This window comes from Hemicordylus capensis, chromosome 15 (assembly GCF_027244095.1).
Source record: "Hemicordylus capensis ecotype Gifberg chromosome 15, rHemCap1.1.pri, whole genome shotgun sequence".
Classification (NCBI taxonomy): Eukaryota; Metazoa; Chordata; class Lepidosauria; order Squamata; family Cordylidae; genus Hemicordylus; species Hemicordylus capensis.
This window is the reverse complement of record NC_069671.1, coordinates 19,413,371-19,866,904: the sequence shown is the minus strand read 5'-3', so window position 1 is coordinate 19,866,904 and position 453,534 is coordinate 19,413,371. Positions and strand designations below refer to the sequence as shown.

Sequence of the window (453,534 nt, the reverse complement as noted above, 5' to 3'; positions counted from 1 at the left end):
TTGTGGTGGTCAGGGAGGAGAGCTGGTCTGGTGGCAACAAGCTTGAATTGCCCCCTTTGCGAAGCAGGGCCTGCCTTGGTTTGCATTTGGATGGGTGACTACCTGTGAGCACTGCAAGATATTCCGCTGAGGGGAGGGGGCCGTTGCTCAGTGTTAGCGCATCGGCTTGGCATGCAGAAAGTCCAAAGTTCACTCCCTGGCAGCGTCTCTAGTTAGGGTTGAGGAAATTCCTGCCTGAAACCTTGGAGAGTTGGGTCTGACGTGGTATAAGGCCACTTTCTATGTTGTTATGAGAAGTTACATTATTTTACTGTTGTCGGAACTGTGCCTGGTTTGCTTCAGTAGTGGCTAATAATGGAAACTACCATTCCCATGATGTTCTACTCCGTGATAACCAAATTACCACAAAGCACAAGGATTTCTCACCTTGTGGTGTCGTTTTCCTAGTTGAAAATGAGCCATTAAACTCCTCCCTCAAGAGGCTCTTTTAAAAGGAGTTGAGCTCCTTGCCGAATGGCACTAGCCGCCATGAGTGGCTTTTGCTGAGGACAGGGTCTACTCGTGAGTTTGCCACTTTTGATTTATTCCCCAAACCTTGAGAAGCGCTTGTCCCTCCTCTCCTCAAGCCACGGCTGCCAGCCAGCCAGCCCCCGCCCCCCCCCAACCCGGATGCATTTTCTTTCCAAGGTGAATTTATCTCCCGGGGTTTTCCTTTCTCCTGGCTGGCCCAGCGGGGCTGTGCTCCCTTCCGCTTGGCTGGCCCGGCTCGCCCTGAAGTTCCCAGGCAACTGAACCAGAGTGTGTGCCTTCTCCCCACGGTGACCCCATCAACTGTGGCCCGAGACGGCAGATTCCTGCCCTGAACAATGAGCCCTTGGCATTCGGAGAATAGTATTGCATTCCAAATAGATTTCAACGCGGAGCTGCTATCATTCACGCCCTTGTCTCCCTCCGCTGCTGAGAGACCGCGACATATGGCGCGCCATTATCCGGGCCTCCGGCGACCAGAACAGGCTGTCTAGTCCTTAAACAGCCAGGCACCCCCAGAGGCTTGGGGCGTGTGTGTGTGTGTGTTCGTTCTGAGGGTGCCATTCACCCCCCCACCCCACCCCTCTCCGAAATATATCAAATGCAGGCGCGCCATTGCCTCTCAAAACCGCCGAGTAAGCCGCCTGTCAGGCAGAACTGCAAAGCTGAAGCGGTGATGCCCAGGCGCTGAGTGAATTCTGTCAGCACAGGGCTTTGTGCCTCCCTTGCCGGTGCGCTCTGTCTGTGAGGCGTCTGGCGCACCTTTTCCTGCCGAACGCGTTTCGTTTATTTGCTCCGTTCTCTTTTTTCTCTATCCTGGCCTGAAGGGCAGGCCTAGCGTGGATAAAAATGCGTGCTGTCATCGAAGGCGACACTCAGAGGCGTCTCTCTGTGCCTTGGCGTTGTGGAGCGCGCCCCTTGCGGAGAAGGGCTGGTGTCAGTCTGGCTGCTCACACGGGGCCTCACACATCCTAGATCGGGGCCACGGCTGCACCTGCAGGACGCTCTGGCGAAATTGCCTCCATTTGTCTTTCCTTGCACACATAGCAACCTGTCTTCGGATTTCACGCTCATCGGGGAGAGAGAGAGGAGGCGGCGGAAGGCAGAACTCCTGTCTGAAGAGTCCCTCTGCTGGCAGGAAGCAACGTGGATCTGAAAAAGCCACCACTGGCTGCTCAGAGAGTCTTGGAAGGGGATGAGGAGGAGGGGGGGCATGGGTGGGAAGGGTGGCTGGCAGGGACCCTTCTGGTTCCAGGAAAAGCAAGCCGTGGGGCTGGTGCTCATGTCTACACAGAGCGGCTGAGCGGACTTAACTGCCTTAAGCGGAGCAGTGGGGTTTGGGTGGGTGCAAAGGCGGCTCCCGTTGGGTGCCGATGCCCTCTTGCCAAGTGGCCTCCTGGCATGGCCCTCCGGGGGCTGTTCTTTCGCTGAGGCTCGGCTCGGATGTACCCAGTTGCTGGGTTCCCATGGCAAACGCATAAGAACAGCCCTGCTGCTGGATCAGGCCCAAGGCGGCCCATCTCGTCCAGCATCCTGTTTCACACAGTGGCCCACCAGATGCCTCTGGGGAGCCCACAGGCAAGAGGTGTGTGCATGCCCTCTCTCTTGCTGTTGTTGCTCCCCTGCAACTGGGATTGAGAGGCATCTTGCCTCTGAGGCTGGAGGTGGCCTATAGCCATCAAATCTAGTAGCCATTGATAGACCTCTATGAATTTGTCTAAGCCCCTTTTAAAGCCATCCAAGCTGGTGGCCATCACCACATCCCATGGCAAGGAATTCCATATAAGCTTCTTGGGAGGGAGGGCATGAATAAAACGTGATTAAATTCAAAATGAAAGAGCATGTGCTTGGAAACAAAAACCCAGATTTCTGCACCAAGAAAAACTGAATTATTTCACCTGCAAACATTATTCACATGAGGTCACTTTTATTATTTTATTATTATTTTATTTAATTATTCAGTACAATCGTATACCGCCCTATACAAAAGGGCGGTTCCCAATATAAAAAACATTAACATGATTAAAACCATTTAAAATACAATAAAAACTCTGAAAACTGAAGCTTTAAAGCTATAAACTAAGAGCCCGATTCAACAGACGTGTTTTAGGTCCTTCTTGAAAACATTCAGAGAAGGGGAAACTAATTTCATTAGGAAACACATTCCAGAGTTTTGCTTGTGTCTCCTTCATTTGCGCATCCTGCTAGTCGGGGGGCGGGGGGAGCTCGCCCTGCAGTGCATTGACACACACACACACCCCGAATTTAAAAAATACATCACTGGAAATATTATTTGGTCCCATCTCTGACTTCTGAGATTTCAGCAAGTCCTGCAAATTGCCTTCGACGTGATTTTTGGAAGCTAATATTCCCAGAACTGGTTGTGCTCTGCAACTGGTGTGCGATTTCTGTGGCTGGTGTGCATGTGCAGGGTCTTGAAGAGTGCCCCCTTGCCACAGGCACTGGTGACGCCCAGCACCACCCCTCCTGCACACACAGCTGGTTTGCAGCTCCGACTTCCCCGGGCCTGTGCTCTGCTCCTTCCCTCAACGTGCGCTGTGCTGAGCCTGCCGGAGAAGGACTGGAAGAACCCCAACGTGGTGCTTTGTTGGCAAGAAGGGTGCGCGGAATCGCCAGGCCACTCTCCATCCAGCAGGGACGCGAGAGGCTCCTGTCCCGACACGAAGGTAAGGCAGGTGGCGGGTCTCTCTTGCTCCTGTAACTCCCCTCTCCGTGCTGGATATTTAGGGCCTACGACGATACGATGGGCGTGTTCTTTGCTCGCAGGCGCTGTAACCACCATGACAGGCCGTCAAGGGGGGAAAGAGGCATGGGCAGAAAAGGAGGATTTCTTAGAGGTTAATGCTACTTTGGGGGAGGAGGGGGTGGGGAATCCGGAGCAGTGCAAGAGACCCGCCTGCATCCTGCCGTGCCCAAATTACTTTGTCTGGGGGGGAAATATTGGCTTAGATCCTTGTTAATCAAAGGTACGCCATCAAAAACGAAAGGTGAAGGTGCCACATTTTTGCAGAGGAAGTATGTGGAAATGGCAGCAGATCCAGTGTGAAGACCCCTCTCTATTATGTCGGACTTCCTGCCCCAAGAAACCAGGAGAGCTGGTCTTGTGGGAGCGAGCTGAGCAAACATCTCCTTCTTAAGCACATTATGCTGCAAATCCCATTAGGGAAGTAGAGCTAGTTCAGGCGGCCGAGGCTGGCATGGGACACTTCCTTCCCGGGGGTGTGGGGGGGTGCGCACGCACGCGCGCACTCACACGAGCTCTGCCTTTCTGCTTCACCGGCCCCAAATCCCAAGACAAAACTGGAGCTGTTTGCTGAGGTGTGGGGTGTGTCCTCTGGGCCTGCCTGCCCTTCAAGGGAAAGGTGGACTCCCTTCCATGCCGCTCTGCTGTGCTCCTTGGCACGAGGCCCCCACCCGCCTGTGCCCTTGGCTTAGCTCTGCACTTGCCGCGGCTTCTCTGCCACACTCGGGCCCTTCGTGTGCCCAGAAATCTCATTACCTGCATTAGGAGGTTTACTGGCTGGAGAGCTGTCAAGCCAGGCACTTTGCTGACACCAGGCCACTTTGAAACGCCACTGCCCTCATTTCCTGGAGCTGCTGGGCGGGGGGGGGGGGGCTGGTCCTGCTAGGGGGCCCCAAGAGCTGCCTTTGCATCCCGGATCTCCTTGTTCCAGAGGCAGCCAAGCAAAGCGAGTGGGGCTCTAGCGTCCCGGGTTCACTCCCAGGTGGCATCTCCAGGTGGGGCTTGGGGGACACCTGCCTGCAGCCTTGGAGCTGTGCCTTAGAAGATGTGCCGCAGGCAGAAGCCCAACAGGAGAACTGCCAGCAATAGAAGCCACAATGGTGTGGCGGGGACAGCATGAGCTCAGGGAACAGCTGGTTGGTACTTAGGGATAGGGGAGTGCCGAAAAGGGGGTCTGCCAGTGTGCTTGAAATCACACAGGTAGACCAAAGTTTTCCTGGTCAGTTGACAATCCATGCTTTTGCTCTCTCCCTTTAATTTCTTATTTTGCTCTGTGTTTCTAAGCCATTCACACGTTACATTCAACACTCGTCAGACAAGTGTGCAGTGGCTGTACACAGGTACAGTCGTTCATGTAATGCTGAATGCAGGTACAGAAGTACACTTCCTGTCTGTGCCATGCATTTGAAGCGCCTGTATCCGGGTTCACTTTTAAAATGAACACAGGTACAGTCATTCACACAAACATGTGTACAGACATCTGAACACTCATACAGCATAATGTCTAATTGGGCTCCTGTGTCTTTTGTGTCCACACACTTGCACACCTTGTTTCCAGCATCCTGTCCATCCCAGGTGGCCATTTTGCTTAGGAGGTGTGCACATTCTGTCACTTGGTGTCGCTCTTCCCAGTTTCTGCAGATATGGATGTTTTGTCATTCTCGGTTCTGTCACTGGATGTCGCAGTTTGCCATCTCTGCAGCAATTTAGGTGTATATTGTCATTCTCTGTTCTGGTACTAGGTGTCGCTGTTTGTAGGTTCAGTCTCAGAAAAGCTAATATTTGTGTGTTTTGTAACACCATGTTCTGCCAATAGCGGCTGCTGATGGCATCTCCTGCTGATATGGATGAAGTATTAAGGGATTAGACTGCAAGGAGCACCTTAGGAGAGACCATCAGCCTATTGCTGTCCAGAGAGGAATCTTGTTTAAGAACAGAATTTGCATGCATCTGATTCCAGAACCAGGTAACGATCCACAGTAGTCTATCCAGACATGCTGATTGTGTAAAGGCACCTAAAGCAGCACCAGTGGTCTCCTCTGAAGCCGCATTGTTCACAACACGGGGCTAGAGAATGAGTGTGTCTGGGGCGCCTTCTCGTTCCTTTCCCAGCTTTCCTTGCCAGGAGGAGTACAGCTTAATCACATGTCAAGAGGCTGGAGAATGATAGCATTTTTGCCCTGCTGGACCGGCCTGATTAAAACTCAGTAATAATACAAATAATTTTGAGGGGAAGAGCACCTGATGAGGATATTAAATACCGATGAGCGAAGAGGCAGCAACTGTAAAACTGCATGGCTCAGATGAGAAATTTTTTTAAAAAACAAAACCCCGCTCATCTCTCACTTTGATTGAATGTTCGCTTCCAAAATTAACCTTCAAATTTATCTAAAAATAAATTCGTAGCTATGCTTGGTATTCACGGAGCCTGTAACACTGCCTTACTCACTCCCTCCTGGTTCAGAGGCAGGCAGGTCTGCTGGTGCTACGTGTACTTTGAGAGTGTCTCAGAGAAAAGATGGGTTTGGGGTGGGGGCGGGTTGAAACAGGGATGGCCAACCTGAGGTTCTTCAGCTGTTACATTCTACAGAGACAAAAGTATTGGGCAGTATAGAAATATGTTAAACAAAATAAATGAATGAACTCCCATCACCCCCTGCTGCAATGTTGAGGCAGTGGGTGATGGGCATTGTAGTGCAATTACAGCTGGGACACCTTAAGAGTAGCCACCCCTGACCTAAGGCAATCAACTACCCCAAGGTTTCTCGCGATGTCTGTGACAAGGCAGAGATTTGTTGCTTCCAAGCGCTACGTTGGGGTGCAAAAGGGTTCAGAAAGGACATCAGAGCCCTGTTGCTTCTTAAAGGTGAATACATTTATTACAGAACTGCATGTTTTTGCGCTGCAGCTTGCAAAATAAGATGCTTGCAAATTGGACTTTAATTTATTTTATTTGGTTTTAGTCTTGTAAATGTGTGTTTATTGTTCAGGAGCTGTTTTGTTTGGTCATTGACCATAACTAAACTAAACTAAACCTTTATTTGGGCGCTAAACAGTCTGAAATTCAGAGGCCCAATTCAGTTGGGGTCAAGGTGCTGTGCGGAGGGGAATTAACTCTCTCCAGCCCGGTTCTGGCCAGGATCCAGATTGCCCTCTGCCATTAGTCAATAAAAGTGTACTTCTTTTTCTTCCAACAGCATCTCCTCCTTCAATCAGTTGTTTCTTTGCTTTGTTACTCCAGGGAGGGGGAAGAGGGGGGTTTTCTGATGATAATTTTAAGAAATTGTGTTTGAGCATTTATAAGAGGGGCTTCTCAAATCCCTTCCTGACTTCTTCTCTTAATTGCGAGAGGAGAATAAAGGGCTTGGGGGGTGGGAGAAGGAATCAGGGAGCGGCTCTGGGTAATGTGTTAATTTTAATTGAACAATTACCTCTTCTCCTGAAGAGTTCATTACTGAGACGCTCGTTGTCAGCTGTTGTTATTGTTTTAAGATGAATGCTAGAGAATCAATTTATAAATTTTTTTAAAGCAGTTGCAAACCTGATTCTCGCACTTGCCTGTTAGGTGCTGGTGTGCGAAATAACTCCAAGAAAAATCTTGCTAGTCTTATCCCTTCTGTTTTTAAGGCACTGTTTTCTACGCCGGATTCCGGAACTTTCAAAAATGCCCTGACTTTGGGCACCACGACCAGCATGTAGCAAGGGTGTCCTCTTGATGGAATTGCATCGTAGGGGAGGGTTTGCTTACCGCCACCAAGAACAATCTCCTAGCTGTGACAGTTCCCTCTTTTTTAAAAGATGTGGTTTTGTCTTCTAGAATTCTGGAAATTGCAGATACCCCAATTAGGTGCACCAAAATTGGCAGAAAAATCGAAGAAAAGTCTCTGTCCTCCTTTTTAAAGTCATTATTTTGTCTGCCATTTTCCTGAAACTGGCCAAAAAATACCTCAACTTGTGCCCCCAAATCATCAGCTTGTGTGGCCACCTCCAGCCTCAGAGGAAAGATGCTGCTAAATACCAGTTGCAGGGGGGCAATGACAGAAGAGGGGGCAAGCCCTCACCCCGCTGCCTGTGGTCATCCCAGAGGCATCTGGTGGGCCACTGGGTGAAACAGGATGCTGGACTAGATGGGCCTTGAGCTTGATCAAGCAGGGCTGTTCTCATCCCCTCTTGTTTAAACTGCACTTATTAGCTTCTATATATTTAATTCTCTAAGACGTACCTGTGGCTAATCCCATGTGTGGCAGCTCTCACGAGAGTTCAGAGAGCTGTGGGATAGCCACGGGTGGGAGGGAAGAAAATGGTGGCACTAGCTGGGGGTGGAAACAGTGGCAAACCGTGGTGGAGACCGGTTGATAGGGAACAGCAGTGGAGACCAGTTGACCAGTCAGCAGGGAACGGGGTGGAGACCAGTCAGCAGGTGACAGGGGTGGAGACCAGTTGACCGGTCAACAGGGAACAAGGTGGAGACCAGTCGGCAAGAAGCAGGGCTGCAGACCAGTTGACCGGTCAACCAGTCGGCAGGGAACCGCGGTCGAGACCAGTTGACCGGTCAACAGGGAACAGGGGTGGAGACTGGTTGAAAGATATCCCAAATGTGGGCATCAAAATCTGTTATTTTTTCCTTCTTGTTTTAGAAACTTTTAATTTCCCAGGAAAGAATATCAGGCTGTGGCGCCCCAGTTCTAAAGCTGCCCATTTCACTTGTCCCTTAAAACTGCTTTGTGTTAAATAAATTTCAAGATCCTAAGTGATGTAAGGAGAGAGTTGATCAAGCCACCCACTGCAGCGTTGCTTCCAGAGGGGCGGGAGGTACCGAAGCAGGTATGTGGCACTTAATTGCAGTCGCTTGGTTTATCACAGAATGTGCCAGTTTCCGAGTGTCACAGAAGTCTTCAGGTGGCAGCAGGACTCTGCCATGGCTTAACAACTTGTGTCAGTGTCACCATTCAGCAAGCACTGATGAGTGACTGGTCTGCGTGAGTGTGTGTGTGTTTGCGACTCACCGTCTCGTAGCTTTTTTATGGCTGACTTCTTCCGAGGTCTCTATAAGAGAGCCGCGGAGGAAAGCCTCATCAGTGTCAAAAATGAGATTAACACTGGAGTTGCAAAGCTGCAATTTGGGTGTCTCCCTCCCGTCTGCTGTCTTGTGGGTGACTTACATGCCCAAAGCAGAGAGAACGAAAGAGCCTCCCTTGGAATATTTACTCTGCGATCTTCAGATCACTTGCTTCGCTCATTACCGGCAGACTCCTCTGACGCGTGCAATTTATGCCGCGCTCCATCATTGCCTGGGCGCCTGTCTTGCTCCAGCGTGACAAAGCGCAGGAATGACCCCGGCTGTAATTGACTTTCCCTGCTAAGGGCAGCAGCAGCCAGCTGGAGGCAGCTCCGTCTTCCCACCCCTCCAGGCACTGGGGATACCCAGCAGGGAAAACCCTGGACCCAGGGGAGCTGGGAGGGGCTTTGCCGCAGCCCGGCTGCAGCTCAGTGGAAGAGCTCCTGCTTTGTTTTGCTGCACAGGCGGTCCCTGGCTCGATCCCTGGCAGCATCTCCAGGCAAGGCTGAGAAAGACCCTGCTCTGACTGGCAGCCGCTGTCCAAGAGTTTAGTCGGCACTGGCTAGATGGACCAAGGGCCTGCAGACGGCAGCTTCCTCGTTCGTCTGTGAGGAAAAGCTGTAGCTCAGTGACAGAGAATCTGCTTAGCGTGCCCAAGGTCCCAGGTTCAATCCTTCACATCTCCAGGGAGAGCTAGAAAATATCCCTCTGGGATCCTGGACGGCTGCTGCCGGTCAGTGTTGACAATAGCTGGATGGCCCTTCATGCAACAGCAGGCTACAAGACGGGAAGTTTGCATATTCAACATGCTGTCTTGCATTCTACAAGCTGCCTTTTTAAACCAGAAAAGATGGTCTTTGTTGTTAGAAATAAATGACACACGTGCCGAGGGGTTCTCTTTCTTGCCTACCTCTGCCTAATTGCTGATGTAAAAATAAATGAAATGGGGAAAAACTGCACCTTAAGAGTGCTCTGCTGCTAAGCAGCTGCATCCTTGCATGGCCCCCTGCACCTAATGGTGTTAGCCATCACCCCCGAGGCTAGTAGATGACTTCTTCTGCTTTATTCCCCTGGCAGGGCTTCTGGCTCTTCAACAGAGACCTGGGGACGCAGCAAAGGGGAACGCTTCATCTGTTGGACATCTACCCATCAGCCCTGAGCAAAGCACAGAAGCTAAGCCAGAAATCCTTCTGGGGGAATTCCTGCCACGTTATCGGTCAGTCTGTGCTGCCCTCTGGTGCACCAGCTTCACACTGCAAGACATTCTCTGGTTTTGCTTTTGTGTGCGAGAGAGAAAGAAACCAAAAAAGACAAGCCCTTTGGCCAGGAGCAGTCTAGCCACCTTGCTTTAAGAAAGCCTCTCTTTCTCCGCAGCAACTCTGAAACCATCAACTAAATGCCACACTGTTGGCGGCACCACATGTGCTTGGATTAGCTCCAGGGGCCGGACCTTGGGGCAAAAGAGACACCCACCCACCCCACTGCACAGGGTGTGTGTGTGTGCTGAGCCCTCCATTTCAGCTTCTCCTCGGATGTCCCCAACTTGGACGCACACCGGAGTTGGAAACAAAAGGAGGGCAACAGAGGTGCGTTGGCTTTTATTCCTAAATAAATAAAATCGGAGAACACTTTGTGCAAAATAAAACTCTGTCTAGGAAGAGGCCGCAGCCCCTGGCGGAAGGAACAGCGGATGCCCCGGTGGGCCTGGCTGGCTCCCTCGGCAACTGCGGCATGTTGAACTCCTGGGGGCAAGGCTGGGGGGCAGGTCTCCGCTGGGGAGGAGCCGTCCTGCTCTCGGCGCTCCAGCCCGTCTGACGAGGTTCCTGGCTTCCCCGGCATCTGGTGGAATCTGGCAACAGTCGGAGACGTTTGGCTGGCTTTGTTTTTGAAAAGCCGGCTTCTGGTCCTCGCGGCTGTGCAGAGCAGCTCAGGAAGAAGGCGGCAGGTGCGACATCCTGGCCCAGGCTTCAGGCTGCACTCCGTGGCCCCGTAACCCAGGGGATGGGGCGGAGCAGGAGCGTCCCGAGAGGGAGCAGCCGGGAGCCAGAGGGGCTGGGCCGGTGCTTGTGCAGAGGCTGCCCCCACCCTCCGGCCCAGGTTAGACATGGGAACCTTCCTTGCTCCAGTTCTGCGGGCAGCTGGCCCCAGAAGAGCCCAAGCTGTCCAGCGGGACCACCACCACCTCGTCCGGGTGAGAATTCTTGTTCAGCTCCACCACCCGGGGTACCACCGTTGACCAGCGATCTGCAGAGAGAGAAAAAGGCCGTGGGGCACAGAGGCCATGGAAGGGATGCCCCCTCCCATACTGGCCAGGAGAGAGGCCCCCCCGCCCAGGAACTCCTGGACCGGGCCGCCCTCCAGGTGGCTTAGGGCAGCTTCTCCTGGACCCAGAGCGCCCGCCTCCATACTCCTCGTCCCTGCTGAACCACACCTCCCATCAGCCGAGCTGGAGGGGGCCATCTTTGCCCAGCCCTGGCCAGAAGGCACCTTCTCAAGGGGGGAGGGGGGCTCTCTTCCCTTTAGCGGAGGGAGAGCAGCTGTCCCTCTTCAGCCCAGCAGACCATCCCTGGGGTCTAGTTGGAGCCCTTTCCTTGCTGGCTTCCTTCTCACCCAGAGGCATCTCCCTGAGAGCAGCCGAACTGCAGCCTGCAGAAGCAACCCTCTGGGCCCGCCAGACGGCCGAGTGCCTCCGCTAGCTGGGAAAGGCGGGCCTGCTTGGCCCCTGAGCGTAGCTGCCAGAAGTGCCCTTCAGCTAGCTCCCACCCCACCCCGGCTTACTCGGAGCCTGGACCCCTGACCCTGCCAGGCCACTCACCTCTCCGCAGCCGGCTCACCGTCTGGGAGAAGCCGTAATACTGATAGGTCTCGTTCTTGCCGGGGTCTTCATTGATGATGCCCAAGTTCTGGTTCCAGTGAGACCAGTTGACCTCGTCCACCCTGGCGGGGGGAGAAGCAGAGTGTGGTAAGCAGGGGAAAGAAGCCCAACTGTGGCTCCTGTCCAGGAGAGAAGCGATTCCTTGGGGCCAGACTGCTCACCAAGATGGGGTCATGGACAGCTCAGATAGAATGCTACACCCCAGGGGTTCTCAACCTTGGGTCGCCAGTAGCTGCCGGACTCTGGCCTACACAATAGCCTAATAGGAAGGCTCTAGTGGCTGAGGATGCTGGGCGTTGTAGTCCCATCAAAAGGTAGGGAAGCCCTGTGCTAAGCCATGACCCACAGCAAGCCTCAGGTTCACACCCTTCTTCTCCACCCCTGAGAGGAAGAGATTTGAAGCGTCCGCCCCGTTTCCCCTTTTGTCCCAATACAGGAAGACAGTTTGTTCAAACCACACGTTTTGTTAACAAACCAGGGTTTCAAGCCATGGCTGAATCCCAGCTACAGTCCCTACAAACCTTGGCTTCCCCCTAGTGGATGAATCGGGATGCTTTACACTTCTTATGAAAGGGACCAAGCTGTAGCACCATGTGTGAATTCTGCCAGACAGAATCTGGGTTCAGTGTTGGGGTCAATCTGGGTTCAGTGTTGGGGTCACAGGTTATTTAGAACTCAAAAGTTACTCCAACTTCCAATGGAGCAAAACCATGCAGAATAAAGACTCCTGCTAACTTGCCTCTGGGTTGCAGAAGCCCTTTCTCTGGGGTGCAACGTTTGGATGGGAGCAGAGTTCCATAAAAACAGGTATGCACCCTCTCGGCCAGGGTTCCCTGGAACAAGGGCTCCTAGATGATGTGGACTACAACTCCCATCATCTCCAGGTGCAATGGCCTTTGGCTGGGGATGATGGGAGTTGAGTTGTAGTCAACAACAGCTGGGGCTCATGGGAACCTAGGAAGCTGCCATATACTGAGTCAGACCCTTGGTCGGTCTAGCTCAGTATTGTCTGCACAGACTGGCAGCAGCTTCTCCAAGCTTGCAGGCAAGAATCTCTCTCAGCCCTCTCTTGGAGATGCTGCCAGGGAGGGAACCTGGAACCTTCTGCTTTCCCCAGAGTGGCTCCATCCCCTCCTGAGGGGAATATCTTACAGTGCTCACACATGTCATCTCCCATTCAAATGCACACTAGGGCAGACCCTGCTTAGCTAAGAGGACAAGTCATGTTTGCTGCCACCAGACCAGCTCTACCCTCCCGTTGAAGGGAACCCTGCTCCAGACCCCAGGCCTCGCCTCGAAGGGGAGGGCCTTGGCTGTGCCCACACCGTCACCATCCACGCTCACCTGAAGCACCAGCGGCGGTCAGGCGTCCCATCCAGGGCCTTCCCAACGGTGACCATTTCTCCCGAGCGAAAGGCTTTCCGGACGAACACAGGGAAGGACCTCTCAATGTCCAGGATGGTGGTGGCCCACTGGAGGCAGCAGAGGAGGGGGAAACGTTACCGCCAAGACCCAGCCCTGGCAGCAGCCCAGCAATAAGCCGTGACAAGCATGCCTGACACATGTCAGCATTGAGGAGGTCTCTGGGTTAAGCAGATCTGCAGGGGGAATTCAGGCCACCGGCTAGCAGCAAAAGAGTTGGGCAGGGGGCATTTGACTGTCACCCAGCGCACTGGACTGGGCACCCTCTGGACACCGGAGGGCTCGGCCCCCAGCCCTCCCTGGCGGTCCCTACCTGCAGCTTCCAGATCTGCTTGCTCTCCTTGGAGACCTGGCCCACCGTCTCCCCCATGAGGGCGATCAGCATGTTGAGCAGGAGGACGAAGGTGAGGATGATGTAGGTGACCAGGAGGATGACGAAGACCCCGGGGTATTTGGCGTTCTCGATCATCTCCAGGTCCCCCATGCCGATGGTCAGCTTGAAGAGGTCCAGGAGGAAGGTGCTGAAGGTGGTGCTGTCCCGGCAGGAGGGGTAGGCGGGGGCCGTGCAGTTGCCCTGCTCCTCGGTGCAGGCCTCCATGCTGGGGCAGGGGTTCAGCAGGGAGACCAAGGCTGGAGAGGGAGCGGGAGGGGTCTTGGGTCCAGGCCAAGGCAGCCAGGGACCACAAACAGGAATCGGGGCGGGTGGGTGGGGGCACTTCTCAAGGCGAAAGGCTCCCCGACTCAAATGTGCTTGCAAATCCCACATGCAGGCAATTCCTCTAAACTTCCTTGGGGAGGAGAGCTGTCCTCTCTGCTAAGCAAGATCCACCTTGGTTTGCATTTGGATGGGTGGCCACATGAGAGTTGGAACTTCCACTCAGGGGAAGAGCATCTGCTTTTGTGCAGAAGGTCCCAGGTTCCGTCCCTGGCAGCACAGAGACATAGAACGTAGGAAGCTGCCCTGTGCTGAGTCAGACCCTCGGTCCACCTAGCTCAGTATTGTCTTCACAGACTGGCAGCCACTTCTCCAAGGTTGCATGCAGGAGGCTATCTCTCAGCCCTATCTCGTTGGAGATGCTGCCAGTTGGGGCTGGGAAAGACTCTTGCCTGAAGCCTGCCAGGGAAGCTGCTGCCAGTCAGTGTAGACAATACTGAGCTAGTTGGACTAAGGGCCTGACTCAGTATTCCCAATGCCTCAGATTGGAGATTCTACACCCTGGTGGTGTTTTCTTTTGTTAAAACTCTCTTAAACTAAACATTTATATCTGGAAACAAAAACAAACCCACCACACTCCTATCTGGAAACAGAAATAGAACGCAGCCTGTTGCAACGAATGTGCAAATCTTGGTCAGCCAACTGGCTTGGTTTTGGTTTTCAGTCCTCCTGCTGAACAAACCAGCTGGCCAGGCCCTACCTGTGGACGGGTGCCCCCTCACCTGACGCGTAGCCAATCATGAACAGCACGTAGACCAGAAGGAACCGGAAGAGATCTTTGAAGAGGATCTGCAGTTGGAGAGGGGAGAGCACAAAGGTCAGCAGCACACAGAAGAGCATGTGCAGAGTGCTTTATTTTTAGCTGCTGCTGAGTAACTGCTTCTGAGAAAAACAAGCCGGTCGAACAGCGTGCCTTTGAGAGGGGGATGCGGCACCTATAAGACTAGGGATTTAGTGCTGCTCAGACCAAGATTGCTCTAGAACAATAGCAGCCAACAAGCCGGGGGGCACCAGAAGAAATGCAGCTGGCTCCGGTTCCCAGCAGCCCCCTCCCATCCAGCCTCTCCCCACAGTCAACGAGAGCTGTGCTGCCTGCAGGCTGGCCATCCTCAGGTAGAGCTGGGTCACTGCAGGCAGCATGGCTCCCGTGAATGGCGGGGAGGGGCAGGACGGAAGAGAGAGGCTGCCGGTAACCAGAGGCATTGGCAACCCTCGCTAGCTGGGCAAAGAGGTGGTGATTCTCTTCACTGAGCAGGGGGAGAGCAACTGGCCCTCTCCACCCCCAGCACAGCATCCCTCCAGTGACTGTTGCTGGGGTCTATCTTGAGTTTATTTTTGGATCGTGAACCCTTCGGGGACAGGGAGCCATCTTATTCATTTATTCATTCATTCATTCATTTATTTCTCTGCGTGAACCGCTTTGGAAACTTTTGTTCCAAAGCGGTCTATAAATCTGTATTTGCCCTCCCTTCCCCCGGAGCACCTTCTGGATCATGATGCTGTAAGTCCCGGTCAGCTTGAGGCCTCGGGTGAAGTACAGAGCATTCATCCAGCCCAAAACCAGGGCAAAGACCATGACGGCCAGATAGGCCTCGATCCCCGTCAGGTACAGCGCTGCCGCCACTAGCACCAAGACCGAGTAGATGAAGCTAGAGAGGGCCGGCCAAGAAAGCAAGACACAGTCAGAGGGAGACGGAGAGAGAGGGACTCCTGACATCTCTGGGTGGGTCTGTCTGCAGTCAGGAAGCCCCCTCGTGCACGCCCCAGGACACGTGGGAGAGGCTCCCAATTCCGCAAGGTCTCCAGGGTTGCTGGTGGGCAAAGAAGTCCCCAACGTGTGTGTCCCCCCCAATCTATCTCAGGGGTTCCCAACCTGGGTTCCCCAGATGCAGAGGGACTACAGCTCCCATCACCCCCTGCCTCAAGGGTCTGAGTGGCCAGGAAGTTCCACAGCTCGAGCTAAGAGGCCTGTCCGCATCGCAACCATTCCGTGCCTTCAGTGCCTGTCTGTCTCTGCCAGGAAGCATTTGTACTCACTAGAGTAGTTGGAAGGAGCCATCGATGAAGAAAGAATTCACCCCAGGGCACTTCTTCATGAACAGGTCTTTGATCTGGGGAGAGAAGAGGAGATGGAAGGGGGGACCTGAGGAGGGCACAGAGGGGGAGCAGCTGCCAGGATAGGAAACAGGCAGGGAGAGAACAGGAAGAGAGGTGAAGGGAAGAGGGGGTTTGCAGGCCATACAAAAGGATGTGCCAGCAGGGGTGCTTTTTAGAAGTATTCCTGTCATCTACGGAGTAATTTTTACCTGTAACTGAAAGCTGAGAAAGCCTGAGACAGAAGCAGTCTGTCGTATTTTGAATAAAGCTTTTTCCCTCTTTTTGTTTTTGCATGTTAGCTGCCTTTGAGTGCATTTTTAACTTGGGAAAGGGGATTTTACTCTGGTGTAACACATGTCTCAATTTGATCGCTCATCAGCTACCAAGTTTTTCTCATCACGTGTAAGCTGCACGTGGGAGGTTTTTATACTTTGCCAATAGGAAGAGAAGGCGAGTCTCCTGGGACCCGGGTCCGGGGTGGGTGCGGGGGACTCTGTTGATATGGGGGTGGGGGGTGGCAGCAATTAAGCTACTGAAGAAACAGGAAAGCTTTAAGTTAAAGGAACAGCCTTTGTTGGGAAAGCATGGAGGAAATGATTCAGCATTTTTGTTCCTCCCCTAGTCGGCTTGCTCTAAGACAAAGGCTGAGTTAAATCTGCTATATGAGCAGAGAGGAGAGCTGGTCTGGTGGTAGCCAGCATGACTTGTCCCCTTAGCTAAGCAGGGCCTGCCCTGGTTTGCAATTCAATGGGAGACTAGAAGTGCGAGCACTGCAAGATAATTCCCTCGGGATGGAGCCGCTCTGGGAAGAGCAGAAGGTTCAAATTTCCCTCCCTGGCAGCATCTCCAAGATAGGGCTGAGAGAGGTTCCTGCCGGCAACCTTGGAGAAGCTGCTGCCAGTCTGTGAAGATAATACTGAGCAAGATAGACCAAAGATCTGACTCAGTATATGGCAGCTCCCTATGTTCTGTTGCAGACAGAGCCCGCAACGGAGGTTTAAGCTGCAGGGACGTGGTTGGACCATACATTAAATGCAGAGTTTCGGGGGAGGAAGTGGAAGAGGCCAAGGAGACCCCACTGAAGGGAAAAGGTGCCTGGCTCAGACTTACATTGGTGAAGAAGAAGAGGACCCCCGTGAAGAGGGTGATAATCTCCCCAGCTAGGCGCAGGTAGTCGGTCGTGGTGGTGTATGGGTAGGGGGGCTGGAGTGGGAAGAGAGAGACAGAGTGCTAAGAGGCCACTGCATGGAGGACCCCCCACGGCCCAGTTGGTGCTCCCCCAAAACCAAGCATGCAAGGGACAAACCCCGAGTAAGAGGGCCAGAACGCCCACACTCATCAACCCAAAATCTGCCATCTTCTTGTAACCAGAGATGTGTCACAACCAAGTACTGGTTGAAATAGCCGCCCCTGTTTGTCCCAATCACCTGGTAGCTTGAGATAGACTGCCCTGGAAAATGGAGGTTCCAATATTACCCTTTATTTATTTTCTCCTCCCCCCCCAAAAAAAAAATCTCCATCATCAAAATGTTGCTCAGGGCAACTTAAAGAAAAGGGAGACATGCAAAATAAAATAAAATTCAGCCAGCAATTAAAACCACGTAAAGGTCAATTCAGACACAAGACAGCCATCACAACAGTTAAAGGCCTGCTGGAATAGGAGCAAGGGGTCCGGGGAGATGGGGGTCTTCTCTAGGGAGGGAGTGCCAGCGCTTCATCGCCAGGGCTGCTTCGCTTTCCTACACATCTATCAGCTCCTTAATCAATCGCATGTTGAACCCTGGCCTTCCTTCAACCAGCTCAGGGTGATGTACACACACATTTTACCCTCAACAAGCACCATGCAAGGAAGGCTGAGAGTTTAGGAGAGTTCACAGTCATCCAGGGGGCATCATGAATTTGAATCCAAGTCTCCCCCTGGTGACAGTAAAACACTAGGGACTGCATCTTGTGTCAGGGAGTTCTGCAGGCTAACCAGGATTTGCATGAAGCTGCCTTTCCTTCTGCCTGCCTTAAAGCCTCATCTTCGACAGACCACACCCAAGAACTTGTATTTGGAGAAACAGAAAGTCCCCCCCCCCTTACTTTCCTCCCGATGGCTCCACCAGACTTGAGAGGCAGACTATAAACGAAACAAGAGATCAGGCCAGAGGCAGGACTCACAATGCCCTGCAGGGGGCGGTAGTAGGCCACCAGGGTGAAGATGACCATGGCACAGAGGTAGGAGACCACGCTGATGTAGAAGGAGACCGCGCCGAATTTCCGCCACTTGTCCCGCAGCAGCTCGTTAATGGGCTCCACGGCCAGCATCTCGTGGCGGTTCTGGGAGGAGCGGGAGGGAGCGCCATGAACGGAACGAGCGAGGCCTCCCACCCCACCCCACCGCGGCCAAAGGCCCCCACGGTCCGCGGCCACCAGGCACCCGCCGCCACGTCCTTGAAGCGCCCACCTCGATTTTGCTGTTGTACACCAGGATCTCCAGGACGGAGACCTCTTCGCCACAAGTGTCCAGGGAGGAAAGGTCGTAGAGGGAGGAGTAGACGGGGCCATAGGCCCAGTCCTTGAACTTGCGGGAGAGGTGCCGGGCGTCCTCGTCCTTGATCTCCCGGCGGATGATGTGCTGGAAGATCTGCAGGGGCGGAAGGTGGGAAGCTGCCGTATCCGGAGTCAGGCGCTGGGTGCCTCTGGCTCAGGACTGTCTGCCCTGGCCGGCAGCCGCTCTGGGTTCCGGGCTCGGGGGTCTTGCCCGGCTCTCCCTGGAGGACCGGTCTGCATGCAAGCCGCTGAGCTGGGGTGGGGCGTAGGGGTCTTTTTGAGGGGGCCCCTGCCTCTCTTCCCTTCGTTCAAGCTCTGACTGAATATCCCTGGAGTCCACAGAAAGACGAGCAATCCGTTTTCGCCATGGGGGGGCGGGGCAGAAGACAGGTGAGGTGGGCCGGAACAGGACAGACACAGCTGCGGGTTAAAGGGTCTTAGGAAAGGACCCCCTCCCCTCCTCCCTGTGACTCTGGGGGAGCGCCTGCCCGTCAGAGCAGACCATACGGAGCCAACTCCATCCACGGGAGAGAGCGAGTGGGATCCCACCAGGTGCCACCAGGTGGAGCCCTTTTCTACATCGAAAGCCCACATGGATGATCTCCTCCCCCCAATCTTCTCCCCAGGAGATGGCTCCCTCACCCTGCCATTTTACCATCACAACAACCCAGCGAGGTAGGTTAGGCTGAGAGAGTGCTGGGCCCAAGGCTATGCAGTCAGCTTTATGACGAAGGGGGGATTTGAACACAGCTCCTAGTGGCTCTAGGCCAAGGTTTTATCCAAGGAATGATACTGGTCCGCGTGTCCGCAATGCCCTTCCTTCTCCAAAACTTCCCAAGCAAGCATTTCTGAGGGCAGACGCTTAGGCGGCAAAGACTTGTCATAGAACTAGCAGCTAAGATTTCCCGAGCAATCCCATTAGATGCCATGGGGAACCTTTGCATTTTCTTCTTCTTCAAAGACCCTTAAGACTCACCTGTTTTCTCAGGCTTTTAGTTAATTCAAGTACTTGTCTTAAATGATAAAACTGTTTTGATCGTTTTATTCTGCTTTACATTTGCTGTATTTTAGATTATGTACACCGCCCAGGGATACACTTCAGGCGGTATACAAACAGGATCAAACAAACAAACAAACATGCCTCCTGGCAAGCTTTCCTTTCCTTTGTCTCCCATGTGTTGACTTGAGATTGCAAGCTCCTCAGGGCAAAGATCTATCTCCTCATTCTTTATAAAGTATCCCTCTCTTTTATATGAACAAATCCAGCACAATGGGGGTACTCCCCACCCAAAGGGAGGGGCTCATCCTGGCCTGCAGTTCCGTTTCCTTCCTCCTCCATCAACCTTGTGTTTGATTTCAGACTGCAAGCTCCTCGGGGCAGAGACCTACCTCCTTTACACAGGGTCACTATATTGTAAGAACAATGCGGACACAATGGGGCACTCCCCAGCGCAAAGGACTCAGCTGTGGGTCCTCGGGGCCACGGGACGGGCTGGGTCACCCAGCACTGCCCCCCCGACTCACCCCAATCTTGCCCGTCTTGGCAGCCATCATCAGCGGCGAGAGGCCGTCGTTGTTGAGCAGGGCCTCCAGGCTGGTGTCGGGGAAGAGCTTGGCGCTCTTGATGAGGAGGAGGTCGTACATCTTGGTGACGAACTTGGTGTTCTCGCGGGTGTTGTCGGCGATGGCCACCAGCGCGTGGAGCACCGTGTTGCCGCGGGAGTCCTGCCGCCGGAGGTCAGCCTGCTTGTGGGCGTTCTCCGTCAGGTAGTGCACGATGTGGGGCTGGTTGGTGCAGGCCGCCAGGGACAGGGGCAGCTCACCTGGGCAGGGAGGGGGCCAGAAAGCGGGCACGCCGGTCACTGGCAGGCTGCGTGGCAAGGCGTGGCGTGCCCGGCCAGACCCCCACCCTCTCCTGCACGGGGGGGGCCCACTGGAGCATCCCCCCACCCCCGAATTTGGTCCGATCTAGCACATGCCTCCAGTGCCTGCTCACGGGGGGGGGGCAATAGGAAGAAGATCAGCAGGAGGGGATTGCCCAGGGCAGCAGCCTCCTTGCCACAGGCGCTCCGCTCCGCCTCACCGAAGTAGAAGTAGCCGCCCTCATCTTTGGGCTGGAAGAAGCGGCCCCGAGCCTGCGCGTGGACGTCGGCCCCCTTCTCCACCAGCAGCTCCACGTAGTGCTTGCACCGCCGCTCAATGGCGATATGCAGCGCGGTCTGTCCTGCACGGGCACAAACCCGCGCCGCCGGTGAGGCCTCCGCCCGCCTGCCACCCTTCCCCTCCTGTCTCCGCCACACACAGCGGCCGCGAGGAAACCGGGGCCCACCACGCAGCTGGAACCTTGGGCGGCGCATTCAGCCCAGTGGACATCACTCCGTTAAACAGAAGCTCAAGGTTCTAGACCACAAGGCCAGGAAGTTGGAGAGGGGGCCCATCTCAGGGGCTGCGGCCTCCCTGCCTCGCTTAGCTGCGCACCTGGCCAGCAGAAGCCAAACCGAGGGACAGAAGGGAAGCGCAAACACAGCCGCCGCCGCCCCCTCCCCGGGTGGGGACTCTGGCAGCCAGGACCCCCCAAGTCGTCTCAATGCCGACACCCCCGGAGCGAGCCCAGAGGCCTCCCCGTCGCCAGTACCTCGGTAGTAGACGTCCCGGAAGGGCGAGTTGATGAATTCCCGCATGTTGCCCGTCTTCTCGGCGATGTCCAGCAGGAGCGGGATGGTGTCGTTCCGGCCACTGCTGAGGTTCAGCAGAGCCTTGGGGAGGCAGGTCTTGCCGGTGGAGGGCTCTGGGCGGGGGGGGAGGAGAGGGAGGGGCAGAGTGGCGGAGCTTCTGCTTGGCAGGCAGCAGGAGGTTCCATCGTCCCCTCCCTGGCCGCAGCATCCCCAAGAGGGGGCTGAGAGGGAGACTCCTGCCTGCCGCCTGGGAGAAGCCGCCGCTGCCAGTCTGTGCAGACGATACTGAGCTGGAGGGACCCAGGCTCCGGCTTGGGACAAGGCAGCGCCCCGCACTCCAGCTGCAACCCTCCCAGTCAGTTCCTGCCCACTCCCCCATGCCCCACACGCACCCCCCCCCCAGAGTAGCCCAGCACCCACCTCGAAACTCTTCGTCTGTCAGGCGCTTCTTGTGGGTCAGCAGGAAAGGGAGGAGTCCGTCCAGGTCAGCCGTGGAGCCCCGGGAGACGACGTCAAAGAGGATGGGCCGGTTGAACACCTTGAGGATGGGGGGCGGGCTGGGGGCGGGACCCTTGGTGCTGGGCCGCTTCTTACTGGGGGGGGGAGGAGAAGGCGGCTAAGAAGACCTCCGAGGACTCAGAGAGGCAACAGCCCCAGAGGAGACCATGGAACATGGGAAGCTGCCATCTACGGAGTCAGACCCTTGACCCATCTAGCTCAGGATTGTCTACCCAGACTGGCAGCGGCTTCTCCAAGGTTGCAGGCAGGCAGGAGTCTTCATCAGCCCTGTCTTGGGGATGCTGCCAGGGATCGAACCTGGGACCACTTCTGCATGCCAAGCAGAGACTCTGCCCCATGCTACGGCTGCATCCCCTCGGGGGAAGATCTTCCTGCCATCAGTGCTCACATGTAGTCACCTCCCAGATCTTCCCCTTAAGGGATGGGGCTGTAGCTCAGTCAAAGAGCACCCGCCAGTGTGCATGTGCATACAGAAGGTTCCCTCCCTGGCAGCATCTCCAGATAGGGCTGGGAGAGACGCCTGCCTGCAACCTGGGAGAAGCCGCTGCCAATCTGGGTAGACAATCCTGAGCTGCATGGACCGAGGGTCTGACTCGGCATGAAGCAGCAGCTTCCTGTGTTCCACCCAGAGAACCTGGATCAATTCAGTGAGGGGGGCCCCCCTCCGAGCCCAAGGAGGGTCGCTGGCAAGTGTCCCCCCCCCAACTCACTCCAAGACCTTCTTGCGCCTCCGTTTGTTGTCCGTCGGGTGATGGCGGTACGTGCCGTAGTCAAAGAGCGAGTCCATGGGGGCCTTCTTGGGAGCGGGCACCACCGACGACTCGTAGATGGTGGATTCCAGCAGGTCCATGGGGTTCGGGACGCCCTTCCGGAAGGCCCCGTGGAACTTCATCCGCAGGTTCTGCTTGCCGTCCCCGGACCCTGGTGGGCTCCGCACGGCCTCGGCCGGCGGGGAGCCCTCCTCGTTCTCAAACAGGTTGGCCAGGGAGGAGAGAGGGAAGGCGTCGTTCTGCGGCGAAGCGTCATCGCCCGGGATCTCGCCGGCCTGCGGCGTCTCCTCGGCGTCTGCCATGGCGCTCGGGGCGAGGGGTCGCGGCTAGTCTGGTGGAGAGAAAGGGGACCGGGCATGAGATCAGTGGGGGGGGGTCTTACTCATAAGGAGACCGGCAGGGGCTGGAGACACACCAGCCTGGGCCTAAGAGTGCTTCAGACACTTCAGGACTAGCGGCTGCTCTTGGCTGGCTAGGGAGAATCCCTCTGCACGTTCTCAGACGCCCCCTTTCATGCCGGGTCTTTCCATTCCATTTTCATGTCACGCCTCCAAGGGCTGCTACAGATCTGCACCAGAGAGGCCCGTCGCGTGGTGGTGAAGGGGGATCATCGGGGCATGCCTAGGTCAAGGGCGACCCAGCCTTGCTCGTTCTACTCCTGACGTGGCTTTCACCACCAGCCGAGGGGAGACGTGTCGAGGTAGGTTTCCTTGGGATGTTTCACCGCAGCCACCAAGACGCTTTGTCCACCTCCCCCGCCCCCCCCCGCCCCACGTCAAAGGGGCAGGAAAGGGCTGAGACGTGAAACCGAACAGCAACAGCCCCACCGAAGCCCTTGCTCTGGTTAGGAGGATTCAGCCCGTCGTCGCAACGTGTATCTGAGCAAACCTCTCCAGCAGCCCCGAGAGCAACCACTCCGCAGAGGGGTCCCCCGCCCCCCCCCGTGCCTTCAACGCGGGGGAGACGGAGAGGGCTGAGCTGCTGCTGCTGCCGCCTCAAGGAGCCTGCCAGGAGGTCTGTCCCTTCTCTCTCCCCAGCCAGAAGGACTAGAGCCTTGCCATCAAAACGGGAGGGAGGAGACGGGAGGGAAACGCAGCGAAATGTGCCTCCGGCGGCCCTCCCAGGACTGCAGACCCACGACGCAGATTCAGGACTCAAACACCACCCACCTCTGCTGGACGGGGGGGGGGGGGGCGCCTGCCTCCTCCTCCCCGGCTGATGTGCCCAGGTCTCCTCAGAGGCAGGAGATGATCCGCTGGTCTCCTTGGGGAGAGGGTCGAGGGGACGAGTGCGGGGGGGGGGGGGGCTCCTGGCCACACCGGCTGGCTTGAGGGGCTTCCCGACTGCCCGCCCGGGAGCCGCCTCCACCCTGCAGCGGCACAGAGCGCCTTTGAGAGGCCGGTGCGCCTGGCCCCCAGCCCACCCCACGCCCAGATGTGGTGACTTCAGGCCCAGACGCCGCCAGCCAGCCAGCGGGGCCAGGAACAAGCCCGGCTTTCATGCCTCCGAGGAGCACCAGGTGGGCCCCACCCAAAGGCTGGCCCTCCCAGGGCAGACCGGGCCAGAGGAGGAACAGCCTGAGCCGTGGGCCCAAACACTGCAGCCCCACAGTTTGGGGGCAAGGGACGTGGCTCTCTTGCAAGGCAGTCGGTTTAACCAGTTCCCTGCTCTGCAGGCAACAGCAAAGCCCTTGAGCCATTTCAGATTTGCTGGAAGTGGAAGGAGGGACATTATCGAAAGTTCATCGGCCTTCTTTGGTGCCGCTTTCATGTCCTTTTTGAACAAAGGCTCCGATAATGAAATAAAGAGAGACCAATCATTGCCCTGCCTTCCAGGGTCCTTGCAAGGGCTACTGAGATCATAATGGGAGCGGCTTTCAAGTGCTGGGCATCACTATGGTGAATCCAATCCCTTCTTCGAAAGAGAGGGCTGGCTGTGGTTACTTAGTGGCAGAGGGATAGCACTTTGCATATGCTTAAAAGACATGCTTTGTTTTAATTACAGAAAACAAGCGGCACCAGACGCTACAAGCCAATAAACCAGCAAAAGCACGTTTAACAGACATATTGTTTGTGCTTATTGTGTATCTGGTGTGATGTCAGCTAGTGAATTTTTACCATTGCTTACTTTCATATAATATATCACATGTATTACCGTATTCCTCTGAATAGAAGATGACTCTGAATTTACCCTTAAAAAATTAAAGGTTATACCTATATCTATACCCAAAGAAGAGGACCCCGAATATAAGACAGCGTCGCAATTTCTAACATCAAAGAACATGCAAAACAACTTGATCCTGGACTCAGATAAACAAGGTCCTGACACTGTTCTGGGGCGGATCTTTTTTGCTTTTGCTAGTTTATTGGTTTTTTTATGACTGCATTGCATGTTCTGGTCTGAGCCTTTGGTATTACAAGCAGGTCTGGGACCCTCTCTGGAGTTCTTCTCAACACAAAAAGCACAATTGTGCCCTTCTAGGACACAATTCCAGCAATTCAGGTCTCAGCTGAGCAGCAAAAAGGGTTAAAAAATAGAGAGAGAGATAATTTGCAGCAGAACTCGGCTGAAGAATCTAGGCAGCAGCTGGATGCAAATGATTGCAAGCCATCCCCGCCAGGACAGAAACCGGGCCATTGCAGACCCACAAGCTACTAACTCCAGGAAACCCTGTCATTTTGTACCTGGCAACAGCCTTGTTGGACAAGCGGCTGTGTGGGCCCGGACAGTGTGTTGGCTCTGGAGCCTCTAATCAGAGAGGAGGGCAGGACCAGAGCCTGCTGGCTTCCTCGGAAGGAGCTCAGCACTCCCCGGCTCCCAGGAACAGAGGACGGTGACTTATACGGAGTCAGGCCCTTGGTCTATCTAGCTCAGTATTGCCAGCACAGACTGGCAGCGGCTTCTCCAAGGTTGCAGGCAGGAGTCTCTCTCAGCCCCGTCTGGAGATGCTGCCAGGGAGGGAATCTGCTGCTCTTTCTTCCCAGAGCGGCCCCATCCCCTAAAGGGAATACCTTGCAAAGCTCACACGTGTGGTCTCCCATTCAAATGCAAGCCAGGGCAGGCCCTGCTTAGTAAAGGGGGCTAATTCATGCTTGCTGCCACAAGACCAGCTGCCTCTCCTGGGCTGTTGGACAGCTGCAGAGAAGGGGAGAATTTTGGAAGTTGCCCCTTTTCCTCCCAGAACACTGCAGCTGTGGGGGAAACTCGTGAGGCTCGGCCTCGGCCGGCTGCATTTCGGCACAGGGTTGTACAAAAGCTGTCCAGTTTTTCCGTTTAAAGCATGAGGTTTCTAAACCTCGTTTTGCAAACATTCCCGTGGCTGAGTGCAGACCCCGCTTAATCACCCCGTGAAAACTTGGATCTACCTCACAGGGTTGTTGGGCTAAAACGCCGCCCTGCCCTCCTAGACAAAGACCACTCTTAACGATTCCAGAACGGTGCTTCCGTGCATTGGCCACTAGATGCCCTTTTGGTGCTCACAAGCCAGGCGTGAAGGAAACGGCCACCCTAGCACTGACCCCCAGCTTCTGGAACTCATGGATAGACTGCCTCTGCGCATGGATGCTCTATTACGCTAACCTGATTCACAGTTGCTGATAGCTGGACTTAAAAGAGAATTCGTTTATCCACAGCTAAGCATGCCTATAGGCAGCTCTTGAACATGACAGCAATTATGGACCCATGAGGCCCAGAGACAGATGCTGCTGCCTCTTACTGAGTCAAACCCTTGCTCCATCTAGTTCAGGACTGCCTGCACTGACCAGCAGCAGCTCCCCAGGATTCTAAATGGGTCTTTCCCAGCCCGACCCAAAGATGCTGCCAGCAAGGGAAGGTGGCCACCTTCATTCTCTGATCATGGGCTTCCCAGACACATCTAGCTAGCCCCCTGTCAGATGATAAGAGAGGTCTATTTAAGGGAGAGCAGGGCTGTCTGTCTCCTGATTGTAGTCAGCTAAGATGCCTCTGTGGATGCTCACAAGTAGGAAGGCGACAAACCTGCCCATCACCTGATACGCGGAGGTAGACTGCCTCTGAACACAGAGGCTCCATTTATCCAGAATGATTGCTGGCTGGAAAAGCAGGATACAAAATGCAACCAGCAACAGCCCAAAGGTGTCACGGAGACGCCCAGCAGTGAGCTCAGCCTGGACAGAGACAGAGGCCAGCTTGTTCCCTGGTCCCTTTGCCCGTTGGCCGGCTGGCAAGAGCCACAGGGAGGATGCCAGGGCCGTGCGCCACCCACTGGCCACACTCCCATCTGCCGTTCCGACACACCTGAAATGACGAGTCGCTTCCCTTCCCCGCAGCGTTTGGCCAGGCTTGACTGGAAGGGGCAGGGACAAAGTTGCTCTGGACACGGCCGCTGGCCAATACCTCCTGAGTAGCAACCAGAGACCAACTCTCTCTCTCTCTCTCCCTGCATTAATAAGAATAATATTTGCTACTTGCCGAAAGCCTAAGAACATTAGGTGCTCTCCCACCCAAGCCAGAGGACAGGCCCTCCTCAAGGAGTTTCAACACCGCTTCACTGATACGTACAGTCAGACGAGTAAATCAGGAACATAGGAACACAGGAAGCTGCCATATACTGAGTCAGACCATTGGTCTATCAAGCTCAGCATTGTCTTCACAGACTGGTAGCGGCTTCTCTGAGGTTGCAGGCAGGAATCTCTTTCAGCTTTATCTTGGAGATGCTGCCAGGGAGGGAACTGGGAACCTTCTGCTCTTCCCAGAGTGGCGGCTCCATCCCCGGAGGGGAATCTCTTCCAGTGCTCACACTTCGAGTCTCCCATTTGTATGCAACCAGGGCAGACCCTGCTCAGCTAAGGGGACAAGGCATGCTGGCTCCCACCACACCAGCTGTCCTCAAATCTAGAGGAAACAAAAAACGAGTTTGCAGAACCATCTCCGGAAGCCAACATGCCTTCCATCTATGTCTTGGCCACCATCGCTAAACTAACTCGGATTAGTGTAGCTTCCAAACTGGCAAGTCCAAGCAGAGCTTACACCCCCCAATTAGCAGAAGCCCAATCCACCAGGAACTTCTCCTGCACTAAACAGGAGCCATCCGAGAACAGCACCCTAAGGAATCCTGTTCTGCACTACCTGTCCAAAAATGGCACAGGCATGTGCACACAAGGGGAGGTCTCTGATCTTGCAGTAGCCAGCATGAATGGTCCCCGTGGCAAGGCAAGGTTTGGTTGCCAACCGGTGGTCCTCCAGAGGTTGCGGAGTACAACCCCAGCCCCAGTAAACTGAAGCTGGGGAGGATGGGAGTTGTAGTGCAGCCACACCTGCAGTGCCACAGGTTGGGGCCAGAGTCCCCTCTAAGGCATGCACGCGCGCAGAAAACATCTTGATGTCTGCTCAGTTCACGTCAGATCCTGCTCAGGTTGGATCAGGAAGGCCCCGCTCCGAGAGAGCCGCTGCCAGTCAGTGCAGACGGTCCTGAGCCCGATGGGCCAAGGGTCTGACTCAGGAGAAGGCGGCTTCGTGTGTCCCTGCGGCGAGATCCTGGCAAGCAGCCACTTCTCGGCCTCCGTGCAGGGATGTACAATGCCCGGGACGGCCCTTCCTTCTGCCTCACAAAGGCAGGAGGGTGGGCCACAGACACCGCCGCCCGCTTGCCCGAGTCACGCCCCCCCACCCCGTCCCTAAGGGGAGCAGCGCTTTGTGCCTTCACCCAGGGGACGGGGCCCCCACCCAGCAGCCCCCGCACGGTGTCTCCCGGGCTGTCCTGCCAGCGGCACTTCCCAGAACTCCAAGCGGGCATCATGGAAGGCTTTGCACAGCGGCCCATTGGGGGGCCAGGAGGGTGGCCTTCTTGCCTGCCCCCGAAGTTTCCTTATCGGGGCTTTGGCTTCCCCAGACTCTCCCTGCAGAGGCCAGGCGGCCCCCCAGCCCACCATTCCTGGAGCCCGGCCAGGCTGGAAATAGACAGAGGCCGCCTCTCTGCGGAGGCTGGAGACTGGGTCCCAGCCCAGGGCTCCCTCTGCCTGCCTCTGATGTGGTCCCCTGCGGCTTTCCCTGGCCGGGGCCTCCGCCCAGCCGGGCAGACCAGACGGAGGGAGTCGCCTCCACTCGGGCCATTCTCTCGGCAGCGGCGGCTTCCGACAGGCACACGGGGCGGAGGCAGCTCCGCTGCAAATAGCAGAGCACCCTGCGGTCTCCCCACACAAGCGCCTCTCCACCCCACACGCTCTCCCCACCAAGGGGCTGGCAGGCCGCTGGGCAGGCAGAACGTGCTGAAGGTCTGGATGCTTTCAGTCCCGGCTGCACAATCTCAGTGACTCTCCAGCGGTTACTGGACTACAACTCCCGTCATCCTGGACAACTGGCCACTGGGGATGATGGGAGTTGTAGTCCAACAGCCCCTGGAGGGCCGGAGTTGCGCAACCCGAAGATCAAAGTTTTGATGTTTTAGAACTTTGGCCACGAAGGAAACCAGAAGCAACGATGGGACGAGGGCCAAGTCTCAGGTACTTTTCTTTAGCCCAGCCCAAGACTTTTAGGCAGTCAGCATTTGAAACATCCCAAATCCTTCCTGCTATACAACATGGGCCCCGAACCACTGGGAAATTTTCCCTAGTGAATAGTGCCCCAGATCTGCCTGCCGTTGGAAAGGCTCCCAAAACTTTCCGTTGCTGGCATTCCAGAGAGAGAGAGAGAGAAATAACATATCATTAAAGAATTAAAGGCCAGCATCTTTTCATGCTGCTTCATACCAAAAGCTTGAATGCCGCTCATTTCAAAGCTGACTGGTCTCTAATTAATGTAAAAAAATACTTTGCACTGACATCGTTACAAGAATACATTATATATATGCATCCGATACGGTGTAAAGAACTCTATCGATGCACAACATTCCTGTTTTTCAAGACTAGCCAGAGATGCTCTTTGGCCATACGTGATCTTCATAATTGTCACAACAGCAAAGGAGGCTGGCCTCATCACCTCCAAATCGCAGCCGGGCAGCCAAGAGAAGAGCGGTCTCTCGAAGGCCACCTCTGCGTCCGCGGGCAAGACAGGCTCCCCGGCCCAGGCACTCCCCCGTGGCCATTCCGAGGTGATGCCGCCGCCGTTTAGAGGGGACGCCTATCCAAACAGGGTCTGGGGTTTCGCACCCGCACCCTTGCCAAACAGGCAGGGGCGAGCGAGGAGGAGTTGGAGCAGCAGCAGCAGCAGTGGGGTGACCCAAGGCCCACGGCACCAGCCCGCTCCGGAGGGGCCAGGCGATTGGTGCTTTGCCCCGGCTGGGCGAGGTGACGTGGGAGAGGCCAAGCCAGGCTGGCTCTTGTTTCCGGCCTCTCCCCCACCGGGCTGCTGCCGCCCGCCCTGCCCAGCCTGTTTTCTTAAGCAGTTTGTAGAATTTCACAGCTCGCGGGGGGGGGGGTGAGAGCGAGCCAAGAGCCCACACAGAGGTGCGCTCTGTTCCCCCGACCCTGGACAGCAGCGGGGAGAGCCAGGCACACACACGCGGGATGCTGGCCAGACCGCTGCAGGCCGCGACTCCAACGGGGCGAAAAGGGTCGCCGGGCTGGCTCAGGACTCCGAGGGGGGAAGCGGCTGCGAGAAAGGCCCGGCTTCTGCCCTCCCCTCTGCAATGGGGCATCCGGTCACTCCCGACGCAGAGCAGGAGGGGGTCCCGGCCCCACCTCCTCTCTGCAAGAGTCTCTGGCCTGGCCTGGCCTCCAGTCGGCTTCTCGTGGGACGGCTCGTTCCCCGGGCCAAGGGGTGCAGCCAGCTCCTTCCGTGGCACCTCCCCCCCCGAGGCAGAGATGGAGCAGAATCTGCTGCTCTCCAAGCGGGTGCCCAGCAGGGAGCTGAATGAGTCCCGGTTCTGCAGAACGGCAGAAAAAACGCCAGCCCAGAATGGCGATGGAGGGGGAGCAGGAGCACCACTCTTCTAAGTTATAACAGGGGTTCCCAGAGGTGGTTGACTACAAGTCCCATCAACCCCCCGCCAAAGCCCACTGCAGCGGGGGATGTTGGGCGTTGTAGCCAGCAACCTCTGGGAATCCTTGCTGCAGGGCAAACAAAAGAAAGGCATGCCTCCAGCCCTGAACTAGCCAGGGGCCCATTTCTTCTCAAGTCAGGAGGCCAGCCAGAGCCCAAGACATTAAGTGGCCCCATCCCTTGAGCAGGGTTCGCACCTGTCACTTTTTTCTAATGCTCAAAGGACTTCATACACATCATCTCAGAAATGCTTACAACAGCCTTGTAAAGTAGGCCAGTGTTACCTTCATACTGGTGGCTGTGCTGAGATCTGCAGTAAGGAGGTCCTGCAAACAGCTGGCACTCTTAACCACAGAGCCACAATCAAGGGGCAAGGAGTTACACAGATCTGGATGCTTCGAATTTTCCAACTCGGGGCTGGAAAAGTATTTCAAATGACCTAAGAACCAGAATTAATCCTCTGGACGATGGTAGTCCTGCCTCTTTTTCATGCAGAAGCCACTTGGGTGTCAGACAATTCATCCACCCTGCTCTGTGCCACCAACACTGACTGTCAGCAGCTTCGAGACCTCAAGCAGAGAAGGGCCTTCCCCGGACCTGCAGCCCCAAATCCTTCCACTGGAGACGCCAGAGTTTGGACCCAAGACCCTCTGTGTGCAAAGCAGTTTCTTTACCACCGTTGTGTGTTTCCAGAGATTATTTCCAGAGGGGAAGAAGTACCATGTGCAACAGCCCTTGCTGGATTATCAATCAATCAATCAATCAGTTTAGCCATAGCCATAACAAAAACAATTGATTCGCCAGATTATTGTGGCAGGGGACTTCATAGGCAGCTGTCTGCATCACGCAGGGAAAAGAGACTCAGCCACACTGGAGAAGAGGGCAATTTAGAAGATAAGAGGGAGACAGAACTGCCCACCCCAGTCAAATGAGAGAGTGGACTAATCACAGTGCCTTAAGCCTTACTCGAACCCTGAGGGGTGCAATAAAATGGGTGAGCAAACCCAAGTCGCCGCATCCCTTCTCAAAATTCCCCTTGAAGCCGAGAGCAGAGAATCAGCACGGCCTCATGGACATTGCTGCAGAGCCGGGTTCAAGTCCGGAAGGCCCTTCTGGATGCTCGAGGCAAAGCTGCCGGAGTCTGGGGCTTCCTCTCTCCTGGCCTCAGTCGCGCCTCTATCTGTACAATGGGCACCCCTGTGCCCTGCCTCCCAGGGCTGTTGTGAAGGGTAATCGCTTAAATCTAGTTTTCAGCACAGGATTCCAGAGAGAGGGAGTGCCAAGGAAAACGGGACTGTCCCCCCGGGACCCGGATATTTGGTTTTTTTGAACATCCAGCTTGTTATCCCTGAAGGACACATTCATTCCCAGAAGCCGTTAATAGGTGACACTTTCGGGAACTTCTCCAACTTGGAGAAAAACGACAGCATGCTACACTCTGGGCCCCTTTCTAGCAAGCTCAAACGCGCCAGCCTGTCTGAAAATACTGCAAAAACGCACCAGGATGGAGGCTCTCCGTGTTACGCAAGTGTTGCTTTGGACGCTCAAACCAGAAAGGGAGCTGCAGATGGGCGACATGCTCCGAATTCCCCGAGTGGCCGCTACGAATGAGCAGCAATCACAGAACACAAGGCTGTCCACAGGGCCCAGGCCTGCTCCTGGCTTCTGAGCACGATGTCCCAGCAAAAACCGAGCTGGGAAGAGGCGGGGAGTGAGGGTCTGCGCGGGAGGAGCTGGGGAGGGTGGCTTTTCTTCCTGCCTTGCTTAGGCTCAGTGGAAGGTCCCAGGTTCAACCCCCGGCAGCATCTCCCGGCAGGGCAAGGAATGATCCCTGCAATAGCTGCTGCCAGTACTGAGATCATCAACCCCGCCCCCCCCCGACACACACACCTGTAGTTTGCTCACACACACATTTGAAAGCCAGGAGTGCACACAACTCCCAAAGTGGGGTAGGGACATCCCCAGTTTTTGGCCGTGTGAGCAGCCTATTATTAGCTGTAGCTTTCAAAAGTGTGGCAAACGCTTCACGAGGGCATGATTTGAGCAATCTGCCCAAGAACCTTGCAAGGTGGGCCAGAATGATCGACTGCCGAAGGGGAGGCAGAAAAAGCATCGCCCCTGAGTGAGTTTACCACAGAGGCGGGATTCAAACGCGGGACTCCCCAATTCCTTGATTGCCGTCTTCGCTGTGGTGCCGCCCGTGGGAAGCACCATCAAAACAAGAGCCAGAAAGAAGACTGGAACTCGGCTCCCCCAAGAGCAACTGAGCGGCCTCCTTCTCCGCTTCTTGAGAGTCGTTCAGCAGGAGTGCTGGATCGCACCCGAGGCGCAGAGCATGCCAAATGCGTGGAGCAATTCTGCAGGCACAAGAGCCACCGTACCTGACCAGGCACACCCAGCCACTAACACCCCCCACCCCAAGCAGCCCCCTGTCCTTCCCAAAGGGGCCCCAGAAAGGCCTGGGGTGCTTACCTGAAGGGCAGGCGTCCGACCCCATCCACGGCGCTGGTGGAGACTTCACAGGGAGCGGCGGGGAAGTGCTTTGTGGGCTCTCACCGGCTCTGCCTCAGTTTCCGCAGGTCCAGAGGCCCATCCCGGAGGGCCTCCCTCGTGGGGGAAGCCAAACCCTGGCCCCCCTCAGCCAGACTTCTCCTGCCACTGCTGCTGGATTAAGGAGACTCCAGACCCGCTTCCCAGGACGGCATCGGCATCGGAGGCAGGAAGCGGAGGGGAGCCGAGAGCAATCTGGCTGGCAGGCACGGCTGGGTCCTCACCAACCGCACACCACGTCAACTGCTCCGCCTGCAGACAGGAGAACCATTTGCAACGCTGGAAACTCCCGAGCGCTCAGCACCACTTCTGCCTCTGCAGAGGAGACGTTCCGGGACGCCTCTCCGGCCTCCACCCACACCTGGTATGTCCTGGAGGATCAGATCCGTTTCGGGGGGTGGGGGTGGGGCAGCTCGGGGGACTCTATGAAGTGGGACCCTCCCTCCCTCCCAAGCTCCACACCTTGATTTGATCCCTGCCAGCTCCCCTACGATCCTCCCTCGCTGGCAAATATTAAGCCAAGTTGCCTCACGGCAAAAAGCATATTCTGGAACCTGTGTGCAACTCAGCCCTCATGAGGAACAGAGACACCCAAATGTCCCAAATGGCAAAAAGCTCGGATCTGTGCTTTTACAAAGGGGTGTAGGCAGCTGCCTTCTACTGAGTCAGACCCCTGGTCCATCGCGCTCAGTATCGCCTACTCTGACTGGCAGCATCTCTCCAGGGTTACAGGCTATTGCTCTCTCCCAGCCCTACCCGGAGATGCTGCCAAGGAATGAACCTGGGACCTTCCGCAAGCAAAGCCGAGGATCTGCCACACCGAGCAATGGCCCATCTCCATGCTTTTGAATTAAAAGCACGCAGGAACTTTTTGTCAAAAATTGCAACACCAGAGACTGAACTTTTGAGGGACATTTTTAAAAAGATCTTGTGCACACTTCCTCAAAAGCAAATCCTGACTGGGTTCAGTGGGTTACACTCCCAAGTAAAAACACCTTTCCTGTTGTTTTTTAAACACATGCAAGAGTCACGGTTTTTTAAAACCAATCAAGTATTTGAGGTCCCAAGATTCTGGAGGGGCAAACTGGCCTCAAAAATGCTTTGACATACACACACACATCGGGGTCTCAGCTCTTTGCGGCCAGAAAAAAGTTTTTTAGCACTTCAAAAGGGGAGAGGCACCCGGACAGGCACCCTTTGAGGATGCTGGAGATGGCAGGTGAGATGCAGCACAATCTTTCATGCGGCTCTATGAGCTCTGCTGGATCCAAGCAAAGTGGGCCCCTCTTTTATTCAGGGGTAGGCTGCTGCTGAACATGGGTGGTCCATCCTTAGCTGCCCCAAGAAGGGCTCTGCTGCTGCATCAAGCCAAAGCGGGTCTTGCCAGTCCAGCTCTCTCCCCAGGGCCTGGTGGTATTCCCACCCAGGTACACTGCCTCTAACCATGGAGGCTTCCTCCTCCGGCTCTCATGCCCGGGAGCTGGTAACAAGCCTCCCCGCCGGTGCCTCACGCCCTCTCTCCAAGCCGCCCAAGCTGGCGGTGGTGGCCCTGGCCCTGTCTTGTGGCCGCGAGCTCCCCAGGCGAATGCCTCGCCTGCTGGGAAGCGGCTTCCTCGGCAGGGAGCCGCCGCCCGAGGCCTCCCTCCCGCCGCCACGTGCAGAGACCCCCTCCCGGGGCGGGGGCTGCCGGGCGGATTGGGACCCCTCCCCGCTCAAGCGGACATTTGTTTGGCCGCCGCCCGCCCGAGGAGAGGCAGCCCGGGCCGGCAGCACTCCCGAGCCAAGCTTACCTGGAGAGCCGCCTCCCTCCTCCGCGCTCGGCGGCTGACCTTCCGCCCGCGACAGCCGGCGCCGCCCCCGGCCCGACCCCCTGGCCAGAGGCGCCTGCTGCTCCTGCCCTCCCACGTGAGCGGCGGGGGGGGGGGGGCGCCGGACGCCTGGGTCCCCCCCAGGGCGCAGCCTCCTCCGCCCGTCGAGGGAGCCCTGCCCCCTCCGGGGTGGGCGCCCCCCCTCCGCCGCGGGGCTGGGAGGCCAGGAGGACCCCGCGGCGGCTCGGCTGCCTCCTCCGCCGCAGCCCAGGACTCTCCCGCTCGCCGTATGTTTCGGGGGCGGGGGGGGGGCAGTGTGGCTTGAGGGCGAGAATCTGCAAGCAGGGGAGCTTACACAGGACTCCTCAGCAGGAGCAGGTCCTCCTTGCCCTTTTAGACAAAAACTCCCCGGTTGCGAAAGGCGCGACGACCCTCTTCTTCGGCCTGCTGCCCGGCTTTGTTCCTGGAGGAGGTTTCCAGCGGGATGCGGGATGATGCAAAGGGCGTCCTCCTGCTGGAGGGAGCCGCTGCAGAGAAGGCCCTGCTAGCCTGCTGCCCCTCGAAGCCGCCGATGGCGCCCGGAGGCAGCGCGGGGCCTCTCCAGCTGACCCGCCCAAGCGGGCAGACTCGCAGGCTAGCAGGCAGGCCTCTCACTAGCCCGGGGCAGACTGGGAACATGGAAGGCGATCACTGCTGGCCCCTCGGCCTGGGAGAGCCCCCCCCCAGGAGTCGGGCTGTGGACTCCACCAGCCTCCCGCTCCCAGCCCAGCCGCTTTCCGAGAGCAAAAGGCAGGGAGTTAATCCCCCTGGAATGCCGCTCTGGACAGTCCGGCCCCAGCCAGCGCTGGGCAGGATTAGGGCAGGGGGAGGTGTCTGGGGCCAGCCCTGCTTCTGGCAGGCCTTGGGTTTCCAGCGCGGGGCTTCCTCCTCCCCTCCCCTCTCCCCAGCACCCTCCTAAGCAGGGCCCACCCTGGTTTGCATTCGAATGGGAGACTACATGTGAGCACTGCAAGGTACCCCCCTGAGGGGATGATGGGGCCACTCTGGGAAGAGCACCAGCCTGCTTCCATGGAGAAGGTTCCAAGTTCCCTCCCTGGCAGCAAGAGAAACACCCTTGGAGAAGCCACTGCCAGTCTGTGTAGACAATATGGACCAAGGGTCTGACTCCGTATATGGCAGCTTCCTATGTCCCCAGAGCTGGTCGTTAGACAACCATTGACGGCATGCTGGCATCTAGGGCTGGGCTTGGAGCTCTCACGCATGGTCCTCTGGCTGTTTGGTTTTATTTCAGACCTCTGCTGCTCATTGGCCCCTTCAGCTGGGAGAAGCTAAAGCCAGATCAGCATCCGCCGAAAGAGAAGACGCTCCATTCCGGTTCCGTGGCCGATGCAGCTCAACATTGATCCTGCTGCCTTGTTTACGAGGAAATAAGGCACAACCAGAGCTTCCCTCCTATTTCGTTTCAGGAACGGGCTTCAGGATGAGAGCAGCTCAGAGTCCGTGTGCTAGAAATCGCCTGTGGCTGCCCCCCCTAAGTGTGTTCAAACCCGCCTCTCATGCATGGAGCTGGTGCTTCTGAACGCGTGGCGGGCCAGCCAGCACGGAGCAGGAGCCTGGTGGGAGCTGGATGCACAGGAAAAGCCCGGTGGAAAGCAGCAGGGCTGATGCATCCCTTAAAGGCCAAGTGTGCCATCGAGTCAATGTCAACTCCTGGCGCCCACAGACTAGCCCTGCGGTTGTCTTGGGTAGAATCCAGGAGGGGTTGACCATGGCCTCCTCCCGCCGCGCAGTGCGAGACGAGGCCACCTTTCAGCATCTTCCTAGATCGCTGCTGCCCGATAGAGGCGTGTCCCATAGTCTGTGTTTATAAGTATATAAGTGTATATAATATAAGATATAAGTGTTTCCCATAGTCTGGGCAACATACCAGCGGGGATTCGAACCCGCAACCTCCGGCTTGCTCGTCAAGTCATTTCCCTGCTGCGCCACTTAAGGTGGCTGATGCATACATACCTTAGGGGCCCTGAAAGCTGAGTCGGACCATTGGTCCAATGGGTTCAGGTATGGCAGCAGCCCTCCGAGGAGGTTTCAGGCAGGAGTCTGTCCCAATGTGGAGATGGAATAGACCGGGGGCTTTCTGCATGCAAAGCAGATAATCTACCCTTGAGCTCAAATCCCCTACAGTTTGTGTTTCCAGCCACACCCCAGAACTCAAGCAGGAAGCCAGCCATGACAACTGTCTGAAAACCATACACACCCCTCCCCTGATCCTGGATGTGTGTGGTGGGGGTAGCTGAACTCTTGATACACACAGCTCAGACACGCTCCTTGCAGGAGTGAACCCCAGTATCCAACAGGTAGAGCTGCTGAGCCTTGCTACTGAGCACACACCCACACCACTCGCTCGAGTGAAACGTCTCTGAATGCCCCAGAACTTTTCACCCGGCACAAGTCGGTCTTTGCCATGGCCATCAGCAGAAATACGGCACAACTGCATAGATGAGGGGATTATGCTGGCTCCCTGCCCGGGTGGCCCTCCAAGAAAGCACAGGGCAGGAATTCAACCCACAGATCAGAAAAAGAGGGGGGAAACATTGGGGGGGGGGGGAGAGGCCTCGCCAAGAGGTGGCAAAGAGCTCCACCTGCTGGTGGTACTCTGGAAATTCAGGCTCTGGAGAAGGAGTGGTCCATTTTTGCCAATCCAAGCCAGTTCTGGGACATTCCAGGGCTCTGGGCAGCAACTCGATTTGCCAGAGGGCCTTTTGGACAAGGGGTTGGGGGACGGCAGCCCAGGGCCCTGTGTCCACCCCCAGAAATGGCCTGCTCTCCTAAAAATGGAATGGTGAAGCGGGGAAAGAGCATAAGCAACACTTTGCTGGATTAGACCAATTTCTGGGAAGCCCACGAGCAGGTAGGGCTGGGAGATACTCTTGCCTGAAACCTTGGAGAGCTGCTGCCAGTCGGTGTGGACGATACTGAGCGAGATGGATCAATAGTCTGACTCCGCAGAAGGCAGCTTCCTGTGTTCTTGGTGGTGGGGGGAAGAGGCCAGGCTCCTGCTATATAGCCCAGGAGATCGCCTGCCCCCTTGCTCCATTTCTGCAAGATAAGCACCAACTCTGAAATATACCAGTCAATACCACGGCACAGGCACACATCTCTCCTAATCAGTCTTTATTTTGGTTTGTGGTCTTCCTGTTGCTCATCGAAAATAATAAGGCTTGGATGTGCAGTGACCTACTTAAGGCCTAAAACGGTTCTTGTGCTCCAGGAACCAACATCTCTTTAACAACAGCAAGAGGTCAGCAGTACAGGTAGTTCGAAGCCAGAGTCAGTTATCCCTGAAGAAAACACTTTGCAGGAAAGAGAATAATATATTGACTCCCAGGAGGGTTAAAAACATCACTCAGGAAAAGTCACTGAAGGCCTTTTTTTGTCTTTTTGTGCAAAATATACACACACACACACACACTCACACTCACTCTGCTGGTGTTAATCCCAGAGAAATATCAGCTCCCACACACCCACCAGCATCAGCACACAAAGACTGCACCCACATACCGAGCGAATGCACCAATTGCTCATTGGGGCCTGAACAGACGGCCCCAAATACACATACGTTAGAGGGAGATACATTCTTACAAGAATATATATCTATCTCGCAGAGTATCAGTTAGCTAAGCATTGCTGCCAGACGCCCCTCGTTTCCTGAGACCAGTTTTAAATAAATCCAGTGAGGAAAGTTTTAAGAGTTTCTAAAACACCGGCTCTTGAAAGGGCAGGGCAAGGTTTCGGGAAGATCCGAGAGACCAATGTATTGCTGAAGGTTTGGTAGGAAAACATTCCTCAGTCCTGGCCGCCCCTGGAGGTCCAGGCACGGCCGTGGGGCTCGCAGCCCTCTCTGGTTGGCCACAGGAGCGGGGAGGAGGGCGAGGGGCCGGATCAGGCCTTGTAGTTCAGTTCGGCATTCATTTTTGTGTACATTTCATAGATTGCGTCCAGGATCGGCGTGGCTTTCGAGAGGAACTGGTGGATCTTCTCCAGGGTCTCCTCCTCCTTCACCTCCTTGCCCTTTTCGAGGGCTTTCAGCAGGTCTGACTTGTAGGGGAGAGCGTACACGGAGCCCTGGGGGGAGAGGAAAGCCAGCGAGAAGTCCAAGCCGGTTCAAGTGCTTTGTAAGGAAGGTGCTCTTGAGAAAACCTAGCAGTCATGGGATAAGGGGACAAGTACATGTGTGGATTGCTAACTGGCTGAAGGACAGGAAACCCAGGGTAGGAATAAATGGAGAGTTTTTCCAATGGAGGGAAGTAAGAAGTGTGGTCCCCCAGGGATCTGTCCTGGGACCGGTGCTTTTTAATTTATTCATAAATTATCTAGAAGCAGGGGTAAGCAGCAAGGTGGCCAAATTTGCAGATGATACCAAACTCTTTCAGGTAGTGAAATCCATAATGGATTGTGAGGAGCTCCAAAAGGATCTCTCCAAACTGGGGGAGTGGGCGACAAAATGGCAAATGTGGTTCAAGGATGACAGGTGTAAAGTGATGCACATTGAGACAAAAAACTCCAACTTCAAGTATACGCTGATGGGATCTGAGCTGTCGGTGACTGACCAGGAGAGGGATCTAGGGGTGTGGGTGGACAGCTCATTGAAAGTGTCGACTCAGTGTGCGGCAGCTGTGAAAAAGGCCAATTGCATGCTAGGGATCATTAGGAAGGGGACTGAAAATAAAATGGCTAATATTGTAATGCCCTTATACCAAACTATGGTGTGACCATACTCGGGAGTACTGCGTACAATTCTGGTCACCACATCTAAAAATGGACATTGTCGAACTGGAGAAGGTGCAGAAAAGAGCAACCAAGATGATCAGGGGCCTTCCTTATGAGGCCTTCCTTATGAGGCAAGGCTACAACACCTGGGGATATTTAGTTTAGAAAAAAGACAGCTGCAGGGAAACATGATAGAGGTCTATAAAATCATGCATGGTGTGGAGAAAGTGGATAGAGAGAAATTCTTCTCCCTCTCACGTAACACATGAACCAGGGGTCACCCCATGAAATTGATTGCCAGGAAATTTAGGACCAACAAACGGAAGTCCTTTTTCACACAACACACAATCCACTTGTGGAATTCTCTGCCACAAGACGTGGTGACAGCCAACAACCTGGATGGCTTGAAGAGGGGTTTGGATCACTTCATGGAGGAGAAGTCTATCAACGGCTACTAGTCGGAGGGCTATAGGCCACCTCCAGCCTCAGAGGCAGGGTGGCTCTCAATTCCAGTTGCAGGGGAGTAACAGCAAGAGAGGGCAAGCCCTCAACTCCTGCCTGTAAGCTTCCAGCAGCATCTGGTGGGCCACTGTGTGAAACAGGATGCTGGACTAGATAGGCCTCCTTGGGCCTGATCCACCAGAGCTGTTCTTATGCTCCAGCCTCCTGGCCGCTCTGTCTGCCCTTTCCCAGGTCTGTAGAGACCAAGGCTGGTCAGCCAAGGGAGGGGCACCCCCATCCCACCCTGCTCCAGAAGCATCCGGCCAGCCCCTGCAGAGATACCGGATGCTGGACCGCTTGGGCCTGCTTCAGCACAGCAGGTGTTTCCACTCACCAAGAACAGTTTCTGCAGCACCCAGCCGTGGTACTTCCTCAGGGCCAGCTCGTAGGCTTTCGTGGCGTTGACCCGGATGAGGTTGGGGTTCTCCTCATCCCTCTCTCCCTCGCAAAGGCTTTGCAGCAGGACCTGGATGAACTTCAGGCCCCTGCAGAGAAAGAGGGCGGGGTTGGGGGGGGGAGCAGAAGCACACCTGCTGTTTGAACTGGCGATTGCAGCGCAAGGCCCTGTGCCCTGAGCAGAAGGGCGCCAAGCGGCTGGCATGCAGTTCAGCCTCTCCAGAGCCTCCTGGTTCGTTCCTTAGAAAACCGAGACGCAGAAGATGAGGAAGGGTGGCAGGGCGGCCTCTTCTCCTTGGAGAAAATGGAGGAAGCCCCTCCCAAGGCGTCCAGCAAGACTCGGACATCCCTCCCTGCGCCCTGCCCTGCCCTCACCTTTTCAGCCACATGAGTGCCAACGTTGCCCCGACTTTTGGCCAAGCTGATCCGTGCATCTCTTTCTCCACTTCCAAGATGTTCTGCAGCGTTTTGAACTTGGTTGGGTTCGATTCGTAAACGGCTCGTATTTTCTGAAACGGGGACACCACAGAACAATTCGGGGAGCTGTGTCTCGAGCAGAGGTTCTCAGCTTTGGGAGGAGGAGAGCTGGCCTTGGGGTAGAGACATGAATCACCCCCTTTGCTAAGCAGGGCCCACCTTGGTTTGCATCGGGATGGGCGATGACCTGTGTGAACGCTGTGAGATATTCTCCTTAGCAGGGGTCAAGAAATGTTGGCTCCGTTCACCAGCCAGACAAACTCTTCACTTGAGCTATGTTGGGACATTACTTGTCAGGATCCCCACCCCATCCGTCACAGACAAGCAGACTAGTGGGTTTCCTGAGCCCTGCCCCATAGGGGATGGGACCATAGCTTGATGGTAGGGCATGTTTGCATGCAAGGGGGTCCCAGGTTCCCTCCCTGGCAGCATCTCCAGGTGGGGCTGGGAGAGATTCCTGCCTGAAACCTAGGAGAAGCCGCTGCCAGTCTGTGCAGACAATACTGAACAAGAGGGACCAACAGTCTGACTCAGCGCAAGGCCCCTCCCTAGATTCCGGTGACTGCAGCTTCTTAAACCACAGTTTCCCATGATGTCCAGACCAGCTGGGGAAGCCATGCCTGCAAGCTTAGCTCCAGCGCATCTGCCACCGGTTGCCTCTCAAGAGACAGGGCATAGGAAGCAGCCGTCTACTGAGTCCAACCCGTGGTCCAACCAGCTCCCTCTTATCTACTCTGACTGGCAGCAGCAGGGACGACTGGGACAGAGCCGCTTTCCCCCCGGAGAGATCACGGACCGGACCTGGGACCTTCTGCCTGCAGAGCGGTTGCCGGTTCAACATCTCACCTACCTTGATGTTCCCAGTAAGGTCGGCTTTGACCGGAGCATATACGATGGGTGTCCCCAGGCAATCTAGGAGAGAAAGGACCAGTTAGTCCAGGCCAGAGATTGGTCTCCCTGCTGAAAGCCAGCAAGGAGGGACCGAACTGCCTCTCTGGCTTTGATCTGACCCAGTGAACCACCGTTCAGATCCTGGCCCACTGTATCCTGGGGATCCAGGCCTGGGTTCAGGTTCCCTCCACAGCCTTGAAGCCTCCCCCTCTTGGGGCCACGAGCCAGGCCTACACGTTTTGGCCATCTCATTTGGCCACACAGGGGCCCAAAGCTCACAGTGACGTTTGGCAAACACTGGCTCACCTAGAGAGGGAACATAACTGAGAGCAGCACTGTGGCACTTGCCTCTTTCTCTGGTGCTATCCCTGCTTCTTTATCCCGGCCCCAAATGATTAGAGACCAGCGGCAGTCCTTGTGCGCAGAAGAAAGGGCAGGGGTCACAGGGGGGGGGTAACCATGAACAAAACTGCTGCATTCTCTCCATGGAGTAATCCTCGGAGAACATTCCATTACTCTGACAACACCGATCAAACTTTTTACAGTCGTTTTTGTGTTTTTCAAGAACTCTTTTAAAACATTTGGCCACAGCAATCAAAACATGAGAACACACTGAAAAGCCCTGCAATGCGGTCACGTCTTTCCCACCTCTAGGGGAATCAAGGGAAAGGGTGCTGTCGAGTTGGTGTCGAGTCCTGGCGCCCAGAGAGCCCTGGGGTTGTCTTGGGTAGAATACAGGAGGGGTTGACCATGGCCTCCTCCCATGCAGTATGAGATGAGGCCTTCAGCACCTTCCTATGTTGTTGCTGCCCAATAGAGGTGTTTCCCGTAGTCTGGGGAACATACCAGCGGGGATTCGAACCGGCAACCTTCTGCTTGTTAGTCAAGCATTTCCTCGCTGAGCCATTAGGTGGCTGTTCTAGGGGAATAGACCTTGTCAAATATCACAATGAGCATATGCCCCACCAGCTAGCTTATGGGCTAGCTGGGCCCATCACATCAGCTTCTCAGCCTGACACAGCAGGGGTGTTGTAGAAGGAGTAATAAGACAGAAAAATGGCACATGTGCCAAGCTAAACTCTAGACAAAAGGACAAGATGAAAGGATAGGCAGGAGATTTAGGGGGTGTGTGTGTGTGTGTGTGTGTGTGTGTGTGTACGTACACACACGTACACACATACAATTTCACATGTGTGTCTAGTTGCAAGCAGTCCCACAGTCCCGCAAGCCTGCAACTCTTGTACAGCTCTGCAGCAGTTCATGAAGCTATCGGGTACTTGTTGATTTTTGTTTGTTTGCCGATGGAGACACATGTTGCTAAATGCCAAGTGACCCAAGATACTATCAGGTACTTGCCATTTTTTTTGTTTGAAGAACACGCATTCTGCTAAATGCCAAGCGATACCCACCAGAAACAGCTCTCCTCTGGGCTCTCAAAGCGTCCTTTGTACCACTGACTGGACTGTGGTTCGGGGCAGCGGGTGGAAAGAGAGCCTCTCTCCTGCTTTTCTGAACATAATAGCAGATATTGTGAATGCTGGAACAGAACAGGCCTGGCGATTGTCAGCCGAGAGCATTCACGGGTGTGACGGAACTGGCTGGAGAGGGACGTCTCTCGATGCACAGATGGAGAACCCGAGTGGGATCAGCATTGGAGGTACCACAGGCATTATTCAGTGGAAACACCGGGAGATATCCAGCCAGGCCCAAACACTTCCCCACTTATCATCCACTCTTCCATAGAGTTCTGACTGCAGTGTTGCATTGACCAGGTCATTTGTAAGTTTGGGTTGGAAATACTTAAAACTACATGGCAGAGCACGTCACCTCCAGGGTTCCCTGTAACAGAGATTCCCAGATGTTGCTGACTACAACTCCCATGGCCTTTGGCCACTGCAGCTGGGGATGATGGGAGTTGTAGTCAGCAACATCCAGGAATCCCTGTTACAGGGAACCCTGATCATGACTTAACCTCCGTATTTTATTTTTAAAAAGGTTTCTTGTTTACTATAAGAGAAGACATGGATGAGATTGATTAAGCTCTTGGGTCAAATCTTTATATCAGCACCTAAGATGTGTTCTGTTTGTGGCTTCGACACACTGGGGGGAAAACGTGTTACGAGGCCAATGATGGTTTGGTTCCCTGAATATATGTTGAGATATTATTTCAGGAAGCAAACAGACCAATTTATTGGTGGGGGGGGAGGTTTTTGTTCTGTACTAGAGTAGCCATTGGCAAGATTTCAACAGTCTGCTTATTGCTCAGTGTTATGACTCAGGTCTCTCTCTCTCTCTCTCTTTTTTTGCTGCAATGTGTGTTTCAGTTCTAAAAACTAGCTCCAGTCAGGCGGGGGGCAGGCAGGCTCTTCCAGCGTGTGGTTCATGGGAATCGGCAGGTAAGTGCCCCAAGGCAACCTTTTGCGTCTGGCCCCGTCGCCGCCCAGTTTGAAGCCGAGTCTGGCTGGTGGCCCTTCCGGGCACTCCGACGAGAAACAACAGAAATCCTGCTTTCAGTTTCAGTTCCTGCATCCACAAAACGAGGACTGTGGGCTGTGAACTGCCAGCTTCAGAAGCCTGTCTCAAGAGTCCTGCAGTGGCCCAGGGAAGCCGGCATCTACAAGCCCACGGGCCAGTGGTGAGAGCCCTCTGGCGGGCAGGACACCAGCAGCACCCCCCAGACCGAGGTCTCCTTTCCACTGCCACTTTCGAGGAGGGAAGAAAAAGCAGGCGCCCCTTTCTGAGCAACAGGAGAGGCTCCCCCCACCTCCACCCCGATTCCGACACCTCCCAGGGAAGTGACAGAAGGCTGCTTCTCTCCTCTGCCTGCATGCCAGACCAGATCTTCTCCGGAGGCCCCCCTCCGGGTGCCCCTGCCAAGCGAGGTGAGGCGAGTGGCCACCAGGGCCTTTTGGGTGGCTGCACCCCATTTACGGAATAGCCTCTCCAGTGAGGTTCACCTGGCTTCATCACTTAGTTCTTTAAGACGCCAGGCTTTGTTCACCCCGGACTGTTAAATTCGGTTTTTCAGTTCTGATCTGATTTTTAACTAATTTTAAAAGGAGTTCTAAAGCTAATTTGTATTGTGTTTTGTGTTTTGTGTTTTCTGTTATGATTTAATGCGTTATGTGTTTTTATTGTAGGTTTCCGTCTTCTGTTGTGAGCCGCCCAGAGAGCAATTTGTTATGGGTCAGCTAACAAACAAAGTTGATGATGATGATGATTTATTTATTATCCGAGGGAAGAGAAGGGATTGGTGGTGACCGCAAATAACGGCTGGCTAGTGAGCTGAGCCTAGAGCTGGGGCTCCCTGTCTGGGGAAAGGCCTCTGCTGGCGTTCTCGTTCCCACGGCTGACTGAAGACGCAGCCGGCCACTTTCGGAGAGACGGCTGGCAGGCCACTTTCTCCGTGCACTCTTCCTGCCAGCTGTGACTCAGAGGAGGCCGCCAGAGAGCACACCCTCCGGTTTTTCCAGCTCAGGCCGGATGAGAGCAACTCCCGGCCCCCTCATCCACCCTGCCAGGCCTGCCCAGGCCCGTGCTTCTGGGTCTAACAGCCAGGAAGCACAGAACTCCTGAGCTCAGGGGGAGCGAGAAGGTGCTGAGTCGTCGGGGCTTCAGCTGCAGCAGGATGGAGCTGCCGGGCCAAGGCAAACCCCTTCCACTTTCCAAGAGTGATGCAGCACTTCACTTGCGGGGCGGCGGGGGGAGAGCACCTTCCCTACGGAGAAAAAGACCACCACATCTGGGGGCTCTTCAGTTTGGCGGTGGGGGGGAGAAAACGAAGGGAATGAAAGAGGCCTCCGGAGAGGGGAGTCTCTCTCCCTCTCGCTCAATCCCAGAACTCAGCATCACCCAAAGAAAATGACTAGTTGTCAGTTCAGCACAAACCGGAGGAGGTCCTGCTGCACGCAGTAAAGAATGAACTTGCGGAATTCCCCGACACAAGATGTGGGGGCAGCCACAGACTGAGATGGCTTTAAAAGAGGAGGTGGCAAGTTCGAAGAGGGCACCAGTGGCAACAAGTCAGCATGGCTAATGGAGCCTCCACCTTCAGAGACAGTCTCATCTCATGGCATCGCAGGTCCTGCGGAGGAGAGGGACATGGGTTTCTCTGGATGGCCATGCTGGGACAAAGGATGCTGAACCAAATGGGCCTCTGGTTGGATCCAGAAAGGGCTCTTTACTCAGGAGAGGCGCTGAGAGCTAACAAGTGAGAATTTTGCTGAGCAGGGTCTGCCCTAGCTTGCATTTAGATGGGTGACGACACACAAGGGCTGTGAGATATTCCCCCTTAGGGGTTGGGGGGAAGGGCATCTGCAGGCTTGCACAGAGTAGGTCTCAGGCTCCCTCCCTGGTGGCAGCATCTCCAGGTAGGGCTGGGAGAGGCCCTTGCCCGAAACCTCGGAGAAGCCGCTGCCAGTCAGCGTAGACAATAATAAGCTAGACGGACCCACAGCTTGACTTGGTACCAGGCAGCTCCCTATGTCCGGAAATGCAAAAGAGCCAGCCCAGCTTTCTAGGCCCAGGCGAAGGGATCTGGGTGAGACTCCCCCACGGCGCAGCAAGTGGGGCATCCTACGGAGGAGAGAGAAAAGGCAGCCGTGCCTGGAGGGGGAGGCCTCAGCAGGCCAGCCGCACCCCAGCGCTTGACGGATGCCGCCCCCGCCTAGAGGAGGCCCTGGCAGAGCTCCCAGCAGCTCTGAGCACCTTGTTGACTCGGAAGCAGATCCTCGGGCTGGGTCTGGCAGCCTTCCTTGTCTCCAGGCAGCCAAGCCACGGGCAGGCCTCAGTCACCGGCCCAGCTGGCCCGACCTCACACACGGCCAGCCAAGTCAGTCCCCCGCACGGGGCCCAACGGGTCCACCAGCAGACCAGAACTGGAACGGCAGGCTGATCCCACTCAGCTGCCAAACCGGTTGGACGGCATCCCGGGGGGATTTCACCTTCCGCTGATTCGATCGCCGGAGTGAGGCAACCCAGGCTGTGAGAGGAGTCGCTGCCGCGGGGAAGAGGGTGGAGGAGAGACGAAAAACCCAACAGCAGACCCTGGCACACACACACACACACACACACACACACACACACACCATTCAACTCTCCTCATCCTCCAGAGAGAGATGGGGTGCCAGATTCTGGCTTCCCAAATCCAGGTGCCTACTTTGCATATTATGTCAACAGGCTGGGAAATAATTTCTGAGCAGAAGAGTGACTGCACGTTTGGCTCCGTAACTCCGCTTCTGCAAGGGCTGGAGCTTAGCTTTAAAAAAAAAAAGAAAAAAAAAGAAAGCTGAAATCTGGGAGAATCTGGGTGGGTGAAGCAAGCTGGGTGAGATGCTTAAAATCCAGGTGAAACGTGAAATTCCAGGGGGCATGGCAACTGCGCGGTTCAGCACAGGAGCATAACCTGCTAGGACTGGCTGTACGTGTGTCTGAAATCACAGCTAGATGCCAAGCAAGGGAGGGGCGTTCAAGGGTCGCCTTTTCCCCGGGGCTCTTTATCTGCCCCTCAAAACAAGCTACGCACGTGCTCTGTTTGCTGGAACCTTCCATTTTAAACTTTATATGATATATTATAATTAAATATATAATTTATACATGATGTTTACATTTTATTTATTTAGCATTCCTATCCCACTGTTCCTTCAAGGAGCCCAGAGTACATGGTGATGTTTTATCCTCACAACAACCCTGTAAGTAGGTTAGATGGAGAGAGAGAAGTGACTACAGCTGCTCAGAGACACAGTTTAGAACTCTTAAAAGCAATATACAACTTTCTAAAATATATTTTAAAGAACCAGACTCCAAGTTAGACCTAGAGCAAAGGAATTATGAGATAGCTTTGCGTTATATCCATTAGTATCATTCTCTTGACAGCCGGCGGGGTGGGCAGGGGGAGAAGTGGCAGATGTGATGGGTGAAGGTTTGGGAAGTCTCCACACTAAGCTGACCTCCTTTTCATAAGAATGTGGTCTAAAAGCATTGGGACAGTTTGCCAATTGCGGGCCACATTCAGAGGGCTGACTCCAGTTGTTTGACTTTCCGGTCTGTGAAATGAGAGTGCCCTACCTTGCAGGGCTGTTGTGAGGACCACAATCAGGTTCATAGGAGTGGGGCACGTTGTTTAAAAGTACCTCGTTACAACATGAAAGGAGATCAACCCAAATGGAAAGATTTCCGCCCCGCCTTGGAATGTGGTTCAGGTTTTGACAGGACACAGAGGGAAGAAAACATCCAATGTTGGGCACATGAAACCCAAAAGGAGAAGTCTCCCGTTTGCCAGGGTGGGTCACTCTCTCAAGGGTGCAGCCTGTCTCCGGGCACTCTTGCCCAAGAGTTCTGAGCCACGGAGAAAGGAGAGTCCTGTTCCACTCCTAGGTCTGGGCGGGGCGGGGCAGGGCAGGGCAGGGCATGCATCTGCTGTGCTTGCATTAGGCCCCAGGCTCACTCCCTGGCAGCAGCTCCAGGTAGGGCTGGGAGAGACCCTTGAATCTTTAAAAGAGTTGCTGCCAGTCAGTGCAGGCAGTACAGAGATAGACAGAGCAAAAGCCAGACTCAGATGGTAGCATCATGCATTTTAGAATGGTCCCGGTCTGTCTCCATCGGTTTCCTGCTACCATCCAGATCAGACAGGCATTAAAGACAAGTTCACACAATGAACACACACACACACACACACGCTCTTTCTCTCACTCTCTGGAGGAAAGTACAGAAAGACAGCCCAGCCAGCGTGGTGTAGTGGTTAGAGTGCTGGACTAGGAGCAAGGGGACCTGAGTTTAGATCCTCATTCAGCCACAAAACCCACTGAGTGACTCTGGGCCAGTCACTTTTCTCTCAGCCTAACCTCACATGTGTTGTAGTTAGATAAGCATAACCATGTACATAAGATAAGCATAACCATGTACATCACCCTGGAGGAAGAGCAAGATATAAATGCAAACAACAACAACAACAAAAAGAAAAAAGGGCCCTCGGTCCCTGAAGTTAATGTACGCATCACCTTGTTAGATCTCATCAAAAGACCCACCTGCTCTCTGTACATGCTTAGATGCCCTCTTCACTGTTATCACATTCTGAACAGGTTCAAAGACGGATGTTCATTCAAACGAAGTCCGAGCAGAGTTTTTCGGCTTTGCCTCTTTGGATCCTACAGCTTCCCCCCCCCCCATTTTTTTTTTTTTTACTAAAGGCCTGATGGACAGCCCTGCTTCTCAGGTGTCCCCAAGGTTGGCACCGCAAGCCATAAACGTAACCAGCCCGAGGTGCCGGGCAGAGGAAGGCGGCTCAGTTACATCCATTATGAAAAGTGGGCTCCTTACTTGACAGGCCAGCGATGTCGTATTTCAGTCAGCAAGACACAAAGCAGACGCCCCCTCTGCTGGCAAACATTTGCTGAAGGTCTCCGCTTACGCCTGGGCTTGGCCCAGAATTTTGCCTAAGACAAACACCCATCAAAGCGGCCACGGCATCTCCTGAAGGCCGAGATCATGGGGCGGGGGGGACCACGAGAAATCAAGGGGCAGGGCTTGGCCAGTCTGTGCGTGGAAGCCCAGGGAGGGGAGGATTCAAGTCTGGAGATTAGAGCCTCCAGGTGATGCAGAAGGGGAAGGACACTCCGAACAGCCTGAGCTTCTTTGCAAATTATGTCCTGTTGCAGGAACGACTCTCCCCCCCCCAACACACACACACATGCTCAGAGGGCCTTTTGCTCAACGTGGGCCAGGATCCAGCCGACTCTGGAACACCCTCCAAGCCTTAGAACACAGCATCCTATCCATGTTGTTCTCATCAGTTTTTAAAACACTGTTTCAGAGAAGAGTCTGCAAGTGGCAGCGAACAGAGCGCCAAAGTGATCAAAGTACAAGGCCTTGGGAGGAAAGCAGCACCCTCGCAGCGGAGAGAGGGCACCTGCCCTACACGCCACACCTGCAGGCCAGGGCTAGGCTGGCGGTTCGGGGAGCTTCTCCCTCCCACCACCTCCTTCCCATGACGAAGCCGGGACGCCAAGAAACCCAGCAGAGAAGTCTCTGGGAGAAGTTGAGCAAGAGCAGAAAGTGAGGAGATCTCACGTGACCCTTGCAAGGTCTGCTTGTCTTCTTTGCTTGGGAACATAGGAAGCTGCCTTCTACTGAGTCAGACCACTGGTCCATCTAGCTCAGGATTCTCTACCCAGCATCTTCTCCAAGGTGGCAGGCAGGAGCCTCTCTCTGCCCTCTCTTGGAGATGCTGCCCAGGGGGGGAACTTGGAACTTTCTGCCTGCAAGCAGGCAGGTGCTTTTCCCAGAGCGGCCCCATCCTCCACGGGGATATGGGGAATATCTTCCAGTGTTCACACATGTCGTCTCCCATTCAAATGCAGGGCAGGGTGGATCCTGCTTAGCAACGTGGACACCTCATGCTTGCTACCACAAGACCAGCTCTCTTCCTCATGCCGTATGAAGCAGCATCAAGACCGTTTCATACCCAGAAGGCATATGTCCTCGCAAGGCAGTTGTTATGTCTTTTTTACAGAAAGGAAGCCAAGGCAGGGAGGGAGAGACAGGAACACACCCGCCGCCCATAGCCACCCAGTCCCTCTGTGTCCAAGGCCCCAAGGAGGCAAAAGGACACAGTTTGCCCTTTTGGATCCCCCTTTGGAAACCTTGCTTGCTCTCCGGACCTGACCAGCTGGGCGGGGGGGGGGGCCTGAGGTTGAAGCCACAAACACAACATCCCTGCTGGAAGCCCCCTGACTCATTAACCCGGCAGAACGGGCAGCCCGTTCCCACCTGACCGCTAACTGGAAAGAAAGAGGCCGGGAGGAGGGCCCTGCTGGACCAGCCCGAGACTGGGTCCTGCTTCCAAGAGGGGTCAGGCAGAGATGGTGCCGGGAGGCAAACAGAGAGGCCAGAGCAGAACCTGGCAGAGGTAGACTGCCTGGGGACATGGAGGCTCCATTCGTCGTCCTCGAGTCCCCATCCATCCCTCCATCCCTCCATCCCGAAGCGCGGCTACAGAGCGGAGGACAGGGCCCCCGCCCCCGCCCCCCGCGCGCCCCTCTTCCTCTGGACCGGCTGCAGGACAGGCAGGCTGGCCGCGGGAGCTCACCGGGCGCGGCGCAGTGCAGGCAGGCTCTCGGGGCTGACCGGAGCCGGTCGCCCCCGCGCCGAATCCGAATTCAGCCGGGGGAGTGGCGGCAGCGGGCTTACCGAAGAAGGGCGGCAGGTGCGCCACCGCCTCCAGGAAGGGCTCGGTGTCGATCTGCTTGTCGGCCGGCAGCACCTTGAACTCGTACTCCAGAAGCAGCGCCATGGCGGGCGGGCAGAGCACGGGAGAGGCGGCGGAGCGCACAGCCCGGCAGGAGGAGGAGCAGGAGCAGGAGCGCCCGAGCGAGCCAGCCAGCCAGCCGGGCAGCAGAGGCGCTTCCCGGGGCGGGCCCCATCAGCGCCGCCCCCCGCAGGAAGGCGGAGCTGGCCCGCCCCAGACCCTCCCTGCCCAGGCTGGCCTGGCAGCCGGCGGCGGCAGCAAGCGAGAGCATGTGCAGAGCGCGGCTCTCCGGGCTCACGCGCGCGGGCTGCAGGCAGAGGCGAGCTCCGGCGGCTCCTCCTCCTCCGAAGGAGCCTAGGAAGCTGCCTGATACGGCGAGTCAGACCCTTCTAGGGCCATCTGGCTCAGCCTTGTCTGCACTGACTGGCAGCGGCTCAGCTCTCCAAGGCTGCAGGCAGGAGGCGCTCCCAGCCCCGCCCAGAGATGCTGCCAGGGACTGAACCGGGGACCTTCTGCATGTACCCAGCAGAGGCTCTGCCCCTGAACGAGGGCCCCATCCCCTAAGGGAGACGATCTTACAGAGCTCACAGGTAGCCCCCCACCCAAATGCAAACTAGGGCAGACCCTGCTTAGCAAAGGAGACAATTCACACTCTCTTCTCCTGTCAAAAACTCCCCGCCCCCTTCCCTGCCAAAGCCACCCACCAAACAAGTGTGCATTGAATTGGGCCACCGCCTGACTGGCTGCGCGGCTTTCTCTGAACAGGAGCACCGCTCCTTACTCCAGAGTAAGCATGGCTGCTCCCTGGGTTATCTGGGCTGCTACCCAGAGCTTTGCTTTCTTTCCAAGCCAGCAGGGCACAAGCACCAGTGCAAATGGGGTGTGGGGTGTGTGGGAGCCAAAGCATGGCTAGGAGCCACAGTGGGTGCAGTAGAGCCTTCATGTTAGGTGCAGTCTACCTTTTAGCCATACCTGTTGGGGGACAGGTGGACAAAGGTGGTTGCTAGCTGTGCCCTGCTTGTGGCCTCCCCAGAGGCCTCTGCCCGGCTGCCTGATCAGACCAAGAAGAGCCCATCGACAGTGTAGCCTTTGCTCTACTCTCATGGGTCTGCTCTAACAGCAAGGAGGAGGCAGGTGCACAGAAAGAATAAAGTGCCATGGCGCATGGGCAGAGTGCATTTCCCCTACCACGCAGTGACGCAGTTTTAGGGTGTGGGGACTTAGAGAATGTCTCAATTTCCCGTCCTGTTCTTTCCCCTCTGCTTTGGCAAGAGCAAAGGACCACCCCGGCTTTCTTATCAAGCCCCAAAGGATCGCAGCCTCCCCCAGAGGCCCTGAAGGAGGACCTGCTCTTGTGTAACTCAGGGCAGGATGAGGGCAAGAGGCTTGCTTTAAATCTCCCCCGCCAGGGAAGCAAAGACGTGCGTGTACGTGTTTCTGGCTGAGTTTTATCGGCCCAATCTAACAGGCTGGGGCGACTTATGTGCTAATTAAGATGCCTGATCTGCATAAAAAATTTAGCAACGTTAAATAATGCATGCCAACTGGATTACAATACCGTTGTGAAGGCCTGGGAAGAGATTATCTGTTCCAAGTTTAAGTGAGGGTTGAATGGGCATTTGACATTGGAAAGGGAAGATTCCTCAAGGGAACCAGATTTGTCGCCTTGAGTCCATAGGCAGGGGCTGAGCCACGGTTGCCAGAATGCCGAGCCGGAGTCTGGGAACTCACGCGGAGCCGTAGCGCAGACGGTGCCAGGTTCAAATGGCATTTTAAAAAGCGGTTGGGATAGCTGGCTGATAAAACCCTGACCCGAGACCCTGAAACGTTCTTACCAGCCGGGGCCCAAGGCTTGATTGATCGATCGATCAAGTGCCATCAAGTCAGTGTTGACTCTTAGCCAAAGGCTTAGCAGGGACCAAGGATAAGGCAGCTCCATTTATTCATGTGTGTGACAGAATAATAACATGCCTCTGAGTGCATGCAGAGTGCAACTGCCTCATGAATGGAAGTCCCTCCCCACCACCTTTGAAAATGAGAGACAGGCTGTCCTCGGGCTGGCCAGAACAGCAGCTGAAGTTTACACATGGGCCTTGGATGAAGATTCCATTGCAAACCTCTGGTTGAGTTCTGGCCTGCCGGGAAAGGAAAATAAAGTGCTCCTCCTGAGCACATGCAGAATGCCTTCTTGGCACCACCACAACCACCAGTCCCTGCACTCCAGGGCAGAGGGCGGGTCAGCCCAGCAGGTCTGAGCCCTCATACTCATTCTAGAGAAACTGGGCACTGCTCAGAATACATGGCTCGGTGGTCTCAGGTTCAGTCCCTGGCAGCATCTCTAGGTAGGGCTGGGAGAGAATCCTGCCTGAAACTTTGGAGAGCCGCTGCCAGTCAGTGTAGATAAGACTGTGCTAGATGGACCATTGGTCTGACTCAGGAGACAGCAGTTTCCACATGGATGGGGCCTTAACTGAGCGGAAGAGCATCTGCTTTGTATGCAGAAGGTCCCAGATTCAATCCCAGGCAGCATTTCTAGGTAGGGCTGGGAACTGGGAAAGAGTCCTGCCTGCAACCTTGGAGAAGCCGCTGCCAGTCAGTGTAGACAATACTGAGCTAGATGGACCAAGTATCTGACTCAGTATGAGTCAGTTTCCTATGTTCCTGTTGGTTCCTCCTCCTCCTTAGAATGCCAAATCAGACAGCTCAAACACATCTCCCATTTTTTGTTCACATCTCTGCCTTGCCAGTGCCAATTATGCACACAGACACAGCCCATACAAAATATTTTTCTTGGGCATCCCTAGAGCAGGACTGACTGGTCAGGATAAAACCCTCGGCTCAGAAGTCCTCCTGTAGGGATGCACAAGAAAGATGTGCATGCGGAATAATTATCCGGGTCTCTTAATTTAGGGCAGGCGCTCTGTCTTTGCTTGCAGGGCAACAGGCCGGCCTTAATAATTCATGCCGAGAGGTTGACTTACAGGGCAGGCGTCATGCTGCCAGTTATGAGAATACCAACTTTTAAAAATGCATCCGGTTTGCAACTCTATCCCCCCCATTAGGCTTATAGCTTGTAGTAGCCCAGCAGCAGGAAACACTGTAAAGACGAGTAGACTGGTGATGACAAAAGCTTGCATGGCCTGCTTTGTCAGAAGCACCGGACAGAGGGGTGGGAAGTTTGCGACTGGATGGTACAGCTGGGAGCCTTGGGTGGGTAGGGTCCTGACTGCCCATGGACCCCCCAGAGGCCTGCTCCTGCTGCCCTCTCTTGCTCCTTGGGTGGAGAGGAGCTGCTGTGACTCACAGCTGGATTTGGCCCCGGTCGGAGCTTCATGTCCAAGGCCAGGGACAGTTAGAGGCTACTTGTCCTTAGCATGTTGAACCAGAACAGGCTTCAGGACTTGTTCCCAAGCAGACTGCAGCCTTCCATGCTTCCCAAAAGAAGCCAGGTGGAGCAAATGAGGCGGCAGGGCAGGTGTGCAATTAGCAAGCTTGGGCCTGGCCTCGAGGCCTGGGGGGTGGGGGGCTGCTAAGGGTCAGGCTTGAGGTTGCCAGCCCTCTGCCCTCCCGGGCGTGCTTCTTCCACGCACTGGGCTGGAAGGAGGGCTGGCTGCCTCCCACCCACCGAGGTACGTTAACCCCCCCGGAGGGCAAAACAAAAATAAGCCCCGTGCCTTCCGTGGGGGGAGGCAGGGCGAACCTGCAACCCCGCGCACGCGCAGAGACGGCCGCCCCGGCTACGGCGCCCGCTCTCCGAGACCGGAGCAGGCTTGGCGCCGCCCCTTCGCGCCTCCCGAGGCCTGCTGGCCCTCGGCGGCCCCCGTAGCCCAACCCGGAAGTGTCGCCATGGAGCCGCCCGGCGGGCCCGGAAGCAGCCGTTAGCGCCCAGCACAAGCGCACCGCCAGGCACCCGGTAGGCGGCCGGTTTGCATGAGGCATGCAAGATCTACTGGAAGCCCGGGCGGAATATGGAATTTGAGGGCCATGACGTCACGGCGCGGGGCTTGGCGGTGACGTCATGCAGTGACGTAACACACGCGCGCACCCGGCCGCTGGCGGGCAGGGGTCGTTCGGGGAGCGGCGGAGGGGGGACCTAGACCCCCCCCCAGGGGGCAGCGGGAGGCCTCTGCGCCCGGGCAGCCTTGCCTGGGAGCAAGATCTGTGGAACTCAGTGGGACTTGCTCCCAAGGAGGAGACATGTGCAGGGAGGCAGAGAAGCCCTCTGGGGAAAGTGGCCATTTCTTACCCTGGAATTCCCGTGCAAGTTGCACTGGGCAGGGGGTGGGGTGGGTGTTGCTTGGGACTGGAGCCTTTGCCCTGCAGGGCTGCATTGCTCAGCTGTCTTTGCCGGCACGCCAGAGCCAGAACTCTGAAGGAAGCCGCTGCCTTCCTTGGCTTTGAGGGGATGCAGCACCAGCCAGGCAGAGGCATTCCCTGCCCACCCTAAACGGCCGCTCCTCCTCCTCCTCCCACCTGCAGGAACACGGCTTCCCCGCCGCGATGGCGCTGCCCACCATCCCTTCCTTCTGGAGCAGCCGCTGCAGGACGGTGGAGCAGCAGATTGCCCGGCACCGGGAGCAAGAGGCCCGCTTCCGGCAGAAGTGGGAGCTGAACAGCCGCTACTTCCAGCAGTCGGGCGTCTACAGCTCGAAGCAGGCCCAGTGGAACTCCCGCCAGTCCTACCAGCAAAGGTGAGGCGAGAGCGAGGAGGGCGGCGCAGCACCCCACAGGCATGCCCTGGCCCTGGGGGTGCGGCTTGGCTGCCGCTTCTCCCCACGCCAGGTGAGGTGGAGCGGCGGTTGGGGCCGAGCTCCTCCAGGGCTGCTGAAAGCAGGCTTGGGTTTCGCTCGGGGCGGCTCAGCTTCGGCCCTCCTGCAGAGGTGGGCCTACAACTCCCATCACCCCTGACTACTGGCCGCTGGGGGTGATGGGAGTTGTAGTCCAAAAGCCGCTGGAGAGCTGGAGTTCTGCAGCCCCGATCTCCGTAGACCAATCTCCAGGGAAGGGAGTGACTCGGAGCGCCAGCGGCCATGCTGGGAGCGCAGGATGGGCCTGGCCTTGGCGCTGCCCTCAGCTGCGTCCTTGCCTCTCGCCCCCTGGGCAGCATGGAGGCCTATCGCCGCGAGAAGCAGAAGGAAGAGAAGCAGAGCAGCCTGGAGCAGAGGCGCCGGCGGCTGCAGAAGCTGCTGCTGGAGGAGCGCGAGATGCTGGCGGAGGAGCTGCGGGAGCTGCGGCTGAGCAAGGAGGCGGGCCTGAGCCCGATGAGGGAGAAGAGCGAAGCCCTGAAGTCCGCCAGGGAGGAGCGCAGGAAGCAGGTCCTTCCCGGGGGGGGGGGGGTCCTTGGTCTCATGCCCAGCGGGAAGGGGCTTGTCCTTCAGTCCGACTCGCTGCCTCTTCCTTGGGGAGCCAAACCGCAGGGGCAGCCGCTCAGCGTTGGAGATGGGATTGAGCAGATGATATTTCCTGCTGCTGCCAACCGCCCCCCCGCCCCCCAATAATCTCCATGCTGGCATCGGTCCCTTCCAGAAGTGGCAAGGCACATCTGTGCCTCCCACAAGGGTCTTGTGTGCACGGTTTCCCCGTGGCCCATCAGCGTGGCTATGCCGCACGGCCCCAGCGGAGTGAAACTTGCCTCTTTCTGCTTTGCAAACAGGTTGCTGAGGAGCTTCTGCACGAGTGCTGGAAAAACAACAGCGCCAAGCTCCGCCAGGTGAGCAAGGGGCCTCTGCTGCTGGGCTGGCCGGCCTGGGCACGATTCAGAGCACTCTTGCCCCAAGGACAGGGGCCCGTGCCCTGGCGAGGGTGCTTGCAACATGCAAGCACAGAGCACAGCGCTGGTTTCTGTGCAGATTCTATCATTCCTAGCAGGTGGGTCTCCTCCTCCCTCTTCCCGAAGTAGGTTCGCTAGAACCAAGCGGCCAGCCTGCCCCAGGAAACGGACTTGTCTTTGCCACTCCTTTCTCCAGGTTGGCTCTGACCTGCACAAGCAGCACGTGGTGGAGGCCTGGGGGGACCAGCTGGTGCAGAAGAAACAGGTGAGCAGGAGCCTGGCCGGGGGCAGCAGCGGAGACGGGACACGTGCCTCTCCTTGGAGTTGCCCTGGGCGGGTGCCCCTTGGCCACCTAACCCTGCCTGAGCTGAGCCCAGCGTTTCTCTTGGGTCCCCATGAAGCAAGAAGCCGCGGAACGGGAGGAGAAGATCCGTGTGGAAAACCAATACGAGGCCGCCCGGAGGGAAGCCCTGGAGAGGATGGAGGTGGCGGCGGAAAAGCGGAAGCAGGAGGAGAAGCAGCAGGCCGACTTCCTGTGGCAGCAGATGGAGGAGCTCAAGTTGCGGGAGGTGGAGGTGGGCCCCCTCCTCCTCCTCCTCTCTGCAGCAGGGAGTTGAACGGGAAGGGTCGCGATGAGGCGGCTGGTCCAGGCTGGAGTGCAGCCTCCGCTCCATCCTCTGCCGTGTTTCTGGCCCTGGTGGTTCCTGATCTCCCAGCGAGTATGCTGGAGCCGGGAGGGTGCGTGGGGAGCTGGGCCCTGGACTTCCCCCAGCCCCCATCGAGCAAGGAGGCCTGCTGCCACAGCTGCTTTGGTGCAGAGCAGGAGGGCCCGGCTGTGCCTGAGGGCTGCCGGTCGTGGTGGGGCTGCTCCTCCCAGCCGCGGAGGGCAGCGCCTCCCTTGCAGCAGGGGCGGCTGTGGTGATGGGTTTGGGGCCCCTCTCCCCATCAGGCCACAAAGCTGAAGGAAGAAGAAGCGAAGTTGCGGAAGCAGCACTGGGAGCTGGAAGCGCTGGAGGCGGAGAGGAAGCAGCAGGAGCAGGCGCGGAAGAAGAGGGAACTGGGGTAGGAGGAGGAAGGGGTTGGCAGGGAGGGCCCCTTGCTGGCCTGGCAGCCACCCGGCAGAGCCTTCTCTCCTTGGAGACTGGCCTTGGGGGGCAGCCTTCCCGCTTCTGTCAGTGGCGGGCCCACAGAGCCGGGCTCGCCTCTGAAGACCCAGGAAGCTGCCTTGGCTGGTCTCCTTCTGCCACGGAACCCCACCGGCCAGTCCCTCTGCTGCAGGCCTCACTCTGCACGGAGGGGCTCTTTCCTCTGTCCCAGGGCTGAGCTCTGCTGTTGCTGCCCGGGGGCTGAGAGAGAGCCTTGGCTCAGCACCGGAGCGCTGAGCCTGCCCTTGGGCCGCCGCCCAGCCCCGTCATGGTCCCAGGCCCTCACTTTGGGGCTCCTTTGCACCTCCTTTCCCCCCCAGACGCTTCCTGAAACACCAGTATCACGGCCAGTTGAGGAGACGGGCTCAGCAGGTCCAGGAAGAGCTGGTAAGCTGGTCCCACTTCCCATATCAAGAGAGCGAGTGGCCGGGGGCCCCTTAAGGTGGCTTGTGGTCCAGGCCTTGGGGGGCGGGGGTTGCCGCCCCAAGGCTCAAGTGCTGGGCTCCGGGGGTGGTGGTGGTGGTGGTGGAGGGGCTTTGGGGGAAAGCGGCCTGGCCACTCCCTTGCCTCCCCTCCAGGAGCAGGACAGGCAAATCCTCCTGGCCCTATCGGAGGAGGCGGAAGCGGAGGACCAGCGCCTCCACACTCTCCGGCGGGAGCAAGCTGTGGCTGCCGTGGCCTGGATGAAGGAGGTCCTTGAGAAGCAGCTGCAGCTGGAAAGAGAGAGGGAGGCCGAGCTGGAGACCGTCTTCAGGTGAGAGGTGGCGAGGCGGAGGGAGCCAGGCGGGAGCTGCACTGTCCGCTTCTCACCTCCGAAGAGGGAGGTCGGACCACCCTTTCGGAAAGCGACACACAGAGGCAGCTCTCCTTCCCTCTTTGGGGCGGAGGTCCCACAGCTCCCGGACAGCCGACAGGGAGTTGGCTCCTGGCTGTTGCTCTCCGAGGCTGCCACAAAGCTGCCGACTCCACCTCAGCTGGGGCGCGGACTTCTGTGGGGAAAGAGCATGAGCGGCGGCTGTGCTCCGGCGGCTGAATGTCCACCAACTCCTGCTCTGGTCCCCCCCCCTCCACTCTCCAGGGAAGAAGCCAAACAGGTGTGGGCCAAGCGAGAAGAGGAGTGGGCGAGAGAGCGGAAAGCGCGAGACCGGCTCATGGCAGAGGTGAGGTCTCCTCCCGGCAGAGCGGCGGCTTGTGCCACCGGCCAGAGCCTCAGCCTGTCTCTCTGGGCTTCATCTCTCGGCATCTTCCTGCTCCAAACAGGTCCTGGCAGAGCGGGCGGGCCAGATCCAGGAGAAGATGGAGCGGAACAGGCAGGCCCAGGAGGAATCGGTCCAGTGCCGGGAGCAGCTGATTCAGGAGCTGGAAGAGGCGAAGCAGCTGACCCAGCGGGAGACGGAGGAGCAGGCCGTGCTGAAGACTGCCCGCAAGGCGGAGCTGGAGGCCCAGGTGGGGCTTCCCAGGCCAGAGGGAGAGGGACACCCACCCACCCACCCAGCAGCAGCTGCTGGTTTCCAGTGTGGCACAATTTGCCAAGGGCACAGCGGGCTGTCCTGGGCTGAATGCTGGAGGCAACGGCCAAGAGAGAGATGTTCTCCACTGGCTCCCAGAACTAGGGCCAGGCCGCTTCCTTGTAACAGCAGGACGGTCTTGCCCTGTGCTCAGCTGGGGCTTAGGAGCAGGGCCATGCAGGGGAGGCAGAGGGGAGGCGTTCAAGGCCCATCCAGAGCTGTGGGGACAGCATCAAAGGTGGGGTTGAGAGGTCAGGACCAGGAAGAGCAGAAGCAGGAGGAGGCAGGGGGGCAAAGCCAGGGAGGGGCCATGGGGGGGGTGCTCCATGGGAAGTGCACCGTGTGGGGTGGGGCTCCCTCCTCCCCTCCCTGACCATCTCCTCCACGCACCCCCCCCCATTCAGCTCACAGAGTGGCAGCGGCAGCAGCAGCAGGAGAGGGAGCAGCTGCAGGAGGAGGAGGCGGCTGCCAGGTGGGCAGAGCAGCACCACGAGGAGCAGGAGCAGCTGGAGGCCAGGCGGATGGCGGAGCGGGGCTATCGCCACCAGGTGAGGGGGGGGAGATCTACCACCCTCAGGGCCTCCTGGAAGGACAGTCAGCCACTTGTGGGCAGGGGGTGGGGGGGCCTTCTGAGCTTGCTGGGCTGGCCATGCCGGGGTCACCCAAATGGCTGCGCCCGAGCCTTTGGGTGGCCACAGAGCTGGGGACGAGGGCCAGCCCATTGGGGGTGGTAGCTGGGCAGCCGCTGGAGGGCCCAGTTTGCCTGGAGCCCCCCCTGGCCGCGAGGGCTCTTTCCCCAGGGCAAGGGCCGTGCGGGAGTCTTGTTGGCCTGGGCCTGCCCGGAGAGCACTTCTTCCCTCTTCTCTCCTTTCTAGAACTACAGTTATCCCAGGACAGCTTGGACCTAAAGGGCAGCAGGGGCACTGCCTTCCTGTCCAGAGGGATTGGCGTCTAGTGGGTGCATCCGGCTGGGGTTGCCCTGAAAACCAAGAATCCAGCTTTGTGCTGAGGTCCCTGGAAGACTGCGTCTCCCCCGAGTTACAGGCCGGCGGTCTGGCCATCAGCCTCTTCCCAACAAGCCAGGCTGGCTCGACCCTTTGCCCCCAGCAGCAGGCACAGAAATGGCACGCAGGAGCTCCGAGAGGGACAAATCCACCCCACCACGTCCCTCCGGGAGAGCAGGCAGGGCAGCGAGAGCATCTTGCGGGGGGGGGGTGGGGGGTGGGGTTGGGCATTTGCTGTCCAGTTAAAAAGCTCAATAAAGTTGTGTTCTCTCTTTTAAAAAAAGAAAAATAAGTTATCTGCTAGCTGGTGTTACTAGAAGCTGGTGCTTCCCCCCCCCCCCATGAAGATGCAAAAAATCCTGCCCCTGAGCGGCAGAAGGGTGTAGACAACCGATGGTGCTGTGAGCGGCCACTGCCCACCGTGGGACTCTGGCTCTTCTGGGACTCCCCTCAGCCAGGCATTGGCAGGAGGGCTGAAGCTGGACACCTCTGCTGCCGAAGAACTGCCCTCGGGGAGCAGTGGGTTTGCCCATGCAGGCCCTGCCGGCCACCACCTTCCGCCTGCAGGAGACACAACACAGGCAAGACGCCCCTGCAGACGGAACCAAGAGGCACCTTCCAAAAGTGGCGATTCTCTTATAGTTACCAAGGGAGAGCAACTGCTACTACGACAAATAGTTCTATAGACCGCTCTTCAAACAAAGTTCTCACAGCAGTTTACAGAGAAAAATAGACAATGAGTAAGATGGCCCTCGGTCCCCAAAGGACTCACGATCTAAAGAGGAAACATAAGCGAGACACCAGCCACAGCCCCTGGAGGGGTGCTGTGCTGGGGTTGGATAGGGCCCGTTGCGCTCCCCCTGCTCAATAGAAGATCACCACTTTTAAAAGGTGTCTCTCTGCTCAGTCAGCAGGGGTGAGCATCCCGCCCTCTCCAACCCCAGCACAGCATCCCTTCAGTGGCTGTTGTTGGTGTTTACCTGACATTTATTTTTTAGACTGTGAGCCCTTTGGGGACAGGGAGCCATGTTATTTCTTTCTTTCTTTCTATGTAAACCTCTTGGGAAACTTTGTTGAAAAGCGGTATAGAAGCAGCAGCAGTCGGCTGTTGCTCAGTGGAATGACAGAGGCACCGTCTGGGGAGCCTGAGTATGGTCTCCTGGGCCAAGAAGGGCTCAGCACCCTCGACTCTGGGCAGCCCCCCTCCGTTTGCAGGGGACTTCCGAAAGGAGGCGAGAGACAGACAGAGGCAGGGGAGAGGATTGTTCGAGCTGGTTTTTTGTTGTTTCCTTTTAACCCAAAAATACTACAATGCTTTTTAAAAAGATAGTTAATTACAAGGTAATTTCAGCATCCAACAATATTATGGCACTTTTTAAAATATATATAAATACCAACAGGTTAAAAACACACACACACACACACACACACCCCTCCTGGGCTTGGGCTGCTGATATTCCCCCTCCACACAGCCGCCCCCCCCGCCCAGAGGAGCCCGTTTCCCGGGGGGGGGGGCTGGGCAGATGAGTCTGACCGGCCTCCAGCACGGGAGCACCCCCACCCCCACCCGCTGGCCCTGGGCTGTGGGACTCCTGGCTCTGCAGCCAGCCCAGCCCCCAGGCGGCCCTGCAGACTCCCACCCCGAGGCCTGAAGGGGCCTGACCGGAACTGGGCCCCCGGGAGGGGGAGGGAGCCCCGCTCGGCCACACGGCTCCCCCTGGAGATCCCCGAGAGGCGCTTGGCCACACCTGCCTTGTGCTGCGGATTGCCCCCCCCCCCCCGAGTGGCCCACTTGCTCTGGAGCAGCAGGAGGAGACCTTGGAGCTGGTGTGCAACTACAACTCCCATCATCCACAAATGGTGGCAGGGGTGATGGGAGTTGTAGTTGAGCAAAAGCAGCTGGAGGGCCAAGCTTGCCTGCCCCTGCTCCAGAGCCTGGTGGTCTTCCGCACACCTGCTTCCCTCCCTACCGCCTCCTCGCCAACCAAGAGGCCCAGCCGTGGTTTCCTGGCAACAGCCTCTCACATGGAAATGGGGCGCGCCAGTGGCCCACCCCACCCAAGGGAAGCCTGCCCCACGGCTTCTACAAATGGGGGGCAGCGGCAGCAGCAGCGAAGAACCGAGACAGAGTTGGCCCCAGATCATTCACCGGCTGCGCTCTTGGGCCAAACGGAGCAAAAGAGGAAGTTCATGGGCAAGAGCCCCGTAGCAGAAGCCGGCTGACCTGCTGCTCCAAACTCACGCTGCACTTGGACATGGGGACAGACACCAGAGAGCCAGGTGACTTCACACAACTACTGACTGAGGCGAGGGAAGGAGAGTTCTTTCATGGGCTCTTGGTTGTGCTGGAGCCTCCATGGTCAAGGGCAGTATATCCCTGAAATATTAGTGGGTCAACTGGGGAGGAGAGAGAGAGAGTCAAGCCTTATTCAAACAGGACTTTGATTGTGTCGATCCTCTTGTCAGTGTACTTGTGGACAGTTGTGGATGCACTCGTTTTAAAAGCTGGACTTGGGGACAGGCTGCTGCCCAAGTGTACAGACACTGAACATAAGAGGGGAGTGGCCACAGATGCATTCAGATCCGTCTGCACACCCACCGTACACCGATTATACATGCGTTGAACACGGGGGGTGGCGCTGGCTCGTGGGCAATTGGACAGTCCAGAAACCTGATGGCTTCTGGCCAGAGTGAAGGCGACCTCCTTCTGACTCAAGCGCCACAAAGCCAGGACACTGGAACCCAAGGCCACTGCCTCCGCAGAAAGGCCACACTGTTGTTGTGCCAACAAGTCAGCCGTGGTGCTTGCTTCCTTCCAACTGGCCCTCCATGCACCCCCACTTCTCCTGGGCCTTCTGAGGCCCAAACCAAGGTGGGGAGGACGGGCTGCCTGCAGGCGTGTGGCTAGAGGGGCCCGGCCGGGGGGGGGGGGGGAGAGCTGTCCTCAGGCTGCTGCCTTCTTGAGCACTCCTGTCTGGGGGCCTGCAAGAGGCTTGCCCCCCAACCCTGACTCTCGGGGGCTCAGATGCCCACTCCCCCCGCACCCCCTCTTTCCCGCTGGCTCTCCCACAGCTGGCTCCCCACAGGGGCTGCTAGGAGCTTGTCCGCCCCCCCCCCCAGATCCCCGTTCTGGAGGAGGGGCCTGGTGGCCACTCTGCTGCTAGCCGCCAATGCCTCGTTCCAGGGCGGGCTGGCGGCTGCTGCTGTCGCTGCCTTGGTCAGTGCAAAGTGGGGGAAAGCAGCCAGCCCGGGCTTGAAGGGCGTGCCAACTGGGAACAGCAGCACGGCCCACCTTGCAGGGAGTGGCCATGCCCCCCCCCCGATGGCAGGGGTGCAAGACAGAAGTGGGGAGGGGCTGCCGGCAGGAGCTTGTCCTGCGGCCAGGGGATGACCCCCTCCGCCCCCGAGGGCTTGGCCCCAGCAGCGATGCCCTGCGGTGTCCCTGGGCACCTGGTCCAAGGCAAGTTGCAAACAAGCTCAACTGGTGGCCCCGGGCAACAGCATTCCTGAGCACAGGGCCGGCCAGTTCAGGCCCCAGATTTCAGCTTCCCGGCTTGGAGAAGGCCACCCGCTCACAGCTGCTTCTTCCCTGGCTGGAAAACAACCCGCAGTGCTCAGGCCACTGAAACACACAGAATGGGGGTCCGTGTGTCGGGCAGAGGGGCCCCTACCGCTCGGAGCCAGCCCAGGAGGTCTGCTCAGGCGAGGAGGGAAGCTTTTCTCAGGATGGCTGGCGGGGGGGTGGGGGTGGGTGGGGGCGGGTTCCCCCTTTCCAGAGTTCACTGTGGGCCCCGGGGCCAGTGGTGTGTGCTCCTTAGTGGTTGAGGCGTCCTGCTGCATCACAGAGTCCAGGGTAGGGGCCCTGGATCCCAAGAGGTGCATTCAGAAGACCGGCAAGAGCTGGTCTTGGGGCTCCAGGCACGTTCCCGAGGCACCCCCCGCCCCCGACACACTGGCAAATACAGGCACAAAATAAGGCAGTGGGTTACGTTAACTGGGGGTGGCTGGGTGGGAGTCTCTTTTTTGAAAAAAAACATGCACGGGGGCGGGGGGGGAACAATAATACTGAGGTTCCTTTTTTAAAAAAACAACCGGTAAACGCACCACCTTAAATATTCCTGCAAGAAGTCGTAGGAAACGTTAAACACGCGTGGGGAAGTGCCCGAGCCGACCTCTGGCCAGACACGGCCGCAGACAGCCTCAGTTGGTGTTCTCTTTGGTTGTGATGGTGACCAGCTGCTTGGCGGCTTTGGCGATGTCGTAGGCGCACTGGATGACCTGCTGGGTGACCAGCTGGATGTCGGCCGTGGGGCAGGGCTCTGGGGGGAGCGCCTTGGTGCACTCGGAATGCAGGCGGTAGGCACTGGAGGTCAGCAGCCGCAGGGAGGTGCGCACCAGCTCCGACTTGGGCTTCTGGCGGGGGGGGGGGGGGAGAGGGAGGGAGCAGACGCTAGCCCAGAAGAACAGGCGCGGGGGCCCAAGCGCTTGTCTGCCCCCACAGACTTTGGTGGGGAGATGCAGAGAAGAAATGCAAATGACCTCCCTAGACGACTAGTGGGGGGGACACAAGAGAGGCTTGCCAAATTAGGCATGGTGTGGAAGACGTGGAGCCACACACACACATTGGCTTTCTCCCCACCAGGATGCCGGGCCACCCAATAAAATTACTGGCCTGCAGATGCCGGGAGAGAGGGCGCTCCTTAGGCACAGAGGAAGCTGCCTTCTGGCCCTTGGCCCATCGCGCTCAGGACTGTCTACACTGACTGGCAGCGGCTCTCCACCGTTTCAGGCTCGGGGGTCTTTCCCAGCCCCGTCTGGAGATGCTGCCAGGACCTTCTGAGCTCTGGCACCATCCCCCAGGACGAAGGTCTGACAGCACTCACCTATCACCTCCCCTCCAAATGCAAACCAGGGCAGGCCTTGCTTAGGAAAGGGGACCACTCATGCTCGCTACCGCAAGACCAGCTCTCCTCCCCCTTCTTCATAGAAGATGTCGGCACAGCTTTAAACAGGGATTAGGCAAATCCATGGAGGAGGAGGAGGAGGAGGAGGAGGAGGAGATCCATCCAGGCAGGAGGGTACAGACCACCCCCCCACAGCGACTGGGCAGGAGGGGCTCTTGCTCATGGGCTCCCCCGGAACAATACCGGACAAGTGGGGCCTTGGGTCTGGCCCAGCAGGGCTCTTCTCCTCTGAAAACACGGAGGGCAAAGCAGGGGGCCCCTTCTCCAGCTATTTCTAGTCACTTCACACCTCCTCACAGAATCGTTTTTGCTAGACCTGCCAGAGTCACCTCTGGACACGGCCAGGGATGTGTCACCGGACACTCCTCGGGGAACCAGGAGTCACTGCAGCGCCCGGCCGGAGTGTACACTGGGGGGGCAAACGGGACACGCCCCGTCCCATCCTGAGCCTGCCCCGCCCCCCCGCCCCCTGATTCCCCAAAACAGCCACTCACTTTGGGGAAGAGGGCAGCCATCTCCGTCACGGCTATGTGGATCCTTTCTGAGCAGGGTATATAGCTGCAAGGAGAGAGACAGACAGACGGACCGTTATTCCACACTGGGGCACATGCGCGGGTGCCCCCTGCCCCACTGCCAAAGGCGGAGTTAGTTGCTCCAGAGGCAAAGCAAGTGAGGAGAGGGGGGCCCACCCAGCCAGGCTCCCTCTTCCCTGAGGCCAGCCACAGAACCCCCAAAGGCCAGACTCCACCGGGAAGTTCTCCAGCGCACGCCCTGTGGACATGGACTGGGACTTGCACAGGGTCCGGTTGGGGAGCTTCAACGGCCTTCTGGACCATGGGACGGGAATTCCCCCAGGGCAAGGCCCAGGGGCACGGCTGCACCCCTCCAGGGCCAATCTTTGGGCAGCAGAAGCCTTCTCCGGGGTTTCCATGCTAGGTGGGGAAGCCGCTTTTGCTGGCGGGGCAGCGGGGAGGAGAAAGAAGAGAAGCGGAAGCTTCAGGAGTCCAGTCAGTGGGGGGATAAATGTCCTTCCAGAGAGTGCCCCCCCCCCCGCAGTGATCCCTTTAAAGGGAAGCGTTTGGATCTTGCCAGCAGGGATGCAATCATGAAGGGCGGGGAAAGCGTCTTCTCTGCAGTTCGTTAACCATCTGAGTTAGTCCACAAGCGGATTTGCCCCCCATCCCCACAAACTTCCAGGCCCCCTCCCAAGCTCAAGCCATAGGCAGGTCAGTTTTCGAGGGGGCAGCCAGGCATCGGAGACAAGGCAGAGCGACAGGGCGACACGGAGGGCAGGAGCGATTATGCAGGAAAGGGGCTCGGGACAGAAGACCCACAGCCTGGGTCCATCTAGCGCAGGACTGTCTACAGCGGGGCTGCTCCACGTCGAGCCGCCTGCAGATGTGAGCCTACAAATCCCACAATCCCCGGCTCTTGCTAGGGATTATGGGAGCTGTAGTCCAAACACAGCTGGGGGGCGGGGCTAAGTTGAGCAGGGCTGGTCCACACTGACTGGAAGCATCTTCTCCCAGGTTGCAGGCAGGAGTCTCTCCCAGCCCTACCTGGAGATGCTGCCGCCAGGGAGGGAAACGGGGACCTTCTGCCTGTAGGTGGGCCGATGCTCTGCCACCGAGTGATGGTCCCAATCCCCTCAGGGGAGTCTCTTTTACAGAGCTCACAGGCAGTGGCCCCAATGCAAATGCAAGCCAGGGCAGACCCCGCTTCACAAAGGGGACCATCCATACTCATGACCACAAGACCAGCACTCCTCCCTCTCTCATTGGGTCAGGCCAAGGCAAGGAGACTCTCCACACAACAGAACTCTAAAGCTGCTGCTGCTGCTACTACTACTACTACTACACCACTTTTGAACACAAGTTGCCAAAGCAGTTTGCCCAGAAAGAGAAACAAGATGGTCCCCCCAAAGGGCTCACAGTCTAACACAAAGCACAGACACCAGCCACAGCCACAGGGGGGATGCTGTGCTGGGGGTCAGAGAGGGCCTGCTGCTCTCCCCCTGCTAAACCGAAGAGAATCGCCACTTTAAAAGGCTCTGTTAGCAGAGAGCGTGTGGCAAGGCATGGGCAGGGCCCCCCTCGAGGTCCCTGCGCCAAGGAGGGCAGCGCAATCCACAGCAGAAACAGTTTTTAAAAAGAAGGAGGGGAAGAAAAAGACACTCCAAGGAAGTGGAGAGCAGAGCAGAGCAGGGCTCCCTGCAACAAGGATTCTCAGGTGTGGTCGGTGACTACAACTCCCAGCATCCCCAACTGCAGTGGCCTTTGGATAAGGATGCTGGGCATTGTCGTCGACAGCATTGGGGAATCCCTGTTGTAGGAAGACTGGAGGAGGAAGTGGAGGGTGGTCCAGACGGCTGTACTCTGGCCAGGCCAAGGGGGGCTGGGGCCCCCTGCACCTTCCTCAATGCCCCACAGGCAAACAGACCCACAGCAGGTCTCTTTGGGTTGGGGCTGCCCATTGAGAGGAGGAAGGTCCCGAACCATCCCCAAGATCAAAACGGCCATGCCTTTAACTCTTGTGCCTCCGCTCTGGCCCAGGGGGCGTCACTGCCTGGATGCAGGGCTTGCCGGCACAGTGGGGCAGAACAAGCCCCCCAAGGAGTCTGGAGTCGTGGCAAGGAGAGGCAGACAGGCAGGCACTACCCGACGTAAAAAGCAAGCAGCCCTCCCCTCCTTGCCCCTGCTCTTCTTGCCCCTCCCTGGTGGCACCCCTGACTGCTGTGAAGTGTTTGGGCAACCAGAGGGAAGACCCCGGTGGACAGAGACCGGCCCCCTCTCCACTGCCCGGGAAACCCGGGCTCCTAGCAAACCCGCCCGCCCACCCTCCAGGCTGATGGGGAGCGGAGGGCCCCGGGCCACCCCACTGCCTTCCTTGCATAAGCGCTGACCACCCAATGCTTGTGGGGAGGGAAGGAGGGAGGAGGAGGAGGAGGGGACACACCCAGGGAGAAAAAGAGGAAAGGGGCACCGTGCCTGGGAGGCAGGGGCAGAGGCCAGAGTACCAGGAGGTGGGGTCGGGCGGCTGGGGGCTCAGAGGCTGCAGGGAGGCTCGCTCCGCCCACGGGACCAGGGGGCGGAGACAGCCCAGGCTACGCCGGACTTTGGGCCCGCTGGCACGCCCTGCCGGCCTGGTTGCCCAGAGGAGAAAGACAGGAAAGAGAGAGAGAGAAAGAGAGAGAGAGAAAAGGGGTGGGTGTTTTGGAATGCAAGGCCCCCAGAGCACGAGGGACAGAGCTGGGCCACTGAGGCAGGGAGCTAAGCCTGGGCCATCCGTGGGCCTGCTCAGACTGCCCTCGGCCCCTGGAAACCCTGGCACCCCCCAAGCTCCCCAGACTGGGTGGAACACAGTCAAAGACGCAGGAGGGGGGTGCCCAGAGAGACATGGGGCGCACCAGGCCCCCCAGCTTTAGAGGCAGCCAGCAGGGTTGGGGGGGGGGATGAAGCTCCAGGCCCCCAGCCTTTGGGGAGCCCCCACAAACGAGCACTTGCGGGCTGCCCGGGACAGCCAAGGGAGCCACACCAGCCATGCCTCACCCAAAGCCGAGCCATGCGGACAAGAGGTGGGCAGACTGATCTGGACACGGCCCGGCTCCAACGACTCCAAGGCTGACGGGGAGGGCCCTTGGGGTCCCGGGAACCCCCCCTGGGGCTGCCAGCCCGGCCCCCACCGCTCACCTGTCGTGCTTGTTCTCCTGAGCCGCCCGAAGGAGCTCCTGGATGTTCTTGGTGATCTGCTCCGTCTTCCGGATGACGTCCTCCGTGCTGGGCAGGCTGCCACTGGGGAGGGCCTCGGGGTCCTTGCCCTCGGGGAGGCTGGGCCTTTCCCCCTGCTGGAAGAGGGCGCTGCGCTGCCTTGCCTTCCTGTGGGGCCTGCCCCCAGAGAGAGCGAGCAGGCTCGTCAGAGGCCTCTGGAGACACACGCAAGTATCCCTACCGCTGGAAATGCTACCTGCCTTTCCATTTGTTGTGTTTAATTTAGGGTTATGATGATGTAGATTATTCCTAGGCCACATTTCAACAGAAAGTCCTCAAAGCGGTTTAGGCAGCAGAAGAGAAGGGGAGAGGGTTCTCTGATCACGGGGTGTGTGTGTGTGGGAATGGTGGCCTCCTGCAGGCAAGCAAGGAGGGGGCTCCTGCAAAGGCCCCCCTTCCAGACGCCTGGCTTTGGGGGATGCTGGCAAGGCCAGGATGCAGAAAGAGATGCCCCTGACCCCCACTCACGGATCCCTTGGGCCTCAGGCCACCCTCACCGCTCCCAGCATCCTCTGGGGGTTCTGCGTGTTGACTAGCCCATACCCACAAGGCCTTCTGCCAGGGGCTCCGACATGCGCCTTCCTCAGGCAACCCCTGTCCGCCCCGATGAATCAGCTGACAGGGGGCAGGGCTCTGGGGCCCAGAGAGGGTCCTGGTACCCCAGAGACCCAAGCCAGCCCCCCGGGTGGCCAACTGGCCCCGCAATGGTACGACTCTGCATCTGGACCCAGCTTTCATTCATTCATTCAATTTCTATCAACGGTAACTCCTCCCCCGACTCTTCAAGGCACGTACCCCGTCTCATCCAGCACCAGCGCGGAGACTGCGTTGTCGTAGTCGCCCTCAGGCATGCTGCTCTGCTTCTCCAGCCTGGATGCCTGGAAGGAAAAGCGAGAGGAAGGAGTGGGAGAGAGAAAGAGAAAGGCAGGCGTAAGTACTGGTCCCTTGCATTCGGTGGAGAGGTCTGCGCCAGGAGACCAGCGGGTCGTCCATCCACTCCGCTGGAGGCCTCTCCTCTGATCACCGCCAGGCTGCCCTAAGGACACATGCTGGACTAGAGGGGCCTCCTTGGGCCTGATCCAGTGGGGCTCTTCTTACGTATTTGGGAGAAGCAGGCGGTTCTGCCAGTTCTCCAGAAATGCCTTTCAATATGTTAGTTTATTGTGTTTAATGTATGGTTATTGTGTAGATTTCTAGGCCACTTTTCAACAGAACATCCTCAAAGCGGTTTAGGCAGCAGAAGAGAAGGGAAGAGGGTTCTCTGCCCCAAAGGTCTTGCGGTCCAAAAACACACCAGCCAAATCCACTGGGAGGGACGCTGTGCTGGAACTGGGACAGTCACATTCATTTATTTTTTATGGCAAACCACTTGGATTACCTCTAAGGAAAGCAAGGGTGACGTTTTAAGGACAAAACCAAGGAACAAACCACGCTGGCACAGCTTCAGTGTATCAAGCTGCTCCCTCGGGAGGTCTCCGGGCACCTTCCTTCCCACACCCTTCATCCCCAAACAAGTACCCCCTACAAAGGTCCCCCAGGTGCGCAGTGACCCCCTTCTCCAGCCCACCCAGTGAAGAACAGTTAGAGCTGCTTCCAGAAGAGATGTTAGTGGCAGAAGGCGGCAGTGGGTGCCTCAGAGCACTTTGCCCATCAAGTGGCGGGAAGAGAGAGAGAGGGAGGGAGGGAGGCAGGCATGCAGACTGTGAAATCAGTGGCATTAGAGGACTCGGGCCCTCTCCGCGGCTGCCCCAAAGCTTTGGAACGCGATCCCCGCCAAAATAAGAGCCTCCCCATCTCCGACAACTATTTCAAAGTCTTTAATGACACATCTATTCACCCAGAAGTTAAATTAAATATTGTTTTAGGAGTGTTAACACAGTTTTAAAATATTGTTGTAAAATGTTAAATGGTTGTAATGCTTTATTTTTTCCCCTGCATTGTTTATTTTGTTTTAACTAATGTTTATAATTCTTCTGTTATTTATTTTAACTAATGTTTTAACTTTTTCTGTTGTTGGCTTTGTTGTAAACTGCCCAGAGACGTAGGTTTGGGGCGGCATAAAAATATGTCAAATAATTAAATAAATTAGTGGCATAGATCAGAAGCGGGCAGACAGCAGGCTTGCAGGACCTGCTTTCCACCAGAGTCCCGAGCTCCTTGCACAGACCTGGCAGGTGCCAAACGGCAGATCAGGGCCCAGAGTCCATTGCCACCAGCACCCTCTGAGCCTCGCATGCTGGGACACCCTGTGTAGACAAGCTCAAATCTGCACCTGAGTTGCTGCAGAAAAGAGACTCCAACAGAAAACTGCAACTGGGCAGCAGCGCTGCAAGGACCCCTGGCCAATGGTGACCAATGCTCCTACAAATATTTAGGCACCACTTTTCAACAAAACCTGCTCAAAGCCCGCGGGGTGGGGGAGAACCATAAATATGGTGGTTCTCTGCTCCACAAAGGCCCGCAATCTACATGAAGATATAAGACTGGCACCAGCCACAGCTACTGAAGAGATCAGGCTCCTATTTTACAGGCGAGGAAAACCGAGGCGGAGAGAGCAGCCATTCGCACAAGGCTAGCCACGGATGGCAGAGAGTTCTGGGCTCCAGTTAGCCACCTGACAGGCTGCTGGGAGTCAGAAGCCCTGGCTGAGCAGCTGCCCGCCACACCCAGGAGATGGCCAGGAGACCTGGACCGGCCTCCCCCGCCTGGCTGAGATGCTGCAGAATTAGAGGCAGAAGAAGGGACGTGCCCTCAGGGGGGAGAGGAGAGGAGAGGAGAGGAGGGCAGAGGCGTGCAGGGAGGCGCAGGGCGTGGGGACAGCTCTGCTAGCAGGAAGAGGAGAGAGGCTCTTCCAGGGAAGGAGTACTTCACCCTTGGCGAGTTTTCATCTCTTGACCAGGAAAGCATGGAAGGGAAGGAGGGCAGGGACGAAGAAGAGGCTGGCACCAAGCCTCTCCCCCCAATCTAGAAACAAGGAAGAGAGAAAGACTCTGGGGCAGGGGGGGAAACACCCCCACCGCCAGCCCCCCGTGCCCAACACAGAAGTGCATTAACACCACTCAACAGTGCCCAAGAGGCCGTGTGCACGGCAGAGGGAGAGCGTGCCGAAGCGGGAGTGTGAATTCCTGGCCGACACCCGCCCACCCCACACCCCGGAGTGAACCTCCCCCTCAGTGACCCCAAAGGCACTCTGTGCTTCAGCGAGGAGGCGATGCAGCGGGAGGCAGCCGTGGCTCTCCTGTGGTTGTGGGACGCCAACTCCCACCCTTCCCGGCCACTGCGGCTGGGGATGATGGGAGCGGCAGTCCCACAACAGCGGGTGAGGTTGCCAAGGCTGCCTGCCACGGCTGGAACGGGAAGTCAGACCTGTCGGGCTTGGTGGCTACCCCAACACGACACCTCTCGGGGGGCGAGTGAGCAGCTGGAGGATCCCCGTGGCGTCAGGAGAACTTGACCAGGGACAAGAGACTAGTCGCAGACATGAAGGCAGGCTGGCTGGCTGGCTCTCGGAGCGGCTTCCTCGGAAGCCTGAGCACTCATGCCAGCGATCTTGCGGGAAACACGCCCCGTGTGTGAACTCACACAGGCCCACACACAAGCACGCCTTTGGGGCTCCACGCAAGGCTTCTGTGCCCTGCAGGAGGGGAGCGTGCAGAAGCCAGGGAGCTCCCGGTCCACATTACACTTCACACGCGTGGCTCTCCCACAACGTTCAGGTTAAAACAAAGCAGCCCAGCAGAGCAACAAGCTCCACAGCCAAGGCTAGCAGGCGGGTCAGTGGATGGTTTGTTCTTTATGCTCTTGCCACAGCCAGGTAGGTATTCTCCTGAAGCCAGGAGGCAGATCATGCTTGCAGAAGGGGCCCCAGGCCTGCCTGGCAGAACGGCCGTGACAAACCGACACCTGGTTTTTTAACCGTTGCTGTCATTTGGGCTTTAGTTTTACAACTCTAAGTTGTAAGGACACAACTCAGCCACCTTTGTATAGCACTGATGTCTTACAGCCAAACGTCTGCTGCTGTGTTACATCTGTGGTTTAGTTTTTAAGTTTTAAACTTTTGAAGGTTTTTAAACTTTTATTGCACATTAAAAAGAGGTCATTGAAAAAGCTTTGCAACAGTAAGTTGACCCTGACGCTTCAGAGTAAGGGAGAAGAGTGCTCTGCGGATCCTTCCGTTTATAGAAACCTTGCCTACTAGAATTCTACAAAAACAAAGTTCAGGCAATTCTTAGAACTGCATCTTTTTGCTGTTACTCGAATAAGGCGAGCGCTTTGACAGCCCTAACCAGCCCTGCTCCCTTTCCAGCCAAATGCCCAGCCACTGCCCTTGGCAAGAATTCCTGCAGGCAGACGGGTTCGGACAGCACAGGGAGACCGCTCTACCAGTGGGACTGCTCTGAGCAGCAGACAGCCATATGCAGGGTTGAAGAGAGGGGAGGCAGGAGCAGCGAGCGAGCGAGCGAGCGAGCGAGCAAGCAAGCAAGCAAGCAAGCAGGCGAGCAGGCGAGCAAGCAGGTGGCCCTTTTACTTACGTAGGGGCTCAAGGGCTGCAGACGTGACGTGATGTTCTCTTCAGGGTAGGGGACCTCGCCCACAGGCAGGTAAGGCTTCTGGGCTGATCCGGTCTCGTACATGGACATGGGCCTGCAGCTCCGGAGGGAAGGACGCCACTTTAAGGAGGAGGGGGAGGAGTGGCTACTCCCATCTGCGTACTCCGAGCCAGCCGGGGCCTGGTCGGCGTTACTGGTGGCCTGCCTGCGGAGCCTGCTGTTCTCGCTCTGCAGCGTCTGAAGCTGGAAGGAAGCATTCAGCAGTGGGGACGTGGATCATGCCCCCACCCCGCGCGTCACAAGCAAGTGCAAGACCTCGGAGGTGTGCCTCTGGGCCGCTTTTTAAAAGGCACCTTCTGGTTGGAGGGCTATGCGCAGGGATTTCAGGAGGGCGGCATCTCCCTTGTAAAGGCCAGCCTGCGGAAACAAAGCCATCCGCCTCTGCAGGCCCGGTGCTTGGAGGCACCCATTGCAAGGGGGCAGGGGCTGAACCAGCTCCCCGAGCAGAGCTGCAAACAGAACCCAGCCAGTTCCAGGCCGGGCAGACTTCCTGCCTAGCACACGGCTGCTTCAGCAACCCTCCTTGAAAGCAGACCGCGGGCGCCAAACCCCAGGAGGGAAATGCGACGAAGCAGGAAGTGGAAGAGGAAGTGAGGCAAGCACCTGCCAAGCAGAGGGGAGCAGAGGGCGGCGGAGAAGGGGAGCAGACAAGAAGCCCATTCCCAACAGATGCCCTGGAACGCCCTCGCGTCAGCAACAGCACCTTGCTGAGGGGGAGGCCTGGGGTTAGGGGCAGCAGGGCAACTTCAGGGCCCTCCAGAGGGACAGGCAAGGGCTCTCCTGCACAAGCTCCGCTGAATTGGGACCGGGGCTTGTGGGAGGGCTTCTGCAGGAGAGCTTCCCTCTGGATCACGCCCCAGGCTCAGTAGTGGGAGGGGTGCTACTACTTGGGGTACGGACGGGGGGGGGAGTGGGGCCTTTTTTCGAAGGCACGCTCAGCTCAGCTCGCTCTCTCCTCCTCCTCCTCTCTTGTGCTACCTTCTTCTGCATGATCCTCAGTTCATCGCCCAAGTTGATGTTCACCTTCATAAGCTGCTGGATTTTCGCCTCGGAAGCCACCAGGGCATTTTTCACCTGGAGGTACTCCTGGGCTGTGATGGGGCCGTCAGACAAGTCGGAGTCCAGGCTCTGCAAGGGGGAAGAGAGGAAACCCCTTTTACAGACACGCACACAAGGGACAGCCACCTTTCCCGGAGCCTAGAAGCAACAGAGGAGGCTTGATTTCTACTTGGTAAACAAACATGGGTGCCTCGCTGGGCAGTGTGCAAGCACCCCAAAGAAAGGTTCTCCCAACTGCTCAAAAATATTCTGAACAGAGAGATTTCCCACCCCACATTGATTTAAAAATTGCATTTCTATCCTGCCTGCCTTCCATCATGGAACTCAAAGCTGTGCATATATATGGGGTGGGTTCTCCGGGGGTCTCCCATCCAGGCACTGGCCTGACTTGGACCTGCTTAGCTTCAGCAAAGTCACATCCTCATCTTCTCAGACCATCTGCCACTTTGCCCCTGGGACGGCAAGATCACATGCTGGACCAATATCCTGGTTTGGAAGCCACAGTGAACCACAGCTCCCAGCTTCAACAACATAATGGAGCATGGGTTCAACCCACGCGGATTCACGTGTCACAGCTTGGAGCCCCAGCGGCAGCATAGGCTGAATGTTCGATGTTAGGCTGGGATTCCTGGTCCATTGGTTCTTGGATGGTCTCTGGTCCAGTTTCAGAGCTAGAAGCCCACAAAAAGGGTAAAAAGAATACCTTGGGCATGGTGTTTATTCCCACCGCTACTGCTTTTATGTACCCACATAGGCCAGCTGGCGTATTTAGTCAATTAATCTGGTTAACCAATGCAAAACATTTTGGTCAAAAGGTTCCCCCGAATAACTGGACCACAGACTTGTTGCTTTTTCAACATTTTAATGCAAGTTGTTAAAAAAACTAGGAACAGCAAGTACCAGTTTAGAAGAGGCATTACTCCTTGTATGAGAGAGATGGGAATGCCTCTCCTAGAAAGATGCCTGATGCAACCAGGAAGAAAGCAAAGAAAGGAAGCCTTTCCCCTCAGAGCAGGGGTCGGCAACCTTTCAGAAGCAGGACACCAAGACTTTGGGGGTGGCTTCAATGGGTGCTGCTCAAAGCAGAACTGGCACCCCGCCTTGCTAACCCCAATCCCCACATCAGCCAGGCCGTGACGTGGCCCCACCCCCGCTGCGCGGCCATGCTCCATCTGCGACTGGGCTGATCTCCCCCTCTTCTCCTCTGCGATGTTCAGTGCTTTTCCGTAGCCAGATTTAGAGAGCACAGGGAGGAGAGCTGGCCTTGTGCTAGCAAGCACGACTTGTCCCCTTTGCTAAGCAGGGTCCACCCTGGTTTGCATTTGGATGGGAGACTACATGTGTGAGCACTGTAAGATATTCCCCTTTAGGGGATGAGACCATAGCTGACTGAAAGAGCACCTGCCTACTTGCATGCATGCAGAAGGTTCCACGTTCCTATTTTCACAAGGAAAGCTGGTTAGCTCACAGATCAGCAAAAAACAAGAGTGAAAGAGGATCAGTGCAAAGCTTGCATGCCCCAGCAAGAGAGCCGTTATGATCAGGCAGGGGCGCCATCTGCCGCTCGCCTGGGGCAAGCAGGAATGGCTTGTTGGTCTTTAGGCAAGCCGCAGTGCCTGTCCTCCTCTCCGCCACCATACTCTTGAGAGGGGCTGGAACGGCACCACCTCTTGGTCTGCCAAAGCCAGGCTCCTTCCGGACTGGGGTCACAAGGGAGCCAAGCTATCCCAACTGCCCTTCCAGGACCGAAAAAGCCTTGCGAGGGAACCAGGCGAGCTCTGCCCATCTTTTTCCAGAGGAGGAGGACAGAGTGCTGGGCTTGCAGGAGACGGTCCTGGGCCCAGGTGTTCAGGCAGCATGCAGTTCGCACAGCCAGCCACCGGGAGTGGCCCCTGAGGGCCCGGAGGCTGGAGCTACCCAGCAAAGCCTCGCCCGGCCTCGCCACTCTCCGGATCTGCACAGGCTACCTTCTGCCGAAGTGCCTTGGCGGAGCCCAATTCCAGATCCACCTCTTCGTCCGAGGCGACGCTGTCGTAGTCAGGCTGGTCGTTCTCCTGACTCTCCGTACTGTGCTGGCTGCCAATCGATTTCAGGATCAGTTCTACGTTTTCTGCAGAAGCAAGCAGAAACCACCACATTGCGGAGATCCGTTCACCACATGTCGTCCCCCCCGCCAGACAGAGGACAAGTTCCCCGAGAAATAAGCACCACCGAGAGGTCGAAGGCAAACTGGAGGTAATGGGCAAATGGGAGTGGGGGGCCGGTTGTTTCCTCTCAGGCTTCCCAGTCCGGGTTGATTAGAAATGGCCAGCATCCAAGACGATGTAACCCCAAACCACCCCGCTCTTCTTTTTAGCTGGCACAGAGCCCTCCTGAGGCAGAAGAACTACCTGGGACTGAGACCCCAGACCGCTGGGGACTGTCAGTCTCAAAGCCAGCACCGTGATGTAAACCCAGAAACAAGAGAGTGAGGCTTGAAAAGGGTTAGGGCCATCCATTCTGATCTCCAGCGGCCAAATGCTGGAACAATTAAAGCTGCCCACAACTCAGAGGGCAGAGATTTTATTTACTGTTAAATTTTTTATATTGCCTTTCATTAAAATAATCTCAAGGCACTTTACAAAACATTTAACACAATATAAAACCATACAAACTGCACAATAGGAATTAAAGTGGAGCAAATATACTGCTTCTCAACAAAAGGTTCCAAAGTGATTTACATAGAGAAACAATAAATAAATAAGATGGATCCCTGTCCCCAAAGGGCTCACAGTCTAAAAAGAAACATAAGATAAACACCTGCAACAGTCACTGGAGGTCCTGTGCTGGGGGTGGAGAGGGCCAGTTACTCTCCCCTTGTTAAAGAGAATCACCATGTTAAAAAGGTGCTTCTTCGCCCAGTTAGCAGGGGTAAAAATACCCCTTATATATTTGTGTATAAAAATACAAATCTAATTTAAAAATTTAAAAACACATATAATATAACCAATAAGATACAAAGCAGCAGCAAACAAAACGCTCATTCAGAAGCCTGGGTAAAAAGCCAAGATTTCATTTGCTTTCTCAAAAATGTAATGGAGATTGGAGGATGGAAGCTCACCGGGAGAGCATTCCAAAGTCTGGGGGCCACGACTGAGAAGGTCCCGTCCCACGTACATGACAGGCGAGCCTCCCTCATTGTCGGCGCACGGAGCCAGCCCCCCACCCCACCCCCCATGACCTCGTGGAGCGGGCCGAAACCTCAGCCAGCAATTCAGAACGAGGCTCACCTTTGGAACTGGAGATGGGATTCCCTTGCTGCCTCCGCTTGGCATCCCCGAGGATGTCTATGACGAGCGTCGCAAACTCGTGGGCGTTAAACCGGGCCAGTTTCTGCCTCCCCTGAAAGAAGCAGAGCAGCAGCACAAACTGGCAGGGAAGCTGGAAGCAGCTGGCAGGGAAAGAAGGTAGACCACAAGGCACCCCCCCCCCACACACACACACAATGCTGGGCTCCCAAGTCAAGGAGTCGCCCATCCAGGGGAAGGCAGATCAGAGCCACCCGACTGCTTTAGCTAGGATGGGGAAACAGGTCTGGCCACCTGGGCATCGGGAAGGCTTATGCCCCCGCAATCCCCAATTAGTAGAGCTGCGGGGGGAGTTCCCAGGGCAACGTACCTGATTCCTTGTCGAGGAGTATTCTGGATTGACGGGGAGGAAGGGGACGACTGTTGTCTCTGTGACCAGGGTGCTGTGATTCTGAGTGGCAAGCCACACTGTTTCAAGGAGACAAAGTCAGGGCTGGTCATGCCGTCATGTTTCTGGAGAAAGATGCCCAGAGCCTCGGAAGTGGCCCACCGGCTGATGCCTTCAGACATATCCCGGGTGCAGGGGAGGTGGCAGGCATGACTTGGCAGTGGAAGGAAAGGCGCTCTGCACATCCTCAGTGGCATCCTCTTGTGCATTAATTCACGTTTGCCAACCAGAGAGCTGCTGGGACTGAGCTCTGCCCCAAATTAAGCCTTGTGCCTCTTTGGCCCCATATTAAGAGCCACCAAATACACAGAGAGGGAGACACTTTCCTTCCTCTCCCATAACACTAAAATTCGGAGTCACGCCTTGAAACTGATGGGCAGGAGATTCAGGATGGCCTTTAAAGGCCACTGTGGCTGGGGGGGATGGAACCTGCAGCCCAACAGAATCTGGTGACCCAAGTGCGAATCTCTACTCTGAAAGGCAGAGAATTCCACAACCTAGGGGCCACCACCGAGAAGGCTGTATATCAAAATTCATGGAGATTCACAGAGGAGGGAAGAAGACCTCTAGATTCCTATGAGCCACAGTAAGTGAATTGAACCTCCGTGTTCAAAGGCAGTTTACTCCAGGACACCAGGCACTGGGGACAAGCTGCAGGGGAGGGCATGTAGGCTCCACGTTCTACTTGTGGGCTTCCCAGAGGTACCTTGCTGGTCACTGTTAGCCACGAGACTAGCAAGTGATTATGGGAGTTGAAGTCCAGAAACCTCTGGGGACCCAAGTCTGAGAAGCCCTCCTTTATGGCGTTGCTCACCATGAGTGGTAAAGTGAGCAACGTTCCCACAGTGTGACGACGTCAGGAGATGGGCTCAGCAGCGTGCGAGGAGGCAGTCTTGACCAGTGTTCCTTCTAACGGGGATTCCCAGATGTTGTTGCCTACAACTCCCAGAATCCTAAACCAAAGGCCATTTCAGCTGGGAATGCTGGGAGTTGTAGTCAACATCATCTGGGAATCCCTGTTACAAGGAACACTGGTCCTGACACAAGGTTGGCCATAAGAGGCCCCAGGTAAGCAAGTACGCCCAGGTCAGTAAGCCCCTGCCTGCCCTTGCAGGGTGTGACTATCGGCGGCCCCCTGAACACACAGCAGCCTCTCTCCTGGGCCTGCTGTGGGCAACAGCCTCATAAGGAGGAGAACACACCTGCGTCCGTCTCCCGCCTGTCCACCTCGTCGTAGACATCCATGGCAAGTTCTTCAAACAAGCGATTGTTCAGCTGAAATGGAGGAAAACACACCTGGCTGAGTTGTCCTGTCTTGCATAGCAGCAGCTCTGCCGGATCAGGCCCAAGCAGCCCAACCCAAGGGGCCTGGGGACTCACTCTTCCTTCTGGCCCCAGGGCCCAATCCAACCTTGCTGCGCCACTGACCTCACTAACTTCAGAACTCTCTGCAACTAGGATATTAAAAATGCTTTCAAAAAGGCCAGAGAAGCCGAGACCGCAACGCTCATGCCTTTATCCCCATTACCTCCCCTCTATACATCCCTCTTGGGCTGAACCTTCTCCCAGAAACGTCTCAGGCGACAGTCAGGACATGCAAGTGGGGAGCAGAGTAACACCACCACCACCACCTCCACTCACCGACTGAAGCTTCTTCTTCGCTGCCTTGGCCAGCTCCGACACATCTAAACTGCTATGAAAACAAAAGGCAGTCATGATATCTACAAGACTGGATTTAAAAAAAAATTTTAAACATCCATCTAGGAAGCAGAGCAACGCAAAGTACGAAGTTAGCACAATGGCAGCATTGGGTTTTCTTTTGTCCCAGAATACACACAGTCACAATTTATCTTGGAGAGAAGAGCTGGTCTTGTGGTCGCCAGCATGACTTGTCCCCTTACCTAAGCAGGGTCTGCCCTGGTTTGCATATGAATGGGAGACTAGAAGTGTGAGCACTGCAAGAGATTCCCCTCAAGGGATGGAGCCGCTCTGGGAAGAGCATCTAGGTCCCAAGTTCCTTCCCTGGCAGCATCTCCAAGAGAGGGCTGAGAGAGATTCCTGCCTGCAACCTTGGAGAAGCCGCTGCCAGTCTGTGAAGACAATCCTGAGCTAGATAGACCAATGGTCTGACTCAACAGATGGCAGCTTCCTATGTTCCTGTCTGTTCGGCTTATCTCCAATTCCTTGACCATCAAGTTCTCGGAACAGCTTACCACATTCCAGCACACTGTTGTAACCCCCCACCGCTTATGCCCCACTTCTTCAGGAACCCCCTGGCCCTTGCAACAGGTGCAGCTTTGCTGCAGTCCACCCCAGCCCTGTATCTTACAACTCTCGTTCCCCACACCATTGTGGAATCCATTCAAGAAAGCCTGCCCCATTACCCTCCCAGTCTCCCAGCGCTATCCCAAGCGTGGCTGCCTTGCCGCCAAAGGATTAGATCTCTTTGGAGCCGCCCTTGGGCCACGGCCTGAAGCCTGCTGTCCCCACACGGGACTGCTTGGCAGAGAGGAGCCCAGCCCATTCTGCTCGAGGCGTCTTCTGAAGCTCCAGAGAAATGTAGACTGTAAGGGCTGGGGTCAGAACAAGGAGGGGACCTTGGGGAGGGACCCATAAGCTGCTCCCACACTAGGTCCGATCAACCAGAACCCACTGCAGCACAAGAACCACCTTGAAGTAGCTTTGGACTGTGTCGAGGCGGGGCGGGGGGGCATTCAATTAGCTGCATCCTTGTTTTACAACTGGCTTTCCGTGGTCATCGCAGGCTGCCACAAAGGCCATTTCTGCTGCAGAGTCAGCACCCAAATAAATCAAGCACGTGTACTTGTCAACACATACACACAGAGAATGCAAAAGGCACAGAAGCATACTTACAGCCGTCTGGATTCCCATGTACAGCAGGAAGGGGGGAAATACATTGCTGGTTATGATCAGTCTGTGCTCTGTACCTAAGCTACTGGCAGATTTTAGATCAGGACTGCATGGTTTCACCCTCCTGCAGAAGTTAAGACTACAGCTCCCATCATCCCAGACTATTGGCCCCCATGGCTGGGGATGATGGGGGCTGTAGTTCTGGCAGGCCAAAGCTGTGTGGCCCTCTTTTGGATCCACCCCATCCAGCGGGAAAGACTAAGTGCCAGTCCAAGCAGTTCACAGAAGACCCCCCGGGAGAGGCTTAAAGGGGGGGGGCAACATCACAGCCCACAGGGGCATCATTTTTCACCATCATTTTTCACCATCAAAGAACAAAACCAAATGCCTTCTTGCTTCAGAAGGCCCCTGATCTGGGAAACGGCATGATCAAAACATTCCCAGGGCTTCCTCAGCCCTCTTACCTGTCTGCCATTTGAGGTATAATGAAATGCTGCCCGGTTTTGTGATCTGAAACGGAAGTTGCAAGAGCGCGTTAGGAGGGCTGCCGAGGCCGAGGCTGCGTCTCAGAAGGCTCCTCCGTTTTTGAAGCAGGGCCACTTTGATTAAAAAAACCCTCCCGTGTGAGAGCCACTCCCCACTGTGCAGACCTCCCCACAGAGCCAGGTTCACCCTCCGTCCAGTCAGGGGCTGTGCCACCTGAGCCCTCCAGCTGCTTTGGGACTACAACTCCCATAATCCCCAGCCACAGTGGCCAAAAGGCAGGGGTGAAGAAATGCTGGCTCAGTTTATCAGCCAGACAAAATAGGTTATTCATCAAGCTAGGTTGTACACTGCTCATCAAGACTTTTCTCACTCGCCAGGTATCATTTTTCCACTCGTCACAGACTAGTAGACTAGTGGATTTCTGCAGCCCTGCCAAAAGGTATGATGGGAGTTGTGGGCCGACATATGCAGGATGGCCAAAGTTGCACAGCCCTGTGTTCAGTCTTCCAAGATGTGGAGACACGGGGCAAGGGGGAGGCAGGGGCTGGTGGCCACTGGGCCCGCTGATGCCCACGCAGCCCATCTCAGGCCACAAGGCAGACAAAAAGTGGCCCTGAGTAGCCTGCTCACAGCTCACCCTCTGAGCCCCAGCTGAGCACTCACCGGGTTTCCTGCCACAAAGGTAGAACGCCAGCCTGTCCGTCAGCTCGTACTGGATTTCCACGAGGCGCTCTGCCAGCTCGTGGTGCCCTCCCTGCCTAGGGGGAGAAAGCAGGGTGAGACTCTGTTCCTATTAAAAGCGTGCACTTGCTGCCTTTCTACAGCTTGGGACGGTGTACGACAAGTGAGCGATAAAGCCAACAAAAAGGCCGAGCGAATGGGGCAACAAAATAATCTCACTAGCCAGCGAGACCCAACACCAAACAGGAGAGGAGCATTTTATCTTTTCCTCTTTTGTTTCCACAGGTCTATCCTGCTCTTCCTCCAAGGAGCCCAGAGTGGTGCACCACAGCAACCCCATGGGGTGGGCCAGGCCGAGAGAGAAGCGACTGGCCCAGAGTCACCCAGTGGGTGTCACGGCTGAAGGGGGATTTGAACTCGGGTCTCCCCGGCCCCAGCCCAACGCTCTGACCTCTATACCGTGCTGGCCCCAACAGGCGGCCGAGAGAGGGGAGGGGAAATGGCAGGCTTCAGTGGAAGAGGCTGCCTGCAGGCTCTTTGGGCCCCTTTGTCTTACAAGGAGCTGGAGCGGGGCTTTAGAAGAGGGGGCACCCTCCGAGGCTTCACAGTACCTGGAGCCACACCCCGAAGCAAACTGGCCACCAATGCAGCTGCGACTGGGTCAGCTGGAAGCAGGCCAGCAGGCACGTCACGTGGCGCCATGCTGCCCTAGCTCAGGGCTGCTCTCAACTTCAGCCCACCGGCAGAGGCTGGCCTACAACTCCCATACTGGCCACTGTGGCTGGGGATCATGGGAGCTGTAGTCCAAAAACAGCTGGTGGGGGCCAAGTTGAGCAGGCCTGCTCTAGCTGAAGCGTCCCGGCTGAAGACAAGGGCAGCCCCATGGAGAGGCTAATGAGGAGAATTCACCCCCATGTGGCACAGCAAGAGCGAGGGCACTGGGGAAGCCTCCTTGGCTGGGAGCCTGCCCCTCGACCTGGCCGTAGGGAGAGGGACATCCGCTGCCAGGCTCTCTGGCCGGGAAGGGCTGGAGGACTGCCAGGGAGCCAGGGAGAGACTCGAGCTGCCCTCCGACCCCCATCTCTGGAGGTCACTGGAGCTCCAGGGGGAGATGGGGAAAGAGAGACGCTGAGAAAGTTGTCCCTGCACCATTCCACAGTGACATTTAAGACTCACAGGAGGAGTCACCCAGCCTAGCCAGCAGACGACCAGAGGCACTCTTACTGTGCACCGTGGGGAGGGTGTGTGTGTGTGTGTGTGTAGATGGGGCGGGGGGGGGACACCCAGAATAAGAGGAGTAGCTCACTTTGCATAGTCGACTGGAGTCTTCCCACTGGAGTCCTGCGTGCCAGGATCAGCCCCGTACACTGCCAGCAATTCCGCTTGTAAAATCTGGCCGGTCTTGGCAGCCACATGAAGCGGGGTGTTCCCTTTCTCCTACAAAGAGGTTTAACATGTGTTGGCTGGGAGAAGGCCCCCACCGACAAGCCCGAAAGGATGACTGCACACTCTAAAAACGGACTCGCGCCCAGCTAGTAAAAGGCGGCGTTCCCTTACGGGGTGGAAGAAGTTGGCCTGAGCGCCGAGGGACAGCAGCCGCAGACAGGTCTCCAGGTTGCCAGTCCTGACGCTGGAATGGAGTTGCTGAAACCAAGCAGAGGAGGCAATTCCAAAACCAAGCCAGCCTGCAAATCCTTGGGCTTCTGCAGAGGAGGCCTCCCTCGCCACAGGTGAGAAACCTCCCTCTGAAGAGCCACCAAGTTCCCAGCACCCATTTCTCTCCCATCTCCAGCCAGGCGTCACTGCATCAGTCCCAGGCGGCTCAACCCCCTCCCTCCTTTTCACAGGGCCCACACTTTGCAAAACACTCGATTCATTTGCACTCTGGCTGCCTGCAAACCCTGCGGAGGTTCTCTCAGGGGTCTCAGGAACAACAGCAGCTTTATAGCTCAGGAAAAGGGGATGACAGAAGGAGGTAGAAGAGGTTCAGAAAACGAAACAGTGCAGAGAAAGAGAAACATTACTCCCTCTCTCCATGACGTCAGCACTCAGGGTCACCTGATAAGTTAGCAGGTTCAGGACAGGCAAGGGAAGGACCTTTGTGCCATTCGTAAATTCATTTATGACATTCACTGGCCACTAGCTAGGTGACTACTAGTTACACACGGCAAGAAATGCTGGGGAAGCACGACAGAGAAGGGTTATCCTTCCTTAGGAAGACATGAAAGAGGTCTATAAAATGATGCATGGTGTGTAGAGAATTATTTCTCTCTCTCTCGCAACACTAGGACCAGGGTTCATCCCATGAAACTGATGGCCAGGACATTTAGGACCAACAAAAGGAAGTATTTTTTCCACACAGAGCATCATTAATCTATGGATTAATGCCACAGGATGTGGTGATGGCCAACAGCTTGGATGGCTTTTAGTTGGGCTCAGACAAATCCATGGCGGACAGGTCTATCCGTGGCTACGAATCTTGAGGGCTATAGGCTACCTTAGCGTTCAGAGGAAGCACGCCTCTGAATCCCAGTTGCAGCAGAGCAGCAGCAGCAGAGAGGGCATGCCCTCCTCTCCTGCTGGTGGGCTTCCCAGAGGCAGTTGGTGGGCCACTGTGGGGAAACAGAGTGCTGGACTAGAGGGACCTCCTTGGGCCTGATCCAGCAGTGCTGTTCTTACCGCTGTTGCCTTCATACGAGCGTTAAGGAGCTGCTTCCTACTGAGTCGAACCCTTGTCCCCTTAGCCCAGAATGGCCCACAGCCACAGGCTCTCCCCTTACCTTACTGAGGTCTTTGGCAGTCACGCTGTCGTCATCCCGACATGGCAAGCGATGAACAAAGGCCAGCATCTGGTATTTTGCTCTGATGAATTCCGCTTTGTTGGGGCTACAAGAAGGAGCAGAAGAGAGGGACTGAGACCAGTGTACTCTGTAGTTTTTTAAAGCTGTGTGCAGAATGAGTTTCGTTCTGGGCAGCAGTATCAAGGCAGTGTGTGTGCACTATGTGCATTCAGAGTAGGGCCTTCCGGATTCAACCTGAGCGGGATCTAAAACTAACTGAGGAGACATAAAAACCTGTGTGAGTGTGCAGACACACACACACCTTAGAGGGAACACTGACTGGGGCACAAGATTTCACTCAAACACACGGAGGCATGTCAGGAGCAAAGTCTGCTAGCCTGGCAACCAGCAGGAGCAAAAACCGAGCCCCTCACGGAATGCCACAGAAAGAGAAGAGCAAGCCCAGAAACAGCAGTTCTCACAAACAGGGTCACTCCCTGCCTTTGTTTCTGGCTCTGCGTAACCCAGCAGCTCTCTCCCTACTCATCCCAGGCAGTCCAGCAGAACACGTTACTGGGCCACCATTTCAGGATATGAGATCTGTGCCATTTTTAGAGGACCCAGCAAGTCACACTCACGCGCGCACAGGCCAACATCTGGCTGCTCCCTGCACGCTCTGACCTACCTGCCAGGGACACCCCGTCACCTCCTGGATCAGGCCTCAAGTCAGCTGGGCCGTTTGACTGGCTGGCACTAGCCTTCCAGCACTTCAGTGGCCTGGCTCTTCCCACCACCCTCTGCGTCCTCTTCCTCCCCGCCAGTTCTCCACCCTTCCTCAAGGACACATAATCTCTGCCTTGGAGAAATGGGGCTGACCGGCCACAGAGGACAGGGAAGTCGTTTGCAGTTGGGAGACTCGGGGTCCTTGCAAGCACCCTCCATATAGGCACCGAGGAGTCGACTGCGTTGGGACCCTGAGGTCCTTCTAATGCAGCACTGTCTACTCGGGCTGGCAGCAGCGATCCAGCATTCCAGGAAGAGAGGGGTCTTTCCTAGCCCTACCTGGAGACACTGCAGAGGACTGAGCCTCGGTCCTTCTGCAGGCAGAGCGGGGGCTCTGATACCACTCAGATACGGCCCCATCCCCAATTCCTAGAACTGCGGGCAGGGTGACCCAGGATATAAGGAAGGTGGCTTGAATGCCGCATGCTGAATTTGAAACAAACAGTCAGACGTCGTTCAGTCCAGAGCCACCCCAAGGGCAAAACTTCATTCTGGAGTCAGACATTGAGTTTCATGCCAGGCAAGTTGATCATGTAAGCCCCTAGTAGCCTGCCCACCCCGCTACCCCACTCCCACTGGCTCCCAGAACAAAGCGTTGTAGTCACATCTGCCAGCAGGACTCTCTGCTGGCTTGCTGAAGCAGGAGGCTGGGTCAGGTTTACCCACATCTGTTGCTGCTTTTGTCACGGCCTGTTCAAGACAGCAGTGCTTCAGCCCCTGGGGCCCCCAGGGAAACAATGTCCCAGTGGTTCCACTTACTGCACTTTGTCCTGGGGGTTTGCTTTGCGTCGCCCACTCATCACCGACGCAGGGTCTAGCAACGAATGTTCCCATATGGAGTTAGCACCGTTATTGTACAACGTCTCCACCATCTGCAGGAAAAAAACAAAAACAAAGCAGAACACACACAAGCGTTGGAGTCTCCGTTTTCTTATTGTCCAAAGCAGATGCACAGCTGGGGTGGGAATCGCCCCATTGCCGGCCCTGAACAGCCTCAGGGTTCTGCAGGCTGGGCACTGTGACTTTGGACAGAAAGCCGGTTTCAAAAACAGCTGAAGCAGATGCTCAACGACAGGAGAATCCATCACATCTAAGTACAAATCTGCGGGAACTGGAGGGTACAAATCTTTGCAGACACATTCCTGAGGTGCCAAACTATTCTTTAAACTCTTCAACACCACAACACAAGTGCAGGCTCTGCATTTTGGGCTCAATGCAGGGAAGTTGTCCACTTCAAAGCATCAACTCCGCCCTGCAAAGGCCACGGACTGATGACCGGAACTTCACTCCAATGCAGCTCATTCGACCCATGTCCAACGCAAACTCTCTGAATGGAGACCACCATGCAGTCTGCTCTGGGGCAGGATATTTTTTTCACTGCAGCAGCAGTTCCAAAACCTAACTGAGGAAGTGTTTGAAGTTTCTGTCCTGCCATGTGAATTCACATGCCGGGGGCGGGGGGTGGGGGGAGATGCACCCAATCCTCAAATCAATTTAAAATACAGTCAACTCAGGAAGTTCCTTAAAAAAAAAAAAATTTTTTTTTTTTACATTTTATATCCCACTCTTCCTCCAAGGAACCCAGAGCGGTGTACTACATACTTAAGTTTCTCCTCACTACAACTGTGTGAAGTAAGTCAGGCTGAGAGAGAAGTGACTGGCCCAGAGTCACCCAGCTAGTCTCCTGGCTGAATGGGGATTTGAACTCGGGTCTCCCCGGTCCTAGTCCAGCACTCTAACCACTACACCATGCTGGCTCTAGCTCAGTGGAAGAGCCTCTGCTTCACTTGCAGAAGGTTCCTCGTTCAACCCCTGGCAGCATCTCCAGGTAGGGCTGGAAAAAGGCCCAGCCGGAAACCTTGGAGAGCTGCTGCCAGTCAGAGTAGACAGCACGGAACTAGACGGACCGAGGGTCTGACTCAGTAGGAGGCAGCATCCTACATTTCTATGGGGGTAGTGGAGGCACACACTACTGTTTGCAAACCCTCCTCCCCGATTCTGCACAGAGGCACCGGGGACATTACAGAACATTCTCAAATACACCAAGTTTTAAGAAAGAAAACATTAACGCACAGCGCCACTATATGAGGAGGCCATTTCCCTTCCCACACTGCCTTCTCTGCTGCAGAACAGGCTGCTGGCAGCCAATCCATTTCCAAGCACAGCTCCCAGCTGCTGGTGCTTCCCCGTAAAGCCCTGTGCAGCTTGGGGCCTGGGTCCAAGGCTGGCCGCCTTCCTCCCTGCCTGTACTCCGGGGGGCTCTTCTGAAACCCTTCTCCAGGTGCCCCTGCCTTGGCAAGCATGGCGGGTGCTGAAGAGAGAAAGGGCCCAAGCTCCGCTCGCCTCCTGCTGCTGCTCCCCGTGTCTTCCCGGCACCTTCTAATTTACTCACACCTTTGGTAATGTTTGCCAGTTCTGTTTTAACGCTGCCGCTCGTTTCACCTTGTATCGCTGCTCTTCACCATTTCCCACAGCTTTCCGTTTCACATCGCACCGAACACACACACACACATATACACGAACATACAGGCCAGAGTCAGGCCATTTGTCGGCCTCCATTCAGAGAGTTCGATCCGGACGCTGCTGGCGTGGACAGCAAGTCTGGAGGCCAACGGCAAGGCGGGACGGAACGGGCAGACCGTACCTGCAGCAGCGTCGGGGGCCACGGGGTGTGCTTCAGGTGCCGGACTTGGGAGATGTGGCGGCCCAGGCTCCGATGGACGCTACAGCACTCATCACAGATCAGGACCCCCCTGTTGATGGACGCCCAGCATGGGTCTGGAAGAGAACACGGGGGGGGGGGCACCTTGAGCAGAGCAGACAGAAGCAGCAAAGAGGCAGGCGCCTAGCGACGGGGTCTGCTAACGAGATGGCCAGACTGCCCTTGGCCGGGCCGGACATGATCGGCCATCTGAGCTCCCGCACACGCAAGCCGCATTCTTTGTTTAGGGCTCATTTCAAAAACCAATGCACACAACATGAAGCAAGGAAGGAACCGGGATTGATACTGACTGCAGAGGAGACACCCAGCGCACACTGCGAAGCGAGCTTTCAGAGCCACGTGAGGGTAACTCAAAACAGGAAGCATGATAAATATCAAGACAAATTTGGCCTTGAATCACAGGCTGTGCTCTTGGGGCAAGCAGAGCAAAATAGGAAGTTCACTCACAGGCAAGCGGCGAGAGGCCTGTAGGTGACGCCGGAAGAAAACAGTCAATTTGCTAATCAAAACTCTAGGTACTTAGAGCAAAAGGGGCACTGCTTGAAAAGTCTAAAGGACAGCAGAGGAAAATGATCAGGCCCCCAGAGGTGGCTGGACCATCATCTCACACACCCTGCCACCTGCCTATTTCCCGTAAAAGGGCCTCCGAACCGGTCCATGCACATCTCTACCACATAAAGTCATCCAAGCTGGTGGCCATCACTGCATCCTGGGGCAGAGAGTTCCACAATGTAATTATGTGTCGTCTGAAAAAGTATTTCCTTTTGTTGGTCCTAAAACGCCTGCTAACTGGGCAAAGAGGCACCTTTTAATGTGGTGATTCTCTTTACTGAGCAGGGGGAGAGTAACTGGCCCTCTCCACCCCCAGCACAGCATCCCTCCAGTGGCTGTTGCTGGGGGTCTATCTTATGCTTCTTTTTAGATCACGAGCCCTTTGGGGACAGGGAGCCATCTTATTTGTTTGTTTATTTGTTTTGTTTATTTGTTTGTTATTTCTTTGTGTAAACCGCCCTGAGCCATTTTTGGAAGGGCAGTATAGAAATCGAATAAATAAATAAACAAATAATTTCCTGGCCACCACTTTCATGGGATGACCCCTGCCTAGTCCTAGTGTTGTGAGAGAGGCAGAAGAATCTCTCTCCACACACCATGCATGATTTTATGGACACTCCTTCCCCTCTATACAAAAACGCCCTAGATTTCTGCAGCACTGCATTTTATCTTGTGATTTTGCTGGTTTCTTATAGTTGTGCACCAGTCAGCTTGAGCTCTCTGACTGGAAATGCAACATAGGCACGCTTGGAAAAGAGACTGAGCCCGAGCTACCGAAGGCTTCCCTTGGAGACCCCAGCCAGCCGCCTGAATGGTACCCAGAAGTCAACAGGGGCAACACGCACCCCACGGCCCACTCCAGCAGGCAGGCAGGCGGTCTCGGACAGCAGGCAAAGGGGAGCTACAGGTAGCCACATGTGGCTTCAAGGCCAGGGGCACAATCGTTGCCAGGCGGGGCCTGGAGAAAAAGAAGGGGGCAAGGAGAATGGAGTGCAGGCAGCCCACAGCTCCTGCCGCCTCTGCATCTTCGGGGAGCCCCAAGGCCAAGCTGGGGGGTTTCCTTGCCCCCCCCCCTCGCCACCTGCGCGATTAGCTCAGCCAGGACGTTCCTTCTGCAACCTGTTTCCTGTTTGGGGCCTGAAGCTGCTGCTTCTCCCTCAGACAGCCAGGAAGACAAGGAACCGGGTTCTGGGAGAGGTTTTGTTTCCAAGGCCCGTTTGTGCAAGAAACCCACCACCAGCAGGGTTCGCATTTCAGTGGGGCGGGGGGAGCTGGAGGAGGCCCCCAAGTTACCCGCTTTAAAACGTGGAGAAGGAAGAGGAAGCAGAAGAGGAAGAAGAAGAAGAAAGGGCTTCCTCCCTCCTCCATCATGCCGAGGAGGAGCCCTGCTTGGGACAGCGGAGGAACAGGAAGGAAGCAGCCCCCACCCGCAGAGCTCTGCCCGCAGGGCAGGCAGGGCCGCCCCCGCCCCCAAGGCCTGCAAGCCCCCCCACCCCATCCTCTTTTCCTGCCTCCACAAGGCGTTAACTCCGCGCCAGCCACAGGCCCCGCTCTCTTCTGTGCGGGGAGCATGCACTCTGCACGCGCTCCGAGGCACCTTTGCCTTCTCAGCAAGCATACTAACCGGGGGGGGGAAGGGGCAGAGGGGCGGGCTCCACTGAGAAAAACTGTTGCGCCCCCCCTCCACCCCGGACGCCTGGGTCCCTCGGACGCCTGGGTCCCCACCCCAAGAAAGATTTCTCTCTACCGCCGCCGTCCAAGACCCCAGGGGTCTTACCCGGAGCGCTGCAGTCGGCGCACACCTCGCTGCTCCGCATCCGCTTGGACATGGCCGAGCCAGGCCGGGCCGGGGGTCGCCACTCGGGCTAACGGGTCCCTCTCGGCGCCACCAGTCACGGAGAAGTAGCACTGCGCATGCGTACGCCAGCGACGCGCCTTTCCTGGCGCAGCGGCGCCATCCTCCAAGGCGCTCCCGCACGCGACGTACGCAGCCGCCGCCGCTGCTGCTCTTCTAGGGGTTGCATACGACGCTGGCGGCCATCGTGGTGCCTGGCAAAACAGGGCGCGGCCATGTTTGTGGAGGGCAAACCTGGTTTCTTCCATCGCTATCGCAAACCTGGCGACTTCTATCGCTATCGTTTTAAAATAAAAACATTTTTATCCCCACAGGCTTAAGTCCAAAAAAACAAAACAAAAACCCCCAACGCATATTTTAGGTCAAGGCAAATAAAATAAAATAAAATAAAATAAACGTAACCTATTTTTTTGGATTTTTTTAAAGACAGGCAAAAATAATGAATGCTGCATTAAAAAAAAATACTTGTTTGAACCAGCCTGGCGTCTGGAGGGTCACCTGTGTGGCGACTTCCCAGTGGGGGAGGAAAAGGGAAAGGCCGCCCTTCTTCAACATGTAGGCGCCTTTTCTCAAAATGGCGGCGCTCGATGGGCGGGGGGAGGAAGAAGAGAGGAGTGGGGGGGGAAACACCCCAGCCTGCCCTTTCCCAAGATGGCCGCCTCCCATCGGCCTGGGACCGCGGTGCCCTCAGCCATCATGGCCGCCATCCGGGAAACGGGAGGAGTGGCTGCCCGGACCCAACATGGCGCCGGAGGCTTCGCGAGAGAACCGCCGAGGGCAGGGTGGTTGTTGCCCGGAGCGGTCGCCACTGTCGCGTCACCGCCGAGTCCTGGGCCAGCCCCAGAGGCCGCCCCGCGGGGCGTGGGGAGGGAGCCGGGCCGCGATTCCCCTCCTGCGCCTCCCCGGGCCCCCTCCCTGGTCTCCAGAGGCCGGTGGTGCTGGGCTCCCTGGCCGGGGTTAAAGTTGAAAGGTGGGGGCAGTCAGGAAAGGGGGGGGCTGGGGGGCAGGCTGGCAGGGGGGGGCAAGAGCTACGAGGGAGGGGCTGACACATTGGGGGAGTCAGGGGCTGCTCACATTGGGGGGGGCAGTTTGGGGTAGGGGGTTGAGAGGTGCCTTAAACCCCCCATATCTGAAGGGGGGCAGCTTGGGTAGGGGGCCTGAGGTGCCTTAACCCACCCCACCCCCCATATCTGAGGGGGGAGGAGGGGGCATGGTTTCTCAGGAGTGGGGGTGGCCTCTATAGGACGCCCCCCTTGCAAAATTCTCCCCCCACCCCACCCACCCCTGCAGGAGGGGAGACCAGGAGGGTGCACAGGATGAGCAGCCTCAGCGACCGGTTCCCTTTGCACGACTTGGTCTGGAAGAACGACTACCGGCAGCTGGAAAAGGCCCTGGAGAACCAGGTAGCCGGGTGTGGGTGTGTGCAGGGTGTGGGTGTGTGGGGGGGGTCCTCTTCTGCGTGGGGTGGGGGGCCTGGAGGGCTCTGTCTCTTCCCATGGCAATGGCTTCCTGCCCTGAAGCTCAGCGCCACATGCATGGCATGGGGCCCGACCCCCTTCTCTCCCCACAACAACCCTGTGAGGTAGGTGAGTGGGGGGAGAGAGAGAGCAGCCCAAGGGCATCCCGGGGGAGTTCCATGACTGGGTGCGGATTTGAACCCCACTGATTCCTGGGCACGCATGCATGTTATCCTTCTCCTTTGCCCCACAGCTGGGGGCTAGATTTAGGTGTCGTCATCCTGTGTTTGTTTTAAAAAGGAGGTTACCTGGAAGAGAGAGATGCGTGTTCTTTCAGACTCATTAGAAGGACTGGTTTACGTCTCCTGAGGCCAATCTGAAATCGGCCCAGAAAACAACGAGAGACGGAGGACGTGTGTGCATGTGTGCGTGTGTGTATATAAAGCAACTGATTCTCCAGCTGTGTCATTAAGAATCTCCTAACCTAAAGCAACTAAAAAAGGAGCTGAGCTTCCCCATGAAATACAAAATAAGGCTGGAGGACTGGGACCTGGGGGTTGGGACCTTTTTCTCAAAGGGTTGCCAACTCTGACCGAAGTGATTCCTGGAGACTCCCACCCCCCCAATATTTTTCATAATACCAAGCCATTAAAATCGGCAGGATTGTATTTCATTCTTTTCTGTGGGGGCTAATTCCCAGAGATTCCAGTCCAGACCGATTCTGGGAGGTCGGCAATCTTGTGTTCTCGTCCCAGCCGTTAGGCAGGAAAGGAAAGACAGGCCAGGTAGTCTTCTTGAAGTGGCGCTTTTGTAAGCAAAAGCAAAGATGAGTAAGGGGTCGTATCCTGGCCTCCAGCACCACTGGGCAACCAGAGGGGAGAAGGTCTGGCAGGGCTTTCAGGCTGCTCAGGGACGAGTGCAGCACAACCTTGCAAGACAGGGAGTGTGAGTTGCCTCCGTTGCTCAGCAGGGTGCACCTTGGTATGCATTTGGTGGGTGTCATGTGAGCATTGCCTGCTGGTAAGAGATTCCCCCTTAGGGGATAGGGCCGAAGCTCGTCTTTGTATGGCGAAGGCCCCCTGTTTAGTCCCTGGCAGAACCTCCAGGTAGGGCTGGGAGATAAACCGGCTGCCTACAACCTTGGAGAGCTGCTGCCAGTCAGTGCAGACAGTCCTGAGCTAGACTGGCCAAGGGTCTGACTCTGTATAAGGTGGTTTCCTAAGTGGTTGGCAAGATGCAGCCAGTCAATGTGGACAATTTGGAGCTAGGCGGACCAAGGGTAAGGCAGCGCCCTGTGCTGTGGATTCCACTAGTAATAATTTCTCGGGCTTCCCCTTCTGCGAGCCGTGAGTCGGGGGGGGTTTCCAGACTCTGCTGCAGGGTTGCCTTGTTCTCCTCTGAGGTTCCTTTCCTCTCTGGAGTGTGGCTTGCTGGCCCCCCTCGTGACCCACTGCTCCCTGCAGACATGCTACGGAGCCATTTCAGGACTCAACAGAGTGGCTCCCTATGAACTGAGCGTAGAGTCCTGCGTGTTTGAAGGAAGGCCAGGAAGCCAGGCAGGTGTGTCAGTGGGCTAGCTTGCCCCCTCCCTCTGAATGCAGCCTGCCAGCCGGCAAGGGAGCAGCAGCACTGCAGGGCCTCCGCCTTTCTCCAGAGCGGAGGAGCTGCCCTGGCTGGCTAGCAAGCCTCTGCCCCACCCCTTCCTCCTGTAGGGAGGGCTCCTCTCTCTCTCTCTCTCTCTCTCTCTCTCTCTCTCTCTCTCTCTCTCTCTCTCTCTCTCTCTCGCCTGCCTCCTCCCCAGCAACAACTGGGACTTTTGAAGCGTGACTTCTGTTTGCAGAAGTTGGCCAAGCTGCGCACTTCCTTCCTCTGAGCAGCCAGAGAGAATGATTTGGGCAGCAGAGTTAGGCAAGTCCTGAAGGACGGGGGAGGCAGGGGGCATAGAGGAGAGCGGCAACTGCAGCCTCTCCCGCCCGGGGACTCTGTGTGCCCATGATGGAAACACTAAGACGGGGTTTGGGGCTTGCCTGCCATCGCTGGACATCTATTCTGCAGTTATGCGTGCCGATATTCTTGCTGTACTTCCTCCAGCGTAAGCAGAACCCACAAGCTCCTGCCCCAAGCAGCTTGCAGACTAAAACTCCACGGGGGTCAGTCAGTCCCCGGACATTTCAAGGCCAGCGTCTCCCCCCCTCCCCTTATGCCGGTGTCCTCTTTGTCTTCTGTTCTTCTTGGGTGTTGGATTGGGACCAAGAGCCCTGAGCAGAGCCGGGCCCAGCCCCTTTTAGCAGCCGCCGTGCAATGGATCGCGCAAGACCTCTCTGGCTGGGCTCTCTGTGGATTCTTGCTCTTCCCCTTCAGTGATAGATGCTCTTCTGTTTCAGATGGCAAAAGCTATTAGTGGCAGACGCCTAGGTAAGGCGGGCGCGCGTTCCCCTCTGCATGCTGGTGGCTCTCCTCCTGCCGTGGCGTGGCCTGCACTTTGTAGTGGTCTGTCCCGAGCGCTCATTGTCCTCTCTGTGTTCCTCTGTGTGTGTGTGTGTGTCACCGAAGCAGGGACGCGTCTCCACTGGCCATCTGTCTCCATAACGTCACCAGACAGTTTACAAAGTTGGCTTTGTAAAGGTCGTCACCCACTGTGCGCATCTCGGGCATCTTGGCATAGCATCCTCTAGTCGCTGCCTAGGGTCGCGGCCATTCCGGGTACAGGAGGACAGAAGCTGGAATGCCAGATAGTTGTTTATTTAATACAGTTCTATACCGCCCAAAACGCAAGTTCTCTGGGCGGTTTACAAAACAATAAAAACAGCCAATAAAAGGTTGAAACCTTTCAGCAATTAAAATTAAAAAGCTAAACCTATTAAAACACAATTAAAACAGTATCTAATTAACCGCCTGGGTGGAACAAATGCATCTTGACTGCCTTTTTAGAAGTTGTAAGAGACGGGGAGGCTCTTATTTCAGCAGGAAGTGGGTTCCAAAGCCTCGGGGCAGCAATAGAGGAGGCCGGTCCCTGAGTAGCCCCAGTGGCAACTGCAGACGGACCCCTCCAGATGATCTCAATGGGCAGTGTGGTTCAAAGCAAAGAAGGCGTCCTCTTCAATACCCAGGGGGCCCCAAGCTGTTTAGGGCTTTATAGGGTATAACCAGCACCTTGTATTTTGCCCGGAAACTTACCGGCAGAGATCTATGATGATGATGATGATGATGTTAGTTCAGTAGCAGAAGCTTCAGTGCTTCCAGATCAAAGGATCTTTGGTCACAGGGCTGGAAAAGACCTCTCTCTGCCCGGCCCTGGATGCTGCCAATCAGAGCAGGCAGTATTGGACTGCTGCTCTGTCTAGCCCAGTATTGTCTACGCCATCTGGAAGCTTCATATGGTCATATCCGAATATGGGAGTGTCGGCCTGTGTTCCGTCTAACAGGGAGTCCCGGATGTTGTTGACTACAACGCCCAGAGCCCTTGCAGCTGGGGATTCTGGGAGTTGTAGTCAACAACATCTGGGAATCCCTGTGAGAGGGAACAGTGGTGCAGGCCTTCCCTTCAGGGTCTCATCCTGCAGCTGCGGGAGGGGAGAGCAACCCACCCTGCCGTGTCCTCGGACGGAGGTTGCAAGAGGGAAGCTTTGCCCAGCTGGGTACCCAGTGGGAGGAGATCTTGCAGGAGCACACGGCACGAGCAGAGGTTAAGCAGGCTGGGGCCAAAGTTTCCCAGCCGGTTTGCTTGGGAGGCCTGTTGGTACATTCCAGCCCCACCCACATGCACACAAGCAGCAAGTGGGAAATTACCCACGGGGGCCATGGGAATGCTTGCTCCCGTGTCCCCGCAGGGCTCCAGACTGGGTCAGGAAGCCACACCAAGAGCAAGGCCACGATTCTCCCTGCACTGCAGACGGGGCAAACCTCCGTGGGGAGCACACGTGCTTTGCGTGGCAAGAGTCCCAGGCAGCGTCTCCGATTAAAAGGGCTCTCAAGTTGCAATGGATGGGAAGAGCCTCTCTCTGCCCGGGAGAGAGGCTGCCAGCCAGAGTGGACAGTCCTGGGCGAGGGAGACCAACGGTCTGAGTCGGCACAAGACATTTTGGCAAAATCCACCCAGTGGCGGTTAACTTTTCATTGCGAAAGCTGGGGTCGAAATGAACCGCCCAGCCGTGAGGGGTCCCAAACAAGCTGTGCTTTGAGAGATGGCCACTTCTTCTGCCCTGCCCTGCCCTTCCGTTGGCGTTGCTGTCGGCTTTGAGCTTGCCTGCCCATGTGGCCCAATAAGCCCCACGCCACCGGCACGGAAGCCAGCAGCGCAGACGCCATGTCCCATGTCGGGCTCCATGAAGCCTCGCGCGTGTCTGTCTTCTCGCCCGTGTGTTGGCACTCGGGCCTCCTGCGAAGAGGCCTGACTGCTGCCTTTTCAGCAGGATGTGGACCAGACGGACCCCCGTGGCCGGACCTCGCTGCACCTGGCCGTGTCGTTGGGGTACATCGAGTCTGCCAGAGTCCTGCTGAGCCACAAGGCAGACGTCACCAAAGAAAACGCGCAGGGGTGGACGGGTAAGGGGCAGGAGCGCAGCCGCGGGGTGGGTGGGGGGAGGGCTGGGGGAACCCCACACACTGGGACCGGAAGCAGCTGTGTGCTTTGGGCAAAGGGGAATGGCATGGCCGAGCTGGCCTTGTGGGAGCAAGCCTGGGAGGTCCCCTTTGCTAAGCAGGGCCTGCTCTGGTTTGCATCTGGATGGGTGAGTACATGTGGACACTGTCTGCTGAAAGGCCGTAGCTCAGTGGACAGAGCCTCTGCTTGGCATGCAGAAGGTTCAATCCCTGGCAACATCTCCAAGAGAGGGCTGGGAGAGACTGCTGCCTGCCACCTGGGTGAAGCCACTGCCAGTCTGTGAAGACAATACTGAGCTAGATGGACCAAGGGTCTGACTCGGGAGAAGGCAGCCTCCTTTGTTGCGGGAAAAGGGGGCTTCCAGGCCACTGAGTGAAGATTGTGCTGGAAGCAAAGGCTTCGCTTCACATGTCTGTGTTGATTCACTGAAAAGCAACAGGCTGTAAGTTCGACCACTCAAAAGGAAACCATGACCGCCTTCTGTTACAGGGATGGGTGGGCAGATGGACAGCAGAGTCTTCTGACCCCTGGAAATGGAGGAGACGGTCCAGAGGCCCGACTCTTCCCTCCAGTGGGACAAAGCAGACTGCAGAACCTGGGTTTGGGGCTGGCTGGGGACCAAAGTGCCACCCAAAGCGGCAGCCCCTCCGTGGACCAGGAAGGGCGAAAGGGGCTGGACTGGGCAAGCAGACGGGGTCAGCTGCAGCAGGTCCCTCCTCCCATCAAGATCTTCCTGCAGCCTCCCCTTTCCTGGCTTCTCTTCCTTCTAGTCCTGCATGAGGCTGTGAGCACCGGAGATCCAGAGATGGTCCACATGATCCTGCAGCACCGGAATTACCAGCAAACGTCTGCCACCCTTGGGGGCGTGCCAGAGTTGCTTCAGAAAATCAAGGAGGTAAACCAGGAGGCCTGAACAAGGTGCCTTGTGAACAGCTGCTTTCAAGCGGCACTGTTCTCAAAAGGCCACCTTTTATACCTTTTGAATGACACATTGGATAATACAATGCATTTGAATAACGCCATAGCACATTTGGGTTGGTTTGTGTGGAATAAAGTCATACTTTGCAATGGCCTGCAGACATCATAGTTTGCATACACAATCCTGCCACTGAAATTACTAGATGTGCTACTGTTTACACCAGAATGTGCTATTTTTTAAAGGAGAAATTCTGAATTTAATCATCATTTCATTTTAACTTTTATTTTTCTCAACAGAGTTTTAACACTCAATAAACAGATTGATAATTCCAAAGTTACATCATGCCTAAGAGAAGCAGAAATTGACTTGATGGCACACTTTACCTTTAAGAGAAGCAGAAGATCTTTTTCAGATTCAAAATACCATACAGTATATGGTAATTGTTCAATATAATGAATAAGGTTTGGAGTGGAAATCCCACACATTTCAACTGGTTCTTCTACTTCTCTTTTGCAAGCGCATTAATTTTTTTTAAAAATCCCTTTACATATATTTGATTTCTTGAACTTTCCTCGAAGTGTAATTACGCAAAATAGCTTTGCCCAGTTGGTGATGGGCCTTGCCTGCCCATTTTGGCATATTTCTGGGTGTCTCCAGCTGAGCCTAATAGGCCCGACTCCATCTGGGGTAGTTTTATGCATTCCTAGAACCTGCATTATGAAATGTAGACTCCATTCAAGTCCCAATACTTCCGCTTGAAAAGGCACTAAACTGAAACGCCCCGGCTTAACTCTGCCCTCCATTTCCAAAACAGCTTCTCTGCTGGCTTCTTTGCCTTTCGGAGGCAAGAAAAGCCTTTTCCAGAGAGATTTCACTTCCTTCCACCTGGCTGCATGTTTGAATCTAGAGACTTTGATCTCTGCCTTGTTTTATTGTGGGTTTGTTTGTTTTTTTTTAAATGGTGGTTTTATTGGCATGTTGTTTATGATTTTATTATTTCTGGGAACTGCTTCAGGCGCTTTGCTGTGGAACTGTAAATAAATCTGAGCAATGAATAAAGCAGACCTTGACCTTCCTTGGTTCTAGGTGCCAGCCCAAATATTTAGGAGCCAGACAATGCACACTTGACAAAATTACCAGACTTAGTGATGGAAATTGTGGAGTAAATAGGATTCTCTTTATCCTCTTTACAAGTGACATAGAACAGAACAGGGCTAGAGGGACAAATAAAGATTGTATTAAATAACTGCCTCTGAATATCCTAGTCTAGGCGCCAAATTAAATTTTTAGGTGCCATGGCTCTCTGGTGCCTGGGATTTGTCAAATCCTGGAATAGAGTCCAGCATACTAGAAATTGTTTGCAGGATCTCTGCATCGGGTACCCCAGAGTCTTCTGCCTCCAAACAAGGAAGCTTTCTGTTGGCTGCTGTGGCTAGTGGCCACTGACTGATCTGTGCATTTGCAAAATCCACTTGTTCTGCAATTTCACCATCCTGCGGTGAAATTGAAATGAAATGAGTTCCACAGACCATGCCCTGCAAATTAGCATATGTGGTTTATAGGATGCATTCGTTTCATTTGACTGTAGTGCCCTACATAGGTCCAGTTCAGACAACCAAATAACCCCTGGCTTGATCCTGGTTTGCTTCAGCTATCCAGATTTAGATTCAACTACAGTTTCCCAGGTCCGCACCTAAAAGGAAATCATGATGGGGAGGAGATGCAGAGCTGATAGAGGAAGCTTTCCATCTCCTCGTTAAGCATCCGAAGGGAGTGTGTGCTTAGCCCGGCCCTTGGGCTCTGTAGGCTGAAAGCAAGGCCTCACGCTCCTCCTGACTTTTGGGGTTCCAAAACAGCACTTACTGTTTGTCAGGATGTCTACCCTCCTTTCCAAGTGTTATGCCCACATAACTAACCTCTTCCCTTGCACCATCCAGTGAAAACCTTTTGCTTTTTTCCACTAGACTCCGGATTTTTACGTGGAAATGAAATGGGAATTCACCACCTGGGGTAAGTCTGAATCCAACTTTCTTCCCTTCCTTTTAAAGCTAGATCTGCCAAGGATGGCAGGGGCAGGGGAAGGTCTCTGGCAACCATTAAAACATTCCAGGAACATCCAATTCCGTCCACATCCTCCCTTGAATTGGAAATTTCCAGAAGGTCTCCTTTGGCAGGGGTTTCAGGGGATGGTGGGAGTTGTTGCCCAACACTGTGGTTTGATGGCTAAGCAGGGATTGCTGGGGTTTGCAGTTGGATGGGTGAGTGCGTGTGAGCACCGCCTGCTCAGTTAGGGCTTCGTGCAGGGCTGCTCCACTTTAGACCTCCTGCAGATACTGACTTACAGCTCCCATCATCCCCGACCATTGGCCTCTGTGGCTGGGGATTCTGGGAGCTGAAGTCCAATAACATCTGGGGACCCAACAGTGAGAATCCCTGGTGTAGACAATGCTGAGTTAGATGGATCAAGGGTCAGACTCCGAAGATGGCAGCTTCCCATGTTCCTAGCATCTGGGAATCCCTGGTGCAACACAGATTTGCAGAATTCCTGCTCTGTGCAGAGTTCAGCTGCGCAGTCGATAATGAGGGTTTCTTTCCCCCGTGCTGGGTATTCGGCCACAATGATTGGCCGGAGCACCTTCCCTGCAAGGAAGGCTGAAGTGTTTGGGGACCGATGGGAGAGGCCAAGTGAGGCGAAGGCAGGAGCGTCTCCGATGCATGTTGCGGAGGGCCTGGGGGCAGACGGAGGTGACCTCCGAGGAAGGTCCTCCTCCACACAGCGCAGCATCAATGTATGGCATTCACCGCTGCGTATTGTGGTGATGGTCACTGACATGCAAAGTTGTCAAAGGGAATTAGACAGAAGCAAAGGGGAGAGGTCCCTAGGCAGCTATTGGCCATGTCAGCTCAAGGGAGCCTCCATGTCCAAAGGCAGTCTACCCCAGAAGAAGCGGTGCTGGGGACAGGCACCCACGGAGGGCTGTTGCCTGCAAGCCCTGCTTGTGGGCTTCCGGTGAGGGCCTTTGCTTGGAAGCCAGAGGCTGGCCAGGTGGAGCCCGCCTGGGCCCGGCCCCTCTTCATGCGCTGGCGTGCCATTTCCCCAAAGCTCTCGCTCTTTCTCCGGCTCCTGACAGTCCCGCTGCTTTCCCGGCTTTGCCCCAGCGACGTCTGCCGCATCTGGAAGAGCGGCACAAAGCTACGAGTGGATATCACGTTGCTGGAATTTAAAAACATGAGCTGGGGACGTGGAAAGCGCAGCTTGATCTTCAGGGGGGAAGGTAGGTGATGGCCAGGCCGTGGACAGGGATGATGGGAGTTGTAGTCCAGCCCCATCTGGGGACCCCGGGTGGGGTGGGGTGGGTGGAGAAGCCCTGGGCTCGTGCCCCTTGGAGTGCGCCCTACCAAAAGGGACCCTCAAAAGTGGTGGGCGACAGACTTGTCTTGTTGCTGCCTAAATCCCAAATCAATCTGCATAATCTAAAGTTAGCAATTAAAACAGCAGCAGCAGCAGCATGCAGTTTGGATCCAGCAGGCCGTTAAAAAACACCCGTACCTGAATGGCCGAATCCCCAGAGCATGTTTTAAAGATTAAAACCCTGTGCTCTGATCTGTGTCAACGATGAGGATGCTCTCATAGGGCTCCTCAAGCTGAAGTCCCCCGATGTGGCTGGGCTGGAACTCCCCGGGCCGCCCCCAGCCTTCTGCTCCCAGAGACCCCCAGTCTGGAGCCCAGCTGAGCCTGGAGAAGCCCCCTCCCTGTTAGCCCCACCGCCAAGAGCCTCCCCTCCTGGCCCTGCAGAAACCGGGCACTGGGCAGAGCTGATCGAAGTGAACCACGACGAGAAGGTGGTGGCCACGGAGCACTTTGAGATCAGCCGGCAGATCAAGTGCCTGACCCTGGACGCCATGAGCCCCGAGAGCAAGGAGGTGGAGAGGCGCCTCACCTCCCCCATCCTCAGCACCTCTTTGGATACGAAGAACATCGCCTTCGAGAGGTCCGGTCAGGGGAGGGGGGCCTCGGGGCGGCGGGAGAGAGGGGCCCCCCCACTCCTGCCCCTGGAGCGCTTGGCTCTGAAAGCCCCCTCCTGGGTGGTGGTTCTCTCTCTCTCTCTCTCACGTTCTGCTCTGGGCGGAGGGTAGATCGGAGACCTTCTTTGTAAACTGGGAGAGAGGGGGGGGGACTGGTTTAGAGGGGGGCATTTTTTGCTGGTTCAAAGGCCTCCTTTCTCCTGCAGAAATATGTCTGGTTTCTTGGTCTGGAGAACGGAGAGGAGCGAAGTGGTGAATGACTACGAAGCAAAGGTGAGGAGCCCGCCGGGCCCTGGTGCCGGAGTCCCTTTCCTTGGCCCCGTTGCAGCCTTGCTGGGCCCCACTCCTGGCCAGAAGGAGAGCGAGGAGACGCCCTTCCCAAGCCCAGGGCTGGGAGCTTGTGCTGGGCTGGAGCCTTTTAGCACAGTCCCAAAGGAGGAGATTTTGGGGCGGCAGGAAAGGGCGAGAGGTGTCCTTTCTCCTCCTCTCCAGAAAGCCAACCCGCCCCCCGCAAACAGCCCCACAAGGCTGCTGTCCGAGGCAGGCTGGAGCCCTGGAGAGAATCCCCCCCGTGAGCGGCTGGGGACGGGCCCCGCTGGTAGAAATCTGCTGCGCTGCTTTGACCTGCCAGCAGATGGCAGGCTGGCATTGGCGGGGGGGGGGGGGGGGCTCCCGTCCACGCCTGCCTGCTGTCCGAAGCTGGGAGTGGAACCGAAGACCGGGCTGGGGGGCTCCTTGCCAGCCTCCCCCGGCAGCGCCACCCTCCAGGGCTGCCCAGGCTGGGTGGCGATGCTGCTGGCTGGTCTCTAATGGCAGCCCTTCCTTCCTTCCTTCCTTCCTTCCTTCCTTCCTTCCTTCCTTCCTTCCCACTGCCATGAAGGTCTACACGGCAAACAACGTGAACATGGTGACCAAGGTCCGAACCGAACACTTGACGGAAGAGGAGAAGAGGAGATACAGAGGTAACTTGGCTGGGCTGGCGGGGAGGCCTTGGGGCTGCAAGCCGGCCCCTTCCAGCAGGGGGTGCCAACAGAAACGCCACTTTCTCTGCCCCCCTCCGCCCCCCCCCCCGCCCTGCCGTGCACCAAGCCCAGCGGGAGGAGAAGTTCTCCCACCCCTGCTGCCCTTGGCCATCTGCTCGGGAGGCAGGCAGAGAGCCAGGGGGCAGCTGGCTCTTTTCGGACACTTGCCGCTGCCCAGGGTCTCACAGAGCCTTGTGGCGGCAGCACGGTCTTGCGGACGGCTCCCCAGGCAACGGAATGGCTAGTCGCCACGTCTGGAAAGAGGCCACTTCCTAGCCTCCAGGACTTCCACATGGTTGGCTTTTTTGCACCACTGGGCATTTTTCAGTTGGTTTTTTTTTTTTTTAAATGCCTCGCCCACCTCTGCAACACAAGGGGTTTACAGGGCAGCCCACGAAGTGATGAAACACAAAACAGTCCCAAAGAAACAAACTTTGGAGGAGAGAGGCAAATGCAGATAAAGCTCATCAGCATCGAGTTAGACGCTGGGAGCCTGAGCAGAGGAAGAGCCCTCTTAGCCCAGGGCCTCCAACCCTTCTGAGCGGGCAGGCTTGGGAAGAGCGTTCCAGCCCTGGGGGGCCACCGCAAGGAAGGTCCTCCTCTCCCCAGTTGTCGCCATCTACCCAGCCTCTTTGGTGGTGGTGGGGGAGGGCACCTGAGCCTGGCCTCCGCTGACTCTTGCTCCTGGGGAAATGGGGTGGGACTCACCCCCTGCGTCCTCCCCGGTCCCGAGATGCAGAGGGGCTTGATTGTCCTCCCAGCTGCCTTGTGCAGAACCCACGGACAAGGCTGGTCTTTGGAGCCTGTTTCGGTCGCGCTGTGGGGCCGGGGCGGGCCATCTGGCTCTGACCCAGGGAACTGGGCTCACTCCGTTTCCCTTGCGCTTCCTCCTCCCCAGAGGACCGGCACCCGCTCGAGTTCTTCCTGGGAACCATACAGCACGAGTACGGAGCCCAGCAGGTGAGTCGCCTCTCTTGGAAAGAGCACACATTTGGACTGACCCCGGCTGGAAGGGAGGTGGAGAGGGGATCTGGGTGGGCGCTGGAGGGGGCAGTCCCGTGGCCCAGGCTGGCGTGCTTGTTGGCTGCGGGAAGAGCTGGGCCAAATGCGGAGGAGTCCAGAGAGCCTCTCCTGGGCCCCGTCTCCCCACCTGCGGTCCCAGCACGCGGCATCGTTGGCTGCCCGGCCCTTTCTCTCCTCTCTCCCACAGGACCTCACGACGGAATATGCCACGGCCAACAACCCCACGGCCATCACTCCGGAGGAATACTTCAACCCCGCGTTTGACCTGAAAGACCGGGACGTGGGGAGGCCCAAAGAAGTGGCCGTCCAGACGCGGAAGTAAAGCCCTTCTCCTTGGGGGCTCCCGGGGCGCTTCTCTGCCCCCCACGCATGCCCCTCTTCCCCTGGAGCCAGTCCTGCTCCCTTGGGAGACACGGCTTAGAGCCTGCTGGCCCTGCTTGAGGCTGCGCAGTCCACCTGCGCTCTGCTGGGAGAGTGTCCCCAGGCCAGGGGACCGACCACAGCCGGTCTCCCAGGGTGTGGCTGGAGTGATGAGGGGGGTTCTTTCGGTGCTGGGGTGCAGCGCAGGAGCCTCTGCCCACTACCCTCTTCCGTGCTCGCCTCTCGCTTCCAGCAAGCCACGGAGCCCTGGCCCCAACTCTGAAACCAGCCTCCTTGCAGGTTTAAAGCAAACTTGTGGATGTCCGAGGAGTTCCCCCTCTCCCTCGTGGAGCAGGTCTCCCCCATCATCGACCTGATGGCCAGGACCAGCGCCCATTTTGCTCGCCTCAAGGACTTCATCACCTTGGACTTCCCACCCGGATTCCCCGTCAAAATCGGTACTGACCCGCTTGTGCTCCGCCGGCTTCCTCTCCCCACACCCTCCCTCTTTGTGATGATGCTTAGCCACTCCTGGATGAAGCGGCGGTGCTGAGGAGGGTCCTCTGGGGCCTTCCCTGTCCCTCTCACCCTGCAGAGATCCCCTTATTCCATATCGTGAACGCTCAGATCACCTTTGGAAACGTGAACGCCTGCAGCACTGCAGAAGAGGCGGCGCCCCAGGCGCTCCGAGGGAGCCAGCAGCGGCAGCCGTCGGGTGAGGATTAGCAGCACCCCTCTCCCGGGGCCGGTTGGTGGAAGCGGCCAGGGGGTTTGCATTTGGTCCTCAGACGGGAGCCCCCCTGGAGACTCTGCCAGTAACGCTGGTGGGGTGGGCCTCCGTGTCCTGGGCCTGCCTCTTCTGCAGGCCCTCCCTGGCACTTATGACCCTGCCAGACTGAGTCGGACCCAGCCGGTGCTTGACCACAGGGCTCAGCCCCCTCTGTAACGAGGCCGGCGGGGTAGCCGGCGGAAGCGGCCTGGCCTTCTCCGGACAGGGGCTCCAGGGCTTCAGGGAGCAGCCTTTTCCAGCCCAGCCCTGGGAGTGAACCTGGGGCCATCGGCATGCCAAGCAGTGTCTCCTGAGCCAGAGCCCCCTCCTAAGTCCGAAGCCCCCCCCCCGTTGGCTGTACACCAGGGGGGGTCTCTGCACGCCTCGGGGCATTAACGCCGGGTTTGTCTTTCTCTCCGATATGCCCCCTTGGCTGCTTCAGCCTCTGCCTTTGTTGTTGACCAGTCCGTCTTTGAGGTCCCCAAATCCTACCACGCTCAAGACGACGGCAGGAACATCCGGGTGCAGGACGAAGACAACGAGATCCTGCAGTTCGCCATCCAGCAGAGCCTGATGGAATCCCGCTGCAGCAGAGTGAGTCCACCCCCCGCCCCCCCCCCATGGCACAGGAATTGGCACTGGCACCGCGCTTCTGGGCCACCACAGACCCCAGTTCTTGTCCAGGTGGATCACCCCCAGTTCAGCCCTTCTCTGCGTACAATGTCAGTAGTAGTGGCACCTCTGAAATTAGAACGTTTGTCCCATCCATCCATCTGTCTATCTATCTATCTACCTACCTTCTACCGAGTCAGACCCTTGGTCCACCTAGCTCAGGACTGTCTACCCAGACTGGCAGCGGCTTCTCCAAGGCTGCAAGCAGGAGTCTCTCCCAGCCCGATCTTGGAGATGCTGCAGCCAGGGAGGGAACCGGGGACCTTCTGCATGCAAAGGAGACGCTCTTCCACTGAGCTGTGGCCGCAGCCCCCAGATTTCATTGGGCTGCCTTACTTGCCCTGAACCTCATGTGCTGCCTTGCTGTCCGTTCCCCCCAGTTGGGAGAGATCCTTCTGGCGCTCTTTGCAGCCCGCTGGGCAAACGCCCGGTGCCAGTTGCGCTGGCCTGTCCGGTGCCAGGTGGTGTCTTTTTAAAACGGAAACGCCTGGCCCCTCGAGCCCTGTGTGTGTGTGTGCTGGATCTGGGCTTCTGTGTCTTTCCTAGGAGGCCTTGGGCACAGATTCCAACGGGGCAGCTTCTTATTCGCAGGACCTCGACCTCCAGTATCAAAGGTAACGTCGTTTCTCGCCAGAACCACGAGCCGCCCGCTGAGCAGGGCCGGGCAGCAAAGGCCTGCCGCGTGGGCCGCTGGGCCTTCTGTCCTTCGGGGCTCGTCTCCTCCCCGTTGACAGCCGTCTCGGCCAGCGGCCATGGGCACGCCTCCTCCATCCGCGAATTCTGCCTCGGGCGAATCTCCTGCCAGCCGTGCCATGGCCTGACCCTGAGTTCTGGGAGTTAGGAGAGGAACGGACCCCTGTCCACTTTTCTCCACCCCAAGCCTAACGCGACAAGCCTCGCCTGGGTCCCCTCCCCACCCGACCCCATTGCTGCTTCTGCCCTCGTGTGAAGCCTGGGAGCCAGTGGTGGCCCCCGCAGCCCCCAGAGCAGCTCCCCCTCATTGCTGTTGGGGGGCTGCATGAAGCTTCAGCCAGCTCTGAATACTCTGCACGGCCCCTTGTGAAGGCGGCCCCCTCTTGCAGGGAACACTGCCCTGGGAACCGGAGGGTGCCTTCCCCCCAAGCCAGGCTGGGGGGTGCCTGGCCGCTGCTGGAAGGTGTTTCTCTCCCTCCCGCCCCAGGGCCTTGCAGGAGAGCTTCCGGGCCAGCTCGAGCCCCGCGGCGGCTCCCCCGAGAGAGAGCGCCAGCCTCGACCGGGACTTGCAGCTGGCCCTGGCGCTCTCCGTCCAGGACCAGAAGGAGCTGGAGCAGCAGCGGCAGGCGGCGGCGGCGGAGGCGGCGGAGCTGGAGGAGGCTCTGCAGCGCTCCCTCCTGGAGAAGTAGAGGGTTGCTGCCGCTGCCGCCGCCGCTGCCATGACACCCCAGCCCAGCCCGTGAAAGGAGGAGGAGAGGGACCTGCTCGCCTGGGCCTGCCTCGCCTCAGCAGCTGCTGCCCGCGGCTTCCATCAGCCCGTGAACGTGGTGCCATCCAGATCTGCCCTCCTCCTCTTGCATGCTGCCACCTCTGGGCTGGAAGGGAAACTTCCTCCGCGAACTGCCTCCACCTGGCCGGCCCAGATGCCTCTCCGAGAGGCCGGCCGGCATCCTTGCCTGCCGCGGGAATTGCAGGGAGGGGAGCCACTCGAGCTGGGCGTGACTTGCCTCGTGGCCTACCCAGGACCCATCTCAGCCAGCAGGCCCTTTTCGAAAAACAAACCAACCCTAACTGTGGAGGGAGAGGGAGAGCCGTCTGCCTAGGACCCCCTTTTCCTTCCACCCCTTAACCCTAATCCCAGTGGTTTGCCTCTCTGTAGCAGTTGCTGGCCAGCCCCTTCTCACACTCCAACAGGGAAAGTCTCTGACCTGAACGGGGTGCTTTGGAAGGTTGCTGCTGCTTTTTTTTTGTTTTTGTTTTGTTTTTGTTTTTTTAAACATTTGTGGGGAACCACTCTGAATGCCCACAGGAAAGGGAACCAAGGGCCTGCTGAAAGTGGGTTTCTGTCAACCAAAAGGGAAATCCATGTTGCCTTCCTAGACTGCAGAGCGTCTCTGTGTCTGTTTTAAGATTTGTACAACTGCCCATGAGGACTAGCATCTTGAGCAATACAGGAATATATATGTTTGTGTGTGTGTAAAAATATAATCTCTTTGTCATCCCTCCTGTGGGCAATGGATTAGAGCAGGAGTGCCAGCACCTCCCCCCAAGACAGTCAGCAAATCTACCCGGTTCTTCCTCCTCCCTTTCCTTCCCCCTCGCCCGTTGTTTCAGGAAACCTGTCCGGCGGGGGTGCGGATGGCCAGGGACACACAGGCAGGGCCTGTGAAGGCAGCAGTGGGCAGGCTTCCAGCCACGGCTGCTGCTTGCCCGTGTCCCTTTTAACTTTCTTTGAGGCACCCTCCGACTGAGGGAGGCCAGCACTTCAGGAGTGGGCGCTCTCAGCTCTCTCAGCAGGAGCAGTTCCTCCTCCTCCGCATCGCTCGTGGCGGGAGCCCTCCCTCTTGCTGCTCGGGCCGGGCACAGGAGCAGCCTCTGCTCACCATCCGTGTGCAAGAGACATGCCAATCACTCAGCAAAGCAGCCTGCCGCTGCCGCCTGGTTCTAACTTTTCCTCCTCTGCCGCCGGCTGCCCAGGGAAGGGCAGGGTCAGGGCTCTGGGCGTTGAGTGGCGCTCTCCAGGCACTTCCGGGGAATGTGTAACTTAAGCTTAGATTTCACTCCGAAATAAAGAGCAATGCTCCTTTTGAAGAGCACTGTCGCTGCTCAGACGGCTTGACTTGTTCCTTGCAGTCGTTCCATTTTCCTTCTGCTTTTCTCGTATCAGCACAGCAAACCTCACTGCTCTCCTCTGTCTCCGATGCCCGAGAAAGACCTCTTCCCTCTCTCTGCGCAAGCTCTCCAGATCCCCGGTCCTGCTCAGCGCATGGGGGTGTGGACCTCTTTCCCCCACTGCTAATTTTGGCAGGGCAGCCAGCGTTTGAGGCAGCCCAGCTCTGCTCCACACTGACTGGCAGCAGCTCTCCCAGGATCCAGGCAGGGATCTTGCCCACCCGTACCTGGAGAGGCTGCCAGGGAGGAGTGAGCCTGGGACCTTCTGTATGCAAAGCAGAGGATCTCCCACTGCGCTGCCGCCACATCATGGAGCAAACAAAAAGGGATTCTGCAGGACAGAGGCTCTTGTGTGCTCCTGATTGCTTATTACCTTATCTTGCTCTCCAGACGACGACTTTTCCCTGCCGGGAAGAAAGCCTATCTTCTGAGCACCATAAGCCGCAGAGCTGCCTTGCTGCTGCCCTCTCTGCCTTGGCTCCTTTTTCCTTGTCTCATGCTGGGCGTTTGATCCTGGCCACTCTGCTCCCACCACAAAAGCGCGAGAGAGGTACCCTCCTCCCTCCACTCGCTGCTTATCACAAATAAAAGTCCACAGCCGTAAGCCCCACGGCTTAAGGCCAGCCACCAACCAAGAGTGTCGGAGAAGGGTCAGAACAGACGCATGCTAATCTGTGCTGACAGTGTGATGCTTCGCAAGGGAGTGGGGTTTCTCTCCTTTGGAAGTGATGAGGGGCTTGTTGGGGTCAAGAGCGCGTTTTCCGAGAAATGAAGCACCTTTTCCTGTCCCTTTTGATCGGGCTGTCTTTTAATTTTTTCTTTTTTAATTGAACATAGCAAACATCCTTTGTGTGTTTTGAGAAAGTGGGGGAATCGGAACTGCAGCGCATTTTAAAGTATCGCTCCCCTGCTCTTAAACACCCGTTTCCATTTGCAATAGGAGTCGGTTCCTAAGCTGGGCCTCCTGCTACATACACAGTGGGAACGCAGAACGGTGGCAGTGCTACAGACGCTCAACTTTGGTATTTTATTTTATCAAGCTTCTAGACCTCATGTCCACAAGCAGAGTGGTATGGTTAGGCATGGGCCTGCAGGGCCCTGTCGAGCCCCTTGGCTAGTTGCAATGAGACAGAATTAGTGCACATCCTGTAGAAATTATGCAGCCGGCACTGCCTGCAGAATTAAATTTTTGAGCAGGGAACACGGACAGCTCTGACCAGAGAAAAGGCTCTGCAGAGAAAGGCGTTTGGCCTGAATCACAGAGTCCAGCTCTTCCTCAGCTTCATGCCTCTCCCTGCTTCAGAATGGGAACTGCAAGGCCCACCATAGAAAGATGAAAGGTTCAGGAGTTATACAATGCAAAGCCCAAATAAGTGAATCAGAACAGCCGCAGATCTACTCCGTGAAGCTCATTTTATTACAGGGCCACATCGCCACCTGCTCCAAGAGAATGCAAACGCCCACAACCGCCACCTCATCCTCGTAGGTTAAGACCTCAGAGAGACTGGAGCGGAATCCTTGCAAAAGTGACATTGGAGTGAAACCAACTAAATAAAAATAAGTTAGCACAGTGACAAAGTTAACCCTTGTTAAATTCCAAAACCTATTAAATGTACACCAGGAAAAGCCGCTTTGAAGAGTGCAAAGCAATGAAAGAACAGGAACAAAACCACAAGTGCCATTTTTCAGTGCCAGTTTACACGTTGCATCGTCCCAGGTACCAACGGTCTCCAGGTTTATACCTGGAATCCTTACAGCAGTTGATCTGTCAAGCAGAAGAGACTCCCACAAGGCGCCCCATCTCTGGCGAAAAGGGACCAGGCAAACTAGCCCTGGGCTCAGTACAGTGCCTATAGCAGAGAACCAGGGTTCCAAGGTTACATTCAGAACAGTACCTTGAATTCGGCACAGAAGCTGCTTAGAGGTTTCTTGCGCCATACCAATCCCATGGTGCAAGGAAAGAAAACAAAGTCCTCTGGCTGTGATGCTACACACCTTTCCTAAAACAAGTGCTGTTACGCTCTGCTGAAGGGAGGGAGGCTGTAGCCAGCCTCCCCTGTCGTAGTCCAGGCTGAATTCAGCTGATCTTGCGAAAACAGCACTGATGTTAAGTGCCGTGCTACAGGAGTGGGTTCAGCTAGTGCAGGGAAACTGACCGATTATACTTAAGTGCATCTGGTGAAGACCCAGCCCTAAAGATCTACTCGAGAGCCGGGGGTCCTGTGCTAGGCTCCCCCAGATGTGGTTGACTACAACTCCCATCATTCCCAGCCGCAGTAACACTGGCTGGCTGGAGAAGATGGGAGTTGGAGTCTGCTGACAAATGAAGGATTTTGCGGGGAAGAAGAGGAAGGAGCGCAGGAGGTTCGGACAGAGAAGCAACCACACCGTGTAAATGCGAGAAACAGGAAGAGGTATTATCCATTCCCCACATGTGAAAGGAGAATTCCGAAGTATCTAATTTCTTACACAAACTATGAGTGTTCCATGTTGTGAGCAGCCTATAGCTGAAGGCAAAATGGAGAGTGAACCCAGTTTCTCAGAATGCACCATTGCTGTGCTTAAGGAACATTTGGGAGGTGCCATTTGTCAAGCCGCCCAAGGAAAATTGGAAAAATCTCCAACACTGGAAAATTCAAACAGTAGTGGAAGGGGAACAGGCTCAATACCACACAGCTATTCTTTTCCTCACTTAGAACATCACAGCCAACAATCCTAAAACAAAATGCCTCTAGTCCAAACACACAAAAAACAGGCAGAAACGTCCATCACAGTTGCTATCAAAGCTTCTCTCTCATTCCGGAGGAACCAAATTCTTAGCATTCTTGGAAGTCTGGCAACCTGGTGGCCGTCTTTAGGTGCTCAATGCTAGAAGTGCTGGTCAGATTTCAGAAGATCATGCCTCTGCCAACACATCCCTGATGCCCGGCAGAGGGGTCAGATCAGGAGAAAGCAACTTTTAACAGTGGAAATGGAAGCAAAGACTACCTCAGTCTTGTGATCAGCTGTGGAAGTTCAGAAGCTTGACCTGCAAGAAAGATGGAGCCTGGGATTGCCAGGACACATGGCAAGGGTTGGTACTGCCACCGGGGAGCTTGGCTCGAGACGTCATGCCAGCCACCGGGCAAGAGCAGAATCCAGCCATCCTGGAAACATGTCTCACGGACTACCGCCGGCGAATGGGCTTGTAGATGCACACCGCCATCAGGACCATGGCGATCAGCAGAATGCTGAAGACGCTCCCCATCAGAACTGCAAAGGAAGGAAGAGCATGAACAGGCGAGGAATGGAGGAGGGCAGCCAGTTGGGAGCTTGCGATCAGGCTGTTCCAGAGCAGCAACATGATACGAAATACCACCTTATCAAGGACAAGCACACAACACAGGTAGCTGGGAGGCCAAGAAACCCTGCGAAACCCTCTGGTTCCTGCAACAATTTGGATGTGTGACACCCACAGTCTGATTTTCGCTAAACTTGAAATAGTCTTGAAATTCTGCAAGTTTCGTATCCAAAGACAAACCTCCCAACACACCTTGTTTTTAGCTTTAGGTGAAATGCAGCAACAATCTACAAATCCTGCTATCAATCAACAATCTACAACCCCTGCTAACTTGGAAAAGAGGCACCTTTTTAACACGGTGATTCTCTTTATTTAGCAGTGGGAGAGTAACTGGCCCTCTCCACCCCCAGCACAGGACCTCCAGTGACTGTTGCTGGTGTCTATTTTATGTTGTGTTTTTTTTAAAAGATTGTGAGCCCTTCAGGGACAGGGATCCATCTTATTTATTTATTATTTCCCTGTGTAAACCACCCTGAGCCATTTTTGGAGGGCAGTATAGAAATCGAATAAATAAATAAATAAAATGTAGAGAATTGCCCCCTGAAAGATCCGGGATATCGACGTCAGTTACCTCCCAAATTGCTCAGTCTTTTGCCTGAGAAAAACCCCTCAGCATTTGCTTCAAATGCTGCTTTAGGTGAAGTGGCCAGTTCCCATAACGGCTGGCCCCTTTATGACTTCCCATGATCCAAAGTAAACTCTTAAGAATACCATCCATGCACCATTCCCCCAACCCCCAAGCTGTTCCATATGCATGGAACTCCCAGGCTCCATCTTCCTTGCAGACCAAGAACATAGTAGTATGCATCCTCCCTTATATGGGAAAGCTGATCACAAGATTTTGTCTCCACCAAAGGAAAAGTGCGCTGTGTGGGTGCTCCTTCCCGTCCATCTCTGTGGCTGGGTCTGCCCACTGATTAAGGCTTTGATCTGAAGACATTTATTGCAGAGCAAGCCTGGTGGAAATCAGCAGGACTTAATTTCCGGGGGAACATCTGGAGGCTTAGGTGGCGAAGGCTGTTCAGTGGATCAATCACCTGCCCTTTAACAGACTGGCTTGAAGTCAGGCGCGTAACAAGGATGGGGCAAGGGGAGACAGTTGTCTGGGGGCCCCACTGCCTGGAGGGGCCCCCCAGAGGCACCTCACATGGCTCCCCATTGCCCCCTGCCCAGCCCCAAGGCCCCTCAGCCACTTGCCCTCTTCGCCCTCCTCACTCCGGCTTGTCCTCCTGGCCCAGCTGCCAAGAGCTGCTTTCCTCCCGCCTCTCAGCTGATTGGCGGGTGGGTGGGCGGGGCTTCCAGGGAGGCCTCCGTCTAGGCCTCTGTGAAGCCTGAACTCGAGTAGGGCCCCAGCCAGCCAGCCAGGAAGGAGGAGGCAGCCAGAGTGGCCACCCCGGTCTCTGCCGCAGAAGGCCCCCTGCTGCCAGGTAGAGTGTGAACTCCTTTTTGTGGTTACCTTTCCCACCCCCCCCCCCGATATATAGGGATCTGCTTGCCATAGGGCTTGGATATGGGGGGGAGGGACTGAGAAGTCTCTGAATATTTATCTTTAAACAGCTTGGAAAATGTGCTGGCTTTAAAAACAAAAACTATCTAAAAAGTCCTATAAGTGGCTTGTTTCATGGCAGAAAATTGCAAAAACTTCTGGAAGAAACAGTATTATATTTATTTTATTCATCCATTCATTCGTTTATAAATGCACTTATGTTCAAGTTGTTTTGCAACCCAGAAGGTCTGAGGGAGAACTGAAGCAGGTGTGGTGCTTTTATTCTATTTTATTTTTCCTGTGTGTGAACTGCTCTCCAATAACTTGCAGGGACTTTAGGGTAAATCTGGCCCACCTGTGAATGCAGCACCTCCATCATTCCAGAGGAGGAGAGGTGTGTTAAAGGGCTTTAAAAGCCTCGTGTGAAAAACCTCCTGGAATCAAACTTGACTGAATTTGTTCAGAATTCTGAGAAAACGAACATAGGCTCACCCTGCATGGCTGAAAGTCTCCTTTGCTAATCTGCAGCGAGGGGCCCATTTTAATCATTCATCTTTCTAGTGTGTTCTAGGCATTAAAAGTAGCACGAATATATAGTACTCAATGTATATCACTATATATTGTGACGTGTGCATGTGTGTATTCAGTGAAACGTATTCCCAGGCAGCAGACTTATTTTGGAATATCAGACTTAAATCCTTGGGGGCCTGGGGGGTGCGGAGGCCCTGGACCTTAAGTGGGGGGGCCCCATTTCAAAACCTCGTCTCTGGGCCCCTCCAACCTTGCTACGCCCCTGCCTGAAGTGAGACATGCAAGGCGTCATCAGAGCCCCGCAAATCCGCCCCTTCCCAGTCCCCGGAGGAGGGGCTCCGTGGGGAGACGGTTTCACAGCAGCAGTGGCCTGGGGTGGCTGGAGAAAGGCCACTCGGAGCCAGGCCGCCCCTGCCCCCTGGGACGGGAGGAGCAGCGAGCGGCCCTCCTGCGCGGGCGGGGGCAGCCAACGCGGGCACCCCCGATTAGGGAGGGACGCCGGACTGGAAGCAGGAGGCCGCCTCGGTGCGGAACGGCCCGCGGCCCCAGAGAGGGGAGCCTCTGCTGCCCCGCGGCCAGCGCCCCTCCTCCCCCCGGCAGCTGCGGGCCCAGTGGCAGCTCCCCCCCCCGGCGCCTCCCGCGCCCGCAGCCTGACGCTCTGGGGACACCCCCCGCCCCCAGCCGGGCGGCCCGGGAGTAAAGGCGCCGCCGCCGCCAAGGGGAGCCACCCGGCGCGCCCCCTCCCCAGCAGGGGAATCCGCATTCCGCAGAGGAAGCAGCCCCCTCCCTCCCTCCCGGACTCTGGGCGGCCCCAAGGGGACCCAGGCGTCCGAGAGGCGGCCTCCCCACACCTTGCAGCAGGAGCCGGCGGGGCGGGGAGCCAGGCGGAGGGGCGCGTTCGCCTTACCCAGGTTCTGGCTCCGGAGGACGGCGTAGGGCCGCGGGGGGCTCGGCGGCGTCCCCTCCTCCTCCTCCTGCCCGGCTCCGGCTCCCGGCAGCAGCAGCAGGAGCATCGCGGCGAGCGGCGGCCGGCAAGCGCCGCGCCGCAGCAGCATCAGGCCGCCTCTGGGGGCGTGCAAGGGGGCGCCGGGGGGATGCGGCCCGCGGCGAGGGAGGGAATGATGCTGCTGGCGGGTGCTGGGGGCTTGGAGCGGCGCTGGTCTCCGGGCAGAGCCGCCTCAGGCCGAGCGGGCAGCGGCCCCTCTCCCGCGGGACAGCTGCAGCCTCCTACCCGCTGGGGCGGGGGAGGGATGCCTTCTGCACATGCTCAGAGGGGAGGAGGGCGTGGCGCGAGCACCGCTTCTTGGGAGCGGGGCGGCCCTCCTCTCCGTGCAGCGGACAAGCCCGGGGAGGGCTGCGGGTGCTCTCCCTTTCTGCACCCCTCCTTTGCGCGCGCCCCCCCCCCCCGCCCCAGTTTCAGGTTGGGACACGCTGGTTTGGAAGTAGAGAAGCGAGCTTGCCCGCTACGCGGAGGGTTTTATGACCCGGGCGGGGGTGTCTTTTCCCAGCCCTGCGTTGTGCCCGGCTGGCATGCCGGGAGAGGTAGTCTCTGTGCAAGGAAAGGAAGGATGCCTTCTGGGCTCGACTCTGGCTCGGTGCCGCCGCCGCCGCCGCCAAGGGCAGCACGAAGAAGACGGTGAAGACCGCGTGCAGATTCTGCGCATCGCTCGACTTTGCTGCTGCTGCCGCTGCCCGTGGTGGTGGTGGTTGCGTGTCGCCGCCCCCCGTTAACCAGGGCTGGCCCTTTGGTGCCCCTCCAGCCGAGAAGCGCGGACTCACTCCTTGGCAGCGAGGTGGGAGGTGGGTCCAGTGGGAGAGAGTTCCCAGGGCAGGAGGAGGCTACCCACTGTGCGAAGAGCACTTCCGAGCTGGAAAGAGGCTGCTGCTCATTTGGAAATCCCGCCTGAGGCGGCCATCCCGACTCTTCCTGGAAAGGGAGGCTAAAGCAGGCAGTTCGTCTTCAGGGAGGGAGCGTTGTGGCTTGCCGGGCGGAGGGTCAAGGAGCCAAGAAGGCGGCTGTCTGTGTCTCTTGGGGTGCAGAGGCGCGGCGGGGGCTGCAGCACTGCGTATTACCTCCTGAGCCCACTGGTTGCACTTCAGGGGTGCAATCCCCACCCCCACCCCATGCAAGGCGGTGACCTGGGCGACCACCTAGATCGGCTGGCTGGCCCTGCTTCTAATGGTCGTTCTGCTTGGAGATTCTTTGTGCTCTTAAAACCCGTGGAGTTTTATTTTTAGTGAACTGTAACTGTCAGAAAGACAACCCAAGTTAGGAACATAGGAAGCTGCCATCTACTGAGTCAGACCCTTGGTCTATCTAGCTCAGGATTGTCTTCACAGACTGGCAGCAGCTTCTCCAAGGTCGCAGGCAGGAGTCTCTCTCTCAGCCTTATCTTGGAGATGCTGCCAGGGAGGGAACCGGGGACCTCAGATGCTCTTTCACTTAGGCCCCATCCCCTAAGGGGACTATCTTGCAATGCTCACACATGTAGTCTCCCATTCTATGCAACCAGGGTGGGCCCTGCTTAGCTAAGGGGACAAGTCACGCTTGCTACCACAAGACCAGCTCTCCTCTCTCTTGGATTCACAATTCAAAGGCAGGGTATACATCTTCTTGAAAACACATTCCAAAGTGCATTACCTATGATGGATGGATGCCCCAAAGGGTCAATGACTACCAAGCTGGAACAGGTTTTGCACTGAAATGCAGGCTTGAATGCCACCCATTTCCTGGTGGTAGTTGCTTTAATTCATTAGAGATACTCACTAAGTCAAGCATACCAACAAACTTTGCAACAACAAGCTCCTGGATTTCCCCAGGACATTTTCTGGAAAGCATTGGCAATGGTGATCAGCGTCTGCTTGAATTGAAACTGTCTTTCAAAAGAGAACTGAGAAGCAACCATAAGAGCAACCCCTTCCTCTCTTGCACCACACCAAAACACGCTAGAGTTCATTACAGACGACAAGAGGTTTGCTCTACAGACACATAAAATGCACAGTGTGTTCAGCTACATATAATAAAATCAGATAGTACAGAGGGAGAAGGGCAGAATCCATATATTTAAAAAGCATTTATCATAGAAGAGGCTTGGGTTGCCAACTGCTCTTCCTGATCCCTGCTCTTGTGCTTATAATGGCAGCTTCCTCTGCCGACACTGACAAGCCACTGATAACACTCCTCTCCTTGCTCTGTAAAGGTCCTCCAGAAGTAATAGCCAGAGCTGTTTCTACATATCAGAGCAAAAGTAGACTAGAGTCACTCTAGACCGAAACTGACAATTCCCAAAACACTGTGATAAACCAAACACACCAAGTGATACCAGATGACTGCCAGAGTTCTCAAACGTGGGTCCCCAAGTGTTGAACTGCAACTCCCATCATGCCTTTGGCCACGGTGGCTGGAAATGATGGGAGCTGCACTCCCACAACATTCCAGGCTCCAGCCTGGAGAACCCCTGGGTTCCAGAGCAGTGATGCCTCCAAAGCAGAAACTCAGGTTTGGGAATGATTTGCTGGCGTGGAAACTGAGTCTCGATGGGGTGGCCAGAGGCAGAAGAAAACAGGTGAAGCTCCTCCTGTGCCTTGTTCGAGGAGGAACTGTAGCCCAGCTTCTCTCACGCCTGCAAGAGAACTAAGCTGTGGGTAGAAGTCGATTCCAGACACAGCAGCATCCGGACCCGAAGGAAAGGAGCAAAGACGCAGCCATGGCGTGGGAGGGGGGCTTCCCTGCTTCCTGCTGCTAGTTCTGGGTTGGTTGTGCTGGCTGGTTTTCCAAAGAGCCGTCTGGATGTTCCTTGGGTGGGGAAGCCAAAGCAGGGAATTAGGGGGCCGCGGAGGGCAGCACGCTGGCGGGACCCTGCTGGTGCTCCCGGATGGTCTTCTCTGGCCGGAGACACACCGCAAGGCGCTGGAGGACCGAGGGGAGAGAGAGAGAGACGGGGGTGAGGAAACAAGCCTGCCCCCCTCCCAAAGACATCTTTAGGTGAATTCCCCTGCTGCATGACCCCCAGTGTGCTTCCTTGGAAGCAAGTCCCATTGAGAAAGCAAACTCTGGATTCAGAACTAGACAGGAAGGGTGGTGGTGGCTGCATTACCTCCCCTTCCCGGCACCCCCCACAAATGCAGAGAACCAAAGAAGAGCCCAGCTGCTGGATCCAGTGGCGTAATAAGCTCTGAAGGGGCCTGAGTGCAAGAACTGAACGTGGGCCCCATTGGGCAGTTTCCCCAATAGGGATCTATGGGAAATTCAAAAGCATGGATATCTCCTGAACGGCTTGGCAGAAAGCTCTGAAATTTCACACGGAGTCTCTACATGTTGATAGCATTCAAGGTCTGGATGTTCAAGGAAACCAGTCCACCTGTTGCTTTTTTATGACATTTTAAAGTTTTTAAAACATGAAAACATTCATGGTTTGTTTGCTTTTTAACCGAACTCCTTTAACATTCACAAGTTTAACGCTATCAACATGTAGGGACTCCATGTGAAATTTCAGGGCTCTCTACCTAGCTATTCAGGAGATATTAATATTTTTGAATTTCCCAATGGGGAAATTATGCTTTAAATTGGAAAGTTGGGCAGCTCCCCCTAGTGGCGGCCCAGATTCATTGCACATGTTTGCTCAATTGATCCTAGGCTGGATCAGACCAAAGAGAGTCCATCAAGCCCCCCACCCTCAAAGAGAGTGGCCACCCAGATGCCTCTAGGAAGGCCACAAGCAGAGCAGGAAGACAAGAGTCCTCCTCACTCCCCAGCAACTGGGATTCAGAGGTAGATTGCTTCTGGACATGGAGGTTCCACATCGCCATCATGACTAGTAGCCCCTGACCTGCTTAAGTGACCCTGGGGTCCAGACCAGCTTGTAGACCATGTACACGGGGATGCAAATGAAGGACGAGGCGCCCACGAGGTACCCGACTGAGATGCTCCAGTCTGGATATTGGTAGTCGAACAGCGCGAGGGGTGGCTGGTCCAGGAGGGAGCTGATGATGATGAACTGGCAAGAAAAGCAGGCAAGCAGAACCAGTCTGCAGAATGTGGGCATGGAGAGGCCAACCCCACCCTCTCCCCACTTCCTACCGTATTTACCCAAATAGAAGGCGGCTCTGGATTTAAGATGACCCTTTTAAAAACAGAGCTTAAAGACAGGTCATAACAACTGTATTTACTCCAAAGGGGCTCTGAATTCAAGATGACCCCCCTTGATTTCGAACATCAAAGAGCTCGGGGGAAACCTAGTCAAGTAAATATGGTACTTTGCCTTCAGACTTGGGTTTCAAGTTCCCCGCGAAAGAGCTTCTAAGGCCTCTACAGCCATTAGCACAGAAGTGGCCAAGCTGAAGCTCTCTTGCTATTGTTGGACTACAACTCCCATCGTCCCCAGCTGCAACTGCTCACATGTTGCCTCTCCTCTCCCTCTGCTTTCTCTATTCCCCCACCCCTTCTGTAAATGTAGAAGATGGTAAGCACCCTGGAGCAGGGAACTGATCCTTCCTTCCTTCCTTGCATTATTGTGCTGTAGGCCATAAGCTCTAGTCTTACTCTTATCCGTCACATGGAACTTCATGTGGACTAGTAACTTGTTTTCCTTCCTTCCTTCCTTCCTTCCTTCCTTCCTTCCTTCCTTCCTTCCTGATCCATCACATGGAACTTCATGTGGACTAGTAACTTGTCTCCCTCCCTCCTTCCCTCTCTATTTCTGTAAAGTTTGGGGTCAATTTATGTCACAACACCAACACAGATCTGGGCACTCACAGCAAGGAAGGCTGGGCTGACAGCCACCCAGCAGACCTGCCAGTAGATTCCCGGAGAGAACCCCAGCATGGCTTTTACGTCGCTGCAGAACTGGTGGATTCCTGGGAAGCGGGAAGAGAAAGGAAACGCGGTCTTGGACGGGGATGACTAGATGGTCACATGAGAACTCCTGGGAAGAAGGCAGACCGCCTGGCTGACTGGGATGGGGCCGTCGCCCAGTCGAAGAGGCCCTGCTGTTTTGGACGCAGAAGGTTCAGAGCATCTCCAGGGAGGACTGAGGAAGACCCTCCTCTGCCCGAAACCACGGAGAGCCCCTGCCAGGCAGTGCAGACAACGTGGAGCTCGATGGACCAGTGGTCTGACTCAGTATAAGGATAAACTTTAATACTAATGATACTAATATTAATTGATAAATATAATAATACACTTATTTGTTCGCAGACCCATAAGTCACAACTCAACTTAAAACATCCCACAAAAGAAACAAAAATCCCATAAAAACACATAAAACAAGACAGATTACAACACAAAATAATACAAAGTACAAGACAAAACATTTAAAGAACTTTATAAAAAAATAAACTTTTGAGTGAAGAGAACGGTCTTTCCCTGGCGTCTAACAGACCAAAGTGACAGCACCAGGTGTGTGGAGTGAATTCCCAGGGGAGGCTCTTCCATTGACGGAATAAGGCAGTGGTTCCTAAGTACCAGATAAAAGGGTTCTTGGGGGTGGCCCCTCCTCTTCCTAGGAAGCCCACTGGTAAGGTTGCCAACGCTCCCGGATGGATTGGGAGTCTCTGGGGATTGGCTTCCACCCCCAGGTGGCTATTGAACCCAATTATGGCAACGGTCATGGCTTGAGGTTGTGAAAAATGTTGGGCAAGAGACCTCCAGGAAGAGCTTCCGTCCAGGAAGAGCAGCCCCCCTCACTGGACACGGCCCCTCCTGCCTTCTAGGAAGCGAGTGGAGGCTGGTTTCAGAGAAGCCGGGCTGAGTCTCTCCAGGGGCCCCGAGCAAGCCCCCTCCCCAGGCGGAGCCGTTCCTTTCCTTCCTTACCGTAAAACCAGGAGACCGCGATGGCTTCCAAGAGGACCACGGCTAAGATGGAGCAGCCGGCACCAAACTCCTCCAGCAGCTTCACGACGTACGACCCGCCCTAGGAGGGCAGAGGGGAAGATTCGTGCTGCGGCAGCTTTCGCGATGGGCAGGGTGAGGCCATTGCATACATATAGGTTATCGTTTTAAAGCTTCGGATCTTATCTGTATTTTTAAACGGCTTTAATCGCGTTCATGTTTCGATGGTTTTTAGACTATGAACCGCCATGGGGACTTTTTTGTATGGGGCTGTATAAACATGTCAGAAATAGAGAAATAAAATAAAGAAATGGTGATGGCGCTGGGGTTTCCAGCCAAGCTATCCCAGCTAAGGGGCAGCTGTTCTTCTGCCAATTAACCAAACCAAGCAGGCTGTCCAAGGTGTGGCAGCCCTTTGGGGCAGGGCTGTCAAAGGAAGCTCCGAAGAATGTGGCCCGCCATGTCCAATCAGTTGAGGAGGGGCTGGAGCTCCGTGGTGAAGCCTCCGCTTTGCACGCAGAAGGTCCCGTCTCTGGCAGCTTCTTCAAGTAGGCCCGGGCAGGCCTTTGGAGGAAACTCAGAGAGCTGCTGCCAGACTGAGTTGACCGTTCTGTCCCAAATGGACCCATCATGGTCCGATCAGAGGTGCACCTTGGTAATTTTGGAGCCTGGACCTAAAGGCCTTTGGAGGCTCCCGAGTGAGCCTCTGCAAATTAAGCACCATCACGCTCCATCTGGCAACCACACCACCAGGGACAGACTAAAGAGGATTTGGGGGGCAGCCCCAGGGCTGTGGAGGCCCTTGACTTCAGCCCCAAAGTCCAGGGGTAAGAGCACCTCTGGGTCTGACACAAGCTAAGGCTGCTCCCCCTATCTTCACAGGACTTTGGCCTGGCCCTGTCTGGAAGACAGAGCTAGCTGGAATGGGAGAAAGAGGGCCATGCAGTGGTTAGGAGCACAGAGACAGCGTACTGGGGTGTGGGGCCCTGCGGAAGAAGCCAGAGATTATCAAACCAGTCCCCCCCACTCTGCCCCCACTTTCTGGTTACTCACGTTGGTCAGTGTGGCCAGGGAGCCGAGGAAGCACACGGTGATCAGCCCCAGGACAAACAGCTCCCGTCGCTTGGCCAGGACTTGGGGGTACTCGTCCATGATGGCCGTGATCACAGCCTCCAGGCCCCCAAACTGCAAACATACCCAGAAGACAGTTATCAGCAGGACCCACTGCCTGGGAGCCAGTGGGGAGAATAGGATCCTAGAGTACGGTCTAAGGGCCCAAGATCCAGCCACTTTGCTGAAGCTAAGCAGGTCTTGGTGTGATCAGTGCCTGGATGGGAGACCCCTGTATGCCACCTTCAGGGATGAGGCCATAGCCCATTGCAAAGCATCTGCTTGGCATGCAGAAGGGTCCAAGTTCCCTGGCAGCATCTCCAAGAGAGGGCTGAGAGAGACTCCTGCCTGCATCCTTGGAGAAGCCGCTGCCCGTCTGTGTATGTAGATAATACTGAGCGAGATGGACCAAGGGTCTGATTCGGCATAAGGCAGCTTCCTATGTTTCTAGGAGGTGCCATGCTTGCTTGGAAACTGGTCTAACTCTGGTTACACTTCACCATGTCTGTAATCAGCTCTGAACAAAAATAAATTGCCGCTTCATCTCCAGAATTACAGATCTCCAAGGCTGAATCGCTGTGTACATTTCCCAGCCATCGGGAACATTTCCATTTCAATAAGGTTTATTTCCCCCCCCTAAACAACACAAATAAACCACTGCATATACTTCTCAGGTTACTGTGAAAATAATCTTTGGTCTTTCCCGTTCTGCATCCCAACAAAAGCTTGGCTTCTCTCTGACTCATTGTGTGTAAAAACAAGCAAATGGGTGTCCCACCGTACTGTCCAGTCCCAGAGTGATCATCATGAGGAAGAAGATGATGGCGAAGAACGTTGACCCAACCATGTTGGCAATGGCTTCAGGGTATGTGATGAAAAGCAGGCTGGGACCTGGGGAGAGATTTCCACAGACCTCACACCACCACCGTCTTTCCCCTTCCCTTTGGCCCAATTGGCTGCCCCTGGGATTCTCCGCTTTGGGTCCCCTGATATATTTGGACCCCAACCCCCCACTGCCAGTCTGTGTCGACAATCCTGAGCTATGTGGACCACTGGTCTGACTCAGTCGGAGGCAGCTTCCTATGTCTCTCTCTGCTCAGTCTCTCTGCATTGTGCAGAACCCCCGACTGACTGCGGGGCCAACTACAGACCTGTGGGGAGCACCAACCTTTGTCTCTGGCCACGTCCTCCACCTCCACGTCCCTCATTTCCGCCATGTAGCCCAGAACGGTGAAAATGACAAACCCAGAGAGGAAGCTGGTGAGGCAGTTGACGACGCTGGTGATGATGGCGTCTCTGGAGGAAGGGTGGGGAAGAAGAAGAGGGTGAGGAAGAAGACAGAAGGAGAAGGAGAAGACAGAAGAAGAAGAAGACAGAAAACAGAAGAAGACAGAAGGAGAAAGAAGACAGAAGACAAAAGAAGACAGAAGAAGAAGAAGAGTGTGGGGAAGAAGACAGTGCCCCGGCAGGCCAGAGGGCTTGTTAATGCCCCATGCCACATACTGACACCCATCAGTGGAATGCAGCCCTCTCCACTTGCACTGCCCGTTCAGCACAGAGGCGGCTTCCATGTGGACCCTGGAATTGTGTCCCTTGGCCATTCATGGAACCCACAAGCCAATAACCCCACAATGTTTAGTCATCTGCAACATCTCAGGGTATGGATGCCCATAGCATTTTTAGCAACCTCTATCCCCCTAGAGATGGAAAACTGCATTGCTGCACTTGCTGCATTCTGCATATTATTGCCCCCTCCTTGATCCTGACCCCCAGTGCTTAGGGTGCATTGCAGCCACTTTTGCACAGAGGTCAGGGTTTGGGTAACCCTGGCTGTACTCTCTCCATGCAGTAACCTCTGGGGGACATTTCTGCCCATTGGCATTTCCATTCCTCTGACAATATCAATACAATTTTATAGTGGGGGAAATGGATACCTGATGTTTATAGTCGTTTTTGTGTGTTTGAAACTTTTTAGAGCTTTTAAAGTACCGCTGCAGATGCGTCCGCTGCAGGCCGGAGGGTCAGGATATCCAAAGCACAACAACAGACTGAAAGCTGAGTGTCTTGCAGTGCTATCATCTCTTGTCCATCTCTCGAGGTGGCACCGACTCCACCAGCTGGCTCATGGGTTGACTTGGTTTCTGACAGCGAATCCAGATGGCATCTGTGGCAGCTTTCTGCATTCCAGTTTTATTTATTCCGTCCTCCCATCCCTGCCCCTGCCAGACCTGATTTGTGGTGGTTTTTTTTTTTTTTTAGGAAAATTGAAGCTGCAATGGCAGGGTTGTCTCGCCAGTATGGACTGCAAGAGGACAACTGAGGTTTTTCAGGGCTTTTAAAATGCTTCTTCCTTGTATGTTCTGACTTGTCTCCTGCTTCCTCTCGAGCATGTGGCTGAAAAGCAGCATCTAAATATCCTTTATTATTGTTGTTGTTGTTGCTCTGCCTAACCTGCCTTCTATCTGCAACAAAGAAGAAAGGGTTTGGGGTCCTCAAAGGAGACTGACTTTGAGGTCCTTACCGGTAACAGTTGTTGTTGAACGGATTGTAACTGGCTAAAGCCAGGAGGACCCCGAATCCTGGCCCCAGGGAGAAGAAGATCTGGGCGGCTGCATCAACCCAAACCTGTACAGATCCAAACAGACATGTGCTAAGTAGGATGCAGCTGGCTGGCATTGTAGACTGGATCCCGGCAGGGGCTTGCTCACGGTGCCCGGCCAAACATCCACAGAGTGCAGTCTGAGAATCGGGCCCCAGCTTCCCTACACCAGTGCAAAGGGGTCCGAGGCTGCACCTCTCTGCTTGCACCTTGCTGTCATGGGAGCCTCCAAGCAAATACTTGTGTTGCTTCGGTGGTCAGCTCGGCCAAGAATTAGACATAGGTAGACTGCTTCTGCACAAGGAGGTTCAGGGCTAAGAGGCCCTTACAGGAGGATAAATTCACCACTAGCTATGAGAGAGAGAGAGAGGATAAAGGTAGCCAAGCACCCCTCCTCCTCCTCCTCTGAAAGGTTTCTCTGCATCCCTTCCCCACCTGATTAGCTTTAATGAAAATTCGTGGGCTGGGCTCAGCAGTAATTACAGACAGGAAGTCCATTGTCAAGCAAAGGGGTGAAAACACTGCAGCTGGAATAAAGGACAGCAAAGGAGATGGGTGATTCAATTAGCCATTTACATTTCCAAGGACTTGAGCCTCTGTTTTCCAGCAGAAGGACCAAGTTCTTACTCTGCCTGCCATCTACCCCTCTCCGCCGCCCCGACCTTCTGTGGCCAGATGGAAGCGACATCTTGTGGGTGCACAAAAATGGGAATGATTGTCGTCATCATCGGGGAAAGAGGGGCTTGTGGATTCAGCAGGCACAATGAATGGTACTGTTGGCTGCACAGCGTTCTGCCCACCTCCCCTCCCCTGACTCTTCCCACCTCAGTCCTCTCCTCCTCATCACCCCATAGGATTTGTCATCCATTTGGAGTGACAGTGGGGCCTGCAAGGACATCTGTGTTGCAAACGAGCATCCTAATCTATTGGCAGTTGCGATTGTCAATAGTAAACAATGTCATGTTTTCAGTATAGGATACTTAACGGGCAGGGCAGGTGACGTACCGGGTTCCAGTTTGCTCAGCGGCTTAGTGAAGGCAGCAGGCCTAGTGGTAGGCCTTTGCAACCCCTAAAGCCACTGCAGGCTGCCCTAAACAACTTGGGACTCCGGTTCTCCAAAAACCCCTTTCTTGAAGCTGCCCGTCTGGTGAGAACATTGTGAGATGGAGACCCCTTTGCACGTGCTTCCTCGCTTGCTGAACTGGGTGGCCATATGAGGCAGGGCCTTCTCGCTGGCTGCCCCTGCCCTATGGAACTCCCTGCTCCAGGACGTCCAACCTCCTCAACTCTCCTCAGTGCCAGCTGTGGGAGGGAGGCAGCCCTCACACAGAACCTGTCCCAAGCACGGAAATAGCAAGCCGTGGCTCAGCACAGGAGAGGCGGCTGCCAGAGAGGCAAGCTCCAGACCTCCGCGCCACTGTGCCATTCTGCCGAGGCCCCTGTGGAATTTCATCCTGGCCAAGGCACACGGGGGCTTGCTGGCAGGGAAAAGAAGCAGCAGCTGGCGGGTCTGGCCATGTGTGAATGGGCAGCCAGGCAGGCGCAAGGCTGGCTTACGGCGGTGCTGGTGAGCTTCTCCCAGTTGGGTCGCAGGTAGAAGACGACCCCTTTCCAGGCTCCAGGCAGAGTAGCACCGCGGACCAGCAGGACCAGCAGGACCACGTAGGGCAGTGTGGCTGTCACCCACACCACCTGCAAGGGAGAAAGGAGCCGTGGAAAGGCCGCTGCTGGGAAGGTGTTGCTTCCTTTATCCCCAAAGGCCAAGTTTGAAAAGCATATTGGGAGAGGCTGGCTACTCCTGGGGAATTTCCCTCCTCAGCCCTTCACAAGGTGACTTGCTGGCAAGGACCCCGGAGCCTGACACCGTGATGAGCCGCTGCCAGTCAGTGTAGACAATACTGAGCTCGACGGACCACGAGCCTGACTCCGTATAAGGCAGCTTTCTATGTTCCCATGTTAAACAGATTCTCCAACACAGAAAATGTTGGTGTGACACTCGCCCTTTGTGGGCAACCTATTAGCTTAAGACAGGTCTGCTGGATCAAGCCAAAGGCCCATCCTGCCCAGGTGCATCTGGGGGAAATAGGAGAACCCCCCCCCCCACACACACACACTGGTGCTGTCTAGCACGTGGTGTTCAGAGTCATACCTGCTCTGATCCCGATGGGAATATATAGCTATCCAGCCCTATTGACATCCCAGTCCTCCATGAATTGGCCTGGTCCCCTTTTAAATGCATCTAGATCGTGATCAGGGGCGGTGGAGCCTAGCGCCCTCTTACCTTCCCAGAGGTCTTGACCCCCTTCCAAAGGCTGAAGTAGACAATGGTGAAGATGAAGAAGAGACAGAGGAGCAGCTGCCAACGGATCCCACCCACGTGGTACAGCCCTTGCGAGTTCTGGAGCTCGAGAACTCTCCTCCTGAAGCCAAGAGACATACGCTCGCATCAGTCACAGATAAAGGCAAGACGTGATCTCAGTGCTTTGCTGGTGGGCCTCTGTCGGAACAGAGGAACAGAGGAAGCTGCCATAGACTGAGTCAGACCCTTGGTCTATCTAGCTCAGTATTGTCTTCACAGACTGGCAGCAACTTCTCCAAGGTTGCAGGCAGGAATCTCTCTCTCTCAGCCCTATCTTGGAGATGCTGCCAGGGAGGGGACTTGGAACCTTCTGCTCTTCGCAGAGTGGCAGCTCCAACACCTGAGGGAAAATTTGCTGGGACTGCAGAAAATTTGTTGGGTCTGCCTCCATCCCCAAAGGACGCCCCCCCCCACCGCTCTCCGCCTTCCTCATACGTACATGTAAAACTCCTCGGCGGGGGATTTGGAGTGATTAGTCCAGGTGACGTTGTGCCTGCCGAAATAGCTGGTGCAGTTGGGCGTGTTCCACGGGTTGTCGCAGTTTGTCCAGGGCAGGGTGTCCGTGAAGGAGGAACAGAAGTAGTAGAGAGCCCAGGCGATGATGGTGTTGTAGTAGAAGGCGACGTAGAGGTTGATGATGCAGATGGCGAAGCCAATGCCTGTGTGGGGAGCAGGAGGGGGCCGTCGCAGCCTGCCGGCCCGTCTAGGACCTAACCCACTCGTGGGGGCTGGCTGGCCTTTCCCTGGAGATCTCCCAGCACTGGGCAGACCCCAGGGCGGGACTGACAGCTTTTGGCACCCTAGGCAAAGTCTAACTGGGGGGCACCACTGCCCCCACCCCCAGCTGAGAAGCCCAGAGGCTCGGCTTTCACTTGATCCCCACAGGCTGCTTGCCAGACTAGCCCGCGCTGGCTTGAAGATCCAGTGGGAGAGAGTTCCCAATGCATGATGAGGGCAAAACTCTCACACTCCAGCTAGAGACCACTTCCTTCTGGAAATGAACGCTGAAGCAGGCAATTCATATTTGGGGCAGGAGGAGGGAGTGCAAGAAAGAGGACTATGTCCTTTGGGGTGCAGAATGGGCAGCCCCTTTGCAAATCAGCGGGCAGGATTGCGTCTTACACTCTTACACCTCTGTGCAGTCCTTCAGGGGTGCAAGACAAGCCGGAGACCAAGAATGACGGGCCGTGCTATATCCTGGCACTGTTTATGCGCCCCATAAGAACTGGTGTCCTAAGCGAGCGCCTAGATCTGCCTAGTCAATGGGCAAGCCCTGGTGGAGCCTTTTTGCGGAAACTACCTTTGATCCACACCGCTGGGGCAACCTGGGCCGATTCTCCTGTGACCCGGGCTGAATCTGAGGAGGAGAGTGGAGGCGCCAGCTTGGATCAGGCCCAAGGGGCCTCCTGTTTCTCCCCACACTGGCCAGCCAGAGGCCTCCAGAAAGCCCCAAGCAGGGCAGGAAGGCAAGCGGGCTGCCCTCAGCAGCTGGCCTGATCAGACCCCTCTCCATGACTTCTTCCTTGGGTGAAACCACCCCCTTGGCTTTTCATTCTGCCTTCGTGCTGGGGGGGGGGTTACCTTTAAAGATGGGGCAGATGTGCTTCCAGATAGGGATGGCGCCCACACGGTGGAATTGCCCGAGGGCCAGCTCCATGTAGAAGAGGGGCACCCCTCCGAAAACCGCCATCAGGGTGTACGGGATGAGGAAAGCACCTGCAGGAAGAGCGTGGGAACATAGGGAGTCAGATCCTGGGTGCCTCTAGCGTAGTATCGTCTACTCTACACGGACTGGCAGCAGCTCTCCAAGGTTTCAGGCCGGCATCTTTCCCAGCCCTACCTGTAGATGCGGCCAGGGATTGAACCTGGGACCTTCTGCGTGCCAAGCAGAGGCCCTTCCATGGAGCGACGGCCTCTTTCCCCACCCGGCTGCCTCAACCTTGTGGGCCTCTTCAAGCCAGAGGAGCAAGTACAGTATCTGGGTCCAGCGGCTCTTCCTTTTGGGCTGTGGGGAGAGTGCCGAATTGAGACATGCAGAGAAAGCCTGCTTGGCTCCAGGGAGAAGAATTCACATCTAAGGAGTGGGTGGAAGGCAGCCGACCCCTTGGGGCTAGGATTCCAGCACCAGAGAGGAGGAAAGGGCCATGAATATGCATTGAACTCCCAACCATGCAAAGAATAATTAAGTGCCTCATTTGCACAATTCACAACTCTTCCTCACTCTTCTGCTGTGGTGGAAGCAGCCCAACCCCAGCTGGTTAACTGGGGCAACCATCCTATGCACCTTTAAGAACAAGGGTCTTGCTGGATCAGAGATGGCCGTCCCTCTTTATTGGTCTCCAGCAGAGGTATACTGCGACTGACCATGGAGGTTCCAGTAGTGGTCACGGCTCATAGTCACTCTTTACCTCTCTGCCCAGGGTATAATGGCACAAGGCACCCCACCCCAAAATGTACCCTCACTTAGGGGAAACAAAGATCAAAAGTCATCTCAAGTGGCACATGGTAAAACAGAGCTCCTGGCAGATTCCTCAGCACCTTTCTGGAGTAGTAACTTGTGTTTGTGAAAAGGAAAACCGGAGCGGAATGTATCAGGATGTGTGGGATCGCACGCTACAAGTTAAATTCCAGCCACTTGTGGTTGCACTTGTGGGACGTACACAGGAATTTAGTATTTCCTGCCCATCATTTCCAGGCACAGGGAATGTGAATGTTTCTCTGCCCCATTTCGGAGGACGTTTGGAGAAATGGAGACTCCCGTCTCCTTTTCACACAGGATGTCTGGAGCAGTTCCCTGCACTTTGACTCGGGCCAGCCTCCCTCCTCCGGCCCTACACGCAAAGGTTGGGGGAATTCTTATTCCAAACAAAGCTCCCAAACCGCAGAAGGCAACCGACGTTTCACCACCACCACCGCCTTCCGCTGCAGCTGAGCACCTGTTCAGCTCAAGGCAAAGCGCTTCGTTTTGACTTCTCCCTCTTTGCAGTGGAGTGTTCTTTCTTTCTTTTTGTTCTTTTGCTTCCTTGTTTCTATATACATAAAGCGGCTCTTGGGCCTCACTGACTGATATGAACTCCCAGACCAAAACACAAATGATAGAAATATGCTGTCTTCACAGGTAGGCTGCAGCCCTGCCCAGACGACCAGAAAAACCAGAAATCCCAGGAAAATATATGACTTTGTTAGGAAATGCAGAAAAATTCTCTCACTGGGAAACAACAGGGAACAAGACCTTTGGACAAGCTTTGGCAGTTTTACTGGGTCCTTTTGGAGACAGAAACTCAGGACTTGCACTGAATTATGAAGCAACAAAGAAGTTCTATTTTCCTATTCACTGCATTTCGGTCTGTTTCAGATTTCCATGAAAATCTATTAAGAACTCAAAAAACATGAAAACACTTAAGTGCTGGAAATATAAATACCTTTTTCTAAACAAGTAACCTCTTCTGGACATCAGCCAGCAATGAGTGGAGGGAGAGAGAGAGAGCATGTTCATTTTGTGGGACAGGAAGAACGCTGGCAAACTGCAAGCCTGGTTTACTAGTATCTAATATGAATGGTTGCTTGCTGGTTGTTTACTAGTATTTACTTAAAATGGTTGCTTGCTGGTTGTAATTATGAATGGTTGCTTGCTGGTTGTTTATTAGCATTTAATAGAAGTGACTTCTTGCCATTTGCTGGACACGGTTCCTAAAATCAGGGTGCCGTCTTGCTAACTTTGAGCAAGCCATAAATAGTTTCTGCCCTGTTGAAGCTCTTTCCCAAGGGAGATTCCTCCAGAGGGCTTTTAGAAAGGGGGTTACAGCAACTTTGCTTTTCTCAGAGTCTTTGGCACCACTGCCGAAGTCATTGCTGAACTGTCTTTTTGCTTAATTCTCTGTTCACCAATTCCTGTGCATCCCCTTTATGATTTTTTTGAACTGCATTTAAAATAGAATTTTGTGATTATTTTAAATAGCTGGAAGCTGCATGAGGAAGCTGGACAACAGAGTATAGATTTAAGAGATAAACAAAGAATAAATGAAATTAAAATTAGGAGAGGGCTGGCCTTTTATTGCAAGTCTAAGGAAAGGGGATACCATGGACAGCTCCCTTGGAAAGCGGACAATTCTTTTTGAGAAGCACTCCAAAATTATAACAATGCTACTCAAAGATTCTTACATCATACTGACCTGCCCAATATCTTAAGAACCAAGGGGAGTTTTGGAGATCTGGAAGAATCCTCTTAAAATGGCAAATTTCCCCAAGTAATTAAGGCAAAGCCAAAAACGTAGCAACTGAGGGGGATTTGGTTGTTTCTGATGTTTGTTTTGTGTCTCATTTGGGGTGATTCCTGTTATTCAGAAATCCAAGCTTCTAATTCAGCCAGCAGTTGCATTGATGGGAGAAGAAACCAAGGGAAGCTAAAGGGAGGGAAACAGAGAGGAAACCAGAAAAGTTTTGCCAAGGATGTGGAGGTGAAATGCCTGGCAAGAGACAGAACAAGCTCTCAATTTGAAGGACTTCTGCCCAAAGAAACTGGCGAGAGTGTTTCAGGTGCCCCCAAACTCTGCTTTGCTGCCACAGAGTCACCCAGCTACCCCTCTCCAGAAGATCCCCATAGTTAGTAGAAACGTTTGGGGTTTCGAGTGTTTCGGGAAGGAGTGGGGGAAAGGGGGGAAGAGGATTTCAGGTCCTTACCGCCTCCGTTCTGGTAGCAGATATAAGGAAACCTCCAGATGTTGCCCAGGTCCACGGCAAAGCCTATCACTGACAAGAGGAAATCCATCTTTTTGCTCCACTTGTCCCTGGAGTCCGTCTGGGGAAGGAGGGGAGGTGGGCTGGGGCTGGCTGGCCCTGCCTGCCTGGGGAGGCCCTCGGCTGGAGCAGACATCCTGCCTCTCTCTCTCTCTCTCTCTGGGAAGCCCCTGCAGGATTCCAGCGGAGGAAGCTGGAGGAGGCGAGGCAGACCCCAGAAGGGGAGGGCCAGCTGGAGCGGGCTCCTCCAGCCCCTCCCCACCGCAGAGCAGATCCACCTGGGATCAAAAGGATGGGGGGGCGGCTAGCAAGGCTGCTGTGACGCCCTCCAAAGAGGGGGGGGGGGCGTTCCCAGCCCCGGGCCTCAGCTGCAAACTCCTTAGGCGGCTTTAGGTGAGCACTTTCTCTCCTCCCCGACTTGCAGCAAGGGGCTCATCATCAGCCTGCCCTGCAGGGATGGTGTGCAGATGCCCCCAATGATGCATGTGCATTGTTTTAAATATCTGAAAGTGATGGGGTTTTAAAGAGCCAGCTTGTGGGGAGGGAAAGAGGGAGACCTCCTTGCTGCCTTCTCTTGAGTCAGGCCAGGGGTCCACCTGGCTCAGCACTGAATACTACAACCACTAGCAGCTCCTGAGGGCTTCAGGCAGGAATTTTTCTCAGCCCCACCAGCTTGGAAGGCTTCAAAAGGGGCTTAGACAGATTCATGGAGGACACAGGTCTATCAATGGCTACGAGTCTGGTGGCCGTGGGCCACCTCCAGCCTCAGAGGCAGGATGCCTCTCAATGCCAGTTGCAGGGGAGCAGGAGCAGCAGGAGAAGAGAGGGCCTGCCCCTTCAGCTCCTGCCTGTGGCTCCCAGCGGCATCTGGTGGGCCACTGTGGGAAACAGGAGGCTGGACTCGATGGGCCTCCTTGGGCCTGATCCTGCAGGGCTGCGCTTATGTTCTTAAATACACATGCACACAGATTGAAAGAAGTGTGCACGACAAGGGCGTCATGAGGGGTTGGCCCATGGGGCGTGGGCCCCCAGTGAATGGCTCAGGGCCCCCGATCTCTCCAGGGGAGAGAGTGAGCCCCTGGCCTCCCCTGGCTCTCTGCTGCTGCTGCTGCTGCTGCTGCATTAGGGACCTTTTTTAAAAATGCAGAATTATTCTTGGGGGTTGGTATGGGTGAGTTTAGTTACCCAAGGGGGGCTGTGGGCCCAGCAATGCCCCGGTGCACTGTGCATGCGCGCCCACACATGTGGCAGGCCAGGTGTGGCTGGGGGGGGGGGCTGTGTGTGTGTGTGCAGCCTGGACTGCTCTCCCGCTCTTGGCAGGCCAGCTGGGTGGCTGGCAGTTCAGCTCCTTCTCCCTCAGCATCCAGACCCCCGTGAGGCAGCAGCAGCCCTCCTCTCCCCTGCCGCCTCCTCCTCCTCCCCCCCTTTGGGGCATCTTGCAGTCTCTCCTTGATCTTTGCCCGTCCAGGTCAGGGATTCCTCAGCCAGCTGCCTTTAGCCCCCCTCCCCGCTGCCCCCCCCCGGACCCCCGGTCCTCTGTCAGTCTGATGTGCAGATTTCCCTTCACCCTCCACGGATTCTGCTCTCCTCTGAGCTGTCAGCCAATGGAGCCATGAAAGCCACAAGTTGACGGTGGAAGTCCCAGGAGGAGAGCCTCGGGGGAGCGCCGGGCGGACCCATCCTCCGTGAGGGTCTGGGCCTCCCGTGGGCTGCTGCGCTCTCCTCCTCCGCTCGGCCTGGCCTGGCCTGCCCAGCCGTGTGCCTTCTGGCCCCTTGGGGGGGGGGCGCCTGTCAGGTCAGTGCAAGGTGGGCCTTGAAGTGTGGCCATCTTGGGCAAGAGCAATGCAGGCTGGAGAAAGAGGCAGGCAAAGGGCAGGACCCGTGCGGTGGGGCGGCAGCTCTCTTCAGAACTCAGGAAGCTGCAGCCTTCTACTGAGTCAGACCCTTGGCCCATCTAGCTCAGGGTTGCCAACCCAGGCTGGCAGCGGCTTCTCCAAGGCTCCGAGCAGTGTGCATGGTGATGTTGATGTAGATCCTCACAACAACCCTGTGAAGCAGGTTAGGCCGAGAAAGAAGTGACTGGCCCGGAGTCACTCAGTGAGTTCCGTGGCCGTCACAAAGACTTGAACTCGGGCCTCTCCGGTCCCGGTCCAACACTCTAACCACAACACCACGCTGGTTCCCATTTGGACGAGGTCCTTCTCACAACAGAAGGACGATCTTGCTGGTTCGAGCCAATGATGCCGTTATTTCAACCTCCTGTTTCCAGCAGCAACAGTCAGATAGCTCTGAAGGAAGCTACCCTTGCTCACCCCGGCACCCTAGACTGAGTGGTAGACTGCCCCTGTGCCTGCAGGTTCTATTTGGCTATCTCCCAGTTTCCAGGAAAGGGCGATGGGGACACCCGGAGAAATGGGATGATGTGGGAGCCCTTTAGTTCCTGGCTGGCCGCCCGGTCAGCCGGCCAAGAAGGGGGTGAAACGCTGCTCCTTCGGGGTCCCTGCCCACATTCCGAAAAGCACCTCTGCAGAGTCAGCCGGGCCTTGGAGAGTGATGGGAGGCCCTGGGCCTTGGCTGATCGGATGTTCATTTGCCTGCGAGGATGCAGGGAGATTGACAGGAGTGGAGATTGCACAAAACCCCCAAGCCTCCCTGGGCAAGGGGAGAGGGGAGGGGAGCCAGGATCTCCTCTCTCACAGCGGAGGAGGCGGCGCTGGCGCTGGCCGGGTGCACAGCTCCCTCTGCTGTGGCTGCCAGGCTCAGCAGACGCATCAGTGAAGCTGTGGACTGAGCGCCGGGAGCGGCAGCACCCTCTTCCCCCTCTCACTTGCTCAGCTTCTACGAAGAAGAGCCCTGCCGGAGGATCAGGCCCAGGAAGGCCTCCTGCTCCCCACAGCGGCCCCTCTGGGAAGCCGGCAGGCAAGGGGTGAGGGCAGGCCCTCTCTCCGGAGGAGGCCCTTGTCCTGCTCTTCGGAGGCACCAACCTGCCTGCTCTGCGCCTGGAGGCAGAGGCGCCCTCAGCCCTGGAACTCGGGGGCCAAAGTCCAGGGCCTCCCCCCCCTCCCGGGACCCCCCCCCAATCCTCTCCAGTCTCTCCTGGGAGGTGCAGTTTGTGCCCTCAAGAATCTACGTGTTCAAAACGATGCTTAACTGGCCGCGGGGTGGGGAGTGGTGGTGGGGTGGCCTCCAGAGGCCAGGCTGCCAAATGACTAGGCGCAGGATGCTCTGTGCTGTGCAAAACAGGACCGCTGGCCTCCTCCTCAAGACATGCGTCAAGCAGACAGGCGGGGGGGGGGGAACTGCCCCAAGCGACTATGTAGGAGCCAACAGGTCTGACCAGCCCAGGGTCTGACCAGGCACACCTGTGGCACAGCTCCCCCTCCGGGTGTGTCTAATGCCAGGTAACCTTCCCCCCCCCCATGCCCCACTTGTGTCTTCAGGGCTGGGGTCCTAACCTTGGCCCCCCAGACATTGCTGGACTACAACCCCCATCATCCCCAGCTTCAACGATGATGGGGGTTGCCGTCTATCTCTAATTTGCGGGCCCACCAAGCCTGTAATAAAGAAATCTGGATTTGGTCTGACTCAGTATATGGCAGCTTCCTACACCTGCAGACGGCACCTTGGCAAGAAGGTGTATTTCAGGCTGTGCCCAGGACTACCAGCCACGGCCTCCCCCGCTCTCCGCCCGATATATATCGATGGCGTCATCATCTCCACCGCAGGCAGGGCTGCGGGGGGGGGCCCCTAATTTTTTGCCCCAAGCGCCGCTGCCAGCCCGTGTCGCCCCCTGACAGCACCGGCTGCGGTTGGTCGGGGAAAGCGCCCTCTGGCGGCCGGCGCGGAGCTCGAAGGGGCGGCGCGTCTGGGCTGGGTCCGTCCTCCCGGCTCCGCGGCTGGGGCTGGCTGCGCTCTCGGCTCGGTGGCGGCGATGGCGACGGCGGCTCCGCGGCGGGGGGCTGCCGGCCTGGGCCGTGGGGCTTCTGGCGCGGCCGCCCTGCGCGCCCTGACGCCCTCCTCGCTGCTGCCGGCCGAAGCGGAGACCCGCCAGCGCCTCCTGCGTACCGCCAAGAAGGAGGTGGGTGCCCGAGGCCGGGCTGGGCGCGCGGGGGGCGGGGGGGCGGCGGCTCTATCCCGGGGGGGCCCAGCTGGATCCCCCGGAGCCAGGGAGGGGCGGGGGGGCAGCACAGCTGGAGGAGGAGCGGGGCCACGGGGGGCTGCAGGGGTGCCGCCCCCCCCGGGTGCAGCGGGGAAGGGGCTTGAAGGGTGCTTGCATCCCCCGCCCCTTCCTTCCTGGCCGTGCCTGGGGCGACCCTCGCCTCCTTCCAGCCTGCCAGGCTCGGGAGAGACGCTTCCCAGGCGGGGGCTCCGCACGGTGGGGGGGGGGCTCCTGCATGCCCCCCAGCCCAGCCTCCCTGGCTTTGGAGCGCAAGCGGAGAGCAGTCGAGGCCTCCCTCCCAAGAGGTGGCTCGTTTCAGCTCTTGGTGCCCCGCTCGTCTCGGAGGGGCTCTGAGCATGTGCAGAGTGGACGTGGCCTCGGGCTTGGCTTCCTTCGGGTTGGCCTCCTGCCTGTGCCTGGCCGGGAGCACTTGGACGGAGGCCGCCCCCAGCCCCTCTGGCCGCTCCGCTCCCCATCCTGCCTCCAGCACGTGGGCCGTGGGAAAAGCCGGCCTGCGCTTGGGCCGCCTTCAGCCCGGGTGCTCAGGCCAAGGGCCCCCCGTGTGTGCGCGCGTGTGTGTGGCCGGCATGCCCCTGCTCCCCTTCCCCACAATTGCGTTTCCGGGGCGGGGGAGATGCTTTGAGAGCGCCGGGCTGAGTTGTCTTCTCGCCGCCCTCTCTGCAGTTTATGTAAGTCAAGCCGGCGCGGTGCTGCAGACCGGGGAGCTCAGCTCTCCCTGGCTCTTTGGGGCGGGGGGGTGTATGCTGGGGTGCAAGGCCAGGCGGTGGGCCGCCCAGGGAAGCCTTGCTCCGCTGCCCCCCCCCCCCGCTCACTGAGTGCTCTTGTGCTCAGGTTGCCTAGTCGAGCATCAACATGTCTCACCGAGGCCCGAAAGGAGAAAGGAGGTTGTTGCATTTGTTCATCAAGGTCTGATGCGCCAATGCTTCAAAGCCTCTCCCCCCCCCCACCGCCCCCAGCTCTCGGGGGCGGATTATACATTTAGTCGACATGACAGAGGCCGAGACAATTATCCACGTGGTGGGGGGTTTTTTCTCCCCCTCTCACGGCACTAGAACCAGGGGTCGTCGACATTGAGGCCCGACAAGAGGAAGGACTTTTTCAGCAATCCATGGGATTCCTTGAGGGCCACCAGCTTGGGCGGCTTTCAAGGGGGCTTGGGCAAATCCATGGAGGGCAGGTCTGGCGATGGCTCCTAGTCGGGTGGCTGTGGGCCACCTCCAGCCGCAGAGCCAGGATGCCTCCCAATCCCCGTGGCAGGGGAGCCACAGCAGCAGGAGAGAGGCCTTGCCCTCAGCTCTGGCCTGTGGGCTTCTCAGAGAGGCACCTGGTGGGCCTGATCCTGACCCTCTGCTGAGACCCTTGTGCTGACTGGGGCGGGGGCAGCCTTGGGTCGAGAGCCAGAAGCTCCTCCTTTCTGGCTGCTGCTGCTGCTCTCCAAATGGCGGCGGGGGGGGGGGGCCCTGCCGTGCTTTTAATTAGCCGTCTATCTGGTGGTGGTGATGTAAATGCCATGAATGGATTCCATGCAGGCTCCCTCTTGGGGACTCCCGCTCAGAAGAGCTCTGCTGCACCTTCCAGGCAAACGGGCTGGCGACAGGATTGGTCCCACTTTGGGGGGGGGCGCCCTGTTAGCACCTGGAAGGCGATGCTCTCAAGGGGTCCAGGGAATGAGAGGCAGAGGGGGGGAGGGAGGGCTGGGGTGTGTGTGTGTGTGTCTCATTTTGCCCATGTGTTGATTGTGAAGGGGGGGCAGACGGCGACTCTGGTGTGCGTTGTTCCAGGTAGAGAAGGCCACACTTCTTGCCACGCGTGCCGTCTGCCACGTCTGAAAGGGGCTTGCTGGCTCGGCCCCCTTCATGGCCTTCTGGGTGGAGGGATGAGGTGAACCTCTTGTTTCCTCGTCTTCGTCACTCCTGCATAAGAACAGCCCGGCTGGATCGGGCCCAAGGAGGCCCATCTAGTCCAGCGTCCTGTTTCACACAGTGGCCCACCAGGGGCTGCTGGGAAGCCTACAGGCAGGAGCTGAAAGGGGCCGGCCCTCTCTCCTGCTGTGGCTGCCCTGCAACTGGTACTTAGAGGCACCCTGCCTTTGAGGCTGGAGGGGGCCTATAGACCTCCAGCTAGTAGCCGTTGATACACCACTCCTCCATCAATTTGTCTAAGCCTCTCTTAAAGCCATCCAGGCAGTTGGCCGCCACCACATCTTGTGGCAGAGAGTTCCACAAGTTAGCTATGCATTGTTTGAAAAATACTGTCAAGGAGCAGGGTGTGGTGAGATCGCTTGCTGGAAACCTAGTTTTGTGGGGCCACGAATCTCAGAATGTTACCGTGGGAAGGGATCTTGGAGAGCTTCCAGTCCACCCCCCTCACTCAGCACTGGGATCTGCTTACCGCATCCCTTAGAGATGGCTGCCCAGTCTCTGTTTGAAGCGCTCCAGGGAAAGAGAGCCCACCGCTGCATGGGGCAGGCTGTTCTGCTGTTGAGCTGCTCTTGCAGCTGGGAAATTCTTCTTCCTGTCGGCAGGAGGCCTGAATCCGCTTCCTTGTAACTTCCATCCGCTGCCCAGGAGCCACAGAGAGCAAACCCTCTTCTCCTCCTCCCAGGTGACAGCCCATCAGATATTTGAAGACGGGTGTAATAGCTCTCCTGGAAGGAGAACTGGTCCTGTGGCAGAAAGCATGGATTCCCCCCCTTTGCTAAGTAGGTTCCACCCTGGTTTGCATTTGGATGGGAGACTACATGTGTCTTATAGGGGCATTGCAAGCGATCCCCCTGAGGGGATGGGGCTGTAGCTCAGTGGAAGAGCATCGGCCTGTGCAGAAGAACCCAGGTTCCCTCCCTGGCAGCTTCTCCAGGTAGGGCTGGGAGAGAGACTCCTGCCTGCAACCTGGGAGAAGCCGCTGCCAGTCTGGGGAGACAATCCTGAGCTAGATGGGCCGAGGGTCTGACTCGGTAGAAAGCGGCTTCCTCTGTTCCTTTGAGTCTTCTCCTCTCCCAGCCTCTTTGGCCGCTCCGCATCGGACTGGCTTCCGTCTCGGTTGCTCTCCTCGGAAGCCCTCCGTCTTTGCCGAACAGGCCTGGCCGGCCAGGGTGGGGCTCAGGGAGGAGGAGAGCGAGGCCAGGCCACTTGGCACGGCTCCAGTCCTGTTCTGGCTGCAGGGCAGGAAGAAGCGCTCCTGGCCGCCTCCTCAGCCACTGACGCCTCGGACTGGCAGCCCAGCGGCCGCCTCGGCTGACCCCGCGGCTGCGAATCCTGGGCCAGGGGAAATGCTGCTCGCGGGGCTCAGTCTGCAGCTTGGCTTCAGCGCGCCTTTTCATGGCTGGCTCTGTCGGTGGGGAGCTTAAAACATTTCTATCCATTAATAATGAACTGGGCTGCATTGTGTGTTCGAAGGTCTATTCTTGGATGGCGCTTTCCCCTCTGGAGGGTTATTGATTGTCTGGCGCGGGCTGCGCTGGGAGGGTCCCTGGCCGCTCTGGCAGCGGGTTGCAGGTCGGCTGGATGCGAGACTCGCATCGGCTGGGAAGGTGGTGGGGTCTGCTTCCCTTCCCTTTGGCCTCTCTGCAGCCTCCCCAGCGCATGGGGTCCAATGCACCCCCGCCTTCGAGAAACCTCTCTGGAGGTGAACCTGGCTGATGTGAGTCTGTATCTGTCCTGGTCAGGAGGGCTTTACCCGGGGAGTCCGCTGGGTTGATTTATTTTCATTGACTAAAAAGGTGCCCACAACCTAGGAAGCTGCCTGCTGCTGAGTCAGACCTTTGGCCCATCGGGCTCAGGACTGTCTACACTGACTGGCAGCGGCTCAGAGATTCAGGCAGGCGTCTCCTTCCCAGCCCTAACTGGAGATGCTGCCAGGGATTGAATCTGGGCCCTTCTGCATGCCCAGGTCCCTCAGGGGATTATCTTACAGTGCTCACATGCAGTCCCCCATCCAAATGCAAACCAGAGCAGGCTCTGCTTAGCAAAGGGGTCAATTCATGCGTGATACTGCAAGACCAGCTCTAGTCTTCTGTCTGGAAGAAATCCGTAATTTGGATTCTTTATTGGCATTTAGGAGGGCCCTAAAGACCCACCTGTTCCGCCTGACCTTCCAGGGTTTTTAGAGGGTTCTTAATGTATCGGGTCTTAGCTGCTTTATTGCATTTTAAAATTCTTGTTTTTGGTCATTGATTGATTTTAAGTGTTTTGTGGTATTTGCGAACTGCCCTGAGCTATTTTGTAAGGGCGGTCTAGAAATCGAACAAACAAACAATGCCCATACTTAGGACTTGCCATCTGCCGCTTTGAGAAGGCGATCTTCTTCTTTTTCTGCCACAAGAGGAAATGGCTCTCCTCAGAGGTGTCTGAAAACAGAGAAGCTTCTCCCTCCAGGAGGATTGCTTTACCCCGACTCCAAAGTGCGCATCGACCACCCTTCTCGCTAGCCATGCAGCCTCATCGCCTCTACCCATGTGCGGGCCGAATTTTAAAGGCGGAAGGGACCTTGGGAGGTCTTCTAGTCCGTCCCCCCCCCCCCCCGGTCGGTCGGTGCTCAGAGCAGGGATGTGCTCCGGCAAGGTCCCCCTTCCCATTGCCTCGGTGGCGCTTGGGCTGCCTTGTCTTCCTCCAAAAGCACCTTCCTGGGAGCGACTTCTCCCAGGCCCTTGTGAGGCTAAGCAGGTCTCCGTCTGTCTGGCGCCTGGATGTGAGGGCCGCCTGGGAACCGCCGCGGTGTCCCCTTGAATTTCATGATGGGCGAAGAGTGGCCAGGAGGATATCAATGAGAGTTGGGGAGGCTGGGAGTCCTGGACTTGAGTTTCCAGAGCTCCCTGGGGAGGCGGAAAGAATCGCAAGCCAGCGCAGCGCCGGGCAGCCCCCAAGAGCTGCCAACCGGCCGCCCCTCGTGGGTGGCGTCGGTGGGTACTTCCATTTGGAAGCTGCTGTGCCCCCCTCCAGCCCGGGACCGGGGGTGCTGCGACTGAACAGAGGTGGGCAAAGGCCCTGGTGCGGATTCTGCCCTCGAGCCTCCGGGCTTTCATGCAGATGTCGGGGTGCCCTGGGTTCGAAACCGCTCCTGGAAGTGTGTGTCGGAACAAGTTGGGGGGCTGGGAACTGGCTGCGTGCTGGGCTCTCTGCGCTGAGCCCGGCTGGGGAAGGGCCGGTTGTCTTTCTCTTTGAAGACGGGGAGGCTGTGCCCTTCTGCTGAGCCCTCGCTGGTGCCTCCAGGACGGCCTTTTGTGCCGCCCAGGCTCGCTCCGTCCGGAAGCCATTCCTCCGCCCCCCCCAGCTCATCTCATCCTCTGGCGTCGGCAGTATCGGCCTGTTTCCATGGAGACGGCGGCCTTCTCTCCAGTCCCTGCCATGAATCTCCACAAGGAGCGTCGGTGGCAGGCGAGGGAGGATGCCCAAGGAGCGCAGGAGTAGTGCGTGTCGGCACTGCGTCATCCTTCGGGGGTGTGTGTGTGTGTGTGTGTGTGAAGGGGGGAGTCATACAGTCTGGAGGGAGCTTTTGGGGGGGGGGTCAGCTGACCACCCGTGGGGGTCCAGCCCCTGCTTCTCTGGCAGTGCAGTTCAGTTTTCCCAGCATGCACAGGCTTGGGTCTCTCCTGCAGGACCTGGGCTCGGGCACTTTGACTTGTTCCATATTTTGAAGTCTGGAAGAGCAAAGACACCCAATTCACAAAGCACAGCATCAAAACCAGCTCTCATGGGTGAGCAGGATTTTGCACTTTCTCCTTCCCATATTGGATGGACAGTCTCTTTCTTCCTTTCCTCCACATATTTCTATACCTCCCAAAACTTGCGTCCCTGGGTGCTTTACAATTAAAATCAATTAAACACTTAAAATCATTAACGTTAAAATCATTCAAAACCCCACATTAAAATATTAAGACTATGAATCTAATTAAAAGCCTGGGTGAATTAGTGTGTCTCCAGTGCAACTTTTTAAACGTTGCCAGAGATGGGGAGGCTCTGATTTCAACAGGGAGCGCATTCCAAAATCCAGGGGATATCCATCCTGATCTAGGTACAAGCCTATCTATTGCGTGCTCATCCGTGGGGTTTTTATCGTTTCCACCTCCAGCCTCTGAGGCAAGATGCCTCTGAGTCCCAGTTGCAGGGGAGTCACAGCAGGAGGGAGGGCAGGCCCCTTTCTGCTCCGGCCTGTGGCTCCCAGCAGTGGCATCTGGTGGGCCACTGTGTGGAACAGGATGCTGGACTAGATGGGCCTCCTTAGTTGGGCCTGATCCAGCAGGGCTCTTTTAATGTCCTTATAATATATAAGTGTTAACAAGAATATCATGTTCCAGATATATTTTAACCAATCTAGTGGTTTTTTTTGGAGGTGTTGCCTTTTCAAATGCTTGGCAATACGGAATCTGGCCACTGTTACTAGACAAGTGATCGTTTCTCCATCTGTTTGCAATGCTTCTTCCCTTGAATAGCCAACATTTACTCATCTCTATTCCATTTTTAACCTGCCTCTACTCTCTGGAGGCCAGAGCTGTGTGCACGTTTTCTCCATCACCCCTTTTAGCTTTACAGCTTCCCTGCGGTGGTTGGGCTGTAAACTTTTAAACAGAAAGCCAAAACAAAACGGCCATATTATTCAGCTCTGCGTTATGGCCAAAGGATCCTTCTCGCTCCCTCTTGTTTTGATCCCGTGTCCCCCCCACCTGGAATGTCATTTGGGATTCTTCCCGTCAGCTGACACAGACATCTGGGACGAGGAGGGGGCACACCCGCCCTTGCCGTGTGTAGCAGCTACGACTAGGCAGGGCTCATGTGGCTCTCTTTTATTTAGTAAGTGGCTCATAAATCATTAAATCACATTTCCAGAATAATAGGGAGGCAGCGGAGTCGGTAGGAAGGGAAACCGCTGCTCTGGGGGAAAGACAAGCTCTAGGTGCGAATGCAGTTCCAAGCCTGGCTGCCAGCGCCTCTTCTCTGTCAAGGAGGAGACAGTGCCCACTTTTTCTGGTTTTGTTTTTTTAGCGAGCCTGTGAATTTAGCAGCTGCATGCCAGGCAGAAATCAGCAGATGGCTTCTCTTCCTGCTGTGCTGGCCATCCAGTAATGAGGTGCCCTTTCCGCCCAGCCGAGAACGGGAATGCTCCCTCACTGGGCACGTGGATAGCCAGGAGGTGCCTGCTTGAGTGAGTGTTGGGGTCCGGTGGCTGCTGGTTGTGGGACCCACACCTGCCCCACTCGTGTCGTGTGGGCAGAGCAGCAGTTTGGCCATGATTAGAATGTGGCCCACAAAGGAGACTCCTAGTCCGCAGACTGTGAAGCCCTCTCTCTGCTGGCACTCCTGGGAAGGACTCCTGCCTGGAGCCTGGGAGAGCTGCTGTCAGTCAGTGTAGTGGCCATCCCTGAGCTGGATGGACTGAGGGGGTCCTGTTCCTCCGCTTGTCTGATATTTCAGAGATGGATGCAGGCCATCCTTTTAGCAGGCTTTTAGCAGCTAATTGGTTTCAGTGGCTGCCTGGTTGTTTTTCTTCTTTGCGGATGGTTTATGTGAGTGGGTGTGTTTTGCGTAGCTTTTAAATGTGGTGCATTTGGGTTTATTTATTTATTTTATATCTCCCAGGCTCTTAGGAGAAAGGGTGGTTTATCAGTATAACGTTATACAAGTCAATAGATAAACAAGTACAGTCGCCAGTGCTTGCTTCTCACAAGAAAATGCTCCTGTGCGAGGATCTGCCTAGGAAGTTTCTCCTGCTGGGCGAAGTGAGGAATGTGAAAGACGGCCATGGAAGGGGTGGGCCAGGGGCGTAGCTAGGGGAGAGGGGGCCCGTCTTCATCCCTCTCTCTGGCGGCCCCCCAGAGGGAGGGAAACAATGAAGAAAATAGGGAGGGGTGGAGCTGGGTGGCCCTCAGGAGCTGGGGGCCCGTGTTCTTTGAACCCCTTCGTTCAGTTATAGCTACACCCCTGTGGTGGGCCCGTAGCTCAGTGGCAGAGCATCTGCTTTGCACGGAGAAGGCCCTAGGTTCAATCCCTGAAGCATCTCCAGGTAGGTCTGGGAAAGACCCCTGCCTGAAACCCTGGGAAGGAGCTGCCCATCAGAGCAGGTCACAGTGAGCTAGATGGACCTAAACTCTGACTCAGTAGAAAGCAGCTGTTAAAGAGGTTGATGCTTCGGAGACAAGCCTGAGTAGTTCCTAGTCGAATTTGGTTCTTGCTTTTAAAGAGGGAAGGCCTGTGCTTGGGAACTGAGAGTGGTCCCCGCTGCCGCCCCTGCCCCGACTCGGTCCATGGTATTAAAACTCCCAGGAAGCTTACTGCGAATTGCAGTCTAGCTGTAGTTAACAGCTCCCTTAAATAAAAAGGGCAAAAACGTGGAGTCCGGCTTGCTCCCCAGTTATCGCCCTCCCAGGTGTGTTATCATCGACATAACCCAGGGCAAACAGTGGCTGAACGCCCAAGAATAATGCCGGCAGTGTGTGTGGTGGTTTCTTTCTCTCTCTCCCCCCCCTTTTATTAATAGAATGCTGCTTGCTCCTTTTATCTGCTGAGCAGGGTATTCAGGATGTTGTCCCTACAGGATATTGGGATGGCAAGCTGCCGACAGCATATGGGCGGATTGTGGGGAGGGAGCAGGCGAGGGAGCGTGTGAGTTAATAAGATGCTAAATCTGCCGGCCCAAAAGCCTGACTCTGCACCTGAAAGAACAGGTTCTGCAGCCTGCCGTGGCCAAGGTCAGGCCGGTCGGCAAGTGGACAGGTGGTGACGCCTCTGAAAAAGTGCTCCCTTGCCATTTCGGGGAGCTCGGAAAGTCAGCGGAGGATGAGCTACAATCAGCGGTCAGCACTGTTTTTCAAGCGGGGGCCACTGTGGCCACACACACACACACACACACAGAGCAACACCCCAGCCACATCTTCCATGCGAGAGCCACCTCCCACTGTGCTGACCTCTGCACACAGTATGGCGCTTTCCTCAGTGCTGGGAGGGCCCTTTACGAGAGGCAGAGCCCTCTCTTTAGAGCCAGATGTAGGAGGAAAGCCCTGGGCAGCACTGCACTTCCCATCACTCAGTGCACGCCTCCCAAGGTGGTGCAGGGACTCGGGAGGGCTCCGTTTCTCTTCAAGGACCCTCCCTTGACGCTGGCCAGCAAGAACGGTCATCTCTGCATGGTGCATCTTCCTCTGTCGCTGCTGACCAGTATAGTACCAGCGGGGATTCGAACTGGCAACCTTCTGCCTGTTAGCCAAGCATTTCCTCACAGGAAAATACACCCACCTTTTGGCGACGCAATTGCAGCGTGATAGTACTAAATCGCAGCAATTAAATCCGAAACAAGGCATCAGAAATATGATCGGCACCCTGCTGTCCGGGTAGGGACTGCGGTGTCATAGCACAAGAAGTGTGGAAGCCCCCTTAGCAGAGACGCCGTGACCCCCTCGCAGGGTCCAGATTAGAAAGCGCCCAGGTAGGGCTGGGAAAGACCCCTGGCTGAGCCTGAAACCTTGGAGAAGCCACTGCCAGTCAGTGTCGACCATCCTGAGCTAGATGGCCTCAGGGCCTGACTCAGGATAAGGCCGCTTGCTCTGTTGCAAGCAGGTTTGGGGGTGAGCTTTAGCTGGGACTCACTTTGGTCTTTTTTGACTGCTGCCGAGATGGGTGTGCCTGAGCCACACAGGGAATCCTGCCCATGAATGCAGTTATTTTGCAATAAAGGGACCTCTTGTGGGGGTGGGGGAGGAGGTGGCAGGTGAGGTTTTGAAGAACATGAGTTATTGCAGCTGGGCTGAGCAGGATGAGTCATCGGCTTCTAGTTGTGGTGCCTCAGCTGTTGACTTAGCAGTCACAACACAGCTGTTTTCCGTGAGGAATGGAGGCAGCAGCGTGCACCGGGAGAGGGAGTGACAGCTGAAGCCGTGCCTGAGAACGCGAGCGCTGGGGCCTGGGAATTGCATGTGCAGAACAGAGCTGCAGCTTCACAATATAAGACCCTAGAGATGCTAGCCTCTCAGTTTTATGGCCCTGCTTTTTAGGAAATCTCAGTTAAAACCTTTGGCCAATAAGAAAGGCAAGATAAGCTTTGCAAGAGTTCAGCTGTTATGTAAGTGCTCCTTGCAAGAGTTCAAGCGTTTTGCAGTTAACTAAGAGCTGGAGATTATTCCTCTTAAAATTATTGTTCCGCTTTTTGCTTTTGCTATAACTCAGTGAAAAATGGAACATGGAAACAAAAATGGAGCAAGAAAGGACCCAAATAAATAAATAAATAAATAAATGTACCCCCTAATCTACTGATCAGTTTCAGCAGGGGAAGAAAAAAGAAAAGTGTTTCTGGTGACTGTAGCAGATTTAGACAAGCCGTTAAATGGGCTGAGTTTGAAAATTCAAACGGGCAAGGTTTTGCTGATGTGATATCTGCCGTGTGTGTGGATCCTTTTCTCTGTGAAAAATTAATATTCGAACATGTTTCAAATCTCTCTGCTTTCGGCCACGTTGCACTTGAGTTCTTAGGCAGCTCATCGTCTGCACAATCCCCACCAGCACCCCAGCTTTCAAGACTCGCATTAATCATCCTTTTAATTTCCTTTTTCTAGTAAGAGGAGGAAGAACATCGTCATTAGGGGCTGTTTTCTCAGAGGGAAGCTGTTCGTCATTATGCCAATAAGAGCACACAGGCAGATCATTAAAAATGTGACTTTGCAGCCCCGGGGAGTTTTGGAGGGGAGTCTCGACAAGCCAAATGGGGTGCTTAACTCTCCTCCATTCTGTCTTCTCCCACAACTTCTCCCTCCTTCCCAGGCTGTGTGTTGACCCCAAACCCCCTTTTTTGGCCCCAGCTGAACTTGGAGAGCGGAAATAAACCTTCATCCTGGGGGGTGAGAGCATCCGTGGCTGGGGGTCGGGTGGGAGGGGCAGTTGCCCCCTGCCAGGTGATGCCCCCTTTATTTGCAGTCACTTCTGCAACGTCTGCAGATTCTCTCAGAGGCACAAAGAGCTTTCAGTTGGGCCTAAAGGTCTGATTGTGCGCAGAAAGCGGCCCTAAGTGGATTGTTGACGCAGGTGCTTCTAATCCCACTTTTGTGGGCTGTGGGCTTCCAACTGGCTTTAATCCTCTGCTCTCAGTCCTACCCCCCATCCCAGTCTGAGGTCTGTTTCTGCACACAATTGACAAAAGGGTTCCTCCTCCTCTCCTGCTTCTGTGCACTTGAGTTTAGGAGGAGTTTCTGAGCTCCTGTCCTTAAAAACTGAGTTCCTCCAGGCTACAAAGGCCAGCATGACTGACTGGCAGCTCCCCATAAACCGCCCAATGGGGCTGGTTGGATGGGGGCAGAGCAGGATCTCAAGAGGCTTCCAGGGCCAAACTTGGGTCACAGGTGAACTCCCCATCTCTGATCCTTGTGGTTCGGGAAACTGGCCACGAGTTCGGGTTCTGGTGCATGGATGAATCCATGCGGTGTCCCCTTCCGGAAGCCACCTGGAAACGGGTCTCCCAGCTGTGATGGCGTTAGCCTTTTGTGTGACTGCAGCCGAAGGCGGAGGGCTGTAGCTCGTGGTCAAGCCCCTGCTTTGCTTCCATCCTCCGCCCAACCCCTGGCAGCATCTTCAGGCAGGGCCAGGGAGAGACCTTTCTCCATCCAAAACCCGATGGACTGCAGTCCTGTGGCTAATTCGGGCTCTCTTGCTTGTTGCGTTTTGCAGGTGAAGCAGATCATGGAGGAAGCCGTCACACGGAAGTTTGTGCACGAAGACAGCAGCCATATCATCTCCTTCTGTGGTGAGTCTGCTCTGAAGGGGCCAAAGTGGGCCCGACATCAGGCCCGGGGGCCGGATCCGGCCCGCGGGGACTTTTCTGCTGGCCCCAGGTGGGAAGATCCTGCAGCAGCAATATCCTTCCAGCAGCAAGATCCTTCCAGCAGTGGGAAGATCCTGTAGCATCCACCCACCCACCCTTCCTTTTTCTGTCCTCCTCATGCCCCTGGTCTCTCTGATGGAGGCTCAGTGCAGTTGGGCTCTTGAGATCAGATGAGGCGGTCTCATCGGATGGGAGGGCAGCTGGTCTTGTGGGAGCAAGCATGAGTTGTCCCCTTTGCTAAGCAGGGCAGACCCTGCCTTGCATTGGGATGGGAGACTCCACGTGTGGGCACTGGAAGAGCTTCCCCTTGGAGGATGGGGCCGCTCTGGGGAGAAGGAGCCCCTGCCTGCTCACATGCACAAGGTTCCCGGTTCCCTCCCTGGCAGCATCTCCCGCTTGGCGTAGGTTTGGGGCTGGCGCACACTCCAGGCACCCCACTGGTTGAGCAGGGACGGCGGGGGCCTATTTTCTGGCTCTAGAAAACCTGGCCCCCTGGTTAAAAACGGTGGGTCTCTTGACGAAGGGGAAAGCAGCGAATCATTGCTCAGAGGAGTGTGGTTAGTTCATTCGAACGTGCTGAGAGGTGGCCTCGGCCCCCGCACGGCACGGCCAGGCACGGCTGGTTCGGGCCCACCAGGGGGGCGTCTGAGCTGGGCACACCCCGATCGAGCGCCTCACCCTGCCTGTGCCACGTTTCTTCGGGCGGCAGAAATGCCAGAAGAGCTGAGCCAGCCGGGGGCCGGTGACTCAGTCTGGGTTGCCCTGCAAGCGGCTTATTTATAGTGCAGTGTGCCCCCCGCCCAGCCCCAAGATGGCTGGACCCCAGGGTGGGGGGCGGGCGTGCTCTTGCCGGTTATTATCTCCGTCCAACGATGCTGCGACATTCCTCCTTGGCCTGAGGGCAGTGAAGGCACACTGTCTGCGGATGATGGGGATTTAATTTGAGGCGCCGTCCTGGCTTCCTTGGCCAAGGGGCAGACTCCTAAATAGCGATGGTTCTCATAATAAGTGTGTGTGTGTGGGGGGGGTGAGCTTTATGCCATTCCCTTAATGGAAGGAGCGGCTGATGACCCCAACTGACTGGCTCTCCCCTTTTGGGTGGCCGGAGCCTCCAGGCACGGAAGCGCGTAGTGACCCCCATCAAAGAGTCCGTGCTTGCTCAGTGCTTGGATGAGGAAGAAGACCCCCCACCCCAGGGGGAGGGGTGTCAGGGTCTCATCCTTAATGGCTCTGGCTTGTCACCTCTTCCAGATGATGGATGGTTCAGCTGCAGAAGCATCCTCTTTGCGTAATAACAAAGCCACAGCATAACAACAAGGCCCTTGGAGCAGCGCTGGTCTTTATTTCTTCCTTTCAAATACCTCTGTCCCGCCCCTCCAGCACACTACTGCTTGGGGCAGCCCACAACATTAATAAAATGGACACAGTGTAGAATAAAAGAGTAGGGTGGGTGTGACACTCGTGAAGCAATTTGCGCCCACGAGCATCCTTGCAGCAGCGTTCTGGACCAGCGGAGGCTTCCGAACTGTCTTCAAGGGCAGCCCCACGTAGAGTGCATTGCAGTAGCCCAACCTGGATGTTACCAAAGCATGAGTGACTGAGGTCAAGTCTGACTTCTCGAAGTCGGAGAAGTCTTGAGGCAGTGAGCATGAATTGCCCCCTTTGCTAAGCAGGATCTGCCTTGATTTGCATTTGGATGGGAGACTACATGTGAGCACTGTAAGATATTCCCTTTACGGGATGGGGCCACAGCTCAGTGGTAGAGCATTTGCTTACATGCAGAAGGCCCCAGGTTCAGTCCTTGGCAGCATCTCCAGATAGGGCTGAGAGAGACAGACCTTGTAGAACTGCTGCCAGTCGGTGTAGACAATCCTGATCTGCTCCATCGGGCCCAGCATTGTCCTGGGATTGAACCTGGGACCTCTTGCATGAGAGGCAAGTTCTCTGCCACTGACCTATGGCCCCTTCCTCAGAACTTAGGTGTAAAGCTGCCTTCTGCGGAGTCAGCCCCTTGCTCCATCTAGCTCAGCGTTGTCTACACTGGCTGGCAGCAGCTCTCCAGCGTTTCTCCCTGGAGATGCCGCACCTGGGAGGGACCTTTGGGCGTGCCGGGCCTGTGCTTGGTCACGGAGCTGCCGCCGCCTGCCCTCCCCACAGCGGTGACACCTGCTGCGAGGTTGCTGGTCGATAAGGGAGTTATCTGGCAGCAGGATGGATGGGAAACCCTGCAGCTTGCCAAAGCTGGAAATAATTCAGACCCAGAGCAACAAATTGACTCTGTCTGGCTTCTCCCATGCTTGGCCGCTGGAGAGACTGAACCACGCAGGCAGCTGGCACGGAGAAGACAAATGGGTCTGGAACAGCGGCAGCGAACGCTAGGCAGGGGTCTGAACAGAGGAGAGCTGGTCTGGTGCTAGCCAGCATGGCTTGTCCCCTTAGCTAAGCAGGGTCCGCCCTGGCTGCATATGAAGGGGAGACTAGAAGTGTGAGCAGCACTGGAAGAGATTCCCCTCAAGGGATGGAGCTGCTGCTCTGGGAAGAGCATCTAGGAGTTTCCAAGTTCCCTCCCTGGCAGCAGCATCTCCAAGATCGGGCTGAGAGAGACTCCTGCCTGCAGCCTTGGAGAAGCCGCTGCCAGTCTGTGATGACAATCCTGAGCTAGATAGACCAAGGGTCTGACTATGGCTGCTTCCTATGTTCCTAACCGCCTCCTGCTGCTACTGGAAGGCAAGGATCCTGGCAAGGAAGGGCGCGCTTCTTCCTGGCGTCCTGGTTCTGGGCACGTCTGCAGGCAAATGAGGCTTCTGATGAAGACTGGAGCTGGGTTGCTTCCTGGTCTCCAGACTCTGAGCCAGTTTCCGCTGGAGGCAGGCTGCAAAAAACTTGGGGGTGGGAGGGGCCGGTTAGGGGTCCCACGGGATGGGGCCATCGCTCAGTGGCGGAGCCTCTGCTTTGCATGAAGAAGGGCCCGGGTTCAACCCCCGACAGTATCTGTCGGTGGGGGGCTGGGAGAGACTCCTGCCCGAAACCTTGGAGAGCTGCTGCCAGTCAGAGGAGACAGTACTCAGAGCCAGATGGACCCAGGGTCTGACTCAGGAGAGGGCCGCTCCCTGCTGTGTCCCTCCGTGGCCCAAAGGCTGTGACCCACCTGGGTGTGAGACACGGATGACCCGGCCTGGCTTGGCTATTCCGGGCCAGACTTGAATGGATCATCAGCAAGGAAAAGGGAAGGGACTCCAGGCCCGTGTCTTGCCGTATCCCGTCCACTCCAGAACTGGGTTCTGTGGCTGCATCCCTGGCAGTTCCTGGTGGTGGGCAGGGGCAGAAACAACCCCGGGTGACACCCTCTTCTCTCTCTGCCCCCCGCCCTGTGCCCCAGCTGCCGTGGAAGCCTGCGTCCTCCACGGCCTCAAGCGACGGGCGGCTGGCTTCCTGCGCAGCAACAAGATCGCGGCTTTATTCATGAAGGTGGGCAAGAGCTTCCCGCCGGCCGAAGTGCTTTCTCGGAAGGTGCAGGATTTGGAGCAGCTCATTGAGAATGCGTGAGTGTGGGGTGGGAGCTGGGAGGAGACACGGACTCCGTCGGCGGGGGGGGGGGGGGCGGCGGTGCCGATTTTCCGCGAAGCAAGCGTGGGAGAGCCATGCCTCCCCTTCACAAGTGGCTCCTCCTCCTCCTCCCTGTGGTCGCTCCCGTGCAATGACGCTGCTTGCCAGCGCTCAGTCAACGTTGGAGCCGTGGAGGGGCGACAAGGAATGTGCTCCATGAAAAAGTCCACGTTCTAGATCGAGGCAGCCCAGAATCCTGCAACCTGGAAAAGCTGTTTTCTGCCCTGTAGGGCTGAAGGAAATGCAGGACGTTCTCGCTGGGACGGCCCGTTGATGGTTTTTAAGTGTCGTGAGATGCTTGTAGAAATAAACACGGAAGTGTTCAGTTAATAACGCCAGAGCCGGAGTGTCTAGGTGGAGAATTCTTCCGGTGGCAAGCCTGCGATGCTGACGAATGTGGCCCTTCTCCCCCTCTCTCTCCTAAGGCGAAATCAGGGCCCAGGTGTCCAGGAGAACGCACGGAAGATCCAGAAGCTCCCCACCCTGTCCCCGCAGGCCATCAAATACCTCTGGATCCGCACGGCACTTTTCGAGAAGGTCTTGGACAAAATCGTTCACCACTTGGTGGAAAACAGCAGGTAAACGCAGCGGCTGCGTGGCCGCGAACCTTTTCTGCCTGCTCATTCACACAACCAAATTGTTGTTGTCCAAATTGTGGTCCGGTGGGTCGTGTCCAGTCAATTGGTTGTAATACAGTACGATGAATATTTATATACTGCTTTTCAACTAAAGTTTCCAAAGTGGTTTACGCAGATATAAATAAATACAATGTCTCCCTGTCCCCAAAGGGCCCACAATCTAAAAAAGAAACATCAGACAGACACCAGCAACAGCCACTGGAGGGATGCTGTGCCGGGGATGGATAGGGCCAGTTGCTCTCCCCCTGCTCAATAAAAAGAACCACCACTTTTAAAAGATGCCTCTTTGTATCTGGTGAAGAAGCAGCCAACGTTCATCTTTGAATGGGGGCTCATTTTCCCTCTGTCACTTCTGTTCCCAGATCTCTGTGCTTCTAACCCTTCTCTGTGTTTCCATCCTCTCTCACAGCAAATACTACGAGAAGGAAGCGCTGCTGATGGATCCTGTCGATGGTCCGATCCTGGCCTCTTTACTAGGTGATGATGGGGGTTCTTCCCGGACAGCCTTCTCAGAGGGATTCCTTGATGCCTCTTTGCCCCAGGCCCAAACTAGATGAGGTGGGGGGAGGGTTCCAAGTTTGGGGTCCCTGCTGTCTTTTTCAAAAAGCAGCCAGGAGAGGGCAGTGCCTCTGGATCAGGGCCACATCTGGCCTGCAATAGGAACGTAAAAGAGTTAAGACTCCCTTTTCCTGAGTTTGGGGAAGACAGCAGGAGTTCCATCCAGCTTTGGATGAGCTCTCCAGGGTTGTGGGCAGGAGTCTCTCCCAGCCCTGTCTGGAGATGTTGCCAGGACCCCATCCCCGAAGGGGAACACCTTACAGCGCTCACATGCAGTCACCCATCCCAATGCAAACCAGGGCAGGCCCTGCTTAACAAAGGGGGCAATTTGTGCTTGCTGCCGCAAGACCGGCTCTCCTCACCCCTCTGGAACTCTCTTCCCCGGGAGCTGCATTGGCTTGCTCCAAAGCAGAGTGGGGTGTGTGTGTGTGCGCCTGGAAAAGAACTGCCAACGGAGGAGAGTGGGGTGTTGACCCTTCTGTGCCTTCTCCTCGTTGCTTCCCTCTCCAGTGGGGCCTTGTGCGCTGGAGTACACCAAGATGAAGACGGCCGACCACTTCTGGACGGACCCCTCGGCCGACGAGCTGGTCCAGCGCCACCGAATCCACAGCTCCCACTGCCGCCAAGACTCGCCCACCAAACGCCCGGCTCTCTGCGTAGGTTTGGGGTTGGAGCTGTGGGAGAGGGGGGAGCCGGGGAAGCAGCGGGGAGGGAGGAGAGAGTGATTTAGCTCTGTGGGGTGGAAGCTCATGGGAAGCTGCCTTCTACTGAGCCTGACCCGAGGTCACTCTAGCTCAGTATTGCCTACACAGACTAGCAGCAGCAGATTCTCCAAGGTTGCAGGCGGGAGTCTCTTGCTTGGAGATGTTGCCAGGGATTGAACCTGGGGAACATCTGCATGCGGGGTGTATGCTCAGCTGCGGCCCCATCTGGCATAGTCCAGAAGTTGGAAAGTGCTGGAGAGAGGTGGTAACAGGCTTCATAAATTTCCAGCCCACCTGACAAGGCTGTTGTGAGGATAAAATGAGATAAATGGACGCAAGTATAGCGAGAGGCCTGCCTGGCAGGGTTTCCAGCTGTGGCTGAAGGGATTCCTGGAGATTCCCAGCCCACAACGTTCCTCGCAGTAGCCGGCTGGCTTTCAAGAATCGCCTGCAGGTTCCTGGAGTGGGGTCCAGGACAATCCTGGGGGTTGGCCCCCAGGCAAAATGCCAGAATATACGTCTGCCTCTCTGGGTTTCGTTTTCCTGCATGCTGCAACTGAAGGCAACAGTATTTACCCCACTCTTTGGGATGTTCATCTTGTTTCCTGTGCATACCTGCCTTGCCTTTTCCTGCACTGAGTTGACATTGAGTGAAATAAAACAAACTCTCTGTGGGTCCCTGTGCCTGGATTGGGAAAGCGGGGAGAGCCTAGGGAACTGCTCTGAGAACTCGCCCCTTATCTATCTATCTATCTAACTAACATGTTTTTATACTGCCCAAAACTCACGCCTCTGGGTGGTTCACAACAGGCAACACGTTGCCAGGATCCCCCAGAGCTGCTTTGCCACTACCAGGATCCTACCAGAGTCCCTTTCTTGAGATGAATGAACTCAGAACGGTGGTACATCTGCTGGTCACCTCCAGACTTGACTGCTGCAATGCGCTCTGTGTGGGGCTGCCCTTGTACGTAGTCCAGAAACTGCAGTTGGTTCAGAATGCGGCAGCCAGGCTGGTCTCTGGGTCATCTCGGAGAGGCCATATTACTCCTGTGTTGAAGGAGCTACACTGGCTGCCGATATGTTTCTGGGCAAAATACAAGGTGCTGGTCATTACCTATAAAGCCCTGAACAGCCTGGGCTCTGGGTATTTCAGAGGACGTCTTCTTCGCCATGAGCCCCACCGCCTGCTGAGATCATCTGGAGAGGCTCATCTGTGGTTGCTGCCAACTCATCTGGCGGCTACTTCGGAACGGGCCTTCTCCATCACTGCCCCTGGACTTTGGAATGGGCTCCCTGTTGAAAGAAGAGCCTCCCCATCTCTGGCAACTTTCAAAAAAGCACTGAAGACACATTTATTCACCCAGGCTTTTCATTAGATTTATGGATTTAATATTTTTAATATTGGGTTTTCAGTGTTTTCAAAGATTTTTAATTCTTAATTGAGTTGATGTTTTCAATGGTTTTAATAGTAAACTGCCCAGAGACGCAAGCTTTGGGCGGTACGGAAATGTTTTAAATGAACGAATGACTAAAATAGGACAGCAGGAGTGACTTGCCCTCCCCTGCCTGCCCTCCCCCCCTTGCTGGGTTCCCCTAGATCCAGAAGAGACACTCCAGTGGCAGCATGGACGACCGGCCGTCGCTCTCCGCCAGGGACTACGTCGAGTCGCTGCACCAGAACTCCCGGGCCACCCTCTTGTACGGCAAGAACAATGTCCTGGTTCAGCCGGTGAGTGGCCGGCAAGCCCATCTCCGCTAGTGACGGGGAGGAGAGGGAAAGGCCGGCTGGTGGGGGAGAAAGAAGAAGAATAAATATTGTGCTTCCCCACGGCCCCGGAAGCCAAACCCAGCTGCAAGTGTGGCTGTTGGGCAGACATTTATTCTTCGGCTCAGTCCTGGGGAGAATTCAGGAAGCTCGCAGAGCTGGGAAAGTTAGGTGCCCCTCCCCACTGCTGGAAGTCTGGCTCAACCACCCTGAGGGATTTCACGGTTTCAGGGTGGTGCCCTTGCCATGAGGGCTAGAAACTTCCCCCGCCCCAGGTGCCGTTTGCAGGGTGCTGCTGAAGGTGGTGTCTGAGCTATCTGGTTCGGCAGAGAGGTGGCGTGGCGTGGCGTGCAGAACTCCGTGAGGCCGTTTCCTTTTCATGGTCTCCTTTCTCCCCACCCCAGCGGGACGATATGGAGGCAATCCCCGGCTATTTGTCTCTTCACCAAACCGCCGATATCATGACGCTGAAGTGGACTCCCAACCAGCTGATGAACGGCTCGGTGGGCGATCTGGACTACGAGAAAAGGTGACCCCCGCATTTCTGCAGCTGGGGAATAAGTGGGAAGTCAACTGCCTTGTGTCACAGCTAAGACAGACTTCAGAGCCTTAGGGGCATAGGAAGCTGCTGTATACTGAGTCAGGCCCTTGGGCCCTCTAGCCCAGAATTGCCTGCACTGACTGGCAGTGGCTCTCCCAGGTTACAGGCAGGCATCTCTCTCAGCCCTCCCTGGAGATGCTGTCAGGGACTGAACCTGGGACCTTCTGCATGCAAAGCAGGTGCTCTTCCCTTGAGTTATGGGTGCTCCTGGTGAGCATATGAAGCTGCCAAACTGAGCCAGACCATTGGTCCGTCTAGCTCAGTACCGTCTACCCCTTCTGGCAGCAGCTCTCCAAGGTTTCAGGCAGGAGTCTGTCTCAGCCCTACCTGGAGTGAACCTGGGACTTTCTGCAGGCAAAGCAGATGTCCTTCCACTGATCTATGGCCTCACCCCCCAAACATAGGAACCTGCCTTATATAAGGAGTCAGAGTCAGATGCTTGGTCCGTCTAGCTCAGTATTGTCTACACTGACTGGCAGCAGCTCTCCAAGAGTTCAGGCAGGAGTCCCTCCCAGCCCTTCCTGGAGATGCTGCCAGGGACTGAACCCGGGACCTTCTGCTCTTCCACTGAGCCGTAGGCCCATTTCTTACAGCGCTCACGTGTAGCCTCCCATCCAAATGCAAACCAAGATGGACCCTGCTTAGCAAAGGGGCCCACTCATGCTCGCTACCGCAAGTCCAGCTCTCCAGCCGTCCTCTCCTAACATTGCTCCCAGCAACGGGTATCCACTGGGATGCCGGACCGGTTCAAATGCCATGCAGAAGCCCGGTTAAGTCTTTCTGCACGTAGACCGAGCCCGGGCGGGCTATCTTGGAGGCCTTCTCTGTGCCGCCACCTCTCCGCTCTCCAGCGCCAGACTCCGCCCTCCTCTTGTGTCTGAACTCCTGGCGAAGGGTGCTTTCTAAGCAGGCGTGGCAGACTCTCCTCCTCCTTGTCTCGCCCGCCGGGGAATGTTGCCTGAACTGGATTCCCCCAAAGGTCACGGCAAAGCCTTGTGCGGCTGTGTTTACATTTGCCCTGGCCTGGGCACTCCGAGTCGGCATTGGCGGCTGTGCCGAGAACAAGGCGGGGGGGGAAGCAAAGGCACCTAAGAACAGGACACGTTTGCTGGCCCGGATCCTGGCGCCACTCACAGGATGAAGGGTGGGGCTGAGAGAGAGAGAGAGCGAGAGCGAGAGCTTTTTATCCAGGCTTTGGGCCAATGAGCTGTCCTTTGCTCTTTTTAAACGTCCAGCTGTGTGTGTGTTGTGTTTAGGTTTTTATTGCATTGTTTTTCTCTTCTTGACCACCCTGGGGTTTCAGGATGGAGGAGGGCGGTAGATCAGTATAATATGAATCTAAATATAAATGAATGGATATCGGCTCAGAGGCATGCTCGCTCTGGATCCCAGTGGCAGGGCAGCCACAGCAGGAGAGAGGGCCTGCCCCTCTCCGCTCCTGCCTGGGGGCTCCCCAGAGGCATCTGGTGGGCCTCTGTGGGAAGCAGGAGGCAGGACTGGATGGGCCTCCTTGGGCGGCCTGATCCTGCAGGGCGGCTCTTATGTCCTAGACAATGGAATAGGGGGAAGTGCCTCCCTTCTGGCCTCAGGACCAACGGGCAGCCCCCAAAACAGTTTGGAGGGTGGGACGTGGGTGAAGGGGCTCCTGTGCAGAACGGAACTGGGAGCGGGGAGTCCTGGCAGCCTGCCTTCAAGGGTGCTCCAGTAATAACGGCATGGTGGGGGGATTTGTTTATGCAGAGAGCTTATAATTTCCTCCCCCCCCCGCCCCACAGTGTTTTGGGGCAGCGTTAGTGTGGCCCCCTCCCTTGGGGATATGGCATTCTGGCCCCTGCCCTGCTGTTCTGTGGCCAGTGTTGGCCTGAGTGACAACTTGGGCACCCCACTATTTACTATGGTGGCGGCTGGGCTGGCTTACCTTTTCTGCACCCGTTGTTTTTTCAAACACAACTCTTTAGTCTTGGAACAACCTTGCTGAGGGTCGCCACAATGATGGCAGCCGTCGTTTGGCGGCCTGACAGCCGCTCTGCAGTGATCACTTGTTCTCTCGCACGAAGCCTCGGTGCCGGCCTGCTGTCATTTCACAAAGGATCCCCTGGCTTTGCTCTCCCCTCTTGCAGCGTCTACTGGGACTACGCCATGACCATCCGCCTGGAGGAGATTGTCTACCTGCACTGCCACCAACAGGGTAAGAGGGCGGCTGCTCTGGGCCTCGGGTCCGCGGCCCGAGCTGCCCCCCAGCTCCTTGGCAAGACAGGCCCCTGTGGCACGTGCCCCCATTCCCTTGGGTGCCGGAACAGAAGAGGGCACTGACAGCACCCACACAGTCCTCCTGAGCCACTCCCTCGGCTCAGTTCTACCGTCGTGCATCGCGCCCCGCTGCAGCCTTGCTAGGGACCCTGCCTGGGGAAGGCCTGGGGCTAAGTTGTGGGCCCACTTTGGGGGTCGCCAAGCACTGCCTGCCACCCCCCCCCCGCCGCCGCCCGGGGCTCTTGTGCTAAGGCGGGGTTGCCTCTGGCAAGACCAGCTCCTCACCTTCCCTGCCCTGGCGTCTCCTCTCTGCTTTCTCTGTTCTCTTGTTGGCAGTAGACAGTGGGGGCACGGTGGTCCTGGTGAGCCAAGACGGCATTCAGCGTCCTCCATTGCGCTTCCCCAAAGGAGGCCACCTCTTGCAGTTCCTCTCCTGCCTCGAAAACGGGCTCCTGCCCCATGGCCAGCTGGACCCGCCTCTCTGGTCACAGAGGGGGAAGGTAAGCATGGCGGGAGTGGGGAAGGGGGCAAGTTGCCCTCCCGGGGGCAAGATCACCCTCGCGGCACAGATCACGGTACAGCGATCGTCCTGAGTGGAAGAACAGCCTCTGCCATCTTCCTTATCCAGGAGGCAGATATGGACCAGGGATTCTCAACGTTGGGTCCCCAGATGTTATCGGACTCCAACTCCCATAATCCCCAGCCCCAGTGGCCTTTGGTTGGGGATTCTGGGAGCTGAAGTCCAATAACGTCTGGGGACCCAACGGTGAGAATCCCTGATATAGACAGTCCTCACTTTCAGAGGAGAGCCTCCAATGGGGTGATCAGCTGGGTGTCGGGGTTATACATGGTCAAAACAAAACCCTGCTCAAAATAAGTCCTCTCAATGAAATGTATACATTTTGCTGAAAGTGTGGATCCTTATAAGCAGCACATCGGTTAGCCTCTGAATGAAGCGAGGAGAACTTTGGTTAGACAAAGTGTTCCATGGCCTTAAAGTGTGCCCTCGTGTCGGTGTCAACTCGTGGTGCCCACAGAGCCCTGTGGTGTCTTTGGTAGAATACAGGAGGGGTTGACCGTTGCCGCCTCCCGCGCAGTCTGAGATGATGATGCCTTTCAGCACCTTCCTATATCGCTGCTGCCTAATATAGGTGTTTCTCATAGTCTGGCAAACACCCCAGCGGGGATTCGAACCGTCAACCTCTGGCTTGCTACTCAAGTCATTTCCCCGCTGCACCATTAGGTGGCCTCCATGGCCTTAACTGACCCTTTCGTCCTTTGACTCTCTGGCTGGAGATCTTCACTTCTCTGTCGGTTTGATTCCCCAAGGGGAAGGTATTTCCGAAGCTGAAGAAACGAAGCCCGCAAGGATCCTCGGAGTCCACGTCCGACAAGGAAGATGACGAGGCCACGGATTATGTTTTCCGGATCCTCTACCCTGGCATGCAGTCGGAGTTCCGTAAGTTCACTTGCTTGGCTGGAACTGGGAGGAACCGATTCCTTTCGGACTTTCCCCCTCCGTGAGCGAATAGTATTTATTTTAACCTTTTGTTCTAGCACTCTCATAACATTAGGGTAACGGTTAAAAAGCACCGGACTGGGCGGGGGTCAGCACAGTGGGAAACGGCTCTCCTGTGGAAGGCTATTTTTTTTTTTGGCCAAAGTGGTCCCCGCTTGAGAAATAGTGAAGATCACCATCTAGATTTTGAGTGCGGAGGGAGGAAAGCCGGAAGCCCAGGCTAAGGCGAACGATTTGTGTGCCTGGATTTTAAAAAGCAAAACATTAAAAATGCTTGGGCCTGTATGTTCACACAGAACCCAGCGACCGACCGACCTATTTTCCCTCGCTCATAACGTTATCAGCCAAGAGGGAATTTTCCCTCCGTCATTCATTCACTTGCAAAACCCTGGCTGTGTTTTCTTTGGCAGGACAGCCCTGAGGCAGTTTGAGGCTGCCTCAGGCATCTGCACGGGCTGTCCTTACGTTTGCCTTTTCTCCTCTTTCCCGCATCTTTAGTTGTTGTCCAGGGCCATTCTTGCCTCCCCCTCACGCCTCCCACCATCGCCAGGACCGGGGAAGAGAAGGCCCAGAGGACTCTGAGAGCCGGCAAAGTGGTGGTGGTGCCCAAACAGTCTCTCGGCCTTCCTGCAACGCCCCCCTCCCCCCTCGCCACACCTGAGTGCAGGCAGTGCCACCGTAATGTTGCCGCTGGAGCATCGGGGGTCTTTTGGGCTTGGCGGCTTCCGTTATGTTGGCATTTGTGGATTCAGCTGGGCAAGGCGCTAGGAATCCCTCCCCCTTCGGTGATTCTCGGGTGAACTCACCTGGGCAGCTCTGAAGGTGCAAAGAACAAAAAACCAAAACGGATAAGGATCGAGAGGAGCAGAGTTAAGGAACCTGTTTCCATTTTTATTGATGGTGCAGGGACCCAGGAGCCACACACAAGGGTTACTGGTGGACTCAGATAAAAAAGGGCCCATCTCCCTTATGCCAGCTGCAGGGGAGCCCGGAGCGAGCTAGGCCACACACTCGCCCAGCGGCCTCAGTCTTCCCCATCTGCCATATGGGAATAATGGCTGAGTTTGCAAGTGTTACTGACCTCATGTATGTGAAGTACTGAAAATGCCGGCTTATTATTAACTTAACAACTCCTGCTCAGTTTTCACGTTCTTTCTCCTGAAGGGAAACGGACGTGGGGAGGAGAGCTGGTCTTGTGGCAGGGAGCATGAATTGTCCCATTTGCTAAGCAGGGTCTGCATTGGGACGGGAGACTACCTATGAGCGCTGCAAGATATTCCCCTTAGGGGATGGGGCCTAAGTGGAAGAGCATCCGAGGTCCCCGGTTCCCTCCCTGGCAGCATCTCCAAGATGGAGCTGAGAGAGACTCCTGCCTGCAGCCCTGGAGAAGCCGCTGCCCGTCTGTGCAGACAGGACTGAGCTAGATGGGCCGAGGGTCTGACGTGGCATATCCTATGGCAGCTTCCTGCAGTCCCCTTGGTGCTTTTGTTGATCATTAATTGGCTAAAAGTCAGACACAGTTGATGCACTTGTTGACAATCTTAACTGGTTGACTGCTGTGAGGTTGAGCAAATGCCATCATATGTGAAGCAGCCTCTTCTGTGCAGTTCCTTCCCTGCTGTGATCCAAATCAAAGTGTCTCTTCCTTTCTCCCGGCATCTTGTTCTGTGAGTCGCATTTGAGCAGGACGTGGGCTCTTCCTTCCTGTCCTCTGATGCTGCTCTGCAGACGTGGTGGGCTCTGTCTCAAAACAACCTTTCCCCTTGGTGCTCCTTCGGTCATTTCAAAGCAGTGGGCCCCACTCTAAGCAGCGTTGATTCCTAGAGCTTGCCAGGTTCTTGGAAGGGATTCATTACACGATTGTTTGAACTGTATGGGTGCGGTGGAGACATTCCAAGTTGACTTTGCCCCGGTCGTGTGATTACCTTGAGTCAGCGATTCCTGAAAGAGGCTGGAAGTCTGGAGACATGTCCGGACAGCTGCCGTGTGACCAAAATCAGCCCAAGTTCTACAACGTCTAAAAGTCATTGAGAGTTAGCATGAGTGTCATCCTTCCCTTAGCAATTCTTGAGTGCTTCGCTGGGAGACCATAAGAGACGGCACACGAGGGACCCTAGTGACATGATCATTTCATCTTGGAGCAGCACATCCTCAAATCAGTTCGGTTTCTGATTTGTTTACCCACTTGGGTGAAATTAGTGGCTGAAATGAAGGTGCAGGCTCTAGCCTCTCTTACAAGTTTATTAGAAGATAGAGACCCAACAATATCCTTGGCGGTTGCCAAATTCTGTTATATTTTGACCAAATTAAGAGAGGCTAGAGCACAGCAATCAGCTACTGCCAAAGGTTCTTGATTTTACGTATGTGATATTTTAGTTTTTGTTTCCGTTTTTTTCTCTTTACTGAGTATATTCTGTTTGTATTGCTGTTTGATCTAAGATCGTAAATAAACAACTAACTAAAGTTAAAACGTTAGTTAAAACAAATGACAACAAAAGCTTAAAACTGTAGTTAAAACAAAATACATGATATAGTAAAAGTTAAAATATTACAACTTCTCAGGTTCCAAAACAACATTTAAAATGATGATTTTAAATGATTTTAAAACTGTCAAAACAATATTTAATTAAAGCCTGGGTGAATAGGTGCATCTTTAAATACTTTTTGAAAGGTCCCACGAGAGTCAGCAAAGAAGAGGGTGGTGGTCCTGCAACTCTAGTAGAATCCCAAGTGAGCCTCGTGGGTTGCTCTCTTTGCAATACCCCCTTGATTGTGTCAGCAAATTCTCAATCCGTGGGTTTCCTCTGGTGGGCCCTCCTTTCCTTTTCTCTTTCCTCCAAGATCTCACCGTGATTGGGGACAATCGTGCAATCGCCTGAAGGCATCCGCCTAAATATCTGATCTCTCTCCAACCAAGTTTTTAATTTGCTTGCTCCTTCACGGGAATACGCGGCTTCTTTCTTGCAGGGCTGATCCCAGCAGTGTGTCCTCTCTGCCTTTTCTAGCTCCCCAGGACCTGATAGACGCCCCGGGCAGCGGGCTACCTCCCATGTGGCAGCCAAGCACCCGCAAGTCCTCCTGCTCTTCCTGCTCCCAGAGTGGCTCCACCGAGAGCGGTCCCTCCAACGGCTGCAACCATGAAAGGTGAAGATGCCCTGGGGGTGAATGTGTGCCTCCTGGGAGAGAGATGGATCACTGGATTACGGCCATTGGCCAGAACCAACCACCAGATAGAGCCATCAATGGCAAAATTAACAGGCTAACAAAATTAAGACTAGATGGAGAGATACCCCGCTCTTCACCTTACCAATCCATATTTCAAGTACTAATCAGGAAAATATCTGAACTAAATTAAAATGCTGTCATCCATAACATTTTCGTTTATGGTTAAGCTCTTGAATCAATTCGTACCTGCCCTTGCAGGAGCTTCGCAGGTGGTGTCAGGCCTCAGCTGGGTTCAGAAACCACCAAGGCAGGCAAGGATATAAGAGGCCAGGGGCAAGGCGGGGCGATCTCTGTGGGTACTCATAGAGACAGACTGAGGGACCAAGCCTCAAACTTCAGTTGTATTGGGCCAGCCAGGCCCCTGGTGGTTCTCGAGACCGCCTGGTTAAGTTGGGTTGCAATACCTTCTCTGGCCATCATCAGGGTGGCGCTGTAGTGCAGCTAAGAGAAGATGGATGGCTCCCTTTGCCTGAGAGTTGCTCTGGTGGTGCAGGGAGTAAAGTCCCAAGATCTGGCTGGCGCCATCACCTGGCCTGAGATACCTACCTCCATGCTTTAGCGGTGGCAATGGTGGGACAAAAGGTATGTATTCCTGTATGGTACAGGAAGCAAAGTTCCTCTCAAGCCGCTTCCAGTTCTCTTAAAAGCAATTGTCAGCTTTTCCAGGACCTCCGCCACATGGGGTGTGAGGATTCTCGGCAGGAGCTTGTGGTCTCTCCTCTCTTTCCCTCTTTTTCTTCACAGAGCTCCCCTGAGATTGCTGTGTGATAACATGAAGTACCAGATCCTCTCCCGAGCGTTTTATGGCTGTGAGTATTGCACGTTCCCATTCGCCAAGGCTAAATACATTGCCTAAGACATGAATGAGGACGGCTGAGAATTGTCTCCCTGCTAAGCAGGGTCCTCCTTGGTTTGCATTTGTATGGGAGACTACATTTGAGCATTGTCTCCTGGTAGATATTCCTCTTAGGGGCTGGGGCCATAACTCATGCTTTGCATGCAGACGGCTGCAGGCTCCCTCCCTGGCATGGCTGGGAAAGACTCCTGCCTGAAATCCTGGAGAGCTGCTGCCAGTCAGTGTAGACAGTACTGAGCTAGATGGCCCAAGGGTCTGACTCAGTATGAGGCAGCTTCCAAGTTCCTATGTAAAACCTGCCTGTCCTCCATTTTTGGTTGCCAACGTACTAGGAATCCCTGGGGGTTACTGAAATCGGTGCCATTCCCCCACCCCTCTCTCCCTGCCTCTTGCTTTCCCGGGCTCAGGGCTTGCTTACTGCCGCCATCTCTCCACGGTGCGCACCCACCTGTCGGCGCTGGTGAACCATGACATCGTGTCTCCTGACATGCCGTGCAATGCCAGTTTGGGACTGACTGTGGAGGTCTGGGAGAAGTTCCTGCAGGACAGCACGGTACGGCCCCCTCTTCTCCCTTGATCTCTTTGCGGAAGGCATCTCCCGTGCCATCTCCCCATTCCTGCTAGTTTGCTGTCAATGGACACCTCCTCCTAGTTGGATGGGGTAAAGCCACCACGAGGTGATCATTGCTGAACTCGCCCCCTTCCGGATGGAGCAGAATACGGGCAGTGTGGAGCTTGGGGAGTGGAATGGTTTGCCTCTGCCCTCACTAAGCTTTCTCCACAGAGCTATGAGGAGAAGGAGCTGCTGAGGCTGGTCTACTTTGGAGGAGTCCAGCCCGAGATCCGGAAAGCTGTCTGGCCTTTCCTCCTGGGGCACTACCGGTTTGGGATGTCAGAAGCCGAGAGGAAGGAGGTGAGCCCCACTGATAACTCTGCAGCTCAGGACAGGAGGAAATGGTGGCTTGTTTCCTCAAGCAGAGGCGGGCGGACTTCAGGCTGGCCCATGTCTTTGTGGAATGGAATGGAAGGAACCCCCTGTGGGCGCAAGAGCTTCCCAGGAGAGCTGGTCTTGTGGCAGCAAGCCTGAATGGCCCCTTTGCTGAGCAGGGTCCACTCTGCTTTGCATTTGAATGAGAGACCGGTGAGCACTGGAAGAGATTCCCCTCAGGAGGGGATGGGGCCCCTCTGGGAAGAGCATCTAGGTTCCCAGTCCCCTCCCTGGCAGCATCTCCAAGAGAGGGCTGAGAGAGACTCCGGCCTGCAACCCTGGAGAAGCCGCTGCCAGTCTGTGAAGACAATACTGAGTTAGATGGACCAAGGGTCTGACTCTGTAGAAAGCAGCTTCCTCTGTTCCTATCTCTGGTAGCTTTTAAAAGAGTTCTCAGAAGTGATGTATTTACACAAGCCTTCGACCAGGTGTAGGTTTGTTTTATTGTAGTTATTGCTGTTTTTAATTTTTTTAATGGTTTTAATGCTAGGTCTTTATTGCTTTGTTTTGGGGGAACCGCCAGGGGACATTTGCATAGTAGGGCAGTATAGAAATGTAATCAGTACGTCATCTGCGTGCCTGTCCATAATGGCTCTGGCTGCATTTTGTGGCACGAATGCCGCTCGTTAGTGGTGAGTCTGCCCAGAAGAGCTTCCTTTTGCCCATCCGGAAAGCACTGCTAGTCGGTTCCATTGGCTGGACCCAGCTTCTGGCATTGTGGGAGCGGCTGTGGAGGCCCCCCTCTCCCTCCATCCTCTCCACACGGCGCCTGCTTTTCTGTTCGGCTTGGGGTGGCCAGGGCACTCCTGCAGCGGTGCCCTCTCCCAGTTCCTGGTTTGCTTGCAGGTGGACAGCCAGACGCGGGCCTGCTACGAGCAGACCATGGCGGAGTGGCTGGGCTGCGAGGCCATCGTGAGGCAGCGGGAGAAGGAGCTGCACGCAGCCGCCCTGGCCAAGTGCTCCCTGGGGGCCAGCCTGGACTCCCACCTGGAGCACATGATGCACCGAGACTCCACCGTCAGCAACGACGTGAGTCTGCCCCCTACCGCGGAGGAGAGCTGGCCGGGGGGGGCAGCAAGCGGGAATGGTCCCCTTGGCCAAGCAGGGTCTGCCCTGGTGTGCATAGGAAGGGGAGACTAGAAGTGTGAGCACCGTCAGATCTTCCCCTCAGTCAGGGGATGGAGCCGCCGCTCTGGGAAGAGCAGCAGAAGGTTCCAAGTTCCCTCCCTGGCAGCATCTCCAAGAGAGGGCTGAGAGGAGAGACTCCTGCCTGCCCCCTTGGAGAAGCCGCTGCCAGTCTGTGTAGACAATACTGAGCTACATGCACCATGGGTCTGACTCGGTAGGAGGCAGCTTCCGATGTCCCTCTGAGCATCTCAGATTTTTCACATCAATAACAGAAGAAAAGCACAGCTGGATCCAACCAAGGCCCAGCATCCTGCTTCCCTCGCTGGCCAGCCACATGCACTTGGGAAACCCATCACAGCCCCTCCCTTGTTGCTCCTTAGCAAGATTGGCTTTGCCAAAACTGGGGAGCCTTCTATGGTGAATCCCCATTTCCAGCCTGGCACGCATCTCTTAACACGAGGGGCCTGTTGCAAGGTTTCAGGGAGACGACACAAGCAACTGGAAATACAGAAGGGGGAGCCCACAAATGGCCTTTTGCCCTGAAGCCATCCGGCATTAGTTGGGTGTCCTCCTCCTCTAGCTTGGCTTCTCTCTGTGGGTTGGCTCCAGCACGCTGACGGGCTTCCTCTTCCTCCTTGCAGTCCTCCCAAAGCGGTAGTTCTGGCCGACAGAACCTGGCCCGGCTTCAGAGTGACTCCAGCGGCAGCACGCAGGTAAGAGGCGAGGTCCTGAGCCCAGCCCCGAGCCCAGCATCTTCCCCTGGGCTGGGGAGAGACGCGCCAAATCCTTCACCACGAGCCCTGGTTCCAGGGGAGCTGCACCTCACCAGCGGAGTACCTGCTTGGCATGCAGAAGGCCCCAGGTTCAAGCTCTGGCATCTCCGGTTAAAACGGGCATCTCCCAAACGGCAGGGCTTTGGAAGCGTTTCTCGCACCAGCCTCAGAGGCAAACAGACGTTTTCCTGCCCTGGGGGGCCCTTCTGTCTTGGGGTGGCAGGCTGAGGGAGCACAGAAGGAGCGTCTTGGTGCCTCCTTAGCCCCATGGATCTTGTGGGGGTCAGGGCTTCTGTATCGGGCGGGGGGACTTTCACCCTCTGTGTGTGTGTGTGTCGCCTTGGCACTGATTGCTCTTGGGTAACTTAGGAGTGCTGAGGATTCCCACTCCGTGTCGGCCCCCTTCTTTATCCAGGTGTTCGAGTCGGTTGAAGAGGTGGAGCAGCCGGAATCGGAGGCCAAGCTGGAAGACAGCAAGCGAGCCAAGCTCTCCAACGGGGCCATCCCTGGCGGGACCGGCTCCCCCGACTCGGGGCACCCTGCTTCCCAGAACCTTTCCGCCACCGCGGCATTCCCGGAGCCCGGCTTCAGCACCGAGGACAGTGCCGCGGAGGCCCTCCCGCTGGCTGCCGTGCCCCAGCCAGCCCCAGCCAGCCCTGATGGGGCCCGGGAACCCCCCGCGACGGACGGTGAGCTGGCAGCAGAAGCCCTTCGGGGTCGCAACGGTCTGGACGGGGACTTCCCTGCCAAGAGGAGCTTCGAGGACCTTCTCCGGAGGGGCCTGGAGCGTCCCGATAAAGAGGGAGCCGCTCTGTCTCTGGCGGACAGCTGGGCCGACCCCAGTGGGGAGCAGCAGCAGAACTCCCTGGGGAGCGAAGACGACCTCTCGGAGGAGCCGGAGATGGAGAGCTTGTATCCGCAGCTGGACTCCCACTCGCTGGCCATCACGGACCTGACCATCAGCGAGGTTTCTCCAGTCTCCTCTTCGGGGGTCACCTATTCTGTGAGTGGGAAAGGATCTTGGGGGAGCCCGGCTGGCCGGCCAGGCCCAAGTGGGTCGGTCCAGGGCAGCATCCTGTGTGTGCGCCCACAGTGGCCAGCGAGGTGCCTCCGGGAAGCTGGCTAGTAAGCCGGGTCACGGAGGGGTGAGAATGGTCCTGGAGAGAGACCCTCGAGGGCGCCCTGCCCTTGGACTACACCTCCCAGGATTCCCTGGGGAAAGGAATGCCCATGGAAGTCTGGAGCACTGCTTGGCGCAGGCATAGGCCGCCCTGCCCCTCCTGCTGTGGCTGGACTACAACGCCCATCACCCCCAGCCACAATGTACCGCAGCCGGGGATGACGGGAGTTGTAGTCCGGCAACCGCGGGAGAGCCAGGGGGGCCTCTACCTGGGCTGGCCTCACAGTCCAGAGTGGCTGTTCGGAGGGGTTCATGGCGGTCTCCCCCTCCCCTGCTTCCGCAGCCAGAGCTGCTGGACTTGTACACCGTCAACCTGCACCGCATCGAGAAGGACGTGCAGAGGTGCGACCGCAACTACTGGTACTTCTCGCCAGCCAACCTGGAGAAGCTGCGTAATATCATGTGCAGGTAGCTGGCCGCCTGGGCTCGGGCCGGGAGCGGGCGGCGGCAGGTCTCCCCAGAGGGCTCCTCTCCGTTGGGTCCTTAAGGTGGGGCACCCAGGACCAGCCCTTCCCACCTTCTACGCCCCTTTCTGATCCAATGTGTGCATCCCTCCCTCCCTCCCACTGCAGCATCCTAGGTTTGGCCCCCTGCAGCTTCCCCACCCCAGGCGCTGTACCCATCCCGACCCACACCTGATTTCTCCCCACAGCTACATCTGGCATCACATCGACATTGGCTACGTGCAGGGCATGTGCGACTTGCTGGCCCCTTTGCTGGTCATCCTGGATGACGGTGAGTGCGTTCGGGTTGTTTAATCAAATCGTATTTTTAGACCGCCTGCTATGTACCTCTCTAGGTGGTGTACAAAATCTAAAACAATCTTTAAAAGTCAACACAGATTAAAATACACGAGACACGAATAAAAACAATAGCATAGAACCGTTATTAAAGCAAATTATTAAAATTAATTCTAATTAAAAGCTGGAGAGAACAGGAGAGTCTTGAGGGTCTTCTTGAAAACAAACCGAGAAGGAGATGCTCTTATTTCAGCAGGGAGCTATTTCCAAAGCCCTGGGGCAGCCACAGAGAAAGCTGAGCTGGTGGCAACCATAATCAGACCTCTCCAGAAAACCATAACAGGCGGCAGGGTTCATGTCAAAGGAGGCACTCTCTTAACTAGCCTGGTCCCAAGCTGTTAAGGGCTTTATAGGTAATAACCAGCACTTTGTATTTCACCCAGAAACATATTGGCAGCCAGTGCAGTTCTTTTAAAAGCGGTGTGATGTGGTTCCATCGTGTTGTCCCAGAGACCAATCTGGCTGCTGCATTCTGTACCAATTGTAGTTTCTGGACTATGTACAAAGGCAGTCCCGCATATAGAGTGCATTACAGTAGTCAAGCCTAGGTTATCAGCATGTATACCACTGTTTTAAGGTCATTTACCTACAGAAATGGACTGAGAAACCAGGGATTGCTTTGGTCCAGGAGCACTCCCAAGCTATGTACCTGATCTTTCAGGGGAAAGTATAACCCCATTCAGAACAGGCAGATCTAAACCATCTCTTGGGTCCTGACCCCCCACAGTCAGTACCTCCATCTTATTTTGATTCAACTTCTGTTTGTTATCCCTCATCCAGCCCATTACCACCTCCAAGCAGGCATTTAGGGAAGATATGCCATTTCTTGATGAGGTCAACCTGGAGAAATAGATCTGGGTGTCATCAGCATATTGATAACAGCAGACCTCGTTTTAGGAAACGGGGCATTCTGCTCAGCTCTCCCAGTCGTGATGGGGAAGCAAGCTGCATCCCCATCACCCCCAGACCACTGTGACTGGGCATGATGGGAGTTGTAGTTCAAAAACAGCTGGAGAGCCAAGCTGTTGCCTGCTCCTGGGGCAGGGGTTTGGGATTCACACTGGTCTCTCCTGACCAGTCCATGTCACTCTCAGGCCAGGTTTGAATGGTCCCCACCCCATGATAAGCACAGGGAGATCAGAGAGAAAAGGGAGGTTTCCCTGGTAGAAGCACCTGAGTGAGGAGTGCGCGATGCTCCACTTGGGACATGTTTTTGGCTGTGGACATGCAGGGGGGCTCCATGCTCTGTGCCAGCGATGGGGAGGCTGCGTATTCCTGCCCCTCCGTCCTGCAAAGCTGTGATGCCTTCTCCATCCCTCCTTCTCTCTCCTCTCTCTGCTCCCTGCCCAGAGGCGCTTGCGTTCAGCTGTTTCACTGAGCTCATGAAGAGGATGAACCAAAACTTCCCGCATGGAGGAGCAATGGACACTCACTTTGCCAACATGAGGTCTCTCATCCAGGTACAGGACGACGCGCCGGGCAGGGGCCCCTTTGAGCTGGTCTGGTGGGAGCAAGCAGGACTTGTCCCCTTAGCTAAGCAGGGTCTGCCTTGGTTGCATTTGAATGGGGGACTAGAAGAGTGAGCACTGTTAAGATATTTCCCTCAGGAGATAATGGAGCCACTCTGGGAAGAGCAGAAGAAGGTTCCAAGTTCCCTCTCCGGCAGCATCTCCAAGAGAGGGCTGAGAGGGATTCCTGCCTGCAACCTTGGAGAAGCCTCTGCCAGTCTGTGTAGACAATCCTGAACTAGATGGGCCAGGAGTCTGACTCAGTATTTGGCAGCTTCCTGTGTTCCTACACAAGGGCTTTAGTGGAAAGGGTATGCATGCCTTTTACAGGCAGAAATTCAGCAGGTGCAGCCCAGAGCCAAGCTGGTGAGGCAAGCTTTGCCTGCTCAATGACTGCCTGTCACGCTGCTCTTCACGGCATAAAAGCCTTGCCAGAATAAAAGGCGGCAACCTGGCTTCGGCCATCATGACAGAGCATCTATTGGTTTGTGACAGCAGATTATAGGGGAACCTCTTTGGAAGTGGTGGGGTGGGGTGGGGGTGGAGGCAGGGCAGAATGGCTGGGCAGGGTGGGCAGGGGCCAGATTGGAAGGAGGACTTCCTAGAAAGAGGGTCCTGAAGACATTTGCTTTTGTGGGGCAGATTTTGGACTCGGAGCTCTTTGAGCTGATGCACCAGAACGGGGACTACACCCATTTCTACTTCTGCTACCGCTGGTTCCTCCTGGACTTTAAGCGAGGTGAGTGCCTATTGCAAGCACATCCTGATGCTGTAGGAGGGTAGAGAGCTGCGGCCAGGCCAGGCCAGGTGGCAACAGCTCGCCAGGGTCTCTTTGCTGTCCCAGACCCTTTTGGGGGAGATGCTGCCAGGGAGTGAACCTCGGAATGAACCCCTTCAAAAACCAGAGGCAAAGCTGGGGCTCTGCTACTGTGCTATGGACCCCTCAGGAAGCAGCCTCTTCCCAGGTTTGGGTTGCTCAGAGTCTGGGGCCCTCGCTCACTGGGAGAGAGCATCCGCTTTGCAGGCGGGAGGTCCCAGGTTCAATCCCTGGCAGCATCTCCAGGGCGCTTTCCAGACTAGCTTCTCAACAGCAGCAAAATCTGCCTGTTCCAACAAGTCGCATTCTAAACGTAAACCGCAGGGGGAACAGTCCCGTGGAAACTAACAACCGGAAAAAAAATAGTCACTTCCTTATGCCGGATAGACGAGGTCCCAGCTCTATATCACAGCAATTACATTCGCGACAAGGCATTGCCAACGTGAATGGCCCCCTGCTGTCTGCGTTGGGACGGCGGTGTCACGACGCAGGAAGTGTGGAAGCACCCTTCCGAGATCCACCGTGACCCCGTTGCAGGGTCTAGTCTGGGAAGCGTCCCGGTAGGCCTGGGAAAGAGAGACTCCTGTCTGAAACTTTGGAGGGCTGCAGCCGGTCAGTGTAGACAGTACTGAGCCAGACAGACCAAAGGCCTGACTCAGTATGAAGCAGCTTCCTCTGTTCCTAGGAGGGTCTGTGTTTCATTTGCCACCAGCCCCAGAAGGCTACAATTAGCCTCTTGCTAGTCCCTGGTGCTTCTGTGGTGGGCAGCTGGATCTGTCTGCTCCCAAGGAACTAGGGACCCAGGTGGGGACAGGGCCATTTTTGCTTCGGTGGTTCTTCATTGGCGCTTGGGTTTTGACAGAACTCGTCTACGAGGATGTTTTCTCCGTCTGGGAGACCATCTGGGCCGCGGCACAGACCTCCTCCTCACACTACGTCCTGTTCATTGCACTCGCCTTGGTGGAAGTTTACCGGGACATCATCCTGGAGAACAACATGGATTTCACGGATATCATCAAGTTCTTCAATGGTATGGTGGAGTGTGGTGGGCTGGGCCAGCCCCACACCCTTGCCCTGCCCCTGTGGTTGCCCCGTTGGGTGGTGCCCTAAGCCCGAGTCTCCCGGAAGTCTTTCACACCTTCATTTTTAGTTTGCATCTCCTCCGAAATGGAGAGGCTGCATTCACATCTCGGCCAAATTTACCCCAAAGTCCCTGCGAGCTCTCGGGGGCACTTCACACACAATTCGCGTTAGAGTGGTAGCCCGATCTATATCCGGGGTAAACCAATCCACTTTTTGCATCGGGTTTTTGGGGGCAACTTCGAACTCGCGGTCAAGCCTCACAGAAAACCCATGGGGAAGCCTGCTCTCTGGGAAAGCTCCAGATGATGCTGGACGACCATGGCCAGCTTCGTCAGCCACAGCGGCGTTGGGGAACCTCAGCCAGGGTTAGGTAACCTTGGCTCTCCAGATGTGGCTGAACTACAACTCCCATCATGATGAACCACTGCTGGTCACCGGGGCGGGGCCACCACTGAGCGAACGGGTTCGAAGAACCTAGGCCACCGCCAATTAGGGGCTGTGCCTGGCACCCCAGCCACACCCCCTGCCTGCGGCGTCAGATGCAGGGGCGGGGCTTAGCGCCTGACATCAGACACGGGGCGGGGGTAGGGGGCCACGGCGGCGGGCTGGACCCAGGCCACCTCTGGCTTCCTTCCGCCCCTGCTGCTCAGTGTAGACAATCCTGAGCTAGATGGACCAAGGGTCTGACTCTGTACTGGGCTGCTTCCTGTGCTCCGGTGATCACACAGGAATATCCACAGGGGTCTCATTGCCAGGCCGTGGGGTGCGGAGAGAAGGCAAGGAGATTGGGTGGTGATTCTTTGGAATCCACACTCATTTCCTCCGTGGGTTTTCCTTGACTCTTCCTCTCCCTTCCGCCTTCCAGAAATGGCTGAGCACCACAACACCAAGCAGATCCTGAAGCTGGCGCGAGACCTTGTGTACAAAGTCCAGACGCTGATTGAGAACAAGTGATCCGGGACAGACCACCCGCCCTCCGAAGAGGAAGAAGCCCACCTTTGTCCCTCTCCTCCTAAGGCTGGAAGTGGCCAGGGCCGTGGATATATGAGAGAGAGAGAGAGAGTCTCTCGAAATGCCCCTGGAGGGTGGTGTCCTGATTCCAGCCATTGCGCTGAACCAGGCGGGACGTTTCCCCACCTGCTGCTCACCAGCTCTGCATCCCTCGTGGTGATTAACCAAAGAACGTGCGCCCTCCGCCCCTTTCTCTTTCGAAGTGGGGTGGAGTCTGATGTGGCACAAATCCTGTTTGGAGGACAGAAAGGGAAGCACCTCGGAAATGAATGTCTGGTTTTATGAACTGCTGCTTCATGTTTGGAGGGGTTTGGGGGTGATGCCGGGGGTGGGTGGGAGAGGGCGGCGGGGTGTGTGTGTCTCTCATCCATTCCCCTTCCTTCCGTTGGACCAGACCACTTTCAGCAGCCAGCCTGTCCTCCCTTGCACAATCTGCGGCACGCCGGCGGAGCCTGCTTTTGCCTCGGCGTCAGCCAGATTTGCTCGGGCTGCAGGATCTTGCTCGCGGACTGTGAGGAAAAGGTGAGACTTTGCCACACACCTTCCTCGCCCTTGCAGTGCCCGGTTCCCTACCATGGGGCTGGCGGGCCAGTAAGCCCTTCTCTCCGCCCGGCCCGTCCACTTTGGTTTGGCTCTGCGTTTTTCCTTCCGTGGCCGGAGTCCCTGCTGCCGTCTGGTCTTGCGCAGCGGCTCCGAGCCAGGCTGGTCTGCCCCTGCTCTCCAGCCTGATCCTCTCTGGAGCCTTTCCCTTCTCTCAGGAGGTTCAGAAGCCAAATGGAGCATCCAGAGCCTTGGCCGGGTCCCCGGGCTTCTCTGGCCTCTCCCATGCCCCTGGCTCAGGCGTTCGCTGTCTTTGAAGCCACATGTGGGCATTCTGTGGCTCTGATCGGGCCAAGCCACCCTCTTTCCTTGAATGCACAGCCCCGTGGCTGCTTCCTTGAGCCTGCGGGGGGGGGGGGGCTGGTTCAGGCACCTTCCAGCCCCCGCCTCCTGCCTTGCCCAAGGGGCTGGCTTCCTAGCACCCCTTCAAGAAGACCCACAAGCTTCAGGACGTGGGGAGGGCCCTGCTGGGCCAGAGCTAGGTGCAGCTTCTTCTTCCACTGATAGATTTTTGTCCAGCACCCTCCCCCCGCCCCCTTTAAAGCCATCTGAGCCACGGGCCAGCCCCACGCTGCAGAGAGCAAAACGGAGTTTTGCTGCCAAATCAAAAGCTGCCCGAGAGGGTGGCTCTCATGGCAAAGCCAGTGCCTATTCTACCCCCACCCCCCCGGCTCCCTTTGCCATCAAATGGCTTCCAGAGAGCCACCCAACGCTTGGCCATAGCTCTGTGGCTCTTCCCTTCCTCAAGAGGACTAGTCGCCTGAGCTGTGCTGCACAGCCTTTGTCTGTGCGTTCCGGCTTCCCACGTCCGCCCCAGATCTTCCTGCTCTCCTTTTGGGGAGGGAGTTCTCAAAGGCTGTCCCTCCCAGGGCAAGCCATCCACCTCCATGCCCTCCCCTTCGCCCTGAGCTTTGTGTGTGGGTGTGCAAGTGTGTCTGCGTGTGTACCTGCTTGTGGGTGTATCGTTGGCATTGCTTATTGCTGCTGAACCCCCTCTTGAGTCTTGTGCTGCGAAGTGCCAAATTCTTGGAGGCGGCCCTTCTGCGGGAGGTGTGTCTGTGTGGTGCCCTCAAACCGGTTGAGCCATTACGGCTTCTTTCCACGGAGCCGGGGAATCTGAGTTGGGGGGCGGGCAGCGGGGTAGATGCAGACCTCTCCTAGACCATCTTTAGCCCTCCTCTGTGGCTTTCTTGGCTCCCGGGGGGCGGGGGGAACCATGATGCCGTAGCGTAGATGCTCCTGAAGACAGGGAAGGAGGCATGGGCAGAGGCACGTCTTCTCAAACGGTTGCCACTTAGAACTGCCACCGTTCTTGTCTGAATGTCTGTGAATCCCCCTCGGTAGAGCTTTCGGAGTGCATCCAGAAATGGGCACCATTTCCAAGGCAGAGATGGGCACAACAAGGGTTCAGACATCTTATGCTGAACGAGTGTACGGATGTCTGTACACTCGTACATGGGTTTGTGTGAATGACTGTACTTGTGTTCATTTTAAAAGTGAACCTGGGTCCTGCAGGTCCTTCAAATGCATGGCACAGAGAGCAAGTGTCCTTCTGTGTACCTGCGTTCAGCATCACATGTGAATGATTGTGCCTGTGTACAGATCTATACCTGTGAACACTGTACACTCGTCATACAAGTGTTGGAGATAGTGTGTGAATGGGCCTAAAAGCACAAGAACATCCCTGTCCCTGGGCGGACCCCCCCCCGGCAGATTTTCCCTCCTTGATTTCCTCACAGAGGGGGACCTTCACAAAGACGTATGCTGGCCGTAGAGCCCGCCTGCCTTGTTCCAGCCCTCCAAGAGATTCTGCAGAACAAAATAATGGACAGTTGGGCCGGTGGGTGGGAGGGCGAGAGAGTTTACGGAGCTGTGCCATGTGTACGCCCACGTGCATTTTGATCGTGCTGCGCTTTCTTAACTTCAGGTGCCAGCCAAGCCTCCCTACTTCCTTAAAAGCACAAACCTTAGCTAGCAAACCTATTTCTGAAATCTAATCCTTGTCGCTTCTGAAACATCCAACAGGGAATGGACCCGCTGGAGTAGCTTTTTTCTGATGGTCCATCCTTAATGGTCGTCATGTAAGCAGCAGCAGCCGCCCCCTGGAACAAACACAGGGAGAGTTCTGGACCTGGTTTGAGTCCCTGCTCAGCCCTGATGCTCTTAAGCCTCACCTTCTGCACAGGGGGTAGGAAATGGGACGGACAGAAGCGCACCCTGCCACCCCCAGATCCCTTTTACCTTTTTAAAATCTTATTTTTTAAGCTAGCTGAGGAATCTTGCCCACTACCTGCTGCCTGTGCTCTTGGAGAGCATATTTTGGCCATTTGATAGCTCTGTATGTGTGTGTGTGTGTGTGTGTGTGTGTGTGGAGGCAGACACTTTAAATGCAAAGACATAGTTGTTTATTTACACGTATTTATGGATTCTCTCTGTGTGTCCTGCATTTTGTGTGTGTAAAGCATTATGCAAAAGGAGGCAGGCCTTTCCCCCAGTGTCGCGAAACCTATCTCGTAAATGTTTACCAGGAAACTGTGTCTGTCTCCGTATTTCTATATATTATATTGAGAAAAATATTATATATACAGTATATTAAAAAATATATATATATATACATGTGAATGAAGCAGGTTGCTAAGAAGCTTTGCTTTTAAGAACAGGCTGCTTGTCCCGAGAGCCCACCACCTCCATCTGCCAACGTGGTCTTTTGGGGATGGGCGGGAAAGGGGAATGAGTCCTTGTTTTTCCCTTACGTGCCGACCGAGAATGGTTTGTAAGAGAGCTGAGAGTGGTTTGAGAGAAGCTTCCCTACTCATCTCTTGGCCCCCTTCCTTTTCCAGACTTATCAGGATCAAATCAGAATCCATCTTTATTACTGTCTTAAGACGTTTTCTTTTGACAAAAGTGGGGCCAGTGTGCCCACACAAGAGCGGATACCGCTTTCATACGGCCCGCGGTGAAAGAAACTGGTGTCTGTTGCCACAGTAAAGGAGAAGAAGCCCACCCAGGCGAAAGGTCTACATAATCCAGCACCCTGCTTCATGCAGGAGCCGACCAGATGTACCTACCTGGGAAGCCCACACAGAGCCTGAAGGCAATAACCCTCTCCCAGGGTTGCTCCCAATGCCAACTGGATGTCAGGCATGCTGCATCTTGTGGCCTAGAGTTCCACACATGAATTGTGCCTTTTGTGAAGAATGGCTTTTGTCCTAAATCGGCGGCTAATCACTTTCACTGGACGTCTCTGAGTTCTATTGGATTTCAGGAGAGAGAGAGAGAAAGACAAATATCTTTCTGCATTCTTCATAAGGAGCAAGTAACTGGCCTAGATAAAATACTGGGTGGGTGGTTGAGCTGGAGAGAGGGGAGGGGTGTGTGTGTGGTGGTGGTGGGGAGAAAGAGCCTGTCAGTTTTCAAATGACTCCAGAGGGTGTCAGAAGAAGACGTTCACAAATCTACCCATGAAGGATAATACAAGAAGCCATGACGATGTAGATTTTCAGACTGAAAATTCAGTCGAGTGTTCTTAAGAAGTGAAAGCCCACTCAGATCATTGCAATGTGGAAAAAATATAAACGCCATGCTGCTCTTTCACTGATAAGCTTATGGAGCTGCTCTTGTGCCATTCAAAAAGATAAAACGAAAGATAAGCACTTGAAGAGACGTTTCAGATCAATTCCCTTCTTCCCCTCTCCTGGTTATGCAGAATATTTTCCATGCGTTATCTGATGACCTGTCCAATTGGGGGGAAAAATACCGATGATAGAAAAGTGTCATTTATTTTGAGTTAAAACTTTGCCTCACTTAAACCATGATCTTTTGAGGAACTAGGGAAGAAAAAGGCCTTGATTGCATGCATATCTCTGCTGCACGGTGTACAACATCACAAGGTGACAGAAACCAGTTCCGTGTGACGAGCGTCAGCCTGGATAAGCTGTCCTGTTTTGCATAATGTGCTTTAAAAATCTTTTCCTGAACAGAAAAGCCACAAGAGAGGGAAAGGGAAATTAAGCAGAAGTGCCACCCAGTGTGTTTAAATGTATTCTTCGGTATTTCACGCAAGGGATTCTACAAAATCCAGGAACATTTCTGCAAAATGCAGAGCCGTATATTAAATTGGCTCGACTGTTGGCACAATCTAGTTGTTACTGCACAGTTCTGCTTGTGTTGTGTCTGAGAAATGACAGGGACGTACAGAGAGTCCTACAGAACCACCTACTGCTGCAGCCAGTTATGCTTTGCATATAATTTCCCGAAGGCTCTAGTGAAACCCTAACCACCCAGTGCTTAAAGGCTGTTCCTACCTGGGTTATGGAGTGTCTGTTTGCTGTTGGCAGGGGTTGCCAGAGATGGAATTACAGCATCATCGACCGCCGGAGTGCTTGGTGGGGGGAATGTGGCATTGGACTTCATACTGAACCAAAACGAATCCTTGGGGACCCAAGTTGTGCTTGGAAAAGGGCAAGATAAGAGCGAGGGGGTGCCCACTCCACTCCCTCCCAAAAAAACATCTAATAGTTGGGTGCCAATGCCCAAGAGAGGCCGTTCCACTCATTTGTTCCCCAGGACCCTTTAACTGAGGAAATGGATGGATCACATTTGGGGCAGAACCCGTCTCCGCCTTGTTCATGCAGTTAGCCAGACTTACATGATCACACAGGCTGTTAATATTGCGGGAGCAATGGAGTTCCCGTGTTTTCTAGCTGTGGTTTCATGTTTGACTTTATGCTTCCTTGGAGTGGTTTGTCTATGAATGGGGGCTGGCACTTATTTTCAGTGTAGCAATATTGGGAGGAGAGCTGTTCTTGTGGTAGCAAGCGTGAATCATTCCCTTTGCTAAGCAGGGTCCACCCTGCTTGCGTTTGAATGGAAGACTACCTGTGTGAGCACTGGAAGAGATTCCCCTCAGGGGATAAAGGGGCCACTGTGCAAAGAGCACCTGCCGGCTTGCATGCAGAAGGTTCCAAGTTCCCTCGCTGGCTGCGTCTCTAAGAGAGGGCTGAGAGAGACCCCTACCTGCAACCTCGGAGAAGCCACTGCTGCCAGTCTGTGAAGACACTACTGAGCTAGATGGAATAAAGGTCTGACTCAGTATAGGGCAGCTGCCTATGTTCCTATGCAAAGCAGGGAATTTCCCACTGAACTACATCTCCAGTGTGGGTGGGGAAAGAAGGGAAGGCTTCTCCTCTCTCTGATTTTTGTACAAAGCAAGGTGCATAAGATACAGAGGTAGCTACAGCAGGTCTTGAGGTGAGTCAGCAAGGGCAATCCCTTCAACACACTGGTAGGCAGCCTCCACCTGTCTCCATGCATTCCTAGGATGATTCATTGTCATCTGAGTGCCTTCTTGCTCCCATGGCTACTTCTCACTTCCTGCTTTGCACACCGTCTCGCAAAACACTGTCTCTGGCAATGCTGCTGCTGTAGGATCTTAAGCAGGTAGGAATGCAGGAACTCCCGGAGTCTTGGGGTTCTTCCTTCCAGAATGATGATGCAAGGACCTTTGCTCTCTGTAGATGAATGCTTCCATGGCGGCCCCATTTATTTCCCCATTGTTTCTTTGATCAAGAGCAATTGTTGCAATCAAGAAAATGTGTTGAAGGGGGAGGCAAGAACCACTATTAATGGTATGTGGATCCCCCCTCCCTTCCCCCCCCCCGGGGAGCTCTGGTTATTACAGCTGCAACCCAACGGTCATGACAGCAATTCCAGTTGATTAAAGGCATGAGTCACTGGAATTCTGGCTCATAAACAATAATAAACATTTATTTGTGGGCCACCTTAATCAAGAACTTCCATGTCCAGAGGCAATAAACTACTACATACCAGGTGCTGGGGAGCAAAAGCCAGAGGCTTTATCACCTTCACGCCTGTCTTGTGGGGTTCCCAGACCATTCTTAGGGTTGTATGGGACTGTAACATGTTCTTGTGCAGCTCCATTAATTCCTGTAGGGCTGGCCGAGGATGAAGTGCCTCTTCCCTCTAGCAAGGGGCCCTTCAGTCTGTGGGGGCTGCCCAGACCCATAGAAACCAGCAGAGGGAGCCGCTTCCAATGCCTCGGTTCTCCTCTTTTCCAGAACGGTCTTCGTTAACCATTATATGACTTCATTACCCATAGCAGCAGTAGGAGGGGAAAGTTGGTGCCAACATCTCCTTCTCTCTCTTTGCCTTCGCCCTGTCTTTTGTTTAATGTCTCTCAGAGGGAGCTATTATTTTGAACTGTACATCACTAGAACATAACGACCCTGCTGGATCGTGCCCAAGCCCTATCAAGTCCAGCATCAGTGACCCACCAGATGCCTCTGGGAAGCCCACAAAGGCATGCTTTCTCTCCTGCTATTGCTCTCCTGCAAATGGGATTCAGCAGCATCTTTGAGCCTGGAGGTGGCCTATAGCCAGCAGGACTAGTAGCCACTGAGGGACCCGTCCTCCATGGACTTATCTAAGCCCCTTTTAAAGTCATCCAAGCTGGTGGCCATCACCACATCTTGTGGCAGAGAATTCCATAGGTTAATTATGCACTGTGTGACAAAGTACTTCCTTTTGTCGGTTATAAATTTCCCAAACTTCAGTCTCATGGGGTGACCCCTGGTTCTAGGGATGTGAGAGAGGATGGGAAAAAAAATTCTTTCTGTCCATACTCTCTACTCCATGCATAATTTTATGCACCTCAATCATGTCTCCCCACAGTGGCTTATTTTCCAAACTAAAGAGCCCCAGATGCTGTAGCCTAGCCTCATAAGGAAGGTGCTCTAGGCCCCTGATCACCTCTCCTGTACCTTTCCCAGTTCTACAATGTCCTTCTTAAGATACCAGAACTGCACTTAACTGCACAGAACTTAAGGTGACCAGAACTTCATGCAGTACTTCAAATGTGGCCGCACCATAGATCTTTTTATGTCCTTGAGCAGAAAGGATTTAAATAAAACATAAATAAATAGACAGATGGTAGAAACAGTGCTATGCTGGAGTAGAATAATGCTAGAACACTAATGAAGATAATAAAATGTCTGCTGGTCAGTTTCACTCCAGGCACCATATCCCCCCCAAACAAGCCTGTCAATTTCAACTGAGTGGGTACATTTCATCCCAAACAAGAGACCAGGATGAAAGTTGATCCACTTGTGGAACTCTCTGCCACAGGATGTGGTGGCAGACAACAGCCTGGATGGCTTTAAAAGGGGGATGACTTCATGGAGGAGAGGTCTATCAATGGCTACCAGTCAGAGGGCTGTGGGCCACCTCCAGCCTCAAAGGCAGGATGCCTCTGAGAACCAGTTGCAGGAGAGTAATGGCAGGAGAGAAGGCACGCCCTCAACTCCTGTCTGTGGCTTCCAGCGGCATCTGGTGGGCCACTGTGCGAAACAGGATTCTGGACTAGATGGGCCTTGGGCCTGATCCAGCAGGGCTGTTCTTATGTTCTTAAAGTTTGCAAAACTGCGGTGCTAGACCAGTATATTGCAAAGATGCTACATTTGAAAAATAGTAAAGGGATGATGAAACTCCAATTAAAGCAACTCAAAATATGATTTGGAGGAGCAGGTATATCCGAGGCAGGAAACTTGCTCTCCTGTAGTAAACCATGTTTTCTTCTTCTTCTTTTTTCTCTGGCAGCACGGTCGTCCTATCATCTCTGAAAGTATTTTCCTGAGTAGTTCTTCTGGCAGCTCCAAACAGGTTGCACACCATACCTTTGCTGTGGCAACCCTGTGATTTTTGATTTTATGGTATGGAGCTGAAAGGGCTTGAGGCTGTTCAAAAGCGAGGTGCAACACCTAGAGATATTTCCCCAGCTTTAAAGAAAGTCTTGAAATGTTTTGCATTTCATTGTCATCCTTTGTTTTGTTTTATCCGACTAAATTGTGAGAACAATTTGCTGTGGCCATCAGAGATTGTTGTTGTTGATGTGTGCATGCTTAAGTCCCGCTCCCCTTCCAAGGTCTCCTCATGCTGTCCTCACAATAACCTCGTGAAGTGGGTCAAGATGGAAGAGAAAATAATGCAATACATTTTGGGACTGAGGAGTCTCGCAAGTCCTAGACTGATGCATGGCGCTAAGGTCCAGCCTCTGGATAGAACTACCTCCCCACCCAACCTCCAAGCCAGCCTCGAACTCGCGACCCACAGAGCCGCTCCCGCCTCTTTATCCCCGCCCGGCGCCCCGCCCCTTTCCTTGCGTCACCGGCAGAGGCCCCGCCCCTCCTCCGTCCAGCTCGCTTTTGCCTCGGCCGCCCTCTCTCGAGGAGTAGCGAGCGACGCGCGGTCGCCGTGGCAACGGAGGCGCTTCCCTTCACCTCCCTCCTTTGGAGCAGCCGACTAGTAGGTTAGGTTGCAAAAGCCCCGCCCTTCCCCGCCTCCTCCTCCTCCTCCCCGCCGCCGAGGCCTAGGCCCCGCCCCCGCCCCGCCCCCTGCCGAGGCAGGCTGGGTTGCGCTGCGGGAGAGGAGCGAGCGCCACAGGCTCCAGGCGCCGGACCCAGGTGAGGACTGCGGAACTTTGCCCTGGCCCCGCCCATCCCTCTCGCCCCCCCCGGACCCAATCGGACCCCCCCCTCGTATTCTCCCCTCCCTCGGTGTTTTCTCAAAGCTATGGGGCTCACAATGGGGCACCCCCCCTTTAAACCCCCCGGCCCCTGAGTTATTGTGAGCCCCCCACTTTATTCTCCCTTCCCTCCGCCTCTATGAATGAGCCCCCCATCTCTTCTTCATCCCCCCCTTACAATGCCCCCCCCGTTCCTTGCACTTGTGGGGCAGACCTTCCCAGCCCCTCCCTCTCCTATAAACTCACTTCCCCGCAATTATGGGGCACCCCCCCAATGTATTCCTGGAGCAGCCCCTCCTTTTATCCCCCCCCCGTTTTTTTTTTAAACGGAGTCTCCTTGCAGCCGTGGGACAGCTCACCTTCAGTGCAATCCAACCCCTGATTTAGTCCCATTTCTCCCCCCTATAAGTTCTTCCTCATTTCCTTACAATTCCCACTCCCCCCCCCAAAAAAACCCCTCTTCCTCGGGTCAGCCTAATTGCCCACCCACTCTGTTCTCCCCCTAGCTGTCTGTTTCCTTGCCCCAGGGGACAGCCCTCCATTGACTCCATTTCCTGAAGCATCCTCCGCCCCCCTCTCCATCAACTTCGTCGCTTTTATTCATATATCTGGGACCCTCCCAAACCCTCTTCCTGGAGGCATCTTCCTCCCCCCCCCCCGATCTTCCGCTTCTGGCACCTGTGATAGACCCCCCTGACCTTTTCCCAGCCCCCCCTTCACCTTTCTCCTTTCCCCCTGGGCAGACCTGTGGAGCTGCCCCCTTTTCCTCCAGGGAGGACCCCCCAAATCCCAGCTTCCTCCTCCTCCTCCTCCTCCTTTCCTGCCTGGCAACAGCCCCCGCCCAGCCGGCATGCCCCCTACCCGGCCTGTGTCTTTTGCGCTGCTTTTGGCTTTGCACTCCCAGCCTTGTCTCTGCAACAGCTTGAGGAGGAGGAGGAGGAGGAGGAGGAGGAGGGCAGGCGGCCGCTGCATGCAGACCCCTTCATCCGTGCAGAGAGGTCGGTGGGTCGGGGCCGCTTGGCCTCTCTTTTTCTCTTGCAGGGATTTGCAAAAGAGCGGTGGGGCGGGGAGGGGAAGCTTTCTCCTGGCGGGCTTGCAAGGAGAAAAGGGCCCCCCTCTGCTCTCCCCGCGTCCTGGAGAGACCTGCCCTCCCTCCTTCTTCCTTCGCAGCCTCCAAGGATCCAGACCCTTTTGATGGGATTAAAGGCCAAAGCTGCAAGGGGGGAGGCAGTAGGTGCTGGAGCCCAGTTGGGGTTCCCTGCTCCCCCCCTTTCCCCATCCCCCCCCCCCGCAACTGTCAACAGGACAAAGGATTGAGCTGGCTGCTCATCACTCCGGCATCTTGGCGTGGATTCTTCCAAATTTGGGTTGCTCTTATAGGGGACCCCAAAACAAAAGGCAGCCTTGATCCTTCCTTCTAAAAATCACATCATGCTATTCCTAGTTCCCTCCCTCTGTGGGTCTACCTATAGTATTTAAGCCTCGTTAAAGCCTCGTGGGATAATTAAGCGATTGTGACATCTGTAATTTGTCTTACTGCCTTTGAGATGATTATGCCTGGTTGGACTATGTTAATGTCATTGTTTATCCTCTCTCTCTCCTTCAGAGACGATTAATCATTTATTTCGTATATACAGTAAATAGGCTCTGAGGGTAATGGTGCGATGGGGAATCCTGTTGTACACTGGCAGGTTGTGAAGGTGGGGTGGGGTGTCTGCCTGGTGGGGGTGACAAGATCCCTTTTTTGGTTGATTCTTCAAAGCTGGTGTTAGTTGGTTTTTAAAGGGCAGAACTGGCATATTCCCGGCAGCTTCCCTGGTCCAGTTTTATGATCCCGATCCGGATTCCAAATGTCTTTAAAGAGATTGCTGATTTGAGGCTGAAATATGACATTAGCTTCTCCTTACTTAAATTGGTTTGGACCTCATAATTTGTTGTACATGTTATAAGGTACAGGAGGGGATTCCAGAGTTTGTGTGAGTCTCCAGGCGGCCAGGGGCTAAAAGCTTTCATGGATCTAATTTCTAAATCACAGATTAGAAACAGATATATTACTGGCATTTTAAAGGGAGTACCCAGCTAACAGCTTTATTGGAAGAAGGAGAGGAGTCTGTTTCTTGATTCAAGCAAAGTATTTCAACTGAGGTGTGTTGTGTGTGGTGTTTTGTTTGTTTTAAAGGGATAATTTTGTGAGTGTGTGAGAGAGAAAGATCTTCAATGTATTTTCTGAGCTGGCAGTCATTTGCATCTTAGTTTGTCAGTCCTACAAAAACAAGATAGTTAGTGGTTTAATGGCATGTTGATTAGTTAATAGCCCTGTAAAATTTTAGACTTGTGATGTGGTACATTATGTATGCCTGTCTGAAGCTGTGATATTGTGGCTACATGAGGCACAGCTGTCATTAGGCTTGAGCATGTGCACATGAGTGTGCACCCTTGTCCTTCCTCTAGAGAAGAGCTGGTCTTGTGGTAGCAAGCATGAATTGTCCCCTTCACCCTGGTTGCATTTGAATGGGAGACTACATGTGAGCAGTATTCCCTCTAACAGGAATTCCCAGATGTTGTTGATTACAATCCCCAGAATCCCCAGCTGCAATGGCTTTTGCTTGGGGATTATGGGAGTTGCAGTCAATAACATCTGGGAATACCTGTGAGAGGGAACACTGCATGTGTGCACTGTAAGAAATTCCCGTTAGGGATGGGGTCGATCTGGGAAATTTCTAGTTCCCTCCCTGGCAGCATCTCCAAGATAGGGCTGAGAGAGAGTCCTGCCTGCAACCTTGGAGAAGCCGCTGCCAGTCTGTGAAGACAGTACTGAGCTAGATAGACCAAGGGTCTGACTCAGTAGATGGCAGCAGCCTGTACCTTCCTTTTCATAGTAGGTTTCACTTATTTCGGTGGCATTTCCTGTCAAAACAGTATCCAAGGCACTGGTCTCCATGGCATTAATCTTTGTACGTCTGATACCTGGTGCATATTAACGTGTTTGTTCAGTCTGACTGTTACCTGGCAGCCTCAAAGTTCGACAGGTATTCCTGGAGCCACTTGGTTGCTGTGGGTGCCCATGTTGGGCTTGGTTCTGAGGCTGAGTTGAACTGCAGCAGAAGCCCCCTGAGGGAGGAGCTCAAAGGCGGCTCTAGTGCAGGGGTTCTCGAACTTGGGTCCTCCTCCCATGGCTGAAGGCCACTGTGGCTGGGGATGTGAGCTGTAGACCAGCAATGTTTGGGGACCCCTGGATTAGCCCAATGACCTGCTTGCCACAGAGGCCCACCAGATGCTTCTGGGCAGCCGTCCTCCATTCTGCCACTTAAGGGAGGTGTTTGTCCAGAAGGCAAAGTGAGGCCAGCACCCCAGTCCTAAACACAATTGCTTGGAAGGAAGGCCCGTGGAACGGATTCTTCTGCTGCTTGAGCTTCTGCTGTGCCCACCTGATGTACTGGGGTAGCAAAGCAACTTCCCTTGCAGAGAACTATTATTCAAACTATCTCAAGCTGTGCAATCCTGTTACTAATTTACTATACATCACACCTGTGCTTCCTTCGGGCCGCTCCATCCCCCTTTCTTAGCAGGTGGGACAGAATCCCCCAGGCCTCTTCTGCTTCCTGTTGAACATTCCCTGCGCCAACAGTGATGGCTTGGAGCTCGGGGCATGGGGCAGCCCAGCTGAATGATGCCCTGTGAGCACCCCCCCACACACACACCCCGCTTTGTGTGGGGATGTGGGAAGCTGGTGGAACCTGTTGGCTCAGAACCATCCAACAATGAATAGTCGATTGGGCCATTTTGGCTGGAGAGCTTCTGGTTGGAGCAAACCTTCCCCAAGCATCTCTCTGATGCCCCAGTCGAATGCCGCCAGCCCATTTGGTGCGGTGGCGGGAGTCTTCTTCTGCAGGTGCCCTCCATTTGCAAAGCAAACTTTCCCCCATGTTGACAGAGCTTGTGTTTTTATGCCCTGATTTGTATGCCGCCAGCCACCTCTGCAGGTCTCGCTGGAGGATGCCCTGCCTATTGTGTGATGAACGGAGCAATTTAATCTTGGAAGGGCAGGTGCGCTCTCGACATCTGGCTTGCGGAAAGTTTTGCATGTTGCAAGTGGGATTAGCAGAAGTCTTTGGCAGGCGCCAGGGTGCGGGCTGAGTGATTGGGCCATGTGGCATCAGGTCATCCTCTCTGGGCTCTGATTCCTCTCCTCTCGGATCGGAAGAACGTAAGGCGGGTGCCTTGGAGCACCTCTCGCTTTGAGGCATTGTGAATGATCCAAATCTGTTCAAGATGATCTGTTGCATGCAGTAATTAAAGCAAGTTGGCACCGCCATCCGGGGACCACAGCATATGGTCATTAATCTCTCATAAACGACTTGTTCTCAGTGGCAGTTATGAGACAATTTCATGGCAAGGAAACAGGAGGCTGATGTTTCCAGGGCAACTATACCGTTCTGTCTGCTGCTTTAGGCATATCTGTTTGTCTTCATGTGTGTACGCACCAGGAGAAAAGAGGGCCAGCCCAGGAAGCGTCTTCTCCTTCAGGGACCCGCACAGTTTGAACCCGGATCCTTTGCAACATGAGATGTGTGTTCTAAGAGGTGTGTCCTAGCATCGTTCTCTCCATCGTGGCTGCTCTAATATGAAATTCTTCTTACTGAATGCCTCCCCCTCCTCCCAAAAAGCCTCCGTACGACAGATGCACTTATTTCACTGGCTAAACCAAACTGGTCCCCAAACAAACTAGTCAGCCTACCTTCCCATCTCAGCTGACCTTTTCCTGCGACTTTGCAGCAGGTATCCTCCATATACAATACCCGGAGAGGGCTGGCTCAGAGTCAGTTTAGTGTGTGAAAACTTGTGATTTGTTGGTTGCACAGGCTGTGTTGGAGGGAGGAGCTGTTGCCCCGTGGTAAACAGGCACTCCTGGGTTCAGGCCTTGCCTTCTTTCGTTAAGGGACCTCCATATGCAAGGTGGGGAAAGGTCCCCCCTCTGGGCCCTGGGCAGATATAAGGCGGCATCGTATCGATCTCATAAAACTAACAGTGATAAAACCCTGCCTGTAGCTTCATCATCTAAACCGTCGAGCACATGAGGGAAAGGAAGGAAGAGGCCGCGAAAGGAATCTCTTGGCAAGTTAGAGAAGGTCTCAGCAAACAGAGAGAAGTTTTCGGGGGTGAGGGTTGTGCCGTCTGGGAGCGCAGCTCTTGGGCCCTGTGGCTTCCTCCTTGGTGCTTCTAGACATGTTGGTGACCCCAGTGCTGGGGTAACGTGTGTGGAGGGGCTATGCCTGCATCCATACAGCCCTCTTTTCGTTCCTGTTCTAGCTTGCCTCCAAAGGCAAGGCTGACCTTTTCAGGGCCGTTTCTTGAGCTTCCTAAGATGTAGGAAGAAACAGTCGACTTGATTAAAAGATAGCAAATCATTTCAAAGAGCATAAAGCATCAGCTGGTTCAGAATGCTGGCTAGGAACTCCTAGAGGGTGAGTATAGGAACGGCGCGGGAGTGAACCTTTCTCCGGCGCGGGAGTGAACCTTTGGCTCGTGAGAATCGTTCTGTTCCTTGGACTGCTGATAGATGTGTCCTGTCGGATTACAGGTGTAGTCGGCGATAAGACTGCAAGCATTTCTTGCTTGTTTTTTTAATGGTTTCTCTTCTACATGTTACTCCGCTGCGTTGTTATGTATGCACATGCGTCTGCACCGCCTCATCTGGTGTTCATCCAAGAGAGAAGCCAAAGAGCGGCCAAAAAGGGCGAGGGCTTTTCCTTGCTGGGTTGGAGCCTCTGCGCTGTCTTGTTGCCAGCTTTTGCTAAGGTTCATTGGTCATGGACGGATGAGTAACGCTTCTTCGATCCAGATATTTCAGTCGCCTCATAACTTTGCTTAGGCTCTGTTGCTAGTGCGTACGGGCTGGCCAAGATATATTGGCTAAAAATGCGGCTTCTACTTCTTATCCGCCTGGGCAGGAGATGGTTTGAACATGTGATGATGGTTGCCCTGGGAAGCATCATCAAGAGAGGGAGGTTTCCCCTGACACAGGGGTTCTGAAACTTGGGTCCCCAGTTGTTGCTGGACTGTGACTTACCACTGTGGCTGGGGATGATGGGAGTTGTAGTCCAGCAACAACTGGGGGCCCAGGTTGGAGAGCCCCTTCCCTGGCCTTTTTAAGCCATCCTGGTGGCTACTGCTCCCCCATGTGGCTCTGGATCTCAGGTGCTTCAAGACAGGTACTTGTCTCCACTATTTACTTGTTTGTTTAGCTTGCTTCTCTCTGCAAAGCACACTGACGGTGCTGAATAAACAACAATTTACTCTCAGGAGCTGGCATTAAATCTCCCATTAACCGGAACAGTACAAGGCCACGGTTAGAAAGGCGGAGGGGGGGATAGACGCACCAGTTCTTCCGGTCTGACCAGTTACGGAATCCGCAGTCACCCAGGTGCTGGTAATTTTAGAAAGTGCCCGGCATCAGACGCCCAGTGGCGTGCCAAGCCAGCCCTGCAGGCCTGGAGGGAGCATCTGTGGCTGCCGCCTGTAACAAGGCGAAGGCCTTGTTGACCTTGGCTGAGGATGCGATACCTTAATGTGCGACTTCTGGGTGAATCCCTGGAAACCTGCAGCCTCTTCGCAGCCGGTGTGTGTGTGTGTGTGTGTGTGTGTGTGTGTGTGTGTGTGTCTGGTGATGACTTGCGCCTGGGTCTTTTAAAAGAGAGGTTCCTAAAGGGTTTGGTTCTGATTGGTGGAGGTTTGATGCCAGCGACAAAGCGAGAGGCACTTTGGGTTTGACCCGGCCAGGGTGGGGACCGGGGCTTCCGTTTTCCTTTGCTCAGTAGGGAGGAGATTACAGTCTGCAGTTGGACAATGGATGTTGTGCACCGGAGGAAACTTAGGGGAACTTAGTCAACTGCCTAAGTCCAGACCGGGAGACACTTAGCCCCCTGGCCCTAAAGGGAGAACGCTGCTGCTGTGCGAGGCAGTGAAGGGATACAGGGACGACAGAGCAGCGTGCATTGTTTTGTGTGGGTGTCGGGGTCCCGCCCGGTCCCTGCTGCCCCTCGGCTGGCTCCCTTGGGTGGGGACGTGTGCTTTTGGCCTGCCGCTTAATGGTGGAATAAAGCAGCTACTGTCAGGAGAACAAAGCCCTGCTTTGCAGCCTGTGAAAGACTTCAGAGGGCTCCGAGGAGGAGGAGGAGAGCACGCTCTGCTCCGCTCCGTAGTATGCTGCGGTTGGGAGCCAGGGCAGCTTGTCTGGGCCTGCAGCTGCGGGACGTTCAGAGAGAGGGTGGGGTGCGCGCTTCAGGTGGCGCCTTGTGTCGGTTGTGAGAGTGGTGTGCACTTGAGCACCCCCCCCCCTTTGTGATGTGCCTTCTCTGTAAAAGCAGTTGAGAGGGATGCCCTGGAACGATCCTGGGGGGATCTCTTGTTTTGCAACGGTGCTCAGGCTTGGGTCCCGAGAGGTAAGAGCTCCTCTGTGCTCATGCTGTGCCTCTTTTGCTGCTCCTCTCCTCTGTTCTCCCACACGGTCAAGATTGAGACTGTAAGCTCTTTAGGGCAGAGACCTGTTTCTGCCAACTTTCATTTACATGGCTCTGTAGAAGCCTGGGTGGCCCCATTGAACTGGTAGTTTGCATTAAAACAAAACTTCTGTCTCTTTATTTATTTATTTATTTATTTATATTTTCTACATTTATATCCTGCTCTTCACTGAGGAGCTCCATGCTACGATGAACATTTATATCCTGCTTTTCAACAGAAGTTTCCAAAGCAGTTTGCACAAAAATAAACAAGAGGCTTCCCTGTCCCCAAAAGGGTTCGCCACCTGAAAAGAAGCATAAGGTAGACACCAGCAAGAGCCAATGAAGGGATGCTGTGCTGGGGCTGGATAGGGCCAATTGCTCTCCCCCTGCTCAATAGGAGCAGAGGATTGCCTCTTCTAAAGAGGGGCCTCTTTGCTCGGTTAGCAAGACTGACTTTCCCCCAGCTAAGATCTTTCCAGTGTTGTCAAGTGGTTGCCATGTCTGAAAGCAAGAAATACTGAACTGCAGAGAAGCCCAAAAGGTGCCCCCAGCCCTGCTGTGCAAGCAACTGGGAATTAGCCGGGAACCCCTGCAGGAGGCAGGGCGCTGGGCGCTGGGCGCTGCTCAAGTCTGTCCAAAAACTGCTCCCAGCCCCTGGGAGGGCGTCTGTGCCTTGCAGCTGCCTCCTCTCTCGCAGGCAGGTCTGGGAAAGCGCCGCCTCACTGAAGGCGCTGGAGCCAGTGGAGTGAGTTCTTCTCCGCGTTTTTGATATGAATAATGCATCGACGGGTTCACTCTGTGGATTCCTGGAGGAGAACGCTGAGAACGCTTCCTCAGCCTGCACGTCTCTCGTCCTGCACCGTTCTAAAGGCTGCAGAGTCGTCCCCCCCCACCTCCGCCCCTTCACTTTTCAATAGGTGTCCTTCTTCCTACAGCCAGTGTGTGCCTTTGGATATGGAGAAGATAAGGAAGCCCTGCTGCGTCTGGCCTTCTCAAATATGGCCGTGGCAAGGAGACCTCTGGGGAGGAGAGCGGGCTGGGGCGTAGGGACCTAGGAAGCTGCCTTATCCAAGTCAGACCCTTGGTCCGTCAGCTCAGCATTGTCTACCCAGACCGGCAGCAGCGGCCTCTCCAAGGCTGCAGGCAGGAGTCTCTCTCTCAGCCCGCTCTTGGAGATGCTGCGGCCAGGGAGTTGGGACTGGGAACCTTCTGCAGGCCGAGCAGGCAGGGGCTCTCCCTGGAGTGACTGTGGCCCCCTCCCCTCAGGGGACTCTCATGCGAGCGACCACAAGACCGGCTCTCCTGTGGGAGGGGTGGCTGCTGTCCCCGGAGGCTGCTTTGGGTCTGGGTGCCCGAGACCCCTTTCCCCTCCAGGCTGAGGCTGCAAGGGGGAGCTGCCGTCTGCCTTGCCTTGGCCTCCTCAGTTCTGCCCGGGAAGGCTTGGGCCGCTTTCTTGCCGTTGGGCGCTTCCCCGTGGCGTCTTCTTGGCTCTCATGGGTGGGTGCTTGTCGCACCCCTGAGGCTCTGGAGCCGAATGGCGCTCCCCGCCTCCGCCCGGCACATGGGAGACGCTGTGCAGAAGCTGTTCAGTCTGACCGCAGAAGCGAGTGAGGTCGGGATCATGGGCCGCCTTGAATGTTAAGTGTTGCTGCTGGCATCGCAAACGAGGCACAGAGGACCTTCCAAGCAGCTCTGTCTCCCGGGAAGCTGGCTCCCATGAAACGGGTAACTCCAGACGCTCGCCACGCAGTCCGGGAAGATGTTGCTGAGATTGCTGCTGATAAAAATCTCTCGAAGTAACGGCGCCCTCACTCACACTGCCTAGTGCCAGTTTTTGTCTCTCAGGGAACATGTTAAAGGGCAGTTGTCACAATGCCACGTCTTTGACGCTATTGGTTTTCAAGCTGTAAAAGGACTAGTACCAATGGTGTACGTGGAAGCATGTATCATAAGCAAAAAGGAGAACAGGTCTCTGCCTCGAGGAGTTCACAGTCTCAGTTTGCTTCTGCTGAACTTGCCAGTCATTGACAAGAAGTTGCAGAGGGGAGAGCTGGTCTTGCGGTAGCCAGCATGACTTGTCCCCTTAGCTAAGCAGGGTCCACCCTGGTTGCATAAGAATGGGAGACTAGAAGTGTGAGCATTGTAAGATATCCCCTTTGGGGATGGAGCTGCCGCTCTGGGAAGAGCAGAAGGTTCCAAGTTCCCTCCCTGGCAGCATCTCCAAGAGAGGGCTGAGAGAGAGACTCCTGCCTGCAGCCTTGGAGAAGCCGCTGCCAGTCTGTGCAGACAGTCCTGAGCAAGGTAGACCAACGGTCTGACTCAGTAGATGGCAGCTTCCTATGTCCCTCTGAGGAGGAGGCTGAAACAGAGATGTGGGTCTGCAGGAAGGAGGTGGCCACTCTGTGGGAAGAAAGGAGTTGGCTTTAGACTTGCTGGCTGGTCTTGTGGTAGCGAGCACGAATTGCCCCCTGTGCTAAGCAAGGTTTGCCTTGGTTTGTGTTTGGATGGGAGACTCCACGTGCGAGCCCTGTAAGATCTTCCCCTCAGGGGATGCACCCCATCTCTTGCTCAGTGCAAGAGCACCTGCCTGCTTGCGTGCAGAAAGTCCTAGGTTCAGCCCCGGCGGCGGCATCTCCAGGGAGGGCTGGGGAAGACGCCTGCCTGAAACCTGGGAGAGCCACTGCCAGTCAGTGCAGACGGTCCTGAGCCAGACGGACCAAGGGCCTGGCTCCCCGGTCGGAGGCAGCTTCCTGTGTTGTGAGTTGGCGGGGCAAAGAAGCTCCCCGGCGGGAAGGCCTCCCAGGGGTGTCCAAAGACTGCCGCTGCCGCGGTGGAGCCAGAAGCCCGGGCGGCCTCCTCTCCCGGAGCGAAGCGTCTCCCTGGCTCTGGCAGCGCTGCCGGCTGGAGCGGCCTCCCGCTCGAGCTCTGTCACGACGATTCCTCCCCACTCCGTCTGGCTCTGCGTGTGTCCACCGCGAGCGTCAGCCCAGCGGCTCCCAAAATGGTTGCCTCCGTCTCAAAATGCGGCGGCGCCGGCTCTTCTCCCCGGGGGAGCCGCTCTCCAGAGTCCCCCCCCCCGCCTCTTTCCCGGGGCTTGTCGTCTCCTCGGGCGGGTGAATGAGCTCGGGCTGGAAGCTGGAGACGGGTCTCTGTGGTGACTTCCTTCCCCACCACCGCTCAGCGCGAAGAGCTTCGACGGGGGAGGAAATGGCCCCAAGGCCCGGCCTCGCTTCCGTGAGTATTCTTCCTCCGGGGAAGCCACCCCGGTGTCAGCGGACGGCGGATCGCCCTGTGGGGAAGGATGCTTCCCAGCCCACTCGGCAGTGCCCGGCTTGGGGAGAACACCCACCTCCCTTCCCCGAGCACGAGCCCTTTCGGCACGGCAGAGCGCCAGCGTGCCCCAGGAGGGCCGGCCTGCCCCTGCTCCGAGGGGTCCTCTGGAGAAGCCCCCAAGGGTGCCACGGCCTGGGACGCTCTGCCCTGGGCCTGGCGCCCTCTCCGAGGAGCTTTCCATGCCCAGGCAGTGCCGGTGGGGCCACAGCCCGGGGTGGAGCCCCTCCTTGGCCTGCCGAAGGTCCCCGGGTCAATCCCTGGCGGCATCTCCAGGGCGGGGACAGGGGACGGGACGACGACTCCTGCCTGGAACCTTGGAGAGCCGCTGCCAGTCAGTACAGACAATGCTGAGCGAAGGGGACCAAGGCTCTGACTCCGGAGGAGGCCCTTGCTTGTGTCTGTGGGCTTCTCCCTCCTGTGATCCTAACCATGGTTAGGAACCTAGGAAGCTGCCATATACTGAGTCAGACCCTGGGTCTAGCTAGCTGTGTTTGGATGGGAGGAGTAATGGCAGGAGAGAGGGCAGGCCCCTTTCAGCTCCTGCCTGTGGCTTCCAGCAGCATCTGGTGGGCCACTGTGAGAAACGGGATGCTGGACTAGATGGGCCTCCTTGGGCCTGATCCAGCAGGGCTGTTCTCATGTTATGTAGCTCAGGATTGTCTTCACAGACTGGCAGCAGCGGCTTCTCCAAGGGTGCAGGCAGGAATCTCTCTCCGCCCTGTCTTGGAGATGCTGCCAGGGAGGGAACTGGGAACCTTCTGCTCCTCCCAGAGCGGCGGCTCCATCCCCTGAGTCTCCCATTCACATGCAACCAGGGTGGGCCCTGCTTAGCTAAGGGGGCAAGTCCTGCTTGCTCCCACCAGACCAGCTCTCCTCTTGGCGGTTCTGGGTGGCTTTTTTCTGCTGCTTTTAGTGGTTGGTGTTCCAGGATTGACCTCCCGCTCTTTTAGTCGTGAGCGTTCTGCTGCTGCTGCTGCTGCTTGTCTGCCCTGTGGCCTCTTTGGCTTGGACAGTGGTTCTTCTTTTGGTTTTGCTGTGTGGTTTGGGCTTCTCCAGCATCCGGAGAGCCAAGGTTGGCTGCCCGTGCCCTGTTGGCTCATGCCCTTCTTGGAAAGCGGCCTCCCTTTCCTGCTCCTCATTTCCTGGCTCTGTGCAGCCTTAAGGGAGCCCTCAGCTTTTGTGATGCTAATCCCTGTTCCTGCCCCTTTCTGGTGGAATGTCCTGAGGCCAGAAGTGTCTTGGGTTTCCCCCCCCTTTGCCTTGCTCAGTAAATAACCTTGGCCTCTCTTTTGCCCTGCCACGTCTTTTCAGAATTCCTGAAGGCTTATTACAGGGTTCAGGCCCAAGGCCAGGAGTCCAGTGAGTGGCTGGTGACAAGGAGAGGCACGCTTGCTCATGGCTGGGGCAGTGCCTTTAATTTTAACGTCCAGGCCACAAACCTCACTGATGATAGGGACTCATCTAATTATAACTGGCTTTTGTAAACCACCAGGATGCTTTTGTTAGGCCTTTACCAAAGGGACTGAGGAACCTAGGAAGCTGCTTTCTGCTGAGACAGACCATCGGTCCATCTCGCTCAAGACTGTCTACACTGACTGGCAGCGGTCCCAGGCAGGGGTCTTTCCCAGCCCCACCTGGAGATGCTGCCAGGGAGGGAACCGGGGACCTTCTGCAGGCCAAGCAGAAGCTCTGCCACTGAGCAACAGTCCCTTCCCCTGAGGGGAAGACCTCACAGCGCTCGCAGGGAGGCACCCGTCCAAATGCAAACCAAACCCTGCTTAGCAAAGGGGACCATTCCTGTTTCCGTGTCTGCCAATGCTGACGTTTTGCAGGTGGCACCACCATTTTTCTTTGCCCGTGGGAACTGGACGGTGGTTCTGAAAGGTTCACTTGGAATCCCTGCATGTCCTGCGGGTTCACACAACCTGCAAGCTCTCTCTCCAGGCAGAGGAAGCCTCTCGGACAGCTGAAATGCCAGCAGCTTGTTGGCAAGGTCTTCAAGGTGGGTGCCAAGGGTAAATTTGCGGCTCTTTAGTTAGGGCTAACTGTGTAGATTTGTGGATGTGTTGTGTGTTGTGGAGGGCCTTTCCTGTTGGTAGTCCCTCCCTTGTAGAATGCCCTGGTGGGGAAATCCACCAGGGGAAATCTGTGGCTTCCCTTGTTTCCCCACACCCCCGATCAGCATGCCTAACCACTGGTACAGGGTTTGTGGGCGATGTGGGTTTTGTGCAGTAAGACAACATTGTGAGTCACTCTCCCACCCAGATGTTGTTGGCTTGTCAGAATCTGGCTTTGCTCAAGCTCCGCTCACGCTGCTGTCCAGTAGCTCTGGAAGTGACCCTGCTAATGTCCACGGCTTTGTCTTCCTCGACGCAGCTTGTATAGGGGACACTGCAAAAGCGAGGCCTGTGCTGGAAGTGTGGGATGGAGAGGTCGGACCTAGCCCAACATCAGAGGAGTTTTGCGGGATCAGAGGCAAGGTCTGCCTTGTCCAGCACCCTGTTTCTTCCCACAGTGGCCCACCAGTTGCCTCTGGGAAGCCCACGAGGAGAAGATCCTCTCCAGCAACTGGGAGATGCTGCCATTGAACCAATAGGTTCCATACAGCCATCATGGCCAACACCCTCGATAGGCCTCTTCTCCCTTGTAAACCTATCTAGTCCACTTCCAAAGCCATCTAGGTGAGTGGCCATTGCCGCATCACGTGGCAGTGAGTTCCATCATTTGATTCTGTGCTGTGCAAAGGAGTCCTTTCTTCTGTCTGTCCTGAAACCGCTTCCCGGTCCATTTCGCGGCGTGACCCTCCGTTTTAGAACGATGAGAGAGGAAGGGGAACTTCTCGTTCCCCGTCTTCCACACCCTGCGTCATTCTGCAGCCTCTGCGTTGCTTCTGAGGCTTCTTTCAATATTAATACACCTGAATTGGGCTGCGCTCGGTGGGTCGCGGTGGTTGTATTGAATGCACCAAGACAGCAAGCTGCAGTCTTGCGTCCTGGCAGCCGGAGGCGTGCGGGGCCCTGCAGGAACATCGACCTCGGGACTGTGGTGGTGGGATGTTCGGGCTCCGCCTTCGCCTGGGAGAAACGGCAGGAGACATTTGTCCTGCCTCTCTCCTGCTGCTCTCCACTGAGGCCAGGTGGTGGGCTTTACGGCGACTCCCCCCCGGGGCTGCCTGCAGATGGCCAGGCATGGACACGGACGCAGGTAGGCGTGATTGGCGTGCTGGAGAGGCCAGTCTTTGGGCAGGCTCACCGAGGAGCGATCGGGCTGGAGCCAGGCTGCTTGGCATCCGGACAGCGAGGACCGAGTGCGGGATGGAGGCGTCCGCCCCCCACCGGCCTCGCTCCGTCTGTCTCGTCTGGCCCCAGGTCGGCTTCCTCCTCTAGAACAGAGCCCTCCTCGCAAGGAGGTAGCCGTTGAGCGGCAAGGTGGGCCCACGAGGGTGGCGTTGCAGCTCCGGCTGAGCTGGGTGCTGGCGCTGTTCTCTGGGTCCTGGTGGGGACAAGGGTCACTCTCCCGGAGAGGGAGGTCCCAAGGCGTGGGTCCCCTGGTGTGTCCCCCCCGTCCCCGGGCAAAGCAGGGAAAGGGGTCTGACTGTGGGGGCTCCACTGATGGGGGTTCAGAAGCAGTGCCCTCTCTGTGGGGTCTCTCTGTCTATCATATTTTTATACTACCTGATACGTATATCTCTAGGCGGTGTACAAAATTTAAAATATTTAAAAGTCACACATTAAAATACGTGGCAATAAAAACAGAATAAAATTACTGAGTGGCTCTTGGTCTTGTATGGCCTGTCAGAAAAATCTCCTTGGCTGCTGCCAGTCTGTGTAGACGATGTGGAACTGGATGGGCCGATGGTCTGACTCAATACAAGGGGGCTTCCCGATGTCCCTGTATTGGGGATGGGGCCGCAGGCCAGTGGTAGAAAGAGCATCGCTTGCTTGGAGGGCTAGGAAAGACTCTGAGCCTGAAACCTGGGAGAAGAGCTGCTGCCAGCCAGAGTAGGCAGTCCTTCTGAGCTCCATGGCCCACGGGCCGGACTCCTCAGCTCCCCAGACACCTGTGTCGACAACCGAACACGGGGCCATCAGCTGCCACCCATAGATTTGCGTGGCGCGAAGCTAAGAGACGGGCAGGGGCATTTCACGGAAGCCGAGGTGCGTGGATCCCGGCGACTCCTGTGGAGGCGTAGTTATTTTCGGCAGCGTGGAGAGGAGTTGCGCGGAGGGCGGGAGCTGCAGGCGCATCGCGGCGGCCTCTTTTAATGGGCAGGGAAAGTGAGGCGAGCCGGGGCGGGAGCGCAAGCCCAGTAATGCGGCAGATGTCGCTCTGAATTCTTTCCGGTGGATCTCCGCGCAGTTCAAGCCTGAGTGCGGATGACTGGGAGGAAGCAGAGGCATCATCGGACCGAGGCCGGGCGCAGAGGAGGAGGAGGAGGACGGCAGATGGAAGGGGGGCAGCTTTTGCAGAAGGGGATGTGTGGGGCCAGGGACCCAGTCGGTAGTGGAGGGGAACTGTCTCCCAGGATGCCGAACTGCCTGCCAGCGGCAAAAGCTCCACAGAGGTGTTCAGGGCGCTTGTGCATGTGTGCTGCTGACCGGTAGAGGAAGCCTGATAACTTGTGGGACCCCCTGATGCTGGGATGCCCGGATGTTGCTGAACGACAACTCCCGTCATCTGTGTGGCTGGGGATGAGAGGAGTGGTGGTTCAGCCTGCACATCTGGAGGGCCACAGGTGGGGCATCCCAGCGTTGGATGGAGCAAGCAGCATCGGGTGGCTTTCTGGCATCCTTAGCAGAGTGGAGTTTACGTCACCCCAGCACAGCATGTGCTCCAGTGCTGGCTGCTGGGGTCCAGCTTGAGTTTCTTCTTCGATTGTGGGCCCTTCTGGGATAGGAAGGGCCCCTTGCTTGCTTGCTTGCTTGCTTCTCTGTGAACTGCTTTGAGAACTTTTGCTGAAAAGCGGTGTATAAATATTTGTAGTGGCATATAAACATGAAGCGGGGTATACATATTTTGTTAAAACAAACAAAACAATGCCTGGTGGTTCCGTTCACGGCGTGTTCTGTCTTGCTGAAGTGGCCCCAAATGTGGGTTGCGTGTGGCAGTTTGGAGCTGGGCGTGAGCCTGTTCATCTGCACGCTGTTAAGTGCCCCAGCTTCTGTTTTTGGATCCTGATGGGGGTTGGTGGGCGTGAAGTAGGTTTGCTTCTCCCGGCGTCTGCAAGCGGTGGGGCCTTGGGCAGCAACCTAGACGCAGATGCCTTGCCCTTGGTAGCAGCAGCAGCAGCATCTTTGCTCTCCTGCAGCCCGTCAAACAGGTATCCGACCTGGGGTGACTTGAGTCAAAGCCCATCGTGCAAACCGGTGGGCTGGTGGAGTGGCTGCTTCTCTCGGAGGCTTCTTGCCAGTGGTCCCAATGGAGCTCCATTAGCGGACAGACTTGCTCTCGCCTGTCAGATCCCAAGACCTTCGGTTTTGCTTTCCAAGAGGGTGTGTGTGTTCCACCTCCATGCCATGCCCCGCAGGCTCTGGCTTGTGTTTGGGCGGCTCTGCTGGACTGTTTTGCCGTCCCTTGTTGCATCCCCCCAGCTCTGGGGATGGCTGGAAGTGAAACCAAGTGGGGGACACCAAAGACTCCCAATTCCGGGAGAGGAGCCGGAGAAAGGAATGTAGTTGCTGTGCGTGGAGCCGACCTTCTCGGGAGTCTGGGGACGCTCTCCCTTTCCGCGTGGGGAGTACCTGAGTTCTCGTCTCTGGACGGCCTTGCAGCAAATCACAGGGATCAGTTTTCCTCCTCTCCGGCCATGGTGGCCGGCCAGGAAGATTCGGCAGCCACCCCGGGGTTGAGGTGGCTGGGACCTTTCTGGGATATTGGCAATCTACTACGCAGACTTGGTATGCGGCTGAAGGCTCTCTTCTCTTGGTCTTCACGGCGCTCTGCCTTTGAATATTCAGGGTTTTCATTTTGCTTTTCCAAGTCCTTTGCGCTTTTGAACTGAACTCAGACCAGCCCCACCCTCGGCGGCCACCTCCTTCCCTTTCCCTACATGACTGGGCTGATTGTTGTGTTTCCCCAGGGTGGAGATTTTGCCATCTTAACTTGGGTACAAGGGACAGTCATGCTCCTTGGGATTCGTTCTCACAGGGTTCCAGTCCTTTGTATCGGAGAGGGGTGTGTGTGTGTGTGTGTGTGTGCGTGTTGTTGGCACAAGTCGCCCCTCCTTGAATTTGCCAAGCAAGCATCGTTAAGGCCCATCTCATGCAGTTCGTCTGTGCATCTGATCAGATCGCTTGAAGGTGGCCTGGCTGAAATTTATGTGTCGGTTGTTTAAAATATTTGCACGCTGCTCTTCTAAAATCCTTTCTGCAAAGCGGTTAACATTCAAATAGAACCTAAAAACAAGAAATACAGTTTTCAGTGAAAAGGAAGCCAAGAAAATAATGAGAAGGGCAAAAGCTGCGGAATAAAAATGTTGGAAGACAGCATAATAAAACTGGCATAAAATGGGAGCGCTTTTCTGCATTTCCCAGGAAATTAAGAACCTTTTCTGGTAATCTTTGCGAGGTAAACCTGCCACGTTTCTGTGGTTTGCGTTTGGGTCTGGGAGTTGCATGTCAGTCAGTGAGGCCCAAGCATCTTCCTGTAGGTATTTTTGAAACCTTAGCTAGGCAGAGAAGGCTCTCTTGTGGGGCACTGTCCTTGCAGCGGGGCAGGGAGCACGGAGCTCCTCATGGAGAGATCCTCTCTGTTGCGCAGAGCAGAGGGTGCACTCCTGGCCTCTTTCTCTTGCCGGGCGTCGGTGCTGCTAGTCCTCCTAAGTGGTTCCCCGTGCTGGGCAAGTGTCCGCAGCCAGGCGTTTGGGCCCCAGGAGGAGCCAGAGCTCTCGAGGGGAGGGGAGAGGAATCTTGGCTCAATGAGCCGCACTCTGGACTGTCACCGCCCCCCTCCCCGCCTCCGCCTTTTTAATAAGCCTCTAAACCTAAAGAGCAGGGTTCTAAGACCAAGGGGCAGAGATAATCAGGGCAGTGAATCAAGAGGCTGCCACGGTTGCCTGGGAACCACTTCTGCCCGGTGAGCCTGGGTGGGGTGTCCTGGGTGGTTTCTTGCCAATCCCCAGGGAGGGCGGCCTGGCTGCTGCGCTGTGAGGACAAAGGGCACCCTTCCCAGGGAGTGCCCGGCCTGCCTTCTGCCAGGGGATGCTCCCGGCGGGATCTGAGTGGCGTGTGCCGTTTCGGGTGGCGGCGGCGTTTCTGGCCCGGCTTGCCGAGGCAGGCGTTGCTTCACCAGTGCCAAAAGAGCGAGAACTGAACTGAACTCAGTTCTGTGAGTGGCAGCTTCGCTCCAACACACTTATTGCTCTTACAGTTGTACTGGCGTTTGTGTTTATTCATGACTGCATGCACCCCAGAGATCTCTTGCACTCGGATCGCTTAGACCTCAGCCGGTGAAGCCTGCAAGTCCAGCTTAGATGTAGCCATCGGCTCAGGAGGGAATCGGAAACCCTCAATCCACACCTCGCCTTGTCTGTTCTGAATCTGAAGAGCCTGCAGTCCCCCCTTAGGGCTGGTTCTCCCTTCTCCAAAAGAACCACTTTGCTGGATCAGACCTAAAGCGCATCTGGTCCAGTTCCCTGTTTCACGTGGTAGCCCTCCAGATGCCTGGGGAAGCCACACAAGCCGGATATAGAGGCAGGCTCTCTATGGCAGCTTCCTGTGAAGCCCAGCTCTTTCCACAGTAATGACCCTGTGGTCATTCAAGTAGTGAATCAGTAGTCAAGTGCTATCCTGAATGCACTCAGAATGAGACCCCCATTTGGACACCTGGTTAAGGCTGCAGGCGTTTTCCCAGCGGAGCTGTCTGTAGCCTTAACCAGGGAACCACCATAGAAAGTTAATTACGGTAATTGGGATTAAGCCCCAGTGCAAAGCCCAGTAACAGAATTGGCAACTGGGAGCATTCAAAGCCACTAGCAGACACTCCAACAGCGTTTTGGAGTTGTCCTGCTAATTCCATCCTAGTCCTGAACAAGCCCAGCAAAGACCCTGTTTTCGAGAAGGGATTTAATTTGCCTGGTGACATCCCTTTGCAGTCACAACCCCTGTTCGGAAAGAACCCGTTCTTCACACTTGAATGAGAGATGCCCATGCAGGCCAGTTTCCTCTTCCATATTAGACCCTCTAGACTACGATGTGTGCACATGCAAGCATTTTTTTTTTGGCCTGGCTGGGATTACCAACAGGGCCTCTGCTGCTTCTCTTTCGCTCACTTCTCCTCTGCTCCGTGCACTTCCTTCCAGTGTGTCCATTCCAACTGCTACCTTCCTGTGTGATATCGTACAAGTAGTATTGTGTGGAGATAGGTTCTGAGCGACGTAGCTCGGGGAGGGGGAGGGGGACTTGCCCCCGCCCATGTGGGTTTGGGTATTGCAAGCCTTTCAAGTGTGTATTTGCACAGACTCACGATTCTCCTGAGCCTCTGGTTTATTCTGTTCACAGGAGCAGCGCTCTGAGGCCTTTTCTTTCTTGAGCCATTCTTCGTGCGGTGTATGGGGGAGATGCCCTTCAGAATGACTCCAGAGTCCGTTGACCTCCTTTTCCATTGGCACCACTATAAAAGGGCCACGGAGACCAAGGTAGGTGGCGTGAGGTGCAAGGGATCTTCTCTGGAGTAACCCTTGTAAGTCCGATGTTACAATTCTGCTCAGTAATCGGCTGCCACACAGGAATCGCTGGAGGAGCATGAATGGACGGAAGAACTCCTTGGCGCATGCACTGCTCTGTCCAGCCAGCCACATTATCATGATGGTGTCATGAAGACTCTTGTAGTCAACTGTGCGCTGGGATTCCAGTGGAAGCAGACTACAAAAACAACCTACTTCCACTTGAAAAATAGTCCGTTATATGCTGGGTTATACCGGGTGGGAATGCGGGATAGCTTTGGGGGACTGCTGAAGTCTTCATGCGAGCAAGAATGTTGGTTGTTCGAATGACTTGAAGAAACCTGTATTTTCCATATAGATATTATCAGGGGGTGAAGGGGCACCCGCAGGAAAATTCCTTGGCAAAGACCATTCCAAGGAAGGAACTCCCACTATCAAACATCTCTTTGTACCCCATGGCTGCCAGACATACTCCGACCTGTCTTGCTCACCTTAATCCCGCCTTCTTCAGTATAAGACCTGGGAACCAGTGGTGCCCCCCCCCCCGCAACCCTACATGCTCTTCCCTGACCAATTGTTTGCTGGGCCTGCGCAAACCTTCGGCCAAAGCCGAATACTCTGTGCAGTTCTCCTGGCACCGTGCGAAGATGACCCTTCCCGCTATGCCGTGCTGCACTTTGCCCAGCACCCTGGGGGGGCTCTCCTAAAGGGAACAGAGCCCCCTTGGACCCCTGCCCCATCTTGGAAGGCATGCACGGAGTGCAGGAGTGTGTCGCCCTTCCCGGCGCTTTCCCCACAGAGCTCTGAAGAGAGGGCTCGGTCTCTCTTCAGGGCCCTCCCCGCACTGGGAAAAGCGCAGAGCTGTGCAGAGGTCAGCACAGTAGGAAGTGACTCTCACATGGAAGGTGTTTTGCCCAAGTGGACCCTGCTTGAAGAATAGTGAAGATCCCCGGCTTCACTGATATGTAGCCTGCCCCGTTTTGAAGGCTGGCCATCATATCTCAGAAGTGCTGCCCACCAGCTAAGGCATGTGGTTGGGCAGAGAGGAGATTACTTCACTCTTCTGTCCAGTGGCTAGCATAGGAATCTTACGGGGATGGTAGCAAGTGAGTCATTGGCCATCAAGCAGCTGTTCCGCTCCAGCATTAACCCTGCGTTTGTTTGTTCTTTGGCTAGCACGCGCTTCCTCTCGGGCTCCTCCGAACTCCGCTGGATGCTTAACGCGAGGGATGGCGACGCAGGTTGAAGTTGGCTCGGCCCTCCCTCCCTTGACCCATCTCAGCGAGCTGACCAGTGAAGCGAAGCTGCAGCAGGCCTTTGCCAGCAGCCAGCCCAGTGAGCTTCCGAGTTCCTTCCTTCTGGAAGAAAGGAGCCCCTTGAGGCCAGCTCCCGTGGCTCCGGCTGCTTCAAGGCCGTGGCTGACTCCCAAGCCCTTCTCCAGGGAGAAGTCTTCAGATACCTTCACGATGGTGAAGCCCCCTGTCTCGGCCCCCAAGCCCTCTGCGTTTGCCAAAACCTTTGAAGAGACGACTGCTGGGAAGGGGTCGACGGGCAACGTCCCACCGCTGGTTGATCAGAAATCCATTGACCACAAAAGCCCCAGTGATGAGCTGGTTGCAAATATGCCCTTCTATTCCCGCCCTCAGGCAAACACAGTCATTCTCTTTGAAACGGGAAGCGCTGAGAAAACCAGGATGACCTTGACTCCAGACAAAAGTGTGGCTGGTTTCTCCCAAACGTTTAGCACTTTACAGCCCCCCAAGGGGCCACTTCCTCTTTCCAAGTCGGAGGTGTCCTACCGAAGACCCAAAGGTGCTGGTATCCATAGGCAGCTGTCTCTTTCCTCCGAATCCCGGCCGGTCTCTTGGAACCCATGCCGACCTCTCGAACAGAAAGACACCTTTGCAGGTGCTGCTGAAGAGAGGGCACTCGATCAGGAGCAGCAGCCGGGCAGCAGCATTGCCCTCGCTAGTGAGATGCCGCCCAGGCCCAAACAGAGACCGGTGTCCGCGCTCTTTCTGGAGTCGTTAAAGGATCCAAAGCCCTGCGGTTCTGACCTCTTGGATGAGAAACCCCTTGAGAAATCATGGGTTAGGAAACCGAGACCGCTGTCCATGGATCTCACGGCAAAGTTCGAAAACAGAGACCTTTCTGTGCAAAGGAAATCTTGTCCCTCTGAAATCAAGGGGCCCAAGAGCGACCCCCTGGGCTTGGGGAGAGCTGATCCTTCAAAACTGACTTTGAAAACCACTTTTCAGACAGACAGCACCCCTGGTGTTAAAAGCCACGCCAGTTCTCAGACCCCGAAGCCCCCTCCGAATGAGGCTGCCTCTTCATGCCGGAACGCTCCAAAAGACTTGGGCCAAGCCTTGGCAAAGGATAGCAAATACCTGTGGGAACAGCGGCTTAAAAATCCAGATGAAGAAAATGAGCCAGGAGCCGAGAATGCAGCCACTTCAGACCACAGCAAGGAGCCACCCAAGAGCAAAGGCTTGTCCGTTAAAGAGATGACAGTATTAAATCAAAAGAGAACACGCGCCGTTAGTGAAACCTCCGCAAATGCAACCGATGCCGAAAACCGGAGCATGAGGGGAGGCAGTGCTAAGAAACCTGTGAATCTGCTGGATGCGTCCGCCAACAGCCCGGCTCCAGTGAATGCGGAGCCTCTGCCTGAAAGCCCCGGAAAAGAAAGCCGAGTTTTGAACATCCAGCAGAGAATCAAAGAACTGACGGCCGAAAATGCCGACGTTAAGCCAGGAAATCTGCGGCGGTCATTCCGGTCACGACCTCTTTCTGCAGACCTGACAAAACTGTAAGTTGGGGAAGAGTTCAGTAGAGTTTGAACTCTGCCGTTTGGGGTTCTCAGCAGCAGCACGGACATCCCGTTCCACAAGTTTGGATGATGGCTTCCCCTTGGAGCGCTTGCATTTCTGAGCACCTTTCTTGATGTATTGGCTCTTTCTGCATTTGCACAAGTTTAGAGGCTGTTTTCACAAGCGCCACTGCATTTTGCACACAGCCGCAGGCTGGAGGAGGTCACCAGTGCTGGTGTTGAGGAGTGTCCGTCTCTCCCCACACCACTTTGCTTCTGTTGAAAATGGTGCATCCTCCTTGTTGGCTGGGTTTCTCTGCAGAGTTCACTACACAGCCTTAAAGGATTTGGGGTGTTTAAACGCATGATTGGTTTTGTAGCATGGAACTCCTAATATTCCACACTATATAACACCGCCTAGAGATGCACATATCAGACGGTATAAAAATACGATAGATAGATAAATGAGGGGACAAAAACCCAGTTAGTTCTTTTGGGTTATATTTCGAAATCGGCAGGGGAACCTGAAATGAGGCCCGCAATGTTGTGGTGTTGTGGGCCATTGTAGGGTGTTTACTGGATCAGAGCTGTGGAAGACGCCTGGGGACTTGAGGACCCTCCTGCCTGCCTGCCTGCCAGGATGTGCTTCTGGATCTCACCCTCTCTTGCCATCGTCCTGGAGTTCATTCCATTTTATCTTTTAACTAGACCCAGTTCCTGTGAAACTGGTAGAAGGCAAAGTGGGTTAAATACAGGGATCTCCAAATCTAGGCTCAGCTCACTAGCCAGCCCTGACTTGTGGCCGCCACCGATCCCTGCTCTTCCCTCGGATCCTTTTCTCCGGCACAGGGCTTAGGAGAGGTCTTCTGTCACTTTTACTGGGAGGTGGAGGTGGTAAGAATCGGGGGGAGCTCCTCTCCTGATGCTTAGAAAGGGATGCCTGCCGTTTCTTACCTTCTCAAAAGTGGCAGGAGAGAAAGGAGGCCTCTGGGGAGGAGATCTGGGTGGTGCTGGGCATCCTGCTTGCCAGAAGGCAGTGCGGGGGGGGGGGCACTTTATTCTATTTACTTATTCAGTTTTGAATTTATTGAATACCTTTATTTATTCATTCAGTCCCCCTGGCAAGTGGATTTGTCGATGCCTGCTTAAATAGCGAGGCAGGGTTCGATCCAGGAGCACATCATGGCAGATGTGCCAATGATGGCGCCAGGTTACTGAGTAGGGGTGCGGTGAAGCCTCAGAGGCATTGCTATTGAAGGTGGACGAACACAGTGACCTTTGTGATATTTCTGTGGGTCTCCAGCATCTCTGGTGAAAAGCATCCTGGTAGCCGAGCTTGGCAAGGTCCCTTTCTGAAATGCTGGATAACTGCTGCCTGCCAGAGTAGATGGTTCTGGGTTAGATGGACAAACGGCCTGACTTGGTCTGCATCAGCCACTCTCCCATTATTCCTTTTTAACGGTGTGGAATCTTTGCAAACAGGTTCTCGAGCCCCGTGACTGGCAGCGAAGCGAAGCCGGAGAGGCAAGCTGAACCGGACAGCAAGTCTGTTAGTGAGATCCCAGAAACCGAAGAGGTGAGAAAAGATGGCCGAGTTTCTGCTTCCAAATGGAATCTTGTTTCAACATGGCCTAGTGCTCTCCTTGCCCATATGGCTGTGCAAGAAACGGACTGTGTGCATTTTAAGAATGGCCTAATCCTAATAAGCTTAGTCTGCTAATCCCTTTGCTGAACTCCGCAGCACAGAGGAATCGGGTATATTTTGGGGTGTATGGTTAATATGTACTGGGAGGTTTTGAACACGAGAGTGTAACATTTTCAGTGAACTCAACAGAATTCTGCAAAATGACCCCACCTCTCTCCTTCATTCAGTGAATTATGTCTTGCTTGTAGTAGTCATTACGACTTGCATTAAGTTCCCAGCCCTTTCTCGGACAGTTTGTTCAATTGCTCATAAAAATGATGCATTGCTGTGTGGACGAGTCGTACTACTTTGGCAAGACACGCTTAAAATTTCTGGGCACACACACCTACCTGACAGTAGACCTCCAAGCATCTCTTCTAGTGGATCAAAATTGTGTGCTGCTTTGGAAACCAACCTTGACTAAAAAGCAGGATATCAATCTAATATTGTAGATTAGAATTACAACTCTGTATTAAATTTAATTGTATTACATTCGTATTATGTTTAAAATTGTATCAAATGTAATTTTACAGTTTACAATAATATATAGGCTCACATTAAGAAGGACACGCATGACCACTGTACTCTTAAAGGTAATGCTTAAATCGCAAGTCAAGTAGCTATAGTAAAAGTGTAGCAGGATTTATGGGCCCATCCAATGCATGTTTGCTTGGAAGTAAATGCCACTGGGGTCAGTGGGGCTTACTTTGGCATAGGATTGCAGCCTTAGGGCCGTTCCTGATGCTGTGCAGCCTTAGGGCCCTCCTGGCCAGCCTTGCTGTGGAGAGAAATAATTTTAATAGAGTTGTGGAACCTTCTCTTAAACAAAACGACAGGCTTGGGATGTCAAGAAAAGTGCTTCTTAAAATTAGTACTTAACCAAGAAGAAAGTGATGGGAGGGTGACATACTGTTTCATTCTTGTAATGCTTGAGAAAAAGTTATGCTCATAAAAATCAAGGGCAAAGACCCAAGAATGGCCTTTATACCCTACCTAGAGGGTGCTCCTTCTTGCAGAGGATTAAAAAACCTAACGGCCGTGTGAATTATTTATTTAGTAGATTTACATCCCACTTTCTCTCCCTGGCTCAGAGTTGCTTACAGAAGTGTTCCCAAATGGGAATATTTCTGACTCTCTCGCTAGAGAAATGACACCTGTGGTATCCAGAGGTGCTACCTTAAAAAGACTTACTTTTAAAAAACAGTTTGTCATTTTTTTGTTCCAGAACGAGGCCAGTCCCTTGGGTGGAATGGGTTCGTGTGTGGTCGGGCCCCCATGGAAGCCACGGCAGCCCCTCAAGATCCCGTGTGCGGATGGGCACCTCGAGAGAGACAGGAGTTTGAAGCAAAATGTGGCCCTGCAGAGTGGAAGTCCCTCTTCAGTCGCCGATCGCAGCCTGCACACACACTCCGCCCCTCCTGCTGAAAAGGCACGTCTTAAAACTGTCCGCGCGACCCTGTTTGAGCACAACGTCCAAAGGCACAATGTTGCTGCGGATCACCACCTTGGGACGGAGCTCGTCGGGGGACAGCTGGACCCCCGGATGGAGAAAGCACTGGACCCGCCGACAAAGAAAACGCCCCCCAAGCAGGCCGATCTGCTGCTGGATGCCAAGAAAGATGGAAATGCAAAGATTCTAAATGAGGGCAGAGTCCTGCCGGCTGCTGCGTGGAAAAGTGAAGCGATCAAAGAGGCCTTTGAGAAACCCACCCCGAAGCACATCGAGGACTCCTTGATGTACCAGAGGATAGAGCCACGGTACGAAATCCTCCAGACGGTTGGCGAAAGGGCGCAAAGCGAGGTGATTGCGACTGTGCCCGAGGAGAAGGCCGTGACGCTCCGAAGCAGAAGATCTTTGAAGGAGAGGAGAAGAACCAGCGGCAGTGTTGGGGATGCTGCGTGGCCAGGTGGCCTTGACATTCAGGGTGGTGGCTGGAAAGAGGAGAGTCGCTTTTCCAGAACGAAGGATGCAGAGGAAGTTGCCAGGCAAGCAGCCTCTGTGCAAGAGCTTCACGTCTCTTGTAGCCAACGTGAGCAAGTAACCGAGTTGGACAGCAGCCAGCCTGGACAGCAGCAAGTCCCGGGGAAAGCATCGCACTTCACAAACAGGAGCGAGGGCTTGGGGTTGGCAGATGCCAAAGGCTCTAACTTGTCTTCAGGTGCAGAAAAAGAAAAAAGCGACACTTGCTTTGCTGGTAGAATGGAGGATTTCAAAATCCCGAAACACGAGAGCTTCAAGGCAGGCTCAGGCGGGATAGATGGCTGTGAAGCTCGATCCAGCGCGAGTCAGAAGACCACTTTGGCCAGTGTTAGCCAGCCTGAGAGCTCACCTTCTCTCGGTGGGACTAGCCAATGGCCGAACCTCGGCAGGAAAGCTTCCCACCCGAGTTCAGACGCGAGAACTCATGAGCAGGAAGAACCCAAAGGTTTTGGCTTAAGGAAACCTTCAACTGCGTATGGTGCACAAGAAGAATTGGACGTTTCCGGCAAAACGGAAGGAGGCAGATTCCAACAACCTGATGTGGAAGAGAGGGCCAGGAGAGGCGGCCTTAGCATTTCTGCCCCAAAAGCTTCCGAAAGATGGCGAAGGAAAACCTTGCCCCATGACACCTCCCAGATTGAAGACATTGGGGCAGGGAACGCAAAAGCACTGAACTACAGGGACCCCCTCCAGCTTTGTGACGGCTCAATTGCAAAAAGAAACAGAAGGTTCAGATATGGATCCGAGCCAAGGGAGGTGAGCTTTGTCTCTCCCAGCAGCCCAGATGACTGTCTCAAGAGTCCGCTCTCTCCTTCGGAGCCAAAGGCAACCTATTTTGCTGTGACTTACCAGATTCCAGATGAAAACGAAAACGTCTCTGGAAAAACTCTGGAACCTCTCAAGAGCAAAGAGTTTTCTTCGCTAGCGAAAAATGCTTTGTTTGCTCCTCACGTTAGTGCTTCCAGAAGATCCCTACCATCACACTGCCAGCACAGTCAAAGATCTCCAGACACTCAAGGCACTCTGGATACGCATCTCAGTAAGAGCTGGGGAGAGGGAGACACCTTGGACCTCTCCAAGAAAGGCACATTGAAATATCCACCAACTGAGCTGAGAGCTGAGAACTGGAGATCTCTCGGGAGACGACAGGAGGATGCTCAAGAGAGAGTGACAGATGTCGATCCTCCTTCCCTTGGCGTGGAGCCAAAGTCCCCTTCCTCCTTTAGACACTGGCACCAGAACCAAGAGCCTTTAGGACCACCGAAGTGCAGCGACCGTGGCCATGGCACAGCCGAAGAGAAGAGCGCTGGTAATTATCGCTCGAAAGTTCTTGACATTGATGCTCTGATGGCAGAATACAAAGAAGATTCCAGGAAGGCCTCTGCGGTTCTGGACAGGAGGGAGGGTGGCCTTCGCGAGGAGAGCAGGTTGTTCCCTTGGGAAAAATTGGCGTCCGCAAGGAATTCTGCAGATAGGACATCCTGCGGTTACAACCGGAGTGACCCCAAAGGCCTAGATCACCCCCCTGCAAGTATTAAGCAGGGTGTCTCCGCGACGGAATCCTGTGGGCCCGAGAACGTGTGTGGAAGTGAGAGACAGAGACTGGAGAGTAGCAGCCCGGAGCGGAGTCCTCTGAAGGCCAGAGATGGGAAGTTTGGCCCCCCTCACTGGGCAAGGCCCCTTGCAGAGAAACCCAAGTATTTGCCGGTAGATCCGGTTGGCACAAGGAAGAAAACGTTCATTCTCGACGAGGAGCAAGGCGAGAGCCTTCTGTGGAGGCACCACGGTGCAAAATATGCCGATCACCCGAACCAGGAGCCCAGCCTTGCTTGTGTGGATGTGGAGCCGGAGACCGGCTTGGTTCCTCGTCCCTCCCAGGTGCTTCCTGACGGAGGAGCCTTAAGGAAGGGGACGGGCCCCCAGCAACAGCAGGCGAGGGCGTCTTCTGAGGCCGGTTGGCACCAGCAGCACGTCTCTGGGCGTGGTCTGAAGAAGCAGAAAGGTGGCACCGATGGGAGCCCTCTTGGGGCTGACTCTCCCGCAGTCAAGAGTGGGGCCGAATGGAACAGTTCCGTGCCCAGTCTGGCCGCTGTCCCCCCACTGGACTTAAAGCGCTCCTACTCCGAAAAGGCTCGCCCGGGCAGAGCAAGAGGCAGCTTGCCATCTGGGCCAGGAGAAAGGGAGAAGCCGGGCCAGCCAAGGGTCCGCCCCAGTTTCCCTCCAGAGAGCGTAGACGGCTGGCTGAATCAGCGGAGCGGGGCTCAACAAGGCTCCTCCTTCCACGAGGAGAAACGGGTACGTCCTCTCAGACTGGATGCAGTTGGCCCAAGACCCATCTTGTCCCACATCCGATTTCCCTCGGGGCCCAGCCGGCTGCTCTTGGGAAGTCCCCAGTTGGGGCTTGAAGGCAGTTTCCTTCCCCGCTTTTGCTCCGCCGAGGGAGAGTCAGGCGGCCTCTGCCTCGTAGCCACTGGTAGACGCGCCTGCCATGAGTCTGTCTACTCCCCTTTCCACGCCCTCTGAGCTGGTGGCCAAGACCCTGCCCTGGTCCATGAATCTCAGACATCGGGGCTTGTCCACCTTGGCTCCCCAGATGGTGTGGGGTGACAGCTCCCCCCCTCCCCGCCCAGCCGTAAGGGTCAAAGTGAGTATCTTGCAGGGAAGGAAACCGCCAGTGGGCAGCTCCAGGCTCCTTTGGGGGGGGGTGGAGGGGGCCCACCGGCAGCCCCAGGCCGGGCTCTGGCCCCCGGCTCCTTCCCTCGGCTCCGCACGCATCTGCCACGCCCCGGACGCCGTTGGGTGCAGCACCTGGGAAGGGGGCCGTGCGGCTCCCGGCTCCTTCCCAGCCGGCGAGTGAGTGGAGGGTCGTCGGCTGGAGGCTTTCTCTCCCTGGCACCCGGCCAGAGCCCTCGGCTGGCCAGCTGGGAAGGAGCGGGCAGGGGGCTCTGCCAGCCTCGAGGCCTTGGTTGGCCCACTGGGTGCAGGAGAGAAGGTGCCAGGGCAGCCCAGGGCACTGTGTGGCCCCTCCTTGCCCGGTGGGGGCCCTGCCCCTTGGGCTGTGCAGCCTTGCCCGCCTCCCCGCAGCCCTTGGCCCAATGCCACCGCAGGGGGGTTGGTGGGCCTTGCCGTGCCGACTCCCAACGCCCCCTCGGGGGTCAGGGCCATGCCACCAAACCGGCTCTCGGATCCTGTCCCTGCCGGCCTCTTGTCTCAAGCGAGCTCTTTCCAGCAGGACCTCGGGAAAGAGCAGACCGGCCAGGACCGCGGCGCTTGGGGAGCGAGGCATCCGGCCGCCCTGTCTGTGCAGCGGAGGAGCCGCAGCTTTTACAAGGAGCGGACGGCCGGTCCCTGGGTGGCGGTAGGCCTTCCTCCTTCCTTCTCGGTCTCTCTGGTCCGTGGGACCCATCGTGTGGAGTTGGGGTGACTAGGAACCTCAGGAGAACTTGGCCGTGGGGAGAAGCCGCCTCCAGCCGCTGTTTAGCTCCAGCTCCATCATCCCCAGCCACAGTAAACTGGCGGGGGGGGGGGGGGTGGTGGGAGTTGGAGTTCCACATCGGCTGGAGAACCAAGGCTGGAGACCCCCTGCTCTAAGGGCAGCCCCACGTAGTCAAACCTGGAGGTTATGAGAGCAGATGGATGGGAGTGGCTGGGTCCAATGTGTCGAGTGGATGGCTGGGCCAAGCCTTGGAAGGTGGTTGCCAGGACGCCTGTGCTCTGTGTCCTGTCACTTTCTCAGTTCACCTGCCCTTTCTGTGGATGCAGGCACCTGGGCTGCCTAGTTCTGCCCACCGATGGGACTTCCCTTCACTCGGAATCCCAGACTTGTGACCACCTGGGTGTTTAACTCCACCGTGTGGCCACCAAAGGGATTGCCATGTTCCCAGGATGGCACGCCGGTTCCAGCAGCTGCTGGCAAGTCAGGATGTTGGATCTCTGCCTCCGGGGGATTCTGTGAGCCCCCTGCATGTTGCAAGTGTTTCTGGGACACTCTTTTAGGGTCCCGTCTGTCTGTGTGGGGCAGCTGGGAGCCCTACTGAACCTCACGGTCACCCGGAGGATGCACACTCGACGGTCCCGTGCAGTTCCACGGTGCAAGTGAAGGCCAGGAATCGCGGTTCTTCTGTGGAACCCCAGTGTTAGGCTGCCTTTGCCCCAAATCGGTGTCCAGCTTTAAGGGCAGCCCCGTGTAGAACACGTTACAGTTGTCAGGTCTGTGAGAGTGGTCCTAATGGGTGGAGTCCTGACAGGTCTGCGTTGTCCTTCCGGAGAGAAGGCTCCGTCTCGCTGGCTGCAGTTTGGGTGTGTCTGGAATGGTGTCCTTGCCTCGGCTCAGTCTGGGTGCTGGACCCATTTCCTTCCAAGCCGCCCCGCTCAGGATTGCATGCGTGTGTTTCTAAAAAAGAGCCCACCCTCCTCACAGTGGCTTGAGCTAAACTTGGAACACACTCTTAAATTACAATGTGGAATCCCATCTCTTGAGGAGGAGGAGGTTGATCACCAAAGGCTTTCCAAAAGAATCATAATAGTGCATTGGATACACGTTGATGATGCTCAAAGGGGGAGTAAGGATCGGATGGTGGTTGCTTTTTAAGCCATTGAAACAGGAGATGATGGGAGTTGTAGTCCAGCATCTGCTGGGTTAACAGATCCTCTGTGCAGGACCTCATGAGCTCTCCTTCCTGTTCCTTCTGCTTCAGTCCTGCCTGTCTCTCCTCTGCTCCAAGTCCTGCTGGTGTGGATGCATGAGAGGCAGGGGGTTGGAGGCTCCTGGGGACTTGGGCCCTGGGTGGGTGGGTGGATGGGTATGCTCCTCCTCCTCCTCCTCCTCCTCCTCCTCCTCCTCAAGGAAGGCCGATGGCAGAGGAGAGGGGAGACCCAGAAGCGCCCCCCCCGCCCGGTTCTTGCTTCTGGACTTCCTGTGCCTGGTTTCATGCTCCTCTCCTTCCACCTTTCGCTGTGCACCCAGCACGATTCACTGGGATTGGGTGGGTGTGGGAGATGAGTTTAATCACAGCAGGGCTTAATCTTTGTGGGAGGCCCGATTTCCTCCTGCTGAGTCGGCACACTAATCCCAGCCCTAGGAAGAGCTAATCTGCATCAGGGAAGGGAACCTGGAGAGCAGGAGAGGCGGCAGGGCTGCCCCCCCCCCCGGCAGCCCGCCCCCAGGCAACCTGTTGGAAGGTCTGATCTGGAACACGTCGTGCTCCCACACAGTCCTGCTGGCCCTGGGAAAGGCGAGGGCCTTGTGAGCAGCCCCTCTGCAGTGGTGCAGAGCAAGCACAGCTCCCTCGGAGGCCTGGCGCTGGGCTGGGGTTGAGTCGGTCTTGTGGTGCTGAGTGTGAAGTGCCCCCTTGATGGAGCAGGGTTCTCCTTGAGGAGAGCTGGTCTGGTGGCAGCAAGCAGGACTTGTCCCCATAGCTAAGCAGGGTCTGCCCTGGTTGCATCTGAATGGGAGACTGGAAGTGTGAGCACTGGAAGAGATTCCCCTCCGGGGATGATGGAGCCGCTCTGGGAAGAGCAGAAGAAGGTTTCAGGTTCCCTCCCTGGCAGCATCTCCAAGAGAGGGCTGGGAGAGACTCCTGCCTGCCACCTTGGAGTCTGTGAAGACAATCCTGATTGAGATGGACCAGGGGTCTGACTCTGTTTCCGATGAAGCCCCCCCTGCCCTCCCCTAGCTAGTTTCGCTCCCTCGTCAAGACGTGGCTTTTGGGGAGGCTGACCGGGCTGCGTTTTTAATGCCTGCCACTTATTGACTTAAACTTTGAATTGTCATTTAAAAGAAGACCGAGATGGATTCTTGAACAATACAAATAATATTTTTTAAAAGTTGGCAAGTGTTTGGGCTCTGGAGAGGAGAGAGGGGCCTGTCTTGCTCCCTCCCTCTCTGCCCCCGCCCTCCTAGGCGCGCCTAGAAGTGAGTCCGTCAAGGATCACAGAAGCTGCTGCTGAATAATTTGTGGGGTGGGGGGGTCACGTTTCTGGCTCTTGGTTTGCAAGTATTGCTGCTCGCGGAGGGCGGAGCGATCCTCTGCTGCGGAGAGAGTCCCTTGATCTCCCCCCCCCCCGCTGACCGCCCGTTTAATTCAGAAAGTGTGTGTTTCCATTTATTACGGAGGCTGTTTCCCCTCCTCCCTGCCTGCAGCGGCAGGGGAAATGAGGTCAGCCAGCCAGCCAGCCGGCCACAAAGCCCGGCCTGCTCCCCTGGCCTTGTTGCAGAGCCCACATCCTCTCCATGGCGTGCTGCTCGGAGCCCTTGGCTTGCAAGCCCCACTGGAAATAGCCCCCGCAGACACGCTTCTGCCTCTGCCGCTTGGTCCCCTTGCCCTTGGCTAGGACGGGCCAGGGCTCGGCTTCCTTGGAGGACTCCTGTGCTCAGCCCCTGCTCCCGTGCGGGCAGCCCCACCTGTTGAAGGGCCAGCCCGCCCCGTGCAGTGCCTCTCCTCCTCCTCGTAGGCGGCCTGCTGAAATATTCATGCGGCCTGGGGTTTGTTCCAGCCTGCTCAGGACCTTCTGCTGAAGACGGAAACGGAGGCGGGGGGTCCTCTCGCTCCCGGCCCCGGGCGGGCTTTTCTGAGCAGGAATGGACTATTATTACTGCCCGAGCTTGCTGAAAGGCCTCCGGTCTCTGTGGGTGAGTAGAACGCGGCTTCTCTCTCTCTCTCTCGTAGCCTGGGCTGGCCCTGACTTTCCTGGGAGTGTGTCTGTCTCACAAGTCTCTTGAGCAAGGGAGGGGTGCGTGTCTCCCTCTGGGTTCTTGGGAGCAGGAGGGGAACGGCCGTCTTTGTTTCTGGAAGATGCACCTGAAGCTAACTTGGCGGTGGTCTGGTAAGAAACGTTGACCCTGTGGATAGAGCGCCCGGTTGTGCACCGTCCTGGGAAGGCTGAAATCTTAGTCGGCGAAGCTTCCTGTAGCACTGCGAGAGAGAGCATGGCTCCTTCTATGCCTAGGGAGGACTGAGAGGGAGGCAGCCATCCCTGGCCCCCCAGCGTCCCCTCCCCCTTTCATCTGGGGCTGCCGGGAACTGGCACAAGCCCACATGCCCCTTGGTGTGGGGCGGGCTGGCCTTCTCACCCAGAACCTTCCTTGGGGTGACTTGGGGGCGGAGCTGGGCTTGGGCACAAGACCTTGCAGAAGGCCAAAAAGGCAACTCCCCCCCCCCCCCGCTCAGCTTTTCTCACCCCCGGGGGGTGCTGGTGGGGGTGGTCTGTGAACTGCCCCCTGACGTGTTCAGCCGCCTCCTGGAGCTTGCTCCTTGAAGGGCTCCCATCAGTGGGCTGAGGAACACAGAGGCCTGAACAGCTCCCCTTAGTCTCATCCGGGCTGGGGGGGGGGAATGGGGTGCATCTAGGAAGGTGGCCTGTGGCCCCTCCGCCACGGCCTGGAGAAGTTCTCTGACCAAGCTGCCATCTACTGAGTCTGACCCTTGGTCCATCTCGCTCAGGACTGTCTATCCAGACTGGCAGCAGCTTCTCCAAGGTTGCCGGTGGGAGTCTCTCTCTCAGCCCTCTCTTGGAGATGCTGCCAGGGAGGGAACTGGGAACCTTCTGCTCTTCCCAGAGCGGCCCCATCAGCCCCTAGGGAATAGCTCACCCTGCTCACATGTAGTCCCCCATTCAAATGCAAGCCAGGGTGGGCCCTGTTTAACACGGGGGGCGGGGGGGGGGTTCATGCTTGCTACCACAAGACCAGCTCTCCTTCCGTGGGGAATATCTTACAGCCCTCGCACGTAGTCACCCCTGCAAATGCAAACCCAAGCAGCTCCTGCCTAGCAAAGGGGATCAGTTGCTACTCGCTGCTGCAAGGCCAGCTCTCCTCCCGAGGACGTTGGCTCCATGGCGGGTGCCAAGCCGGGGGCGGCTGCTCAGGTGAGCAAGGCTCTCCGCGGTCTTCTAGCCCCCAGTACAATTCCCCATCGACACGTTTCTGGGAGAGGGACATGGAAGGCTATTGGTTGTGCTTCTCCCTTTCGGAGACAAGCAGGCTCTCTTTGTTTGGTTACACCCCTGTTTTTTGTTTTCCAAACTCAAAGCTGCTTACAAAATACCAAGAGACCACGAAGGAGGGAAACCTCAGCCTGACTCAGTGCTGATAGACAGGCGTGCACTGAAAGGTCCCCACAGAGGCCTTTTGAAACGGACACACGCAGGGCCATGCAGGCATTCCTGGAGCCCTGGAAAAGCGAAGGATGGGGCGGGAGGAAGTGGATGAGAAGTTCATGCCGAAACGAATGTGTTGCTCTTTAAGGTGCAACGGGACCCTGCTGGTTTTGCTGCAAACCAACGCAGCAGCCGTCCTCCTGGAGCTTTTTCAGTCGACTCCCTGCAAGACCCAGTAATTCAGGACTTCTCAAACTGGGCTCCCTAGATGCTGTTGGCCTACAACTCCCATCGTCCCCTGCCCCGATGACCAGGGGGTGATGGGAGTTGCAGTCCCATCACCTTCGTCTGGGGACCCTCGTTTGAGAGTCTCCGCCATCGGTCCTTTGCAAAGCAACCTCGCCAGAGGGCGCTGTCACATCGCAGTCGGGTCGCGTGTGGAGCAAGGAGGGCCCGGAAATACCCGCGGCATTCCCCTCCTTGCAGAGCGGAGAAGTGCCTGGCTTGGGAACCCAGGGCCGCCTCTCCAAAGAACGGAGCCGGCTTTGGCTGTAGTTCCCACGGAGGGCGGGTTTCCCTTCTGGTCCCGTCCCGTCCCATCCCACTCCCCTTGCCCAGGCCTCAATGCTGGGGGCCAGGCAGCTTGCTGTGCAAAGCCCCGGATCTGCTCCGTGAAGCCCGACACGGTGCCCGTGTTGCTGGAGCAGGTGGCCGGCCACGGGATGCAGAGGCTCGCAGCCTGCCTCTTGCGTTGTAGAAGGAGGGGAGGGATTCTCCAACGTGGAGGCTGCCTGGGCCTCTCACATCCTTGCTGCAGCCCACCTCCGAGAGCCTTGGCACGTGCAGAGGGTAGCCTTGGGTTCGTCACCCAGGGCTGGCAAACCCGTCGGCCCCACAGAGGTCACCCCTCTTACCCAGGCTATTTCGGGCGGAGCCCCTTCCTGCCATTTAGCCCTCCGTGGTCTTTCGGGCGAAGCCCCTTCGGTGGCCCTTGGGCAGGCCGGGGGATTCCGCCCGAGCATGGCCTCCAGTCCTGCTGGCTGACCAGTTGCTGACGTGGGATGCCTTTTTCTGCTGCATGATGATGATGTGGTGGTGGTGTTGCCCGCAGGAGATTTATAATTTCAAGAGAAGTGTCTCTTCCCTCTAGTTGTGTGTCTCCGGTGAGTCAGGGCTATATACATACGTGTGTGTGTGTTTCTAAATAAGAATGAACAGTTGTCCAAGAGAGGCGTGTGACTTGCCTCCGTCCTGATCCCGTGTGCAGCTGGGCTGGGCCTGCTTCTACCAACAGAGCTTCAGGCACCCCCTGCCCGCCCCCAAACGAGGCGAGAGAGAGAGAGAGAGAGAGAGAAGCAGGCCTGCCTCATTGGGAGTGGGTCGGCTTGGAGGGCTTGTGCTGTCGCACCCGGCTCTTGCGGGTGAGCAGGTCGAGGGGCTGCTTCTCCTCTCGTGCAATAAAGGGAACAGCCCATCTCCCCGCAAGAGTCGGGCGCGACATGATGGCCAGGGTGGGGGAGGCGGTGGCAGCAGTGAGGCGGGGGCGTGGCGGAGGGGCTGGCACCGGCCCCCACCTGGCGATGGAGGGGGTGGGGGGCTTCGGTGCCAGGGGCCTCCGTGGCAGGCCAGGCCGCTAGGGGGCTTCCTACGCCACTGTCGAGTTGCCTGACAAAAAGCTGGTGTCTTCTCTGGGGGGCCCGTAGGGACAGAGGAAGCTGCCTTCTCCCGAATCAGACCCTTGGCCCATCTCGCTCAGGATTGTCCACCCAGACTAGCAGCAGCGGCTTCTCCAAGGTTGCAGGCAGGAGTCTCTCTCCCAGCCCTATCTCGTTGGAGATGCTGCCAGGGAGGGAGCTGGGAACCTTCTGCATGCAAGCAGGCAGCTGCTCCTTTCCCCCAGAGTGGCCCCATTATCCCCTCAGGGGAACATCTTCCAGTGCTCCCACACGTACTCTCCCACCCAAATGCAAACCAAGGCAGACCCTGCTTAGCAAAGGGGACAGCTCATGCTTGCTGCCACCAGACCAGCTCTCTTGCTTTGTTGCCAAATCGGTTCATCGTGGAGCCTGCTGGGAACTCGGTGCCAGCACAGCCAGGCCTGGCATTTGGGCCCCCACGGCAGTGTGGGTCTTCCTCCATGGCTGAAAACAGAGCGGGGTGCTAAAGAGTCACAAGCAGCACAATGCCCTTGTGTGGTTTTCCTCACGCCCTTGCCTTTAAGAGAAGCTGTTCATTCTGCCTTCCATGCGCCCTGGATTGTTTTGGCGTGGAGAGTTCCGGACGTGGAACTCGCCAACGTTTCCTGCCCTGGGTGTGTTTTGCTCCTGGGAAAGGAGGAAAGGGGCGGGGTGGGGTGTGTGTGTGGGGGGGTGGGGGGTCAAGGCTTTTTCAGAAGCCTGCAACCCAGCCCTGCAGCAACATTTGTCTTTGTGTGCATCTTTCTTGCTGGTGTAGAAATGTATAAAATAAATAAATAATAGGGAGCATTAACTGGGGACAGGGGGTGATTCTTCTCCCATATACGGCATCCAAAGGGGCTTAGGCGAAGTCACGGAGGAGAGGTCTATCAATGGCTCCCAGGCTGGTGGCTGTAGGCCACCTGCAGCCTCAGAGGCAAGGAGATGCCTCTGGATCCCAGTTGCAGCAGGGGAGCCACAGCAGGAGGGAGGAGGGCCGGCCCCTTTCAGCTCCTGCCTGTGGGCTCCCCAGAGGCATCTGGTGGGCCTCTGTGGGAAGCAGGATGCTGGACGAGCTGGGCCTCCTTGGGCCTGACCCTGCAGGGTTGTTCTTATAGATTTTGAAAATGTTGATGAAAGTTGAGCGAAGGGCTGTGATGTAACGGGGGTGTCTCCGGTTCTCCAGACTTTTTTCTCCCATGGTGGGTCTTTTCCTGCCCCTCTTTAAAATGCAGGCGTCTTGTAGAGCTGCTTTTCTCTACCTGTATGCAAAGTTTTCTCCTCCTTTGATGGGGTGGGCAGGGGAGCAGCGGCAGCGGCAGCCGTGGCTTCTGGGTAAGCAGCCTGTTCCTCCCTGGCAGGGGCGACGTAGCCGGCCCGCTGGCCATGGCTTGGCTGCAGCCCCTCCTCTTCTCACGGAGGCCGAGGGCAGCGCGCCCTTCCTCCTCCGCGCCAAGGTGGAATCATCGCTGGCTGGGGTGAGGCGCTCGATTGCGGTTTGGAATGTCAAGGGCTCTTGAAGTCTCCTGGGAGCCCACAGGACCTCTCTGGGCCCCGTTCAGGGTGCTGGCGCCGGCTTAACGATTAACGGAGGGATTCTCTCTGAGTTTGCAGAAGAGATTGCCGGCTAGCTCTCGGGCAAAGTCCGGTGCCCTCATGCAGCCCTCTTGTCGCACCCTTTCGGTTCTGCTTCTTGGCTTCCTCCAAGCACGGAGCGCTAGCCTGTCGTTTCAGAAAGCTGGCAGTTCCCAGAGCAGCCTGCTGGGGAGATGGGGGGGGGGGGTGTGGGTGGTGGTGGGGATTGTCTGGCATCAGCCCTGCTCTCCAGGCGATGTCAGCAGTGGGGGCCTCTCCGAGGAAAGGTGGTTGCACTTTGATTGAGCGCTGGGGTTCCCAGCCTTTTAACACCAGTGTTACCCTTTGGTTGCAAACCTCTAGCTCAGGTACTCCATAGAGATTTGTGTGTGCGCTTACACATATTTAAATGATTGTGTGTGTGTGTGTACATACGGATGTGTAAATGCACACACATGTACACTCCCTCCCTCCCTCCCTCGCTCTACAGTTAGGGAGACCGATACACTTGGCTCTGAGCAACTCTTCACTTGTTTCCCCCCCAATTTCCTCCTTCCTACTGAAACAACCGAGAAGTAGCCCAGTAGCTGAAGGGCCTCTGCTGAGCCTGCAGAGGGTCCCAGGTTCAAGCATCTCCTCCAGGGAAGGGTGGCGCTGACTGTGACGCTGGAGCGCCTCTGCCAGTCAGTGTGGGCAGCCCTGAGCCAGATGGACCAAGGGTCTGACTCCGCCGAAGGCAGCTGGCCACGTTCCAGTGGTGTCTTGCAGCAATAGAAGGGCTGCTTATTGGGGAGGGAGCAGAGCACCGTGTGAGGAGCCTTTCGAGCATTCTGGGGGGGTTGTTTCTGTAATTTGGTTTGAAATCACAGAAGCTCTGTGGTTAAAAAATATATTTTTTTTCAGTTTGCTTTTGGGGCAGTGATAAACAGAGAAACATGGGAGGCCATGTCTGACTCCCGGCGTTGACGTAGGAGGCGGTGGGAACTTTCAGACACCTGTTCTTTCGGGATGGAGTTCAGCACGGGCCCCCGACTATTTTTAAACGCGCTCTGGCAAAACCAGCTGGCTCAAATGAAGTAATCCGTTCTAATGAACACGAACCCTGATCGTTGTGGAATGCAGGAGCTCTGCAGCCTTACAAGGGAAAGCTGAAGGGACCTCAAACTCTCCTGGAGTCAGAGGAGCCGGGCTCAGGAGATGCCCTCCCGGGGAGTCAAGCAGACCTGGAGTGCCGCCTGCATTTCTGTCCGGATTTCAGCCCCAAATCCAGGTGGTAGCTGGAATCTACCTCGGCATATCCTGCAACACTAGAGAGAGGAAACGTATTTTGCAAAGGCGAAACACGATGCTTTGCCGTGTTTTCCGGAGGGTCCGTTGTCCCTGCACCTGCCCACTCCCTTCCTGAAGAAAGGTTACTTTAGGATCAGTCCCTCATCTCAGGCTGGTAATAGCTGGTCGCCTGTGGCGAGTCAGAATTGCCCCCAGGTGGCCACACAGGGAAGCCTCTGCATGCTGGAAGAGAGTTGGTTGTCCAGGTTCCTTTTGGTTTGTCGTCCAGCTATGGGGGTGCCCCAGATATCTAACAGTGTGATCGATGGACAAGTGAGCGAGTGAAAACACACACACACACCCGCCGATTATGCCCTGGGCCCTATCCAGTTGCATATTGCTCTCCCAAGTGATGCTAAAAATGCCCTTTTGTCTCTTGAGTTTTTAAATATAAACATGATTGCATGTAGTGCAGAAAACAGCCGCTCTTCACTGGGATGCCAGCCGCCGGAAGAGGCTGCGTGTTGATCTTAAAAGCCCACGTTCTCTCATTCTGTAGACCTCTGCCCCAAGGCAGAAAAAACTCACCTTTCCTCCTTCTGCAGAACTGCGGAGAAAAGGGTCGCAGCCTCTCTCCCAACCGGCTGAGATTTTAAGGGTTGGTGAGGCCCCCCAAATGGCTGGATGTTAAATTTTGGCTGGCAAGTCAGATTTTGTGGACCTCTGGCAATATGTTTGTGTGGCCGCCTTAAACCAGCACACAACGTGTCGCACGTGATGCTCTTCCTCTTGAAGCCGTCACAGGCTGCAACACAAGCCTGCCATTTAAAAGAATGCCCTAAGTTTCTGTTTTACCTTTAAGCTTGGACTGAACTGGCAATACTTTGTGTTTTGTACAAGAAAATGGCTGTTTCTGTTCTCCTGCAAGCTCATATTTCCTGCTGCTGAACATCTCTTTTGTACGTCTTCTCTTTTCATTGTGGTGCGTGTTCCACTTAGAGATAAAAATGGATTCTCTGCCAGGTATACTTCTATCCACGGCTAGTGCTTTCTTCCCCCCACCTCCATATAAAGATATCAGTAGCACTTATGGCTGGCAAGGTGTTCTTGCATGAAATATTCAAAAAATGAAGCTGCTAAGCGAGGAATGGAAAGACCCACCCCAACTAGACCCCAGCAGTCTTCCACGCTTCTGAGCCGTGACTGTGATGAACTCAAAAGGGAGAACATGGCAATGATGGCTGCCTCATGCATTCTCCAGCCTTGGAAAAGTCTGTTTTCTTTGCTGATAGTTGCTAAGTTACAGCTTTGGATGTGGGTCTCCACCCCTCCTCTTGAGGAAGATGGATCCCCCCCACCCCCTTTCAAGAATGCTGCTGGAATGTGAGTCTGAAGAAACGGCCATGGAATAGCAAGAAACATGGGTTGTGACTTCTGTGCCGTGGTTCTCCCTGCCTGATGGGGGTTGCTGCAGCACAATGGTCACCATGGAGTGGCCATGGTGGGTTTTCCCCTCAGGGGATGATGGAGCCGCTCTGGGAAGAGCAGAAGGTTCCCAGTTCCCTCCCTGGCAGCATCTCCAAGACAGAGCAGAAAGCGACTCCTGCCTGCCACCTTGGAGAAGCCGCTGCCAGTCTGTGAAGACAATCCTGAGCAAGATGGACCGAGGGTCCGACTTGGTATATGGCAGCTTCGTATGTTCCTATGTTACATGTCCCTCGTCCAGCCTTCTCTTTCCAACCCTTGATTTGGTAGACTTGCAAAGCTGCTCAGCGGGAGTGATACTCCAGGAGTGAGTGTTTTCCCAATGCAAGGCTCATTGTGAGTTATTTATTGTGGAAAGAAAGCGCTTTGGTGTAGACATCTTGAATTTTAAACCAAATAAAAGCAGCCGCAAAAGTTGGAGTCCAGCCCTCCTCCTCCTCCTCACATTAGCCACCAAGCAACTAACAGATGGTCGCTACCTTAAGACTCTGAGGACTTGGGCAAAGTTTGACCTTTGTGACTTAGAGGGGGAGCTCAAGATCCCATTACTCAACCCCACGTGTGGCTTGCTCACCCCACCACGGTTTGAGGGGGCTTACGAACTCTGATTAAGTGCTGTCAAGTTGGTGTCAACTCTTAGCGACCGCATAGACAGATTCTCTCCAGGATGATCTGTCTTCAGTTTGGCCTTGAAGGTCTCTCAGTGGTGCATTCATGGCTGTCGTCATCGAGTCCAACCACCTTGCTGCTGGTCGTCCTCTTCTTCTCTTTCCTTCAACTTTCCCCAGCATTATGGACTTGTCAAAGGAGCTGGGTCTTCGCATGATGTGTCCAAAGTAGAATAGCTTGAGCCTAGTCATTTGTGCCTCGAGTAAAAATTCTGGATGGATTTGTTCTATGATCCATTTGTTTGTTCTAGGGTACAAACCCTAGAGAAAACGTTTAGAAGAGAGAGGGTGTCGGCTGAGCAAAAACAAAAAACGGTATTGAGGCCGGCATGGCTCTCGGCCACCAGAAGGCAGGAGGAGAGGGTTTCCCCAGTTTCACGGAGAGAATGCTTCTCCTTGCAAAGGAAACTTGCTGATTCTGTGTGTGAGAGAGATAGAGTTGCCATGTCCTCCGAAATTCTGGGTTTCACCTGGATTTTAAGCATCCCAAGATTGCTGAGCCCACCCAGATTTGCCCAGATTTCAGCTTGCTTGCTTGCTGAGCTCCAGCCCTTGCAGAAGCAGAGTTACGGAGCAAAACGTGCAGTCACTCTTCTGCTGAGAAATTATTCTTAAGCCAATTTGCATACCTGATGATATGCAAATTAGGCGCCCGGATTTGGAAAGCCAGAATCTGGCAGCCCTCCTGAGAGAAGGCTGCCGGCTGGGCTGTTGCTGCAGCGGGAGGGATGCTTTCCCAGGAGCCAGGCGGGGGCACAAAGAGCTTTTCTGCCGAGCGGCTGGCGCCGTGCAGGGGTTAAGAAGCGGTGCCCAGCCCCAGCCTCCACGTGAGGCTCTGCAAACGGTGAATCATTCCGGTGGTGGATCGGCTCAGTGCTGGCTGCCCAGTCACCAGGCAGATGCTGTTCCCTCGGTTGCCATGGCGACCCCGCCTGTACTCTAAGCAAGCCCGGTCCAGCCTCTTCCTCGGGAAGCCCTCCGCAGCAGCAGCAGCAGCCGCCCCGGCTGGTTCCACCTCGCGCCTTGTTTTCCTTCCTGTTGCAGAGCAGAGAGGAGGGGAAGGCCAGGGAGAAGGACCGTCGCCTGCAGCCGGCTGTACCCGGAGCCTCCCCAGCCGGGCCGCCTCTCTCCGCTGGCTTGCCGGGATCCAGGTGGGCTTGCCCAACGGCATCTCCCGAGGATGCCTCCCTCCGATGGCAAGGAGAGGGGATGAAGGGTGCCGCAGCGGCTCCTGGAGGGAAGGGCCAGGCCCGGGAGGCCCCTGCCGCCGCCGCCAGCTAGCTGCCTCTCTCCTGGCCAGCCAAGCCCCCTCGGACGGAGCCCTCCAGGAGGGATTGGGGCAGGCTGGGGGCGGAGGGCAAGCCCGGGCGTGAAGGCAGCCCACTCCGCCGCCGGGACCTCGCCGCCGCCCTCTGCCCAGCTGCCTCTCTCTCCATCCCCCCCGCAGCCCCGGCAAGGAGGAAGGCATGTGCCAGCGACGAGGCTGACACCTGGAAGGGGCCGGCGATGGCCGAGGGGCTGCGGTGGTGAGTGGTGCCCTGCCCAGGGGAGGCTTGCCTGTCTCCGCAGGGGCCCTGGAACGGCACGCCCGGCACATGGCTGGTAGGGGAGCTTCGCAACTGGGGCCCCCCGGCTGCCATCTCAGAAGCCCCATCTCAGGGCCCGGAGGGCAGGGCCTCTTCCGGGGCTCTCCGAGCGACCGTTACTGATCTGGCGGCTCCGAAGCCGCTGGCTTGGACAGTGTGGGGACGAGCGCCAAGGAATGCTCTTCTGCCGGAGAAGCCAGCGCTCTAGAGGCCTCTCTTCTCCGGGTGCCTGCTGCACCGGAGGGGTGTTCTTCGACGGCCGCGGAGGGAGAAAATGCCCGATTTCTAGAAGCCAAACCCCGCCTTGGAAGCAGGCCAACCCCCCCCCCCCACTTTCTTGTGCTTTTGCCCAGGAGCGTCACTGGACTTTAGGAGTGTTTTGAGTGGCCTGCTCTTCCCAGCCAGCTCTGACTCTGCCCTGGCTGGAGGTGAGTGGGGCAGCCGCCTGCCTCTCGCCTCTGCACACCTGCCCACCCTTCTCGGGTGCTCCGGGAGCGATGGATTACCTCGGGGACAAGCTGGCCGTGGCCCAGACGCACATGACCCACTGGGTGGGCTCGGTGCGGAGGTCTCTGCAGGAGGCTTTGAACTTGGTCACCACCGCCGTGGCCCACGAGCGGCCGGCCGGGGAGGGGGTGAGCAGAGCCCCTTTCAAGCGCACCTCTTCCTTCAGGCTCTTTGCGTCCCGGAGCCGGGAGTCCTTCCGGAGGTTTTCCGTGCGGAGTCAGCAGCGGCTTTCCTCTCTGAGGAAGAGGCAAGCCAGCTCGGAGCAGCCTGACCTCGTAAGCACCTTTCCGTCGGGCTTCTCGCTGTTGCCTTCTCCTTCTGCATTTCCTTGCATGCATGCAAGCAGCAGGGTGTGTGTGTGTGTGTGTGTTGTGTGTGTGTGTGAGCATGCCTTTCGTTAAAGGAAAGCCAAGCCCTTCCCACTCTGGTGGGAAACAGGAGGCTAAGAAAGGGCCCGTGCCTGCTGCGTAATTTCCCAAATGATCAGGCTTGCAGCATAGGGCTGCAAGCCTGTGTAGGCACCCCACCCTTTTCTGTGGGTGAATGTCCTCCCCATTCCAGAACTCGGGGTGGGTTGCTCTGCACATGCTCGGGTGTTCCAGGGTCTTGCCTTGTCAGGGGCCTGTGGGACTCAGGGCTGGGGAGCCGGGTCTCCCACTGAGCCTGAGCTGGGGCGTCAGCGCTCCCACTGGAGCACGCGGGGATCAGGGCTCACCTCTGCGTTGGTTGTGTGTGTGTATCCCCCAAAGTGGGGGGATTTCGGCATGGAAGCCATCAGAAGATGGGAGCTTGCAGAAGCAAGAGTGGGTTGTCCGTCCTTCTCTCTTGGCCCTTGGGATTCACTCAGCAAGAGCGTCCGGGCATGGCAGTGCCCTCTGGCAATCCAGGAGGGCTCCCCGAGCCAGGCCTCCTTCCACACTCCGGCTCCGGCTGGCTCCTTGGAAGAACCGCTTCCCCGAAGGGCGGGCTGCCCCCTGCTCAGCAGTGGCGCCCCTTTGCCGCCTCCCACCTGTGCCCCTCCGGGAGACAAGGTGGCCTGTCCAGGGGGCTCGCTCCCCTCGCCGCCAAGCCCAGAAGTGAGTTGCCAGGGTTGTGTCCCTTGGCGCCGTCCGCTGGTGGGATTCCTGGGGTTCTCTCCCTCCCCGGCAGCAGGTGTGGCTTCTGCTCCCAGGTGCCGGAGCGTCCCAAGAGCAAGGGGTGAAAGGCCCAGCCTGGTTGGTGCTCTGCTCTGCTCTTTGTTTCCCCTTTGGCTGGCTCTGCCAGAGACGCGGACAAGGAGACATTGTGCAAGAGGCAAGGCAGGGCAGGTTAGTTCAGGGACGCAGCTAGCGGCGCGGCGTGGGGGGTGGGATTGAGCGGGAGTGGTATCGATCAGGGCTGCAGAGACGAGGAACACGGCCGTCCATCATGCCCTGTCCAAGGAACTGCGTTGGGCTGGTGCTCATGGTGGCAACCCAGGTGGCAGAGCAAAGTGGTACCTCAAATGGTGTGGGTGGGTGTGTCGGCGGGGGGGAGATGCATTTTGCTTCAAGTCCTCTACTTTTGGGTGTGTGGAAAGGCAAGAAAGCAAAGCTGCTCCCCTCCAGCTGCAGAGAGGGCCTTCATGGTCAGCTGGGTGGCCATGGGCACGATGTGGGCAGTTCCCCAAGCCCAGCTCTGACTCAGCCGTGCAAATATTTGTTCGTGCTCAGAACCTTGACCAAGAGGTGAGGCCAGCTCCTGTGCTGGAACTTGAACCTGTGCCAGAGAATGGACATGCACACGGTTTTCAGTCCAATATGGTAGCAGGCAGGAATGGTCCCCTTGGCCAAGCAGGGTCTGCCCTGGTGTGCGTTTGAATGGGAGGCGACATGTATGAGCGCTGGAAGAGATTCCCCTTAGGGGATGATGGGGCCACTCTGGGAAGAGCAGAAGGTTCCAAGTTCCCTCTCTGGCAGCATCTCCAAGACAGGGCAGAGAGAGACTCCTGCCTGCAACCTGGGAGAAGGGAGAAATAAGCCGCAACTAAAGGGAGAGTGCCTTTTATTTTTGCAAATCTGTTCCAGCGGTTGCATCCATGGGCTTCCCACAAGCAAGCTAGAGCAACCCCATCATTGCACAGGCTTTGGGGTTGCCTAGCCTAGAGTCCCCGCCTCCCTCCACTCCTGCATTGATCCAGGCTTCCATCTCTGATCCGAACCGGGCTCCTCTGTGTCTGGCAGGAGCCGCTTCCTGGCAGAAGCGGGGCTCTTGCTGCTTCTCTGCAGAGTCTCCCTGCCCACCACAGCAAGCGCCTGCAGCTGGTTCTTCAGGGAGGAAGTCTGGCTTGCCAAGTCGGATTGGAGAGCAACTCCCAACTCCTGGACCTTCAGTCTGGGCCCCATGACCTTGGACAAGCCGTGGTCTTCACGGAGGGACCCGGCTGAGCTTGGGATTCTCGCCCTTTCCTCCTGACGAAACCTCTCTAGCTCGGGCTTCCCTGACGGTGCAGGCGGGAGTCCATTCCAGGGTTCCCAATCTTGGGGAGCCAGCCAGTGCCGCCACCTTCCGGTTCAGGGGTGCCTCTTTTCTTTGCTTTGAGGGAGGTGTTGCTGGACCTCTGGCTGACCGCTGGCTTAGCTCCCAGCCCGGCACAGGAGACCTTTCTAATTTAGCAAGTCGGCTCATAATGGTGTGCCGAGGAAAGTTGCAACGGGGCCGGTGTGGCTTTTTGCACCTCCCCCTCCTTTTGGCCCGGGACGAAGAGCTCTGCCCGGTGTGCTTTCCAGGCAGACCATGAAGGATGACACCCTCCCGTCAATCCCAGACTCCGGCAGCTGCTCCACACCCCCGAGAAGTGGCCAGCCTCTGAAGTCTGCGGGGCAATTGGGCAGGCCGGTCTCTCTGCAAGCAGAGGAGCGTGTGTTTTGCAAGAGGCTGGGTTGGAGGGCAGGGGCCCTGCTGCCCCCTTGGGAGGGGAGTGTTTGCTGTTTCCAGCACCCCACTTTGTGGGGCCCCGTTCTGCCCCACTGAACCTTGTGTCCCATTTCCACAAGCGGCAGATCCAGGGTGAAACCCCCCTTGAGGGCAGCGCAGCTTGGGGCGGAATGGGCAGCTGTGTCTCCCCAGGGAAAGATGCCTTGTGGGAAGAAAGCTCGCCCCTAGGGCAGGGCTCCCTGGCCTGTGGGTGACAAGAGTTGTGGAGTTCTGCGGGGGTTGGAGCCCCCTGCTCTGGAGGAGAAGGCCAGGCTCAGAGTTCTTTATTTTTGCATGTTATCTCCCGCTCTTCCTCCCAGGAGCCCAGAGCGGTGTACTACATACTTAGGTGTCTCCTCACAACAACCCTGTGAAGTAGGCTAGGCGGAGAGAGACGTGACTGGCCCAGAGTCACATCCAGCAAGTCTCATGAGGCTGAATGGGGAGTTGAACTCGGGTCTCCCCGGCCCTAGTCCGGCACTCTGGCCATGACACCGCGCTGGCTCTCCAGTTGCCTCCTCCTCCCCGCCACCACCCGCTCAGCCCCGCTCTGCGTTCGGCGTGTCGCTCGGCTGCAGCTGTTATCTCCAGAGCCAGCTGCTGGTTCCAGGGCTGGGCCGGGCCGAGCGCCAGAGGTCTGGAGAAGCCTAGTCCTCCCCAGGAAGCGGTACGGGTCTCCCTCCAGCGCCATCCGCCTTCTAAGCAACCGGGTTCCTCACTTCGAACGCCAGCCTGGTGCCCGCTGAAGGCAGGCTAGAAACACACGAGCTCTCGGGGGCCGAGGCGGTGAGGCGGTCTGGGGTCTGAGCCGTCCACCTCCCCCCCCAACCTAGCTGCCTCTTCCTCCTTTGGTCCTTGGAGCGGTTTCCTTAACTGCAGCTGCAGCACCCGGAGATCAGCCGCCTCCCACTTTCCCAAACCGCGAGGTGGGGTCTGCCGGTGTCCCTTTGGGGAAGCCCCTGGGGTGCGTCTTCCTGCCCTGAAACTTGCACACACACACACACACACACACACACACACACACACACACCCCTCACCTCCTGTGAAAACAGCCTGCAGGCTTAGAGGCCCCGACCCCAGGTCCTGCACACACACCCCCGGGGGGGGCTCCTCAGAGGGCTGTCCTTGCAGGACGCCGTAGGAGGGAAAACGTGTCCCCCGGACCGGGGCCTTCCGGTTGCTATGCAACCGTGGCGCTGTTGCGGTCGCTCTCATTGGCGGGAGAGCCTTGGAACGGCTCTGCACGGGAGTAGGCGGCTGGTTGAGCACAGGCGCGGCCTCCGCGGGCGCCTTGGCGCGGCTTAAATATAGCCCTGGGCTCGGCGCTGTCGGTGGATGGAGCGGAAGCACACGTACCCCAAGGGGCTCCCGTCTCCTCGGAAGGCGCCCCTTCTGCCCGGCGGCCTCCTGCATCCTTCCGCGTTTTGTATTTGGAACCCCCCCCCCCCCGCCCCGACTGTGCATGGAACCCTTGCAGGTTGGGGACAAGAGCCCCAGGCTTGGGGTTCCAGGGCCGTAGCTCCGAGAACGGGCTCGGCACGCAGCTCCTCGGTTCAGGCCTGGCAGCAGCTCCGGACAGAGCCGGGCAAGAAGCCCTGGCCAAGAGAGCGGCCTTGTGGTAGTGGACCGGAACTGCCCCCTTGGCTAAGCAGGGTCCGCCTTGGGTTGCCTTGGACGGGTGGCGACATGGGTGAGCACTGGAAGCGGGTCCCCTCCGGGGCTGGGGTCACGGCTCCGTGGCAGGGCCTCTGCTCTGCAGAGCGGAAGGTCCCAGGTCCCCCCTCTGGCAGACCTCTCCAAGCGGGGCTGGCCTGGGAGAGCCGCTGCCGGCCAGTGCCGACGGCGTTGAGCTCGTTGGGCCAAGGGACGGACTCGGCAGAAGGCAGCTCCCTCTACGGAGCCCGTCCCCCTCCTGGCATCCAGTTCCCTCCCTGCCAAGCGTTCTACACGTTGCCTTGTGCTGGGGGTCAAGCATGGCAACCCCTTTCCTGGAGTCTGCCGAGGGCGGATTTACTGTCGCCTGGGTAGACCAGCTCTGAGCCCGAGTTTGGTTTCTTATGCTTGGCGGGTGGGGGGCAGCCTTTGAACGCGCCTGGTGAGTGAGCCCCAAATGTTTCAGCCCTCTTGGGAGCAGCTTCACCTTCGGCTGGCAGGGGGGCCCCTTAGCTTCTTCCTCGGCCCTGGCTCTGTCCTTTGACGGTGACTGTCTCCCGGGATTTGGGCTGGGGAGGCATCGGCTGGGGGCGCTTCGGCTAGGAGGGACCGGACACTTTTATCCTGGAGGATGCTGGGACGCTGCTCTCAGAGCCGCCATCCCTGCGAGGACAGCCCCTCCGGGGTGCAGTTCTGGGATCACGCGCTGTTTCCCTGGCACCCCTCAGACTTGGGTCACCCTGGGAGGAGGAGCTGGGCTCAGGCCTGAAGTCTCTCCTTGCCCCGCGCAGCGGACGGGCTTGGCTGACGCACAGGCTCCCTTCCCACTCCGCTCCTAGTCAGCCTGTGCAGGAAAGTGCTTCGCCTTCAGGCAGCGGGAAGCCTTCCAAGCCAGCCCTGTCACCGCTGAGGTCAGCTGGGACCGGATCCTGCCCAGTTCTAGGAACTGTTTATCTCTCGCCACCGCTGCAGCAGCCGAGCTGGGGAGGCAGAGCGCAGCTCTGCTCGGAGGGGGTTGCCACACTCAGTGGGGTTCCTCCTCCAGGCCTCGAGGAGCAGGCGCGGCGTGATGCTGAGGGCCTGGTACGCAAAGTTACTCTACCCCATCGTGAGTATTCGGAAACCTTTGTTGGGCACAGCGTGGTGCTGAATGCGTGGATTTTGCCTGGCTGTGACGGCATACCTGGAGGAGAGCGTCCCGCCTGGGGTGCCACTGAGGCAGATCTGCAAGTGGTGGGTTCAGCCGTGGCAAGGGAGGCTCCGTCCCCATCCATGCCCACCGGCCAGGGCCTTCTCTGTGGCTGCCCCCAGGCTCTGGAACCCCCTCCCTGTCCGTTCTCCTGAATTCTGTGGCGGCTTTTAAAAAGCAGCTCAGGACCTTTGTATTTGTTCAGTTAGGGGGTTGCCAGTCTCTCTGCTCACCTGCTGCCTTGCTGGTTTTTTGTGTCTTTTCACGCCCAGAGACGTGAGTTTTGGGCGGTATAAAAATATGTTGCATAAATAAAATCAAATAACTAAATAATAAATGCTGCTTGTTGATGACTTGTAGGGTTTGATTCTAGTATTCTAAGGTGATATTTTTAAAATGGCATTGTATTGTGTGTTAACTTCTGTCAACCACCTTGGGGTGAATTTTATGCATGGCAGTATAGGAGCTGGACTCAGCACGCGTGGATGAGGAACGCTTGTCCCAGGTAGCCAGGAGGTGCTCTGCAAAAGTTGCCTCTTGCCTGTCTCTGGACTGCAGGCGGCTAATGGGGGGGGGCTTTTTCTGTGGGTGGGGGACTTCCTGGTCGCCTAAGAGGCCGCCTCCCTCCTCGGATCTATACTGCAGAGCGACCCCATCAGCACCCGATCCCTGCAAGGGGGAGAGTAGCGTCCTTGTGTAGGACACTTTTGCATTGTGAATGTTGCTTGCTTCTCTGGTTGTGCATCATGTTTTCAGAGAGAGAGAGAGAGAGAACGAGTGTGTGTGTCTTAACGGCCTCCAGCTAAGTGAGCTCAAGGTTTACAGCAGGGCAAGTATTTATACGGCTCCCTCTGTGTGGTGAGGAAATCGCCGTGTTTTCAGGCAGGGGAGATTTCCGTTGTGGGTGGCTCTGAGGTGGGTTTTTTTGCAGCACCAGGGGAAACGTAGCTGCCAAAAAGAGAAAGCTCTCCAGCCGGCTTTCTCAGCCAAATGGAAAAGCCTCCCAGCCAACCCAGCCGATATGCTTGTATTAGGGGTCGCTCTGTGCGGCGAGAGGGATGCCCAGGGACATCGGAAGCTGCCTCCTACCGAGTCCGACCCTTGTTCCATCTAGCTCAGTATTGCCTGCACAGACTGGCAGCGGCTTCTCCCAGGTGGCAGGCAGGAGTCTCTCTGAGCCCTCTCTTGGAGATGCTGCCCGGGAGGGGACTGGGGACCTTCTGCAGGCAAGCAGGCAGATGCTGTTCCACTGAGCTCTGGTCCTATCGCCGAAGGGGGAAATTGGACAGGGCTCCCACACGCGACCTCCCATTCCAGGTCAAGCCAGGGCTGACCCTGCTTAGCAAAGGGGACAATTCCTGCTGGCTGCCCCAAGACCAGCTCCCCTCCCCTCCCCTGTGTGCTCGTCCCATGTAGTTGACTCAGGAGGGCACACGCGGTTTTGCACGAGGTGGTCCAAGGTACTGGTAGCCCCGGCCGCAAAACGCAACCCACCCGCCCCCGGCCAAATGAAAACAGCGGGGTATTTTCACACGTTGCCACTTGGACAGTGGGCACCGGAGGAGGGAGTCTGTGTGTCTGCGCAGGTGGGGTTTCTCCAGCCCTCTCCCTTCGCACGGATGACTCACACCCACCACCCACCGGGAGCAGCCGCTGCAGCAATGCCGGCATCGAGTGGAAGTCGTGCACAACCTGGCCTGACATCTGTTCCCCCATCCCCACCCTGCCCCGCCAATCCCAAGCTGGGGTGGGGCACGACGGGGACTCCTGGGGCATGGCGTGATGCTTGCTCTGCCTGGGGTTCGAGGCTTCCGTAGCACACACAAGGGTTTCTCCCTCGCCCCTCGGTAGTGGGCACCATTCTGTGTTCCTGTTATTTGGGGGCCGGGGCCGGGGCTTGGTAGAAGGGCATCTGCTTGCATGCAGAAGGTCCCAGGTTCAATCCCACCCTGGCAGCATCACTGGGTAGGGCTGGAAAGACTCCTGCCTGCAGCCTTGGAGAGCTGCTGCCAGCCAGTGCAGACAATACTATGCTAGATGGACAAAAGGTCAGACTTGGTAGAAGGCAGCTCCGTCTATGGAGAGGGACTGTACCTCAGGGGGAGCGCGTCTGTTTGCATGCAGAAGGCCCCCAGGTCCACTGCCTGGCAGCATCTGCAGCTAGGGCTGGGAGAGACTCCTGCCTGGAACCTTGGAGAGATGCTGCCAGTCAGTGCAGACAGTCCTGAGCGTGATGGGCCAAGGGTCTGACTCAGCAGATGGCAGCTCCCTATGTTGCTCTGTTCCAGTGGTGCACCGAAGCCCCTCCTGCCCGCTTGCCTTCTCGCGGAGGGCTCGCTGGCCTCTGAAAGGGCCACCCCCAAGCCGCGGGAAGAGGCCTGCTGCATGGAAAGGGGGCCCCCGCTGTCCCAGGGGCTTGGAAGGGGTTAGGATCGGCCAGAGGGACGGGAGTGGGGCTGCCGAGAAACAATGGCCCTTTCTTGGGCTGACCTAGCTGCATCCTGCTCTTCTGCTTTGCTGCCTCCATTAATTAACACGTAGCGTGGTTTCCCCGTTTGCAGTGACCTAATCGTGGCCGCCTTGCCAAGAGCGGAGGGAGGGAGGGAGGGAGGGAAGAGGCATGTGAGGAGCCTTCTGTTATCTGTTGCCTTGTGAATGAATTTGGGGTGGGGGGGTGGGGGGCCTGGCTCCGTGGGGGAGCCCCTGCTTGGCAGGCAGAGAGTCCCAGTTCCGAGCCCTGGCAGAGAGGCAGCCGGGAAGGGACCCTGAGCCCGAAACCCTGGAGAGGTCCTGCCGGCCAGAGCCGACCATCCTGACCTAGATGGGCCGGGGTTCTGACTCGGGAGGAGGCCGCTCGGTCTGGCCGAAATGTCTTGGGAGCTCAGACGGGCCACGTGACCCAGAGGCTGCTGTGGGGGGGCAGAAATGCTTGGGGGGTGTCTGGTTACTGTGGCTTGGGAAGGCTGTGGGTCTGCCTGGCCCGTGCGTGCGCCCTCTCTCCGGACAACTTCTGGGCTCAAGGGAGTGGAGGACAGGCTGGGCGGCTGCGGGGAAATCTCCCACCTGGCGAGAGGATCCCTGTCACGTCCCCTTCGCACTGTGCCACCCTGTGGTGAAAGAGGGAGAGAAGCCGGGAGAGGCATCCCCTGGAACTCGGCACATTTGGAGGCTTTGGCCTGGACGCCTCTTTATCCGGGGCGGCGGGGGGGATAAAGCCTTTTCATGGCTCTTGCAAAGCCACCCGTCTCAAAGTGCCTTGAGAGGCCCCAGGACAAGTAAGCCGGCTTCCGTCTCCTCTAAAGTTGTGCTGGGAAACATGACTGGCCCATATTTCCAGCTCTTTGCTGGTGCAGGAGCAAGAGCAAGCAACTTGGGGAGGACTGCAAAGATTGCTCAGGCCGTGCATGGGGGCAGTCCCTGGTTTGTGGGGTGTGTTTATTTAGTGCCTTCGTGGACTGCCAGAGCCTCGTGGCCAAAGCCCATAAACAGTAAAATCAACAATGGAGAAACCAAGCCATCCCAATTAAAATTGCCTTGAAAATCCAATGTTGAGATTTGATAGAAGTAGGCATGTCAATAACGACCAGACAGAAGCTGGCATCTTCATTCTCTTCCTAGAACCAGTTGGGGCTGTTCCCTCGGGCCCCAGAAGGAAACAGACGCTTGCTTTTTGGAGGGCTGCAGGCGTGGGGGTGGGGGGGTGCTTGGGGGGTGACGTCCGAGCTCTGCATTTCCAAGCTCTGCTGGCTGCTGCTGGGTCCAGGACGGACGCTAACGCGAGGCCTCCCCCGGCGTCTGTGGTGTGTTGCAGGATCAGCTGAAGCAGTGCCTGGGCAGGCCCTCGGCTGAAGCGAAGGACACGGACACGCTGGTCCAAGAGGCGGACCACCAGTATGGCACCTGGAGTGACCAGCGGCACAGTGGAGACAGGTGAGGCTCCGGCGCAGTTTCCTCTCTGGGTGGTGGGGGCTGGGCCTTCTCGCCTGCAGAGAGACCCCCACGGGGGCCTTCCTGACCCATGGCTAACTTCAAGTGAGCAGGAGCCCCACAAAGAGCTCTTGTCCACCCCCGCCCCCCCTTTTCAGTAATGAGGCTGAGCATTACTGGACTCGTTGTGGGTCCAGAGAAAGGGACCAGTCACCCACTTGGTCCCTTGTATCCCACACATGAGAACGTGAGAGCAGCCCTGCTGCTGGATCAGGCCCAAGGAGGTCCTGGCTTGTAGGGGCCTAGTCTAAGCTTGGGAGGCTTTCTTAAAACGTAGGAAGCATCCATCTCACTTCATATTGTCTACACAGATTGGCAGCAGCTTCTCCAAGGGTGCAGGCAGGAGTCTCTCTCAGCCCTGTACGGAGATGCTGCCAGGGAGGGAACTGGGAAACTCCTAGATGCTCTTCCAATCTCTTCCAGTGCTGCTCACACTTCTAGTCTCCCCTTCATATGCAGCCAGGGCGGACCTTGCTGAGCTAAGGGGACAAGCCATGCTGGCTCGCACCAGACCAGCTCTCTTCCCTATACTGCAATGATGGCACGAGGCTGCTACTCTGTCCGAGCTGTAGGGAGCAGAGGTATCAGCTTCACTACATTTTGGTATCGTTAAAGCAGGAATGGGTGTACGAGCTTCTTTGGCAACAGCAGTCTGACTGGCTGGGAGAGCTTCTCTTCTGGAATCTTGCTGGATTTCAAAAACCAGCCAGTGGAGGCTGTCAAAACTGGGCCGGTGGTTACCCTTGATTCCATGCTGGGAAGGGGCTTTGCTTTCCCCGCCTCTTAAGACCTCTTGTGCATGGGACACCCTTGTCTGTCTTCAGCCGCCTCCTCCTCCTCCTCCTCCCCTTAAGAAAAGAGCCCCCAGCGAGACCCTCCGGATCTTGTTTGGAGAACTCCCTGGAAAGGCCTCCCTGTGAAAACGACGGGTTGCAGTGCCATCTGCCGTTCAACCAGAAAAGGACACGTTTCCCCCTTGCTTCTCCCCCCACCCCCGCCCAACAGTGTCTGGGCTGAGACAAGCGCCGTGGGCTCCAGAGGGTTCTCTGGTCTTGCTTGCCTTAGGATGGCCTGGATACGCTTGTGGGCCTCCGGAGCCCTCTGGCTGTCCCTTGTTGGGGGCAGGATGCTGGGCTAGAGGGAGCTTTGCTCCAGCAGCTAGTTGGTTCTGCATATGGAAGTTCCGGAGCAGAACTTCCAAGCCTGAGGCACAGACCCACTCTCTTGCCATGGTCAGCGCGCACGGACTCTGGCCTCCTTGGGGCTACTCAGTGGCAGTGCTTGGCACCCTGGACAACTGCGCCATGTGGTCCGAGAGACACGCTCTTCCATTGACGCTCTGGACATCTTGCTGCCTGGGTTGGTTGCTGACTGGGCAAAGAGGGGAACTCTCTTACATTTAGCAGGGGGAGAGCAACTGGCCCTGCCCACCCCTCTGCTGCCGCTCGCTCACTCCCCTTGTCCCTTGTGCTTGTCCTAGCTTTGCGCCGGAGTCTCCTTCCTCGGAAAGCCACGTGGCCTCCCCCCGCAAGCAGCCTCCGGGCAGCTGGCTCTCCTCCTTCTCCTCCCAGACGGACCCTGCCTCTGCCACGGACCAGCAGGACTCCTCCTCGCGGGAGCACCGGAGCACCAGCCTGGACCGCTCCAGCATGGAGGTGGACTCGGCCGACGAGGCGGAGGAGCCCGCGCCTGCAGGGGCCTCTGCCGACTTCTCCTTCCTGAATGTAAGTGGTCCTGGCAGGGACATCCGAGCAGCCCTGCTGCTGGATCAGGCCCAAGGAGGCCCCTCTAGTCCAGCATCCTGTTCCACACAGTGGCCCACCAGGTGCCTCTGGGAAGCCCACAGGCAGGAGAGGAAGGCCTGCCCTCTCTCCTGCTGCCGCTGCTGCTGCTCCCCCCCTGCAACTGGGGTTGAGAGGCATCCCGCCTCTGAGCCCGCAGGTGGCCCATAGCCATCAGGACTAGTAGCCACTGATGGACCTGCCCTCCAACGATTTGTCTAATCCCCACGTAAAGCCATCCAAGCTGGTGCCTCCACCCCATCCCGTGGCAGAGAATCCCACAGATTAATTCTGCACAGCATGGAAAACTGCTTCCTCGTGTCAGTCCTAAACTGCCTGGCAGTCACCAGGAAGTTTTCCACATCTCCTCCGGAATGGAGCGGGACACGTTCACACACTGGGCAGATTTACCCCAAAGTCCCTGCGAGCTCTCGGGGAGCACTTCACGCACGATTTGGGTTTTCCCCTGCTCATTAGAGTGCAACCGATTTATATCTGGGCTAAAAAAACCCCCACTTTTTACATCTGTTCCCCCCCCCCCCCATTTTAAAAAATTTTAATTGGTTTTTACAATCTCTTATCTTGGTTTTTTGGGATAGCGTTGAGTTCACAGTAAAGCCTCGCTTGGATGGCTCCCAGGTTCTGCCTCTGACCCTGCCTGTTGTCTGTTTCTCCCGAAGCCGACCTCCGTGCTGGACTCCAGCGCCCTGAAGACCCGGGTGCAGCTCAGCAAACGGCGGCGCCAGCACCGGGCCCCCATCTCCCACTCGCTCCGGAGGAGCCCCGGAGAAGAGGCCGGGCAGCAGCGGCCGTCCGTGCCCGAGGAGGTGGACAGTGCCTGGATGTTCAAGGATTCCACAGGTAGGAAAAGCCGGATGGGCCCCTTCTGCAGCCTGGAGATGCTGCCAGGGCTGGGAGAGACCCCGGCCTGCCACCTTGGAGAGCTGCTGCCGGTCAGAGGAGACGGCACTGCGCTGGGTGGACCCAGGGTCTGACTCGGTAGGAGGCGGCTCCCTCCGTCCCCATGGAACTCTGGGCTGCCCAGCTTCCTGCCCGGATGGGTCCCTTGTGGGTCAGGGGAGACCTGAGCAAAGGCATGTGGGACTGAGGGCCGCTTTGAGCGGGTGGGCGCTGCGGTGATGACGCAAGGAGTGCCGAGCGGCTGCACATCCGGGGCGCGTGTGTCTGTGTCGCTCTGGTGTGAATCATGCGGTTGTCTTGTTAAGAAGAGAAGTCTGCAAAGAGAGAAGATTCTGAGGAGGAAGGAAAGCGGCGCCCGGCAGAGAGGTTGCCCGTCTCCCAGCCCCAGAGGCTCCCCGTGTTCCCAGGGATGGACCACTCGGCCCTCAAGGTGAGCGCCCAGGCCTCTGCCTGCCGGCCTTTCGGCAGCTGGGCCGGGAGCGGAACCGATCTCTGCGGTGGGGTCGAGTCGGGCTCTTACCCCGAGAAAACTCTCCCGCGGTGCTTTTCACCCCACTGGCCGAGGATTTGGCGTGGGAACAGCCGGCGGGGAAGGACTGTCTTTCCAGGGCTACCTCTTCATTTCGAGACCTTGTGCAGGTCTGGATCCCAGATCCTGGGTGCTGGGACTCAGACCTGCCTGGAGCCCATCCCTGGGTCCTTGAGATGCCCGGGTGGCCTGGAGGGTTGGGAGCGGCGCTCTTCCCCACCCGGCTGGGCCGGGCCCTGTCGGCAGATACGTCCTGACCGTGGCGCGAGAGAGAGTGAAGTGTGGGCTGGCTGGGGACCGAGAGCCGGGTGGACGCGAAGGGAGAACGGGAGCCCGCCTGCCCGCCCGGGGGCCCCTCTGCTGTGCATGTGCTGAGAACACCCACGGCCCTGAGGACTGGAAACCAGCCGCCGAGTGCACTGCTCCCGGGCAGCCGCTTCTGTGCCAGCTGCCACTGGCCTGTGTGTCGCTGCAGGGAAGGCGCCTGGACTCTTCCTTCCCAAGCACCAAGCGCTTCCACTCGGCTTCCCCGAAGACTGACGGGGCTGTTTTCCACCCCCCACCCCCCCCTTTCTAGGCTCAGCTCAGGAAAAGACACGAGGCGGAGGGGTCGGGAGACGGCAGCCCCGCGCAGTTGTCGAAGTCGCCCAAATCCCCCTTCCCGGCCGGAGTCCTCGGCAGCCGAGTGCTTCCCACTGGGGCGGAGAAAGAAGAGAGGTGAGGCGGGCTGGCGCACCCCTTCTGCGTGATGGAAGAGGGCAGCGTTCTCCATCGGGGGGGGGGGGGGGGCTGCTGGATTCTGCCCTCTTTGGAGGCCTCTGTTTCGCTAGAGGGGGACCCCGGGTGGGGAAGGTGCCTCTCTCCCCACGTGGGCAAGGAGGGGCCGCTCACGCTGGCCTGCTGCTCTCTTCTAGGCCGGAGGGGCCGTCTCCGCAGTGGCTGAGGGACCTGAAGTCCAAGAAGCGGCAGAGCCAGCACGAGAACCAAGTGTGACCAGGTCTGGGGACGGCGGAGGCAGAAGCGGGTGGGGGTGCCTGAGGGATCGGGCTTTCAGTGGCCAGTGGCCATGCTGCATGAAGGGAGCCTCCATGGCCAAAGGCAGTGTACCCCAGCGTTGTGCATGCTGGAAGTGCACGGCAGGAAAGGGCCCCTGTGGGAAGCAGGAGGCTGGATTAGGGGGTTGGATCCGACCCCTGGAGCGGGGGGGGGGGGAGGAGGAGGCGGCGGCAGCTCCCACCTTCTCGTGGCTGCAGCTAGCGGAAGGCAAAGAGAAAGCCCTGGAAAGGCCCAAGGAACCGGAGAAGTGCCGCGAGGAGAACATCCAGTGGCGGCCCCGCGGTGTGGGAGTCTGGCCTTGCACTTTCCCCAGGGCCGAAGGGGGCCCCTCTTGGTCCCTCCATGCCCCCCCCGACCTCTGACAGCTTTTAAAAGGGCTGGTAGGAAATGTTCATTCACCCAGGCTTTTAATTGGACTGATCTAATTCGCCGCTTTGATCTTTGTTTTAATCTGTGTGGATTGCAAATGGGCCAGAGGTGTGGGTTTGGGGCGGTATATAGATATGCGGAATGAATCGAGGCTGCTGCCACAGAATCCCAGGGGCAGCGCTCCTCTTCCTCCGGGGGGGGGGGGGCGCTGTGAGGTGGGAGGGCCGGCCCAGCCCTCTTCAGGTGTGCATGCCCTGGTCCTGGGAGACGCTGCCCTCTGCAAGGCCTGTTTCTTCCCTCCCCACTCTCCAGACGGAAGCCGCCACTTGGGGAAAGACGCTGACGGTGGAACAGAAGCCTTAACTCCCACCCCCACCCCTTGCCCTCTTGCTTCCTGCCTCGACTGCTCTGCGCACGGTGCCTTTCCAAGACGGCGGAGGAAGTTCCGGTAGTCATAGTCAAGAACAGGACTGCAGGAGGAGGAGGAGAGGCATTCTCCCAGGCCCAGGCGGGAGCCCCAGGTCCGTTGGGCTGGGCCCCCCCATGCCTGGAGGGGGTTCCTTGTGCTGCAGAGTCAGCCCCCCTACCGAATCTGGGGGTGCCTGCACCTGAAACTGTGGCCTTCTGGCTGGGGGTTCGGGCTCACTCCGCATCCGTCTATGAACAAAGAAAATGTGGGTGTAAGTGGGCTGGATTCCTGCAAATGAGTTCTTGCTGCGTGAGGAAGGAGAGAGAGAAAGAGAGAGAGAGAGAGAGAAGGGGAGGGAAACCCCAGATTATGTTTACTGCCATATTGAAAAGGAAACTTGACCGATGATTATTTTTTAAGTCTATTTTTGGCCGGCTGATACTTTGCGGGTCTGCTGTTGGGCTAGGACAATGTGACAATTATTGTTTTGTTTTCTTTAGGATCAAAGGAGGTTTAATTGTTCTTTTAAGTAAGATTGTACATGTTTTGTCAACACACCGAGTAATCGTTTTATGACGAGGATCCCCTTCCTAGGAGGGTTAAGCAATAAAGTCAGACATTAAAATAGCTGTAAATAATCTATTAGGTTTGTTTTTGTTCTTATGTTGCTGATAAAGAAGAGAAGGGAGAGGAAGTCTGAACTTGTCAGGATCAAGATTGCATAGGATATTTTTTTATTGGCTTTCCTGTAAATACCACTTTGGGGGCTGGGTTTCTTATTCCTCAGATTTTTCAAAAGTTCACCAGTGGAAGCATGCCTGTCTGTACGTTTTCTCACAGATACTAAATCTGAATGACACCAATACCAAGTTGAGTGACACCAGTAAGGTCACAGCATGTTGAGGTTCCTCTCTGTGGTCTCTGAGTGTTATGGGAAGCGGATTCTGCAGTCGTATGAGCGACTCTCAATCATCTCATGAACCCTGTTCGGGTATTACATAGATGGGCATTCTTAATCACAGGCAGGATTTCTCCTCTCTGCAGAGGAGAGAGTGCTTTCCATGGAGAGTCAGGTGAGGTAGGGGAAGTGAACATCAGAACAGCCCTGCTGGATCAGGCCCAAGGAGGCCTATCTAGTCCAGCATCCTGTTTCACACAGTGGCCCACCAGATGCCGCTGGGAAACCCACAGGCAGGAGCAGAGGGCATGCCCTCTCTCCTGCTGTTGCCCCCCTGCAACTGGAATTCAGAGGCATCCTGCCTCTGTGCCTGAAGGTGACCCATAGCCATCAAGACTAGTAGCCATAGACAGACCTGTCTTCCATGAATTGGTCTAAGCTGGTGGCCATCGCCACATCCTGTGGCAGAGAATTCCATTGACTTATGATGCACCGTGTAAAAAAGTCCTTCTTTTTTGTCAGTCCTACATTTCCTGGCCATCACAGGAACATCGGAAGCTGCCATATACTGAGTCAGACCATTGGTCTGTCTAGCTCAGTATTGTCTACCCAGACTGGCAGTGGCAGGAATCTCTCCCAGCCCTTTCTTGGAGAAGCTGCCAGGGAGGGAACTTGGAGCCTAGATGCTCTTCCCAGAGCAGCTCCATCCCCTGAGGGGGGGAATCCCTTCCAGTGCTGCTCGCACTTCTAGTCTCCCAGGGCAGACGCTGCTTAACAAAGGGGACAAGTCATGCTTGCTCCCACCAGACCAGTTCTCTTCTCATCAGTTTCATGCGATGATCTCTGGTCCTCGTGTTGGGAGGGAAGCAGGGGGATTCCTCCCCAGCATCCAGCTCTCTTAGGCAGGTTGAGCGTGTGTCAGCATGAGGGTAGGCTTGTCGGCTTGCTCCTGGGGGCGCTGTCCCTGGCGGCAGCATCTACAGTTCTAACAAGCCATGAACAGGGCGACGATCTCTTGGAAACCCCGGGAGTCTCATCCCCATAAAAGTGTCCGCAGCTGGTTTGGATATTTGCAACCTCCTGAAGGTCTCCTCCCGCCCTTCCTCCGAAGTGGTCTTTTCTGTGGCGGAGCCTCTGTTTTTGTGAAGAAGAGTTGGGAGAGGCCGGGGCGTTCCTTGTATCGAGGTGGTTCTTCCTGGTTGAAGAAAAGAAAGTTTTCTCACCGCCAGTCTCCATGCCAAGTGGTGGCTCTATCCAGAATACCTCGTTGATTGACCACCCTCACCCCCCACTTAAGTGCTCTTTCCAAGATAAGTGCTCTTTCCAGTCCTTGTCTGTTCTCAGAAATGAAAGCGGAGATGTGAACAGCCGGCCTGTTCTCTTGCCGAGGGGCAACCTCTGTGCCTCCAGCCGAGAAAAGGAGGGGAAGGTGCAGAGGTGAGCCGGGTGGCACCGGCTGGGTAACGCCCCGCAGCTGGCCGGCTGCATCTTCTGCAAATGCAACTTGGGTGCAGCGCTGGGGGTGCAAAGAGGCACCCCTGTGCCAGCATTCGGGAAGAGCCCCGCCCCAGCTTGGAGCCAGAGAGCAGGCTTGGACCTTGTGCCAGCCCAGGTTGGGATGGGGCCGGGTGACTGCAGAACGTCCCCCAGAGATGCTCCTCCCTCCGTTAGCTCGCCGGACGAGGCCTCTTCTGCGGGGATGGTGTGCTTGCAGCAAAAGCCGCCTGTCTTGCTCTTGGAACAGAAAATGTCTCCTGAAACAGCTCCCAGGCCACAGAGAGGAACCGTCTTGCGCTGGATGGGCGGAGGGAGGCAGGGGGCCCTGCCCCACCCCGCCGATGGGAGAGGTGCTGCCTGCCTGCTCCTTTCCTTTCAAGGAGGCCGCTGCTGCCGCTGCCTCCTGCTTCTGGCCACTCCCAGGCTCAGGGTCTGTTGGGGTCCCCCAACTCCCCCCCTCTTTTAAATGTTGCCGGCTGGGGGGGCGGTCTCTGCTGCGGCCCGTGTGACGGATCCCCACACGTGCACGGAGTCGTTCCCAAGGGCCTGGGCTGCCTGGCGCTCCGTCCGCGGTGGGGTTCCCCCCAAGTGTCCTTCCCCTTCGGTGTGCGTGTCCTGGATCCCTCGTGGAGGGGCTCTCTGCCTGCAGCGCCCCAGGGTGTCCCAGCAGGACTCCCCAGCGACGGAGCGGGCACACGGCAGGCCCTGCTGGGGCGTTTGGGCGGCCTCGGCCGGCCGACAACCTCTCTTGTCGGAAGGCTTGCGGTGTGAGGGAGGCTGAGCCGGGATTCCCGGAGGGAGGTGGGGGGTTGCCTGGGCCCTCCGCACACAGAGAGGCTGCATTGTAGAAGTGTCACGACTCAGCACTGTTTGAACTGAACTGTGTCCGATTAAAAACAAATCCTTCACACCTGACATTGCGTGGGAGTCCGTCTTCATTTCTCCTCTTCTTCTTGATGCACACGAGGACCAGGAGCCGGTCTGTCCCTCTCTGTCCTCCCTTCGCCGTTGGTTGTTCCTCCAACATGGGAGGGAGGGGAAGCCACTGCCATCCAACTGGTAAAGGGATATAAAGAGGAGGAAGTCGACTCTCGGCCCGCCGCCCACAGTGTCCATTGCAAAGTCCGGCAATTTTGCCCAGTGATCATTGCCTGGCTCTTAAGTGTCGGGGCTGGCTCCTAGATTCGAGAGGATTGGTGAAGGCCTGCTTTAGCTCGCCTCTCTTTGGACATGGTGCAATGGCATGGAACGCCCCCCCCCCCCCCCGGGGCTCTCTTTGTACCCATGACTCTGCTCTTCTAGCTCCTCCTTGAGGAAAGGACTCTAGGTTTCATCCACCTCTCCTAGCTTATAAGGTAGCCCCTCACAGCATAAGAACCTAAGCACAGCCCTGCTGGATCAGGCCCAAGGAAGCCCATCTAGTCCAGAGCATCCTGTTTCGCACAGTGGCCCACCAGATGCCGCTGGAAGCCACAGGCAGAAGTTGAAAGGGGCTTGTCCTCCCTCCTGCTGTCACTCCCCTGCAACTGGTACCCAGAGGCATACAGTGACCCATGCGGGGGGCGGGTACAGGGTTTTGTTGTTTCTGAGGTGTTCTGAGTGTAGATTCTCTGGTAGCAAATGAGTGGATTCATGGTTTGTCATTGAAAATCTCATATTTGTTATTTCTCTGTGTAAACCACCCTGAGCCATTTTTGGAAGGGTGGAACATAGGAACTTAGGAAGCTGCCATCTACTGAGTCAGACCCTTGGTCCATCTAGCTCAGTATTGTCTTCACAGACTGGCAGTGGCTTCTCCAAGGTTGCAGGCAGGAATCTCTCTTGCAGATGCTGCCAGGGAGGGAACTGGGAACCTAGATGCTCTTCCCAGAGTGGCGGCTCCATCCCCTAAAAGGGGAATCTCTTGCAGTGCTCACACTTCTAGTCTCCCTTTCATATGCAACCAGGGCAGACCCTGCTTAGCTAAGGGGCCACGTCATGCCTGCTACCCCAGGACCAGCTGGGTCCTGTGTCTTGCCAGCATCATCGCCACCGTGGCCTGCCGTTGCTCTAGCAACCGCTGTTGCTAAGACAACGGTTGGTTTCCTTTCCGACAGGGCAAAGAGGAGGAGGAGGAGGAGAGTGAAGGCGCACTCCCGGCTCCGATGCAGGCCCAGGGCCCCTCTCCACCGCAAGGGCCCCCCAGAGCAGGGGCCCCGCCGGCACCCGCCGGCTCCCCCTGCTCTCCGGCCTGGAATGTGCTGGGCGGGGGTTTGCCGGGTCTGTGTGTGCAGCTCTGGCGTTTGGGCAAACCCCTGGAAAAGCTGCTGACCCGGAATTCCCGCCGGGTCCTGGCAAGGAACGGAGCCGGCAGCTGACCTGCCGCGGCTGCTGCCTCGTTGCCCGCTAATCTTCTCTAAACCGAGGGGCCGGTTTCTAAGGGCGGCCGGGGGAGCTGGCCATTGTGGAGCGGAGCCCTCCCTATTGACGCGGGATCTGGGGGCGCGCAGCTGCTGCCTCAGCATCCCCAGCAAAGCCCCGGCTGCGTCCGGAGCCGGCCCCATAAATAGCACCGCCTGTTTGCCGCCGATGCCCGTCGGAGCTGCCTGTGCCATCCGGGAGCGGAGGTAGGGCCGCTCTCGCCCCGCCGGGCCCAGGGCCTTGGCAACACCCTCCCCGCAGAAGTCGTTCCAGGGTCAATCCCTGACTTCCGTGACCGGGGAGCCGAGCCGCGGCTTACTCCCCAAAAGGGGTCCAGGGAGACGCAGAGTGGCTCTCTGCCGCCTGTGACGGGGGGCCCTCCAGAGGTTCTCCAGCTGTGGCTGCCCTACACCGCCCATCACCCCCTGCTGCAATTTAGTGCAGTGGCGGGTGATGGGAGGCGTCGTCCAGCTGTTGGAGAGCCTCCGCTTGGCCACCTCTGGTTCATCATGGCCTCTATTCGGCTTCAGATGTCTTGGGGAGGGGAGAGCTGGCCTTGTGGCAGCGAGCCGGGCTGGTCCCCCTCGGCCCTTCGCGCTTTCTTGATGAGTAGACCAGACTCGCATTGGGCTGGGCAGTGGAGGAGGCTGCGCCTGACCCCGGTGCTGCCTCCCCAGTCTCTTGGGGCAGGCTGGGACCCCTCAATGCCACCTCCCCATAACCGATCCAGCCCCCAAGGAACTGCAGCCATGGCTCTCTTGGGGGCAAGGCCCTTTCCATGCACATTCCGCCGGAGGGAGAGGGGGGCGCGAAGGGCCGTTGTCTGGCTCTGGGGGTGCTTCTTTGCAGGTCAGCCGTGGCAGGTCCCTGCCTGCATCTTCTGCAGCGGAAGCCTAGAACTGGAGTGACCCCCCCCCCGACCTCAGAACCTCCTACCCTCCTCTCTCTGAGGAAGCCCGGCCAGACGGAAACCTTGGGCAGGGCAGATCCTCTGCAGAGTGTTAGCCGGCACTAATTTCTTGTGGGGGGCGGGCGGGCCGGGGGTTCCAGGCACCATGACCGAGCAACACAGCCCGCCGGAGGAGATGGCCGCTGCTGAGAGCCCAGAAGAAGCGGGGCCGAATTACAAGGTAAGGCGCCGTCTCCTGGACGGTGGAGCCTGTGGCTGGGGTGCCCTTCCCTGCCCGCCCTCCCTCCCTGGGCAACCCTCTCCCACTCCCCCAAGCTCCTGAGAGGTTCTCAGCACCTGTGCATTCTCCTGGCACAGTGTTGATTGTCACGGGGAGGCCCGTGGGTCACTGGTGCCCCCATATGCCCCCATACACCCACTCCCTGACTCATTGTATGGGGAGCCTATGTGGAGCTCCAGCGGAAGCTCCATACTCTGCAGAGGCCTCTGGCTTGGCACCACGTGGAGATGACCATTCTCATGGTGCAGGGCTTTGCTCAGGATTTTTTTTGGGGGGGGGCTCCTCTAAGGGAAACAGAGTCCTCTGGATCCCCTGCACCGTCTCAAGAGGCGTGCACAGACCCCTGGGAAGCGTAGCCCTCCTCGGGGCTTTCCTCCTAGAGCTCCGAAGAGAGGGCGGCTCCGGAGAAAAGGACTGGGTGGAATGGCCCACACTGAAGGGTGGTTGTTTCTGGGCCAAAGTGGCCCCACGTTGAAAATCAGTGGAGATGGCTGTCCCAGCAGCAGCAGAGTTCTTCTCCGTGCTGCTTGTCCTACTGAGTCTTGCCACGCGATGGCGCTCCCGCCTTTATCAGAGCTTTCTCCCCGTCAGTTCTGCTGGCAATTCAGCTCAAACTGCCTTTTGGAGGGAGGTGGCTTTCCACCAAGTCCCCTATCACCTCTGTGAGCGGTGGCTTCTCTCCTCTCTTCAAAGGCTGCCTGCCTCGCTCTGGGAAATTCCTGGTGCTCACTGTGGCCAAATTCTTCTGTATTGGTCTGCAGTGATCTCTAGCAGTCGTTGGTGGCTGTTGTGACCACCTTTGCACATGTGCTTCGTTGCCTCTCCCGCTCTGGCCCAGCAGAAGGACCGGATAGGAAGGCGTTGTCCTGGTGCTATAGCCAGCAGGGGCAGCCTGGACCTGGGGTGAAGTGGCCCCATGCAGGGACCTCTCCCAAACTCCTTCCACCTGTCCATTGCGGTCCTCCGCCTGCTGTTTTGCCAGCTTCCCAGAAATACCTGGCTGCAAACAACAGGATGCTGGCGTTGCTGGGCTCTCATCCCTAGCAGGGTGCTTTCCAGACTAGACCCTGCAAGTGTGCTATGTTGTGACACCACAGTCCCTACGTGGACAGCAGGGTGCCGCTCATATTTCCAATGCCTTGCTTCGAATTTAATTGCTGCGATAGAGTGCCATGATGTCATCTATCTGGCATAAAGAAGTTGCTGTTTTTTCGGGTTGTTAGTTTCCGTGAGTCTGCTCCCCCTGCTGTTTACGTTTTGAAAGTGATCTGCCCGAATGGAAGCATTTTGCTGCTGTTGAGTGGCTAATCTGGAAAGCACCCAGGGCTGTTCCCAGGTTCTTCTTCCTAATGGAGATACAATCTAAGTCCCACGCCGGGCGGCTTCTTCTTCACCCTCCCCAGGTCACCCTCTATGAGATGGAGAATTTCCAGGGCAAGAAGTGTGAGCTGACCGACGAGAGTCCCAATGTGACGGAGAAAGAGCTGGAGAAAGTGGGCTCCATTCAGGTGGAGGCCGGCCCGTGAGTAACGATCCTGTGTGGAGTGTGAGGAAGAGGGTGAGCCATCTGGTGCATCCCTCCTCTGGCATCCTGGGCACTGAGTGGGGGGGTGGGGGATGCTTTTTAAAAATAGGAAGTTCTCTAGTAAACAACACCAGCTTCTGCGCTGGGTGAGCAGAATGTCAGCAGTCTTGAATCCAAGCACAAGTAGAGACCATGGAAAGCTGCTGCTAGTCAGTGCAGACAGTCCTGAGTTAGCTAGACCAAGGGTCTGACTCAGTAGAAGGCAGCTCCATGTCTCCAATGGGTGTGTGTGTGTGTGTGTGTGTGTGTGTGGTTTGATAATATACTGACTTACATTCTCTTATTATCTGTCATCTTGGCAAGGTTGTTCTCTTGTGATCTTGGCAGTTGTCTTAATGCTGGGGTGCTTGACTTTCTCTTTCTTCTGGTGGAACTTATTCTGGTTCAACAAGCTGTGAGGCAGTTTAGCAGAGAGCAGAAGAGAGTTCACTGAATGGGCTGCTGCTACATCCTTCTCTCTGCCCTAGCCATGTACTAATACCAAACATCTCTTGCTGCTAAAAGGACTAGACCCTTACAGGGGAGGAGAGCTGGCCTTGTGGCAGCATTCTTGGTCCCCTTTGCTAAGCAGGGCCTGCCTTGCCTTGCATTTGGATGGGGAGCCCCATGTGAGCTCTGTAAGAGATTCCCCTTAGGGGTGGGGCCATTGCACAGTGGAAGAGCAGACTATCTGCCTTGCATGCAGAAGCTCCCAGGTTCACTCCCTGGCAGCATCTCCAGGGAAGGCTGGTCACTGCCAGCAAGGGCACTTTCCGGATTAGACCCTGCAACAGGGTCACAATGCATCTCGGAGGTGTGCTTCCACACTTCCTGCGTTGTGACACTGCAGTCCCTCCGTTCGCATTTCTGATGCCTTGTTTCGGATTTAATCGTTGCGATATAGAGCTAGGACGTCGTATATCCGGCATAAAGGAGTTGCTGTTTTTTCAGGTTGTTAGTTTCAGCGGGACTGCTGCTCCCCCTGCTGTTTACGTTTCAAAGGCTATTTGCCTGAACGGAAGCATTTTGCTGCTGTTGAGCAGCTAGTCTAGAAAGTGCCTCCCAGAGCAGTCAACACTGAGCTAAATGGACCAATGGCCTGACTCAGTTTAAGGCAGCTTCCTAGGTAGCCTTTGTTGTTTGTTTTCTAAAAGAAAGAGGAAGGCGAGCATGTTCAGGGCCCTGAGTTCTGTCCTCTGCACCCCGTCCGGCACCCTTTCTGCACACCACAGACTACTGGCATAAACATGCCCCAGTTAAAGTGGTGCCTCTGGCAGCAGATGTGCTCTTCAGCCCGGCTTCTCTCCTGCTGCAGGTGGCTTGGCTTTGAGCGGCAGGCGTTCAGCGGCGAACAGTTTGTGCTGGAGAAGGGAGATTATCCCCGCTGGGACTCCTGGTCCAACAGCCACAACAGCGACACCCTCCTCTCCGTCCGCCCCCTGCTGGTTGTGAGTAGTGCCCGGGCCCCTAAGCAGCCGTGTGGCTTCAGGACAGAGCTCAGTGGGGTAGACTTGACTGCCGGGGGGGCTGCGTGTGCTCTGGGGAGACCCCACCGTCCCATGTAGGCAAGTGTCAAGTGGCGCCTATTGGTGCAAAAACCCTCAGCTTCACATAGACACGGATGGGGTCTGAGCTGGCGGTGACTGACCAGGAGAGCAGTCTTGGGGACGTGATGAATGGCTTGTTGGAAGTGTCGCCTCAGTGTGCGGCAGCCGTGAAAAAGGCCAGTTCCATGCTAGGGATCATTAGGAAGGGGACTGAAAATAAGCATGCTCGTGTTCTAATGCCCTGATACAAATCTATGGTGCGGCCACGTTTTGAGTCCTGTGTGCAGTTCTGGTCACCGTAGCTTAAGAAGGACATTGTCGGACTGGAGAAGGTGCAGGAGAGGGCAGCCAAGGTGACCAAGGGCCTCCACCTTCCTGATGAGGCTAGGCTACGGCATCTGGGGCTCTTGAGTTTGGAAAAGAAGCCACTGTGGGGAGACATGACAGAAGTGTCTGCAATGATGCATGGCGTGGAGAGAGTGGGCAGAGAAGTTTTCCTCCCTCTCTCTCCACACGAGAATCAGGAATCATGCCATGAAACTGGTGATGGCCAGGAGATTTAGGACTGACAAAAGGAAGTACTTTTCCACACAGTGCATCATACATCTATGGATTTGTCTAAGCCCCCTTTCAATGCAGCCAAGCTGGTGGCCATCACCACCACCACCACATCCTGTGGCAGAGAATTCCATAGATGTATGATAGCATCTCGCCACCTTCCCTGGCCGGCAAACCTGCTCCCTCTTCCGCCTACCCTGCCTGAAAGAGCCTCTGTCTCGCCCGCCCACTGCAGGACAGCCCTGACCACAAGATCCACCTCTTTGAAAACATCAGCTACAGCGGCCGCAAGATGGAGATCGTGGAGGATGACGTCCCCAGCTTGTGGGCGCACGGCTTCCAGGACCGCGTGGCCAGTGTCAAGGCCCTGAACGGCATGTAAGGATGGGAGGGGGGTGGGCACTAACCGTTCAACCCCCTTGCCGCCCCGCCCCCCCCAAGACTGTAGAGCAGGAGGCAGAAGCTTCAAAAGTGTGCCTGCAATCGCAGGCGGCCCCTTCACCTGCTTCACACCTCCCCCCTGGGGCTCTTGGCCACGGGTTCTGGTTTCCTTGGGGACGGGTGGGAATTGGGTCCTCTTCCTATCGGGGCCCTTGTGGTCACAAAGGGTTGCCCACTGGAGCCCGTCCTGATGGCTTTTTCTCCCTCTGTCCACACAGATGGGTGGGGTACGAATACCCTGGGTACCGCGGCCGGCAGTACGTCTTTGAGAAAGGCGAGTACCGGCACTGGAACGAGTGGGACGCCAGCCAGCCCTTAATCCAGTCTGTGCGGCGGGTCCGGGACCAGCAGTGGCACAAAAGGGGCTGCTTCGAGGAGAGCTGAAGGAGAGCGGTCCACATTTGCCGGGAACCGAGGAGGCGCCTTGGCCCCCTGCTTGCTGTCTGTGTAAAAGACGACCTCGTACGCTCTCAATAAATATCTGAGCCCCCACGGCTTCTCTGGCTCTGCTGTGCCCCCCCTCTGCTCCTTTGGGACTTGCAGTGGCCTCCATCGGCCCACGCGAGGACGGGTCCTGCTAGGTCAGGGGTGGGCAAGCGTGGCCCTCCAGCTTCCCGTGGATGAGTGGGGGCTGGGGGAGGCGGGAGTCGTCGTTCAAGTTGGCCCCCCCCTCGTGCTGGGTCCTGGGGAAGCGACACGTTGCTAACGGGGTGGCTCCGAGGAAGCCCCAGTGGTCAGTTAGCGGCCGGAGAGGCCTGCATTGCCCCGCCTCTGAGCAGCCTGTCAAGAGCACCTCTGCCTCGCCCCCCTTCCTGCCAACCGCCACTCTGGCTGCACCTCCCCCTGCTGCCCCCCTCCCCTGAGACCACCCCCGTGTCTCCCTTCCAGTCTCTCAAATGCACACAAGAAATGTCGACCCGAAGAGCGGCCAGTCAAGGGATAAGCGGATCTACCTCCCAGCGGAATTAAAACCCCAGGAAGGGGTGGAGTCCAGCAGTGCCCCACAGGGGTTCTTGGAATGGGTGTTGGGGAGTCCACGGAGACCCCCAAAGCCTTTATCCCCGGAGGCACAAACCAGTGTTCGGGGATGGGGGGAGAACCCAGCAGGGCTCATTGTGAGCAGATGCCTCTGAGCCCTGTTTCCAGCAGCACCGCTGTGGAGTGTCTTGGTGGACAGAGGCATATCCTGCCTCCCCTCAGGAGGGGGCTGCTTCACATGCTGGCGGTCTGGGGAACTGGGCCCCTTGGGAAGGGTGCTTTCCAGAAAGCTCTGTGCTACAGCCCGGACTCTGCCTGCAGAAGGTCCTGGCTGGGTTCAGTCCTTGGCTTCTCCAGCGAAAACCATCTTCACTAGTCTGGTCCTTGCCCTCTGATGCCAGAAAGTGGCTGCCAGGCAGACAAGAGACAGTCGCTCCATTTGGGAAAGAATGTGGAGGCGCGTCATGGGTGGGTTGCTCTCAGAACATGCCAGCAGGTCCTTGTTTCTAGGACACAGGACCAGGACCGGGGTGGGGTGGGGTGGGGGGGAAGCTGCCTTCTGCAGAGTCAGAGCCTTGCTCCATCCAGCTCAGCACTGACTGCTCTGACTGGCAGCAGCCTCCAGCCTTTCAGATCCAAGAAGGGCCAGTCTGCCGTCTAGGGGCTGCGTTCTCAAGGACCCCACTTCTTAACCACAAATTCATCACCTGGTTAGGTTTATCACACACAGTCCTCCATCCTCCCCCTTATAAGAACAGCTCTGCTGGATCAGGCCCGAGGAAGCCCATCTAGTCCAGCATCCTGTTTCACACAGTGGCCCACCAGATGCCCCTGGGGAGCCCACAGGCAAGAGGTGAAGGCATGCCCATTCTCCTGGGTACTTTCCAGTCTAGCTGCTCAACAGTAGCAAAATGTCTCCGTTCAGGCAATTCTAAACGTAAACAGCAGGGGGAGGTGTCTCGCGGAAACGAACAACCCGGAAAAACAGCAACTTCCTTACGCCGGAGATACGACGTCCTAGCTCCATATTGCAGCAATTAAATTCGAGACAAGGCAGTGGCAATATGAACGGCACCCTGCTGTCCACGTAGGGACTACAGAGTCACGACGCAGGAAGTGTGGAAGCACCCTTCCGAGACCCGTTGCGACCTCGTTGCAGGGTCTAGTCTGGAAAGCACCCTGCTGCTGCTGCTCCATGAGCCACCCAGTCTGCTCTCCCCAACCGCGCCAGCAACTTCACCTCTTGACTCAAGGCAGCCAGCTACCTACCGAGGCAGCCTCTTGGCATGCTGGCTCAGTGGTGTGCCCGTGGTCTCTCACTCGCTTGCTGCTCTCTGCAGCTACACACACTCATAGACCGCTTTCCAGCAGAAGCGTTCACAGTGGTTTTCCTAGACAGATAAGTAACAAGAGGCTCCCCGGTCCCCAAAGGGCTCACCATCTAAAAAGAACCGCAAGGTAATACCAGCATCAGCCACTGGAGGAATGTTGTGCTGGGGTTGGGTAGGGCCAGTTGCTCTCCCCATGATAAATAGATAAATGATGATAGAAGAGGTTCACCACTTGAAAAGGTGCCATTGTTCTCAGCCAGCAGGGGGAACGGCTAGTTGAGTAAAGTGAGTTAGCGAACTGCTCACTTCTCACTGCCGCTGCCACATGAAGGAAGCTAGCCTGCGGCACCTGCCAGGCCTCCCTGTCCATGCTGCTGCATCGCGTGGTTCTGCAATCTGCCACTGAAGCTGGACCCCCCCCCCCCGGCTTCCCCACTGGATGGACGGTCAGTAGGATGCCAGCAGGGGAAGGAGACCGAGGAAGAGAGGCTGCTCATGAGCAGGGGTCCTGTGCACACCCCTGCTTGTGAGAGCAAAGTCACTCTGAACAAAGCGTTCACCCACACGATGTTCCAGCGGCGCCCCGGAATTTCAGACGCCACAAGAAATGCAAGAAAAGTTGTTTGGTCCCCACAAATAGTCACTCTTCCTCCTAATGCAAAAAAAGTCATTTGGTCCCCCAAATAGTCACCTGCCTTCTGTAAAAGTCCCTAGTTGGCAACCCTATTCTGCATTTAAAGCAGGTGCTTTGCCACTCAGCTATGTCCCTCCCATCCCTAACACAGGAAGCTGCTTTATACCGAGTCAGACCCTTGGTCCATTTCGGTCAGTGTTGTCTACACTGACTGGCAGCAGCTCTCCAAGGTTTCAGACTCCGGGGTCTCTCCCAGCCCGACCTGGAGATGCTGCCAGGAGTTGAACCCGGGGCCTTCTGCGTGCCAAGCAGGGGCTCCAACTCTGAGCGACAGCCCCATCTCCTAAATGGGGAATATCCGACAGTATTCACACACAGTCTCCCTTCCAAAGGCAATCCAAGGTGGACCCTGCTTAGCAAATGAGACCCTTTACGCCTGCTACCACCAGACCGGCTCTCTCCTCAAATAACTTCCACAAATAAACTTGCCCCAAAGGCTTTCCTTCCCCTTGGACAATTGGTGCTTGCGTCCGGTCTAGAAAACCCCGAGGGAAGCTGGAGGGGATGCAGACCTGTCGCTCGCCCATTAAGCAGAGGGAGCGGATGGCCAAGGAGGGACACTTCGAAAGGCCAGGCTGAAAGAGGAAGGGTCCAGTTGCGCTTCGGAGAGGGGTGGTGAGCTCAGTGTGGTTTTCTCAATGGGTGGAATTATTTATATTTCTATCCCACTCTTCCTCCAAGGAACCTGGAGCGGTGTACCAGGTTATGTTTCTCCTCACAACATCCCTGTGAGGTAGGTTAGTCTGAGAGAGATGGGACGGGCCCAGAGTCACCCAGTGAGTTTCATGGTTGAATGGGGATTCATACCCAGGTCTTCCCGGTCCTAGTCCAACCCTCTAACCACTACACCACACACGACACTAGACCCAATTCAACCCTTCTTGCTTCCCGACGGCTTCTTGAGCTCTGCTCTGCGCCAGACACCACGAGCCGTGCCGCTTCTTTTTCTCCCTCTATACTATGAAGACGGAAAGAAAGCTCAAGCATACGGGCTTTCTAAGCATGTCATCTCCTCGATGGAGCTTACTTGTGTTTGGATCTTCAACAACTGTCTTAAGCTACGGATGGTTGACAGAGGAGAGCTGGTCTGGTGGGAGCAAGCAGGACTTGTCACCTTGACTAAGCAGGGTCTGCCCTGGTTGCATATGAATGGGAGACTAGAAGTGTGAGCACTGGAAGAGATTCCCCCCTCAGGAGATGGAGCCATTCTGGGAAGAGCATCTAGGTTCCCAGTTCCCTCCCTGGCAGCATCTCCAAGATCGGGCTGAGAGAGACTCCTGCCTGCAACCTGGGAGAAGCCGCTGCCAGTCTGTGAAGACCATATTGAGCTAGATGGACCCAAGGTCTGACTCAGTAGATGGCAGCTTCCGATGTATTCTGTAATGGGCTTCAATGTTTACTACTCATGCCGGATCTATTATAATTGGGGTGAGTCAAACTCCTCCCCTCCAACAGCTTTTAGGAGCCAATGGAGAAATCCAGAATTTTCTCATAGCTGTGATTTGATGGCAGCATATTACCTGCCACAAGCAAAGAAGCATGTCCTTTCACACTTTGGTCCTCTCTTGCCTATGGAAAAGGTTATTATTATTTTTTGCGGCGGCGGGGGGGAGGGATGTTTTTAAAAACAGATCGGGCCAGCTCTAGAATGCAAGCAGCAAGACACGTTTTCTGAGTGCCGGAATTCAAGGGCAGCATCCACAGTGGTGGATACCACACCATGCACATGTAGCTTAGTGACTGGAAGCGCGGATTGCAGATGGCTAGGATTGCTGTCAGGGCCTTGATGTATTATATCCAGGATCTTGTATGTCTTTCTTTAGAAGTTTGCCCCAGGCGGGATCCTGTGAAGAGTGTGGAGGTGGAATCAGAAAGGAAAAGGCAAGGGGAGGAGGAGGGGGAGGAAAAGGAGCTGTTGCTGATAAACTCTAAGTGAAATCTATATGAGAGGACTTGGCATTTGAGGGAAGCAGCTATAAGGGAAATTGGCGGTGAGGTTCCGAACCAGCTAAGCGTGTGAGCCTGCAAAGCTTAGCGGGTGAGACTGAAGCTTGTTCTTCTCCGCTCCCATCTGCTCCACCAGAGGCTTGTCTTGATATTCCGGCTTGGTTCCTCCAGAGAGATTTGGTTCTACCGGCTTGGTTCTTGCATGTGCTGTCACTGTAATAATCGGGCTCCTTCGGGGAATATGGTCGGTTAGGGGGCGGGGCGGGGCGGGGACAGGAGAGATCCCACCGGGAGCATCCCTAACAAGTCGTTTGCATGGGCTGAGAGATTTTTTCCAATAAAGACTGCGACAATTATTGTGAAGAGACAGTCTAAGCCGGGCTAACTCCACAGAAGTGAGATAGCCTGAGCCGTATATTCCCTATGGAAGGAAAAATGAAACCACCCCAAACTAAAAAATTTCTAAAGAAAATTGGTGATGAATTTATTTGGGATTTGTGTGGTAATTGCCATCCATTGAACACTACCACTCAACCTACTATGGTTCCCCCGGCCCTTTAACCCCCCCCCAAATTGATTCGAGTTCAAATTGAATCCGAATTGGACTTGAATCGAATCTGGGGTGATTCAATGGGGCCGGACTCAATTGGAGCTCAGACGGAACACTAAAGCTGATGTATATACGTTGAAATGTCTGTTCCTTGTTGCAATTCCCTCTTTCTATGTTCTAATTTACAGAATAGAAAAGGTCTGGAGAGAAGTCTTGTAGCAGATCCATCGTGCGTATTGCCTTGCCATTATATCAGCTAATTCAAACCGAATCTTGAAAATCGGTTCATGCACATCTGTACTCAGTTATGCATCCTTGTTCACCCAGTTCGTTGGTTGGAGGGGAACAGCTGAGGAATGCAGGTAGCCGGGAGGGCTAGTAAAAAGGCAGGGAGAGCATGTGTGGATATTGCTTTTCTTTTTTAGGCAGGGTGGGTTTTAGCAATGCCTCACTGGCAGCTCCTGCTGCCTCTCCTCCTGACATTCTTGAGAGTTCAGTGGCTGTTTGTGCCCTCAAGAAGCCACAGGTTACAAATACTGTGGTTGTCACGGGGTGTGTGTGTGTGTGTGTGTGTGTGGTGTGTAGGGGGATGATGTTTAACTTGCCCAGGGGGCGGGGGGGGGGGGGCTCTAAAGGCCTTCAGGCCCAGGCTCCAAAATTACCTCGGTGCATCTCTGGCGATATGGCCGCATCCTCAAAATAGGAAGCCGCCTCCTTCTTGAGTCAGCCCCTTGGTCCATCTAGTGCAGTCTGGTCTTCACAGACCGGCAGCAGCCCTCCAGCATTTCTGGCAGAGGAAGGTTCTTTCCTAGCCCTCCCTGTAGATGCTGCCAGGGACTGAACGGGGTGCCTTGACTGCTGCACCCACGGGCGTAGCTAGGGGAGAGGGGGCCCCTGTTCACCCCTCTCTCTGGTGGCCCCCCAGAGTGAGGGAGATAATGAAGAAAATGGAGAGGGGTGGAGCTGGGGGGGGGCCCTCAGGAGCTGGGGACCCGGCCGGGTTCTTTGAACCCTTTTGCTCAGTTATAGCTACGCCCCTCGAAAGCCTGAACTTTCATCCCCTCCTCGTCCTCTTTGCCCAACCGGGTTGTGTTGAGAACCGCATTTCACACCTGGAATGAGGCATGTGGTTCTATTGCCTCTGATCTCCTCCTCACAAGAACCCTGTGACTCCTGCCTAAAATCTTGGAGAGCTGCTGCCAGTCAGTGTAGACCGTACTGAGCTCGCTGGACCAAGGGCCTGACTCGGTAAAAGGCAGGTTTTCCAGGGGATGAGCCGGTAGCTGCATCTGCTTGCAGGCAGATGGTCCCAGGTTCAATCCTTGACAGCATCTCCAGGCAGAGCTGGGAGAAATCTTGGAGAGCTGCTGCCAGTCTGGGTAGACCATATTGAGCTCGCTGGACCACGGCTCTGACTGGGTAGAAGGCAGCTTTTTATGTCCCTATAAAGGAGGAGGGGATGCAGGAATTGCCCACTTCTTCTGTTCCAAGGAAGCCCGTCATCTTCCCTGGCCTTTAAGCTGGCTTGGTTGCTCTTATTGCCGGACCAGCTGGGATTGTGGCACCATGCGGGAAGTAGTGGCTACAGTGCTGGACTAGGACCGGGAGACCCGAGTTCAAATTCCCCATTCAGCCATGAGACTAGCTGGGTGACTCTGGGCCAGTCCCTTCTCTCTCAGCCTAGCCTACTTCACAGGGTTGTTGTGAAAGAGAAACTCAAGTATGTAGTACACTGCTCTGGGCTCCTTGGAGGAAGAGCGGGATATAAATGTAAAAAGCAAGTAAATAAATAAAGAATAAGAGTTGGGTTTTTTTAAAAAAGCATCTCCCAATTGTGACCGCTGAGCTTGGCACTTTTTGGCCTTCCTTCTGGGTGGGGGTCCTGGTGTGATGGGATTGTCCAGAGGGCCAGGTTCTGGCTTACGAAACCCCGAGGCCGCAGGCCAGCCGCATTGTTCCCGAGGGACGCCTGGGGGTTTGGCACGCACCCTGCTGAGGTCGGCAGATTCGCCTCTCCTTGCTAGCAGACCTGACAAAGCGGATGAGGCTGAATGTGAAAGCTCATGAAATAACTCAGCCTCTTGGTCTTAGCCGGACAAAAGGCCCCCGGGGTCAGCTGATCCTGGTTTTCATTGCGCTTTCATCCAGCATTCTCGGTTTTGATCACACGCCTGTGAGTTTGATCAACTATGTTGGCACGGGAACAGGCCCCCCGCCTATAAAGTCCAGCACCCCAACCCCAGTGCTTCCAGTGGCATAAGCAAACGCGGATGTGACCGGTAAGGACTGTCCGTTTTTTGGGTTGTTTTTTTTCATTTTTCCGGGTTCTGAAAAGTTCTGTCCTCTTCTTTCCAGTCTAGGTTTGAGAATATCCAGTAGCCTAAGACTGTGAGATGCGTAGAAAACAGCTGGGCGGAATCTTACGTTGGCAAGGCGGGCGGGCGGGCGGGCGGGCGGGGGGGGGATCACCGGTCTGACTCAGAGACGCCCCTCAGAGACACATGATGGCGAATCCTTGCCATTGCCAGCAACTCTGCTCCCAGCCCATCATGTGTGGGTCTCGGGCCCAGCACTGTTTCTGACCGCTTTGTCCCGGCCTTACGCTCCACTCTTTGCAAGGAAAATGTTCCCTTTTCAGTTGGCCAGCTGTGACTCCTTCCGAACTGAAGTGGCTAATTTGGCCTGGTGTGGGATGCACTTGGGCATGTCGTGTCGATCTGCTTGCCAGCGCTCCGGCAGTGGCCACTTAGCAGCCGCAGCCCTTCCCATTCTGGGTTATGGTTTGCGTCTCCCCCTTTTTTCCTTTCTTGCAAATGTGCATGTTTTGGGGCTTTGATTCCATACCCCAATCCTGCCTCCTGCCTCCTCCCTCTCTGAGTCTGGCAACGGGGTGTCCACATGCAACCCGGAGTCCCCCCTTGTTAGGCTCTCAGAGGCCTCTCGGTCCACACATCTGCCCAACAGGAAGGCGGTTCAGTGCTTCAAAGGAAGCTGCCGTATACCCCGTCAGAGCCTTCCAGCCTAGTCTACACTGACTGGCAGCAGCAGCAGCTCTTCAGAGCTCAGCTGGAAGGGTAAGGAAGAACACCCAAGGCGGAGAAGGCCCTGAGTGTTGCATAGGACTTTTGTATGGCAAACTTCGCCGGGCACTGGCTCAGGATGTGGCTAGCGGCATCAGCAACCATGCCCCGTGCTTTGGCTGTCTCTGCTGCCTTGGGGTGACCTCCTTTGGGGGCCTCATCAAATGGCCCTGAGTTTTTAACGCAAGCCAGCTTTCTGCCCCTGACCTGTGCCTTCCTCTGCAGGGAGCAGCCGGTGCTTTTCATCATGGCTTCAGACCACCAAGCTTCAAAGCAGCAGCAAGCCAGTTCCAAGGTCAGTGAGGGGCCCACAGCTGCGGTGCCACTGGTTCTCGGAGGTAGACTGCTTCGGAAGCTGGAGGTGTGGTAAAGCCTCCAGTCTCCTCCAGGATCGAGCTGCCTCCCTCTCCCTTTCCCCGCCTCACAGCAGGGGGCTTGCTCCCAGTCCTGGTCCCTCAGCCAGCTTGGAGGAAAGTTGGCAGAAAGATCCGTTCCCCGGGTGCCATGAGATCACAGAAAGATTCAGAGGGAGGAATCAGAACACAGAAGGAAAGAAAAAGAGATCAGGGTGCTTTCCAGATTAGCCACTCAACAGCGGCAGAAGGCTTCCGTTCAGGCAAATCGCATCCAAAATGTAAATAGCAAAGTGCCCAGCAGAGGGAGCAGTCTTGTGAAAACTAACAACCCGAAGAAACAGCAATTTCTTTACACCGGAGATACGACGGTCTAGCTCTATATCACAGTGATTAAATTCAGAGCAAGGCATCGGAAATGTGAACGGCACCCTGCTGTCCACGTAGGGACTGCGGTGTCACAGTGGAAGAAGTGTGGGAGCACGCGTCCGAGATTCGTCGTGACCCCGTTGCAGGGTCTAGTCTGGAAAGCACCCAGGACACAGAAAGATGCAGAAAGAAAAGAGATCGGGACACAGAGAAAGATTCAGAAAGAAGACAGAGATGAGAACACAGAAAGATAATCTTTCCTGGGCGGGCAGCATGAGATCAGCTGCAGGCAGCCCAACTTGCTCCTGCTCCCTCTGTGCTGAGGCAGCAGAAATCACACCTGGAGCCTTGGCAAGTTGGCACCAATCCAGCCGGCTGCCCATTGCTGAGCCCCCGTTTTCTTGGCCTGTTCCTGGCTGCCAGTGCGAAAGAAAAGCTCCCCGTTGAAGCCAGAGGGCTGCACAGTTTGATGCCTGCCTGCCTTTCTCTTTCTTGTGTTCGTTCCAGATCGTGGTCTTCGAACAGGAGAACTTCCAGGGCCGCTGCCATGAACTGAACGCCGCGTGTCCCAACTTGAAGGAGGCCGGCCTGGAGAAAGTGGGCTCAATCCTGGTGCATTCCGGCCCGTAAGTACCCTCAAGGAGAACTTGTGGGGTGCTCTGGAGACCTCCTAGGCCTTCCCGAAAAGCTTGGGAACCCCTGTTCTAGACTCACTGCCCTCCCTCCCCCAAAGAGAGAGTGGGGGGGATCTTCCGCCTTGGAGCTCTGCAGAGAGGGCAGGCCAATCTGATTCCCAGGAGAAGCTGGTTCCTGCCTAGCGGATGCCGTCAGGGGTGCTGCTGCTGTGTCCTTTTCCAGGTGGGTTGGCTATGAGCAAGTCAACTGCAAAGGGGAACAGTTTGTCTTTGAGAAGGGAGAATATCCCCGCTGGGACTCTTGGACCAACAGCCGGAGGAGCGACAGCATCTCCGCCCTGAGACCCATCAAAGTGGTGAGGACCGAATGCTCTTGGAATGCCCGGGGGAGGGAGGGTAGAAGGCAAGTCGCCTGGGGCGGGTGTGTGGGGGGGGCATGGATAGGGAGGGATTCCGGAAGGGGCAGGTTCGGTTAAATGCCCCCTGGGAATCCCTGCCCAGAAGGAGATGAGGACAGATCATTGCCTCTGCAGAAAATTATCTCAAGCTTGAAACACATCAGGCAATCGTGAATACACGGTTTATTAATAATGTATCAGCATCTTGGAGAATCCCCCCGCCTTTCCTCAGTTTTGACTTTATGCTGCATCATTTTTCTCCCCCTCCCCTTTCCTTTTCATACCTGGGTTCCCATGTTATCTCTGCAACAACCCTGTGAGGTAGGCTGGCTTACCAGAGAGTCTGGGTCTTGCTTGAGACTGTCCGGGGAGGCGTGGGATTTTGTCTCCAGGCTGCGGCCCCACTTCCCCATGTGGGCTTTCCTTTCGGTACCTTGCAGATCTCCCTCGGCATTTGTCCAGAGCCCCACAGCCTGTTTTGTGGCTATTCTTGAACCTGAGCCACTGTTACTTCCTTGCAGGACAGCCAAGAACACAAAATTGTCCTCTACGAGAACCCCAGCTTCACTGGGAAGAAGATAGAGATCATTGATGACGACGTGCCCAGTTTCCATGCTCATGGCTACCAGGAGAAGGTCTCCTCTGTCCGTGTGCAGAGTGGCACGTAAGTTGGCCATCGGAAGCCTTTGGTTTGGAATGTTCTGTATTTTAAAACTTTATTTTTGGATTCCGCCCCCCACCCCCTACAATGTTTACAAACAGGCAGATACTAAACCTAGCAATCCACAGATACACCGAGTGACTCTAAATACATTTTCATGATAAACGGAATCATTTTAAAATCATAATGAAACAAATCCTTTGTGCCCACCTAAAGATCCTAACAACCCTGTCAACCAGCACTTATGCAAACAAAAGCCTACACGACTGTATTTCTTCAACCATCCAGAGTACGGATGTGCATAAATACTAGCAGGCTAGAGTGTTAAAAGACACTTCTCTCGTGTTTAAAGAGGAAGAAGTGTCGAGGAAAGAGGACCCATATTTTCGCCCCATTTCCGAATGGCTTGTAACTCAGCAGAGCATCTCTATTTTTCATAGGGTGGCTCCCTGATAAAACATAAGAAGCACCCTGCTGGATCAGGCCCAAGGAGGCCCATCTAGTCCAGCATCCTGTTCCCCACAGTGGCCCACCAGATGCCTCTGGGAAGCCCACAGGCAAGAAATGAGGGCATGCCCCTGATCCTGCTGTTGTTCCCCTGCAACTGGGTTTCAGAGGCATCCTGCCTCTGAGGCTGGAGGTGGCCTATAGCCATCACACTAGTAGCCCTGCATAGACCTCTCTTCCATGAATTTGTCTAAGCCCTGCTCAAAGCCATCCAAGCTGGTTGGACATCCATCACATCCTGTAGCAGAGAGTTCCACAGATTAATGACGCGCTGTGCACAAAGGTACTGCCTTTTGTCGGTCCTAAATTTCCTGCCACTCAGCTTCATGGCTGTGCCGCCTCTAGCGGGGCTCATTGCTTTGTGGAGCGGTCATATGGTGCCTGGACGCCCTGTGAGTTTATTAGCGACTGGGCTTTCAAGCCCTCTGTATGATCTCTGGGCAATGGTGGCCGTTTCGGGTGAAGAAGGGGTTTGGTTCTGACTACTGGGGGATCTCCTGTCCTGCAGTTTCCGCTGAGTGTTTGATCCAGTTCCTGTTGTGGCTTTAGTGTGAAGTCATGAGAGCACAATCTTTGGGGGCTGTTGAAGAACATGTGTTGAATAGAGCCATGTATTGAGGAAGGGGATGCGAAAAGATCAGGCTGTGAGGGCTGCAGCCCTGAAAGCACAGGATAATATTTTGTGTGTGTGTGTGTGTGTGTGTGTACTAGACCCTAGCCTAATCCTTCCTTTCTTTTGGGTGCCTTAACACCATTTCGCACTTTCCCTGCAGATGCAAATCCACGCCTGACATCAAACACACACTCAGTAGGGAGGAACAGCCAATTTTAGATTCCTGATGAGCACCCCTGCTGGGGCGACAAGTGCTTTCAAGCACCTTTTAGTCAGCTTCACACATGACTGTTTTCCAAGCCTGCCCTTAAGTTAAAGGTGTTTTCAGGTGCCCGTTGTGCCACGATCAGGAGGAGAGCTGGTCTCGTGTTAGCGAGCATGCATGGCCCCCTTTGCTGAGTAGGGTCTGCCTTGGTTTGCATTTGGATGGGTGACCACGTGTGAGTGGTGTAAGATGTGCCCCTTAAGGGATGGAGCCAGGTTCACTCCCTGCCTGGCAGCATCTCCAGGTAGGGAAGAGTGTGTGTTTGGCGGGTGGGGGGGGAGAAGTGAGTGAAATTTTTTTTAAAGGAGGAGAACTGCCCCTTGCAGCTTCCTGCTGTGGTGGTACTCCTCGCAAGAAACGACAGGTGGCGCCAGGTATGGACCAGCTCTCCTCCTTTTTAAAGATCCCACTTGCTGCTCCCCATTCTTGGCGCGCCACCAAACCCATGCACAAACCACAGTTCATGCACATCCCTATCTCGAGGTGAGGCTGGGAGAGGCCAGAACCTAGGAGAGCTGCTGCCAGTCAGTGCTGACAAGACTGAGCTAGGTGGACCAAGGGCCTGACCTGGCGGCAGCAGCAGCAGGCAACTTCCCATGTCCCTGCGTTCCTCTGTTGCAAACCTGTCATCCTCTGCTGGGACAATCATGCATTGTAGCTGAGTAGGGGGCAAAGCCAGCTGGTGGAGGCCCAGTGCCTGGTGCATCCCAAATAGAAATTTTGGAAGCTTCATTTCCAAATTTCCGGCTTAAATTTGCTTGAACCGAGTCTCAGTGAATCGGTTTGTTTTGCTTGAACCGAGTCGGGGTGAATCGGTATGTTTCCGGCTTCCAAATGTCCCTTTCCATAATGCCACAGCCAGCAAAAGAAGTCAAGTTGGCTTCCGGGGGCAAACTTTTAACTGCCCCCCTGTCCCCCAGTGCCGAGTGTCTTGTGTCCGGTTTCCGCTGTCTCTCCCGCCCCCTCCAAGTCCTGCTCCTGATGCCCTTTCCCCTTTCCCCAGGTGGGTCGGATACCAGTACCCTGGCTACCGCGGCTACCAGTACCTCTTCGAGAAAGGCGACTACAAGGACAGCGCCGATTTCGGGGCTCAGCACCCCCAGATCCAGTCCGTGCGACGCATCCGGGACATGCAGTGGCATCAGAGGGGGGCCTTCCATCCCGCCAGCTAAGCCAGCCCCCCTCCCCCTGTCCGCCTCAGATGGGGGCTGGGAGGGCGCCCCTCTTGCTGCCCCCTCCCCCTCCCCCGGTGCCCCAGCTGAGTCACGCTCTTCTGCACGCCGCCGCCGCCGCCGTGTGAGCCTCCTCTTCCTCCTCCTCACGCTTGCTCCTGCTGCCGTCGCTGCCCAAGTGGCTGAATAAAGCTTTGCCATTCGACTGCATCTCGTGGTCCTTCCGCTTGGGTGTGCCTTCCCTCCCGCAGGAAGAGATGCTCAAAGGGCCCAAGTGTAGGCCTGAGCCGAGCTCGGCAGGGGTGTGTGGCCACATCCTGCAAAGCAAAGAGGGGTGTGTGTGTGTCTGTGTGTCAGGTGGGCAGGCTGCCATATGGAGGCGGCAGGTTGCGGAACCGATTCCCTTCACCACCCGGTCAGCCAAGCACTGGGAACACCCATCACAACTAAGGCCGGGCACAGCTCTCAGCAAAGCTGCGTGGCTTCTGGATTCCCACACTGGCCACTGGGTGTCGCTGCAGATTAGCCCACTGCCTTGGGGCTGGCTTTGCTCCTGCTATGCCAGGGGATCGGAGATGGGCAGTCAGCCTGCCTGTGTAGAGCTTCTGCAGGCTACCACGGACCAGTTCAGACACAACTCTCTTTCCCCTGCAATCTGGCTGCGCTTTCTGGTTCAGCCTGAATTATGTCCGGTGTAAAAAAAAAATAAAAATCCTCTATTTTCAGCGGCTTTTAGAAAAACCCCGAGGCTTCTGGTAAACCCTGACCCTTACCTGTGATGTGTGGAGGGACCATTGCCAATAATTTGGGTTTCCCCCCAAAACTCACTCTCCCTTCCTTTAAAAAATGTTTGCTGGGGGGATTTCCGGAACACCAAGTGTCAGGAAGGAGAGTTTGACAGCTCGGTCTGGTCTGCTTTTTGAGTGATTTGCAATTGCGAGTGCCGGGGGCAGCAGAGGGGTGAAATTTGGGGGGGGGGGGTTCCAGAAGGGGGGGGAGGGAGAAATTCCAGAGGTAAACACAAGCACATGCAAAATAGTGGGTCTTCCTAAGCTTTCGAGTTGGGCTTGGTCTTATTGAAACCTGGTCACCATAGGAACCTGGGCTTTACATATGCAGATGTTCTTGGAAGCTGAGCAATGGAGACTACGGGTTCGATGTCACCTGAGCCCTTTGTGTCTGAGCTGATGCCATGAGGCTGCATTTTTCTTCATGACAGAGAGAATGCCAGGATTTCTACTTGAAACTTCCCTGCCTCTTAAATGGTCTGGAGGGTGGGGGACATGAGGTTATGAAAGCAGTCACAAAGGCAAGTTCATCATAAAAATCAGCAAAGATTTGGGTCAGATTCAGCAGGTTTGGGTTAAGCGTTCTGTTGTTTTGACTAGTCAATTTTGCAGAAGGCCACCAACTGTCAAACTAACAAAACAAAACAAAAAGTAATAATGAAGCTCGGCGTCTTGCACCGCCTCCTCTGGGATGTGATTGGTGGGAGAAAATACCTGGAGCAAGCGGTGGGAACACACACAGAGAAAGATGCGGAGAGGAGCTGAGGAAATGCGAATGGTCCATTTAATGCCGCGAATTCAACAGCTCTGAATCTGCTGCGAAGCCGATTCGCCCTTCTGATAACCCGCGGCATGAAGCCATGTCTGAATAACTCCCAGGTAGGGCTGAGAGAAAGTCCTGCCTGTAACTTTGGAGAAGCCGCTGCCAGCCTAAGCAGACATTCCTGAGCTAGATGGACCAAGGGCCTGACTCAGTAGCCAGCAGCTTCCTCTGTCCCTGTTAACCCCGACCCGCACAGGGCTGGGGGTGAGAATAAGAGAGACTCCTTTGTCCGCTTCAAGATGAACCGCCGTTTGTTGTGGCCTGCATTTGCGTCAGCTGAATCCTGCTTCCTTGGTGCATGACGCTTTCTCTAGAAGGCAGGGAGAGCATCCGAGTGCAGCAGCAGAGCTGCATGAAAAGGGGTCTCTCTTTTAGACACCACCCTGCAAGGCAGCAGCCGGGCTTCTCCGCTGGTGGCGGCTCCTCCTCCTCCTCCTCAGACTGGAGATAATTGGTATTCAGGATGTGTCCGCTGTGTCTGTCTGGAAGGAAAAAATAGCAAATTATCTGGGATAGTCATCCATCACAGCCGGTGACATGCCCAAGCACTCCATCTCCTGCAAGCCACTCAAGGTGCCTCTTGAACTGCCAGCAGCCACCCCGTCTGGCGGGCACGAGGTTGGAGGGAGGGGAGTTTCTTTGCACCTCCTTCAGGGGTCAGAGGCGGCAGGATTGGGGTGTGAGGACGAGGAGGCGCTCCATGGATTGCTGCCCCCGCCCTGCAAGGTGCAGGACCCGGACTCTAACTTGAGCCCCGGAGGCTGTTCATCTGCAAGCAGAGGAGCACCGAGGCCAAGTGGGAGCCTGGACCTCCAGGCCTTGGGAGGGCCCCCCTCCGCTGCCAATTAAGCATCATCATGCTCGGCCAGGCGGCCACACCGCCCGGGACAGGCTAAGGAGGATTTGGGGGCCCCCGGGCGTTGTGGAGGCCCTGGACTTCGGCCCAGAAGTCCGGGGGGAGAGCACCTCTGTCCGCTAGGTCAAATGACCAGCCTGTACAGGTGGCCAGTGAATAGTTCCCCCGTGCTGGTTTGGGAATCCAGTGGGAGAGAGTTCCCAGTCTCTCATGGGGGCAAAACGCTGGCACTTCAGAGATGGAAAAGAGGCAGCTGTTATTCTGGAAATCCAGCCTGAGCCTCTTTGTTGCTGGGAGCGCGTGCTGAGGCGGGCGATCCATCTTCCAGAGAGGGAGTGAACTAGTGAAGCTTCGGAGGCCAGCTGTTGACTGGGGGCCGGGGGGCCGTGAGCCAAGAAGAAAATGGTGTCTTTGGGGATGCCGCCGGTGCAGGATTACATCTTCCATTCTGACACGTCTGTGCAGTGCTTCAGAGGGGCAATGCAATACAGGCAGTGGCTCTGGGCTGGGGTTGATGGGCGTTGTAGTCAACAGCATCTGGGAATCCCTCTGACAGGGAGCACCGCTGGTGTGTCTAGACTGGGCTGGTCTCTGCCCCCGGCCCGACCCACTGGCACACGGGCTTTTTCACTGGTGAAATGCATTGGGGGGGGGGAATCACGCAATACTCTCACACCTCTGTGTGTGTGTGTGTGTGAGAGAGAGAGAGAGAGAGAGGTGGTCATCATGCATGCGTGTGGATTTCTACCGGGAGAGCGTGTGGCGCTCTGGGGTCGCACAGGAGCGTGAAATCTCTCTCTCTCTCTCTCTCTGGAAACCGCCTCGTGGCATCGTGACCACGGGTCATGCCCCAGCCAGCCAAGGTTTATTTTTGTCAGCCTCTCCTTGTTGATGGTCTGGAGAGTGTGCGTCTCCCCCCTGCCTCATGTGAAAAGTGTGCTTTCCATTTCATTCTCCTCCAACAATTTTCCATTCCACGGTCCATGTGTGGCAGCCAAGACTCCAGATTAAAACTGAGCAGGAAATGAGCCGTGACTAATGCCGTAAGGCTGTGGGCACCGGACCTGCTTCCTCAGGGGCTGGCGGTGCCAAGGCAGCCGGAGGGGCTGGCTCATTTCGGCCAAGGCCGGGCGCAGGGCTGAAGCCCTGGGCTAAGACCACTCGACTTCTGCCCTCCTGCAGATGTGGGCCTACAACTCCCATAATCCCTGGCTATTGGCCACTGTGGCTGGGGATTATGGGAGCTGGAGTCCAAAAACAGCTGGGGGGGGCAAAGTCGAGCAGGCCTGCGCTGTCCAGAGGGGGGTGACATTTCCCATCATTGCGCCTGGGCGGTGTCCGGGCCTACAGATGCTGCCCGTGGAACCATGCAAAGGTCACCCCCACTCCCCACTCAATGCAGATGGGGCCCAATCCACCCCCATGGCATTAACTTGCTCAAGTCTCATGGACCTAAACAAGAGCTGTGCTTTTACGACGACTAGGTGTATGAGCAGCAGTGACATGCTGCTTTTCAACCAACGTTCTCGTCATGGTTTATATAGAAAAGTAAACTAAGACATAGGAAATAAGAAAGAAAGGTGGCTTCTTGTCTCCAAACCGCTCACCCTCTCAAAAGAAACATCAGGTAAACTCCAGCAACAACCCTTGGAGGGACACGGTGGTGTGTCTGGATAGCGCCAGTTATCTTTTTAGATGCGAACGCATTCTAACCCTTGCGTGTTTTTATTGAAAAGGGGAAAGTGGCATGGAAATATGGTAATTAAATACATGCAACAGGTTTAAAAAAACATGTTTTCCGACCTCAGAGATGCAGTGATGGGGAAAGCTAGCGTTATCTGATGGATATCTGCCTGGTGTAGGCTACTTCTTGGAAGTGATTGCTGCAAGCCAAGGAAGCAACCCCTTGCTGTGCTGGTTAATCTCTGCAACAGTCCTGTGAGGTAGGCCTGAATAACCTAGTATCACATATTGGGTGCATGTGTGTGTGTATGTGTGTGTGTGCTCAGACTGAGAGGTTGTGGCTTCCTGTCTCGCCACTTCTTGGATTCTAGGGGCTACATTGGTGCCTGTCCTGCTGGCTGGACAGCAGGTGGTCCCTTCTCAGCGGATGCAATTTACAAACAAGCAGAATTTGGTGTCTCTGTCAAAGGCAGGATGGGATAGCGGGGGGGGGGGGCTCTTTTGCTCCCTCTCCTGTAAAACTGACTGTACAGAAGTCTCCTCCAGACTGACAGGGCAGGGGGAGGGGAATCAAATATTGGACAATGAAGGGGGGAATCCCCCCCTCTCCCTGCCCCCCACTCCTCCTAGGTGCAACTATTTCTACTGTGCCTGCAGTTTTCCAACTCTTTCTTTCCTCCCTCAGTCTGCAGCCATAGTTTACTTGATAATATGTTGATGCAAAACAACAGGCTTCTCTTTATTATGCACTCATTGCATTTGTATTTGTCATGTTTCTGTGTTTAGGGGTGTGTATATGATTTGTATATTTTTCTCTTGACTGTGATTGCTTCGAGTATTTAGTCAGGTTCAGGTGAAACAATTGGTTGGGGCTAAATTCCGAGGCCAGAGAAAGGTGAATAAAAAAAAGGAAGGCAGAAGCGCCCTCCTCGCTGTCCACAATTGGAAACAGCCACAAGGAGATCTAATGGGATTAAAATGTACGGGTGGATTACAGCAGCTGAGAAGAGAAAAGGGTTTAGAGCCGCCTGCCCGCTTTGCTCTTGCTTCCATGCGCGGGTGGGTGAGGGATGGGGGTCCTTTTCCTGGCTGTGGGGCTTGGGTACGAAGCAGGGCACAGGCGGAGGCCCAGCCCTTGAGGGTTCTGCAGTGGGGTGGTCCAGGGCTTAGACTGCACCCCGGGATGGCTGCATTGTGGGGCAGGATGCGTTTTTTAAAAAATGGTCATTTTGACTGTGGTTTTAGCTACATCTCTTAACTTTTAAAACTTTTTTTTAAAATTGTAAGCCACCTTGAGCAGAAGTGCACTGAAGGTGCAGGTCATAAAAATGTCAAATAATAATAATAATAATAATTAATAATAGCACCCCCTCCCCCAGGAGATCTGGCACAACCATTTGTGCACACTGAAGGGGGTCTCTGACCTCTGCAGCACAAGACTGATTGGGAGATGTGTGTGAATTGCCCAATCAGCCTCTGATCCGAACAGGAAAATACGTCCCCTCCTTCTGGACGTGCTGGTTTTTGCTAAGCCTCTCTGGCAGCCGCGTGGGTCCCAGGCAGCCAAGCTCAACCTGACCTACCCACCCGGTGCCCCCCAGCGCTCTCTCCCCCCCACTGATGGCCATGCCCGCTCAGACCTTTGGAGGAAAAAATAGCAGCCAGGGAAGGATTGCCAGAGCTCCCGCAGGTGGTCAGGGGCATTATATAATTCCGGGTGTTAAAAATAAGTGGTTGGAATTTCTCAAGCAATGGCACCGACTCCAGGGGCAGCGGCCCAATCCTGCCCGCGCCCTGCTTCTGCAGCCGGGAGAGGCCAACTCCAGGCAGCAGAAATGCCCATGGAGAAGCAGGCTGTTGCTCCCCAGACTGGAGAGCTGGCAGTGACCACATGGCAACGTAATGGGATGAAGTCGAGTGGAGGAGATTCGATGACTGCCAGGAAGATCAGCTGCTGTGGCTGTTCTTATGGCATCCGCACAGCCCCTTCCCACCAAGAAAGGCAAGGTGTCCCCCAGACGCCTTCGTGCAATGCTGCTGTCGGGCTGGCCTCCATGGATCTGTCTCAGCCGCTTTTCAAGCCGTCCAAGCTGGTGGCCATCACCACATCCCATGGCAAAGAATTCCATAGATGGATGATGCGCGGTGCAAAAAAGGACTTCCATTGGCGGGTCCTAAATTTCCCGACCTTCAGTTTCATGGGGTGAGCCCAGGTTCGAGTGTTGGGGGAGAGGGAGGGAAATTTCTCCCTGTCCACCCTCTCCACGCCATGCATAATCTTATACACCTCGGCTTCGTTGCCTCTTTCCCAAGGTAAAGAGCCGCAGGTGCTGTAGCCGTGCCTCATCAGGAAGGCGCTCCAGGCCCCTGGTCATCTTGGCTGCCCTCTTCTGCACCTTCTCCAGTTCCGCAATGTCCTCCTTCAGATAGGGTGACCAGAACTGTGAGCACTCCTCCTCTGCAGACGGGATGCTGGACTCCCCTGGGTCTCCTCCGGGAGGGCCAGATCCGGCTGCCCTCCTGCTCACTCAGCTCAGCGCTGGGTCTGGACGCTCCATGGCAGGGTGCTTCTCCGTCTGGCCCCGGACAGCTGGCCCTGCACGTTGGACCAGAGCCACCCTTTCCACCGCAGACAGCCATCCAAGTCTGCTCTGACTGATGTTGGGAGCGGGCTGCAGATGACGGCAGGGCAGGAAGCGTGTCCCCCCACCCCCCACCCCACACGCCCTCCCTGGCTGGCTCCGATGGGTTGAGAGCCGAGAGATGATAACTAATTAGGACAGCGAGATCTGCAGGAGATTTATGATGCCAGGAGCAGGAGGAGGCCGTTATGCAAGTAGACAGGCCCTGAGCGAGCGCACACGAGAGGAGTCTCCTTGTGTGCTAACCAAAAAAGGGAACAGCGAAAGGCAGCGGCTGTGGGCCAGAGCCAGGAGCCGGCCGTGGGCGTCTCCAGGCTGGAGTGGCCAGAAGCAAACGGAGTCACCCTTGAGGGTTGCCTTGTCTTGGAGGGCCCCTCGACACTCAAGAAGAGCCCTGTTGGATCAGGCCCAAGGAGGCCCGTCTAGTCCAGAGCATCCTGTTCCGCACAGTGGCCCACCAGATGCCGCTGGGAGCCACAGGCTGGAGTTGAAAGGGGGGCCTGCCCTCTCGCCTGCTGTTCCTCTCCTGCAGCTGGTACTCCCGGAGGCATCCTGCCCTCAGCCATGGCCCTCTCCCAGGAACCGAGGGAGCCACCTTCTGCAGAGTCAGCGCCTTGGTCTGTCTTGCTCAGTACTGTCTACACCAGGCCTGCTCAACTTAGGCCCCCCAGCTGTTTTTGAACTACAACTCCCACAATTCCCAGCCACAGTGGCCAATAGCCAGGGATTATGGGAATTGTAGGCCAACATCTGCAGGAGGGCCGAAATTGAGCAGCCCTGGTCTACACTGACGAGCAGTGACCCTCCAAAGGTTCCAGGCAGGAGCCTTTCCCTACCCAGACAAGGCACCATTCAGAGGAGTGCTTCTCTCGTCTGTAGCAGGGGGAGAGCAACTGGCCCTTTCCACCCCCAGCACAGCATCCCTCCAGTGGCAGTTCCTGGGTCTTCCTTCTGTGCCTCTTGAGACTGTGAGCCCTTTGGGGACAGGGGGCCATCTTCTTCTTTTGTGTAAGACACTTTGAGAACTTGCTTGGCTGGGAAGCGGTGTAGCCATGCTATTACCACCCCCACCCTGGCATTTGGGGTTTCCCCGCCTCCTGGACCCCTACCCGCGTGTACCTCCTACTCATTGGAAGCCGGGCCCCTCCCGCCCTCTCCAGGCCCTCCTTCTGCACCCCTCTCTTTCCAGACTCACACAAGCGTCTTGAAAGTTGCCCCCCAGCCTTGGGCTGAGAAGCCGGTTGCCGGTTTCCCAGCTGAGCCCTCCTCTCTCTGCCGGGTCCTGGGGGCCGCCTTGCTTGGGAGCGGAACCTTTTACCCACCGCCATGCAGCTGGCTGGAGCAGGCCCCAAGAGGACGGCAGAGTCCCAAGGAGCCCAGGGAGCAGCCGAGGTCTCCCTCCTCCTTCCCGTCGCGTCTGCTCAGGGGCCCGGGCTGCTCCCACCGCCATGAAAAATGCAGGCAGCCCGCGGGAGAGCGAGCGAGCGAGCGGGGGCACTGCCAAGGAGGCTGCAGCTGGGGAGAGAAGGGGAGCATTTTGGCACTGCTAGCGCTGCCCCCAGGCCCTCTTCAATCAGGGCTGCTTGGATGGTGACCCCAAGGTTGGCACTGGGCTGCCTTGGAGGTCTCTGGGGCCCCCCAGGAACACGGGCTGATCCCATTTCTAGTGCAAAAGGGGTGCATAAGACCAGGGAACTGACTGGCCTCCCCTCCCACTTGCTGAGGGATGAGAAGCTCTGTTACACAGGGACATCGGGAGCTGCCATCTGCTGAGTCTGACCTTGGTCCATCTCGCTCAGTATTGTCTACACAGATTGGCGGCAGCTTCTACAAGGGTGCAGGCAGGAGTCTCTCTCAGCCCTCTCTGGGAGATGCTGCCATGGAGGGAACCGGGGACCTCCTTCTGCTCTTCCAAGAGTAGCTCCATCGCCTAAGAAGGGGAATCTCTTACAGTTCTGCTCACACATCAAGTCTCCCTTTCATATGCAACCAAGGTGGACCCTGGTTTGCTAAGGAGACAAGTCATGCTGGCTACCACAAGGACCAGCTCTCCTTCCAGCAGGGCTCTCCTTTGGGGGGAAAGCATCAGTGGGCGCTAAGCAGAGGGAACTAAGCCATGGGCAGGGAGGGGTTTTTGCACGCAGCCCCCTCTCCCATCCCACGGCACTTGGTTTGATTTTTAAAAATGGAGGCCTCCACCTTCAGTTGTGTGTGCACGCTGGGCCGACCTGAGTTTAAATAAGCAGATCGAAGGCCTAGCAGCATCTTACATTAAATCCTTAGTGTGCCTGGTCCCAATTCCTTGCTTCAAGTAACGTCTAAATTTAACTCTCAGCTGATCTCTGCATTTTGCTGAATGGACCACAACTCCTGCCTTCCCCAGGAGCTCTCCGGGGTCCTGCGGTTCCCGAGTCTGTTCTGCTACTTGGGACGGGCTCTTTTTGCTAAGGCCCGCTTCTTACCCCTGCTCCACACCAACGCTACTCATTGCATTGTGCTCTAGGACGGTTCCCCCAAACTCACGTACTTCCTCCGCAGGGCGGAACAGTACAAGGATCCCAAAGTGGTGGGAGCCACACCATGGGCCTTGCTCAAAACCCACCCACTGGTTGCCTTCTGGCCACAGAGACCACCCACTCAGTCCACTTCCCTCTTTCTAGAAATGACCACCTACTCAATGCCATCTTCAGTGGATCAGCTGCTACTGTAGATACATTCCTCCCCCCCCAGATCTCCCCCCCATTACAGGCTGGTTTTTCTCCATACTTCTGGAAGATCCAGTATGAATATGCACACATACACACCCTAGCACTGCTTCTCTGGTTTTTTTACCATCCTTCACCCATTTTTCTCTCTCCCTTTCGTGCAGACACCATCCTCAAAGCCTCGACTGTGGCTAAAACCCGCTCGTGCCCATTTACTGGTCATGGGAGTTAATCACCCACATGTGATGCCATCTTGCAAAGGATGAAAGATCGCCTGTAATGCATCATTCCCCCTTCCTAAGACATCTGGACTGGGAGCCATGCCAACCTGCGTCATTTCAAATTCTTCTCTCTTTCTTGGTTTTTCCTCTCCTACCCTCCTCCTCCGAAATTCTAGTCATTTGACCCGGCCAATTATTGATCCGCTTGGTGGGGATTTCCAGACAATTTTGGTGTTAGACATCATGGTTTGCAATGTCAAGATCCCGAAGGAGAGAAGTGCCTTGCAAACCATCTTTCAGGGGAATTTGCCTGTCGCTGAGGATCTCCTAAGTGGGGGACCCCATGGAGCTAGGGACCCTCTCCTTGGAAACTGCTGTGAGGCTTTGGCGTCACTGGTGAGAAGAAAGCCTCGTGGCCGTAGGGTTAATCCATTCATCTTGAGGGAATCTGGCTTTGCAGATTGCAAATCATTCCTAATTAAAACGAAGCTCTATTAGACACCCCAAACAGTGATCCAGGTGTCTCCCTCTTCTTTCTTTGCAGATGGCAACAATTCTTCCTTTGCCACGAAAGCCAAAGTGGTCAGCTGTAGTCCAAGCCACGGAGCTTCTTCGAGGCGAAACCCAAGAAGGGCCATTTCAAGGCCCCAAAGAAGGGAAGGCATGTAAACCTCTTGGAGAGACGCCAGAGCTGTGGACCTTGAGATCCTCCTTCTCTGAAGTGCTTGGACATCGTAGCAGAGGTGAGCGCTAATCTCCCCAAGAGGTGATGGGATTACACAGCATTATCTGGGCTTCTTGCAGAAACCTACGACCCTTGGTGAGGTAGAAGCCGAATGGAAGCAGCCATGGGCTTGGGGACAGTCATGAGGGATCAGGGGATAAAAGGAAAACTGAGCGTGGGGCTCTGAAGCCAGCAGATCCCCAAGAATAAACATGGCCCCACAACAGGCGGTTCTGCGGCAGTCATGGGTAGGGCCCTGCCTAAAAGAAAGAAGTCACACAGTCAACACAGCGGCGGCAAAAATATAACACAACTGCAGAATTATTCTGTGCAGCCAAGGGCCACCTGGAGCAACAACACCTCCAGCCTACATCTAAAGATGGCCAGGGAGGGAAGGGGCCTGGTGGGGAGTTTCCCTGGGCAGGGAGTTCCTGTGGTGCCCACACCGAGAAGGCCACTGGAACGTCTGTCGGTGGCCGGCCAGGGAGCAGCAGGCCTTTTGCGGCTGGCTTTTAGTGGCGGCCGAGAGTCACTTTGTTGGGATCCTTGTCTTCTTTGCAGCCTTTGGACTGAGAGGTGTTATTTGCTGTTTTATTAACGGCGTTTCCTCTCTCTGTGGTTTTCCCGGCTGTGAGTTTGCTGTTGTCTTTTCATTGATTTTATTGTCTTATGATGGATTGGTTGCTTGGTCTGCTTCTTCGTTGCTGTTGCCCGTGGCTGTTTTGCAAGAAAGGTGGAGTAGATAAAAAGCCCGTGTGGTGTAGTGGTTAGAGTGCTGGACTCGGACTGGGGAGACCCGAGTTCAAATCCCAATTCAGCCATGATACTTGCTGGGTGACTCTGGGCCAGTCACTTCTCTCTCAGGCACAGGGTTGTTGTGAGGAGAAACTTAAGTATATAGTACACCGGGCTCTTTGGAGAAGAGCGGGATATAAAATGATGATGATGATGATGATAATGATAATAATAATAATCCCTCTACACCTAAATCCCATACACTAGAGGTTCTTAAACATGACCCCCCAGATTTTGTTATGGATGACAGGCCAAAGGGCTGTTGTGGCTGGGGATGATGGGAGTTGTAGTCCAGCCACATCTGGGGACCCAGCCCTCCCTGCCATAATAAACACAGATGCTGTAATGATAACAACATTTTACTATAAAACAAAGCATATGTATTCAATTATATCTATCTATCTATCTTCGTGTCAACTGGTGTGGGTCCTGCCTCCTTGCCTCTGCCCGGTGGCCTGGACTTTAGGCCACAGAACCTGCCGTCTCATCAGCACCCGTGTTTGGAGACAGGTGAAGGATCCTTTAGCATCAGTAAATGGTGTCAGCGGCCTATTATGGGAGCCGATTAGTGCTATAATTACCTCCAGTGGGCACAGATGGTGCTTTCTTTGTCGCAAGGAGGAAATCCTCTGGGCGAGCAGTCCTTCCCCAGCGAGCACACAACCCCCAAGGCGTTATTTCGAGCGCCTGCTCTGCCATGGAGTGCATGCCTCGAGGAGGCCAGAGGCTGCTGCCGCTTGAGCACAGTTCTCCTCCTGAGCTCACCTGGCGTGATCTCCGTTGGCTACCTTGGTGGGCATCGGAGGGAAGCATCGACACCCTCGTTCGGGAGGGCTGCTTCTTCCTTTGTGGTGAACAGGGTTTCGCTGTTGGTTATGCATGGAGGGCAGGTCTACCAATGGCTACCAGTTTTGTCTTTATGGCTAGAGACAGGATCTGAATCCCAGTTGCGGGGGAGCGACAGCAGGAGGGGAGGGTGTGCTTTCTCCTCCTGCTTGTGGGCTTTCCAGAGGTGGCAGCGGCACCATCATCATCTACTGCTGCTGCTGCTACAACAACAACAACAAATATTTATATACCACTCTGCAGCCAAAGTTCTCAAAGCAGTTTACATGGAAAAATAAATAATGCATACATAAGATGGTCCCTTGTCCTCAAAGGGCTCACAGTCTAAAAAGGAACACGAGGCAGATGCCAGCAACAGCCACTGGAGGGATGATGTGCTGGGGTTGGATAGGGCCAGTTGCTCTCCACCTGCTAAATATAAGAAAATCACCACTTTAAATGGTGTCTCTTTGCTCAGTTAGCCGGGGTTAGCATCTGGCTGGCCATGCAGGGAAGCAAGGCTTTTGTTCTGACTCAGCTCTTGTTATTCAGCCTTACATTGCGGGTCATAAAACAAATGCTATCTACCATTGCATGTCGACTGTCAAATACCATTATTATTCTTTTCCAAAGAAAGCCATTGATGTAGATGGCCCTTTACGGAGTAACCGCAGCAGAAGAGAGGGATCCAAGAAGCTTGTTATGTACATTTAATCTGTCCAATGTTAAAATCAAGCCCTGCTGCATGACTTATGTCATTCCTGAACCGGTGGTCAGCAGGTGGTTGATCTCTGGAAGGTGGTTTGGAGGCTCTTGGGTTCAAATCCCGCCCGCCCTTTGCTGCTCTTCTTTGCACCTTTCAGGCAAGTTGTAGCCGCTTACAAAGTGAAGGGTGCTGGGTGCTGACCGGAGCCACAGGGGAGAGGGGGCGGTTGCAGTGGGGGCCCCGGCTGCTCCTAGAGACCCCCTCGGCCCACCCTCTCTCCTGCCCACTGCAGCAGTCAGGCCTCTGTGCTGCATATAACCCCGTCAAGAAGCTCGCACAGAGAGGAGGGAAATCCTCCCTGCTGGTTCTCGACTTGTGTCCCCCTCCAAGAAAGCGACATTCCTTCCCCCAAATTATTGCTAATGAGCTCTCCCAGTGACGGCTTCCCAGCCTCACAGGGCCTCTGCACGCTGCACGGGCCTCATCACGGCAGGAATCTGGAGAGAGAAGAGGCCCGGGGCGGCATCCTGGGAACAACCAGCAGCCACCCACGGAAGGCCTTGCAGGGCTGGCTGGGGGGTGCCCCAGTGCCATGCTCCCAGGAGGAGGCCCAGCACCAGATTTGGGGTGTGTGTCTGTGTGTCTGGGGCTGGGGCTGCCTCCCTTGTCTTGCGTGGAGCCTGGCCAGCGGCGGACGAAATAGTCAACCCTCTCAAATTGGCCACGGAGACTTGGCTCCTGGGGAGGAGCAGATGGCAAACGGCCGCTCTGTGCCTTCTGCCAGCCTCCCCGCAGTCTGCCAAGTGCGTGGAGTGAGCAAGGAGCTGAGCCCCTCCTGAGCTGACTGAGAGCCGTCTGTGTCCCTGAGGGGCACCCAGCTGCGGTTCCTGGTGTGTTGCCGTCCCCACCTTGACCCTCTTTGTGCACCGGGGTGTGTGTGTGTTGTGTGTGTGTGTGTGTGTGTGTGTGTGACTCCTTGTTGTTGCTAAAATAGTGTGATTCTGGCCATTCCTCGCGATTCGGTTTCCTCCCATTCCCGCCCCAGCTGGTTAAATCTCTGGGCAGAGGGTGGCTGGGTCTCGTCTGAGTACGCGTCACGTCCCGATGCTCATGCATTGCCGGACCACCTTTGGCCATTGTGACGGGGATGCTGGGAGTTGTAGTCCAGCAAGATGATGAGAGTGGGACTCGTGCTGCCTGGGGTCCTGAGTTTGAGAGCCCCTCCAGGCCTGGAGGGGGATCCAGGCGTGGGATCACCCCAGCCCCTTGCTCCTCCAAGGTGTATGCATTGGTCTGCCCTGCTGCCACCCGATGAATCGTCCGTTTCGTTTATGGTGGCCTTCTGCCACCGGATGAACTGTGCACTGAACGGAATTTCTCCCAGCCCCAGGGTGGTCCTTCCACCCCAGGAGGATGGAGCCAGGCCCTAGAGGTCAGCTTTCTCTCTGCCCCCTGCCACGCTGCGGTGTCCGTGTGCCTTCCTTTTAGCGTGAGCGATTATCGGAAATACGTCTTCACGTAGTGCTGTGTTCCATTGAAGCACAAGGCAATTCTGCCAAGAGAAGGGGTATGAAATAAACAATGCCACCCATGATCCCTCGCAGTCCCGATCAATCTCACTTTAAGTCATTAATGTGGAATCTGCACTACGTAAAACTGTCGAGGTGGTGCGAATGGGTTGCAGTTGAATTCGTTTCTTTTCTGTTCACAATTAAAGTGCAGTCTTGCTGTTCTGGTCAGGAATGTGGCCTTGCCCAAAGTGGACCATCCCTCTTCCTCGGCATAAAGTGCTTTTGCACCGTCATAATTTAACCACCCGGAGCTACAGAGAAGGGGATCTGGGATCATGTGAACCAATTGTGGCAAGGGCAAAGCCCCTGATTCAGATGCTGACCCCCCCGACTTTGCCATTCAGCAGTGTCATAAGACATGCAGCAGCATTTTCTTTTAGTATCTGACATTATACGTACATTGTAAGCTTCTTAGATCCATCTCTTTTGCTATGGTTATTCCATAAAAGGCCATCTGCACCAAGGGTCTTCTTTGAATAATAATAGTAATAATGGAATTTGACAGTCAACATGCAATGGTAGATAGCATTTGTTTCCTGACATGCAATGTAAGGTTGAGTATTTATAATATAGGTTTAGATATTTGATTAGTGGACAGTTTAAGGTACTTGATTTTTGACTCAGGCGGGGGGAGGCGCTAATAAAACAAACGAGATATTGCTAACAAGTACACTCAAAATTTGATTTTAGAAATGTCAATGTAGTTCCAAAACGGTGTGGGAATGTTACATTGTAGTGGTTGGAATAGACCTGGAAGAAGAAGGGTGCCAGAGGAATACCCAGCAATTGGATGGACAGAATCCTCTGAAGTTGCAACATCCTTTATCATTCTCCTAAGTGATGCCCTCATTTTTTTATTATCAAGGATCTAAAAGGGCACACAGGTACCGGTGTGTGTGTGTGTATGGAAAATAAGAGACTTGCGTTTTGGGCGGTATACAGTTGTGTTAAATAAATAATAATAACAATACAATAAAATTAAGGTACACCAGGCAACTGGTTTTCCATGCCAGTTTCAAAGACACATGGGATAACAGAACGCTCTTTCAGACCTTGCTGCAAGTTAATAAGGCGTGTCTTGGAAGAAGGAAGCTATTCCACATACAATTTCCCTACAATGACCTGATCATTAACATTTATGAGAAAGTAGGTGATAAGGCGACCCTGTGAAAGAGCCAAGGTAAAATGTGCCGTCGAGTCGGTGTCCGATTCCTGGCGCCCAGAGAGCCCTGTGGTTGTCTTTGGTAGAATCCAGGAGGGGTTTCCCATGGCCTCCTCCCACGCAGTCTGAGATGAGGCCTTTCAGCATCTTCTTATTTTGCTGCTGCCCTATATAGTGCCAGCGAGGATCTAATCCAGCATCGTTAGTCAAGCATTTCCCCGCTGTGCCACTTAAGGTGACAAGCTCCAATTTAATTTGAAACAGAATCCCCACTTTGCCTGTCATCAGCACTGCACTGAAAAAGCACAGGAGTCCGGCCACCACCTGATCATAACTGTGTTAAAACCAGCCAAAGGTCTTTGCAGTCCTTGGATCCTCAAACTGGCTAACAAACACCTCGGAAATACTTCCCTTCCAAACTGCAAAATGCTTGTGAACTGGAATGTCTGGTGGCCTGTTTTATCCTTGTATTCAGCACTTTAAAACGGGTTACCGCTTTTCAACAGAAGTCCCCAAAGCAATTTAGATAGATATAAAAATAAATAAAATGGCTCCCCGTCCCCAACGGGCTCACAATCTAAAAAAGAAACACAAGACAGACACCAGCAATAGCCAAGGGATGCTGTGCTGGGGATGGATAGGGCCAGTTGCTCCCCCCGCTACATATGAAGAGAACCACCACTTCTAAAAGTCTTTGCTCAGTTAGCAGGGGATTAGCAGTTATGGGGAGGAGGTTGATCTGCTGCTCTCCCTCCTGCTTTATTTGGTATCTGCAGCATAACTTTGTCCCACTGCAAACTCGGCTTCTTCAAATGCAAATTGGAGAAAATGCAAATAGCCCATGTTCAGTGCCTACTCGTGCTTTTATTAATGATTATTTTCAGGGCTATTGCCTGATTAAACAAGTCTCAATTGATTAATTGAATTAGTTTTAATCTTTGCATCTGTTAAATTTGCACACAAAACCATTGTTTTGAAGGCTGGGGAAATCCAGCATTTTAGAAGGTGCATATTCTTGCCATATGTTTTTAATTTGTATTAAGAATAGCATGCATTTGTACTAAATATAGTTAAATATTTCTGGATGGAGGTCACACTTCCTCAGAAGGAACAGCTACGGTGTGCTTCTGTACATAAACCTCTCCCAGGTGTCCCAGGTTGAGGCAGTGGCCAGAAGTGCCTTTTATCAGCTTTGGCTGATAGTCCAGCTGCGTCCATTTCTTGAGAGAAATGACCTCAGAACAGTAGTACTTGACTACTGCAATGCGCTCTATGTGGGGCTGCCTTTGTACGTAGTTTGGAAACTACAGTTAGTCCAGAATGCTGCGGCCAGGTTGGTCTCTGGGTCATCTCAGAGAGACCATATCACTCCTATCTTAAAAGAGCTGCACTGGTTGCCGATAAGTTTCCGGGCAAAATACAAGGTGCTGGTTATACCCTATAAAGCCCTAAACAGCTTGGGGGCCCCCTGGGTATTGAAGAGGACGCCTTCTTTGCTTTGAACCACACTGCCCATTGAGGTCATCTGGAGGGGTCCGTCTGCAGTTGCCACTGGGGCTACTCAGGGACCGGCCTCCTCTATTGCTGCCCCGAGGCTTTGGAACCCACTTCCTGCTGAAATAAGAGCCTCCCCGTCTCTTACAACTTCTAAAAAGGCAGTCAAGATGCATTTGTTCCACCCAGGCGGTTAATTAGATACTGTTTAATAGTTTGATGATTTTTAATAGTTTTGATGTTGTCTTAAGTTTGAAATTGTTGTAATGTTTTAATCTTTTTACTTGTTTTTATTGTTTTGTTGTTAACTGCATAGATATTTGCATTTTGGGTGGTATACAATTATGTTAAATGAAAATAAATAAATAAATAAATAAATAAAAATTATTTATATCTGGCCTTTTTTGTTTCGAGGTGGTTAATCAATCAACCCCTTCCTGCCTGCCACCTGAAATTTCTACTGTGTATTATTTGTAATACAAATGCTTATAGAAATTTCAGGTGGGAGGCCGGAAAGGGGTTTTTAAAAAATAAAATGACCAAGGTTGCCACCCTAACCTGGGAAGCCTTTTCAGTGGAGTAATCACTGATGAAAGGCTGCAGTCCTAATCAGTCGTAATTTATTTTATTTTATTTTGACACATTTCTATACTGCCCCAAACTTACGTCTCTGGGCTGTTTACAATAAGATAAAAACAGAAAGTAAAATGTTAGAAACTAAAACAAGAAGTTTAAAACACGACAATTTAAATTTTTTAAAACATTAGGAACATAGGAAGCTGCCATATACTGAGTCGGTCTATCTAGCTCAGTATTGTCTTCACAGACTGGCAGCAGCTTCTCCAAGGTTGCAGGCAGGAATCTCTCTCAGCCCTATCTTAAAAAACAATAAACTTTTTTTTTTTTAAAGAGGAGCAGCAGCAGGGCGAGGCGGCTCTTTCTTCTGCTGTCAGTTGTTCCCCGGTCAAGGGCTGCAGTTTCTCCTCCTCCTGTCCGCGCCAACCCAGGTTTTTTCTAAACAAGACCGGTCGCTTCGCTTTAACTTGAGGTGCAAGGAAGGAAACGCAGCGAGGAGGGAGCAGCAGCAGCAGCAAAAAGCAGTCCCAGAAAAAGGGAGCCCGCCCCCCCAGATCTCCTGGGCACACGCGCCTGTGTGTTTGCAGGGTTGCTAATCTGGATCAGTGATGGCAAGCATATGCACGGCCTTTATTCCGGATTAAGGCGTCCCGGGAGGGGGGCAGCGACTGAGCCCTGCCAGCCCGAGGCTGCTGCTGCTGCTGCTGCTGGAGTCTGCCCGCCCCGCAGCCGCCCATTCCGGAGCAGCAGCTCCGCTTCTTGCCGCAACCCGGCAATCCAGCGCCACAGTTTGGCGGGCGCCGCCGCTTCCTCCCCCTCCTCCTCCTCCTCCTCCGGGCCGGGCCAGGCAAGGCGGTCGCTTCGGCGCCCCGAGGAGCTGCTCCGTTCCGCGCCGGCGGCAGCAGCAGCAGCACCAGCAGCGAGGAGGCGTCCAGTCGGCCGCCGGGAGGCTGCGTTGGGGCGCCTGCACCGGACTGGAGGCGATGCAAGCCGCCGCCGCAGCAAAACGGATCCGGATCCGGAGCAACGGCCGGAGGGGGAGGCTGGCCAGCCCTTCCTAGGAGAGAGAGCCTCCTTTCTTCCCCCAGCCTGGGCAGCCGATCGCGGGGCCGAGGAGGAGGAGGAGGAGGAGAGCTGCCTCGCGGGGCGGCGGCTGCCCCTTCCCTCCCACGACCCTTTTTATTTTTTATTTTTTGGCACTGGCCGCCGACTCCTGATCGCGCCCGCCTCTCTCTCTTGAACTGCGACCCCCACCCCGCGCGCCCCGTCTCCCCCCACGGCAGTGCTCGGATGGGCTGGCGCTGTGTGTGATGTTCGCCATGCGCCCCCCAGCCGCCCCCCGCGCCGGCTCTGCCCTCCTGCCCCTGCAGAGGGAGGGCGGGGAGGGGAAGGGGGGTGCCGGGAGCCGCGGGGCGGCCGGTGCGTGGTAAAGGCCCGTGGTGGGGGCGGGGGGGGGGGCGCCTGACTGTGCTGCCCCCCGGAGATGCTTTGCAGGCGCGCAATGGGGCAGCCGCAGTAGCAGCCGGGGCGCCTCTGCTTTGGGGGCTGACTGCGAGAGCCCCTCGTAGCCTCCCTGGCCGGGAGGGGGGGGGATGGCCCCCCAGGACTAGCGACCCCACGAGGGGCCACCCCAGATCCTCAAGGGGGGCCAGCAGGCCAGACCCGGAGGGCGGGGCATCCCTTGATTGACGCACTGATTGATTGTTAAATTTATATACCGGCTTAGCGCATCCCAGGCTTTAAATTGTGGGAATTAATAGAGGGGCATTTTTGGGGGGGTGGGGCCATTTAGGGGTAGTGGGATTAGTGGGGGGCTGGAGGCGAGGCAGGGGCCACTTCGTTAAGACTTTGCAAGGGGGAGGAGAAGCCTTTCTGTGGGGGGAAGGGGGCCGGCACCTAGAAGGGGGGGGGGGTCAGAAGGAGAGGAAGGTGTGTGTGTGTGTGTGTGTGTGTGTGTGTGTGTGTGTGCCATTTATAGGGTCCAGACTGTGGGAGGGGGTGCAGGTTGTGTGGGGAGGGGGAGTCCTACTCCCGGGACAGGGAGAGGGTCCCGGAGGAGAAGGGCCTTTTGGCTCTATTGCGGGGAAGCAAGGAAGGACGGACAGGCTCCCTCAGTTGAGGCTGTGTGTGTGTGTGTGTTGTGTGTGTGTGTGTGTCTGTGAATGAGCAGGCGCCCCCTCCCCAATTTCCCTGCCTCAGGTTTTGTGAGGGCAGTCGGGCCGAGGTGACGCCAGGCGGTCCAGCTAGGCCAAGCCAGAGTCCGGCGGAGTCCGGCCTAGGTCAGGCCCCGGCTGGTCCACCCAGGCCGGAGTGAGGCCAGAGGCCACGGGGCCAAGGAGAGGCCACGGCCAAGGCCAAGCCCAAAGCCCCCCGTCGAGAGAAGGAGACAGAGGCCCCGAGGCGGCCGAAGGGGGCCCCGCCAAGCCAGTCGGGCCCAGGCCGGAGGGCGCGAGGAGAGTCCGGCCAAGCGGGGGAGAGCCGCGGCCTGGAGGAGGGGGCCAAGATGGCGGACCTGGAGGCGGTGCTGGCCGACGTGAGCTACCTCATGGCCATGGAGAAGAGCAAGAGTTCCCCGGCGGCCCGGGCCAGCAAGAAGATCGCCCTCCCCGAGCCCAGGTGAGGAAGGGCGCGGGAGGGCGCAGGGTGCGCCCGCAGGAGGACCTGGCCCCTGAACCGGGAGGGAGGGAGGGCCGCCCAGAAGCACCCCGGGCGGACCCCACTCTGCGAACCCCTCTCACACCTGGGCCAGGCAGGAATGGCTCCTTCCTCCACCCCCCGTCCAATTATGAGCCCCCCCCGACTCTTTCCTCCTGACGAAATCCACCCAGGGCAGATGGTCTCTTTGGGGCACCCCCACATAACATTGTGGGTCGCTGTATTGGCCCACAAGAGAGAAATGCAGACCCACACCACCCCCCAGCAAAGGGTCTGCCCTGCCAGCTGCATACGGCCAGATGGGGTCTTTGCAGTCCCCCCCCCCCCCAACCCCATCTTGTCTTTAAGCTGTATGTGGCTGGCGAGCGCTTAGGGGACCCCCCCGTCCCTCTTAAGTGCTCGTGTGGCTCTGCTGGATCGCTGGGAGATCAATTGTGCCCTCCTTTGCCCTGTTATGATCATTCGAGATATACATATCAGGCGCTATAAAAATATGATAAACAAATCATCATTCTCTGGATTACGCCCCAGTCAGCATCTGGGTCCAGTCGCGCAGTGGCTCCGGGGTCCTCCGAAGGCAGGCACAGATAAGCAAACGCCGCCACCACGACCAAGGGCACCAGGCATGTCGGACGCTGCTCTCTTGCTAGCCCAGCGTGTGGGCCGAAGGAGTTGTGAAGACGCAGCTCTGCTCCTTCAAGCAGGTTTCCAAAGCTGCAGCCTCTCCTCCTCCTCTCCCCCCCCCCAGCTCTCTTCCTGCCCCCAAAGTCAGTACAAACAGTTGCGACTCTCCCTTCCAAATATTTATAAATTCCTCCAGTGGGGATTTGCATCTCCCTCCTCCCCACGGCCTGCGACCAGCATTGTTGAGGCAGTGCCTCCCTCCCTGTGTGCGTCCACACCTCCTCCCGCCTTGCCCCACGGTGGGTCACCCTGTGGTGGTCTGGTTCCTTGCTCTGCTCCGACGGTCCTTTCCATTCCTCTCTTTGTAGGGTTCTGTCCAGTCTCCCCATTGCCCCTCATTCCCATTATTAAATAATAATAATAATAATAATTAATAATTAATAATTAATATAACAACAGCAGCAACATTGATAATAAAATTCTGGCATCCCAGGTCCTTGGGAAGGACTCAATGTCTGGATAAAACAAACCAGTCAATAGCACCTAACTGTGTAAACAAAAATAATAATGATAATTCCCATTGAGCGTGAGCTACCTGCTAGCACAGGGGTGGTGGGCACAGGAACATGCAAAGCTGCCGTATACTGAGTCAGACCCTCGGTCCATCTAGCTTAGTATTGTCTTCACAAGCTGGCAGCAGCTACTCCAAGGTTGCAGGCAGGAATCTCTCTCAGCCCTCTCTGGGAGATGCTGCCAGGGAGGGAACTTGGGACCTTCTGCTCTTCCAGTCTGAGTGGCGGCTCCATCCCCTAAGGGGGACATCTTACAGTGTTCACATGTAGCCTCCCATCCAAATGCAAACCAGGGTGGGCCCTGTTTAGCAAAGGGGGTAAGTCAGGCCTGTTCAACTTTACCCCACCCCCCCAGCTGTTTTTGGACTCCAACTCCCATAATCCCCAGCCACAGTGGCCAAGAGCCCGGGGTTATGGGAGTTGTAGGCCAGCATCGGCAGGAGGGCCGCAGGCCTGGGGTAACTCATGCTTGGCTTTCCTCCTGGGAGATGCCCATCCCTCTGCTCACACCCCAGCCTCTCCCAATAAGAACCGATCTGTTCCTGCCCCTGTGCCGTCTGCATGGCCCTCTGTCCCTCTTGGCTTCTGCTTCTCAAAGGATGCCCATCGAAAACTCTTCCCTGCCCGCTGTTCGTACATCCAAAGAACCATGGGGTGGCTGTGGAAGACGCAACCCTAGGCCATTCTGAGAGCACTGCGGGGGAAAGGAAGCCTGCCTTGGCGTGCCTCAGATGGCCCAAACCCCGCCAGGGCAGAGCCCTACGCGCCCGCCATCTTGATAGGCCAGGCTTCTGCCACGTGGTTGCTAAGTGTGCGGCCACTTCTGTGGTCCTCTGGCCCTTGGGCGTCTTGGTTCTCCGTTCCCTGCGGCCCCGTCCGCAGCCTCTCCAGCTGTTTGGGGGCAAAGCCAGCTCCGTGGAGACTTCTCTTCCTGGGGCATTAGGATTGCAGCGTTTCTCCCAGTGAAGATACCAAAATAAAAAAATATTATTATTTTTTAAAGAAGGAAGTGTGAACTACAGACAGGAGCCGAACCTTTTCCGGTTAAACTGCAAGGAGGAAGCATTAGAAGGACATCTTACCCTCTGTGGGGAATTCCATATTTTTTTCCTGGGGTGTCTCCTTGGCTATATCTTTAGCCAGGGTGCTAAACCAGCAAGACTTGTGCTTCAGTCACAGATGCCTTCCCTTCCCGGAGACCTCTCAGGTCCTCACCATTCTGCATTCTCTGATTAACATCCTATTTAGTTCCCCCTGTGTTTTTCTGCGATGATGGGTGGGTGCAGAAAAGGTGAAAAGGCTGTTTCCTTTTTAGGAAATTTTAAGATACACCCGTATTTTAAATTCGTTTGTTTGTTTGATTGATTGATTAAGTGCTGTCAAGTTGGTGTTGACTTGAAGCGACCACATAGATAGATTTTCTCCAGGATGATCTGTTTTCAACTTGGCCTTTGAAGTCTCTCAGTGGTGCATACATTGCTGTCGTCATCGAGTCCATCCACTTTGCTGTTGGTCGTCCTCTCTTTCTCTTTCTCTTTTCTTTTTGGAGAGGGTCAAATGTCATGTATTGTCGTGATGAATGGATTTTGTGCTCCTGTGTTAAACATATACATACCTAGGAACATAGGAAGCTGCCATCTACTGAGTCAGACCATTGGTCTATCAAGCTCAGTATTGTCTGCACAGACTGGCAGCGGCTTCTCTAAGGTTGCACTCAGGAGTCTCTCTCAGCCCTATCTTGGAGATGCTCCCCGGGAGGGAACTTGAAACCTAGATGCTCTTCCCAGAGTGGCTCCATTCCCTGACTGAGGGGAATCTCTTCCAGTGCTCACACTTCTAGTCTCCCATTCATATGCAGCCAGGGCAGACCCTGAGTAGCTAAGAGGACAAGCCATGCTTGCTACCACACGACCAGCTCTGGGATGTAGCTAGAGATGGGAAATCTTTTTTTTCTGGGGTGGGCAGTGTAGGAATTGCGCCAGAAAAACTGCACATGGCTTTTTGTGGGCCCTGGAGTGTGTGCCTTCTCCACTTGGCTGTTGGTGGATGTGTTGGTTGAAGTCCTTCCATGCTGTTAGCACGGGAGACTGAATTGACCAGTTAGCGGCTCCCTTAGCGGGCACAGGTATTTCTCAAATCCTAGACAGGCTGAGCCTCGGCTGCTGCATGAGCAGAATGCCAACACTGCCGGCTGGCAAGATTGTTGGAGGGATACAGAGCTTGCCTGCTCAGAGAGAGAGAGAGAGAGAGAACGAGAACTGTGCTGATGCAATAATCCTAGACTGAGATCTGGGCAGGGGGAGAAAAACACCCCTGCGTTTCTGCCAGGGCAAAGAGTGCAATCTGGATCAGCTACCGGGCAATTTCGACTGGGGCCTGAGCTAGTGAGGGGGGCACTGTTTTTATTCTCCTTGTTGTTGGATAAAATGGGTAGCAAGGGGGGAAAGTGTCCTCGGACCGCCAGAAGGGTTTTCTGAGTCTCTTCTCTGACATTCAGAGCAGAATGGCAATTGCTGGTGGGAAACGTAGTGGATCAGCAGCATTCAGAGGACGCTGGCACGAGTGGAGGAAGGAGTCCGTCCTCCAGGTGTTGTGGTCAGAACCGGGGTCTGGCCTGGCCTGTAAACGCAGCAGTGGGGAACGGCGGGGAAACATGAGCATTCTTGCACTTCAGGAAGGTTTCCTCTTGAGCCACTGTGGAGCGACTAGGGGCATGCCACACACCTGCACGGCTTTCACCCCTCCCCTCCGCTGCCCCTATCCCACGAAACCCAGGATGCATTTAGACATGACTCTCTTGCTCAGACGTCCACAGTGAAAACTAAACAGACTTTGCGATGCAGGCAGGCTGGGCTGTTCCTGGGCTTAAAAGCAGTGACTGTGGGCTCTGCTAATTAGATTGCAGGGGGTAATTAACCCTTGCCCTGGGGAATAGCGGGGGGCTCAGGTGTCCCCAAACCTGCAGAGACAGTGTCAAAAATGAAGAATTGCTAAGCAGAGTCGGCCCTGGTTGCATTTGAATGGGAGACTACATGTGTGAGTGCTGTAAGATATTCCCCTCAGGGGATGGAGCTGCTCTGGGAAGAGCATCTAGGTTCCAGATTCCTTCCCTGGCAGCATCTCCAAGAGAGAGATTCTTGCCTGCAAGCTTGGAGAAGCTGCTGCCAGTCTGTGCAGACAATACTGAGCTAGATAGACCAATGGTCTGACTCAGTACAAGGCAGCTTCCTATGTTTCTGTCTTATGATCAGAGTTCCAAAGCAGCAAAGATCAGAGGTGTTCACCCATTTAATGACTCACAACCCTGCGAAGTACGTTAGGAAGAGAGAAAGCAACTGGGCTGGGGTCAATGGGACTCGTGACCAAAGCGGGATTTGAACTTGGGTCTCCTTGGTTCGAGCCTCTTGCTCTATCCCAGGGCCTCTCAAGCTTGAGTTCCCAGTTGTTGCTGGACTACAACGCCCATCATGTCCTGCCACGGGGTTGTAGTCTCAATAACATCTGGGGAACCCCAGCTGCAGAAGCCCGGCTCCATCCCAAACGCCCCACTGGCTCTTGAGGGGAGGTGGCAATCGCCTCTCTTGGGAAACAGGGCCTGGATTTTGCTGCCCAGAAGACGTTTCGCGCCTGGCTTTCCGTCGACACGGAGGGTGCTGTAAATTTGGCAGCTGTTTATCTGGAGCAGGTGCCCGATGTCTTGCGGCAAGGCGGCGTTCCGCTGACATTATCTCTGGCGGAGAAATATTGCCAGTCACGTTGGCTTGTCGGCCGGCGGAAGCCTCAGCACCTGTTGCCAGCCACCTCTCCCTGAGGCAGGAGGGGTCCTCCGTGTGGCCAGGGAGCAGGCGGCGGGAGGGGGCCCTGCCCGTTTCAGGCGGGCATGGCTGGATGGTGAGCTCGATAATGGGCAGACCGGCGAGCCGGGTCTCTCTCTTGCAGGAGGATGACAGCTTCTTTATTGGCCAAGGTGGCTGGAGCCGTGGAGGTTGGTGTTGAGGGTCTTTGCATTGCAGTTAGGAACAGAGGAAGCTGCCTTCTACTGAGTCAGACCCTTGGTCTCTCCAGCTCAGGATTGCCTGCTCTGACTAGCAGCAACTCTCCAAAGTTCACGGCAGGAGTCTTTCCCAGCCCTACCTGGAGATGCTGCCAGGGAGGGAACCGGGGATCCGTTCTTCAGTGGAAGAGCATCTGCATGCTTCAATACCTGCCAGCATCTCCCAGGTAGGGCTGGGAGAAACTCCTGCCTGGTACCTTGGGGAGTTTCGAAGCCGCTGCCAGTCAGGGTTGGGCGGCCTTTCGATCTCTTCCGTTGTGTGGTTATCTGGCTTAGTTGACTGGCAACTCAGTCCGACTTCTCACACACCTGGGAGCGGGTCTCACCAAGGGGATGGGACCAGCAGTGGAGGCAGTTGCTCGCCTGGTTACCTGTGGCGAGTCGGGAGGTCCTCCAAGTGAGTTGCAGCTCAGCTTCTTTTGCGAGGAGGAGAAGAGCTGGTTCTTCTTCCCGCCTGGATCTTGGTGTGCTGTGAATGGCTAGTTCAGGGGTGCCTAGGCAAACCAGTGGGTGGAAGTGGCCGAGGGCCAGTAGCTTGCTTGCCAGGCTGGGTGGAGCCATGCACTGCCCTCCCTCGAGGCCTGCGGTACCCAACCCGGGTGTGCTGCAGCAAGGCGTGGGGAGAGCCCCAGTGCTGCGTTGAGCAGAAGGGCAGAGAGTCTGCAGTGGCTCACGCTTGGGGATGGAGGCTCAGGAGCTGTGCGTGCTCCCAATACTTGACCGTGGGTTCGATACAAGCCGGGTTGGAGGCGGGGATCATGCTTGGCTGTCAAGCTGCAGCTGGGTGAGAGGGTTTCCCCTCCTCACGTGTTCCGAGGCTGGGGATGGAATCTAGGCCAGGCGGGCTTGTTCTCCCCAGCGGGGGCTGCCAGACGAGCAACACACGGCCCAATATCGGGAGCGCGCCCACGACTCCTCGTTCCAGGCAGACCTTTTGGGGTGCGATCCGGAGAGCAGCGGGGTTTGAGTTCTCTCCCGTGGGGCCTCGGACCCTGGCTGGTCCTTGCCTCACAGGGCTGAGGAGGAAAACCGGGTTCTGTAGGGAAGGTCTTTCCGGGGCACCCGAATGCCCTGCCCCCCTCCTTGGCAGGTCTGCCCTGGTGCTTTCGACTCCTTTTCCTCAGCGGTGCCCCCCACCCCCCACCCCCCAGCCTTGGTGGAGCTGATCTGCAAACTACCTACACGGATGACTAACCAGGCACATAATTGCACAGCTAGGATGGAGCAGGGTGCAGAGCGAGCGGTGACGGTTCTCCGCGCGAGCAGGCGGTGAGGCCGCGTCCCCAGGAGGGAGAAGCTCCTCTCCGCGTCTTGGCTTCGGAGTCCCCTCGGTCTCCGAGTCACGCCGCCATCGCAGAAGATGGCAGAGCCCGATTCCAGGCCGCCCTGGCTCTCCTGCTGGCTTCTGCGGGAGGCGGGAGATCAAGCCTTCCCAAGCTGGTGATAATCTGCAGTTGCGTCTTGTAATTGGGAAAACGGGAGGACTCAAAAAGTCCGTCCTGCGAATGGGGGGGAGGGAGGGAGGGAGGGATGGCGGGGCGTTTTCTGAGCACACATGCTCAGTGCACATAAATGACGCACGGCCGAGATGAGCCATGCTGCCGGTGCAAGGCAAGGCATTCTCTCCGCAGTTAGCGTCGGGACACACGGGAGAGGCTGAGTAAGCCGGGCAGAGAGGAGTTTGTGCATGCAGAGCCCTGGGTGGCACGCAGAAGGTTCAGTCCCTGGCAGCATCTCCCACTAGGCCTGGGAAAGACCTATCAGGAACCCCAAAGAACTGCTGCCAGTCAGGGTGGACCAGGGCTGCAGCACTTCAGCCCTCCTGCAGATACTGGGCTACAGATTCCACAGTCCCTGACGACAGACCACTGTGCCTGGGAATGATGGGAGCTGTAGTCCAAAGACAGCCAGTGGGCCGAAGTGGTGCAGCCCTGGTGGGAGACAGGACAGAGCTGGATGGACCAGGGGTCTGACCTGGGTGCTTTCCAGACTCGCTGCTCAACAGCAGCAAAACGCCTCCGTTCAGGCAAGTCGCATTTGGAACGTAAGCAGCAGGGGGAGCCATCTCGCGGAAACAAACTACCCGAAAAAACCAGCAAATTCTGTACGCCATATAGACGAGGTCCTAGCTCTATATCACAGCAATTAAATTCGAGACAAGGCATTGGCAGTGTGAACGGCACCCTGCTGTCCGCGTAGGGAATGCGGTGGCATGACGCAGGAAGTGTGGAAGCCCACTTCCGAGAGACATCCTGACCCTGTTGTAGGGTCTAGTCTGGAAAGCACCCTGGTCTGAGGCCACTTCTTACTCCGGCCATGCAGCCGAAACCTTCCAGTACAGCCCTTTGCTTCTGCCTTGGCTGTGAACGGCAGCTGCTCACATCACATATCTGAGGGACATGGAGACCATCATTTCGTTCCCACCCACGTTTCTTCCAAGGAACCCCCAGCGGCATCCCCAGGGCTCCTCGGGGCTCTCCCTGCCAGCCGCTAGGCAGACCGAAATGCTCTTTCCTGCGCCTTCGAACCCTGCCCAGGAAGGAAAGGGGTGCATTACTGGGGGGTGGAGATCTAGCCCCCACCCCACCCCAGCCCCCGGTCCTTGGCAACACCCGCCACTGAGAATTGAATTTGTTCCCTCCAACTTGAATCCTGCTTCTTGGTGGTGCTGGGATGTCACAAAACAATTCCATGTATATTTGGGTGGTTTACAACCAATGCAATTAAAACAGCAGTTAAAAACATTCATAAAACAAATTCCCATAAAAAATCTCCTTAAAAGCTTGGGTGAACACGTGTGTCTTGGGAGTCTTTGTAAAAGCTGCCAGAGGTAGGGAGGCCTTTATTTTGGCAGGGAACACATCCCAAAGCCTTGGGGCGGCAACAGAGAAGGCCCCTCCCTGACTAGCCACCAGAAGAGTTGGTGGCAACTGCAGAAGGACCGCCAAGAGTATCTCCGTAGGCGGCGGGGTTCATAACAAAGGTGTTCTCTTCTACCTGCACGCACGCACCAAAACTGAACTCCAAGAGAGAGCCTCTGCTCCCCTTGCAAACCCGGACCGAGCATCTACCAGGGTGACGATGGAGGGGCCTTGCAGGGGTGTGGAGCTGTCGTTTTGCCTTGGGCTGTGCACGTGCATGGGTCTCTCGCTCCCTGACTGTAGATTGCCTCCCTTCCCATTTGTGTTGAGCAAGAGGCAGCGAGGAGTAATCTCTTTGCAATTATTTCTCTTTCAGTATCCGCAGCGTGATGCAGAAGTACTTGGAGGAAAGAGGGGAATTAACCTTTGACAAGATTTTCAGTCAGAAGATTGGTGAGTTGTGTGACTCAAATCGCCACCGTCAAAAGTTGTGTTGATTCCCTTGGCATTGTTGATAGAACTGCGCGGCATAGACGAATGAATCCTTAGCTGTTGCTGCCTGGGGTGCAGTGGTTTTTTCCCCCTGAATGAAAATTGGAGGCAAACAGCATGGCTCTTCAAAAGGTGTTTGAGAGAGTGTGTGTGTGTGTGTGTGTGTGTGTGTGTGTGTGTTTTGGAGATGGTGGGGAAGAAGAGCTTCTTGGATCCCCACTCCCAGCTCAGAGTACTGGATGTGTCCAGTGTGATGGCTTGGTTGTTCAAGATGTGATGGCTTCGTTGTTCTCCCCCGCATACAGTTTAGAAAGCAGTGGCATAAATGAGCACAGGGTGGTGTCAGAAGGCTGTGAGGGATGGTTCCGTTTTACATCAAGTGAGAGTTTAACACAAGCTCAGCAGTGTGAGATATTGTGACTGCAGGTGCTCTGTCAAGGGAGGGAGAACTGGCACATCGCAGGGTGTGTGTGTGTGTGTGTGTGTGTGTGTGTGTGTGTGTGTAGAGGTGTCCTCTCTCGTCCAGCACTTGCTCTTTGAACAACGTCTGGCCGGATGTTTTGGAGGGAGGGATACAAGCAGGCCAAGATGGACTGTGGCTCTCGCTTTCCAGTAGGTTGTAGGGCTAATATCCTTCACCTCCAGGTTCTTTCTCGAGACCTCTTTCTGCTCGTGGTTGTCAGAACATCTGGCCTTCTGGAAAGCACTCCAAGTTGCTCCTAGGTGTGTAGTTCCTCAAGCAGGCCAGCTGGTGCCCGAATGCGGCTGTGGCGTGGAGACCAAAGCCGCAACTGTCTAAATGAGATTGCTGGTATTTCTCTCTCGCTTCCTTTTCCGAACCTTCGTGCCTTGGGAGTTGGGGGACTTGAGGGCATCTTGACACCACCAACAACTTAAATGAGCATAGCAGTCATTTCTGTAGAGAACCAGCCGTATGACCATCTAGCCTTCATTTAGCCCAGAGCTGCTCAACTTCGGTCTTCCTGCAGATGTTGGCCTACAACTCCCATAATCTCTGGCTATTGGCCTCTGTGGCTGGGGATCATGAGAGTTGTAGTCCAGAAACAACTGGGGGGGGCCCTAATTTGAGCAGGCCTGATTTAGCCAATTGGTGAACCAAAATACGATGGGGGGGAGGAGGGGAGACTGCTGAAATCAAGGTAAATGACATTGACAGCATCCCCTAAGCTAGTGACCTGATCACAAAAGAGAGATGATTAGCCTGGCAGGATTTATTCCTGCCTGATCTGTTCTAGCTCCTAATTGCTGCATTGTTATCCAGACTGCTTTATTATAATGAGTTTTGATCTCTTCCCTGGTCTCAGAGAGTCAGAATGACCAGCCTCTTGGTTCCTGGATGGCCATGTGTCGTTTCCGAACAGAAAAGCAAGGTATCAAACAATGCTCAGCTCCCCCAGTTCCCAGGGCTTGTGGGTGGAAGCCAGGGCAGTCAGACAAGTCTAGAACTGACAGAAGTGTGCCGTGTAGATCTATCCTCCTGAGTCCAGTTTAAGTAAAGAGATGGCCCCGAAACGTTGGCCGAGGGGGTTTCCAGGCCGAGGGGTTCAGAATATTCCCTCTTGGTCTCTCTCCTCTTCAGTGTGCTCAGTGTCCAGGCTTTAAATGGTGATAGCGTCTTGCCACCGTTTCTGGTATTGTTGTTTGGAGCGTACCTGGCAACTTCGGCAGAGCAGATTGTGTTTGGTACGCAGAGCGTTGTCATGAGTATTTCTGTCCCCCCCCCTCCCTCGCCCCCAGCAGGAATGGCTCCACCAAACATTTTCACTCCACACTGGCTTGTTTGAGTGCCAAACGTGTTGCTTGGAAGGACAAGCCCACAGCGCCTTGGCGACGCGAAACCCTTGCCGGTGTGTCGGTCTCCCCGACGCATCTCTCCTGAATAATCAATGCATTGTTGCCTAGCACTGGGCCCCCCTCCACCCCGCCCTCCACACAGGCGCTGAATAGAAAGCCGTTCAAGCTTCGGCAGCCCAGAAGAGGCCTCGGCCAGCCTGGGGAGCCGCGCTCCGGTCGTCCTGGTTGACCTTGCATCTTCACCGCCTTTTGTCTGGTGGAATCTGTTCCCAAGCCGTTCGCTTTGCCTTTGGGAGCCAAAAGTCAATTGAGTGCCTTCAAGCTGAAGTGGCTTTGAAGAGGGAGAAACGGAGCACGGTGGATTCTTGTAAGCCCGATCCGGAATGCATGTCGCCCTGGCTGTGCATCCGCCCACCGGACCTGCTCAAGGGGGCGCGCCAGAAGACAGGCCCCTTTGCAGTCTCCCCAGTGAAGGGATCAGAGGCTCCTTGGGCACGTAGGAAGCTGCCTTCTGCCGATCAGACCCTCGGTCGATCTAGCAATGCTTGGCCGGTCCAAGACCTTTTGGGGTTGGAGAATCCAAACGGACCCCTCCCTGCCATGCTAATTAATATGGGGGAATTCCTCTGTGAGAACCTCACTGAAGTGAAAGGGAGCTGGGGCAGGCGCAGGAGAGCTTCCTAGTGAATTGGGGCCCTGTTTGCTTCCCCTCCTGCCGCCCTTAATGCTGTCCCCAAATGGGTCTTCTCTCCTTGCCTGGGAGGAGAATCCCTGGCTAAATAACACCAGAAGCGGGAGGCTGTTTAGGCAGCCGGCGGATAGTGTATTTATCCGAAACCCTATTTTTATCGGCCATTAAGCGGCTGCTCCTTTTGTCCAGCACGAGCTGCTTCCTCTGGAGGAGGCCGGGCTCCGCTGGGGGAAGTGTCATCCGCGTCCTGCCTGGAGTCAATGAACTACCTTTGACTCGTTTTGCTCTTTTCTGCATCCTGTTTGTTTCAGGGTGAGCCGGATGATGGGGGCTTCTAGGGTCCCCCCACTCCTGCCTGTTCTTATCTCTACGACTGAAGCACAGGGCCTACACAGCAAGCAGGGATTTCATAGCGATCTAAAACCAGGCAGCCCCCGCAAGGGGAGTTGCCTTTGAAGCACTGGGCAGGAATGGCCTTGCTGTTACTGTTCACCAAATCAGCATGAAGTGCTTGGTCTTTCTAATCGAGGCTTCCTGTAAGCCGGCCAAGGTGGGGCAGTGGAAGGAGCATTGGAGTGGGCTGACACAGGCTTAAGTCTGTGCTTGGCTAGGAAGCACCAGTGTGGTAGGGTTGTGCACAGAACTGGAAAATCGGGTTTGGTTTGAGTAGAACCGGACTCGAACCGAACTGAGTATGGTCCGGTTCTGTGCTTACTAGAGCCAGGCCCGGTCCGGCTCGAGTCTGAACTGGTTCGGGCCGGGCTCAGAGGGGAGGGGAAACTAACCCTAACCCCTCCCCTGAAAAATAATGGCAGACTTACCACCATTGCAGGGTGTGTGTGTCCCCTGAGGTCTTCCCTCCCCCCCCCCCCGGATCTCAAACTGCCCTTTTTGGGCCGGGCTTCTGTGTGTTGGGTCAAATGCAACCAGGGCAGACCCTGCTCAGCAAAGGAGTAAATTCATCATACTTGCTACCACAAGACCAAGCCACCTAATGGCACAGCGGGAAATGCCAGAGGTTGCGGGTTCGAATCCCTGCTGGTGTGTTTGCCAGACTATGGGAAACACCTCTATCGGGCAGCAACGATACAGGAAGGTGCCGAAAGGCATCAGCTCATACGGCGTGGGAGGTGGCCATGGGAAACCCCTCCTGTATACTACCAAAGACAACCACAGGGCTCTGTGCTCGCCATGAGTCGACACCGACTCGATGTGCAGCCTTGGGGAGTTAGTCCTTGGCGTCGGTGTGCCGCCATGTTGGGTTTGGAGACCTTGCCTTTGGGAACCTGCTTTCTCCAGAACAGTACTGAGGGGGCCCTGGCAAATGGCTTATTCTGGACAACCTACCTGAAAGGGTAGTTTGATGACGATGATTCAGTGGAGGAGGTGCCTCTTCGTCCCGGAGGGAGGCATAAATAAATGAGTGTTTGAGGAAGACGTCCAAGGAAATGAAATAGAAGCTGACCTTTCCATTGGCTGCGCCTTCCCCAGTGGAAGCGTTTCCGCCTGCTGATTCAGCGGTGCCCTCCTACGGGCTTCTGTTCCTGCTGGCAGATCCCTGCTGATCTGGCACCTCTCCAGGGACTGGATTTCTGGGGGATTAATCTGCTTCTTGTTGGGTTTGCACCACGTTCTTTAGATCAAGCCAGGGAGGGTGCCTTGTCAGCCTGATCTCCTGCCGCAAATGTGCAGCCTCCCTCGAGGTGTGAGCTGTGGAAGGGGAGCTGGTCGGGCTTCGTCGGCCCTTCCCAATTTGGAGCGGGTCTCCTCTTTGCAAGGCGATTGCTCCCTCCGCTGTGTGCCCACTAGGATTGGGGCCTGCCTGCTCCTTAACATCCCCCTTCTCCAGTAATGGCAGTCTCGGGAAAGGAGCAAAACCAGGAGGTTTGTGAAACCACAGGCCGGCTCCTGTGTGTGGTGGTGACAGGAGGGAGGCTGTGTTCAGTTTGGTGGGCTACGGGCTGTGCAGCCAGGCCTGGCACAGGGGTGCCATCCATGCATCCCGCTAGCTGAGCGAAGAGGCACCTTTTTAAAGAGGTGGTTCTCTTTACTGAGCAGGGGGAGAGCAACTGGCCCTATCCAACCCCAGCACAACATCCCTCCAGTGGCTGTTGCTGGTGTCTATCTTATGTTTCTTTTTAGATTGTGAGCCCTTTGGGGACAGGGAGCTATATATCTGTCTATCTATCTATCTATCTATCTATCTATCTATCTATCTATCTATCTATGTAAACCACTTTGGGAACTTGGGTTGAAAAGCGGTATATAAAGATTCATCATATATTCATATGCAGTTTGGATGCATTCAAACCATGTGCCCAGTCTCTTGTGGTGTCTCTACTTGGGAAATTTAGGGCGACGCAGTAGCGAAATGACCTGATTAGCAAGTCAGAAGTTGCTGGTTCGAATCCCCGCTGGTATCTTTTCCCCAGACTGTGGGAAACACCTCTATCGGGCAGCAGCGATATAGGAAGATGCTGAAAGGCACCATTCATTCATTCATTCATTCATCACATTTATGTACCGCCCAAACTTTCGTCTCTGAATCATCATCTCATCCTGCGTGGGAGATGGCCATGGTCAACCCCTCCTGTATTCTACCAAAGACAACCACAGGGCTCTGAGGTCGCCAGGAGTCAACACCGACTCGATGGCACACTTTACTTGATCTTGCAAATAACACCCGAGCAGACATTGGCAGAGTGAGGCGTCATGTTTGTGTGTGCTTGCAAAGCCAGTTCTTTAAACACAATGGGTTTTTATGATGATGCATCCAATTGTTGCTTAGATTTTTGCATGCGCTGATCGTGGTGTGTGTGTGTGTGTGCGCGCGCGCACGCTCACAAGGAGGGGCTGAGGATAAACTGATCTTTGCCACATCTATTCTGGTTCCAATAGCCTGATGGGATTGTGGCAGTTTGGCTCTTTCAGACTCCCGCTGCTTGCAAAAAAGTCAACAAGGTTGTGTTTTCAGCTGCCATGGACGGATCTATCAAGGCGTCTAGAGTTCCTGGAAATTATGAAGCCGTCATTAAAATAGTTTACATTGTGGGTGTGCTGACTTGAAAGCAGCCGTCTGGAGCTTTCTGAATGCTGACGTTCTCATTTTTAAAGGAGACAAAACTACTATGACAAATATTATTACAAATATCTATATATCGCTTTTCAACAAAAAAAATGCTCCGAGCAGTCTACATACAAACAAACAAACATATACACACACAAACAAAGGTGGTTCCCTGTCCCCCCAAAAGGCTTACAATTTAAAGGAAACATAAGGAAGACACCACTGGAGGGATGCTGTGCTGGGGCTGGATAGGGCTGGTTGCTCTCCTCCTGCTAAATATAAGAGAGTCACTGCTTTGAAAGGTGCCTCTTTGCTCAGCTACCAGGAGTAACTGACAAACTGCATTTGTCAACAAATGCAGGCCATCCTAGGGGATAGCATGCCCTGTGATAATTAAAAGGGGGTTCTTCAGATTTGAGCCGGGTCTTTAAGATGACTCTTTGGTCCTTGGTGGAGTGTCGTTGCAGCTGAATGAGTTTTGTGGGTGGCCGAGGGCCACAGACGAGCAGTTAGGAGGGTGAACAGTGGTGAGTCTGAAAGCTCCTCTGGATTCAAATCCTGCCTGGGGTCAGGGAGGTCAGGACCGAGACAAGAGTTGAGTCGGTAACTTCCCGGCTCACCCCCACTTCCTCTCTCCTCCTTATCTCCATTGCAGAACGAGGCATAACAGGACCGGCACACGCCCAGGGCTCTTTGAATACTCTGAAGTGCCGTATAAATGCCAAGTATTCTCCATCTATCTGGTGTGCACGAGTCTCCGATTCGCAGTGGGCCAAGGAGGTCTCCTTGGAAGCGAGGGGCTCCTCCTCTGCACCGTGTTTTGACCGTTGAGGAGCTGTTCCTGCAGCCCCTCGTGGTTTTCCAAGCTTCTGTGAATTCCTCATTTGTTTAAGGAAGTTAAAAGAGGAAGCAAGCAAAGCAGCAATGCTTCAAAAGCAAAGGCAGTGGTGAGGGGGTCTGGACTTCATGGAAGTCCTGCTGGAACGGTCTTGACTTCATGGAAGATGTGGCCACGTCTGCTGGCAGCCAGCCGATGCCCTTGGCCAGTGGTGACCCAGATCTGGCCTGCGTGGGCGGCTCAACTTTGGCCCTCCAGCGGTTGTTGGACTGCAGCTCCCATCATCCCCAGCCACAGTGGCCAGTTGTCGGGGATGCTGGGCATTGTAGTCCAACAGCAGCAAGAGGGCCAGAGGTGAGCGCCTCTCCTGTTGCACAAGGCCGGTCCACCTGCCTCCTCAGAGCCTCCCCTGTTGTGTCTTCCAGAACATCACAGCATCTGCAGCAGTGCTCTGCGGCGTGTGTGTGTGTTTTCTTTATAAATATTTGATCTCAGCCCTTATTTATAGCAAAAGCCTGAGCTCCTTGTTGCTTAAATAATGGAACGGTTCTTCGGGAGAGGTCTGTGTGTACGGTGCGTCTTCTTGGAGACCTCCTAACCCTTTGATTTGGAGGGCAGATGTGGCCTGTGGTTGGATCCTCTCTAGGTGCGGCGCTTGTGCTGGCAAAGGGCAAAGATCGGCAGATTGGGAAGGGCTTGGGCGGGGAGCAGCGGAGACGGGCCATCAAGGGTGCAGGCAGGAAGCCGCAAGCGGAAAGGCTCAAAAGCAGGGCATCGAGCCATGAAAACACAGGATGAAGCTATGGCTCCATCCCCTAAGGGGAATGGGAGCCTACATGTGAGCACAGTCAGATCTTCCCCTGAGGGGATGGAGCTGCTCTGGGAAGAGCATCTAGGCTCCAAGTCCCCTCCCTGGCAGCATCTCCAAGACTGGGCTGAGAGAGATTCCTGCCTCTGCAGCCTTGGAGACGCCGCTGCCAGTCTGTGTAGACAATACTGAGCTAGATGGACCAAGGGTCTGACTCAGTATATATGGCAGCTTCCTGTGTTTGTATCTATCTATCTATCTATCTATCTATCTATCTATCTATCTATCTATCATTCAATGTCTATGTCACCCTTCCAAAATGGCTCGCTTGCAGTGCTCACAGGTTGCCGCCCATCCAAATGCAAACCAGTGCCGGCTCTGCTTAGCAGAGGGGGGTGGCCCATTCATGCTTGCTACCCCAAGACGGATTCCCGAGGCTCTTGCAAACGTGACGTTGGCAGCTAACATGGTTTGCTTTATTTTTTTAAACCCTGGCTCTTCAGATCCCAATCCCGCGTGAGGACCTTTTCGTGTTCCCCAACGATAGCTAGCCCAGCAGATAAATAATAGCGACCACTGCCTGCAACTGGCCGTGCGGGGCTGTCCAGGCGCCGGCTGGGTTCTCCCCAACACTGGTTTCTCTTTCCTTTCCTTGCGATAACACGTGAGCGTAGGGCTACACTCATTCAGCAAGAAGATGAGCTGCGAAGGCTGACCCAGAGGTTGCACAGCGCTGGTGGCTTGCTTTCCACTGCTCGTTTTTCCTGGGCTGCATCGTGGTCTCCCTCCTCCTCCTCCTCTGAGGTCTGGAGATCTGCCGGAGGATGCTCCCCCCCCATTTTCTTTCATTGCCCCTCCATCCATCACAGCCTCTCTTCCCCTTTTGAGCATCAGTAGCTGCATCACTGGCGCCTGCCTCCCGTCCGTCGGCCCAAGTAGCCGGCGCTTTCGCAGGCCGGCCAGCTCCAGTGTGAGATTTTAAGGGAACGCCCATGAGAAGCTGGCGTCCTTCCTCCTCGGGGTGATCTTCTGGTGCGGCGGTTTATTCTTGGATGGAGGCTGAGGGTGCTCCACAGTGAGACAATACAGGCCGCTGCAGAATCCAGCCGGCAGATGCGAGAGAGACAAAGACTTGGGAGGCCAAGCGTGGTTTGTTTCCTGATTGCTTGTGATTTTCAGAAGACTAAAATACCCGGCGAGCTTGCAGTGGTGACTCAGACGCGGGAGGTGGCTCAGCGTCTGCCTCAGGAGGAGCCCTGGGCTCTGCCCTTGCTTCTGCCCGCCAGGTGGCCCAGGCAGGCTCTCACACACATCAGCACACCGTAAGGGGATATTTCTCATTCTTGGTGTTCTTACAAGGCAGCTCACAGATGCAGCCAATGCAAGACTGCATCGTCTTAGACCGCTACAAAATACTCACCTTAAGTGGCGCAGCGGGGAAATGCTGGACTAACGAGCAGAAGGTTGCCAGTTTGAATCCCCGCTGGTATTATATCGGGCAGCAGCGATACAGGAAGGTGCTGAAAGGCATCGTCTCATACTGTGCGGGAGGAGGCAATGGTCAACCCCTCCTGTATTCTACCAAAGAGAACCACAGGGCTCTGTGGGCGCCAGGAGTCGAAACTGACTTCACGGCACACTTGACCTTGACCTTTACCAAATACGAACACAGCAGCCTTGAAAGAGCCAAATTGCAACAGCGGATCGATCACTCCTTCATCAGAGCAGCCCAGGCTGACCAACCTCCTTTGGGTGTGGCCGGCACTGGAGAGTGTGGGGTGGGGTGGGGGGGCCATTGCAGCAGACAGGTGGGAGGGGCCAGGTGGGGCTTTTCTGGGCCTGGTGTGTTCCACGGGCCCCTTCTTGAGGGAGCAGGGAATCTGCTAGGGACCGGGGAGCAGGCACACTCCAGGCCTCAGCGGGTTCCGCTGCCGGGGGGCTAAACCTGTAGCTGGGGGCGGTGTGTGGCTAGGGTGAGTCTGCCCTCCCAAAATGTTTCTGTGCCCCCAGAATTGTTTGCAAACAGATTATTATTTTTTAAACAACTGAATGTTGCTTACACTTAAGATAAGCTGGTCCCTGCTTTTTGGTGGTTCGTGGCAACGTCTCCGGTAGGCCCTTTGCAGAGATGGGTCCATGGAAAGCCACGATGATGAAATGTAGCTGGGTCCCAGGTTGCAGGCAGGAGTCTCTCTCAGCCCTCTCTTGGAGATGCTGCCAGGGAGGGAACTTGGAGCCTTCTGCAGGCACATATACAGGTCCTCTTCCCAGAGCGGCCCCGTTCCTGGAGGGGAAGATGTCACTGTGCTCACCCATGTAGATGCCCATCAAAATGCAAACCAAGGTGGACCCTGCTTAGCAAAGGGGACAATTCCTGCTCGTTGCTGCAAGAGCAGCTCCCCGCCCAGACTGTGCCACAGGGGCAAAGAGCTAGCCTGCTTCCTTCATGCCACATCCTTGACCCAACTCCATCCTCCCATGCCCCCCCCACCCACCCCCCGTTTGACAAAACAAAGTGTTTTATTGCTTATGTTTACATTTATATCCGTGCGGATATATTATGAGGAGAAAGCAAACTGAATTCCAGGGAGCTTGCATGTATTCATGCAATAATGCGGAGAAAGCATCTAAGTAAGCATGTGATAAAAGCCCACTTTTATAACCCCAGTGTTAACACTTGCAGTGCCTCCCTGGGAAACTGAATGTACCTACCTGGATAAGACTCGGAGGGCAAATTACCGCCGTCTCCCGGCAAATATGTGTATTTCTTCCTCCAAGGAGCCTGGAGTAGAGTACATGGTGTTTTCTTTATCCTCACAACAACCTTGTGAGGTAGGTTAGGCTGAGAGAGATAAATGACCGGCCCAGACCCACCCAGTGAGTTTTCACCCACAACTGAACAGGGATTTGAACCTGGGTCTCCCCAGTCCTCATCCAACACTCTAACCACTACACACACACACACTGTTTAGGAATTATTATTATTATTTATTATTTATTCAATTTCTATACCGCCCTTCCGATTCCAGTTGGAGAACTCGGTCATGGCATCTGCTTTGGCCCAGAGAAGGGTCCTTTCAGTCGAATGGGGCAGCAATAAAGGCGTGGTGGACCAAACTCCGGACTGCAAGGTTTCTTATGAGGAGAAAGCAAATTGAACTCCAGGGAGGGAGCTTGCATATATTCATGCAATAATGCAGAGAAAGCATCTAAGTAAACAAGCGATAAAAGCCCACTTTTATAGCCCCTGTGTTAGCACTTGCAACGCCTCCCTGGGAAACTGAATGTACTTACCTGGATAAGACCCGGAGAGGAAATTACAGCCGTCTCCCTGCAAATATTTGTACTTCTTATGCAAATAAAACCAGGGCTGTCCATAAACCTGTCAGCAAATGCCAGCTATCTCGGAAGGTTTTATGCCTTTCTCTACTTCACAGCACTAATAATATTGTATTCTTGGCGTTTTCCAGGTTTAGGGGGTGCGTCTTGAATTCCGGCGTGCAGTTAGGCTGGTGGAGGTTTTCTCGGATTTGTAGTTGGCAAGGAAGATCTGCCACCACCCCAGTGTGTGAGTCAGCCTGCTTTGGGATTGTTACCATATTTGCTGATGATGTGCAGATGAAACCTTCACCAACTGTTTAATGTCATCTCAAGACAAAATGTTGGAGAGAGTGAGTTGTTATGCCATTGGATTTTGGGTAGGGAAACGCCCAGCAGCGCTTGCTGCGAAGGGGATACATTTATCATAGCACAGGGAGCATTGGATACTGCCTCATACCGAGTCGGACCGTTGGTCCATCTAGCTTAGAATTGACTACCTAGACTGGCAGCGGCTTCTCCAGGGTTGCAGGCCGGAGTTTCTCTCAGCCCTATCTGGAGATGCTGCCAGGCAGGGAACTTGGAACCTTCTGCATGCAAGCAGGCAGGTGCTCTTCTACTGAGATGTGGCCCCATCCCCTAAGCGGAATATCTTACAGTGCTCCCAGATGTGGTCTCCCATTCAAATGCAAACCAGGGCAGGCCCTGTTTAGCAAAGGGGACAGTTCATGCTTGCTATGACAAGACCAGCTCTCTACCTCTCTCCCGCCCTTGCCTTTAAAACAGACTTTGTTCTTCTCCAGGTGCTCTGAAAAGATTGCTGGACCCCTCCCCTCCTGGGAGGTGGTTTGTTGTTGTTGTTTTAAATGGATTTCAAATGGATTTTTCAGTGCAGTTTTATTGTCTTAATTTGATTTCACGAGCATCCCAGCACCAGTTGCTGGTGAATAAGGAGAGGCACTCATCAATCTCTTTTACTGGTAAACTGGTAATGGAGTAATTCTCAATACTGGTAAGCCGGTAAGGGGGCAATGCTCAGCTGAGGGCAGAAGCCCCCAGCTGCGGCTTCTCTTGGGTAAACCGTCTCTCGCTGCTTCCCAAGGGGATTAGCTGGTGACGTCTGGAATAATTCCGTGCCCATTAACAAACTCTCTCAGATGTATATGTTTGCTTTGGATCTGCATTCTTCACCACTGGTCTTTCAGCGGGACTTGCAGGGAATTGTCTTTTGCAGAAACAAATTTGCCGCTTTGCTGCCTGAACCAGAAGTATATCAAAACATCCCCCGATGGCTCCATGGGAGAATGTCCCTGGTCCTCGGTGCTGCCTTTTTCTGCTCCTGCCCTGGCCGTGTCCTGCACGACTGAGCAGCGCTCTGGAAAGAGGCGCCATCTTGGGTCTGGTTTTGTAAGGCTTCTCACTGCCATGTGGGCCTTCCACTAGGCCAGTGGTTCCCAACCAGGGTCCCTCCAGATGTTGCTCAACTACAACCCCCAGCATCCCCTGCCCCAGTGAATTGTAACTGGGGATGCTGGGAGTTGTAGTTCAGCGACATCTGGAGGATCCCTGTTTGGGGACCGCAACGCTAGACATTAACTTGCTCTCTTGTTCTGCACCTAGAATTCTTATGGCTACTGCTTTGGTTTTTGGGGGGTGGGTGGGAAAGAAAAGCCCCTTCCAGGATAGGGCCAGTTACTCTCCCCCTGCTAAATAAAGAGAACCACCACGTTAAGGGGAGATATACCTGGATGGATTGCTTTGGATCTGAGCGGTGAGCAAAACACTGGCCGCCATCCTGGCATGGTCTCAGGCCTGATGTGCGTGGCATCCGTGGCTGTGGCAGACTCTGAGGAATCCCTTTTGTGGAATGGTGGCTTGAATGCGGCCTCGGGCATGACAGGCTTAGGTATGTTAAGTAAGATATTGCTCAGGCCAGGGATTTCTCTGTGGCCGCCCCAAGGCTCTGGAATGCGCTCCCTGCTGAAATAAGAGCCTCCCCATCTCTGGCAGCTTTTGAAAAGTCCCTAAAGAGGCATTTATTTGCCCCAGCTTTTTAACCAGAATGGTTGTATTAAATGGTTTTAAGGTGTTAATTTTCTGCCGTGGGATATGGTGATGGCCACTAGCTTGGATGGCTTGAAAAGGGGCTTAGACAAATTCATGGAGGAAAGGCATATCAATGGCTACTAGTCTGGTGGCTGCTGTGGGCCACCTCCAGCCTCAGAGGCACGATGCCTCTGAATCCCAGTTGCAGGGGAGGAGCCACAGCAGGAGAGATGGTGCGCCCTCACTTCTGGCCTGTGGGCTTCTCAGAAGCATCTGTTGGACTGGACTAGATTGGCCTCCTTGGGCCTGATCCTGCAGGGCTGTTCTTGTGTTCTTAAATTCTGTTTTATTTTTGATTTAATTTTAGTTTGATGAAAATCTGTCAAATTTTAAACAGGCAGGGTGCATGAAAAAAAGCCACACATGTAGAAAATGTTGCAGGTCACTTTACGAATCAGATATATGCGAATGCTTCGCAACCCTTGGTGTCTGTGGAAAGTTTGCTTTATAACCTAGGCAACACAAGCATTTGCAAACAGAAATACTTTGGCTCTCCCCCCCACCCCCCCGCTTCCTGGTACCGAAAACTTCACATCTACTTGCTTAACGTGACTTTTCTTATGTATTTATTAGGGTTTTTGCTGTTCAAAGACTTTTGTCTGTGTGATGTTGACGAAGGGATTCCACAACTGAAGTTTTATGAAGAGGTAAGAGAAGTTTCTACCGTGCCGCTCAAATTTGGGATGGAGGAGAAAAGGATGAATGTGGTTTGGGGCTTTTTAGTTTAGGAAACAATCAACCAAGGAAGGTTCATAATAGAGACTTTTAACACTATGCAAGATGTGGAGAAAGTGAACAGAAAAAGGCTTCTCTTGCTCTCTGAAACACTTAAAGCCATGTTGGTGGGCTCAGGGCAGGTTCACTGCCGACCACAGAGGTTTTCAGTGTTGCTTCTACAACCACAATAATCCCAGGAAGAAAAGGCAACGCAATTAGCTTTGCTTAGCTTAGAATAAAGGTCAGAAAGGGTGGAAATATTGACAGCGATGGCAGCCAACTTGTGTGTGTCCGTGTCCAGAATTAAGGCCCACAGAGTTACTCCCAAGTCAGTGTACAGCTTAAATGATCAAGACAGTCTGCTTTTCTCTTTTACCCGTTACAAATATTTCTCAAAGTGGGATTTTTTCCTTTTCCCCCTCATTGTGTGTTTGTGCATGGAATTTTAGTACTTCTAGCTTTTTAACCTAAGGCTGGGTTGATAGATAGCTCTGAACTGGGAACTTTCGTCTGTGTGTGTGTGTGTGTGTGTGTGAGAGAGAGAGAGAGAGAGAGAGAGAGAGAGAGAGAGAGAGAGAGAGAGAGAGAGAGAGAGAGATTTGTGTTTGCCCCTGTAGTGGCAATCCTGCTCCCAGTGTCTGCTGGGTGGTGGTTTCATTTCCATGTCCCAGAATTCCCCTCAGATTAAGTCTGCATCCATTTTCATTTTAGGAGAAAAACCCTTCTAAAGAAAACATAGGAAGCTGCCATATACCGAGTCAGGCCCTTGATGCATCTAGCTCAGTATTGTCCACCCAGACTGGCAGCGGCTTCTCTAAGGGTACAGGCAGGAATCTCTCTCAGCTCTCTCTTGGAGATGCTGCCAGGGAGGGAACTTGGAACCTAGATGCTCTTCCCAGAGTAGCTCCATTAAGGGGAATCTCTTCCAGTGCTCACACATCAAGTCTCCCATTCATATGCAACCAGGATGGACCCTGCTTAGCTAAGGGGACAAGTCATGCTTGCGACCACAAGACCAGCTCTCCTCTCTCTATAATCTATATAATATAGTATTATATATAAAGGCAATGCTTTTCCAAGGCTGCTCGTGGTGGAAGAGGCATTATCTCTTCTCTCTCCTAAGGCGGTACTTGCCACTTGCAGTTTTGTTGATATGCACTCATATCAAAAATAATTGCAAAAAAATTATTCCGCAGGGACACCTCTATAGTTTCCCAGTTCTAAAAAGTTGATTAACATTAATGTTCACTAATTGACAAGTTCTGCAGGCATAATTGTGCCAGGCCTTCAAGGAGTTATGGGAGACTTTGATCGTCTTTTAGCCACCTAATGGTGCAGTGGGGAAATGACTTGATTATCAAGCCAGAGGTTGCTGGTTCGAATCCCCGCTGGTATATGGGAAACACCTCTATCGAGCAGCAGCGATCTAGGAAGATGCTGAAAGGCATCATCTCATACTGCATGGGAGGAGGCCATGGTCAACCCCTCCTGTATTCTGCCAAAGACAACCACTGGGCTCTGTGGCCGCCAAGATTCGACACCAGCTGGACAGCACACTTTACTTTACGTTGATCACCTTTGATTGCCTTGCCTGTTTCAAGGAGGGGAGAGGAAATCTGCTCAGGTGAATGCCCTGATGGGGAACAGGCTCCACACTTGAGGAATCTCGTTTGCTGCTGCGTGAGTCACAACCCAGCGTTGACTGGGAGTGATTCAGCCCTAGCTGTCAAAAGTGTGTGTTTTAGCTGTTCGGCAACTTCTATGCTTTCTAATTTGGGCCTTTGAGAAGATGCTTTGCCAGGCAGTGCTGTGTGGGAAGGATGAGCAGGGAGTGTGTGTGTGTGTGGCAGGCAAGAGCCCCAGCGGAAGGTAGTGCCCGGAAGACTCTCCTGGCCGCGGCCCCCACAGCCTCTGACGCAGAAGGGCCCGAGGGATCCCGGCAGGCACTCCCGGGAAGCTCACTAGCTCGGTCTGGAGAATGCGTCTTGAGAGGCGGGTGCTGAGCTGGCCACTTCCACCGCTCCGAGTGGCCCAGCGGGTCACGGGCAGGGAGGAGTGCTGGACTCGGAGGGCTGGAGCAGCCGGGGAGCGGTCAGTGGGGCACGAGGGGCAGGAGCCAGGGGGCGGAGTCGTTGCATGAGGGGCTGAACCGCTGCCTGGGCCCCCCTTCCTGGAGCAGGTGCGAGACTCAGGCCTGCACAGCATAAGGCCCCAGGGGCCGGATCCGGCCCACAGGGACTCTTTGGCTGGCCCCAGGGATGGGCCCAGAGTTTTGTGTTGCCTGAGGCGAGGTGGGAAAATGCTGCCTTGCCCCATGGCCCTGGCAGGGGTCAGCCCCCTTTCAAAATTAAGCTTTTGAGGTGGACGAGGGGGAGAGGTTGCTAGCAGCCTCCTCTTCTCTCCTCATGCTGTGGTTAATTAATAATTGCTCTCCTTTATGTTTAATAATTAATTTTAATGTAATCATTAACGTGCTGAACCTTTACCTCGGCCCCCACCCACCAAGTCACGGTTGGTTGTGGCCCACTGGGCTCTTTGAGTTGTGCACCCCTGTGTGAGAGCCCCTCTCTCCTCTTCCTCTTGAGGAGGGCTGAGCGAAGGGAGGCACCGGGTGGCTGTCCGGGCAGAGTCCCCGCCGAGGCTGGACGGCTTCGGCATTGGCCTGTTGTGACCTCTGCAGCTGAGGGTCTGGGGAGGATTACATAGGAAGTCAGACCCTGGGTCCATCTTGCTCGTCTTCACAGACTGGCAGCAGCTTCTCCAAGGTTGCAGGCAGGAATCTCTCTCAGCCCTATCTTGGAGATGCTGCCAGGGAGGGAATTTGAAACCTAGATGCTCTTCCCAGAGTGGCTCCACTAAGGGGAATATCTTTCAGTGCTCACACACTTCTAGTCTCCCATTCAGATGCAACCAGGGCAGACCCTGCTTAGCTAAGGGGACCAGTCATGCTGGCGACCACAAGAGCAGCTCTCCTCCCATTGTGGGGGTCCAGGGCGGGGCTGGGGGTCCCCTTGGCCCGGCCTTGGCTTTGGGCGGCTCCTCGTGGAGTGACTGCATGCTCCAGTCCAGAGACAAGGCAGAATTGCAGAGGCTGATTGGAAAGGGGCAACGCCAGTGCAGACTGACGCGGGCAGAGATGCAGCAGGCCGCCTCCTCCCTGTGCGGGCGGGGTGCTCTGGGTTCGTGGAAGCTGCGGCTTCGTCTCCTTAGCCACGGCACACTGGAACCGAGGCATCAGAGGTGCCCCTGGAGTGTCCTATCTTCCTGCAGGACCAGCGGTAAACAGGGGCAGGGCGGGGGGTATCCGTGCCACTCAGCCTGCCCTGAAGGGGACTCGGGCAGTCGCCCCACCCCCTGGCGGCCAGTCCCCCTCTGGTGTCAGGGCCGCTGTGGCCCGGCTGCAAATGCAGAAGTCTCTTTTCCATGGTAACTGATTAGAGGAATTAGTGGTTGGAGCGGAGTCGGTTCCGCTGAGGAGCCTGATTGCGGTTTGCCAGCAGAGCGAGCCCCTTGCCTGCTCTCCAGCTGATGGGAGAGTGTCTCTGGCTGTTCCCAGAATAGCTCCGGATCTGCCAGATGGGAGCAGAAGAGAGTGCTGGGCTCTGGCTAGAGGGGCCTGGCTGGGATGCTGGCAGCATGGGCTCTGTGCTCCTCACCTGAGGAAACCCGAGAGGGCCTCTTCTCTAGGAGAGCCGTGGGAGACGGGCATTGGGTGGCAGACTAGGAGACGGGATTGACCTGTTTTGGAAGGCGAGATTTCTACAGGTCAACATCTTTGCAGCACTGTTGGCCCCACAAGGGGAGAGGAACACAAGCGGCTGGTGGGGCTGGAAGGAATGCAGGGTGCAAGGTTTAGAAGGAAGCAGAACGGTTTGCCAGGCTGCTTCTTGAAGAGGAAGAAGAAGGCGGCAAAGCAAAATATTTCTGGGCAGTGGCAGCTACTGGGGGGGAAATGCAGCAATCTAGGAGGAAATGACTCCAAGTAAGCATGCTGGGTGGAACCCAAGTGCTTTGTCTGAAGGTAAAGAGGAAGAGGAGTCGTCCCAGGTACCACGGCAGAAAACGCCTTGCCATTAGCGCCCAGGAGCTGATTCCTTTCCTTCACAACACCCTGATGAGGTTGCCATTCTCCCCCCCCCCCGCATGTTCCAGGAATTCGGCGGGGGGCAGGAAGGGGCCAGCCCAAGCTCACAGCTGGGGCAGGTTCAGCTCTCCAGGCCCTGGGGTGTGGGGAGATGCGGAAAGCAGAAGCCAGCTCTCCTGAGGCTTGCTGTGCGTTGTGTCTTGCAGATCAAAGAATACGAAAAGCTGGACTCGGAGGAAGACCGCCTGGGCAGGAGCCGGCAGATCTACGACACCTACGTCATGAGGGAGCTGCTCTCCTGCTCGCATGTATGCAGAAGCCTCCCGGCATCCCTCAAAGGGACGCCAAGCACAGAGCCGGGGAGGGGTTTCTCAGAGGCTTCGGTGGGGCAGGTCTCCCCAAGCTGGGATGACCACCACCCAAGTTCTCTTTGCTCCTACGCAGCACAGTTTGGGATCTGCTCTCTGGCCTCAGGGAGCCTTGCTTGGGCAAAGCCAACCGGAAGCCAGAGAACAAGCCCCCCCTCCCACCCCCACTTGAGTACATGGTATCTTACACTGGACTTGGTTCACTACATGCAGCGTGTCGGCTCAGTGCGCGGCAGCTGTGGAGAAGGCCAATTCCATGCCAAGGATCATTAGGAAGGGGGTTGGAAATAAAACTGCTAATAGCATAATGCCCTGATACAGATCTGTGGTGCTGCCATATTTGGAGTACTGTGTACAGTTCTGGTCACTTCCTCTTAAGAAGGACATTGTAGAACTGGAGAAGGTGCAGAAGAGGGCAGCCAAGATGATCAGGAGCCTGGAACGCCTTTTTTATGAGGCTAGGCTACAACATCTGGGGCTCTTTACCTTGGAAAAGAGGCGACTAAGGGGAGACATGATAGGGGTGTATAAAATTATGCATGGAGTGGAGAGGGTGGACAGAGAGACATTTTTCTCCCTCTCTCACAACACTCGAACCAGGGGCCATCCCATGAAACTGATGGCCGGGAAATTTAGGACCCACAAAAGGAAGTACTTTCCCACTCATAATTAATCTATGGAATTCTCTACCATGGGATGTGGTGATGGCCACTAGCTTGGATGGCTTTCAGAGGGGTTTGGATAACTTCATGGAGGAGAGGTCTATCATCGGCTACTAGTTGGAGGGCTACAGGCCACCTCCAGCCTCCAAGGCAGGATCCCTCTGAGTACCGGTTGCAGGGGAGTCACAGCAGGAGGGAGGGTCTGCCCCTTTCAACTCCTGCCTGTGGCTTCCAGCGACATCTGGTGGGCCACTGTGCGAAACAGGAGGCTGGACTAGAGGGGCTGCATTGGGCCGGATCCAGCAGGGCTGTTCTTATGTTCATCTCTTGCCTGTGGGCTTCTCGGAGGCGTCTGATGGGCCCCCTGTGGGGAAACAGGATGGCCGGACTGGATGGGCCTTCTTGGGCCTGATCCACCACGGCTGTTCCGATCCTCCTGCCCAGCCTAATGGACTTCCCGGACTTGAGTTGCCATATGCCCGTGTGGAGCTTTGTGAATACGCTTCCACTCTTGCCCGGCGCAGACGTCTGGAGCTTGGGCCGGAGAGCACAGTGTGCTTCTCTCTGGGCTCCCGCCTCCCCTCCTGAAAGAGCTGGGAGAGGCAGCGGCAGGGCAGCGGCAGGCATTTCTGTGTGAAGATGAAGTCTTCATCCTTTGATGATCCTTTGATGACTTGGATGGTCTTCCTCCAAGTCTTCCTCCTTCTTCCCCCAACTCCTGCAGCCTTTCTCGAAGCCAACGGTCGATCACGTGCAGACCCGCCTCTCCAAGAAGCAAGTCCCCCCAAACCTTTTCCAGGTGAGTGGCAGCCTGGAGAATGGCAATTGCTTGGGGCCCTTGGAAAGTCCAGGCTTGGCTGTGCAGAGTGATAAAGAGCGCCTGGCCTGAAGCACCTTGGCCAGGAGTTTTACACTCTTCTTAGCATAGGGGCATAGGAAGCTGCCTCCTACCGAGTCAGACCCTCGGTCCACCTAGCCCAAGATTGTCTACCCAGACTGGCAGCGGCTTCTCCAAGCCTGCAGGCAGGAGTCTCTCTCTCAGCCCTGTCTTGGAGATGCTGCTGCCAGGGAGGGAACCTGGAACCTTCTGCAGGCAAGCAGGCAGGGGCTCTTCCACTGAGCTCTGGCCCCATCCCCTAAGGGGGGTATCTTACAGTGCTCATATGTAGTCTCCCACCCAAATGCAAACCAGGGTAGACCCTGCTTAGCAAAGGGGGCAATTCATGTTTGCTACCACAAGACCAGCTCTGCCTGCTGGGCTTGAGACCTCCCTCCTTATCTCTGTGTACACTTGCAATGTACTTCAGCCCATCTACAGACATTTTCATGTCAAAGCGGAGGGCCTATGGTGGGGCCAAACTTGATGTGGCCGTTTCCCAGCGGAAGGGGCGCAGCAGCGTCACGCAGCCTCTCATCCTTCAACAACTTCTGGGGTGTCTCCCCCCCCCGACCCCAGATGTGTTTGCATAGCAACATGGGACCCTTTTGTGTATTTTGGATCACGCCAGAAGTTTTCAATCTGAATCAGGTGTTTCATCTCTCAAATCAGGGTTTGAAAACCTCGACTCTTAGGCCTGAATTCTCTCCAGATTTTCTGTGCAGAGGTTCATCAATTAACTGTTCCCTTTGTCAATTTCCTGCTGTTAAACTTGAAGTTGTTGGTTTCCCGTTTGTGTTTTGTTTTGTTGTGCCTTTTACTTTTTGTTTTGACTCTTTTCTCTCTCTGTTATGCATTTTGAAATTTTGTTACCCAATTTGTAGATCTCTTTTAGGTGAGATCATCTAAAATTATTTTTTGTTCTGTTTTCCTCTAGCCCTACATAGAAGAAATTTGTGACAGTCTCCGGGGAAAGACTTTCCAAGCATTTCTAGAAAGGTATGTGTCTAATGGGCCATTTGATTCCTCAGCCTTTTGCAAGTTGAGATATCTTTGCCAAACCTGAGCTGCCTAGACAGCTCAGGTCTTGCAAAGTCTGCTGCCGATTATTGGCCCACGGTTTGCTGGAAGAGAGGCAATGGGGTCAGATCCTGTGCTGTTAACTTTGCTTGCTTTAATGAAAAGACCAGTGTTTGTATATCCTGACTGCTAGATGGCAACACATGAGCCATAATTTTGTACTATATATGAGAGCAGAGATCATTATACAAAGCAATTTGCTTTTTTAAAGCCCTGGGAATAAACAATTAATCATTTTATTTCGCAGTAAAAAGACTGTTCCCTGGTTACATACATTAAATCATACACCTATGTTGTTCCTTAATTATTCCACAGAGTTCTGTGAAACACAGAGTTTAATTGTTTTTCTTCTTGGGTTGTGCTTGGAGAATGTTAATACATTACAAATGAGAGTCTCTAGGAAATAAGAAAAATGGGGGCCTTTTTAGTGGGATGTTTCCGTGATGCTTTCTATCACCACTCCGTGAATCAAGTATTGCTAAGGAATTGCCGTCTACTGACTAAAGATTTGCTAATCAGCCGCTAATCAGCCGAATGGTTCAGTACAGAGTTCTATGTTCATTTCCATGATACACAGTTCAGATCTCTCTCTCTTTTCTTCTTTTTTGCAGCGATAGGTTTACTAGATTTTGTCAGTGGAAAAATGTAGAGCTAAACATCCACGTAAGTAATCAGAAGTGTGTGCTTTTAAAGGCAGGTTGGGTGGGAGGTAGACCCTGGACTCCTGGCCATAGCATGGTCTTTATTTCGGTCTTTGACCAGCACAGACTCCTGGGCAGTTTCTGGTAGTTTCCCGGTGGGCACCTGTGTATATGTATGTTGGACATTGGTTCAGAAATCTAATAGGGCAGTTCACACGACCAGGGTTAAGAGGAAGCTCCCTGTCCTAAACTGGAAGCAGAACAATCTCCCGTTGGCCTGTCTCTGCAGCTTAAAACCAAGGTCGTGATCACGTGGGAAGCAGTTTTTGTCAGTCAGCCGCTGTGTACAGCGAATGCGGAGGAGGAACCTCACCTGTCCCATTGCTGCTTCCGACGCAGCCCCTTCCTCCCCCTCCGACCTTGGTTTTTAGTTGGCAAATGGAATCCCTCCACTCTCGGTTTAGGATGGGAGGCTTCCTCCTACGTCCTGGTCATGCGAAGAAGCCTGTATTGTGAATCTAGCAACAACAACAAATTTTTATATACCACTTTTCAACAAAAACAAGAGGCAGCCAGATTTTTCTAATCCAAGTTTCAGTGTGGAGGGTCGGCCAGCGTTACGTGCTTGAGGGCAGGGATGCTGGTCATCTGTGAAGGTCGCTTCCCCACTGGCCTTTTCTCTGCCCACAGCTGACCATGAATGATTTCAGCGTGCACCGGATCATCGGACGGGGAGGCTTTGGAGAAGTTTACGGCTGCCGGAAAGCAGACACAGGGAAAATGCAAGTCGCTATTGTTTACATTTTAATGAGAGGAGCTTTTAATGCATCTGAACAAAATCCCTGAGAAGCGGAACAATCAACATGAGGAGAGATTGCACGGCTCTCTTTTTAATAGACCTAGTTCCCGAGGGGATGGAAGTACATCTCCAATTGGAAAGGACCTTCTGCTTCCCAGTCCTGTCGCCTGTGGTGGTTGCTGGCCAATTTAGGGGTTAAAAAGGGAGTGGGTGGCAGAGGAGATCTGCAGAGGTCCTCCGTTTTTGGACACCCAATTTTAAGCAAGATCTAAAAAGGAGAAAAACGTTGCCCACTGATTAGCTCTTGAAAACAAGTTCTTCTCCTTATGAGCTTTGGGTGAGTGAGGCGTTTCCTGCTCTTGGCTTGGGGGGTGTATCATTTTTGTATGTTCAGGCCTCGGCTTTACCTGAGAGGGCTGCACCCTCCAGGGCTGCAAGGCAGCTTGTAAGTTAAGTGGCATGGACCTTGCTGGGCTGGCCAGACCTTCTGCACGCAAGCGGATGCTCTTCCACTGAGTTTCATCCCCTTCCTCTGTGTAGGAACATAGGAAGCTGCCTTTTGCAGTGTTGGGCCCTTGGTCCATCTAGCTCAGTATTGTCTACACCAGGGGTTCTCAACGTGTGGGTCCCCAGATGTAACTGGACTTCAACTCCCATATTTCCCAACCAGAGGCCACTGGGGCTAGGCATTATGGGAGCTGAAGTCCAATAACATCTGGGGACCCACACGTTGAGAAACCTGGACTACACTGACTGGCAGCAGCTCTCCAAGGTTCCAGGCTGGAGACCTTTCCAGCAGCCCTGAGCAATAATGTATGGGGGGTGGGAATGGGAATAATAAATAAATACCTGGAGGTGCTGAACCTAGGACCTCCTGCACGCAAGCATGCGGGTGCTCTGCTGATGAGCTATGGCCCCATCTTGTGAGGGGAATATCTTCCAGCACTCCCATTCCTCTGTGCTACCGCAAGACCAGCTCTCCCCCCAGTCTTGAACCAGCAGTCAGGAGCTGGTGCCTCCAGCCCTCCCAGTGAGCCCCCTTTCTACGCTTTCAGGTATGCAATGAAATGTTTGGATAAGAAGCGGATCAAGATGAAGCAAGGGGAGACGCTGGCCTTAAACGAAAGGATCATGCTGTCCCTCGTCAGCACTGGCGTGAGTATGCCGTGGCCTTGTTCACGCTGCAGAAACATGATGTGTCAGGGATTGCGTATGTTATGTGGACAGGTGGACAGGCACAGGCTGGCTTCCATTGCTGGAACGAGCACCACCACACATATTTATGCACCTCTTTTCAACAAAGGTTTCCAAAGCAATTTACATAGAGAAAACAAAACAAACAAATATGTTGGATTCCTGTCCCCAAAGGGCTCACGATCTAAAATGAGCTTTCCTGATCCTGGCTGTGCCTGGCTCCCAGTCGTGTACCATAAGAACAGCCCTGCTGGATCAGGCCCAAGGAGGCCCATCTAGTCCAGCCTCCCGTTTCCCACACAGTGGCCCACCAGATGCCTCTGAGAAGCCCACAGGCCAGAGGTGAGGGCAGGCCCTCTCTCCTGCTGTTAGTATTGAGAGGCTTCCAATACCGGGGAGACCCGAGTTCAAATCCCCATTCAGCCATGAAACTAGCTGGGTGACTCTGGGCCAGTCACTTCTCTCTCAGCCTAACCTACTTCACAGGGTTGTTGCAAAAGATAAACTCAAGTATGTAGTACACTGCTCTGGGCTCCTTGGAGGAAGAGCGGGATATAAATTTAAAATAATAATAATAACAACAACAACAACAACAATCCTGCCTCTGAGGCTGGAGGTGGCCCACAGCCACCAGACTAGTAGCCATTGATAGACCTGTGTCCTCCATGAATTTGTCTAAGCCCTTTTCGAAGCCATCCCAGCTGGTGGCCCTCCCCACATCCCGTGGCAAAGGATCCCATGGATTAATTATGCGCTGTGTGGGAAAGGATCCGGCCCAAGGCCCATCTGGTCCAGCGTTTGGGGAGGCGAGTTCCTTGTTTGAGAGCCGACCGCCTTCTCCCTGGCCTAACCCAAGTCGAGAGTGATGTGTGCTGAGCACCCCTCCCTCCCGACCGCACAGCCACAGACGCTGCTCTCTGGGCTGGCTGGGAGACAGACGTGGAAGCGGCAGGATCTTCAGAGAATAATAACCTCCTTGCGTCAAGCCGAGAGCACCTCCAGTTGCCATGGTTACCGGGGATGCTGACGGAAAGGTTAATTTTTTTTGTTCCTGACGAGCGCGTGCTGTTCCCACTGGGCGCATGAGACCCGGCCCTGTTGGAAGAGGAAAGGCACCGAGCCTTTGCCTTCTGGGTCAGGATGCAACCCGGGAAACGGCGTCCAGAGGGAAGGGGCTGACCTTACGGGGGCGTGGGGGTGGGACTGACTGACTTGAAGCCATGACCCCATGTTTTGGGAAGCAGCTGGGCGAGGGAGACGATTCTAAGAATTTTGCTCTCTAAGAAAGGAGATCCAGGAATTGTAATGCTCGGTAGTGGAGGTGAGCATTAAGAGCCCCCCCCCTGCCAAGCGCACAGGTACAGAGGAAGCTGCCTTCTTCCAAGGCAGGCCCTTGGTCCCTGCAGCTCTGTCCTGTCCACACAGACTGGGAGCGGCTTCTCCGAGGGGTCTCCCTCAGCCCTCTCTTGGAGATGCTGCCAGGGAGGGAGCTGGGAACCTTCAGCTCTTCCCAGAGTGGCCTCGCCCCCTAAAGGGAATAGCTTACAGTGCTCACACACGTAGTCTCCCATCCACATGCCAACCAGGGCAGACCCTGCTTAGCATCCTGCTGGCTACCACACAAGGCCAGCTCTCCTCCCCATAACTCCCCCCCCCATAATTCCTAGCCTAAAGGCAGGAACTTGGGGGGTGAGCATGGCCCAAGGAAGTGGGAGCCGAGGGCCTGGGGCAAAGGGCTTCTGCAGGCCAGAATGCCAGCAGCGAGGGGAACCAAATGCGTGCTGCAAGTGGGCAGAATCCAGCGGCGCTATACCCAGGCCCCCGTCTCTGTGGTGCAGGATGTCCTGGGACTTGGGGCTCCTTGCTTCAAAGCGCCCCATGCGCTGCTGCAGCAGCTGCTCCTCGGAACGGGACATGAGCGTTCGGGGGACAGGACACGCTGTCGTGCAGAGGGCGCCTCAACAAGCCCCTCCGCCTCCGCCCAGCTCCTCTTCCCCACCTTTCACTGCCGGCCTCGCTGAGCCAGCCCCATCCTCTGTCCCCTGCAGCTTATCTGAGCAGGCAGAGCAAGGAGGAGTCTGCCTTTCACAGGGGCCTGCGTGCCTCACAATGCTCGCGGAGCAGGGAGGAGAAAGCCAGATAATGCCACCGATGGGGCCACCTTGTCCAAGATCATCGCTCCCGAGAAAGGGGGATTCTTTGTCCATTGCGATGATTCACAGGGAGGGCGAGAGATTTGCAACGGCTGTGATCCCCACCCCCCACCCCACGCACACACATTCTTTTATGATGGAGGAAAGCTTTTATGTGCCGGAGACGGAGGGAGCGCCAGCCCCACAGCGATTGGTGCGTCTGAGTTTCCAAGCCCAAAGGCAGCGTGGCGGGCAGGGCAGCTCCAGTGGGTGCCTGGAAGTCTCCAGAGTGGCTTCTGCGCCCAGATCCATGGCACGCTTTCCTCTTATCTGATGCTGGGTTTGGAAAGCTGGTCCTTTCCAGTGCTCCTAAAGAGTGAGTGGCAGGACTCTTCCATCTTGCTTAGGTAAAATGTGCCATCGAGTTGGTGTCGACTCCTGGCGCCCACAGAGCCCTGTGGTTGTCTTTGGTAGAATACAGGAGGGGTTGACCATTGCCTCCTCCCTCACAGTATGAGATGATGCCTTTCAGCATCTTACTATATCACTGCTGCCCGATAAAGGTGTTTCCCATAGTCTGGGAAACATACCAGTGGGGATTCGAACCGGACTGCCCTTTTTAACCAGGCTTTTGGCCAATGAGTTTTTCCCTGCTCTCTCTTTGAAATTATAGCTGTTCTTGTTTTATTTGTAGGATGTTTTTTATCGAAATCTGTTGTTAACTGCCCTGGGGTCTTCGGCAGAAGGGCAGTATAACATATATATATCTAAATAAGTAAAAATAAGTCCCTGGGGTCTCTGCCTGCCAACCCTTCAGAAGGGTGGGCCTTTTGTAGGGAGAACTGCATTTTGCTTCCTAAGGTTTGGCCTTCCTTTATCCTAGGACTGCCCTTTTATCGTGTGCATGACATATGCCTTCCACACCCCTGACAAGTTGTGCTTCATTCTGGACTTGATGAATGGTAAGCAAGATCCTTCCGAAATCCGATGCATTCCACGGCCATTCGGAAGGAACCGATGCATTTCAGTGGGCATTCTCGATCATTCATGTTGGTACATTCCCTTGAGTCGACATGATCAGTTGCATGATGTCAGCCTCGTGGGCTGGGCACATTGGAAGCTGCTTTCTACCGAGTTAGACACTTGGTCCTAGGGATGCACATGAATGGAATTTTTCAAATCAAATTTCACAATTTCAAATTGAATTCGAAAATTCATTTTGAATTGATTTGAGCCTGTTTTGGCACATTTTTTAACCAATCAGGGGGCCTGAATGGTTTTTAAGAGGTGCCAAATAGCCCTTAAACTGAATTTGAAAATGCAATTCGAATTTGAATCTGCCCTTTTCAAGGGGTGATTCGATTCAAATTCAGGTCGCTTGAATCACCTAGATTTGAGTCAAATCGATTCAGATTTGGATTGATTTGCATGTCCCTATTTGGTCCATCTAGCTCAGTAATTGTCTGCTCTGACTGGCAGCAGCTCTCCAAGGTTCCAGGCAGGAGTCTCTCCCAGCCCTACCTGGAGATGCTGCCAGGGATTGAACCTGGGGCGTTCTGCATGCAGAGCAGATCCTCTGCCACTGAGCTATGATCCTGTCTCAGGAGGCTGAGTTCGACCCAGAATTGTGCTGCAGGCAGCGAATCCTGCTTTGCAGACCAGCCTGGGTAGAAGGCTGAGTGAAGGCTCTGAGTATTTTGACCTGGCCCGGCTGATCCAGGATCTCCATGCTGCCAGCTCTTTACAGGGGATGATGGTGCCCAGCTCTGGTAGCTCACGGGGATAGATCCCATCTTCCAGACGCCCACCTGGAGCCCGGAGTGCCTTGCCGGAAAGCGGTTCCAGCCCTTGCTTAATGTCTGCAAGGAAGTCCGCTGGGATCCAGGACTGCCGAGAAGCCCTGCCTTGCCCTCCCGGCTGTGTGTTGATTGCCTGCCTGTGGTTACTCCTCGCCCATTACCCCCGTCTGCGGATCGCACTTCTGGAAAACCATTCCTTTCCTTTTCTCAACCACAGAATAGGTTTTTGGCACTTAGAGCTGTGCAGCAGGGCCTGGAGGCGTGAGGACAGTCTCTGGGGAAACCTTAGGAGAACGGGCGGGTTTGCATGGGATGCTTCGGAGTGGGGCTCTGAGGTCCGCCCCACGTGTTGAGGAGAAGCAAATTGTGTGTGTGAATGGGCTGGTCTGGGCAGCCGCCGACAGAATCCAGCTTGTTCATGGCACCCTTGGGTGGAGACTTGGGAGAAATGGGTCCAGAAGGGAGAGGATGGCCTGGTGTAGTGAGCAGCAGGCTTGAATGACGCATGGTGTGTGTGTGGGGGGGGGAGAAAATGGGTCTGCTTCAGGAAGGCGGCTGCTGTGGCTTCTCTTCTCTGCGTGGGGGGTCTTTTCCAACCTGAGATGCTGGGGTCTGAAACCGAGGTCCTCCCCTTCTGCTCCCAGGCGGAGATCTGCACTACCACCTCTCACAGCACGGGGTGTTTTCGGAGAAGGAGATGCGCTTCTACGCCACGGAGATCATCCTGGGCCTCGAGCACATGCACAACCGCTTCGTCGTCTACAGAGACTTGAAGGTAGCCCTTGCCCGGAAGCTGAGTGTGGTGTCCGAAGTGTGCAGGCTTTCGAGTTCCACAGAGCTCTGCTTCATCCTTGGCCTGTGCTTGTGCTTGGTCTACTGCTTGAGCGTGTGGTTCTTCCCAAGGGAGGTCTTGCAAGATGAAAGCAAAGGACCCCTTGGGGGATGTCTCTGCAGAAGTGGGACCCCTTCTGCGATCAGCCAGGCTGGTGTTGGGTGCATGTTCTTTTTGTGTGTGCAGTTTGGTCAATGGGCCCTGTGGGCCACGCACATCCTTGTTCCCATAGCTAAGTAACGAGTGCTTTTTGGTGTGCTTCTAGCCAGCCAACATCCTGCTGGACGAACATGGCCACGTGAGGATTTCCGACCTCGGGCTAGCTTGCGATTTCTCCAAGAAGAAGCCCCATGCCAGCGTGTGAGTATCCAGCCAGCTCCTCGGAGCTCCAGTCCTCAAGGTGCACCCCCCCCACACACGATGCCTTACAGCCTGACTTCCCAACAGGGGATCTAGTACCCCTAGGCAGACTTGAAGGGCTCCCCGAGGTACTCCTCTGCCTCCCCGTCTGGAGATTGCTGGCTGCATCCTCAGCAGTGTGCCCGCTGCAGAAAAGGAGGGTGCTCCTGATTGGCTGGCTGCGTGCTGAAGCTCAGCAGACCCCTCCCCTCGGCCTGACTGTCAGGCTTCAGGAAATTAGCTCTGAGCACCCCCAGTGGAATTTAATAGGGCAAGTGGTTTCACGAAGGCGGCTCATGAGTAACTGAGTCTGGATGTAAGCCAGTGATGGAAGCAGTTGTCTCATAGCTGTACCGTGTGTGTGTGTGTGTGTGTGTGTGTGTGCATAAACACACGCAGTCTCTATGGGGCACCGGAGCTGAAGGTTGTGACAGAAGGGGTGCACTTCTTTTTAAAACAACCTTGGGAAGCCCGGCCGGACAGGAACGCCCTCCCTCCGTTTCAGAAACGGGACTCTGGGTAGCCGCAGTGGCCTCTGGACAGGGTGGGAGGGCTAGCCCCCAAGCTAGAGCTGCCCGCTTTTACAACAACATGCCCTGGGCAGCTCAGCCGTGTGGGGTTTTTTTAGGGTTAGGCACACGCTAAACAATGAACAGCCGTCACACAATCAAAAAGTGACTTGTTTTAGCAGAGGGGTCAGAATCTGAGAATGAGCAGGGGTGGGGGGAGGGAAGTCACAGCGCCACCCATGAAACCAGGGGTGATGAGAAAGCAAACTAGCTTGAAGGAGCAGTCGCTTGTGGCCCACTCCAGGAGTCGAGGCAGGCCGCATGCCGGCCTCCGCGTCCCCCCAGGCAGACTGGCAGCTCCTTCTCTCGAGTTAGATTTCCCCGGGACATGGCCGGCGCGCCTGGGGGACAGAGCCCATCCCGTCCCTGCAAAGCTGACTCTGCCCTGCAGGGCGGGATCCCTGGTCTGGCTTGCAATTTCTTTGCTAAACACAAACCGAGGGGAGTTGCAGAGCACAGGAGTGAGAGCTTTGCCCTCGGGGTCTTGTTGTGGGGTGAGCCCCAGTTTCCTGTGAGCCTGGGGTCCTGTGCTGACCCCAGGCCCCACCAACCGGGACCAGGCCATCCCTGCGCCCTGGTCTTCCTTTGGGTGCTCACCGGTCCCTTTTGCCTGCCTCCCGCAGTGGAACTCACGGCTACATGGCCCCCGAGGTGCTCCAGAAGGGGACCGCCTACGACAGCAGCGCTGACTGGTTCTCCTTGGGCTGCATGCTCTTCAAACTCCTCCGGGGGTGAGTCCAGCTGTCTTTGCGGTGGGGGGTGAGACAGGTGGCTTCTCTCCGGCTGGAAGCATCGCTGCCCTCTGCGGGTTGAATGAGCCGGGTTGAATGAGCCGTCTTGAGACCGCCTTCCTTTTGTGGAAAGGCAAGTTACCTGCCCCCAGGACATAGGCAGCTGCTTTATATGGAATCGGTGTATCCTTGCTCAGTCTGGACTCCAGTCCAGTGCTCTGCCTGGCAGTGGCTCTCCAAGGTTTAGGTGAGGGTCTTGGATCCCTCTTTGAACGGAAAATGCCAGAGATGGGACCTGGAACTTGGCGCCTGCAGAGGAGGCTGCCTTTCCATCGAGCTCTGCCTTCTGCCTTGTGCTTCTGGGCGGGCTGCACTGCCCAGGGTGAGTGCTTCCTGATTGGCAGGAGGCCCGCACAGAACAGGGACTCGTGCAGAGATGCAGTGGGTTGCCCTCTCAGGGACGGGGGCTGGGGGTAGATGCTATTGTGCGTCTGCACTGGGAGTGAGGGATCCCATCAGTCTGCACAGAACTCCCTATTTGCTGGTGGACGCCGGTTGGGATGAGGGAAGGCCAGAGAAATGATTCGTGCCGAGGCACAGAAGGCAACCTCCTTGGGGTGGGTGCTTTGGGCTCCTGGCAGCTTCTTGTGAATTAATGTATTTCAGGCAGCATGCAGACGGGTTTATCCCTTGGCCTGACGTCCAGTTTGGGGATCGATTAAATGTTGGTTTTGATTTGGGGATGGCGGGCAACTTTTTGCCTCCTGAGGTTGCGTTTTCAGACTGGTTAGTGCTTGGAACTGTGGTGCTTTCCCCCCACTTGGGTGCCCCCTCCTTTCCCCTCCCCAGCTGAACGGATGTTTTTTGTTTGTGTCTCCCTTCTGCAGGCACAGCCCTTTCAGACAGCACAAAACCAAAGACAAGCACGAAATTGACCGCATGACGCTCACCGTGGTGAGGATTTTAACCGCGCCTTCCTGTGCTGCATTTCTTGCCGCGCCGTGGCCTTGTGGCTTTCCAGCTCTGCTCTCTGGAGGCCAGACATGCTTCTCTTGAAGCATCTGAGCCCATCCCAGCTTGTCCTAATGTGCCGGGGAGTGTGAGTCTGAATGTGCCTCTGCACGCGCGCACCCAAGGAGGCACAGCTGCCTCTGCTTCCCGGCAGCAGCTCAGGTGACATTTCCCCACCCCACCTGAGAGCCGTGCTGCCTGCAGGCTGGCCATGCATCCGGTAGAGCTGTGCGGTTAACCATGCAGCTCTACGGGGTGAATGGCCAGTCTGCAGGCAGAGGAGAGGGCTACCATGAGCCCAAAGCTCTCTGCAGCTTCTGCAGTAGCATTGCTGCATAAAATCAGTATTAAGAGAGCCCCACCTGAAAAGCAAAGAACAAGGTCTTCACTCAGTGCTGAAAAGAAACCCAACAGGATGCCAGGTAAGCCTCCCTAGAGAAGGGCTGTCCACAGGACTGCAACTCCCATCATCTCCAGCCGCCACTGCCCTAGAGCGTTCCCAAACTGGACACCAGCATGGTCACTTCTGGCCAAGACCTGTGTGTGTGTCTGTGTCTGTGTCTGTGTTGGATCTTACTCGGAGCTCAGGCAGGCTTCAGCTGGCTGACCTTCCGGTCCTGTTTCCTCCCCAGAATGTGGAATTGCCAGATGCATTTTCTCCGGAGCTGAAGTCCCTCTTGGAAGGTCTTCTCCAGCGAGATGTTGGCAAGAGGCTGGGCTGCCAGGGCAGCGGGTGAGTCACGGCTTGCAGGAGACAGTTTTGTGCGACTTCAGAAATATTGCTGCACTTCTAAGCAAAGGCACTAAGCTTGATGGACGAGATTAACCCATTCAAAGCATTTTAACCGTCAGAAAAGTTGCCCTCATTTGGTTGGGCAGAAGATATTTTTAAAAGCCATTATAACACAAGGGTTCTCAAAAGCCAGGTCCCCAGATGTTGCCGGACTACAACTCCCATTATCCCCAGCCAAAATGGCTGGGATGATGGGAGTTGCAGTCTGACAACTTCTGGCCACCCAGCTCTGAGATTCCTAAATAGAACACATTGATAAAAGTTGCATTCCTAGAGGTTTGCTTTCCTCGTGGAAATGTTGGGTCTTTTAAAGGGTGGTTGGACGATAGTTCTAGTTTGCTGTGTTATGGACCGAGGCCAGAAAGGGTAACACTGCCTTCAGGAAAAGGTGGTATTCTGGCTCTGTGACTCAAGAGAATGTGACAATCTGAATATGACAAATATTTATGTACTGCTTTTCAGCAGAAGTTTCCAAAGCAGTTTACGTAGATCTAAACAAACAAATAAGGTGGCTTCCTGTCTCTAAAGGGCTCACAATCTTAAAAAGAAACATAAGGCAGATACCAGCAGCAGCCACTGGAGGGATGCTGTGCCGGGGATGGATACGGCCAGTTGCTCTCCCTCTGTTAAATAAAGAGAATCACCGCTCTGAAAAAGTGCCTCCTGGCTCAGTTAGCAGGGAGAGTCCAGCCCCCATGTTCTGCTTTGTTCCTCAGGGCACAAGAGGTGAAGGAGCATCCTTTCTTCAAGGGCATCCACTGGCAGCACGTCTATCTGCAAAAGGTAGCCATTGACGCTGTGATTCTCAGCACCGTGTCAAAGCAGCCAAAGGGCAGCTGCAGGCCAGCCCAGAGGGGTGCCGTGGGGCAGCTTAGCTCCTCGGTCCCGTGGGGTTTACCGAGAGAAAAGGGGCCGGAGGAGTCCTGAGTCTCCCACTTGGAAGGAGATTCTGCAGAATGGCTTCTGAGTACATCCTGACCCGTACGGGGAGCTGGTCTTGTGCCAGCAAGCATGGATGTGTCCCCTTTGCTAAGCAGGGCCCACCTTGGCTTGCGTTTGAATGGGAGACTCTGTGTGTGAGCCCGGTCAGGTCTTCCCCTTAGGGGGCGGGGCCGTAGCTCAGTGGGAGAGCAACCTGCAGGCTTGCCTGGAGAAGGCGTCCGGTTCACTGCCTGGCAGCCTCTCCAGGTCGGGCTGGGAGAGGCCCCTGCCCGAGGTTTCTCCCAGCACTCCACATCCGCAGAGAGCTCTTGGCGGTGGCATTCCGGGGCCCTCTGGAGGAAGTTTGTGGCTCTGCTTTGGGAGGCACACGGCTTGCGTACAAAGAGTTTTCGAAGCGTAACTCTGCCTCTCTTGCTTTGCCAGTACACCCCGCCCTTGATTCCTCCCCGGGGAGAAGTGAACGCCGCGGACGCCTTCGACATCGGCTCCTTTGACGAAGAAGACACCAAAGGCATCAAGGTAGGCCCTCCTGCTGCTGTGGCTTTCCCTCCCGCCAGCCGCCTCCTGCCGCACTTTCTCAGTCTGGAGAAGCGGCAAGTGAGAAGGTTCCACAAGGAAGCAGGTCCCCGGTCTTCAGACTCCGTGGTCCACAGTGGAGAGTGCCTACGGGCGTGGGAACACGGCAGCATTCTTCACTGTAAGGCCCAGAGGTCAGTGGCGGTGTCCATCAGCACTGAGTGGAGACTCCCCTGGAATCATCACCTTGTCCTTTTAGACGCCAGGTGAAAACCACCTTGTTCACCCAGGCCTTTTAAAATAGGTTTCAAAAACGTTTCTGTATTGTAATCTTTTGCTTTATGTGTTTTAACTGTATGTTTTATTCTGTTGCTGTTTTATCGTGAGCCACCCAGAGGACAACTTTTCATCTACCTACCTACCTACCTATCTATCTATCTATTTGATTTTTATACTGCCCTTCCAAAATGGCTCAGGGCGGTTTACAATTAAAACAAACCATTAAAACAGTGAAGAGCTAAAACAAAAATTAAAAAACAATATAACAACAATTAACAATTAAAAACATTTAAAAACTTCAATTAAACAAGTTGTTAATTGTTATAAATTGTTATGGGGCAGCTGGGAAATAAAATGATTCTCATCCCTCCCTGCTCCCTTTTGCCAGTTGCTGGATAGTGACCAAGAACTGTATAAGAACTTCCCCCTGGTCATCTCCGAGCGCTGGCAGCAGGAAGTTGCCGAAACGGTTTACGACACGGTGAACGCCGACACGGACAAGGTCGAAGCCAGGAAGCGAGCCAAGAACAAGCAGCTGGGCCACGAGGAAGGTAATGCCGGGATCTGGCCCAGTTCTGTGGGTCTGAAACACAGTGGGGCAGGAGGCAAGTTTGTGGCTTGTGAGAGAGAAATTCCAAGCATGGAAGTCCTCCTTTTAAACGTGACTTTGGCATGTGATCTGCTTGCTTTGAGACTTTGCATTGCCGCTGGCTTTCTACAAATGTCATGTCCAGAAGCTCCTCCTGCTGAACTCCAGAAGTGTGAGGGTTATTTCTGGTCACCGGGGACGTAGGAACATGGGAAGCTGCCATCTGTGGAGTCAGACCCTTGGTCCATCTAGCTCAGTATTATCTTCACAGACTGGCAGCGGCTTCTCCAAGGTTGCAGGCAGGAGTCTCTCTCAGCCCTATCGTGGAGATGCTGCCATGGAGGGAACTTGGGACCTAGATGCTCTTCCCAGAGCGGCTCCATTCCCTGCAGAGGGGAATCTCTTCCAGTGCTCACACTTCCAGTCTCCCATTAATATGCAAACAGGGCAGAGCCTGCTCAGCTAAGGGGACAAGTCATGCTTGCAGCCACAAGACCAGCTCCCTTCCCGGACCTCCTTACGTGGCTGGCTGAACATAATGGAGCGGCCTTCTACTGAGTCAGGACACTGGGCCACCGCACCCAACGTTTCTTATTCCGACTGGCAGTGCTGCTCTGGGGCCTTAGAAAGCAATCTTTCTCAGCCCTTCCAGCTGATATCCTTTTGTCTGGAGCCACTGGGGAGTGGAACATAGGAAGCTGCCTTCTACTGAGTCAGACCCTTGGTCCATCTAGCTCAGTGTTGTCTGCACAGACAGGCAGCGGCTTTTCCAAGGTTGCAGGCAGGAGTCTCTCTCAGCCCTCTCTTGGAGATGCTGCCAGGGAGACCTTCTGCCCGTCCACAGAGCTGCAGCTGTATCCCCTTAAGGGAAATATCTGACAGCACTCACATGTAGTCTCCCCTCCATATGCAAACCAAGGCAGACCCTGCTTAGCCAAGGGCACCATTCCTGCTTGCTGCCACAAGACCAGCTCTCCTCCCTAGTGAACTGCTGACCTTAACTGTGGGGAGCTGTGTGTACAAATGCCCTTCCCTTGAACGTGGGGTTGTTCCTCCTCCTCCTCCTCCCCGCAGATTACGCTCTTGGGAAGGACTGCATTATGCACGGCTACATGCTGAAGCTGGGCAACCCCTTCCTGACGCAGTGGCAGCGGCGCTATTTTTACCTCTTCCCAAACCGGCTCGAATGGCGAGGAGAAGGGGAGTCACGGGTGAGTCGGAAGCTGCCGGGCGCGGCTGTTGGGCGTCCCCACGAGAGACGGCCTTGTGGACAGAACGCCCTGCGGAGCTCTGCGTGGACGGGGTGGGGGGGTTCTGCGGAGTCCCCCTGGCTTCAGCTGGGCCCTGGGGCCGTCCGTGGAGGTGGCAAGCGGGAATGGCCCTGGGTCGTCTCTAACGGTCTCCTTTCCCCATTCAGGATTCCTGGAGCACGTATATCAAAAAGCATAGGCGGGTAAGGCAGCAGAGCCCCCCTCGAGCAGTGATTCCCAAACAGCGGGCTCTGTGAGGACAGCTCAGGTGCAGCAAGAGACCCAGCCGGGCCCCGCTGAGCCCCAGTGTGAAAATAAAATCCAAAATACAATTCAAAGCAACATTAGAAACTCATTTTAAAATTAGTTAAAATCAGATCGAATCTGAAAACCAAAATTTAAACGGCCTGGCTGAGCAAACAGGTCTTTACCTGGCTCCTAAAAGAATAAAGTGACGAAGCCAGGCGAACCTCACTGGGGAGGCTATCCCGTAAATGGGGCGACACCACCGAAAAGGCCCTCTCCCTGGTAGCCACCCGCCTCACCTCGTTTGGCAGGGGCACCCGGAGAAGGGCCTCCGAAGAAGATCTTAAGATTCTGGTTGGGACATATGGGGCAAGGTGCTCTCTCAGGTAACCCAGTCCCAAGCCATTTAGGGCTTGAAAGGTTAAACTTTGGCTTAAACTCGGAAAGGAACTGGGAGCCAGTGCAGCTGCTGAAGCACTGGCGTCATCTGATCCAAATCTCCAGTCCCCGTTATAATCTTGCAGCCCTGTTTTGTCCCAGCTGCAGTTTCCAGACTGTTTTCAAAGGCAGCCCCACGTACAACGTATTGCAGTAATCTAAGCGAGAGGTTCCCATGAGTAACTGTGGCCAAGCTCTCTCTGTCCAGGTAAGGTCGCGGTTGGCGTATCAGCCGAAGCTGCTAAAAGGCGCTCCGAGCCACAGAGGCCCCTTGAACCTCTAGTGACCATTCTGGATCAATGAGCACTCCCAAACTGCAAACCTGGTCCTTCGAGAACAGGCTGGGGTGGGATGCTGATAGCAAGCCTTACAACGCAGAACATGGTGTAAAGGGCAACGTTTTGCGTGCCGGATTCAAACTGCCGTTGAAATCCATTGTCGGCTACAATGGGGAATTACAGCTATTTTTCTGCGACGCACATGCGAGGTGATAGGGCACCAACGCAGCCACGGAATCCGAAAGGCGGCATCGGAAATGTGAATGGCATCTTGCAGACAGCGCAGGCAGTGTGGAAGCACACTTCGGAGATACGTTGTGACGCTGTGGCCATCGCGTGCAATCTGGGAAGTGCCCTGGACCTGAGGGGCCTTTGGCCTGACCCAGCAGGGCTGTTCCTTTCAGTCACAAGGCACAATCAGCTCAGTGGCTCATACAGAAACATGGGGGTGGGTTGTGGGGCTCCTCTGTGGATGGGTGGTTTTTGCTCACCGATTTCTTAATCACTTGCCTTTTTGGCCACGGGAGTCAATTCTTTCTGACTTCCGATTGGCACGAAAGCACGCCCCTGGGTGTTTGGGAATCGCTGCTCTGTCTCTGTAGGTCGTGGTACCGTCCCCTGGCTGCTGTTAGAGCAGCTCATGCTGTTGCCTTTAGGGGACCCGCTCCACACACCTCGTACTGTTCCCAGTTGCCTTAGGACAGTTTTGTTTCCCGGTAGTCGTGCGATGCCATGCTGCTTTGCCTGATGGGGAGGCGCCTCTAGAACTGGCTAGTCATTTGCAGAATTTCTCCCTTTCCCCAAGTAAACAGCTGGCTACAAGGAGAGAAGCCGGGTAGTCCAAAGATTGAGGCGCATCCTCAGTTTTGCTCCCAGGCTGCGGTGGTCGCAACAAGGCCTCTGGATTCAGTCTGGACTCCTTTCACCCCCTTAGCAAAATCTGCTGACGATGGAACAGATCGTCTCGGTGGAGGAAACTCAGATCAAGGACAAGAAATGCATCTTGCTGAGAATTAAAGGAGGGAAGCAGTTTGTCCTGCAGTGCGAGGTAAGAAGTGGCTTTGCCTTTTAGGGGGCTGCTGACGCTCAAGGGTCCCTTGGGATGGGTGGGGGGGGGGAAGGCAATTCTGAGCTCCAACGATGATGTCTTCGATGCATCCTTTCAATCGCCCCACCTGGAAATCTCACCACACCCTGTAGAGTTGAGTGTGGTGTGATCATAAAGGCCGAGCCTCTGAACGCTGGGACCTCCTCCTGGAAGAGGTTCAAAGAGGTTCCTTTTTAGCAGTTTTCCACTCAGCCTTTCATTGACTTTGTTTGTTTGCTCTGGCTTGTTTTGCTCCTTTTGATAATATTGTAGTTTAAACTGCTGTTTGTCATTTTTTTCTGGTTGCAAATCACTTTGCGCTTTGAAAAAGCCGTGAACCAACCTCTCCTCCTCTTAAACTCTGCCTCCGAGTTGAGCTGCCGACAGGACATCTGCAGTGTGGCAGCTCGTGGTGGCTTTGCCACGCCTCCCCCCTCACATCAGAGGTTGGAAGGGTCGACTCATTGTGCAGCAGCTGTAAAAAAGGCCAATTCCATGCTAGGGATCATTAGGAAGGGGATTGAAAATAAAATGGCTAATAGTATGATGCCCTTATACAAAACTATGGTGCGACCATACTTGGGAGTCCTGCGTACAATTCTGGTCACCACATCTAAAAATGGACATTGTAGAACTGGAAAAGGTGCAGAAAACAGCAACCAAGATGATCAGGGGCCTGCAGCACCTTCCTTATGAGGCAAGGCTACAACATCTGGGGCTTTTTATTTTAGAAAAAAGACAACTGCAGGGAGACATGATAGAGGTCTATAAAATCATGCATGGAGTGGAGAAAGTGGAGAGAGAGAGAAATTTCTCTCTCACACACATAACGCTAGAACCAGGGGTCATCCCATGAAATGGATTGCCAGGAAATTTAGGACCAACAAATGGAGGTACTTTTTCACACAACACAGAATCAACTTGTGGAATTCCCTGCCACAAGATGTAGTGACAGCCAACAACCTAGATGGCTTTAAGAGGGGTTTGGATAACTTCAGGGAGGAGAGGGCTATCAATGGCTGCTAGCTGGAGGGCTATAGGCCACCTCCAGCCTCCAAGGCAGGATGCCTCTGAGTACCAGTTGCAGGGGAGTAACAGCAGGAGGGAGGGCAGGCCCTCAACTCCTGCCTGTAGGCTTCCAGCAGCATCTGGTGGGCCACTGTGCGAAACAGGATGCTGGACTAGATGGGCCTCCTTGGGCCTGATCCAGCAGGGCTCTTCTTATGTTCTTAGGGTAGTGAAGTTAGAACTTAGCAAAACAACCGCAATTTCTTCACCACTGCAGTTGATACTGCAGTACTGATTTGTGCCTCTGTGTGTGTGTGTTTCCCCAGAGCGATCCAGAATTTGTGCAGTGGAAGAAGGAGCTGACTGAAACTTTCACGGAAGCACAGAGGCTGTTACGGCGAGCGCCCAAATTCCTGAATAAATCTCGGTCCGCGGTGGTGGAGCTCTCCAAGCCGCCCCTGAGCCACAGGAACAGCAACGGCCTTTAGGACCAAGGCAGAGCGGAGGACGTCCGTCTACATGTCATGGCATTGCTCTGAGTTCCTTCTCCAGTCCCCGAAGCAGGGTGCCCTGTGGGGGACAGAAGCCGGGGGGCTTAGCATGTAGGCGTGGGCCAGGACCCTGCTGCAGGAGTGGGAGAAGGCTGGTGCGGTGCCCGGGGAGGGCCCCCCGCTGCCAACGAGGGACAGGCGAGGGGGACTTTCTCACACGCCTTGGCCGTGCTGCCGAATGGGTGGTCTCCCGAAAATGGCAGAAGGGAAGCGTTGGCTTCTTCGCAGTAAGCCTGTCCAAGCAGACTCTGCGGATCTGCAAGTGAAACGGATATTTGCCTGTTCTCAGATTTCATTCTTGCTTGCATCAAGGGGATGAAACTACCCCTGCGTTGCCCCCTTTCTGGGTGGGAGGATGCTTCCCCTTCAGTTTCCACCCGTGGCTGTTGGCGTGCGGCTTCCTTGTTCCATCCTGCTGGTCATCAAGCGCATGTCTCTCTCCAGGCCCTCTGACTGCACTGAGCTCTCCCTCTCCTGGGCTCCTCTGTGTTTTGCTGCTGCTTCATGAGAGAAATGTTGGGCTCTGATCTACTCTGTCGGTCTGTTGCACTTGCTCCTAGTATCTGCCTCGTTTCCTGCTCCTTCGATACACCGTATCGCCAGACCGTATTGGAGGCCGTAGATTAATGACTGACGCGAATAAATCGGTGGTAGCTCTGTTCCCTCTTAGGTTGTACATTTGTGTGCAGGTTTTAACATTTCTTTCCCTTTTTTTAGACAGCTGGTACCGTTGGATGGGTTTATGCTGAATGCCAAGTCAACTTTTCTCCATTTCAGGACAACAGCACTTAAAACGAGCCAGCATTTCAAAACAAATGCAACATTCTAAGTTGGTGCACATTGGCACTGTTAGGGTTACGAGAGACGAGGGGAGGGTTCAGTTTAGCTGGTTGGCATTTGTGAAATGGGCTTCTTAACGTCACTGCTCCCCTGATATTTCCGTCTGGCAAGCATGAGCATCTCCGTTGAAGATGGTGACGGAGGAGTGGACATTGACCATTTGTAGGGGTCAAGCCGAGATCGCTGCAAAACACGGCCTTCCCAGGGCCCCCGCCTCCATTGCTGAATAATGTCTCCCTTTTGCACAGCGACCTTGGAGTCCCTTTTCCCAGGTGTGGGTTTTGAAGGACAAGATTCAGCATGGACGCTGCCCATTTTGTGGTCTGTCGTTAGCTGTTGCATGCCTCTGCCGCTCTCCTAGAAAGACTTCTGAAGTCAGAACGTGGCAAATCGGGTTTGGTTGTTGGTCTCCAGCTTCTCTGGGCCAGAGCTTTTGAGAGTGGGGTCCTTCCAAGATGAGCAAGGAAAGATCCGGTTCCAGGATTTGTCGTAGGGTGTCCATCTCTGCCCCTATGTGTGCTCTTGTGGGGTTTGTGTGTGTTCAGCGGTTGGGATTGCAGCAGCTTTGGGTGGGTCCCTGCAGGCACGGTGACAGTCATCCAGACCTCCCTCCCTGATATGACGGCATTTTAAAATACGGCAGGTTAATTGGTTTCCAGATTCCCATCGTGAAGGCTCTTGTTTTATTTTTTTTAAATGTGTCCCAGGTTCTGCTTTTGGTTTCAGTTCTGGGGATGTGCCCAGTCCATGACCCTGAACTTTGCAGGTGCTCCCTGGCCCCCAAGAGCTATCCCAGTGGCCAGGATGCCCCGGAGCTTTGTGGAAGCATCCTGCAAACTGCATGCAGTGAGCATGATCAGAGGGCACGCCTGCTGGCTTTCTTGGTTTTTCTGCCAACAGCCTCGTCTGGTCTCTTCTGAGTTGGGGAATTTGGGATCCCAGCTGCCACCAATGAATGGACGTGGAGGAAAGTTGGTGGACCAACTTTCAGGGGTTGCTGCTCCAAAGTCTGTAATTTGGGTCAGTAATTTGGTTAACAATAAGACGGTTATGGTCAGAGACACACCCCCCCCATCTCTGAGAATGCTTCTCGGAAGCTTTTGTTCATAGTCTGTGTCCACACAGCATCCCCTTTGTATCCTGCACATGAACACACGGTCTTTTAGTGCCTCTCTGCCGGGCCTCCTGTCTGACCAAAAGAGTTAGGTGACCATCTTGGCCTACCTAGACTGGCTGGCTTCCCAGTTTCTGCGCAGGAGTTTCCGAAGGCAGAACGTGGCTACTCTGGTCAGGGAAGCTTCCCGTGCTGCCCTGGGTTACTTCTTGGCCCGAGGGAGATGTCCCTTCCCTGCGCCTGAGAGCTGTTGCTGTGTGTGGTCTTTGCGTCACGTTTTTGAGTTTGCTTTTGATCATTTTCAGCACAGCATCCTCTTCCAAGCGCCTTTATGGCCACGGTTTTGAATTTCTGAGGGGGGAAACTCCATGAAGTTCCTGGCTCCTGGAGTTTTTTGTTAGGAGGGAGATGCAGTTGGAAGAAATGGAACATGACTTTCTTTCTGGGATCTGCTTCTTCAGATATGTTAATTTGAAACTGTCCCTGGGCTGGCATTTGATCGGACTGAACTGCTGGATGCAGTGATGAGCTCATTTCTGTAAACCTTTGAGTAAGCTATTAGTTAGAGTAGCCTGGACTTAAGTTCTTGTTTTTCTTTTCCAAGAGGCAGCTAAAGTGCACTGTCGTGTAATAATAAATTCCTGTTTCTACTTTTAGCGAATTGTCAATAGGAGTAAAACACGGATATGAAATTTATGTATTTAACTTCAGATCTGCTATTCTCTAGAGCACTGTCAGCATTTGCTGAAGGCTTGTGTTTTAATCTCAGATCAGTGTCTTAGTTCAACGGCTGCTGTGTAGTTATAGAAAAAGAAGAATGAATCCTTCCCCCAATCCAAAGAAGGTTTCTTGCATTTAAATCCCTTTGAAATCAGCAAGAGAGTTAGTTGTGCATTAGGTTTCATCCATTTAAAAGGGACTTAATTGCCATCAGCAACTGAATGGTGGGGAGAGAAATGAGTAATTCTTAAAAATATATCATCGCTAGTAAGCAAAAACCTATTTTGAAAACCGTAGTGAAGGATGTATTGACTTCTGCAAACAGAGGCTTACAAAGAATCAATTGTTGCTCTGTAGATTCCAAACGATTTAATATCTCCTGAGGTGCAATAAAATTGTCCCCTGAGGTGAAATAAAAATTTTCCTCTCTCTCCTGGAAGGGAATAAAACATATTGCTGGAAAGGACATAGGCCAGTGTGAGAGATCGTGACGGTTGTTTTGTCCACACTGTGGCCCCTTTTGAACCTGAGTTTATTCTTAAATTGTATTTTACTGAATTGTTCAGCACAGGTTGAGAAAGAGAGAATCCAGAAAGGCACCCAATAAAACTAAATAGTGTTTAAGAAGATGATTAACCTGCAATACCTTTAAGTCAGGGATCTGAGGCTGGTTCCCCCCTCCCACCCATGAGGGAGACAGTTCCTTCCTAAAGCACAAAAATGCATTCTAGAGATGGCAAGTGCCTCAGATGTCATTGGGGGTTGGTTGCAATAATTATAACAGCACCTGACTGCTTTTCTCTGGTGTGTGAGTGACAGACATGAGGAGGGGGCCTTGATGCTTTCACTGCCCACCAAGGCTTTGGCACTGGAAGAGCGGGCACTCGTGGCGGTGGTGGTCGCTGTTGTGGTGTGATGGTCCCATTCTTTGTCCAACTCCTGCCCTCATTGGGTGGACTGAAGTGGGTCACCACCAGAAGATTAATCCTGGGGTTTAAGAGGCTAGGTCTGTATGACACCTTAGAGCAGGAGCTATCAAACTTGAGTCCCTGGATGTCCTTGGACTGATGGATTGATTAAGTGCTGTCAAGTCAGTGTTGACTCTTAGTGACCATATAGAGAGATTCTCTCCAGGCTGGGAGCTGAAGTCCAGCAACATCCGGGGACGCAAGTTTGAGAGACCCTTCCGTAGAGGGTGGATGGTTCTGTCTGGGACCCCGGAGGGTGCCCTGTGCAGTTTGTATGTGTGGAATCCCCTCTGCCAATCGCTCTCTGCATGCACTGAGCTGAAACCTCTAATTCCACACACACACCCCCGCCAATATGTACCTTTCTCATGCTTTATAGAGGGAAGAATCTGAAAAAAATGGCTACTTTAAAAGCAAGCCAGGTGCCCTTTCCAGGGTGGTTGTGGACAATGTCCCTGATATGTGGGACTTACAACCCCATCCTCTCGCCCGCCCACTGCGCCAGGCACAATCTCCCTCTATTTTTATTTTAAAAATCCCCTTGTGCTTGTGCAGAGCTTCTTGGATTTAAGCTGGCTTATAAAAGCACCACACTGTGCATGTGCAAAGTTGTTTTAGAAACTCTAATTCTGCGTCTGTCCTGTTTTTGCCAGTGCAGCCAGCTGGGTCTAGCTAGGTGTGCCTCACGCCTCGTGCGGGTTTGCCTTGAAGGGGGATGTTATAATGTCAGCAAAGCTGCTCCATTCGCGTCGTCTGTCCTATCTCGTATCTAGTCTGCAGCTGGTGCTAGCAACAGGGAAATTGGCCATGCAGGTCACACCCTGCAAAGACTCCGAGATTCAAATTAGGAGCTGGGCCCAAAAGAAATCGGTTCAGAGAGGCAAAATGACAGGAGCATGGCCCATTCTGCTCTCCTCATCCGTCCTGGTGATGTGTTGGTGATCCGTAGATGTGCATTTGCGGTCTATAATTTATTCCCTTGTGCGGACCCACTGGGGAAACTTTCTGGGTGCTGCAGCTTGTTCTGAAACATTTGGAAGGAAATTATTTTGAATGTGCTGTAGTCAAGAAGGACTTGAAGTTACTAATAACGGAGGAACAAGTTGACAGTAATTTACGTTTTTTTTAAAAAAAATCCTGAGGTATATGAATGACTTAGTTTTTAGCATTGTACAAAACTAGGGGGAAATATATCTGAGTATATATTGAGAATATATGTATATCCAAAATGTCTGCTGCAATTCACAAGGATTTTATTTTTATTTTTGTGTTGCCTGCTGAGAATATATTCCATGATGTAAATATTTATGTGGTTTGGCACTACTGAATATTGGAATGTGTTAATATATTTGTTCATCTGATATTTTTAAAAGGAGTTTTGTGTTAAACAAATAATCACAGCTTTATTTTGTTATTGTACCAGGTTACTTTTAACTACAGAGGAATAAAAAACACACACCCAAGAATTGTATTTTAACAGAGAGGCATTTTTATGTTATTTATTTTAAGTCTGTACATTTCTTCAAATTTATTTAATGTCTTCTGTACAACTTCTTCTCCTTTGTGTATTATTTAACTGACGCCGGTCCCTTTCCAATCGGACTCAACATTATGGTTTTCCTAAATTAACTCCAGTAATAATACGCATTTTGATTTTGTCTCTAATAAAAGAAACGGAGAGAGCGAAAGTCTGTCCTTTTTCTTTTTTCCTTTAAAAAGCATGGCTAAAGTGCATGCCTTGTGGGAGTGCTTTCTCGCTGCTTCCTTGCTTGCGTTCTCAAAGCACCGGCAAGGAAATATCCCAGAAGAAGCAACTGTAGGCAAACTGAAAGAGCCGCTCTGCCCCTCTGCAGCCAGCTGTTTTTGGAGCAAGGTCCACTTAAGGGGCAGAAGAGGCGCATAATATATCACGCAAGCTACAAACTGAACAGCTGGCACCACCTGCTGGAGACATCTCTTGCAAAAGGCATTCTTCCGATTTCCGTGGGAAAAACCAGTGGCCAAAGGCTAATTCTTTGCTACGTCCGACCCTCACTGATTTAAGACCTGCGTCTTGTGCCTGAAGCCATGCAGCAGATGAGGTTTGGACTAGCCTTGTGGCAACTCTGCTATTTGGCCTGCTGTGAGAACGGAGCCCTCTTCTGTTGAAGGGCTAAAGCAGTGGAGAATGAAATATAGAAGCGCTAGAGCTGGCCGCGGGGTGAAGGTGCCAGGGAGAGAACTTGGAACCTTCTGCATGCAGGTGCTCTTCCCAGAGCAGCAGCCCCATCCCCGAAGGGGAAGATCTTCCAGTGCTCACACACACACGTGGTCTCCCATTCAAATGCTTAGCTAAGCGGGCAAGTCATGCTTGTGATCAGAAGACCAGCTCTCCTCCCCGCTCATCATGGGGACCCGCTTGGTATGACTCAGCAGAAGCCAGTTTCAAATGGCAGACCTCCACCCTAAAAGGAGGCCACGCGACAACTCCTTCCTTTTCCAGGGTATGCAGTAACGGAGAATGCTATCCAGAAACCTCATCCCAGGGCATCCTTGGAGACTGAGATCAGCAAGGGAAGGTGGGTGGTTTGTTTGTTTATTTATTAATTATTTGCTTATTCAATTTCTGTATGAATAAATATACGAAGAGAGCGCTGGTCTTGTGGTAGCAAGCAAGACTTGTCCCCTTAGCTAAGCAGGGTCACATATGAAAGGGAGACTTGAAGTGTTGGCACTGTCAGATATTCCCTTCAGGGGATGGAGCCTCTCTGGGAAAAGCATCTAGGTTCCAGGTTCCCTCCCTGGCAGCATCTCCAAGATCGGGCTGAGAGAGATTCCTGCCTGCAACCTTGGAGAAGCCGCTGCCAGTCTGTGAAGACAATACTGAGCTGGATAGACCAAGGGTCAGACTCAGTATATGGCAGCTTCCTATGTTCCACCCTTCCAAAAATGGCTCAGGGTGGTTTACACAGAGCAATAACAAATAAGATGGCTCCCTGTCCCCAAAGGGCTCACAATCTAAATGGAAAGATAAGACAGACACCAGCAACAGTCACTGGAGGGATGCTGTGCTGAGGGTGGAGAGGCCAGTTACTCTCCCCCTGCTCAATAAAGAGAATTATTATTATTATTATTTTACATGTTATATCCCGCTCTTCCTCCAAGGAGTCCAGAGCGGTGTACTACATACTTGAGTTTCTCTTTCACAACAACCCTGTGAAGTAGGTTAGGCAGAGAGAGAAGTGACTGGCCCAGAGTCACCCAGCTAGTTTCATGGCTGAATGGGGATTTGAACTCGGGTCTCCCCGGTCCTAGTCCAGCACTCTAACCACCACACCACTCTGGCTCCTACCACTTTAATTAAATTACCACTTTAAAAATGTGCCTCTTCGCCAAGATTACTCAGGGTTTACTCGGAGGATTAGAACAGAGAACTTGAGGGGCAGCTGGGGTGTCTCCCTCCACCCCTTCCAAGCATCATCTTCCCACAAGAAGGGCTGAAACGTTTTAAAGATCTGGGTTGTGTTCCGTGCGACATCCTTCTAGACGGCTTTCCTGGCACCGTTTTCTGCCCACCGTCGAGTGATGGCGGCACCATGCTATTTTTAAGGCTGTGGGGTCATGGGTTTATCTGAGACGATGATCTCAAGGTGTGAATGCCAGAGCTGAGCATGACAGGGAATGGATGGACGAGGGGAGGCCAGCATGGTGACTTGTCCTTGGTTGCTCATCCATGAGCACCTGGGCCTGTCCACAACTTCCTCTCAAAATCTTCCTCTCAAAACCTCAAAAGCTGGAGCCCAAGAGGTGAAGTGCTGCTTTTTTGTGTCCCCCCCCCCGCCCTCAGAAAAGGAAAGAGAGTTTGCTGCGACACCAAGACAACACCTGGCTGGTTGTGGCATCTCCGCCTGCTCCCTGGCGGCAGTTTTTGTAACTTGCCAGAAACCAGTTAGTATCCTCGTTTCCTACACAATTTATCTTTGGAGGCACTTGCAGTGTGTCTTTTTTTGTGGCAGCCTTAGTTGCGTGTCAAGACTCGGGTTCTGTTTCTCTACCTCCAAGAAACTGAGGTAAAGTTTGATTCCGCACCACCACCCTGTGGTCGAATAGAGGTGAATGTGGGCGGATATTTGTGGGGTGGCCCAGCTTCCGTGAGGCTCGACCCCCATCCTGAATGGAGGTTAGCAAAGTTCCGTGGGTTGCACAAGAATTAGCGGAGGCAGCCGGAGGTTTGGGGCAAAAAATGGGGGAAGGCCCAACTGAGGCGGAAATGGAGAGGGGTCTGGCGGTTCTCCTCAGCTGCTGACAGGAGGTTCTCGAGCAGGAGTTGAACCAAGCGGAACAGGAGGATGTTTGGAGAACCCATGCAGATCGAAAGGCATTTCACAAATTCAGGAAATAGAAAATATTAGAGAGCTGAATAGGTCAAGAACTATGTTTCGTTACGGTTGCCACCAGCTCGTTTGGTGGCGACCCAGGACCGGGCTTTCTCTGTGGCTGCCCCAGGGCTTCGGAACGTGCACCCTGCTGAAATAAGAGCATCTCCTTCTCTGTTTGTTTCCAGGAAGACCCTCCAGACCCTCCTGTTCTCTCAGGCTTCTAATTAGAATTAATTTTAATACTTTTTAAAAACTTGTTTTAATAGCCTCATTGTTCTTATTGTCATGTGTTTTAATTTGTGGCTTTTAAATATTTTAAATTTTGTACACCGCCTAGAGATATACATATCAGGCGGTATAAAAATATGATAAATACTGAATAAGTAAATATAGAAGAGATTTTTAAAAGTGGCATGGTGGGAGGAGGAGACACTCAACCAATGATCTTTCAGTGATAGCCAAGTATGCACATTTTGGGACACTGAATGATGATGTTGGTATGTGCTTACCATGTGCGGTTCTAGAAAATGTGGTATGTTTTGGTGGAGTAATATTTTACCTGCTTTCCGGTTGGCCAGCTGACTTACGATCGCGGCCTGGAGGTGTCACGGATCTGGGTTGCTGTCCTAGAGTGCCTGGCCCAGCCCTATGCTTTGGAGATGGCCGGGGGGAAGATGTGTATGAGGAATCTCGGATCCTGTTGAAATCGCCGTGTGGTCCTTGGGTTGCTCACTGAACAGGAAAACTTACATGGTCTAACACAGAGGGGGAGACGCAAGAAGTGAGCCATAGCGAAAAGCGGATAGGTCCAGAAAACTCTATTTATTGCAAAATTATATTTATTGCGTTTCAAGCCAGATGTTCTTCATCAGGGAAGAGACTTAGAAAACAGCAGTGCTCCAAAGAGATATTTCATGCTGTTCTCTTTGGGGGCATGGTCTAAAATACCTGGTAATTTATTAATGTTAACAATAACAATATTTTTAAATGATCAAAAATATTCTACTACTTCTACTAATATTTACATGCTGCTTCTCAACAAAGGTTTCCAAAGCGCTTTACACAGAAAAATAAATAAGATAGTCCCCTGTCCCTAAAGGGCTCACAATCTAAAAAGAAACGTAAGGCAGAGACCCGCCACAGCCACTGGAGGGATGCTGTGCTGGGGTTGGATAGGGCCAGTTGCTCTCCCCCTGCTCAGTGTAAGAGACTCACCACTTTAAGGTACAAAATGCAAAAGGTAAAAATAAACACTAAATATCTCTAGCGATAAATGTGACTACTAATATCGATTGCAATGAAGTCGTAGAAATGATCCTGATGTGTGGGAATGAGCCGCAGGAAGCTTTTCATGGCACAGACATTAGCAGGATTCCCTCCTACACCTTGCAGGTTATGCTGCCTTTAATGCACAGGCGCAGGGTCTGGTTTAAAAGTTGGCAACCTTACATGGTTTGCTTGACAGAGAGGCCTGTTGGCCCAGCAGTACTGCAGACGCCGCTTAGGGTGGGCTGGTGGGTGATGGACGTGAACAGCTGTGATTTTCTCTCCGGCTCTCCTTTCTCTGCTCAGAAAAGCAAAAGCGAGAGCTGAGAGCGACCCATCTGTGGACGTGGCAGAGAGTTTGGTGGATGGCCAAGGGGGCAGGCACCCAGACTCGAGGGGACGGTGGCCTTCAGAAAGCAAGGCCTTCAGGCACGGCCTGGGATACTGAGCTTCCTGAAGGAATGGAATATTTGTAAATATCCACTATGAAAAGCCCACAGGAGAGTTTGTACAGAATTGCACAGAGGCCAAGAAAGTGAGCTTATTTATTTATTATTATTTATTCATTCGATTTCTGTACCGCCCTTCCAAAAATGGCTCAGAGTGGCTTACACAGAGAAATAATAAATAAATAAGATGGACCCCTGACCCCAAACAGCTCAAAAGGGCTTGGAGCTTGGTTGTCCCTGATTCGCATTCCAGGTTGCTTTTCTTATTTGGTGAATGGTCCACCACTGGCAGTTGTAAGGCTGGTGGTTGCAGGAGCAGGGCTTTCTTTGTGGTGGCACCATGATGCCAGGTGGAACTCCCGGCTGCAGGGAGAACAACAGACAGGTCCCTCTTTCTCTGCTTCTAAGTGGAAATGGAAAATGTCCTTATTTCTGAAGGTCTTTGACTCTGTACTTTGAATTGACTTCATGCTGGCTATTAATGTTTACTTGTTACATTTCTATGCAGTACTGCCCAATCCATCCAAAGGCTCTGGACGAAGTTAAAGAACATTTATATATTATACGTTTTTACTTATTTATTTGTCTACATTTATATCCTGCTCTTCCTCCAAGGAGCCCAGAGCAACGTGCATTCTCATGTTTATCCTCACAACAACCCTGAGAGGTGGGCCAGTCTGAGAGAGAAGTGACTGACTCAGAGTCACCGAGCGAGTTCCGTGGCTGTCACAGGGATTTGAACCCGGGCCTCCCCTATCCAACCCTCTGGCCACTCCAATTTGGAAGCCACGGATTCTCACCGTCTGACCCTGGGAATGCCAGCCTCTCTTTCCCTCTACCCCATCACCCCCTGAAACTGTGATGGGCCGACCTTACAGGGTTCTTGAGAGGATTTCTGGGTCCAGGTGTGAAAAGCAACATAAATACGTACGAAGTGGTTGGACTAAAAAGTGAGGCGTCTGAAAAACCGTGTCCTTTACCAAGGGTGCTTGAGGAGGGTTGTAATTGTAAACAGAGAGAGGAGCTGGGGGAATATAGACAAGTGTGTGCCTATAAACCTGGCCTCTCCTGACGAGCAGCAGCTGTCTCACCCTGCCTGTGCATTCCTGTCTGGGCCGAGGAGGTTTGCTTTTGCAGCCCCGGAGCTGCTGAAGGGCCGGCTTGGGGCTGCCTGATTGCTGCCCTCTCCCACCTGTGCCTCCTCCTCCCTGAGTGCCTGACTCGCTGCACCTGGCCCCAAAGCCCAGCGAGATCTCTCCTGAGAGGAGAGAGTTCTGGAGACCTGGGCAGCATGTCTGGGAGGGAGGGACGCACGCCAGAGGTGTCACCGGGGAGGCGGCTGGCCCTTGGTGCCGGACTGGGGTCTGGGGGGGTTGGAGGTCTGGGCTGTATATTGTTAGACCTCCCCTTTATTTGGGTTGTGCCAGGCCTTTTGTTGTCATGTGTTCGGGTTCTCGTAGGCAGGGTGAGGCAGTACGCCTGGTGGCCTTCTGTGTCGCTGCTCCTGGCCTATGGAAATGCACTCCCAGCAGATAGCCACAGTGGAGGCTCATTAAGAGAGCTCGTTAAGAGAGCCCTAGAAACCTATTTGTCTGGCCTGGCCTTCCAAGGCTTGTAAAGTGGTGGTGTTGTTTTTTAAAGTATTTAAATCCCTGCTCACTGGGCAAAGAGGCACCTTTTAATGTGGTGATTCTCTTTACTGAGCCGGGGGAGAGTAACTGGCCCTCTCCACCCCCAGCACAGCATCCCTCCAGTGGCTGTTGCTGGGGGTCTATCTTATGCTTCTTTTTAGATTGTGAGCCCTTTGGGGACGGGAATCCATCTTATTTGTTTGTTTATTTGTTTTGTTTATTTGTTTGTTATTTCTTTGTGTAAACCGCCCTGAGCCATTTTTGGAAGGGCAGTATAGAAATTGAATGAATGAAAGAATGAATTGGTTTTAAATGGTTTTAATCATTTTTGAATGGTTTTTATATTGTTTTTAGCATTGTGTTTGAATTGTGAGTTTAATGTCTTTTAAAAAAAGTTGTTGTACACTGCCCAGAGCCTCTGGATGGGGCAGTTTATCAATGTAATACATACATACATACATATATACATACATACATACAAAAGCCTGCATAGCCAGAAGAAACAGCAACACAAACAAGCATACCTCTTGTTTGTTTTTAAAATGTATATCCAGCTTTTCTTGTCCATTTCAAGGCAGTTTAAAGAAGAATTAAAATACAGTAAAAACATAATTTTTTGTTACAGACCCCCAATATTATAAACCAAATGAGACCCATTTAACAAAAGCACAACAACCAGAGGGAGAAGCAAGGCAGGGAAGTCTTGTGTCTGCAGTCCACATGGTGGGACCGGCAGCCTTCTTTCTTCTTGCAGTGCCTGTCAAATTTTTGTTTTAAATATAAGGAAGGAATAAGGAAGTTGCTGTTTTAAAAAATATTTGTTTCTGCCTGAGCCACGCTTTATCTGTTCCTTTTTTTGTAATTTGTTTTTTTCTGTACATTTCTGCAAATTCTGTAGGATTATTTTTCTTCTGTAGGATTTTTTTTAAAAGGTTGGAGAGATCTGGACGCTTTCCAGACTAGCTGCTCAACAGCAGCAAAATGCCTCCGTTCAGGCCAGTTGCATTTGGAACGTAAAGAGCAAGGGGAGCAGTCTCACGGAAACTAACAACCTGGAAAAACAGCAACTTCCTTTCTCCGGATATACGACATCCTTGCTCTATATCACAGCAATTACATTCGCGACAAGGCATTGGCAACGTGAACGGCACCCTGCTGTCCGCATAGGGACTGCGGTGTCACAACGTAGGAAGTGTGGAAGCACCCTTCCGAGACCCGACGGGACCCTGTTGAAGGGTCTAATCTGGAAAGCACCCTGGTGGGCCAAGCTTGGGTCTAGAGTAAAAAAGAATGTAAGGTAAAATGTGCCGTCAAGTTGGTGTCAACTCCTGGTGCCCATAGCGCCCTGTGGTTGTCTTTGGTAGAATACAGGAGGGGTTTCCCATTGCCTCCTCCCACGCAGTATGAGATGATGCCTTTCAGCTGTCTGATATAGGTGTTTCCCATAGTCTGGGAAACATACCAGCGGGGATTCGAACTAGCAACCTCATGCTTGCTAGTCAAATCATTTCCAAATAGGAATGTAGGGTTACCTAAAGAGCTGTCCACCCTGGCAGTGGATTTTAACAATCTGATGAGGATTTCTTCCTTTTTTTAAAGCCTCATCCCTAATATTCAGCAAGAGACCTTTTAAATACACAACTTTTAAACTGGATTATCTGATCTTCAGATGGCTTTCTCTCCCTTCTAGCAGAGAGAGTCGCCGATGCAAAGACGGCCAGACTCACCGTCAGCAGCCCAGAAGCAAGAAAGAGGTAAAGACCCCGAATGGGAGGGGAGGCGTCTTGAATGAGCGCTGCGCTGAATCCTCCGCGTGCCAAACTGAGCCAGTGTTTCCTCGATGCGCAGCTGCTCTCTCGTGAAACGGTGGCGAGGTGGGAGTGAGAAGCAGTCATTCCAGCGCGAAGGCTTGTGATGGAAGCACCTGGGGGCCCTGCTAATGCTTGCCATCTGCAAGGACATGAGAACGGCCTGGCTGGATCAGGCCCAAGGCCAGTCCATGCAAGAGGTGTCCGAGTCAGGCACCTCTGTGTGTGTGTGTGTGTGTGTGTGTGTGTGGTGCGTGTGGGTGCTGACCCTTCAGATGTGCCCAAAGGGAGGCAGCTGTCTCCACTCCCCACAGCAACCCTTCCCCTCGTCCCAGCTGGCCGGCCGGCCGGCGGGCTCTCTGGTCCTGTCACTCACGGATGCTGGGGTGTATTTTTAGGCCTGACGTCCGCCCGCTCACAGCTCAGCTGCCAGCCCTCATCTGGGGTGGGTGGAAGGGGCCCTCTTAGCCTCTTTCCTCCTCCCTCCTCCTCCTCCTCCTCTCCTGGCTTTTCCTGCTTGGTAGGATCCTGCCGCTGCTTCCAGAGCCTGGGGGTGTTTGTATAGGAAAGCCCCCCTTCCCTGCTCCTGTCGCTGGCAGTGCTGCTCACAGAGAAGGTAGACGACCCCTGGGCTTGGTGCGGGGAGGTTGGGGGTGTTTGTGGGGGGCTGGATTGGGAAGGCAACGTGGGGACCGCTCGGGGAGCCAAAATGTACTTCTTTGGGTGTGCTGGTTGCTGGGTGTGAGGAGCTATTTTTAGTCTGCTATGAAGCAGGGTTGCAAGGAGGACACACCAGGGCTGGCCACAGGCTGGATGTAACCCTTCGGCATATCATGGCCGGTGTGTGTATGCTCTTGAGGAACCATATAATCATATATGTGTTGTCAGAGGAATGGCTGGGCTGAACAGCCATCTCTATTTCTTTCCTAGCTGGATTATCTGACCTTTTTGTCGGCTCTCGTAGGCATTGCAGAAACTTAGAATTGCTCTCCTCGCTAGGAAGGGACACACATTTTGAGGGTTTTTTCCCCTGGAGGGGGTTCTTTAGCTCCCTTCTGGGGCCTTCACACCAAAAAGAGTTAGGTTTACTGACTGACACAGTTGAAGAGGGGAAGATGTAAAAATACAAAGATGTTTTGAAATGCTAAGAGCACAGGGAGGAAAAGGTTGCCCTTCAAACATTTATCAGTTTGGAAAGAGATTGAAATATCCACGGTATTGACTTGATTGTCAGTAGCAAATGTGGTTGCTGCTGTTACACTTGCCAAGGCAAATTGCACAAGAAACTTGTGTTTCTGAAGTCGCAATGTGGCAATTCATATATTTAGGGATATGTGTCTGTGTCTTGGGGTTTGTTTTCTTGGCTTGCCCCTTGATGGACGAGAGAGTAGAAGAATTGTTTGTTTTAACACAGAGATACACAAACACACACTTTCTATTTTTTTTCTTTACAAGGTTATGGGGGCCTAAACACACAAAAAATTGAAAGTTCTCCTTTCACTATGCAGAATAATAATAATGCCATCAATCTACACTAAGATTCTTATGGTCTGACTCTCTTCCCTTAGCATTCCTTTTGTCATAAAAACGTGTCTCTGAATGGGTTTGACAATGTCCACCAGTTGGATTGGTGTGTTCTTGTTGGAAGGGCCTGATTGACTGCAGAATCTTCCTTTGAGTAACCAATGCTAATGGCTGAGCATTCTAAGATTCTATACATTTGAAACTTTTCATATTGTTTAGAAAAAATGCAGCTGAACAGGGACACGGGAGAGGTTTATGCAACTTTGTACTCTGTTGTGGATAAAGTGAGGAGAGAAAGGCTTTGCTCCCTTTACAATTCAGGCCATCCAAAGGAATGTTTGGCAGGAGCCAGACAAAAGAGAGGACCTTTTAATCAATGCATAATTAATGCTGCCAGTCTGTGAAGACAATACTGGGCTAGATAGACCAATGGTCTGACTCAGTATATGGCAGCTTCCTGTATTCCTAATTCATAAAGTTCACTGCCATAGGATGTGGTGATGACCACCAGCGCAGGGAGCGTTAGAAGATTAGAGACATTTGTGGAGGAGGTGGGGGGAGAGGTCCACTCAGTGATTACTAGTCCTGACGGCTATATGGAGCCTCCATGTTCAGAGGTAGTCTATCGCTGAATACCAGTGTCTGGGAAGCAGTGGTGGCAAAGGACTCTTTTCTCCATGCCATTCTTGTGAGCTTCCTGCAGGCATCTGGTGGGCCACTATGGCGGGCAGGGCAGAGCCTGGACTGGGTGATTCTTTCGTCTGATCCAGCAGGCTACAAGGAGTGTCTCCGCAGAGGGAAGTCTCTGTGAATTTGCACGGTCATGACTGAACTATGCAGAAACATGGGGCCCTGAAAAGACAACCTGAAAGCCTTATTTCCCACAGAACTTTCTAGCTCTCGTGTTTTGTTATGTGTTCTGGAGAAAGCCTGGAATCAAAGTCTTTTGTTGAAAGAGGCTTTTGTGCAGGGGTGTAGCTATATTTGAGCGAAAGGGTTCAAAGAGTGCTCCTGGGGGCCCCCCAGCTCCACCCCCCTTTTCTTCATTATCTCCCTCACTCTGGGGGGCCGCCAGAGAGAGGAGTGAACATGGGCTCCCTCTCCCCTCGCTACATCCCTGCAGTTTTGTGCCTTAAACATCCACCTAAGTCAGAAATCAAAATGTGGTGGCTGGAAAAGCTTTGCCTGGTGCAAGACACAGGAGCCTGGAAGAGGAGGTGATGCCCTGGTAGATGGGATGCTACCTGTTGGGGATGGTGGGCGAGCAAATTGCATGCAAACAGTGCTTTCTCTGATCTGCAGACTTAGTGTTAAACTTGGACTCAATAATAATTGTTTGGCTGCTCCTCTGGGGTGGAAACCGGTGAAATGGTTCTGTTATCGGTTTCTCATATTGGTTGATGGCTAATCTGCAAAATTGGTGGATTTTTCTCAGTGTTCCTTATATCTTGCGGGGAGGAGGGATCAATCGCTCAGTACCAGAGAGAGAGCTTTCCATGCAAACCTCCCCCCCCCCATTCAGGTAGAGGATCTCTTGAATGGCCCACTAGGCCAAGAAAGGAAAGACCTTGGCCGGAGATTGCAAATCAGACCAATTCCCTACCTGCTACTTTAAAGCACTTTTGAGACTCACTCCTGACTCTCTTCTGCTGTAGGTAGAAAACAGCAAATATCCCTTTCACATTTTACTGATTGATTTTGGATCCTATTCTTCCAGTACACTACTGCTCAGGGTGAGTCACAAAATCAGTAAAAGAGATACACCATAAAACAATATAAAAATCCATTTTAAAAAAATTAACTAAAAATAAGCCTAAGTGAAAACCAAATTTAACATTACAAATCAAGAAGGTAAAGCCCACCAGATATAAGCTGCAGACTAGACTAGCAAATCCAAAAAGAATTTGCAAGAAGAATATTCTCCGATACATTTAATAGAATGCGTAGAATAATTCTCCGAAATATTCTCTCCTATGCTAAATAATGCAGGAGAATATTCTTTTACAAGTGTGTTGCAGACAAAATCTTATAATGCCTCTCTAAAGAAATGAGTCTCCAGCAGTTTCCTAAAAACCCTGAGGGAGGGAGCATGATGGAGCTCTTCCAGGAGGCTGTTCCGAAGCTGAGGAGGGCCCGCTACCAAAAAGGCCATGTCTCTCGTCCCCACCAACTGGATCTCTGTTAGTGGTGGGGCTGTGAGCAGGGCCTGAAAGGTAGGAATGTGCATGAAATGATTCAATTGGGAACACTGAACAGAGTGGAGATTCATGCGAATCAACTTGAATTCACCCAAATTTGAATTGATTTGAATGAATCTCCACTCTGTTCAATGGTTCCAAATATATTCAATTCAAATTTGAATAGATTTTTGCAAATTTCATGCACATCCCTACTGAAATGTTGAACAGAGGACCCTGGCAGGTTCATATGGGCAGATGCAGTCCGACAGATACCCTGATCCGGCAGCGCTCTGCTTATGATCGCTAAGGATAGAACCTCCATGTCCAGGAATACCAGGTGCTGTGGACAAAAAGCAGAGGGCTCTTGCCTTCAGGCCCTGCTCGTGGGCTTCCCAGAGGCAGTGTGCTGCTGGCCGAGGCAGACGTTGGGCCTGATCCGGCAAGGTTCTTCTGGTGAGCAGGGGCCTCCTCTAGAACAGGAAGGTGCTCTGGCGCTGCGAAAGAAAGCTCCGCCCGCCCTCCAGCCTGTGCTCCAGGAATAGCCCCAACGCTCCTGGGCGCAGGGACGGCTTTGCTTCGCCGATGACGTCCCTGCATTGCTCAGTGTACAGTAAAGTGATTTGAGCGCAGAGGTATTTGAGGGGCCAGGTGACTGCAAGGAGAAGCCGGGCAGGCTCCGTTTCCAAAATGCCACCAGGGAAAGGTCACCCGGTTGTCTCTCGTGCTCTCCTGGGGAAACGTTTTGCAGATGTCTGGCCCGGAGAGGAGGAGGAGGAGGAGGAGGAGGGGCAGGGCCCATGGAGCCCAAGTGCTTGGCTCCGTGGAATTGGGGCCCCCCAGAGTCTGGAAGAGCGCAGAGCCCGGGAGAATACCGCCTGGCATCCCTGCCACGTCCCCCTTCACCAAGGCTGCCTTGGAGGGGCCTGGCGAGGAGTTGAGAAGACCTGGGCCCCACCATGACAGATGTCTACGAGAACGAGCCACGAGAAGGGCTCCTCCGGCGCAGGCTGCTGGGACGGCGGGTTACACCTCCCTTCCCCGCAGACGACCCAGGCGGCACTGCTGGGCACACTCCCTGCCCGCCCAGAGGATTCCCCGCGTGCCAAGGCAGTGGGGAGGGGCCGGGGCCGGGATGTGCTGTCCCGGCCCCCGGAAATACCACGAGGCACTGCGCGAGTGCACGGTGCATCATGGAGCTCCCCCCTCCCCGGGTTCCCCACAGCTGTGTCTGCCGGATGATTAAAAAAATGAGGTTAAGGGAGCGCTCGTTGTGCCATCGAGTCAGCGTCATCTCCTGGCAACCACAGAGTCATGTGGTTTTCTTCGGTAGAATACAGGAGGGGTGGACCATTGCCTCCTCCCGCGCAGTATGAGATGATGCCTTTCAGCATCTTCCTATATCGCTGCTGCCCGATAGAGGAGTTTCCCGTAGTCTGGGAAACATACCAGCGGGGATTCGAACTGGCAATCTCTGGCTTGCTAGTCAAGTCATATCCCCACTGCGCCATTAGGTGGCTATTCCCTCTGGAAGGCAAATTCAGAAAGATCCCGACTGCAGAGAGACTTTGTCCCTCCTGTGACACTAAAGAGGTAGAACCCACAGAACATGCACTCCTCCTTTGCCCCCTTTACAGAGACATTCGGACTAAGTTTATTTTTCTGCTATTTCGCAAGTACCCTGGCCGCTCAAACCCTGACTATACCCGGGTGCTGCTCTCAGATGAAGATCCAGTCTTCACACCACCAAGTTCTGCGTGGCAGCATGTCAGATCCGTCAGGTCGGGACTGCCTGGCCATTTCCCTGCATCAGCTCTGCATTGTTTTAAACCACTGACTTTTTTAGTGTTCCTATTTCGATGCCTTATTTTATATCCCCCATTTTAGCCACTGCTTTCTGCATTTTATCTACTTCACTTTTATATGTTCATAATTTTCTAAATACAGCTGTTTAATAATCTCATAGCTATCCTCTTTTCTAAGAGTAGCAGCTTTATAGTAATATGATATAGCTTTATACTATTAGAGAAGTAATTTTAAAGTCCTATAGTTTGTTATGGGTCCATAATTTGTTTTTATTATTTTGAATCAGGTTCTACTGTTCTAGCTGATGCTGGTCTTGGACCGTAATGCAGATGATTGGTTGATTGACTGACAAGTGCCCCTTCTCTTCCCCTCTCTTCCCCTCCCACCTTCCCCACCGTGCCACGTGTGTTTCTGGTCCCGAGGCAGGCTGGCCTCCTGTGTCTCCATAAAGCACCATTCTTTGTGCCCCATCTCGAAGCACCATAACCACTCTGAGCTGCTCTCACCCACATCAGCATGGCCATCTCATCACGTCTCGCTCTGTGGGAGCAAAAGGAAAGTGGCCACCGTCCCCAAGCCCACGCGGCTAGCATGGCATGTGGAGAGATTGGAACCCAGGGCCTGGAAGTGGACGCTTACGGCTCTGCAGAGTTGGCACGCCGCTTAACAGCACAGTTGAAGCACGGCAAATGTCTACCAACTACCCCTGCTAACTGGGCAAAGAGGCACCTTTTAATGTGGTGATTCTCTTTACTGAGCAGGGGGAGAGTAACTGGCCCTCTCCACCCCCAGCACAGCATCCCTCCAGTGACTGTTGCTGGTGTCTATCTTGTGTTCCTTTTTAGATTATGAGCCCTTGGGGGACAGGGATACGTCTTATTTATTTATTCATTGTTTTTCTGTGTAAACTGCCCTGAGCCATTTTTGGAAGGGCGGGATAGAAATCAAATAAATAAATAAATAAAATAGACGATCCTTGCTTGTTGCTGTGCATGCCCGACACTAACTCACTTTTCACTAGCACGTTCCATTCCTGTGTCAACGTTTCCCCCATAAAGATTTGTTGGCTTTGCCTTCTCCTTGCTGGAATGACCTCCTCTCCTGAATGTGCCTCCTTTTGGCTGGAGGCTGACATTAGGGGTTTGGTTTCTTTTCTTTTCTTCAGAGCTGAAGGCAGTTTAGAAGAGGGGATTGCTGCCCCCCAGTGTGTACACCCCCCCTACATCTACCTCTGGCCAAAGAGCTTGAGTAGGTGTCTGCATTGTTTCAAAAACTTGCAAACCGATTTGACCAGAGGCTACTGTGGAGCAAAAGACGTGTGTGTATCTGTGCCACGGGTAGCAAAGCCTTGCCCGGTCCCCTTTCGGCTCTCTTGAAAGCAGGAGTAGCCCAAGTTGGCCACTGGAGTATGCAAGTGTGGGTTCCATGCATGCTTTGTGTTGCTTGTGCCTCCAGAATCTTCTCTGTCTTTTTCCCTTTGGAGGCTCATCCCAGGAAATCTTAAATGAGAGAGTAGGTTCTCCTTTTAAAATCCGGCCAGAGAAGTGAGGTGGATGGTGTTGGCTGGCATGCTGCAGTGTGTGTGTGTGTGTGTGTATGCAGAAATGATTTCCCCCAGTGGCAATCAATAACAGGCCCTTTGCTTGTGCAAACAGATCAAGGAGGAGGACCGGAGCCCCCCGCCCACGTCTCCACCCCCGCTCTTCTCGGTCATTCCTGGGGGCTTCATCAAGCAGCTTGTGCGGGAAACGGAGAAAGAGTCCAAAGAAGCTAAGCTGAAAGAGAAAATAGCCATAAATTCCAAAGAAGATGTAAGTAGTTTCGTCTGATCGCCTGTGGGTCCTATCTTGCTCCAGTACAGGAGATTGCTTTGCTTTTGAGTTGCTGTCAGTGACTGACCAAGAGAAGGTTCCTTTTCTGGGGTTGTGGTGGACACTGACAGCTCTCACTGAAAGGGCCGGCTCTGTGTGTGGCAGCTGTGAAAAGGGGCAAATTCCATGCTAGGGATCATTAGGAAGGGGGTTGAAAATAAAACTGCTACAGGTCGAGAATCTTTTATCCGGACTCCTGAAATCCGGAAAGCTCCGAAATCCAGACACCACGCAGAGAGGGAAAAACAAAACCCACTTGTATTTCAGCTTGGATTCTCGACCTGTAGCCTCAGCCATTCACAAAGCCCCCAAACCAATCCCAGCCCCAACTCAGCAGCTAACAGTGGCAAAACAGCAAAAAGCCCCCAAACTGAGCAGCACCCGCAACTCACAGAGAGGCAAAGCAGCACCTGCGGCTCCATCTGCAATGGATGGGGGAAGAGCCCTCCTTTGGGGTGGAGCCAAGCCGGTTTTGTGAATGGGATTGCACTTCCACTCACATGCTTCTCAAGCTGGTCTGTGAGAGGGGAAGCAGGAAGGAGCTTGGCTGGAAGGCGGGAAGGAACTTCAGGGATGTTGGAGAAAAAACCCCAGTAACCTTTCATGCCCAAGAGATCTCATTATGAACATATTCCGAAATCTGGAAGAATCTGAAATCCGGAACACTTCTGGTCCCAAGCAGTCTGGATAAAGGATTCTTGCCCTGTAATATAATGCCCTTATACAAATCAATTGGGTGGCCACATTTGGAAAACTGTGTACAGTTCTGGCCACCAGATCTCTCAAGGGACATTGTAGAACTGGGAAAGGTGCAGAAGGGGAAAACTAAAATGATCAGGGGCCTGGAGCACCTTTCTTATGAGGCAAGGCTGCAACGCTTGGGGCTTTCTAGTTTAGGAGAAAAGACAACTAAACGGAGACATGCTAGAGGTCTATAAGATTATGCATGGTGTTTCTGGAGAGATCGGTTTTTCTCCCCTTCTCAAAAGGCTCAAACCAGGAGTCATCCCATTAAACTGATGGCTGGGAAGGACTTTTTCACACAGCGCAGCATTGATCTATGGAATTCTCTGCCAACAAGCTGTGGCGATAACCACCAACCTAGAAGACTAAGAGGGGTTTAGACAAATTCATGGTGGACAGGTCTATCGATGGCTACTAGTCTGGTGGCTATAGGCCACCTCCAGCCTCAGAGGCAGGATGCGTCTCAATACCAGCTGCAGGGGAGCAGCAGGAGGAGGAGGAGAGAGGGCATATCTTCAGCTCTTGCTTGTGGGCTTCTCGGAGGCTTCTGGTGGGCCACTGGGTGAAACGGGATGCTGGACTAGAGGGGCCTTCTTGGGCCTGATCCAGCAGGGCTGCCCTTGGGCTCTTATGAGTTGGGGCGTTTTGTTTCTCAGCCTCCGGGGAAGCCGATTGAGGGGACAGTGCAGCAGTTTGTGATCAAGGACCCCAACATCCTGGAAGTGAGGGGGGACATGGCCAGCCAGGACGAACTGCTCCCGGGCAGGCTGAACGGCGAGAAGCACGGAGGGGACGGTGCCGCTGAGATCCAGGCAAGGAAGTTTGTCCCTCTCAAGCGAGCTGTCCACAGGCACAGCGCCAAGCAGCCTGCCCCGTTGGTGGCTGAACCGGACCCAGGATCGGGGGAGAAGGCCCCCACTGAGGCATCCCTGACTCCTAAAGCCCCTGCTCTGGAGCAGAGCAAAGCCGCCATCCCCACCAAGGATGCTGGGACCAGCACGACTCCTCCAGGCAGCGGCACCGCTGGACCAGCAAGGAAAGGCACTTTGCCCCGGAGTAAACGCCTGGAAGGCCCAGGGAAAGAGGCCACCACGAGAGGCAAGCCCAAGGAAGAGTGGGCCTCCTCCATCAGGCCAGGCAGCAAAGCCAAGGGGGTGACGGAGAAGGGGAAGGCAGAGCCAGCGGAAAGCAAAGGGAAGCCGGAAGAGCCGGGGGGGAAGCCGGGGGGAGAAGCCCCGGAAAAGCCAGCGGGGAGAGGGAAATGGATGGAAGAAGCCAAGAGGGGAAGGGTAGACGCGGGGAAAGAACCCACAGGCACCCAGGAGGAAGAGGGAGGCCCCGGGAAAGGGCCAGGAGGAGAAGGGCCAGCCGGCAAGCCAGAGGAGACTGCAGAGAAGCCGGAGGAGCCCCAGAAGGTGCCCGCCAGGGAAAGCCAAGGCGGCCATCCTTCGGACAAGGTGAGCTTGGCCTGGCTTGTGAGAGTGAGGGAGGGAGTGAGAGACTGGCTCAAGAAGCCAGCCCCACCCGCCCCCCCGGTGAGCTTCATGGCTGAAGGTGGACTGGAACCCAGGACCTCCCGCTCCTCGTCCAGTCCTCGGGCTCTCTCTGTGGTCGCTCACACCGATGAGGGAGAAGCACTCTAAGGCAGATGCCTCCAAGGCTGTGGCGCCTGTCCACAGAGTTGACCTCAGGGCTGCGCCTGGGCCCGGCAGCTTAGTCCCTTCTGGGCCCAGCCCGGCCCCCCAGGGGACTAGTTTGCACCCCAAGGCATGTTCTCCCTCCTTGCCCGCCCTGGTTGCCAGCCGTCAGCTGCGCCGGCAGCTTCTGCTTTGGACTGGCTCAACGTGGGGATGGCGGGGAGGCCATGAGGGCCAAGCCAGAGGCGGGTGGAAGAAATGCAAAGTGCCTTCTCCTTCCCCGACTGTGCATCACCACAGCCGCAGGTGTCTGCCTGGCTCTCCCTTCCTCCGCAGGTGCCTGAGGACATGTGGTACGAGACGGAGAAGGTTTGGCTGGTCCAGAAGGATGGATTCACGCTTGGTAAGGCCGGCTTGACTTCGCCAGCCCCGATGCTTCTTGGGGGGCTCAGAGTGTGTGAAAGCAGAGACAGCCCTTCCCCCTTGGGTGGACTGTGTGTGGGGTCTTCTGGGGGGCAGAGGAGCTGTATGGATGGTGCCCCCCCTCCAGTTAAGGAAAGGGTGGGAGTGATTGGGGCACTGCAGAGAGACAGGAAGGCAGAGGGAGTGTGGGCGGTGGGGGTCCAAGAGGACGGATGGGATGCAGAACTGTGGAACTCCCTGCCAAGGGAGATCAGGCGAGGTCCTCTCCTTCCTGCCAACGGCAAAGACTTTCCTGTTTTGCAAGTCTTCTTATTTTGCTGCTGCTGTTTTCCGATGTGTCAGTGGCATCCTACACTTTGCATCCGTGTGCTGCATTGTCCGTTTGGGGGCCACTCGCGGCCCCTGCTGACCTGGTCGTTCCCGGACTAATTGTGCACTGGGCCTGCATGGAGCTGAGGATAAAGCTCCACACTCTGTGGAGTGACCATTCTCGCTGGGGTGGGGGCGCTTGAAGGGAAACGGAGCCCTCTTGGGCCCCGACGCCGTCTTGGAAGGCGTGTTTGGAGTCCTGGGGAGTGGTGCCCTTCCCGGGGCTGTAAAATAGTGGAAAATACTGGTGATGGCTGCTTTGTCTTGTATATAGGTGTATAGGCCACTTTGGGAGAGACACATCTCAGTATCTTTCTTATAACACCAGCGCAACTGAAGAAGGCACGAGCTGAAACGCCCATTATATTTCTGTTTGGTTGATCAACAATAAAATCCTACTACTCTCTTGGATTAACTGCATCCTTCTGGGAGGCAGATATAGGGTTGCCATATTCTGGCTCCCCAAATCCAGGCACCCTAATTTACTTTTTATGTGAATTAGGGTGTAAATGGCATATTATGTAAATTGAAAATGATTTGCCGCTTATGCAGATTAGCAGATGCACTTTCCAGGAGAGGAGAGCTGGCCTTGTGGTAGCAAAGCAGGACTGGTCCCCTTAGCTAAGCAGGGTCCACCCTGGTTGCATTTGAATGGGAGACTTGATGATGTGTGAGCACCATAAGATATTCCCCTTAGTAGGGGATGGAGCTGCTCTGGGAAGAGCAGAAGGTTCCCAGTTCCCTCCCTGGCAGCATCTCAGAGAGAGAGAGAGAGAGAGAGACTGACTCCTGCTTGCACCCTTGGAGAAGCCGCTGCCAGTCAGTGTAGACAATACTGAGCTAGATGGACCAAGGGTCTGACTCAGTATATATGGCAGCTTCCTGTGTTCCTAGGACTTGTATTTGTTCTGGATATCTACCAACAATAGTTGGGAAAGATATTTTCCTTGACATATTAACAGCAGTGTTACCTTAAGTGGCACAGCGGGGAAATGCTTGACTAACGAGCAGAAGGTTGCCGGTTCGAATCCCTGCTGGTTCCATATCGGGCAGCAGCATTACAGGAAAGTGCTGAAAGGCATCGTCTCATACTGCGCGGGAGGAGGCAATGGTCAACCCCTCCTGTATTCTACCAAAGACAACCACAGGGCTAGTCTGTGGGCGCCGGGAGTCGAAATTGACTTGACGGCACACTTTACTTTACTTATTAACAGCAGCAATAGAACAGAAAAATGCCCAACTTTTCATTTAAGGCTGCAATTCTGTACACATTTACTTTAGAGAAAATCTGATTGAAACCAACAGTGCTTACTTCTAAGTAGGCTTGCATCAAATGTCAAACCAAAGTCCTTAAACATTACAACACACAGCTTGCTTGCAGGCAGTGATTGACATCAAAAGCAAGCGATCCTCTCAACTGCCTGTTAGAGATGCCCTGCTGATAAAAAAACAAAGGCAAAATTTCTCAGGGGATTACTGGTGAACTTTGCTTTACCTGCCTTAATCCAAGTCCAGCAGTTCAGCAGAATAGTGACTGCATGTTTTGCTCCATAGCTCCACTTCTACAAGGGCTAGAGCTTAGCTTTTCTTGTGTTTTTTTTTCCTTTTTAAAATGAAAAGCTGGAATCTGGGGGCATCTGGGTGACATCTGGGTGACATGCTTAAAATCCGGGGACTACCCGGAAAATCAGGGGAGATGCAACGGTATGCAGAAAATACTTGGATGGTGTTCTGTTTGCAGCTTTAAGCATCCCTTTCTCCATAGCAGGGATTCTCAGCGTTGGGTCCCCAGATGTTGTTGGACTTCAACTCCCATCATTCGCAACCAAAGGCCATTGGGGCTGGGGATTATGGGAGCTGAAGTCCCATATCTGGGGACCCAACGCTGAGAATCCCTGATATATGGGGTCTAAGAAATGGATGCAATAGTGTGGCTCTTTGCAGGGTCAAAGACTTGAGCTCTCTCTGTGGTCAGAGTTGGGAAGACGTTTTAAAGCAATGGCCGCGGCGGCCAGCGGAGGGGTGTGGAACTCAGGCTGGGTTTTGCAGCTTGGGGCATGCGGAGAGGTGGATCCATGGCAGCTGGGAGCAGCCGGGCCTTGACCGGGTCTCTGTGGGCATCCCTTGGGCCAGAGAAAGAGGCTTCCCCTCCTCCCTCTGATGGCCTCTTCGGCCTCTCTTCCCTCCTCTGCAGCTACTGAGCTGAAGCCGGATGTGGGGACCCCAGAGCTCTCTCCGGGGAGGGTCCGGGTCCGAGTAGAGGCAGACGGCGCCGTCACAGAAGTGGATGAAGAAAATGTTGAGAGGGTAAGCTGCCTCCCCCCGCCCTGCCCGCTATGCGCCCCACCTCTTGGCAATGTGGCTGGGGGTGATGGGAGTTGTAGTCCCACAGCAGCTCGGAGAGGGGAGGTCCAAACTCAGCTCTGCTTCTCTGGGGCGAGCCTCACTCACCCCCCTTCACTGGCGGCCTTGCATTTCTCCCCCTTGACAGTCCAACCCGGCCAGCCTGGACTACGCCGAAGACCTGGCCTCCCTGGTCAGCCTGAACGAGTCCAGCGCCATCAACACCCTCCGGCACCGCTTCCAGTCACAGCTGGGCTACACCTTTGCCGGCCCCAGTTTGATCGCCATTGAGCCCTTCTCGTCTGTGGCCAGCTGCTCCAAAAAGGTCAGACTTACTCACCCGTTGACCTCCATTGAAGGCGGCCCCCTTAAAAAAGAGGGGTGAAAGGCAGGTTACACCTGCATTTACCCAAAAGGAGCAGGGCTCTGAATTTAAGACGACCCCCTCATTTCTAATACCCTCCAAAAAAACTTGGGGGGAAATGAGTCTGGGATTCAGGTTAATTAATGCAGTATGTGGAGGCGGCCGGTGCTCTTAGGAACCTGCCTTCTGCCGAGTCAGACCCTTGGTCCATCCCACTCGGTACTGTCTACTCTGACTGGCAGCAGCTTCTCCAAGGTTGCAGGCAGGAGTCTCTCTCCCAGCTCTATCTGGAGATGCTGCCGGGGAGGGAACTCAGAACCGTCTCCTTGCAAGCGGGCAGGTGCTCTTCCACGGAGCGAAGGCCCCATCCCCTAAGGGGAATCTCTTCTAGGACTCACGCATGGAGTCTCCCATCCAAATGCCAGCCAGGGTGGACCCTGCTTAGCAAAGGGGGCCATTCACGGTCCCTCCCCTGCCTCTCCCCGCTTCCCTGCCTCCAGGCGTTCAAAGGCAAGAGGGAGGGGATGGCGCCACACATCTTTTCAGTGGCGCAGAGGGCCTACTGGAGCCTGCTGATGCAACGCCAGGACCAGACCATCATGCCCCTGGGCAGGAGCAGCGCGGGAAAGACCACGTGTTGCCAGCACGCCCTGGAATACCTGGTGGCCGCCGCGGGCAGCCTGGACAACCGAGTCACAGGTAGGTGCTTTACCTGGGCTGGGGGGCAGCTGGGCAGGCCGCCGGGGACGGAGCAGGGCCTCATTGGGTGTGGCCCCCAGTGAATGGCTCTGGGAGCCCCGAATCTCACCAGCCACCTCCCTCCTCCGTGGCCTCTTCCAGGAAGGAAGGGCAGACGTGGTGGAGGTGCCTGTCCCCAAAGGGCTCACAATCTGAAAAAGGAACATAAGCAGCAGCCCCTGGAGGGATGCTGTGCTGGGGACGGAGAGGGCCAGTTGCTCCCCCGCTGCTCAGTAAAGAGAATCGCCACTTGGAAAAGCGGCCTCTTTGCTCAGTGAGCAGGGGATTAATCACTGAAGCTGTTCTCTCTTGGCTGGCCTTTGGGGGTGGCCACTCAGGTTGGAGGTCCCCCCCTCCAAAAAAAAACCCCTCTTGCAGCTGGGTTGAACAATGGTGTTGGATTAGCTCCTTTCTTGAGCACCTGGTTCTTCTACCCAACTGTGAGCATCTGGATCCTCTAAAAAGGGCTTGAACTCCACAACTTGGGGGGCGGGCTGCACCCCTCACATGCATATTGGATCTTCTGGTGCCCTCAGCCCTAAGAAAGGACCCCACCACCACCGGGGTGTGTGTGTGAGTGGACAGGTTGCATTATGGGGAGGGGGGCCGCGACCTGGGGAGAAGTCTGTGCTCTTTCTCTGGCCCCACTTCCTGCCCCCAAATTTGGGGGCAATTCTGTGCTGCCCCATGGGTTGTTGCTGATCTCGGGGTCCTTTTACAAGCAGCCCCTGGGTGTGTGTGGCTTTTTCTGCAGTGGAGAAGATCCAGGCCATGTTCACGGTGCTGAAAGCCTTTGGGGCGGTGTCCACCAGCCAGAACAAGGCCTCCACCCGCTTCTCCATGGTCATGGCATTGGACTTCAGCGCCACGGGCCTCATAACAGCCGCCCACTTGCAGGTAAGCCTGCTGCTGTCTCCACACTGTGGAATGTGGGTCACTTCTGAGCACAGTGGTGGAGGGGAGTTCCAGCTTCCCCTTGGAGGGAACCTGAAGTTCGCCCTAGAATTTCACTTCAGGGACATGTTAGTGGCAACCAGGGCTCCTCACTATTGCTGGCGAAGGGAACCTTTTAAGGCTAGTGGCTAAGTGGCCACAATCTTGGAAATTCAAACTAGGGGGCCTTCTACATTGCATATGGAATTGGAGTGACTTAGGTTGGTCTGGGGGAATTCATGGATCCCAGAGAAGTCTTTTTCCTGGCTGATGAGGAGTTCTGTGAAATCTGGAAGCTTCCATATTCCTACAGCAACAAAAAATGGATCCAATAAAGAGATCATGGCACCTTTCTATCCACGGGGGAGTAAAAAGCAACTCCCCTATGCTGATTGAATGAGGACTTAAAGTATAACACGAGAGAGGCAAGGCACAAGTCTGGTGCCAAGTTCCTAAAGAGCAGTCCCAAGCAGGGTTGCCAGCTCTGACTGATGCTGTTCCTGGAGATGCCACCCCTGCCCCCAAGTATCCTTCACAGTACCCAGCCATGCAAATCTCCAGCAGGTTGGCTTCCAAACGTCCTCTGGAGGCTTCAGGCCAGATCCTGGAGAGTTGGCAACCCTTCTCCCCAAGCGATTCGCAACGATAGAAAACAAGATAGAACTGGAGAGAGATGCAAAGCTCAGGATGGAACGGCATCCTTTGTCGGGTTGGGCGGCTGTAGGGTGGACCCTGACTTGATCTTCCCTGCCCAGACGATGCTCTTGGAGAGGATCCGGGTGTCTCAGCAGCCGGAAGGGGAGAGCAATTTCAACATCTTCGCTCAGATGCTGGCGGGGCTGGATTTGGATCAGAGGTAAGGCAGCGAAGGCACCAGTGTGGGATTGTGTGTGTGTGTGTGAGAGGAGAGGTTTATATGTGAAAAGTGTGCAGACAAGAGATTATTTGCAGAGACCCCCTCATCATGCCCCCCACCAGGGGAGTCATTCGGGGGAGGCCAATGGGGCACGGCCCCCAGTGAGGGGCTCAGAGCCCTGAATCTCACCAGCCGCCTCCCTCCTCCATGACCTCTTCTAGAAAGGAAAAGCATCTGTGGAGTGGAGGGACCTGGATGGAGCAGGGGAGGGGGAGAGCTCTTGGCCAGCTGCTGCTGCCACCTTCAGAGGTGCTGCATTGGAAACTTTTTAAAAAATGCACATTTGTTCTTAGGGTGTCTGCCTGTGATTGAGTTCAGTAAATAAAGGCGGTGAGTCCAGGGCCCCGATCCTTTCAGTACCTTGCAAGCAGAGGCGCCCCTACCCCGAGGTCCAGGGTCTCCACACCCCCTGGAGGCCCCCAAATCCTCTTTAGTCTGTCCTGGGTGGGGTGGTCTGTGCCCTCAAGAACCTATGTGTTAAAAATGATGCTTAACTTGCAGCTCGGTGGGGGGGGCTCCAAAAATACCTTTAGGTCCAGGCTCCAAAATGACCTAGGTGCCCCTCTGCTTGCAACACCCCGTGACCCCGACTAAGCAGGGCCTATTCCCCCCCCCACTTCCTGAACCCCAAACCGAACTGATGGCTGCTTTAGCCCTTCTTCATCTGGCTGAGTTTCCAGTTTTCCTGGAAGTCATAAGAATGACCAGGTGCCGTAGGTACTAAATCTGATTGGGAAGGAACCCCCTTCGGCCAGCAGAGGGGGCCCAAGGCCCAAGGAATCTTTGGATGTTGCACTGTTGGATGGTGCAGGGAGAACTGGGCTTTGTGCGCTCTGAGTGCGAGAAGGAGATGCTCAGGTCTGAGCAAGCCGCTCTCTTTTGCTCTGTCTGGGGGCCCGGAGAGTTTGATAAGGCACCAGCTTGCAGGTCCGGACACAGAGCAAGTTCTGGCTACTCATAATCCTGATGCAGAGGGCTGAGGAACTCCCCAAAGATCAGGGACTTTCACACACAGCAGGCTTTACCGCGAGCGGGTTGACTGGGAGGCTTCACTGCGAACTGAAAGTTCTCCCCCCAAACTGATGCAAATAGCGGATTTTTTTAACCCCAGATATAAATCGGGCTACACTCTAACATGCAGTGAAAAAACCCAGATTGTGTGTGAACTGCTGTCTGATAACTTGCAGGGACTTTGGGGTAAATCTGACCGATATGTGAACATACACACCCCTGCATTCTGGAGGAGATGCGAGTTAAAGGGCTTCAAATGCCCCATGTGAAAAAATTCCTGGGGATGGACTCCTGGAGGGCAGTGACTGGGATGCAGCAGTCCATCCCCAGGTCTGTGGGGGTCCCCCCTCCGTTCTTTTTTCAAAAAGATAAATGTGCCCACTTGAGAGGTCCTGCCCCTGCACCGAGGCCTCAGGTGCTCACAAAAGGTGCAGAGCAGATCTGTCGATTTTCAGACTTGTGTTAACACATTCTGTTTGTTTATTATTATCTATTTCATTTATACACTGCCCATCCCAGAATGACTCAGGGTGGTTTACATCCAAAAGATGTTTAGCCCCTTGGTTTCCATGCCGCCTGCTGTGTTTACTTCTAGGTGGCTTGAAGCTCTCACTGTAGCTCATCACATTTCTGTCTCTTAAATTTTTTCTGTTTAAAGTGGCAGCCGCAGGGATTTGGATCAGGGACAATGGCGTGTGTGTGTGTTTGGCTTTTTCAACCCTTTCCCTATATGCTGTTTTCCTGACACAAATCTCACCCCTTTTAGCTGCTCTTTGTATCCACTCTTCGGTCCTTACGCATTTCTGCCATTGCTCTGGTATAGATGGCTTGAGAAAGATAAGATAAATGCACCTTGGAGAGGACTCTTAATGCAAAGATGCAAATCTAAGAAAATGGATGGGAAATATATCCCTTTCCCAAAATGAGGCTCTCTGGTTGATGAATCATTTCTGCCCAAGCTGAGCTTCTGCTAGAGTTGGCCGTCCCAACCTGTGGTGGTACTCCAGATCTTGCTGCACTGCAACTTCAGTCATCCTCCCCAGCAACAATAAATGTTGCTGCAGTCAGATGATGGGAATACCACCGGTCAGGAACCCCTGGGCTAGAGACTTAGACCGAACACACTTGCTTGCTTAGACGTCCTATAGCAATTTTCGTACTGAGCCCTGCTTCCCACGGTGTTGGAAATGCTAGCCTGCTTTGAGTCACAACCCAGTTGGGTGGCTTAATTCTGTGGGCGTTTTCCCTACCTCTGCACCTAGGACGATTCTACATTTGCACCAGACGACAGAGAGCAGTACTTTCGGCATCAAACCGTGTCAAAAGGTAGGCAACTGGATGAATATTTTTTTATTCCTTTCCACTTATTGACACCTGAGTCCTTGATAGAGAGGACACAACCAACTGTGTTCCCATGCAACTGCAAGGAGAGAGCCAAGGTCTCTGCCTCAAAGAACTTACATGTTTGACATGCATGGCCTGGGTGCTTTCCAGATTAACCCCTACAACAGTGTCACAACGGATCCACGAAGTGTGCTTCCGCACTTCCTGTGTTGTGACGCCGCAGTCCCTGTGCTGACAGCAGGGTGCCGTTCACATTTCAGATGCCACCTTTCAGATTTTATCGCTGCAATTTAGTGCTATAACGTTGTATGTCTTTTGCCAAAAAAAGAAGAAGAGAAGAATCTGTTTTTCACTTTTTAGAGAAATTTCCCCGTCGTAGATTCTGGGGGTCGTTTTCAATGCAGTGCAGAAGGAGTTAGGGCCCAGAGAATGATGTGGGAAAGGACAAAGGGTGGATTTAATAGAACAATGCAAAGGAGTGATAATGTCAGAGGCCAAAGCGGGAGGGAAAAGCAGAAAGAGAATCTCTGTTGTGTGGGTTCTTGTGGGAGTCTTGGCAGGAGATGTGTGAGTTTGACTGGCCCCCGCAGAGCTCTCGCCCCCTTTTCCCACTGCTCCATTTTATTTTTTGATGATACTATTTGAGGATCTGTGTTTCCCAGCGATGGTTGATAAGTTGGCGATGCAGCCAGTCAGCCATGATCTCTGCATTGGCCTTGGCATCACAACCAACCAGGGAGCCTGTCTGGCTGGAGCGACGCGAAATCCAGGCTTGGCCTGGCCTCTGAGAGCACTGGTTTCCAGGGGGTGCCAGATGGCTGCTCCGATCTCTGCCTGGCTTTGAGCTGGACGGGCTCCGGTTCCAAAGTGACCTTGTCCTTCCAAGAGAGAGAGACCCTCAATCCCCTTTCCCAGCTGCTGCCACAGCTGCTCCTCTCCTCTTGTTGCCTGGAATGGTACCAGTATGGAAGCGGGGATGGAATTGGAGCCATGGAAGCCAAGTCCTCACTGGCTCGCCGAAGGGCAAAGCTAGACTGCTCCGTGGTTCTCCAGGGTGCAGAAATCCAGGTGTGCTCCGCTCCCAGCTGTTATTGTCAAACACAGGTTAGGAACGCAGGAAGATGGGAAGCTGCCTTTATACTAAGCCAGACCACTGGTCCATCTAGCTTAGTATTGTCTACATCAGGGCTGCTCAGTTTCAGCTCTCCTGCAGTTAGGAACCTAGGAAGCTGCCATCTACTGAGTCAGGCCCTTGGTCTATCTAGCTCAGTATTGTCTATTCAGACTGGCAGCGGCTTCTCCAAGGTTGCAGGCAGGAATCTCTCTCAGCCCTAACTTGGAGATGCTGCCAGGGAGGAAACTTGGGACCTAGATGCTCTTCCCAGAGCGGCAGCTCCATCCCCTGAGGGGAATCTCTCACAGTGCTCACATTTCTAGTCTCCCATTCATAGGCAACCAGAGCAGACCCTGCTTAGCTAAGGGGACAAGTCATGCCTGCTACCACAAGACCAGCTCTCCTGTTGGCCTACAACTCCCAGCTCCCATAATCCCTGGCTATTGGACGATGTGGGCGGGGATGATGGGAACTGTAGTCCAAGAGGGCCACAGAGTTGATCAGCTGGGGGCGGGGGCTGCTTGAGACCTATCACCTGGGGACCAGAACTGTGCTGGGTCAGCCCCCCCCGCTCTGTCTACACCCCTGCTGAACAATGCCTTTGCAGATGTGGCGGATTCAAACTCCAGGTCGAGTGTGCTTCCAGTGGCATGTTCCTTAAATAGCTGTCGAGTCTCCCTGGCTCTGCTGACGTGGGTATCTGATGGTTAGTGTGGAAGAAAGCCTGGGAAAGGGGCATTTGTGATGCAAATGGACGTTTAGGGCTTTCTGTTTGCATTGCAAACTCGCTGAAGCGAGAATGGCTTGAATTCCCAGGGCCGGGAAGCAAGCCGCCCCCCAGGTTCGCTTGTGCAAGAGTGCCTTCCGCTTCCTTCCATTATGAAGGCGGCTGCTGGCTGTATCTGTGTCCAGGGTGACCCTGGATTGAACCTGTCCTGTTAGCAATTTCCACAAGAGTCAGCTTTCTGCTGACTTGGGCCAAAGTGCTGAGCGGAGGCTTTCTTGGTCTCTGGAGGGATGGTGCAGCTGGAGGCAGAATCCGAGCCCAAACCATCAGGGACCCCTGCAATCTCCAAATCACACACACACACACACACAGGTTGTATCACTGGGCTTTTCCTGCCTGGGATTTAGAGGGCTGTTCAAGACTGAAGGCAGACTGTGAAATCTCCCGGGGAGGGGGGGGGGGCCTTTCTGGTGGCTCAAGATTTGGGGATGGTGGTTGTAGTCCAAGAGTGTCAGGTTGGTCACCCTGGCACAGCATGCATTATTAAAAAAATAATAATCAGAAAAGAAGTGCTCCTCAGCTGCCAGAAGTTTGGGAAACAAAGATCTTTTTAAAAAGGAAATTTGTTTTGCCAAAGGTTTCTTTGGTGTGAGCTCCTGAGCTGCAACCAGCTTTCCCTGCCTTAGGGAAAGGCTGAGCAATTCTTTGGAATTGGCCCCTTGAAAAGGAGAAAACAAATCCCATTCCCAGTCAGACCCAGAGAGCTTGCCTCCCACATCCAGTGGGGGGAGGGCCCTGCTCTTCCCTCCCCATCCAACCCATAAACTGTGCCCACCCCTGAAAGAGAGCCCCAACGCCCAGCCCCCAGATCAGAGAAACCAAAGCACATCCCTGATCCGCAACGGTTCTCCTCCTCAGGCTCCAGTCAAACCATTTCATTGGGAATCCTGTTTTTTCCAGCATGGGCATTAAAAAAAAAAAAATCTCCAGTTTGAGCTGCTCTTTGAAGTCTTGTTTCTTAAGGAGAGTGCAAAAGGAGATTGACAGAAAGTTGGTTCCTGTTGGGAACTTCAGAGGCCGTCCTGCGTGAAGTGAGGCCCTCCTGCGCTTGGACGCTTATCAGCATTGATGCTGGCAGAGGCAGCCCGGGCTTGCTCTGTTTCTTTGAAGCGGCGACATGCTTATTCCTGAAAGGCGAACCACATTTTTAAAGACCTGCAGATGAGGTCCCGGCCAGACTCGCTGTGCCTTTTGCCAATGAACAGAGACACAGCCAGCAACCGGAATACCTCACACTTTTTCTGTGACATATACTGTATTCCCAGTGTCCCAGTTTTCTATAAGATAAATTTCTGAGCAAGGACCCCATGCGATTCATACAGAAACAGATGAATACTATTACTGCTACGAATATTTATATACTGCTTTCCAAAGTTCTAAAAGCGGTTTACATAGAAAAATAAACAAGACGTCAATAAGATGGCTGCCTGTCCCCAAAGGGCTCACAGTCTAAAAAGAAACATAAGGTAGATACCAGCAACAGCCACTGCAGGGATGCTGTGCTAGGGCTGGATAGGGCCAGTTGCTCCCCCCCTGCTAAATATAAGACAATCACCATTTAAAAAGGTGTCTCTTTGCTCAGTTAGCAGGTGTCTGCTAACCCATACGACAAATATTTTTGAATACGACAAATATTTATTGATTGATTTTCAACAAAAGTTCTCAAAGTGGTTGATATAGACATCAATAAATAAATGAAATGGCTAACATTCAGGAGGTCCTCTTTATTTGCAGGGGTTCCATTCTTGCCTGAAACCACGAGTACGGAAACCACAAATAAAGAGACCCTACCCCTATGGAAATCCAGGGATCAGGTTCCTTAAGCTAAAAGACCAAAAAAGCTGAAATAAGAGGAATAACGCACAGCACCTTGCTCTCCGGCATTCTAGCAAGGCCTCTGAAATCTGGGAATATTCTCAGGGAATTTTATTTTTTAAGAGCCACAAAATGGTTCCTTGCTGCAAAATGGCAGGTGGAAATGACAGTATATGGCAGCTCCCTGGGTCCACTCTGTTCAGGGCTGGAATGCCAATATTTAAATTTGCAATAAGTTCTGTTTTCCGATTGTTCTTTTTAAAATAAGTAAGAGGGGGTTTGCCTCTGTGTGTGCAGCCCCCTCCACCTCTAGCCCTGCTTTCCCTGCAGGTAAAGTGTAAAGGTAAAATGTGCCGTCAAGTCAGTTTTCGACTCCTGGCGCCCAGAGAGCCCGGTGGTTGTCTTGGGTAGAATGCAGGAGGGGTTGACCATGGCCTCCTCCCACGCAGTGTGAGATGAGGCCTTTCAGCATCTTCCTGTATCGCTGCTACCCGATATAGAACCAGCGGGGATTCGAACCGGCAACCTTCTGCTGGTTAGTCCAGCATTTCCCCGCTGCGCCGCTTAAGGTGACAGGTCCCCCTTCCTCGAAAATCCAGACTGCCTGCCGACGGACTGACTGTCCCTTTCCCCACCTGGGGCTTCTCCTCACAGGCCGAAGAGAAGCAGAAGGCTTTGGCTGCCTTCCTGCAGCTCCAGGCGGCCATGGAGACCCTGGGGGTCACAGTGGAGGAGCAGAAGGCGATTTGGCGGGTGTTGGCTGGCATTTACCACCTGGGAGCTGCAGGAGCCTGCAAAGGTAAGAGGCTGCCAGAACTGGCCGGAGGGGAGGGGGCCGCGGGAATGGTCTCTGGGGGGCAGAGAGGGGTGTGTGTGTGCTAGATGTCTCACTGCAGCCTGAGAGGGGAGATCTTGTGTGCTCCAGAGAGGTGCCCGTGTGCCTGGTTCTCTGTCGGCCCTGGCTTCAGAGCAACACAGAAAGGCAGGCCCAGTCTGCCGGGGATGGAAATGCTGGGCAGAGAATTCAAGCCCCCCAGCTCTTTCCCCGTCTTTTCAGACTGGTCCTCCCAGGAGGCCATGAGGCTGGGAAGGGCAGACAGCGCCTTCCTCGGGGCCCCTTTCTGTCTGCATTGTGGCTGAGCCAGAGGGCAGAGTCATGGCTGGCCTCTCCTTCCACAGACTTGGGGCCGTTCAGTGCAAATGTCTAGCAGGAGGTTCTGCTAGTCCCCCTCCACACAATGCATAATCAACATGTGGAACTCTCTGCCACAAGATTTGGAGATAGGCACCCTCTCTGATGGCTTCAAAGGGGAACTAGACAAATTCACAGGGGGAAGCTGCCAGTTGACAAGGAATCAAAAACTCCCCAGTTTCAGGTTGGCGAGTCTTCCTCTCTGTGGTTAATGGAAACTGTGGGAGCTAACTGGTTTGGACTGGGGGCTGCAGCAGTGGGAGGTGGGGAAGGGTTGCCCCCTGCCCTGCATTGAGGCTTCGGTCCCAGCTGGTGGGTCCTTCTGGCTGCTTCTGCAAGAGGAAATATCTCTGCCAGTGCTGATGCAATGAACTAGCCTGCTTGATTTTCAATATGCTGGTTCAGTGGTTTGATGGCATTTTATTAAAATAATGAACAGAGGAGAATCTGATCACGCTGGGCTCTCTCTGTCCCTACCTGTTGCGTTCCCAGGTGGCCTAGACAGAGCCTGACTCTCAACAGTTTTTCATTTCATTTTATTTATTTGTGTGTGCGTGTGCGCGTGCGCATGCGCATGCATGTGTTGGGAGAGGGGGAGCTGTGTCTGAATTATAGCTAGGAGAACCTTCAATGAGAGCAAGAGAAGAGTGACTGTGATCGTCTTCATAAATTATTTTAAAGATGGGCTCTGACCTATTCTGCTGCCAGAGACTGATGATTTACACACTTGGGTTTCAAAGGGCCTTGGTACGAGGTATGGCAGCATCGGCCAGGCCGTATAGAAACGTCCCTGGCGGCATGTCACAGCACGTCTTATGCTAATTTCTCCTATTAATCAAGGATTAATTGTTTCAAAATTAGGAAAGTTATCTCCTTTGGAGGGGATGGTCTTGGTCTGCTGGGTGCATGCCTTCTGGACTCCCTGCCCTCAGCCGTTCCCGAATCCTTAACTGTGAAATGGGAGAGAATATTTGCAAAGGAATTTCAGATTTGGCTGAATTTGGGCACAGACCCCTTGAGCCTGTTCCTGAGCAACCCCTCTGGCTCTTAGCAATGCAGGGGAGCTCTAAATCAAGGTCGATCAACATCCTGTGCTCTTCCCCAAGGGATTTCCAGTCTCTGCTCCTGCTTCTCTGGAGGATGTGAGCAAACAGATATGAAATCTCTAATTGTTGAGCAACTCTTGTGCATGCTCAGTGGCACTCTTGCCCAGCTCCTGTCCATTTCTTGCACAGAAGAGTCTCCTGGTGGGTGGTGCCCTGGGGGCCATATCTGTCAGTCCCCCACTTTCCTCCTTCATGGCAACCCCAAATCTGTCCCTGGATGTGGCCCCTTCTCACTCTCCCTTTTACTCGCGTCTTTCTGCCTCCGTTCTGTGCGCAATAATCCAGTTTAAGGCCAAGCAGCAACTGCACCTTGAAGATATTCTGGCGTGATGGTTCTGGAACGGATTTCAGGAGGAGGAGGAGAGGGAAGCGAGATCAGGAGGCAGAGCTGGCTGAAGCACAGGCTGAAAAAACACCCCTCTGGCTCTGCCTCTCCTGCACTCAGCTCCCCCTCCTTTTGCTCCGGTATTGATTTGGCGGCCATCTGTCAGGAAAGGGGCAAGGGAATCAAAGGAATCCTAGATTTAAAAATGGATCAAAGCAGAGGAGAGAAGGGTGGTGTGTGCTTGGGTGTGCTTTTATGTGGATAAAGCCATCTCTGGGACTCCGCCAGCCCCCTCCTCTTAGGAACACATAGGAAGCCAAGTCAGACCATTGATGGTCCATCTAGCTCGGTATTGTCTTCCCAGACTGGCAGCGGCTTCTCCAAGGTGGCAGGCAGGAGTCTCTCTCAGCCCTCTCTGGGAGATGCTGCCAGGGAGGGAACGTGAAACCTTCTGCTCTTCCCAGAGCAGCTTCATCCCTTGAGGGGAATATCTTGCAGTGCTCACACATCTAGTCTCCCATTCCTATGCAAATCAAGGCAGACCCTGCTTAGCAAAGGGACAGGTCATGCTTGCTACCATAAGTCCAGCTCTCCTAAAAAGTGTTAGGCACCTAGGAAGCTGCCATCTACTGAGTCAGACCATTGGTCCATTGGACTCAGGATTGTCTTCACAGACTGGCAGCGGCTTCTCCAAGGTTGCCGGCAGGAATCTCTCTCAGCCCCCTCTGGGAGATGCTGCCAGGGAAGGAACTGGGAAACTCCTAGATGCTCTTCCCAGAGCAGCTCCATCCCCTAATAAGGGGATCATCTTACAGGGCTCGCATGTGTAGTCTCCCATTCACATGCAACCAGGGTGGACCCTGCTTAGCTAAGGGGACAAGTCCTGCTTGCTACCGCCAGACCAGCTCTCCTCCCATCACAAGTCATCTCTTCTAGCATTCCCCTTTTGAGGAGTGACTTCTTGCTCAAGCAGAAGGTTTCCGGGCGGTGTGGGAGGGCAGCATCTGAGAAGAGCCATCACTTGGGGTCTCGATCCGGCGGTGGAAATCGGGGCACCTGGCAGAGTCAAGCAGGCCTTCGTGATCCAGTTTCCGGAGAGCAGGAGCTGCCTCCGCAATCCCTCCCCAACCCACGCTGCCCTCCCAGCCTGTGTGATGGTGGTGACCTTTTCCTTCACGAAAGGGAGAAACGGCTCTCGCTTCATGCGGCCGGGCTTTGGGCCAAACACAGACCCTCATTTCTGGCTACTGCTGCTTGCAAAGGGGCCAGAAAAGAGACGGGGCAGCAGCTGTTGCTAAGACAAGTCCCCTTTCCTCCTCCTCCTCTTTATTTTGTGGTGAGCATAAAATGCGACGTGTGTCTCCTTGGCGCCTCCTTCAGCTGGGGTTCCCGTCTACCCCTTCTGTTGCAAACCTTCTGCTCAGGTACCCCATAGAGCTTTTGGGTCTGTGCATATGTGCGTGCACACATACACACAGATTTAAACATTACCGTTACAAGACAGGCCTCTCCGGTCACTGGTTCACATCCACATTGAGTGACTCCTAAAGAGTCTGATTGGAATTTCATGGGACACGTTTGCTTGTCCTATTTATTTCCAAGGGAATCCCCACTCAGTGCTCGGTTTATGACGCCTGTCAGTCAGGCTGAAGGGAGGGGGAGGCTGAGCTTCAGCATGGAGCCAGCCAATCGGGAGCAGAGGGGGTGGGTCCTTACCCCCCCCCTTCTGCAGCAGACACATCGCTGAAGATGTGTGTGTTGGTTCCAAGCGGGCCACCCCCAAGTGAGGAACAAACAGTGCAGCCGCAACGTAGGGAGGCAGCAGGGCTCTGAGCACCCCCCAGGAGCCCCTCAAGTTACCCCTAGAGACATGAGTCGCCCCTGTTAGGAACCCCCTGGGTTTAGGGGATGAGTGTGTGAAGATTCCCGCCTCCCATCACCCGCAGACGAGATGCCTCTTCCCTGCGCCCTGCCTTTTTGGGGGTGCTTGGCTCAACTTGATCAGCCTGGCTCATGCTCTCATTCTTCAGGCCCCAGAGAGCTGGGATCTCTAGCCGGGTGGATCCGTCTTGCCATGAGCACACACGGAGGCAAATGGACGGGCAGGTCTGTCTGCAGACAGAGCCGGCGGGCAGAGAGGGGCTTCCCGGAGTCGACTCTCTCCAGGCGTCCACAGTGGCCCTGTCTTTGCTCCACGCTGCACGTCTGACATTGAAGCCAATGGCAGCGAGACGGGGAGAATTTACTGCCAGACAGCGGCGGTGCAGCCAGCTCCCAGCTTGCAGCAGCTCAGCCGTGGATGATGTGTTTGTGTTTGCTCCGTTATCAATTAAGCAAAATGGTTTTTGTTTGAAAGGAGAGTGCAAGTGAGGGAGAGCAGCCTGTGGGGCACTGGTTGGTTTGGGGGCTGGCTGCTTTCTGGCGCAGCCGTGCAAAGTGGAGGCAAAAGGCTGGCCGGCCGGCTAGCCGCATATTGGCAGAGAGCCCCAGCTCTCCTCTGCCTTCCTTCGGTTGCTCTGGACCACTTGCCTTTCAGTTGTGGTGAGACTTCTCTCTCCCACTCGCCGCTCTGGATCCCTCTTGGGTTGTGTCCCCTCCAACCTGACACCCACCCCCGGCGGGGTCTAATTTCCCCTCAGTGGCCCCTGCATGCCCTGACTAGGGCAGAAATCTCAGATGAAGTCTCTTGACTCTCAATTAAGAATTTGCAAACTGCTGTGGCGTTCTTGACGCAAAGTGCATGCGCTTGTCGGAGCGAGGAGATAAATTATGGAATGGTGCCGTAGCTTGGTTGTAGAGTCCCTGCTTTGCACGCAGAAGGTGCCAGGTTCCCTCCCTGGCAGCATCTCCAAAAAGGCCTGGGAGAGACTCCTGCCTGCCACCTGGGAGAAGCTGCTGCCAGTCAGTGTAGGCAGTCCTGAGTGTATGGAGTCCATCATGTGCTGTTCCCCTCCAGATCGACTCTTTCCTCTCCATTCTTGGTGCTTTTGCTACTGAATGAGGATGCTTCCTCATGTGTGCACTGGCTGATTCCCCTCAAAGAGTCCTCCTGGGGATGGTCGTTCAGCAACGGATGCAAAGTACTCTTTGCTAGGGACCCCTGGCTGGTTCCTCTCACAGTTCCCAGGGATTCCCTGAAGGGAGGGAGACATTTTGGGGTACCTCTCACCGTTCCCAGGGGTCTCTGGGGAGAGGGAGACTTTTAACCCTCCCTTGCTGCCCACTTCTGGACAGTGGGGCAGAAGATCCTTCTTTCCTTCTCGAGAACTCCCACCACGCCCCACACGGAGCCGATGGGGCGACTGGTTTTCTGCCAGATTACGGGCCCTGCGGCTCATTTCTTTTGGGGTAGGTTTATATGCTGCAGTTTGCCCCTCTATTGATCCTTCTCAAAACACGAAGCTGAAATAATTACTCCTGGGGAGAAGTGGTTCCCACGCAAGGACTTGACTGGCGAAGGTGGGCTGGAGTCCTCACGATGCCAAAAGGCTTGCCCCCGGGCAAACGTGCCACTTTGGCGGCTGCTGCTTCTGGGGCTTTGTGGAGAGCCCCACCCTCCCCGCAGGGCTTCACTCCAGCAGCCCTCCAAGGCCCAGAGCGGTGGGTTGAGCTGGCACGGCCGGGGTGGGTGGCTGGGTGGGTTCTCTTTGGCTACAATGCGCCTTGGAAACTGCCAGCGATTGCTGCACAGCATTTCGGCATATAAAAATACGGCCCCTGCCGTGCAAAATCGAAGGCGCTGCTCAGAGGTGAAATGAACTCTAATTGCTACAATCAGTTTAATTCTGCTCTCTGTCTCTTTTATGAATGGTTCCCATCAAGTTGTCCCTCATTGGCCCCGCCGCCCGTCACCTGAGGAGCCATTCATTTTGAGCTTTTTTCTTCTCTTTCCCTCCTCTTTGAAAAAAGGCCTGGCCAGGCAGGGGGCTGGTTTTCTTGCCTCCCCCCCCACACACTCCAAACAGTGCTGGTGGTGGTGAATATTATGCTTCTTCTTATTTGTACTGTATTTACCTGAATCCAAGATGAGCCCCCCCACCCCCAGTTCTTTCCTGTGAGATATAGGGGGGTCATTTTGAATTCGGGTCCTCTTTCTTTGGGGAAATGCTTGACGAACAAGCAGAAGGTTGCCGGTTCGAATCCCCACTGGTGTGTTTCCCAGACTATGGGGAACACCTCTATCGGGCAGCAGCGATATAGGGAGGTGCTGAAAGGCATCATCTCATATTGTGCAGGAGGAGGCCATGGTCAGCCCCTCCTGTATTCTACCCAAGACAACCACAGGGCTCTGTGGTCGCCACAAGTCGACACCGACTCGACGGCACAACTTTATTTTTCTTTGGGGTAAACACAGGGGATGATGGGCATTGTAGTTTATTAGCATCTGGAGGACTGCAGGTTGGTACCCCCTGTAAATTCAAAGCTGCCTCCTATCTGGGTAAATGTGGGATGCCGCTTTCCAGCGGCCAAGTTCTCAGAGTTCCTTTCTCTCCCTTCCCTTCTCTGTCCAGTTGGCAGGAAGCAGTTCATGAAGTTTGAATGGGCGAACAATGCAGCGGAAGTTCTGGGCTGCGACTTCGAGGAGCTGACGACTGCCGTCTTCAAGCACCATCTCAAGAGGATCATCGAGCAGGTCACGGCCAGAGGCGGAGGAGCCCTGAGCCAGGAGGAGGACCAGGACCGCCCTGAGGCCGGTATTGTGCTTCCTTCTGCGTGAAAGTAGCACTGGCACCATCATGTACTGAGGGGCATTGCACACAAGTTGCTCTGAAAAGAATGAGTGCACAGCTCCCCGCCCCGAGGGGCTTACAGTCTTGATATTGAGATAAGGGAAGGAATAGATAGAAACGGAGCCAGAGGAGGGACCTGTGGACACTTCAGTTACACTACTTGACCTTTAGTTGTAGTAGGGGAAAGGGTGGGCTTTAAGAAGAGATTTGAAGGAAGAGGGGAGAAATCATGGCAGAGTTGCAGGCTCAAGGGGCAGCAAGGGAGAAAGAGAGCTTTGAGGCAGGTCGGGGAGACCTTCTGACAGTGGAGGGTGGCGGAATTGGATGAGCCAAAGTCCCCACAGAGCCAGGCATGGAACAGGAAAAGCGGGCGAAGGAGAGGGAGTGGGATAGCCATGGAGGGCACTGGAAGACTGGAAGAGAAGTTTTGGAAAGACCCGAGAGCAGAGCAGAAACCACGAAGGCTTCCTTGGCTCCTGTTGTTTCCGGAGAGGGGCGACGATCTCCTCTTGAAGCATTTCCCCTCGATTTCTCTCTCAACTCTCTCTCCCCTCTGCCTGGGTTGACTCTGCAAGTGCTGAATGCCTCTCAGGGGTCACGTGTGCACCTCTGCACCTTTCCTGCTGCCTCTGGACCGGGAGGCCTTCTCCTTCTCCAGCCTACATCCTGCTCTCTTTCTTTCTGCATCGCTGCAGTGCCGGCTTCTTTGTCCTTCCTCTCTATTGACCCTATTGAGGGATATTGTGTGTGTGTGTGTGAATGCTTGTGTCGAGGCGGGGGGGGGAGAGCAGAGGGGCAAACAGACCGAGAGGGTTGCTGGTTGCTCTCCGGGCCACTTGGTGGTTCTGTCAGCCTCCCACACCTGCCTGCCTCTCCTGCGTCAACCTGTCCTCCAAATTGCTCCCTCTTTTCTTTGCCGGCAATCACGGCCATCAGCTGTTCTTGTTCCAATTGCTTTGTTTTCTGCTTAAACACAAAAGGCGAAGCCTTTTTCTTTGGCTTTGAAAGCCCTTTTGCTTTTCAACCCTTTCCAGAAAAGAGGCTGAGAGAGGCGTCCAGCTAGCTTTGCAAACAGGCATTTGCATGGTAAATACCTGGTGTTGGGAAGCACAGAGAAAGGTTTACAGAAAGCAGGAGGCAGCAGAGACAGGAGCTGCCTGCTGCGATCTGGGAGGGTGAGCTGTTGTTCCCTGCCAGCCCCCTTGCCGTGCCGTGCCTTCCCTTGACAAGGCTCCCCCCTCCCTCCCCCGTCTCTTTCCTTCCCCCCTCTGCGGCTTGTATTTGTGCACAGTGTCTTACAACTGGTGTTCAATCTGCCAGCAGCGAAGAAGGACTCCAAACGCTGCTTCCGAAAGGTGCCAGGTTTCCTAGCAACCGGCTCCAATTCCTGGGGAGATGCCAACCGGTGACGGGCTCAAAGAACCGCCTGGCTGCTGCCGCCGCTGCTCCTCCTGTCCTGCACCTTCCCCTCCGGTTGGGGCTCCCATGTGCCCCCCCGTCCCCTCCTCACCACATCCGGTTAATGCACAAGGGGGCCCCTGCAGCCGCTTTCTCACTGGAGTGGCCTCCCTTGGGGTGCTTCAGTGGCAAGCCAGTTCCAAAACATAGCTGTGGCGAATCCAGTTTAGGATGGCATTCTGACCAGCCTTAAGAACCTAAGAAGAGCCCTGCTGGATCAGGCCCAAGGAGGCCTATCTAGTCCAGCATCCTGTTTCCAACAGTAGCCCACCAGATGCCTCTGGGGAGCCCACAGGCAAGAGGTCTGTGCATGCCCTCCCTCCTGCTGCTGTGGCTCCCCTGCAACTGGGATTGAGAGGCATCGTGCCTCTGAGCTGGAGGTGGCCTATAGCTACCAGAAACACCTTCTGGGCGTGATCCCCCACCCTGGCATGGCCCAAGAGCAAAGGGTGCTCTCTCTCTCGCTCTCTCTCCTCCTTCCCTGCTTCCTATATCGGACTTCCAGGTCTCCACACTCCCCTCCCTGCCACCTAAGCCTACTTGCATCCCGTTAGCCCCTGCACCCGGGTCCTATGGCCCTGCCTCCTTGCCGTATCTTAATAGGAAGCCCTTGTATGTTGGAAGATCAAGAGACCATTTTATCTTGGATGTGTCAAGAAGAAGACTTGACCGGTCAGGATCCATCTTGGTGGCCTGGGTCAAGAACGGGCAGTTCTGAGCCCTTCTGTGCTTTGGGTGGATTCCGCCTGGTAGAGGAGTCGTCTTTGGCAACCCCATCGCAGGCTGAGCATGAGCTACTGTGGGAGGATCAGGAGGCCCCGAGAAACCACGTTCTTGCTACATGACTTGTGTCAAGCTGGCCTTTCTTGGGTGCCCACCGTGGAAAATCTGAGAACAGAGGAGAGTATTTGAAAATGCTCAGAAGGATGGTTGCTCAATACAGAGTTTATTGTATTAATTAATAGGGGCATGACTGAGTTGTTGTGACAAAATGGGGGTGACTCTAGGCTTTTCTGGGATCTACCCTCAATAGAGAGATTGCTCTGACCCCAGATCTAGGAGCACGCCGCTCCTTCAAGGTAGGCTGCCACCAGTTGAAGACTGATCTAAAGCCACTGACCAGACTTAGATGCGGCTTCCACAACCTAGGACTGCCTGGCTTGGGACTTACAGGCACTGTACAGCCAGAGTCCGCACAACCCAGCTCTAGACAACAATATATTATTCAGGAAAACAATTCAACAGTAGCAAACGACCTTACGAGGCACATGGGGAGGAGTTTTGCAGGTAACCGCCCCCCAAGCCGTTTAAACCAGACTGAAGCCACGTCTAAGTATCTGAACATTATTAAGAGACAAGGGTTGCACACAGAATGAGGAATTGGGGGCGGGGGCAGAAAGAGGTTGAAACTGGAAGTAAAGAAAGGCACTCAGGAATTCAAAAGAAAATACAAAGAACATTAACTAACTAGCACCGAGTTTTACCTGAGTCTAGCAGCAACAGGCAGGTCCCTGGCTGAGAGAGCATTACATCTCTACAGCTTCTCCCCTGGAACACCCATTAGCAGCTGGAAAATGGTGAACGCTGGCCAGGCCCTCTATTTTTATAGCTGTTACGGAGGGGGTGAGCTGAGTCCAGGCGACTGTGGGTCTCTCACATGTCCTGTTCAAAGAGTATTCTAATTACCTCCTCTCCGGGTGGGGAGGTTCAAAATGTCCCTCTCTCCTGTGTCAGACAAAATTAGGGAATTGGTGAAGGGTGGGTCTGTCAGGCATTTGTGGAATGATGCTCTCCCTTCAAGAGGATTGATGGATTGATGAAGTGCCATCAAGTTGGTGTTGACTCTTAGCGACCACATAGATAGATGCTCTCCAGGATGATCTGTCTTCAGCTTGGCCTTTAAGCTCTCTCGGGGGTGCATTCACTGCTGTCGTAACATCCACCTTGCTGCTGGCCATCCTGGTCTTCTCTTTCCTTCTACTTTTCCGCAGCATTATGGACTTCTCAAGGGAGCTGGTTTTTTGCATAATGTGTCCGAAATATGAGAGTTTGAGCCTGGTCATTTGTGCCTCGAGTGAAGATTTGTTCTATGATCCATTTGTTCCTTTTCCTGGCTGTCCATGGTCTCCTCAAAAGTCCTCTCCAGCACCCAAGTTCAAAAGCGTCAATACCTTTTCTATCTTGCTTCTTCAAAGTCCAGCTTTCGCATCCATAGAGTGTCATGGGGGAAACCATTGCCTGAACGATTCTAATCTTTGTAGGTGTAGACACGTCACGGCATCTAAATATCCTTTCCAAGGCCTTCCTTGCAACCCTGCCAAGTGCTGGTCTGCGGCATATTTCTTGACTGCAGGATCCTTTACTGTTGACAGTCGATCCTAAAAGGCAGAAGCTATCCACCAGTTCAGTGTCTTCATTGTCAATTCTGAGGCTGGTGGCTGTACCCGCGGTCATTAGTTTAGTCCTCTTTACAAGCAGTAAAGAAGTGAATTCTTTAAGAGGATGGAGGTCTGGATTTTGTCACAGTGGTTAAAAGATAAACTAGCCAATGGGAGGTCAGAAATGTTGGGGCCATTGGAGGCGGTGTCAAGGCTGAAGGAGGCCTGGTACATTAAGGGGCTTTTTTTGGCCCCGGCGGGGCGGGGGGGGCTTTTAGAACTTTTGGCTTTTCTGTGTTCCTTTTTGGGCCAATGAGAAAAATGGAACCTCTTTTGGAGAAGCTTCTTGTGGTTCTTCCTTCTCATCCAAACTTTTATTTTTGCTATGATATTTCTGGAATGGGATGTTAAGAGAGTGCCTCTCCAGCTCCTGTGCATTTCTAGAGAGTCTCCTGCTTGGAGACTACTGGCAGGTATCAGTTTTTATTTCTGTGCATTTTACCTGTTTGTTTGTTTTTTTTTCCTGTGCATTTTACCTCTTTCATGCTGCCTATTCCTGGGGACAGGTAGAACTTCCGAGGAGGCAGAGGCTGACACCTGCATAGGAAAGGAGGCTGATTGGCCCCGAACTTCTGGGGGCACGTTGCCCTCTTGTTCTGGCCACAGCTTCCTGGCTTGATGGCAGAGCTCTGTGCGGCCAGCGTGCCTAGAGAGCCCTCTGCGGCTGGGTCCAAAGGCAGAGTCAGGAGGCCAAGCGGTCTGTGTCTTTCTCTTCTAGGGCCCAAGCTGACTGGCTCGGAGTGCGTGGAGGGGATAGCAGCAGGGCTGTACGAGGAGCTCTTTGCAGCGGTGGTGTCTCTCATCAACAGGTAGGAGGAGGTTTTGTTTTAGGCACTTCCAAGGTGCACATGGCGCATGCGCGCACACACATGCACGCAACACACCCCTACAAACCACTTTTCTGTGATCAGCTTGAGGAAAGCCCTGGGCAAAGGAACTGGCAAGGTGGGTAGTGTGCTGTCCTGACTCTGTCATAGGGAGCTGCCTTCTACCGAGTCAGGCCCTTGGTCCGCCTAGCTCAGGATTGTCTTCACAGACTGGCAGCGGCTTCTCCAAGGTTGCAGGCAGGAGTCTCTCTCAGCCCTGTCTTGGAGATGCTCCCCGGGAGGGAACCTGGGACCTTCTGCATGCAAGTTCTACAGTGGATTAGTATCAGGACATCCTAAAAAATGGGCTGTTGTGCGGATAAACGTAACCATGAACCCTACTCTGGGCTCCTTGGAGGACGAGCGGGATAGAAACATCATAGTAAATAAGTCAAGTGCCGTGCCATGAAACGGCAGTGATTCCTGCACTCCTGGCAGCGCCTCTGGGTGTCTCCAAGACAGTGGGGGAACTGCAGCCCCACACCCCAATCCACCCCGTGAACCTGTCCTTCCCGTTCCCTGCAGCTGTGGGCCTGTGGATGATTACGCGGAGGCCGGTGTGCTGCTGGGGTATCTGGGCTGGTCTTCCTGATTCTTAAAAGAAAGGAAGAAGAAAAGAATCACTTGGCCTCTTTGTCCCGTTTCTCCTTGAGACGGAGATAATTTTGTTGCACTCAAGAGGGGAAGCTGCCGGTATCACACGGGGAGGTGAGCCAGTTTGTCAAGCAAGTCCAACTGCTTTCAGTTCGCTCTCCTAGACCTCTGGGGTGTCTGAAATAATTCCTCCTTTGACGGAGGGAGACGGAGCTTCTCTGTGGGTCGGCGCTTTCTGGGATGGAAAGGGGCTCTTCAGGGGAGGGTCTCCCCCGAATCCGTGCTGCCTTTTCCCATTAGTAGATGGATCTCTTGCTCTGTGGCCGTTTGGGCTGCTTCCTGCAGGCAGCTGCTTTTATGCAAGCACGGCTCCCCACAGCCATCTCTGTAGCTGCAACTACAAAGGCTCTGTGTGTGTGTTGTGTGTGTGTGTGTGTGTGTAAAAGCAACAAACGTGGGTGGGTGGGAAAGCCGGGGTGGGTGGGTGGGAACTGTGCTCAGTGTCGAGAAGGGAGCTTGTTTACTTATCAATAATGGATTCAACTTTGCAGGATGGAAGCGAAGGTTACCAGCATGTTGAGATTAATGAACCAGTTGGGGGAGTTGGATAACAAGCCGTTCGTGGGGCTTGGCAGTGTTTGCTTCCTAATAAAAAGCTTCATTACGAGGAAGATCCGACGGTCCGGAGCGATAGATAGGCCTGGCCTTCCGCCTGCCTCCTGACAAGGCGGTGGTCGTAGTAATTACTTGAGGCTCCCGTCCACCTTGCTGGGGTGGAGAGGCGAGAAGGCTCTGCCTGGCCGCTCTGCTCCCGGGAAAGAGGCTCCCCGGGGCCTGCCCAGCGTCAACCAGCCTGCAGTGCCAAGGGAGCGGTCCGAGGGAGTCATCTCCATGGCATCCACACAGCTCAAGTGCATCTTATTAGGTTGCTTGTTTAGTTATGAAATTTTTATACTGCCCCACCCAGATGGCTCTAGGCGGTTGACATGAAAAAGAAGTTAGGAAGCTGCTGTCTACCGAGTCAGACCCTTGGTCCATCTAGCTCAGTATTGTCAACACTGACTGGCAGCAGCTTCTCATGGATTTCAGGCAGACGTCTTTCCTAGCCCTACCAGGGATGTTGACACACAGCAGGCTTTATTACGGGTTTATGGGGAGGCTTTGCTGCGAACTGGAAAATTGTCCCCAAAAACCAACGCAAATCATGGATTTTTTAAACCTCAGATGTAAATCGGGCTACACTCCAACACTCAGAGATAAACCCGAATTGTGTGTGAACCGCTCCGATAACTCGCAGGGACTTTGGGGTAAATCTGGCCGATATGTGAACGCACCCCCTCCATTCTGGAAGAGATTTGTTTGTTTGTTTGTTTATCATATTTTTATACTGCCTGATATGTAAATCTCTAGGTGTTGTACAAATCCAAATGTTAAAACCACAGGTTAAAATACACAAAACATGATAAAAACAGTATAAAACAAATTATTAAAATTATTAAAATTCTAACTAAAAGCTTGTAAGAACAGAAAAGTCTTGAGGTTCATCCTGAAAACAAACAGAGAAGGAGACGCTCTTATTTCAGCAGGAAGCCCATTCCAAAGCCCTGGGGCAACCACAGAGAAAGCCCGGTCCTGAGTAGCCACCAGACGAGCCAGTGGCAGCCGTAACCGGACCTCTCCAGAACCTCGTTAAAGGCAGGAGGGTTCATGATAAAGGAGGCACTCTCTTATCTAGCCTGGTCCCAAGCAGATGTGAGTTAAAGGGCTTTAAAAGCCGCGTGTGAGAGACTTCCTGGAAATGCTGCCAAGGAGTGAACTTGGGACCTTCTGCATGGAAGGAAGATGATCTCCTTCCACTGAGCTGAGCTCAACCCTGGCAGCATCTCCAGGTAGGGCTGGGAGGAGCAACTCTGCCCTGTAATCTAGGAGCGCTGCTGCTGGTCATTGAAGACAGTAGTTGGACCAGTGGTTCTTATGTTGGAGGACTAGAGGCCACCTCCAGCCTCAGAACAGGATTCAGCTCTGAATCCCAGTTGCAGGGGAGCAACAGTGGCAGGAAAGAGGGCACACCCTCCTCTCTTGCCTGTGGGCTCCCCAGGGGCATCTGGTGGGCTACTGTGGGAAACAGGTTGCTAGACAAGATGGGCCTCCTTGGGCCTGATCCAGCAGGGCTGTTCTGATGTTCTTAAGGAGGCAGCTTCCTATGTTATGAGTATCCTGCCCATATTGAAGACTGTCAACAGAAGAACATCGCATAAGAACAGCCCTGCTGGGTGTGTGAAAAAGTACCTCCGTTTGTTGGTCCTAAATTTCCTGGCAATCCATTTCATGGGATGACCCCTGGTTCTAGGGTGATGTGATACTAGAAGTGTGGCGTGGTCTCTGCACAAGTAAAGGTATCCAGCTAGGTTCCCCTACTCAGCAAGTGATGGCTGATGCAGATCTGACAAGGACTGGATGCAATTCAGGCAAGGAAATCTCTTCCAAATTCACCTGCGAATGTTCTTTCAGGGCATGGTTTCTGTGTCTCTTGTAATGGGGATTCCCAGATGCTGTTGACTACAACTCCCATCAGCCCCAGCAGCAATGGCCTTTGGCTGGGGATGATGGGCATTGTAGTCGACACTAGCATCTGGGCATGCTTCCTGGTGGCCTTGTGTGCCATGCCTGCCTCGAGCTCTCCTTTGGCTTCCTCAGAGCCTTCTCTTCGAGTCACCTCTCCATGGCCTCCATCATGGTGGTGGACACCCCCGGCTTCCACAACCCCCGGCACCAGAAGAAGGAACGGGCGGCCACGTTCGAAGAGTTCTGCCACAACTATGCCCAAGAGCGGCTGCAGGGACTCTTCTACAAGAGGACGTTTGTGTCTGCGCTGGAGAGGTACCAGCAGGTAAGTCTTCTGCCTGTGCCTTCACGGAGAGCAGGGCTGTATCGGTGGCTACTAGTCCAGATGATGAGATGCTACCTCCGTGTTCAAAGACAGGATGCCTCCAGATCCCAGTTGCCAGGGGAGCAATGGCTGGAGAGGTGGGGGCACACTTCCTGCTCCTTGCTCTCTGGCTTCCCAAAGCATCCGGTGGGCCACTGTGTGAAATGGGCTGCTGGACGAAGTCGGCCCTGGGCCTGATCCAGCAAGGCTCGTATTCTGTTCAAAGGAAGAAGGCTGCCTCTTGGCATCAGAGACAGGTCCTTGGTCCATCTAGCTCTGTCATTTATTTGTTTATTTATTTATTTATTTATTTATTTATTTGAAGCATTTAATATACCGCCCACTCCAAAGACTCCGGGCGGTGTACAATGACATGTAAATAAGGTAACGTTAAAAATTACAATCAAAAATTCAATTAAAAAATTGCAAACTAGAATAGATAATGGAAAGGAAATAAAGTAAACTACAGGGCCAATGCCCAGCGAACAGGAAAGGTCTTCAGTAAGGATTTAAAGACCGGTGAAGAGGGGACTCAACTAATCTGAAGGGGAAAGGAATTCCAAAGAAGTGGGGTATTGTGTCTACACTGACTGGAAGCAGCTCTCCAATCTGCAGCCACTCTTTCCTGTGGCATTTATTCCCCCTGCCCTAAGGGGGATATCTTGCAGCAGTGCTCATGTGTAGTCTCTGATCCAAATGCAAACCATAGCAGACCCTGCTTTGCAAAGAGGACAAGAATGCATTTTCCAAGATTTTCAAAGGGGGGTGGTGGGGATTCACTTAAAAGCAAACCCCTCTCCTGTTTTTGAAAAAGTGTAGAACATGGTTGCGAGTGCCTTTCAATGTTCTTTTAGTGTGCATTTTACTGTGAAAGGACAGGAAGGGGAATAGGAGCGCCCCCTTGAAAGTTCTGGTGCTCTACTTCTAGAAGGATCACACATGTTGGTATTTTGTTTGGAGTCTACCAGGAGTTTTGGACTTGAACTTTGGTAAACATATTCAGCAGAGGAGGGCCTCCAAAATCCAAGGCTTATCAACAATTGATGTTGCCGTATCCTGAAACACCTCGCTCGGAATTGCCCGCTCTCTGACTGGCAGCAGGGCGCTTTCCAGACTGCATGCTACCACAGTGCCACGGCGTATCCCTTAAATGTGCTTCCGTACTTCCTGTGTTGTGACACCGCAGTCCCTGCGCTGACAGCAAGGTGCCGTCCACATTTCCGATGCTGCCTTTTGGATTTTATTGCTGCATTGCAGCCCTATAACGTCACATCAGTATTGCAAAAAACAACAACAACCCCAAAACAACACAAACTGCTGTATTTGCCCGATATTACAACGGACCTCATATCGGATTTCAACTGCAGTTTGAATTTGGCACACAAAATGTTGCCGTTTACACCACTTTTTCCGTTGTAAGGCTTGCTATCTGGAAACCACCCACCTCTCCTGCTGGGTGCTTTCCAGGTTACATGCTGCAATGGGGTAAAATGCTTCGGCTTGGCAGGATCGTATTGAAAACAATCCCCAGAATCTCCATCTCCTACAACGGGAAAATAAAGTGACTTTTTTGCAACGCACATGCAATGTTGCAGCACTATAATGCAAAGATAAAATCTGAAAGAAGGCATCGGAAAGGTGGGCGGCCCCTTGCTGTCAGCGCAGGGACTGCGGTGTCACAACACAGGAAGTACGGAAGCACACTTAGCAGATCCGTAGTGACACTGCTGCAGGGTTTAATTTAGAAAGCTGCCTGCTCTTGGGCGTTCAGACTGGGATTTTGCCCAGCCTGATCTAGAGAAGCTGCCAGGGGGACCTTTTGTGTGCAATGCAGATGCTCCGCCACGGAGAGATGGCCCGTCCCCAGTTCAGAATCCAACACCGGGAGATACCTGGCGCACCTCTCACACCAGCTTCATAGGCCGCTGGACATCTTGGGAAGGGGATTCACCAGGTGACAGCCTGGTAGGGACAGAGCCTTTCACGCTGAGCCGAAGGAACACAAGAGGGCATTGCCTCAAGGGCATTTTCTGAGGCTCATTTTGATAAGCCATTGGCCTCTGGGTAGAACTTGCTGGTGAGTCTTTCCAGCTGAAGGGCATCCCTTGTTTCTCAAGGCTCTTGCCACTCACTTGCATGATGGTGCCTGTCTCTGTGAGTGACATTATCTGGCAAGCATGTCCTGGGGGAAGACACCTCTGGCTGCGGAGAAGCCGTCATTTCAAAGGCGCGGAAGAGGCATCCTTTGATCAGCGCAGTTCAGAGTGTCGCAAAGCAAGAGAGGAGAAGCAGAGACACAGGAGGGATGCTTTTGGGTTTTTTGTTTTGTTTTTTGTTTTAAATTGAAATCAGTCCTTTTGTTCTTTCACTCAGCTTCTAAACTCCAACTTCCCGATTCATGTCTTCTAGGAAAATGTCGAGGTGCCTTTTGATCTGCCTGAGCTCTCCCCAGCGGCGACTGTGGCTATTGTAGATCAAAACTCATTCCAGGTAATGAAGAAACGTGGGAGGGGGTTGGAGAGGCCGTTTTGTGCTGCCCGTGCGCCCCCCCCCACACACACACTTCCAGGCAGCAACACACACCTTGAACAACATTTGATGGAGGGGAGCCGTTTTCCCGAAGGACATGGCGGTGTGTTGACAGGAGAAGGGCTTCCTTTGGCAAACTCTTAATGTGAGCGTGCGAGTACAGAGAGGTAAACATGGGCCCTCAGGCGGGGTCAGGCTGGATGAATACGCAGCCACGCCAGAGAAGAGGCACAAAGGGTGTGAAGCGGTCTGGGTGTTCCCCCATGACGTCAAGCGGCAGAGATGGTGGTGGGCTGGAGTCCCCCTCGGGCAAGGGCTGAGACTCTGAACAGCACCACTTGGGGACCCCAGTCTGAACTTAAGCCGTGAGGGGAATCAAAACGTGCCTCCCTGTTCCATTGGTACCTGAGAACGGGGTGGTGCAAAATGGAGGAGGGGCAGAGGTGTCCTGAGGTGTTTTCATACCTGTTGCCCTGCTCACTGAGCAAGGAGACACCTTCCAAAGTGAGGGCTCTTTGCAGGGAGCAAGGGGAGAGCAACTGGCCCTCTCCGTCCCCAGCACAGCATCCCTCCAGTGGCTGTGGCTGGTGTCTGCCTTTGTGTTTCTTTTTAGACTGTGACCCCTTTGAGGATGGGGAACCTCTTTCTCTTCCTTCTCCTCCGTGTGTGTGTGTGTGTGAGCACATGCCCATGCCTTAGAGGGAACCCTGTGCATAAACACAATGAGCACCATACTGCAGCTGAGAGGAGGGAGGGAGGGAGGGATATTTCTCTTGAGTAGCAAAGCTACAGTTTGGATGGTGGGGGAAATACGGCATCTCCACCAGAGAGGGGGCTGTCTTCTGGCTATGTGGAAGGGAGGACCACATCTGCAGGACTCCCCTGAGAGAGAACTGGGCACCGGTTGATTTTTGAGACTGCCATGAGGCTCCTGTGGTCATAGAAACCTAGGAAGCTGCCATCTACTGAGGCAGACCCCTGGTCCATCTAGCTCAGTATTTGTCCGCACAGATTGGCAGCGGCTTCTCCAAGGTTGCAGGCAGGAGTCTCTCTCTCAGCCCGATCTTGGAGATGCTGCCAGGGAGGGAACTGGGAACTTTCTGCTCTTCCCAGAGTGGCTCCATCCCCTAATAAGGGGAATCTCTTCCAGTGCTCACATGTGGTCTCCCATTCAAATGCAAACCAGGGCAGACCCTGCTGAGCTAAGGGCACAAGTCATGCTGGCTCCCACCAGACCAGCTCTCCTCTCTTAAGAGGTCCTGACAATCCTCTTGAAATCATCCCCCCCTCTCCCCCACCCCACCCCACCCCACCCCCTCCAGGTTCACCTGTCGCCTGGAGGCCAAGGAGAAGATCCAAAAGGTCTGCTCTGGATCCTAGATGAGGAGGCCCTGATCCAAGGTTCAAGTGACAGCACGGCCCTCAACCGCCTGTGCTCTTATTTTGTGAAGGAGGGGCTGAGTGACGAAGGTAAAATACTAGGGGGCCGGAGTGGGGCAGGGGGGCGCAAGCTCTTGATGCAGAAGCTGCGCTGCCGCGCGGGACGAGGACTGGGTCAGCCACAGCACTGCCGCACTCTCGCCTTCTCCTTGCAGGACAGGCATCCCTCCGCAAGTGTGAGCGGGCCCTGCAGTTTGAGGTTGCGCACCAGCTGGGCAGGGATCCGGTCCGCTACGATGCCACCGGCTGGGTGAGCAAAGCCAAGTGGAATCTCTCGGCCCAGAATGCCATCGAGGTGCTTCAGCAGTCGAAGATGTAAGTCCCGCAGCCGGGGGCCGGTAATCCGCGTGAGAAGCTTTGGGGTCAGCGTGCTGCATCCCGTGGGGGTTGGGGCTCCAAAGCAGAATCCCAGGTGTCACGACGCAGGAAGGGTGGAAGCACCCTTCTGAGATATGACATGACCCCGTTGCAGGGTCTAGTCTGGAAAGCACCCTGGCTCTTGGTGTTCAGGGGCATGCCCCACTCTGGACTGCCTGGAAGTATCTAGGCTAGTAGACGTCGTCGATGCTCCGATCTATCCCCCATGAATTTGTCTAACCCCCTTTGAAAACCACCTCGATTGGTGGCCCTTGCCACATCTGGTGGCAGCGAATTCCACAGTTTAACGGCACTATTGGGTCAAAACGGTCCTTGCTTTTGTCTGTCCTGAGTCTCCCAGCGTTTAGTGTCAATGGATGATCCTGGGTTCTAAGATTCGGAGAAAGAGAGAAAAAAACAACTCTCTACCCACTTGATCGATAGCATTGGGTAATCATGTCACTGTGCAGTGCAGCACAGATGGCAAGTGATGGCGGCAGGGATGTGGGGCAAGCGATGGCCCCTTGGAGGAAGGCTGCAGAGGGCCAGACTCCCTCCCCTGCAGCCATTCCCATTCTGCAGCGCTGCCCTCTGCGCTGCGGGCAAGCTGGTGGCTCTGGCCCCATCACCAAGCTCCCCCTTCCGCCCCCCCCGCCTGACAATAACGCATCTTGTTGATGAGCACCACGTGTGTGGTTGGAACTGCATCCCCTCCTTAATGGGGAAGAGAGGGAGCTTTAATTGGAGCTGGAAAACTTGCAAAAGTCTCCCCTGGGGCTCTGAAGGGAAGTTGATGGGGGGGGGCGCAATTCTCTGCCTGGAGGCAAAGCAGGATGGCTGCAGCTCTGGTCCCTCGCCTCCCTCATCCTCTGGTCTTTTCATTGCCTGAAAAAGACAACCGTTATCTCTTCCCCCAAGCTTTTTAATTCGAGGGTGGTTTTAAATTGTTTTAAGGCTTTTAGTCTCTGTGTGTTTTTTGGCTTGTTGTATATTGTAAACCACCCAGAGACGGAAGTTTGGGGCGGTGAACCAATTGGATGGATGGATGGATGGATGGAGGATGCGCAAAATCTCTCTGGTGGCTGCTTGGGAGCTGGCTGGGGCTGGAAAGCAAACGTGATCCATTGTGCAGCCTTTGGAACATGGAGGAAGCAGGTTTTGCAGAGCTCAGCACCAGAACAGATCTTTGCCCCCACCCCCATAGATGGACGAAGGGGCCTGGGTGGCTGGACAGGAATGCCAGTTCTTTTGCCTGTGCCGCAGCTGTCACCCCCTGCTCTAGGGAGCGCGGAAGCTGTCCGCAGATTGTTTTCCTCTAGAGTAACCTTCAAGCGGGTGGGGATGTTACTCAAGCCACCCACCCAGATTCTTGCCACCCCGTGTCCCGCCATTTTGCAAGCACTTCTCAGAAATCTCTCTCCCCGGTTCCCCTTTTTGTCCCAGCGCAGGCTGTGTGTGGCCCCTCTCCGGAGCCTCCTCCATGCACCCCTCTCCCCAAAGGCCCACCTTCTCGGGCAGCAGGACCGGTGCTCCCTGTCACTGGGATTCCCAGATATGGTTGCCTACAACTCCCATCTCCCCCAGCCAAAGGCCATTGCAGCTAGGGGTGCTGGGAGTTGTAGTCCTCAACATCTGGAAACCCCTGCTCCTTGGAAAACGGACAAGGACCCTGAATCCTGAGTGGCCCACCTGGCACGGTTTCTTTCCTGACAGAGATGCTCTGAAGAAACTGTTCCTGCCAAGGTCTAAAACGCCCCTGATATGCCGCTCAGTGGCGGGCCTGGAGGGGAGTTCCCAACCTGCCCTCCAACGTATTGGCTGCGTGAGGAAGACCTTCACCAGCAGCCTTGCAGCCGTGAAGAGGAAATCTGTGTGTGCTCAGATCAAACTGCAGCTGGTGAGTGTAAAGGATGGATTCTTGCTTTATCGCTTGGCTGAGGTGGCAGCGTTTTGCACCCTTGAATGCTTGTGAGCAGTGTTCCCCTCTTACAGGGATTCCCAGATGTTGTGGACTACAACTCCCAGAATCCCCAGCTGCAATGGTTTTTGCTTGGGGGTTCTGGGAGCTGTAGTCAACAGCATCTGGGAATCCCTGTTAGAGGGAACACTGCTTGTGCGTGATGGTATGTGTGGAGATGGTGGCCTGGACGTTGGCTTGTGCTTCCTGCTTTGCAAACTGGGAGGAGAGCTGGTATTGTGGTAGAAAGCATGAGTTGTTCCCTTTTTGCTCAGCAGGCTCTGCCCTGGTTTGCATTTGGATGGGAGACTCCATGTGTGAGCACTGTCAGATATTCCCCTCAGGGGATGGAGCCGCTCTGGGAAGAGCAGAAGGTTTCAAGTTCCCTCCCTGGCAGCATCTCCAAGATAGGGCTGAGAGAGACTCCTGCTTGCAGCCTTGGAGAAGCCGCTGCCAGTCTGGGTAGACAATACTGAGCTAGATAGACCAATGGTCTGACTCAGTATACGTCAGCTTTCTATCTTCCTAACTGCATACCCTGCTGGTATTTTTCTCTGGAGCTGCAATCCCTCCTGTCCACTGGCAAAGTACTATTGAGGATTTTCAGGACTACTGTGCCTTTAATTATATTCTGGTTTGCAAGTCTGGGCTGTTTTGTTGCTTCCTTTTCACCACAACTGGTGGACTAGTGATGAATTGCCCCGTATTCATCCATTTCTGTTCCTCTAGGAGGGTTAGGTATGTGCGTGAACCAGTTGTTTTCCTCCCATTATTTTCTCCTTTTTTTGGTGGAGAAATAGCGCGATTTTTCTCTTAACGGATAAAATAAAATAATGCAAGGAAACCAAGAATAAGCACTCCCTGTTCCTCTCAGGGAACAGAAGCTGACAGATACGGGGCAATTAACAGGCAGTTCCTCACTAATCACTAAAACCTATAAACAAGAAGCTTTTAATTCACATTGAAAAGTACCCATTGGAGAGGAAAGCTGGTCTTGCAGGAGTGAGCCTGAACGGTCCCCTTTGCTAACCAGGGTCTGCCCTGGTCTGCACTTGGATGGGCAACTCCATGTGAGCACTGCCTACTGTCCGAGATTCCGCTTTGGGGATGGGGCTATAGCTCAGTGGCTGAGCATCTGCTCTTCATGCTGATGGCCCCAGGTTCACTCCCTGGCAGCATCTCCAGGTAGTCCTGGGAGAGACTCTTACCTGAGATCTTGAAGAGCCGCTGCCAGGCAGGGTAGACCATACTGAGCTGGATGGACCAATGGGCTGACTCCTAGGATAAGGCAGCTTCCTGGGTCTCTATGTCCTTTGAGTGGGATTTCCATGTTAATAAACATTTTTAAAAGACTTTGGCTTGGCGGGGGGAGGCCATTGTACTGCATCAAGTGCCCTGTGGAATCGTGGGAAAGCACTGCCTCAGCAGCACAAAAGGGCTCAGGTGCTGGAGCAGCCCTAGGCAAAGGCCTCTGCCCCAAAGTGCTTCCATTTCCCGTGGTGCGGGGTGTCCCGCACATCTTCTTTGCCACCGCCGTCTGTTCCGAAGTTCCCCTCTGAGAATATTTCCCGGCTCTCTGTTTGTTTGTGGAGATGAGAGAGGCACGGTGACTCTGCCAGGGAAATGCACGCCGTGCTAAAAATGTAAGATGTCTCTTTCTTCTTTGGCCTCTAATGGATGTTTTTGGGAAACGGTGACGCTGATTGACAGCGCAGCAAACAGCTCCCTTTTGATTGGAGTGGAAATCCCTGGAAGTGGAGTCGTGTCCTTGCCTGCTGTTCCCCGAGCAGATCAGACTTGCGGCTCTGCCTCTGCAGCAGCAGTTGGGGCAAGAGCAATTCTAGCCTGGGCCCTTTCACTGTCTCAGTGGGGTGATATGCCCTCCGAGGCCAGATGTGGGTGGCGCAGACACCCCATTTCAGCATCCCTTGGAGAACGGGCGAAGAGCCTCTGGCTTCTCCAGCTCAGTTCATACCCCCAGGTGTGGCGTGCCAAGTTGGGGTGTGTCCTCCTCTCTGCCACAGCTGGCGGCATGCCGGGGTGGCATCGGTGGTTGCGACAGGGAACCCCAGATGTTGCTGATGACAACTCCCAGCATCCCTAGCTAGCTGCAGTGGCCTTTGGCTGAGGGTGTTGGGAGCTGTAGTCAACAGCATCTGGGATTCCCTGTTGCAGGGACTGCTGGTCCTCTGGTCCGGACCCCTTTCCCCTGGGAACTGTAGGGGCTCTGTGCCCCCCCCGGGTGCCCGCCTTGGTACATGTCCTGGCGCAGCCTGGAGATGAGATTCTCTGAGCTTTTCTAACTGGGATGCAGCGTTGGCCGTGGAGAGGGCTAGTCACCGTTGCTCTCTGGGGACCTGCAGCTGGCTGTTGGTCCCAATTATGCTCCGTTTCTTTACTCCTAAGCCAAGTCAGTGTGATCCAAATGCTGCCAGATTTCCGCGCTGCTGTTTCCTTTGCGGGGAGCAGGGACAGCGTGAGCCGAGCCGGGGCTGATTAAAAGAATCTTTTGTCAGTTAATCACCATGTGGGTTTTATTCCATTGATCAACTGATTACATTTGCATAGAAGCAAAAGCAATTGTCCTGAGCATCTTTTAATCTATATCTTTGGAAAATCCTCCATTATCTCAGGGCATTAAAAGTTTTAACATCAGTTCATCTAAGCCAGCGCTGCACAACGTTTGGTCCTCCTGCTGGTGTGTCTGTGTGTGTTTGCTTATTTTTACATTTCCACCCCACTCTTCTTCCAAGGAGCCCAGAGTGGTGTACATGGTTCTGTTTATCCTCACAACAACCCTGTGAGGTAGGCTAGAGAGGGAGAGAGAGAGAGAGAGAGAGAAGCGACTGGCCCAGAGCCACCCAGTGAGTTTCCTGGCTGACTGGGGATTTGAACTTGGGTCTCCCCACATGTTGGGCGATGATTCCCATACTCCCTATAGGTCACTGTGGCTGGGAATGATGGAAGTTGTAGGCCAAAAAACAGCGGGAGGGTCAAAGTTGTGCAGCTTGGTATCCTTATTCCTATCCCCATTCATACAGGACGGAAGATCCAAGGGGGTGATCCCACTATCCCGTTTTCTCTGGCGGGGCAGGGGGGAGAAATGTCCCATTTCCAGGAGTCAGGGAAAGCAAGAATTCCCAGTGCTTATTTGCATACGGACAGCCTTCTTCAGGGGCATGTGTGAGAAGGTGTTTGGTTATCCATTGTGTGTGTGTGCGCCCCCCCCCCCATGTCTGCAAGCCCCAAGCCAAAGGAGAGGTTTTGTGTGGTCCTCTGCTGCCCTAGGATGCTCTTTCCAACCTGGTGAAGAAGTCCCAGATTCACTTTGTCCATTGCCTCGTCCCGAGAACGGAAGTGGAAGAAGGGGCAGAGGAGAAGGCTCTGCAGTCCTGCCTGACGCCAGGAGGGATGGCACCACCAGTATGGGATATCCCAGCCCTGCGAGCCCAGCTGTCTGGGGGGCAGATCTTGGATGCATTGCGGCTCTACAGGATAGGTGAGGCAGGGCTGCGATTGCAGGGAGCCGGTGGGGAGGGGCGGGGTGTCCAGGCGTTCTGCAGGAGTAAACACGGGCTGGCCCCTTTGCTTAAGCAGGGTTGGCCTTGCTCTGCATCTGGGTGGCAGACAACATGTGAGCATTGTTGTGAGAGATTCCCGTCCCTCAGGGGATGATGGAGCCGCTCGGGGAAGAGCAGAAGGTTCCCAGTCCCAACTCCCTGGCGGCATCTCCAAGAGAGGGCTGAGAGAGAGAGACTCCTGCCTGCAACCTGGGAGAAGCCGCTGCCAGTCTGTGCAGGCAATACTGAGTGAGATAGACCAAGGGTCTGACTCCGTAGATGGCAGCTTCCCAGGTCCCTATCCGGCTGCTGCATCTCCCTGTTTTGCACTCTGCAGGGTATGCGGACCGCATGGTGTTGACCCAGTTCCGGCGCCGTTTCCAGATCCTGGCACAGCCGGTGATGAGGAAATATACCTCGGCCTACGAGATGACGGATGAAAACAAGGTGGGCGAGCTGGGCAGATGCGAGAGGAGTGTAAAGCAGCTTCCTGCGTTCCTTTTAGCTCCCTTTGCTAATCCTACGGGGTTGGGGCCATAGTGCAGGGCTAGAGCATCTGCGTTGCATGCAGAAGGTCCCAGGGGCCATCCCTGGCAGCATCTCCGGCGAGGGCTGGGAGAGACCCTTGCCTGAAACCTGGGAGAGCTGCTGCCCGTCAGTGTAGACAGGACTGAGCCAGATGGACCAAAGGTCTGACTCGGTAGACAGGAGCTTCTTGTTCCTGTGCCTAAAGGTAAAAAGTTGTGCCCGCCAAGTCAGTGTCTGCTCCTGGGGCCCACAGAGCCCTGTGGTTGTCTTTGGTGGAACGCAGGAGGGGTTGACCATGGCTGCCTCCCGCACAGTCTGAGATGATGATGCCTTTCAGCTTCTTCCTAGATCGCTGCTTCCTGTTATAGGTGTTTCCCAGACTATGTTTCCCAGACTATGTTTCCCAGACTATGTTTCCCCTTTCCCATAGTCTGGGAAACAGACCAGCGGCGATTCGAACCGGCAAGCTCTGGCTCCCTAGCAAGTCACTTCCCCGCTGCGCCTAGGTCCTCGACAATGCAGACCCCACATCATTCTCCCCCCCCACCCCCTGTGGCATCGGGGCGAAGCCTCTCTCTCAGGCAGAGCTCCCCTCCTCGCGATTACTGGCGGGTGGGTTTTGTGAGCCTCCCTTGTGGGCTTCTTCCCCACTGAAAAGAAGGCCCTGTGTGAACTAATCAGGCTTCATCCCGCAAACCCGATGAATATTCAGGGGCCCACCCACACCGCAGCCGGGAGCTGCATTAAGCAGGCGGACGGCGTGCCCCATATAGGCTGTGCATTTAAGACTTCCGGGCTTAATGAGGAAAGCTTGACAGTCAAGAAAGGTCAATTTTGCTCCTCGGTGCGGCCGGGGCCTGGGCGTTTGGCGGGCGGGAGCAGGAAGGGAAGAAACGGCGTTCTTTCTTGCTCTCAGCTTTGTCCTTGGTCCATCAGTGCTCCTCAAACATTGGAGGGGAAATTAATAAGATAAACTCTCAGGCACCGACTGTCACGTTCCTGGACCTTTGGCAAGGAAACGGCATTTTTGAGTGGGATGCCATTTAGGCATGACTAGAACTGCGTTTGGTGGGTCTGGTGCTTCCTAAGAGACGAGAGCGAGGGCTGGTCTTGTGGGAGCCCGGGTGAATGGGTCCCTTTGCTAAGCAGGGCCCACCCTGGTTGGCATTTGGATGGGAGACTACATGTGTGAGCACTGTGAGATATCCCATCCCCTTAGAGGATGGGGCTGCTCTGGGAAGAGCACTTGCATGCTTGCAGGCAGAAGGTGGTAGTAACAACAACACCAATAATTATATCTTCAATTAATTAATTGACTTTATTTAACTGCCCCATAACAAATTGTTCTCTGGGTGGCTTAGAACAAAACATTAAAAAAATTATCTCTATCTATCTATCTATCTATCTATCTATCTATCTATCTATCTATCTATCTTAAACTTTAATAAACTGTATAAGTTCCCTCCCTGGCAGCATCTCCAAGATAGGTCTGAGGGAGACTCCTGCCTGCAACCTTGGAGAAGCTGCTGCCAGTCTGTGTAGACAGTACTGAGCTAGATGGACCGAGGGTCTGACTCAGTATATGGCAGCTTCCTAATATGTGAAGCAGGACGAGGGTGCCTGCTTTGCAAGCAGAAGGTCCTGGGTTCACTCCCTGACATCTCCAGGACGAAGGGTCTCGGGTAGCGATGAGAAGACCCTGAGGCTCTGGGGCGGTGCTGCTGCCAGTCAGAATGGACCTTGCTGTCTGGGGAGATCAAACCTGAGCCTGACTCGGCAGAAGGGCGGCTCCTGCTTGTGGCTGGCCCAGAGCACTCTTGGAAGACCGCGAAGACCTCAGAGGCTTCTGGGGAGAGCAGCTGAACCCCTCTGTGTGTTTCCTCCACACAGGCCCTCGAGGAGCTGTTCCGGGCCCTCAATTTGGAGAAGAAGAGCTTAGCCGTGGGCCACACGCAGGTACTGTGGAGGGAGCCGGGTGGGGCCGAGGTGGCCTTGGCCTCCAAACGCTGCTCTGTTGGGAGTTGGCCTTTGCCGTGAAGAGGGAGGCCACCATCTTCTCCAGAGTGGAATGCCTTCTTTCTCCGTCTGTGCACAGGTGTTCCTGAAGGCCGGGGTCCTCTCCAGGCTGGAGAAGCAGAGAGAGAAGCTGGTGTCTCAGAACCTGACGTTCCTCCAAGCTGCCTGCAAAGGCTTCCTCTCCCGGCAGAAGTACAAGAAACTGAAGGTAGCCCCTGAGAATGTGCAGAGCGCACTGGCTGAGGGGGAGCAGCAGCAGCAGCAGCGGAGGAGGACCTCCCTGGCTCGCCTCTGAATACCAGATGCTCTGGGCCTCGATTCCCTGCGCGTGAGCTCCCTGGAAGCACCTGGCTGTCCTCCATTGGAAGCAGGGCGCTCGATTCGATGGCCTGGCTCTTCCTAAGGGGTGTTGATGGCCTTGGCTTTGGTTGTCGCCTTTGCGTGCATTGCATGGCTTCCAGGCCAGCAATGGCAGCTCTTTTTGGTCTCTGGGTCAAATGCAAACCCCAGCTGGGAACTGTCCAGCCTGTCGTCCAGGACCGAGTGCCTCTTGCCCTCCTTGCAGATCCAGCGTCTGGCCTCCAGGTGCATCCAGAAGAACTTGGCCGTCTTCCAAGCCTTGAAGGGCTGGCCCTGGTGGGCCCTCCTGTGCCGCATCCGGCCGCTGCTGAGCGCCAACCTTGAGGAAGGCCAGCTCCGAGCCAAGGAGGTGTGTGTATGGGGAGAGTGGCGGGCAAAGCAGGGAGCCAGCACGGACGGCCCCCTTTTGCTAAGCAGGGTCTGCCCTGGTTTGCATCCGGATGGGAGACTACACGGGTGAGCACTTAGGGCAGGCCTGCTTAACTTTGACCCTCCTGCAGACGTTGGCCAGATGGAGACTGTTGCCCGGATGATGCCGTCTTTTCTATTCAGCCCTTCATCCATTCGTGGCACTGAATTAGTAGAATCATAGAGAGGCAGGTTCCGTACTTCGTACAGTTTAGTCTCGGCCAGCGTGGCTTTTAAAAAATGTTGGAAATACAGCCCCGAAGCAGGAAAACACACAGCAATGCAATATGACCACAATTAGAAGAAAAGAGAGCATTGATTTTCGCTTACAGACACATTACGGGTGAAACTGCAAATGCAATAAACAGAGGGCCTTTGCTTTCTCCCAGATGCAGGAACACCTGACGCTGCTGCTTCTTATTATTATTTATTTATTTATTTACACAGTCAGACAGGTGTTATTGACTGGTTTGTTTTATCCAGACATCGAGTCCTTGTAATTAATAATAATAATAATATCCCGCTCTTCCTCCAAGGAGCCCAGAGCGGTGTACTCCATACTTGGGTTTTTTGCCATATGGTCCTTCAGGGAAGAGAGACAAGTGCCCCCTTGGGGAACTCATTGGGCAAATCCTGCCTCCCAGACCTGGCCCTTGGTCGCCCGGTCCTCTCTGAGAGGGATTTTGTGGGAGCATGGCCATGGCAGAGTGAGAGTTGGGGGCGGTGGGAAGCATTCTGTCATAAGCTGAACTTTAAAAAAAAACAACCCAGACACGTCCCTGAGGGCAGGGAGCTTACAGTCTAGCCATGGACAACAGAGAGAGGAAGGAGAAGCATCCCCTAGGATGAATCGGGGTGGGGGAGGGATTGGGAGTAAATCAGCACAGGACTCAGGAAGCTGAAAGGGGACTTTCTTTCTCTCCCCGTTTTTAGGAGGAACTTGCTATGCTCAGAAAAAAGCTGGAAAACTCGGAGTTTTCGCGGCAGGAGCTTCGGCAGAGTGCGGAGATGCTGGAAGCCAAGGTGAGGGTGGCGGGTCTCTTGTTGGAGGGAGGAGATGCACCCTCTGGTACCATTTCCCCAATGGGGTGGCCCTGGTGGGGTGGGGAGGCTGGTTGCCCCCTCCGAAGCCCGGGAGAGCTCCTAAGGGATGTGGGGCGTGGGACTTTGAGAGGGAGAAAAGGCGCTTGGGAATCCCCTGTGGAGGGAGGCAGGTCTTTCAGCTTTCCTCCTCCACGGGCACCTGCCCTTTGGAAGCCCCAGTGAGGTGACTGGAACTAGACAAACTCCTTGCATATCTTGCTACTGCAGGCTGGTTTTATTGGCAATGCTATGGAGGATTCTGTTGCAGGTGTACGGTGTGGAGAAGTATTTCCTTTTGCCGGTCCTAGATTTCCAGGCCGTGACCCCTGGTGCTAGACTTGTGGGAGAGGGAGAAATGACTCTCTCTTTCGGTTCCCTCTGCGGACCTGGTAGGCTGAGCTCAGGGTCCTGGAGTGTGTCGGCTGACTCTCAGGGGCCAGTCGTCGTCTAGCAGTGCAATTCCTGCACTGAATAGCGGGGGGACCTCCAGGATCAACTCCTAACATTCCAGGATTGCATGGAACTTGCTGCCATAAGATGTGGTAATGGACCAAACTGCTCAGATTATTTGAAAGGGGAGGCCAAGTCCATGGAGGAGGAGAGGCCTAGCGATGGCTATAGTCATGACGGAGTTGTGGAGCCTCCATCTTCAAAGGCAGTCTACTTGTGACTACCAGAACCTAAGAACAGCCCTGCTGGATCAGACCCAAGGAGGCCCATCTAGTCCAGCATCCTGTTTCGCACAGATGCTGCTGGAAGCCTACAGGCAGGAGCTGAAAGGGGCCGGCCCTCTCTCCTGCTGTTGCTCCCCTGCAACTGGTACTCAGAGGCATCCTGCCTCGGAGGCTGGAGGTGGCCTCCGACTAGTAGCCGTTTAGAGACCTCTCCTCCCTGAAGTTATCCGAACCCCTCTTAAAACCATCCAGGTTGTTGGCTGTCACCACATCTCGTGGCAGAGAATTCCACAAGTGGATTATGCGTTGTGTGAAAAAATACTTCTGTTTGCTGGTCCTAAATTTCCTGGCAATCCATTTAATGGGGTGACCCCTGGTTCTAGTGTGATGGGAAAGGGAGAAGAATTTCTCTGTATCCACTTTCTCCACACCGTGCATGATTTTAGGCTCTGGGGACAAATCGAGGAAGGCTGTTTCCTTCTGGCCCTGCTGGTGGGCTCCCTGGAGGCGAAGTTTGGCCACTGAAGGGAAGAAGCAGGATGCTGGACTTGATCCAACAGGCCCACCTGGGCCTCATCCGACAGGAGTCTCCTTGCAGCCTTCTGAATCTTCCTCTTCCCATTCCTGGCCCACTGCAGGGGATTCTCCACTTCTGCCTGACCATCTCCCAAGGCGCCTGCAGACCCATCACCCATTCAACCTTGCAGAGAGCTAAACTGCCCTCCTTTGCCAAGCCACTTCAAAGCCTCTTTCGAGCAATTAATTAATGAACGCTGTCATTATGCCCTCGGCACCCCAGAGATTATCAGACTGTTTCAAGTTTCCAGTAAACCAGAGAGGATTTGTGTGAGCGCACAGACACTCCAGCAGACAGCGCCTTCACAAAAGCTCCCTCTGTGGCTCAGATGTCATGCAGAGGCCAGGCATTTGCCTCTTGGCAACAGAACAGAGAAGCTGGCTCGGCTTTGCCCCGGGACCTCCAGCTCTAGAACCAGCCGAGGTTCCTGCAGGGAGCCAACAGGGCCCTTTGCCGATGAGACCCTCTTCTGGCGTCACAACGCATCTGCAAAGTGTGCTTCTGCACTTCCTGTGTTGTGACACCGCAGTCCCTATGCTGTCAGCAGGGTGCCGTTCACATTTCGGATGCCACCTTTCGGATTTCCCCTGCTGTGATTTAGTGCTACAACATTGCAAGTCGGCTGCAGAAAAATAGCTGTATTTTCCCGCTGTAGGGAAATTTCCCTGTTGTAGATTCTGGGGATAGTTTTCAATTCGATCCTGATGAGCCGGAGCATTTTCCCATGGTTGTAGCGGACAGTCTGGAAAGTGCACAAGTGTTGGCTGTACCGAAATAACAGGCTTTACGAAGGGCTGCGTATAAACCTAGGGGGAGCAGTTTCCCCCCAGGGAACCCCAGTTCTGCAATGGCGACAGATGAATTCTGTTTTCTGCTGGAAAAGCCATTACAAGAACAACTTGCAACACAACAAATGAATTATTTAGTCTCTTAACCCGAGCTGTAGATTGTGGGGTGGGGAGATCCAGTTATTTCTCAGGACTTGGTTTTGGAGCGTCTGGAATGTGGTGGCAGCGGAAAAGAAGTCCTTTTGCTTCAAGCCTCGTTGTGCAATCAGAATTAATATTATTTTCTTACGATGGCAACCATTCATTTCATATCCGGAAAAGAAAAGAGTCACTTAGGTCTCTCATGTGAAATAAATGCTATAGATACTTGGTAAGCAATAACAGGAAAAAAGCAAATAAGTGGATGAGACTCCTTTTCCCCTTCTCGAGCTTCCCCCCTTCCCCCCCCCAATCACCTTTGTAGCCACTCATAAAAGCTTCTCTGCATCTTCCAGTTAAGACTGAGGTATATTAATGGCTATCAAAATGATTGCTTGTGATTGTTTTCATTACCGGAAAACCAATAAACCGAATTCTGTGACCTGTACTTATTATGCAGAAATCTATGAGAATATATCGTGCATTTTGCAAATCCTTTTTGCAAAGTCTTCTTAGCTATGGAGGGGAGAGGGACCCTCCCTTGAGGTGAAGGTCAAGGCCTTGTGCTCTGTGGCGTTTTTCCCTCCAGATCCTCGATCTTACCACGGAGCTGTCTGACGAACGCTTGAAGGGGGACGTGGCCTGTCAGGTCCTGGACGGAGAGCGGGCGGAGAGGCTGCGAGGGTCCAGGGAGGTCCAGGAGCTGCAGGTCTGTCCTGAGTGGGGCACGTGGGGGGATTGGGGCCTTGCCTGTGTGCTGGGCTTCCCCTCCCCCCAATTCCTCAGCACCAGGGAAAATCTCCTCCTACGCACCCTAACCGCCCCCAATCCACGTCTGAGCGATTCACAAATGACAGACTAATTTTGAGCTACAATCTCTCCCCACCCCGCGACCCACATCACTGCCGTTGCCGTTGGGTTGTGTGTAGCCATTAACACCCTCTTTGGAATCTGGTCTGTTCAATTTATTTTGCAATTTCTTCCTCTGCACTCGACTGCCTTGGTGCCCTCGGGGCGGCTTACAATGTAGCCAATACAGAGCCCACTACAAATTCATTATTTAAAACAGCAGTGGCATTAAATTTCAAGGATTGCTATCAACTATCGCATGTAGCAGTTGTGATCGTATTGCTTTTTAAAGACACCCTCCGATGAAATTTGAGGCGTGTTGGGAATTGGTAAGGTAAAGGTAAAGGGTGCCGTCAAGTCGATTTGGACTCCTGGTGCTCAGAGAGCCCTGTGGTTGTCTTTGGCAGAATACAGGAGGGGTTTCCCATTGCCTCCTCCCTCGCAGTATGAGCTGATGATGCCTTTCAGCATCTTCCTAGTTCGCTGCTGCCTGATATAGGTGTTTCCCATAGTCTGGGGAACATACCAGCTGAGATTTGAACCGGCAACCTTCTGCTTGTTAGACAAGCATTTGCCCGCTGCGCCACTTAAGGTGGTTGGGAATTGGTACCTTAAACTATTTTAATGCCCACTTGTTTAGTTTCTTGTGCTTGGGGTTGGCCATAACATCTCTCCTTCTACTCATCCCATTTTTAGTGTAATATTTTTTAGTGTAATATTTTCGGAGTGGCATGATTTTTTAAAAAAGAAACTTTACTGCATGCTCTGTGTCAAGTTCCATCACATCTAGCACAGTGTAGGAATTTACAGTGAAACTATTGGGGGAAAGCCCAACTCCTAAGGAGTATATTTAGACCAGGATGTTCTGTCAGCACTAAGATCCTTCCCTGTTTCCATTTCCAGCAGCTGACCAAGTCAATGAAAGCCAGGCCATGGGCCCACAGGCTTGCTGTGTGCCGTGGAAGCGCCACCTGGGTCCCGTGGCCAACACCCTTGCTTAGAAAAGCGAGCAGCAGATGCTGAGCCGTTTCTCTGTTTCAGAGCAAGCATGGCCAGTTGCAGAAGAAGCTGGAGGCGGCAGAAAAGCAGCTGGAGGAAACACAGCAGCAGCTTCAGTTGAGGGAAATTGGAGCAAACAGTTCTGGGAAAGGTATGGAGAAAACTCCCTTCCTAGGGGGCAACCCCTCCCCACTCTCTCGCCTTTCTAGAATTCATTCAAGGGTTGTAACAGGGAGAGAGCTTGCTGCGTCTTCAATCTGCATCTTGTGCGACCAAAGTGCACTTAAACACAGAGAGAGAGAGACACAGACAGACAGACAGACACTTATATCCTGCAGTGCTGTTCCTCCAAGGAGCCCAGAGCAATGAACATGGTTATGTTTCTCCTGACAACAACCCTGTGAGGTAGGCTGGGCTGAGAGAGAAGCGACTAGCCCAGAGTCACCCAGTGGGTTTCATGGTTGAACAGGAATTTGGACTCCGGTCTTCCCAGTCCTGGTCCAACACTCTAACCACTACTCCCATGCTGGCTCCGTGGACACAAACCAAATGCTGCAATAAACCAGCTTTGACACCATTGCACAGAAGATTTCAGAGAGGTTTTTGTTTTTCGGTGGGGTGTTTTCCCGATGTGCAGCTGCCGTCCTGCGTGTCAGTCAAGCACCACAAACAAAGAACCTTGATGCAGTTGCATGTATGATCACGCCCAGGCTTTGTGTGTGTGGTTTCTGTCCAAGCACATGAGAATGGCATCCAGGGGAAATGCCACAAAGGCATTCAGTTGCACAGGATTATGTCAAATCAAATCAAATCAAAATGGAAATTCCAAGGCTGGGACATCTGTGCAGCAGCTAGACTCGGGAGACCAGCCTTGGAGTCCGGAGCCGGGAGCTCCCTCCTTGCTCGGTTTCCTTGTTCCGGGTCTGGCTCTGCTCTCTGCACACACTCAGACACACCCTCCCCGCTTGTGGCCTCCACCCTCTTTGTGTCTGGAAAGGGTGTCTTGCTCTGTGGCAAAGTGGCCTCCCCTCCCCTCCTCCTCCTTTCCTCTTCTCCTGATGCTGCGGCTGCCCGCTGCCCCTCTAGATTGTCCCCTCTCTCTCTCTCTCGGGTTTGGGGAGTGACGCCTGCCTCCCCCCGTCATTCCGGCCAGGGAGAAGCGCCAGCACGGCCTGGGAGGGTGTCAGTTTGTGTCATGCCTCAGCCAGTCCCTCGGCCACCCTGGAGGATTTCTGCTCCAGATCTGTCAAGAGGACTTAGGAGAGGGAGATTTCTTAGGCAGCCTTGTGACTGTGTGTGTGTGTGTGTGTGTGTGTGTGTGTGTGTGTGTGTGTGTACCCGCGTGGATAACAGCTAAGGTTATTGTAAAGGTTGCAGGCGAGGTGCTGAGCTTTCCCTCAGCATGCCCCTCATGTCGTGGGGAAGAGTGGGAAGAGGTCCCAGCAGGGCCCTAATTTGGAGCTGGGGCCTGGGGGTGCAGAATCTGTTTGGAGAGGGCAAGTCCTGCCCCGGCAGTGATGCAGTATTGCAGGGACACGATCCTGCTTCCCCTCCTCCAGCAGGGATGCAAAGCCCTTGGCCTTTTCCATGGAAAGAAAATGCTGCTTTCGCTATTCCCGCCGTGGGTTCCATAAGTGAATATTGGGCGGCCTTTGCTTTTATTCCCATGCGTCCGATCTTCTGTTAGGAGGAGTATCCTGCCTCCGCCCTTGATGGCCGGCACTCCAGACTACTCTGCTGGGTGGAGAACCACAGGAGGTTCCAGCTCTGTAGGACTGGGGAACTACCCTTGAGTTCATGTAACGACACCTTGCTGAGAGCACAGGGCCTGCGAGGGCAAAACACAGGCAGTATGGAAGCACACTTAGCGGGCACATAGTAACACTGGTATAGCGTGCAATCTGGAAAGCCCAGAAGCGGTTGCCTGATTGCAGAAGTGTTGAAAACCACCGCATATCTCTGACCAGTGTTCCCTCTAAGGTGTGCGCATGTGCGTGCACTCACACATTTTTTGATGTCCGCTCAGTTAATTTTAGACCCTGCTCAGGTTGAATCAGGAAGGCCCCGTTCTGAATGCACCTGCGCACACACTGTCCTGATCCTGCCACCTAGAACAAAACTCATTCTGCACACAGATGAAAAAAAATGAAAGAGAACACTGTCTCTGACCCTTGTTGAAGCGGCTTCTGCCTTGGAACTATCCATGGTGCTGAAGCTTCACGCTGCCTTGCTGAGACTGGGTCTGTTGCCTTTCCAGACGTCTGGGTTTCTCCCCAGAGAAACACCTGAGAATTCTCAAGGGAAGCCAAAGAAGTGGCTTCTTTGAGAGGAGTGCAACGTCTCGGCGGAGGGGTGAGTTCTGCGCCTCCTTGTGCCAATCTGTCTCCTCCGGTCTTGCAGGCGAGGAGTGGCAGATGCACCTCGACTGTGCTCAGACGGAGATCGGGTTTCTCCGGAAGCGGATCACGCAGCTGGAGGAGAGGCTGGAGGTGGAACAGAAGGCCAAGAAAGATCTGGAGCAAAAGGTAGGCTGTGGAAGAAGCTGCCTACACAGACACCTTGATTTTTCCAGATCCCGGTTTCCCAGATTTTGGATTTTCCGGACAGTGTACAATTGGGGTCCCTCGAAGGGGGGAAGCCACCCAGCGCAGGCCTCCCTCCAGCTGCCGGTCTGACCTGGAGCCAGGCAGGAGGCTCTTCTGGTCTGCTGCAGCATTCCTCATTGTATGGCCCGGGGGGTGGGCCAGTGGGGGCCCCCATCAAGCCTCAAAGGAGCTCCGTCCAAAGCTGAATGCAGAGTCCCCCCGACGCCATGTGGAGGTGACCATGCCCACTCTGCAGTCCAGCCAGAGGTGGGGGTCTCCTTGAAGGGCCGCGGAGCCCTCTGCAGCCCCTGCCCCACCTTGGAAGGCGTGCACAGGGTGCTGGGGAGTGTCCCCCTTCCTAGTGCCCCCCCCAGCCTCCGAGCTCTGAAGAGAGGGCAGCTCTTCCTCTCTCAAGAGGCCCTTCCAGCACAGAGGCCAGCAGCACAGTGGGGAGTGGCTCTCGCACTGGGAGGGGTTTTGTTTGGTTTTGCCAAAGTGCCACCCCCCACCAAGTGAAAGATAATGAAGCTCACTGTTCTGCTGCATACTGCACAGAGGAACCTTGATTCCCTGGACAGTTGGCATTCTGGACAGACCTCCCCCCAATTAGTCTGGGGAATGGGCGTTTCTCTGTATTATGCATGCATGTGGGGATGCCATCACTTGCCCCTTGGCTCATGCCCGATGGTGAGGGCAGCAGAGCAGGGCCTCGGAGGAGGCTCACCCCAGAACAGGGACTCACACAGGCTCCTGGGAGGGAGGGCGACCTCTTCCTCTTAGGCCTCCTCAGAGCAAATGTTCTAATTCAAATGTGGACGTGCTTTGCGTGGCAAGCCACACGCCCACCAGAAGCCGGCGCTGCCCTGCCCAACGCTTTCAGCAGAGATTCGGAGTTTGCTTTTCGCGACACGGAGCCCCCGGGAGGAGCGGCCGGGAACCGTGCACAAAGAGCGGGCAAGAAATAGCGAGCGAAATTCGCAGTCCATTAAAATGTAATGAAGCCGTGGCCATTCCTGAGAGCCGGGGTGAAGGCAAACAACCCATTTGCATTCAGACTCTTGTCTGGAATTACAGGCTTCATTAATTCAACATTCTGCTTACTTAAAGTGACTCCTGCATAGTGTTCGCTGCTCTGAGTCCCCTTCTCTGCCAAGGCCTGGCGACCCAAAGATGCTGGGGAGAGGGCCAAGCTGCTTCTTCTGCGCCTGGGCCCCACGGCAAAGCGCCAGGACAAACCTGACGCAGGAACAGAGGAAGCTGCCTTCCGCTGAGTCAGACCCTTGGTCCAGCTCGCTCAATATTGTCCACACTGACTGGCAGCAGCTCTTCAAGATTTCAGGCAGGAATCCCTGGAGATGCTGCCAGGGAGTGAAACTGGCAGCAAGCAGGACTTTTGTCCCCTTAGCGAAGCAGGGCCCACCCTGGTTACATATGAATGGGAGATTAGAAGTGTGAGCACTGGAAGAGATTCCCGGCCTCAGGGGATGGACCCGCTCTGGGAGCTGAGAGACTCCTGCCTGCAGCCTTGGAGAAGCCGCTGCCAGTCTGTGAAGACAATACTGAGCGAGATAGACTAAGGATCTGACTCAGTAGATGGCAGCTTCCTAGGTCCCGATGACCTTCTGCATGCAGGCACCTAGATGCTCTGCCGCTGAGCTTCAGCCCTGTCCCCTGAAGGGAATACCTTATAGTGCTCACACTTGTAGTTTCCCATCCAAATGCCAACCAAGATGGACCCTGCTTAGCAAAGGGGACAATCCATGCCTGCCACCCACAAGACCACACCGCCTCCCCTCCCAGGCTCCTTTATTAAGAAGCGTTTAGACAAATCCATGGAGGCCCAGTCTATCAGCTGCTAGTAGCTATGGACACGGATTAGATCCTCCAACTTCAGAGGCAGTCTATCTCTGAATACTAGGGACCAGGCAATAGTGAAGGTCTGCGGCCTCCATGCCCTACGGAAGGGCTCCCTGGAGGAATTCGGCTGGCTACTCCTGGAAACCAAATGCTGGGTTTATAGGGCTAGGAGGAGGCCATTTAAGAAGCGTGCATCTACTTGGTTGGATGTGCTCCCAGGCACCCCTCAGGGACACTCCTCCCCGGGTCCCTCTCGCTCTCGCTCCTCACCTCGGGTCTCCCCTTTGCAGCTCAGCGAGGCGCAGAAAGCCTACGAGGGTGCCAGGCGGACGGCGCAGCCGCTGAAACGGAAGTGCAAGCAGTTGCTGTGTGATCTGGAGGACACCCGCGTGCTGATGGAAAGCCAGCAGGGCCGCAACCATGACTTGGAGAAGAAGCAGAAGAAGTAAGGGTCTGGGGGAGCACCGTGGGGCACCAGGCGTGGGGCAGTGAAGAGAAGCTGGGTCTCGCCAAAGGCCTGCACGGAATCCTGGGCATTTGACTTCCCAGACGTCTTGTTTTCTAAGCCCCCGTATACTAGGAACTTGCCTAGGAACAGAGGCAGCTGCCATATCCTGAGTCAGGCCCTTGGTCCATCTAGCTCAGTATTGTCTGCACAGACTGGCAGCGACTTCTCCAAGGGTGCAGGCAGGAGTCTCTCTCGGCTCTGCCTTGGAGATGCTGCCAGGGAGGGAACTGGGGACCTTCTGCAGGCCAAGCAGGCAGGTGCTCTTCTACTGAGATGTGGCTCCATCCCCCGAGGGGAATCTCTTCCAGTGCTCACACATGGAGTCTCCCATTCAAATGCAAACCAGGACAGACCCTGCTTAGCACAGGGGGCAATTCATGCTTGCTGCCACAAGACCAGCTGTCCTCCCTGCCAAAATAAATGAACAGAAAAGCTTCGGATCGGTGCTGGCCTGTCCTGAGCCTTCCCGGTCCTGACCCTGCGCAAACATCCCTCTCCAAACCCAGCCCTCCTTCTCACCTCTCGGTGCAGCCCTGACCGCGTCCTCCCCCGTTCGGGCCTCCATGTCACACGCGTTTCATTAAAGACGCAGAAACTCCTTGTCCGTCCATTCGAGGCGGTGGATGTTCTGCGCGGAATTCAAACGGCAAGGCCATGAATTATGAATGGGGAGCTCATGAATTGCTAATCTAATCAAATGATTCCAATCTCATCCCCGCTATTGGAGGGTGTTCAGCTTGTGCGGACATTCTGGGACGTGGCCGATTTGAAGGTTGCTTTTTAGCATCCCCTTGTAAAAAGAGAGAGCGAGAGAGAGAGTGGGAAGCGGCCATGGACCACGTGAGAGCGTTGGTCTGTCTAGCCCACCACGGCTCTGGCCCCTTCCCCACGCCGGGGGTCCTTCTCGCTGCAGGTGCCCAGGCCTCAAAGTGGGTCCTCCTGCCTGCAACACAGGTGCCCTCCCACTGAGCTGAGATCCCGATTTGGGTGGCGTCTCTGCAGCGTCATGGAGGAGGAGGAGGAGGAGAGACGGTGCCCATGGCTCAGCGGCCAAGCCTGTCTTGGCTTTGTGAGGGGTCAGATCCAGGGGGCAGGAGTGGGGCGGTCCCTGCAGCCGCCCTCTCTTTCTCAGAGACAGAACTGCAGTTTCTCCAGAGCGGGACCCCAAGCCAAGAATGCCAGGGTTCCTCCAACCAGACAAAGCAGGGCCTATCTTCAGGGGTCTTCCCCTCATTGGAAGGAACAGAGGAAGCTGCCATCTACTGAGTCAGACCCTTGGTCCATCTGGCTCGGGATTGCCTGCACAGACTGGCAGCGTCTTCTCCCAGGTTGCAGGCAGGAGTCTCTCCCAGCCCTATCTGGAGTTGCTGCCAGGGAGGGGACTTGGGACCTTCTGCATGCATGCAAGCAGGTGCTCTTCCCAGAGCGGCCGTATCCCCATATAACTTACAGTGTTCACATGTCGTCTCCCATTCAGATCGGAGACTACAAAGAGGATCATTCATGCTTGCAAAGAGGCCAATTCATGCTTGCCAATTCATGCCAAAGACCAGCTCTCCTGCTCTGGGAGACCTCCTCCTCTTCCTCCCCCCCCCCCCCGGCCAGAGATGCTGGGCTTTCGGCTGGGAGTCCGATGGCCTGGTGAACTATTCAGGGGCATTGCAGCACTCAGACCACCGTGCAAGCCTTCTCCCGGAAACAGGGCTGTGCAATATTGGCAGTGGCTCAGCGGGCAGGATGGAGCCCAGGGATTGGCTCGGCCTCATTTCAATATCTGGAGCTGGGCCTTCTGCCTCGGCCCGGACTCTCTTCCTGCTGCACTTCTGGGTCCTGCGGTTCTCTCTGCAGCCCCTGAACCCAGGGACCACCCCGGACACCACGCCTTTCAGGCCAAGGGGGTGGCCGTCCGCTGCCCCGGCGTGGCCCGGAGTGCTCTCAGCCTACAGCTTTGTCCCGTAGCGGAGAGCCGGGCACGGGGGACGGAGGGCCAACGGCATGTCTCACTCCCGGCAGGTTTGACATGCAGCTGGCCCAGGCCTTGGGGGAGTCGGCCTTCGAGAAGAGCCTCCGCGAGAAAGTTATGCAAGAGAACACCAGCCTGAACTTTGAGGTGGGGAAGCTGCAGCGGAGCTTAGAGGTAAGGGCCCCGGAGAAGGAGGCACTTCTGCTTAACTGGGCAAAGAGGCACCTTTGAAAAATGGTGATGCTCTTGTATTTAGCAGGGGGGAGCAACTGGCCCTATCCGTCCCCAGCACAACATCCCTCCAGTGGCTGTTGCTGGTGTCTCTCTTATATGTGTGTGTGTGTTTTTTTAAGATTGTGACCCCTATGGGGACAGGGGTTTTTCTTTCTTTCTTTCTTTCTTTCTTTCTTTCTTTCTTTCTTTCTTTCTTTCTTTCTTTCTTTCTTTCTTTCTTTCTTTCTTTCATCCCTCCCTCCCTCCTCCCTTCCCTTCCCTTCCCTTCCCTTCCCTTCCCTTCCCTTCCCTTCCCTTCCTCCCTCCCTCCCTCCCTCCCTCCCTCCTTCCTTCCTTCCTTCCTTCCTTCCTTCCTTCCTTCCTTCCTTTCTTTCTCTCTCTCTCTCTCTCTTTCTCTATGTAAATCACTTTGGAAACATTTGTTGACAAGTGGTATATAAGTATTAGTAGTAGTAATAGTCTAGGTGGTTTCCTCTAGGTGACCTCAGAGCAGAGGTCATGTGAATCAGCCTATAAAGTAGACACCCGCAACAGCCATTGGGAAAGCACTGGGCTTGGAGACACACACACACACACACACACACCTGCCAGCCATAGGGTCATGTGGTGGAGTCAGTCGATCGATCAATTGATTGATTGGTGGAGTCAGTTCCCCCACCCCGGCAGCATCTGTGTGGAATGAATGCGCCAAGGGATCTGTACAGGTGATACCCGTGGAAGTGGCGCTAATAGTGGCACAACTCTTGTCCGGTTCTCAGAGTTTGGCTTTCCACTTTGGAACCCCCCAATCTGGTTTTCAACCCAGGGCTCTCCAATCAGCTTTTTTGGAATCTCCACTTCCTGATCTCAGTGTTTCCATTGACACCCCTCCCCGCCCCCAGGAAAAAGAACTGGAGAACGCCAGTCTCAACCGGCGGATTGCGGTGCTGAGCGCTCGCATGGAGGAGCTCAGCAATTCTGGCAGCCTGGATCCCAATGCTGTGGCCGCCCTCCGGAAGAAGCTCTGGGACCTGGAGTCAAGCGCCTCTGAGCAGCAGAAAGAGCTCAGCCAGCAAGCCAACAGCATCGAGCACTTGGAGCAGGTAAGCCGCCTCCGGCCGGGCCGGATTCCCGCCTGCGTTGAGATGGCGCCTCCCCCTTCGGTGGGTCCCAGAGCGTGTGCTTTATAGCAGGGCGGGGGGAGCTTGTGGTGTGTGCCGTGGTCTAGTGGGGCGAAGAGAGGGAGCAGCCCACATCTCGCCTCTGCTTCAGCTCACCGGCAAACCTCAGTCTTCCAGACTCCCATCTGTAGCATGGGGACAATCCCCTGAGCCTGCCTGCCAGGATTTACTGCAAGGATTACAAGAAGATGATAGGGCCATTCATTTGTTACTTCTTCTTTTTTAACTATTTAAAAATGCTTTTGTTAACACTGTTTTGTTTTTGTTTTTAAATATGGTTTTAAAATTGCTTAAGTTGCTTTTATTGAGTTGTATTGTGTTAAGTTGTGTACACTGCCTTGAGATTCAGGTATGAGGTTTGGGGTGGTTTGTAAATGTAATAAACTTAAACTTAAACTTAAACTTAAACTTAAACTTAAACTATGATTGTCATTAGGGTGGGAGAAGCCCCCTCTCCTGTTTCAGGGGCTGGGTGCACTCTTGTTGTTTGATTGTGTGTTAGATAAGAACAAGATTGAAGTCCTTGCTGGGTGGGAGGATTTCACCAGCACCGCCCCCCCCTAAATTGCACCCTCAGCTTCTGAACGAGGTGGGTGGCGGAATGGTCCTCCCCAGTTCCTTCCTCTGACCTTGTTTTTATCCAGCACATGATTCAGAACTGAGGGCAGCATTTCCAGCTCCTGAATTAGGGTGGGGGCAGTGTTCCCTCTCACAGGGATTCCCAGATGTGGTTGACTACAACTCCCATAACCCCCAAGCAAAGGCTGTTGCAGCTGAGGATGCTGGGAGTTGTAGTCAGCGGCATCTGGGAATCCTTGTGAGAGGGATCACGGGGTGGGGGGCTTCTCCTACCCACATGAGGACCGTGTGAACTGCCTTGATGTGAGGGGCCCTCGCTGAACACTCGGAGGGGCCCCTGAGGGTGACAATGGTTGTCCTGGGCCTCCCTCAGCTTCACCTGAGACTCGAGCTGGAGATAGAGAGGACGAAGCAGCTTCACCAGAAGGAGCTGGAAGACAAAGAGGAAGAGCTGGAAGACGTCCGGCAGTCATGCCAGAAAAGGGTGAGGATCATCTCTGTGTGTGTCAATTGCCCTGAGCTGGCCATTTCTCTAGCTCTGGTGGTTCTGCTGCACTCCCCTCCCACCCCCAAAGGCTGCCCCATTCATTTCAAAGCGACACCTAGCTAATGCGTGGCACCTGCTTCCTCTGGATTGAGGAGGCGTATGCAGCTGACTTGTGGAACTCACTGCCACTGGATCTCCATCTACAGGAAGATGGAGGCCCTTGAAAGCCAGTTTGGCAGAGGCTGCCTGTCAAGGGCCTCCATCTCGATGCTTGTGTGGATTCAACCAGTTCCTCCCCTGCTTCCCAGCAATGCCCTCGAAGTGCCCTGCGCAGCCTGAAACAGGACATAGAAGCCACAGATACCCACCCGTGCACTTCTCGGGGTCCCAGCGGCGGCCAGCAGAGCCGTGCCCGCGACGGGCTGATGGGGCAGAGCTCGCGGCTTCAGGCTGCCGGCTCCCCTGGGAGGCTGCCTTCTGCCGGCTGAGCCCGGTCTGTCTTTGCAGCTCCGTCAGCTGGAGATGCAGTGTGAGCAGGAGAGCGAGGAGAAGCAGACCATCCTCCGCGAGAAGCGGGACTTGGAAGGCCTCATCGCAACCCTTTGTGAACAGGTGAGGAGGCAACTCCACCCTGGTGCTCATGAAAAGCCGAGTATCCGTCTGTGTCTGGACTGCACCGTTTCCGACGGTGGCTGGAGCCGCTTGCAGCTGAGTCCTTACACTTGCCTGCCCACTGCCCAGGGGGTCTCATTCAAAATAAAATGTGTGCCACATGTGTGTGTGGCTTGGGGAAGGAAGCCCAGCAGGAGTTTGGGGGGGGGGTGTAGCTCCATGGCAGAGCGCCTGCTTTGCCTGCAGAAGGCCCCAGGTTCAATCCCTGGCAGCATCTCTGGGTCGGGCCGAGAGAAACCCCTGCCTGGAGTGCTGAAGTGCTGCTGCCAGTTAGTGCAGACCGTACTAAGCCAGTTGGACCAAGGTTCTGACTCAGTCGGAGGCAGCCCTCCTCTGTTCGTGTTTCCCTACTTCCCCCAGCTAGATAGCCCCGTGGTTCCTTGTGCCTTGCTGATGGATGGTTGGGTTTCTGCTGGGCCCAGGGGCGTATCTAGGGTGGGGCAGGCGGGGCACGTGCCCCAGGCGCCACTTGAAGGGGCGCACCATTTTTTAAAATGAAAATTTTCTAAAAAGAATGCCCACTGAAAACAAAATGGCCACTACAGATGCTCAAATGGCCTCTGCAAGGCCCTAGTATCTGAGAAAAGTCAAATTCTCCATTTATTTTTAAAACTTATGTAATAGTGATACTACAATGCACAGTAGAGAATTAGACAGGCACTTCTGTTTAGTTTTCCAAGTACACCTCCACGTAGTATTTGGGTATTTCATGAGCCCCAGCAGACTGAAATTTGTAGTCTTCCAGCATTTTTTGGTCTGGCTACAGCCACTGCTAAATAGTTTTTGAAATATTAAAAGATTAACGAGCTTGACTTGTATATTTGAGCTGATATTATGGTAAAGTTATCTGAAAGATGGGTGTCAGATGTTTGGACAGGGGGCGCAATTTCAGTGCTTGCCCTAGGCGTTATTTTCCCTAGATACGCCTCTGGCTGGGCCCTTGGAGCAGAAGTGGTCCCACCCGGCCACCCCTGTCCCGATGCGAGAGGACAGCTGCGAAAGAGGGCCCGGCATCGGTTCCAGGGCTGAGAAGCACCAGGCAGGAGCCGCTGAAGGGGCTGGCGTGGAAGCCGAGCCGCCGGGGGCTGCTCTTGCCAGGGGCCTTTTGCACCAAGGGCCAGCTGACCTCCCCTTCCTTCTCCAGATTGGCCACCGGGACTTTGACGTGGAGAAACGGCTCCGGCGCGACCTGAAGAGGTCCCACGCCCTGCTGGCCGACATGCAGCTGCTGCTGGAGACCGCGGGGGGAGAGTCTGCCCCGCCGGGGGGCCGAGAGGAGCTGGAGAAGCTTCGCAGCCAGGTGGGTGGTGATGCTGGTGGGCTGAGGAGGATTTCCGCCCCGCCCCCCGTTTAATCTCACAACGACCCTGCGAGGCAGGCCAGGCTGAGAAAGTGCCATGGGACCAAGGATTTGAACCTCTGCCCTCCCAGCCAACCCTGGGCTGCAGCGCTTGACCTACAACTCCCATAAATAATCCCTGGCTATGGGCCACTGCAGTAGATGTCAGCTTCCTGTGATCTGCCCTCCAGGCCCGACTGGAGCCAGAGCTGAGAAAATGGGGGGACGGGGACCTAGAGCCCACTCCAGGGAAGGTGCCTGCAGCCTGGTGTGTGGGGCAGGAATGAAGCTCTCAACCCACCAGCCTGCTCCTGCCTTGGGTGCAGACAGGAATCCTTCTCCGGAAGCGTTTAGAGGTGTTAATGAAGGCAATTAGTTAAATAGATTGTTTGCTGGCTTTATTTCCATGGCCTTTGCTAATTAGTCCCTCCTCGGTGGTGTGTTTCCTTCTGCTTTTCTACCCTCTTGCAATTACCAGGTGCAGCTTTCTGCATCTGTTTGGGGGGGGGAGGGTTTCTGAGAGCATCTGGGTTGCAAAGCGGACCTGTCTGGACCGCACAGAGGCCGCTTGGCTTTGCTTTGCACACAGGGCTGTCTCGTTCAGGGCAAGCACGACAGATCTCCGTACAAATCCAGATGGGAAGGTTGGAGAAGTGGCAGGGAAAGGCCCATAAACTCCTCACCACCTCTAAACTTTTGGAGGAGATTCTGGGGCTGTAACCTTAAGTGGCGCAGCGGGGAAATGCTTGACTAACGAACAGAAGGTTGCCGGTTCGAATCCCCGCTGGTTCTATATCGGGCAGCAGCGATATAGGGAGATGCAGAAAGGCATCGTCTCATCCTGCGTGGGAGGAGGCCATGGTGCACCCCTCCTGGATTCTACCAAAGACAACCACAGGGCTCTGTGGGCACCAGGAGTCGAAAACTGACTTGACGGCACACTTTACCTTTACGTTTAAGCGAAGGGAAGAGATGACAAATACTCAAATGCTTCCTCTCACTAATCTTGTAAAAGGTTCCCTGCTTGGAGCTAGAAATCAGCTGCTCCAAGCTAGAAGGAGAGCTGGTCTTCTGGCAGCATGCGTGAGTTGCCCCCTTTGCTAAGCAGGGTCCACCCTGGTTTGCATGGGGGTGGGAGTCTACATGTGTGAGCGCTGTAAGATATCCCCCTGAGGGGATGGAGAAGAGCATCAGGAGGTTGCATGTTCCCTCCCTGGCAGCATCTCCAAGAGAGGGCTGAGAGAGACTCCTGCCTGCAACCTTGGAGAAGCTGCTGCCAGTCTGCGTAGACAACACTAAGCTAGATGGACCAAGGGTCTGGCTCAGTATATGGCAGCTCCCTATGTTCCTAAGGTCCCAGGTTCCCTCCCTGGCAGCGTCTCCAGGTATGGCTGAGAAAGACTCCTGCCTAACACCTTGGAGATCTGCTGCCAGTCAGCGAGGACCAGGCCTGCTCAACTTCGGCCCTCCTGCAGATGTTGGCCTACAATTCCCATAATCCCTGGCTATTGGCTGCTGTGGCTGAGAATTATGGGAGTTGTAGTCCAAAAACAGCTGGGGGGCCCTAAGTTGAGCAGGCCTGGTGTAGACCATCTTGAACTAGATGGACCAAGGGTCTGACTCGGTCGAAGGCAACTCCCTTCCTCCCCGTCCTTCTCCTGGGGAGATCTGGCCAAACGGCAGAGACGTTACGGAATGTTCACCAGCATTTGGACAACGGAGGGGAAAGGACCGGTCTTAGAATATGGGCAACCAACGCAGTGGCTGTGAGGGGTGGGAGGAGAAATCCCTCTCGCAGGAGCCCAGGCGGGAAGGCCGTGCCTGCTGCTGCTGCTGCCGGTAAGTCACCGGTGGGGCAGTCAGGGGTGTTAAAACAATGGAGAATTGCCGTCTAAAGGTGCTTCACGGCCCTGCCTGATCCTGGCGTTGGAGGCGCTGATTTGTAGCGCCAATCGAAGCCGGCGTTCCAGGTGCAGCAGCGCCTTAGATCAGGAGTGGGCAGGAGCCGGGCGAGAGCTCCCAGCAAGTGTGGCAAAGCAGCTGCTCGCTGACGGAGAGAGACCGAGGAGAAGGGGGGTGCCCATTTAGTGTCACCAGCCTCCCAGCGCCCTTAAATCAATAACCCGCCCCGCTTATTTCCATCCACACACGCCGTTCTGGAGACGCGAGCAATTACAGCGAGCACACATCTATAATTGGGAGGATAATTCGGCGTAAATAACATCTGGGAGCTGCAGCTGTTTCCACCTGGCGGGAGGGAGGGGGTGAGATGAGGAAGTGGCTGGCAGGGGCCTCGTGTGGCTTGGTGGCCACTGCCCTTCAGGAAGGAGCCAGGGGAGAGAGGCGGTCTTGTGGCCGCGGGCATGAATTGGTCCCCTTGGCTAGGCAGGGTCTGCCCTGGTTTGCATTCGGATGGGAGGCTCCATGTGAGCCTGCGTAGGATGGGCCGTAACTCAGTGGAAGAGCCTCTGCTTGCATGCAGAAGGTCCCAGGTTCACACTCTGGCAGCATCTCCTGGTAGGGCTGGGAGAGACTCCTGCCTGGAACCCAGGAGGGCTGCTGCCAGCCAGTGCTGATGATACTGAGCAACATGATGGACCAGGGGTCTGACTCAGTAGAAGGCAGCTTCTTGTGTTCGGCTGCACCCAGACTATTTGCAGATGGGCAGATATCCTTCCCTCCTTCCCTTCGCCATTGTCTTTGCCTGTTGTGCATGACCAAAACTGCACCCTGTGCATCTGGCAGGCTTTGGCCGTCTGCTGCTGTTGCTCAGAGACATAAATAACCAAGGGTTGCCCCTTGGGCCATGACGGGCCTTGGGGGTTAATTGGCAAAGTTAACTGGTACTTTGCCTAGCTTGGCTGCTAAGCATAATTTATCTCAAAGTCACACAGGACTCTAATCCAGAAGAAAAAGGCGCAAGCTTCATTGCACGACAGGGTGTGTGTTAGGAATGTGCTTGAACCTGGGTGATTCGAGTGATTCGAATTTTCAAAGGCAGTATTCAAATTTGAATCGAATCACCCCTTAATGGTGCAATTTGATTCGATTTCAAATCAGATTTTAAAAATTCGATTCAAATTCGATTTGAGAGCTGTTTGGCCCCTTTTAAAAACCATTCACCCCCGCTTTTAAAAGGTGCCAAAACAGGCTCAAATCAATTTGAATTTGAATTGCATTTTTGGAGCAGATTCAAATTTGACTTGAATTTGAAACGAATTATCAGAATTCAATTCAAATTCAAAACAAACTAAAAAAAATTGTTTTGTGCACATCTCTAGTGTTTGTTCTTCCAGCTTCAAGGTTGCCCCGTGAACTTTGCAAAGTTCACGGGGCAACCTTGGTCCCAGGTTCCCTCCCTGTCAGCATCTTCAGGTGGGGCTGCCAGGGGAGTCTCCTACCTGAAACCTTGGAGTGCCGCTGCTACCAGTCAGAACTGGCAATACTGAGCTCGGTGGCCCAGTGGTCCAACTCAGTTGGAGGCAGCTTCCTCTGTACCGATGCAATCTTGCTGAAACTAAGCTCGTCTGGACTGGGTCAATGCTGAGATGGGAGACCACGTAGGAGCTCCATGAATATCACTGTGAGTCCCTGGAAAGGGGAACAAGATGAGGCATAAGTGGAATAGATAACCCCACCAGCCACAGTGGCCCAAGAGGACCAGTGTCAGCATCGCTATGGAGAGAGAGAGAGAGAGAACGAGAGAGAGAGAGCTCTTTGCCGGCCTCCGGGGACTTCCCTTCCTGTAAGCGGTGAGTTCCGTTTCCCGGCTGGCCCGGAGAGAATTCTCTTCTTCATCTTTCCGGGTGTTAATGCCACACTTAAAAATTAATCCCCACTGGTCTGCTGGGTCCTCCTTTGGCACTTAAGACAGATGGTGCTCATTGGCTTGCATTTTCTCTCCGTCTCGGTGGGGTTTAATTGGGCCATTTGTTACAATTTGACAACGGCCCTTTCCTGAATCCCGGTTGCTTTTCCTTCAAGAATGAAAACGCCCTTGCTGTAAATGTGACCCTTTTCGGCAACCGTCTCGAGAAGCGACCGATTCAAGGAGAATCGGCACAGCTTAGGAAGGGTCAATGGTGAGCCGTGTTCCCTGTGACAGGGATTCCCAGATGCTGTTGACTACAACTCCCATGATCCCTAGCTGCAGTGGCCAAAGGCCATCTAGAGATCCCTGTTTGGGAGCACACTGCTACTTCAGGTAACTCACAAAAACCACCCCATCGCATTTGGAGAGGAGAGCGTCTCTTGGGGTAGCAAGCGCGAATTGTCCCCTTTGCTAAGCGGGATCCACCCTGGTTTACATTTCAATGGGAGACTATGTATGTGAGCACCGGAAGGTTTTCCCTTGAGGGGATGGGGCCTCTATGGGAAGAGTGCCTACCTGCTTGCATGCAGAAGGTCCCAAGTTCCCTCCCTGGCAGCATCTCCAGATAGGGCTGGGAGAGATTCCTGCCTGGAGAAGCCGTTGCCAGTCTGGGTAGACAATCTTGAGTTAGATGGACCAATGGTCTGACTCAGTAGATGGCAGCTTCTTATGTTCCTATGATGGCATGAGTATGTTTATTAAATTAATGAGGAATTAGATGGGTGCATTCAGGGACACTCGCCTGGTTGGCAAAAGCTGCCCCCTTCCCCTGTTGACCTTTGAGCTGTTTTGAGTTTCTTTCTCTTTGCTTTTAATTGGCAAGCCTGCCCCTTTTAAAAATACTTGATTTGCTCAAGATGGAAACCATCAAGAGCAAATCTGGCTCCTCAATTGCATAGTTCCATCCCGAGCTCTCTTTCGAGGTGTGAGGCTAGCTTTTGAATGTTTGGAATGATTTGAACGGAGGCCTTTGTGGGGCCTTTACTTGCTTTTCTAGTGAATATGCTTGCTAGTGAACATAGGAACATAGGAAGCTGCCATATACTGAGTCAGACCCTTGGTCCATCTAGCTCAGTATTGTCTTCACAGACTGGCAGCGGCTTCTCCGAGGTTGCAGGCAGGAATCTCTCTCAGCCCGATCTTGGAGATGCTGCCAGGGAGGGAACTTGGAAGCTTCTGCTCTTCCCAGAGCGGCTCCATTCCCCTGCAGAGGGGAATCTCTTCCAGTGCTCACACTTCTAGTCTCCCATTCATATGCAACCAGGGCGGACCCTGCTTAGCTAAGGGGACCAGTCCTGCCTGCTGCCACCAGACCAGCTCTCTCCCCTCCTGGTGAGTTTCTGGCGGGGTGCAACAAAGTGCAAGTGATCGCGGGCAAGCCTTAGGAGTTCCTCGCAAATGCCAATAACAGCATTTATTATCCTGTAACCGATAAAGAAGCTGCCGTATCATTAAAGACAGTTTTTCTGGATGAGGCAGTTCTTAGCACATGCTCACCAAGGAGCATAATAGCTTGTGGCCAGGATTTATTTGTTAAGAGGCTTTTGCTGCAGGGTCGTGTGTGCTGGGAAGCCCGCTGCCAAATCCGCGGGTGGGTGGGGGGCGGATTCTGCAGCCACAGTCTCTGCCAGAGGAAGCTGGTCTTGTGAAAGCAAGCATGCATTGTCCCCTTTCCTTAGCAGGGTCCACCTTGGTGTGCATTTGGATGGGAGACTACTTGTGAGTCCCATGGGATATTCCCCTTAGAGGATGAGGCTGTAGCCCAGTGGTAGATCATCTGCCTTGCATGCAGAAGGTCCCAGGTTCACTCTTCAGGTCGGGCTGGGAGACACCCTTGCCTGAAGCCTTGGAGAGCTGCTGCCAGTCAGTGTAGGCAATCCTGAGCTAGATGGACCAAGGTCTGACTCTGCAGATAGAAGCTTCCTATGTCCTCTACACACGGCTTTCCAACAACTGTTCCTTTTAAGCCATGCAGGTGTGCATGTGCTCACACATTTTTTTATGTCAGCTCAGCGCTCAGTTCTTTTTAGATCCCGCTCAGGCTGAATCAGGAAGGCCCCACTCTGAATGCACGTGCGCACACCCTGCCTTGATACTGCCAACCAAAACAAAACCCATTCCACATGCAGATGAAAAAATTAGAGAGAACCCTGATTCCAACCTTGGGTTCCCAGATGTGGTAGGACTACAACTCCCATCATCCCCAGCCACAATGGACAAAATTCAGCTTCACATCTTTGGCTTTCCATTGCACAAGCTTGTCCACAAAGGACGGCCTGCCTTCAGGTCGCTTTCCCCGGCTGGTTTTCCTTCCAGCTCTACAAACAGTTCTGCCAGCTGCCGTCCCCAGGAGAATTTAAGCAGGGAGGAGAGATGTGGGGGGGGGCACTCCAAACTTTGGTACGATGACAATTAGAAAAAAGATAGTTGGGCTCTGTGTGTTCATCAAAACCCCAACCGTTGCAGAGTGGCATTTTGGTGAGTCTGAAGCATCCATTTTAAACAGGTATCTAACAGATGGCGGAACGTCGCCAACTTAACACACTTGATCCGTTCATACATTATGCATCTTTTTTTTGATGGGAATTTCAATTTGTTTGTTCCCAAGTGGGAAAATTCCATTATGCAGATTTTTTTCAAAAGCAAGAAGAGAATAAAAGGGAGGGGGAGAAAGTGACATGGAAATCTGAAGCAGGGAGAGAGGTATGTGTGTGTGTGAGAGAGAGAAAGAACAGCCATGTCGAAAGGGAAGGGGGGAAATCCGAGCCAAATTCAGATGCAGATATAGCTGAGTTCATCAACCTGACTTAAGGATGGGGGTTGTTTCCAACCTCATCAGTCGCCATGAGCTTTTAAAAAGTGTGTCTGTATGATGGGGTGGAGAGACCATAATAGGATTTGCAAGGTGAGAATCGCCTCTTTTAATGGGCTTGAGGGCGGCAGGTGGCAAAACACTTACGGTAGCATCAGAGGAGGAGATGGCCTTTCCTCCGAAGTTTTGTTTTAGCTGTTAGCTGAAGATGCTTTGAGGATGGTTACTGGTCACAAAAAGAGGCTTGCTTTCAACAAGGAGCACCGATGGCCCCTGGTAGCCAGGGACTACTAGCTCTTGCAAACGCTGCACCTGGACCTAAGAACTGACCTGCCTGATCAGATCCAAAAGTGCATCCAGCCCAGTGTCCTGTTTCCATATCGATGCCTCCAGGAAGCCCACAAGCAAACCCCACAGGCTCTGCCCCACTGTATGTCACCAGCAGCAGGGATTTAGAGGTTCACTTTCTCAGTACATGGTGATTCCACGGAGTCGTCATGGCTAGGAGACCTTGGCACTGGCGTCTCCTCTAGGAACATGTCCCTCCCTCCCTCCTGAAGCCACCTAACCCAGTGTGGCCGGCATTGCCACAACCCGTGGAGGCAAATTCCATAAAGGGTACATGTATTTTGTGATGTATTTTCTTGTGCCTACGCTGGGTCGACTGCTACGGGTCATGAGCATGCAATCGCTTTGTGTGAGTGCTGGAAAGGGTTTTGCAATCTGAGTGCAGCCATGCTGAGAGGAGAGCTGGGCGCCTTCCAGATTAGACCCTGCAACGGGGTCACGGCGGATGTCGGAGGTGCGCTGCCACACTTCCTGCGTCGTGACACCACCGCCCCTACGCGGACAGCAGGCTGCCGTTCACATTTCCGATGCCTTGTTTCAAATTTAGTTGCTGCGATATAGTGCTATGACGTTGTGTATCTGGCGTAAAAAGGTTGCTGTTTTTTGGGGTGGTTCATTTCCGCGAGATGGCAGCCCCCCCTGCTGTTTACGTTTCAAATGCGATTTGCCTGAACGGAAGCATTTTGCTGCTGTTGAGGAGCTAGTCTGGAAAGCGCCCTGGTCTTGTGGTAGTGAGCATGAAGTGTTCCCTTTGCTAAGCAGGATCTGACCTGGTTTACATGTGGATGGGTGGCTGACTACATGTGAGTGTTGTCTGCTGTGAGATCTTTCTCTTAGAGGGTGGGGCTGTAGCTCGGTGGAAGAGCATCTGCTTCCATGCAAGAGGTCCTCCTGGTTCACTCCCTGGCAGCATCTCCAGGTAGGGATGGGAGAGAGACTCAAAGCCTGTAACGCTGGAGAGATGCTGCCAGTCAGTGCAGACTGAGCCAGATGGACCAACAGCCTGACTCACTCTAAGGCAGCTTCCTCTATTCCTATGAAAACCTTTGGAACAGTTTCTTTTAGAGCTCAGCTCAGGGCAGAAACGTGTCCTCCCTGTGTCTTGCAAACTTCTCTGAGCGCGAGGTGTCTATTTTCAGCTCAGGATGCTGTGGAGAGGACACTTTGTCACTGCACAGCTCACCTGCGGCCGCATCCCTCTGCCTTTCCTGCTGTGGAACTGGCTGCTACTATTTCCATCCGCTTTATTTAATCCCGCCTCGGTCCCGTTGGGCAGGAAACGTTAATTATCATCTCCGATTTGTTGTGCATTAAAGTCAGGGCTATTTTCATCTCGTGCGTGGAAAGGGATTTGATACAGCTTGCCGGGCGGCTACCTGATTCTCTCCCGGGACTTGCCTGTGGACTGATAGTAAATTACAAGGCATTTCATCAAAGCCGGCTTACTGCCAACCCGGCAAGACTGCGGTAGCAATCATCTTGCCACTCTTGGAAACACGGCCCCTGCCCAGCCTGGCTGTGGATGTTTGCCTTGTATTTCAACATGACTTGTGGGCCCCGGACGGGATCGTGGAGTGGCTGCTCGCTGGTACGGGAATGTCAGAGATGGATTAGTTGGGATTGTCGGAGGCGGATTTGATCAGAGACCGAGGAGGCGGCTTATTCCTTTTCATAAAAGCGCCGATCGTGCATCTTCGGGATGCTTTCTCCGCGTGAGACTCATAGCGTGCCATATGTAAGGCACAAATTGCCGTGGGGGGAATTGGTGGATAGCACCAGGAAGGAAGGATTCCATACAGCCTGACTGGACAGGACAAAATTCAGCACTCGCACCCTGCACCCCTACTGCCAGTCAGAGTAGGCAATAGTTAGCTCGATGGACCACGGGTCTGACTCAGTAGGAGGCAGCTTCCTTCGTTCCCCATTTCTGCGGAGACAAGAAGGGGACTGGCTGAGGGCAACTGCCATCTTTCTCCCCCCCCCCTCCAATCCCCCGTCTTCCTGCTGCTATCGAGGGCCGTATTTCGTGGCTCTTCTGAAAGGAAAGCAGTTAGAGTGGCGGGGGGGGGAGGATGCCGCAGGCCCCAGGAGAGCCGTAACTGTAAGCAGGCAGAGTTGTGAGGGACTTTAATAGGTGGAAACGCTCCGGGAGCGAAATGTAAGTAAAAGTTGCCTCAGGGCAGAGGGGAAAGCGGAGCTGCCTGCCTGCCGGCTCCTCCGGTCCGGGGCTGGGCGGCTGTGACTGCTTCTCTCTTTGCTCTCGGCAGTCGGAGGAGAGCTTGGCCCGGTGCGCCGAGGCCCAGCAGTCGCAGAAGGCGCTGGCGATGGAGCTGGACCACCTGCACACGGAGCTGGAGGCCGTCAGCCGGAGCAAGAACTTGGTATGGCCCCCCGAATTGCCGCGGGGAGTCGGTTTCCAGAGCAGGGGCCTCCTCTGCAGGAGGAGACCCCAATGGCATATGGGACGCTCTGGAGATGGACTGGAATTAGCCAGACTAATCTCAAAGTAGAGGGAGTGTCTGAGTATGTGCAGAGTTCCCTTGCCTCTGCAAGAGTACCCTTTTCCTTACCAGTTAAGCCCCTTCCTTCTGCGGGGGGGGGCTGTGGCTCAGGGATAGAGCCCCTGCCTGTTTAGCATGCAGAAGCTGTCCCCAGCTTCTGTCCCTGGCAACGTCTCCAGGTCGGCCTGGGGAAGACCCTTCTCTGCCTGCAACCCTGGGGTGCTGCTGCCGCTGCCAGTCAGAGTAGACAGTACTGAACAAGCTGGACCAAGGGTCTGACTCGGCCGAAGGCAGCTCCCTCTCTTCCCTAGACTGGCAGGGCCATAGCTCAGGGGGAGAGCCCGGCTTCGGTCCGCGGCGGGCAGGCCTGACCCGCTACCCAGGGCACCCTGCTGGCTCTGCAGACGGCTCCCCTCTGAAGCTGGAGGCATTTGTCCCCCTGCAGGTCGATGAGCAGCTGTACCAGCTGCAGCACGAGAAAGCGGATCTCCTGAAACGCATCGATGAGGACCAGGAGGACCTGAACGGGCTGATGGCCAAGCACAAGGCCCTCATTGCTCAGGTGAAGGCGGGCTGGGGCTGTGCGAGCCGCCAAGGGCCCCCCAGCTGTCGTTCTGGGCGGGACAGGGAGGGTTCGCCCTCCCAGTTGGGGAAGCCAGAGGTGGGACGATCTCCCCTGCCCCTTCGTCCTGATGCAGATGGCATTTATTGCCGCCCGAAACCAGGAAGCAGGAACAGAAACAAGGTGGGGGGCGGGATGCAAAATGGCAGAAAAACCGTTACAGCCTGGAGTCTACACATTGCAACCATTTAGGATATTCTGGATACGCTAAATCCATGCTTCCCCGGGGAATCAAATGGCAGATTTAACCATCTGACAAATAACGGAGCAGGCCCCGCCGAAGCAAGAGGTTGTCACTTTAAGAGGAATATCCGTGCTGGAGTCTGAACTCTTCCTACTGGAGAAAGCACCCACACCCACACCCATGCGTGAGCCACGAGCCGGTGGAACTCTTAACAAGGCAGCTGACACCATCATTTTTCTAACGGGTGCTTTGGTGCCCTCTCTGTCTGGTTTGTGCCCATTCCAGAAGGGTTGGTTTGTTTGTTTAATGTATATACGCCCCTATTTATCAGGGGCGTAGCTATAATTGAGCAGGTGGGTTCAAAGAACCCTGGGGCCCCCAGCTCCACCCCTCCCTATGTTCTTCATCATCTCTCTCACTCTGAAGGGCCAGCAGGGAGAGGGGCGAACACGGGCCCCCTGCCCACTAGCTACGCCCCTGGGATTCATATATCTCTGGGTGGCTCACGAATTAAACCATCACAATTAAAACCTAAAATCATACAAAACAAATTAAAATAACTGTCAATACAATTTTAAAACATTATAAACGAAAAGCCTGATAAAATAGGTGCGTTTTCAAAAGTCGCTTAAAAACAGCCAGGGATAGGGAGGTTCTGATTTCATTTGGGAGTGCATTCCAGAGCCCTGGGTCAACCCTAGAGAAGACCCATTTTGCATTGCTACCAAAAGCTCCAGTGGTAACCACAACCAGACCTGCCCTCATAATCCTACTAGGCGGTGGGGTTCATGAAGTAGAAGGAGTTTGCTTAAATACTCTGTGCCCTATATGTTCTTCCACGTGTACAGCTGGTGGAATCTAGAGGTGGTTCCCAGCAAAATGAAAAATATGCACCCTGATTTTTAGCAGAGCCCCCTCCTTGCATGTTTTGAACTCTCCTCCAAGGTTTTCCATTTTCACAGTCTGCAACAGACATTGCCCAGATTCGAGAGCTACAGACGCAGCTGGAGGAAGCGAAGAAAGAGAAACACAGCCTGCAAGAGAAAGTGAGTCCCCACGCCGCCTGCTCTGCAGTGTCTAAAATACTTGCAGATTAATGGGTGCCAATCTTAACACTTCTAGTTTTGGGTGTCGAACAATCTGCATGAGAAGTCTCGACTCTATACTACGTGTCACTTGGGGACAGCTTGGTCATGGCAGCCATGCTGGATCTGACCCAGGGTCCATCCAGCCTAACGTTCTGCTTCCAAAAACTGCCAGCTGGATCCTCTGAGAAGCTGATGAGCAGGACACAGAGGCCACACATGGCTTCTGTTGCTTGTTTCTCAGTATCTAGCCGCCAGAAGATTACTGAGTACATTTAATTGTCATGATTACTAGCTGTTGATAGACCTCCCCTCCATGAACTTGTCAACACCCCCCCCCTTTAAAGCCATCTAAGTCCTCTGGCCCTCCCCACATCTTGTGGCAGAGAGTTCCACAGGCAAATTGTGCCTTTTCTGGAAGGCTACTGCCTGAATCTCCTGCCAGCCCATTTTCATTGGACACAGGTAGCACGCTGACTTGGATGCTTTCCTTGAAATTGGGGCATTTGGTGCAGGAAACTCCAAAAGCGAAACTCATGAGCCGTCCTTCAGTCTGCATGTTACCTCTCTTGGGAATTCCAGACAAATCCCTGGCCTTGTGAAGAGGCGCAGTGGAGGGCTCTGGTTCCCGTGCAATCCATGCAGGATTCTCCTTGCCACCTCCTTGCCATCTCCCTGCCACCCTGAGGTGTTGCTGTTAACGAAGGGCTCTCCAAAGGCAGTGGTTTTCTAGCTGGATTGGTATGCTTGCCGGGTATGGATATTTTTGCCACCGTTTTCAGCGGTGAGCTGCTGCAAAGGCCCTCAGCCCCAGCAGGCAGCCTATCAACTGCAGGGCTAAAAGAGGATGGCCGAAGTCAAAGGAGCTCTTCCCTTGTCTGGAAACAGCTGCAGGCATCCCAGGCCCGGTTGGTCTACCTGGAGCAGTCGATGGTGGAACGGTCCATTGTCAGCCGGCAAGAAGCGTTGATCTGTGACCTGGAGAATAAGATGGAGTTCCAGAGTGTCCAGATCAAGCGCTTTGAGGTATGGGGTCCCTTGGGAGCTGGGGAAGGTGGGGGGAGCGGGATGTGCCAGTGAACCCTCAAGGGCATGGTTGGTTCTCTGTTTGGGGCTCTGTGCCCTCCAGCAGATGATAGCAGGCAGGGCAGCCCCTCCTCCTCCAGTCAAGGAGGCTTGCCTAAGGCAGGTATTCTCAAATTTGGGTCCCCAAATGGACTACAACTCCCATCATCCTCAGTCTGATGAGCCTCATCAAGACCCCCAGCCTCATGAAGTTTGCTGCGACTTCAAATAAACTTTGACTTGTTTTCGACCTCAAGCGGCGGTCTCCAGCTCTCCTCCCTGAACTCTCTTCTCACCCCGCTGGGTTTCTCTGCCAAATAAGGGGTTGATTTCAAATCCCCCCCCCTGCACGTCGTGGGCCGTCAGGCACGTTTGTCGCTGTCTGGTGAGCCCCTTTAGTATCTCTGCCTTAAAGAGGAGCAGAAATGCACCCGCTGCGGCTGAAGAGGCTTTGCAGCTGTGCTCAACGGAGAGAGCTCCTCGCTGATGGGGTCCAGGTATTGATTCCCCCCCTTGCAGGGACAGATCAATTGTGGAGTATTTTCTGCTACGGAAAAGTGAAGCTGTACTGGATGCTGGACATGTCGAATGCTGCCTCTTGCTAGTGGCTCCAGAATGCCTCATTCTGAACACAGACTTTTCGACTCAGGGCAGAGAGCTGGTCTTGCATTGCAAGCATGAATGGCCCTCTTTGCTAACCAGGGCATGCCTTGATTTGAATTTGGATGGGAGCACCATAAAGTGTTATCTTTAGAGGATGGGGCCATAGATCAGTGGAAGAGCATCTGCTTGGCACGCAGAAGGTCCCAAGTTCAGTCTCTGGCAGCCTCTTCAGGTGGGGCTGGGAAAGAGTCCTGTCTGAAACCCTGGAGAGTTGCTGCCAGTCAGTGTAGACAGTACTCAGCTCGATGGACCAAGGTTCTGACTCAATAGGCAGCTTCCTATGTTCCTAAGATGGTCCATCATCCTGTTTGTGCCTTGCCTGGTCGGGTTTCTGGCCTGGGCCTTCAGTTTGCAGCGTCTCTCCACAGATGCTGGTTCTCCGTCTTCGGGACAGCGTGATCAAGATGGGGGAGGAGCTGGAGAAGGCGAAGGAAGGCGAAGCGCGGGAAAAGGAGAACACGCGCTACTACCAGACGCGGATGGAGGAGATGAAGGCAGACATGAGCGAGCTGGCCCAGAGGGAGCTGGAAGCCAGCCATCGGCGGATGGAGCTGGTAAGCAGAGCGCCCAGGGTGGGGAGGGTCGTCAGGTGCTGTCTGGAAACTTGCAGCCTTGGAAGGAGCCCAACGAGGCGAGAACATATTTGTAACAAGCACTCTGGAAGACCCTCAGAAAGTGCCCACTTGAACAAATCACCAAAGCCCAACTGGTCGGTAATGGATTTATTTCTTCCACCTGGTGCAAGGACGATTGCAGAGGGTTGGTGAACTTATGGTTCAATGGGGAATCAAGTCCCAGGGGGCGATTCGCACATGGCTTCATGCTGTGGGGTAAATGCTGAGCGAAGCCACTCCGAATCCCACTCGTGGCATTGAGGGGAGCAGCCCCTCCCCTCTGCTCTCGGGTTTTGTTTTGGTGCCAGTTCACATGGCATGCTCCGTGTTTTCCTTCTAGCCAATGGGGGCAGGCATAGGGAGATCTGACTAAAAAGATTTAAAATACAAGCACAGTATAACCATATAAAATACAAAGCAGCAGCAGTAGAGACAATCATATAAAAGCCTGGGTAAAAAGCCAAGATTTCTCACGCTTTCTAAGAACTGTGATGTAGCATTGAGGCTGAGATTTCAGATGGCGACAGGAAGGAATTTGCATTCTCTGATTTGACCCTGTAACTGACAAAGACTTTAGACGGAAAACAAAAATTAATCAAGGAGCAATTTTTAAAAGCCAAATCCTGCCCCGCCCTTGTGGAATCTAATGGAGTGATCTTTGAAGTCCTGGCGCTCTGAATGCTGTTCCCACAAGAGTCCCTCCTGACAGGAGATGTTCTTCCTAATTGCAGAAGTTGTTACCACGGAGGCTTCCAGGGCGGATTTATGCTTCTTCATCGAGGTGTTTGTTCTCACTTTAGCACGCCTTAATAGTTCTCAGCTTTGGCTGTGAATTTGACAGAAGCAGTTTAGTAATTTCTTGCTCCTAAAATGGGCTGGTTCCCTCTGACTCCAGGCTGTGACAGCAAGGAAAAATTAAGCGGTCCAAGGATGCTTGTCCTGGATTAGATGCAGGAGGAAAAAGCCTGGGCGCTTTCCTGATTAACCCCTACAACAGTTTCACACTGTATCTGCTAAGTGTACTTCCTTTGTTGTGACACCGCAGTCCCTGCACTGACAGCAGGGTGCCGTTCACATTTCGGATGCCTTGTTTCGGGTTTTATCGCTGCGATTTAGTGCTATAATGTTGTATGTCCGTTGCAAAAAAGTAGCTGTATTTTTCAGTTGTAGATTCTGGGGATCGTTTTCAACACGATCCTGCCAAGCCAAAGCATTTTACCCCAGTTGTAGGGTGCAATTTGGAAAGTGCCCTGGCTGTTCATGTTCATTCCAGGCACTTTCCAGATTACACACTATTCAGCGGTAGTTTACTTTGGCATGGCAGAATCGTTTGAGAATCGTTTTAAAAATGTAAATAGAGGTCATTGCGCAAAGCTACCAGCAGGGGGAGCAGTCTTGTCTAGCTTGCCAAATCTCCCTGCAATGGGAAAATACAGCTATTTTTATTTTATTTTGTACAACGTTGTAGGACTGTAACGCAGCAATCAAACCCGAAAGGAGGCATTGGAAATATGAGCAGCACCTTGCTGGCAGTGCAGAGACTGCAATGTCAAAACACAGGGGTGGTCTCAGTGGGCTCTGTCCCGGGGGTGGGGGGCACATCTGGTCTCAAGCAGCCAACTTGCATTGAGATGTGCCAAGAGCTCTTCTGAGCACCTGTGGTCGCGGCTCGATATTCCTACCTGAGGGCCAGCAGAAATGTCTCTGCAGGCCAGATCTGGCCCCTTGGCCCTATATTGTGCAGGCTTGCAATCAAGCAGGAGTGTCTGCAGAGTGGGGAGGGGATTGCCACCCCCACATCTCTGCCCAGATTAATTTGGAGCGGTTGCTTTAGGTTTGTGTTTGGGGTGAGTGTGTGTGTGGAGGTGGGGGGGAGCAAATAAATGTTTGCCTAGTCTTGCCAGGTAAAACCACTTATGGAGGGAGTTGATGATGCAAAGGGAGTAATGGCCGAGGCCTGGAAACCGCGGTCTTCATCTGCAGTCATTACGGAAACAGCGGCTGCCTCTCGCCAGGAGTGTCTCACTCTTCCTGTGCAAAGAGGCGCTTTTCCTTGGCAACAATTACTGCATGATGCTTCATTCATCAGCTCGGGCCATTAGGGGGTTTGTGCAGAGCATGGCAACGAAAGGATCCCGCCACTGATCAGAGACTCCGGCGGTTCTGTTCAGTGCCACGTCTGCCTGAACACAAAAGCCTCCATGATGTCGCTGTTATTGCAAAAGAAAGCCGGCAAAATGGCTTGTCCTTTGCTTTTTTCATCTTGGTGGCGGCCGGGCATTGCGTGAACTCCCTCAAAATCTGTCCCGATTTCCGTGGGCTCTTCTCCCCCCACCCACTTCTGTAGATCAGACCCCGAATGGAGGCCCCCTTTCTTTTTAGAACTTGAGATTGCTGGTTTTTAAGTCACTGGAGAGGGTGTGCCTGGTGGCTTCTAGCTGCGTCGTTTCTAGAAAGGTGTGGGGGTTCTGCCCAGGCTAGTTTCTGCTCAGTGCCGGGTGGGGGGCATTCTGTGCATGCTCAGGAGCATTGCCTTCTATTGCTACTGCCCCAAGGTTTGTCCTGCCTACAGTTACGCTTTCAGGGCCCCTTTCCATCCCGCTCCCATTCAGAGGACTTTTGAGTCAGAATCTGAGCTGAATCTGCCGAATCTGGAGAAGAGCTTGCTTTCTCCTCACAACAACCCTGTGAGGCTGAAAACTGCCCTAGGTCATCCAGTGGTTTTGCTGGTGTTTAAGGCTCATCGCAAAAGTTCGGCTGGTGGGCGGGTATTTCTTTCCCACATGTGCCCTGCTGGCAGCAGAGGTGAGATTCTTCGCCATGACCACGCTGGAAGTGCAGGGCGGTGTTAGGGAAGTCCCACAGGGCACCCTGGTAGTAGCTGAGGTCACGTTTGGAGAGGCAGGCGGGTAGGCACGCAGGGGCTGCGTTTTTTAGGGTCATTCCCAGGGTGGAATTTTAGGGTCATTCCCAGGGTGGTGGGTGGGCCCTGCGTACCCACAAAATATTCTCAGGACTGGGGCTTGACCGAATGCGAGCGAGTAGCCTGTGGGAGAGTGGGCTGGAGCACAGGGCAGGTCTGGAGAAGTGCTGGTCTTGGGATCGCCAGCAGGAACGGTCCCTTTTTGCTAAGCAGGGCCCACCCTGGTTTGCATTGGAATGGGAGACTCCATGTGTGAGCCGCACTGTGAGACCTTCCCCATCCCATTTTGGGGAAAGGGCCTTAGCTCAGTGGCAGGGCCTCTGCTTGGCATGCAGAAGGGCCCACCCAGGTCCAATCCCTGGCGGTCGCATCTCCAGGGAGGACTGAGGAAGGCTCTTGTCTGAAACCTCGGAGAAGCTGCTGCCAGTCAGTGTAGACAGCAAGACTACACAGTGTAGACCAGGGTTTCTCAATCTTGGGCCCCCAGATGTTGACTACAACTACCATCATCCCCAGCCACAATGGACATGGGATGATGGGAGTTGTAGTCCATCAACATCTGGGGGCCCAAGGTTAAGAAACCCTGGTATAGACAGTAGGTCAGCTGCTGCCAGTCAGAAGCACTGTAAGATGTTGCCCTTTAAAGGATGGTGCTACTCTGGGAATAGCATGTCCCAAGTTCCCTCCCTGGCAGCATCTCCAAGTTGGGCTGAGAGAGACACTCCTGCCTGAAATCTTGGAGAAGCCGCTGCCAGTCTGTGAAGACAATCCTGAGCTAGATGGACCAAGGGTCTGACTCAGTAGGACACGGCTTCCGATGTTCCTGTGGGTGTCCTGCAAAATGGCAGAGAGTTACAGATCGGTTTCTCAGCACTGTGGTGGCCCTTTCAGGATGCCCAGTTGGCTTCAGGCCCAAATGGCCGGATCTGGGGTTCCACCACAAGCACCAACCTGCCAGGCGTCCTCTTTGCTGCAGAAGGCTGGGCTCCTCTGAGCTCTCCGTGGGTGTTCTCCCATCTTCGTTTGCACCTCGGTGGCTGAGCCGCCCCAGGCCCACCACCTCCCTGCCCCCAGAACCCCAGCAGCGTCTCCATCCCGTTGACAGTCTGAAAACCTTGCAGCCTCCGAGTTCCACCAGAAGGCTCCAATCCGCCCTCGCGCGCCCTGTGTGAGCACCGCTAGAAGCAGGCAGGCTGGCGTGCGGAGGCATCAGCAGCAGGGGGACACAAATTGCCTGGCTAATGAAAGCCCCGGAGATGGCTTGGCTGGTTAATATTCTTCTTTGTTCGGATTTAGCACGGTGCTCGTGGGCCTTTTGGCGTCTTGCACCCGGTCGTGAGCGCAGGCGGCGGCGGCATTCCTGAATCCTGCCAAGCGGTTCTGCCCCGTTATTGTTGGCAGCCAAACGTCCTTGGATGTCAGGGAAAGGGAAGTGGGGGTGGGAAGAGGGCCCCCCCCCCAGCCAACAAAGGGATGCAGAGAAGCTCATTTCTGGGGGAGAAGCCTCATTTGAATAGCTTTCCTTGGCGGCGTATTGGAGGGACGGAATCTATTTTGCATCACTCGGTTGTTTGCCTTCCTGATTTCTCATTTACAAATTGCCATTATCTGTTAAGCAGAGCACGCTTTCCCTGGGAGATGCCATCTTCCAGCACCCGCATCCGTTGGCATTAAGTGGGCTGCGTGCTTTTCATAAAGCTGTCGGTTATAAATAATGCGTCCAACACTTCCCTAACCATTGCTGAAGTAGCTCTTACTTCCTCCTTGGTACGAGCAAAGCAATATGAGGAAGTTAGCAAAGGCGGGCTGGCTGAGCCCGCTCCATCCGTAGGAATCCTCCCCTACACCACAATTTCCCCCTCAATGCCCACCCCGGCGGCCAAAATTCCCCTCTGCAAATAACACACAGCCTGTCCCTGTCCCAACACCCCACGTACAGCTTTTCCTACCCAGATGACCTTTCCATTCTCTTCTGGAACATGGCATTGATTGTCGTTTTCCACTGAGCAGTTGGGGTGTTGGTGAATATTCCATGACGTCACAGCAATCCAACCAATGCCCATGGGGAGGAAATCAGCCTAAAAAACCGGACTGGTGCTTTCCTGGCTGTTGCCTCTCACAAAAATGTATATCTCTGATCCCCTTTTAAAAGGGAAGCAAAGACTTGCCTTGCTTTACTGGGAAGACATGCTGCGACATATTTCTGTGTCTTCACACATCAGTAGCAGCCAGTCAGTACAGAAAATACTGGGATAGATTGACCAAGGGTCAGACTCGGTAGAAGGCAGCTTCCTGTATTCCTATGAAAGAGGGGATTTTTTGCACAACACACACACACACCCCACATCTTTCTTTGATTGTAGTTACACCCCTTCACCTTCTTGGCAACTTCCCCACCCCACATAGTCCTACTGACCCCCCTTTTTTATTTTACATTTTTACCGCACTCCTCCGAGAAGCCCAGAGTGGCGTACAAGCTTGTGTTTATCCCCACAACAACCCTGTGAGGTAGGTTAGGCTGAGGCACAAGTAACTGGCCCAGGGCCACCCAGTGAGTTTTGTGATTGAATAGGGATTCGGACTCGGGCCTCCCCCGGTCCTATGTCCAGCACTCTAACCACTACACTACACTGGTGTTTGTGTGGCTACCCAAACCCTACCACCTCTGGTTGGCTTTGTGTATGTCTCTGTGTAGGCATGCTTGCTTGTGTGCTTTTATTGTCACCCCTGTTTTATTTCTTTGTTTGGATTATATTGTAAATATTTTGTCATGGGCTGTTTGTGTGTGTGTATTTGCAATAGCTTTTTAGAAAAGATTGTTAGTGTCAGGTGCCCTGAGTTTCTTTGGAAGAAAGCTGGGATATATACATGTGTGATGCTAAATAAATAACTCTAGTAGCTTGAAACAGAGAAAAACATTAGCCAAGCCTGGGCTGGCTAACTGGAGACAGCTAGAAGCAGGGTCTGTGTAGAAGAGAGTTCGTAAAGGAACACAAGACGCTTCCTTCTACCGAGTCAGACCCTGGGCCCATCTAGCTCGGAATTGTCAGCACGGACTGGCAGCAGCTTCTGCAAGGCCTTTCCCAGGCCCGCCTGCAGATGCTGCCAGGGAGTGAGCCTGGGAGCTTCTGCAGGCCAAGCAGATGCTCTTCCACTGCACTCTGGGCCCATCCCCAGTTCATCACCGCGAAGAACAGAATCCTGCATTCCTGCAGGGTCCAAGCTCCCTCCCTGGCAGCATCTCCAAGACAGGGCTGGGAGAGACCCCTGCCTGCAACCTGGGAGAAGCCGCTACCAGTCTGTGCAGACAATACTGATCAAGGTGGACCCAGGGCATTTGACTCCGTGTATGGCAGCTTCCTCTGTTCCTAAACCCCCTTCTGGAACACCGTTCGTTTGCCGCTGCTGAAATCCCCCCCACCTTGTCAAATCCAGCCCTGATCTCACCCTCCTTCTTACCTGGAGGAGAGCCGGTCTTGGGGTAGCCAGCATGAGTCATCCCGTCTGCTAAGCAGGGTCAAATCTGGTTTGTATTTGAATGGGAGACTAACTACACGTGTGAGCCCTGTAAGATAGCCTGCCCCGGCATTTGCTTGGCATACAGAAAGACCCACCCAGGTTCAATCCCTGGTAGTAGCCTCTCCAGGGAGGACTGGGAAGGACTCTGTTCTGAAACCTTGGAGAAGCTGCTGCCTGTCAGTGTAGACCGCACTGAGCCAGATAGTGCAAGGGCTTGACCTGGTAGAAGGCAGCTGCCTCCCGCTGCCCCTGATGCTTCTGGCTCTCCCACTGGTGCCCTCTTCCTCCGGCAGTGTCCCAACCTCCGCTCTTCTTTTCCCAGGAGAAGCAAGTGGACGAGCTGTCTGCGGTGAGGCAGACGCTGCAGGCCGACCTGGAGACCTCGATCCGGCGCATCGCGGACCTGCAGGTGGCTCTGGAGGAAGTGCAGTCGAGCGACGAAAGCGACACAGAGAGGTGAGGGTGCAGCCGGGTCCGGCCCTGACCTTCAGCAGCAGAACCGCCCAGCCCCTTCTCTCGCTCCCCCCCTTCTCCTTGAGTGGCATCGGCACTGTGGGTTTTGTGGCCGCCGTGTGGTAGTCTGATTCAAAGCCTGGCTGCAAATCCCTGGCGCCTACCCTTCTGGTCACCATATCTCAAAAAGCAGGACATCCTAGGGAGATAGGAAGCTGCCACAGACTGAGTCTGCCCATTGGTCTATCTAGCTCAATATCGTCTACCCAGACTGGCAGCGGCTTCTCCAAGGTGGCAGGCAGGAGTCTCAGCTCTGTCTTTCCAGCCATTCTTTTTGCAGGTAGAACTGCCCTTGTGCTAAATCAAATGGCCCAACAAGTGTCCATCAGTACCTCCCCTGCCCAAGTGCCTTTATCAGGAATTGGTCAGAGAGCTTTCTGGGAGAGATTGCTTTCCCTACCCCCAGCGGAAATGCACTGGTTAGGAGAGCCCCCTGCTCGTTAACGTTGTCTGGAGACATGGGGTTAAAGTCAGATCTCGACCCCTAATGCCCCCCCCCAGCGGTCAATAGGGGTCGCTGGTGCTGAGAGTTGATGCCGTCCGGAGCGGCATCTCCCACAGAGTCTCTACCCAGCCCTTCCAAGTACATCAGTTTGGGGTCTTCTGAGGACCCGTTAGTCCCCCGGACAGCTCCAGAGGATGCATCTCCTCTGCTGGCAGCTCAGATAAGGCCCTTGGTTCCCCTGGCGGATTTAGAAGGCGCCTCCTTCTGCAGAATGAATGGCTGGCTGGGACGTTCCTGTCTTCAGCGGGGCTGGTGGGCATGTGCTGCGTTTGGGCTGTGCCAGGCTCCTCCGTGCGCCCTCTCAGGCAGACAGGTGTGGAAAGCTGGAGGAGGAAAGGGCGGGCAGTGCCTGCTGTCCCCCAGGCTCCCAGCATCAGCTGAACGGGGTGGAATCGAAGTGTTTGGATGGTTTTTCTTTGGATATTGTGATTTGGATTGTGTACACTGCCTAGCAGGGTATGTATCAGGCCGGATGGATGGATGGATGGATGGATGGATGGATGGATGGATGGATGGATGGATGGGGTGCCCCCCCATCTGGACTGACAAATGCAGCCCGCTGCGTGCTCTGTGTCGAAGCTCACATTTGACATGCAGCCGCGCTCATTAATGGTGCTTCTCTTCAGAAGTGGATGTGCTGGCAGAACTCCGAGCAGTTCAGCTTCAAAGGGGAAAGCCGTTTCCATTCCCATGTTTTGTTTTGTGTTCTCTTCCTCTCCCCCCTCCCAATTTGAGCATCGCTTCCCTTTCTGGCCTCGCCAATTGCCGCCCCCCGCTTCCCTTCTGCCTATATAAAGCAAATAAAGAGAGTTAAATAGAAATAAACAGAAACATTGGAACCAGGCACAGCGGCAAGGGGGGCACGGGGGGGGAGCTTCTTCTGAGCAGCCAGATGTTCTCTCCCCAAATAAAATGTCAAGCCAGCAGACACCCCCCCACACCAATTCCTCTTTCAAGGACTGTTTCATACAACTGCACGAGCCAGCACTGGACTGTTCTCTTACCTGAACCATAAGCCCCCCTGCTGGATCAGGCCCAAAGAGGCCCCATTCAGTCCGGCACCCTGTTTCCCACAGTGGCCCACCAGATGCCTCTGGGAAGCCCACAGGCAAGAGATGGAGATCTGCCCCCTCTCCTGCTGTTGCTCCCCTGCAGCTGGGATTTGGAGCCACCCTGCCTCTGAGCTTGGAGGTAGCCGATAGCCGTCAGGACCAGTCACCACGGTAACCTTGTCCTCCATGAATTCATCTAAGCTCTTCTTAAAGCCATCCGGGCTGGTGGCCATCACCACATCTTGTGGCAGAGAATTCCACAGATAAATACTGAGCTGTGGGGGAAACAAAGCACTTCCTTCAGTTGGTCCTAAATTTATTTGATTTATTTATTGTTCAGTTTTATCCTGCCTTTCATAAGGCATCCCAAGGCAGTTTACAAAAGTTAAAATGCAAAAACACTCCACAAAAATCACACAAAATCTTAAAAAATGGTAAAAACCATTAAAAAATGCTTCCCCCTCCCCCCCCCAAACACCATAAAAAAGACAAACAGAAGCAGGAGAGCTGAGAGATCTGGCAGCCCCTAAGGCGTAAAAGCCTGAACAAATGAAAAGGTCTTTAGTCATTTTTTAAAAGCAACCACAGAAGTCAAAGGGTGGACATTCACTGGGAGAGCTTTCCAGAGCCCGGGGGCAACAGCAGAGAAGGCCCTGTCCCACATGCAGGACAATTTAGCCTCTCTCAGTGTTGGCACGCAGAGCAAAGGCCCTTCGGACAACCTTTTTGGGTGCCCAGAAACCCTTGGGAGAAGGCGGTCCTTCAGGTATCCAGGACCCAAACCATTGAGGGCTCAAATGGCCTGGCAGTCATTTTCACAGGATGACCCCTGGCCTCTAGTCTTGCGACAGAAGGAGAGAAACATTTCTCTCTCCCTCTCCACTCCATGCATAATTGTATACACCTGTATCATGTCTCCCCGCAGCTGTCTTTTTTCTAAACCAAATAGCCCCAGGTGTTGTAGCCTAGCCTCATAAGGAAGGTGCTCCAGGCCCCTGATCATCTTGGTTGCCCTCTTCTGCACCTTCTCCAGTTCTGCAGTGTCCTCCTTAAGATACGGTGACCAGAACTGCACGCAGTACTCCAAATGTGGCCACACCATAGATTTGTCTAAGGCGTTAGTCGGGATGTGTGTGCCATATGCTCCGACTGCCAGCATTTGGAAGGGTTGTGGTAGCATATGCCACATCCTGAGTTGTGCTTTTCGAGAAGAACCTCTCGAGGGACCTCACCACTCCAAACAGAGGACTGTCCGTGCAGCCCAAGTGGTTTCTGTAATTCTTCATTGTGTGCTTGAATTCAAGGGAGGCGATTGCAGGAAGAAGGGGTGTTTCCACCTTATGGAAGCTCATGGCTGGAGCCTGTATTCTAATGTGTTTCCAAGGGCTGCATTATCTCCTACATAGACTGATCTTCTGGGTCCCCCCCCCCCAGCCCCAACAGCATTTCATAATGAGCGGACAACCCATCGCTGCCAATAACAATCAATTCCTCCCCCCCCTTTCTCTTACAGCGTCCAGACAGCTCGAGAATCGTTCAGCTCACAGCAAGAAACGTAAGTGAGCCCAGAGGGACCCCTCCCCAAGTCAAGCTGGTGTGTGACGAGAGAAGGAAACTCATCGATTAACAATGATAAATAACTTATTTGTCAAACAGAAGCCAATACAGAGCAGGGGGGGAGGGAGGGGACAGACATGCCCTTTGATGAGTTTCCAATGGATTTTGGGATTGATTTCCCGGGATGTGCCCAGAAGCTGCAGGCCTTGTCCCCAACGCCCTGCCACTGAACCACGAGCAGAAATTCCCAACAGAGAAAAAGCAGCTGGCTCTGCAGAGGATCCGGTTGACACCAGGGGCATTGGAATGCCTCCAAGGAAATTTGGAACCACTTGGTTGCGGATGAGGAGGCCTCGCCTCAGAACTTCATTGTGGGTCTGAACGGCAGTCGCCCCACATCTGAAGGCGCCTGAAGCTCTCCCCTCTAAGTACACGCTGGCCTGCTGATGTTCTGCTCTGCCTCCTGCAGATATTGGACTACAGTTCCCATCACCCCGACTTTTGGCCACTGTGGCTGGGGAGGATGGGAGTTGTAGTCTAACCACAGCTGGCAGCAGGGCGAGGGGGCGAAATTGTGCAGCTCAGTCTGGAGGGAGAGGAGAGCGCAGGGTTTTCCCCTTGGGGGCAACATTCCCTCTAACAGGGATTCCCAGATGTTGTTGACTGCAATTCCCAGCATCCCCAGCTGCAATAGTTTTTGCTTGGGGATTATGGGAGTTGTGGTCAACAACATCTGGGATTCTCTGTTAGAGGGAACCCTGCTTGTGGGGGGTTAATCTAGGGGTGGCAAACCGATGACATCACCAGCCCCAGCTCCAGATGGGACCTCTTGCATTTTAGACAGACGGGTGGCTGCTTCTTGCAGTGCCTTCTAGCCAGGACTGTTGGGCTTCTCCTCCTCCTCCTCCCTTAAACCAACGTGAAGACGTTCGTCCCTCCTTTAACCTGCCAGCCCTGCCTGTCACCACGCTTCCTCTCGCCAGCTAGCCCTGAGCTCACCTCCCCAACAGACTAATACTTTTTGAGGGGTGAGAGGATTTGTTTTCCTTCCCCTGCAAGAAGAAGCCTTCAGGCTAAGATGAGCAACGTTGCACAAATACCCAGCCCAGGCAAACTAGTCAGGCTAAATTAAAACAAGCGGGGCTATATAAATATTTGCATTGCCAAGAGTTCAGATTGATAGTGGCCTATAAAGAAATCAATGCAGGCTGTATCAGCACCGATCTAACTCTATCTGTTCACAGTAAACCCTCTTGTCAAGAAGAGAAGTCCTGGACAGAGATCTGGGAGGCAGGAGGAGCTTTGGATATAAATAGCCAGCTCCAAAAGTCTCTCCTAGATTCTTTCCAAGTGTGTCTGTTACGAACTTGTATTCATTCCACCTACTTTCTTATCCGACCTTTCCTCCAGGTCACTCAGGGTAGCCTACATAAATAATCCCCCACCCACCCAAGCCTGGTGTCTCAGGTGATGGGGAAAGAGAGAGGTGGTTGGACCAGAGTGTGAGTGAGTGAGTGGGACGCTTCTCTGACCTTCTGCCTACAGTGAGAGTCACCTGAGTCTGGGGTCAACCATGAGCTTGAACTTGGAGCCGGAAGGAAGCGTCAAATCCTGGCTGAGCTCAGCGTCCGGCTGGTCCTCTCCGTCGGGCACCAGCCTGGCTGGTAGCCTCTCCAGGCAGTCCCGAGACAGCCAGAGCCTGCAGAGCCTGCGGTGAGTTTTCCAACGGGGAGAGTGGAGGTGGGTGGGGTGGGGTGGGGTGGATATGAATGGCGCGAGGCATGCATGCAACAGGTTTGCGTCAGAAACCAAAGGAAGAGTAGGTTGGAAGGGGGCGGGCGGGTCTAAATCTTCCAGGTGATATTTGTCTCCAACAGTGGACTTCCCTGCACCTTCAGACATTTCTAATGTGGAGGCTGGCATGCTACGGAATAGCTGCAAAACCTAGAATGCGTCCAGTTTATACACAGAAGCAGAGGAAGCTTCTCTCTGCTGAGTCAGACCTTGGTCCAACTAGCTCAGGCCCATCTACACTGACTGGCAGCAGCTCTCCAAGGTTGCAGGCAGGAGTCTCTCCCAGCCCTACCTGGGGATGCTGCCAGGGATGGAACCTGCGGCCTTCTGCACGCCAAGCAGGTGCTCTCGCATTGAGCTACGGCCCCATCCCCTCCGGGGAAATATCTTGCTGCATTCATATGCGTCCCATCCAAATGCAAACCAAGGCAGACCCTGCTTGGCAAAGGGGACAATTCACACTTGCTAACCGAGCAGCAGCTCTCCTCCTCTGTGCATCATGGATGCCACAGACACACCCTCCCACCTGAGGCCAAAGGGCCTGCTTTCTGCAGGGCACACAAGTCGAGCATCTTTTAAAAAGCCAGCCTCGTCTCTGCTTTCGAAAGGCCGTGTTGGAAAGTGGGTGGTCAGAGCCTTGAAGACAGCAGCCCATGTGCGGCTCCGAGAGATATTGTGTGTGTGTGTGTGTGTGTGTGTGTGTGTGTGTGTGTGTGTGTGTGTGTGAGAGAGAGAGAGAGAGAGAGAGAGAGAGAGAGAGAGAGAGAGAGAGAGAGAGAGAAGCAGGCTGCTACCCACAGCCCGCTCTTCTGCAAGAATTCCCTCGGCGAGCTTGCACCTCTGAAGCAGTGGCATTTCCCGCAAGAGGCTGGCGGTCCCTCTGACGTTGCTCTCATCTCTTGTTAGCTGCCCTTTCTGGGAAGGAGAAAGGAGTTGGCGGCTACCGCCGGCTGGGCGCAAGGTGACCCTCAGCAGGTGAACCTCATGCTGATGTGTGCCTTGCTTCCCAGGGGGCCTCTGGAAATGCAGATGCTCCTCTGCTGCTCTCTTTCAGGGAGGAGAGCCGGGCTTGTGATCGCGGGCCTGAATTGTCCCCTTTGCCCAGCAGGGCTCACTCTGGTTTGCATCGGGATGGGTGGTGACATGCGGGTGCCCTTGCGGGGAGGGGATTGTCGCTCAGTGGCGGAGCGACTGTTCTGCATGCAGACGGTCCAAAGTTCGCTCCCTGGCAGCATCTCCAGGGACTTCTACGGGAAAGAACGTAGGATTGTGTCCCATCCCAATGGGACAAACTGAATGCGTCATTTTTTGGGGACAACTTCAAGTTCATGGTAAAGCCACAGCATCTTTGGTCCATCCAGCTCAGGATTGTCTACTCAGGCTGGCAGCAGCTTCTCCAAGGTTGCAGGCAAGAATCTCTCTCAGCACTATCTGGAGATGCTGCCAGGGAGGGAACTTGGAACCTTCTGCATGCAAGGAGGCAGGTGCTCTTCCCAGAGCGGCCCCTTCCCTCAAGGGGAATATCTTACGGTGCTCACCCATGTGGCCTCCCATTCTGATGCAAACCAGGGCAGACCCTGCTTAGCAAAGGGGACACTTCATGCTAGCTGCAACAGGACCAGCTCTCCTCTGCTTGGAAGCCGAGGCAGAAGCCAGGCACCGCTTTGGAAATTAAACTTGAAGAGGCCTCTAAATATTTGGCATTTAAGATGCCGGAGAGACCTCCGCAGAGATGACATTTGCTCACAGCCCAGGTCGTTTGCTGATATTTAGTTCTCAAAAACGTTTGAGGCCTTTCAAGAACAAACACGCCGAAAGTACACAGACGGCAGCCCTCTGGGGAGCTTCCCCTGTGCACACCATGGCCCCTTCGGAATGGGCAGGAAAGGCAGGAGCGCTGGAGAGGGGAACATCAGAAGCTGCCTTCTGTCGAGTCAGAGTCAGACCGTTGGTCCCTCTCGTTCAGTAGCATGATCTGCACCGACTGGCAGCAGCTCTCCAAGGTCTTAGGCAGGAGTCCCGTTCCCAGGGGTGGGCCTGGAATCTTCTGCGTGCAAAGCAGATCCTCTGCCACTGAGCTGTGACCCTGTCCTCATCAGCATTGTCGTTTGCTCCTGATCACCAGCACAATGTGGAGATGTCAGCTTAGCCCTTGCAGATGACCCATTTGTTGCCGGGGTTGTTTAAGGGGAGGAGACAAGGCTTTGGGGCAGGCGCTCCTTTCCTTTCCCCAGACTTGATGGTCGTTGCACAGCATCCGAGTGGCAGGGGGTGACCTTTCCCCTTGGTCTCTCTCCTCCAATATAGTCTTGTCTGTGTGTGTGTGTGTGTGTGTGTGTGTGTGGCAGGCCCGTGGGGTGAGGGTCCACGCTGAGAACTGAAAGCTCGCCGTTCTGCTGGCTTTGTGCAAGCACCACCTGGGCCCCTTTTGTAGGTTTTCCATGGCACAGCAAGTACCAGGGAAACTAATAAAGTCCTGTGTAGTTTTGCAAAGTTTGCATAACACGCCGCGTCTTCAAGCCTCCCCGGTCTCTTCGTCAGCGAAAGAACTTGGCAGATCTGGCTAGGGAGCGCTTCTGTCGCGTGGTTTATGAACACGAAAGAAGGGGAGGAAACACGCCACGGATACCTCTGGTGGCTGCTGCTGTTCCTTGATGAAGATGGCGCTGTTTTCCTTGGCTTGGGGAGGGATTGGGGAGGGCTCCAAAGGCCTTTCGGACCAGGCGCCAAAAAAACTCCCCCACTGGGGGCTGTGCAGGCACCTCTGCATGCATGAAAGGAGGGAGGAGGGGATGAAAGGCCTCAGCCCCTTCCACAGCGAAGAGGGGGAAAGTGCACGGAAGTCTGGAGTGGCGCATGGGAAGAGACCCCCACCCTTAAGGGTCCCAAGACTTTGCCGCAGATGTTAACGGGCCGCCATCAGCCACGATCTGGTTGGATGCAGCAGGTGGGGGGGGTGGGGGGGTGGCAGGGAGAGTGGTGCAGGAGGCTGGACGCGGCTGGTGGGGGCGCAGGGATGGGTGAGGTCAAAAGATCCAAGGGAGGAGGGGAGCAGCTGACAGACAGGGCCGAGTCAAGCCGGAGATGAAAGGCGCCACATCAAAACGCCCCACTTCAAGCGGGCCAATGCGCCTTGATGTCTCCTCCAGAGATAATTTAACGAGATAATGCAGTCTATTTGAGGGTCTACACCAGATGCTCTTGCTGCTGCCGGGAAGGGGAAGGGGGGGGGTGATTGCCGTGCTGTCGGGCTTCTGCATAGGCAGGAGACAAGACAGCTGTCCTTCCTGGAGGGAGAGTCCGCAAGATGGGAGGAGAAGCTCCTGGTCTGGAGGGACCAGTGGGTCTCACCTTGGGATCTCTGTTGGTGGTGGCCTTAGGGACTAGCTCCAGCTTCTTCATTGCAAGGTCCGGGGGGCAGTGGCTGCCCCCCCCCACCCCCCGAACAGTGGCTCCCTGACTCATGGCTTATTGGGCCTCTGTGGAGCTAGATGGACCAAGGGTCTGACTCAGTGTATGGCCGCTTCCTCTGTTCCTAGGGAAGGCTGAAGTCTCCATGCTGATTTGAAGAGATTTCCAGTAGAGTTCTCTTGGTTCTGCATCCAGAATTATTGGTTTCTATTACAGCTTTGCAAGCTGTGTTGGACTTTCCACACTGATGTGCTGAGTGGCCGGCCTCTCTCTCTCTCTCTCTCTCTCTCTCTCTCCCCATCATCACTCCCATGTATTCCATCCCCTCTTTTGTCTCCGGACATTCACTGTGCTTCAATTCAAGCACAGATATTATTGCATAAATTATTTCAACTAGCATAAGCATAATCACCCTAATTGCTGTGTAATCTCCGCTAATTACTGTTGTATGTCATTTGCTTTGGTGTAGATTGCACACTACAAAATTCTATTTGGCTTAAGGACGCTTTTGGATTCTCCCATTAGATCTTCGCCTGCACTCCCCTCCGCCCATCAACTTGGGGAGGGGGGAAAATTCTCGTCTTGCGTGCTGGGCCCAGGGTAGCCCGTTGCTAAATGACTTCTGGCAAATTGTGCCTTTGAGGTCATAGACCAAAGACCGTTCTTTCCCGTAGAAAGCACAATTAACTTATAGAATTGGCTGCCACTTGCTGTGGTGGTGGCCAGAGTGAGTGAGAGAGGGTGAGACAAACTCCCGGAAAAGGTATGGCCTATCAGTGGCTACTAGCCATGACTGTTAAATGGAACTTTCATGTTCAAAACAAGCCTACCTCTGAATAACAGCTGGGCATGCTCAGGATCTCCAGCTTAGCACAGTTAACTTCCAAGTGGTCCAGAGTCTGCATTTCTGCTTTGTAGATGTTATCAGATGGATTCCCAGATGTTGTTGACTACAACTCCCAGAATCCCCAGCTGCAATGGCTTTTGCTTGGGGGTTATGGGAGTTGTCTACAACTCTGGTAATGGCTCTAGTAATGAAAGTCAAGGAGCCCAATGAAAAAATGGGACTACAACAAACTAAATGTGAAGAAGACTAACCTAATGGGAGGCACCAAGTTGAGCCCATGGCTTGGCAGGTTCCGGGCTCCCAGCCGGTCTCCTGTTCATGCTCCTCGCAGACTCAACATGCTGCACAAGGCGCTGCCCAGCCAGAAAAGATCACCCGGGGTTAGCTACGGCACCACTGGCCAGAGTTTAGAGGCAGCTCTGCAGACCTGAAGGGCAGCGTTTTGGGGGGGGGGCGGGGGCTGCACCTCAGCAGACGTGCCTGGAGAAATTCCCCAGGAAGAGGAGCGGAAGAAGAGCAGCTCTGGCTGCAAAGATGGAGCCAGCCGGCCGTGGTATTCCTCCCCCCTCGCATCTTGAGGCCTGGCTCCCCACCGCCTGGCTCGCCTGGTAATGAGGGAGCCTGCAGTGGGGAGAGAAGCGCGGCTCTCTTCCTTGATTGCGTTTCAGATTTACCTGAGCCACTCACGGCTTCTGGGCAGATAAATCGGACTGTCTCCAAAGGCGTAATTCAAGCTTCTTGGAAGGGGAAGGCAAGACGGATGCAGCTCTGCTTTTTCATCCTTCCCGGCTTCGTTCTCAGAGCATCGCCTCCCTGCCTGCTCCCTCTGAGGGGCTTCCTTCTCACCATCTGCCCGGCTCCTTGCCGTCCCGGAGAGCTGCAATCCTTTGCAGACGCAGACTCTGGCCTGACAGCTTCCGGGAGCTGCTTGGAAGGGAGAGAAGCTCTGGCAGAGGGCCGGGTCCGGGTTCGGGTTCATGTTCAGGTTCTGGGTTCAGGTTCTGCCTCTGCCATTCTTGCCAGCACAGGAGTTCCTGTGCCTGGAGATATAGGCTGGCCAGAGAAATGAGAGAGCTGGCCAGCTAGGAGGGAAGGCTAGCTGTGGCCTGGGACCCCATTGCTGGAATAAAAAGCTGGGAAGTAGGAGTGGCACATTAACCTGGACGTTTTTCACACCCAGCTTTTAGTTCACACTTCCTTGGGAATGGAGGGGGTGCATTCACATATCAGCCAAATGTACCCCAAAGAACCTGCGAGTTATTGGCAAGCAGTTCACACACAATTCGGGTTTTTTCATCGTGCATTAAGAGTGTAGACCAATTTATATCCGGGATGTAAAAATCCACCTTTTGCGTCGTGTGGGGGGGTGGGGAGGCAACTTAGTAAAGCCTAGCAGAAAACCCACAGTAAAGTCTGCTGTCTGCTGTCTGCAGCTCCTGGCAGCAATCAATCAATATCTTTATTGCGGTACTTGACCAGATTTCAGCATTAGAATACAAAGCTGACATTCAATGCAGTTGGTACGGTCTGTCAGCTATCACAGTTGCATTTAGGTAGAGGGAGTTTACCCAGTCAGGGACATCCTTTCCTAACTGATAGCAGGGGCGGGGGTTGGGTGGGGGGGGCTTCCCCATTGCTTGACGGATCTTGTATGCCATGGCACAAAATCTAGCAACACAAGAAGTAACAAATACAGTCTTAGCTGCAAGGAGATAGGTTACATAAAAATCCATCGGCCTTCCCTGAAGGTTCTCTAAAAGAGGTCAAATCAATTTGCTACATGGAATGCTGTAAAATTTATAACGCAATGAAATATGAGCCAAATGATCAACTTCATGTGTTCCACACAGGAACACTTGTTCAGGCGACAGGGTATCTTTTTGTATCTCCCCTCCAACCAAGCTGATGGGAAAGCATCATAACGAGCTAAGGTGAAGGTTCTCGGATGGACTGGACAGGTCAGATTATAAAGAAAGCTTGCCAGAGGTAAGATTGAGGTGACCCACCAATCCTTCCTCCAGTTGGGGAGTTTGCTTCTCTCTTCTTGTGATTCGATATCTTGAAGACGTTGTTCTAGAATTCTATGGGCTTGATCAAACCCCACAGCAATTAGAGGTTCAGAAGAAAGTCCAACCATCTGGAGTTTTCCCATTTACTTAGACAACCACTTAGAGTGGGTCTGATCCTACACAACTGGGCGGGGGGGGCGGAATCTACTTGGTTGAAATTTTTGCTTGAGCCAATATTTGAAGCTTGCTCCTGGCAGCAATGGAAAGGCTTCACCACCAGTCTTCGTCCCCTACCATGCATCTCCTACGAGGATGGCAGAGCATCTCTGCCATCTTGTTTGTTTGTTATTTCTATGTGTAAACCGCCCTGAGCCATTTTTGGAAGGGCGGTATAGGAATCAAATAAACAATTAATGATGATGATGATGATGATAATCTCAGCAGCAGAGTGTCTGCTTCTCATGCAGACGGTCACAGGTTCAGTTCCTGAAACCATCTCTGGGAAAGACCCTCTAGGGCTGAGAGGGACTTCTGCCCAGAACCTTGGAGAGCTGCTGCCAGTCAGTGTAGATAGTGCTGAGCTGGACAGACCAAGGGCCTGACTCAGGCAGGCTAAGGCAACTTCCATTGTTCCTACTGCCCTGGTGCAATCATTGGAGGCCCCAATCCTGTCTGGATTTGCCCCCATTGCCACGACATGAGCAGTAATCCTGCAAAGCATTGCAGCTCACACTGAAATGGCCAGGAGCCCAGAGACGCTCCAGGAGAACAACCCTGTCGTGGGGGAGCCCCGGCGTGGATGGAGGAGGGGTCTTTGTCCAGGCCTTGGGCTCAGCAGGATGCAAGGGTAGGGTGTCCTGGAGGATCCACTGGGGAGACCTCCTGTCCTGGGGCTCTGCTGCAGTTCTCCATCTGACTCAAGCTCTGGGGGTTGATAGGTCACAGGGTGGGGGTAAAAGGCCATGCCAGGACTTGGGGAGGCAGAAGGTACAAAGGGTCAATGGTTCGAACTTTCGAACCTTTGAACTTTCGAACCTTCGTACCTTCGAACTTTTGAACCTTCAAACTTTTGAACCTTCGAACTTTTGAACCTTCGTCCCTTCGCACCTTTGAACTTTCGAAACTTCGCACCTTTGAACTTTCGAAACTTCGCACCTTTGAACTTTCGAAACTTCGCACCTTTGAACTTTCGAAACTTCGCACCTTTGAACTTTCGAAACTTCGCACCTTTGAACTTTCGAAACTTCGCGCCTTTGAACTTTCGAAACTTCGCGCCTTTGAACCTTCGCACCTTCGCGCCTTCGAACCTTCGCACCTTTGAACCTTCGCACCTTCGAACCTTCGTACCTTCGAACTTTCGAACCTTCGTACCTTCAATAGGTTCGAAGGTTCAAACCTCGAACCTTTTGCACGCACACATTTATACACATGCACAAATGCACACGCATGCACACATTAATACATACACACATAAGCATACATTTATACACTTTTATACAAGGTTCAAAGATTCAATAGTTTAAAAGTTCAAAGTTTCAATAGTTAGAAAGTTCAATAGTTCAAACTATTGAACCTTCAAACTATTGAACTAAAGAACTATTGAACTATTGAACCATTGAATGCTCTAACTTTTGAACTTCAAACTTTTGAACTATTGAACCTTCGAACTATTTAACTTTCAAACTATTGAACCTTTGAAATTTCAAACTATTGAACTTTTGAACTATTGAATTTTTGAACCTTCGAACTATTGAGCCTTCGAACCTTCTAACTATTGACCTTTTGAACTATTGAACCTGTGACTGCACGTGCGAACACACACATTAATACACACGCACGCTCACGTGCAGGCGCACGCACACATTTGTACAAACGCATGCGCATGCACACATTTATAGGGAGTAGGGATTGCACACAGTGGGGATCAGAATGCAATCTTGCAGCCTGCCCCCCAAAGGGCCTGCACCTCAAAAGACACCTTTGTTCCTTGTACCAGTGCCCTCAATCAACAGCTAGACTCCCTCTCTGCACTCCTTCTCTTGACTGCCTCAGCACTCAGTCAGCATTCTGAACCCCACTGTGTGCAGGACTTCAGGGGTGCAATACAAGAGGGAGGGAGAGAATAACAGGCAGTGTGCTATATTTTGGTGCTGTTTAGGCACCCCTCCAAGAACCGGTGCCCTAGGCGACTGCCCAGGTCTGCTTAGTGGACACGGCCGGCTCTCATCACCCCCGGATGCCACTGTGCACAAACTTCTCTGCAGCTGCAGAGGAGAGAGAGAAAGTGTGGCAAAGCGCGGCTTCCTCTCCCCAAAGTTTTGACTGCAGAGCAATTTCCTTGGGAGCTGAGGGGAAGAAGGTGAGAAGCTGGGTTGGGGGCAATCCCAAGCAGCTTTTGGGGTGGCCATGAAAGGAAGGGGATGGCGGCAGTGGTGGTGGCGGCAGCAGCAGCAGGTAGGCTCCCCGCCCTGTGCTGAATCTCTGCATGAGGCCCCCGGGTCTTGTCATGAGAAGCAAGGAGCTGTTTGTATGAAGCGATCAAGGCTCTGGGATTCCTGCAGCGCCCGGCCTCATTATGCGCCACCACAACACAGCGCTCCTCTAATCTAAACCTGACTCTCCCCCCCTCTCTGCATAAGGGGACGAGAAAGCATCCAGCACCCTGCTAGCAGCACTGCAAGCAGAACACGGTGTTTTCCACCAGCTCTCTCCTTTGCTGTGCTTTGCTGTTAAGAAGCACCCAGAACGAACCTGGAAATGTTCAGAGCAGCGATGCCACTCAGAAATGCTCTGAGCAGAACTGCTCTTTGAACCTCTCCGGCACAAGGGCTGTGAGCCCCAGTGGTGCCGTATTCAGGCAGAACCCCCCCCACCAGCCCTCTGCCACTTCCCTTGTGAGGGGACCCCCCAGCCGGCTTGTCTCTTTCAGAGCACGGAGCATGCCTGAAAAGGTCCCCGACCCACAGTGCAACTCAGCAGCCCGCAGTTCACCAGGTGAGCCTCAGATCAGAGGCCGAGCCCTGTTCTTGCCAGGTTATTAGGGTTGCTTCACCCCCACTGTACTATAAATTTCCTCACGAACCCAGCAGGGACCAGTACGAATACAAATACAACAAATATTTATATACCGCTTTTCAACAAAAAGTTCCCAAAGCGGTTTACACATACATACATACATGGGCAGTATCTCCCCCCCACTCCTGCCAGAAACCCGTCCCCTGACCAGCTAACTTTTTCTTTTTCTTTTACCAGTTATGACTACGACAAATATTTATATAGTGCTTTTCAACAAAAGTTCCCAAAGCGGTTCACAAAGATAAAACAAACAAACAAATAAAATGGCTCCCTATCCCCAAAGGGCTCACAATCTTACACACACACACAAACACACATGATAAACCACAGCAACAGCCACTGCAGGGATGCTGTGCAGGGGGTGGAGAGGGTCAGTTGCTCTCCCCCTGCTCAACAGAGGCCACTTTTAAAAGGTGTCTCTTTGCTCAGATTAGCAGCGGGGGGTGGACACATTAGCAGTTGAATGGATGCATCCCTTTTGCCTTCTGCATTTGCTCAGAGATTATGCTGTCATGTCTGTTTCCGAGATCCGATAAGGTATTTCTAGAAATGAAATTAGGGATGATGATGGGGCCACAGCTCAGTGGGTTGAGCATCTGCTTTGCATGCAGAAGGTTCCAGGTTCCCTCCCTGGCAGCATCTCCCGGTGGGGCTGGGAGAGACTCCTGCCTGAAATCTTGGAGAGCTGCTGCCAGTCGGGGCAGACAACCCTGAGCTAGATGGACCAAGGGTCTGACTCAGTAGAAGGCAGCTTCCTGATATGGCATGATTTGTCCTTGTCCAGCTCCATGCAGAAATCCATCCGTCTCTTCCAGGCATTCTCCCCGCCCGCAAAGTAGCCATTTTTAGATTTTGCCCGGGCTCATGCCTACTTCAGGCTTCATCACCCGCTTTTCTGTTCTCAGCTAATTTCAGTTGGTTCAACTCGGGTCTCCCTGGTCCTAGTCCAGCACTCTAACCACTACACCACGCCGGTTCTCTCTGTTTACCTATTTCTCTCTCACACACACACACTTTCTCTATGTGTGTATTTGTGTGTGTTTCTGTGTTGTCTCAAGGGATTTCCACACGTAAATTTCATTCCAGGTCAGCCTCGCTGGGTCTCGAAGTGCCCAGCATTGTCTGTGAGATGAGAGACTTGGCATAATGTTGCCATGGCAACAGCATCCCTTCTCCCTCGCCAGAAGGGTTTATTTTTGTCAAGGCTAAATCTTTAACAACTGAATTTTTTGAGGAGGGGCACGCCGGGGTGGAGGGGGAGAATGTCCCTTCTCTCACATGCAGGCCTCATTTTCCGGATGCGTCTGCCACTTTGATACCGCTGTGTCAAGAAATCAAGAACGTCTTGACTCCAGGTTCCCTGAGACAGATGCGGTGAGCTTGGAAAAAGCTGCTGGCAGCCTCTTCCCTGTTTCAAAGGCTGAGGTGGAGCAGAGAAGGGGCTTGATCCACTTTCCCGTCTTGGATACCCAAATGGCCTCCTCTTCTATGGATGGCGATGCACTTCTAAATGTGTTTTGGCTGAGCAAAGATAGACAGATTCTTTATTTCGGTCATCGACCAGCATACTATATACACAATAACAGCAACTGTAGCCACCAATTAGATGATGAGTTCTTCAAACTACATAGCAACATTTGGCCATTTTACCAGAAACCAAATCATTAAAACTGGACAGCAGATAATCTAAATAAAACTCGTCAGTATGACCAGGAAACTCCATTAACAGCGGGGCAATAAAATTTATACAAATATCCTTGTAAAATGTGCAGTAAAGGATGACGTGGGCAGTAGTTTCTATAGCCCCTGAGCCGCAAGGACAAAGGCAAGCTGGATATGGTAATTTTTTTTAACTTCCCCTCTAGAACTGCAGCCTGGAGTGTGTTCAGGTGAGCGGGAGTAATAGCTCTCCTGAATTTTGCGATTATACGGCTGTTTAGATATTCTGCAGGCTTTACATTTAAAGACCGATTGCCTAAATGGATCCCTCTCGGCAGCTTTGCTAGTTCAACTTGGAGTTCTGTATCCAAGAGACGCTGTTTAATAACCTGCGTGGCTTGATCATACCCCATCCTGATGAGCTCTTCCTGGGGGAGACCATAAGACGGTAACTTGAATTTGAACGCTGCCTTCCATTTTGAGGCATAGCTATCATCAAGTGTTGTTGCAGGGTGGGGTGGGGTTAAAAAATAAAAATAAAAATAACTCTCTGGGGATTCTGCCAGGGACTGAATTAGGACCTTCTTCAAGCAATGTGGAGTTCTTTCATGGAGCGATGACCCCTGGCATTACTCTGGAAGCAGCACGCAGAAACAACTTGTGCCTTCTCTCTGTGAGCTTCCAGAAACCCTCCAAGTCTCTCCCAGTTTCCTAAGTATTGACAGTGTATCTATGACTGTTTGCAGACTTTTGAGAGATTTAAGAAAAAGGGCACATCTTCTCATTTTCTGTAGGGGTCACAGGGCTCTGATTTCAGGTGGGTTTTTTGAGGCCCGTTTGATGAAAGGTTCTGAGCTGGTTTTCAGCTGCCAAATTGTTCATGGTTTGTTGTTGCGCCTCGGGGTTTTGTTGTCGTTTGGATCTTTGTTATACTGCCGGTATGTATATCCTCCATCCTGAGCCTGGGAAAGGTGGGTTTTTGGGGTGTAATTTTTTTAAAGATATTTTGAACATGCCTCTGATGGGTTTAAGGCATTCTTCAAACCGTGTGGCTCCAATTGCCAGTGATTCTAATCTTGGTTCGAAGGTCTTGGTTTGATTAAAAGACCCAGGCATAAACATTTCCAATAAATAATTCAGCCATTTGTTATTAGTTTAATGATGTTCAGAAATTGCTCTCCACATCACAGAGACAACTAGCCGCAGACACTGGAAGCAGCTTCTAATTTAAATACTATACCTAATTTGGTTATTCTTTGTGTGTAATATTTGAATTCTGGTGCTGTGCTCTGTCCATGGAGTTCTTGCACCAAGCTCAATGTTGATTTTTCAACTTCTGTCCTAGGATAAACAAGGATCAAGAACTGAGCCAGAACGTGTTGCCGCTAAGCGCTAGAAGGCGTGAATATGGCAGAAGTGCCGGGGAGATGGATTTCGGGAAAGCTGAAAGCCCTTTGCTGGGTGTCCAAAGGTGGGAATATGGGAAGCCTTTTTGCAGGGAGGAGTCTGATGCTCCTAAAAGATTAGGAGCTGTATCTCCATCTGTGATGAGGAGGGTGTCTTCACCACCAGCAGCAGAGGAAAAATTGCCAAGTCCTTTATCTCCATCGCTGATTCAGAGGGCATCTCCTTCAGCAGAAGACAAGCTGTCTCGCTCGTCCTCTGCGCTTTCCGAATACGTTGAAGAACTGCGGAGAAAGAGGTTGAGGGACAAGGAGGCGGGCAACTTAACATTGGATGACACCTCCTCTCTCCCCATTTACCAAACGGCAGGGGCTTCCTCCCTCCGAAGATGCAGGACTTTAAAGGATGATGAAGATTTCCCAGTGAAACTCGACAAACTCGACGAAAGTTCTGGTGCCGGACTCGTCCGCTCCTCCAGTTTGAGAAATATACCATCTGAATCCCCGGCACGGCCGGTCCTCTCCCCAGCCCTGAAAAGGCACTCCAAGTTTGGATCCTACGACTCCCTTCTTCAGAACGCAGATGACACGTACTCGAAGCTCAGTTCACCAGCCTTGGGAGGAGATACGTTCAGCACATCACGACTGAAGCCATGGAGAAGTTGCCTGGAGACATCGTTGGAAGAAGCAAGGGATACCGATCTAGGGAAAGAGCCCCTGATGTTTCAGAGCAAGAGATTTGGTAACGTCCCCAGTGAAAGCAAAGAAAATGACCTGTTCTCTTGGAAAATACCAACTCTAAGCTACGAGAGGAAAACGAATGTCGATTTTGAGGACATCCTCCCAGCCATCCGGAAAACCCAGTCAACGAGTAGTTTGTCCAGAGGTCCCAAAGAAAGGAAGGAAGGCCAACCGCCCTTGAGTGTCCATTTTGAAGACCAGCTCCCGGCTGAGCGCCCGTTCCTCTCTCAGATCAAGACCACTTTATTGCCAAGTACCAAACCCAAGGAGGACCCTGGGAACCTCTCTGACTCCTCCTCGTCTTCTGGCTCAGTCGTCTCTTTCAAAAGCGCCGACAGCATCAAGAGTCGGCCAGACAGCCAAAGGCCGGAAGGGGAAGGTTGTGTTGGGAAAGCAGCAGCCGGTGAGAGTGCGAAAGACAACCGGCGGTCGGAGGCGGAAGGAAAAGAAGATGATGTAAATAGTATCATGATGAAATACCTAGGAAAAGAATAAGGTAACGTGCTAGTTACTGGTGGGGTTCCAGGGACCCGGTCCCCTCCTCGTGGGTGTTTCCCATCACCAAGTGATGGCAGCTCAAGGCGGTTCAATAGTTGATGGATTTCCCATCTGCTTGAGTGTGGCTTGTTAAGTGCGTGGTTGTTGCAGAATCCAGCTCTGGGGGGCTCCTTTGCTATTGCCTCCATTGCTAGGCACTTAGAGGATCCAGGCCCCAGGCCCCAAACCCCCACTCTGATAGTTAAATTCAATCAACCCCCCCTGCAAGAATAATTACATAGGCTTTTTAAAACACCTAATATTATAAAACTGCAGCTATGATATGAAAGTGGAAGCAGCCAAGATCCAGAGGAGGCCAGGAGTTCTCTCTCCCCTGCTGCATTTCCTTCCTGGAAGAGGCCGGGGAGGAGGCTGTTGAGATCCGGAGCTCTGAGCCCTTCTCTGGGTGCCTGCCGTGCCCCGTGGGCCACCCCCCCCCCCGATGAAGCCCCTGCTTCATGCAATGTCGCTTCTGGTCACTACATGGTATGGACAAAAATCTATTGCTACAGGAAACGGAGGCCCCCCTGCAAGGACCTTGGAGGGCTTTTTTCAGAGCCAAATGCAAACTGGCTCTCCCAGAGACTGTACTTGCCCCTACAGAACACAAATTCAGGTCGAGGAGATCAAGGGCCCGGCTGATCCAAAGGCTGGACTGGGGACTCCTCTGGTGGAGGGTGCAGCTGATCGGCTGATCTCCAGGCCAGAATGCAAATGAGGGTGGCTTGCCAGGGTGCATGGAAGCAACTGGCAGAAGCAGGGATGATGGGGAGAAGGGCCCCCCTTTGGGGTCTGACTCTGCCCTGACTCCATCCCAACTCTCTGTATCTTTGTACTCCGCTCAGAGCACCGAGCAGCCCCCCATTTATCCGGAAACCGGCTGCATCTGCCGTGAGGGTTTATTTCACGGAGCTGGGCCTGAGCGCCGACTCCCTCCCTCCCTTGCCCGCCCCCCCACCCACCCACCCCACCCCTGCCGTTGAATGCTTCAAACAAATTAGGAAGCATTTTATGAAGATGCTGTCTTTGGACTAACTTCTCCGGGATCCTGCTGTGAACAAATCTGCTAAAGCAACACCAGGCAGCTTGGCTGGGTTAATAAAACATTTCTTTATAGGAAGACGCCACCTGCATAACTGAGGGGCACAGGGCCTTTTGTTTAAATCAGACGGAGGGAGCTGGAGGTTTGGGGGTGGCTGAAATCCCCCCCCCCTCACACACACACACACGAAGAACTTGAAGTATTTACCTGAATCGAAGATGACTCTGGCTTTAACATAACCCCCCTTTAAAAATAAAGGTTAAATAAACGCAATACCTGCATTTACTCAAAAGAAACAGGACTTTGAATTTTCTCCTGATTTCTAATATAAAAACACTTGGGGGAAACCTAGTTTTGGATTCAGGTAAATACCTGCTCCTTTCCTTTCTACAGAAGCCTTGTGTTCCTTCAAAGACAAGGAAGTGAACCAGAGGTATTCCAAGAGAGAAAACAACTTTGCTTGCTTGTTTGTTTTGTACTATATTTATATCTCACTCTTCCTCCATGGAGTCCAGAGCTGGGTGCATAGTTATGCTTATCCTCACAACAACCCTGTGAGGTAGGTTAGGCCGAGAGAGAAGCAGCCAGCCCAGAGTCACCCAGTGAATTTCATGGCTGCAGGGAGATTTGAACTCGGGTCTCTCTGGTCCTAGTCCAGCACTCTAACCACTCGGCCACATGGCTTCACCATCATGCTCACATTTCCCATTTACCATGTAAACCTCCCAGCTGCTGTTAACTTCCTCCCTCAAATCTGGAACGCCCCACGTCCTTGTCCTTCTGGACTTCACCCCTGATAAAACTTTCAAGGCAAGAAAACTGGGGTAGAAATTACTAATTGCAGTCCTCCCATTCCTAAATGTATGCTGGAAGCAAACATAAAATAAAATATATATATATTTTTTTAAATGAGCGAGATGAACGTCCAGAGCAGAGGAGCATTTCCAATTCTAATCTTGGTATCGACTACTAATCCTGCTAGCAAGGGGGATAATTAGGATCCAATTAAGAAACGAGATCTGAGCAGCCCAGAGTTAGCAAACAGCATTTTGATGTCTCTGCAAATTGAGAAGCTTTTGCAGGCACTGGGCGGGTGTCTGAGGGTGTCGCTTGCATCTTGCAATCCCCGCTCTTGGGCAGTTCTCGCCCCCAGATGGTTCCTTGGGAAACCACAAAGAAGGCGGCTGTGAGGGGAATAGAGGTCACCCGTGGTGTGGGCGGCTCGATTTCAAAGCAAGCGGAGGAAGATTCTCCTCCAAATTGGAATAAAGCTGAGAGTTGGTGGGATCTATACCTCTCTCTTCTCCCTTTCCAGGAGTCACGGGTCCGTTGGAACCATCAGAGATGGGTCCGTCGACGTCACCTCATCCTAGGCGGTGGTTGGAGCTGTCGGCTCCCCTACCCCAAAGCTCAGCCACGTGTGTGAGAGGAAAAAAAGACCCAGCAGACTTTACCTTGGGAAGCTGCTTTCGGGGCTCGCTTCGATTTATACGAAATAAAGCATTTTGCTTCTTTGATACGAGTCTCTCTTTTTTGTTCCCCCTTCTGCAAGAGGGCAGAATCAATGGCCCTTTGGGAAGACTGGTTTACGCCTGGGAGAGTGGAGTGTTTTGTAGTCTGTGCAGGCCAGGCTGGGCACGGATGCGGGATCTGGCCAGAGGGCTTGCATCGACATCAGACCAGCCCTGCTGGATGAGGCCCAGGGCCTATCTAGGCCAGCATCCTGTTCCCCACCTCTGGGAAGCCCGCGGAGGCATGCCCTCTCTTCTGCTGTTGCTCCCCTGTAGCTAGGATTCAGAGGCCTCTTGCGCCTGAGCCTGGAGGTATTCTATAGCCATCAAGACTAGTATAGCAGCCATCAAGACTAGTAGCCATGGATAGATGGCTAGTAGCCATTCATGTCCTCCGTGAGTTTACCTAAGCCCCGCTTAAAGCCACCCAACTGGTGGCCATCACCACACCCCAGCATTGGAGCGAAAAGACAAGGGGGTGGGAGGTGAAGTCAAGAACTTGCAGTGAGTGGCGGGTCAGGGGACAGAGAGCTCTGTGGCAGAATAAGATGTGAGCCATGGCCACCAGCCTAGATGGCTTTAAAAGAGGACCAGACCCATTCAGAGTGAGTAAGGTCTATCAATGAGCCTTGGTCATGATGGCTAAATGGAACCTCCATGTACCAAAGCAGTCTGCCACTAGGTAGCAACCCCTAGAGGTGAAGAACACAGGAAGCCCTTTGTACCTGGTTGATGGGGCTTTTAACACAAGGATTAGCAAATTGTGGCCCCTTGGAGATGTGTATTCCTGCTAAACAGTTGCAAGAATGGTTGTATCCACTGTGCAGGTCTGGGCCTGAGGAGAGCTGGTCTTGAGGTAGCGAGCATGAAGTGTCCCCTTTGCTAAGCAGGGTCCACCCTGGTGTGGATTTGAATGGGAGATCACGTGCATGCATGGTAAGGTTTTCCCCTCCGGGGACGGGGCCACCTTGGGAAGAGCACCT

General features: G+C 54.5%; 13 protein-coding genes and 2 long non-coding RNA genes across 48 annotated transcripts; 9 read left to right on the top strand and 6 right to left on the bottom strand.

Moving 5' to 3' along the window:
• Positions 1–1,770: 1,770 nt before the first annotated feature.
• Positions 1,771–15,741, top strand: LOC128338206 (uncharacterized). The gene is made up of 2 exons (XR_008312548.1): positions 1,771–8,116; positions 9,429–15,741. It is a non-coding gene; the product is annotated as an uncharacterized LOC128338206 (long non-coding RNA).
• On the bottom strand, positions 9,934–34,729 carry TRPV4 (transient receptor potential cation channel subfamily V member 4). 3 transcript variants are annotated; one of them, XM_053280343.1, is made up of 17 exons: positions 34,629–34,729; positions 32,388–32,717; positions 21,900–22,290; positions 21,091–21,263; positions 20,631–20,783; positions 20,079–20,219; positions 19,520–19,818; positions 17,910–18,089; positions 17,624–17,782; positions 16,571–16,663; positions 15,401–15,474; positions 14,847–15,012; positions 14,086–14,152; positions 12,962–13,278; positions 12,571–12,698; positions 11,167–11,288; positions 9,934–10,595 (listed from the first exon to the last, which is right to left on the bottom strand). In XM_053280343.1, exons 3-17 carry the CDS (start codon positions 22,259–22,261, stop codon positions 10,450–10,452), a joined length of 2,580 nt encoding a protein of 859 aa, XP_053136318.1. In that variant the 5' UTR covers positions 22,262–22,290; positions 32,388–32,717; positions 34,629–34,729; the 3' UTR covers positions 9,934–10,449. The 3 variants fall into 3 exon arrangements, with proteins under 3 accessions (XP_053136318.1, XP_053136317.1, XP_053136319.1); XM_053280342.1 differs by lacking the exon at positions 34,629–34,729 and adding an exon at positions 34,256–34,354; XM_053280344.1 differs by lacking the exons at positions 16,571–16,663; positions 34,629–34,729 and adding an exon at positions 34,256–34,354.
• A 2,703-nt stretch (positions 34,730–37,432) lies between these two features.
• Positions 37,433–50,762, bottom strand: GLTP (glycolipid transfer protein). The gene is made up of 5 exons (XM_053279068.1): positions 50,495–50,762; positions 41,268–41,329; positions 40,316–40,449; positions 39,879–40,029; positions 37,433–38,398 (listed from the first exon to the last, which is right to left on the bottom strand). Exons 1-5 carry the CDS (start codon positions 50,595–50,597, stop codon positions 38,216–38,218), a joined length of 633 nt encoding a protein of 210 aa, XP_053135043.1. The 5' UTR covers positions 50,598–50,762; the 3' UTR covers positions 37,433–38,215.
• Positions 50,763–54,311: 3,549 nt separating this feature from the next.
• TCHP (trichoplein keratin filament binding) lies at positions 54,312–60,201 on the top strand. Of its 4 annotated transcripts, none has more exons than XM_053279049.1 (13): positions 54,312–54,465; positions 55,032–55,243; positions 55,657–55,867; positions 56,206–56,262; positions 56,519–56,587; positions 56,724–56,897; positions 57,272–57,384; positions 57,788–57,854; positions 58,046–58,221; positions 58,546–58,627; positions 58,728–58,913; positions 59,380–59,523; positions 59,851–60,201. In XM_053279049.1, exons 2-13 carry the CDS (start codon positions 55,053–55,055, stop codon positions 59,881–59,883), a joined length of 1,503 nt encoding a protein of 500 aa, XP_053135024.1. In that variant the 5' UTR covers positions 54,312–54,465; positions 55,032–55,052; the 3' UTR covers positions 59,884–60,201. The 4 variants fall into 4 exon arrangements, with proteins under 4 accessions (XP_053135024.1, XP_053135026.1, XP_053135022.1 ...); XM_053279051.1 differs by lacking the exon at positions 54,312–54,465 and adding an exon at positions 54,468–54,487; XM_053279047.1 differs by lacking the exon at positions 54,312–54,465 and adding an exon at positions 54,476–54,580.
• Positions 60,202–61,236: 1,035 nt separating this feature from the next.
• GIT2 (GIT ArfGAP 2) lies at positions 61,237–91,401 on the bottom strand. Of its 5 annotated transcripts, XM_053279925.1 has the most exons (21): positions 91,343–91,386; positions 90,767–91,038; positions 88,360–88,493; positions 86,475–86,587; positions 84,933–85,038; positions 83,710–83,796; positions 83,459–83,589; positions 82,135–82,229; positions 81,450–81,495; positions 79,756–79,807; positions 79,317–79,389; positions 78,037–78,134; positions 77,649–77,760; positions 76,347–76,489; positions 74,299–74,448; positions 73,243–73,503; positions 71,582–71,674; positions 69,506–69,588; positions 68,633–68,827; positions 65,438–65,501; positions 61,237–64,392 (listed from the first exon to the last, which is right to left on the bottom strand). In XM_053279925.1, the coding sequence occupies exons 2-21, from the start codon at positions 90,816–90,818 to the stop codon at positions 64,180–64,182; spliced, it is 2,301 nt and encodes a 766-aa protein (XP_053135900.1). In that variant the 5' UTR covers positions 90,819–91,038; positions 91,343–91,386; the 3' UTR covers positions 61,237–64,179. The 5 variants fall into 5 exon arrangements, with proteins under 5 accessions (XP_053135900.1, XP_053135899.1, XP_053135902.1 ...); XM_053279924.1 differs by having other exon boundaries at positions 90,767–91,401; XM_053279927.1 differs by having other exon boundaries at positions 74,344–74,448; positions 90,767–91,401.
• Positions 91,402–91,501: 100 nt separating this feature from the next.
• ANKRD13A (ankyrin repeat domain 13A) lies at positions 91,502–124,286 on the top strand. Of its 9 annotated transcripts, none has more exons than XM_053279930.1 (16): positions 91,502–91,814; positions 92,135–92,247; positions 96,714–96,846; positions 97,675–97,799; positions 99,788–99,833; positions 100,955–101,098; positions 101,620–101,815; positions 102,056–102,122; positions 102,730–102,811; positions 103,770–103,831; positions 104,082–104,212; positions 104,555–104,712; positions 104,850–104,969; positions 105,466–105,617; positions 106,242–106,309; positions 123,832–124,286. In XM_053279930.1, exons 1-16 carry the CDS (start codon positions 91,541–91,543, stop codon positions 124,193–124,195), a joined length of 2,235 nt encoding a protein of 744 aa, XP_053135905.1. In that variant the 5' UTR covers positions 91,502–91,540; the 3' UTR covers positions 124,196–124,286. The 9 variants fall into 9 exon arrangements, with proteins under 9 accessions (XP_053135905.1, XP_053135904.1, XP_053135912.1 ...); XM_053279929.1 differs by having other exon boundaries at positions 96,711–96,846; XM_053279937.1 differs by lacking the exon at positions 123,832–124,286 and adding an exon at positions 106,876–108,499.
• On the bottom strand, positions 109,955–115,316 carry C15H12orf76 (chromosome 15 C12orf76 homolog). Its single transcript, XM_053279941.1, has 2 exons — positions 114,825–115,316; positions 109,955–111,812 (listed from the first exon to the last, which is right to left on the bottom strand). Exons 1-2 carry the CDS (start codon positions 114,970–114,972, stop codon positions 111,727–111,729), a joined length of 234 nt encoding a protein of 77 aa, XP_053135916.1. The 5' UTR covers positions 114,973–115,316; the 3' UTR covers positions 109,955–111,726.
• Positions 113,207–175,763, top strand: SGSM1 (small G protein signaling modulator 1). Of its 5 annotated transcripts, none has more exons than XM_053279921.1 (24): positions 113,207–113,327; positions 147,374–147,449; positions 150,907–151,069; positions 151,559–151,711; positions 152,181–152,248; positions 152,840–152,985; positions 154,631–154,762; positions 155,203–155,327; positions 157,520–157,587; positions 157,986–158,149; positions 158,979–159,108; positions 162,174–162,312; positions 163,138–163,202; positions 163,657–163,802; positions 164,034–164,162; positions 165,084–165,266; positions 166,007–166,078; positions 166,554–167,141; positions 167,602–167,726; positions 167,971–168,053; positions 169,469–169,578; positions 170,269–170,365; positions 171,306–171,473; positions 172,392–175,763. In XM_053279921.1, the coding sequence occupies exons 2-24, from the start codon at positions 147,386–147,388 to the stop codon at positions 172,478–172,480; spliced, it is 3,207 nt and encodes a 1,068-aa protein (XP_053135896.1). In that variant the 5' UTR covers positions 113,207–113,327; positions 147,374–147,385; the 3' UTR covers positions 172,481–175,763. The 5 variants fall into 5 exon arrangements, with proteins under 5 accessions (XP_053135896.1, XP_053135895.1, XP_053135894.1 ...); XM_053279920.1 differs by lacking the exon at positions 113,207–113,327 and adding an exon at positions 135,412–135,629 and having other exon boundaries at positions 157,989–158,149; XM_053279919.1 differs by lacking the exon at positions 113,207–113,327 and adding an exon at positions 135,412–135,629.
• On the bottom strand, positions 116,635–140,215 carry LOC128338063 (sodium-dependent serotonin transporter-like). Of its 3 annotated transcripts, XM_053279938.1 has the most exons (14): positions 131,495–131,752; positions 130,237–130,260; positions 128,396–128,530; positions 127,254–127,473; positions 126,737–126,875; positions 126,013–126,147; positions 124,378–124,481; positions 123,025–123,152; positions 122,635–122,747; positions 121,800–121,931; positions 120,729–120,828; positions 119,673–119,773; positions 118,747–118,914; positions 116,635–117,827 (listed from the first exon to the last, which is right to left on the bottom strand). In XM_053279938.1, exons 1-14 carry the CDS (start codon positions 131,685–131,687, stop codon positions 117,741–117,743), a joined length of 1,779 nt encoding a protein of 592 aa, XP_053135913.1. In that variant the 5' UTR covers positions 131,688–131,752; the 3' UTR covers positions 116,635–117,740. The 3 variants fall into 3 exon arrangements, with proteins under 3 accessions (XP_053135913.1, XP_053135914.1, XP_053135915.1); XM_053279939.1 differs by lacking the exons at positions 130,237–130,260; positions 131,495–131,752 and adding an exon at positions 139,995–140,215; XM_053279940.1 differs by lacking the exons at positions 130,237–130,260; positions 131,495–131,752 and adding an exon at positions 138,123–138,225.
• A 5,777-nt stretch (positions 175,764–181,540) lies between the features above and the next one.
• Positions 181,541–239,983, top strand: KIAA1671 (KIAA1671 ortholog). 7 transcript variants are annotated; one of them, XM_053279476.1, is made up of 13 exons: positions 181,541–181,614; positions 201,010–201,146; positions 202,350–203,985; positions 205,468–205,561; positions 206,895–209,945; positions 210,880–211,008; positions 234,101–234,219; positions 235,757–236,000; positions 236,738–236,918; positions 237,284–237,408; positions 238,085–238,224; positions 238,422–238,504; positions 239,245–239,983. In XM_053279476.1, exons 3-12 carry the CDS (start codon positions 202,403–202,405, stop codon positions 238,498–238,500), a joined length of 5,745 nt encoding a protein of 1,914 aa, XP_053135451.1. In that variant the 5' UTR covers positions 181,541–181,614; positions 201,010–201,146; positions 202,350–202,402; the 3' UTR covers positions 238,501–238,504; positions 239,245–239,983. The 7 variants fall into 7 exon arrangements, with proteins under 7 accessions (XP_053135451.1, XP_053135454.1, XP_053135453.1 ...); XM_053279479.1 differs by lacking the exon at positions 181,541–181,614 and adding an exon at positions 182,515–182,674 and having other exon boundaries at positions 237,287–237,408; XM_053279478.1 differs by lacking the exon at positions 181,541–181,614 and adding an exon at positions 182,519–182,674 and having other exon boundaries at positions 210,883–211,008.
• A 3,138-nt stretch (positions 239,984–243,121) lies between these two features.
• On the top strand, positions 243,122–249,928 carry CRYBB3 (crystallin beta B3). The gene is made up of 6 exons (XM_053279482.1): positions 243,122–244,342; positions 245,187–245,266; positions 246,730–246,848; positions 248,206–248,338; positions 249,231–249,373; positions 249,655–249,928. The coding sequence occupies exons 2-6, from the start codon at positions 245,192–245,194 to the stop codon at positions 249,818–249,820; spliced, it is 636 nt and encodes a 211-aa protein (XP_053135457.1). The 5' UTR covers positions 243,122–244,342; positions 245,187–245,191; the 3' UTR covers positions 249,821–249,928.
• A 5,216-nt stretch (positions 249,929–255,144) lies between these two features.
• On the top strand, positions 255,145–262,989 carry CRYBB2 (crystallin beta B2). Of its 2 annotated transcripts, none has more exons than XM_053280199.1 (6): positions 255,145–255,165; positions 258,242–258,311; positions 259,246–259,364; positions 259,597–259,729; positions 260,293–260,435; positions 262,821–262,989. In XM_053280199.1, the coding sequence occupies exons 2-6, from the start codon at positions 258,264–258,266 to the stop codon at positions 262,987–262,989; spliced, it is 612 nt and encodes a 203-aa protein (XP_053136174.1). In that variant the 5' UTR covers positions 255,145–255,165; positions 258,242–258,263. The 2 variants fall into 2 exon arrangements, with proteins under 2 accessions (XP_053136174.1, XP_053136173.1); XM_053280198.1 differs by lacking the exon at positions 255,145–255,165 and adding an exon at positions 257,103–257,215.
• A 19,501-nt stretch (positions 262,990–282,490) lies between these two features.
• GRK3 (G protein-coupled receptor kinase 3) lies at positions 282,491–335,663 on the top strand. 3 transcript variants are annotated; one of them, XM_053279753.1, is made up of 22 exons: positions 282,491–283,176; positions 291,703–291,779; positions 293,144–293,209; positions 305,035–305,108; positions 309,469–309,570; positions 311,017–311,091; positions 312,107–312,168; positions 312,861–312,912; positions 313,581–313,672; positions 314,745–314,844; positions 317,899–317,977; positions 319,459–319,589; positions 319,912–320,006; positions 321,238–321,345; positions 322,233–322,299; positions 322,989–323,089; positions 323,866–323,932; positions 324,515–324,610; positions 325,275–325,437; positions 326,550–326,686; positions 328,622–328,735; positions 330,109–335,663. In XM_053279753.1, exons 1-22 carry the CDS (start codon positions 283,064–283,066, stop codon positions 330,268–330,270), a joined length of 2,133 nt encoding a protein of 710 aa, XP_053135728.1. In that variant the 5' UTR covers positions 282,491–283,063; the 3' UTR covers positions 330,271–335,663. The 3 variants fall into 3 exon arrangements, with proteins under 3 accessions (XP_053135728.1, XP_053135729.1, XP_053135730.1); XM_053279754.1 differs by lacking the exon at positions 293,144–293,209; XM_053279755.1 differs by lacking the exons at positions 282,491–283,176; positions 291,703–291,779; positions 293,144–293,209 and adding an exon at positions 302,531–302,605.
• Positions 335,664–340,135: 4,472 nt separating this feature from the next.
• LOC128338138 (uncharacterized) lies at positions 340,136–343,759 on the bottom strand. The gene is made up of 2 exons (XR_008312528.1): positions 343,407–343,759; positions 340,136–340,451 (listed from the first exon to the last, which is right to left on the bottom strand). It is a non-coding gene; the product is annotated as an uncharacterized LOC128338138 (long non-coding RNA).
• A 217-nt stretch (positions 343,760–343,976) lies between these two features.
• On the top strand, positions 343,977–452,557 carry MYO18B (myosin XVIIIB). Of its 2 annotated transcripts, XM_053280153.1 has the most exons (44): positions 343,977–344,103; positions 349,421–349,549; positions 350,650–350,805; positions 352,266–353,066; positions 353,583–353,649; positions 356,233–356,345; positions 356,530–356,706; positions 357,246–357,444; positions 358,238–358,380; positions 359,172–359,272; positions 361,606–361,669; positions 366,058–366,202; positions 372,538–372,720; positions 377,371–377,461; positions 380,810–381,002; positions 383,451–383,531; positions 384,893–385,040; positions 385,166–385,325; positions 387,081–387,264; positions 390,613–390,823; positions 391,222–391,331; positions 393,303–393,368; positions 393,508–393,636; positions 393,994–394,137; positions 395,130–395,219; positions 398,046–398,165; positions 399,347–399,455; positions 401,705–401,829; positions 404,037–404,191; positions 406,268–406,391; positions 407,333–407,533; positions 408,564–408,674; positions 409,185–409,289; positions 410,494–410,649; positions 419,987–420,100; positions 420,666–420,782; positions 421,989–422,072; positions 423,000–423,137; positions 424,208–424,393; positions 431,218–431,351; positions 434,479–434,520; positions 436,068–436,235; positions 448,663–449,957; positions 452,356–452,557. In XM_053280153.1, exons 2-43 carry the CDS (start codon positions 349,511–349,513, stop codon positions 449,954–449,956), a joined length of 7,278 nt encoding a protein of 2,425 aa, XP_053136128.1. In that variant the 5' UTR covers positions 343,977–344,103; positions 349,421–349,510; the 3' UTR covers position 449,957; positions 452,356–452,557. The 2 variants fall into 2 exon arrangements, with proteins under 2 accessions (XP_053136128.1, XP_053136129.1); XM_053280154.1 differs by lacking the exon at positions 349,421–349,549 and having other exon boundaries at positions 343,994–344,103.
• Positions 452,558–453,534: the final 977 nt, after the last annotated feature.

What these genes read in the sequence shown, in the direction of transcription:
- TRPV4 (XM_053280343.1), bottom strand. Translation starts at nt 22,261, where the DNA reads ATGGCAGACGCCGAGGAGACGCCGCAGGCCGGCGAGATCCCGGGCGAT. An exon ending in TCCTCTTCTTCTTCACCAAT is followed by an intron (nt 15,475 to 16,570) that starts GTAAGTCTGAGC and finishes TTCTCTCCCCAG; the next exon opens with ATCAAAGACCTGTTCATGAA. An exon ending in AGCAGATCTGGAAGCTGCAG is followed by an intron (nt 12,699 to 12,961) that starts GTAGGGACCGCC and finishes TGCTGCCTCCAG; the next exon opens with TGGGCCACCACCATCCTGGA.
- GLTP (XM_053279068.1), bottom strand. Translation starts at nt 50,597, where the DNA reads ATGGCGCTGCTTCTGGAGTACGAGTTCAAGGTGCTGCCGGCCGACAAG. An exon ending in GCACTCATGTGGCTGAAAAG is followed by an intron (nt 40,030 to 40,315) that starts GTGAGGGCAGGG and finishes CTTTCTCTGCAG; the next exon opens with GGGCCTGAAGTTCATCCAGG. An exon ending in TGCTGCAGAAACTGTTCTTG is followed by an intron (nt 38,399 to 39,878) that starts GTGAGTGGAAAC and finishes CTCTCCCCCCAG; the next exon opens with GGCTCCGTGTACGCTCTCCC.
- TCHP (XM_053279047.1), top strand. Translation starts at nt 54,521, where the DNA reads ATGGAATTTGAGGGCCATGACGTCACGGCGCGGGGCTTGGCGGTGACG. An exon ending in ACAGCGCCAAGCTCCGCCAG is followed by an intron (nt 56,263 to 56,518) that starts GTGAGCAAGGGG and finishes TCCTTTCTCCAG; the next exon opens with GTTGGCTCTGACCTGCACAA. An exon ending in AGCTGGTGCAGAAGAAACAG is followed by an intron (nt 56,588 to 56,723) that starts GTGAGCAGGAGC and finishes GTCCCCATGAAG; the next exon opens with CAAGAAGCCGCGGAACGGGA.
- GIT2 (XM_053279924.1), bottom strand. Translation starts at nt 90,818, where the DNA reads ATGTCCAAGCGGATGCGGAGCAGCGAGGTGTGCGCCGACTGCAGCGCT. An exon ending in CGCCGACTGCAGCGCTCCGG is followed by an intron (nt 88,494 to 90,766) that starts GTAAGACCCCTG and finishes GTTCTCTTCCAG; the next exon opens with ACCCATGCTGGGCGTCCATC. An exon ending in TGCAGCCCTTGAGCCCCTAC is followed by an intron (nt 71,675 to 73,242) that starts GTAAGTAAAAGG and finishes CCTTGTTTCTAG; the next exon opens with ATTGGGGGGAGAGGCTTGGT.
- ANKRD13A (XM_053279929.1), top strand. Translation starts at nt 91,541, where the DNA reads ATGGCCGCCATCCGGGAAACGGGAGGAGTGGCTGCCCGGACCCAACAT. An exon ending in GCCGGGGTTAAAGTTGAAAG is followed by an intron (nt 91,815 to 92,134) that starts GTGGGGGCAGTC and finishes CCACCCCTGCAG; the next exon opens with GAGGGGAGACCAGGAGGGTG. An exon ending in CCAGCAGCGGCAGCCGTCGG is followed by an intron (nt 104,970 to 105,465) that starts GTGAGGATTAGC and finishes TGGCTGCTTCAG; the next exon opens with CCTCTGCCTTTGTTGTTGAC.
- C15H12orf76 (XM_053279941.1), bottom strand. Translation starts at nt 114,972, where the DNA reads ATGCTGCTGCGGCGCGGCGCTTGCCGGCCGCCGCTCGCCGCGATGCTC. An exon ending in CCTCCGGAGCCAGAACCTGG is followed by an intron (nt 111,813 to 114,824) that starts GTAAGGCGAACG and finishes CTTCCTTTGCAG; the next exon opens with TTCTGATGGGGAGCGTCTTC.
- LOC128338063 (XM_053279938.1), bottom strand. Translation starts at nt 131,687, where the DNA reads ATGTCTGCTCCAGCCGAGGGCCTCCCCAGGCAGGCAGGGCCAGCCAGC. An exon ending in GGTTACTTGTTTAGAAAAAG is followed by an intron (nt 128,531 to 130,236) that starts GTATTTATATTT and finishes CTCTTCCTGCAG; the next exon opens with GTGCTTTCCTCATCCCGTAC. An exon ending in CGCGGTCTCCTGGTTTTACG is followed by an intron (nt 119,774 to 120,728) that starts GTAAGGAAGGAA and finishes CCCGCTTCCCAG; the next exon opens with GAATCCACCAGTTCTGCAGC.
- SGSM1 (XM_053279919.1), top strand. Translation starts at nt 135,483, where the DNA reads ATGGCGACGGCGGCTCCGCGGCGGGGGGCTGCCGGCCTGGGCCGTGGG. An exon ending in ACTCCACCGTCAGCAACGAC is followed by an intron (nt 165,267 to 166,006) that starts GTGAGTCTGCCC and finishes TCCTCCTTGCAG; the next exon opens with TCCTCCCAAAGCGGTAGTTC. An exon ending in ACTCCAGCGGCAGCACGCAG is followed by an intron (nt 166,079 to 166,553) that starts GTAAGAGGCGAG and finishes TTCTTTATCCAG; the next exon opens with GTGTTCGAGTCGGTTGAAGA.
- KIAA1671 (XM_053279476.1), top strand. Translation starts at nt 202,403, where the DNA reads ATGGCGACGCAGGTTGAAGTTGGCTCGGCCCTCCCTCCCTTGACCCAT. An exon ending in TCTGCAGACCTGACAAAACT is followed by an intron (nt 203,986 to 205,467) that starts GTAAGTTGGGGA and finishes CTTTGCAAACAG; the next exon opens with GTTCTCGAGCCCCGTGACTG. An exon ending in CCTTCCACGAGGAGAAACGG is followed by an intron (nt 209,946 to 210,879) that starts GTACGTCCTCTC and finishes AGCTCTTTCCAG; the next exon opens with CAGGACCTCGGGAAAGAGCA.
- CRYBB3 (XM_053279482.1), top strand. Translation starts at nt 245,192, where the DNA reads ATGACCGAGCAACACAGCCCGCCGGAGGAGATGGCCGCTGCTGAGAGC. An exon ending in ATTCAGGTGGAGGCCGGCCC is followed by an intron (nt 246,849 to 248,205) that starts GTGAGTAACGAT and finishes CTCCTGCTGCAG; the next exon opens with GTGGCTTGGCTTTGAGCGGC. An exon ending in CCGTCCGCCCCCTGCTGGTT is followed by an intron (nt 248,339 to 249,230) that starts GTGAGTAGTGCC and finishes CGCCCACTGCAG; the next exon opens with GACAGCCCTGACCACAAGAT.
- CRYBB2 (XM_053280199.1), top strand. Translation starts at nt 258,264, where the DNA reads ATGGCTTCAGACCACCAAGCTTCAAAGCAGCAGCAAGCCAGTTCCAAG. An exon ending in ATCCTGGTGCATTCCGGCCC is followed by an intron (nt 259,365 to 259,596) that starts GTAAGTACCCTC and finishes GTCCTTTTCCAG; the next exon opens with GTGGGTTGGCTATGAGCAAG. An exon ending in CCCTGAGACCCATCAAAGTG is followed by an intron (nt 259,730 to 260,292) that starts GTGAGGACCGAA and finishes ACTTCCTTGCAG; the next exon opens with GACAGCCAAGAACACAAAAT.
- GRK3 (XM_053279753.1), top strand. Translation starts at nt 283,064, where the DNA reads ATGGCGGACCTGGAGGCGGTGCTGGCCGACGTGAGCTACCTCATGGCC. An exon ending in GATTTTCAGTCAGAAGATTG is followed by an intron (nt 291,780 to 293,143) that starts GTGAGTTGTGTG and finishes CCCTGGTCTCAG; the next exon opens with AGAGTCAGAATGACCAGCCT. An exon ending in GCAGCTGGGCCACGAGGAAG is followed by an intron (nt 325,438 to 326,549) that starts GTAATGCCGGGA and finishes TCCTCCCCGCAG; the next exon opens with ATTACGCTCTTGGGAAGGAC.
- MYO18B (XM_053280153.1), top strand. Translation starts at nt 349,511, where the DNA reads ATGGCCATCTCATCACGTCTCGCTCTGTGGGAGCAAAAG. An exon ending in GGGCTGGATTTGGATCAGAG is followed by an intron (nt 359,273 to 361,605) that starts GTAAGGCAGCGA and finishes CTCTGCACCTAG; the next exon opens with GACGATTCTACATTTGCACC. An exon ending in AGCTGCAGCGGAGCTTAGAG is followed by an intron (nt 406,392 to 407,332) that starts GTAAGGGCCCCG and finishes CCCCGCCCCCAG; the next exon opens with GAAAAAGAACTGGAGAACGC.